At 40.8% G+C, this 454,316-nt stretch overlaps 1 protein-coding gene, 1 non-coding gene and 2 pseudogenes across 2 annotated transcripts; 3 read left to right on the top strand and 1 right to left on the bottom strand.

The window, feature by feature from the left end:
• Nucleotides 1-3,723: 3,723 nt before the first annotated feature.
• Nucleotides 3,724-339,315, bottom strand: LOC133049356 (ATP-binding cassette sub-family C member 4-like). Its single transcript, XM_061133334.1, has 31 exons — nt 339,144-339,315; nt 285,210-285,320; nt 284,008-284,128; nt 250,578-250,802; nt 238,074-238,163; nt 229,842-230,005; nt 228,576-228,701; nt 219,336-219,585; nt 179,308-179,406; nt 170,645-170,734; nt 166,527-166,718; nt 152,744-152,838; nt 152,461-152,547; nt 124,879-124,975; nt 115,129-115,338; nt 113,779-113,919; nt 112,696-112,733; nt 112,226-112,320; nt 104,254-104,400; nt 59,113-59,192; nt 53,535-53,685; nt 45,741-45,860; nt 44,338-44,448; nt 43,275-43,375; nt 42,044-42,235; nt 31,805-31,960; nt 20,267-20,356; nt 10,281-10,453; nt 9,586-9,691; nt 4,403-4,537; nt 3,724-3,843 (listed from the first exon to the last, which is right to left on the bottom strand). Exons 1-31 carry the CDS (start codon nt 339,215-339,217, stop codon nt 3,724-3,726), a joined length of 3,987 nt encoding a protein of 1,328 aa, XP_060989317.1. The 5' UTR covers nt 339,218-339,315.
• Nucleotides 183,038-185,438, top strand: LOC133049672 (glutamyl-tRNA(Gln) amidotransferase subunit A, mitochondrial-like; annotated as a pseudogene).
• LOC133049796 (U6 spliceosomal RNA) lies at nt 254,564-254,668 on the top strand. Its single transcript, XR_009691475.1, has one exon. It is a non-coding gene; the product is annotated as a U6 spliceosomal RNA (small nuclear RNA).
• Nucleotides 299,870-301,142, top strand: LOC133049301 (DNA repair-scaffolding protein-like; annotated as a pseudogene).
• Nucleotides 339,316-454,316: the final 115,001 nt, after the last annotated feature.

The following is a 454,316-nucleotide window of genomic DNA, read 5'->3' as shown; positions in this document are numbered from 1 at the left end:
TATGTGACAAACCCACAGCAAAGATTATCTTCAATGGTGAAAAATTGAAAGCATTTCCCCTAAAGGCAGGCAAAAGACAACAGTGCCCACTCTCACCACTACTATTCAACATAGTTTTGGAAGTTTTGGCCACAGCAATCAGAGCAGAAAAAGAAATAAAAGGAATCCAGATTGGAAAACAAGAAGTAAAACTCTCACTGTTTGCAGATGACATGATCCTCTACATTGAAAACCCTAAAGACTCCACCAGAAAATTACAAGAGTTAATCAATGAATGTAGTAAAGTTGCAGGATATAAAATCAACACACAGAAATCACTTGCATTCCTATACAGTAACAATGAGGAAATAGAAAGAGAAATAAAGGAAACAATTCCATTCACCATTGCAACGAAGAGAATAATATACTTAGGAATAAATCTACCTAAAGAAACAAAATACATATATATAGAAAACTATAAAACACTGATGAAAGAAATCAAAGAGGAAACAAATAGATGGAGAAATATACTATGTTCATGGATCGGAAGAATCAATATAGTGAAAATGAGGATACTATCCAAAGCAATCTATAGATTCAACACAAGCCCTATCAAGCTACCAATGGTATTTTTCAGAGAAATAGAACAAATAATTTCACAATTTGTATGGAAATACAAAAAACCGTGAATAGCCAAAGCAATCTTGAGAAAGAAGAATGGAACTGGAGGAATCAACCTGCCTGACTTCAGTCTCTACCACAAAGCCACAGTCATCAAGACAGTGTGGTACTGGCACAAAGACAGAAATATAGATCAATGGAACAAAATAGAAAGCCCAGAGATAAATCCATGCACCTGTGAACACCTTATCTTTGACAAAAGAGGCAAAAATATACAATGGAGAAAAGACAAACTCTTCAACAAGTTGTGCTGTGAAAAGTGGTCAACCACTTGTGAAAGAGTGAAACTAGAACACATTCTAACACCATACACAAAAATAAACTCAAAATGGACTAAAGATCTAAATGTTAGATGAGAAATTATAAAACTCCTAGAGAAAAACATAGGCAAAACACTCACCAACATCAACCACAGCAGGATCCTCTATGACCCACCTCCCAGAATATTTAAAATAAAAGCAAACAAAAGGGGGGGGACCTAATTAAAATTAAAAGCTTCTGCACAACAAAGGAAACTATGAGCAAAGTGAAAAGACAACCTTCAGAATGGGAGAATATAATAGCAAATGAAGCAACGGACAAAGAATTAATCTCAAAAATATACAAGCAGCTTCTCAGCTCAATTCCAGAAAAATAAAAGACTCAATCAAAAAGTAAGCCAAAGAACTAAACAGACATTTCTCCAAAGAAGACATACAGATGACTAACAAACACATGAAAAGATGCTTAACATCACTCATTATCAGAGAAATGCAAATCAAAACCACAGTGAGGTACCATGTCATGCCAGTCAGAACAGCTGCTATCCAAAAGTCTACAAGTAATAAATGCTGGAGAGGGTGTGGAGAAAACGGAACCCTCTTACACTGTTGGTGGGAATGCAAACTAGTATAGCCACTATGGAGAACAGTGTGGAGATTCATTACAAAACTGGAAATAGAACTGCCATATGACCCAGCAATCCCACTGCTGGGCATACACATGGAGGAAACCAGAATTGAAAGAGACATGTGTACCCCATTGTTCATCGCAGCACTGTTTATAATAGCCAGGACATGGAAGCAACCTAGATGCCCATCAGCAGATGAATGGATAAGAAAGCTGTGGTACATATACACAATGGAATATTACTCAGCTACTTAAAAGAATACATTTGAATCAGTTCTAATGAGGTGGAAGAAACTGGAGCCTATTTTACAGGGTAAATTAAGCCAGAAAGAAAAACACTAATACAGTATACTAATGCATATATATATGGAAATTAGAAAATGGTAATGATAACCCTGTATGCAAGACAAGAAGAGAGACACAGATGTATTGAACAGTCTTTTGGACTCTGTGGGAGAGGGCGAGGGCGGGATGATATGGGAGAATGGCATTGAAACATGTAAATTATCATATGTGAAATGAATCGCCAGCCCAGGTTCAATGCATGATACAGGATGCTTGGGGCTGGTGCACTGGGATGACCCAGAGGGATGGGATGGGGAGGGAGTTGGAAGTGGGGTTCAGGATGGGGAACACATGTACCCCCATGGCGGATTCAAGTCAATGTATGGCAAAACCAATACAATGTTGTAAAGTAAAATGAATAAATAATTTTTCTTTTAAGGCTCAATTCTTTGGTGCTCAGCTTTCATTGTAGTCCAACTCTCATATCCATACATGACTACTGGAAAAACCATGCTTTGACTAGATAGATCTTTGTCAGCAAAGTCATGTCTCTGCCTTTTAATTTGTTGTCTAGGTTTGTCATAGCTTTTCTTCCAAGGAGCAAACATCTTTTAATTTCATGGCTGCAGTCACCAACTGCAGTGATTTTGTAGCCCAAGAAAATAAAGTCTCTTACTGTTTCCACTGTTTCCTCATCTATTTGTCATGAAGTGATGGGACCAGATACCATGATCTTAGTTTTATGAATTTGAGTTTTAAGCCAGCTTTTTCACTCTCCTCTTTCACTTTCATCAAGATGCTCTTTAGTTCTTCTTTGCTTTCTGCTATAAGGGTGGTGTCATCTGCGTGTCTGAGGTTATTGATATTTCTCCTGGCAATCTTGATTCTAGCTTGTGCTTCTTCCTGCCCAGCATTTCACATGATGTACTCTTCATATAAGTTAAATAAGCAGAGTGACAATATAGAACCTTGACGTACTTCTTTCTCAGTTTGGAACCAGTCTGTTGTTTCTTGTCCTTGCTTCCTGACCTGCATACCAATTTCCAAGGGGGTAAGTAAGATGGTCTGGTATTCCCATCTCTTGAAGAATTTTTCACATTATATCTAACAGAAATACTGTGAGATACTTGGAATATGTTTTTAAGAGATATTTAAAATATTACACAAGTAAATTTATTCTTTACAAGTGAAAAATCTGGTAAATGTGAAGTATAAAGTATGAAGAAGTAAAAATGCACCTATAATTTAATGATCAGAGATTTAGTTTCAATGGGGAAGCCTCAACACACACAGTTAGAAGCTTCATCCCACCTCAAGCCATGCCTCTCAAGGGGCAAGAGCACCAGACCATTATTCCCTCCCTCCATCCTTCCATCAACCCCACTCTCACCTTGTTCCAGAAAGAATTACAGGCAGCTGCATGACGATGACTAAGTTCCTTAAACCAGACCTCAATGCAGGCATTCTTGCCATTTCTGCTTGTTCCTCTTGTCTTAACCACAGAAACCCAAGGCCATGAAGTCAGCAAAGCAAAAAATATTTTAAAAGGAACATTTTGACTGGGACCAGGGGATCAAAATGACCAGGGATAACATCATGGAAATAGCTATCCTAAGAAAAAATCAACTATATGTGACAGCCGTCATATAGGCACCCTAAAAGTTTTCTTTAAATACATCTTGCTATCTCTTAGAAGGCAGGATGATAGTTCTCTATTAGTCTGCTATCCTACTCATTTGCTAGAAAATTAACAAATTTCTTTCCTTTATTCTTTGAAACTTGTCTCCATTATTCTCATTCAGCATTGGAAACAAGACCAAATTTTTCATTACAAAACCACGTGACCTGAGTGTTCCTCACTGAGTGCCTTCCTCACACCACACACAGTGCTTAGCGCCTCCCACACCTCATCTCTGAAAGTGCTCTGTGACCTTCAGCACCACTCAGACTACAGTGTGAAGGTGTTGTGAGTTCTTGATTGGTCCTGATGACAACTTCATTTTCCGTAAGCTAGAGAGAGCATGAGGGGGCAAATGCACCTAATTCTAAACAACAAAGAATTAGAGAGAAAGTGACAGGATCACGTAGGAGTTTTATTTACAGATCAGAACACAGAAGAGACCTACACCTTTCCCTGGAAGATTTTCCTAGAATCAAAACACTCCAAATTTTTTCCCTTACTCTCAAATTTCCTGGATATTCTTTGACAGGACTTGTATCACAAATGTGCTGAGCACCAATCAGAATGAATGTGAAAGGTCTGTAAAATGGGTGTTCTGTGCTCTGTGAGAATCTGAACCCAGAGTCCAAATGTGTGCCAAGTCCAATCCAAAATCTCTCTCAGGTGCACGTGCATGCACACATCCTGACCCCATCCCCACTGCTTCTGCAGAGTCCCAGCATACCTGTCTTCCACCTGCAACATGTTAAGATCCATTCATGAAGCTTTGTCTCTGGAGGCTTATGATTGAAAAGGACACAGAGAGCTTGTTACTGGACCCCTGCTACCAAATTGTGAGGAGTGAACTGTGGAGATAAATTTTAATTACAACTCCCACAGTGGGCTCACCTGCTTTGCTGTTTCAGTGAGGGCAGCAGCCTCAGCCTTGCCCAGTTGTTGCACCATCTTGTAAAACAGGCTGTCTCTATTTTGCAGCAAAACATATGGCTCATCATATTCTTCCAGTCTTCCTGAATCCAAAACCTGTTAAGCAGCAGAAAGAAACCTGTTAGTACACAATGTTTCATGGTAACTTCTTATAACTCCAACAATATTTCAGAAAAGGGCAGGACAGGGAGAATACAGAGAGTTTATTTGGGTGGTAAGACTGGCTGGTATTTAAATAGTTTGATTACCCTAGTTTACCAGTATATCAAGCCCTAACCCAATGTTTTACTATTATAATGTTATAGCAATAGAAGAAAATCAAAGCTTTAGACTATGATTACAGGCACTTAGCAATCTATATAATTTATATTCTGCCAAAGGCATTTGGGGTTGTTACAATTAGTTAGTAATTTTATCTTTCAGACTGTGAGATTTGAGGGTTGTTTATACAGACATTCAGAGCTGGGAAATTTCTTAATTCAAGACAATCAAACTCAATTTGTCTTAAAAGTACACTGGTATCATACAAGTCAGACAACAGTGACCTGACAGCAAATTAACTGTCAAGTTGGTTTAAAAACACTGAGCAAAACTTGGGGAAAAAGTAAATGCTTCCAGATTATGTCATCTCTTTGGGGATGAATCCCTTGTCAGTGAGGTTAAAGTGCTTCTTAAAGTTGGTTTTGGTTGTAGTTTATTATCCTGAGAGTGAAAGCCTGACAAAAAAGAGTTGCTACATAAGCAGCTTTAGTATAATCACTCTGCACTGAAGAAATATGTAGAAATTCAATTTTCTCTTTGAGTAAGACTAAAGAAGCAATTTTTCCAATAGTCACGTATGCATGTGAAAGTTGGACTATAAAGAAAGCTGAGCACTGAAGAATTGATGCTTTTGAACTGTGGTGTTGGAGAAGACTCTTGAGAGTCCCTTGGACTGCAAGGAAATCCAACAAGTCCATCCTAAAGGAGATCAGCCCTGGGTGTTCATTGGAAGGCCTGATGTTGAAGTTGAAACTCCAATACTTTGGCCATCTGATGTGAATAGCTGACTCATTTGAAAACACCCTGATGCTGGGAAAGATTGAGGGCAGGAGGAGAAGGGGACGACAGAGGATGAGATGGTTGGATGGCATCACCAACTCAATGGACGTGAGTTTGGGTAAATTCCAGGAGTTGGTGATGGACAAGGAGGCCTGGCGTGCTGTGGTTCATGGGGTTGCAAAAAGTTGGACACAAGTGAGTGACTGAACTGAACTGAAGACTTTGTACTAGCTTTATATATAAATAAAACAAATATGCCCATAAGCATAAATATTTCCCCTACTTTCTACTGCAATTTTTATTACACTCAGGCTTAAATTATTTACTGTGTATCTCTTATATATTCACACAAAAATAAAACAAATCTGATTTAGTTTTCAGGATTAATAAAGAGTTAAGTAACACATAGGCAAAACACATTTGAGGAACACAAGAAAATTTTTCATTAATTTCTGAATTATTCAGCAAATATTTATTACACATTTAATTGCATTCCTGTCACTATGCTAGATGCTGTGGAAGAGCCAAACACGAGTAAGTCACAGGCCCTGCCTTCAGGGAGCCTGTACTGAGAAGAGAGAGAGAAGGAAATCCTCAAATATGTACAATGCAAGAGAAACACACACACACACACACACACACACACACACACAAAGGAGTTTAGTAACAGAAAAGGTGACTTCTGTCAGAGGTTCTGAGTATGAGCTTCAAGGAGGAGATCAAGCAATGAACTGGGCCTTGAAGAATGGATAGACGTGAACATGCAGAAGTGGGAGTGGGTGGGTGGACCATGGTCTTTCCAGACACAGGGAATAACCTAGGTCAAGAGGGCTGGAGGTGAGACTGGCATCTCCTTAAGTGCAGGGTATGCAATCTCCCTTGTCTGGTGTTGCATCTCAGGCCCCTGGCATTGCACATGACAGTTAACAGGCACTTAATACCTGCTCATTGGAAGTGAAATGAAAAGGAAACTAAATTCAGGGCATGAACGAGTGACCACCCAATGGTGTAATCTGTCAAGACTATAGGAAGAGATCAGGGGGTTTAGAGAATGAATCCAGCTGGCATGGGGAATAGCTAAGGATTAGGGATGTGGACCTGGAGGACCCCATGGCCCAGATTGACGACTGTGGACAAAAGAGAGAGTGAGAGGGGAAATGAGGGGGGGACAAAGCAGGGTTGAGGATTGAAACTCATTTACTTCAAATATTGGAATAAAAGAAAGAAAAAGGACAGTCAGAGAGGAGGGAGAGTCAAAAGGAGCAAAAGTTTAGTGCAGCTCAGACTCATGTCAGGCCATAAGAGCTGAGATGGGACACAGACTGAAAAATGCCAGGAACAGAATTTTACCAACTTAGCCTTTACATTTACTGCTTTGATCAAAGATTCTAGATTTTCAGAACAAATTGACATAAACAACTATAAATTTCTTTCTTGTGTACAGAAAAAATATATATAGTTTTAACTTTTTATTTTAAAACCCTTTAATCTTGAAATTAAAAGTCTCCTGTAATGTCCAGGTATATCTCCACTCTTCCTGTAACTCAAGTTGAATTATAAACTAGACCACAAATTCAATTTGGTGTGTTAATAATCCCTCAACTCTACAACCCAATGAATACCAACCTCAAATTGCTTGTCACTCTCTAGTAGGTTTAGGAAAAATACATTATATTATCTGAGTCAGTTATATAAGTGCAATGAAGATGTGTTTATCTGGCTTGTGTATCTGCTGATATTCCAGCTAGTTGTCCTAGGCATAAAACTTAAATGGACCCAATGCAAGATAATTTAATTCATTTTCATTGGCAGGATGCCTTCAATGACAATGGGGTGATCGCAGGGAGAGGTGGAGGGCAAGGAAAGGGTGAAAGAAAAACCTCAAAAAGGGCTTGAAACAGGTAAAGTTCACAGCATCATTCACTTACTGTGGAAGAAGGATGCTTTGGGGAACAGTATGGAAATACAATGCTGAGAGAGAAGAATTAACAAAGTGACAGGTAAAGAGTAGAAGGAAAAGGTTACTTTTCCAATTAGCATTCAAGAATACAAAATGAGTGACTAAAGATGCTCCATGCTAAACAACATCTCTGGATTCTAAGAGTCACTGTCCTACAACCTTGGATTGTCACCCGGTCCCTCACAAACTCTGCAGAAGAAGCCTGCTTCCTACTGAGATGTTCTTGTCCTTTGACCAGCTGCACTGCTTGGAGCCTAGAGCATCCCTTTGGTTGGCAATCCCCTACTCCTGTCATCTGCCTCCGCAGAGCTCACTTCTGTGCATGTTCAGCTCGAAGGAGTGAGGCTACAGGCACTGCCTCAGTGCTGACAGTCTGATATCTACTCAGTGTCCCCACTGACCATCCCACCTGACAATGCACGGGGAGTAGGGTGGGAGGTGATTTTCTAGAAACTGTCCAAGAAGTCAAAAGTTCCATTATATCATTGGACATAAGGAATCTGAGGTATTACTGACCATTTATTCCTGATTATTACCTGTTTAGTATGGACCATCAAAATCACTGGTTAACTCCATCAGCTACCTCTTATGCATTGTGCAGGCCTTCTTTATCTATTTACTTCATCACTAATCAGCATCAATTGTATACTCTGGAGTCTTGCGATGACTAGTATCTATACAGTGGGTGAAATAAGCTCCTTGACCCAGACTAGGTTAGCCTGAAAATACTTCACTTTCTTTTGGGCTTATTTGCTGCCAAAGGTTTTTCCTTTGAGGGATGATTTCCTTGTCATTTAATAAACCACAACCTAAAATCTATTGAAACTCAGCAAGCAACAGAGGGGAAGAACAAAGAGAGAGAGAGTTAATAGAAAGAAAAAGAGAGAAAATGAAGGGAGGAAGAAATGGAGGAGATAAAGCTAAGGAAGGAAATATTAAATTACTAAGGAAGAAAGAGCCAATCAAACCTGAAAGAAAGACACTAGACAGACATCCAGAGACCAAAGTTTGGAGCTTTCTGTGTCTGCAATGCCTGGATACATTGTATAAGAGACTTGTTAATAAAAGAGAGAGAGAGAGAGACTTGCTAGTTGTTCATCTACAGTCACTCAGTCTCCATCTGCCTTTCTTTCCACACTTTCATCTGTGATGCAGAAGTTGTCTCTGCAAATCACACTTCAGAGGCTCTTTGGCCTGCTGGCCCTTTGTGAGGTTCTGCCAGTAGGGAGCACTGGAGAGAAGAGGAAGGTGGGAAGCAGAGCAAATGGTCTCCCTGCTGTCTGCTACTTCTGCACCACAACCTCAGTTTCTATTAGCACATGGAGAACTAGCCTCATCATGCACACTCACAAATATGACCAACAGGTAGACAATGACCTCCCCTTGGAGGTCTCAGCACTGACTCATAAGGCTTCTTCTCTGAGTCCTTAGGTCTGGAGATCTGTCCTAGGACATAGTCATTGCTTCCTAAAATTATTACCCCAGTGATTCATTTTTCCAGTCCTCCAATTCTTATGTAACAAATTTTCTTTATTAAATCCTTTCTGCTTAAATACTTTTTCTCATTAGGCCTTTTCTCCTCAGTGACTCCACTTTGACAGCACATATTGTGAATGTCCCAACAACTGGGAAATTTTGCAAATTCACCTAACAACTGCCTGGCAGTCTAATGAAATGCTGTTTTTATTAGGGGAATACAAAAATGCTGAAAGAACTGTGACACAGTAAAAATGACTTGGTTGCACCACTCTGAAATCTGAAGTCTCATTGTGAGTTTGAAATATTTTCATGGTTGGATACCTTAAAAAAACAGCAATTCATGGCTGATTCATGTCAGTGTATGGCAAAAACCACTACAATATTATAAAGTAATTAGTCTTCAACTAATAAAAATAAATGAAAAAAATAAGGAAAAAAAACACAGCAATTCAAATAAACTTTTAAATGGAAGTAGTAAATCACTGAATGTATTATTTAATAGCACATTCTGAAAGTATACTTAAGTACTTGAGTTATTGTCAAGGATGAAAGAAAAAATAAGAATTGATTAATTAATTAATTAGAAGTTTTAATCAAGTTTTACAAGGAAGAATAAATTTAAAAATTGAAGGTAAATGGAAACAATGGAATCCCACAGCCTTACCATTATCCTGTCACTGTCAATAATGGTGCTCAACCTGTGTGCGATGGTTAGCACAGTACACTGTGCAAATTTCTCACGGATCTTTTTTTGTATTAACTCATCAGTGCTGGAATCAAAGAATTGCATTTAGTTAAGTAAAGACAGGAAAAGCAGACTTAAAACTTAAAAATATCACATGATATTTTTATGTTTTTAAAAATCAATACTTAAAACATAATCCTGCTCTTGAAAAACTAAGTATAAAAAGTCTTTGTTGTTGTTTAGTTGCTAAGTTGTGTCTGACTCTTTTGCAACCTCATGGACTCTAGCCTGCCAGGCTCTTCTGTCCATGAGATTTCCCGGGCAAGAATACTGGAGTGGGTTGCCATTTCCTGCTCCAGGAAATCTTCCCAATCCAAGGGAAAGTCTACTCTGAAACTTACTATTTTTCATAAAACAATGGAAAGTTGTCTTCCCATCAAATTGCTTGAAACTATCAGGAACTGGATTTACAAATCTAGCTCTCTCAGGATGCCTCATAACAACATTAATACCACGTTTTGGTTTCTTCCTCTGTTTTCTGGAATTAATGTTATCAGGAGATGTCTTTGGGGGCAAATAGAGCGCATAAAAAACATTTCTCAACATCACTAAATATTTCCTATTTACCATATTTAAAATTCAGATTCCAAGTTTCATGAATCTCAGCTCCATACCTTGGATCCACATGTGCTGTGGCTTCATCAATAATCAATATCTGGTTTTTCCTGAGAATAGCCCTGGCAAGGCACACCAGTTGTTTTTGCCCAACACTTAAGTTTGATCCAGATTCTACTAATTCAGTATCCATTTTATCAGGAAGCTCTTCGATGATTTCTTTAAGTTGTACCTGTGCATATAGAAAGAAGAATGACATTTTCTTAAACAAACAACTACTGAAGTAGACAAGCCTCTTAGACATTAGAGCTTTGATGTCCTCAAGACTTCTTATATATCTTACAAGTACAGCCAGGTGATGGGAAGAGCTCTTTCCAAAGAGTGTTCACTGAGGAAGATGGTGGAGTCAACTCAGGGTAAAAAGGTCTCACTGTCCCCCACACCTACTTAAGGATTAGTTAAGAAAGTCTCTCAAAAAACTGAGCTATTTCTCTCAGTACGATTTGAATAGAAAAGTTAAAAGGACCCTATGGATGAGTCAAATTTCCCAAAAATAGATTTTGCAAAGGAGTTACTACACTGAAGTAAATTTAAAACATTTTAATTTTGTAGGATTGTAGGAAGTATGTTTCTCTAAATATATAAACTTATCAGCACTTCACCATTTTGCAAGGTCCAAATGCCTAAAAAAACAATAAATTCAAACAATGGCAAATTGTACCTCATAGATCAGTAAAACTAGAACTATTTTGGTGATGATTCTTTCTCATGTTTAATTCCATAATTGTGAACAAGTCAAGTGCATTTTCTTCAATGTTATAATTTTGAAAAGTTTTTTTCTTGAACTGTAATTTATTTACTATATTATTTTAGCTTTAGGTATACAGCAAAGTGAATCAGTTTATATATATATATATATATATATATATATATATATACACACACACACACACACACATATGTGTGTGTGTGTGTGTATTTTTTTTCCCTTCTGGTTATTTTCCACTGTAACTTACTATCAGTCAGTTCAGTTTAGTTGCTCAGTCCTGTCTGACTCTGCCACCCCATAGACCACAGTGCACCAGGCTTCCATCATCAGTGTCAATCACCAACTCCTGGAGCCTGCTCAAACTCATGTCCATCAAGTCAGTGATGCCACCCAGCCATCTCATCCTCTGTCATCTCCTTCTCCTCCTGCCTTCAATCTTTCCCAGCATCAGGGTTTTTTCAAATGAGTCAGTTCTTCATATCATGTGGCCAAAGTACTGTAGTTTCAGATTCAGCATCAGTCCTTCCAATGAATATCCAGGACTGATTTCCTTTAGGATGGACTGGTTTGATCTCCTTGCAGTCCAAGGGACTCTCAAGAGTCTTCTCCAACACCACAGTACAAAAACATCGATTCTTCAGGGCTCAGCTTTCTTTATGGTCCAACTCTCACATCCATACATGACTGCTGGAAAAACCATAGCTTTGACTAGACAGATCTTTGTGAGCAAAGTAGTGTCTCTGCTTTTTAATATGCTGTATAGGTTGGTCATAGCTTTTCTTCCAAGGAGCAAGTGTCTTTTAATTTCATGGCTGCAGTCACCATCTGCAGTGATTTTGGAGCCCAAGAAACAGTCTCTCACTGTTTCCATTGTTTCCACATCTATTTGTCATGAAGTGATGGGACCAGATTCCATCTTTGTTTTTCGCATGTTGAGTTTTAAGCCAGCTTTTCCACTCTCCTTTTTCACTTTCATCAAGAGGTGCTTTAGTTCTTCTTTGCTTTCTGCCATAAGGATGGTGTCATGTGCATATCTGAGGTTCTTGATATTTCTCCTGGCAATCTTGATTCCAACTTGTGCTTCATCCAGCCCAGCATCTCACATGATGTACTCTGCATATAAGTGAATTAGCAGGGTGACAATATATATAACCTTGACATACTCCTTTCCCAATTTGGAACCAGTCCGTTGTTCCATGTCTGGATCTAACTGTTCCTTCTTGACCTGAATACAGATTTCTCAGGAGGCAGGTTGGGTGGTCTGGTATTCCCATCTCTTTAAGAATTTTCCACAGTTTGTTGTGATCCACACAATGAAAGGCTCTGACATAGTCAATAAGGCAGAGGTAGACATTTTTCTGCAACTCTCTTGCTTTTTCAATGAGCCTATAGATGTTGGCAATTTGATCTCCAGTTTCTCTGCCTTTTTAAATCCAGCTTGAACATCTGGAAGTTCACAGTTCACTTACTGTTGAAGCCTGGCTTGAAGAATTTTGAGCATTACTTTGCTAGTGTGTAAGATGAGTGCAACTGTGCAGTAGTTTGGACATTCTTTAGCATTGCCTTTCTTTGGGATTTGAATGAAAACTGACCTTTTCCAGTCCTGTGGCCACTACTGAGTTTTCCAAATTTGTTGGCATATTGAGTGCAGCAGTTTCACAGCATCATCTTTTAGGATTTGAAATAGCTCAACTGGAATTCCATCACCTCCACTACCTTTGTTCATAGTGATGCTTCCTAAGGCCCACTTGACTTCGCACTCCAGGATGTCTGGCTGAAAGTGAGGGCTCACATCATCTTGGTTATCTGGGTCATTAAGATCTTCTTTGTATAGTTCTTCTGTGTATTCTTGCCACCTTTCCTTAATATCTTCTACTTCTGTTAGGTCCATACCATTTCTGTCCTTTATTGTGCCCATCTTTGATGAAATGGTCCCTTTGTATCTCTAATTTTTTTGAAGAGATCTCTAGTCTTTCCCATTCTATTGTTTTCCTTTATTTCTTTTCATTTTTCACTTAGGAAGGCTTCCTTATCTCTCCTTGTTATTCTTTGGAACTCTTCATTCAGATGAGTATATATTTCCTTTTCTCCTTTGCCTTTCACATCTCTTCTTTTCTCAGCTATTTGTAAGGCCTCCTGAGGCAACAGTTTTGCCTTTTTGCATTTCTTTTTATTGGGGGTGCTTTTGATTACTGCCTCCTGTACAAATGCCATGAACCTCCATTCATAGTTCTTCAGGCACTTTATCAGATCTAATCCCTTACTGTAAGGTACTCTAGTTCCCTGTGCTATACAGTAAATCCTTTTTGCTTCTCTATTTTATGTATAATAGTTTGTATCTGTGAATTTCATACTCCTGATTGATCCCTCTCTTTCCCCTTTGATAACCATAAGTTTCTTTTCTATGTCTGTGAGTCTGTTTCTTTTTATATATACATTAATTTGTTTTATTTTTTAGAATCCACACATAAGTGATAACATATAATATTTATCTTTCTCTGACTTCACTTAAGATGATTTTCAAGGTCTATCCATGTTGCTGCAAATAGCAATATTTCATTCCTTTTTATGTCTGTATAGCACAATATACATACATATATACATATAAAATATATATATGTGTGTGTGTGTGTGTGTGTTGCCACATCTTCTTAAACCAATTGTCTGTTGACAGAAACTTGAGTTCCTTCTATATCTTGGCTATTGAAAATAGTGCAGCAATGAACCCTGGGGTGCATGTTCTTTTCCAATTAGTATTTCCATTTTTCCCAGATATATACCCAGGAGTATAATTGCTGGATCATATGGTAGCTCTATTTTTAGCTTTTTTGGGAACCTCCATACTGTTTTCCACATACCAATTTACATTCCCACCAACACTGTGTTGGGGATTTCCCAAGTGGCTCAATGGTAAAAAAAAAATCCAGCTGCCAATGCAGGAGAAGAAAAAAATTTGGGTTTGATCCCTGGGTCAGGAACATCCTCTGGAGAAGGAAATGACAACCCACTCCAGTATTCCTGCCTGGAAAATCCTGTGGACAAAGGAGTTTGGCAGGCTACAGTTCATAGGGTTGCCAAGAGTCGAACATGACTGAACATACACACACAACAGCAGTGTGTTGGAATTCCTTTTTTCCCATATCTTCTCTAGCATTTGTTATTTATAGACTTTTTGATGATAGCCATTCTGACTAGTATGAGTTTGTACCTCATTGTGGTTTTTATTTGCATTTCTTTAATAATTAATAATGCTGAGCATCTTTTCATGTGTCTGTTGGCCATCTGTATGTCTTCTCTGAAGAATTTCATAAATGTTTTTCAGTGAAAACTCAGGATAAACAGACCACAACACAAGAAGTTACTTTCCCCAGACTATGGGTATAGGTGGTATTTGTATTAATCTATCCTCATATAATCAAAATTGTAAGATTAAAAAAATCAACTTTTTAACTGCCAAAGATAATCTGAAACTATATTGAGTTGTTTTGTTTTGGAGAAATATTATAGATTAACAACAAAATTCAGACTGTGCTTGAAATTAAAGAACAGAGAGTAAATACACTTCAAATTAAAAAATTAAAGATTGATGAGTGATGGCCAATTAGCAGGTACACAGAATTACAAAGGCAAATTACAAAACACCAGGGTGAGTGGGCAGTGTTTTCATGGTATCCTAAATGCTGGAGTACTTCCATGAATGTTATCCTGAATTGTGTTCCTTATGAAAGTCTAATCCATAGAAATGGGAATTCTGAGTAAGGATTAAATATGGTATTAGTATTTAGTGATGGCATGAAAGATATGCAAAATCTGAAGGATAAGATGTGGATTATGAGGCAAGTGGCTGCAATGAAAATTATAAAATGGAAGTCAGCTTAATCACCCCCATCCCCGCCACCTCGTTATAAGGAAGAGGCCTTACTGAATATTCTATGAAACATATTCCACAAATCTAAATTCAAGTGATGGGACTGATCAAGAGTATAACACTGGCAAGACTTTCTCACTTTTCCTTCTGAGGTGACTTTGGTAATCCTTGTAAATGCATCATGACTATGAAAAATAACCTCAAACCCACTGGTGACTCAGGTGATATCTCATCACTAATCTGTTTTTTTACTTTCCTTCAAGTTGTCTACATATGCCTGACAAGGAATAAGCTGTTGTGAGGTCAAAATTTTTCCAGAACACATGGTTTTCTGAGACTCTAACTTCATTTATGGATCAGGGACGGTTATGACAATGCTATAAATATGAAGACCTTTTGTAGTGTAATCATATAATCAAGTTATAATTATTTGAATGGAAAAAAGAGACAGTAGGCAATAACTAGGAGTTACAACTGGATACTCTGAAAACATATTAGATAATAGTGTAATGCAGTGAAGTGAAGTGAAAATCGCTCAGTCATATTCAACTCTTTGAGACCCCATGGACTACAGTCCATGGAATTCTCCAGGCCAGAATACTGGAGTTACCCACTTCTCCAGGGGATCTTCCCAACTCAGGGATCAAACCCAGGTCTCCTGCATTGCAGGTGGGTTCTTTACCAGCTGAGCCACAAGGGAAGCCCAAGAATACTGGAGTGGGTAGCCTATCCCTTCTCCAGTGAATCTTCCAGACCTAGGAATCCAACTGGGGTCTCCTGCATTACAGGTAGATTCTTTACCAACTGAGCTATCAGGGAAGCCCAATAGTGTAATATTACTATTAAATTTATTGAGTGAGATATTAGTATAATGTTATGTAGGAGAATGTTCTTGTTTTTTAAAAGTGTATGTTTACGCATTTAGGATGAGTTGCAACTTTAAAAAAAATTTCTGCAACTTACTTTCAAACAGTTCAGCAAAATATAGATGATAGAAGAGAGAAAACAAATACAGAAAAAATATCAATAATGGGTGAATTTTGGTAAAGTTATATATGTGTTCATCATACCATTCCTTTCATGTTTCTGTGATTTGAAAGTTTTAAAACAGAAAATTGGGACCTTGAACCTAGACAGCCTAGGCATAAGTCCTGCCTGGTCTGCCAAGTGGGCAATTTCCTGAGCTTAATCTATCTTAGCTTCCTAAACTCTAAATAAGACTATAATATTGTAATGGAGTGTCTTCCTCCTAACATTGTTAGAGTATAGTGTGAGTCAGTATGTGTAGAATCTACAACAGAGGTTGATATGAAGAGATCAACAGATATTGCCTGTTGTTAATAATGCTGTCAGCTATCCTCTCTTCATGTTCTCACTTTATTCTTCTCCCTGCATGTTTCAATACTGAGATTTTATTACACACATTGGTGGTTTGCTTTTTACCTTCTTTATAAGAAGATAAACTCCAAAAGGATAGAGGCTTTGTCTCTTTTTGTAATTGTGATAGCCCCAGAACCTGCAATACTGCCTATCCAAAAAAGTCTCAATATACATTTGTTGGAAGTATGAATGAAGCAACAAGTGCATCTTATCTTGTGACATAATCTGTTTCTATAAGATAGGAAATAAATCCATAGATAATTTTATATAATACTATTTTCTCATTAAATATTATTGTAAAAGAAATATATTCCTTATAACAACAATTAACTGGCCCCAAGATATCATAATATCTAACTTTAAACTATGGAAATCTTTTTTTTTAAGTTGGTAATTTAAGAAAAACAGAGAAAATAACACCATTTGAAATTACATATCTTGTATAGAATAGTTCAGATCATTTTTGAGCTTGGGAAAATAATAAGCTATAGTGAAACTGAAAATAAAAAGCTGAACTTATAAGACACCTCAGTTCTATCATCATGAAAGTGAAAGTGAAGTCGCTCAGTCCTGTCAGACTCTTTGCGACCCTGTGGACTGTAGCCCACCAGGCTTCTCCGTCCATGAGATTCTCCAGGCAAGAATACTGGAATGGGTTGCCAGTTCCTTCTCCAGGGGATCTTCCCGACCCAGGGATCGAACCCAGGTCTCCCGCATTGCAGGCAGACGCTTTAACCTCTGAGCCACCAGGAAAGCTCTCTATCATCATAAACACTTTCAAATAACCTACTAAATATACCATCTTTCTCAACCAGGTGCCAATGTCCCTCACAGAAGGTTAACACAGATGTAAGATGGTTTCCACATTTTGTGAAACCTCCTTACTTTTCAAAATGAAAGGCTGGTGTGGGCTGGAAAGAGACAGTGAAATGCAATCAACAAATGGGGAAGAGCTATTACCAGAGCAGAGCCAGAAGTAAATGAAGTAAAGGGGGAGCTTGTTCACCTAAATACAAGGCCCTGGGAAATGGGCTTGTGACCTGTCGCCATAGCAAGGACTGAACCACGTGCACAGGTTGCTGATGCCCAGATTTCTGTATCTTGGCTTCCTGTGTGATGAGACATACGTGTATTTTAACAGAGATGCTATCAACGGTTCACATAACTGAATGTTTTCTGCAGTTTTGACATGACATACTATATTCTCAATTGTAAACTCCTGGATCAAAGCTGTTTGTTTGTTTGTTTTCATTTATTTTTATTAGTTGGAGGCTAATTACTTTACAATATTGTAGTGGGTTTTGTCATACATTGACATGAATCAGCCATGGACTTACATGTATTCCCCATCCCGATCCTCCCTCCCACCTCCCTCTCCACCCGATTCCTCTGGGTCTTCCCAGTGCACCAGGTCCGAGCACTTGTCTCATGCATCCAACCTGGGCTGGTGATCTGTTTCACTATAGACAATATACATGTTTCGATGCTGTTCTCTCAAAACATCCCACCCTCGCCTTCTCCCACAGAGTCCAAAAGTCTGTTCTGTACATCTGTGTCTCTTTTTCTGTTTTGCATATGGAGCCCATTATACAGAGTGTTTGGTTTTTTAAGTGGGAGCAACACACTGCTGATTCATTTTCAGAGTATTATCTACTGTGCTCTTTCAACCTTTGAGTGATAAAGTGCTTCATCTTTAAGCACTACTCGATATATTTGTAGAGCTGCTGTTGTTTTTTTAGGTGCTCTAATTGGCACTAACTTCTAATGAACACTCTTCAGTTTACAGTAAGTTGGCTATTTTTCAGAAAATGAAAAACATACTTTTAACATATTTTGAAAAATAACCAATATGAGAGGGACAGCATCCATAGGGCTATCTCCCTTATGGATGTCCATCTCTGACAAAAGAGAATGAGGAGGCAGAAATAGAGGACTTTAAAAAAATTTAAAAAGCATCTTTTCCTTTTAGTTAAAGTTCTTAAAGAGTAAAATGAGTGCCCTCTTACGCCCAGGTCAACTCTATTAGTTTTGATTGACAATTTCACTTTGCTTTATTTATAAACCAGTGACTGGGGTTTCTAATCCACCTAAAAACTGACCTCATTGTTTTGACTGAGAAATCATCCCATCATGGTATTCCTCTAGGAATTACTTCTTTATGAGATTTATATGTTTTTCAGTGAAGATTGGTAAACAATATATACAAAGGACGTAAAGAAATAATTCCCAAAGGAACACAATGATGGGATGATTTCTCACTTTAAGATTTATCACTAAAGTAATAGGGTTAGTTTCAGAAGCAATACATGGAAACCACACTCTTCACTTTGTGACATAAACTCATATTTATTTATATTTATGGAAAGTTCCAAATGTAGTCTGAATAAATGTAGATCTTTAGAATTGAGAGGCTACTAAATTTTATTTTAACTGTAGCTCCTTCAGGTGAATTAACAAGTTAGGGCCAAGTTCTAAGAGAGTTTTTAATCAGGATTTGTCTCCAACTAACATTTCTTTTCTGTCCATGGAATAATGTTTTCTAAAATTTTAAAGTAATTTTTCATTCTGAGAGTCTCTGAAGAGAGATCTCAAGCTCAGAAATAAATAGGAAAATACCACGGCTTCCAGTTTAAAATGTGTCCCAATTTCACCAGTAAATGCATCCTACGGCCTCGAGAGCAGTGTATCATCCTACCTTTATTTACACTCAGTGGTTTACAGCTCTCACCACCTCTTTTCCTCTAGAATTTCACTGTAGAAAGACTTACAAACTTAGATGAAATCAGAGGCCCACTGTTTTCCAAGCAGGAAAAAAGTGAGGTAACCAGCCTGATTTAGGAAAATAAAATTCCCACAATTGCTGGAAAGCAGGGTGGATGTGTAAAGACTCAGTGCTGACAACCTTCAGAAACCAGAATTACTTGCAAGAAATTGTCTGACCTCCAAATCTGCCAACTCATAGTCAAAGGCCCTCTATGAATTACACATCTCAGTGCTATCCCTGGAAGAGTGATACCAAAAGATAAAAACACTGATTCAAAACAACAATGTGAGCAATTGCTTTCTGGTATTTTTGACCAAAAAAAAAAAAAAATTTAAGAAATAAGATACAATTCTCTAAAATGAGAGCAAGTAAATACTCAGTGCCTATTTGTGCAACACATACTTTTTCAAGGCAAAATACCTGGCTAGGTATTTTCTATGAGAGCCTAGAAGTCTGCCTATTATTTCGAAGTCTAGGTAGAGTTTCTGCCATCACTACCTTAGAATCAATTTGCAAAACTAGGGAAAATGCACAAAAAAATTAATATTAACATTAAAAAAAAAACAAGAGCATCTTAACAGTCAAAATCCTTGTCATGCAAGACTGAGGAGGTTCAAAGTAGTGGGCCAAAGAGAAACATGACACAAATAACAGAAAATCCTCTAGAAATGAACTTAGTACAAAGACTCAAATAAAGCTCCAGAGTTCTGTTACCAGCATATGCTCTGCAGCATTGAACGATGCAACTTCTAATAAATAATTATCACTTTTCAAATGTAAAATATACCTTTAATAAACTCTTTCTTATGAAATTTCACACCATGTTACTGGCATGATCTCATTTATCTTTCTGTTAATAATGAAAAACAACTGATATCTCCACATAGTAGATACTTCCTAAGATCAAAGGAATAAAATGAATGTTGCAAATTAAGGTAATTAATTCACTAGGTCACTAGTAGAATTTGGACACATAATTTTACCTTCTAGTTTAGTGTTCTACTAAGGGCAAAAAGGTAATATATCTAGTTGCTTTGGGTTCTAGGGGAAAAGATAAAATGGAAACATGATGTGTTATACTGTTGTTTTTCATATTCACTCATTTCATCATACATACATTTTAAGTACATCCATGCCATCAATGTTCCCCTAGGAGGTAAATGAAGTCAATTAAATTGCTAAGCTCACTTAATTACCTACAATGCTATTAAATGTACATGCACAGTAGATATTGATGCTAAGTTTATCATATTTAATAAATTACCTCTTCTAAGACATTCCACAGTTCCTCATCTGTATGCTTATTAAAGGGATCCAGATTTATCCTCATTGTTCCAGTGAATACAATAGGATCCTAAATACAACAAAATAGGGAATGTTATTATTGCAGTCTCTTTTCATTTAATTCTAATTTTTAGAGAACAGATTTAAAATACAAAAAAAAAAAAAGTTTATCACAATCATTAATAATAAGGTTGCAAATCAGTTCGTTCAGTTCAATCACTCAGTCATGTCCAATTCTTTTGACCCCATGGACTGCAGCACACCAGGCTTCCCTGTCCTTCACCAGCTCCTGTAGCTTGCTCAAACTCATGTCCATCAAGTCAGTGATGCCATCCAACTATCTCACCCTCTGTTGTCCCCTTCTCTTCCCGCCTTCAATCTTTCCCAGCATCGGGGTCTTTTCAATTGAGTCAGTTCTTCACACCAGGTGGCCAAAGTATTGGACTTTCAGCCTCAGCATCAGTCCTTCCAATGATTACTCAGGACTGATTTCCTTTAGGATGGACTGGGTGGATCTCCTTGCAGTCCAAGGGACTCTCAAGAGTCTTCTTCAACACCACAGTTCAAAAGCATAATTTCTTTTGTGTTCAGCTTTCTTTATATTCCAACTTTCGCATCCATACATAACTACTGGAAAAATCATAGCTTTGACGAAACGGACCTTTCTCAGCAAAGTCATGTCTCTGCTTTTAAATATGCTGTCTAGGTTGGTCATAGCTTTCTTCCAAGGAGTGAGTGTCTTTTAATTTCATGGCTGCAGTCACCATCTGCAGTGATTTTGGAGCCCCCAAAAATAAAGTCTCTCACTGTTTCCATTGTTTCCCCATCTATTTTGCCATGAAGTGATAGGATTGGATGCCATGATCTTAGCTTTCTGGATGTTGAGTTTTAAGCCAGCTTTTTCACTCTTCTCTTTCACTTTCATCAAGAGGTGCATTAGTTCTTCTTTGCTTTCTGCCATAAGGGTGGTGTCATCTTAATATCTGAGGTTACTGATATTTCTCCCAGCAATCTTGACTCAAGCTTGTGCTTCTTCCAGCCCAGCATTTTGCATAATGTACTCTGCATATAAGTTAAATAAGCAGGGTGACAATATATAACCTTGACATACTCCTTTCCTGATTTGGAACCAATCTGTTGTTCTATGTCCAGTTCTAACTGTTGCTTCTTGACCTGCATACAGATTTCTCAGGAAGCAGGTAAGGTGGTCTGGTATTCCCATTTCTTTAAGAATTATCCAGAGTTTATTGTGATCCACACAATGAAAGGCTTTGGCATAGTCAATAAAGCAGAAGTAGATGTTTTTCTGGAACTCTCTTGCTTTTTCAATGATCCAGCAGATGTTGGCAATTTGATCTCTGGTTCCTCTGCCTTTTCTAAATCCAGCTTGAACATCTAAAAGTTCACAGTTCACTTACTGTAGAAGCCTGGCTTGGAGAATTTTGAGCATTACTTTGCTAGTGTGTGAGATCAGTGCAGTTGTGTGGTAGTATGAACATTCTTTGGCATTGCCTTTCTTTGGGATTTGAATGAAAACTGACCTTTTCCAGTCCTGTGGTCACTACTGAGTTTTCTGAATTCGTTGGCATATTGAGTGCAGCACCTTAAGAGCATCATCTTTTAGGATTTGAAATAGCTCAACTGGAATTCCATCCATCACCTCCACTAGCTTCATTCATAGTGATGCTTCCTAAGGTCCACTGAACTTCACATTCCACTGTTTTCCTCTATTTCTTTGCACTGATCACTGAAGAAGGCTTTCTTATCTCTCCTTGCTGAGACTGAGCAACTAAAACTAAAAATTAAATTTAATCATTTCCCATTGCAATAAGGGTACCCACTTACATCTTTACTGCCAGTTTAAAAGGTTATATTGGGAGATTATGCATGTTCATTTAGCTGTAGTAGATGGAAGAACATAGTTTCATAAATAAGTGTATTTCCCTTTGTTTGACATGCTAAATATATATTTCAAAATCAGTAAAATTTTCATCAAATCTTGTTGAATAAAATTAATTATCTATTAAAACATGAATTGTAGAACTGACTGTAAAAGTGCTCACAGTAGACACATATGCAAGGGCAGATAAGGATCAAAGTAATAACAACAGATATTATTATTGAAATGGCAACCCACTCCAGTATTCTACCTGGAGAATCCCATGGATGGAGGAGCCTGGTAGGCTACAGTCCACGGGGTCACAAAGAGTCAGAAACAACTGAGCGACTTCACTTTTCACTTTCACCCACCTCTAAGCAATGAAGTAAATAAACTTATCTTATAAATAAGCATTATAAAGATGTGTACAGGCAGAACACTTCAGTGTAGAGATTTACAGTAGAACATAAAAACTTCTTATAAATATACACTAAATTTATTGGCCTAAGTATATTCTTTCTGAAGGCACACAATTAAATCTCATTTAATAAGAATTAGACAGAGTTAGAGGAGCCTGGTGTGCTACAGTCCATGAGGTCACAAAGTGTTGGGCATAACAACTGAACAACAACAATAAGAGTTAGCTGGCACAGCAGAGTCAGGAAAACAAATGCTTTTAGTCAATATAGCATTTTAAATGGAGTACTAGTTTCAAACCTGTTTTTCATCATGGTATAAAGTTGAAACTTTTAAAATTTAACCCTTCATACCATATTTAGTAGTAATTTTGCCCTTGTTACTACTGTAAGTTCATATTAGACATGTGACACAAAAATGGACACTCTGAATCAGAACATTTAGTGTAGCAAATTGATAATCCCTCAACACAACTGCAAGCCTGAAACCTCAGTCTTACTGGCCCTTTTTATATGCTCCTGGAAGATAAGACTCTCCTTATCAGTTCCAGAAGAAGAAGACAAAAAGAAAGGCCATGAGAAAATACTCGAGGAGATAATAGCTGAAAACTTCCCTAAAATGGGGAAGGAAATAGCCACCCAAATCCAAGAAACCCAGAGAGTCCCAAACAGGATAAACCCAAGGCGAAACACCCCAAGACACATATTAATCAAATTAACAAAGATCAAACACAAAGAACAAATATTAAAAGCAGCAAGGGAAAAACAACAAATAACACACAAAGGGATTCCCATAAGGATAACAGCTGATCTATCAATAGAAACCCTCCAGGCCAGAAGGGAATGGCAGGACATACTGAAAGTAATGAAAGAGAATAACCTACAACCTAGATTACTGTATCCAGCAAGGATCTCATTCAGATATGAAGGAGAATTCAAAAGCTTTACAGATAAGCAAAAGCTGAGAGAATTCAGCACCACCAAACCAGCTCTTCAACAAATGCTAAAGGATCTTCTCTAGACAGGAAATGCAGAAAGGTTGTATAAACGTGAACCCAAAACAACAAAGTAAATGGCAATGGGACCACACCTATCAATAATTACCCTAAATGTAAATGGGTTGAATGCCCCAACCAAAAGACAAAGATTGGCTGAATGGATACAAAAACAAGACCCCTATATATGCTGTCTACAAGAGACCCACCTCAAAACAAGAGACACATACAGACTAAAAGTGAAGGGCTGGAAAAAAATATTTCATGCAAACGGAGACCAAAAGAAAGCAGGAGTCGCAATACTCATATCAGATAAAATAGACTTTCAAATAAAGGAAGTGAAAAGAGACAAAGAAGGACACTACATAATGATCAAAGGATCAATCAAAAAAGAAGATATAACAATTATAAATATATATGTACCCAACATAGGAGCACCGCAATATGTACGGCAAACGCTAATGAGTATGAAAGAGGAAATTAATAGTAACACAATAATAGTGGGAGACTTTAATACCCCACTCACAACTATGGATAGATCAACTAAACAGAAAATTAACAAGGAAACACAAACCTTAAATGACACAATGGACCAGCTAGACCTAATTTGATATCTATAGGACATTTCACCCAAAAACAATCAACTTCACCTTTTTCTCAAGTGCACACGGAACATTCTCCAGAATAGATCACATCCTGGGCCATAAATCTGGTCTTGGAAAATTCAAAAAAATTGAAATCATTCCAGTCATCTTTTCTGACCACAGTGCAGTAAGATTATATCTCAAATACAGGGAAAAAAATTGTTAAAACTTCACACATATGGAGGCTAAATAACACGCTTCTGAATAACCAACAAATCATAGAAGAAATCAAAAAAGAAATCAAAATATGCATAGAAATTAATGAAAATGAAAACACAACAACCCAAAACCTATGGGACACTGTAAAAGCAGTGCTAAGGGGAAGGTTCATAGCATTACAGGCTTACATCAAGAAACAGGAAAAAAACCAATTAAATAACCTAACTCTACACCTAAAGCAATTAGAAAAGGAAGAAATGAAGAACCCCAGAGTTAGCAGAAGGAAAGAAATCTTAAAAATCAGGGCAGAAATAAATGCAAAAGAAACTAAAGAGACCATAGCAAAAATCAACAAAGCTAAAAGCTGATTTTTTGAAAAAATAAACAAAATTGACAAACCATTAGCAAGACTCATTAAGAAACAAAGAGAGAAAAACCAAATTAACAAAATTAGAAATGAAAATGGAGAGATCACAACAGACAACACTGAAATACAAAGGATCATAAGAGACTACTATCAGCAGCTCTATGCCAATAAAATGGACAACTTGGATGAAATGGACAAATTCTTAGAAAAGTAAAACTTTCCAAAACTGAACCAGGAAGAAATAGAAGATCTTAACAGACACATCACAAGCAAGGAAATCGAAACTGTAATCAAAAATCTTCCAGCAAACAAAAGCCCAGGACCAGATGCCTTCACAGCTGAATTCTACCAAAAATTTAGAGAAGAGCTAACACCTATCTTACTCAAACTCTTCCAGAAAATTGCAGAAGAAGGTAAGCTTCCAAACTCATTCTATGAGGCCACCATCACCCTAATTCCAAAACCAGACACAGATGCCACAAAAAAAGAAAACTACAGGCCAATATCACTGATGAACATAGATGCAAAAATCCTTAACAAAATTCTAGCAAACAGAATCCAACAACATATTAAAAAAATCATACACCATGACCAAGTGGGCTTTATCCCAGGAATGCAAGGATTCTTTAATATCCGCAAATCAATCAATGTAATACACCACATTAACAAATTGAAAGATAAAAACCATATGATTATCTCAATAGATGCAGAGAAAGCCTTTGACAAAATTTAACACTCATTTATGATTAAAACTCTCCAAAAAGCAGGAATAGAAGGAACATACCTCAACATAATAAAAGCTATATATGACAAACCCACAGCAAGCATCACCCTCAATGGTGAAAACTTGAAGGCATTTCCCCTGAAATCAGGAACAAGACAAGGGTGCCCACTCTCACCACTACTATTCAACATAGTGTTGGAAGTTTTGGCCACAGCAATCAGAGCAGAAAAGAAGGAAAAGGAATCCAGATAGGAAAAGAAGAACTAAAACTCTCACTGTTCGCAGATGACATGATCCTCTACATAGAAAACCCTAAAGACTCTACCAGAAAATTACTAGAGCTAATCAATGAATATAGTAAAGTTGCAAGATATAAAATTAACACACAGAAATCCCTTGCATTCCTATATACTAACAATGAAAAAACAGAAAGAGAAATTAAGGAAACAATACCATTCACCATTGCAACAAAAAGAATAAAATACTTAGGAGTATATCTACCTAAAGAAACAAAGGACCTATACATAGAAAACTATAAAACACTGATGAAAGAAATCAAAGAGGACACAAACAGATGGAGAAACATACCGTGTTCATGGATTGGAAGAATCAATATTGTCAAAATGGCTATTCTACCCAAAGCAGTCTATAGATTCAATGCAATCCCTATCAAGCTACCAACGGTATTTTTCACAGAACTAGACCAAAGAATTTCACAATTTGTATGGAAATACAAAAAACCTCGAATAGCCAAAGTAATCTTGAGAGAGAAGAATGGAACTGGAGGAATCAACCTGCCTGACTTCAGACTCTACTACAAAGCCACAGTCATCAAGACAGTATGGTACTGGCACAAAGACAGAAATATAGATCAAACGAACAGAATAGAAAGCCCAGAGATAAATCCACGAACCTCTGGACACCTTATCTTTGACAAAGGAGGCAAGGATATACAATGGAAAAAAGACAACCTCTTTAACAAGTGGTGCTGGGAAAACTGGTCAACCACTTGTAAAAGAATGAAACTAGAACACTTTCTAACACCATACACAAAAATAAACTCAAAATGGATTAAAGATCTAAATGTAAGACCAGAAACTATAAAACTCCTAGAGGAGAACATAGGCAAAACACTCTCCGACATAAATCACAGCAAGATCCTCTATGACCCACCTCCCAGAATATTGGAAATAAAAGCAAAACCAAACAAATGGGACCTAATGAAACTTAAAAGCTTTTGCACTACAAAGGAAACTATAAGTAAGGTGAAAAGACAGCCCTCAGATTGGGAGAAAATAATAGCAAATGAAGCAACAGACAAAGGATTAATCTCAAAAATATACAAGCAACTCCTGCAGCTCAATTCCAGAAAAATAAATGACCCAATCAAAAAATGAGCCAAAGAACTAAACAGACATTTCTCCAAAGAAGACATACAGATGGCTAACAAACACATGAAAAGATGCTCAACATCACTCATTATTAGAGAAATGCAAATCAAAACCACAATGAGGTACCATTACACGCCAGTCAGGATGGCTGCTATCCAAAAGTCTACAAGCAATAAATGCTGGAGAGGGTGTGGAGAAAAGGGAACCCTCCTACACTGTTGGTGGGAATGCAAACTAGTACAGCCACCATGGAAAACAGTGTGGAGATTTCTTAAAAAACTGGAAATAGAACTGCCATATGACCCAGCAATCCCACTTCTGGGCATACACACTGAGGAAACCAGATCTGAAAGAGACATGTGCACCCCAATGTTCATCGCAGCACTGTTTATAATAGCCAGGACATGGAAGCAACCTAGATGCCCATCAGCAGATGAATGGATAAGGAAGCTGTGGTGCATATACACCATGGAATATTACTCAGCCATGAAAAAGAACTCATTTGAACCAGTCCTAATGAGATGGATGAAGCTGGAGCCCATTATACAGAGTGAAGTAAGCCAGAAAGATAAAGAACATTACAGCATACTGACACATGTATATGGAATTTACAAAGGTGATAACGATAACCCTATATGCAGAACATAAAAAGAGACACAGAAATACAGAACAGACTTTTGAACTTTGTGGGAGAATGTGAGGGTGGGATATTTCAAAAGAACAGCATGTATACTATCTATGGTGAAACAGATCACCAGCCCAGGTGGGATGCACGAGACAAGTGCTCCGGCCTGGTGCACTGGGAAGACCCAGAGGAATCGGGTGGAGAGGGAGGTGGGAGGGGGGATCGGGATTGGGAATACATGTAAATCCATGGCTGATTCATATCAATGTATGACAAAACCCACTGGAAAAAATAATAATAATAATAAAAATTAAAAAAAAAAAAAAGTCAAAAAAAAAAAAAAAAGACTCTCCTTATCTTACAAAGAAGCCCTGACCACTCACCTGATGCTTAAAACAGCCTGGGACCCAGACAAAAATCATACAAGTGGTTACAAATGGGACAGATACAGAACAACAGTTTTAATGATTTCAGTCCCAAACCAGGAAACTTGCCCTCCACTAATGTTTATGAAGCCTAACTACAGCTGCTGCTTCCTTGAGTCCTAAAAACTCTGTCCTCATTTCTAATCTGAGAACCTTTAAGGTGCGGCTCATCTCCCTGTGTCAAGAATAAGGACCCAGAGTTGTTTTAAATCTTAGTTTGCTTTCTTTATTTTTTGTAATCCTGTAGCCTCTAAACGAGTTCAATCACTGGCTCAGGAAGACCCCCTGGAGGAGGAAATGGCACTTCAATATTCTTGCCTGGAGAATCCCATGGACAGAGAAGCCTGGCAGGCTACAGTCCACGGAGTCACAGAGTCAGACACAACTGAAGAGACTTAGCAGCAGCAGCCTCTAAATGAACTGATCATCATCCATGTTCAGAAGAAAGAATATTGTTTGCCGGCAAAAGAAATGAATATAAGTCCTGTAAAGTTCTCTTTTGGTAGCTCCAGGGAGCAGTTCAAAGGGATTTAACAAAGACTTCTGACAGCATTGGTCTGGAGTCCAGTTGTATTTGTTTACTAGTAATAGAACATCCACCTCTTCTGAGTTTTGCTCTCAATGAAGAAAAAAGGGAAAAGAAAGCCAGGTAATTTGGGATGTCTTAGAGAGAGACAGCTCTGGTTTACCTCTTTCAACCTACTGCAGAAAACTTGGGAAATAGAAATACCAAAAGAGCAGAGTGGGCTATTTAAAAAAATACCTAACTTTTGCCTTGATTTTTCAAAAATCTATTACATATAAAAATGAATCCGTTTAATCATAATAAACAGATCTGTGCTGATCTGTGCCAACCTTTGGTCTGCAATCATAAACACTCAATTTGCAAGGAATCTCTCTTCAACTGAAAACATTTTCCTTGTGCTAACAGCATAACAGTCTCTAGGTGCAGAGAGTCATCCAAAGAAGTTTTGAAATCCACTTTTTCAGATTCTTTTAGATAAGCAGCTACTACTTGAATGTAATCACTCCATCTTGTTCTTTCTGGGGAACATATCTAGTTCACATCATGAGTATAAAGGATGCATACACTTCAGCTCCCTGTTGTTTAAGAAAAGTACCTCGGAAGTGCTTTCAGTTTTTACTTATTCCTGAAATTTTGAACATAAATCGAGGAGTACTTTCTTAAGAATATAGTATTTTTTTCTGAAAGCGTACTGCCACCCCCCATGACTCTAGGATTGGTGCTCTATGACACCATTTCCCTGCTATGGTTCTTATGCAGGTCCTTGGTGCTATCACATCTCCCACAGTTCTGACTTGCTCGTGGTGGGGTCAACAGTGATGGGGATGAGCCTAGCGGGTAGAGAGAGAGAGATGATCCGAGAAGCTCGCTGCTGTTCCCAGGATCACAGGGAGCAGGGAGCCAGGGAAGATGGCATGGGCCTGGCTCACCTAAGTGGAACAACTCAAAGAAACAGCCTTGGGCTCCCCCTCTGCAGAGTCTCCTCTCAGCTTCCTAGGTTTCCTAAATCAGGGTGTTGAGACACAAGCATCACTGCTTCCTACTCCTTTGAGGAAGGGGGATGTAAGCTTTCTGCACTCAGACAAGTAACTTTAAGTAATCAAGTCAACAGACTTTCTCCATCTCTGTAGTCAGCAAGACATTGTAAAAAGAAAGGACTCTTGGCTGGGGAGGGCTAAGATTTTTAGTATCTTCTGACATTTACTAGCCCATGACACATAAGTGAATAAACTTGTTTCTAAACTGATACTGTTCAAGTGAAGGACATAGCACTACAAGAAATATCTTCCTGTTTTGATCTGTACTTATTCACTTTTGTAACATTTTAGAGAATCGCCAAAATATTTCCTGAAAATTATACTTCTCTAAGAAGCAGAACAAAGGAAAACAGAATCAGAGACCAAGAAGAAGTGGTCAATTCAACTTTCCACCATCACAGCAGCCAGATACTGGTTTTATATGAAGCATTCCACACACAGACCTATTAAGTCCTCACAATAGCTCAAGGAGTTGATACTTGTTAGCTGCCTTGTAAGGGAGAGAAAATTGAGGTGCACAGAGATGGAATTCCATATCCCATATTCTTCTTCACTATTCTCTACTGCTTGCCTGTTTGTTGCTGTTGTTGTTCAATCACTAAAGTGTGTCTGACTCTTTGCGACCCCATAGACTGCAGCACACAAGGCTTCCAAGTCCTTCACTATTTCCCAGAGTTTACTCAAACTCATGTCCATTGGGTCAATGATGCCATCCAACCATCTCATCCTCTGTCACTCCCTTCTCCTCCTTCCTGTAATCTTTCCCAGCATCAGAGTCTTTTCTAAAGAGCCAGTTCTTCACATCAAGTGGCCAAAGTACTGGAGCTTCAATTTTGACATTGGTCCTTCCAAAGAATATTCAGAGTTGATTTCCTTTAGGATTGACTGGCTTGATCTCCTTGTTGTTGAAGAGACTCTCAAGCATCTTCTCCAACACCACAGTTTGAAAGCATCAAATCTTTGTCATTCATCCTTCTTTACGGTCCAACTCTCACATCCGTGCATGACTACTAGAAAAACCATAGCTTTGTCTATACAGACCTTTGTTAGCAAAGTGATGCCTCTGCTTCTTAATATGCTGTCTGGGTTTGTCATAGCTTTTCTTCCAAGGAGCAAGTGTCTTTGATTTCATGGCTGCAGCCACCATCTGCAATGATTTTGATGAAAAGGACCTTTTTTTGGTGTTAGTTCTTGAAGGTCTTGTAGGTCTTCATAGAATCATTCAACTTCACCTTCTTCAGCATTAGTGGTTGGGGCATAGACTTGGATTACTGTGATGTAGAATGGTTTGCCTTGGAAACAAACCAAGCTCATTCTGTCATTTTTGAGATTTCACCCAAGTACTGCATTTCAGACTCTTTTGTTGATTATGAGGGCTACTCCTTTTCTTCTAAGAGATTCCTTAGAAAATTTCCTACTCCATTTCTTCTAAGAGATTCTTGCCCACAGTAGTAGATATAATGGTCATCTGAATTAAATTCACCTATTCCCATTCATTTTAGTTCACTGATTTGTAAAATGTTGATGTTCACTCTTTCCATCTCCTATTTGACCACTCCAATTTACCTTGATTCATGAACCTAACATTCCAGCTTCCTATGTAATACTGTTCTTTACAGCATCAGACTTTACTTTTACCACCAGACACATCCACAACTGGGGGTTGCTTCCACTTTGGTTCAGCCTCTTTATTCCTTCTGGAGCTATTTCTTCACTCTTCTCCAGTAGTATATTGGAAACCTACTCACCTGAGGGGTTCATCTTTCAGTGCCATATCTTTTTACCTTGTCATACTGTTCATTGGGTTCTCAACGCAAGAATGCTGAAGTGATTTGCTTGACTCATTAAAATCTTTTATTAATCACTCATTTATTAAAGTCTCCCCAAAGCATCCATACACTCTGTAGTTCTTAAAGCCCCACAAAAGCCCTGCAGGGAGATAATCACCTTTAAAAAGTTAACTTTATTTCCCATAAGTAAGACACAACTTGTGTTTCCCTATAGAATTCTCTCCAGTGCTAAATCATTTATCATATTGTTCTCAGAGTTGTGTGTTATCAGTGGATAAGACTGTGGCATCTGGCAAAATTTTGAGTCTAAAAATCTATCTGGATAAGTTATTAAATCACATACACACAAACCAAAAGAACAAACAATAAAACCTGGTTTCTGATTAAAGTATCTGTTGAAAATACCTGCTGTTAAAAATATGCTCTACTGAAGGGGAAGATATTAACCCTTTCACTCGTTTTTAAAATCAATCAAATTAAAAGCAATTAAGCTTAGATACTGGATGAAAAGGACATGTGAGAATGTTCTGATGTACATACTTGAGGTATGATTGACATTTTCTCCCTTAAATCATGAAGTCCAATTTTGGTTGTCAAGATCTTATCAATCCAAACTCTACCTTCAGGCTCTGACAATCTAAAGAGGGCAGCAATGAAAGAACTTTTTCCAGCTCCTGTTCTTCCCACAATGCCAACCTGTGAAGAGATCCAGGAGGGATTAAGAACTAACAACATGCAACAAACCTGGGAGAAACCCTGGTGGTTGAAGATGAATTTTAAAAGCTGTATATTGAATATAGTCTATACATTTCTCAACCATGACACTATTGACATTTTTGTTTAAATATTTCATTGTTGTGGGGTGGGAGGCTGTCCTGTGTATTGTAGGATGTTTAGCAGTAGCCATGGACTCCACCCACTAGAGGCCAGAAGCACCCCTAAACTGACAACCAGAAATGTCAGACGTTGACATATGTCTTCGGGTTGAGATCCCCTGGTCCAAAGGAGAGTTAAAAATAACAGAATCAATCTACTAGAAACAAAAATTCAGAAGTTGCCTAAGTGTTCCATAAGAAATAAATCTTTAGTTTTTATTTCTACTGACTGCGTATTTTGAACCTTGATAATTTTGTGGATAATCTCATAGAGATATCAACACAGCAAATAAGAACTGTTACATATAAATAAGTATACATTTTCCCAGAGTTCTATTATTTAAAAGGGTTTATTCTCTGGGCTTCCCAGGTAGGGCTGGTGGTAAATAACCTGCTTGCTAATGCAGGAGATGTCAACCACGCAGGTTCAATCCCTAGGTTGGAAAGATTCCCTGGAGTAGGAAATGGCAACCCATTCCAGTATTCTTGCCTGGAGAATCCCATAGACAGAGGAGAATGCCAGGCTAAAGTCCATACGGTAGCAAAGAGTCAGACACGACTGAGTGACTGAGCACAGACACATTCTCTGGTAGAGAAACTAAGCCACTTCAAGGTATTAAATGCCTTGATTATATTCTGTCTTGAAAGGAATCATTTTAAAGTTACAAAATACTCATCTCAGTGTCTTAAGAGACAGTAGCCAGTTGGCAAAACAGATATAATAAAATCAACAACAACACAAACATTTGCTATTTATATGGAACCTTTCATCTGAACAGTTCAAAAGGCATTTTACAAACCAATTAATACTTATAGTTAAACCTTGGAAAGATATATGTCAAGTATCAGTCTAGTTATTTAAAACCAAGGCAGAAAGAAATTAGGTACATTAAAAAGAAGATCAAAGAATCACAATAATGCAGGTAAAATGCTGGTTAGGAATGAAACTGTATTATAAAAGTTGGCTTTTCACTGTGTGCTATAAACATGTATGCAGAGCACTATATAAAGTAGCCTAGACATGGAAGCAAACTAAACGTCCATTAACAGAGGAATGGATAAAGAAGATGTGATACATACATAAAGGGAATACTACTCAGCCATAAAAAGTCATGAAATGTTACCATTTGCAGCAACATGGATGGACCTAGAGATTATACTAAGTGAAATAAATCAGACAAAGGCAAAGAAAATATCATGTTATCACTTACACGTGGAATCTTAGAAAAAAATTATACAAATGAACTTATTTACAAAACAGAAACAGACTCACAGACAGAAAACAAATTTATGATTACCAAAGGGGAAAGTGGTGGGGGGATAAATTAGAAATTTTGGAGTAACATATACACACTACTTCTGGAGGAGGGCATGGAAACCCACTCTAGTATTCCTGCCTGGAGAATCCCCATGGACAGAGGAGCCTGGCAGGCTACAGACCATGGGGCTGCAAAGAGTTGGACATGACTGAGCGACTAAGCATAGCATAGCACATAGACATTACCATATATAAAATAAAAAAGGTCCTACCCTATAGCTTCCCTGGTGGTTCAGATGGTAAAGCATCTGCCTGCAATGCGGGAGACCCAGATTCAATCCCTGGGTCGGGAAGATCCCCTGGAGAAGGAAATGGCAACCCACTCCAGTACCCTTGCCTGGAAAAATCCCATGGATGGAGGAGCCTGGTGGGCTACAGTCCATGGGGTCACAAAGAGTAGGACACAACTGAGTGACTTCACTTCACCATATAGCACAAGGAACTATACTAAGTATTTTGTAATAACCTATATGGAAAAAGAATCTGTACATCTGAATCACTTTGCTGTACACCTGAAAGTAACACAGCATTGTAAATCAACTATACTTCAATAAAGATAAATAAAAGCATGTATGCAGAATCTGGCTTTTTTATAGCAATGAGGTTGCATAACTGCAGATTCCCTAGTGAGAGCTTCTCAAAAGATGATTTCATCTCTATTTAGGAATTTGGAATTGATGATGGGCATAAGACACACTTTCAATCATTTGTAAGTTAATTCAGTCAGTAAATTTTTAAAATTCACAGCTTTAAAGAGAGAAGAATTAAATCTTTCTGAGCACTGATTATATTCTGGGAACCTTACATATTTTCTCATTTGAATACCTTCAAAGTTCCAAAGCTTATTCTGTAAGATCAATAATGGCACTTCAAAAAGGAATTTATCTTTACAGAAATTACATGTAAGACAAGTAGCTTTAGTTGATTTCTCTTTGTAGCCAATTTTCTATCTTAATTTATTTAACACTGATGGGTCATTTTCTGCATATAGGCAGGTTCTTCAGCATACATGCATAGCTCATATATTTTGTGCACAGACTGATCTGGGCAACATGGCAGGTTCAGTTCCAGACCACCGCAATAAAATAAGTACTTCAATAAAACAAGTCACACTTTTTTACTTTACCCATCCATATAAAAGTTATGTGTATGCTATACTATATTCTGTTACGTGAGCGATAGTGTTACATCTTAAAAAAAAAAAAACAGTATTAGTACCTTAATTAAAAAAAAACTTTATTGTTTAAAAATGCTAACTATCAACTGAGCTCTGGCAAATTATAGCAGTAACATCAAAGATCATTGATCACAGATCATAACAAATATAATAATAATAAGTTTGAAATATTGTGAGAATTACCAAAATGTGACCCAGAGACATGAAGTAAGCAAATTCTGTAGGGAAAATGGTACTGATCCACATGTTTGAGGCAGGGCTGCCACAAATGTTCAATGTGCAAAAAATGCAGTATCAGTGAAGCACAATAAAACCAGGTATGCCTGTATTTCTGGGTGTTCTCATATGTGAATCAAAACACATCAGGACATAGGTGAGAACTGTGTTGTAAGAAAGTCTGTGAGCAGGACTATGAGCTACAAACTCCAAAAAGGAAAGAAAACGGCAACTCAAAGAAAATCTGGCCCAGGCTATTTCTACCATTCAGTTTTCAAAGCTATGTCTGGAAGTCTTTCCCAGGTCACCAAAGGGTTGTGCTAAGTGCCTGTGGGGAATGTCACCAGTATCAGAAATTTCACATTCTTAAATCCAAAAGTACTTGGAAACAATCTTACCTCAGCTTTAAAACTTCTCCCTTCTGTTTTTCCAACCAGGCCAGGGTTGGTCTCTGACAACCACACCAACTTGCTGACATTTGCCCCTGGATCTATCTCCATACTGATACATTGAACTCCACATGATTAACATCAAATATCCCCACGAAACAGCCACTTCTGACTTTCCTATTTTAATCTCATTACTTCTTTCCCAGGCTCAAATGTCCCCTTTATTTCCAGCTTTCTCTAATTCCAGCATGGTACCAAGACCTACAGATTCTATACCTGCAATGTTTCATGACTCAATCCCTTATTTTAATGACCAGAATCATTATGTGAGTGACAGGCTGTGTTAGCTTTTAAAAAACCAAACAAATCTTTTTATTAATCATAATCAGTGCAAATAAATCTAGAAAGTAAATAAATGCTAGTCATCACCCTGCACTCCAATAAATCCATTCCTAAGATATTGATGTATTTTCTTTCTGGATGTGTGTGTGTCTATGTGTGTGTATGTTGCATACAAAAACTCATTTAAACAAAATGAGATATGAACATATTGCAATTTATTTTCATTTAGTAATCACTAAAAATATTTATTTTAATGACTATATAATATAGTATGTGTGATAATTTATTTAATAAACCCCTTACTGGTGGATATTTAGCCAGTCTCTAATATTTTGCTATTATAAATAACTGTGTGTTAAATATCCTTGAAGCCAAATCTTTGCAAACAACTGTCATTATTTTCTTAAGATAAGTTCTCATATGCGGAATTGCCAAGAAACAGGTATGGACATTTTTAAAGTAGACTCTTAAGTACTACCAAACTACCTCCAGAAATATGATAGCAATTTCTACTCTCAGCTGTTTCCCTGCACATTCACAAACCCATGTGTTATAACTTTGTTTTAATTTACATCAGTTTGATTTCAAAAAGTGGAATCATGTTCCCAGGACATCTTCCTGGAGGCACAAGAGTTCCTGGCTCCCTGCCTCTCACGTCTGCCCACTCTGGTGCACGTTCTCTCACTTCTCAGATTAACCTCACAAAGGCTGGTTCTGTGCCCATCACTCCACCCCAGGATATCTGACCTTTCCATCCTTCATGTCCATGAGTCAGTTTCCTTGGGGTCACTAGGTAGTTGTGGAGTTGAACATGAAAGTGTGTTATACATCTTATAGTTCACTTAACTGAATATCAGGTGCCTAGGTCTTCATTCACAGAATCAGAGCATCATGCTTTGCTTATGCTAGCCCCACTTCCTGGAATGACTTTCACATACATTTCCACCTGCTTGAATTCTAATCACAAGTCACTAAAGCCTCTCTTTAGTCACTAAAGCCTGTGTAATTCCTTGGAAATGCTGTACTTGTCCCCTCATGGGGGCTTGTTTCAACCCTAACAGATGTTATATCATCTTTTAATAAACTTCCATAAAAGTTCTTACAAAGTTAATACAGCATTTTTCTTGTTCTTCAATTGGACTATATGTGTTGACAGTAGGATCTGCATTGGATTTGCCTTTGTATTATTTGTGTTACCTATGGTATCCTGTGCAAAAGAAGCTTCTGTAGGAAGCTGAGGTTTTTAACTCAGGCTGGAGAAATGTATGAAAGACCTATTACTATATTGTTTAAGAATATGATAAACTGGACAAAGAGACAGACACAGCAGATGGATTCTATAGCCATAAATACAATTACAAATGGCTAAACTTCTCATTTTCATGAGATAGACAATTTATAAGTAAACAAAGTATAAGTGATTATGGTCATTTTACACCTTATGAAAATGACTGCTATCTTTGTCCAAGCATGTACTGCATGCTGATCTCCATGCTGGGTGTTTTATGTACCTTATGTTGTTTAAGTTGTACAACTACTTTAGAGATTAGGTCCTGTCACCTCCATTTTTCAAAAGAGAAGATCAAAGCTTAGTTAGATGAACTAGTCTGCCTGAATTAATAAAGTTTTTGAGTGCCAGGATGGTACTTATCCCACATCTGTTAGGTTCTTTTCCATTCTGCTGATGGCTTCTTTATCACCTGGTTGGCCTGACTCCCTATTATGTCCCTCTGGCTAACTAGAACAGAGAAAGTGGGGAGAGGTGTAGCTACAGTTAAAGGAACAGACCTAACATGGAGATCCTATGGCCAGAGAGTTTAAGCAAGACATGGATACGGGTGAGTATAAAGTAGTGGGTGGGACAAGAAGGACAAAATCTCTGAATGAAGAGCATGACTGAGATCAGGCGGGCAGGCTGTCAGCAGGAAAAACCAGCACTTACAGGTGGGCTGGGGAAGAACCTGCAGCTAAATGGGACACCAGGTTCCCCAGGAAACAGGCAAACAGACCTCGGGCACTGCTTGGGGCAGCAAGACTCATTTTTTACCCCATCAGGTGGTGAAAGAGCTGCACCTACACTGTTGTGCAGGGCTGTCTCTGACTCCAGGTCCAGGCAGGGCTGAGCCTGTGAGAAATCCCTCCAGTCCCTGCAGGAGGCTGGTGTGGGGAAGGCTGTAGCAGAATGAAAACTGCCTGTGATGAAGATAGACTCACTGAAAAGATGCAAAGAAATGCAGTGGAATCACACAGTCTTAGATTATAATGTAAAGGCATGATTTGCAGAATATAAATATGAATCTGTAGGGTGGTAAGTGACACAGAACTTTCTAGAGTCTCATGCTCAGACATAAGAGGGGTTTGGGTGATTCATGAGCTTGATTTCAAACTGTCACAGAACATTTCATGGAAATCATGGGTTATGAGTCATCAAACACTGTCTATGGGAGAGAAAGGACTTTACTAGGAGGTCTTGTTCAAATGTGATGCTGAGTCAAGAAGTCTGGATAAGAATGGGATTCTTCATCTCTAAGAAGCTCCAGTAGATGCAGGTGCTATTGACCCTGGCACCACAGTCTGAGTCATGAGGAATTAGGAAGCTGGTAGAGAAAGTGGCACAATTTGGGAGTGGGGGGAGGGGTTGCTGAGGAAATATATAAACAAGAAGAAAATGAAGGAAACTAACATATTTGCACATTATATCAAGGTCTAGTAAGCATCTATAAAAATATATTATCCAAGTAATAACTCCAAGAAAGAAAAAAAGTAAATCAGAAAGGAAAACACCAATACAGTATATTAACGCATATATATGGAATTTAGAAAGATGGTAACGATGACCCTATATGCGAGACAGCAAAAGACACACAGATGTAAAGAACAGATTTTTGGACTCTGTGGGAGAAGGCAAGGGTGGGATGATTTGAGAGAATAGCATTGAAACATGTATATTACCATATGTGAAATAGATCGCCAGTCCAGGTTTGGTGCATGAGACAGGGCGTTCAGGGCTGTTGCACTGGGATGACCCTGAGGGATGGGATGGGGAGGGAGGTGGGGGGGGTTCAGGATGGGGAACACATGTACACTCATGGCTGATTCATGTCAATGTATGGTAAAAACCACTACAATATTGTAAAGTAATTAGCCTCCAAATAAAATAAATAAATTTTTAAAAAAGAATAAATATATATACATATATATATATTCATACACATATATATAAAACAAACCAAAATCAATCTACCTCTAGAGCTGAAAAATGGCCCAGGACTCTCTAAAATGATCAAATAAACCATCAAATCATCTAAATGAAAAGCTCAATCCACATTCAGAGTCTGCACAGGAAGCCTAGGGTGCTATTTACCTCATTTTGGGTTTTTATTTTTGCTTGCTATTTCTTCTATAAATTAGAAACCAGCATAGTATCTATTAATTTTTCCCATTTACCCTAACTTCCAGGAATTGGGACAGCAGAGGAAATGAGGGAAAGAGAATAAAGCCCCACTTCAGATGGTCTGGCTCACTCCCACGTGCCCAGCAACCTCTGTCAATCAAATCCAACACAAAAGGGTGTCCAGGAGGGACGGAAGGCTGGGACAGGTGAGCAGGAGAGAAAATCTGAGGATGTACACAGATGGAGTGAAATCACTTGATGAACTTGCTGACCGGTTATAATCTTTAAATATAGAAATGAAGCTAAAAGTGATACCGTGAGTGGACCATGACACAAATCAAAAGTCATGTAATTGCAGTCATTAATTCAGTCTCCAGATTCAATCATCCCTCAAACATTTTAGAAGCTCAGCTAGTCCTATGATTTGAGAGTTTTAAGATATAAAAATATAAATATGTTATGCCCCTAAGATATAGATAATTCATATTTGATGTCCTTGGGGGAAATTTAAGACAGGAGCAAATTGACAGAATTATGTTTACAGTGGGAAATCTGATGGACATACCTAACTGCTAGTAAGCAAACATCATCTATAGTGATTTTAAGAATAGGATTGCATCATGAGGTACAGTTACTATTTTCCCAACCTACACTGAAACTGGAAATACTTAGGAGCAAGCTTTTGCCATGTGACTAACTGAAGCTGCTGTCTGGACTGTAGCCTGCCAGGTTCCTCTGTCCATGGAAATTCTCCAGGCAAGAATAGTGGAGTAGGTTGCCATGCCCTCTTCCAGGCCCTGGATATCATTTGGGCATAAATTTAACATTCTTTCATGTCACAGGAGCTTCCCAGGTGGTGCTAGTGGTAAAGATTCTGCCTGATAATGCAAGTAGAGGTAAGAGACCTGTGTTCAATCCCTGGATCGGGAAAACCCCCGGAGAAGGAAAGGGCAATCCATTCTAATATTCTTGCCTGGAAAATCCCATGGCCAGGAGAGCCTAGAGGGTTGCAGTCCATAGCATCACAGAGAGTCACAAGGGTACGATTCATTAAATATGGCTACAGTCCACTAGGTGGGTCTGAGTTTTAAAGAGCAGTTCCTAAAGTATTTAATACATCTAGAAAACTGGTTACTTACAAGGAGGTGCCTTGTGTGTGTGTTTTGGTTACTGGTTGCACTTCTCCGTGTATTACTCACTCAACCTCACAGCCAGCAGTCCCTCAGCACTCTCTCTGTGCCCTGCAGAACACTTTCTGGGAAACAAAGATAAAAATAAGATGCTCCCTGATCTTTAGAAACCTTAGGGTACTCTGAGACACAGACTCAGAATTACAAAACATGTCAAGGTGCTTTCTTTTAATTGTGGTAAAATACATATAACATACACATTGCCAATTTAACTATATCTAAATTGACAGTTTAGTCTTAAGTTTTCATATTGTTGTGCAACAAACCTCCAGAATATTTTTTGCCATTTATTCTTTGTCTTGTAGAACTTAAATTCTATACTCATTAAACAATAACTCCCTACTTTCCATCCCTCTGTCCTTGGTGACCATCATTCTACTTTCTGTCTTTAGTAATTTGACTACTCTAGGAACCCCATAAAGGTGGAATTATATAGTATTTGTTTCTTGTGTGTCTGGCATATTTCATTTAGTATGATGTACTCGAGGTTTATCCATGGGTCAGAAATTCCTTCCTTTTTAAGGCTGAATAATATTACATTGTAAGGATCAGGGAACATCTTCTTTTTAGCTCTGTTCTCCAGTAAATGGCATTCTGCAGGGCACATAGAGGGTGCCGAGGGACTGCTGGCTGGGACAGTGGGTGAATAACATTTTATTTACCCATTCACCTGTTGATGAATACTTGGGTTGCTTCCTGCTTTTCGGTACAATGAATAATGCTGCTATAAGCACAGGTGTACGATAAATGCTATCTTAAGGGTATACAAAATTAGAAGGAAGTGGGAAGCAGACACAATAGAATTAACTCAGAAAATGAGGAGGCTTTAACCTCAAGATGACCGAGGGGAAGGGTCTCTGAAGTAGAGGGGGCAGTGTGTGCACACTGGAAGCAGGGAGGATGCAGTGCTTTAGGAGAATCTACACACAACCTGAGTCTTGGGGAGTGTGTGAACATGAGGACTTGAGGCTGGAGAGGTAAGTGGGGAAGAGATGCCTACTGCCCCGTCTGTTCTGATTTAGTCTCTCCTTCAAGACTCTGCCCTGGTCCAAGCTGAGGGCCTCAAGCTGCATGGGAAAGGAACATCACTTGCAGACATGGGTGCTGACAGGACCAGGTCACAAGCCTTTCTGCCATCTTCCCCCTGGAATCTTCCCTGCTCCTCTCAGTTTCCTTTCATCAACTCTGAGTGAGTCTCCAAACTCTGCCTCCATGGAGGGCTCTGGTTTTTCACCCCTGACTGAATCATGATTCTGCGCTCTTCTCTGGTGGCTCTGAGCTGGCCACACAATCCCTGCCAGAATGGATCTAGGACTGCCCTGTGGTTCCAGCAGCAGCCTGCCCAGTCCAGTAAGGATCAGATCTGTGCTTCAGAAAGAAGCAGTCTGTGGGGACAGGTCAGGAGGATGACAGTCGAGTGTGGGTTAGTGGAGGACAAGTCTACGGGAAGGGTCAAAGGACAGAAAGGAGGCTGTAGCTGAAGGGCATCGTAGGAAGAAGAGAAGATTTCAGAAATACAAAGAAGAATGGATGGGAAAAAAAAAAAAAGGAGACATTGGAGAGTTAGAGAGAGTGAATCAAAGCTGACTTCTCAGAATCCACACGAATAATCAGGTGTCAACATAGTGTCCAGGCTAAGTTACAGTTCAGGAGGCCAGGACCCATCAACCACCATGAGGGAGTTCACAACACAGGGAAAAAAATACTGGGATCCCCATCACCTGATCAGTTATCAAGAGAGATTCACCTGTGATATCACTGATCTAATCTGCATCCATGAAGAACAAAGAGTCCCCCCAACACACACAAGAAAGTCAACAGCAGTTGTAGCACTAAATCTTCAGCTGAATTTTAAAGAGGCAAATGGCTTACACAAACCTTTTCTCCTGGTTTAATGTCTGTTGTCAGGTCCTTCAATATCAGAGGCCCATCTGAGCTGTACTTGAAGTTCACATTGCTCAAGGCAATCATTCCTTCATTGGGCCAGTCTGGTGGTGGACGAAACTTGAGTTCCCAGGGTGCTTCTTGCTCAAGCTCTATATATTCTATCACCCTTTCTACTGAAATCATCTGAAACATATATGACATCATGTGGGTTAGGAACAGAGGGTTTTATTTATGAATGTTCATAGGCTGTAAATAAGGTATTCTGTTTTTCTATCTTTATATCTGCTTTTTATATGGTTAAGAATATTCCAGGTCTTAGCATCTGCAAAGTACTAAAGCAGGAGTGTGATGACTCCTTTGATGATTTGCAAACTTATTCATCATCCTGTAAGTTTCACTTAGGGCTGCTTCCTTCAGCATTACATTAAAACTAAAAGAATTAGATAAATGAATGCAAAGATTTTATTTATTCACTTTCCACATCTGAATAAAAAGAATTTTGTCAAAGAAAAGAATATTTATGAACACTAATCAGTGGTTATGGGCCACATGTTATAGAGGAGTAGAACTGGATGGTCATCAAACCTCATTTTAATAGTTTCTCACTTTCTACTCTATTAGAAGAGAGAAATGCAAATATTGCATTTTTATTGTTTTTCTCTCTTTGGGACAATATGCAACACTCAAAGGAGAATATAATTTAAATACTGACCAAGGCCTCTTAAACAAAATTAACTTGACATTTTCGATAGCATATTCAGAGAGGTGGCTTATTTTACCAAAAAGGAGAGATACCAGCAAATTCAGGGGTTTAACACATACAAGAATAAATGCTAAAATGAGGTGCGGACAGATATCTATCAATTAAGCAAAGAACTACAAAATATTGAATTCTTCTTTTACCAAGAATGAGGAATTACCAGTTAAGAAACAATAATAAACAACCTCCCCCCAAACTGGTTTATATTCTCTCCAAGATTTCAGAACCTCCCTCCTACAGAGACATTTATTACATTTGAAGACAGCTTGTGATGACATGGCACACATAAGACTGAGTAAAAGATGTATTTTTTTAGATTAGCTTTCAACAGATGGAGGAGGATATAAAAAACTCTGTGAGTTAGATGTAAAAGCAAGTTTTAATATTTTACATAAGAATTCCTTTTATACTTTTTAATGGCAAGTAGTAGTACAAGGTTAAGAATGTTAAGATAAACATCACCATATTTTCAACTTCAACACTTAGCCTGATGCACCATGGGAACACCACCAAGATGTTGAGAGCATAGGACAGTATCAGGCCAAACTGTCCGACATTCAAAGCTAAATGAGGAAGAAGAGGGGAGAAAAGTCAGTCCTGCGTTTGACCTTGAGGCCAGTTCCTTCTATCACTTTATTAAGATAACTTCTTTATAATATTTAAATCATTTACATATATATAATGACAATATTACTTATACTTTTACTATCATTTGATTGAGTCCACAATATAATTAAAGCCTCCCTCCCAAAAAATTAAAACCACTATGAATTCAGAAAGACTATTAAATGAACTTAATCTCAACATTGTCAATATACAGTAGACAATGAGGAATAATTTTATTATTAAGACTTTTGTTATTTTAGTTTCAAGAACAATCAAGCAATTTTACTTTCTATGTCCAATGCAGCCATAGTTGGAAACCAAGAAAAACAAGGCAATGGTTTCTAAAAGCCAGTGGTTTTAAAACTCAAATACAATTCTCATTGTTCCATATTAAAGACTGTGATTCAATATTGCTCTTATAGAATATTTAGGGCTGGTAAATTCATGTCATAAACACCAACACCTGCTCATCTGGTACCCACACAGCAGTGAGGATGGTGTCCTTTGCTACAGAGAACCTTTCTCATCCCAGTGCACCAAGCACCTACAACGAACAGACCCCAGTAGCCCTACAGCCAAAATCTAAAGTCCTAACTTGGGCAAAAAACTTTAGGGCAAATTTGGTTCTCTCCATCCAACTACTAAACACTACCAGGAAAATTTCTAAGGTCAGCTTGCTATCGCTGAGTAGACATCAACTCATTCAAAGAAAGAGAAAAGAATAAAAGGTCCCATCAAGACCCAAATGACCTCTCTACATGGGCCACACTGTGGAATCACATGCTGCAAATGCTTTAAAACAATTCATTAGACCCAAATTGTACCTGTTAGACAAGGCGGCAAGAATTTAATATAATAACTGTAAATACAGCTATAAATTTTAATTATACCATAAATAGTTATTTACGCCCATACTTACTTTGTGCAAGAAGCAGGGACCCAAAGTCAACAAGATAGACGAAGATAAAATAGATGATATCCAGACGCAAAGAGAACCATTGGGTTATACTCAAAAGCAAGAACCAGGCCTCTGGATTTGTGAACCATAATAAGCATAATGAATAAGTTAGAAAAACCATGTTAACTGCTTGGAACAAGAAAGACCATTTTGCTCAGTTGAGCTACAGAAGATTTTTACACAAAGTAGGATGGCAAAGTTATACACCCAAGGAACAAGAAGGTTCCAAAAAGCTGTTTTGATACCAGATAACATGGGACACAGAAGAATCAAGCCAGGAGCTCTGTGGAACTATATTCAATAGCTTGTAATAACTTATGATGGAAAATTATCTGAAAAAAATACATATATAAAACTGAATCATTTTGCTGTACGTCTGAAACTAATGTACTACTGTTTATCAACTGTACTTCAATAAGAAAAAAATTCAACTCACAGGTTATAAACAGTAATATGATCACAATGGAGAAAATGGAAAAATGGTCTCATTGGTGCAATTCCTACAGTGCTAGGCCTCGACGTGAGGCGCATCCTCTCTCAGGGCCAACTGTTCCCAGCTTTCTGACAGCAGAGATCACAGCTAACACTGTTTCCAGCACCTCCACACATACTACAGGGCCCTGCACAGTGTTTATTCTCAGGAACCAGTGTCTATACAACCATGAGCTAACTGGATCTCCATGTGACTTTCAAAATGCCATTTTATCTTTAAGATACAATAAAGATTGGACAGATGGGCCAGGATTTTACAGATTTAGAGGGAATTCTGAAATTTCTACCTAGGGAAAAATATTTCCAATACTTGGAATAATATTAACCAAGTAAGTTAAAAATCTGTTAATTAGATAATGATTTACCTCAATCAAATCTGCTGCCCTGCATGCTCTGAAAATAGAGTTGACAAACTATAGCCTGTGGGCCAAGAATGGCCATCACCTGCTTTTGTAAATAAAGTTTTATTGGAACACAGTCATGTGCTTTTGCTGATGTACTATCTTTGCCTGTTTTTGTGCTACAACAGCAAAGTTGATAAGTTACAACAGAAATAGAATGGCACACAAAGTCTAAAATATTTGCTATCTGTTGTTTGAAAAAAAAGAAAAGTATACTGACTCCTGTTCTAAAGGGACAGAAAGCCATAGGACACCATGATGGAAGGACAATGGAAGTCAGTCTGGGGAGAAGAGGGAAGAGGGGAGCACAGACAGGGTGCTGAGAGGAAGGGGTAGGGGAGGCAGGTGTGCAGAGGGGGACCTGGGGCAGCACAGAGAGAGGTGTGGGCCAGCAAGACCACCTGAGAGGGGGGTCAGGCCTCGACGACAGCACATCCCATCCTTTGAAATCAACTCCAGAAACTCACATACCTGAATGCAAGTCCTGGTGTGAGTCGAACAGTTCCTGAAACCTCTGCTCAGCTTTGTACGCCCGGATGGTCCAGAGTCCTTGGAGAGAAGATACTAAGTGGGAAAACACTGGGCTCCGTGCTGGGGAAGCAGAGAGAGACACACGACAGAGAAAGTCAGGGAGGCTGGATGCAAAGAAACCCATTTCCTCCTGTGTGCTGTGTTTGCACGTTCTGCCAAACAGCACACTGGAATTCCTGGTTGGGCTGCGTGGAGGCGAAGGGATGACGCCCTTTCTGGAGAAAATTCTCCATGTGCCGCTCAAACTCCTGCTCACGTCAAGCTTCACCTTAACGACCTAGAAATGAAAGATTCTCTTTGAATCTATCTTTGTGCGTGCATGCTAAGTCTTTTCAACTGTGTCTGACTCTTCACGATCCTATGGACTCGCCCACCAGGCTCCTCTGTACATAGGATTCTCCAGGCAAGAATACTGGAGTGGGTTGCCATACCCTCTTCCAGGGGGTCTTCCCAACCCAGGAATTGAACCCGTGTCTCTTGTGGCTCCTGCATTGCAGGCTGATTCTTTACCACTGAGCCATCAGGGAAGCCTGAATCTATCTTTAACCAAATTCAACTGAAACTCTTTACTAGCCGGTTCATCACAATCCTCAAACAAGGCCTCTCTCCAAATTCTTCCTTGACATCTCTCTGGGTGGAAGCTGTTCACAAACTTTTGATTCAACAGCATTTTCTTTGACTGCACTGGGTCTTCATTGTGGCACACAGGTTCTTCATTGCAGCATGCAAGCTTTCTTTAGTTGCAGTGCATGGGCTTCCATTATTTTGGATCACAGGCTCTAGAGCTCATGGGCTCAGTAGTTGCAGCACATGGGCGCTCTAGTTGTGGCACACAGGATTAGTTGCCCTGTGACATGTAGGATCCTAGTTCACCAATCAGGGATCAAGTCTAAGTCCCCTGCATTGGAAGGCAGATTCTTAACCACTGGACGAGCAGGGTAGTCCCAATTCAAAAGCATTTTTAAATTTAATTCTCTTTGAGAGTTCTTACCACACTGAACTTTGGTGAGCTATCTTTGTGCTGTCTCCAACTTAGATGAGTAATCTAAGAGCCAGGATAGAGTCAGTACATCCCCTATGCTGAACCAGAGCCAGACATAGGACAGGGGCAAGATGAGTAAGAGGAGCAGACAGTCTGCCGTCTCCTCCAACCTGGGATTCTCCCTGCACCTGCGCCAGGAGTCTCTGCGTGGGTCACAGAACACCTGGTACTGCACCGCCCCTGTGCCCACAGGACTTGCTGAGCCAGGTGTCTCTGAATGGTCTTGACTTCTGCTCTGGGAATCTATTCCAGGTTTTCAAAACTACCTGCTCAAGGCTTTTTCTGGCATTTGGAGGTCACTGTGGCATGAGACACTCACATGACCTTGTAAAACCTAACTGTGCCCTTAGTGATCATTCTCTTTGAGTGACTTCATGTGGGTTTGGAGTCTGGTGTCCCTTCACTGACCATTCATTTCCTGCCATCTTCTCTAAGAGGACATTGACTACAAGCACCAGGGTTAGGCACCTGCCCACCAGGGAATAGGTGGGCTGCAGGCTGCCAGGCAGGGAGGACCCTTATGGTTCTCATTTCCACTATGAATGAGGCTGTAACCTGCTGCTGTCAGAGGCAGATAGTGAGCCTGTGACCTCCGTCTGGGGTGAGTGATAACTTGTGCTGTATCAGCAGAAAATATTGACATCACTCTGTTACTTGTACATTTCCTAGAAAAGACCTGTTAGTAAAATCTGGGCATTTAGGGGAAGTTAAGGTCACTTATTGGAGAAGACAATGGCACTCCACTCCAGTACTCTTGCCTGGAAAATCCCATGAACAGAGGAACCTGGTAGGCTGCAGTTCATGGGGTCGCAAAGAGTTGGACATGACTGAGCGACTTCACTTTCACTTTTTACTTTCATGCATTGGAGAAGGAAATGGCAACCCACTCCAGTGTTCTTGCCTGGAGAAACCCAGGGTCGGGGAAGCCTGGTGGACTGCCGTCTATGGGGTCTCACAGAGTCAGACAGGACTGAAGTGACTTAGCAGTAGCAAGGTCACTTATCTTGCAGGAAGCCTCAGAAATTATATAAAATGATGGGGAAAGAATCAAAGGGGAGAAACTCCAAATTATTTTCAGGTTTTCACTCCTTAGCCTGGCATCCAAATGCCTGTCTGGGTGACAGTTCAGTCATTATCGACATATAAACAGGCTCCACTGGGGTGGAGGGCCTGTAGGAGGGCAGGGTATAAATGGCAAAGACACAGAACTCCTCTTGTGCTTCGTATCCCTGGATCTATCATATAAGAAAGGAAGGAGGAGGCTTCCTCCTCTGAGACACTGGAGCTCAGGGAGGGTGGGAAGCCCTGGGCTGGGGGAGGACAGCCTGGGCTGGGTCCTAGCTGACCATCCACTCAGCCCTGCGGTTCTTTCTACTTGGGACATCTGATCAGGAACCCTAATTGTTAGGGACCTTCAGCTGTAACATTGCTGTAAGGAAAAAACCTTTGAAAAAGGACATGATATAACTTTTCCCTTTGTATCTAATTCAGGCAAAGAACCTAAAGTGGTTCAATGGTGTTTCTGACCTTCCAAGGACATGTCTGTGGTCTTACTTTAGCATCCACACTGTTCTCTCTCTTTATTCTATTGCATACCAAGTTGCTTCAATCATGTCTGACTCTGCAATCTTATAGACCATAGTTCACCAGGCTTCTCTGTCCATGGGATTCTCCAGGCAAGAATACTGGGGTCCCGACCCAAGGATCAAACCAGCATCTCTTTAGTCTCCTGCATTGGTAGGTGAATTCTTTACCACTAGCACCACCTGGGAAGCCCTTATTCTATTGAGTAACATTTAATAGTATTTATTTTAGCTTTAACTTTACACTTTTAAAATAGCAATATGAACTTCTAACAGCACTTTTAAGACTGAGCTCATGCTCCAAATAACAAAGGCTAAGAACTCTCTTCAGGCCTTTTCTGCATTCCCAGCAGGTGTCCCAACCAGACCCCAGAACTCAATTATTCTGGAAGCTAGGGGCTCACAGCAACGACACAGGTGAATTCTGGGCCCATCACACTGTCAGGAGGATGTCAAGAGTCCAGCTCCAGAGAACATAGAAAACTCACTAGAACCAGGCTGTGATTTCCAGAGCAAATGTGATGTCAACACTATTCATCACAGGCAAGGCTTCTGAGTAGGAAGTAGATGTGCCTGTTCCCCCAGGGAGACTCCTGGAATGAACTCTTCAGCATGACCTCCCTCACCTGCTTCCCTCACCAGGAGGTCAAAGTGCAGCTGATTCTCTCCAGCAGGGATGGAGGATGGGGTCGACTTTAAAACCAGGTGTCATCTCAGCCTTGAACATGAACACCAGGGAACCAAACACTCCATCACCTACTTCACCTCATGCCCAAGAGTTACAATGGGCCAGAGGGAATGCTGACCTGTGAAATCTATCCTGTTTCTTTCAAACCCCACCAAGGGTGAGCAGGATGACAGAATGAGGGAACTAGAGGGTCTGCAAAGAAAATTAACTAGTACATAAGGAGAGGGGATGTCAAGGCTCTGGTCTTACCTTGCCCAACATAACACCCCTTTCCCCACAAAGACCGAGCTCACAATCCTGAAGCACACTATATAACAGACATGACATCAGTCAGAAGTCATGGACACATGTAACCCTACAGTTTACATGACATATGGCTGTGTTTCCCCAACCCTGAGGACACTTGGGGACACATTCCACCTGGACTGCAGATCTTCCCTGGGGTGGGGGGGTGGGGGGGCAGGGAACCACATGAAAAGACCCCAGGGTGGCAGCCTTGCTGCAGCTTATCATTCACCTATGTGAGAACTGCCAGTTGTTAACTATGTTCTTAATTCCTTCACATTTGGACTTCCCTGGTGGCTCTGCAGATGAGAATCTGCTGCCAGTGCAGGAGACAAGGGCTCAATCCCTGATCTGGGAAGATTCCATATGCCAAAGAGCAGCTAAACCCATGCACAGTTATTATTGAGACTGTGCTCTAGAGCCTGAGAGCCACAATTACTGAGCTCACAAGCTGGAAGCCCAAGCCCCATAGAGCCTGTGGCCCCTCAACAACAGAAGCCATCACAGTGAGAAGCCCACATACCACAACTAGAGAAAAGCCTGCATAGCATCAAAGACTTAGCACAGCCACAAACAAATAAATAAATAAATTTAAATACCCTCATGTTCAAAGTTCTGGTGCCTTTGGTAGTCACTAGCAACTACTTTGGGGCTTCCCTGGTAGCTTAGCTGATAAAGAATCTGCCTGCAATGCAAGAGAGCGTGGTTTAATTCTTGGGTTGTGAAGATCCCCTGGAGAAGGGATAGGCTACCCATTCAAGTATTCTTGGGCTCCTCTGGTGGCTCAGATGTTAAAGAATCCATCTGCAAGGCAGGAAACCTTGGTTCATTCCCTGGGTTGGGAAAATCCCCTGGGGGAGGGCATGGAAACCCACTCCCGTATTCTTGACTGGAATCCCCATGGACAGAGGAGCTTGGTGGCTACAGTCCATGGGGTCACAAAGAGTCAATATGACTGAGCACCTAAGCACAGCACAGCAAGTATTTTACAAGCATCAATTCAAGAAATCCGGAGAGCCCCAGAGGGCATGTACTAGTATACCTGTGACAGAGGGAAAATCAAACTGAGGAATAAAGAGCACTTCCTGCCCAAGATTAAGTAAATTAACTCACCTGAGTGGTAGAGCTGAGTGTCAGACCCGATTCTGTCTTATTTCCAAGGCTGAGCTTTTAATCATAACAGCAGTGTCTCAGAGGGAGAATAATCAGGGTTAAGGATGTCCATGTGTGACTAAACGCACTTTTCTCCAGACGTTGTTTACCTTCAGAAAACCCTCAAATCTTACTTAGCTAACATCCAACAGCCTTAGCCATTACCATACATCATACTAAGCACCTTGGGTTGAATAAAGTCCCAGGGAATCCAGCATGAGAATGCCTTAAAACAGCAGACTTGAGGATCCATGATCTGAATATATGTGGCACATGTGCTAAACCTCCCTCAGCAATGTCCCTGGCAGACATTGCTAGTTGATCACAGAATCCTTACAGATAGGATTTAATGCAGATTCATAATTCTGGCACTGCCAAATGAATAGGTTTGGCTAGAGAAATGCAACCAAATGCCATCCTGGTTTTGCATTTTGCTTATGCTCAGTTGTATAAAAATGAAAAACTATTATGATCAGCTGCACATTTATCACTAAGAAGACAAAAGTCAACATAATGCTCCAGAAAGGTAGGCAGTTGGATATGAATATAAACCTCAGGATTTTAGCAGTTTTTCAGGGCACAGGAATGAAGTAGGTTTATGTCTTCTGGTTATAGCAATCAGATGTCTTTTTGCTGGTGGCTCCAGCAGTGGCCTTAAGATATACTATTAGTTACTCTATAAAGAAAAAATGGTATCATTATTTATGGCACAGACCCACAACCTGGAGAGAGAACATAAACAGTTCTAATCAACAGGCCATCTCACTTGGTTACCTGCGGTGTGGAAGAGAGGTATCTGGATGAATAAATTTACTGTCTAACATTATTGCAGCCGACTAGGTTGCAAAAAAATCCAAATACTCTACAGAGATGGGGCCAAAAAGTTCTCAGGCTCTCCAGGTGAAATTCTGTACTGCTTTTTGAAAAAGGCCTCAGGAGGTGCCCTTCTCTCCACTTCCATGTGAATGGGAAGTGGCCCATGTTACAGGCATAAATCTCTGAAAAACATTCCTTCTGGAACAATCCTTCTTTGAATGGAACAACCTACTTTGAACAAGACTGTTGAATGACTCCATTTCATGACTGACTTCAAATCATAAAATGATTGAAGCCCTGTCTACACAAAAGACTGTATGGAGCTCATCACTCCTATTCTGTTTTCCCAAGTCCTACCAACCTACCAAATCACATCAGCAAAATATCACACATGTCTGGACTCTACTGCTCCATAATCCAATCAAACACCTCTCAAAACCCAGACCTCATGGGAGTTTAGCTGGTTCTCTTGACCGAAATTTTTTTTCCATAGCATTTATGACACCAACTGTACTTTATGCAAATACATAGGATGAATGCCTCTTGAGAGTTTATCATTAAAAATGAAACACACACATTTCACCACCAAAAACTCCTTTGTCTTGATTAACTTAGATTTTTCCACTTAGTAGATAAAGAGAATAATGAGACTCAATATGTTTCTCTTCTTGGCTTGGTTTCTAGAAAGTTAAGTTGCTATTAACTTGCATTAACTATCCATAGTTAAGGTTTCTGACACAAACATCTTCCTTTATTTTCTATACTTATACCTTCTTTAAAAATATTTAACAACTTTACTTTCATTATAATTTTTTGTTTTAATATTGATGAAATATGTCTGTGCATTGATGATAAGTTCTGAATTATTTCATCCTCTATGATTACCTGAAGAATAGAATGATTAATCATAAAATAATGTTCCCCATTGTCAGGGAGTGTTTAACAGTAGGATTCCTGTGTGCTGTTTCCTATCTCTCTTGAGCCCTCTGTTCCTTATCAGTCCATGTCGGGCGGGCGAAAGGAGCAGGCAAGCGTCTCCCAGGATGGAGATCAAAGAGATGGGATGCTTGCATAGGATTTCCTTCATTAGCTTTTCCATTTGGTGAAAGAGATTATTTACAACCCTCTTTTGATATGGATCGCCTTTTGGCCTCTATTGCTCCCTGCTTCCTTGGTAACTTGTAAAGTCTGGTCTCTTGATCTTTATCTGAAGAGGCTACCTTATATTACAGTATATATACTCTTACAAAATTCAATAAAGCACCCTTGTTTCATCAGAGCTTGGGTCCCCATCTCTCTCTCTCTCTCTCTCTCTCTCTCTCTCTACTTCTGGCTGATTCCCTGGAGTGTGAAGGCAGGCCGTGTAACCCAGGGAATACTAGCCTCTTTCCTTCTTTCACTTATCCTATCCACCAGGTTCTGGTCCATTAAAGGACCTCAACACCCCATTATTCTAGAACTAGGAAGCTGAATGGGGTAATAAACTAGAAGTCTACTAAACAGATCCTCCTCCTGGGTCCTCCTGAAGGGATTAGTTCCAGCATCATTTATATGAACAGTCTTGCGGAGGGGTGACCACAGTGTGACATCATCTCAAATACTGGTGATGATAAAGAGCAAACCTGGAAATAGCAGGGCTTATCTTTTCAATACATTTAACAACTACAACTTACTTACCATCTTAGGAGTAATGTGAAAGAATGTATTTTCTAAAAATATCACCTCTGACGTATGAGTACATTTCCTGATGCTTCCTTTCCTTTTCTTAATATTTTCCTTTCCTTGCCATTTCTAGTAACTTCAAGGGAAGAAAAATTCCCTATTTTCCTTCTACAATAGTACCAACATGATGAAACATATTATTTTTTGGAAAATTGTTTACTGGGTGGCTGTTCTGTGTTAGGAAGTATGTCATGAACAAGACAGAAATGGCCCCTGTCCACATTTGTCCTTGTGCTAAAATGCAAAGCTGCAGCTGATCTGCCACTAGCTCAACTTGGCTTAAGGGTCACACTGACTCACAGGGCCCATAATATACAATTACCTAGTGCGGACTTAGGGAGAAATTCCAAAAGATATATTCTGCAGGATTTCAGAGGTGTGGTTAATTATGGTATAAATGCAGCCAACCTGCATTGCCATCCCAACCTGAGAGTCCCAGTACTCACTTGAACATTCCAGGCGTTTCATATCTCGTGATGTCTCTAAGAAATACCACCGAAGAAAAAAGAAAATGATGCCAAGGGGAATCACTGGTATAGCAATCCAAGGAATCACCACCACCACCACACCCACCACACCAATCACTTGTAGAAATGTCTGGAAGAGTGAAAAATAGACAAAGGGGCCTCTTTATCAAGGATTCTTTTCAAAAATAAACTTTAATAGGCTATTTTGTTGGGATTGAACCTCTTTTCCTGAAAGATGTATTGAAATAATAGAGAAAGTTTTGCCATCCAAACAAATAAAATTATAGGTGGTTCTAATGATATTTATTGCAAGATTATGTGTGTGTGCTCAGTTGCTTAGTTGTGTCTGACTCTTTGCGATTGCATGGACCACAGCCCTCCAGGCACCTCTGTTCATGGAATTTTCCAGGTAAGAATACTGGAGTGGGTTTCCATTTCTTCCTCCAGGGGATCTTCCCGACCCAAGAATTAAATCCATGCCTCCTGCATCTCCTACATTGCCAGGTGAATTCTTTACCACTAGCCACCTGGGAAGCTCTATTACGTGATTGCTGTGTGCCAAAAACTTCAAGAACCTTCTAGGTATTAGCTCTTTTAATACACTTAGTAGCCTATAAGGTAAGAATTACTAATTTTAATAGATGAGAGAATATTTGAGGTTCAGAGAGACTAGGACTTGAACCCTAAACTATCATGAGTCAGTAGATATTACTAGAGATGAATGAACAGGCATCACAGATGAGGAAACCAGAAGCCTCAGTTACACAGGTAAGGATAAAGAAGTGGTTAATTACAAAGCTAGTGTCCAGTAAAGGAGGAAAAGATGCAAATGTGACTTTTGGAAGTGGAAATTTTCTTTCCTGGTTTTCTGTTCATAGTTAACATTTACTGAGTGCTGACTCTGTACAGGGCTATACATTTAATACTTGACATGTATTAGTTTATTACTCCTCAAAATAGCCCAATCAAGTAATAGTATTATCTCATTTTACAGATGGAAACACTGAGGCACAGGGAAAGGAAAAGGAGATTGATGGAAACTGCAAAGCCTGAGCCATGGAGCCAAAGTCTACATCACGAGCCATTAGGACATACTTAAGCTTGTTCCCAACTTACCGCCATCTATTTATTGTTATAGGGAAATTACTTTTACTTATTTGAGCCTCCTAATTTATCTTAAATTTTTCTTCTAAATACCTTATTTAAGGAATTTCAGAGTTCATCAGCATGCTCAATAAAGAACAGACAAAAGAAGAGAAATGTGATAAAACCAATTTTTGGTATTTCCTAGAAATCTGGGGAAGAATTTTGGTAATAAACAAACAACTTATAAAGCATGAAGAGGTTTTTTTTTATTTTATCCTCTGGATATACATTAAATTTTTTATCATTATGATAAAAATGACTCTTTTAAGGAGTAGTGATTATAACAGGGGGTGCCATTTACCAGGTGTTTACTCTATGCATGACACGGTGGTAAGAGTTCCATAATCATTCATTTAAGCATCACATCGTTCCATGAGGTGATTTTATCTTGGGAAATGATCTTGGTCTAAAAACACAGCGGGTAGAATAGAAGCCCAAATCATTGAGTGATGCTGATATAGATATCCATATTTATCGGAAAAAGTATGATACCCTGGTGAAAAGTTTCAGGTGATAGGAATGCAACCAACACTTTGTATCTATGTGTAGTATCTATCTTAGTATCTAGCCTGCTATGAAAGGGGGTCAAAAGTTGAGGACATGCAGATTCACAAAGTCTGGGCCAACACCTCCAGAGTTTATGATTTCAGATGGATACAATTGCATGGTGATCTGCACAAGGCACTGGGGAAACACAAGGGAGAACATGTGAATCCTTTATTGAAACTTTGAAGAAGAGATTGACAACTGAATTTCACAGGCTAGAGAAACAGAGAATGACATGAATAATTTGAGGTAACAATAACAGTTCTTGGAAATTTTGACCAAAAGGGAGCTGGGCTGGGAAGGTCAAATGGCTTGTCCAAGTTAGCACCAGGTGTTCTGTGTCCTCTTAGAACAAGCACCCCATGTTCACCAACCCAGGGACTCCACACTTTGTTGCCCAGGGCAGCTGTTCCCATCATGTCTTTGGCAGATGCATTAGCAGAGTAATGCCTATATCAGAAACTTGGGTTATCATTTCACAGCTCTTCCAGATAAGTTTTCTCAGATGATCTTCACAACCATTTGTGAATGAGAAAAGCAAGAACTGTCATTTCAATTTATAGGTAAGAAAATGGTAAGTTAGGAGGGTAAGTGGTTGTCCTAAGTTTTCCCAGGAAGGTACTGCAGGTCATGAAGAAAGACAGGAAGAATCTGTACTCTGGGAATCTCAGAGACACAGTTGTATGCAGGGGAGCCTGAAAGGAGAAGGAAATGTCCAGAACTGTGACTGTGCCCAGGAACTCTTGTGAATCAAGCTGCATTATTTGGATGGAGACATGTGCTTTTCCTGTTTCTCCCCATCTGCTGTGGTATCAATATAAAACTCAGAGTGAAAAGCATGGAATCTGAAGGAACAAATTTCAATCATAAATGGAGAAATATAGGTCTGTCTAACCTCCTTTCTATTATATTTTCAGTTGAAAAATTTCTTACAGCCATAGGATTAACTAATGCATCCCACCTTGCTATACCCTTTTCTCATGGGGAGGGATCCTTCCTTCTGTGCGTGATCTTAAGTTAAGTCAGGAGGTTTGCTATCAGTTGTTGTCAGGAAAAAACATCTGAAATGTCAATTATAAGAAATCCAAATTACAGTTTTTTAGTAGACTCACATTATTTTATTGGACAATATTCACCAGTTTCAATAGCCTGGCTCTCCCCAGGTGAGGGCCTTTTATAACCAACCCAGCATGGCAGATAACCTAGAAAGAAGGGGTAAGATCAAAATGAAGGGCTCCACTTGAGCTGTGCCAATACTTTTTCCTTGAGTCCCCATTAAAGACCTGTAACTGTTGCTCTCAAAAGCTCCCAAATTAGGTCTTCAGATTTCATGCTCCTTAATTCTGAAGCAATTCAAATAGACTTTTTATAAGAGTTTTATTTCTATTTACAGGTCATACCCTAACCAGCCTTATAGTGGATATTGGGCTTTCCTTGTGGTTCAGCTAGTAAAGAATCTGCCTGCAATGCGGGAGACCTGGGTTCAGTCCCTGGGTTGGGAAGATTCTCAGGAGAAGGGAAAGGCTACCCACTCCAGTATTCTAGCATGGAGAATTCCATGAACTGTACAGTCCATGGGGTCACAGAGAATTGGACACAACTGAGAAATGTTCACTTTCATAGTGGATATTACATATTATATTATATTAACATATATACAATGCATGAGTTTATATTTAAATTTATGCATATACATTTATGAATCTTCTATTGCCAGCTGTCTCAAACTGTTGACAGAAGCTGTAGGAGACAAAAATAGTATCCAAGCAAAAAGTTAACACTCTGAAGAAGGAAACAGCAGATTTCTGTGTGCAACAGATATCCCTTCCTGGAAGCCAGTCTCATTTCTTTCTTCCACATTCTCAGGAATTTCAAGGAGCCTAATCCTAGCTACACACACAATTCTCCCCATCTGATTGGATTTCAGGCCCATCTGATGGCCCATATTACCATGGCCAGTACTTCTGTACTTCTGTCTCACCATGGCACAAAGACAATGATGTGTGTACAAGAAACATGCTGACACAGAAGAAGTGACCCAAGTCCTGATGCTCCAGGAAATAAGGGGAGTCATTATTTTGATATGTTTATTTCCCATTGGGAGCATACCAGTTGGGAATTCTATCCGAAATCATGAATCCACAATAAATAGAAATAATTTTTTGGATGAATCTTTCACTTGAGAGTACATGGTGATTTTTCACAATTCAGAATAATTATTTAGTTTACAGAATATGATAACTACACCTAGAGGAGAAAGTCCATTAGCCTGATATTGTGCTGAGATGGGGTTTAGTGTTAACATTCTTGAATATTAATAGGGAGGATAAGGCTCTATACAAACTGGAATCAAGATTGCAGGAGAAATATCAACAACCTCAGATATGCAGATGATACCACCCTAATGGCATAAAGAGAAAAGAAACTAAAGAGCCTCTTGATGAGTGTGAAAGAGGAGAGTGAAAAAGATGTGTTAAAACTCAATATTCAAAAAGCAACCATGGCATCCAGTCCTAACACTTCGTGGCAAATAGAAGGGGGAAAAGAGGAAGCAGTAACAAGACTTTTATTTTGTTGGGCTCCAAAATCACTGCAGACAGTGACTGCAGCCATGAAATTAAAAGATGCTTGCTCCTTGGAAGAAAAGCTATGACTAACCTAGACAGCACATTAAAAAGCAAAGACATCACTTTGCCAACAAAGATCTATATAGTAAAATCTATGGTTTTTCCAGTAGTCTTGTATGGATGTGAGATTTGGACCATAAAGCAGCCTGAGCACTGAAGAATTGATGCCTTTGAATTGCAGCATTGGAGAAGGCTCTTGAGAGTCCCTTGGACTGCAAGGGGGTCAAATTAGTCAATCTTAAAGGAAATCAACCCTGAATATTCATTGGAAGGACTGATGCTAAAGCTGAAGCTCAAAAACTTTAGCCACCTAATGCAAAGAGCCAACTCATTGGAAAAGATCCTGATGTTGGGAAAGATTGAAGACAGAAGGAGAAGGGGGTGACAGAGGATGAGATGGTTGGAAGGCATCACCAACTCAGTGTACATGAGCTTGAGCAAACTATGAGAGATAGTGAAGGACAAGGAAGCATGGTGTGCGGCAGTCCATGGGGTTACAAAGAGTCAGATACAACTTAGCGAGTAAACAACAATGATTGTTTTTGTTCAAGTATTATTGGTCACCTTATTATTATCAATCTTTTGACTTCCCTGTGGCTCAGATGGTAAAGCGTCTGCCTACAATGCAGGAGACCCAGGTTCAATCCCTGGGTCAGGAAGATCTCCTGGAGAAGGAAATGGCAACCCACTCCAGTATTCTTGCCTGGAAAATCCCATGGATGGAGGAGCCTGGTAGGGCTACAGTCCATGGGGTCACAAAGAGTTGGACACGATTGAGTGACTTCACTTTATTATTATCAATCATTTCTTTGTAACACAAGCTTTATCAGAAAAAAAGGTGCTGTAAATATCTGTCCTTTATGGTAACACAATGCATAATTTAGTTCACCTTGGCTATCTTTTCATGAGAGGTGCTTGTTTCTATTATGAAATATGCATACAGTAAAGGGAATCCACACCAGACACCTGGAAGGCAGAGGGAGAACCACTTACCCAGCATGTTGCTGCTTCAGACCAACCCTGACATGACAGAGTAGCCACTCCTGTCCCAGGAGTTACTCATGTTAACTCAGCCTCCCAATCACAGCTGTACCTTTCTCTCACAAACATAGCATTTATTTAAGATAAAAGGACACATCACTGGGCTGAAAGGCCCACCCTCAACCCCTGTGAAAAGGCCTTGAGAAACAGGCTCTCTGTTCTTCCCTGTGAGAACTCTGACAGGACTGATACATTACCTGGATGAACTTTTGAAATGATGAAGGCAGCGAGTCATCCATTTGCCCAATGTCTTTGGAGAAACGATTTAAAATTCTTCCTGTAAGAACAGGATATGAGAAATCACTCTTTTACCCAGACAGGCCCTTTAAGACAGAATTCATGATCAAATAAAATAATATTTTAAATGTATATTTATTTAATATATTTCAGAATCATATGAAATAAGCTGATGTCAGTGGTAAAGAAGGAGAAAATAGGATAATACTTAAAAAGAAACCAACATACCACCAAATAGAAGTGAGTGGGATTGAAATTAGCCATTGGTTTTTAAAAGAATGGCACTGGGGAGAGCGGGGAATCTTGTGGAAGGGTTGATGGATTTTAGAATATTCCCTCCTTTTAGATCCATCCCATCTAAAGCTTCATTCCAAGTGCTTCTTATCATTGATTTTGCCTTCTCAAAATCCACTAAAAGAATGTATCCTAAATGCTGCAGAATTGGAAGGTGAGAATTTCTAATATCTACTGCTTTTAATGATTTAATTTAAACAACCCTGAAGCTATACAAATACATATAAACACACAATCAGTTTTGGTATATCCAGGGAAATGTATTTATCTACCCTGGGAAATGTGTTTATCTACCCCTCTGAGCTTCATTTGTAATTGAATCTTCAGGAAACCAGCCTGCAGGTGAGATGTGGGATCTCCATCTGCTCTTCCTGACCTCAGTCACAGATGACTTCCTCCCAAGGCCCTTCACATCAACCCACAACTGGCCGGTGAATGAGCAGTGGTTGGGGGCTGAGTTTCCACTGCTGCTGGGATGTGAGGTTCTTCTGTTGTCCACAGGGTGTCTGGCTCACCAGAAGCACAGGGTATGCCCACACCAGGAACTGGAGTCATTGGAGGTTTTCACCCTTGGCCAGGCCAGCATTACAGACTGGGCCTCAATTTTCCCATCTCAGACTTAGGAAATACAGCTGCAGAAACTGTCTTTTAGTGACACCTTTGGCAGATCTGGTGACAACTCTTCTGATATTGTAAGAATGCCTGCTTTAGAGGGTGATTCTCAGGATTAAATAGGCTCTTGCAAGTGAAAGAACCCAGTCATGATGCCAGGTAAGTTACCAGGTGCTCAAAACCAAGGTGAGATGATGACTCTGACCTCCAGGTTCTGCAGCATCACGTCACCTGGGAAAGTCCACCAGGCGCTGTAGCAGGGTCCACTTGGTAAAATACAGATTCTGATTCAGGAGTGCTGGGGGAGCTAGAGAGTCTGCATTTCCTCCAAGCTGCCACATGACACCCTTTCTGCTGTTTCCCACACCACGTTTCAAGGGGCAAGAGGTTGGGTTATTTAATCAGTTCTGCTTTAGGAGCTTGAAAATCAAATGGGTTATTTTTCAAATATTCTAGAGAATTTTGTGACTTACATAGTCTTTTTTTTTTTTTTTTTTTAATTTTTGGCTGTGCTGGATCTCCATTGCTGCAGATGGGCTTTCTCTAGTTGCAGCATGGTGGTTTCTCTTGTTGCTGAGCATGGGCTTTAGGCACACAGGATTCAGGATTTGTGGTGAATGGACTTAGCTGCCCTATGGTATGTAGACTCTTCCCAGACCAGGAATCAAACCAGTTATCCCTGCATTGTCAGGTGGATTCTTAACCACTAGACCACCAGGGAAGCGCTGCATGGTCATTTTTTAACTTCTCAAAGTAATAATACCAAAATAAGGGAAATGCATGTCAAAAATGTTAAAGATACAGTTTACATGCATATGGTTTCATCAGTGGAAGGGTACAACTATTTAACATAGGTAGAATTTGGAAACACTGTAAATACAATTCAACTTAAAAAGTGTTTAAAGCAATGATGGAATTTTTTTTAAGATGAAAAGGCTACCCAGAAATGAACAGTACATGAAAACCACAACTTTACCTTTCACCAGATGTGGGTGACTTAAGGTCCGAGAGACTGAGCATTAGCAAAGTTTGTAGAACACAAGAAAAACAAAACCAATGAGAAAAAACCCATCTCTCCACAAAGCAACTACAAAAACTGAACTAAATATCAAATATCATTTAAAAAAAAAAAAAAAAAAACTAAACTCTTATCACCAATGAGCTGAGTGCAGAAAATGTGTGGTCAGCAAGTATAACAGTTACTTCTTGCACTAAGAAACATTAGAGAACAGACAGTGATAAACCCACAGCAAACATTAGCTTCAATGGTGAAAAATTAAAAAGCATTTCCCCTAAAGTCAGGAACAAGACAAGGATGCCCACTCTCACCACTACTATTCAACATAGTTTTGGAAGTTTTAGCCACAGCAATCAGAGAAGAAAAAGAAATAAAAGGAATCCAAATTGGAAAAGAAGAAATACAATTTTCACTGTTTGCAGATGACATGATCCTCTACATAGAAAACCCTAAAGACTCCCAGAAAATTACTAGAGCTAATAAATGAATATAGTAAAGCTGCAGGATATGAAATCAACACACAGAAATCCCTTGCATTCCTATACACTAACAATGAGAAAACAGAAAGAGAAATTAAGGAAACAATTCCATTCACCATTGCAATGAAAAGAATAAAATACTTAGGAATAAATCTACCTAAAGAAATAAAAGACCTATACATGGAAAACTATAAAACACTGATGAAAGAAGTCAAAGAGGACACAAATAGATGGAGAAATATACCATGTTCACGGATCGGTAGACTCAATATAGTGAAAATGAGTATACTACCCAAAGCAATCTATAGATTCAATGCAATCCCTATCAATCTACCAATGATATTTTTCAGAGAACTAGAACAAATAACTTCACAAATTGTATGGAAATACAAAAAACCTCAAATAGCCAAAGCAATCTTGAGAAAGAAGAATGGAACTGGAGGAATCAACCTGCTTGACTTCAGACTATACTACAAAGCTACAGACATCAAGACAGTGTGGTACTGGCACAATAACAGAAATATAGATCAATGGAACAGAATAGAAAGCCCAGAGATAAATCCATCCACCTATGGACACCTTATTTTTGACAAAGGAGGCAAGAATATACAATGGAGAAAAGATAATCTCTTCAACAAGTGGTGATGTGAAAAGTGATCAACCACTTGTAAAAGAAGGAAACTAGAACACTTTCTAACACCATACACAAAAATAAACTCAAAATGGATTAAAGATCTAAACATAAGACCAGAAACTGTAAAACTCCTAGAAGAAAACATAGACAAAGCACTCTCTGATGTATATCATAGCAGGATCCTCTATGACCCACCTCCTAGAGTAATGGAAATAAAAGCAAAAATAAAGAACTGGGACCTAATGAAACTTAAAAGCTTTTGCACAACGAAGGAAACTATAAGCAAGGTGAAAAGACAGCCTTCAGAATGGGAGAAAATAATGGCAAACGAAGCAACTGACAAAGAATTAATCTCAAAAATATACAAGCAACTCCTGCAGCTCAATTCCAGAAAAATAAATGACCCAATCAAAAAATGGGCCAAAGAACTAAACAGACATTTCTCCAAAGAAGATATACAGATGGCTAACAAACACATGAAAAGATGCTCAACATCACTCATTATTAGACAAATGCAAATCAAAACCACAATAAGGTACCATCTCACACTGGTCAGAATAGCTGCTATCAAAAGGTCTACAAACAATAAATATTGGAGAGGGTGTAGAGAAAAAGGAACCCTCTTACACTGTTTGTGGGAATGCAAACTAGTACAGCCACTATGGATAACATTCTGGAGATTTCCTTAAAAACTGGAAATAGAACTGCCATATGACCCAGCAATCCCACTGCTGGGCATACACACTGAGGAAACAAGAATTGAAAGAGACACGTGTACCCCAATATTCATTGCAATACTGTTTCCAATAGCCAGAACAAGGAAGCAACCTAGATGTCCATCAGCAGACAAATGGATAAGAAAGCTGTGGTACATATACACAATGGAATATTTCTCAGCTATTAAAAAGAGTGCATTTGAATCAGTTCTAATGAGGTGGACGAAACTGGAGCCTATTATACAGAGCAAAGTAAGTCAGAAAGAAAAACATCAGTACAGCATATTAACGCATACATATGGAATTTAGAAAGATGGTAACAATAACCCTATATGCGAGATAGCAGAGACACAGATGTAAAGAACAGACGTTTGGACTCTGTGGGAGAAGGCAAGGGTGGTATGATTTGATAGAATAGCATTGAAACATGTATATTATCATATGTGAAATAGATCGCCAATCCAGGTTCCATGCATGAGGGATGGGATGGGGAGGGAGGTGGGAGCATCTGTCAGGATGGGGAACGCATGTACACCCATGTTTGATTTGTGTGAATGAATGACAAAAACTCCCACAATATTGTAAAGTAATTAGCCTTCAATTAAAAAAAATTTTTTTAAGAAGATAAAGAGAGAGAGAGAAGAGATAGCTTTTTAGAATACTTATTTCCTCTGGCTTTGAGATAGGCTGTTGTAATCAGAGCTGTAATTCCAATTTCATGTCCTTGCAGTATTAAAGTTCTCTCAAAGGTCTCCATGTGAAAGCCTTATGATAAACTCCCTTCACACACATGCTATGCCTATTCATCTGAATAACATAGAATACATGGCCCCTACTGGAATATTTCCAGGAATACATAGGGAAAAAGGATTCACAGTAAACAAGGGGAACCCAATCCATTTTCAGACTATTCTGTTAGGACTTTCTCACTTTAAACTGAAACTTGTCTTCCTGGAAGATCCAAACTCTGATGCTTATTCTCTCCATATAAGCACACAAAGTGAATCTAATTTCTGTCAATATTACAGTCTTTCAAATACTTGAAGGAAGTGAATCATATCCTTTCCAGCCACTACTCCTTGGTTCCTCAATGATCTCTAATAAGGCATGGTCCTATCCTGGCCACTGCCTCTTGACCAGACTCAGATGGCTAGTCCCAGTTAATGTCTTGTGCCCAGGAGTAAAATCACCACCTCCCTCATCCTGCATAATCAGTCACAAAGCTGACAAACATGCTAAATTCTGGAGGCCAGATCATATTTTGGATATAGGTATAATGAAAATCCACATCACTCCCATCTACAGCACAGGTAAATTGAAGGGAACAATTGAGTAATACATATAAACAACTCTAAAAGTACATCACTTATCACCTAGAAATTCCATATCTAGGAATGTATCCCAGGAGTTAAAAAGTACATCAGAGATGTACAATGTGGCATATTTGGAGAGTCAGAAGCAGAAAACAACCTGAACAAGTCTGAAATAAGCCTTCAATATATATGTACAATTTAAATTTTCCATGGTGTTTTTCTACAATGACTACTTGTATAAAAAGGTAGAGTCGTGGGGAGAGCAAGAGAAAAAATGGGGGAAAGAGAGAAGGGAAATCAAGTGTTAAGGAGAGGAGGGAGGTAGCAGAAAGAGTGGAGGAAGAGAGGGGAGGAAGGTAGCCTCCTTGAGGTTCATGGTATCTGAGAACCAATAAAGGTCCTCTTAACTGCTATGGTCCACATTTTTCTATTTTGTTCATGAGACAGAATACCATGAAAGATGTTACTGAACTTCTCATCAAATCCAAATTCACAATGATCATATTTTATGTTGTCTCTGAGTCTGGCTTCTTTTATTCAGCCTAAGGTTTTTGAGGTTCACCTGTGAGGTAGCATGTGTCTTTTTAAGCCCCATTTTTTTTCTTACCACACAAGTGGTCTTAGGCACCAGCAATAAGGCCATGTCACACCTGACCTTGAGGGTAAGTAAGAGCAGATGAGTTCTGTGAAATCTTCGATGTTGTAAGCTTCTTTAGATGTGTCTGTGGTTAGCTTCACTGATAGTCCTAGAATCTAATTGTTTTGATAAGAACTGACCATTGGTTTAAAGCCCTGTAGAGAGTCGGAAGGTGGGAGTGGATGACCAAGGACAGGTTCTGAGTCCAGTGGGGTGTGGAGGGGTGGGGAGAACAATAAAGGAACTGCTGTCCTCATGAAAAGTGGTATTTGTACCCAAGCAGCCTATTCAAAGAAAAAAAAAAAAAGAAGAGTCTCTCCAAAAGGCCCAAGAAAATATACACTGGTTGTCGTGTACACAAAGATCCTTTTCAGCCCAGTGGTCATCTCTGGGCTCTGCTGAACACACCCCATTGAACCAGTTTTGCCACAGCCCCATGCATAGTACCTGGAAGTTCCAGGTATATTTTCTTGTGTACACAGGGAGTCATTAAAGAAGGTGGTCCGGCCTGGACTTCCTGCATCTACACAAACTAATTCAACTTATAAGAACCTAAGAACAGGAGAGGGAGCTGTAGAAGTCTGGGAGCTCCACAGTTTCTTCATCTTTGTTATTAGAATAGGTCATCAACATGGTGCCTGCTCAAAGAATGTCAAGAAATATTCAATTCAGTTCAGTCCCTCAGTTGTGTCTGACTCTTTGCGACCCCATGAATCGCAGCATGCCAGGCCTCCCTGTCCGTCACAAGCCCCCGGAGTCTACTCAAACTCATGCCCATCGAGTTGGTGATGCCATCCAGCCATCTCATCCTCTGTCGTCCCCTTCTCCTCCTGCCCCCAATCCCTCCCAGCATCAGGGTCTTTTCCAATGAGTCAGCTCTTCACATGATGTGGCCAAAGTATTGGAGTTTCAGCTTCAGCATCAGTCCTTCCAATGAACACCCAGGACTGATCTCCTTTAGGATGGACTGGTTGGATCTCCTTGCAGCCCAAAAGACTCTCAAGAGTCTTCTCCAATACCACAGTTCAAAAGCATCAATTGTTCGGCACTCAGCTTTCTTCACAGTCCAACTCTCACATCCATACATGGCCACTGGAAAAACCACAACCTTGACCAGATGGATCTTTGTTGGCAAAGTAATTTCTCTGCTTTTTAATATGCTACCTAGGTTGGTCATAACTTTCCTTCCAAGGAGTAAGTTTTCTTTTAATTTCATGGCTGCAGTCACTATCTGCAGTGATTTTGGAGCCCCCAAAAATTAAAGTCTGACACTGTTTCCACTGTCTCCCCATCTATTTCCCATGAGGTGATGGGACCAGATGCCATGATCTTAGTTTTCTGAATGTTAAGCTTTAAGCCAACTTTTCCACTCTCCTCTTTCACTTTCATCAAGAGGCTTTTCAGTTCCTCTTCACTTTCTGCCATAAGGGTGGTGTCATCTGCATATCTGAAGTGATTGATATTTCTCCCAGCAATCTTGATTCCAGCTTGTGCTTCTTCCAGCCCAGCGTTTCTCATGATGTACTCTGCATATGAGTTAAATAAGCAGGGTGACAATATACAGCCTTGACATACTCCTTTTTCTGTTTGGAACCAGTCTACTGTTCCATGTCCAATTCTAACTGTTGCTTCCTGACCTGCATACAGGTTTCTCAAGAGGCAGGTCAGGTGGTCTCGTATTCCCATGTCCTTCAGAATTTTCCACAGGAATATTAGGTTGGTGCAATAGTAATTGCAATTTTGCATTGTTGAAATTTGGCATTTGATATTGGAATACATGAATGTGGCTATGTTATGCATCATTATAATGTTCATCTATTGCTTTATGTTTTTTGCTAATGAGTTATTACTTGCTGCTTATTTTATATGTATTTTGGACTATGGAAATAACATTAGTTAAAAAGCAAATTCGAGTGATTTTCTTATTTGATTTCAAAATGAGTAATAAGGTGGTGGAGACAACTCACATCAACAAGGCATCTGCCCCAAGAATTTCTAATGAATATACAGTGCAGTGGTGATTCAAGTAGTTTTGCAAAGGAAATGAGAGCCTTGAAGATGAGCACAATGGCCAGCCATCAGAAGCTGACAATGACCAACTAAGAGCACCATCGAAGCTGATCCTCTTACAATTACATGAGAAATTGCCCCCAAAATCAACACCAACAATTCTACAGTCATTTGGCATTTGAAAGGTGAAAAGGCTCAATAAGTGGGTGTCTCATGAGCTGACTGCATATCAAAAAAATTGTTTTAAAGTGTCATCTTCTCTTATTCTATGCAACAACAATGAACCATTTCTTGACTAGACTCTGACATGAGACAAAACTGGATTTTATATGACAACCAGCAATGACCAGCTCAGTGGTTGGGCTGAGAAGAGGCTCCAAAGCACTTCCTAAAACCAAACTTACACTAAAAAAGGTCATGGTCACTGTTTCGTGTTCTGCTGCCCATCTGATGCATTATAGATTTTTGAATCTCAGCAAAACCGTTACATCTGAGAAGTATGCTCAGCAAATTGAAGAGATGCATCAACAACTGCAATGCCTGCAGCCAGGATTGATCAACAGAAAGGGCCTAATTCTTCGGGACAATACCCAGCAGTACGTCACACAACCAACACTTCAAAAATTGCACAAATTGGTTTACAAAATTTTTTTATAATTTTTTTGAAAAACTTTATTTTTTAATTGAAGGATAATTGCTTTACAGAATTTTGTTGTTTTCTGTCAAACCTCAACATGAATTAGCCATAAGTATACGTATGTTTCCTCCCTCTTGAACCTCCCTCGCATCTCCCTCCCCATCCCACCCCTCTAGGTTGATACAGAGCTCCTGTTTGAGTTCCTTGAGACATACAGCAAACTCCTGTTGGCTATCTCTTTTACATATGGTAATGTAAGTTTCCCTATTACTCTCTCTGAACATCTCACCCTCTCCTCCTCACTCCCCATGTCCGTAAGTCTGTTCTCTATGTCTGTTTCTCCATTGCTGCCCTGCAAATAAATGCGTTGGTAACATTTTTCTAGATTCCATATATATGCATTAGTATATGATATTTATCTTTCTCTTTCTGACTTACTTCATTTGTATAATAGGCTCTAGGTTCATCCACCTCATTAGAACTGACCCAGATGTGTTCCTTTTTATGGCTGAGTAACATTCCATTGTTTACATGTATCATGACATCTTTTTTTTTTTTTTTTTCCATTTATTTTTATTAGTTGGAGGCTAATTACTTCACAATATTGTAGTGGGTTTTGTCATACATTGACATGAATCAGCCATGGATTTACATGTGTTCCCCATCCTGGTCCCCTCTCCCGCCTCCCTCTCCATCCCATCCCTCTGGGTCTTCCGAGTGCACCAGCCCTGAGCACTTGTCTAATGCATCCAAGCTAGACTGGTGATCACAACTTCTTTATCCATTCATCTGTCGATGGACACCTATGTTGCTTCCATTCTCTAGCTATTGTAAATAGTGCTGCAACGAACATTGGGGTACATGTGTCTTTTTCAATTTTGGTTTCCTCAGGGTAAATGCTTAGGAATGGGATTGCTGGGTCATCAGTTCGGTTCAGTTCAGTCACCCAGTCGTGTCCAACTCTTTGCAACCCTACAGACTGCAGCACACCAGGCCTCCCTGTCCATCACCAACTCCGGGAGTTTGCTCAAACTCTTGTCCATTGAGTCGACAATGCCATCCAACCAGCTCATCCTCTGCGGTCCCCTTCTCCTCCCACCTTCAGTCTTTCCCAGCATCAGGGTCTTGTCAAATGAGTCAGTTCTTTGCAACAGGGGGCCAAAGTACTGGAGTTTCAGCTTCAGCATCAGTCCTTCCAGTGAATATTCAGGGCTGATTTCCTTTAAGATGGAATGGTTGGATCTCTTTGCAGTCCAAGGGACTACCAAGAGTCTTCTCCAACACTATAGTTCAAAGCATCAATTCTTTGGTGTTCAGCTTTCTTTATAATCCAACTCTCACATCCATATACGACTATCAGAAAAATCATAGCCTTGACTAGATGGACCTTTGTTGGCAAAGTATCGTCTCTGCTTTTTAATATGCTGTCTAGGTGGGTCATAAATTTCCTCCCAAGAAGTATGTGTCTTTTAATTTCATGGGTGCAGTCACCATATGCAGTAATTTTGGAGCACCAAAAAATAAAGTTTCTCATTGATTCCACTGTTTCTCCATCTATTTTCCATGAAGTGATGGGACCGGATGCCATGATCTTTATTTCCTGAATGTTCAGTTTTAAGTCAACTTTTTCACTCTCCTCTTTCACTTTTATGGTGTCATCTGCATATCTGAGGTCATTGATATTTCTCTCGGCAATCTTGATTTCAGCTTGTGCTTCCTCCAGCCCAGCATTTCCCATGATGTATCCTGCATATAAGTTAAACAAGCAGGGTGACAATATACAGCCTTGACGTACTCCTTTTCTTATTTGGAAGCAGTCTGTTGTTCCATGTCCAGTTCTAACTGTTGCTTCCCGACCTGCATACAGGTTTCTGAAGAGACAGGTCAGGTGTTCTGGTATTCCCATCTCTTTCAGAATTTTCCACAGTTTACTGTGATCCTCACAGTCAAAGGCTTTGTCATAGTCAATAAAGCAGAAATAGATGTTTTCCTGGAACTCCCTTGTTTTTTCAATGATCCAGTGGATGTTGGCAATTTGATCTCTGGTTCCTCTGCCTTTTCTAAATCCAGCTTGAACATCTGGAAGTTCACAGAAGAACTGTACAAAAAAGATCTTCATGCCCCAGATAATTGCAATGGTGTGATCATTCAACTAGAGCCAGACACCCTGGAATGTGAAGTCAAGTGGGCCTTAGGAAGCATCACTACAAACAAAGCTAGTGGAGATGATGGAATTCCAGTTAAACTATTTTAAATCCTAAATGAAGATGCTGTGAAAGTGTTGCATTCAATATGCCAGCAAATTTAGAAAACTCAGCAGTGGCCACAGGAACTGGAAAAGGTCAGTTTTCATTCCAATCCCTAAGAAAGGCAATGCCAAAGAATGCTAAGTTTTATGGTGGTTTTATTCCGAGTTTTCTAAGGAATTTCCATACCATCTTCCATAGTGACTCTACCAATTGACATTCCCACCAATAGCACAAGAGGGTTCCCTTTTCTCCAGACCCTGTCCAGCATTTATTGTTTGTAGACTTTTTGATGATGACCATTCCTACTGGCCATCTGAATGCAGAGTTCCAAAGAATAGCAAGGAGATATAAGAAAGCCTTCCTCTGCGATCAATGCAAATACAGGAAAACAACAGAATGGGAAAGACTAGAGATCTCTTCAAGAAAATGAGAGATACCAAGGGAACATTTTATGCAAAGATGGGTTCAATAAAGGACAGAAATTGTAGTGGCCTAACAGAAGCAGAAGATATTAAGAAGAGGTGGCAAGAATACACAGAAGAACTGTACAAAAAAGATCTTCACGACCCAGATAATCATGATGGTGTGATCACTCACACTCACCTAGAGCCAGACATCCTAGAATGTGAAGTCAAGTGGGCCTTAGGAAGCATCACTATGAACAAAGTTAGTGGCGGTGATGGAATTCCAGTTGAGCCATTTCAAATCTGAAAGAACAGCATCGAAACATATATATATTATCAAGTGTGAAACAGATCGCCAGTCCAGGTTGGATGCATGAGACAAGTGCTCGGAGCTGGTGCACTGGGATGACCCAGAGGGATGGGATGGGGAGGGAGATGGGAGGGGGGTTCGGGATGGGGAACACATGTAAATCCAAGGCTGATTCATGTCAATGTATGGCAAAAACTACTACAATATTGTAAAGTAATCAGTCTCCAACTAATAAAAATAAATGGAAAAAAAAAAAAATCCTGAAAGATGATGCTGTGAAAGTGCTGCACTCAATATGTCAGCAAATTTGTAAAACTCAGCAGTGGCCACAGGACTGGAAAAGGTCAGTTTTCATGCCAATCCCAAAGAAAGGCAATCCCAAAGAATGCTCAAACTACCACACAATTGCGCTCATCACATACACTAGTAAAGTGATGCTTAAAATTCTCCAAGCCAGGTTTCAGCAATACTTGAACCGTGAACTTCCAGATGTTCAAGCTGGTTTTAGAAAAGACAGAGGAACCACAGATCAAATTGCCAACATCCGCTGGATCATCAAAAAAGCAAGAGAGTTCCAGAAAAAACATTTACTTCTGTTTTATTGACTATGCCAAAGTCTTTGACTGTGTGGATCACAATAAACTGTGGAAAATTCTGAAAGAGATTGGAAAATCAGACCACCTGACCTGCCTCTTGAGAAACCTATATGCAGGTCAGGAAGCAACAGTTAGAACTGGACTTGGAACAACAGACTGCTTCCAAATAAGAAAAGAAGTGCGTCAAGGCTGTATATTGTCACCCTGCTTATTTAACTTATATGCAGAGAACGTCATGAGAAACGCTGGGCTGGAAGAAGCACAAGCTGGAATCAAGGTTGCCGAAAGAAATATCAATGACCTCAGATATGCAGATGACACCACCCTTAAGGCAGAAAGTGAAGAAGAACTAAGGAGCCTTTTTCTGAAAGTGAAAGAGGAGAGTGGAAAAGTTGACTTAAAGCTTAACATTCAGAAAACTAAGATCATGGCATCTGGTCCCATCACTTCATGCGAAATAGATGGGGAAACAGTGGAAACAGTGTCAGACTTTATTTTTCTGGGCTCCAAAATCACTGCAGATGGTGATTGCAGCTATGAAATTCAGAGACTCTTGCTCCTTGGAAGCAAAGTTATGACCAACCTAGACAGCATATTAAAAGGCAGAGACTTTACTTTGTCAACAAAGGTCTGTCTAGTCAAGCTATGGTCTTTCCAGTGGTCACGTATGGATGTGAGAGTTGGATTGTGAAGAAAGCTGAGTTCCGAACAATTGGTGTTTTTGAACTGTGGTGTTGGGGAAGATTTTTGAGAGTCCCTTGGACTGTAAAGAGATCCAACCAGTCCATCCTAAAGGAGATCAATCCTGGGTGTTCATTGGAAGGACTGATGCTGAAGCTGAAACTCCAATACTTTGGCCACCTGATGCAAAGAGCTGACTCATTTGAAAAGGCCCTGATGCTGGGAAAGATTGAAGGCAGAAGGGGACAACAGAGGGTGAGATGGTTGGATGGCATCACCAACTCAATGGACATGGGTTTGGGTGTACTACAGGAGTTGGTGATGGACAGGGAGGCCTGGCGTGCTGCGGTTCATGGGGTCGCAAAAAGTCAGACACGACTGAGCGACTGAACTGACTGAACTGATTCTGACTGGTGTGAGGTTATATCTCATCATGGTTTTGATTTTCATCTCTCCAATAATGAGCAATATTGAGCATCTTTTCATGTGTTTGTTAGTCATCTCTAGTCTTCTTTAGAGAAATGTCTCTTTAGGGCTTTTTCCCACTTTTTGACTGGGTTGTGTTTTTGTTGTTGTTGTTGTTTGTTTTTTTCTGGTATTGAATTGCATGAGTTGCTTGTATATTTTGGAAATTAATCCTTTGTCAGTTGTTTCATTTGCTATTATTTTTTTCCCATTCTGAGGGTTGTCTTTTCACCGTGTTTACAGTTTCCTTTGCTGTGCAAAAGCTTTTAAGTTTAATTGGGTACCATTTGTTTGCTTTTTTTAATTTCCATTAATCTAGGACGTGGATCATGGAGGATCTTGCTTTGATTTATGTCATCGAGTGCTCTGCACATGTTTTCCTCTAAGAGTTTTATAGTATCTGATCTTATATTTATGTCTTTAATCCATTTTGAATTTATTTTTGTGTATGGTGTTAGGACGTGTTCTAATTTCATTCTTTTACATGTAGCTGTCCAGTTTTCCCAGCACCACTTATTGAAGAGGCTGTCTTTGCCCCCATTGCATAATCTTGCTCCTTTGTCAAAAATAAGGTACCCATAAGTGCATGAGTTTATTTCTGGGCTTTCTATCTTGTTCCATTTGCCTATATTTCTGTTTTTGTGCCAGTTCCATACTGTCTTAATGACTGTAGCTTTGTAGTATAGTCTGAAGTCAAGAAGGTGGATTGCTCCAGTTCCATTCATCTTTCTCAAGACTGATTTGGCTATTTGGGGTCTTCTGTGTTTTTAAATGAATTGTGAAATTTTCTGTTCTAGTTCTGTGAAAAATGCCATTGGTAATTTAATAGGAATCACATTGAATCTGCATATTGCATTTGGTAGTATAGTCATTTTCACAATATTGGTTCTTCCTACCCAGGTACATGGAATATCTCTCCATCTGTTTATGTCATCTTTGATTTCTTTCATCAGTGTCTTATAATTTTCTGTGTACAGGTCTTTTGTCTCCTTAGGTAGGTTTATTCCTAGATATTTACTTCTTTTTGTTGAAATGGTGAATGGGGATTGATTCCTTAATGTCTTTTTCTGATTTTTCATTGTTGGTATATAGGAATGCAAGTGATTTCTGTGTTTTGATTTTTATATCATGTGCCTGTGACTTTGCTAAATTCACTGATTAACTCCATTAATTTTCTGATAGTATCTTTAGGGTTTTCTGTGTGTAGTAGTATGCCATCTGCAAACAGTGAGAGCTTTGCTTCAGCTTTTCTGAACTGGATTCTTTTAATTTATTTTTCTTCTCTGATTGATGTAGCTAGGACTTCCAAAACTATGTTGAATAGTAGTGGTGAGAGTGGACACCCTTGTCTTGTTCCTGATCTTAGGGGAAATGCTTGCAGTTTTTCACCATTGAGAATAACATAGGCTGCGGGTTTATCATATATAGCCTTCACTATGCTGAGGTAGGTTTCTTTATTGCCTATTTTCTGAAGAATTTCAATTATAAATGGGTGCCAAGTTTTGTCAAGGGCTTTTTCTGCATTTGTTGAGATTATCATATGGTTTTTATCTTTCAATTTGTTAATATGGTGTATCACATTGATTTATTTGTATATATTGAAGAATCCTTGTACCCCCGGAATAAACCCAATTTGATCATGGTGTATGAGCTTTATAATGTGTTGTTGAATTCTGTTTGCTAGAATTTTGTTGAGAATATTTGCATCTAAGTTCATCAGTGATATTGGCCTGTAGTTTTCTTTTTGTGTGTTGTCTTTCGTTTTGGTATCAGGGTGATCGTGGCCTCATAGAATGAGTTTGGAAGTGTTCCTTCCTCTGCAATTTTTTGAAAGAATTTTAGAAGGATAGGCATTAGCTCTTCTCTAAATGTTTGACAGAATTCACCTGTGAAGCTATCTGGTCCTAGGCTTGTTTTTTGGAAGACTTTTTATCACAGCTTCGATTTCAGCACTTGTAATTGGGTTATTCATAATATCTATTTCTTGGAAATAGGCTTATTCCTAGATATTTACTTCTTTTTCTTGCAATGGTGAATGGGGATTGAATAGGTTCAGTCTTGGAAGATCGAACTTTTCTAAGAATCTGTGCATTTCTTCCAGGTTATCCATTTTATTGCCATGTAGTTGTTCATAACAGTCTCTTGTAATCTTTTGTATTTCTGTATTGTCTGTTGTAACCTCTCCTTTTCATTTCTAATTTTGTGATTTGATTCTACTCTCTTTTGTTCTTGATGAGTCTGGATAAAGGTTTGTCAATTTTGTTTATTTTCTCAAAGAACCAGCTTTTAGTTTTATTAATCTGTGCTATTGTTTCTTCCATTTCTTTTTCATTTATTTCTGCTCCGATCTTTTTTATTTCTTTCCTTCTGATAATTTTGGGATTTTTTTCTTCTTCTTTTTTCCAGTTGTTTTAGGTGTAAAGTTAGGTTGTCTATTTGATGTTTTTCTTGTTTCTTGAGGTAGGAATGTACTATAAACTTCCCTCTTAGAATTGCTTTTGCTGCATTCCATACGTTTTGACTTGTTGTGTTTTCATTGTCATTTGTTTCTAGGAATTTGTTTCCCTTTTGATTCCTTCAGTAACCTGTTCATTATTTAGAAACATATTTTTTAATCTCCATTTGTTTGTGTTTTTTACAGATTTTTTTCTTATAATTGATATCTAGTCTCATAGCATTGTGGTCAGAAAAGATGCTTGAAATAACTTCTATTTTTTTTTTTTAATTTACTTAGGTTTGATACGTGATTCAAGATGTGCTCTCTCCATGTGCACTTGAGAAGGTGTATTCTTCTGCATTTGGATGGAATGTTCTGAAGGTATCAACGCGATCCATCTCATCTACTGTATGATGTAAGACTTGCATTTCCTTATTAATTTTCTCTTTTGATGGTCTGTCTGTTGGTGTAAGTAGGATGTTAAAATCTCCTCCTATTATTGTGCTACTGTCATTTCTACTTTTATGTCTGCTAGTATTTGTTTTATTTATTGAGGTGCTCCTGTGTTGGAAACATAGATATTTAAAATTGTTATGTTTTTCTCTTGGATTGATCCCTTGATCATTTGTAGTGTCTTTCCTTATCTCTTGTAATCTTCTTTATGCTAACGTCTACTTTGTCTAATATGAGAATTACTACTTCAGTTTTCTTTTGCTTCCATTTGCATAGAATATATTTTTCCATCCTCTCAATTTCAGTCTATATATGTCTTTAGGTCTGAAGTAGGTTTCTTGTAGACAGCATATATACAGGTCTTGTTTTTGTATCCATTCAGCCAGTCTGTATCTTTTGCTTGGAGCATTTAATCCATTTACATTAGAAGTAATTATTGATATATGTGTTCCTATTGCCATTTTCTTAATTGCTTTGGACTTACTTTTGTAGATCTTTTTCTTCTCTTGTATTTCCTGACTATATAATTCCCTTTAACATTTGTTGTAAAGCTGGTTTGGTGGTACTGAATTCTCTTAACTTTTGTTTGTCTGAAAAGCTTTTGATTTCTCCATCAATTTTGAATGAGATCCTTGCCAGGTAGAGTAATCTTGGTTGTAGATTTTTCCCTTTCAGTACTTTAAATATATCCTGCCATTCCCTTCTGGCCTGCAGAGTTTCTGCTGAAAGGTCAGCTGTTAAGTAAATGAGGTTTCCTTTGTATGTTACTTGTTGCCTTTCCCTTGCTGCTTTTAATATTCTTTTTGTGTTTAATCTTTGTTAGTATGTGTCTTGGCTTGTTTCTCCATGGGTTTATCCTGTATGGGACTCTGTACTTCTTGGACTTGATTGACTATTTCCTTTTCCATGTTGGGGAAATTTTCAACTATAATCTCTTCAAAAATTTTCTCACAACTTTAAATTTTACCTTCTTTTCCTGGGACCCCTATAATTTTAATGTTGGTGCATTTAATATTGTCCCAGAAGTCTCTGAGACTAACCTCAGTTCTTTTCATTCTTTTTACTTTATTCTACTCTTCAGCAGTTATTTCCACAATTTTATCTTCCAGCTCATTGATCTGTTCCTCAGCTTCAAATATTCTGCTATTGATTCCTTCTAGAGTATTTTTAATTTTATTAATGTGTTGTTTATATGTTTATCCTTTAATTCTTCTAAGTCTTTGTTAATTGATTGTTGCATTTTCTCCATTCTATTTTCAAGGTGTTTGATCATCTTTATTATCATTATTCTGAATTATTTTTCAGGCAGTTTGCCCATTTCCTTTTTATTTATTTGGGCTTGTGTAATTACTAGTCTGTTCCTTCATTTGTGCAGTATTTCTCTGCCTTTTCATTATTTTTTTTAAACTTACTGTGTTTGAGGTCTCCTTTTCTCAGACTTCAAGTCTGAATTATTTATTCCTTTTGGTTTCTCCCCTCCTAAGGTTGGCCCAGTGGTTTGTGTAAGCCTCGTGTAGGGTGAGGTTTGTGCTGAGTTGTTGTTGTTGGTTTTTTCCTCTGACAGGCAGAGTGAGGTGTTAATCCTATATGCTGATGACTGGGTTTGTATTTTTGTTTTGTTTATCATTTGGATGGGTTTTCCTGCATTTGGGTGATGCCAGGTCTTGTATTCAAGTGGCTGTCTTTGTGGGAGTTCTCACTATTGAATACTCTCTAGGGTTAGTTCTCTGGTAGTCTAGGTTCTTGGAGTCAGCAATCCCACTCCAAAGGCTCAGGGCTTGATCTCTGGCCAGAATGGAGATTCCACAGGTGGTTCATTATGGCATTAAATGGGATTAAAACAAATATCCAAAAACGGAAAATCAAAGATGAACCCTAGACAATGGCAGTTACAAAATCAGGCAAATAATAATTAAAATAATGGAACACACACATATACATATACACCCATAAGCAAAATCAAAGCAGACCAACAAAAATAAAGTACAGTAGATCAACTCAGCGAACAAAGGAAACAAAAAATTATATCCTCCAGTTAAGAACAAAACTAACTAAAGCACAAATTGGAAAACAAAGCTAAAGCAAGGTGCCAAATGGGGAATAAAGCAATGAAGGCAAAGCTAAGAAATATGGTGAGAAAAAGAAAGAAGAAAGAATAGAAATGCAGAGTTAAATACAGGTATATAAAGAAGATTTGTATATAAAGAAGATTTATGTATATTAAAGATCAACTGCATGGGGGGAAATAAGAGTAGGAAAAACAAACAAAGGAATAAATGTAGAAAAATAATAATAGATTTTAAAACTTTTTAAATTAAAATTAAAAGAGAGGGGATAAACAGTAGAAGAAGAAAAAAAAATGAAAACTCTACAGAACTGAAAAAGACCAACATACAGGCAGAGGTTTATAACAGCAGTAAAAAGTGTGATTGAAGAAAAAAAAAATCAAAAGCTTAATTAGATTTCATAGTGCTAATTAAATCAACAACTACAAGAGAGGGGAGAAAGGAAAGAAAAAAATCCAAAATAAACTACAGAGCAAGTCAAAAGACATGAATAAGAAATGTTTTCTTGAGTCTCTGCTGTCAGCATCCTTTCCCTCGCTGGGAATCATAGTCCACCTCACCTCCCTAGGATGGCCTCCAACACTGTACTGGTCTCTGGACCTGCTGTGGGGGCAGCTCAGACTCTAATCTGGTCCTGTTCCTGTGTGTTCTTGCCTCCAATGTACACAGCTATCAGAACTAGTGTGTTTTCTTTTGTGAAGCTCTCAGTGTCCTTTTATATAGACACAGAGTTTGCCTAATTCATCATATGTATTTAATCTGCATCTTGTATAGCTGGTGGGAAGGTTTTGTGTCTTCTTCCTTAGCCACACTGTCCCTGGGTTTCAACTGTGGTTTTATTTCCACCTCTGCATGTGGGTTGTCCCCTGGGGTTTGCTCCTGAGGCTGCCCTGGAGGACTTGTGTCTACCCCAGTGAGGGCCATATTTGGAGATTTTGCAGCTGCTTGGGTCGCGGGGGTTCTGGCAGCACCAGGTACTTAAGGGAGTTGGTGGCTAGGGCAACAGGAAATATATTACTCTAGAAGGGTATGGCAACCAGTATTGGCCAATAAACTCCACTATTCTTGCCTGGAGAACCTCTCTGACAGAGAAGCCTCACAGGCCACAGTCCACAGGGTTACAGAGTACAACACTACTTAAGTGACCCTACGTGCATAGACTCAAGACTTTTTTGCCTGTGGCACCTCTGCCACAGTGAGAGTTGAGCATTAAGGTGGCACAGCTGCTTGGGTCGTGGGTCCCTAATTGTGCAGGGACATGGACTGTCTCTGCTGCAGGAGCTATGGCCCTCAGTTCAGTTCAGTTCAGTTCAGTCGCTCAGTCGTGCCCAGCTCTTTGTGACCCCATGAGTCGCAGCACGCCAGGCCTCCCTGTCCATCACCAACTCCTGGAGTCTACCCTAACCCATCGAGTCGGTGATGCCATCCAGCCGTCTCATCCTCTGTTGTCCCCTTCTCCTCCTGCCCCCAATCCCTCCCAGCATCAGGGTCTTTTCCAATGAGTCAACTCTTCACATGAGGTGGCCATAGTATTGGAGTTTCAGCACCTATCAGTGTCTTTTTTCAAGCCTCTGGTAGCTGGTGATCAGAAGACCTCTTTGACCAATCTTTCTCCATAGCTCTGCCCATTCAGGCACTTAGACGGCTCCCTTGCCTGGGGTCCTTCTCTGTTGTTCAGCTCATCAGGCACATAGAGGGGGCCCCCAAACTGGGGTCCTACTCTGTAGATACATGCATCAGGCAGTTAAAGTGGCACTTTGGGTGGGGTCCTACTCTGTAGTCTGGTGAATCAGTCACTTAAAGGAGCACCCTAGGTGGGGTCCTACTCTGTAGTTCAGTGTATCAGTCATTTGATAGGCCAGCCTCTCTATTGTTCTGTTGCTGATGCTGTCCTTGTGGCAGGAGAAGCTAAGGTGATGGCTCCACCCCCTACACATGACTCAGCAGTATCACCTTGCTTCCATGCCTGCCTGGCTTTCCTCCACAGACATTTCCCACCACAATCTCCTCCCTCATGTCACCTCGGTCCGTCTGTCCACAGTCAAAAGCAGCCCTCACCCTGGGATTGCTCCATAATCCCTACGTTCCAGCTCCCAGTCATTACATCTTCTAGGGGACCTGCATCCCTGTATGGGGTACATATAGCTGCAACAAGGACTGTCTAATTCTCATTCCATTTAGGCTACCACAAATCAGCTGCTTCACTCTCTGTCTTAAATGTTTCTCTGCTGATCCAGACAATTGCACCGATGTGGGGATTGGACCCCTGCTTCAGTTCCCTCTTCCACCAAGGGTAGGTCCGGTCCTACTAACACTCCTGTTTCTCTCCCCCCACCCCCCCACCCCCCCACCCCCACCCCCACCCCCGCCAACCTAATTCCTTCATCCTACCTAGTTTTATGCGGCTCTATGTATTCTTTTCCAGGGGTCAGGCACTCCTGTCTGCTCTCAGCTGGTGTTCTCCAAGCAGTGGTGTCTGAAGGTGTATTCCTGACATTTCCATAGAGAGACATGTACTCCATGTCCACATACTCCTCGCCATCTTTTTCCCTATCTACAAAGTTTTGCCTCATCCACCTTATTCACTTGACCTCTCACCAACCAACTACCACTTCAAGAATCTCAACAACTCTTTGCAGGGGAAATGCTTCCACAACCAGCAGGATGCAAAAAGTACTTTCCAAGAATTCATCGAATTCCAAAGCACAGATTTTTTTTTTTTTTGTTACAGGAATAAAAAAAAATTTCTTGTTGGCAAAAATGTGTTGCTTGAAATGGTCCTTACTTTAATTAATTAAAGATGTGTTTGAGCCTAGTTATAATGATTTAAAATTCACTATTTAAATTTAAAATGATTTAAAATTCACTATTAAAATGCACCAACCTAATAGAACAGGAATTAGGAGACCATCAGTGGAAAAACACAAGGTTCTGGGCCTCCTCTAATGCACAGTAGCAACAGGCATTTAGGCAACTCATCCAAACTCCATTGAGAGGTAAATACTGTATCTTTAAAAGTGAGATAACATTCACAGGATAAAACATCATGCTTAGTCAGTTTCCTCCTAAACTATAAAGAAACACATACATGCAAGGTATTATTCATATTATCCTTTGAGATTTTAGGGCTTTAAGGGGCATGAAAGGTCATCAGGGATAGTCATTTCCAAACTTTGTCCTGTGAAACATATGAGATGCAAAAGAGGTGCCTCAGAGAAATGATGCAAAAGAGGGAGTAACGGCCAAGTTTGCCCAGTTCCAAACACACCACCTGGATGTTTCCCTTACTGCCCGTCCTCCTCAAATCGAGTCCCTTACATATATCTGGATGTTCACATAGTGATGGCCTTTGAAGAAAGGTTTCTGCAGCTAAGAGAAATGTTCAAATCCCTTTGTAAACCAAGCTTCCTGTGATATAAGAGATCAGGTCCAACCTTGCTCAGGGTGATGCAATAACATTTCATTATTGGGTGGGTGTTAATGTCAAGAGCTTCCCTACAATCATCTTGGAATTTCCACTCTGCACAGAAAGGAGGCAAGGAAACCCTACTATGTAGCACAACTTCCTGCAATATCTTTTACTGCCTCATTTCTTTCTAAGGATAGTTCCACAGACCATTTCTACTTTTCCTGGTGCTCTTTCTAAACTTTGCTCACTTTTATTATTATGATTTCCTATTTGCTTATGCATCCCAAGCCATATCTCCACTCCTAATCTCTTGCTTGGGCATGTGGCTGCCCTACAGAACATCTTAAGATCCAAACACGTCCAAACTGAGCAGAGAGATCAGCTAAAATGGTGGAGAAGAAAGTCCTTCATCCCACCTCACTTCAAGAGCACACCAAAATCACAACTATCTGAAGAACAACCATCAGTGAAAAAGACCAGAACTTACCGGAAAATATCTTCTATAAACTAAAGACAAAGAAGGAACCACATCAAAATGGGAGGAGGGACAGACTCACAATATAATCAAATCCCATATGCCCCTAGGTGGGCAACCTACAAACTGGAAAATAATTATACTGCAGAGGTTCTCCCATGGGAGTGAAACCTGAGCCCAACATCAGGCTCCACAGCCCAGGGTTCTGGCACTGGAAAGACAATCCCCCAGAACATTTGGTTTTGAATGCCAGTGGGGTTTAACTGCAGGAGTTCCAAAAGGACTGGAAGAAATAGACACTTCACTCTTAAAGGACACACACAAAAATCTCACATGCACCAGGACTCAGGGCAAAAGCAATAATTTAATAGAAGCCTGGGGCAGATGTACCTGCTGGTTTTTGAGAGTCTCCTAGAGAGATGGAGGGTGGCTGTAGCTCACCCTAGGCATACAGATACTGGTGGCAGAAGTAGGGAACATTCAGCCACATGAACTCTCCTGGGGGCTGAAATCTTGGAACATTAGAGCCAAGACTTGGTCCCACTGAACAGCCTATAGACACCAGTGTAAGAACACCATAGGCCAAACAACTAACTGGACAGGACATGGCCCCTCCCATCAGAAGATAGGCTGCCTAAAGACTACAGAGCTCACAGCCACCTCTGGACATGTGTCTAAACATGGCCCAGCCATCAGAGGGGCAAGACCCAATTCCAACCACCAGTAGACAGGCATGGCCCTCCTTACCTGGAAACCTGCACAAGCCTCTAGAGCAGCCTCACCCATCAGGGAGCAGATACTAGAAGCAAGAAAACTACAATCCCAACAATGTAGAACAGATCCTACCTTGGGGCCAGCTAGGCCCTGGCTCTGGCCACTGACAGGCCAATACAACATTAGTATTTGCATCATAGGAGTGTCAGAGGAGAAGAGAAAGAGAAAGAGCCCAAGAAAATATTTGAAGAGACAATAGGTGAACATCTCCCTAACCTGAAAAAGGAAATAGTTACCCAAATCCAGGAAGCCCAGAGAGTCCCATACAGCATTAACCCAAAGAGGAACATGCCAAGACACAGTGTAATCAAAATGACAAAAAGATAAAGATAGATTATTAAAAGCAACAAATAACATATAAGGGAATTCCCACAGGCTATCAGCTGATTTTTCACCAGAAATCCTGTAGCAAGAAGGGAGTGGCACAGTATCTTTAGAGTGATGAAAGGGAAAACCTACAATCAAGAATACTTCACCCAACAAGGCTCTCATTCAAATTTGATGGAGAAATCAAAAGCTTTATAGGCAAGCAAAAGATAGAAGAATTCAGTACCAACAAACCAGATTTACAATAAACATCAAAGGAACTTCCCTAAGCAAAAAAAGAAAAGATCACAAGAAGAAACAAGAAATTACAGAATGAAAAATCTCACCAGTAAAGGCAAACATATAGTACTATATATAATAACTACAAACCAAAAATCTGTAATAGGTATTCCCACAGAAAAGAAAAAGGAATCCAAACATAATGGTAAAGATAGTCATAAACTCACAAGAGAAGAGAACAAAAGAAGAAAGGGGGGGAGGAAGACCTACAAAAGCAATCTCCAAATAATAAACAAAATAGCAATAGGAATATACATATTGATAATTACTTTAAATGCAAACAGACTAAATGCTTCAACCAAAAGACAAAGACTGGCTTGATGAATACAAAAACAAGATCTATATATATGCTGCCTCCAAAAAACCCACTTCATATCTAGATGAAAGTGAGGGGATGCTTAAAGATACTTCATATAAATAGGAATCAGAAGAAAGTAGGAGTAGCAATACTTACATCAGAACAAAATAGGTTTTAAAATAACGACATTTACAAGAGATTACATAATGATCAAGAGATCAATCTAAGATCTAACAATTATAAGTATATATGCACCCAATATAAAAACACCTCAATATATAAGGAAAATATTAACAAACATGAAGGAAGAGACTGACAGTAACACAATAACAGTAGGGGACTTTAACACCCCACTTACATAAATGGACAAATAGATCATCCAGATAGAAAATCAATAAAGAAACACAGGCCTTAAATAACACATTAAACCAATGTAAATTTTATTTACAGAGCATTCCATCCAAAAGCAACAGAATGCACATTATTCTCAAGTGCACATGAAACATTCTCTAGGATTGATCACATGTTGAGCCATAAAGCAAGCCTTAGTAAATTTAAGAAAACTGAAATCATACCAAACGTCTTTTCTGACCATAACACTATGAGATTAGAACTCAACTACAAGAAAAATAAAATTATTTAAAAAACTGGGATGACCCAGAGGGATGAGATGGGGTGGGAGGGGCATTCAGGATGGGGAACACATGTAAATCCATGGCTGATTCATATCAATGTATGGCAAAAACCACTACAATATTTTAAAGTAATTAGCCTTCAACTAGTATAAATAAATGAAAAAAAAAAAAAAACACATACAAGTGGAGGGTAAACAATATGCTACTAAACTAACAATGAATCATTGAAGAAATCAAGGAGGAAATAAAAAAATACCTGGAGACAAATACTAATAAAATAAAAACAAACCGTAACAAAAAAATGACAATGCAAACTTCTGGGACATAGCAAAAGCAGTTCTAAGAGGGAAGATTATAGTGATACAACCTTACCTCAGGAAACAAGAAACATCTCAAATAAATAAACTAAGCTTACACCTAAAGCAACTAGACAAAGAACAAACAAAACCCAAATGATAACTCTTTGTTATTAGAAGCAAAGAAATCACAAATATCAGAGCAGAAATAAATGAAATCAAGATTAAAGAGAAATAAAAAAGATCAATGAACCCAAAAGCTGGTGTTTATTTTTAAAGATAAACAAAATTGATAAGCCCTTGGCCAAACTCAACAAGAAAAACAGCTCAAATTAATCAGAAATGAAAAAGGAGAAATTGTAACTGATGCCACAGAAATACAAAGGATCATAAAACTACTACAAGCAACTATTCACCAATAAAGTAGACAAATTCTTAGAAAGGTACAATTTCCCAAAACTGAACCAGGAAGAAATAGAAAATATGAACCAAATAATTACCAGTACTGAAGGTGAATCAGTAATTTTAAAACTCTTACAAAAAAGTCCAGGATCAGCTGCTTCACAGGCAAAGTCTAACAAATATTTAAAGATGAATAAACACCCAACTTTCTGAAACTAGTCCAGAAAAAACTGCAAAGTAAAGAACAATTCTGAACTTGTTCTATGAGGCCACCATCACCTTGATACTAAAACTAGACAAAGATATCACAAAAAAAGAAAATTACAAGCCAATATCACTCATAAACATAGATGCAAAAGTTCTCAACAAAATTCTAGCAGATAATGTTCAGCTGAAACTATCACATCGTTAATCAGCTATACCTCAATACAGAATAGATTTTTTTAAAAAGAAAACAAAAACACTAATTCAAAAAGAAAAAAACTGCTAGCAAATTAGCTCTAATAATCCATGAAAAAGATTATACAACATAATCAAATGGGATTTATCTCAGGCATGCAAGAATTTTTCAATAGCCACAAATCAATCAGAGTGATACATCATATTAACAAATTAAGAATAAAAACCATATGATCATCTCAATACATGTAAGGAAAGCTTTTGATAAAACTCAACACCCATTCATAAAAAAAAAAAAAACTCCCCAGAAAGTGGGCATAGAGGGAACATACCTCAACATAATAAAGACTATATATAACAAACACATATCTAATATCATATTCAATGGTGAAAAGTTGAAAGCATTTCCTCTAAGTTCAGGAACAAGACAAGGATGTTCACTCTCACTACTCTTATTCAACACAGTTTTAGAAGGTCTAGCCAAGCAATCAGGAAAGAAAAAGGAAAAAAAGGAATCCAAATTGGAAAGGAAGGAGTAAAACTGCTAATCATTTGCAGATAACAACAAAAATCATAATGATACCACTAGGAAACTGCTGGAACTAATCAATGAATTTGGTAAAGTTCCAGGATACAAAATTAAGATACAGAAATCTGCTGCATTTCTATACACTAATAACAAAGTATCAGAAAGAAAAATTCAGGAAACAATTCCATCTACCATAGGATCAAAACAATAACCAAAAACCTGGGAATAAATCTACCTAAGGAGGCAAAACCTATAAAACACTGATAAAAGAAACTTAAGACCACACAGACAGAAAGATATACTCTATTCTTGAATTGGAAGAATCAATATTGCTAACATAAAACTCTTAGAGGATACCTCAGGCAGAACAGTCTTTGATATAAATTTATTGATATATTTTAGATCCATCTCCTAGAGTAATAGAAACAAAAGCAAAAATAAACAAATGGAATCTAATGAAAGGCTTTTTCACAGAAAAGGAAATCATCAACAAAATGAAAAAACAACCTACTGAATAGGACAAAATATTTGCATATGATGAGATTAATGAAAAATTAATTTCCAGAATATAAATTAATTATACATAATTGCACTGTATAGTTTATACATCTCAGTATAAAGGAAAAAACAGCCCAATCAAAAAATAGGCAGATGACCTAAATAGACATTTCTCCAAAGAAGACATATATTGGTCAACAGGCACATGAAAAGATGTTCAACATCACTAATTATTACACAAATTCAGATCAAAACTACAGTGATGTACTATGTCACACCTGGCAAAATGGTCATCATCAAAAAGTCTATAAATAATAAATGCTGGAGAGGGTGTGATGAAAAGGGAACCCTCTTACACTGTTGGTGGGAATGTAAACTGATATAGCTAATTTGGAAAACGGTATAGAGATTTCTTTTAAAACTAGAAATAAAACTACCATATGATCTAGCAATCCCATTCCTGGGCATATATACGGAAAATCCAATAACTCTAAAAGATATGTGACAATATTCACAAAAGCCAAGGCACAGAAACAACCTAATTGTTCATTGATAAATGAATGGATAAAGAAAATGCAGTGCATACACACAATGGACTATTATCCAACCATAAAGAATGATGAAATAATGCCATTTGTAGCAACACAGAGGAACTAAATAAACTTAGTGAAGTAAGTTATACAGAGAAAAACGAATACTGTATGGTACCATTTATATGTGGAATCTAACATATGACACAAATGAACATATTTAAAAAACAGGAACAGACTAACAAACATAGAAAACAAATTTATGGTTCCCAAAAGGAAAAGGGAAGGAAGGAATAAATTGGGAATCTGACATTAACAGATACAGAGTACTGTATATAAAATAGGTAAACAGAAAGGACCTACTACATATAGCACAGGGATCTATATTCATTAACTTCTAATAACCTATAATGGAAAAGAATCTTTAAAAGATACATACATGTACATATTTTATATATGTATGGGCTTCCCTGGTGGCTCAGAGGTTAAAGCGTCTGCCTGCAATGCGGGAGACCTGGATTCGATTCCTAGGTGGGGAAGATCCCCTGGAGAAGGAAATGGCAACCCACTCCAGTATTCTTGCCTGGAGAATCCCGTGGACGGAGGAGCCAGGTGGGCTACAGTCCAAGGGGTCACAAAGAGTCGGACACGACTGAGCAACTGCACTTTCACTTCACTTTCACTTTATATATGTATACATAACTGAATCACTCCACTATACATCTGATACATTGTAAATCAACTATGAAAGTGTTGTGTGTTAGCCACTCAGTCCTGTCCTACTCTTTGTTACCCCATGGACTGTAATCTGAAGGCAGATTCTTTAACATCTGAGCTACCAGGGAAGGCCTATTGAAAAAAGAGAGAGAGAGAGAAAAGAAATGACAGAATCCTTTGAAGTTTACCCACAACAATCCAGGTCCAACTTGTCAAACATGCTCTCTAAAATTAGTTGGGGAAATGATACATTTTTGTAAAGTTAAAATTTCAAATTACTAAATACCATTTTACACAGAAACGCTGAAGAAACTAAACTTAAACAGTTCTATGATGACCTACAAGACATTCTAGAACTAACACCCAAAAAAGATGTCCTTTTCATTATAGGGGACTGGAGTGTAAAAGTAGGAAGTCAAGAAACACCTGGAGTAACAGGCAGATTTGGCCTTGGAGTACAGAATAAAGCAGGGCAAAGGCTAATAGAGTTCTGCCAAGAGAACGCACTGGCCATAGCAAACACACTTTTCCAACAATACAAGAGAAGACTACACATGGACATCACCAGATGGTTGACACCCAAATCAGACTGATTATATTCTTTGCAGCCAAAGATGGAGAAGCTCTATACAGCCAGTAAAAAGAAGACCTGGAGCTGACTGTGGCTCAGATCATGAACTCCTTATTGCCAAATACAGACTGAAATTGAAGAAAGTGGAGAAAACCACTAGACCCTTCAAGTATGACCTAAATCAAATCCCTTATGACTATACAGTGGAAGTGAGAAATAGATTTAAGGGGCTAGATCTGATAGACAGAGTGCCTGATGAACTGTGGATGGAGGTTCATGACATTGTACAAGAGACAGGAATCAAGACCATCCCCAAGAAAAAGAAATGCAAAAAAGCAAAATGACTGTCTGAGGAGGCCTTAAAATAGCTGTGAAAAGAAAGGAAGTGAAAAGCAAAGGAGAAAAGGAAAGATATTCCCATATGAATGCAGAGTTCCAAAGAATAGCAAGGAGAGATAAGAAAGCCTTCCGCAGCGATCAATGCAAAAGGTAAACAATAGAATGGGAAAGAGTAGAGATCTCTTCAAGAAAATTAGATATACCAAGGGAACCTTTCATGCAAAGATGGGTTCAATGAAGGACAGAAATGGTAGGGACCTAACAGAAGGAGAAGATATTAAGAAGAGGTGGCAAGAATACATAGAAGAACTGTATTTAAAAAAAAAAGATCTTCATGACCCAGATAATCACAATGGTGTGATCACTCACCTAGAGTGAGACATCCTAGAATGTGAAGTCAAGTGGGCCTTAGAAAGCATTACTATGAATAAAGCTAGTGGAGGTGATGGAATTCCAGTTGAGCTATTTCAAATACTGAAAGATGACGCTGTGAAAGGGCTACACTCAATATGCCAACAAATTTGCAAAACTCAGCAGTGGCCACAGGACTGGAAAATGTCAGTTTTCATCCCAATCCCAAAGAAAGGCAACGCCAAAGAATGCTCAAACTATCACACAATTGCACTCATCTCACACACTAGTAAAGTAATGCTTAAAATTCTCCAAACCAGGCTTCACAATACATGAACCATAAACTTCCAGATGTTCAAGCTGGATTTAGAAAAGGCAGAGGAACCACATATCAAATTGCCAACATCTGCTGGATCATACAAAAAAGCAAGAGAGTTCCAGAAAAACATTCCTCTCTGTTTTATTGACTATGTCAAAGCCTTTGACTGTGTGGATCACAATCAACCGTGGAAAATTCTGAAAGATGGGAATACCAGACCATCTGACCTGCCTCTTGAGAAACCTATATGCAGGTCAGGAAGCAACAGTTAGAACTGGACATGGAACAACAGACTGGTTCCAAATAGCAAAAGGAGTACATCAAGGCTGTATATTGTCACCCTGCTTATTTAACTTATATACAGAGTACATCATGAGAAACGCTGGGCAGAGGAAGCACAAGCTGGAATCAAGAGTGCCAGGAAAAATATCGATCACCTCAGATATGTAGATGACACCACCCTTATGGTGGAAAGTGAAGAAGAATTAAAGAGTGTCTTGATGAAAGTGAAAGAGGAGAGAGAAGAAGTTGGCTTAAAGCTCAACATTCGGAAAACTAAGATCATGACATCCGGTCCCGTCATTTCATGGCAAATAGATGGGGAAACAGGAGAAACAGTGTCAGACTTTATTTTTCTGGGCTCCAAAATCACTGCAGATGGTGATTGCAGCCATGAAACTAAAAGATGCTTACTCCTTGGAAGGAAAGTTGTGACCAACCTAGATAGCGTATTAAAAAGCAGAGACATTTTGCCAACAAAGTTCTGTCTAGAAAACCACTGGTTTTTCCAGTGGTCATGTATGGATGTGAGAGTTGGACTGTGAAGAAAGCTGAGCACCGCAGAATTGATGCTTTTGAACTGTGGTATTGGAGAAGACCCTTGAGAGTCCCTTGGACTGCAAAGAGATTCAACCAGTCCATCCTAAATGAGATCAGTCCTGGGTGTTCATTGGAAGGCCTGATGCTGAAGTTGAAACTCCAATACTTTGGCCACCTCACGTGAAGAGCTGACTCATTGGAAAAGACCCTGATGTTGGGAGGGATTGGGGGAAGGAGGAGATGGGGACGACAGAGAATGAGATGGCTGGACGGCATCACTGACTTGATGGACATGAGTTTGGGTAAACTCTGGGAGTTTGTGATGGACAGGGAGGCCTGGTATGCTGCGATTCATGCGGTCACAAAGAACCCAACACGACTGAGCGACTGAACTAACTAACTAACTATTTAAAGGTAATAAAAAAAAATTATTCCATGATTCTGACTATAACTCAAAGCACTGCTGCTTATTTAGATATATAGAATTATTTATGTGAGAAAATATATCTAAGTACTAGTCCACATACACTGCAATACCTGTTCAAATAGCTTTGTGTAGGATGGAAAGAAATGACTGCATTATTTTTCTTATGATGCCTTCAAGATTTTCCCCTTTTTGATTACATCTTCAATCAAACAGAGTGAAGGATAAGATTACTCACTGAATCAAAAGAACACTTTCAGAATATCCACTTAAAGTTCAGAAAAAATCATTAACTAATTGTTCACTTAAAAATCCCCAAATCAGGGACTTAGACTGAAAATCACCCAGGGCAAATGCTCTGTTTTCTACTGAATTGTTAACAACACACTGCTATATAACACTGCCTTCTCTCAATGGCAGGTTTGGAGGCAGGATTTTCCCATCATGAGGAGCATGACTGTGTTTGGAATAACATATAGATAAAGATTTTTAAACACATAAGTCTAAAATAGACGTTCCAGGTGTTCAACAAGTTGAAACATTTCCCCCATTTCCCCATGGGACTGTTAGTCCATAAGTTGTGTCCATGTCTTTGAGACCCCACAGACTGTGACTGTATACAAAGACATTACCAATGGTCAATACTGAAATCAGATTGATTATATCCTTTGCAGCCAGCTCTTTTGTGCAGGAGAAGCTCTATATAGTCAGCAAAAACAAGACGAGGACCTGATTGTGGCTCATATCATGAGCTCCTTATTGCAAAATTCAGACTTAAATTGAAGAAAGTAGGGAAAACCACTAGACCATTCAGGTATGACATGAATCAAATCCTTTATGATTATGCAGTGGAAGTGACAAATAGATTCAAGGATTAGATCTGATAGAAGGAGTGCATGAAAATCCTTGGACAGAGGTTCATAACATTGTACAGGAGGTGGTGACTAAAACCACACCCAAGAAAAAGAAACACAAGAAGTCAAAATGGTTGTCTTGGAGGCCTGACAAATAGCTGGGTAAAGAAGACAAGTCAAAAGCAAAAGGAGACAAGAAAAGATACATGCATCTGAATGCAGAGTTCCAATGAATAACAAGAAGAGATAAAAAGTCTTATGAAGTGAACAGTGCAAAGAAACAGAGGAAAACAATAGAAAGAGAAAGATTAGGGATCACTTCAAGAAAATTAGAGATACCAAGGGGAAATTTCATGCAAAGATGGGCACAATAAATAACACAAATGGTAGGAACCTAACAGAAGCAGAAGATATTAAGAAGAAGTGGCAAGAATACATAGAACTGTGGGAATAAAGTCGTAATGACTCAGATAAGCACTATGGTGTGATCACTCACCTGGAGCCAGACATCCTGGAGTGTGAAGTCACATGGACCTTAGGAAGCATTACTATGAACAAAACTGGTGGATGTGATGGAATTCCAGCTGAGCTATTTCAAATCCTAAAAGACGATGCTGTGAAAGTGCTGCACTCAACATGTCAGCAAATTTGAAAAACTCAGCAGTGACCACAGGACTAGAAAAGGTCAGGTTTCATTCCAGTCTCAAAGAAGGGCAATGCCAAAGAATATTCAAATTACTGCACAACTGTATTCATTTCACATGCCAGCAAGGTAATGCTCAAAACCATTCAAGCTACACTTCAATAGTACATGAACTGGGAAATTCCAGATGTACAAACTATATTTAGAAAAGGCAGAAGAACCAGAGATCAAATGGCCAACATCCAGTGGATCATAGAAAAAGCAAAAGAATTCCAGAAAAACATCTACTTCTGCTTCATTGACTATGCCAAAGCCTTTGATTGTGTGGATCACAATGAACTTTGGAAAATTCTTCAAGAGATGGGAATAACAGACCATCTTACCTGCCTCCTGAGAAACCTGTACAGAGGTCAAGAAGCAACAGTTAGAACTTGACACAGAACAAGGGACTTGTTCCAAATTGGGAAAGGAGTGTCTCAAGACTATATCATCACCCTACTTATTTAACTATATTCAGAGTACATCATGTGAATTGCCAGGCTGGATAAAGCACAAGATGGAATCAAGATTGCTGGGAGAAATATCAATAACCTCAGATATGTAGATAACACCACCCTTATGGCAGAAAATGAAAAGGAACTAAAGAGCCTCTTGATAAAGGTGAAAGAGGAGAGTAAAAAAAAATAAAACTTTTTCACTTAAATTCAAGTCTTAAAACTCAACATTCAAAAAACAAAGATCATGGCACTTGGTGCCATCACTTTATGGCAAATAGATGGGAGACAATTGAAACAGTTACACTCTTTATTTTCTTGGGCTCCAAAATCACCATGGATACTGACTGCAGCCATGAAATTAAAAGACGCTTGCTCCTTGGAAGAAAAGCTATGACATACCTAGACAGTGTATTAAAAAGAAGAGACATAACTTTGACAACAAAGGTCTGCCTAGCTAAAGCTATGGTTTTTCCAGTAGTCATGTATGGATGTGAGTGTTGAGGGCATAAAGAAGGCTGAGCGCTGAAGAACTGATGCATTTCAACCGTGGTGTTGGAGATGATTCTCAAGAATCCCTTGGACTACAAGAAGATCAAACCAGTCCATCCTAAAGGAAATCAGTCCTGAATATTCATTCGAACAACTGATGCTGAAGCTGAAACTCCAAAGTTTCTCCCCTACAAATTCATTGGAAAGATCATTTGAATGCTGAGCAAACTGCACAAAACAACTTCTGACCGCTAGCAGAAGACATCAAGTGCCCAGAAAAGCAGCCCGTCATCATCAAAAGGAGGTAGGACAAAATATAAAAGACAAAAAGAGAGTCAAAAGAGCTAGAGATGGAGACCCGTCCTGGTAAGGGAGTTGTAATAGAGGAAGTTTCCAAACACCAGGAAACCCTCTCACTGGCGGGTCTGGGGGAAGTTTTTGAATCTCAGAGGGCAACCTAACTGGGAGGAAAAATAAATAAAACCCACAGGTTACATGCCTAAAAGCAACTCCCAGCAGAAAAGTACCCCAGATGCCCGCATCAACCACCAGCAATTGAGGGCGGAACGGAGAGGAGCGGGCTGCGTTGCTTAGGGTAAGGACTGGGCCCAAATGCCCTGAGGGCAATCGGAGGGAGCGAATGTGAGATAGCAACTTAAACTGTGGGATAGCGAGAGAGAGAGAAAATTAACCAGCCCGGACACAATGCCGGCCATTCACAGAAAAAAGGGACTGAGCGATCCCAGAGAAGAGCTAGCTGGCTGCGGACTGGCTCATCCCCCGCTGAAGGCAAGAGGCAGGGGGGAGGGGAAAGGGGCAAACTCGGCCCCAGAGACGGCACCCCCTACCAAACTGCAAACAGGCCTCCAGTTTCTAACCAAAGACTTCCTGAGATTCTGGATGGTCGACATCCGCGAGGAGGGTCGTGGCTAGAGGCCAGCTCCCGAGAAAAGACACAAGGTGCATGCACCCCACTGGCACATGTGGAAACTGAGGCTGGGACCGTGGAGGTGATAAGGTGCACTGCACCTGGGGAGAGTGTGCCTGTCAAGCTCCTGGCTGCCTGAGCTACTCGGGTGGGGAAGGCACAAAACAAAGGCCCAACCAAGTCCACGCTCTTGTGGAATACCCGAAAACTGGAACCGCACACAACGCAGGGCCCACTCCATATAGAGCAGCTGGGAGCCTGAGCAGTGTAGACAGGGAAAGCACACACCCATGAGCAGGGGCAAACCCAGTGTGGCCAGAACACTGCGAGTGCTCCCCACACACACCAGTGACCTTTGCCTGCAGCGCCCCTCCCTCCCTGCAGCAGGACCGAACAAATGAACCTAAACAAGAGACCACCTCTGCCAGCCTGTGTCAGGGAGGAAATTAGACACTGAAGAGACCAGCAAACAGAAGCCAAATAAACAAAGGGAACCGCTTCAGAAGTGACCAGTGCAACAGATTAAAATCCCTGTAGGTAACACCGACTACACTGGAAGGAGCCTATAGATATCAAGAAGTGTAAGCTGGAATGAGGAGCTATCTGAAACTGAACTGAACCCACACTGACCGCAACAACTCCAGAGAAATTCCTAGATATATTTTTCCTTTTTTTTAAATTAAAAATTAAAAAATAATTTTTTCTATTTTTTTAACTTTTTTCTCTTTTATTTTCTTTTAAAATTCCCTATTACTCCTCCATTTCTCCTTAACTTTCATTTTCATATATTTTTACTATTTTATTTAATTAGGAAAAATTTTTTTTCTTCTTTTATTTTCCTCTTATTTTCTTTTAAAGTCCTCTATTACTCCTTAATTTTCATTTTCATTTCACTATAACCTTGCAAAAAAAAAGAAGAGGCCCTATTTTTTAAACCAAACTTCATATATATTTCTAAAATTTTTTGTGTTTTTGTTTTTAATATTGTATTTTTAAGAGCCTAACCTCTACTTTAGATTTTTAATCTTTGCTTTTCAGTATTTGATAACAATTTTGGACATTTAAGAATCCAATATTCAATACACATTTTTACTCAGGAGTGTGTTGATTACTCTCTCCCACTTTTGACTCTCCATTATATACCTCAAAACACCTCTATTTCCTACCTCCCCCTTCTTTTCCCAATCCAATTTTGTGAATCTCTGTGTGTGTCTGGGCTATGGAGAACACTTTGGGAACAGAGAATGGTGTAGATCTGTCTCTCTCCTCCTGAGTCCCCCCTTTTCTTATCCTGCTCATCTCTATCTCCCTCCTCCCTCTCCTCTTCTTCATGTAACTCTGTGAACCTCTCTGGGTGTCCCTCGTGGTGGAGAATCTTTTCACCATTAACCTAGACGTTTTATTATCAGTGCTGTATAGTTGGAGAAGTCTTGAGACTACTGGAAACATAAGACTGAAATCCAGAGGCAGGAGACTTAAGCCCAAAACCTGAGAACAACAGAAAACTCCTGACTACATGGAATATTAAGTAATAAGAGACCATCCAAAACCCTCCATACCTACACTGAAACCAACCACCACTCAAGAGCCAATAAGTTCCACAGCAAGACATATCACACAAATTATCCAGCAACGCAGGAACATAGCCCTGAGCATCAACATACAGTCTGCCCAAAGTCACACCTAACACATAGACCCATCTCAGAAATCACTACTGGACACTCCATTGCACTCCAGAGAGAAGAAATCCAGTTCCACACACCAGAACACCGATGCAAACTTCCCTAACCAGGAAACCTTGACAAGCAAATCTTCCAACCCCACCCACTGGGTAAAAGCTCCACAATAAAAAGGAACCACATACCATCAGAATACAGAAAGCCCACTCCAGAAACAACAATCTAAACAAAATGAAAAAGCAGAGAAATACCCAACAGGTCAAAGAGCATGAAAAATGCCCACCAAGTCAAACAAAAGAGGAGGAAATAGGGAATCTACCTGAAAAAGAATTTAGAATAATGATAATAAAAGTGATCCAAAATCTTGAAAACAAAATGGAGTTACAGATAAATATCCTGGAGACAAATATTGAGAAGATGCAAAAAATGTTTAATAAAGACCTAGAAGAAATAAAAAAGAGTCAATTAAAAATGACTAATGCAATAAATGAGATCAAAAACACTCTGGAGGGAACCGAGAGTAGAATAATGGAGGAAGAAGATAGGATAAGTGAGGTAGAAGATAAAATGGTGGAAATAAATGAAGCAGAGAGGAAAAAAGAAAAAAAGGATCAAAAGAAATTAGGACAACCACAGGGACCTCTGGGACAATGTGAAACACCCCAACATTCGAATCATAGGAGTCCCAGAAGAAGAAGACAAAAAGAAAGGCCATGAGAAAATACTCGAGGAGATAATAGCTGAAAACTTCCCTAAAATGGGGAAGGAAAAAGCCACCCAAGTCCAAGAAACCCAGAGAGTCCCAAACAGGATAAACCCAAGGCAAAACACCCCAAGACACATATTAATCAAATTAACAAAGATCAAACACAAAGAACAAATATTAAAAGCAGCAAGGGAGAAACAACAAATAACACACAAAGGGATTCCCATAAGGATAACAGCTGATCTAGCAGTAGAAACCCTCCAGGCCAGAAAGGAATGGCAGGACATACTGAAAGTAATGAAAGAGAATAACCTACAACCTGGATTACTGTACCCAGCAAGGATCTCATTCAGATATGAAGGAGAATTCAAAAGCTTTACAGACAAGCAAAAGCTGAGAGAATTCAGCACCACCAAACCAGCTCTTCAACAAATGCTAAAGGATCTTCTCTAGACAGGAAACACAGAAAGGCTGTATAAACGTGAACCCAAAACAACAAAGTAAATGGCAATGGGACCATACCTATCAATAATTACCTTAAATGCAAATGGGTTGAATGCCCCAGCCAAAAGACAAAGACTGGCTGAATGGATACAAAAACAAGACCCCTATATATGCTGTCTACAAGAGACCCACCTCAAAACAAGGGACACATACAGACTAAAACTGACGGGCTGGAAACAAATATTTCATGCAAACGGAGAACAAAAGAAAGCAGGAGTCACAATACTGATATCAGAGAAAATAGACTTTCAAATAAAGGCTATGAAAAGAGACAAAGAAGGACATCACATAATGATCAAAGGATCAATCCAAGAAGAAGATATAACAATTATAAATATATATGCACCCAACATAGGAGCACCGTAATATGTAAGGCAAATGCTAACAAGTATGAAAGAGGAAATTAATAGTAACACAATAATAGTGGGAGACTTTAATACCCCACTCACAACTATGGATATATCAACTAGACAGAAAATTAACAAGGAAACACAAACTTTAAATGAAACAATGAACCAGCTAGACCTAATTGGTATCTATAGGACATTTCACTCCAAAACAATCAATTTCACTTTTTTTCTCAAGTGCACACGGGACCTTCTCCAGAATAGATCACATCCTGGGCCATAAATCTAGTCTTGGTAAATTCAAAAAAATTGAAATCATTCCAGTCATCTTTTCTGACCACAGTGCAGTAAGATTAGATCTCAATTACAGGAAAAATAAATAATTAAAAATTCAAACATACGGAGGCTAGATAACACACTTCTCAATGACCAAAAAATCATAGAAAAAATCAAAAAAGAAATCAAAATATATATAGAAATGAATGAATATGAAAACATAATAACCCAAAACCTATGGGACACTGGAAAAGCAGTGCTAAAGGGAAGGTTCATAGCATTACAGGCTTACCTCAAGAAACAGGAAAAAAACCAATTAAATAACCTAACTCTACACCTAAAGCAACTAGAGAAGGAAGAAATGAAGAACACCAGGGTTAGCAGAAGGAAAGAAATCTTAAAAATTAGGGCAGAAATAAATACAAAGGAAATTAAAGAGACCATAGCAAAAATCAACAAAGCTAAAAGCTGGTTTTTTGAAAAAATAAACAAAATTGACAAACCATTAGCAAGACTCATTAAGAAACAAAGAGAGAAGAACCAAATTAACAAAATTAGAAATGAAAATGGAGAGATCACAACAGACAACACTGAAATACAAAGGATCATAAGAGACTACTACCAGCATCTCTATGCCGATAAAACAGACAACTTGGAAGAAATCGACAAATTCTTAGAAAAGTATAACTTTCCAAAACTGAACCAGGAAGAAATAGAAGATCTTAACAGACACATCACAAGCAAGGAAATTGAAACTGTAATCAGGAATTTTCCAGCAAACAAAAGCCCAGGACCAGATGGATTCACAGCTGAATTTTACCAAAAATTTAAAGAAGAGTAAGACTTATCTTATTCAAACTCTTCCAGAAAATTGCAGAAGAAGGTAAACTTCCAAACTCATTCTATGAGGCCACCATCACCCTAATTCCAAAACCAGACAAAGATGCCACAAAAAAAGAAAACTACAGGCCAATATCACTGATGAACATAGATGCAAAACTCCTTAACAAAATTCTAGCAAACAGAATCCAAGAACATATTAAAAAAATTACATCATGACCAAGTGGTCTTTATCCCAGGAATGCAAGGATTCTTTAATATCCGCAAATCAATCAATGTAATACACCACATTAACAAATTGAAATATAAAAACCATATGATTGAAACTGGAGCCTCTTATACATAGTGAAGTAAGCCAGAAAGATAAAGAACATTACAGCATACTAACACATATATATGGAATTTAGAAAGATGGTAACGATAACCCTATATGCAAAACAGAAAAAGAGACACAGAAATACAGAACAGACTTTTGAACTCTGTGGGAGAATGTGAGGGTGGGATATTTCAAAAGAACAGCATGTATACTATCTATGGTGAAACAGATCACCAGCCCAGGTGGGATGCATGAGACAAGTGCTCAGGCCTGGTGCACTGGGAAGACCCAGAGGAATCGGGTGGAGAGGGAGGTGGGAGGGGGGATCGGGATGGGGAATACGTGTAAATCTATGGCTGATTCATATCAATGTATGACAAAACCCACTGAAATGTTGTGAAGTAATTAGCCTCCAACTAATAAAAAAAAAAAGATAAAAAAAATATATAAAAAAAAACCATATGATTATCTCAATAGAGGCAGAGAAAGCCTTTGACAAAATTCAACACTCATTTATGATTAAAACTCTCCAGAAAGCAGGAATAGAAGGAACATACCTCAGCATAATAAAAGCTATATATGACAAACCCACAGCAAGCATTACCCTCAATGGTGAAAAATTGAAAGCATTTCCCCTGAAATCAGGAACAAGACAAGGGTGCCCACTCTCACCACTACTATTCAACATAGTTTTGGAAGTGTTGGCCACAGCAATCAGAGCAGAAAAAGAAGTAAAAGGAATCCAGATAGGAAAAGAAGAAGTGAAACTCTCGCTGTTTGCAGACAACATGATCCTCTACATAGAAAACCATAAAGACTCTACCAGAATATTACTAGAGCTAATCAACGAATATATTAAAGTTGCAGGATATAAAATTAACACACAGAAATCCCTTGCATTCCTATACACTAACAATGAAAAAGCAGAAAGAGAAATTAAGGAAACAATACCATTCACCATTGCAACAAAAAGAATAAAATACTTAGGAGTCTATCTACCTAAAGAAACAAAAGACACGCACATAGAAAACTATAAAACATTGATGTAAGAAATCAAAGAGGACACAAACAGATGGAGAAATATACCGTGTTCATGGATTGGAAGAATCAATATTGTCAAAATGACTATTCTACCCAAAGCTATCTATAGATTAAATGCAATCCCTATCAAGCTACCAACAGTATTTTTCACAGAACTAGAACAAATAATTTTACAATTTGCATGGAAATACAAAAAACCTCTAATAGCCAAAGTAATCTTGAGAGAGAAGAATGGAACTGGAGGAATCAACCTGCCTGACTTCAGACTCTACTACAAAGCCACAGTCATCAAGACAGTATGGTACTGGCACAAAGACAGAAATATAGATCAAACGAACAGAATAGAAAGCCCAGAGATAAATCCACGAACCTATGGACACCTTATCTTCGACAAAGGAGGCAAGGATATACAATGGAAAAAAGACAACCTCTTTAACAAGTGGTGCTGGGAAAACTGGTCAACCACTTGTAAAAGAATGAAACTAGAACACTTTCTAACACCACACACAAAAATAAACTCAAAATGGATTAAAGATCTAAATGTAAGACCAGAAACTATAAAACTCCTAGAGGAGAACATAGGCAAAACACTCTCCGACATAAATCACAGCAGGATCCTCTATGACCCACCTCCCAGAATATTGGAAATAAAAGCAAAAATAAACAAATGGAACCTAATGAAACTTAAAATCTTTTACACTACAAAGGAAACTATAAGTAAGGTGAAAAGACAGCCCTCAGATTGGGAGAAAATAATAGCAAATGAAGCAACAGACAAAGGATTAATCTCAAAAATATACAAGCAACTCCTGAAGCTCAATTCCAGAAAAATAAATGACCCAATCAAAAAATGGGCTAAAGAACTCAGCAGACATTTCTCCAAAGAAGACATACAGATGGCTAACAAACACATGTAAAGATGGTCAGCATCACTCATTATCAGAGAAATGCAAATCAAAACCACAATGAGGTACCATTACACGTCAGTCAGGATGGCTGCTATCCAAAAGTCTACAAGCAATAAATGCTGGAGAGGGTGTGGAGAAAAGGGAACCCTCTTACACTGTTCATGGGAATGCAAACTAGTACAGCCACTATGGAGAACAGTGTGGAGATTTCTTTAAAAACTAGAAATAGAACTGTCATATGACCCAGCAATCCCACTTCTGAGCATACACACCAAGGAAACCAGATCTGAAAGAGACGCGTGCATCCCAATGTTCATCGCAGCACTGTTTATAATAGCCAGGACATGAAAGCAACCTAGATGCCCATCAGCAGATGAATGGATAAGGAAGGTGTGGTGCATATACACCATGGAATATTACTCAGCCATTGAAAAGAATTCATTTGAATCCATTCTAATGAGATGGATGAAACTGGAGCCCATTATACAGAGTGAAGTAAGTCAGAAAGATAAAGACCAATACAGCATACTAACACATATATACGGAATTTAGAAAGATGGTAATGATGACCCTATATACAAAACAGAAAATGAGACACAGATGTACAGAACAGACTTTTGGACTCTGTGGGAGAAGGCGAGGGTGGGATGTTTCTAGAGAACAGCATCAAAACATGTATATTGTCTAGGGTGAAACAGATCACCAGCCCAGGTTGGATGCATGAGATAAGTGCTCGGGGCTGGTGCACTGGGAAGACCCAGAGGGATTGGGTGGAGAGGGAGGTGGGTGAGGGGATCGGGATGGGGAATACATGTAAATCCATGGCTGGTTCATGTCAATGTATGGCAAAAACCACTACAATATTGTAAAGTAATTAGCCTCCAACTAATAAAAATAAATAGAAAAAAAAGATACAAAGATGAGTATAAACAAGATCATATAGGAATCATATAGGATTCTATGGATATGTGGAGATTTCAAATACAATGATTAGTTATTAAACCAATTAAAATTTCTAATTAAAGTATGTGTGGGAAAAAAAAAAAGAAAAAGTAATACACCACAGGGCTATGCTTATAAGTGTCTGTGTTGCGTGTACTTGTGAATTGAGATCTCCAGTCTACAGCTGTATTAAATTTTGGATCTGTATCTTTTCTATACAGAATCGTAGAATATTGACATGACATTAAAAAAAAAGAATCAATCCATTGTCTGCAATTATTTACGTTTTCAAATACCGTGAAGACAGGGACTTTTTCTCTATTGCTTGGGTCCACAAATAACAACTAGTAGATGACCTATATCATGAAAAGATCCCGCACTTCTTTCATGTTAAAATCTGAGGCCAAGAGAAGAAAAGTGACTTGCACAGCTCTTCTTAAACTATGTTTCAGTAGACCTGGGATGTCACAGCATCTTCACCTACATCCCAACTCTCTGTCCAATAATAGTTTTTAAATGTCTACTGATGTTTTAAAATGGATGAATTCTTCCTCTTTACTTCATAAAGGCCTAAGTTTGTGAAGTAAAGCTAATATCAGATATCAAATATTTAACCCACATAACTTCTTTAAAGCATAAATAACCCCCAGGGAAATGTATTAGTTGTTTAACAGTTTCAGTTCCTTGATTGACAGACAACAGAACTTGGAAGCTTGAATAGTCTGGATCTATGAACTGCAACTTCCAAAGAACCACTATATGTGGTTTGCTCTTCATGCTATCACATACAAGAAAGAAAGTCCACCACAAATAATTTATTATAAATTTTACTTTTGAAAATAAATTATAAAAAGGAGTTTAACTTAACCCATCTCTAAAAGAGCAAATAAATACTTTTTGGCCCCTAAACCTTTGGGGCAAACTAGGCCTGTCTTTGCAGTACTTATTTGAGCTTCTATTTTCTTGAAGGAATGAAGTCCTGCTGAGACATACAAGGAGAGGGAGGCAAGATAAACACAAGTGTGCTGGCTGCTCTAAGATGAGCAACCTCAAAGATTTAAACTTGATCCCAAATCCTTGAAAAATAAATGAATCAGCATGTGGAGAAACCTATAGGTCTTGGACATGAAGAGCCTGGTAAACTGTGGTCATGAGCACTCAGAAGCTGTGAAGAAAGAAATCCAGTCCCACTTAATGCTCCAAACTTTATGACTGTAGTTTTTGCATTAACTGACAAAGTGGAACAACTTCACACCTGTAATAGCATAGACTCCTCCAATCACTTCTCTATACAGTTTCATAGTAAGACATCTGTGTGGGCCTTTGCAGGTTATTATCCTGTGTTTTAACCAGTGCCTGAACTAAACAAGTGCTGAATAAATTTGCACAGGATACTACCCTAAACAGTCTTATTTAATTCTCACAAAAGTCTTATGAAACAAGGAGGGCAGCCATTATTCCCATCTCACAGAAGACAAAGTTCCCAGACACCATGTCATCATCATCACTAAGGTTCATTAGGCACTGACCATGTGCTAAGCCCTCTGAATGTATTAACCTGTTTAATTTCAATGGTATGGTATGTGATATGGTTTGTGATATGGTAGATATGAACAGCATCTCTATTTTACAGGTAAGAAAACTAAGACACAGAGAAACTAACACATAAGCATTAACATAACTACAATCAGCTATCACAATTAGGAACTAGCACCAGGACTGAATCTAGGAAGGTGGCTCCAGAGTTCCCTACTTATATCATGGCAATATCATGCCTTGATATTTGACTGCCCAAGTAGTATCCACTTGCTTTAGGCTTGGTCACATGACTAGTTGATGGCCAGTCCAAGACTACTTCCATTCTCCCTCCAGCCCACCTCCCTACCTCAGTAGGTCCTGTCAATCATCACCTGCAAAAACAAAGCTGCCCTGGGCCTCAGTACAAGTCTAATTAACTGGACAGAGTGAGCATGTCCAATTAACTGATGAACTAACTCTTCATAGAATCCCAAGTCAGGAGGATACCTTCTTCCAAAGACAGGTGAAAGGCCACAAGGTGGAGGCATCAACCACTGATAAACCTCCGGGGACACTTATATTCAAAACTTACTCTTGAAGATTCACTTGTTAGGTAACACAAAGCCTCTTATATGTGATTGGAAGTCATTACCTTATTAGGAAAACCTCATAGTTGGAGAACATGCCAGAGCTGTGTGATTCCAAGAATGAAAGGGCAATGAAAGAAAGAAACATACAGCCCGTGTCCTATAGGGAGATTACTTGTAAGAAGGTTCTTCACATAGGACAACCTAACTTAATTCTCGGAGAAGGCACTGGCAGCCCACTCCAGTACTCTTGCCTGGAAAATCCCATGGATGGGGGAGCTTGGTAGGCTGCAGTCCATGGGGTCGCTAAGAGTCGGACACGACTGAGCGACTTCACTTTCACTTTTCACTTTCACACATTGGAGAAGGAAATGGCAACCCACTCCAGTGTTCTTGCCTGGAGAATCCCTGGGACGGGGGAGCCTGGTGGGCTGCCATCTATGGGATCACACAAAGTCAGACACGACTGAAGTGATTTAGCAGCCGTAGCAGCAGCAACTTAATGCTATTCAAGAGTCCATGTTTTAGCAACTAGTCAAGGACATTTAAATATGTTTACATCAAATATAGGGTGTTTCCCTCTTGCACTGTTGGTGGGAATGCTAACTAGTACAGCCACTATGGAGAACGGTGTGGAGACTCCTTAAAAAACTGGAAATAGAATTGCCATATGACCCAGCAATCCCACTGCTGGGCAAACACACCGAGGAAACCAGAATTGAAAGAGACACATGCACCCCAATGTTCTTTACAGCACTGTTTACAATATCTAGGACATAAAAGCAACCTAGATGTTCATTGACAGACAAATGAATAAGGAAGTTATGATATATATACACAATGGAATATTACTCAGCTCTAAAAAAATGCATTTTAGTCAGTTCAAATGAGGTGGATGAAACTGGAGTCTATTATACAGAGTGAAGTAAGTCAGAAAGAGAAACACCACTACAGAATATTAATGCATATATACGGAATTTAGAAAGATGGTAATGACAATCCTATATGCAAGGCAGCAAAAGAGACACAGATGTAAAGAACAGGCTCTTGGACTATGTGGGAGAAGGCAAGGGTGGGATGATCTGAGAAAATAGAATTGAAACACGTATATTACCATATGTAAAATAGATGACCAGTGCAAGTTCAATGAATGAAGCAGGGCACTCAAAGCCGGTACTCTGGGACAATCCTGAGGGATGGGGTGGAGGGGGAGGTGGGAGGGGATTCAGGATAAAGGGACAATTGTGCACCCGTGGCTGATTCATGTTGATGTATGGCAAGACTGCCACAATATTGTAAATTAATTATCCTCTGATTAAAATAAATACATTTATAAACCAAATATATGGTATTTCATAAGCCACACAACAAATGGATTCCTAAATCATTCTGCTAAGTGAACATTAATTTATCTTCCCACACACACATAAATGAAAAGCTTATATGTGCCTATATTCAAATTTTCTCTAGTAAGAGAAAAATATCAGTGAAGATTTTTGTAGAAAATGAATCAACACACATAGTGATTTCTTCCAAGCATCTCTTCCATTTTCAAATACTAGAACATGGCAAAGCACTAAATGTGTTAAGATATATTTACTGAGAAACTTGGCATCTGACTTACCTGCTGGATTTCTATCAAAGAACAATACCGGAGCTCTCAAAATGGACTTCAACATTTTGTTGTGCAAAGTTTGTGAAGAATTAACAAGGATGTACAATGCCAACAGAGATCTTGTGACACCAAAAAGGAGACTAGTTACAGTTAAACCTGAAATAAAGAAATGTCACTCATAACATAAAATCTCTGCCTTTTCTTCAATGATACTGAAGTATAGCAGGCAGTTTATAAAGATATTATGTATTTTCCACTATAAAAAGAATTTACATATAAATTTTATATATAGAATGTGAAATAAATAAGTTTAGATACATAATATATGTATTATATGGATTCTGTAAGAGTTTAGTGCATTCACAAGATACATTTATTAAAAATAATATGAAAATCAGTATTTTCCTTTCACTAAACAGAAACCACGTGTGAAGAAAAAATTAGGTGTAAACTACAATTTCACCCTAGGCTTTCCAAACTCAATTTGCAAGTTCTAATAAAAACTCAGAAGAAAAATTAATTATAAAAATAGTTAATCATTCTTTCTCCATGTTTCAAATCTCACTATTTACAAAATATTCCATATTGTGAAATTGTGATATGCTTTGGTACCAGCATGTGAATTAACAGGAAACAGGATAAATTATTTCATTTCATTGTACAAAATATGCAGTAGCTTTAAAAAATAGGAAAATACCATACTAAGTTACAAGTAGAAAATGTCTTAAATAGTTGAATTGCAAGAAAATACAAATTATATCTTAACACAAGATAATTAACCTAAAAGAGCACCCAATCTCACTGTTTTATAGAAACAAGAAGCATTTGTAAATGCACATAATTATTTAACTTTTTTATTAATGACATAAATGAGTATTTACTATGCATATAAAAATTAAAATAGCCTCCAAACATCTCTTGAACCCATGATACTAAGGAAACTGGAAATCATTTCTGTTATAAATATTCCATCAAGTATTTTTCTCTTTCAGCTTTTCAAATCACTGTTATTCCAACTCTGGAAGCTGTTCAAATTCCTGAATTTTATCAACAGGCATTTGCCTTAGCCCACTATCCTAAATAAATATGCAATAGAATCTTTTCCTTCTTCCTTTAAGCCCCCACAGTCCACCAATTCAGAAGGTAAACAGCTAACGTATTTAGGTTTCTTAGCAAGTGATCAACAAAAGAAATACCAAATTTCAATGAGTGGGTTCTTACAAAGATATAATTCACTCTAAGGATTTAGGTTTCTTAGCAAGTGATCAACAAAAGAAATACCAAATTTTAATGACTGGGTTCTTACAAAGATATAATTTACTTTATCTTTGAAGAAAGTTAGTATGTGTGTTTCTTGTGCAAATATTTTAAAATTTTATTTATTATTTTTTTTTAATATTTTAAAATTTTAGAGTCTGGAAGATGGCAGAGGAGTAGGATGGGGAGACCACTTTCTCTCCTACAAATTCATCAAAAGAATAACTGAACACAGAGCAAACTTCACAAAACAACTTCTGATCACTAGCTGAGGTTCTCAGGCACCCAGAAAAGCAGCCCATTGTCTTCGAAAGGAGTGCTTTATAGTTGGAGAAGTCCTGAGACTACAGGAAGAATAAAACTGAAAACCAGAGGCAGGAGACTTAAGCCCAAAACCTGAGAACACAAGAAAACTCCTGACTACATGGAACTTTAAGTAATAAGTGACCGTCCAAAAGCCTCCATACCTACACTGAAATCAACCACCACCCAAGAGCCAATAAGTTTTAGAGCAAGACATGTCACGCAAATTTTCCAGCAACGCAGGAACATAGCCCTGAACGTCAACATACAGGCTGCCCAAGGTGACACCTAACACATAGACCCATCTCAAAACTCATTACTGGGCACTCCATTGCTCTCCAAAGAGAAGAAATCAAGTTCCACGCACCAGAACACCGACGCAAACTTCCCTAACCAGGAAACCTTGACAAGCCAATCGTCTAACCCCACCCACTGGGTAAAACCTCCACAATAAAAAGGAACCACAGACCTCCAGAATACAGAAAGCCCACTCCAGACACAGCAATCTAAACAAGATGAAAAGGCACAGAAATACCCAACAGGTAAAGGAACATGAAAAATGCCCACCAAGTCAAACAAAAGAGGAGGAGATAGGGAATCTACCTGAAAAAGAATTTAGAATAATGATAATAAAAATGATCCAAAATCTTGAAAACAAAATGGAGTTACAGATAAATAGCCTGGAGACAAAGATTGAAAAGATGCAAGAAATGTTTAATAAAGACCTAGAAGAAATAAAAAAGAGTCAATTAAAAATGAATAATGCAATGAATGATATAAAAAGCACTCTGGAGGGAACCAAGAGTAAAATAACGGAGGAAGAAGATAGGATAAGTGAGGTAGAAGATAAAATGGTGGAAATAAATGAAGCAGAGAGGAAAAAAGAAAAAAGGATCAAAAGAAATGAGGACAACCTCAAGGACCTCTGGGACAATGTGAAATGTCCCAACATTCGAATCATAGGAGTCCCAGAAGAAGAAGACAAAAAGAAAGGCCATGAGACAATACTCGAGGAGATAATAGCTGAAAACTTCCCTAAAATGGGGAAGGAAACAGCCACCCAAGTCCAAGAAACCCAGAGAGTCCCAAACAGGATAAACCCAATGCAAAACACCCCAAGACACATATTAATCAAATTAACAAAGATCAAACACAAAGAACAAATACTAAAAGCAGCAAGGGAGAAACAACAAATAACACACAAAGGGATTCCCATAAGGATAACAGCTGATCTAGCAATAGAAACCTTCCAGGCCAGAAGGGAATGGCAGGACATACTGAAAGTAATGAAAGAGAATAACCTACAACCTGGATTACTGTACCCAGCAAGGATCTCATTCAGATATGAAGGAGAATTCAAAAGCTTTACAGACAAGCAAAAGCTGAGAGAATTCAGCACCACGAAATCAGCCCTTCAACAAATGCTAAAGGATCTTCTCTAGACAGGAAACACAGAAAGGTTGTATAAACGTGAACCCAAAACAACAAAGTAAATGGCAACGGGACCACACCTATCAATAATTACCTTAAATGTAAATGGGTTGAATGCCCCAACCAAAAGACAAAGACTGGCTGAATGGATACAAAAACAAGACCCCTATATATGTTGTCTACAAGAGACCCACCTCAAAACAAGAGACACACACAGACTAAAAGTGAAGGGTTGGAAAAAAATATTTCATGCAAACGGAGACCAAAAGAAAGCAGGAGTCGCAATACCCATATCAGATAAAATAGACTTTCAAATAAAGGCTGTGAAAAGAGACAAAGAAGGACATCACATAATGATCAAAGGATCAATCCAAGAAGAAGATATAACAATTATAAATATATATGCACCCAACATAGGAGCACCGTAATATGTAAGGCAAATGCTAACAAGTATGAAAGAGGAAATTAATAGTAACACAATAATAGTGGGAGACTTTAATACCCCACTCACAACTATGGATATATCAACTAGACAGAAAATTAACAAGGAAACACAAACCTTAAATGACACAATGGACCAGCTAGACCTAATTGATATCTATAGGACGTTTCACCCCAAAACAATCAACTTCACCTTTTTCTCAAGTGCACACGGAACCTTATCCAGAATAGATCACATCCTGGGCCATAAATCTGGTCTTGGAAAATTCAAAGACATTGAAATCATTCCAGTCATCTTTTCTGACCACAGTGCAGTAAGATTAGATCTCAATTACAGGAAAAAAAATTGTTAAAAATTCAAACATATGGAGGCTAAATAACATGCTTCTGAATAACCAAAAAATCATAGAAGAAATCAAAAAAGAAATCAAAATATATATATAGAAATGAATAAAAATGAAAACACAACCCAAAACTTATGGGACACTGTAAAAGCAGTGCTAAGGGGAAGGTTCATATCACTACAGGCTTACATCAAGAAACAAGAAAAAAAGCCAAATAAATAACCTAATCTACACCTAAAGCAACTAGAGAAGGAAGAAATGAAGAACACCAGGGTTAGCAGAAGGAAAGAAAACTTAAAAATTAGGGCAGAAATAAATGCAAAAGAAATTAAAGAGACCATAGCAAAAATCAATAAAGCTAAAAGCTGGTTTTTTGAAAAAATAAACAAAATTGACAAACCATTAGGAAGACTCATTAAGAAACAAAGAGAGAAGAACCAAATTAACAAAATTAGAAATGAAAATGGAGAGATCACAACAGACAACACTGAAATACAAAGGATCGTAAGAGACTACTACCAGCAGTTCTATGCCAATAAAATGGACAACTTGGATGAAATGGATAAATTCTTAGAAAAGTATAACTTTCCAAAACTGAACCAGGAAGAAATAGAAGATCTTAACAGACACATCACAAGCAAGGAAATCGAAACTGTAATCAAAAATCTTCCAGCAAACAAAAGCCCAGGACCAGATGGCTTCACAGCTGAATTCTACCAAAAATTTAGAGAAGAGGTAACACCTATCTTACTCAAACTCTTCTAGAAAATTGCAGAAGAAGGTAAACTTCCAAACTCATTCTGTGAAGCCACCATCCCCCTAATTCCAAAACCAGACAAAGATGCCACAAAAAAAGAAAACTACAGGTCAGTATCGCTGATGAACATAGATGCAAAACTCCTTAACAAAATTCTAGCAAACAGAATCCAACAACATATTAAAAAAATCATACACCATGACCAAGTGGTCTTTATCCCAGGAATGCAAGGATTCTTTAATATCCGCAAATCAATCAATGTAATACACCACATTAACAAATTGAAAGATAAAAAACATATGATTATCTCAATAGATGCAGAGAAAGCCTTTGACAAAATTCAACACTCATTTATGATTAAAACTCTCTAGAAAGCAGGAATAGAAGGAACATAACTCAACATAATAAAAGCTATATATGACAAACCCACAGCAAGCATTACCCTCAATGGTGAAAAATTGAAAGCATTTCCCCTGAAATCAGGAACAAGACAAGGGTGCCCACTCTCACCATTACTATTCAACATAGTGTTGGAAGTTTTGGCCACAGCAATCAGAGTAGAAAAAGAAGTAAAAGGAATCCAGATAGGAAAAGAAGAAGTGAAACTCTCGCTGTTTCCAAATGACATGATCCTTTACATAGAAAACCCTAAATACTCTACCAGAAAATTACTAAAGCTAATCAATGAATATAATAAAGTTGCAGGATATAAAATTAACACACAGAAATCCCTTGCATTCCTATACACTAACAATGAAAAAGCAGAAAGAGAAATTAAGGAAACATTACCATTCACCATTGCAACAAAAAGAATAAAATACTTAGGAGTCTATCTACCTAAAGAAACAAAAGACCTATACATAGAAAACTATAAAACACTGATGAAAGAAATCAAAGAGGACACAAACAGATGGAGAAATATACCGTGTTCATGGATTGGAAGAATCAATATTGTCAAAATGGCTATTCTACCCAAAGCAATCTATAGATTCAATGCAATCCCTATCAAGCTACCAACCGTATTTTTCACAGAACTAGAACAAATATTTTCACAATTTGTATGGAAATACAAAAAACCTCGAATAGCCAAAGTAATCTTGAGAGAGAAGAATGGAACTGGAGGAATCAACCTGCCTGACTTCAGACTCTACTACAAAGCCACAGTCATCAAGACAGTATGGTACTGGCACAAAGACAGAAATATAGATCAATGGAACAGAATAGAAAGCCCAGAGATAAATCCACGAACCTATGGACACCTTATCTTCGACAAAGGAGGCAAGGATATACAATGGAAAAAAGACAACCTCTTTAACAAGTGGTGCTGGGAAAACTGGTCAACCACTTGTAAAAGAATGAAACTAGAACACTTTCTAACACCACACACAAAAATAAACTCAAAATGGATTAAAGATCTAAATGTAAGACCAGAAACTATAAAACTCCTAGAGGAGAACATAGGCAAAACACTCTCCGACATAAATCACAGCAGGATCCTCTATGACCCACCTCCCAGAATATTGGAAATAAAAGCAAAAATAAACCAATGGAACCTAATGAAACTTAAAATCTTTTACACTACAAAGGAAACTATAAGTAAGGTGAAAAGACAACCCTCAGATTGGGAGAAAATAATAGCAAATGAAGCAACAGACAAAGGATTAATCTCAAAAATATACTAGCAACTCCTGCAGCTCAATTCCAGAAAAATAAATGACCCAATCAAAAAATGGGCCAAAGAAGTAAACAAACATTTCTCCAAAGAAGACATACAGATGGCTAACAAACACATGAAAAGATGCTCAACATCACTCATTATCAGAGAAATGCAAATCAAAACCACAATGAGGTATCATTACACGCCAGTCAGGATGGCTGCTATCCAAAAGTCTACAAGCAATAAATGCTGGAGAGGGTGTGGAGAAAAGGGAACCCTCTTACACTGTTGGTGGGAATGCAAACTAGTACAGCCACTATGGAAAACAGTGTGGATATATCTTAAAAAACTGGAGATAGAACTGTCATATGACCCAGCAATCCCACTTCTGGGCTGACACACTGCAGAAACCAGATCTGAAAGACACATGTGCACCCCAATGTTCATCGCAGCACTGTTTATAATAGCCAGGACATGGAAGCAACCTAGATGCCCATCAGCAGATGAATGGATAAGGAAGCTGTGGTACATATATACCATGGAATATTACTCAGCCGTTAAAAAGAATTCATTTGAATCAGTTCTAATGAGATGGATGAAACTGGAGCCCATTATACAGAGTGAAGTAAGCCAGAAAGATAAAGAACATTACAGCATACTAACACATATATATGGAATTTAGAAAGATGGTAATGATAACCCTATATGCAAAACAGAAAAAGAGACACAGAAGTACAGAACAGACTTTTGACCTCTGTGGGAGAAGGTGAGGGTGGGATGTTTCGAAAGAACAGCATGTATATTATCTAGGGTGAAACAGATCACCAGCCCAGGTGGGATGCATGAGACAAGTGCTCGGGCCTGGTGCACTGGGAAGACCCAGAGGAATCGGGTGGAGAGGGAGGTGGGAGGGGGGATCGGGATGGGGAATACGTGTAAATATATGGCTGATTCATATCATTGTATGACATAACCCACTGGAAAAAAAAATAAAATATAATAAAGAAGAATTTGAAAATAAATAAATAAAATTTTAGATGAGGATTTCCTTTTTAAAGTATGAAATGCTACACATATTCTAGGCACTTTTGTGAAAACAGAGCCATGTTAATTAATATTAGTCTGGCAAGCCAGATGTTAAATTAATCACACAATTGGAGGTGCAAGAACATTGTGATCTCAAGGTAAGAAAGAGAAGGAATCCTAATTAATTCCCAGACACTGGATTTCTCCCTACTTAGCTTCTCTCTTAAGTAACTGGTGAAGCCCAAGAGGTGAGCAGTGTGGCAAAGGGGAGTTTGCATACCTGCAGGGAAATAGTGCTTTTGCTTGGGGGCCCTTGCTGCCAGAGGAATTCATCTAAGTTCAATAAAAGACAGGGTTTAAAAAAAAAAAAAAAAAAAAGACAGGGTTTATTCAGACAGAACTGGAAAAATTCAAACCACAGGGTGGGGATCCATTTCTAATCCCCTTGTCCATCCATATAATAAGATTTAGATAAAGCAACCCATTAGAATATACAGTAGCACTTGTTTCCAGTGGCTGATTTTCTGAATGTTCAGTTCTAGTTTAACTTCCAAAATCCAGCACAGAGCAAATTAAGAGTCTGCATTCACCTTCTTCTAGTAGATTTTTAAAATAATTATTTCAATTAATTCATAGAGTAAATCCGACTCAGACTCTTATTTGTTGAGGTATTTCTGAATTTTTCCTAGAAGCCCTAGTTGCTCACATGGGCTCCTTGTAAGCACCTCAGACTTTAGTATAATAGACCAGATGATTCGGCTTTACCTGCAAAAATTCCTAAGTACCAGTTCAGATCAAGCATCTCCGTTATATTTCCTTTTTCATATGCCATGATATTCAGAGTATCCTGTTCATTTGCCCTATGGAATAGGGAAGAAAAAAATATTATGCTATAAATACCAGAAAAAAATAAATCTTGATTTAGGAGATGAATTTAATGCTAGAAAATTGTTCCCAGCTCTAAGAGCCCTATGTCTCTCTACCTTGTAGAGATACCATTTGAATCATGACTTTCAGTTCTCAGAACTGTCTGTGAGGAAGCTTCTGAGAGTGAGACATGGGGAGAGACCATGGGAGAGTCACAGTCCAGCAGGAACTGTGATTTTTATTCAGGGAAACTACATGAGGGTCAGAAGAGGAGGCTGAAAAATCCCCACCCCTCCCCCTGACTCTGTGGGAAAGTGAGGCTTCGTGTAGACTTTACAGCACTTTGGGTCAGAGCAGGAATCACTCACCAGTTTAAAAGCCACCAGTCCTGCAGGATATAGGCAACCTAGAGCAGGAAACAACAGTCACTCACACACTGACATTACTGAGCCCTCACACCCCGCTCACCAGGATGGGGGATGGGAAGGCTACAGAACAGGTCCTTCCGACTCAGGTCTGTGCCAAGCCTCACACCCCAGATGACGAGAGGTCAGGGCAGGGCATGTTATAATTTAATATCTCTAAAAGGCATTCTTTTTTTTTTTTTTTTTCTTGAATCTTGTCACAAACACACAACACCAATAAGCCTCACTTATTTTGCTACCCAAAGATAGCACATTTGATGGTGAAACAGATCACCAGCCCAGGTTGGATGCATGAGACAAGTGCTCGGGCCTGGTGCACTGGGAAGACCCAGAGGGATCGAGTAGAGAGGGAGGTGGGAGGGGGGATCGGGATGGGGAATACATGTAAATCCATGGCTGATTCATGTCAATGTATGACAAAAACCACTACAATATTGTAAAGTAATTAGTCTCCAACTAATAAAAATAAATGAAAAAATAAAATAAAAAAACAAAGCACATTTGAATGCAAATCCAAGTACATGCAAAAAAAAAAAAAAAAAAGCAGTAGTGTAAATGTTTGGGGTTTTGAAGGAAGGCTCTTGACAGGTACTGTGATAGTCAGTTTTCTGTGTCACCTTGGTCATTCCAGTCTCTGGTCATTTAGTCAAACACTCCTCTAGATATTAATGTGAAGGTATTTTTTGTGGATTGTGGTTCATGTCTATAATTAGTCAACTTAAGTAAAAATAACCATCAACAATGTGGTGGGCCCCACCCAGTCAGTCAAGGCTATAAGAGCACAACCTGAAGCTTCCTGGAGGAGGAAGAAATTCTGCCTTAAGACTGCAGCTCCTGCCTGAGTTCCAGCCTGCAGACCTGCTCTTCTGCTTTCAGATTCACCCAGGTAGATCCCACAGCTTCATGAGCCAGTTTTTTAAAATAAGTCTCTTCATAAACATAATAATAATTAAATAAATAGATACAGTGTAAACAGTATGTGAATATCAAGCTAAGGCACACACCAAAACAAATTTCCTTACTTACCTGAGCTGCTATGCTTACTAGAATAAGGAAAATGATGACAGACCAGTGAGCACCAGCTCTGAAGTAATTCTTGTAGGTCTTAAAACCAACTTTTCCTTCTAAACGTCTCTCCTCAGATAGTGTATCCTGTATATTCTCAGTCTTGGAGGGGAAAATGGCAGTGAAAGACAAAATTTTAAATAATGAACTACAAAACTACACGAGTTCAACAATGCCCTAAATTGCAATTCTGTGGCAAAAACAGATACACCTCGCTTGCTGGTAGGAGTGCAAGATGGTCCATCTCCTATGGAGAGGGTATGGAAATATCTAGCCAAACCATATGTGCATTTACTCTTGGACCCAGCCATACTACGTCTAGTAATCTATTAGAAATAAGGAAATATCATTTGCACAAGGTTATTCATTGTTGCATGGCTTTGCTTAAAGTAGCAGTGCTCTGTGATGATCTAGATATTTGGGACAGGGGTGTAGGTGGGAAAGGGAGTCCAAGAAGGAGGGGATATATGTAAACATATAGTGGATTCAGTTCATTGCACAGCAGCAAACAACACAACATTGTAAAGCAGTTATACTCCAATTAAAAAATAAATTATATGACTAAAGAATAAAAATAGGATATTATGACTTTCAGCACACACAAAACATATCCAATTCAAATATGAATGCAGAAGTTTGTTGCAAAATAACACACAAAATGATATGTAGTTAATGTATCCCTCTAGATAACTTGTGTCACTCAGTGATGAAAACATAAAACATAGCTGGTCCTCAAAATACTAATCAAATACAGTAAGCTGAGTTCACACAATGAGTTGGAGTAAGGAGAGTTTGGATAGCAAGAGGAGAGAATATGATCTGAATCTATGTGGTTCCTGAATTTCGGTGACTCCTGCGTGTGGAATGTGAGGGACTAATCAGTGTCTGCTGTGTGTCAGGTCCTTTGCACACGTTATCTCTGGTCTATCACAAACCTTATGACACCAAGGCAAAATATGACAGTCATCTGCAGTGCCAGAACATTTCAATATGCAGGGAAAATAGCTGATTTAATGTGGTCATAGCAGTATTTGATAGAAGAGGGTCTTCATAGCAAGCCTCTGGATGTAAAAGGGAAGCTGGGAGCCATTATAAACATACACCCAGGAATTCATAGCAGTGTACCCACTACTTATCTTGATAAGATTCATCATCCTATACCAAAAAGATCAGAGAGCAATTTAATTCTACCAATTCCATGGATTAAGGCCCTAGAAACTTATTTACTTTGAGACAAAGATGTCATGAGAGGAGAAGATTGAACGGCCATCAAAAGCAGACAGACCAGGATGTTGCAGATGAGAAACTCACATCTTGGTCTTCTGCAGCTGCATCTTTCAACAAGGCTGTGGAAGACTGTTCAGACTGAACTGAAGACTCGGAGGAGGTCTGAGTTCTCAGAGTGGGAGATTCAGGAACTGGAGATGGTTCAGCCTCCTCATCCTCCTTCTTTAAAAGGGAAGCAAAATCTACCCCGGATTTCAGTAACTCAGCATAAGTCCCTTTTTGCACCATTTCACCCTAAAATAAAAATTTTAAACTTGAGAGGAATGCACTTGCATTAGATAATACTAATCTAATTTAAATAGTAATCAAGAAAAGTTAACTGGTATTAAACAATAACTTTTATAAGAAAATATTTCTTAGGTCTGGAACTATGGTTCACAAATCTAGTTCAGCTAGACACAGTACAAGCCTTCTGTTCACTGTCAAACCGAATATTGTGTAAGGTGCTGGCAGGTATGAAAGAAATGTGTGCTTATGTGTTAAAAATGGAGGCCATTGAGATAACTACTGTGGGCACATCTGTTCAGTTCACTTCTGCCGCTCAGATGTGTCCAACTCTTTGCAACCCCATGAACTGCAGCACGCCAGGCCTCCCAGTCCATCACAAACTCACAGAGTTTACTCAAACTCATATCCATCAGGTCAGTGATGCCATCCAGCCATCTCATCCTCTGTCGGCCCCTTGTCCTTCTGTCCCCAATTCCTCCCAGCATCAGGGTGTTTTCCAATGAGTCAACTCTTCGCATGAAATGGCCAAAGTATTGGAGTTTCAGCTTCAACACCAGTCCTTCCAATGAACACCCAGGACTGATCTCCTTTAGTATGGACTGGTTGGATCTCCCTGCAGTTCAAGGGACTCTCAAGAGTCTTCTCCAACACCACAGTTCAAAAGCATCAATTTTTCAGTGCTCAGCTTTCTTCACAGTCCAACTCTCACATCCATACATGACCACTGGAAAAACCATAGCCTTGACTAGACAGGCGTTTGTGGCAAAATAAAGTATCTGCTTTTTAATATGCTATCTAGGTTGGTAATAACTTTCCTTCCAAGGAGTAAGCGTCTTTTAATTTCATGGCTGCAATCACCATCTACAGTGATTTTGGAGCCCAAAAAAGTAAAGTCTGACACTGCTTCCACTGTCTCCCCATCTATTTCCCATGAAGTGATGGACCAGATGCCATGATCTTGGTTTTCTGAATGTTGAGTTTTAAGTCAACTTTTTCAGTCTCCTCTTTCACTTTCATCAAGAGGCATTTTAGTTCCTTTTCACTTTCTGCCATAAGGGTGGTGTCATCTGCATATCTGAAGTGATTGGTATTTCTCCAGGCAATCTTGATTTCAGCTTGTACTTGCTCCTGCCCAGCATTTCTCATGATGTACTCTGCATATAAGTTAAATAAGCAGGGTGACAATATACAGCCTTGACGTACTCCTTTTCCTATTTGGAACCAATCTGTTGTTCCCTGTCCAGTTCTAACTGCTGCTTCCTGACCTGCATACAGGTTTCTCAAGAGGCAGGTCAGATGGTCTGGTATTCCCATCTCTTTCAGAATTTTTCACAGTTTACTGTGATCCAAACAGTTGAAGGCTTTGGTGTAGTCAATAAATCAGAAATAGATGTTTTTCTGGAACTCTCTTGCTTATTTGATAATCTAGCAGATATTGGCAATTTGATCTCTGGTTTCTCTGCTTTTTCTAAAACCAGCTTGGACATCTGGAAGTTCATGGTTCACATATTGCTGAAATTGGCTTGCAGAATGTTGAGCAATACTTTACCAGCATGTGAGATGAGTGTAATTGTGTGGTAGTTTGAGCATTCATTGGCATTGCCTTTCTTAAGGATTGGAATGAAAACTGAGCTTTTCCAGTCCTGTGGCCACTGCTGAGTTTTCCAAATTTGCTGGCATATTGACTGCAGCACTTTCACAGCATCATGTTTCAGGATTTGAAATAGCTCAACTGGAATTCAATCACATCCACTAGCTTTGTTCATAGTGATGCTTTCTTAGGCCCACCTGACTTCATATTCCAGGATGTCTGGCTCTAGGTGAGTGATCACACCACCATGATTATCTGGGTTTTGAAGATCTTTTTTGTACAGTTCTTGTGTGTATTCTTGCTGCCTTTTCTTAATATCTTCTGCTTTTGTTAGGTCCATACCATTTCTGTCCTTTATCATGCCCATCTTTGCATGAAATGTTCCCTTGGTATCTCTAATTCTCTTGAAGAGATCTCTAGTCTTTCCCATTCTGTTGTTTTCCTCTATTTCTTTGCACTGATCACTGAGGAAGGCTTTCTAATCTCTCCTTGCTATTCTTTGGAACCCTGCATTCAAATGGGAATATCTTTCCTTTCCTCCTTTGCTTTTCACTTCTCTTCATGTCACAGCTATTTGTAAGGATTCCTCAGACAACCATTTTGCCTTTTTACATTTCTTTTCCATGGGGATGGTCTTGATCCCTGTCTCCTATACAATGTCATGAACCTCCGTCCATACTTCATCATGCACTCTGTCTATCAGATCTAGTCTTTGAAATCTATTTCTCACTTCCACTGTATAGGCATAAGGGATTTGATCTAGGTCATACCTGAATGGTCTAGTGGTGACCCCTACTTTCTTCCATTTAAGTCTGAATTTGGCAATAAGGAGTTCATGATCTGAGCCACAGTCAGCTCCCGGTCTTGTTTTTGCTGACTGTATAGAGCTTCTCCATCTTTGGCTGCAAGGAATATAATCAATCTGATTTCGGTGTTGACCATCTAGTGATGTCCATGTGTAGAGTCTTCTCTTGTGTTGTTGGAAGAGGGTTGTTGCTATGACCAGTGTGTTCTCTTGGCAAAACTCTATTAGCTTTTGCCTTGCTCCATTCCGTACTCCAAGGCCAAATTTGCCTGTTACTCCAGGTGTTTCTTGACTTCCTACTTTTGCATTCCAGTCCCCTATAATGAAAAAGACGTCTTTTTGGGGTGTTAGTTTTAAAATGTCTTGTAGGTCTTCATAGAACCACTCAACCTCAGCTGCTTCAGCATTACTGGTTGGGGCGTAGGCTTGGATTACATGATATTGAATGGTTTGCCTTGGAAACGAACAGAGATCATTCTGTCATTTTTGAGATTGCATCCAAGTACTGCATTTCGGACTCTTTTGTTGACCATTATGGCTACTCCATTTCTTCTAAGGGATTCCTACCCGCAGTAGTAGATATAATGGTCATCTGAGTTAAATTCACGCATTCCAGTCCATTTTAGTTCGCTGATTCCTAGAATGTCGACATTCATTCTTGCCATCTCCTGTTTGACCACTTCCAATTTGCCTTGATTCATGGATCTAACATTCCAGGTTCCTATGCAATATTGTTCTTTACAGGATCGGACCTTGCTTCTATCACCAATCACATCCGCAACTGGGTTTTGTTTTTGCTTTGGCTCCATCCCTTCATTCTTTCTGGAGTTATTTCTCCACTGATCTCCAGTAGCATATTGGGCACCTACCAAACTAGGGACTTCCTCTTTCAGTATCCTATCATTTTGCCCTCTCATACTGTTCATGGGGTTCTCAAGGCAAGAATACTGAAGTGGTTTTCCATTCCCTTCTCCAGTGGACCACATTCTGTCAGACCTCTCCACCATAACCCATCCGTCTTGGGTGGCCCCACACAGCATGGCTCAGTTTCATTGAGTTAGACAGGACTGTGGTCCGTGTGATTAGATTGGCTAGTTTTCTGTGATGCACTTAGATAAGCAAAAACTATAGATGTCAGTGGAAGTATCAGTAGAGTTTTTTTAGACAATTCAGATAAACTACATGTGACAAACCAAATTTTTTAAAATGGTCATTGGAGAAGATATTCCAGGAAACAAATTTAAGGCTGACACAGAGGTGGGCACAAGCACATCTGCATAGGTAACAGTCACTCATCAAATCTTTGCTGACCATGTCACTGTCACAGTAGCATGTGTTCAGCTGGGACAAGGCCTGTAAAAAGTAACTCTGGACAGAGAATCCACGAGCTGTGTTTTCACTGTCTTTAAAACTCCCGGCAAGCTCAGAAAGCTCCCAAATGCAAATTCAATATTCTTTTCATTCAAGTCATTAAACAAGAAGGCCATGACACTGGAGTGGTTCTAAAGCCTTGGCAGCAAACCAAAACCTAACCCAGAATCAGTGAGCTCAAATTTGAGACGAGAACTTAAAAACAACCAGTCACAAACAGATAACCAGGCTTCCTCAGATCAGGCAACTGCTTAAGCTTAAACTGCCAATCTAATCAAGTTCTTTAAAAATATATACATTTTACTTCAGTTTCCCTCCCTCCAGTTCAATTCAGTTCAATCACTCAGTAGTGTCTGACTCTTTGCAACCCCATGTACTGCAGCACTCCAGGCCTCCCTGTCCATCTCCAACTCCCAGAGTTTACCCAAACGCATGTCCATTGATTCAGTGATGCCATCCAACCATCACATCCTCTATTGTCACCTTCTCTTCCCACCTTCAATCTTTATCAGAACCAGGGCCTTTTCCAATGAGTCAGTTCTTCATATCAGGAGGCTGAAGTATCAGAGTTTCAGCTTCAGCATCATTCCTTCCAATGAACATTGAGGACTGATTTCCTTAATGTTCATCACAACACTGTTTATAATAGCCAGGACATGGAAGCAACCTAGATGCCCATCAGCAGATGAATGGATAAGGAAGGTGTGGTACGTATACACCATGGAATATTACTCAGCATTTAAAAAGAATTCATTTGAATCAGTTCTAATGAGATGGATGAAACTGGAGCCCATTATACAGAGTGAAGTAAGTCAGAAAGATAAAGACCAATACAGTATACTAACACATATATATGGAATTTAGAAAGATGGTAACAATAACCCTATATGCAAAACAAAAAAAGAGACACAGATGTACAGAACAGACTTTTGGACTCTGTGGGAGAAGGCGAGGATGGGATGTTTCAAGAGAACAGCATCGAAACATGTATATTATCTAGGGTGAAACAGATCACCAGCCCAGGTTGGATGCATGAGACAAGTGCTTGGGGCTGGTGCACTGGGAAGACCCAGAGGGATCGGGTATAGAGGGAGGTGGGAGGGGGGATTGGGATGGTGAATACATGTAAATCCATGGCTGGTTCATGTCAATGTATGACAAAAACCACTACAATATTGTAAAGTAATTAGCCTCCAACTAATAAAAATAAATGGAAAAAGAAAAAAAAAAAAAAAAAAAAGGATTAACTGGTTGGATCTCCTTGTAGTTCAAGGGACTCGCAAGAGTCTTCTCTAACACCACGGTTCAAAACCATCAATTCTTCGGTGCTCGGCTTTCTTTATGGTTCAACTCTCACATCCATACATGACTACTGGAAAAGCCATAGCTTTGACTAGATGGATGTTTGTTGGCAAAGTAATGCCCCTGCTTTTTCAAACGCTATCTAGGTTGGCCATAGCTCTTCTCCCAAAGAGCAAACATCTTTTAATTTCATGGCTGCAATCACCATCTGCAGTGATTTTGGAGCAAAAATAAAATAATAAATAAATAAAGTCTGTCACTGTTGCCTTTATTTCCCCATATATTTGCCATAAAGTGATGGGACTGGATTCCATGATCTTCATTTTTTGAATGTTGAGTTTTAAGCCAGCTTTTTCACCCTCCTCTTTCACTTTCATCAAGAAACTGACTCTTTAGTTCTTCTTTGCTTTCTGCCATATGGGTGGTGTTATCTGCATATCTTAAGTTATTGATAAATCTGCTGGCAATCTTGATTCCAACTTGTGCTTCATCCAGCCCAGTATTTCACATGATGTACTCTGAATAGAAGTTAAATATATAAGGTGACAATATAAAGTCTTGACGTACTCCATTGCTCACTTGGAACCAGTCTGCTGTTCCATGTCTGGTTCTGTTTCTTCTTGACCTGCATACAGATTTCTCAGGAGGCAGGTCAGGTGGTCTGGTATTTCGGTCTCCTGAAGAATTTTCCACAGTTTGTTGTGATCTACACAGACAAAGGCTTTAGCATAGTCAATAAAGTAGAAGTAAATGTTTTTCTGGAATTCTCTTGCTTTTTCTAAGATCCACTGGATGATGGCAATTTGATCTCTGGTTCCTCTGCCTTTCTTAAATACAGCAAGGACACCCAAAAGTTCTCAGTTCATGTACTGTTGAAGCCTAGCTTGGAGAATTTTTGAGCATTACTTTGCTAGAGTGTGAGATAAGTGCAATTGTGTGGTAGTTCAAATATTATTTGCATTGCCTTTCTTTGGGTTGGAATGATAACTGACCCTTTCCAGTCCTGTGGCCACTGCTGAGCTTTACAAATTTGCTGGCATATTGAGTGCAGCACTTTCACAGCATCATCTTTTAGGATTTAAAAGTGCTCACCTGGAATTCCATCACCGCTACTAGCTTTGTTCATCGTGAGGCTTTCTAAAGCCCACTTGACTTTACACTCCAGGCTGTCTAGCTCTAGGTGAGTGATCACACCATCGTGGTTATCTGAGTCATTAAGATCGTTTTTCTACAGTTCTTCTGTGTACTCTTGCCACCTCTTCTTAATATCTTCTGCTTCTGTTAGGTACATACCATTTCTGTCTTTTATTGTGCCCATCTCTGCATGAAATATTCCCTTGGTATGTCTAATTTTCTTGAAGAGATCCCTAGTCTTCCCCATTGTTTTCCTCTGTTTCTTTGCATTGATCCCTAAGGATGGCTTTCTTATCTCTCCTTGCTATTCTTTGGAACTCTCATATGCAGATGCTTTTGCTATTTTCTAACCCCATGAAACAAGACACAGCTAATTCACTTAGTGGCAAACAAAATATGAGGCCAAAATTTCAGGATGCAAAACCAATCAACAGAGGGCTTCTGGTTAAGGCAGATCAAGTAGAAGATAGTGCCCCAGGGCCCTACCTTTGACCCCTCTTATCCTATCCCCTGAGGTGGTCCCCTGGAAGAAACACTATGAAACCTTTGGGAACCATCTGACACTGAAGAATTAGAATTTTATTCAAGATATATTGTGTCTTGTGCCACTTGAGAGACAAAATGCATACAATTTATTTAATGAAATTATTACTTCCTACTTGGTATCTGTAAGCTGCACAAGGAAATTACTAGTGGTACAAAAACAATAATTTCACTCAGCAGCCAAGCCCTGACAATTCCAAGGGGACAAGGGGGCAGCCATCCCTCCTCTGATGTGAGCGAGGGATCAAACAAATAGGATGGACCCCAACTCATCCAGGGGTGCTCTCTAGTGGACAAATTGTTGTTCTAAAATTGAGGATGGTATTCTCAAAAGAAGCAATATGGGGGCTCCAAAACATCTAGGGACTGACTAAATATGTTATTGTGCCTCTCACTATTCTATACTCAATACTGCCAACTCAGGGTTTTACATACTAGTATCACCTGCTCTGTGGGCTTCCCTGGTAGCTCAACAGGTAAAGAATCCACCTGCAATGCAGGAGACCCTGGTTCGATCCTTGGGTTGGGAGTATCCCCTGGAGAAGGGATAGGCTACCTACTCTGGTATTCTTGGACTTCTCTGGTGGCACAGATGGTAAAGAATTTGCCTGCAATGCAAAAGACCTGGGTTCGATCCCTAGGCTGGGAAGATCCCCTGGAGGAGGGAATGGCAACCCACTCCAGTATTCTTGCCTGGAGAATCCCTATGGACAGAGGAGTCTGGGGTCACAAAGAGTTGGACATGACTGAGTGACTAAGCACAGCACATCATCTGCTCTGCACATGAAGGTAACTGGTCTCAAGCTTAAGAAATCTGAGCTCCACATTCCTGGAGGAGTGGAGAACAGTCTACACATGGAATTGCTTCAAGAGGTAGAGATGCTGTTTTTTAATAATCTTTCTTAGAGCAGAAATTCATTTGATAAGTGAGAGATTTGGCCACGGGTCTGTTGAAAGAGACAAGGGTTAACAACAGAGATGCTGAGGCACAGACACAGACAAACCAAGTGGTGAAATACCAAACAATTACGAAGCCTGAAAAATTCTCCCTAATCTCCAACCCACTCCCAATCGTGTATGGTGTTGTTCACTGAATGGTAGCCCCTTAAAAAAGTATGTTAAAGCCCTAAACATGATACCTGTGAACTGACCTTATTTGGAAGAAGGGTCTTTGCAGATACAATCGAGCTAAGATGAGGCCACACTGGAGCAGGGTGACCCTAAATCCAATATGACTGATGTCCTTATGAGAACAGAAGAGACTCAGACAAACAAGGGATAATGGCCACGTGGTATCAGAAGCAGAGACCACAATACTGAGCTGGAAGCCAAAGAACACAGGAAGGCCCACGTACACCAGTGGCAGGAAGGACGGATTCTCCCCTGCAGCCTTCAGGGAGAGCACAGCCCTGCCAGCACCTGGACTGGGGACTTGTAGCCTCCAGAACAGGGAGACAATAAATTTCTGTTGTTTTAAGGACATAGATAACAGACCTGTAGTTCCCAACAGGGAGGGAGCTGAGAGACTTCGAGTGAGAGGTTTCAGATTAGCAGATGTAAGCATCATATATGGAATGGATAAACAATAAGGTCCTACTGTGTAGCACACAAAGAATTATATTCAGTATCCTATAATAAACCATAATGGAAAAGAATATTTTAAAATAACTATATGTATAACTGAATCACTTCACTGTACAGCAGAAATTAATACAATATTGTAAATCAACTATATTTCAATTAAAATAAATTTTTGTTGTTTTAAGTCACCCAGTTTGCAGTACTTTGTTATAGCAGCTCTAGAAACTGATACTCTAGCCTGAGTCCACACTTCTGTCTTCTCAGCTTTACTAAGACTTCTAACTGTTTCTGCTGTCACCTCTCCAGTGACCGTTAGAGGACTCTTTTAAATCCCACATCAGACCACATCCTCCTCTGCTCTGGACCATCCAAGGCTTCCATCTCACTCCAGGCTCACTGCCCACTGCTCAGAGACCAGCTCCCTCCATGTCCCCCTGCTCACTCTTGTCAGACACGCTGGTCTTCCTGCTGTTCCTCCAACCTGCCAGGTCAGCTCCTTCCTTCAGACCCCCTGCCTCAGATTCCCTCTCCCAGGTGACAGCACAGTCCCCACCTTCATGTTACTCAGACCCTGTGAGGCACAAGCTCCTCAGGGAGGCAGCCAGGATGTCACCTTCTTTGTCATATCTGTCCCCATAAGAACTGCCCCCAGGTGGGCAGGGCCTTGTCCTGCTGCACAGGCTCCCACATGTATTGGGCACATAGAGACCTGGGAAGGGAGACCAGCAACTGGGGACACCAGCAGAGTGGGTGTCTCTGACCCGAGTTCTTGGCTACCCAACCTTGCTTCCTGTACTAATGGAAGATGCTCTTCAGGCAAACTGTGCATGACAATCATGTGGATACAAATAGGTCTTAGTATCTCTAATTTCCAAATAATACAATTTGACTTAAATCCTGGAAAAGGAAAACAAAATATTCTAAATAACATTGCATCATTATCCTTAACAATTTCACTAGAACAGTGATGATTCAGTAGCCTTGCACTTCTATACACTTTAGGCTTTATGTGGCTCAGAGTGTAATAATGACATTTCTACAGGCCTTTGGATTCATCCTCAAATGTAAGAATACCACCAGCTCTGAGAAGAAGGGAGTGTACAACTGAGGGAAAAGAGGGCATTTACCATTAATCCAAGGAGAGTGATCTGTTGGGAGGACTGGCTTTCAACACACCTGAGTGTCAGCAAACTTCCACAGACTTCTAGAAATTACTTACCTTTTCCAATAGCAGAATATGACTTGCATCTTTTAGGTACTGCCACTGATGAGTCACTAAGATTGTGATCTTCTCATGCAAGACTTGGCAAATACACCTACAAATGTAAAGGTACAGTATGTAAAAACATGAATGGGGGTGCTTCCACTTGAAAACACATATTTTGAAAACATAATGAGACAAAGATAACACAGGAGTTGAAGATCCATGGTTTAAACACCAAATAAATAATACAAACTAGTTCAGTTCAGTTCAGTTCAGTCACTCAGTCGTGTCCGACTCTTTGCGAACCCATGAATCACAGCACACCAGGCCTCCCTGTCCATCACAAACTCCCGCAGTTTACTTAAACTCATGCCCATTGGTCAGTGATGCCATCCAGCCATCTCATCCTCTGTCGTCCCCTTCTCCTCCTGCCCCCAATCCCTCCCAGCATCAGGGACTTTGTCAACGAGTCAACTCTTCGCATGAGGTGGCCAAAGTATTGGAGTTTCAGCTTCAGCATCAGTCCTTTCAATGAACACCCAGGACTGATCTCCTTTAGGATGTACTGGTTGGATCTCCTTGCACTCCAAGGGACTCTCAAGAGTCTTCTCCTACACCACAGTTCAAAAGCATCAATTTTTCGGTGCTCAGCTTTCTTCACACTCCAAATCTCACATTCATACATGCCCACTGGAAAAACCATAACCTTGAATAGATGGACCTTTGTTGGCAAAGAAATTTCTCTGCTTTTTAATATGCTATCTAGGTTGGTCAAAACTTATCTTTGAAGGAGGAAGCATCTTTTAATTTCATGGCTGCAATTATGACCTGCAGTGATTTTGGTGCCCCCAAAAAAATGAAGTCTGACACTGCTTCCACTGTCTCCCCATCTATTTCCCATGAGGTGATGAGACCAGATGCCATGATCTTAGTTTTCTGAATGTTGAGCTTTAAGGCAACTTTTTCACTCCCCTCTTTTACTTTCATCAAGAGGCTTTTTAGTTCCTTCTCACTTTCTGCCATAAGGGTGGTGTCATCTGCATATCTGAGGTTATTGATATTTCTCCCGGCAATCTTGATTCCAGCTTGTGCTTCTTCCAGCCCAGCGTTTCTCATGATATATTCTGCATATAAGTTAAATAAGCAGGGTGACAATATACAGCCTTGATGTACTCCTTTTCCTATTTGGAACCAGTCTGTTCTCCCATGTCCAGTTCTAATTGTTGCTTCCTGACCTGCATATAAGTTTCTCAAGAGGCAGGTCAGGTGGTCTGGTATTCCCATCTCTTTCAGAATTTTCCACAGTTTATTGTGATCCCCACAGTTGAAGGCTTTGGTATAGTCAATAAAGCAGAAGTAGATGCTTTTCTGGAACTCTCTTGCTTTTTTGATAATCCAGCAGATATTGGCAATTTGATCTCTGGTTCCTCTGCCTTTTCTAAAACCAGCTTGGACATCTGGAAGTTCTCAGTTCACATATTGCTGAAGCCTGGCGTGGAGAATTTTGAGCATTACTTTACTAGCGTGTGAGATGAGTGCAATTGTGCAGTAGTTTGAGCATTCTTTGGGATTGCCTTTCTTAAGGATTGGAATGAAAACTGAGCTTTTCCAGTCCTGTGGCCACTGCTGAGTTTTCCAAATTTGCTGGCATATTGACTGCAGCACTTTCACAGCATCATCTTTCAGGATTTGAAATAGCTCAACTGGAATTCAATCACATCCACTAGCTTTGTTGTAGTGATGCTTTCTAAGGCCTACTTGACTTCACATACCAGGATGTCTAGCTCTAGGTGAGTTATCACAACATTGTGATTATCTGTGTTTTGAAGATCTTTTTTTGTACAGTTCTTCTGTGTGTTCTTGCCACCTCTTCTTAATATCTTCTGCTTCCGTAATGTCCATACCCTTTCTGTCCTTTATCGAGCCCATTTTTTCATGAAATATTCCCTTGGTATCTATAATTTTCTTGAAGAGATCTCTAGTCTTTCCCATTCTGTTGTTTTCCTCTATTTCTTTGCACTGATCACTGAGGAAGGCTTTCTAATCTCTCCTTGCTATTCTTTGGAACCCTGCATTCAAATGGGAATATCTTTCCTTTCCTCCTTTGCTTTTCACTTCTCTTCATTTCACAGCTATTTGTAAGGATTCCTCAGACAACCATTTTGCCTATTTGCATTTCTATTCCATGGGGATGATCTTGATTCCTGTCTCCTGTACATTGTCATGAACCTCCGTCCATACTTCATCATGCACTCTGTCTATCAGATCTAGTCCCCTAAATCTATTTCTCACTTCCACTGTATAGTCATATGGGATTTGATTTAGGTCATGCCTGAAGGGTCTAGTGGTTATCCCTACTTTCTTCAATTTAAGTCTGAATTTGGCAATAAGGAGTTCATGATCGGAGCCGCAGTCAGCTCCCAATCTTTTTTTTTTTTTTTTTTTTTTTTGCTGACTGTATAGAGCTTCTCCATCTTTGGCTGTAAAGAACATCATCAATCTGATTTCGGTGTTGACCATCTGGTCAAGTCCATGTGTAGAGTCTTCTCTTGTGATGTTGAACGAGGGTGTTTGCTATGACCAGTGCACTCTCTTTCCAAAACTCTATTAGGTTTTGCCTTGCTCCATTCCGTACTCCAAGGCCAAATTTGCCTGTTACTCCAGGTGTTTCTTGACTTCCTACTTTTGCATTCCAGTCCCCTATAATGAAAAGGATATGTTTTTTGGGTGTTAGTTCTAAAAGATCCTGTAGGTCTTCATAGAACCATTCAACTTCAGTTTCTTCAGCATTACTGGTTGGGGCATAGGCTTGGATTACATGATATTGAATGGTTTGCCTTGGAAACGAACAGAGATCATTCTGTCATTTTTGAGATTGCATCCAAGTACTGCATTTCGGACTCTTTTGTTGACCATTATGGCTACTCCATTTCTTCTAAGGGATTCCTACCTGCAGTAGTAGATATAATGGTCATCTGAGTTAAATTCACGCATTCCAGTCCATTTTAGTTCGCTGATTCCTAGAATGTCGACATTCACTCTTGCCATCCCTTGTTTGATCACTTCCAATTTGCCTTGATTCATGGATCTAACATTCCAGGTTCCTAGGCAATATTGCTCTTTACAGCATTGGCCTTGCTTTTATTACCAATCACATCCGCAACTGGGTTTTGTTTTTGCTTTGACTCCATTCCTCCATTCTTTCTGGAGTTATTTCTCCACTGATCTCCAGTAGCATACTGGGCACCTACCAACCTGGGGAGTTCCTCTTTCAGTATCCTATCATTTTGCCTTTTCATACTGTCCATGGGGTTCTCAAGGCAAGAATACTGAAGTGGTTTTCCATTCCCTTCTCCAGTGGACCACATTCTGTCAGACCTCTCCACCATGACCCGACTATCTTGGGTGGCCCCACACGGCATGGCTTAGTTTCACTGAGTTAGGCAAGACTGTGGTCCTGTGATAAGAATGGCCAATACAAACTAAGTACCAATATAAATCAATAAATCTGACTAGGTCCTCAAATTCATCAGCAGCAAATCTGAGTCCAGCTCTGCTAAAAAATTCTAAAAACCAGTCCAGTAAAGGAGGTATCAACAGCTAGGTGTTTTTTTTTTTTTTTTTCCCTCAAAAAACTCACCAATTATTTACATGTTTCATGAAGATAAACAACTGACCAATACTGAGATTCCAAAACCTGACTGAACTAAAACACTATTTCATCACTATATACGAATTGGAGAAGAGGAAACTATGTCATTTAAAACTCTGTACATTTTTCTCAGGCTTAGTTTCTCATCACTTAGTTTTCTAAGTGATTGTTTATGATTTATAAGGTACATAGTAACAACAAAAAATTAATAGACTCTTGGTAATCTTTGCCAGAGTGCATTTTCTAGACACTTCTTCCCAAATAGCATTAGATAGAAAATGAATGCTAGTGTGACCTCCATAGGTCTCTGCAATATTCCATCCCAACCAGGAATTAAACTTTTCATTTGAACCGAAAACTTCCTGAATATGAAAATGAAAAATGAGAGTCCAAATGGCCCAAATCAGAGGAAATCATCCAACAGTTCAAGACACACAATTCTCTTAGCCAAGACTCCCCCCCAAACTATCCAAACTTAAGTGTGTTTTTTTTCACAGCAACCCCCTCAAACTGCCCCTACATTTTAAATGCAGACCCCAGGGAACTCAGTCCCAGTCTCTTCCTACAGGGTCCACAACCCCTTCAGAGAAGTGAGTAGCCAGGTCTGAGGCCCCAGTGAGCATGGGCAGGGCTCCAGGCAGGTACTCTGAGTGCCCTGCGCTCTCACAAAGCAAGTCTCAGGAACACGGGCCAGAGTTCAGCCTGCTGAGTGAGTCAAGTCAGACGGAGAACCTGGAGGCAATAAACCGCAGCTCAGTTCCATCAGATGAGCCACTAAAACTTAGTTTCTTCATCTCAGAACAACATCAATGGCAATCACTTGTTCTGAGAAGTCTAACCACCAGTCTGCTCAGTAAATGTCAGCTTCCTTCCCCACTCCTCCCTAACCACAAGTGGAGTGGTCATATGCTTTGGACTCAGAATAGAAAAACTCTGAGGGAACCCTCTGGACACAGGGTCTGTGATCAGAAAGAAGACCCTGGGATGCAGACACATGCACCATCGTTTCATTAATTCCAAGCAGATTTATTTTTACCTTATGACATGTCTTAGTTCAGCTTTTGTACCTAAGTTTCTTGACTGAGTAACCCCCTCCTCCAGTTAGTACTAAAGTTTTGCATGGAATTGTCAATCAGTCCATCAGTCATGTCCAGCTTTCTGTGACCCCATGGATTGCAGCACACCAGGCTTCCCCGTCCTCCAGTGTCTCCACACTTTGCTCAAATTCATGTCCATTGAGTCAATGATGCTATCTAACCATCTCATCCTCTGCTGCCCCCTTCTCCTTTTCCCCTTCAATCTTTCCCAGTGTCAGGGTCTTTTCCAATGAGTTGGCTCTTCACATCAGGTGGCCAAAGGATTGGAGCTTCAGCTTCAGTATCTGATCTTCCAGTGAATATTCAGGACTGATTTCCTTTAGAACTGACTTGTTTGATCTTTTTGAAGTCCAAGGGACTCTCGAAAGTCTTCTCCATGACCACAATTTGAAAGCATCAATTCTTGGGCACTCAGTCTTCTTCGTGGACCAGCTCTCATATCCGTATATGACTACTGGAAAAACCATAGCTATGACAATACAGACTTTTGTCCATAAAGTGATGTCTTTGCTTTTTAATACAATGTCTAGGTTTGTCATAGTTTTCCTTCCAAAGAGCAAGTGTCTTTTAATTTCATGGCTGCAGTCACTGTCCACAGTGATTTTGGAGCCCAGAAAAATAAAATGTCACTGTTTCTACATTTTCTCCTTCTATTTGGCATGAAGTGGTGGGACTGGATGTCATAATCTTAGTTTGTTTGTTTTTTTTTTAACATTTAGCTTCATGTCAGCTTTTTCACTCTCTTCTTTCACCCTCAGGTGGCACAGTGATAAAGAATTTGCCTGCCAATGCAGGAGACATGGATTCAATCCCTGGGTTGGGAAGATCCCCTGTAGAAAGAAATGAGAACCCACTCTAGTATTCTTGCCTGGAAAACTCCATGGACGAAGGAGATTGACGGGCTGCAGTCCATGGGGTTGCAGAGTCAGACATGACCAAGAATACATGTGTACACACTTTCACCCTCATCAAGAGGTTCTTTAGTTCCACTTCACTTTCTGCCATTGAGAGTAGTATCATCTGCAAATCTGAGCTTGTTCATATTTCTCCCAGCAATCTTGATTCCAGCTTGTAATTCATCCAGCCCAGCATTTTACATGATGTACTCTGCATAAAAGTAAAATAAGCAGGGTGACAATATACAGCCTTGATGTACTCCTTTCCTAATTTGAACCAATCAGTTGTTCCATGTCCATTTCTAACTGTTGCTTCTTGATCCACATACAGTTTTCTCAGGAGACAGGTAAAGTAGTCTGGTATTCCCATCTCTTGAAGAATTTTCCACAGTTTGTTGTGATCCACACAGTTAAAGGCTTTAGCATAGTCAATGAAGCAGAAGTGGATTTTTTTAGATTTCCTTGCTTTCTCTATGATTCAGTGAATGATGGCAATTTGATCTCTGGTTCCTCTGACTTTTCTAAACCCAGCTTGTACATCTGGAAATTCTCCATTCACACACTGCTGAAGCCTAGCTTGGAGGATTTTGAGCATTACCTTGCTAGCTTATGGAATGAGTGCAACTGTACAGTAATTTGAACATTCTTGGGAATGTTCTTTGGAATTCATGGAATTGTTTTTCCTTAGTTCAAAATACCTGTCAATAGTCCCCGAAGGCAGACGTTAACCAAATATGATGGGCTGCTTTATCGAAGATGGACCAATCGAAAAGTTTTAAAATGTTTTCTTCCTGACATTCCATCACAGATGAGGTAATATAATTACAATGAAGTGATCAGTTGATGATTTTGAATTTCTTCCCAAATAATAATTTTCATCCAAATCTCTAGAAAACTACTTTATTTTCCAAGTTTTTAAGAATAAAGTTTTCCAAGTCATGCCATAAAAAATAATTGCTTCAGCAATGAGCTGTTTACACATTATTTCTAGATAAGAGCTGTTAACCATATAATTCCCTATATCAAAATAATCCTATATAAATGCTGTGTTAAGAGGGGACATGGTACGTTATTGTAGAAGGGATATAAGTAATACAGAGTCCCACCTTCATTCATTCGACTGGCAGACTTTGGTTAGGCAGAGGCGCTATCCCAAATGCTGAGGATACACCCACAGGTCAAGACAGTAGACAACACTCTACACAATGGAGAGGGGAATACACTGAACTAGTGTAGAAAAATGCACTATTGGGCTGTGATGTATGCTCTGAGGGAAAAGCAAGGGGGTGCTACTGTCTGAGATAGGGTGACATGGAAGCCCTGAGGCTATCTGGGGAAAAGTCCTGGAAGAACCCCTGCAGGTGCAGGGGTCCTGGGACAGAGCATGCTGGTCTGAGGCGCCTTCCTGCATTCACTGCTTAGGGTCGGGTGGTGGGGTGGGGACTCATAAATAGTCAAGCGCACCCACTGAGGGCTGTGGGAAGACAGAGGGCATGGGGGGCCCCCTGGAGGAGCAGGAGGGAATGGCAGGACCCATCTTCCACCTTCCTTCTGTGTGCTGGTACACTGCTCCCTGGCTCTGGAACAGAGGGACCAGTATGTACAGACAGACAGGGGTGAGAAAGGATCCCCCATAAATCCAGCACAACTGGATACTGATTGGGTGTGGGGATGAGCTGGAAAGGTTGATGGGGCAGACGGCAAAGAAGCCTGTTCTCTGTTTGAGGACCTGGAACTGCATCCTGAATGGGGTGGGGGGACAGGGGGTATCTATGAAGGGCTGGAACAGGAGGGTGAGCTGTGTAGACAGCAGTGTCAGAATCTGATCAGGACAGACCTGAAGAGCAGATGATGCAGGAGGTGGGGGGTCTGATGATGTAGGGCTGGACCAGGACACAATCCATGGCTGGACACAGGTGTCACTGCATCAGATCACCTAAGGCCCCTCACCTTATGTAGTTGATAGAACTCACTTAGTGTAGTAAGTGTAACAACATATAGGTGTAAAACTTATGGACCTTAATAACCTTGGGTATAGGTTCATGACTAAAGAAAACTGTTAATGGCTAGTAGAAATAGGATTCACTCACTTTTAATACAAAATACTCTCCATTATTAAGCTTCAACACAACCACCATCTCTCATAGCATAATGTTCCATCCAATTTTCTAACTCATTGAGAACATTCTCAGTTGCTGTTAAGTGATATCCTAAATATTGCATTCATGCTCCCTGCCCTAAGTTTCCCCAGAGAATGTGGTTCTGATTAGCAAAGGATGGTCTTAATTAACAAGCTTGCTTCTATCAAGTGCACATCCAGAGTCATTACACCCAAAATGTTGAGAGGGCTTTATAAACACATCCTGGGTTCAGAAAAGAACTTGGGAGAACTTTTGTGATGAGCACAGTGACACTTAAAAATCAGAACTCTGTCTTCTCCCCTCCTGGTGATGCAAACATAAGAGTCAGCAGAATCTCTTCTTACACTGATGGAGAACTTGTGCAGATGCACACAAGACAGAGTGACAGACATTTGTGAGTTCAGGGTGGGGTATTGAGAACAGGGAGGCTGAACTACTCATGATGCCAGAAGGGCAGGTTGGGGAATCTCTGCCACAGCACTAGAGCCATCACTGAACTCATGACAAGACACAAGGCACTTCTCTAAGGGAAAATTCATCAAGCCATGATCAGGAGAGGCTGGGAAAGGGGGTCAGACCAGAGAGCTGGAGGCCATGCCAAGTGTCAGCTGTGCTGCTCTCTTACTTCGAAAGAGTCAGTACTACTGTGCATTCTTTGTGTGGCAAAATAGACAGAATATGAAATCTATCATTTTAACCACTTTTAAGTATACAGCTCTGCAACATTAAGTACATTTACATTGTTGTGTAACCATCATCACCACTCATCTCCAGAGCTCTGTCATCACCTCAGCACTAAGCACAAGTTACACACAAACTTTGGCAGAACTCATACAATGACCCTGCTAGTGGATGTGGAACCCCAGCTCCTTGTATCCAGAGCTCAAAGCTGCCCCCACATGTCTCTCTCTCTCACACACACACACACTGCTAACTGCTGAAATCTTTTTACTTTGCTAGGTAGCATGAATTGTGAGTTGAGAATGAATTCTTCCCCCTACAAATGTACGTGCTGATGTCTTAACCATGAGTACTTTAGAATTTGGTGACAGGACCTTCAAAGAGGTATTTGAGTTAGATGAGGCCATTAGGGTGGGCCAGATATAATCTGACTGGTGTCCTTAGAAGAGGAGACTAAGACATAAGGACAGAGACACAGGGGTGCACGTGGACAGAGGGAGGACCATGTGAGGATCATGCAAGAAGAATGCCATCAGAAGCCAAGTAGAGAGGTCTAAGGAGAAACCAAACTGCCCACACCTTGATCTTAGACTTTCCCAGCTTCCAAAACTATGAGAGATAAACTTCTGTTATTTCTAAGCTTCCCAGGCTCTGGTCTCCTGTGATAGCAGCTTGGATGGACACAGCCCCAGCAAATTAACACAGGACCTGAAAGCAAGAATTTCTAAATACCTTCTCTCTGCCAAACACCCCACCTCCTCCAGGTGAGGGCATGCCTGCTGTTCTCCTCACAGCCCTGTTTCCTCCTCCCTCCACACTTGAGCTTCTACTCGTCCTTCAGCAAAAGAACTGGGTCCTCGGAAGCGGTCCTAAGATGGCAGAGGAATAGGATGGGGAGACCATTTTCTCCCCCACAAATTCATCAAAAGAACATTTGAACGGTGAGCAAATTCCACAGAACAACTTCTGAATGCTGGCAGAGGACATTAGGCACCCAGAAAGGCAGCCCATTGTCTTCAAAAGGAGGTAGGACAAAACATAAAAGATAAAGAGAGAGGCAAAAGAGGTAGAGATGGAGATCCGTCCCAGGAAGGGAGTCTTTAAAAACAGAGAATCTTCCAAACACCAGGAAACACTCTCTCTGGCTGGTCTGTGGCAAGCCTTGGAATCTCAGAGGGCAAAATAATCAGGAGGAAAAATATATAAATAATTAAAACCAATAGATTACCTGCCTAAGAGCAACTCCCAGCAGAGTAGCAGCCCAGACACTCACATCCACTAGCAAGTGGGGGAGGGACAGGGAGGAGCAGGCTTCATTGCTTAGGGTAAGGACCAGGCCTGAATGCTCTGAGGGCAATTTAAGGGAACTAGCTTGATTAGTTCCCAGACTGTGGGATAGCTATCCTGTGAAAAGCCCTAACCTAAGACACTGCCAAAAGTCTTATTGCCAAATTCAGACTTAAATTGAAGAAAGTAGGGAAAACCACCAGACCATTCATGTAAGATTTATATCTAATCCCTTATGACTATACCGTGGAAAAGAGAAATATATTTAAGGGGCTAGATCTGATAGATAGAGTGCATGATGAACTATGGATGGAGGTTCGTGACATTGTACAAGAGACAGGGATCAAGATCATCCCCATGGAAAAGAAATGCAAATAGGCAAAATGGTTGTCTGAGGAGGCCTTACAAATAGCCGTGAAAAGAAGAAAAGTAAAAAGCAAAGGAAAAAGGGAAAGATATTCCCATTTTAATGAAGAGTTCCAAAGAATAGCGAGGAGAGATTAGAAAGCCTTCCTCAGCGATCAATGTAAAGAAATAGAGGAAAACAACAGAATGGGAAAAACTAGAGACCTCTTCAAGAAAATTAGAGATACCAAGGGAACATTTCATGCAAAGATGGGCTCGATAAAGGACAGAAATGGTATGGACCTAACAGAAGCAGAAGATATTAAGAAGATGTGGCAAGATTACACAGAAGAACTGTACAAAAAAGATCTCCATGACCCAGATAATCACAATGATGTGATCACTCACCTAGAGCCAGACAACCTGGAATGTGAAGTCAGGTGGGCCTTAGAAAGCATTACTACGAACAAAGCTAGTGGATGTGATTGAATTCCAGTTGAGCTATTTAAAATCCTGAAAGATGATGCTGTGAAAGTGCTACACTCAATATGCCAGCAAATTTGGAAAACTCAGCAGTGGCCAGAGAACAGGAAAAGGTCAGTTTTCATTCCAACCCCAAAGGAAGGCAATCCCAAAGAATGCTCAAACTACTGCACAATTGCACTCATCTCACACGCTAGTAAAGTAATGCTCAAAATTCTCCAAGCCAGGCTTCAGCAATATGTGAACTGAGAACTTCCAGATGTCCAAGCTGGTTTTAGAAAAGGCAGAGGAACCAGAGATCAAATTGCCAACATCTGCTGGACCATTGAAAAAGCAAGAGAGTTCCAGAAAAGCATCTACTTCTGCGTTATTGACTATGCCAAAGCCTTTGACTGTGGGGATCACAATAAACTGTGGAAAATTCTGAAAGAGATGGGAATACAAGACCACTTGACCTGCCTCTTGAGAAACCTATATGCAGGTCAGGAAGCAACAGTTAGAACTGGACACGGAACAGCAGACTGCTTCCAAATAGGAAAAGGAGTACATCAAGGCTGTATACTGTCACCTTGCTTATTTAACTTATATGCAGAATATATCACGAGAAACGCTGGGCTGGAAGAAGCACAAGCTGGAATCAAGATTGCCGGGAGAAATACCAATCACTTCAGATATGCAGATGACACCACCCTTATGGCAGAAAGTGAAGAGGAACTAAAAAGCCTCTTGATGAAAGTGAAAGAGGAGAGTGAAAAGTTGGCTTAAAGCTCAACATTCAGAAAACTAAGATCATAGTATCTCGTCCCATCACTTCATGGGAAATAGATGGGGAAACAGTGGAAACAGTGTCAGACTTTATTTTGGGGGGCTCCAAAATCACTGCAGATGGTGACTGCAGCCATGAGATTTAAAGATGCTTACTCCTTGGAAGGAAAGTTATGACCAACCTAGACAGCTTATTAAAAAGCAGAGACATGGAGAAGGAGCCAAGATGGCGGAGGAAAAGGACAGGGAGACCACTTTCTCTCCTACAAATTCATTGAAAGAATAATTGAACACAGAGCAAACTTCACAAAACAACTTCTGATCACTAGCTGAGGTCATCAGGCGCCCAGAAAAGCAGCCCATTGTCTTCGAAAGGAGGTAGGACAAAATATAAAAGATAAAAAGAGAGACAAAAGAGCTAAGGATGGAGATCCGTCCCGGGAAGGGAGTCTTAATAGAGGAAGTTTCTAAACACCAGGAAACCCTCGCACTGGCGGGTCTGGGGGAAGTTTTTGAATCTTGGAGGGCAACCTGACTGGGAGGGGGAGAATAAATAAAACCCACAGATTACATGCCTAAAAGCAACTCCCAGCAGAAAAGTACCCCAGACGCCCACATCTGCCACCAGCAAGTGGGGGCGGAATGGAGAGGAGCGGGCGGCATTGCTTAGGGTAAGGACTGGGCCTGAGTGCCCTGAGGACAATTGGAGGGAGCTTTTGTGAGTTACCAACTTAAACTGTGGGATAGCAAGAGAGAGAGAGATAATTAACCGGCCGAACATACTGCCAGCCGTTCACAGAACAAAGGGTCTGAGTAAGTCCAGAGATGAGCTCGCAGGCTGTGGACCGACCCATCCCTGCCGGAGGCAGGAGGCAGGGCGGAGGGGAAAGGGGCAGGCTCGGCCCCAAGGACCGCATCCCCTACTGCACTGCAAACAGGCCTCCAGTTTCTAGCCAAAGACTTCCTGAGATTCTGGATGGTCGACATCCGCCGGGAGGGTCACGGCGAGACACAGGGCGCAGGCACCCGACTGGCACAGGCAGGGACTGGGGCTGGGGACGCGGAGGGGAGAAGGCATGCTGCACCTGGGGAGAGTGCACCCGGCAAGCTCCTGGCTGCCTGAGCCGCTCGGACGGGAAGGCACAAAAAGCAGGCGCAGCTTTTTGTTCCGCGCTTTTGTGGAACACCCGAGGGCTGGAGCACAGGGCGCAGCGCAGGGCACGCTCCATATAAAACAGCCGGGAGCCTGAGCAGCGTAGACAGGGGAAAGCAGCGCCAGCCTCTCCCCGCAGCGCGACTGAACTAGCAAGCTGAATAAGAGACCACTTCCGCCCGCCTGTGACAGGGTGGAAATTAGGCACTGAAGAGACAGGCAAACAGAAGCCAAATAAACAAAGGTAACCATTTCAGAAGGGACCCGTGCAACAGATTAAAATCCCTGTAGATAACACCCACTACACCAGAAGGGTCCTGTAGATATCGAGAAGTGCAACCTGGAACGAGGAGCTATCTGAAACTGAACCGAACCCACACTGACCACAACAGCTCCAGAGAAATTCCTAGATATATTTTTACTTTTTTTTAAGTAAAAAAAAAAAAAGATTTCTTTTTCTTTTCTATCTTTTCTCTTTTATTTTCTTTTAAAATTCCCTATTACTCCCCCATTACTCCTTAACTTTCATTTTCATAGATTTTTACGATTTTTTTACTAGGAAAAAATTTTTTTCTTGTTTTTTTCTTCTTTTTCTCTTGTTTTTTCTATTTTTCTTTTTCTCTTATTTCCTTTTAAAGTCCTCTATTACTCCTCTACTACTCCTTAATTTTCATTTTCATTGCACTATAACCTTGCAAAAAAAAAAAAAAAGAGAGAGAGAGAGAGAGAGAGAAGCTCTATTTTTAAACTGAAATTCATATATATTTCTAAAATTTTGGGGGTGTTTTTGTTTTTAACATTGTATTTTTAAGAGTCTAACCTCTACTCTAGATTTTTAATCTTTGTTTTCAGTATATGATATAAATTGTGGACATTTAAGAATCCAATATTCAGTTCCCAGTTTTATTCAGGAGTATGTTGATTACTCTCTCCCAATCTTGACTCTCCATTTTCTACCTCAGAACACCTCTATTTCCTCCTTTCCCCTTCTCTTCCCAATACAATTCTGTGAATCTTTGTGGGTGTCTGGGCTATGGAGAACACTTTGGGAACAGACAACTGGGTAGATCTGTCTCTCTCCTCGAGTCCCCATTTTTCTCCTCCTGCTCATCTCTATCTCCCTCCTCCCTCTCCACTTCTTCATGTAACTCTGTGAACCTCTCTGGGTGTCCCTCACGGGGGAGAATCTTTAAACCATTAACCTAGAAGTGTTATTATCAGTGCTGTATAGTTGGAAAAGGATTGAGACTACTGGAACAATAAAACTGAAATCCAGAGGCAGGAGAATTAAGCCCAAAACCTGAGAACACCAGAAAACTCCTGACTACATGGAACATTAAGTAATGAGAGATCTTCCAAAAGCCTCCATACCTACACTGAAAACAACCAGCACCCAAGAGCCAATAAGTTTTAGAGCAAGACATACCATGCAAATTCTCCAGCAACACAGGAACATAGCCCTGAATGTCAACATACAGGCTGCCCAAGGTGACACCTAACACATAGACAAATATCAAAACTCAATACTGGGCACTCCATTGCACTCCAGAGAGAAGAAATCTAGTTCCACGCACCAGAACACTGATGCAAGCTTCGCTAACCAGGAAACCTTGACAAGCCAATTGTCAAACCCAAACCACTGGGTAAAACCTCCACAATAAAAGGAACCACAGACCACCAGAATACAGAAGGCCCACTCCAGACACAGCAATCTAAACAAGATGAAAAGGCAGAGAAATACCCAACAGGTAAAGGAACATGAAAAAGGCCCACCAAGTCAAACAAAAGAGGAGAAGATAGGGAATTTACCTGAAAAAGAATTTAGAATAATGATAATAAAAAAGATCCAAAATCTTGAAAACAAAATAGAGTAACAGATAAATAACCTGGAGACAAAGATTGAGAAGATGAAAGAAATGTTTAACAAGGACCTAGAATAAATAAGAAAAGAGTCAATTAAAAATGAATTATGCAATAAATGAGATCAAAAACACTATGGAGGGAATCAAGAGTAGAATAATGGAGGAAGAAGATAGGATAAGTGAGGTAGAAGATAAAATGGTGGAAATAAATGAAGCAGAGAGGAAAAAAGAAAAAAGAATCAAAAGAAATTAGGACAACTTCAGGGACCTCTGGGAGAATGTAAACACCCCAACATTAGAATCATAGGAGTCCCAGAAGAAGAAGACAAAAGGAAAGGCCATGAGAAAATACTCGAGGAGATAATAGCTGAAAACTTCCTTAAAATGGGGAAGGAAATAGCCACCCAAGTCCAAGAAACCCAGAGAGTCCCAAACAGGATAAACCCAAGGCAAAACACTCCAAGACACATATTAATCAAATTAACAAAGATCAGACACAAAGAACAAATATTAAAAGCAGCAAGGGAGAAACAACAAATAACACACAAAGGGATTCCCATAAGGATAACAGCTGATCTAGCAGTAGAAACCCTCCAGGCCAGAAGGGAATGGCAGGACATACTGAAAGTAATGAAAGAGAATAACCTACAACCTAGATTACTGTACCCAGCAAGGATCTCATTCAGATATGAAGGAGAATTCAAAAGCTTTACAGACAAGCAAAAGCTGAGAGAATTCAGCACCACGAAATCAGCCCTTCAACAAATGCTAAAGGATCTTCTCTAGACAGGAAATGGAGAAAGGTTATATAAACGTGAACCCAAAACAACAAAGTAAATGGCAACGGGACAACACCTATCAATAACTAACTTTAGTGTAAATGGGTTGAATGCCCCAACCAAAAGACAAAGACTGGCTGAATGGATACAAAAACAAGACCCCTATATATGCTGTCTACAAGAGACCCACCTCAAAACAAGAGACACATACAGAAAAAAGTGAAGGGCTGGAAAAAAATATTTCACACAAACGGAGACCAAAAGAAAGCAGGAGTCGCAATATTCATATCAGATAAAATAGACTTTCAAATAAAGGCTGTGAAAAGAGACAAAGAAGGACACTACATAATGATCAAAGGATCAAACCGAGAAGATATAACAATTATAAATATATATGCACACAACATAGGAGCAACACACTATGTACAGCAAATGCTAATGAGTATGAAAGAGGAAATTAATAGTAACACAATAATAGTGGGAGACTTTAATACCCCACTCACAACTATGGATAGATCAACTAAACAGAAAATTAACAAGGAAACACAAACCTTAAATGACACAACGGTCATTGTGTCATTGATATCTAATGACACATTAGATATCTAATGATATCTAATTGATATCTATAGGACATTTCACCCCAAAACAATCAACTTCACCTTTTTCTCAAGTGCACAAGGAAACTTCTCCAGAATAGATCACATCCTGGGCCATAAATCTAGTCTTGGAAAATTTTAAAAATATTGAAATCATTCCAGTCATCTTTTCTGACCACAGTGCAGTAAGATTAGATCTCAATTACAGGAAAAAAATTGTTAAAAATTCAAACATATGGAGGCTAAATAACATGCTTCTGAATAACCAACAAATAATAGAAGAAATCAAAAAAGAAATGAAAATATGCATAGAAATGAATGAAAATGAAAACAAAACAACCCAAAACCTATGGGACACTGCAAAAGCAGTGCTAAGGGGAAGGTTCATAGCATTACAAGGCTTACATCAAGTAACAAGAAAAAAACCAAATAAATAACCTAACTCTACACCTAAAGCAATTAGAGAAGGAAGAAATGAAGAACGCCAGGGTTAGCAGAAGGAAAGAAATCTTAAAAATTAGGGCAGAAATAAATGCAAAAGAAACTAAAGAGACCATAGCAAAAATCAACAAAGCTAAAAGCTGGTTTTTTGAAAAGATAAACAAAATTGACAAACCATTAGCAAGACTCATTAAGAAACAAAGAGAGAAGAACCAAATTAACAAAATTAGAAATGAAAATGGAGAGATCACAACAGACAACACTGAAATACAAAGGATCATAAGAGACTACTACCAGCAGCTCTATGCCAATAAAATGGACAACTTGGAAGAAATGGACAAATTCTTAGAAAAGTATAACTTTCCAAAACTGAACCAGGAAGAAATAGAAGATCTTAACAGACACATCACAAGCAAGGAAATCGAAACTGTAATCAAAAATCTTCCAGCAAACAAAAGCCCAGGGCCAGATGGATTCACAGCTGAATTCTACCAAAAATTTAGAGAAGAGCTAACACCTATCTTACTCAAACTCTTCCAGAAAATTGCAGATGAAGGTAAGCTTCCAAACTCATTCTATGAGGCCACCATCACCCTAATTCCAAAACCAGACAAAGATGCCACAAAAAAAGAAAACTACAGGTCAATATCACTGATGAACATAGATGCAAAACTCCTTAACAAAATTCTAGCAAACAGAATCCAACAACATATTTAAAAAAATCATACACCATGACTAAGTGGGCTTTATCCCAGGAATGCAAGGATTCTTTAATATCCGCAAATCAATCAATGTAATACACCACATTAACAAATTGAAAGATAAAAACCATATGATTATCTCAATAGATGCAGAGAAAGCCTTTGAAAAAATTCAACACTCATTTATGATTAAAACTCTCCAAAAAGCAGGAATAGAAGGAACACACATCAACTTAATAAAAGCTATATATGACAAACACACAGCAAGCATCACCCTCAATGGTGAAAAATTGAAAGCATTTCCCCTGAAATCAGGAACAAGACAAGGGTGCCCACTCTCACCACTACTATTCAACATAGTGTTGGAAGTGTTGGCCACAGCAATCAGAGCAGAAAAAGAAGTAAAAGGAATCCAGATAGGAAAAGAAGAAGTGAAAATCTCACTGTTTGCAGACAACATGATCCTCTACATAGAAAACCCTAAAGACTCTACCAGAAAATTACTAGAGCTAATCAATGAATATAGTAAAGTTGCAAGATATAAAATTAACACACAGAAATCCCTTGCATTCCTATATACTAACAATGAAAAAACAGAAAGAGAAATTAAGGAAACAATACCATTCACTATTCCAACAAAAAGAATAAAATACTTAGGAGTCTATCTACCTAAAGAAACAAACGACCTATACATAGAAAACTATAAAACACTGATGAAAGAAATCAAAGAGGACACAAACAGATGGAGAAACATACCGTGTTCATGGATTGGAAGAATCAATATTGTCAAAATGGCTATTCTACCCAAAGCAATCTATAGATTCAATGCAATCCCTATCAAGCTACCAACCGTATTTTTCACAGAATTAGACCAAAGAATTTCACAATTTGTATGGAAATACAAAAAACCTCGAATAGCCAAAGTAATCTTGAGAAAGAAGAATGGAACTGGAGGAATCAACCTGCCTGACTTCAGACTCTACTACAAAGCCACAGTCATCAAGACAGTATGGTACTGGCACAAAGACAGAAATATAGATCAAACGAACAGAATAGAAAGCCCAGAGATAAATCCACGAACCTATGGACACCTTATCTTCGACAAAGGAGGCAAGGATATACAATGGAAAAAAGACAACCTCTTTAACAAGTGGTGCTGGGAAAACTGGTCAACCACTTGTAAAAGAATGAAACTAGAACACTTTCTAACACCATACACAAAAATAAATTCAAAATGGATTAAAGATCTAAATGTAAGACCAGAAACTATAAAACTCCTAGAAGAGAACATAGGCAAAACACTCTCCAACATAAATCACAACAAGATCCTCTATGACCCACCTCCCAGAATATTGGAAATAAAAGCAAAACTAAACAAATGGGAACTAATGAAACTTAAAAGCTTTTGCACTACAAAGGAAACTATAAGTAAGGTGAAAAGACAGCCTTCAGATTGGGAGAAAATAATAGCAAATGAAGCAACAGACAAAGGATTAATCTCAAAAATATACAAGCAACTCCTGCAGCTCAATTCCAGAAAAATAAATGACCCAATCAAAAAATGGGGCAAAGAACTAAACAGACATTTCTCCAAAGAAGACATACAGATGGCTAACAAACACATGAAAAGATGCTCAACATCACTCATAATTAGAGAAATGCAAATCAAAACCACAATGAGGTACCATTACACGCCAGTCAGGATGGCTGCTATCCAAAAGTCTACAAGCAATAAATGCTGGAGAGGGTGTGGAGAAAAGGGAACCCTCTTACACTGTTGGTGGGAATGCAAACTAGTACAGCCACTATGGAAAACAGTGTGGAGATTTCTTAAAAAACTGGAAATAGAACTGCCATATGACCCAGCAATCCCACTTCTGGGCATACACACTGAGGAAACCAGATCTGAAAGAGACACGTGCACCGCAATGTTCATCGCAGCACTGTTTCTAATAGCCAGGACATGGAAACAACCTAGATGCCCATCAGCAGATGAATGGATAAGGAAGCTGTGGTACATATACACCATGGAATATTACTCAGCCATTAAAAAGAATTCATTTGAATCAGTCCTAATGAGATGGATGAAGCTGGAGCCCATTATACAGAGTGAAGTAAGCCAGAAAGATAAAGAACATTACAGCATACTGACACATATATATGGAATTTAGAAAGATGGTAATGATAACCCTATATGGAAAATAGAAAAAGAACACAGAAATACAGAACAGACTTTTGAACTCTGTGGGAGAAGGTGAGGGTGGGATGTTTCAAAAGAACAACATGTATATTATCTATGGTGAAACAGATCGCCAACCCAGGTGGGATGCATGAGACAAGTGCTCGGGCCCGGTGCACTGGGAAGACCCAGAGGAATCGGGTGGAGAGGGAGGTGGGAGGGGGGATCGGGATGGGGAATACGTGTAAATCTATGGCTGATTCGTGTCAATGTATGACAACACCCACTGAAATGTTGTGAAGTGATTGGCCTCCAACTAATAAAAAAATTTAAAGAAAAAAAAAAAAAAAGACAGTATGGTACTGGCACAAAGACAGAAATATAGATCAAACGAACAGAATAGAAAGCCCAGAGATAAATCCACGAACCTATGGACACCTTATCTTCGACAAAGGAGGCAAGGATATACAATGGAAAAAAACAACCTCTTTAATAAGTGGTGCTGGGAAAACTGGTCAACCACTTGTAAAAGAATGAAACTAGAACACTTTCTAACACCATACACAAAAATAAATTCAAAATGGATTAAAGATCTAAATGTAAGACCAGAAACTATAAAACTCCTAGAGGAGAACATAGGCAAAACCCTCTCCGACATAAATCACAGCAAGATCCTCTATGACCCACCTCCCAGAATATTGGAAATAAAAGCAAAACTAAACAAATGGGAACTAATGAAACTTAAAAGCTTTTGCACTACAAAGGAAACTATAAGTAAGGTGAAAAGACAGCCCTCGGATTGGGAGAAAATAATGGCAAATGAAGCAACAGACAAAGGATTAATCTCAAAAATATACAAGCAACTCCTGCAGCTCAATTCCAGAAAAATAAATGACCCAATCAAAAAATGGGGCAAAGAACTAAACAGACATTTCTCCAAAGAAGACATACAGATGGCTAACAAACACATGAAAAGATGCTCCACATCACTCATAATTAGAGAAATGCAAATCAAAACCACAATGAGGTACCATTACACGCCAGTCAGGATGGCTGCTATCCAAAAGGCTACAAGCAATAAATGCTGGAGAGGGTGTGGAGAAAAGGGAACCCTCTTACACTGTTGGTGGGAATGCAAACTAGTACAGCCACTATGGAAAACAGTGTGGAGATTTCTTAAAAAACTGGAATTCGAACTGCCATATGACCCAGCAATCCCACTTCTGGGCATACACACTGCAGAAACCAGATCTGAAAGAGACACGTGCACCGCAATGTTCATCGCAGCACTGTTTCTAATAGCCAGGACATGGAAGCAACCTAGATGCCCATCAGCAGATGAATGGATAAGGAAGCTGTGGTACATATACACCATGGAATATTACTCAGCCGTCAAAAAGAATTCATTTGAATCAGTCCTAATGAGATGGATGAAACTGGAGCCCCTTATACAGAGAGAAGTAAGCCAGAAAGATAAAGAACATTACAGCATACTAACACATATATATGGAATTTAGAAAGATGGTAACGATAACCCTATATGCAAAACAGAAAAAGAGACACAGAAATACAGAACAGACTTTTGAACTCTGTGGGAGAAGGTGAGGGTGGGATGTTTCAAAAGAACAGCATGTATACTATCTATGGTGAAACAGATCTCCAACCCAGGTGGGATGCATGAGACAAGTGCTCGGGCCTGGTGCACTGGGAAGACCAGGGGAAATCGGGTGGAGAGGGAGGTGGGAGGGGGGATCGGGATGGGGAATACGTGTAAATTTATGGCAGATTCATATCAGTGTATGACAAAACCCACTGGGAAAAAAAAAAAAAGAAAGCATTACTATGAACAAAGCTAGTGGATGTGACTGAATTCCAGTTGAGCTATTTAAAATCCTGAAAGATGATGCTGTGAAAGTGCTACACTCAATATGCCAGCAAATTTGGAAAACTCAGCCGTGGCCAGAGAACAGGAAAAGGTCAGTTTCCATTCCAACCCCAAAGGAAGGCCATCCCAAAGAATGCTCAAACTACTGCACAATTGCACTCATCTCACACGCTAGTAAAGAAATGTTGTGAAGTGATTGGCCTCCAACTAATAAAAAAAAATAAAAAACAAAAAAAAATTTTAAAAAAGGAAAGCAGGAGTCGCAATACTCATATCAGATAAAATAGACTTTCAAATAAAGGCTGTAAAAACAGACAAAGAAGGACACTACATAATGATCAAAGGATCAAACCAAGAAGAAGATATAACAATTATAAATATATATGCACACAACATAGGAGCAACACACTATGTACAGCAAATGCTAATGAGTATGAAAGAGGAAATTAATAGTAACACAATAATAGTGGGAGACTTTAATACCCCACTCACAACTATGGATAGATAAACTAAACAGAAAATTAACAAGAAACACAAACCTTAAATGACACAATGGTCATTGTGTCATTGATATCTAATGACACATTAGATATCTAATGATATCTAATTGATATCTATAGGACATTTTACCCCAAAACAATCAACTTCACCTTTTTCTCAAGTGCACAAGGAAACTTCTCCAGAATAGATCACATCCTGGGCCATAAATCTAGTCTTGGAAAATTTTAAAAATATTGAAATCATTCCAGTCATCTTTTCTGACCACAGTGCAGTAAGATTAGATCTCAATTACAGGAAAAAAATTATTAAAAATTCAAACATATGGAGGCTAAATAACATGCTTCTGAATAACCAACAAATAATAGAAGAAATCAAGAAAGAAATGAAAATATGCATAGAAATGAATGAAAATGAAAACACAACAACCCAAAACCTATGGGACACTGCAAAAGCAGTGCTAAGGGGAAGGTTCATAGCATTACAGGCTTACCTCAAGAAACAAGAAAAAAGTTAAATAAATAAGCTAATCTACACCTAAAGCAATTAGAGAAGGATGAAATGAAGAACCCCAGGGTTAGCAGAAGTAAAGAAATCTCAAAAATTAGGGCAGAAATAAATGCAAAAGAAACTAAAGAGACCATAGCAAAAATCAACAAAGCTAAAAGCTGGTTTTTTGAAAAGATAAACAAAATTGACAAACCATTAGCAAGACTCATTAAGAAACAAAGAGAGAAGAACCAAATTAACAAAATTAGAAATGAAAATGGAGAGATCACAACAGACAACACTGAAATACAAAGGATCATAAGAGACTACTACCAGCAGCTCTATGCCAATAAAATGGACAACTTGGAAGAAATGGACAAATTCTTAGAAAAGTATAACTTTCCAAAACTGAACCAGGAAGAAATAGAAGATCTTAACAGACACATCACAAGCAAGGAAATCGAAATTGTAATCAGGAATCTTCCAGCAAACAAAAGCCCAGGACCAGATGGATTCACAGCTAAATTCTACCAAAAATTTAGAGAAGAGCTAACACCTATCTCACTCAAACTTTTCGAGAAAATTGCAGAAGAAGGTAAACTTCCAAACACATTCTATGAGGCCACCATCACCCTAATTCCAAAACCAGAAAAAAATGCCACAAAAAAAGGAAACTACAGGCCAATGTCACTGATGAACATAGATGCAAAACTCCTTAACAAAATTCTAGCAAACAGAATCCAACAACATATTAAAAAAATCATACACCATGATTAAGTGGGCTTTATCCCAGGAACTCAAGGATTCTTTAATATCTGCAAATCAATCAATGTAATACACCACATTAACAAATTGAAAGATAAAAACCATATGATTATCTCAATAGAGGCAGAGAAAGCCTTTGACAAAATTCAACATCCATTTATGATAAAAACTCCCCAGAAAGCAGGAAGAGAAGGAACATAACTCAACATAATAAAAGCTATATATGACAAACACACAGCAAGCATCACCCTCAATGGTGAAAAATTGAAAGCATTTCCCCTGAAATCAGGAACAAGACAAGGGTGCCCACTCTCACCACTACTATTCAACATAGTGTTGGAAGTGTTGGCCACAGCAATCAGAGCAGAAAAAGAAGTAAAAGGAATCCAGATAGGAAAAGAAGAAGTGAACTCTTGCTGTTTGCAGACAACATGATCCTCTACATAGAAAACCCTAAAGACTCTACCAAAAATTACTAAAGCTAATCAACGAATATAATAAAGCTGCAGGATATAAAATTAACACACAGAAATCCCTTGCATTCCTATACACTAACAATGAAAAAACAGAAAGAGAAATTAAGGAAACAATACCATTCACCATTCCAACTAAAAGAATAAAATACTTAGGAGTCTATCTACCTAAAGAAACAAAAGACCTATACATAGAAAACTATAAAACACTGATGAAAGAAATCAAAGAGGACACAAACAGATGGAGAAACATACCGTGTTCATGGATTGGAAGAATCAATATTGTCAAAATGGCTATTCTACCCAAAGCAATCTATAGATTCAATGCAATCCCTATCAAGCTACCAACCGTATTTTTCACAGAATTAGACCAAAGAATTTCACAATTTGTATGGAAATACAAAAAACCTCGAATAGCCAAAGTAATCTTGAGAAAGAAGAATGGAACTGGAGGAATCAACCTGCCTGACTTCAGACTCTACTACAAAGCCACAGTCATCAAGACAGTATGGTACTGGCACAAAGACAGAAATATAGATCAAACGAACAGAATAGAAAGCCCAGAGATAAATCCACGAACCTATGGACACCTTATCTTCGACAAAGGAGGCAAGGATATACAATGGAAAAAAGACAACCTCTTTAACAAGTGGTGCTGGGAAAACTGGTCAACCACTTATAAAAGAATGAAACTAGAACACTTTCTAACACCATACACAAAAATAAACTCAAAATGGATTAAAGATCTAAATGTAAGACCAGAAACTATAAAACTCCTAGAAGAGAACATAGGCAAAACACTCTCCGACATAAATCACAGCAGGATCCTCTATGACTCTCCTCCAAGAATATTGGAAATAAAAGTAAAACTAAACAAATGGGACCTAATGAAACTTAAAAGCTTTTGCACAACAAAGGACACTATAAGCAAGGTGAAAAGGCAGTCCTCAGATTGGGAGAAAATAATAGCAAATGAAGCAACAGACAAAGGATTAATCTCAAATATATATGAGCAACTCCTGCAGCTCAATTCCAGAAAAATAAATGACCCAATCAAAAAATGGGGCAAAGAACTAAACAGACATTTCTCCAAAGAAGACATACAGATGGCTAACAAACACATGTAAAGATGCTCAACATCACTCATTATCAGAGAAATGCAAATCAAAACCACAATGAGGTACCATTACATTCCAGTCAGTATGGCTGCTATCCAAAAGTCTACAAGCAATAAATGCTGGAGAGGGTGTGGAGAAAAGGGAACCCTCTTACACTGTTGGTGGGAATGCAAACTAGTACAGCCACTATGGAGAACAGTGTGGAGATTCCTTTAAAAACTGGAAATAGGACTCCCATATGACCCAGCAATCTCACTTCTGAGCATACACACTGCAGAAACCAGATCTGAAAGAGACACATGCACCGCAATGTTCATCGCAGCACTGTTTCTAATAGCCAGAACATGGAAGCAACCTAGATGCCCATCTGCAGATGAATGGATAAGGAAGCTGTGGTACATATATACCATGGAATATTACTCAGCCATTAAAAAGAATTCATTTGAATCAGTTATAATGAGATGGATGAAAATGCAGCCCATTATACAGAGTGAAGTAAGCCAGAAAAATAAAGATCATTACAGCATACTAACACATATATATGGAATTTAGAAAGATGGTAACGATAACCCTATATGCAAAACAGAAAAAGAGACACAGATGTAAAAAACAGACTTTTGGACTCTGTGGGAGAAGGCGAGGGTGGGATGTTTCGAGAGAACAGCATGTGTATTATCTATAGTGAAACAGATCATCAGCCCAGGTTGGATGCATGAGACAAGTGCTCGGGCCTGGTTCACTGGGAAGACCCAGAGGAATCGGGTGGAGAGGGAGGTGGGAGGGGGGATTGGGATGGGGAATACATGTAACTCCATGTCTGATTCATATCAATGTATGACAAAACCCACTGCAATGTTGTGAAATGGTTGGCCTCCAACTAATAAAAATAAATAGAAAAAAAAAATAATAAGGACATTGAACTGGAATAATCAGATGTTTCTAAAAAAAATAAAAATTAAAAAAAAATAAAAAGCAGAGACATTACTTTGCCAACAAACATCCATCTAGTCAAAGCTATGGTTTTTCCAGTAGTCTTGTATGGATATGAGAGTTGGACTATAAAGAAAGCTGAGTGCCGAAGAATTGATGCTTTTGTGGAGAAGACTCTTGAGAGTCCCATGGACTGCAAGGAGATCCAACCAGTCCATCGTAAAGGAAGTCAGTCCTGAATATTCATTGGAAGGACTGATGCTGTAGCTGAAACTCCAACACTTTGGCCACCTGACATGAAGAACTGACACATTTGAAAAGACCCTGATGCTGGGAAAGATTGAAGGCAGGAGGAGAAGGGGACAACAGAGGATGAGATGATTGGATGGCATCACCAACTCAATGGACATGAGTGTGAGTCAACTCTTGGATTTGGTGATAGACAGGGAGGCCTGGCATGCTGCAGTCCATGGTGTCACAAAGAGTCAAACACGACTCAGTGACTGAACTGAACTGAACTGCTGACCTTTTCCCAGCCCTGTGTTTTAACAAGCTCCAAGTAGAGACAGGTTCCTTACAGGCAGGAATGAGAGCTGAGCATCCTAGTCTCCCTTAATTCTGCCCAGTGTGGGTTCTTCCCCTCTTCTGGCTGATCGTCTTGCTTTGTAAACTAAGAGGTTTTGTGCAGTGACATCTCTAAGGGCATCGATCTCAGGGCACACAGCAGGGCTTTAATAAGTGCAACTTGAAGGACTCATTGGCTTCACCAAGGTGAACAACAGCAAGATGGAGCAGATGTGGATGCTGCTTCAGAAAAAGCAAGTTTGTGAGACTTTCAAAAAGAATGTCTAGACTCCACCAGAGGTCTCAGTCAGCGTGTATTAGAACACATAATACACAAAAAAGCATCAGAGTCTTTCTACCTCAGGGATTCAGTGGTCAAACAAGAACTACCAACAACAAATTCCAGAAACACAAAGTGAGAGTCAGGACTTAAGCCAGATTCTAGATACCTAGTTTCAAATTCAAGTTAACCCTACATGTGGGTCTAAGTATTCTTTCTACTAAGCATCGATGAAGCAATGTTAATGTTTGAGGCCATATGCTGGTGAGGAATAAATCACTTTGAAATTCTAGACTTTAGTAAGAATTTGAAACCAGCAGAATGACAAGCAAAATAAATCAACAAGGCCTTCCCACAGAAGTCGTATGCCAGGACTAAAAGCTTGGCTTTTAACATGCCTTAAACAAATGATGGAGGAAAAGAACTGGCAGCCAAGTAGCAGGTACCTAGTCCCACTCTCCAATTTAAAAAGCATGCATCCCTCTGGGTCATCCCAGTGAAGGATGGGATGAGGAGAGAGGTAGGTGGGAGGGCGGTTCAGGATGGGGAACACATGTACACCCGTGGCGGATTCATGTCAATGTATGGCAAAACCATACAATATTGTAAAGTAATTAGCTTCCAATTAACAATTTTTTTAAGTTAAAAAAATACTTCTAAAGTGTTACACAGAGGGGGAAAAAAAAAAAAAAAAACAAGAAGGTGAGGAGAGGAGAAAAGATACGTCAGGCAGAGGGGACAGCATGAGCCAAGCACCGGAGGTGAGTTTGGGACCAACATGGATGATTTAGGGAGGTCTGAGGTCTTTTGCCCTGGACAACTTTAAGAAAAGGCTATGTCTAAACCACCGGGCTATGTGCATAGACCATATGATGCCAGAGGTAGGGTGAGCCCGGAACATTTCCCCCCAACACATAAAAAAGAAGAAGAAGAAAAATAAATAAATAAAAAGCGTGCATCATCGTTCTTCTTTTTAAATATTCATTTATTGATTTAGCTGCGTCAGGTCTTAGTCATTTCATGCAGCATCTTTTGTTGTGATGCACAGACTCTCAAGCTGTGGTGTGCAGGCTCTGGAGCATGCAGGCTCAATAGTTGTGACCCATGGGCTTAGTTACTCCATGGCATAAGAGTTCTTAGTTCTCCAACAGGGATAAAACACTGCATTGCAAGGCAGATTCTTAACCACTAGACCACAAGACCACCCTTTTCATTGTCCTTCTCATCCCTGGAGTCTGGATTCAGCAACTCCAAGTAGCAGGGGGAAATCTGCCATCTATCACTCACTCCCTAAAGCACAGACCCCACTGTCCTCCACACACCAGAAGCATCTGCTGTATTTTCCTGTCCTGACCTCAACATGATGCAAAATTTCTCTATGATGGATCTTCTGTGAGGGGAAGGGAGGAGAGAGAGAGACACCAGGCAGAGCGAACTGAGTCTCCCAAAGTACAAAGGCTTTCCTGAGCTCTCTTCCCTGATCCCTACAGAGTTCCTGGAAAGCAGAGATGATAGAAAGCAGGGGCAAACTCACTGTTCGAACAAGTGCCTGCTGACTTCTGCATCCACTGCACTGAGCGGATCGTCCAGGAGGTAGATGTCTGCATCCTGATACAGGGCTCTAGAAAACGTAAAGAGACATCAGAAGAGGACACTTCACACTCCCTGAGTCTCATCTCTGAATCATGGCAGTGTTCAAAAACTCTATGTTCATTCCAAGAGCCTAGGGAAAGAGCCAAGACCCTGCTCCCGTGTGTTCACATCCACTAGGAGCCATGGAGGAGGAGGGGCAGGATGACAACTGAAATGCCATTTACCTTGCAAGGCTGACCCGGGCTTTCTGCCCTCCACTCAGTGTGATTCCTCGGTCTCCTATGACAGTTAGATCTCCATTATCCAGAAACTGTAAATCCTACATGAAGAGAAAAAAAGGGAAAAAAACAAAAATTTAAAATGTGTTGTCCTCCTCCCATCTTTACCCTTAAGCATTAGTACTTCATAGAAGTGTTTGATCAGCAGCAGTGTGCTTATTTTCATAGCAACTAAATTGTAACTTTGAACATTAAAAAAAAAAAAAAAAAAACTTCTCAGGGCTTTTAATGTGTTTTCATTCTATATTTTTTTTCCACAGCATTTGTACATTTAACCATTATAACAGGTATTTACTGAGCATCAACTATACAGCAGGCATCATTCTGGGCACAAGAATTCAGCCATGAGGAAACAAAGTCTCAGACTTTGTTCCCATGGTGGGAGACAGACGATATGGAAAATTAACCTGAGCCCAAGAACTAAGGACGAGAAGGAAAAGGAAGTCAAATGGAGAGTAAAGAAGGGAAGTGAGTCCACACTGGGGTCAGAGGGCTCTGCTCAGACCGGGTGTGAGCAGATCTGGGGGAGTGGGAGGGGTTCAGGCAGACCTGGAAAGGCTGCTCCTCACAGAGGGAGGGGCGAGTGCAGGGGCCACGGGGAGATGCCCAATGGGTTCAGGACGAGGAGGCAGGAGAGCAGAGTAAGAGTGAGGGGAGTGAGGGCGGAGACAGAGCAGGAGGAGCCTGGGGTCTCTCCAATAAAGGAGTGAGGGGAGTATTGACATGGTCTGAGGTTTTTAAGAAATCAGTCCTGCACTTTGTGGAAAACAGACAATAATGGGAGAAAGGTGAGGGCAGATACAAGCGAGGAGGCTACTGGAATAATCTAGGTGAGAGATGACAGTGGCCAGGACCAGAGAGGAAGCAGCAAGAATGGAGAGATGAGCTCACGCTCCAGACACATTAGGAAGGTGGAGTCTGTAAGACCTGCTGACGGGACAGGTGTGGGCTGTAAGAGAAGAGGACTATGGCGTCTGGGGTTAGGAAGGGGAAGGACAGGGTCTCCATTTACTGAGTTGAGGAAGATGGTGGAGGCAGGTTTAGGAGACTTCTCTTGTGGACAAGCTGAGATGACCTCCCAGTGGTGTCACAGTGCAGCTGGGCATGCAGGTGTGAAGGGCTGTGCTAGAGGCACAGGTGTGAGAGCTGGTGGCCCAGGAGGTGAAGGCACAGGTCTTACTTTATCAAGGAGTAAATGTGTCTTAAACAAAACATTTTACTGACCTCAGCCTCAGCTTCCCACTCTCTCTGAAGAGATAATACCTGACCTGTGTCTTCTACAGTGATACTTAAGGCAAGTGGTAGACTGACAAGATCAGTACAAGAAATGGAAGCAGAAAAAATAAGCATGTGAAAAGATATTCGACAGAAATGTCATTAGGAAATTACAAATCAAAACAACAAGATACTACTATATACTTATTAGACTGGCTAAAATTCAAAACTGAAAACACCGAATGTTGAAGAGAATGTGGAGCAACAGGAACTATAATTCATTACTAATGGGATGTGAAATGGTACAGCCATTGTGGAAAATATTTTGGCACTTTTTTTTACAAAGTTTAACATGGGGCTTGCTACAATATCTAGTACTCATTCTCCTAGATATTTGCCCATATGAATTGAAAATTTATGTCCACATGGGAACCTGTACCTCAATACTCATATCAATTTCTTTTATAATTTCCAAGAACTAGAAGCAAGAAAGATGGCCTTCACTAGCTCCATTTAGAAACAGAGGTGCAACCATACCATGGGATATTATTTAGCAATAAAAATAAATGAGTTATCAGGCCATGAAAAGATGTGGAGAAATCTTAAATGCATTTGACTAAATTAAAGAAGCCAGTCTGAAAACGCTTCATTTTGTATGATTCTAACTCTAAAACACTATGAAAAAGGCAAACTATAAATACATGAAAAAGATCAGTGACCACTAATGGTTGAGTGAGGAGGAAAGATGAAGATGCAGAGCACAGATTTTTAGGGCAGTAAAACCTTTGTATGATAATGTACTAGTGAATGTATGACATTATGTATTTGTCAAAACCCATAGAAATGTACAATAAAAAATGAACTTGAATGTAAAGTGTGGATTTTAGTTAGTAATAATGTATTGTTTTGGGTTCATCTATTGTAACAAATGTACCACACTAATGCAGATGATAATAGTGAAAACTGAGGGGAGTGGTAATCAGAAGATGGAGTGTATGGGGGCTCTGCAGTGCCTGCTCAATTTTTCTATAAACCTAAAACTGATATAAAATGAAGCATAAAAAAAGATGGAACAGTCTGGGCATGAAAAATCAAAGGGAAAGAAAGTGTGCTCAAGGGACATGAAGAAAAACTGCTGGACTAAGTAGATTTTTGTCCATGGAAGCAGGAAAAACTCAAAGCTAAGAAGGATATGAAGTTTCAACTTGAGAATCTGGGAAACTATCAAAAGTTATAATTTAACATTATTTAAGAACTAAATAGACAAATCAGAGTACCTGATGGGGGTTGGGGGGAGAGATAATAAGAACATCCCCAAATGACAAGATAACAACCAAAGTTTATGTTACACAGCATTATATTACAAACCTTAGATTGCCTGTAATTACCACTGAACAGACCCTGGCACAGACAAACAGAGTTCGGGGGAGTTTGTTATCTACTAAACCCGTCAGGCATCAATCTATGATGCCCAGAAGAACCTTTCTGCAGATAAAGCCCTCTTTTGTCTCTACTTTAGCAAATTTGAGGAGAAAGCAAGTGGCACAGTAGGGTCTCCAGGATAAGAAGTTTGCTGATCTCCCTAAGTCTCACTTTCCTCTTCTACAGAATGTGCTGCAGAAACAAGAGTCACTAAACTCAATGACACTGTGAGAATCAAAACACATATATGAACACCCTCCATAAATAAATTTTTAAAAAGGGACATGAATTGATTGTAACTTGCTATTGCTGAATGAGGCCTATTTTCACATCAAGCCAACAATGTGACCCTGCTCATAGTCTGGATCACAATATGCAAAGCATGTGACCACAAGAAAAAGAAAGAGATCATCTCCATCATAACCCTCCCTGACAGCCACAAAGACATACAGGCACACAGGTTCCCTGCTCATTCAAAGCTTAAACTGGAGAGCATCCAATGAAAGGCAGCAGTAGCTCTATTGTGGAAATTCATTATTTCACTTCTTTCTTTCTGGAGCTCAGAAATTATCATCTCATGCTTTTGGCTTTAATTAAAAACAACAGGCCATTTTAAGATAGATTCCCAGCCTCTCTCTTTCTCTTTCTCTCTCTCTCACACACATACACAGTTTAGTTGGCCTCTGTTTCACTGTTGACAGTTTTCACAAACTGTTTCACTCGGCTTTATTGTTTTGATTTTATGTTGTTTTCATTTCTTTCTCAAAACAGCACCACATTGTAGCACAGCAATCTCAACCATGCTCTATAAAAGACACCTGAATCCACTCCTTCATTTAGCACAGTCAGAGCATAAGATGCGAGCACTCTCTCTCCAGGTCTGATGGGAGGACTTCAAGTGCCTCCTTGACTCTGACAATTCAATTCAGTTCAGTTCAGTCGCTCAGTCTTGTCCAACTCTATCCGACCCCATGGACTGCAGCACACCAGGCCTCCCTGTCCATCACCAACTCCTAGAACTTACTCAAACTCATATCCATTGAGTTGGTGATGCCATCCAACTATCTCATCCTCTGTTGTCCCCTTCTCCTCCTGCCTTCCTTCTTTCCCAGCATCAGGGTCTTTTCAAATGAGTCAGCTCTTCACATCAGGTGGCCAAAGTATTGGAGTTTCAGCTTCAGCATCAGTCCTTCCAATGAACACCCAGGACTGATCTCCTTTAGGATGGACTGGTTGGATCTCCTTGCAGTCCAAGGGACTCTCAAGAATGTTCTCCAACACCACAGTTCAAAAGCATCAATTCTTCGGCACTCATCTTTCTTTATGGTCCAACTCTCACATCCATACATGACTACTAGAAAAACCATAGCTTTGACTAGATGGACCTTTGTTGGCAAAGTAATGTGTCTGCTTTTTAATATGCTACCTAGGTTGGTCATAACTTTCCTTCCAAGGACTGTCTTTTAATTTCATGGCTCAGTCACTATCTGCAGTGATTTTGGAGCCCAAAAAAATAAAGTCACTCACTGTTTCCCCATCTATTTCCCATGAAGTGATGGGGCCAGATGCCATGATCTTCTTTTTTTGAATGTTGAGCTTTAAGCCAATTTTTTCACTCTCCTCTTTCACTTTTGTCAAGAGACTTTTTGGTTCTTCTTCACTTTCTGCCATAAGGGTGATGTCATCTGCATATCTGAGGTTATTGATATTTCTCCCTGCAATCTTGATTCCAGCTGTGCTTCATCCAGTCCAGCGTTTCTCATGATATACTCTGCTTATAAGTTAAATAAACAGAGTGACAATATGCAGCCTTGATGTACTCTTTTCCCAATTTGGAACCAGTCTATTGTTCCATGTCCAGTTCTAACTGTTGCTTCTTGACCTGAATACAGATTTCTCAGGAGGCAGGTAAAGTTGTCTCGTATTCCCATCTCTTGAAGAATTTTCCACAGTTTGTTGTGTTCCACACAAAGACTTTGGCATAGCCAATAAAGCAGAAGTAAGTGTTTTTCTGGAACTCTCTAGTTTTTTTGATGATCCAATGGATGTTGGCCATTTGATTTTTGGTTCCTCCTCCATTTCTAAGTCAAGTTTGAACATCTGGAAGTTCAGGGCTCACATACTGTTGAAGCCTGGCTTGGAGAATTTTGAGCATTACTTTGCTAGCATGACAATTACTCTGACAATTATTCATGGACAAACCACAGACGGGAAAACCATTTCAAAGGATTTGAAATAAAATCCAAGTCAGGTTAATGCCCAGCCACCATTTTCTGATTAGGTTAAAGGGAAAAGCCTGAGTTGAGCATATATTACAGTTCCTTCCCCTGACAGGAAGGTATTCTTATTCACGTTATTTTCCTCTAAGTTAAATTTAACCAATTCTCACTTAACAACAGACACACAAACTAGAGGCAAACTAGGAAATGAGGCTGCTGATTCTTGATGCCATCCATCCAGAAGAATATGAAGAGCCCTTCACTGATGGCAGAGACTTAGCATAGAAACACCCCCCCAGAAGATTGTTGAAACAGTTAATGAGGCCCTGACAGAGGAAGGCTGAGTTTCAGAGTCAAACAGCGGAAGTCTTGCCTTTCTTACAGCTTTTCTTCTACGTGGAATCACCCTTCCTCTCACGTTCTGTCAAAATCCTGCCCATCTTTCCAGGTTCAGTCAAAACACACTCTCCCATAAACCCATCCTGGACTCATCTCTTCCTGCTGGTTTCCTAATGTTCTGTTTACATCTCTCATCTCTCATGAAGGACTGTCTTATCCTGGTCCATCATTTGTACACAAGCACATGGCGTCTCTCAGCTCCTGGAGGGTAAGATGTGTGGTGGACCCCAATGCTGTTTATCTCTAATCCTCACAACAAGCTGTACAGGAAGTACTGGCCGCATTTCACAGATGAGGAAATTGAGACTAAGTGAGGTCACATCACTGCTCTGAGGAAGGCTTTTATATAATGTACTATGGATAGAGTACCTACATAAATATAAACTTAAATAATGAAAGTTAAATATTCAAATGCCTTCTTTCTTACATGTCATATTTTATAGATGTGTTTCACCAAAAACTGACTGAGCTTAAAATTAAGAGCTAATTTTTTTCAAAATTATTTGAACATTTATAAAGTGCCTGTTATGCATGTATACTACCTATGGTGAAACAGATCACCAGCCCAGGTGGGATGCATGAGACAAGTGCTCGGGCCTGGTGCACTGGGAAGACCCAGAGGAATCGGGTGGAGAGGGAGGTGGGAGCGGGGATTGGGATGGGGAATACGTGTAAATCTATGGCTGATTCATGTCAATGTATGACAAAACCCACTGAAATGTTGTGAAGTAATTAGCCTCCAACTAATAAAAAAAATAAAATAAAATAAAGTGCCTGTTATGTCCCTAGCAATCAGGTGCTTTAAAATCACTCTTGCATTTCATCCTCAAAACAACATTATGAGGTTGACAGTATTATTATCTCTATTTTACAGATGAAGAATCATGCACCTAGCGAGTAGAGAAACTGACTAAACTCCTAAACCTCTGACTCCTGGGCCTTGAAGTTTATGTCATCAGCCTGAACTGATGTTGTCACTGTGATTACTGCATTTCTCCCTATTTTATCATATTAATAGAAATGTTTTCAGCTCAATGAACTTAAATGTTTACTTCAATTAAATCTAGTATAATATATCATGTTGTAATTAACATATGTAATACAAGAAAATTTGCTCTTTTTACTGTATTTTCATCCAGGATTTGGGGGCAGTGGAGTTAGGGAAAATAGTGAGGAGAAATCTTCATTTATATGTAAGTATATTTGTAGAGAAAAGGGCTATAATAGTAAAAATAGCTACCATTTACTGAAACACTGGCATGTTTGCATTCCACATGCAAGGTCTGTAGCCTTTACAATAATCCCATCTCTCCTTGCATTCAATAAGAAAAGAAACTGAGATAAACACCCAGAGTTAATAACTTAAGATTGTTTCTCTCCAAAAGCCAAGCCTTTTCTACTACACATACAGTTTCTGTAACCACAGGTCAAAAGAGTTCTCAGTTCAGTTCAGTCGCTCAGTGTGTCCAACTCTGCAACCCCATGAATCACACAACCAGGCCTCCCTGTCCATTATCAACTCCTGGAGTTTACTCAAACTCAGGTCCATCGAATTGGTGATGCATCCAGCCATCTTATCCTCTGTCAGCCCCTTCTCCTGCTGCCCGAATCCCTCCCAGCATCACGGTCTTTTCTAAGGAGTCAACTCTTCGCATGAGGTGGCCAAAATATTGGAGTTTCAGCTTCAGCATCAGTCCTTCCAATGAACACCCAGCACTGATCCCCTTTAGGATGGACTGGTTGGATCTCCTTGAAGTCCAAGAGACTCTCAAGAGTCTTCTCCAACACCACAGTCCAAAAGCATCAATTCTTCGGAGCTCAGCTTTCTTCACAGTCCAACTCTCACATCCATATATGACCACTGGAAAAACCATAGCCTTGACTAGATGGACCTTTGTTGGCAAAGTAATGTCTCTGCTTTTTACTATGCCATCTAGGTTGGTCATAACTTTCCTTCCAAGGACTAAGCGTCGTTTAATTTCATGGCTGCAATCACCATCTGCAGTGATTTCAGAGCCCAAAAAAATGAAGTCTGACCCTGTTTCCACTGTTTCCCCATCTATTTCCCATGAAGTGATGGGACCAGATGCCATGATCTTAGTTTTCTAAATGTTGAGCTTTAAGCCAACTTTTTCACTCTCCTCTTTTACTTTCATCAGGAGGCTTTTCAGTTCCTCTTCACTTTCTGCCATAAGGGTGGTGTCATCTGCATATCTGAGGTGACTCATATTTCCCGCAGCAATCTTGATTCCAGCTTGTGCTTCTTTCAGGCCAGCGTTTCTCATGATGTACTCTGCACATAAGTTAAATAAACAGGGTGACAATGTACAGCCTTGACATACTCCTTTTCCTATTTGGAACCAGTCTGTTCTTCCATGTCCAGTTCTAACTGTTGCTTCCTGACCTGCATATAAGTTTCTCAAGAGGCAGGTCAGGTGGTCTGGTATTCCCATCTCTTTCAGAATTTTCAACAGTTTATTGTGATTCACACAGTCAAAGGCTGTGAAATGGTCAATAAAGCAGAAATAGATGCTTTCTGGAATTCTCTTGCTTTTTTGATGATCCAGCAGATGTTGGCAATTTGATCTCTGGTTCCTTTGCCTTTTGTAAAACCAGATTGAACATCTAAAAGTTCATGGTTCACATATTGATGAAGCCTGGCTTGGAGATTTTTGAGCATTACTTTACTATCGTGTGAGATGAGTGCAATTGTGCAATAGTTTGAGCATTCTTTGGCATTGCCTTCCCTTAGGATTGGAATGAAAACTGACATTTTCCAGTCCTGTGGCCACTGCTGAGTTTTCCAAATTTGCTGACATATTGACTGCAGCACTTTCACAGCATCATCTTTCGGGATTTTAAATAGCTCAACTGGAATTCAATCACATCCACTAGCTTTGTTCATAGTGATGCTTCCTAAGGCCCACTTGACTTCACATTCCCGGATGTATGGCTCTAGGTGAATGATCACACCATCGTGATTATTTGGGTCATGAAGATCTTTTCTGTACAGTTCTTCTTTGTATTTTTGCCACATCTTCTTAATATCTTCTGCTTCTGTTAGGTCCATACGATTTCTGTCCTTTATCAAGCCCATCTTTGCATGAAATGTTCCCTTGGTATCTCTAATTTTCTTGAAGAGATCTCTAGTGTTTCCCATTCTGTTGTTTTCCTCTATTTATTTGCATTGATCACTGAGGAAGGCTTTCTAATCTCTCCTTGCTATTCTTTGGAACTCTGCATTCAAATGGGTATATCTGTCCTTTTCTTCTTTGTTTTTGGCTTCTCTTATTTTCAGGAATATTTGTAAGGCCTCCTCAGACAGCCATTTTACTTTTTTGCATTCTTTTCCATGGGAATGGTCTTGATCCCTGTCTCCTGGACAATGTCATGAACCTCCGTCCATAGTTCATCAGGCTCTCTGTCTATCAGATCTAGTCCCTTAAATCTATTTCTCACTCCCACTGTATAGTCATAAGGGATTTGATTTAGGTCATACCTGAATGGTCTAGTGATTTTTCCTACTTTCTTCAATCTAAGTCTGAATTTGGCAATAAGGAGTTCGTGATCTGAGCCACAGTCAGCTCCTGGTCTTGTACTTGCTGGTTGTATAGAGCTTCTCCATCTTTGGCTGCAATGAATATAATCAGTCTGATTTCGGTGTTGACCATTTGGTCATGTCCATGTGTAGAGTCTTCTCTTGTGCTGTTGGAAGAGGGTGTTTGCTATGACCAGTGTGCTCTCTTTCCAAAACTCTATTAACCTTTGCCCTGCTTCATTCTGTACTCCAAGGCCAAATTTGCCTGTTACTCCAGGTGTTTCTTGACTTTCTATTTTTGCATTCCAGTCCCCTATAATGAAAAGGACATCTTTTTTGGGTGTTAGTTCTAAAACGTCTTGTAGGTCTTCATAGAACGTTCAACTTCAGTTTCTTCAGCATTACTGATTGGGGCATAGTTTGGATTACCGTGATATTGAATGGTTTGCCTTGAAAAAGAACAGAGATCATTCTGTCATTTTTGAGATTGCATCCAAGTACTGCATTTCGGACTCTTTTGTTGACTATGATGGTTACTCCATTTCTTCTAAGGGATTCCTACCCACAGAAGTTGATATAACGGTCATCTGAGTTAAATTCACCCATTCCAGTCCATTTTAGTTCGCTGATTCCTAGAATGTCGACATTCACTCTTGCCATCTCCTGTTTGACCACTTCCAATTTGCTTTGATTCACGGACCTAACATTCCAGGTTCCTACATGATATTGCTCTTTAGAGCATCAGATCTTGCTTCTGTCACCAGTCCCATCCTCAACTGGGTATTGTTTTTGCTTTGGCTCCATCCCTTCATTCTTTCTGGAGTTATTTCTCCACTGATCTCCAGTAGCATATTGGGCATCTACCGACCTGGGGAGTTCCTCTTTCAGTATCCTGTCATTTTGCCTTCTCATACTGTTCATGGGGTTCTCAAGTCAAGAATACTGAAGTGGTTTGCCATTCCCTTCTCCAGTGGACCACATTCTGTCAGACCTCTCTACTATGACCAGACCGTCTTGGGTAGCCCCACACGTCATGGCTTAGTTTCACTGAGTTAGTCAATGCTCTGGTCTGTGTGATCAGATTGGCTAGTTTTCTGTGAATATGGTTTCAGTGTGTCTGCCCTCTGATGCCCTCTTGCAGCACCTACCGTCTTACTTGGGTTTCTCTTACCTTGGATGTGGGGTATCTGTTTATGGATGCTCCAGCAAAGCTCAGCAGCTTTTCCTTACCTTGGATGAGGGGTATCTTCTCATGGCTGCCCTCCTGACGTTGAACATGGAGTAGCTCCTCTCAGCCCTCATGTGCCCAGGTAGCCGCCGCTACTTGGACGCGTGGTAGCTCCTCTCGGCCGCCGCCCCTGATCTCGGGCGTGGGGTGGCTCCTCTCGGCCACTGCCCCTGACCTCAGACGTGGGGTAGCTCCAAGACTATGCCAAAGCCTTTTACTGTGTGAATCACAATAAACTGTGGAAAATTCTGAAAGAGATGGGAATACCAGACCACCTGACCTGCCTCTTGAGAAACCTATATGCAGGTCAGGAAGCAACAGTTAGAACTGGACATGGAACAACAGATTGGTTCCAAATAGGAAAAGGAGTATGTCAAGGCTGTACATTGTCACCCTGCTTATTTAACTTATATGCAGAGTATATCATGAGAAACGCTGGGCTGAAAGAAGCACAAGCTGGAATCAAGATTGCCAGGAGAACTATCAATCACCTCGGGTATGCAGATGACACAACCCTTACGGCAGAAAGTGAAAGAAACTAAAAAGCCTCTTGATGAAAGTGAAAGAGGAGAGCCAAAAAATTGGCTTAAAGCTCAACATTCAGAAAACTAAGATCATGGCATCTGGTCCCATCACTTCATGGCAAATAAATAGGGAAACAGTGGAAATAGTGTCAGACTTTGTTTTGGGGGCTCAAAAATCACTGCAGATGGTTCTAGGACACCCCTATTATCTATGAAAGTATTACACCCATCCACTGATACAGGGATTCCAAAAAGCATAAGCAAAGAATCTCATTAGGTCTTTCCCAGGTGTAAAAACCTTGCTGACCTCTTGCTAATCATAGTCACAGATGACATTTCAGAGCAGCAACAAAATCTCCTGGATACCCTCTGATCCAGAGTCCTCGTTTTGCTGCAGATACATCAGAGGCCCTGGCAGGCAACAGGACATGTCCAGAGTGACAGTGAGCAAGTGACAAAGCTGGGGTCAGGACTCTGCTCTCTGATCCCTCCCTTCCTGCCAAGGAGGAAATGGGCACAAGGGGCCCCAACTCCATGTCCCAACCATGCAGAAAACAGGAGAGCAGTCCATGTTTATAAACGTCACATCACATACAGAAGAATCACTGTGCAGGTCAGTCCTGCAGGGCCCCTTCCCACCAGGGTCTGTGCTGCACACATGCCCTAGGCTGGGTGAAGCCCCAGGACACTGCCTGCATTACTGGTCCAGTCACCCCACGTGGCTGCAGCAAAGCATCGGCTCCCATGGAAAATACTGAATCAGAGTCACTGTCCCAGCACCTGCTCTTCTCCAGAGATGCTCAAGTGTGGGGAAAAAGATAAGGCTGAGCTTTACCAGAAAGGCGAGGTCATAAAAGAAACAGCCACACAGTGGCCTGGGTCTTTGGAGCCTGATCTGAACATCAAAAATTCAATTTGATTAAGGTAATTATTAACCTATTTCTGATAATAGATACAATCTATCACCTGATACAACCTATGAAATTCAAGCCATTGTTCAAGCAAAATTACTATTTCCTCAGAAAGTGGGTCTGCAGCCTTCAACCCCACACCTTTGAAAGTCTGTCCCAGCCTTTTCTTCATAGGATAAAAGAAGTCAGATGTCCAGACTGCACTGAATAGACTCCAGAGGAGGCCCTTTAACTTTGCTATTCACTGATTTTTCTAACCCAAGAGAGTAACATAGTATTTATCAGTATTTAAATTTTTCTTTCTTTTTGCCAAATTATATTCTCCTATCAGGTAAGTTTAGTTTTCATTATTCACTAATTTATATCCCAATGTACAGTTAAACATTTCATCTTGCCATTTCCTGTGAAACTCAGTGCCATTCCTGAAAACAACCTCTCCATAGTAAAAGATGCAGTATTAAAAAGAAATGTTAAAGCGTTCCATTTTCTTTACAGAATAAACTACTAGTCAAAAATGAAGTGGAGAGGGAAACCTAGAGACTGAAATGGAGCAAAAAGGCATCAACCAAGTGCAATGGACAGACCTCATACAAAGTCTGATTTCAATGGTGAAGGAGATTTCTAGGTGATATGATTAACAACATGTAAACACAGATTAGGAGAAAATAATAGCAAATGAAGCAACTGACAAAGAATTAATCTCAAAAATATACAAGCAACTCCTGCAGCTCAATACCAGGAAAATAAACGACACAATCAAAAAATGGGCCAAAGAATTAAACAGACATTTATCCATAGAAGACATATAGATGGCTAACAAACACATGAAAAGATGTCACATCACTTATTACCAGAGAAATGCAAATCAAAACCACAATGAGGTACCATCTCATGCCAGAATGTGAGATGAATGACTGCTATCAAGAAGTCTACAAACAATAAATGCTGGAGAGGATGAGGAAAAATGGGAGCCCTCCTACACTGTTGGTGGGAATGCAAACTAGTACAGCCACTACGGAGAACAGTGTGGAGATTCCTTAAAAAACTGGAAATAGAACTGCCATATGACCTAGCAATCCCACTGCTGGGCATACACACCAAGGAAACCAGAATTGAAAGAGACACGTGTACCCCAATGTTCATCACAGCAGTTTCAAATAACCAGGACATGGAAGCATCCTAGATGTCCACCAGCAGATGAATGGATAAGAAAGTTGTGGTACATATACACAATGAAATATTACTCTGCCATTAAAAAGAATATATTTGAATCAGTTCTAATGAGGTGGATGAAACTGGAGCCTATTATACAGAGTGAAATAAGCCAGAAAGAAAAACACCAATACAGTATAGTAACGCATATATATGGAATTTAGAAAGATGGTAACGATAACCCTGTATGCAAAACAGCAAAAGAGACACAGATGTAAAGAACAATCTTTTGGACTCTGTGGGAGAAGATGAGGGTGGGATGATTTGAGAGAATAGCAATGAAACATGTATATTATCATATGTGAAATAGATCGCCAGTCCAGGTTCGATGCATGAGACAGGGTGCTCAGGGTTGGTGTACTGGGATGACCCTGAGGGATGGGATGGGGAGGGAGGTGGGGGGAAGGGTTAGAATGGGAAACACATGTACACCCATGGCTGATTCATGTCAATGTATGGCAAAAAACACTACAATATTGTAAAATAATTAGCCTCCAATTAAAATAAATTAATTAATTAAAAAAACACACAGACTAGCTTGATGATATTCAAGAATTTGAGCTATTTTTCAGGGGAAATAATGTGGTGATTTATCCCCAAAGCCTATCCTATCTTGTAGAGAAAACTAATGATATGTTTACAGATGAACTAATCTGAGGTCTAGGATCTGCTTCAGAATACTCTGGGGTGGAGGTGGGGCTGGCAGGGGGCAGGGGTAGAGATGCAGCAAGACTGACCACCAGTTGATCTTGGCTAAAGCTGGGTGTGGTACATGAGAGTTCATTACATTACACTATTTCTGTAAATTTTGGTAATCATTCATTAAAGAAAGAAATTTAAAAGTGAATAAAACATTATAAAATTAAACAACCACCCACTACTTTCTAAAGGCATTTCTGTAAGTGCTGCTATCACATTGGCATTGAAACAGCTGGGTTACATGTGTATATTTACCCAGAAATCTTTCAAAATTTGAAACAAAACTTTATAAACCCTATAATTTAAACCAACACTATCATTATTTGAAATTTAAGTATATGCAACTCAAAGTCATTACTTACCTCTTCCAAAGCACAAGCCTTTATTACTTTTATATATCGTTCCTTTTCATAATTCTTCCCAAATAAAATGTTACTCCTCACAGTTCCTGAGAACACCCAGGGCTGCTGAGACACATATGCGATCCTCCCGTGCACGCTGACCCGTCCTTGGCTTGGGGGCAGCTCCCCCAGCACAGCGCTTAACAGTGATGACTGAAACAGATGGCAACACACACACACGTGAATAGGTAGCACTCAGGATAGAACAAGACCCGTAGCACAGCAGACCCCACCATTGCACTTGATACACTACAGAACCCTTTCATTTAGAACAGGATGAACTAGAGCCCTGGCAATTGCTAAAAAAGAAAAGAAAAGAACCCTATTGGTCCACGTACTACTAATGGTTGATAAGAAACATTAATATAATACTATAATAATCTAAACTGCTCAGAATTTCCCCCAAATGAAACATTATACTCAGAAAAGACTAGCCAAGAAAGCTAAACATTCTTAACTAGCACAGCAGTGCAGCAGGATGTGTATTTCATGTATCCAATATTTCGTGTAGTTGCTGCTGCATCCAGGTATCCTTTAGTTGACAAACACTTATTATTACAAAGCTACATGTGAAGAATATATCCAAAGATTACTATTAAAAGAACTGTGAAGTGAGTTGTGTCCAAAGAGCAAAAGTCCATCCTAGAGGAAATCATGACTCTCTTGTGTACACATCTCACACCTAGATTTTCACATTTTGTTGTTTCAGACCAAGTACAGCTCTGGTTCCAAACAGGGAAAGGAGTATGTCAAGGCTGTATATTGTCACCCTGCTTATTTAACTTATGAGAAATGCTGGACTGGTTGAAGCACAAGCTGGAATCAAAATTGCCAGGAGAAATATCAATAGCCTCAGATATGCAGATGACACCACCGTTATGGCAGAAAGTGAAGAAGAACTAAAGAGCCTCTTAATGAAAATGAAAAAGGAGAGTGAAAAAGTTGGCTTAAAACTCAACATTCAGAAACCAAAGATTATGGCCTCTGGTCCTATCACTTCATGGCAAATAGATGGGGAAACAGTGCGAACAGTGACAGACTATTTTGGGGGGCTCCCAAATCACTGCACATGGTGACTGCAGCCATGAAATTAAAAGACACTTGCTCCTTGGAATAAAAGTTATGACCAATCTAAAAAGCTTATTAAAAAGCAGAGACATTACTTCGCCAACAAAGGTCCATCTAGTCAAAGCTATGGTTTTTCCAGTAGTCATGTATGGATGTGAGAGTTGGACTATAAAGAAAGCTGAGCACCAAGGAATTGATGCTTTTGAACTGTGGTGCTGGACAAGACTCTTGAGAATCTCTTGGACTGCAAGGAGATCCAACCAGTCTATCTAAAGGAAATCAGTTCTGAATATTTATTGGAAGGACTGATGCTGAAGCTGAAGCTCCAATACTTTGGCCACATGATGCAAAGAACTGACTCTTATGAAAAGACCCTGATGCTGGGAAAGATTGAAGGCAGGAGGAGAAGGGGATGACAGAGGATGAGATGGTTGGATGGCATCACCGACTCAATGGACATGAGTTTGAGTGGACTCCGGGAGTTGGTGATGGACAGGGAGGCCTGGCATGCTGCAGTCCATGGGGTTGCAAAGAGTCAGACACAACTGAGCAACTCAATTGAACTGAACTGACAGCTGCATATTTACTTCAAATCTTTAACAACACATAGATGTGGTATGTGTGTGTCCACATCACACTAAGCTGAAATAGTCTGCCTGTGTATCGGTCTCACCCAGTAACCTGGTTGCCTCTGGAGGGCAGAGGCATCAGGTTCTTGCTCATGTCCGAATCTTTTGCTCCAGCACATGGCTGCACCTTTACTACACGTGCACTGATGGGAACAAGTCAAGTCACATGAGGAAATGCTCAGAGCTTCCCAGAAGAGCCTTTGCAACCTCCAGACTTCCTAGAGGGGCCACTGTAATGAAAAGGAAGTCCCCATGTCTCTGATGATCCTGAACAGCTGTCACATAAATAATTTCCTTTAATGAGGTGTCCAAATTCCCAAGAAGTTGTTTCCAACTGTACAACATGAAGCACCAAGAAGAAAAACAATGTGCATTTACCCAGATTTATGTGGCCATGAAACCTTCTTGTAAAATAGAAAATTTCTCTAGGTGTGAGAAATGCTGTTCTAGATACATCTAATTAAAACTGTTTTCCTTATAGCAGCATGAAAAGTCAAAGAAAAGTCCTTCCCCAATAAGAAAACACTGGCAGGACTTCCCTGGTGGTACAGTGGTTAACAGTCTGTGTTTCCACTGCAGGGTGCATGGTTTTGATTCCTGGTTGGGGAATTAAGATCCCACATACCTCACAGGTTCAGCAAAAAAAAAAAAAAAAAGAAGAAGAAGAAGTAAACCAAGGCAGACTTTCTTGCAATGGATGCTGAAGGAAAGTTCTGTCTTCTTGCCAATAAAACTAATAAAGATCTTTCTCAAAGAAAAAAAATTGTGTTACTAGCAACAAAAATTCAGAAGGAGAAATTAAGGAAATAATCCCATTCATCATTGTATCAAAAAAAAATAAAATGCTTAGGGAAAAAAATTACCTAAGGAGACAAAAGACCAAAATGAAGAAAACTGTAAGACACTGATGAAAGAAATCAAAGATGACATGAACAGATACACTGTGCTCTTGGACTGTAGGAATCAATATTATAAAAATGACTATACTACCCAAAGCAATATACAGATTCAATGCAATCCCTGTCAAATTACCCATAGCACTTTTCACAGAACTAGAACAAAATTTTTTGCAATTTGTTTGGAAACACAAAAGACCCCAAATAGCCAAAGTAATCTTGAGAAGGAAAAACAAAACAAAACAAAACAAACGGAGCTGGGAGAATCAAGCTCTCTGATTTCAGACTATAGTACAAAGCTATAGTAATCAAGACAGTACAGAGCTGGCACACACACAAAAAAACAGGAATACAGATCAATGGAACAGTATGGCAAGCCCAGAGATAAATCCATGCACCCATAGACACCTTATCTTTGACAAACGAGGCAAGAATATACATGGAGAACAGATAGCCTCTTCAATAAGTGGTGCTGAGAAAACTGGACAGCTACATGTAAAATAATGAAATTAGAGCACTTCCTAACATCATATTGTTCTTGTTTTAGGAGGGAGACCTGGGTTCAATCCCCTGGAGGAGAGCACGGCAACCCACTCCAGTATTTCTGCTGGAGAATCCCCATGGACAGAGGAGCCTGGCAGGCTACAGTCCATGGGGTAGCAAAGAGTTGGACAAGACTGAGTGACTAAGCACAGCTCAGCACAGGAAGCTGCTTATACAGCACAGGGAGCTCAACTCAGTGCTCTGTGATGACCTGGAAGGGTGGGGTGGGGGAGGGTGGGAGGGAGGCTCAAGAGGGAGGGGATATATATATACACATACTTACAGCTGAGTCATGCTGTTGTACAGCAGAAACTAACACAACATTGTGAAGCAATTATGGTTCCAGTTGAAAAATAAACTTTAAAAAAGAATGACCATGGGTGACTTATTTAAACAATGTAAACCTAGGACAATAGAATAGCATTTTTAATGAGCTGAAAGATAGGGACTATAATCACCATGGAGATTTCACAAGTGTGACGATCAACAAAAACTTCTTAAGAGGGTAAATCTTTCTAGATCCCTCTGTGGAATGAACTTACACCTTGGCTCAGAAGGTCCCTGGGTCCTCCAATGACTGTCCAGGACTCCTGTGCCCATGAGAAAACTATGCCAGGCCTCTCCATACTCTTCTCAGCAAGTTTCATGGCAATCACTGCAATCCTTACCAAATATCTCTTATATGACATTATAAATTATAAGGAATCAATACACTGTGTCCATGTAAAACTTTCTGAGAATCAGGATGGATGTGTGGGACCAAAACTGAGGCAACGCAGAAGTGGGTTTCACTGTAATTATTTTACTATTATTCAATTTCAATAAACTATCCTGTTTAAAAAACAAAGAAACAAACATTGTACACACAGCTTTGGGCTCAACTCTGAGAATTTAATAGGGACTGTGGTGTTGCATCAAGTTGCCAAGAGGCACCACAACTTACCTTTCCTGCGCCCACAGGTCCAACCACAGCTAACAGTTCACCAGGTCTGACAGTAAAGGAAAGGCCTTGTAGGGTTGGGGTTCTTAATTCCTGCAAATTAAAGTTTATAAAAACATACCCATCTCAATAAAGTAAAGCCAAATGCTACAGAAAATGGAGAAAATAATATAATATTCATTGATATGCAAATTAACCCAAATTTTTCTCCTGCCTATTTTAAGACATTTGTCCTGGAGGTCTTTTCATCCAATCATATCTCTTTGGGAGATTCAAGCAGCTTTAGCTGCCTTTAGACACCCACAGATTTTAAGCAGGTGAAATGACAAGGCACCTGCATGAAGTAAAAGCTTCATGATGCATATTAACTTACTAAAATAATATACTTTATTTTTTTTTTTTCATTTATTTTCATTAGTTGGAGGCTAATTACTTTACAATATTGTAGTGGTTTTTGTCATACATGGACATGAATCAGACATGGATTTACATGTATTCCCCATCCCAATCCCCTCTCCCCCCTCTCTCTCCACCTGATTCCTCTGGGTCTTCCGAGTGCACCAGGCCCGAGCATGCATCCATGCTTGTCTCATGCATCCAGCCTGGGCTGGTGAGCTGTTTCACCCTAGATAATATACATGTTTCGATGCTGTTCTCTCGAAACATCCCACCCTCGCCTTCTCCCACAGAGTCTAAAAGTCTGTTCTGTACATCTGTGTCTCTTTTTCTGTTTTGCATATAGGGTTATCGTTACCATCTTTCTAAATTCCATATATATGCATTAGTACACTGTATTGGTCTTTATCTTTCTGGCTTACTTCACTCTGTATAATGGGCTCCAGTTTCATCCATCTCATTAGGACTGATTCAAATGAATTCTTTTTAATGGCTGAGTAATATTCCATGGTGTATATGTACCACAGCTTCCTTATCCATTCGTCTGCAGATGGGCATCTAGGTTGCTTCCATGTCCTGGCTATTATAAACAGTGCTGTGATGAACATTGGGGTGCATGTGTCTCTTTCAGATCTGGTTTCCTCAGTGTGTATGCCCAGAAGTGGGATTGCTGGGTCATATGGCAGTTCTATTTCCAGTTTTTTAAGAAATCTCCACACTGTTTTCCATAGCGGCTGTACTAGTTTGCATTCCCAACAGTGTAAGAGGGTTCCCGTTTCTCCACACCCTCTCCAGCATTTATTGCTTGTAGACTTTTGGATAGCAGCCATCCTGACTGGCGTGTAATGGTACCTCACTGTGGTTTTGATTTGCATTTCTCTAATAATGAGTGATGTTGAGCATCTTTTCATGTGTTTGTTAGCCATCTGTATGTCTTCTTTGGAGAAATGTCTGTTTAGTTCTTTGCCCCATTTTTTGATTGGGTCATTTATTTTTCTGGAATTGAGCTGCAGGAGTTGCTTGTATATTTTTGAGATTAATCCTTTGTCTGTTGCTTTGTTTGCTATTATTTTCTCCCAATCTGAGGACTGCCTTTTCACCTTGCTTATAGTGTCCTTTGTTGTGCAAAAGCTTTTAAGTTTCATTAGGTCCCATTTGTTTATTTTTGCTTTTATTTCCAATATTCTGAGAGGTGGGTCATAATGAGAGGATCCTGCTGTGATTTATGTCAGAGAGTGTTTTGCCTATGTTCTCCTCTAGGAGTTTTATAGTTTCTGGTCTTACATTTAGATCTTTAATCCATTTTGAGTTTATTTTTGTGTATGGTGTTAGAAAGTGTTCTAGTTTCATTCTTTTACAAGTGGTTGACCAGTTTTCCCAGCACCACTTGTTAAAGAGGTTGTCTTTTTTCCATTGTATATTCTTGCCTCCTTTGTCGAAGATAAGGTGTCCATAGGTTCGTGGATTTATCTCTGGGCTTTCTATTCTGTTCCTTTGATCTATATTTCTGTCTTTGTGCCAGTACCATACTGTCTTGATGACTGTGGCTTTGTAGTAGAGTCTGAAGTCAGGCAGGTTGATTCCTCCAGTTCCATTCTTCTTTCTCAAGATTACTTATAGAGTATCCAGGATGTGAAGTTTTTTAATCATTTATAAGTTTTCACTATGACGCTTGGCTTTAATTGACTCTGTCTCATTAACCTCCACAAGGGAGCTACATAGATATATGGCAGACCTGGTTTTTTAAATAATCTGAATCTCCACTAATCTCTCCATTTTCACTTGATAAAGAAAGAATCTCAGTAATGCTCAGCAAGCAAAGGAGCACTTTATACAAAGAAGTCATTCTCAATACGGGTTGGCCAAAAAGTCTGCTCAGTTTTTTCTGTAAGATGGCTCTAGTAGCACTAAGTTGCCTTTAACTTTATTCAAAACAATGTCGTTAAGATTGTATTATGACAGTTGTCATATGCATGCATTTTAAAAAACTTTTTAAAATTGGTGAATTTTTGTGTAGCCATTTTAATATTAAAATAAAAAAGCAACATTTTGGCACATTATGTTTTACTATTTCTTTTTTTTTTTTTTTCGCTTTACTATTTCAAGAGAGGTAAAAATGCAACTTAAATGCAGAAAAAGATTTGTGCACTGTATGGAGAATGTGCTGTGACTGACCAAATGTGTCAAAAGAGGCTTGCAAAGTTTTGTGCTGGATATTTCTTGTTGGACGATGCTCTACTGTTAGGTATGCCAGCTGAAGTTGATAGAGATCACATCAAGACATTGAGAACAAACAATGCTATACCATGCAGGAGACAGCTGACATACTCAAAATATTCAAATATTTCATTCAAATTATTGAATGGAAATGTTTGCACCAACTTGGTATGTTAATCACCTTGATATTTGAGTTTCACAGAAGTTAAGCAAAAAAACCCTTCTTGACCATATTTCTGCAAGCATTTCTCCACTTAAATATAACAGAAACATTTCATTTATAAAACAAATTGTGACAGGTGATGAAAAATGGTTACTGTACAATATTGTGAAACAGAATAGATTGTGGGCAAGTGAAATGCACCACCACCAACCACACCAAAAGCCAGTCCTCATCCAAAGAAGGTGATGTTGTGTATATGGTGGAATTGCAATGGAATCCTCTATTATGAGCTCCTTCAGGAAAACCAAATGATTAATTTCAACAAATACTGCTCCCATTAGACCAACTGAAAGCAGTTCTCTATGAAAAGCATCCAGAATTAGTCAACAGAAAATGCATAATCTTCCATCAGGATAATGCAAGACTGCATGTTTCTTTGATGACCAGGCAAAAAACTGTTACAGATTGGCTGGGAAATTCAGACTGATCCCCTATTTTCACCAGACATTGAACTTTTGGACTTCCATTTATTTCAGTCTTTACAAAATTCTCTTAATGGAAAAAATTCAATTCCCTGGAAAACTAAAAGGTATCTGAAACAGTTCTTCACTCAAAAAGATAAAAAGTTTAACCCAAAATTGAGAAAAATTGAAAAGTTCCTGGTGAAAATTAAAACTGTGTCTTATATTTTTACTTAAAAACTAAAGAAACTTTTTAGCCAACCATAAAAAAAACTCCTGTAAAAGGCAGTCAAGGCTCTAATCTCACTAGAGCTTCTAACTTAACACCAAAATCAACAAAAGCAAAAAAGGCAATAGGTGTAAAGTATGACATCATGGGTTACAGTGATAGCCCTAAATTTTACACCGATTACATGCATTACCTGCCCTGGCTAAACAGGGATAACAAAGTACTTCTGTTAAAACAAAACAAGACGAAAAAACACACACACACACACACACACACACACACACAGATGTGCTGTTGCATGTACAATCCAACACAAGAGCAAATGACAGAGTACTCATCGTGCCACTCACACGTTGTATTTCTGAGTAATCTGTAAATTCTAAGATAAAGAGATTTAAGGGTGTATATATATATATATATATATATATATATATATATATATATATATATACAAACACATTTACATATACTAAGTATTAAGAAAACTTCTCAATAACTGCTAGTTTTTTCTTTTTCTTAAGAGAGTGATCACATGTGATTAGCAAAATGCCTGAAAGGCTAAAGGAATAGGATCTAGATTAAAAGTTTGGAAAATCTTCTAAGTGAAAAATTCCTCTGGAAATAACTGAACTGATTATGGAACAGTCACTTTCTAAAACAACAATTACTTTTAATCATCAAATTATACCAGATTTTATAGGTGTACAAACAGTATCAAGAATAGAGTTTACTCCTTGGAAGAAAAGCTATGAAAAACCTAGATAGCATATTAAAAATCAGAGATGTTACTTTGTCGACAAAGATGCATACAGTCAAAGCTATGATTTCTCCAGTAGTCATGTATGGATGTGAGAGTTAAACTATAAAGAAAGCTGAGAACCAAAGAATTGATGCTTTTGAACTGTGGTGTTGGAGAACATTCTTTTTTTGTTGTTGTTGTTGTTGTTTTTGTTTTGTTTTGTTTTGTTTTTTTCTTGGGCACATACACTTTATTTTTTTTTTTTTTCCAGTGGGTTTTGTCATACATTGATATGAATCAGCCATGGATTTACATGTATTCCCAATCCCGATCCCCCCTCCCACCTCCCTCTCCACCCGATTCCTCTGGGTCTTCCCAGTGCACCAGGCCGGAGCACTTGTCTTATGAATCCAACCTGGGCTGGTGATCTGTTTCACCATAGATAGCATACATGCTGTTCTTTTGAAATATCCCACCCTCACATTCTGGAGAACATTCTTGAGAGTCCCTTGGACTTCAAGGAGATCCAACCAGACTAAGGAAATCAGTCCTGAATATTCATTGGAAGCTCCAATACTTTGACCTCCTGATGCAAAGAGCTGACTCATTGGAAAAGTCCCTGATGCTGGGAAAGAAGGAAGGCAGGAGGAGAAGGGGATGACAGAGAATGAGATGGTTGGATGGCATCACTGGCTCAATGGACATGAGTTTGAGCAAGCTCTGGGAGTTGGTGATGGACAGGGAGGCATGCTGCAGTCCATGGGGTCCCAAAGAGTCAGACATGACTGAGCCACTGAAGGGAACTGAACTGAACTGATTAAGAAGAAACTAAATTTTAATACATAAGAAACATTTTTAAGCTTATCCACTCCTTTCTTCTTGCCTGACACTTAGGGTTCCTAGTTTACTACTTTTACTGTTTAAGACTACAAAATACAAACATCAGATTCCTGTCTGCAGATCTCAAAGTCCATCAGGGCCACACACTGAGTTCCCTCCTTGTTCAGGCTTTGGGATCAGGCACTGCTCTGTCACAATCAGAAGGGGGCAGCACTCGACAGCCCATGGGTACTGGGTATGTTCCCTCATGGTTATTCAGGCTCTGGGGACCACTGACTCAACAAAACTCATCAGCTGAGTCCCCCACTCTGTGTGAGAACAGTGTGAAACCCCTGCCCCATAGAGATTTGGAGATACCCCCAAATATATTTTAAAGATTAGAGATTGAGATCAATTTCCATCATTTCATGAATGAGACTTGCATCCATAACACCATCCCCAACCTGTCCACCTGGAGGTACAGTGGAGCCAGTTAGAGCTCATGTCTATCTCCTGCCTCCCAACCCAGCAGAGGCTTCATTAAGACTTAGTTTCTCTTCAAAACTTCCAATGTCTTTGCCTTTCTCCCTCCCAAGGGTCCTCTCACCCATGACCTAACTTGACAGCCCCTAACTACTAATGACTCTACCAAGGTGCACAGTCTTTCCATAGGCAAGTCCAGGACAACACAATAGGGTGTTCTGTACAACTATGAAAGTTGTATAGAAATCTAAGAACATGTTCTTGGAAGTTCTTGGAAGAAGAACACAACATCTTAGTTTATAATGTTGCATAGTTTGATACAAGAGAAATTTGGTAATTCATCTTATGGTGACTCAGAAGGTAAAGAATCCACCTGCAATGCAGGAGACCTCGGTTTGATCTCTGGGTTGGGAAGATCCCCTGAAGGAGGGCATAGAAACCCACTCCAGTATTCTTGCCTAGAGAATCCCCACAGACAGAGGAGCCTGGTGGGCTACAGTCCATGGGGTCACAAAGAGACACAACTTAGCAACTGAAAAACAACATACAAAGTATATGTCAACATTCACATAAAGTTAACATCATATTGGAATTTTAGTGGCACTTTCCATAAATGCTTCAAGTGAATTATGACAAGAAATACCAAGCAGGAGGCAAATCTACTCTATTAAGGTAGGGTAGGTCAGGTACCTTGTATGAGTTCCCATGTGCAAAAGGTGTAAGGATGTGGTTGTATCTATTTGTTCTATATATTTATATAGAACATACTACTGTCTTGTTGGTGGAGATGAAAGGTTCTGAGTCAGAAGTAGGTGAACACAATGCAGGTGACACAACAGAGTCACTGGCATGAAAGACAGGAGGAGCCTACAGAGCCTGGACATTTGCTCTGCGGTCCCCACTCTGACAGCAACCAGGCTCCTGGACTCTCCTCTGGAGGGTGGACCCTCTGGTAGAGGTGTCTCCTCCCTGAGTTCTTCCAGTCCTGGGGCGGGAGCAGCTTCCTGCCTTTGCTAATGGCTGAGCTGCCTCATCCACCACTGCTTTGCCCTTTTCTGTTCTTTCATCTCCTATGTAACTAATTTCCTGCATGGAATCCCCCCTCCCCTGCTGCAGGTTTGGTTCTCCTGATTAATCCACACTGATACAGGAGGATGTACACCAAGAACTATAAAGCTGCAGGCCGGAGGAGACTTTCAATCGTCTGTAACGGGGCTGCACTGGGAGTGCAAACTTGAGAACTTTTGGAGAGTGGTCCCTATTGTTTTTCCTATTTGCTAAATTTCAGAAATAAACCATGTGCTGGGAAAATCTTTATGATTTCACCAATTCTCCCTGTTACAGCTTGCCACACAGTACAGCCCTTCAAGTTGGAATCACTGGTACTCACTATGCCCACCTGCTCTCTCCTCCTGCCCCTGGCTGTCACCAAAGTAACCAGACCATCCAGAAGCTTAGGATAGAGGAGCCCCACTCTACCCCACAGCAAAGATCCAAATCACTCACACTATGTAATAAGATACTTAATAATATTAAGGCAAAAAACATACACTGATTGTATCCAAAGTCTCTGGTCTCTAACAACTGATTGTGTATTTGTTAGTTAACCATTTCTATACTGCAGCATTTTGTCTCTCCAGTCCTACAAATTCTAATATTATAAATGAATTTACTTCAAGTTCAAAATATGATAACCCTTTGAAAGTTCTCTTGAAAATGAGACAAATAACAATATGTCAAATGCCTCGGGCCAACTTCATTTTTAGTGTTAGTAAGTGTTAGTCTCTCAGTCTTGTCTGACTCTTTGTGATCCCATGGATTGTAGCCCACCAGGTTCCTCTGTCCATGAAATTCTCCAAGCAAGAATACCACAGTGGTTTGCCCTTTCTTTCTCTGGAGTTCCTGTAGGGGATATTAGAATTGGACACCTCAAGTCCAAGGGAGCCTCCCAGGCATGTTCATTACCAGAGCATTCCTCTCCTTTGTAAAGCACTTCTGACTGCCAGATTGTTTAATTGTGAGCCATACAGAGGCCATTGCTCTTTTGATCTTAACATCTCTAATATGCACCCCAAAGATCTTTCCTTCAGGACTGATGAAATATTTCCCATTTTTGCAAAACACAAAAGATGCAGACAATTTCCAACAAAAATAGTACAAGACAGATTCCAACATCAATGCACACAGATGAACTGGCCACCAATAGGGTTAAATTTAACCTATAAAACAAATGAACTAATTTTATCTAGGTTACCCACTCCCACAAGAACTAGCTCCCAAATGAACCGGTTCCAACTGGACCAGTTCCCAAATCAGGTAACTAAATTCACCCTACATATGAGCTATGGTGGGCTTGCCCCATGAGAACTAGTTCCCAATGAACTGGTTCAGGGTAGAGTCCAACAACACCTCCCCTCTGTAAATGGGTACCCAACCAAATTAGCTTGTCCTGTAAAGGAAAAGCCCAGATTGAGGGGAAAAAATGTTCCCGGTGTGCAAACTGGAGCAGCTTACCCTTCGAAATCAAGCCCGTCGGCTTGTAACACAAAACGACATGGAAAACAAGTGAACCGGTTGAATCAGCTATCAAATTGGGTAGACTTACCCTGCAACCGAAATCGAGTCTGTTGACTCTAGAAGTCTGTCAGTTCCTTGTCTCAATTGTCAAGCTCTGAGGGACGCTGGTACCCCTTCAGGGAATCTTTTTTTTTTTTTCCCCCTTCAGGGAATCTTGAAGGAAAGAACCTCAAGACAACTGATCCCAGGAGCTGCTAGGGTCTTCCTCCAATATTCCCTGATTGGTGCCAGCTAGCCACGATCAGCAAGGCTCCTGGCTGGCTAAGTCAAATTGCTACTGAGTCCGACCTCACTCTGCTCACCGCATGACAGGCAATGAATCTAAGAGACGAGGTTTTGAGGCAAAGAAAAGATCTTAATTGGGGAGCTGGCAGATTAAGAAGACTGCAGGCTAGTGCCTCAAAACAACCATCTTTATTTTTAATCTCTATTAATTGCAAACCTCATTCCTGATTCAGAATATTTCCATGGTAAATGGGCAAGTCACATTTTGTATCATGTGTAAAATCTCAAAATCCTCCAAAAAATCTATGTTACAGTTGTCCTTTAGCAGTCACAATTGTGAAATTAAGGATTTGTTACCTTATCCCAAAAAGCAGTGAAATCTTGCATGTTCACAACTGTTTTACCATCTGATGGCAGCTGATTGCACTGTGGTAGCTCATCAAGTAACAGAAAGTTCTACAGAAAAAGGAAAAACACAGACTGTTTAAACTATAGGAACAAAGCACAAGCAAAATAATTGCTTCCATGGAATTTACAATATACTTTACACTGTATTTCATTATGTTCCATTCAGTTCAGTCACTCAGTCATGTCCAACTCTTTGTGACCCCATGAACCACAGCACGCCAGGCCTCCCTGTCCATCACCAACTCCCAGAGTTCACCCAAACCCATGTCCACAGAGTCGGTGATGCCATCCAGCTATCTCATCCTCTGTCGTCCCCTTCTCCTCCTGCCCCCAATCCCTCCCAGCATAAGGGTCTTATCAAGTGAGTCAGCTCTTCGCATCAGGTGGCCAAAGTATTGGAGTTTCGGCTTCACCATCAGTCCTTCTGATGAATATTCAGGACTGATCTCCTTTAGGATGGACTGGTTGGATCTCCTTGAAGTCCAAGGAACTCTCAAGAGTCCTCTCCAACACCACAGTTCAAAAGCATCAAATCTTTGGCACTCAGCTTTCTTCACAGTCCAAATCTCACATCCATACATGACCACTGGAAAAACCATAGCCTTGACTAGATGGACCTTTCTTGGCAAAGTAATGTCTCTGCTTTTTAATATGCTGTCTAGGTTGGTCATAACTTTCCCTCCAAGGAGTAAGCGTCTTTTAATTTCATGGCTGCATTCACCATCTGCAGCATTCATTATGTTAGGTCATTAGAAATACTAAATAACATGTAGTATAAACTATTATAGCATATAGTATAGTACATACAGTATACACATATAGCTTATAGTGTGCATATATGTACACACACACACACACACACAAAGAGTTCCAGGCCACGGAACTATCTTTGTAACTTTCTTAACAAGTATACTGGCTCCCCTTCAAAGAACAAATATGTCTCCAAATTTGAACATATCAAGAACCAGGATATTTTTATTGTGTCATTAACAATACACACAGGTTTTGACAGAAAATTATTCCATAAGTATTTACTGAATCCCACCATGTTCCAAGCACCATACAACACTGCTGGGAACACAGAGAGGAAGGTCATTCTCAGGCCTTCAGCAATCAGGTGGCAAAGGACAGGCTGGGAACATAAGACCTATGGAAGAAACTCCGAATGAAAGCCTTACTCTGCTTTCCTCCTCCTGTGTATCAAATCCCTATCACTGCTTGTCATTCAGTTCAGTTCAGTTCAGTTCAGTTCAGTCGCTCAGTCATGTCCGATTCTTTGTGACCCCATGAATTGCAGCATGCCAGGCCTCCCAGTCCATCACAAACTCCCGGAGTTTACTCAAACTCATGCCCATCGAGTCAGTGATGCCATCCAGCTATCTCATCCTCTGTCGTCCCCTTCTCCTCCCGCCCCCAATCCCTCCCAGCATCAGGGTCTTTTCCAACGAGTCAACTCTTCGCATGAGGTGGCCAAAGTATTGGAGTTTCAGCTTCAGCATCAGTCCTTCCAAGGAAGACCCAGGACTGATCTCCTTCAGGATGGACTGGTTGGATCACCTTGCAGTCCAAGGGACTCTCAAGAATGTTCTTCAACACCATAGTTCAAAAACATCAATTTTTCAGCACTCAGCTTTCCTCACAGTCCAAATCTCACATCCATACATGACCACTGGAAAACCATAGCCTTGACCAGACGAACCTTTTTGGCAAAGTAATATCTCTGCTTTTTAATATGCTATCTAGGTTGGTCATAACTCTCCTTTCAAGGAGTAAGCGTCTTTTAATTTCATGGCTGCAATCACCATCTGCAGTGATTTTGGAGCCCAGAAAAATAAAGTCTGACACTCTTTCCACTGTCTCCCCATCTATTTCCCAGGAGGTGATGGGACCAGATGCCATGATCTTAAGTTTTCTGAATGTTAAGCTTTAAGCCAACTTTTTCAATCTCCTCTTTCACTTTCATCAAGAGGCTTTTAAGTTCCTTTTCATTTTCTGCCATAAGGGTGGTGTCATCTGCATATCTGAGGTGATTGATATTTCTCCTGGCAATCTTGATTCCAGCTTGTGCTTCTTCCAGCCCAGCGTTTCTCATGATGTACTCTGCATATAAGTTAAATAAGCAGGGTGACAATATACAGCCTTGACATACTCCTTTTCCTATTTGGAACCAGTCTATTCTTCCATGTCCAGTTCTAACTGTTGCTTCCTGACCTGCATACAGGTTTCTCAAGAGGCAGGTCAGGTGGTCTGGTATGCCCATCTCTTTAAGAATTTTCCACAGTTTGTGGTGATCAGCACAGTCAAAGGCTTTGGCGTAGTCAATAAGGCAGAAATGCAGGTATGGCCTAAATCAAATCCCTTATGCCTAGACAGTGGGAGTGAGTAATAGATTTAAGGGACTAGATCTGATAGACAGGTAGCCTGATAAGCTATGGACGGAGGTTCATGACATTGTACAGGAGACAGGGATCAAGACCATCCCCATGGAAAAGAAATGCAAAAATGCAAAATGGTTGTCTGAGGAGGCCTTACAAATTGCTGGGAAACGAAGAGAAGTGAAAAGCAAAGGAGAAAAGGAAAGATATTCCCATTTGAATGCAGAGTTCCAAAGAATAGCCAGGAGAGATAAGAAAGCCTTCCTCAGCGATCAATGCAAAGAAATAGAGGAAAACAACAGAATGGGAAACACTAGAAATCTCTTCAAGAAAATTTGAGATACCAAGGGAACATTTCATGCAAAAATGGGCTCAATAAAGGGCAGAAATGGTATGGACCTAACAGAAGCAGAAGATATTAAGAAGAGGTGGCAAGAATACATAGAAGAACTGTACAAAAAAAGATCTTCATGACCCAGATAATCACAATGATGTGATCACTCACCTAGAGCCAGACATCCTGGAATGTGAAGTCAAGTGGGCCTTAGAAAGCATCCCTATGAACAAAGCTAGTGGAGGTGATGGAATTCCAGTTGAGCTATTTCAAATCCTGAAAGATGATGCTGTGAAAGTGCTGCACTCATTATGTCAGCAAATTTGGAAAACTCAACAGTGGCCTCGGGACTGGAAAAGGTCAGTTTTCATTCCAATCCCAAAGAAAGGCAATCCCAAAGAATGCTTGTCATTAACTACCATTAAAGTAATCATTCTTAAAAGATAATGCTATTAAGTCTCTCTTTCTTACTTTTCACAAACATCTTTTCACAAACACATGTCTCTGCTCCTTAGTCAAAGTCCTCTCCTCCTCAACAGAATGATCATATCTTCCACCTCTAGCTATTTTCCACACCAATTATTAATAGGAACTATTCAATGCAATTTAGCTGAATAAAATAAAGTCTTGAAAATAATTAGAAAATTAATATAATCATATACAGGAAACTCCCTCTTACCCTTTAAATGCTAGAAATAATTCAATGAGAAAAGACACAGTGGGAGAGAATTTGAACAACAGAGACCACTCCCACCCCCACCCCCAAGTACTATGAACATGTGGCAGACAATACTGGCTGTCCTCAAAACCTGCTCTCTTTCTTCCGTGCTAACAAAACCTTGGGTTTTAGCTGCACATGGCAACCTGGAAAGAGGCCCTCTCTCTCCAGCCTCCTGAGCAGATAGGAACAGCCACGTGACTAAATCCAGGTCAGTGGAGGGTGACAACAACCAGGACCTTTCTCCACCCCATGGCCTGGGCCTTGGAAGCTGACAGCCTGGTCAAGGTCACAATGAGTTTGACATCATGGAGGATCATGCTAGCCATGGAGCCTGTTACAGGTTAAATTATATCCCTCTCCCAAAAGATACGCTGAAGTCCTATCTAGGAACTCCAGTTACATCAAAACGTGACTTTATTTGGAATTAGGGTCCAATTAAGATGCAATCATACTGGAGTTGGGTTGGCCCTGAATCCAATGTGACTGACGTCCTTATAAGGGGACCCAGAGACAAACACAGGCAGAAAACAGCCACCTGAAGCAAACGGAAACTGGAGTGGTGGCAGTTAAAAACCAAGGAACCCAAGGTTTGCCTGCAACCACCAAAATCTACAAGAAGCAAAGAAAGATTCTCCCTGTGACCAGAATTCGGAGGGATCAGTGACCCTGCTGACACCTTGATTTCAGACTTCCAACCTCCACAACTGGGAAACAATAAGTTTCTGTTGTTTTAACTACCTGGTTTGTAGTACTTGGTTATGGCAGCCCCAGAAAACAGATAGGAAGCTTTACAAGGTTTCTTGCATGAGTGAAAAACAAACTATATTTCTGTGAAAAGTAGCTTTATCATGCATAATTCTAGGACCTACAGGCACAGAATCTTAATCAACACAGAGGGCAACTGAAACAAGCATGTGATGCTGTTCAAAAAAGAAAATGGATGTGAATAGTAAGTTACTACCCTAAATCTCATAAATAGCCTTCAAGTCCTTGACACCCTTATCTATTGTGCCATAAAGCTACAAATTTGGTAACCACCTTCTACTTCAAAAGAACAACTGTTCCCCTTCCTTCTTTGTCACCAGGTCCTGGTGGTGGCAGGCAGGGCAAAAGGACCACGTTGGGTTGGACCCTGCAAGAAGTTTCTGTAGCACTAGAACAAGGCCAGGTTACTCCAACTGAGCTCTGTCAAAGATAGCTCTCCTTTATCAAGAAGACCAAGTTACTGTATCAGGAGAGGTGGCCTTAAAGCAAGTTGAAGAATCAGAGAAAAGATATAAAAAAGGTCACTCACTGGGGGATTTAGATGAAATTCCTATTGCAGTAAAAGACAACTTTAGCACATCTAGCATTGAGACAACGTGTGCATCAAATATGCTGAAAAGTTATGTATTACCTTAAAATGTCAGAGAGGTTGTTGGATCAGGGAGCTCTGTTAGTGGTAAAAAAAAAACCAAACTTAGATGAGTTAGCTATGGGATACAGAAGCGCAGATGGCATTTTTGGACCAGTTAAAAACCCATGGAGCTATTCAAAACAATATAGAGAAAAGAGGAAGCAGAAGTCTCATGGTGAGAATAAGGATTCAAATTGTCTTATAATTGGAGGAAGCTCAGGAGGGAGTGCAGTGGCTGTGTCAGCATTCACTTGCTTCATTGCTTTAGGACCAGATTCCAGAGGATCAACTGGCAATCCAGCTGCCCACTATGAGGTTGTTGGTTTAAAACCCAGCTACGACTTAGTTTCTTGTCATGGCCTCATTCCCTGGTGATTTCAATGATGTGCCCAGAATCTTAACTAAATGTGTGGATGATGCAGCCATCATGTCGAGTATACTAGCTGGGCAGGATCTCTAAGATTCTACCACAAGTTAAGATCCTGTTAAAACCATTTATGCTTCCCAGTTTAACAGATGTGAGAAAACTATGTATAGGAATTCCAAAGGAATATCTTATACCAGAATTGTCAAGTGAACTACAATCTCTTTGTTCCAAAGCTGCTAATCTCTTTGAGTCTGAGGGGGCCAAAGTAATTGAAGTGTCCCTGCCCAAATCAGTTATTCAATTGTCTGCTACCATGTACTGTGTACATCAGAAGTGGCATCAAATAGGCAAGATTTGATACGTTAGAATATGGTTACGGATTTGACATTGATGTGTCTACTGAAGCCATGTATGCTGCAACTAACCAAGAAGGGTTCAATGATGTGGTGAGGGGAAGAATCCTCTCAGGAAACTTTCTTATTAAAATAAAACTATGAGAACTATTTTAATCAAAGCAGAGAAAGTGAGATGACTCATTGCTAATGATTCTGTGAATGTTTTTAACCCTGGAGTAGATGTTTTGCTAACTTCCACTACCTTGAGTGAGGCAGTGCCATACACAAAGTGCATCAAAGAAGACAACAGAACATGAATTACCCAGGGTGATATTTTTACACCGACTGTAAATATGGCAGAATTGCCAGTGGTGAGTGTCCCTATGACCCTGTCAAGCCAAGGATTGTCAGTAGGACTGCAGTTTAATGGTTGTGCATTTTCTGACCAGCTGCTTTTCTACAGTTTGCAAATGGTTTGAAAAACAAGTACAGTTTCCTGTTACTCAACTTCTCAAGCTAATGGATGGTTGTTCATCAAACTCTGAAAATTAAAAGTTATCTCTGCTTCTTTAAAATAGTAGTAATAACTATACCATGCAAATTATAATGACTTTTAAAGCTTTTTTATTCTAGATAATTCAAGTGATCTTGTAATTTGGTTCATTGTCAGTACAGTCATTCCTTGAAATCACTTTTTAAAAGTCTTGTGATGTAGTAATTATAAAAAAAATCTGTCAACATTTATTAAGCATTCACCAAGTATAAACAAAATATAGGATTTCTATTATAATACAATATACCTGTCCCTGAAAAATGATGTATTCTGCAAAAATGTTCATTAAAAACAATGCTGCCTACAGTACAAGTAAGCTTAGGGGTAAATCTTTCAAAACTTCTACATTTTTGTAACCAAAGCACTAACAAAATCACTGGCTCCCTTATTTTTGACACAGGAGGCAAGAATATCCAATGGGGTGAAGATAGTTTCCTCAATAAGTGATGCTGGGAAAACTGGATAGTTACATATAAAAGAATGAAATTAAAATACTTCCTAACACCATACACAAAGATAAAGTCAAAATGGATTAAAGATCTAAATATAAGACCATAAACTATAGAATCTTAGAGGAAAACATAGGCAAAACACTCTATGATATAAATCACAGCAAGATCCTCTATGACTCACCTGCTACTGTAATGGAAATTAAAAATAAATTAACAATGGGACCTAAGTATATTTAAAAACTTTTTCACAGTAAAGGAAACTGTAAACAAGGTGAAAAGACAACCCTCAGAATGGGAAAAAATAATAGCAAATGAAACAACTGACAAAGGGTTAATTTCAAAAATATACAAGCAGCTTATACAAATCAATACCAGAAAAGCAAATAACCCAATCAAAAAGTTGGCAAGAGGCCTAAGCAGACATTTCTCCAAAGAAAAGATGTAGATGGCTAATAATTACATGAAAAGATGTTCAACATCATTCATTATTAGATAAATGCAAATCAAAACTGCAATGAGATATGACCTCATACCAGTCAGAATGGCCATCATCAAAAATTCTACAAACAATAAATGCTGGAGAGGGTGTGGAGAAAAGGTAACCCTCTTGCACTGTTGGTGGGAATGTAAATTGATATAGCCACTATGGAGAACAGTATTAAAATTCCCTTAAAAACTAGGAATAAAATCACCATATGACCCAGCAATCCCACTACAGGGCACATACCCTGAGGAAACCAAAATTTAAAAAGACACATGTACCCCGATGTTCACTGCAGCTCTAATTACAATAGCTAGGACACGGAGTCAAACTAAATGTCTATCAACAGATGAAAAGATAAAGAAGGATTGAGCAAAGATCGAAGGAGATCTAGCTGGCTGCAGACCTGCCTCACCTGCTGCCAGAAGCAGAGAGGCAGGCGTGCAACAGCCAGAGCTGGAAGGCAAGGGGCAATCTCAGTCCCAGAGACCAGCATCCTCCACCAAACTGTGAGTAGGCTTCCAGCTGCTAACCATGTCTTCCTGGGATCCTGGACAGTTGACATCTACCAGGAAGGTCACAGCCTGAGATCAGCTCCCCAGAGGAGACACATGGCACACCTGAGCTGGTGCTCTCACGGAGCACCTGGGAAACTGAGCAGCTGGGACCAGGAAGGTGATTAAGATGCATGGCCCACCTGGGACAGTGCGCTCACCAAGCACCTGGTTGCCTGAGCTGCTTGGACCTGGGAAGGGCACAAAATGCATGCCCAACTGAGTCTGTGCCCTTACAGAGTACCCAAGGACCTGAACCTGAGCAGCTTAGACCTGGAAAGTGACCAAGCACAGGGCCCACTTTGGACAGTGCCCCTACAGAGCAACCTGGAACCTGAGCAGTGCAGACCCGGGAAAAACACGCCACCGTGAGCTGGGGCAAACCCAGTGTGATCCATACACTGTGAGCACTCCCCACACATGCCAGGAATATTTGTTTGCAGCGTTCCTCCCTCCCCACAACACAACTGAACAAGTGAGCCTAAATAAGTGACCACCTTCACCCCCTTGTGTCACAGAGGAAATTGGACACTGAAGAGACCTATAGAGGAAGCCAAAATAAACAAAGAAGAGGGAACCACTCTGGAAGTGACAAGTGCAACAGATTAAAATCCTGTAGTTAGCATTTAGTAAGCATTGGAAGGGGTCTATAGACCTTGAGAAGAAGTACTAGCTGGAACAAGGAACTATCTGAAACTGAACTGACCCCACACTACCTGAAACAGCTCCAGAGAAACACCTAGATATATATTTTACTACTATCAATTCTTAATTTTTTTATTTTTTTGTTTTTAAGTTCTTTATTACTCCTTTAATTTTTATTCTTATAACCTACTATTGCCTTACCCTAAAAAAGACCCTTTTTTAAAGCAAATTTCCTATATATATATTTTATAATCTTTGTGATTGATTTTGTTTTATATTTTTAATGTATTTTTGAGAGTATAAATTCTACTCTAGATTTTCAATCTTTGCTTTTTGGTATTTGTTATCAATTTTGTACCTTTAAGAATCTAATCTTCAGTATCCATTTTCACTTAGGGGTGTGATTACTGGCTTGATTGCTCTGCCCTCTTTGACTCTCCCTTTTCTCCCCCAGTTCACCTCAATTTCCCCCCTCCCCCTTCTCCTCTTTACTTAGTTCTGTGAATCTCTCTAGGTGTTCTGGGCTGTGGAGAACACTTAGGAAACTGATTACTGGCTAGATTTGTCTCTACCCTTTTGACTCCACCTCTTCTCCTAGACACCTCTATCTACCTACTTCCTCCCTCTTCTCTTCTCTATGTAAGTCTTTGAACCTCTCTAGATGTCCCTCACTATAGAGAATCTTTTCACCATTAACCTAGATGTTTTATTATCTGTTCTGTATGGATGCAGAAGTCTTGAGGTTACTGTAAAAATAAGACTGAAAGCCAGAGGCAGGAGGCTTAAATCCAAAACTTGAGAACAACAGAGAACTCCTGATTCCAGGCAACATTAATCAACAAGAGCTCATCCAAAAGCCTCCATGCCTACATTGAAACCAAGCTCCACCCAAGAGCCAACAAGTTCCAGAGCAAGACATACCATGCTAATTCTCCAGCAAGACAGGAACACATCCCTGAGCCTTAAAATACAGGCTGCTCAAAGTCACACCAAGACTAGAGACACCCCAAAACTCACTACTGGACACTTCATTGCACTCCAGAGAGAAGAGATACAGCTCTACCCACCAGAACACAGACACAAGCTTCCCTAACTGTTGGGAATATTCTAAGCACAGTCCTGTACTATAATTAACAGGGCTTCTTTGAAGAATAATAATGACTTTCTCATGACCCCCTGGCAAAGGGCCGGGAGCAGTAAAAAGTACATTGTGGAAAAACATCTTGAAAACAAGATGCTGAAGTCCTGATGTGACTCATGGAAAACCATTAGTGACTGTTCTCATGACCAGGGCCTTAAAGGAGTTGCTGAGAAAGGTCATCACTAGCTGAAGGGCTAAACATATTCACAAAAGGCCTGAAGGTGACTGTGCATTGTTTATCATTATCCCCAATCTGAGATTGTAAAAACAGATGTCTTTAGAGCACGTACAAGGAAGTAGATGTTAGCAATAAAAAGCCTACAAGGATCAGGATCTTGGCTTTTGCCTGCGAATGGCATCAGTCCCCGTCCCCACCCCCCCCCCCCCCCCCCGCGCCCCGATCCTCAGCTTATTTCTGAGTCTTATTTTTCTTTATTCTTCTGTGGCAACACTCCCTCAGGTCGGTTTGTTGTTGGGCTAGTCCCAACATTTGGCGCCCGAACAGGGACCTGAAGGCGCGAATAGCTTTCAAGGCTTTTTTGACAGTGCCAGAAGATGCGGGGAATTCCAGCCAAGAGATTGGAGGACAGTGAAAGTACTGAGTGAGTACGCCCCCATGGATTTGTCAATCAGGACACAATGGGGCAAGCTCCTTCTAAGCATGCTGACTATATTGTGCTTCTAAAAACCTTACTATGTAGCTCTGGAGTAAAAGTGAAAGAAGGGAATTTTCAGAAATTATTTTAGGCAATTCATAAGCACTGTTACTGGTTGGATGCAGAAAAGGGGACTTTGCGTCTTAATGAGTGGAAAGAAGTGATGTGTTATTTGCGTAGAGCCTATCAGTCTGGGGAACCCATTCCTATAAGTGTGTGGTCTCTTTGTAACCTTATTTATACTACTTTGGCTCCTTCACAAACTGAACAGTCTGACTCTTCTGATTTAGAATCTGATACTCCTGCTCCTCCTGAATCTCAGGAGTCACCTGTCTGGCCACCTTATATTTATGAAAATCTGGATAAAGGGAAATATAATCCTTTGGAAGGGGAGAGAGAGGCTCAATTTTTGAGTCCTAAATCCCATGTTAACTATGGTACTGGACAACATCCTGAAGCTTTCCCTTTATCCCCAGTCTCACAGCCTTTAGCTCCTTGGCCAGAGCCCCCTGTAGGTCAGGAACACCCTCCACTAGATCCTGATACACCATGGGATGATGGGGTATTTAGAGCCACAGTCACAATACCAAAGACATCTGTACCTGCTCTCTCATCTTTTCAGCAAGCTGTATGAGCAGCGAGGTGAGAAGGCGACCTTGATGCTTTGGTTTTGCCTGTTACCGTGATTCAGGTGCCCCTTAATTCTCAACTTCCACAAGGCAGAGTACAATTTGAACATACTCCTCTCTCTTTTAAAACTATTAAGGAGAGTAAACAGGCATGCACACAAAATGGAACTACATCTCCTTACACCACAGGTCTTATTCAGGGGTTGGCTCAGTCTGAATGATTCATTCCATATGATTAGGAAATGATTACTAGAACTTGCTTATCCACTTTGGAATTTTTACAGTTTCAAACATGGTGGCAAGGTGAAGACTCTCAAAAGGTCAAAGAAACGCAGCTGCTAATCCTCCTCTTAATATTACTGTGGAACAATTAATGGGATCAGGGGCATATCAAGAGGCTCAGAGACAACTACGATTCAATGATAAGTAAAATTAGATTTATTTGTCTTAGGGCATGGGAAAAGGTTAGCCCCTCAGGACAGTCTCATCCTTCTTTTGTTAAAGTAAAACAACCTAAAGGGGAACCTTGTGCTGATTTTATCACCCAATTAAGACAAAATCTGGTGAGAACTGTTGCTCACATTGAATTAAGGGATATGTTATTACAGATGCTTGCCTATGATAATACAAATTCAGAATGTCAAAAGGTTTTACAGCCTCTTAAAGCACAAGGAAAACCTCTAGAGGATTATATTAAGGCTTGTCATGATATTGGATCAGAACCCTATAAGATGCAAATGTTGGCTCAAGCCATTACGAGCTTAAAACAACAAGCAAATCAGCAGGTTAAATGTTTTAGTTGTGGTAAGAGAGGACATGTGCAGAAAAATTGCAAGACTAATAAAAATACACCTAATAAGCCTACTTCCACAAATGAAAAGACACCTGGATTATGCCCTTGCTGTAATAAAGGCAATCATTAGGCTAATCAGTGTAGATCTAAATTTCATAAAAATGGATCCCCTTTGTTGGGAAACTGAAAGAAAGGCCCCACTCAGAGCCCATCAAACAACATGAGCTCTTAACAAACCTGGAATGCTGTTCCTTTTGCGTACCCAGTCACCTAACAGCCACCTCATCCAGCCCTTCCAAACCATACACCTGGGTTGCCGACCTTCCTGCAACACCCTGAAGGACAGCATTAGATGTCCCTGCCATTGATAAGTTACTTCTTATGCCAGCTATGAGAATTTATAAAATCCCTACTGGAATTAAAGGTCCAATACCTAAAGGAAGTGTGGGGTTATTATTAGGATGCAGTAGTTTAACAAGTAAGGGAGTTCAAGTCCTAATGGGGGTTATAGATGAAGATTATGAGGGTGAAATTTCTATTATGATGGAAACAGAGTATCCTTATCAAATAATAAAAGGGGATCATATAGCTCAATTGTTATTATTACCTTATATCACTACTAGTAAATCTCATATTAAAAGAACTGGAGGATTAGGAAGTGCAGAAAACAGGTATATTGGCAAACTTTTGTATCTGATTCTAGACCCACATTATTTGTATATATTGATAATAAGCAACTTTCAGGACTTGTAGATACTGGAGCTGATGTTTCTCTAATATCTAAAAAGCATTGGCCATTTTCTTGGCCTTTAACAGTTGTCCCTATTATGTTAACTGGAATTCAGTACAGTTAAGTTCAGTCACTCAGTCGTGTCAACTCTTTGCGACCCCTTGAACCGCAGCACGCCAGACCTTCCTGTCCATCACCAATTCCCAGAGTCCACCCAAACCCATGCCCATTGATTCAATGATGCCATCCAACCATCTCATCCTCTGTCGTCCCCTTCTCCTCCTGCCCTCAATCTTTCCCAGCATCAGGAATTGGAACTATGCAAAATATTCAAAAAAGTACTAATATTTTGACATGTTCAGGCCCCAAACAACAACCTGCAACTTTACAATCTTTAGATGCAGATATCCTATTAATTTATGGGGACAAAATCTATTGATGCAATGGAGAGCTTATGTAATGGTTCCTACTATATCTTCTCAAGCTAAACAAATTATGCTAAATATGGGATACAATCCTGCTCAAAATACACAGGGTTTTTAGTAGAGGCCACTGCCAAACAACAAAAACAGCACTTAAGTTGACATGGAAATCTGATGTCCAAATCCTATTTGGACAGAACAGTGGCCCCTATCACATGAAAAGTTACAGGCTCTTGAACAGCTAGTAGAGGAACAATTATCTCTTAATCATATTGCCTCAACTACTAGTCCTTGGAATTCTCCTGTCTTTGTTATTAAGAAGAAATCTGGGAAATGGAGAATGTCAACTGTTTTAAGAAAAATTAAGGCTATAATCAAACCCAAGGGTTTTTTAAAACCAGGCATTCCATCACCTTCTATGATACCATGAAATTGGAAAATAAAAATCATTGATCTTAATGATTGTTTTTATACTATTCCTCTACAAGAATCTGATGCTCTCCATTTTGCTTTTACTATACCATCAATTAATAATAAAAGACCAGTGTCTTGATATTACTGGAAGGTACTGCCATAAGGAATGCTTAATAGTCCTACATTATGTCAATTATACATCTCCAAACCACTTAAACTTATTAGAAAACAATTCCCTCATGCTTATATTATCCACTATATGAATGATATTCTTTTAGCTTCTCCTTCTGCTGAGGAACTTCAACATATTTTCTTAAATACAGAGATTAAATTAAAAGAATATGGGTTATATATTGCTGTTGATAAATTACAAGAGCAGGAACCATATACCTATTTAGGATATATATTGCAAAGAAATACTACTAAATCACAAAAAATACAAATTCAAACTGATCCTTTGAAAATTTTAAATGATTTTCAGAAATTATTAGGAGATATAAGTTGGTTACAACCATTTTTAGGAATTCCCAATCATTGCTTAACACACATATTTCAAATCCTACAAGGATAATCTGATTTAAACAGACCCTGGGTACTAACAGAACAGGCTAAACAGAAATTGGATCTTGTAAATCAAGATATACAACAAAGACAACTTAAACAAGTAGATTTGACTGTTCCAATTTCTTTATTTATTCTTCCTACTTTAGATTACCCTACAGGAATATTATGACAACTGCAGGGTATTCTTGAATGGGGAATTTTATCCTACACTCCTAAGAAAATAATGACTATTTACATAATGCTTATTTCCTTTCTTATTTCAAAAATGAGATCCAGATGTATACAAATTTCTGGTTATGATCCGTATGAATTTTTTTTCCTTTCACTAATGATCAAATCCATAGATTATCTGTTACCAGTACGGATTGGCAAATTGCCATTGCTGATTTCATAGGTGAGGTTCATAACCATTTTGCAAAGTCACCTTTGATTACTATTGCAGCTAAACACAAATGGATAATTCCTATTATTACTAAAACAATTCCTCTTGCTAATGCCCCCATGTATTTTACTCACACAAATAAAACTCTCAAAGCCGGTTATACTGGACCCACAACAAAGGTTTGCCAACAAGACCAATTAGAGGCTATTGCTACCTTATTACAGAATGTTTCTACAGCTTTAAACATTATATCAGATTCTCAATATGCTATACAGATAACACAAGTTATTGAAACCACATCTCCACCAAAGTCTTATTCTAAATAATCTATTATTACAATTTTGTCTCAATTACAAAATATAGTAAGGCTTCATTCTGCCCCTTTTTACATTACACATATCAGATCTCATTCTAAATTGCCCGGACCACTGGCAAAGGGCAATGATTCCATCAACTCTTTTTTAATTGCTTTTATTACTCCTTATGAATTTCATCAACTCACACATATAAATATACAAGGCTTGATGAATAAATTTCAATTATCCAAACAAGAGGCCAGAAATATTGTTTCTGCCTGCCCTACATGTACTCTTACTCATCACATTCCTACAACTACAGGGGTTAATCCCAGAGGCCTTTATCCCAATGATATTTGGCAGACTGATGTTACTCATGTCCCTTCTTTTGGATGTTTGAGAGCTATTCATGTTTCTGTGGATATATATCCAGCCATGATTTATGCTTCTGCTCATTCTGAAAAAAAAATCTGCTCATGTTATTTCACATTTTTTGCAGGCCTTGTCTTATATGGGCCTACCAAAACATGTTAAAACTGATAATGGCCCTGCATATGTGAGTCATGGTTTTGCAAAATTTTTATCTGATTGGAATATTTCTCATTCTACAGGTATTCCATATAATTCTTAAGACCACTCCTTGTGGTCTTGAACGTACTCATCATACTCTAAAAAATATGTTATTTAAACAGAAAGGGGAAGAAAAGTATGGCATATTGATGACACCAAAAGAGAAATTGCTGCTGCTGCTGCTGCTGCTAAGTCATGTCTGTCTGACTCAGTGTCTGACTTCAGTCATGTTTGACTCTGTGCGACCCCATAGATGGCAGCCCACCAGGCTCCCCCATCCCTGGGATTCTCCAGGCAAGAACACTGGAGTGGGTTGCCAGTTCCTTCTCCAACCAACAGAGAAATTAGCCCAAGCTAATTTACTTTAAATTTTTTGGATTTACGATTGGATCATACAACACCAACAGCAAGATTGCATTTTCAGAACACCATTCTTAGTGAAAATTATACTCCTGGTCAAATGATTGCAAATAATCCTCCAGTATGGTTGGGAAAAGCTATGAACAATTGGTGTAAGGGCTTTAAACTTAAGAAAGGACGAGGTTATGCTCTTGTCATTTCAGATAATGGACAACACCATGGAATAGTCAAAGTAAGGAAAGAAGAGGACATGGTTTGACATCAATCCTCCCAGAGAGCCGCCAGTGATGGGGATAACAAGACTGACAATCAGCAACTGCCCCGAACCAGCTGCAAACACCAAAAAAACCAAACCTCCCACTTGGGGTCAATTGAAGAAACTGACCATTGAATGGGAACAATTGGTCAAAGAACAGGGACAGCCTTTGACCTCGGCTACCTTGTTCTTGTCTATGTTATCTGTGGTAACTACCACGGAAGGTGCCAATCATACTTATTGGGCATATGTGCCCAATCCTCCCCTATGAAGGCCAATTACATGGGAGGATTCTTCCGTTCCAATTTTCATAAATGACTCTTCTTGGTTACCCAGACCTTTTGACCTGAGCCTTTCTTTAAAACCAGAAGAAGAGGGCTGACAACTTTCAAAATGTTAGTGTTAATTATACTGTGGGAACAGATCTTACCCCTATATGTATGGGAGTGGAAACTCATTGTCTTAAAAGAGGATTACAAAGTTGGCTATCTATAGTTAAAGAACCTCAAGGGAACAAAACACATTTTTTTTCTTATTAGAAGCATTTTCCTTTAATATCACAGGAGAAAATACTACTGTTTACACCCCATCTACCTAACTATTATTTCTATAAAATCTGGAATAGAACATTGGGTACAATGGAAATTATGTAAAGCTAATACTGGACACATTATGGCCAATACTTCTGATGGAGAAATTACTGATTGGAGTCCCAAAGGAGATCCTTTGGACAAAAATAATAATTTGGATTTGCCTATATTGTTAAACAATACTTTAGACTCCATCAATAACGTTGTTATTAGCTCTATAAATTGGCATGGAGGGAATTTCTCCCCTCTCTTACCTAAATTACCTTATATGCCTTTACATTCAGAATTGTGGAAAATATCAGCTGCCTTCCAACACATAACAGCATGGAAGGGGCAATTTAATTTGAAAGTATCTGGTCATTCCTTACATTTTGATGAAAATTCAACCCATTGGATTAAAGCATGTGTTTGTTTACCTTTTGTATTTTTGATAGGTCCTACTTTTTATAACGCCTCTTCTGGGTTACTTACTTGTCAAAATTGTTCCTTTTACACTTGTATCAATTTTTCTCTCCAGTTTCAGAATGACTATTCTCTGTATATTCTAAAAATCAGATCTGCAGTATGTCTTCCTGTAAAAATGAACAGACCATGGCAGGGTAGCCCCACAGTCTATATTGTAGAAAAAATCCTTAAGAAAGTGCTAAAACACACTAAATGGTTTATTGGACTGTTAATTGCTGCCATTTTAGGAATTATTGCTATAGCTACTACAGCAGCTGTAGCAGGACTGGCATTACTTCAGAGTGTACAGACTGTGCACTTTGTGCAAGAATGACATAAAGACTCTGATGTTCTTTGGTCTACCCAGAGAAAAAGAGATGGAAAATTAGCTGCACAAATGGCTGATTTACAACAGGTTGTTATACTACTAGGTGACCAAGTAAATAGTCTGTGAAAACAGATTCATCCTAAGTGTGATTGGAACATAATTTCTTTTTGTGTCACTCCTCACAAATATAATGAATCTTCATTTCATTGAGACAACGTTAAACAACACCTCTTAAATCAAGTTAATATATCTCTGGATATTAATAACTTACAACAATAGATTATGGAAACTTTCTCTCAGAAACTACACCTTTTGCAAGTATCTAATCTGCTGGAGGGGCTTCCATGGTGGCTCAGAGGTTAAAGTGTCTGCCCACAGTGTGGGAGACCTGGGTTTGATCCCTGGGTCAGGAAGATCCCCTGGAGAAGTAAATGGCAACCCACTCCAGTATTCTTGCCTGAAGAATCCCTTGGACGGACGAGCCTGGTGGGCTATAGTTCATGGGGTCGCAAAGAGTGGACACAACTGAGAGACATCACTTTCACTTTCACTTTCAATCTGCTGGAAGCGGCAGCAGATGGGATTTCTGAATTAAATCCCTTCCTCATTTGACAAGTATCGGAGGATCAATGGCTGGTTTTATGTTAATTTTTATATGTCTTTTTTTTTTTTTTTTCTACATAGTCTGGCAGTGAATCACCAAGAAAGTTGACGGACAACAACAGCAATTAGTGACTATCACTTTGATTTCTATGATCAACAATATCATCAAAAATAATCTTCTAAAAAAGGGGGGGGGATGAGATATGTAGGGAATATTCTACGCACAGGCCTGTACTATAATTAACAGGGTTTCTTTGAAGAATAAGAATGACTTTCTCATGACCCCCAGGTGAAGGGCCAGGAGCAGTAAAAAGTACATCGTGGAAAAACTTTTGAAAACAAGATGCTGAAGTAGTGATGTGACTGATGGAAAAACATTAGTGACTGTTCTCATGACCAGAGCCTTGAGGGAGTTGCTGAGAAAGGTCGTTACTAGCTGAAGGGCTAAACATAGTCATGAAAGGCCTGAAGGTTTGACATTGAGGACAGTGCATTATATATCATTATCCCCGATCTGAAATTGTAAAAAACAGATGTCTTCAGAGCACACATAAGGAAGTCGATGTTAGCAATAAAAAACCTGCAAGGATCAGGATCTTGGCTTTTGCTTGTGAATGACATCAGCCCTCTGATCCTCACCTGATTTCTGAGTCTTACTTTTCTTTATTCTTCTGCGGCACTGCTCCCTCATGTCAGTTTGTTGTTGGGCTGGCCCCAACACCTAATCAGGAAACCTTGACAAACCACTCATCCAATGCCACACACAGGGAGCTAGCTTCACAAATAAAGAGGAACCACAAACTTCCAGCCTACAGAAAGGCCACCCCAAACACAGCAATCTAAACAAAATGAAAAGGCAAAGAAATATACAGCAGGTAAAGGAACGTGATAAATTCCCATCACGCCAAACAAAAGAAGTGGAGATAGGGAGAATACCTGGAGAAGAATTCAGAATAATGATAGTAAAATGGTCCAAAATCTTGAAAACAAAATGGAGCTACAGATAAATAGATTAGAGGCAAGGATTGAGAAGATGCAAGAAATGTTTAACAAAGACCTAGAAGAAATAAAGAAGGGTCAATCAATAATTAGTAATGCAATAACTGAGATCAAAAGCACTCTGGAGGAAACCAACAGTAGAATAACTGAGGCAGAAGATAGGATAGGTGAGGTGGGAGATAGAATGGTGGAAATCAATGAAGCAGAGAGGAAAAAAGAAAAAAGAATTACAAGAAATGAGGACAACCTCAGAGACCTTTGGGACAATGTTAAACGCCCCAACATTCAAACCATAGAAGTCCCAGAAGAAGAAAACAAAACAAAACAAAGAAAGAGGCCATGAGAAAATACTCGAGGTGATAATAGTTGAAAACTTCCCTAAAATGGGGAAGGAAATAGCCACCCAAGTCCAAGAAACCCAGAGAGTCCCAAATAGGATAAACCCAAGGATAAAGACCCCAAGATACATATTAATCAAACTAATGAAGATCAAACCCAAAGAGCAAATATTAAAAGCAGTAAGAGAAAAGCAACAAATAACATCCCCATTAGGATAACAGCTGATCTTTCAATAGAAACTCTTCAGGCCACTAGTGAATGGCAGGACATACTTAAAGTGATGAAAGAGAAAAACCTACAACCCAGATTACTATACCCATCAAGGATCTCATTAAAATCTGAAGGAGAAATCAGAAGCTTTACAGACAAGCAAAAGCTGAGAGAATTCAGCACCACCAAACCAGCTCTTCAACAACTGTTAAAGGATATTCTCTAGATAGGAAACACAGAAAGGTTTATAAATTCGAACCCAAAACAACAAAGTAAATGGCAATGGGATCGTACTTATCAATAATTACCTTAAATGCAAATGGGTTGAAAGTCCCAACCAAAAGACAAGGACTGGCTGAATGGATACAAAAACAAGACCCCATATATGCTGTCTACAAGAGACCCACCTCAAAACAAGGGACGCATACAGACTGAATGTGAAGGGCTGGAAAAAGATGATATTTCATGAAAATGGAGACCAAAAGAAAGCAGGAGTAGTAATACTCATATCAGATAAAATAGACTTTGAAATAAAGGCCACGAAAAGAGACAAAGAAGGACATCACATAATGATCAAAGGATCAATCCAAGAAGAAGATATAACAATTATAAATATATATGCACCCAACATAGGAGCACCACAACATGTAAGGCAAATGCTAACAAGGATGAAAGGGGAAATTAACAGTAACACAATAATAGTGGGAGTCTTAATACCCCACTCACACCTGTGGATAGATCAACCAAACAGAAAATTAGCAAGAAAACACAAACTTTAAGTGATACAATGGGCCAGTTAGACCTAATTGATATATATAGGACATTTCATCCCAAAACAATGAATTTCACCTTTTTCTCAAGAGCACACAGAACATTCTCCAGGATAGATCACATCCTGGGCCATAAATCTAGCCTTGGTAAATTAAAAAGAAAAAATTGAAATCATTTCAAGCATCTTTTCTGATCACAATATGGTAAGATTAGATGTCAACTACAGGAAAAAAAAAAACTATTAAAATACAAATATATGGAGGCTAAACAACATGCTTCTGAATAACCAACATATCATGGAAGAAATCAATAAAGAAATCAAAATATGCACAGAAAAGAATGAAAATGAAAACACAACAACCAAAACCTATGGGACACTGTAAAAGCAGTGCTAAGGGGAAGGTTCATAGCAATACAAGCTTACCTAAAGAAACAAGAGAAAAATCAAGTAAAAAACCTAACTTTACACCTAAAGTGACTAGAAAAAGAAGAAATGAAGACCCCAAGGTTAGTAGAAGGAAAGAAATCATAAAAATTAAGGCAGAAATAAATGAAAAAGAAACAAAGGAGACTATGGCAAATATCAACAAAACTAAAAGCTGGCTCTTTGAGAAGATAAATAAAATAGACAAACCATTAGCCAGACTCATCAAGAAAAAAAGGGAAAAGAATCAAATCAACAAAATTTATAATGAAAATGTAGAAATCACAACAGACAACACAGAAATACAAAGGATCATAAGAGACTACTGTCAGCAACCATATGATGATAAAACGGACAACTTGGATGAAATGGACGAATTCTTAGAAAAGTATAACCTCCCAAAACTGAACCAGGAAGAAACAGAAAATCTTAACGGACCCATCACAAGCACAGAAGTTGAAACTGTAATAAAAAATCTTCCAACAAACAAAAGCCCAGGACCAGATGGCTTCACAGCTGAATTCTACCAAAAATTTAGAGAAGAGCTAACACCTATTCTACTCAAACCCTTCCAGAAAATTGAAGAGGAAGGTAAACTTCCAAACTCATCCCATGAGGCCACCATCACCCTAATACCAAAACCAGACAAAGATGCCACAAAAAAGAAAACTACAGGCCAATATCACTGATGAACATAGATGCAAAAATCCTCAACAAAATTCTAGCAAACAGAATCCAACAACATATTAAAAAGATCATACGTCATGACCAAATGGACTTTATCCCAGGGATGCAAGGATTCTTCAGTATTCACAAATCAATCGATGTGATACACCACATTAACAAACTGAAAGATAGATATATATATATGTAATTACCTCAATAGATGCAGAGGAAGCATTTGACAAAATCAACATCTATTTATGATTAAAAAAAAAAAAAAAAACAACCTTCCAGAAAGCAGGCATAGAAGGAGCAGACCACAAAATAATAAAATCCATATCTGATAAACCCACAGCAAACATTATCCTCAATGGAGAAAAATTGAAAGCATTTGCCCTAAAGTCAGGAACAAGACAAGGGTGCCCACTCTCACCACTACTATTCAACATTGTTTTGGAAGTTTTAGCCACAGCAATCAGAGAAGAAAAATAAATAAAAGGAATCCAGATTGGAAAAGAAGAAAAATTATCACTGCTTGCAGATGACATAATCCTCCACATAGAAAACCCTGAAGACACCACCAGAAAATTACTAGAGCTAATCAATGAATACAGTAAAGTTGCAGGATATAAAATTAATACACAGAAATCCTTGCATCCCTATACACTAACAATGAGAAAACAGAAAGAGAAATTAGGGCAAAAATTCCATTTACCATTGCGATGAAAAGAATAAAATACTTAGGAATAAATCTACCTAAAGAAACTAAGGCCTATATATAGAAAACTATAAAACACTAATGAAAGAAATCAAAGATGACACAAATAGATGGAGAAATATACAACGTTCATGGATCAGAAGAATCAATATAGTGAAAATGAGTATACTACCCAAAGTGATCTATAGATTCAATGCAATCCCTATCAAGCTACCAACGGTATTTTTCCACAGAACTAGAACAAACCAGAATTGAAAGAGACATATGTACCCCAATGTTCATCACAGCACTGTTTACAATAGCTAGGACATGGAAACAACCTAGATGTCCATCAGCAGACAAATGGATAAGGAAGCTGTGGTACATATATACAATGGGATATTATTCAGCCATTAAAAAGAATGCATTTGAATCTGTTCTAATGAGGTAGATGAAACTGGAGCCTATTATACAGAGTGAAGTAAGTCAGAAAGAAAGACACCAATACAGTATATTAACACATATATATGGAATTTGGAAAGATGGTTAAGATGACCCTATATTTGAATATTTGAAACAGCAAAAGAGACACAGATGTAAAGAACAGACTTTTGGACTCTGTGGGGGAAGGCGAGGGTGGGATGATTTGAGAGAATAGCTATGAAACATGTATATTGCCATATGTGAAACAGATCACCATTCCAGGTTCTATGCATGAGGCAGTGTGCTCAGGGCTGGTGCACTGGGATGGCCCTGAGGGATGGGATGGGGAAGGAGGTGGGAGGGAGGGTCAGGATGGGAAACACATGTAGACCCATGACTGATTCATGTCAATGTATGGCAAAAACCACTACAATATTATAAAGCAATTAGCCTCCAATTAAAATAAATAGCTAAAAAGAAAAAGAAGTGGTGGTACCTATATACAATGAAATATTACTCAGCCACTAAAAGGAATGCATTTGAGTCAGCCCTAATGAGGTGGATGGGCTTCCCTGGTGGCTCAGATGGTAAAGCGTCTGCCTGCAATGCGGGAGACCCAGGTTCGAACACTGGGTCGGGAAGATCCCCTGGAGAAGGAAGTGGCAACCCACTCCAGTACTCTTGCCTGGAAAATTCCATGGATGGAGAAGCCTGGTAGGCTACAGCTCATGGGGTCGCAAAGAGTCAGACATGACTGAACGACTTCCCTTTCCCTTTAATGAGGTGGATGAACTAGAGCCTATTATACAAAGTGAATCATGTCAGAAAGAGAAAAATAAATATCAAATACTAATGCACATATGTGGAATCTAGAAAGATAATACAGATTTAACCTATTTGCAGAGCAGCAATAAAGACACATAGAGAACAGACTTACAGAGAAGGCAAGTGGGGGAGGAAGGAGAGGTATGTATGGAGAGAGTAAAATGGAAACATGCTTTACCATATGTAAAAGAGAAAGCCAATGGGAATTTGCTTTAGACTCAGGGAGCTCTAATCAGGGGCTGGGTAACAACCTAGAGGGGTGAGATGGGGAGGGGTGTGGGAGGGATGTTCAAGTAAGAGGAGCATGGGTAAACCTATGGCTGATTCATGTTAATGTTTGGTAGAAACCAATGCAATACTGTAAAGCAATTAGCCTTCAGTTAAAAATAAATAAGTTAAAAAAATAATAATAATAATAATTTGTACCTACAGAGATAACCTGGATAGCCCAGTGAACAGGCAACTCAATGTTCAGTGGAGACCACCTCAGCAGATGTTAAAAATACACACACACACACACACAAACAGTAAAACAGGAATATCCACCTCCAAATCTGAGCAGAGCAGGTGGAAGAGGAACTCTGAGTACAGGAGGAAGTACAACCTGCTGGGGCCCAGAGTCATACCAGATGGGCATGTGCCTTTCTCTAGGGAGAGCCTGAGATGTCAGTACTTCTCTAAGAATAGAGCTGCAACGAATGAGAACTTTTTCCCTTTCCTTCTAAAAGTTAAAATATCACTTCTGCTATTTCAGAGTCCCAGGCCAAAGAACCAGAATAACTCCATGTTACACTGAGTTCATTCTCCTAGTTACCAATCACAAACAAGCTCAGTGATGTCACAGAGACGTTTGTTATGACCTAACAGACCACAATTGATCAAAACTTGGTAGCTAGTAGAGCACAGCTTTAGTGAGAAAGTTTCTTTACAAGTGGTCTCTCCTTAGGTTCCTTGAGTGCAAAGAAACATTAACGGGAGTATGTATTCAGAACTTGAAAAAAAAACTAATGACAATCATACATTTACCCACTTAAAGTTTCATCGTTCAGTCTGTCTTTGTCAGAACATCAATGTCACGTCATGTTTATCATTTGACACATTTACTGTTGATAAGTATAAGTATTCTACTTTGACACATTTATTGTTGATAAGTATAAGTAGGGAGGCAAATTATTTAATAGTTTATTAAATAATTTAACAAACTTTAAATTATTTAAATTATTTCAAACAAATTATAATTTACTAAACTTACTTTGTTTAGTAAGGAAAAAAAGCTTTTCTAAATAAGAAAAACATGAAGGAACACAAAAGAGGCAGAACCTTCTTGAAACCACTAGAAAATTGCACTGTGGAAGTTTAACCCGCCTGGTACTTTTCATTAGTATTTTTCTCTCTCCCTGGGATTCTCCCACTACCAAATACTCAATATGATAAGCTTTACATAAAAGTTTTCTGTGAAAGGTACACTAGTATTCTTAGATATTTTTACTGTGAATCCCTGAAAGAGAAGAAATTCACAACAGAATTCAGTTCAGTTCAGTCGTGTCCAACTCTTTGAGACCCCATGGACTGAAGCACACCAGGCTTCCCTGTCCATCACCAACTGCCAAAGCTTGCTCAAACTCATGTCTATCAAGTTGGTGATGCCATCCAACCATCTCATCCTCTGTTATCTTCTCCTGCCTTCAATCTTTCCCAATAATAGGGTCTTTTCCAATGAGTCAGTTCTTCGAATCAGGTGGCCAAAGTATTGGAGTTTCAGCTTCAGCATCAGTCCTTCCAATGAATATTCAGGACTGATTTCTTTGAGGATTGACTGGTTGACTCTCCTAGCAGTTCAAGGGACTCTCAAGAGTCTTCTCCAACACCACAGTTCAAAAGCATCAATTCTTCAGTGCTCAGCTTTCTTTATAGTCCAACTCTCATATCCATACATGACTACTGGAAAAACCATAGCTTTGACTAGACATACCTTTGTTGGCAAAGTAATGTCCCTGCTTTTTAATATCCTGTTTAGGTTGGTGATAGCTTTTCTAAGGATCAAGTGTCTTTTAATTTCATGGCTGCAGTCACCATCTGCAGTGATTTTGGGTCCCCCAAAAATAAAGAATTGCTTTACTTTATAACAAAACTCTTTGTTGGGGGATAATGTATGATGTAAATGGCAAGCAAATAAATCTTTGCCCCAGTCTTTTTTATGTATGTATAATTTGAAATAAATTTTTTCAAAGGAAAAGAAAAGAACAACTGGTAAAAATAGAACATGATAACTTGTGTCTGTGCAGGAAAAGGAAGACAGGATCCTTGCATTTCTCTCAAAGACCAACTGGTAGGAAATGTGATCAGCTGTTTCCTTCTTCCTCTCATCCAGGTTCACTGACAACCTAACACTGGGCATAGATACTCCTACCTGCCCTGAGCTTGTGTTCAACAGGAGGCAGGATGGATGGATGGTTTTCTAAGGACCCCTCTGCAGACTCAACCACCACAGCCTGAGTTCTCTCTCCACACCACCTCTCCCATCATCAGCCAGGTATGGTCTCTCACCTGTTCTGACACAGCTCATCCTTCTTCCAATTCTGCTTTTTTCTTAAAATAACACAATTTCAGATTCTCACTATTAATCTTTTCAAATACTGATACAACTTTTCTTTTGCTGGTTCTTAGACAGGCTGGGACCTGGGAACTTTTGCTGTAGTGCTGCAACGCTTACACCTGGACACATCTCTTCTCTAGCAACCAACTACAAAGAAATCTTATGGGACTAAAAATAACTGTGTGCATGCACAGTTGGGGCGAATTCTGGACCCAAAAGATACAAAGAAATAAAAAAACCCCAACTGCCACTTCTTGAAAAGCCTAGAGAAAAAAAAAAAAAAAAAAAAAGCATGTCAGAACATAAGCAGGGTACTGCACATGCCCCTGCACACAATACCACCTTAGGACTGGACAAAACACCTAAACCACACCTGTGTCCTGGCCCCTGGACACACCCCTACCCTCTCCCCATATAAGGAACAGGCTTGCCCCTCATCGGGGAACGAGCAAGCAAGGGAAACTATTATTTGTTCTCCCTCCCGGCTGCTGGAGCAGGGGCCCCAATAAAGCCTGGCCTGAATTTCTTGTCTGGGCTCTAGTCAATTTCTATTGATTAAGGAGGCTAAGAACCCTGGTAACAGTTCCTTTCCCAGTCCTTCCCAACACCACTTCCTCCTGATCTCTTTACAACGCCTCTAAGAGTGCTCACCATTCTTAAAACCCTCCAGTGACCAACAGCACCTAAGTCCACACTCCCCAAGTGGCCTCTACCTGGAAACCCTGAGTACTAACTCCACCCATTCTTCTGCATCATCTCAAATACTAATCCTCCTGGGAGCCAGTCAGGATGTCTCCAGCTGACACTTACCTCCTTACTCTGAATTCCCATGGGGGATTCCCATTACATTACATAGAGGGTGGATAACTATGTCACTCAAGCACTTACAGACACAGTCCCAACTCTAATGAGACAACCTTGCAGAGTCGACCCATCATGGGTATCAGCTAAAGGAAGGAACAGACTGTAGGGCTGTTCAAATCAGTCCAACCGCAGACAAGCTACAGCCTTGCGTAGTCAGAGCTAACACAGCAACAAGAAAAAAGTTATATATATTATAAATCTTGTCAAGGCAGAATTTCCAATTGCAGCTTAAACATATTGCCAAAACATAAAACTTAATATTCAGTGTGTGCATATCAGAATATAGAATTCTCCACCTTCAAAAAAAAAAAAAGAAAGAAAGAAAAATTATGCCTTAAGTGAGGAAGTAAATCTGTTGAGCACTTGTCTATAAATAACACATCTGAGGGGGAAGTTACAATCTTCCAGAGGTTAGTTAAGACTTCAGTCAACATCTGACCAGCTTGTAAGTGTGCCAGAAGTGCTGGCTGAATTCTCTAGCAATCAGGGTGATGAAAAAACAGAAATTAAGTTGCCATTAGAGCCACTCTCACAGACCTGGTTTCTTGGACCCTTGAATCACTAGAAATTGATAAGAGGCCAGATGAGAAATTCAGGCAAACCTTTAGTGGGATTCATGCTGCAATATTAGGGAGTGTAACAGATAAGAACAAAGTCTGATTCCATGTTGGATCTGTTTCCTTTACTTTAAATTTTGCTTGTTGTAACTTTTGTTATTATAATCATTGTCTATAGCTATAAGCATATATAATGGCCTGCCCTCAAGGAACCCTGCCTCTCTGTCTGAATGTTAAACCAAAATGCCTTTGTTCACAGAAGCATCCTGAAGCTGTCCACCTGAGAATGGCTGCAAAAAAGAAGAAATTAATACGTACCCTACTCGAGGCTGGCCATTCCGGAGATATTTGAAGATTAATGACCTTTTTACTTTACTTCCTCACCTCTTCCTGCTCTGTAGTCTACAAAAGAAACTGGCATCCAGAACCAAATAAGATGGTTATTTTGAGATATTAGTCTGCCATCTTCTTGATCAGATAACTTTCCAAATAAAGTTGTATTTCTTGCCTCAACACATTGTCTCTGATGTATTGGACTGCCATGTAATAAGAAGAGTGCACTTTGACTTAGGACTGAAAACAACTAACAGGTGTCCTTGATCACTCACAGGGGGCTGGGGGTGGGGGGTAATCTAGTTCCTTAAATGGAGTGAAAATTGAGGTAGATCAGTGAGTGGGGCTGAAGAGGTGGCTTAGGTGCTCTGCCCACCCCTTTGACGGTGCTATGTGCAGGGATCATGTGCAGTACATTGCTTTTGCTCTGGGTACCTCAGAAATGACAGTTTGGCTTTGGCCTTTTGTATCTTATTGCTCATAATTTATCCCAACTGCCAGTGCATGCAGTTATTTTTAGTCTCTTATAGTTTCTTTATATTTTGTTGCTCAAAGAGATGTTTTTTCACCTATAAACAGTCCAGTAAAGCATCCCACACCCCAGCCTATCTCACCATGAAGTGCAGGACAAGCACACGTTATGCAGGAAAGTATCAAGGTCAGAACTACATCCAAAAAAGATTGACTTTCCAATGGCTGATAGGGGAAAATCTAAGCAGCTTTGTGAACAATATAACCTCAGAGGCACATTTTACTGGATGTAAAAGTTATTTAAGATTTTTAGTGCTTTGAAGTTAAAACAAGCTTTTTGAAATCCTATTGAAGTAATGCAATACCAAAACCACAGGGCCCCTTTCTTCACTTAGAGAAAAATAGACTGACTTCTTGGTTATGAGGTTATAATATCAATAAATCTTCATTTTCTATACATGAAAAAAAGGAAATTGAAAAGCATGTGTAAACAAGAAGATACAATGTTATGAAACCCATATGCAGGTCCACAGGTAAAACCCCTAAACCCCTTCCAAGGTGGGCAGGGGTGGTAGATTTTCTTCCTAGGGCTCCCAGACATGATAAGTGGAAATTATGAGAGATGACCATACAGTCTACCAAGTACCAGGGTGCAGGAAGCAGCAGGACTCAATACCATGTTATGTTCTAAACTCTATACTTCATAATGATTCCAAATGATCTATGGTCAAACCTTGCCCAGTTCTGACCACCTAGTCAGTAAACTCCACTGAACTTTTCTTCCTTTCCTGTTTCCAAATTCACCTTTTAATTAGGATTAACACATATAAGTTAGATGCATGGGAAGGAAGAAAAATGAACATCAGATCAGATAATAATATTCATTTCCTATTTCCTTTCAGAAACTAGAAAGAAGGTTGAATCAAACTTGATTGGTCATTGGGGTGGATCATATAGCAAACACTGGGGGATTTCAAAAGCCTCTCAGAATACAAAACCAAGTTTATAATTTTCTCTTCCCCTTGTTGTTCAGTCACTCAGTCGTGTCCAATTCTTTGTGACCCTAGTGACTACAGCACGCCAGGCTTCCTTGTACTTCACCATCTCCAGCAGCTTGCTCAAACTCACATCCCCTGTGTCAGTGATGCCATCCAACCATCTCATGCTCTGTTATCCCCTTCTCCTCCCACCTTCAATCTTTCCCAGCATCAGGGTCTTTTCTAATGAGTCAGCTCTTAGCATTAGGTGGTCAAAGTTTTGGAGTTTCAGCTTCAGCATCAGTCCTTTCAATGAATATTCAGGACTGATTTCCTTGAGGATTGACTAGCTGAGTCTCCTTGCAGTTCAAGGGACTCTCAAGAGTCTTCTCCAACACCATAGTTCAAAAGCATCAATTCTTCGGTGCTCAGCTTTCTTTATGGTCCAACTCTCGCATCCATACATGACTACTGGGAAAACCATAGCTTTGACAATATGGATCTTTGTCGGCAAGGTATTGTCTCTGCTTTTTAATATGCTGTCTGTGGAAAATTCTGAAAGAGATGGAAATACCAGACCACCTGACCTGCCTCTTGAGAAATCTGTATGCAGGTCAGGAAGCAACAGTTGGAACTGGACATGGAACAACAGACTGCTTCCAAATAGGAAAAGGAGTACGTCAAGGCATGTATTGTCACCCTGCTTATTTAACTTATATGCAGAGTACATCATGAGAAACATTGGGCTGGATGAAGCACAAGATGGAATCAAGATCGTCACGCCAGTCAGGATGGCTGCTATCCAAAAGTCTACAAGCAATAAATGCTGGAGAGGGTGTGGAGAAAAGGGAACCCTCTTACACTGTTGGTGGGAATGCAAACTAGTACAGCCGCTATGGAAAACAGTGTGGAGATTTCTTTAAAAACTGGAATTCGAACTGCCATATGACCCTGCAATACCACTTCTGGGCATACACACTGAGGAAACCAGATCTGAAAGAGACACATGCACGCCAATGTTCATCGCAGCACTGTTTATAATAGCCAGGACATGGAAGCAACCTAGATGCCCATCAGCAGACGAATGGATAAGGAAGCTGTGGTACATATACACCATGGAATATTACTCAGCCATTAAAAAGAATTCATTTGAATCAGTCCTAATGAGATGGATGAAGCTGGAGCCCCTTATACAGAGTGAAGTAAGCCAGAAAGATAAAGAACATTACAGCATACTAACACATATATATGGAATTTAGAAAGATGGTAACGATAACCCTATATGCAAAACAGAAAAAGAGACACAGAAATACAGAACAGACTTTTGAACTCTGTGGGAGAATGTGAGGGTGGGATATTTCAAAAGAACAGCATGTATACTATCTATGGTGAAACAGATCACCAGCCCAGGTGGGATGCATGAGACAAGTGCTCCGGCCTGGTGCACTGGGAAGACCCAGAGGAATCGGGTGGAGAGGGAGGTGGGAGGGGGGATCGGGATGGGGAATACGTGTAAATCCATGGCTGATTCATATCAATGTATGACAAAACCCACTGAAATGTTGTGAAGTGATTGACCTCCAACTAATAAAAAATAAAAAAAAAAAAAAAAAAGATCGCCAAGAGAAATATCAATAACCTCAGATATGCAGATGACACCACCTTTATGGCAGAAAGTGAAGGAGAACTGAAGAGTCTCTTGATGAAAGTGAAAGAGGAGAGTGAAAAAGTTGGCTTAAAGCTCAACATTCAGAAAACTAAGATCATGGTATCTGATCCCATCACTTCATGGCAAATCGATGGGGAAGCAGTGGAAACAGTGGTTGACTTCATACTTTTGGGCTCCAAAATCACTGCAGATGGTGACTGCAGCCATGAAATTAAAAGACACTTACTCCTTGGAAGGAAGTTATGACCAACCTAGACAGCATATTAAAACGCAGAGACATTATGTTGCCAACAAAGGTCTGTCTAGTCAAGGTTATGGTCTTTCCAATAGTCATGTATGGATGTGAGAGTTGGACCATAAAGAAAGCTGAGTGCTGAAGAATTGATGCTTTTGAATTGTGGTGCTGGAGAAGACTCTTGAGAGTCCCTTGGACTGCAAGGAGATCCAACCAGTCCATCCTAAAGGAGATCAGTCCTGAGTGTTCATTAGAAGGAGTGATGCTGAAGCTGAAACTCCAATCCTTTGACCACCTGATGCGAAGAGCTGACTCATTGAAAAAGACCCTGATGCTGGGAAAGATTAAAGGCGGGAGGAGAAGGGGATGACAGAGGATGAGGTGGTTGTATGGCATCACCGACTCAATGGACATGAGTTTGGGGAAACTCTGGGAGTTGGTGATAGACAGAAAGTTCTGGTGTGCTGCATCCATGGGGTCACAAACAGTCAGAAAGGACTGAGTGACTGAATTGAACTGAACTGAGGTTTGTCATAGCCTTTCTTCCAAGGAGCAAGCGTCTTTTAATTTCATGGCTGCAGTCACCATCTGCAGTGATTTGTAGCCAAAAAAATAAATAAATAAAGTTTCTCACTGTTTCCATTGTTTCCTTAACTATTTGCCATGGAGTGATGGGACTGGATGCCATGATCTTCATTTTATGAATGTTGAGTTTTAAGCCAGCTTTTTGGCTCTCTTCTTTCACTTTCATCAAGAGGCTCTTTAGTTCTTCTTCACTTTCTGCCATAAGGGTGGTGTCATCTACATATCTGAGGTTATTGATATTCCTCTGGCAATCTTGATTCCAACTTGTGCTTCATCCAGTCCAGTGTTTCTCATGATGCACTATATATATAAGTTAAATAAGCAGGGTGACAATATACAGCCTTGATGTAATCTTTTCTGTATTTGGAACCAGTCCATTGTTCCATGTCTGGATCTAACTGTTGCTTCTTGACCTGCATACAGATCTCTCAGGAGGCAGGTGGTCTGGTATTCCCAACTCTTGAAGAATTTTCAACAGTATTTTTGTGATCCACACTATCAAATCCTCTGGCATAGTCAATAAAGCAGAGATAGATATTTTTCTGGAACTCTCTTGCTTTTTCTATAATCCAAAGAATGTTGGCAATTTGATCTCTCATTCCCCTGGCTTTTCTAAATCCACCTTGAACATCTGGAAGTTCTCAGTTCACATGTTGTTGAAGCCTAGCTTGAAAAATCTTGAGCATTACTTTGCTAGCGTGTGAGAGGAGTGAAATTGTTCAGTAATTTGAACATTCTTTGGCATTGTCTTCTTTGGGATTGTAATGAAAACTGACCTTTTCCAGTCCTGTGGCTACTGCTGAGTTTCCAAATTTGCCAGCATATTAGAACTCCATATTTCAACAAATCCAGGTATTTTACAGCTTCATAACCCAAAATAGCCCAGCATTCACCTCTTCTTCCTGCCATACCCAATTCAAGACATGCCCTGAGTTGTGCTTGAATGCTCTGAAATCTGGCCAAGTCTATTTCACTCTAAACCAAACCACATCATATCATCCCTGGACCATGTACTGCATCAGCTTCCTGACACACTCATCTCCCTGCCGCTGTTCTAGGTCCCCACCCCACCTCCCTGTCCAGTTCCAAGGCTGCAGCCAGGTGGAGTTCTGAGACACTAAAAACCTTAACTTGTGGTTTCCTGTACAGTTCCCTGCTCAGGCCTCCAGTACTCTCTACTCTGCAGACTCAGACATTTTTTATTCCTTCTTATGCACTAAAAGCCTTTGTCACAGTCACCATCCCCATGAAAATGGAAAGTATCATCTTCCCACCTCCCCCACCCTCACACATGAAACTCTCCAGTCTTCCCAGGAAGTACCATCTCCAAAATTAAACCAACGTCTACAAAAAGTACCTCATTTAACCTCAGACTTCTCCTTCCAAGGACTAATGACATAAAAACACACATCCACAGTGAGTTTCACCATTTGGTTTGTTATTAACTCCCAACTTGATGAAAGAAATTCCAAGGAGGACAGACTTCTCTGTATTTCCTTACCAGCCATTATACATACACACCAAGCCTGTGCCAGGCTTCAATTATTTATTCAATTATCTTGGTGATGGAATAGCTGAATAAATTCCAAATTTGCCCCTAAAACACCTAGTGTAAACCAAGACAGGTTTTTCCTCTCAACTAATTTTACTTTTCAAATGATCTTGACATCCTCTCTATTGGATTTGCACAGCTTGGACTTGTTTGCTCTTTTCCACAAGTAGGACACTGTTTCCCAAATGTGGCCTATTTTCAGGTACCCAGGGACATTTACTAAATGCATATTAATAGAGACCTTGGACTCCAGCCAACACCTAGTGACTCAGAATCTCCAAGGTGTGATCACTTAGTTTTAATAAGAACTCCAGGTGATTCTGATAAACTAGAGAACTAACCTTTTTAAGGGTTAGAGAAATCAAATGAACTTAAAAAGAGGCTAAAATCTAAAATTTTTCATTATACATATTTCAATAATGATTTCAACCCACCAGGAAGCAGTTTGCCATTCTGACACTAACCCTTCTTATCACTCTATTATTGGCCATTTGTCCCACATTTACTGAAAATGACTGTCAAAAAGATCTCAATTCCTAGGCCATCTTCCTGCCAGAAATTTTATGTAAATGAGAGAAAATTTATGTTTCTTGCCCAAATCAAAGGTGCTTCCTTTACCAGGACACAAAGAAACCTGACAAAGTCAGCACCAGGAAAATTCAAAGTTCTCAGCAGGTCATAATGTTAATGTTATTGCACACACCTACATAGGAAGGAATTTCAAGCCTCAGACACAGTTCAGTTGAATTTTGGTAGAAAAAAAAAATCCTACCCAAATATTTTAGCACAATTCCCTAAAAACCTTATTTAGGACCCCTTTTGTGCTACACTCTTTGATTCACCACATAATCCACCAAAGAATAAGAGTTAACACTTTTCCCACTAAAACCATGCTTAATGGTTAGGCATTTGCAGAATCCCTCCCAGACATGATGGAGCTGGATGGTTCCTTCAGTTGCATACTTTCTGGGCACCTGCTATTTGTGAGGACTACAAAGAGGAATGAGGCACTGTATCTGCCCTTTAGATAAGTCTGGAGTTCAGGGAAGGAAAGAAATCCACAAACGTGGTTTAGTGAGGGCAAAGTCACATCCATGAGCTCAAAGGAAGAGATGGGGATTAAAGAGGGTGTGATGGTTAATTTCACACCAGCTTGACTAAATCACAGACTTCAGACACCTGCTGAAACACATCTGGTTATTACAGAAAGTATTTTTAGATGAGATTAGTATAAAAATCAGTAGACTCAGTAAAGCAGATTATCCTTCTGTAGAAGAATACTAAGTAGCCAAGGCTGGCAATGGTCTGGCTCTTTTGCTCCACTTCCTATAAACAATGATGTTACATGATTATGTAATGGCTGAGATCATCTATAGCACTGCACACGCACAATAAAAGCAACAGCTTGGCCACTTGCCACTTCTGTTCGTGTATACCTTATAAGCCCACCTGAAAATTCCTGCTGCTGCTGCATCAGCCACTAGCAAATAAAGCATGTCTGTAGTTCCTATGGCTCCTTGCACTTTCATCCAGCTTCCCAGCTCACACTGTGTCTACCCTAGGTTCAGAGACCAGTGAGACACCTGTATAATGTGGGTGGGCCTCATGCAATTAGTCAAAGGCCTTAAGAGAAAAAAGACTAACATACAATGGAGAAAAGACAGCCTCTTCAATCAGTGATAATGAAAAAACTGGACAGCTACATATAAAAGAAAGGTATTAGAACACTTCCTAACACCACACACAAAAACAAACTTGAAATGGATTAAAGACTTAAATGTAAGGCCAGAAACTACAAAACTTTTAGAGGAAAAGTAGGCAGAACACTCTTTGACATAAATCACAGCAAGATTCTCTGTGACCCAATTCCTAAAGTAATGGAAATAAAAACAAAAATAAACAAGTGGGATATAGTTAAACTTAAAAGCTTTTGCACAGCAAAGGAAACAATAAACATTATGAAAAGACAATCATCAGAATGGGAGAAAATAATTGCAGATGAAACAACTGACAAAGTATTAATCTACAAAATATATAAGCAGCTCATGAAACTTATCAGGAAAACAAACAACCCAATCAAAAAATGGGCAGAAAATCTAAACGGACACTTTTCCAAAGACATACAGATAGCCAATAAACACATGAAAAGATGCTCGACATTACTCATTATTAGAGAAACACAAATCAAAACTAAATGAAGTACCACCTCATACCACTCAGATTGACCATCATCAAAAAAACCTTCAAACAATAAATGCTGAAGAGGATGTGGAGAAAGGGGAACCCTCTTACACTGCTAGTGGGAATGTAAATCGATACAGCCACTATGGAGAACAGTATGGAAGTCCTTAAAAATCTAGGAATAAAACTACCATATGATCCAGCAATTCACAACTGAACATTCACCCTGAGAAAACCATAATTCAAAAAGACATGTGTACCTCAATGTTCACTGCAGCACTATTTACAATAGCCAGGACATGGAAGCAATCTAGATATTCATCAACAGATGAATGGATAAAGAAATTGTGTTACATATATACAATGGAATGTTTGTTGTTGTTTTTCCATCACTAAGTCATGTCTGACTCTTTGCAACCCCATGGACTGCAGCACACCAGGCCTCCCTGTCCTTCATCATCTCCTGGAGTTTGCCCAAGTTCAAGTCCATTGAATCAGTGATGTCATCCAACCGTCTCATCCTCTGTTGCCTGCTTCATCTCCTGCCCTCAATCTTTCCCAGCATCAGAGTCTTTTCCATTGAGTTAGCTCTTTGCATCAGGTGGCCAAAGTATTGGAGTTGCAGCTTCAACATCAGTCCTTCCTATGAATATCCAGGGTTGATTTCCTTTAGGATTGACTGGTTTGATCTCTTTGCAGTCCAAGGGACTTTCACAAGTCTTCTCTAGCACCACAATTTGAAAGCATCAATTCTTTGGTGCTCAGCCTTCTTTATGGTCCAGCTCTCACATCCATACATGACTACTAGAAAGACCATAATTTTGACTATACAGACCTTACATCTTGTTAGCAAGATGATGTCTTTCCATTTTAATGTGCTGTCTAGGTTTGTCATAGCTTTCCTTCCAATAAACAAGTGTCTTCTAATTTCAAGGCTGCAGTCACCATCTGCAGTGATTTTAGAGCTCAAGAAAAGAAAATCTGTCACTGCTTAGAACTTTTCCCCTTCTATTTACCATGAAGTGATGGGGTCAGATGCCAGGATATTAATTTTTTAATACTGAGTTTTAAACCAGCTTTTTCACTCTCTTTTTTCACCCTCATTAAGAGGCTCTTTAGTTCTTCTTTGTTTTGTGCCATTAGAGTAGTATCATCTGCATTTCTGAGGTTGCTGATATTTCTTCCAGCATTATTGATTCCAGTTTATAACTAACAAATGCCAGTCTGGCATTTCTCATGATGTACTCTGCATATAAGTTAAATAAACATGGTGACAATATATAGCTTTATTGTATTCCTTTCCCAATTTTGAACCAGTCCATTTTTCCATGTCCAGTTATAACTGGACAATTTTCCAGGTCCAGTTGCTTCTTGACCTGCATACAGGTTTCGCAGAAAACAGGTAAGATGGTCTGTATTCCCAATTCTTTAAGAATTTTCCATTGTTTGTTGTGATCCAAACCGTCATAGACTTTAGCATAGTCAATGAAGCAGAAATAAATGTTTTTCTGGAATTCCCTTGCTTTCTCTAAGATTCAACAAATGTTGGCAGTTCCATTAAAAGAATGAATTTGAGTCAGTTGTAGTGAGGTAGATGAAACTACAGCCTATTATATATAGAGAAGTAAGTCAGAAAAAGAAAAAGAAATATCATAAATTAATACATAAATATGGAATATAGAAAAATGATACTGGTGAATCTATTTGCAGGAAAGGAATGGAGAAGCAGATGTAGAGAACAGACTTGTGGACACAGCAGGGGAAGGAAAGGGTGAGACATACATTAAGAGAGAAAAATAGCACTGAAATATATACACTATCATGTGTAAAACAGAGGTGGCTCAGTGGTAAAGAATCAACTTGCCAATGCAGGAGACACGGGTTCAATCCCTGGGTTGGGAAGATCCCCTGGAGTAGGAAACGGCAACCCACTCCAGTATTCTTGCCTGGAGAATCCCATGGACAGAGGAGCCTAGCAGGCTACAGTCCAGGGGGTTGCAAAGAGTTGGACATGACTGAGCAACTTAGCTAGAGGGAAGTTGTGTGTAACACAGGGAGTTCAACCTGGTGCTATGACAACCTAGAGAGGTGGGATGTGGAGGGGAGGGAGGTTTAAGAGGGAGGTCATATATATATGTGTAATTATGACTGATTCATGACATTGAATGGCAGAAACCAAAATAACATTGTAAAGTAATTATCCTCCAATTAAAAATAAAATAAATAAATAAATAAAATGAAAATAGGGCTTCCCTGGTAACTCAGATGATAAAGAATCTGCCTACAATGCAGGAGACCCGAGTTCAATCCCTGGGTTGGGAAGAACTGCTGGAAAAGGAAATGGCAACCAACTCCAGTATTCTTGCCTGGAGAATTCCATGGACAGAGAAGCCTGGTGGGCTACAGGCCACAGGATTGAAAAGAGTCAGAGGTTTAATAAGGGATATATGTATAATTATGACTGATTCACGATCTTGTACAGCAGAAATCAACACAACATTGTAAAGCAATTATCCTCCAATTAAAAAAATAAATGAGAGGGAGGTGGGAGGGGGGATCGGGATGGGGAATACATGTAAATCCATGGCTGATTCATGTCAATGTATGACAAAAACCACTACAATATTGTAAAGTAATTAGCCTCCAACTAATAAATGAAAAAAAATAAATAATAAATAAATAAAATGAAAAAAAGAAAAAAAAAAGAGAGAGAGAGAAAAGACTGACCAACTCCAAACAGGAGGAAATTCTGTGTCAAGATCATCATTGGACTCCAGATACATTTTAGCATAAAGTCTCATGTTTTTAATCTTCTTTTATTTCATGATGGCAGGCAAGACTTTCAGACTAACTTTGTTAATCAAGACTGAGTGTTCCTAATTATCTACAAGACTCAAGAGCCCAGACCAGGAGCCAGGCCAGCAGAGTCTACATGAACACCAGGCTGTGCTAACCACAACTCTCTTTAGAGAGCAGGCCCACTGAGTCCAGTTAGGCTGGTTTGATACACAGACAGACACAGAAAACAAAGGGAAGATTCAGATCTATTTCCACTCTTGATAAGATCCAGCTCCCCTAAGTTGAAACACACATACACACACCAAAGATCAATGTTCCAGGAATGCTAACCCCAGTCTGCTCCCTCCCTCTGCACTACTCTGGCTTCTACAGGCTGAGCCACCCTGGGCCTCTGTAGGCTCCCAGCCATTTCCTGTAACTGTTGTTTCAGTCAATCCACTATGTATTAGATGCCCATGATATGTCCAGTATGGTCCGGGCACTACACTAAAGAATCAGATACAGTCTACCAGACACAGTCAGTTGTCACGAGGCTTGGAACACTACCAGGGAGTCAACATCAGCCCACCCGACATGATGCTGGGTGGCGTGGCACTGGCTGTGTACATAAACGGAAGCCCTGGATCAGTGTGAATGAAAGTTCTGGGAGAGGCTCATGGGGCTGCTGGAGGCTCAGCAGTATTTGCTTAAATCAATGAGAGAAGAAGGTGACCCAGGGGGCCCAACAGAGTGAGCCAAGACCCCAAAGTGGGGGTGACTGTGGCAGTCACAGAGACAACCTCTCCACCTCCCTCCGTCCTCACTTGTCAGAGTGCTGGGAAACAAAAAGAATGGCCAGTGGAGCTAACAGTTAAAATTTTTAACTTTTCAGGAAGCAGGGAACCTTTGCATATCTTCAGAGTGAGACTAGTTGATGTAAATCACACTTAAGGAGTTACTCCACTTGGCAGAAGGTACTAAGAAGACAATAATGTAACAATGGCTAAGAAACCAGGCTTTGGGTAGAATCCTAGAATGTCATTTACAGGCTATTTGAGGATGGGTGAGTTGTTTCACCTGATACACAAACCTGTTTCCTTAATTGTAAAGCAGGGACACATGCTTATCTCATTCAATTGCTGTCGGGTTTAAATGAGAAAACCTGTAAGACTTTGCATCTACCCAGACCACACAGTGAGCCCTGGCAATCAGCGATCAAAGATAGCAGCTGTGTCAAAGTCACAGCGCTGTAACAAAATCACAGCAGTACGGCACATGTATGAAGCCTCCATCTGGACACATTGCCCTGTCATTGACAATGTGACTATGGTCCAGGGATGCTCCTAAGTGTTTTCTTCCAAGATGCGAAGCTAAGGGGGGAAAAAAAATGTTGAACTGAATGGACCATCCCTTAACAGTGTTGCTAGAAGCCCCTGGCAGAAAGAATGATAAAACTCAGGGGACCAGAACTAACCCTGTAGGACTGATCTGCTTTGCGAGTAATCTTTTTGTTTTTTTTTTTTATAGTACATAGAAACTTCATCATAAAAAAATTCAACTTTTATGATAAGACCCAAAAATAAAATAAAATTGCACCCAAACCTATCTAACTTCACTATAGATCTGTTACTGGCTGTCCACCACTGAGGAGAAGGTCAAAAGAAATTAAATATTTTGTAAAACCCAGACAATCAAAGTCATGCCCAGGCTGGCTCCCAGAGCCAGTTTACCTTCATTTTAGACCTGCTCATAAACATGCAAGTACTTCACAGCCTACTGTATGCCAGGCTCTTATTTTGGTGATGTAAATTATTTGCCCTTGGCAATACAGAGACAGTTAGAAAAAATGGAGACAGTGGGTATGGTGGAAATCACAAATCTGAAAGGAAGAAGCCAACTAGCGACAGGATTAAAGAGTAAGCGTAAAGAGGACAAGTCAGATCCAAAAGGCATGTTCAGAAATCAACAAGCAAACCATCTGTGAAGGAAAGAAACCATTTTTAAAGAGTGAATTAAGTGAATCTGAGGTCACTCTTCCTGTCCAAGGAGCAGGACCTCTCAGCAAGTTCTTCCCCTCCAGACTCAGAGAGGAATCCAATTCACCCTAGGACTGAACACAGTTGCTAGTCATTTAAGTTAACACAGGTGATGCAATCTGTTTACTTCTTTTGCTTTTAAACATCTTAGTTGCCCTGTAGCCATCACTTGTATATCAAGAACCCTGTGCCACTGCTACTGCTGCTCATAAATGAGCAGGGATCTTACATTATTTGTAATGTCTTCTACCAAAGAAGAGAGGGGAGTATGTATGACATTTTGGAACAGCTATGCCCGAAAGCATTAAATCTCACATAACTGGCACACAGTGACACCAAATAAAAGGAACCATGTTACCTAAAATCTACCTAAAACTTTAAAAAGTTATCTGTCACCAAACCTTGATTCTTCGGACACTGGCGACTGTTTCTGCTACACTCTCAATGGCCAGGGGGAAGAAGAGGATGCCTGTAAACTTCACAACTTGGTACAGTGTTATGGCCAAAAACACTTGTTTGACTGTGATCAGGTTGCCAAGAAGCACATAGGTGGTAAAGGTGACAAAGAGGATGACTTTGCTTGAAGTGTCGAAGAATATCAAATTCATTCCATCAAGGTAGGAACTTCTCAGAATCTTAGAAATTTCCTTCCTGTAAAAGAGAGAAGGAAATGGATTTTAAAAGAAGCATCAACATCCAAGCGCCCTGTGTGAGTGGCCCCTTTCTAAGGGATGGACGCAGATTAATATAAACCATCGCTCACATCATGGAGACACTATACAGTGCACACTTGGGGCTCTGCCCTGACCCAAGGACCACACACTTCATCATCACTTCACTCTCCCAACTAAATGGAGGCTTAATGTCACACTTTTAAACATTTTGGGTCAATAACACTTGAGTTCAAACATTCATTCAACAAGCATTCGTAATCACAAGTCCTGTGAAAGGTACCTTGAGGATGACAGAAAGAGAGAACTTGTCCCTTCCAGGAGTTCATGAACTTAGAAAAGAAGATGGGTGACCAGTGGTTAAGACTCTGCTTTTATTTATTTTTTCCCATTTATTTTTATTACTTGGAGGCTAATTACTTTACATTATTGTAGTGGTTTTTGCCATACATTGACATGAATCAGCCATGGATTTACATGTATTCCCCATCCCGGTCCCCCCTCCCACCTGCCTCTCTACCCGATCCCTCTGGGTCTTCCAGTACACCAGCCCCCGAGCAGTTCTCATGCATCCCACCTGGGCTGGTGATCTGTTTCACTATAGATGATATACATGTTTCGATGCTGTTCTCTCGAAATATCCCAGCCTCGCCTTCTCCCACAGAAACCAAAAGTATATTCTGTACATCTGTGTCTCTTTTTCTGTTTTGCATATAGGGTTATCCTTACCATCCTTCTAAATTCCATATATATGTGTTAGTATACTGTAATGGTCTTTATCTTTCTGGCTTACTTCACTCTGTATAATGGGCTCCAGTTTCATCCATCTCATTAGAACTGATTCAAATGAATTCTTTTTAATGGCTGAGTAATATTCCATGGTGTATATGTACCACAGCTTCCTTATCCATTCGTCTGCTGATGGGCATCTAGGTTGTTTCCATGTCCTGGCAATTATAAACAGTGCTGCGACGAACATTGGGGTGCACGTGTCTCTTTCAGATCTGGTTTCCTCGGTGTATATACCCAGAAGTGGGATTGCTGGGTCATACGGCAGTTCTATTTCCAGGTTTTTAAGAAATCTCCACACTGTTCTCCATACTGGCTGTATTAGTTTTCATTCCCACCAACAGTGTAAGAGGGTTCCCTTTTCTCCACACCCTCTCCAGCATTTATTGCTTGTAGATTTTTGGATAGCAGCCATCCTGACTGGCATGTAATGGTACTTCATTGTGGTTTTGATTTGCATTTCTCTAATTATGAGTGATGTTGAGCATATTTTCATGTGTTTGTTAGCCATGTGTATGTCTTCTTTGGAGAAATGTCTGTTTAGTTCTTTGGCCCATTTCTTGATTGGGTCATTTATTTTTCTGGAATTGAGCTGCAGGAGTTGCTTATATATTTTTGAGATTAATCCTCTGTCTGTTGCTTCATTTGCTATTATTCTCTCCCAATCTGAGGGCTCTCTTTTCACTTTACTTATAGTTTCCTTTGCTGTGCGAAAGCATTTAAGTTTCATTAGGTCCCATTTGCTTATTTTTGCTTTTATTTCCAATATTCTGGGAGGAGGGTCATAGAGGATCCTGCTGTGATTTATGTCGGAGAGTGTTTTGCCTATGTTCTCCTCTAGGAGTTTTATAGTTTCTGGTCTTACATTTAGATCTTTAATCCATTTTGAGTTTATTTTTGTGTATGGTGTTAGAAAGTGTTCTAGTTTCATTCTTTTACAAGTGGTTGACCAGTTTTCCCAGCACCACTTGTTAAAGAGGTTGTCTTTTTTCCATTGTATATCCTTGCCTCCTTTGTTGAAGATAAGGTGTCCATAGGTTCGTGGATTTATCTCTGGGCTTTCTATTCTGTTCCATTGATCTATATTTCTGTCTTTGTGCCAGTACCATACTGTCTTGATGACTGTGGCTTTGTAGTAGAGTCTGAAGTCAGGCAGGTTGATTCCTCCAGTTCCATTCTTCTCTCTCAAGATTACTTTGGCTATTCGAGGTTTTTTGTATTTCCATACAAATTGTGAAATTATTTGTTCTAGTTCTCTGAAAAATACCGTTGGTAGCTTGATAGGGATTGCACTGAATCTATAGACTGCTTTGGGTAGTATAGCCATTTTGACAATATTGATTCTTTCAATCCATGAACACAGTATATTTTTCCATCTGTTTGTGTCCTCTTTGATTTGTGTCATCAGCGTTTGATAGTTTTCTATGTATAGGTCTTTTGTTTCTTTAGGTAGATATACTCCTAAGTATTTTATTCTTTTTGTAGCAATGGTGAATGGTATTGTTTCCTTAATTTCTCTTTCTGTTTTCTCATTGTTAGTGTATAGGAATGCAAGGGATTTCTGTGTGTTAATTTTATATCCTGCAACTTTACTATATTTGTTGATTAGCTCTAGTAATTTTCTGGTAGAGTCTTTAGGGTTTTCTATGTAGAGGATCATGTCATCTGCAAACAGTGAGAGTTTCACTTCTTCTTTTCCTATCTGGATTCCTTTTTACTTCATTTTCTGCTCTGATTGCTGTGGCCAACACTTCCAAAACTATGCTGAATAGTAGTGGTGAGAGTGGGCACCCTTGTCTTGTTCCTGATTTTAGGGGAAATGCTTTCAATTTTTCACCATTGAGGGTAATTCTTGCTGTGAGTTTGTCATATATAGCTTTTATTATGTTGAGGTATGTTCCTTCTATTCCTGCTTTCTGGATAGTTTTAATCATAAATGAGTGTTGAATTTTGTCAAAGGCTTTTTCTGCATCTATTGAGATAATCCTATGGTTTTATCTTTCAATTTGTTAATGTGGTGTATTACATTGATTGATTTGCAGATATTAAAGAATACTTGCATTCCTGGGATAAAGCCCACTTGGTCATGGTGTATGATTTTTTTACTATGTTGTTGGATTCTGTTTGCTAGAGTTTTGTTAAGGAATTTTGCATCTATGTTCATCAGTGATATTGGCCTGTAGTTTTCTTCTTTGTGGCATCTTTGTCTGGTTTTGGAATTAGGGTGATGGGGTCTCATAGAATGAGTTTGGAAGTTTACCTTCTTCTTCAATTTTCTGGAAGAGTTTGAGTAAGATAGGTGTTAGCTCTTCTCTAAATTTTTGGTAGAATTCAGCTGTGAAGCAATCTGGTCCTGGGCTTTTGTTTGCTGGAAGATTTCTGATTACAGTTTCGATTTCCTTGCTTGAGATGGGTCTATTAAGATCTTCTATTTCTTCCTGATTCCGTTTTGGAAAGTTATACCTTTCTAAGAATTTGTCCATTTCTTCCAAGTTGTCCATTTTATTGGCATAGAGCTGCTGGTAGTAGTCTCTTATGATCCTTTGTATTTCAGTGTTGTCTGTTGTGATCTCTCCATTTTCATTTCTAATTTTGTTGATTTGGTTCTTCTCTCTTTGTTTCTTAATGAGTCTTGCTAATGGTTTGTCAACTTTGTTTAAGCTTTTCAACAGCTTTAGCTTTGTTGATTTTTGCTATGGTCTCTTTAGTTTCTTTTGCATTTAATTCTGCCCTAATTTTTAAGATTTCTATCCTTCTACTAACCCTGAGGTTTTTCATTTCTTCCTTCTCTAGTTGCTTTAGGTGTAGATTTAGGTTATTTATTTGACTTTTTTCTTGTTTCTTGAGGTAAGCCTGTATTGCTATGAATCTTCCCCTTAGCACTGCTTTTACAGTGTCCCATAGGTTTGGGGTTGTTGTGTTTTCAATTTCATTAATTTCTATGAATAATTTGATTTCTTTTTTTATTTCTTATATGACTTGTTGGTTATTCAGAAGCGTGTTATTTAGCCTCCATATGTTTGAATTTTTAATAATTTTTTTTCCTGTAATTGAGATCTAATCTTACTGCACTGTGGTCAGAAAAGATGACTGGAATGATTTCAATGTTTTTGAATTTTCCAAGACTAGATTTATGGCCCAGGATGTGATCTATTCTGGAGAAGTTTCCGTGTGCACTTGAGAAAAAGGTGAAGTTGATTGTTTTGGGGTGAAATATCCCATAGATATCAATTAGGTCGAGCTGGTCCATTGTGTCATTTAAGGTTTGTGTTTCTTGTTAATTTTCTGTTTAGTTGATCTATCCATAGTTGTGAGTGGGGTATTAAAGTCTCCCACTATTATTGTGTTACTATTAATTTCCTCTTTCATGCTAGTTAGCGTTTGCCTTACATATTGCGGTGCTCCTATGTTGGGTGCATATATATTTATAATTGTTATATCTTCTTCTTGGATTGATCCTTTGATCATTATGTGATGTCCTTCTTTGTCTCTTTTCACAGCCTTTATTTGAAAGTCTATTTTATCTGATATGAGTATTGCGACTCCTACTTTCTTTTGGTCTCCGTTTGTGTGAAATATTTTTTTCCAACCCTTCCCTTTCAGTCTGTATGTGTTCCTTGTTTTGAGGTGGGTCTCTTGTAGACAGCATATATAGGGGTCTTGTTTTTGTATCCATTCAGCCAGTCTTTGTCTTTTGGCTAGGGCATTCAACCCATTTACACTTAAGGTAATTATTGATAGGTATGGTCCCGTTGCCATTTACTTTGTTGTTTTGGGTTCACATTTATACAACCTTTCTGTGTTTCCTGTCTAGAGAAGATCCTTTAGCATTTGTTGAAGAGCTGGTTTCGTGGTGCTGAATTCTCTCAGCTTTTGCTTGTTTGTAAAGCTTTTGAATTCTGCTTCATATCTGAATGAGATCCTTGCTGGGTACAGTAATCTAGGTTGTAGGTTATTCTCTTTCATTACTTTCAGTATGTCCTGCCATTCCCTTCTGGCCAGAAGGGTTTCTATTGATAGATCAGCTGTTATCCTTATGGGAATCCCTTTGTGTGTTATTTGTTGTTTCTCCCTTCCTGCTTTTAATATTTGTTCTTTGTGTCTGATCTTTGTTAATTTGATTAATATGTGTCTTGGGGTGTTTTACCTTGGGTTTATCCTGTTTGGGACTCTCTGGGTTTCTTGGATCTGTGTAACAATTTCCTTCCCCATTTTAGGGAAGTTTTCAGCTATTATCTCCTCGAGTATTTTCTCATGGCCTTTCTTTGTGTCTTCTTCTTCTGGGACTCCTATGACTCGAATGTTGAGGCGTTTCACATTGTCCCAGAGGTCCCTGAGGTTGCCCTCATTTCTTTTTATTCTTTTTTCTTTTTTCCTCTCTGCTCATTTATTTCCACCATTTTATCTTCTACCTCACTTATCCTATCTTCTGTCTCCGTTATTCTACTCTTGGTTCCCTCCAGAGTGTTTTTGATCTCATTTATTGCATTATTCATTTTTAATTGATTCTTTGTTATTTCTTGTAGGTCCTTGTTAAACATTTCTTGCATCTTCTCAATCTTTGTCTCCAGGCTATTTAGCTGTAACTCCATTTTGTTTTCAAGATTTTGGATCATTTTTATTATCATTATTCTAAATTATTTTTCAGGTAGATTCCCCATCTCCTCCTCTTTTGTTTGACTTGGTGGGCATTTTTCATGTTCCTTTACCTGTTGGGTATTTCTCTGCCTTTTCATCTTGTTTAGATTGCTGTGTCTGGAGTGGGCTTTCTGTATTCTGGTGGTCTGTGGTTCCTTTTATTGTGGAGGTTTCACCCAGTGGGTGGGGTCAGACGATTGGCTTGTCGAGGTTTCCTGGTTAGGGAAGCTTGCGTCAGTGTTCTGGCACATGGAACTGGATTTCTTCTCTCTGGAGTGCAATGGAGTGTCCAGTAATGAGTTTTGAGATGATTCTGTGTGTTGGGTGTGACTTTGGGCAGCCTGTATGTTGACGCTCAGGGCTATGTTCCTGCGTTGCTGGAGAATTTGCGTGGTATGTCTTGCTCTGGAACTTATTGGCTCTTGGGTGGTGGTTGGTTTCAGTGTATGTATTGAGGCTTTTGGATGGTCTCTTATTACTTAATGTTCCATGTAGTCAGGAGTTTTCTGGTGTTCTCAGGTTTGGGGCTTAAGTCTCCTGCCTCTGGATTTCAGTTTTATTCTTCCAGTAGTCTCAAGACTTCTCAAACTATACAGCACTGATAATGAAACTTCTAGATTAATGGTGAAAAGATTCTCCACTGTGAGGGACACCCAGAGAGGTTCACAGAGTTACATGAAAAAGAGGAGAGGGAGGAGAGAGATAGAGATGAACAGGAGGAGAAAAACGGGGACTCAAGAGGAGAGAGACAGATCTACGCAGTTCTCTCTTCCCAAAGTGTTCTCCGTAGCCCAGACACCTACAAAGATTCACAGAATTGGATTGGGAAGAGAAGGGGAAGGGAGGAAATAGAGGGGTTCTGAGGTATATAATGGAGAGTCAAAACTGGGAGAGAGTAATCAACACACTCTTGAATAAAAATGGGAACTGAATACTGGATTCTTAAATGCCCAAAATTTATATCACATACTGAAAAACAAAAATTAAAAATCTAGAGTAGAGGTTACACTCTTAAAAATACAATATTAAAAACAAAAACACAAAAAAATTTAGAAATATATATGAAGTTTGGTTTAAAAATAGGGCTTCCTTTTTTTTTTTTTGTAAGGTTATAGTGATATGAAAATGAAAATTAAGGAGTAATAGAGAAGTAATAGAGGACTTTGAAAGAAAATAGGAGGAAAAAAAAACAAGAAAAAAAATTTTTTTTCCTAATTAAAAAATAGTAAAAATATATGAAAATGAAAGTTAAGGAGTAATGGGGGAGTGACAGGGAATTTTAAAAGAAAATAAAAGAGAAAAAATGAAAAAGAAAAGAAAAGAAAAAAATTTTTTTAATTAAAAAAAAAAGGTAAAAATATATCTAGGAATTTCTCTGGAGCTGTTGTGGTCAGTGTGGGTTCAGTTCAGTTTCAGATAGCCCCTCATTCCAGCTTACACTTCTCGATATCTATAGGCACCTTCCGGTATAGTCGGTGTTATCTACAGGGATTTTAATCTGTTGCACCGGTCCCTTCTGAAGTGGTTCCCTTTGTTTATTTGGCTTCTGTTCGCCAGTCTCTTCAGTGTCTAATTTCTGCCCTGACACAGGCGGGTGGAGGTGGTCTCTTATTCAGGTTCGCTAGTTCAGTCCTGCTGGGGGAGGGAGGGGCTCTGCAGACAGCTATCGCTGTGTGTGGGTAGCACTCACAGTGTTCTGGCCACACTGGGTTTGCCCCCCACTCACGGGTGTCTGCTTTCCCCGTTTACACTGCTCAGGCTCTCCGCTGCTCTATATGGAGCGGGCCCTGCGTGGCGTGCGGTTCCAGTTTTCAGGTACTCCACAAAAGCGCAGACTCAGTTGCGCCTGTGTTTTGTGCCTTCCCTGGCCCAAGCAGCTCAGGCAGCCAGGCGCTTGATGGGCACACTCTCCCTGGGTGCGGTGCGCCTTCTCCCTTCTGCGGTTCCAGCCTCAGTTTCCGCGCACGCCAGTCGCATGCATGCGCCTTGTGTTTAGCCACGACCCTCCCAGCGGATGTTGACCATCCAGAACCTCAGGAAGTCTTTGGTTAGAAACCGGAGGCCTGTTTGCAGTGTGGTAGGGGATGCCGTCTCTGGGGCCGAGTTTGCCCCTTTCCCCTCCCCCGTGCCTCCTGCCTCTGGCAGGGATGGGCCGGTCGGCTGCCAGCTAGCTCTTCTCTGGAATTGCTCAGTTCCTTTGTTCTGCGAACTGCCAGCAGTGTGTTCGGGCTGGTTAATTTTCTCTCTGTCTCTTGCTATCCCACAGTTTAAGTTGCTATCTCACAAAGGTTCCCTCCACTTGCTCTCAGGGCATTCGGGCCAGTCCTTACCCTAAGCAAAGCCGCCCGCTCCTCTCCATTCCGCTCCCACTTGCTGGTGGCGGATGCGGGCATCTGGGGTACTTTTCTGCTGGGAGTTGCTTTTAGGCACGTAATCTGTGGGTTTCATTTATTTTTCCTCCCAGCTAGGTTACCCTCTGAGATTCGAAAACTTCCCCCAGACCCACCAGTGCGAGGGTTTCCTGGTGTTTAGAAACTTCCTCTATTAAGACTCCCTTCCCGGGACAGGTCTCTGTCCCTAGCTCTTTTGTCTCTTTTTTTATCTTTTATATTTTGTCCTACCTCCTTTCAAAGACAATGGGCTGCTTTTCTGGGAGCCTTATGTCCTCTGCTAGCGATCAGAAGTTGTTTTTTGAAGTTTGCTCAGCGTTCAATTGTTCTTTTGATGAATTTGTAGGGGAAAAAATGGTCTCCCCCTCCTATTCATCTGCCACCTTGGCTCCTCCAAGAGTTTGTGCTTTTAACACAGCAACCATGGTTTGATCCCTAGTCAGGGAACTAAGATTCCACATGTCCACCAAGACATCAGACAGAGGCAGTCAGCATAACCCCCAAGGGAGCACAGAGCAGAGATGTCTAACCCAGAGCAGTAAAGTCAGGGCAATTCACACATACATAGACCCTGAGAAGATGCGTGGGAGTCAGTTAGGGTTGGTGGAAGCCAGAGAAGAAGGAAGATGAGAGTGTATTCCCAGCAGAGGAAGGGGCCCTCACAAAGGTGCAAAGGTGAGAGGTAACAGGGTGCAGCCAGAGAATTATGAATACCTTGTGCTTGAGTATAAACACTTGTCAGATATTTAAATGAAAGATGGAAAAAATTTCTATAAACCTAAAGCAAATTCAAAAGGAAAGGTATTTTCATGGCTCTGTTTGGAATAAAAAATACTGATTCATAAAGTCTGGCCCAATACAAATATACCCAATCTCTACAATCTTCCCATTTGTTCTATATTAACATACTTACTAAAACATTGTAGTTTTAGTTTAAATGTCATCAACTCAAATATTAACATCTTAGGATGATTGCTTCCTTGGGATTTGGGGTATTAATATGTGAAACTTCATTTCTATATAAGAAAAAAGCATATATTTTTTTTTTCCTTTAGGAGGACGGTAAATAAAAGAACAGTAATACTGTTAAACCATTCATTAAAAACAGGAAATAAAAAAGTATGGCGGTGGTTTGACATATACAGAAAGTTACCTTCTCAATCTGGTAATAAGCTCTGCAAATGACTTTTCCCAAGCATACATTTTTATTGTTCTGATGCCAGTTATAACTTCATTCATGGTCCTGAGCCTGGTGTCTGCGAAAGCTGCAGTCTTACTCCTAAGGGAACAAATGTGAGATATGAGCCTTAGTGATCACAGCAAAAATTTCCTTACCGACAGCAGCGGTGGCACAGTCAGAGACCAGGGATCAAATGATTTCCTACAGCTCTCCTAAGCTGACAACACAGGCAGGTCCTACTCAAAGTACAAATGGAGGAAGACTTCAATTAGGAAGTCAACCACTCAGCCCAATTCAACAAATAACTTGGAGAACTTGCAGTATTGGCTAAGGAAAACCTGAAGTAAGTCAGGTACAAACCACCCGCCCAAGGAGGTTGTGGTCAGGTAGGGAAGGCAGAAGACACCCGAATCTAATGGAAAGACAATGCGCTATAATAAAATAGGATTAAAGTGCTGGAGAGCAGAAAAGATGGAGCTGTGAATTCCACTGGGAAAGGAGAGCAAGAAAAGCTTCAGAAATCTGGTAGCACTCAAACAGGGCCTCAAAGGATAAGAAACATCTTTCTGTGGTAAAGATAAGAAATGAAATTCCAAGCAGAGAAAAATAACATGCATAAAGTCATCAAAAAAAGAAAAGAAAGGAGTTCACTGTGCTTCAAACAGCACAACATCTCCATCACCTGACAATCTGAACAACACACCTCCAATCCCCTGATATATGCTTCAAGTCTAACTCATCACCATTAGGCCCTTCATCACTAGACACTCTTTTATCACATAAGCTGCTGGTACTGTGGGGCTTTATAAATTTGTCTTTATGCCCTTGGGGTTCTGATAATGCAAACAGTGAATTAAAAACAAGATATGAACTTAAATAACTGAAAATGATCCTAAGACAAGCATAGCAAAAATATATGCAGCCTGAATTGGGCCTAAAGGATGATTACTATTTAATAATGTTTAAATAACTTGGACTTAGGTAAATTCTGCTTACAGACACTATACTTATTCAAGTACAATTCCAGGAAGAGCCAGCAAATGGCTTCACCTTTCCCCCTTTAAGATCAGTCTTTGCTTTAAGGATGGAGCCTCCACTAGCTAAGCCTAAAGGGTCTACAACACATGCAAAAAAAGAGAACAGAGAAAGTTGTTGTTGTTGTTGTTGTTTAACAGAAGCATGGACTGTGGTTTCACCAAGTACATATCATCTATTTTTTTAAGCCAGTGTTTCTCTTACCGGAGTGATAAAAACAACTTCCCAGAGAAGCTTTGCAAAAGCATAAAAATAATGAGGAGTGCCATCCCAGCAAGAGATGATATTCCTATTTCCATCCAGAGCAGGATGATCACTGTGATAGCCGTAAGTGGCCCAATCCACAGGATGTGCAAGCGTATCGTTACCTTAAAAGAAAAAGACAAACTCTTCTTAGAACTGTATAAAAGCAAAACCATAAGCACACAATTTAGAAACAATCTACTCTGAAGGAAGAGACAGGAACCTAAATAGAAATTATCTCAATGGGTTTTAAACCTGCTGAAGCAGAAATAGAAGCATCCTCCCCAGATGATGCTGTTCTGGGGTAGCACAAGGCTGGGTTCAGGGATGTCCAGGGAGAAGCAGACAGGCACACTGGAAGGAAAATGTTGATTTTGTCAACAATGCAGATTATCTCAGGGCATCCCTAAACTCTCTCTCTGTCCAAAAATTCAGACGCCTTTTTCCCTGGGGCTCCCTGAAACCCCAGGAAAGTCTACATTATGTACCTACCACTCCCTCCAATAATGACTTGTGTATTTACCTCCCTGATGGGCTTTGACATCTCTAGGGCAGAAACTAAACCTTATTCATCCCTGAAACTGAAGAGGTACCTGACTTCATGTCTGATGAATGAATAACTGAAAAAGAAGTTATTGTTGTTCATCACTTAGTCATTTCTGACTCTTTGTGACCCCATGGACTGCAGCACACCAGGCTTCCCTGTCCTTCACCATCTCCAGGAGCTTGCTCAAACTCATGTCCATTGAGACAGTGATGCCATCCAACCATCTCATCCTCTTTTGTCCCTTTCTCCTCTTGCCCTCAATCTTTCCCAACATCAGGGTCTTTTCCAGTGAGTCAACTCTTCACATCATGTGGCCAAAGGATTAAAGCTTTGGCTTCACCATCGGTCAATCCACTGAATGTTCAGGGTTGATTTCCTTTAGGATTGATTAGTTTGATCTCCTTCCTATCCAAGGGACTCTCAGGAGTTTTCTCCAGCACCACAGTTTGAAAGTATTAATTCTTTGGTACTCAGACTTCATGATATGGTCCAATTCTCATATCCATATAAGACTAGTGAAAAAAAACCATAGCTTTCACTACATGGACCTTTATCAGAAAAGTGATGTCTCTCCTTGTTAATAGGCTATCTAGGTTTGTTATAACATTTTTTTTCCCAAGGAACAAGCGTCTTTTAATTTCATGGCTACAGTTACCATCTACAGCGATTTGGGAGCCCAAGAAAACAAAGTGAGTCACTGTTTCCATTGTTTCCCCATCTATTTGCCATGAACTGATGGGACTGGATGCCATGATCTTACTTTGTTGGATGTTGAGTTTTAAGTCAGCTTTTTAACTCTCCTCTTTCACCTTCATCAAGAGGCTTTTAAGTTCCTCTTCACTTTCAGCCATTAGGGTGGTGTCATTTGCACATCTGAGGTTATTGATGTTTCTCCCAGCAATCTCGATTCCAGCTTGAGCTTCACCCAGCCCAGGACTCCACATGATGTACTCTCTATGAAAGCTGAATAAGCAGGGTGACAATATACAGCCTTGACATATTCCTTTCCTCATTTGGAACCAGTCCGTTATTCTATGCACAGTTCTAACTCTTCCTTCTTGACCTGCATACAGGTTTCTTGGGAGGTAAGTAGGTAGTCTAGTATTCCCATCTCTTAAAGAATTTCCCACATTTTATTGTAATCCACACAGTGAAAGGCATTAGCATAGTTAATGAAGCAGAAGTAGATGTTCTTCTGGAATTCCCTTCCTTTTGCTATGACCCAAGGAATGTTGGCAATTTGATCTATAATTCCTCTGCCTTTTCTAAATCCAGCTTATACATCTGAAATTTCTCTGTTCCTGTACTGTTGGAGCCTAGATTGAAGGATCTTGAGCATTACCTTGCTAGTACATGAAATGAGTGCAATTGTGTGGTACTTGGAACATTCTTTGACATTGCCTTTCTTTGGGATTGGAATGAAAACTGACCTTTTCCAGTCCTGTGGTCGCTGCTTAGTTTTCCAAATTTGCTGGCATTTTGTGTATACTTTAACAACATCATTTTTTAGAATTTAAAATAGCTCAACTGGAATTCCATCATGCCCACTAACTTTGTTAGTAGTGATGCTTCCTAAGGCCCACTTGACTTCGTACTCCAGGATGTTTGGCTCGAGGTAAGTGATCACGCTATCATGTCTATCTGTGTCATTAAAATATTTTCTGTACAGTTCTTCTGTGTATTCTTGCCACCACTTCTTAATATGTTCTGCTTCTGTTAGCTCCATACCATTTCTGTCGAGTATTGTGCCCATCTTTCCGTGAAATGTTCCCTTGGTATTTCTAATTTTCTTGAAGAGATCTCTGTCCAGTTCCTTCATTCAGTGGTGTCTCACTCTTTGTGACCCCATGGACTATAGCACGCCAGGCCTCCCTGTCCATCACCAACTCCTGGAGTTTACTCAAATTCATATCTATTGAGTCGGTGATGCCATCCAACAATCTCATCCTCTGTCATCCCCTTCTCCTCCCACCTTCAATCTCTCCCAGCATCAGTGTCTTTTCCAATGAGTCAGTTCTTCCCGTCAGGTGGCCAAAGTATTGGAGTTTCAGCTTCGGCATCAGTCTTTCCAATGAACATTCAGGACTGATTTCCTTTAGGATTGACTGGCTTGATCTCCTTGCTATTCAAGGGATTCTAAGGAGTTTTCTCCAGCACTACAGTTTCAAAGTGTTAATTCTTTGCACTCAGCTTTCTTGATAGTCCAACTCTCACATCCATACATGACTACTGGAAAAAACATAGCTTTGACTGCAAGGACCTTTGTCAGAAAAGGTCCTTTGATGTCTCTGCTTTTTAATATCCTGTCTGGGTTGGTCATAGCTTTTCTTCCAAGGAGCAAGTGTCTTTTAATTTCATGGCTGCAGTCACCCTCTGCAGTGATTTGGGAGCCCAAGAAAATAAAGCCTGCCACTTTAACACTTTCCATTGTTACCCTGTCTATTTGGCATGAAGTGATGGGAGCAGGTGTCATGATTTTCGTTTTATGAATATTGAGTTTTAAGCAACTTTTTCACTCTCCCCTTTCACTTTCATCAGAGGCTCTTTAGTTCTTCACTTTCTACCATAAGGGTGCTGTCATCTGCATATCTGAGGTTATTAATGTTTCTCCTGGCAACAGGAGATTGATTCCAGCTTGTGCTTCATCCAACCTAGCATTTCACTTGAAATATTCTGAATATAAGTCAAATAAGCAGGGTGACAACATACAGCCTTGACACACTCCCTTCCCAATTTGGAACCAGTCTGTTGTTCCATGTCCAGTTCTAACTTGCTTTTTGACTTGCATATAAATTTCTCAGGAGGCAGGTCAGGCGGTCTGATATTCCCATCTCTTGAAGAATTTTCCACAGTTTGTTGTGATTCACACAGTCAAAGTCTTTGGAATAGTCAATAAGGCAGAAGTAGATGTTTTTCTAGAACTCTCTTGCTGTTTCTATGATCCAATGGATGTTGGCAATTTGGTTCCTCTGCCTTTTCTAAATCCAGGTTGAACTTCTGGAAGTTCACTGTTCACATACTGTTGATGCATGGCTTGGAGAATTTTGAGCATTACTTTACTAGTGTGTGAGATAAGTGTAACTGTGTGGTGGTTTGAACATTCTTTGGCATTGAGTTTCCTTGGGATTGGAATGAAAACTGACCTTTTCCAGTCCTGTGGCCATCAAAATCTTGTGCACACAAGGAGACTGGCACAGAGACTGAGCCAGTACCTGCCTTTGAGTGTTTGAGTGTCTCCTGCAGAGGTATGGGTCAGCAGTGGCCTGCCACAGGTGCAGGGGCTCTGGGTGCACCAGACCTGGTTATGGCATAAGCCATCTTGGAGGAGGTCGCCATTAACCCCACCATAGGGCCACTAAAAGTTACACAGGACTGAGGAAACAAACTCTTGGAGGGCAGGGAAAAAAAACCCTTGTGCGTGTACAAGGACCAAGGAGAAAAGAGCAGTGACCCCACAAGAGACTGACCCAGACTTCCCCGTGAGTGTCCAGGAGCCTCTGGCAGAGGCATGGGTTGGCTCTGGCCTGCTACAGGGTTGGGGACACTGACTGTGGCAGTGCATACACGGGACCTTTTGAAGGAGGTCTCCATTATCTTCATTCAGTTCAGTCACTCATTCATGTCTGACTCTTTGCAACCCCAAGGACTGAAGCACACCAGGCTTCCATGTCCATCAGCAAATCTGAGAGCTTGCTCATATTCCTGTTCATTGAGTCCGTGATGCCATCCAACCATCTCATCCTCTGACGTCCCCTTCTCCTCCCTTCTTCAATCTTTCCCAGCATCACAGTCTTTCCAAATGAGTCAGTTCTTCCCATCAGGTGGCCAGAGAATTGGAGTTTCAGCTTCAGCATCAGTCCTTCCAATAAATATTCAGGACTGATTTCCTTCAGTATTGACTGGTTGGATTTCTTTACAGTCCAAGGGACTCTCAAGAGTCTTTTCCGATACCATAGTTCAAAAGCATCAATTCTTCAGGGCTCAGCTTTCTTGATAGTCCAACTCTCACATCCATACATGACTGCTGGAAAAACAATAGCTTTGACTAGACAGACCTTTGTTGGTAAAGTAATGTCTCTACTTTTTAAAAATCTGTCTAGGTTGGTCATAGCTTTTCTTCCAAGGAGCAAATGTCTTTTAATTTTATGGCTGCAGTCACCATCTGCAGTGATTTTGGAGACCAAGAAAATAAAGTTGGTCACTGTTTCCATTGTTACCCCGTCTATTTGCCGTGAAGTGATGGGACCAGACGCCATGATCTTTGTTTTTGAATGTTGAGTTTTAAGGCAACTTTTTCACTCTCCTCTTTCACTTGCATCAAGAGGCTCTTTAGTTCTTCTTCGCTTTCTGCCATAAAGGTGCTATCATCTGCATATTTGAGGTTATTGATATTTCTCCCAGCAATCTTGATTTCAACTTGTGCTTAATCCAGCCTGTCATTTTGCATGATGTACTCTACACATAAATAAAAGAAGCAGGGTGACAATACACAGCCTTGACGTACTCCTTTTCCAATTGGAACTGATCTGTTGTTCCATGTCCAGTTTGAACTGTTGCTTTTTGACCTGCATACAGATTTCTTAGGAGGCAGGTAAGGTGGTCTGGTATTCCTATCTTCTTAAGAATTTTCCACAGTTTTTTGTTATCCACACAGTCAAAGGCTTTGGCATAGTTAATAAAGCAAAAGTAGATGTTTTCCTGGAACTCTCTTGCTTTTTCTATGACCCAGTGGATATTGGCAACTTGATCTCTGGTTCCTCTGCCTTTTCTAAACTCAGCTTAAACATCTGGAAATTCATGGTTCACGGACTGTTGAAGCTTGGTTTGGAGAATTTTGAGCATTACTTTGCTAACGTGTGAGATGAATGCAATTGTGTGGTAGCTGGAACATTTTTTGGCATTGACTTTCTTTGGGGTTGGAATGAAAACTGACTTTTTTCAGTCCTGTGGCCACTGCTCAGTTTTCCAGATTTGCTGGCATATTGAGTGCAGCACTGTCACAGCATCATCTTTCAGGATTTGAAATAGCTCAACTGGAATTCCATCACCTCCACTAGCTTTGTTTGTAGTGATTCTTCATAAGGTCCACTTGGCTTCACATTCCAGATGTCTGGCTCTAGGTGAGTGATCACACCATCGTGATTATCTGGATCATGAAGATCTTTCTTGTACAGTTCTTCTGTGTATTCCTATCATCTCTTCTTAATATCTTCTGCTTCTGTTAGGTCCATACCATATCTGTCCTTTATCTAACCCATCTTTGCATGAAATGTTCCCTTGGTATCTCTGATTTTCTTGGAGAGATCTGCAGTCTTTCCCAATCTATACTGTTTTCCTCTATTTCTTTGCATTGATCACTGAGGAAGGCTTTCTTATCTCTCCTTGTTATTCTTTGGAACTCTGCATTCAAATGGTTATATCTTTCCTTTTCTCCTTTGCCTTTAGCTTCTCTTCTTTTCTCAGCTATTTGTAAGGCCTCGTCAAACAACCATTCTGCCTTTTTGCATTTATTTTTCTTGCAGATGGTCTTCACTGCACAATGTCAGTGTACAACCATTCTGCATTTTTGCGTTTCTTTTTCTTGCAAATGGTCTTCACTGTACAATGTCACAAACCTCTATCCATAGTTCATCAGGCACTCTGTCTATCAGATCTAATCCTTTGAATCTGTTTGTCACTTCCACTATATAATCATAAGGGATTTGATTTAGGTCATACCTGAATGGTCTAGTGGTTTTCCCTACTTTCTTCCATTTAAGTCTGAATTTGGCAATAAGGAGATCATGATCTGAGCCACAGTCAGCTCCCAGTCTTTTTTTGCTGACTGTATAAAGCTTCTCCATCTTTGGCTGCATAGAATATAATCAATCTGATTTCGGTATTGACAATCTGGTGATGTCCATGTGTGGAGTTTTCTCTTTTGTTTTTGAAAGAGGGTGTTTGCTATGACCAATGTGTTCCTTTGGCAAAACACTGTTAGCCTTTGCTCTGCTTCACTTTGTACTCCAAGGCCAATTTTGCCTGTTACTCCAGGTAGCTCTTGACTTCTTACTTTTGCATTCCAGTCCCCTATAATGAAGAGGACATCTTTTTTGGGTGTTAGTTCAAGAAGGTTTTGTAGCTCTTAATAGAACTGTTCAGCTTCAGCTTCTTCAGCATTACTTGTCAGGGCATACATTTGGATTACTGTGATATTGAATGGTTTGCCTTGGAAATGAATGGAAATCATTCTGTCGGTTTTTTTTTTTTTTTTTTTTTTTTTTTTTTTTTTTCATTCTGTCGTTTTTGAGATTGCATCCTAGTACTGCATTCAGTTCAGTTCAGTCTTTCAGTCATGTCCAACTCTTTGCAACCCCATGCGCTGCAGCACACCAGGCCTCCCAGTCCATCATCAATTCCTGGAGTTTCTCACACTCATGTCCACTGAGTCAGTGATGCCATCCAACCATCTCATCCTCTGTTGTCCCCTTCTTCTCCCACCTTCAATCTTTCCCAGCATCACAGTCTTTTCAAATGAGTCAGTTTTTCCCATCAGGTGGCCAAAGTATTAGAATTTCAGCATCAGTCCTTCCAATGAACACCCAGGGCTGATTTCCTTTAGGATGGATTAGTTGGATCTCCTTGTGGTCCAAGGGACTCTCAAGTGTCTTCTCAATCACCACAGTTCAAAAGCATCAATTTTTTGGCACTCAGCTTTCTTTATTGTCCAACTCTCACATCCATACATGACTACTGGAAAAACCATAGCCTTGACTAGATGGACCTTTGTTGGCAAAGTAATGCCTCTCCTTTTTAATATGCTGTTTAGTTTGGTCATAAGTTTTCTTTCAAGGAGCAAGCATCTTTTAGTTTCATGGCTGCAGTCACCATCTGCAGTGATTTTGGAGCCCAAAAATATATGCAGAGTATGTCATGAGAAATGCTGGACTGGATGAAGCACAAGATTGAATCAAGATTGCCGGGAGAAATATCAATAATCTCAGATATGCAGATGATACCACAATTAAGGAGAAAGTGAAGAAGAACTAAAGAGCGTCTTGATGAAAGTGAAAGAAGATAGTGAAAAAGTTGGCCTAAAACTCAACATTCAGAAAACTAAGATCTTGGCATCTGGTCCCATCACTTCATGGCAAATTGATGCGGAAACAGTGGAAACATAGTGATAAGGTAAGTGTGAGAGGAAAAAAAAAAGAGGGTGGGGTTGACAACTGACAGGAAGTTGAGTCCAGCTGGAGACCACCTACTTGGCATATTCCTCACAGGCTTCCTGTGCAGCAGCACTGAATAGGGCACAGGGGAAATAACAATCCCTGCCCACCAGGCCTTCATAATCTAGAGGAGGAGGAAGACAGTTCAGCAAAACTGACAGCATGTGCCAAGAAGGGCTACACCAGGAGGACCTTTAGGGACACTAACAAAGCTGGGAAGGAACACTACTGCCTATCTAGTATTAGAAAAACAAAGTTTGAATCCACAGGACAATACATATTTTTACATGTAATTTGCACACAGAATAGATGAGAGCTGGATAACGACAACCCTTATCTTAGGTTCTCAACAAACACTGGCTGACGCCAAACCCTAGCACTTGGCTCCCAAAAAGCTGAACCCAGTGAGAAATGAAAGAGGATCCCTTGGGCACTTACCCTGTCAAACCTGTTCACATCGTTGGACAGCAGGTTGATTATCCGGCCTGTTGTGGTCTTCCCTATGGCCGAGTTACTCAGGCGAAGGGTCTGAAATAAGAGAGGGACACAGAGAATTGGGTTCCTGTGTTGATACAAATTCCTACATCAAAACATGTATATTTTCAAGGGTGAAACAGATCACTAGCCCAGGTTGGATTCATGAGACAAGTGCTCGGGGCTGGTGCACTGGGAAGACCCAGAGGGATGGGGTGGGGAGGGAGGTGGGAGGGGGGATTGGGATAGGGAATACATGTAAATCCATGGCTGATTCATGTCAATGTATGGCAAAAACCACTACAATATTGTGAAGTAATTAGCCTCCAACTAATAAAAATAAATGGAAAAAAAATTTTTTTTTTAAATAGCAAAATGGATAACACTTTCTTGGGGTCATGCATGGTATCAGGATGAGCAGGATAACCCTTGACAGCAGGGCTCTAGGGACCCATGTTCATCCTTTATCTCCTCAATGTGGCAGAAGCCCCGCCCACAAGGACAGCAAAGGGAGGAGTAGGAGGTAGAAACAAAATCCCTCACCTGTTTCTCAATGAACTTGGGTCTACCCAGAATGTAAGGATGTTGGTTTAGACTTAGGAGCAAAATAAAGTAAATTTGAGCCTAACTAGATGAGAGTGGAGAAACTGCCTTAAAGCAAGAAATTAGAGGACTTGGACTATAAATTAGGGAACTTGGAATCAATCATTAACACCACATGTGAAATCATTTAAGAACTTTGATCTTAGTTTCCTCATTCCAATATGAGCAGAGGACTTCCCTGGTGGTTCAGTGGTTAAGCATCTGCCTGCCAATGCAGGGGACACAGCTTTGATCCCTCTACTGGGAAGATTCCACATGCTGCAGGGCAATTAAGCCTGTGCACCACAATTCCTGGGCCCGAGCACCCTGCAGCCTGTGTTCTGCAATAAGAGAAGCCATCTCCACAATAACAGAAACCATCTGCACATTGCAGTTAGAGAGCACCCCCTCAACAAGAGAAACAACAAAAGAAATCCATACAAAGCAACAAAGGCCCAGCACAGACAAAAATAAATACTTATTAAATTATTTTTTAATGTTTTTAAATAATATACAATAAAATGAGCAGAGAATAAAGCTCAAAATAATATTCTGGTGAGGAATCTATGGCCTTTAATGCCTGACTTTACAAAAAACAGCCTGTTTTACATGATCCCTTTATTTGGTAAAAAGTTCCAATATATGCCCTAGAGATCAGGAATCTGAAGTGACCACTGTGAGATGTTTCAGTGGACCACTAACTGGAGCCATGGATCCAAACAAAATGTCAGAATTCACAAAAACTTTTCATTTAGTTCTCAAGTTAAAGAGAAAAATCAGTAATCAAGTAGAAAATATAAAATTATGTAGCCATGATGGAAGAGGGTATGGCGGTTTCTCAAAAAATTAAACATAAGATTAGTATATAGCACAACAGTTCCACTACTGGGAATGTACTCAAAAGAACTGAAAGCACAACCTTGAACAGCTACTTGTATACCTATGTTCATAACAGCACTATTCACAATAGATATAAGATGGAAACAGCCCAAATGTTTATTAACAGATGAATGAATACACAAAATATTGTACATACCTATCATGAAATATCATTCAGTCTTAAAAAGGAATTAAATTCTGACACCTGATACAACATGGATAAATCTTGAAAACATTATGCTAGGTGACATTATCCGGACCTTATATGCTTTCACTTATATGAGGCACCTGGAGTAGTGAAATTCATAAAGAGAAGTAGAATGGTGATGATGGTGAAGGGACGGGAGTAGAAACTTAGTGCTGAATGGGTACAGATTTGGGAAGATGAAAAAGTTCTGGAGATGCATAATGGTGATAACTCCACAACAATGTGAATGTACCTGATGTCACTAAATGGTGCACTTAAAAAGAGTTAAAACTGTACATTTTGTTGTGTATATTTTGTTGCAATTTTTTTAAAAATCAATGATCAAAAGCCAAAAGGTATTTTACCACAGTTGTGGAAAGGTAATTAAAAGACAAGTCATTTTCTATATATCATACATCCCACAAGATCATTCAACAATACAAACTATGACTATAAGCTTAGCAGCCATTCCGTCTCTAACACTCAATCTAATTTCTTTCCAGGACTCAGGATGAGCAAGTAGGGCCTCAGCATAAACCAGGAACATTCAGATGGGCCTTTTAGAGCTGCTCTGCAACACCAGCTTTTGCCCTAAAGAGTCAGCTTACCTGTAACCTACAAAAAATAAACATTTCTTCACCTCAGCAGGATTCTAGATGCATGAAAGTGCATGAGGAAACTGTCTCTCCCATGTTTCTGGAGGGGCTTCCCTGGTAGCTAAGCTGGTAAAGAATCCACCTGCAATGCAGGAGACCCCGCTTCAATTCCTGGGTCAAGAAGATGTCCTGGAGAAGGGATAGGCTACCCACTGCAGTATTCTTGGGCTTCCCTGGTGGTTCAGCTGGTAAAGAATCCACCTGCAATGTGGGGAGACCTGGGTTCAACCCCTGGGTTGGGAAGATCCCCTGGAGGAGGGAACAGCTACCCACTCCAGTATTCTGGCCTAGGGAATTCCATGGACTGTATAGTCCATGGGGTAGCAAAGAGTTAGACACGACTGAATGATATTTCTGGAAATCCCTGCTACCTCTATGGTTTTACCTCAGCAATTTCTGACTTTGTAAAAAGACAATTCTTTTAAATACAAAGAATCTAAATTGGAAAGAAAGAAGTCAAACTGTCACTATTTGTAGAAGACATGATACTATACATAGGAAATCCTAAAGACACTACCAGAAAACTATTAGAGTTCATCAATGAATTCGGTAAAGTTTCAGGATATAAAATTAATATACAAAAATGTGCTGCATTTCTATACATTATTAACAAAGTATCAGAAAGGGAAATTAAGGAAACAATCCCGTTTACCACTGCATCAAAAAGACTAAAATGCCTAGGAATAAACCTACCTAAGGAGGTAAAAGATCTGTACCCCTGAAACTATAAGACACTGATGAAAGAAATTGAAGATGACAAAACAGATGGAAAGATATACTATGTTCTTGTATTGGAAAGATTAATATTGTCAAAATGACTGTACTACTCAAGACAATCTACAGATTCAATGCAACGCCTATCAATTACCAATGGCATTTTTCACAGAACTGGAACAAAAAAGTATAAAATTTGTATGGAAAAACAAATGACACAAACAGTCAAATAGTCAAAAAAAAATTGAAGAACAACAAAGCTGGAGGAATCACACTCCTTGACTTCGACCATAGTACAAAGCTACAGTAATAAAAATGATAGTATGAAAGTGAAGTGAAAGTCACTCAGCCATGTCCAACTCTTTGTGGCCCCATTGACTATACAGCCCATGGACTTCTTCAGGCCAGAATACTAGAGTGGGTGGCCTTTCTCTTCTCCAGGGGATCTTCCCAACCCAGGGATCAAACCCAGGTCTCCCGCATTGCAGGCAGATTCTTTACCAGCTGAGCCACAAGGGAAACCCAAGGGAAGAGAGTATGATACTGGCACAAAAACAGACACATAGATCAATGGAGCAGTATAGAGAGCCCAGAAATAAACTCATACACTTAGGGTCAACTAATTTAAGACAAAGGAGGCAAAAATACACAATGGAGAAAGCACAGTCTCTTCAATAAATGGTGCTGAAAAAATGCACAGTTCAGTTTAGTCACTCACTCATGTCCAATTCTTAGTGACCCCATGGTCTGCAGCACACCAGATTTCCCAGTCGATCACCAACTCCCAGAGATTGGTTAAACTCATGTTCATCAAGTCAGTGATGTCATCCAACCATCTCGTCCTCTGTTGTCTCTTTCTCTTCCTGCCTTCAGTTTTCTCCAGCATCAGGGTCTTTTCCAATGAATCAGTTCTTCACATCAGGTGGCCAAAGTGTTGGAGCTTCAACTTCAGCATCAGTCCTCCCAGTGAATATTCAGGACTGATTTTCTTTAGGATTGACTGGTTTGATCTCCTTGCTGTCCAAGAAAATCTCAAGCGTCTTCTCTAACACAATAGTTCAAAAGCATCAATACTTATCACTTGGCTTCCTTTATGGTTCAACTCTCACATCTGTACATGACTGCTGGAAAAACCATAGTTGACTAGATGGATCTTTGTCAGTAAAGTACTGTCTCTGCTTTTTAATCTGCTGTCTAGATTGGTCATCGCTTTTCCTCCAAGAAGCAGGCATCTTTTAATTTCATGGCTGCAGTCACCATCTGCAGTAATTTTGGAGCCCAAGAAAATGAAGTCTGTCACTGTTTCCATTGTTTTCCCATCTATTTGCCATGAAATAATGGAACTGAATGCCATGATCTTCATATTTTTTTTTTGAAAGTTTTATGCCAGCTTTTACACTCTCTTCTTTCACTTTCATCAAGAGGCTCTTTAGTTTCTCTTTGCTTTCTGCCATAAGGGTGGTACGATCTGCATATCTGAGGCTATTGATACTTCTCCCTGCAATCTTGGTTACAGCTTGTGCTTCATTCAGCCCAACATTTCACATGATGTACGCTGCATATGAGTTAAATTAGAAGGGTGACAATATACAGCCTTGATGTACTCCTTCCCCAATTTGGAACCAGTCCATTGTTCCATGTCTGGTTCTAACTATTGCTTCTTGACCTGCATACGGGAGGCAGGTAAGGTGGTCTGGTATTCCCATCTCTTGAAGAATTTTCCAGAGTTCGTTGTGACCCACAAAGCAAAAGGCTTGAGTGTAGTCAGTGAAGAAGAAGTAAATTCTTTTCTGGATTCTCTTGCTTTTTCTATGATCCAACGGATGTTGGCAATTTGATCTCTGGTTCCTCTGCCTTTTCTAAATCTGGCTTGTATATCTGGAAGTTCTCAGTTCGCATACTGCTGAAGCCTAGCTTGGAGAATTTTGAACATTACTTTGATTGCATGTGCAATTATGCAGTAGTTGGAACAATCTTTGGCATTGCCCTCCTTTGGGATTGGAATGAAAACTGACCTTTTCCAGTCCTGTGTCCACTGCTCAGTTTTCCAAATTTGCTGGCATATTAAATGTAGCATTTTCACAGCATCATCTTTTAGGATTTGAAATAGCTCAACTGGAATTCCATTGCCTACACTAGTTTTGTTCATAGTGATGCTTCTTAAGGCCCACTTGACTTCACACTCCAGGATGTCTGGCTCTACGTGAGTGATCACACCATCATGATTATCTGGGTCGTGAAGATTTTTTTGTACAGTTCTTCTGTGTATTCTTGCCACCTCTTCTTAATATCTTCTGCTTCTGTTAGGTCCATACCATTTCTGTCCTTTATTGTGCCCATCTTTGCAAAAAAAATATGCCCTTGGTATCTCTAATTTTCTTGAAGAGATCTCTGTCTTTCCCATTCTATTGTTTCCCTCTATTTCTTTGCATTGATAACTGAGGAAGGCTTTCTTATCTCTCCTTGCTATTCTTTGGAACTCTGCATTCAAACGGGTATATCTTTCCTTTCCTCCTTTAACTTTCACTTCTCTTCTTTTCTCAGCTATTTGAAAGGTCTCCTCAGACAATCATTTTGCCTTTTTGCATTTCTTCTTCTTGGGGATGGTTTTGATCACTGCCTCCTGTACAATGTTACGATCCTCCATCCATAGTTCTTCAGGCACTGTATCTATCAGACCTAATGCCTTCAATCTATTTGCCACATCTACTGCATAATCACAAGGGATTTGATTTAGGTCATACCTGAATGGTACAGTGGTTTTCCCTACTTTATTCAATTTAAGTCTGAATTTGGCAATAAGGAGTTCATGAACTCAGACACAGTCAGCTCCCAGTCTTGTTTATGCTGACTGTATAGAGCTTCTCCACTTCAGTTGCAAAGAATATAATCAATCTCATTTTGGTATTGACCATAGGGTGATGTCCTTGTGTAGAGTTGTCTATTGTGTTGTTAGAAGAGGGTGTTTGCTATAACGACTGCATTCTCTTGGCAAAACGCTGTTAGCCTTTGCCCTGCTTCATTTTGTAATCCAAGGCCAAATTTGCCTGTTATTACAGGTATATCTTGACTTCCTACTTTTGCATTACTGTCCCCTATAATGAAGAAGATATCTTTTTGGCTGTTAGTTCTGGAAGTTCTTGTAGGTCTTCATAGAACCGTTCAACTTTAGCTTCTTTGGCATTACTGGTAGGGGCATAGACTTAGATTACTGTGATATTGAATGGTTTGCTTTGGAAACGAACAGAAATCATTCTGTCATTTTGAGACTGGACCCAAGTACTGCATTTCAGACTCTTTTGTTGACTATGAGGGCTACTCCATTTTTTCTAAGGGATTCATGTCCACAGTAGTAGATACAATGGTCATCTGAATTAAATTCACACATTCCAGCTCATTTTATTTCACTGATTGCTAAAATGTTGATGTTTACTTTTGCCATAACCTATTTGACTACTTCCAATTTACCATGACTCATAGATGGAACATTTCAGATTCCTATGCAACATTGTTCTTTACAGCATCAGAATTTACTTCCATCACCAGTCACATCCACAACTAGGTGTCACTTTCATTTTGGCTCAGACTCTTCATTCCTTTTGGAGCTATTTCTCCATTCTTCTCCAGTAGCATATTGGGCACCTACCAACCTAGGGAGTTCATCTTTCAGTGTCCTATCTTTTTGCCTTTTCATACTCTTCATGGAGTCCTCAAGGCAAGAATGCTGAAGTGTTTTTTCCATGTCCTTCTACAGTGGACCGCATTTTGTCAGAATTCTCCACCATGACCCATCCATTTTGGGTGGCCCTACATGGCATGGCTCATAGTTTCACTCAGTTAGACAAGGCTGTGATTCAAGTGATCAGTTTGGTTATTTTTAAATGTAGCTTGCTCCTTGGAAGAAAAGCTATGACAAACCTAGACAACATATTAAAAATCAGACACATTACTTTACAAACAAAGGTCTGGGAAAACTGAACAGCTATATTTAAAGGGATGAAATTAAAGCATTCTCTAATACCATATACAAAAATATACTTAAAATGTATTAAAGACCTAAATGTAAGACCAGATACCATACAACTCCTAGAGGAAAACATAAGCAGAACACTCTTTGACATAAGCCAAAGCAGTGTGCTTTGGGGTTCTCTCTCTTACAGTAAAAGAAATGAAAGCAAAAATAAACAGAACAGAACTAAACTTAAAAACTTGTGCACGGAGAAGGAAATCATCAACAAAATGAAAAGAAAAGATACCGAATGGTAGGAAATATTGGTAAATGACATGACCTATATGGGATTAATATCCAATGTATATAAGCAATTTATATAATACAACATCATAAAAACAAACAACCCTATTAAAAATAGACAGAAAGAAATAAATAGACATTTTTCCAATGAGGAAATGTGAATCAAAACCACAATGAGATATCACCTCACACCTGTCAGAATGACTTGCATCAAAAAGAACATGAATAACAAATGCTGGTAAGGATATGGAGGAGAGGTAACACTGACACACTATTGGTGGAAATGTATGTTGGACAGCCACTGTGAAGAACTGCATGAAGGTTTGTCAAAGAACTAAAAATAAAACTACCATATGACCCAGCAATTCAACTTCCTGTGATATATCCAAAAAAACAAAAACACTACTTCAAAAAAGATACAAAAAAAAAAAAAAGACACATGTACCACAGTGTTCATATAAGCATTATTTACCATTGTCAGGATATGCAAGCAACCTAAGTATCCATCCACAGACAATTTTTTTTGGGGGGAGGGGGGAGCAAAATCACTACAGATGGCAACTGCAGCCATGAAACTAAAAGACACATGATCCTTGGAAGAAAAGCTATGACCGAGCTAAACAGCATATTAAAAAGCAAAGACATCACTTTGCCAACAAAGGTCCATCTAGTCAAGGCTATGGTTTTTCCAGTAGTCATGTATGGATGTGAGAGTTGGACTATAAAGAAAGCTGAGCACCGACGAATTGATGCTTTTGAACTGTGGTGTTGGAGAAGACTCTTGAGAGTCCCTTGGACTGCACGGAGATCAAACCAGTCAATCCCATAAGAAATCAATCCTAAATATTCATTAGAAGGACTAATGTTGAAGCTGAAATTCCAATACTTTGACCACCTGATGCCAAGAACTGACTCGTTGGAAAAAACCCTGATGCTGGGAAAGATGGAAGGCGGGAGGAGAAGGGGATGACAGAGGATGAGATGGTTGTATGGCAACACCAACTCAATGGACATGAGTTTAAGCAAGCTCCAGAAGTTGGTGACGGACAGGGAAGCCTGGCGTGCTGCCATCCATGGTGTCGCAAAGAGTCAGACACAAATGAGTGACTGAACTGAATGGAACTAATGCTAAATGAAACAGGTCAGAGAGAGAGAAATAAATACTGTATGATATTGCTTATAAGTGGAGCCTAAAAATACAACAAACTAGTGAGTAAAACAAAAGAGAAATAGACTCACAGATACAGAGGACAAACGTGGTTACCAGTGAAGTGGGGGAGCCATATAGTGATGGGGGAGTGGGAGATACAAACTATTGGATGTATGGTAGCCTACAATGATATATAATACAACACAGGGAATACAGCCAATATCTTATAATAACTGTAAATGGAGTGTAATTTATAAATATTATATAAAATTTTCTAAAAATGAAAAAAGAAACAATTCCTTAAGGCTAATCCAGTAGGCAAATTAATGCCTTTAGCAGATGTTTACTTTCATGTAACCAACGTGCCCCCCTGGAGAAGGGCATGACAACCCACTCCAGTATTCTTGCCCAGAGAATTCCATAGATAGAGAAGCCTGGCAGGTTGCAGTCCATGGAATCGCAAAGAGTTGGACATGACTGATCAACTAAGACTGTCACTTTGACTTTCAAGCAGCATGCCAGGAAGTGTTCAATTTCTCAAAGGCAACATTCCAAAGAACTAGTGGGAAGAGAAAGAAAATCAGGTGGACAATGACTTATGTGGATCAAAGAGTATGACAAAACCCACTGAAATGTTGTGAAGTAATTAGCCTCCAACTAATAAAAAAAAAAAAGAGTAAACTTTGAAACATCACCTCACAACTAATATAAGAGTTTCATAGTGTACTTCTGGTGAAATTTCCAATTTATTTATTTATTTATGGGAGTTAAACATGATCTGCAAAGACAAACTTCTAGATAATTTGTAGGGAAACCTGAGTATTCATCTTCTAAATGGTAGAAGGTGCAACAGAATAACAAACCTGATGATGGAGGACAAGGAAGACGAATGACTGGAGTATATGGGCATTGTTGCATTTCCACATCACTTAGGAACAAATCAGCTTACGTTCTACAGTCTATGACTGACAGTGACATACCAGGCCTCAGTTTCACACTTGTTGTTCTTCAATTGCTCAGTCATGTCTGACTCTTTGCAACCCCATAGACTGCAGCACATCAGGCTGTCCTGCTCATCAACAATTCCCGGAGCTAGTTCATACTCATGTCTATGGAGTTGGTGATCCAACCATCTCATCCGCTGTCATCCCCTTCTCCTCCTGCCCTCAATCTTTACCAGCAACAGGGTCTTTTCCAATAAGTCAGCTCTTCGCATCAGGTAGCCAAAGTGTTGGAGTTTCAGCTTTAGCATCAGTCCTTCCAATGAATATTCAGGATTGATTTCCTTTAGAATTGACTGGTTTGATCTCCTTGCAGTCCAAGGGACTCTCAAGAGTCTTCTCCAACATCACAGTTCAAAAGCATCAATTCTTTGATGCTCAGCTTTCTTTATGTTCCAACTCTCATATGCCTACATGACTACTGGGAGAAAAAAAAACCATAGCTTTGACTAGACAGACCTTTGTTGGTAAAGTAATGTCTTTGCTTTTCAATATGCTGTCTAGGTTGGTCATAGCTTTTTTTTCCAAGGAGTAAGTGTCTTTTAATTTCAAGGATGTAATCACCGTCTGTGGTGATTTTGGAGCCCCCCAAAAACATAAAGTCTGAAACTGTTTTCATTGTTTCCCCATCTATTTGCCATGAAGTGATGGGACTGGATGCCATGATCTTTGTTTTTTGAATGCTGAGTTTTAGGCCAGCTTTTTAACTCTCGTCTTTCATCATGAGGCTCTTTAGTTTCTCTGCTTTCTGCCATAAGAGTGGTTTAATCTACATATTTGAGGTTATTGATATTTCTCCCAGCAGTCTTGATTTCAGGTTGTGCTTCATTCAGCCTGGCATTTTGCATGACGTGCTCTGAATAGAAGTTGAATAACAAGGGTGACAATATACAGCCTTGATGTACTCCTTTCCCAATTTGGAATCAGCCCATTGCTCCATGTTCAGTTCTAACTGTGGCTTCTTGATCTGCATACAGGTTTCTCAGGAGGCAGGTATGGTGTTCTGGTATTCTCATCACTTTAAGAATCTTCCAGAGTTTGTTGTGATCCACAAAGTAAAAAGTTTTTGTGTAGTCAATGAGGCAGAAGTAGATGTTTTCTGGAATTCTCTTGTGTTTTCAATGATCCAACAGATGTTGGCAATTTGATCTCTGGTTCCTCTGCCTTTTCTAAATCTAGCTTGAAAATCTGGAAGTTTTTGGTTCATGTACTGTTGAAGCCTAGGTTGGAGAGTTTTAAGCATTACTTTGCTAGCATGTGAAATGAGTGCAATTGTGCAGTAGTTTGAACATTATTTGGCATTGCCTTTCTTTGGGATTGGTATGAAAACTGACTTTTCCAGTGCTGTGGCCGCTGCTGAGTTTTCCAAATTTGCTGGCATACAGAGTGTAGCACCTTAACAGCATCATCTTTTAAGATTTGAAACAGCTCAGCTGAAAAAAAGTGGTCCACTGGAGAAGGTAATGCAAACCATTTCAGCATTCTTGCCTTGAGAATCCCATGAACAATATGAAAAGGCAAAAAGATTTGACACTAAAAGATGAACTCCCCAGGTCACTAGATACCCAACATACTACTGGAGAAGAGTGAAGAAATAGCTCCAGAAGGAATGAAGAGGCTGAGCCAAAGTGAAAACAATGCCCCATTGTGGATATATCTGGTGGTGAAAGGAAAGTCCAGTGCTGTAAAAAACAATATTGTATAGGAACCTGGAATGTTAGGTCCATGAATCAGGTTCACATAGCCCAAAGATTAACAAGACTCTGCTCAGAAAAGGATGAGGAAATATATCTTCAATTTGCTGAGAAAAATATTCCTAAAAAATAGAAGTTCTAGATAAGTAGCAACCAAGTAAAAGAAGTGCTTGTTTTCATTTAAATTGCTTGGCTTTATCTTTCAATAAGGATTTTGTTTATTTTTAATGAAATATGTATACACACACACACACACATATATATATATATTAATGTGCACAACAAGATGTTTGACATAAATGTACACTGGGAAATGATTACTGTATTTAAAACAGTTAACATATCCATTGCCTCATGTAGTTATCTTTTTGTGTGTACAGTGAAAACACTTATAATCTACTCTCTCAGAAAATTTCAAGTATACAACATGGTTAAATAAGGATTTTTTAAAAGTGAAACAGCCCAGGACAGAGAGATATCTAAGATCTCGTTTTTCAAGAGCTCTCCAGCACATGACACTGGTGTATCTGTGGCAGTTCATTTGTAAAGACATCTGAAATACTTAACTCCTTTTATACTAGGTAAGACTAGAGTAAAATATAGAATAATTTTATAGCATTTCTCAATACAAAAACACTAGAAACATCAAACCAGATTTTATTAAAGCTGCTATAATGCATACTAAAAAAAGCAAATATTGTATTAAGAAAATAACTTCAATGAATAGCAACATAAATATCCTCTAAAATTGCTAAAAACAAATTAAAATGTCACATTTTCTTCCATTCAACCATTTTCTTTAATGTTATCAAAAACAATCATACCTACAGAATATCATGAGTGAATCTAATTTGGCACAGATTTCACTTATATTTTTATTTAGTAAGCACAATTATATTAAAAATGACTAGATACATCATTTAAAATATAATCATTTATTTTATTAAACACATATTTTTCTCCCAAATTTAATGTTATAGATCCAATCACTGAAGTCACTTTTAAACACAACTTTGATGTAAATGAAGGTTTAAATGAAAAACAACAAAATTTCCATGAATATCACAATAAGATTTAGGCAAGAAAACATTGAAAATCAGTTTGATAATTTTGATACCTATTTTTTAATTAGATTTCAATATAAGTTTAGCGGGTATTATGCACCAGCCTATGCATAAAGTTATCAAAGGCAGCCCTGGTCTGATCTCCAAACAAAACTTTTCATATATATTGACTATCTCTGGTAAGGAGTAAATGACACCAGTTACAAAATTTTTAATCTACAGAGAACTTTCCCAAAATGCTCCTGATTCTTCAGAGGAGGTACAAACTTTTGTACCAAATGACACTTACCTTGCGGTAAATCATATGGCACATGGCTACTCTTAATCTCATTCCTATACGCTGAGCGTAATATAAGAAAAAGTGTTGCAGAATTGCCCAAATGACAAGGCAGACATTCAGTACAGCAGTGTAGCCATAGGCTTTGAACAAAGTCCCAGAATCAGAGGGGTCATAGTTTTGAAAGTAAGTAAGTAAGCCCTCAAAATATCTTGGTAATAGTACTCTGAAGATTTCCTAAAAGGAAAGGAAAAGAAATCTTAATTAGAAATACAAGCCATACCAGTTTTTCTTATCACAAGTTTCACTTTTTTTTTTTAATTTAATTTTTGCTGTGGTTCAGTTGCTAAGTCATGTCCATTTCTTTGTGACCCCATGGACTCCAGCATGCAAGGCTTCCTTGTCCTTCACTGTCTCTCGGAGTTTGCTCAAACTCATGTCCATTGAGTCAGTGATGCCATTTAACTATCTCATCCTCTGTCACCCCCTTCTCCTTGTGCCCTCAATCTTTCCTAGCATTAAGGTCTTTTCCACTGAGTTGACTCTTTGCATCAGGTGGCCAAAGGATTGGAGCTTCAGTTTCAGCATCAGTCCTTCCAATAAATATTCAGGATTGATTTCCTTTAGGATTGACTGCTTTGATCTCCTTGAAGTCAAAGGGACTCTTTAGAGTCTTCCCCAGCACCACAGTTAGAAAGCATTAATTCTTCAGTGCTCAACCTTCTTTATGGTCCAACTCTCACATCTGTACATGACTACTGGAAAAACCAAAGCTTTGACTATGTGGACTTTTACTGGCACAGTAAAGTATAGTTGATTTCCAATGCTATGCTAGTTTCAGGTGTATAGCAAAGTGATTCAGTTATACATACACATATATCTATTCTTTTTGAGATTCTTCTCCCATATAACTTATCACAGATGACTGAGTAGAGTTCCCTGTGTTACACAGTGCTGTCTGCTCACTGTCTGATGCTTTGCAACCTTATGGACTGTAGCCTGCCAGGCTCCTCTGTCCATGGGATTCTCCAGGCAAGAATACTAGAATGGGTTGACATTTCCCCCTCTAGGGGATCTTCCTAGAGGGATCAAAACCTGACCCAGGGATCAAAACCACATCTCCTGCATTAACAAGTGGATACTTCACCACTGAACCACGTGGGAAGCCCCATGCTATACAGTAGGTCCTTGTTAATTATTAATATCAATTTCATATATAGTAGTGTGTATATGTTCACCTCAAAGTCCTAATTTATTCCTCCCCCTGCCTTTCCCCTTTGAAAACCATAAGTTTGTTTTTGAAGTCTGTTTGGAACAACGTTCATTTGTATCATTTTTTTTTAGATTCCACATATAACTGATACCATATGATATTTGTCCTTCTCTATCTGACTTACTTCACTCATTATTATAATCTCTAAGCCCATCCATGTGATTACAAATGGTATTATTTCATTCTTTTTTGTGACTGAGTAATATTTCATTGTATATACATACCACATCTTCTTTATCCATTTCTCTGTCAATAGAGTTTTATATTGCTTCTAGACTATTGTAAATAGTGATCCAATGAACATTGAGGTGCATGTGTCTTTTCAAATTATGGTTTCCTCCAGATACATGCCCAGTAGAGGTATTGCTGCATCATGTGGTATTCTATTTTTTAGTTGTTGTTTTTTTTTTTTTTTCTTTTTTGAGGAACCTCTATTCTCACCAACAGTGTAGGAGGTTTACTTTCTCTCCACATCTTCTCCAGCATTTATTATTTTCAGACTTTTTGATGATAGTTATTCTGACTGGTGTCAGGTTACAACTCATAGTAGTTTGATTGGCATTTGTCTAATAATTAACAATGTTAAGCATCTTTTCATGTGCTTTTTGGCCATCTGTATGTTTCCTTTTGAGAAATGTCTATTTAGACCTCCTGCCAATTTTTTTTTATTATTTTGTTGTATATATATGGAGCTGCATGAGCTGTTATATATTTTGGAGATTAATCCCTTGTCAATCACTTCATTTACAAATATTTCATTCCATTCTGTGGGTTGTCTTTTCATAAAAGGAGAAATCAACATTGGCCAAAAAATAGTGGGGGACTTTAGCACTCCACTTACATCAATGGACAGATCATACAGACAGAACAATCAATAAGGAAACAGAGACCTTAAATGACATATTAGACCATATGGACATAACTGATATTTATATGACATTCTATATGAAAGCAGCAGAATACACATTCTCCTCAAGTGCACATGGAACATTCTCCAGGATAACTAACATGCTGGGCCACAAAAAGCAACCCTCAGTAAATTTAAGAACACTGAAGTCATGTCAAACATCTTATCCATCCACAACATTATGGATTACAAATCAACTACAAGGGGAAAGCTGTAAAAAAAAAAAAAAAAAGAGAGAGAGAGAGAGAGAGAGAGATGAAAGCTAAATAATATCTTACTGAGCAATCAATGCATCACTGAAGAAATCAAAGAGGAAACCAATAAATGCCTAGAGACAAATGAAAACACAATGATCCTAAACCTATGGGATACAGCAAAAGGAGTTCTAAGAGGGAAGTTTGTACTAATACAATCTTATCTCAGGAAACAATAAAAATCTCAAATAGACAACCTAACCTTACACCTCAAGCAACTAGAGAAAGAAGTACAAACAAAATTCAAAGATAGGAGAGAGAAAAAATGATAAATATCAGAGCAGACGTGGATTAAATAGAGATAAAAAAAACAATAGAAAAGATCAATGAAACTAAAAGCTGGTTCATCAAAAATATAAGCAAAATTGATAAGCCTTTAACCAGATTTATCAAGGAAAAAAAGGAAGAGGGCTCAAATCAACAAAGTTAGAAATGAAAAAGGAGAAGTTACAATGGACACTAAAGAAATACAAAGAAATATGAGAGATTACTACAAGCAAATATATGCCAAGAAAGTGGACAACCTGGAAGAAATGGACAAGTGTTTAGAAAAGTAAAACTTTCCAAGATTGAAGTTTGAACGAGGAAGAAATAGAAAATATGAACAGACTAATCATAAATACTGAAATTGAAACTGTGAGTAAAAACCTCCCAAAAAACAAAAGTCCAGGATCTGATGGCTTCAAAGACAAAGATACCATAAAAAAAGAAAATTACAAGCTAATCTCACTGATGAACATAGAAACAAAAATCCTCAACAAAATACTAGCAAATCAAATCCAACAACACATTAAAAAGATTACACATCATGATCAAATGTGATTTATTTCAGGGAGGCAAGAACACTTCAGTATATGCAAATCCATCAATGTGAAATATTATATTAACAAATTGAAGAATAAAAGCCATATGACCATCTCAACAGATGCAGAAAAAGCTTTCAACAAAATTCAACACCCATTTATGATAAATTATTTGCAGAAAGTGGGCATAGAGGGAACTTACCTAAAGAAAATAAAGGCCATATGACACAAACTCACAGCTAACATACTCAGTGGTAAATAGTTGAAAGTATTTCCTCTAAGATAAGGAAGAAAAAAAGGATGCCCATTTTTGCCACTCTTATTCAACATAGTTTTTAAAGTCCTAGCCACAGCAATCAGAGAAGAAAAAAAAATAAAGGAATCCAAATTGGAAAAGAAGTAAAATTTTCACTGTTTGCAAATGACATGATACTATACAGAGAAATTTCTAAAGCTGCTACCAGAAAACTACTAAAGCTCATCAATGAATTCAGTAAGCTTTCAAGAAACAAAATCAATATGCATAAATCTCTTCCATTTCTACACATAAACCAGCTTCACCTTTATTATTAGCATATTAAAATGGCATTTTCACAAAGTGCTACACTCATGACTAATCTAAAAGAAAAATTTACAGATCCACTCTCTTTTATAAGGCAGGAAGAGAATAGCTTTAAACTTAAGCCAAAATATTTCAAGGTAATAAATTCTTGGTACATTGTGTTTGGTACACTGTGGATGCTCAATAAATATTACATCCAGCTCACTTTGGCAGCACATATACTAAAATTGGAATGATACAGAGAAGATTAACATGGACCCTGTGCAAGGATGACATGCAAATTCATGAAGCATTCCATATTTTTGTGCTGGGAAAATTGGTCAACCACTTATAAAAGAATGAAACTAGAACACTTTCTAACACCATACACAAAAATAAACTCAAAATGGATTAAAGATCTAAATGTAAGACCAGAAACTATAAAACTCCTAGAGGAAAACATAGGCAAAACATTCTCTGACATAAATCACAGCAAGATCCCCTATGACCCACCTCCCAGAATATTGGAAATAAAAGCAAAAATAAACAAATGGGACCTAATGAAACTTAAAAGCTTTTGCACTACAAAGGAAACTATAAGCAAGGTGAAAAGACAGCCTTCAGAATGGGAGAAAATAATAGAAAATGAAGAAACAAACAAAGGATTCATCTCAAAAATATACAAGCAACTCCTGCAGCTCAATTCCAGAAAAATAAATGACCCAATCAAAAAATGAGCCAAAGATCTAAACAGACATTTCTCCAAAGAAGACATACACATGGCTAACAAACACATGAAAAGATGCTCAACATCACTTATTATCAGAGAAATGCAAATCAAAACCACAATGAGGTACCATTACATGCCAGTCAGAATGGCTGCTATCCAAAAATCTACAAGCAATAAATGCTGGAGAAGGTGTGGAGAAAAGGGAACCCTCTTACACTGTTCACGGGAATGCAAACTAGTACAGCCACTATGGAAAAGTGTGGAGATTCCTTAAAAAACTGGAAATAGGACTGCCATATGACCCAGCAATACCACTCCTGGGCATGCACACCGAGAAACCAGATCTGAAAGAGACACGTGCACCCCGATGTTCATCGCAGCACTGTTTATAATAGCCAGGACATAGAAGCAACCTAGATGCCTATCAGCAGATGAATGGATAAGAGAGCTGTGGTACATATACACAATGGAATATTATTCAATCATTAAAAAGAATACATTTGAATCAGTTCTAATGAGATGGATAAAACTGGAGCCCATTATACAGAGTGAAGTAAGCCAGAAAGATAAAGACCAATACAGTATACTAATGCATATGTATGGAATTTAGAAAGATGGTAACAATAATCCTATATGCAAAACAGAAAAAGAGACACAGATGTATAGAACAGACTTTTGGACTCTATGGGAGAAGGCAAGGGTGGGATGACCTGAGAGAACAGCATTGAAACATGTATATTATCAAGTGTGAATATTGCCAGTCCAAGTTGGATGCATGAGACAAGTGCTCAGGGCTGGTGCACTGGGATGACCCAGAGGGATGGGATGGGGAGGGAGGTGGGAGGGGGTTCACTATGGGGAACACATGTAAATCCATGGCTGATTCATGTCAATGTATGGCAAAAACCACTACAATATTGTAAAGTAATTAGCCTCCAACTAATAAAAATAAATGGAAAAAAAAATAAAGTAGAAACACAAAACTTGGGGGAAAAAATTACATCCAGTGTTTTAGAACACATTTACTAAAACACCAAGTGAGTCTTTGCCTAAGATGAATGAGGAAAAGGTGACAGAAGAAGGATAAGAAATTTGCTTCCATATGAACAAACCCTGCTGGTAGCCTGCCCCTGTCCCCTGTAGTCTCAACATCCCAGCCCAACAGAAAGTCAAGATGGCTCATGTAGGCAAGACACACTCCTGCTCTCATCTTCTGCTTTAAGAGCCTTTATGAACTGACACATTGGCACAAAAACATCCAAGCTTTCCCAGCCAGAATTCCACATGTTAGCAGATCAAGATATCAGACTTTAGCTTTTGTTGGAGTACCACAAATAAACCAGGCTTGGGAGGTTCCCAGATGCTCAGCTCCAGATGGCACTGCATCAATATATCTCTAGACCCTTAGAAGCTGGGATGTTGCTTGGAGTTAAAAATTAAACACAGCAGAAGACAAGCTAAAAATAAAATATCCATGGTTCTCCATCAGCCACACACTGCAGGTGTTGGCTTGGAGGAAATTATTTCTTCCCCAGAGCGAAAATTTAAAATACTAAACCAATCAGTTGGGAGGCATTAGGGCTTAACTCCTGAGTGAGTAAGACTTACAGAAAGCAATTGTCTTTCCCCAAAGAAATAGCAACACTTGTGAACCCTGCCAAATAGCCACTCCACCAAACATCCTACTACTTCCTCCCTGTAGTCACCCCTTGAGAAGGTACCCTTTTTCCCCAGCAAGGAAAACAAAACTCTCAACACGAATTCAAGTAACAAAATGTAAACACTTTGGCCCTCAACATCATTTCCTCCACAGACTTGTCAAAAAACAAACTGCCAAAAGTTTGGAAATCTTTCTGGAATTTCATTTTGAGATAAATTTTTCCTTTTAAGCAATCACCTTACTAACACAGACAAGATAAACAACTGACAGGCCTGCATTGATAGCTCTCTTCTGTCTATCTGAAGTTGAGGAACCAATGTACAAGAGGAAGGGAAAGTAGAATCCAAAACACCAAACATAAGACAAAACTAACAAGCATTTTCTGCTCAGCCAACTAGTACCCAATCAGGATATTACAGAAAGCTATCCTCATCCCTCAGATGGGTGTGACATTGAACTCCAACACTCCTGTTTTGTTGCACACACATCAACTGCATCAACTGCTTTGTCTTCCAAGAGGTCACAGAAGTTTTCATCTACTATAGCGAAGTAGGGCTTCCCCAAAGGCTCAGTGTTAAAGAATCTGCCTGCAATGCAGGAGATGCAGTAGGAGCTGCAGATTCGATCCCTGGGTCAGGAAGATCCCCTAGAGAAGGAAATGGCAACCCACTCCAGTATTCTTGCCTAGAGAATTCCATGGACAGTGGAGCCTGGCAGGCTACAATCCATGGGGTTGCAAGAGTCAGACATGACTTAGCAACTAGACAGCAACAATAGAGAAGTAAGTGAATAATGCTTAGTTAAATATGAGTAAGATGATCAAATCAGAGCAAGATGCTCAGTTCTCAAAAGCACAAAGGTTCACTATTACCTTTCCAGAATGCTTCATCATTCATTCCAAGGGGCATGAAGAGCTTAAAAGAGCCCCTCATACAATAGATGGTAAAACAGACTTTTTATAGAGTTTACTGAGGTGGAACGGGAGGCTTGCAGAGAAACAAGAATGTCAAACTGGACACATGCACAGTTCCAGCACAAGTATGGCCAAGGACAGCCCAGTGCTGCAGCCTGCAAACCTGGGGCTCTCCACCAGAAGCCCAGCACTAACACCTGCCTTCCCAAACTGTCCTGAAACTTATGATAGTCTCTGGGAATCACTGTTGCCTGTTATTCAGAGCTTTGATTGAGCCTAACATTGGTATAATTATAAAAGAAAGTAAGAGAAATATCACCCACCAAAGTGCATACCAACAGATGCAACCAATTCAGCAAAAAAAAAAAAAAAGTGCAAATAAAGGTATGTCATTACTGTTTAAGTATCAGGATTTTTATACTAAAAGATATCATTTAATAACCCAGTTGAAAAAACAGTTTCATTAAGAAGTAATGCCAGTTCATGGACCATAGCTTCAGCTCCTTTGTCTATTCTTGATCCTGAACCTCAGCTAGTAAGAAATACAACAACTGAGAAAATATTCACTATCAAACCTGAAACTACCAAATTAAAATTTTCTGGGTAAGTAGGAACAAGGACAAAAATTACCCGCATAAATCTTTCACTTTTGACACCAATATTCGACCCAATGAAAAATTTTTCCACAAACCAACTGAAAATAGTTGTATTCCTTCAAAATTTTCTTCACAACTATAAAACCATACGAGATTTTTTTAAAGAGCCCAACTTAATTCCAGAGTGCTCATCATTCAAAGTTCTCTGAGAGTCTCAGAGTCTCTGAGGCAGACATTTCTTGATGGAATCCTTTGTATTCAGCCTCTTAAAAGCATCATCTGTTTGACCCCATGTCTTGGTTCAGGGGAACTTCTTACACATTTGATGCTAGAAATTCCTCAGTGGGTACAATGCCTCCTCCATGTTTCCCCATGAAACATTTCTTGCCCAATTCCATGATCTTTGATTTATGAGGGGAAAAAAAGGAAACAGGAGGGAGCTAAGATGGTGGAGGAATAGGATGGGGAGACCACTTTATCCTCCACAAATTCATTGAAAGATCATTTGAACGCTGAGCAAACTCCACAAAACAACTTCTGATTGCTAGCAGAGGACATCAGACACCCAGAAAAGCAGCCCATTATCTTTGAAAGGAGGTAGGACAAAATATAAAAGATAAAAACAGAGACAACAGAGTTAGGGACAGAGATCCATCCCGGGAAGGGAGTCTTAATAGAGGAAGTTTCCAAACACCAGGAAACCCTCTCACCGGCGGGTCTGAGGGAAGTTTTCAAATCTCGGAGGGCAACCTAGCTGGGAGGAAAAATAAATAAAACCCACAGATTACATGCCTAAAAACAACTCCCAGCAGAAAAGTACCCCAGACGCTCGCATCCGCCACCAGCAAGTGGGGGCTGAACAGAGAGGAGCAGGCAGCATTGCTTAGGGTACTGACCGGGCCTGAAAGCCCTGAGGGCAATCTGAGGGAGCTAACAAGAGATAGCGACTTAAACTGTGGGATAGCAAGAGAAAGAGAGAATTAACCTGGGGAAAGCCCTAAATTTAGGCACTACCCGCCGGTTCCCAGAACAAAGGACTGAGCAATTCCAGAGAAGAGCTAGCCGGCTGCGGACCGGCCTGTCCCCTGCTGGAGGCAGGAGGCAGGGGAGAGGGGAAAGGCACAAGCTTGGCCCCAGAGACGGCACCCCCTACCAAACTGCAAACAGGCTTCCAGTCTCTAACCAAAGACGTCCTGAGATTCTGGATGGTTGACATCTGCTGGGAGGGTCGCAGCTAGAGACCAGCTCCCCAGAAGAGACACAAGGCACACCGGACTGCACGTGCAGAAGCTGAGGCTGGGACCTCGGAGGGGATAAGGCGCACTGCACCCAGGGAGAGTGCACTTCTCAAGCTCCTGGCTGCCTGAGCTGCTCCGACCAGGGAAGGCACAAAACGCAGGCCCGAGTCTGCGTCTTTGTGGAGTACCCGAAAACTGGAACCTGAGTGGCTTAGGCCTGGGAAGTGCACGCAGCTCAGGGCCCGCTCCCTAGAGAGCAGCCTGGAGCCTGAGCGGTGTAGATGGGGAAAGCACACACGCTGCGCGCTGGGGCAAACCCAGTGTGGCCAGAACACTGTGAGTGCTCCACACACACGTCAGTGACATTTGTCTGCAGTGCCCTTCCATCCCCTCAGCACGATTGAACAAGCGAACCTAAACAAGAGATCACCTCCGCCCACTTGTGTCAGGGCAGAAATTAGACACTGAAGAGACCTACAAACAGAAGCCAAATAAACAAAGGGAACCACTTTAGAAGAGAAAGGTGCAACAGATTAAAATCTCTGTAGTTAACACCGACTACACTGGAAGGGGCCTATAGATATCGAGAAGTGTAAGCTGGAGCAAGGAGCTATCTGAAACTGAACTGAACCCACACTGCCTGAAACAGCCACAGAGAAATTCCTAGATATATTTTTACTATTATTATTTTTTTTAATTAAAAAATTTTTTTTCTTCTTTTTTTTTTTAAGTCCTCTATTACTCCTCTATTACCCCCTTAAGTTTCATTTTTATAACACACTGTAACCTGGCCAAAAAAAAAAAAAAAAAATGGACCCTATTTTTAAAGCAAACTTCACATATATTTCTTAAATTTTTTTGTGTGTTTTTGTTGTTTTTTAATATTGTATTTTTAAGAGTCTAACCTCTACTCTAGATTTTTAACCTTTATTTTTCAGTATTTGATATCAATTTTGGACATTAAAGAATCCAACCTTCAGTACCCATTTTTACTCAGGAGTATGATTACTAGTTTGATCACTCTCACCCCATTTTGACTCTCCTTTTTCTCCTCCAGATCACCTCTATTTCCTCCCTCCCCCTTCTCTTCTCAATCCAATTCTGTGCATTTCTGTGGGTGTTCTGGGCTGTGGAGAACACTTAGGGAACAGAGTACAACCTAGATCTGTCTCTCTTCTCTTGAATCCCCGTTTTTCTCCACCTGCTCACCTCTATCTCCTTCCTCCCTCTCCTTTTCTTCATGTAACTCTGTGAACCTCTCTGGGTGTCCCTCACGGTGGAGTATCCTTTCACCATTAACCTAGAAGTTTTATTATCAGTGCTGTATAGTTGGAGAAGTCTTGAGGCTACTGGAAGAATAAGACTGAAATCCAGAGGCAAGAGACTTAAGTCAAAACCTGAGAACACCAGAGAACTCCTGACTACAGGGAACATTAATTAATAAGAGATCATCCAAAAGCCTCCATACCTACACTGAAACCAACCACCACCCAAGAGCCATTAAGTTCAAGAGCAAGACATACCATGCAAATTCTCCAGCAACGCAGGAACATAGCGCTGAGTGTCAATATACAGGCTGCCCAAAGTCACACCAAACCCGTAGACTCATCTCAAAACTCACTACTGGACACTACATTGCACTCCAGAGAGAAGAAATCCAGCTCCACCCACCAGAACACCGACGCAACCTTCCCTAACCAGCAAACCTCAACAAGCCAAACATCAACAACCACCCACTGGGAGAAACCTCCACAATAAAAAGGAACCACAGACCACCAGAATACAGAAAGGCCACCCCAAATACAGCAATCTAAATAAGATGAAAAGGCAGAGAAATACCCAACAGGTAAAGGAAAATAATAAATGCCCACCAAGCCAAACAAAAGAGGAGGAGATGGGGAATCTACCTGAAAAAGAATTTAGAATAATGATAATAAAAATGATCCAAAATCTTGAAAACAAAATGGAGTTACAGCTAAATAGCCTGGAGACAAAGATTGAGAAGATGCAAGAAATGTTTAACAAGGACCTAGAAGAAATAAAAAAGAGTCAATTAAAAATGAATAATGCAATAAATGAGATCAAAAACACTCTGGAGGGAACCAACGGTAGAATAATGGAGACAGAAGATAGGATAAGTGAGGTAGAAGATAAAATGGTGGAAATAAATGAGCAGAGAGGAAAAAAGAAAAAAGCATTAAAAGAAATGAGGACAACCTAGGGACCTCTGGGACAATGTAAAACGCCTCAACATTCGAGTCATAAGAGTCCCAGAAGAAGAAGACAAAAAGAAAGGCCATGAGAAAATACTCGAGGAGATAATAGCTGAAAACTTCCCTAAAATGGGGAAGGAAATAGTCACACAGGTCCAAGAAACCCAGAGAGTCCCAAACAGGATAAACCCAAGGTAAAACACCCCAAGACACATATTAATCAAATTAACAAAGATCAGACACAAAGAACAAATATTAAAAGCAGCGAGGGAGAAACAACAAATAACACACAAAGGGATTCCCATAAGGATAACAGCTGATCTATCAATAGAAACTCTTCAGGCCAGAAGAGAATGGCAGGACATACTTAAAGTAATGAAAGAGAATAACCTACAACCCAGATTACTGTACCCAGCAAGGATCTCATTCAGATATGAAGCAGAATTCAAAAGCTTTACAGACAAGCAAAAGTTGAGAGAATTCAGCACCACCAAACCAGCTCTTCAACAAATGCTAAAGGATCTTCTCTAGACAGGAAACTCTGAAAGGTTGTATGAACACGAACACAAAATGACAAAGCAAATGGCAACGGGACCATTCTTATCAATAATTACCTTAAGTGTAAATGGGTTGAATGCCCCAACCAAAAGACAAAGACTGGCTGAATGGATACAAAAGCAAGACCCCTATATATGTTGTCTACAAGAGACCCGCCTCAAAGCAAGGGACACATACAGACTGAAAGCGAAGGGCTGGAAAAAAATATTTCACACAAACGGAGACCAAAAGAAAGCAGGAGTCGCAATACTCAGATAAAATAGACTTTAAAATAAAGGCTGTGAAAAGAGACAAAGAAGGACACTATATAATGATCAAAGGATCAATCCAAGAAGAAGATATAACAATTATAAATATATATGCACCCAACACAGGAGTACCGCAGTACGTAAGGCAAATGCTAACAAGAATGAAAGGGGAAATTAACAATAACACAATAATAGTGGGAGACTTTAATACCCCACTCACACCTATGGATAGATCAACTAAACAGAAAGTTAAAAAGGAAAAACAAACTTTAAATGACACAATGGTCCAGCTAGACCTAATTGATGTCTACAGGACATTTCAACCCAAAACAATCAATTTCACCTTTTTCTCAAGTGCACACGGAACTTCTCCAGAATAGATCACATCCTGAGCCATAAAACTAGCCTTGGTAAATTCAAAAAAATTGAAATCATTCCAGTCATCTTTTCTGACCACAATGCAGTAAGATTAGATCTCAATTACAGGGGGGAAAAAAAACGACTAAAAATTCAAACATATGGAGGCTAAATAACACGCTTCTGAATAAAGAACAAATCATGGAAGAAATCAAAAAAGAAATCAAAATATGCATAGAAATGAATGAAAATGGAAACACAACAACCCAAAACCTATGGGACACTGTAAAAGCAGTGCTAAGGGGAAGGTTCATAGCAATACAGGCTTACCTCAAGAAACAAGAAAAAAGTCAAATAAATAACCTAACTCTACACCTAAAGCAACTAGATAAGGAAGAAATGAAGAACCCCAGGGTTAGTAGAAGGAAAGAAATCTTAAATATTAGGGCAGAAATAAATGAAAAAGAAATAAAAACACCATAGCAAAAAACAACAAAGCTAAAATCTGGTTTTTTGAAAAGGTAAATAAAATTGACAAACCGTTAGTCAGACTCATCAGGAAACAAAGGGAGAAGAAGAACCAAATCAACAAAATTACAAATGAAAATGGAAAGATCACAACAGACAATTCTGAAATACAAAGGATCGTAAGAGACTACTACCAGCAGTTCTATGCCAATAAAATGGACAACTTGAAAGAAATGGACAAATTCTTAGAAAAGTATAACTTTCCAAAACTGAACCAGGAAGAAATAGAAGATCTTAACAGACCCATCTCAAGCACGGAAATCGAAACAGTAATCAGAAATCTTCCAGCAAACAAAAGCCCAGGACCAGATGGATTCACAGCTGAATTCTACCAAAAATTTAGAGAGGAGCTAACACTGATCTTACTCAAACTCTTCCAGAAAATTGCAGAAGAAGGCAAATTTCCAAACTCATTCTATAAGACCCCCATCACCCTAATACCAAAACCAGGCAAAGATGCCACAAAAAAAGAAAACTACAGGCCAATATCACTGATGAACATAGATGCAAAAATCCTTAACAAAATTCTAGCAAACAGAATCCAACAACATATTAAAAAGTTCATACATCATGACCAAGTGGGCTTTATCCCAGGAATGCAAGGATTCTTTAATATCTGCAAATCAATCAATGTAATACACCACATTAACAAATTGAAAGATAAAAACCATATGATTATCTCAATAGATGCAGAAAAAGCCTTTGACCAAATTCAACACCCATTTATGATCAAAATTCTCCAGAAAGCAGGTATCGAAGGAACAGACCTCAACATAATAAAAGCTATATATGACAAACCCACAGCAAACATTATCCTCAATGGTGAAAACTTGAAAACATTTCCCTTAATGTCAGGAACAAGACAAGGGTGCCCACTCTCACCACTACTATTCAACATAGTCTTGGAAGTGTTGGCCACAGCAATAAGAGCAGAAAAAGGAATAAAAGGAATCCAGATAGGAAAAGAAGAAGTAAAACTCTCACGGTTTGCAGACGACGTGATCCTCTACATAGAAAACCCTAAAGACTCTACCAGAAAATTACTAGAGCTAATCAATGAACACAGTAATGTTGCAGGATATAAAATCAACACACAGAAATCCCTTGCATTCCTATACACTAACAATGAGAAAACAAAAAGAGAAATAAAGGGAAAACTACCATTCACCACTGCAACAAAAAAGAAAATACTTAGAAGTATATCTACCTAAAGAAATGAAAGACCTATACATAGAAAACTATAAAACACTTATGAAAGAAATCAAAGAGGACATAAATAGATGGAGAAATATACCATGTCCATGGACCGGAAGAATCAATATTGTCAAAATCACTATACTACCCAAAGCAGTCTATAGATTCAATGCAATCCCTATCAAGCTACCAACGGTATTTTTCACAGAACTAGAACAAATAATTTCACAATTTGTATGGAAATATAAAAAACCTCGAATAGCCAAAGTAATCTTGAGAAAGAAGAATGGAACTGGAGGAATCAACCTGCCTGACTTCAGGCTCTACAACAAAGCCACAGTCTTCAAGACAGTATGGTACTGGCACAAAGGGAGAAATATAGATCAATGGAACAAAATAGAAAGCCCAGAGATAAATCCACGAACCTATGGACACCTTATCTTTGACAAAGGAGGCAAGTATATACAATGGAAAAAAGACAACCTCTTTAACAAGTAGTGCTGGGAAAACTGGTCAACCACTTGTAAAAGAATGAAACTAGAACACTTTCTAACACCATACACAAATATAAACTCAAAATGGATTAAAGATCTAAATGTAAGACCAGAAACTATAAAACTCCTAGAGGAGAACATAGGCAAAACACTCTCTGACATAAATCACAGCAGGATCCTCTATGACTCACCTCCCAGAATATTGGAAATAAAAGCAAAAATAAACAAATGGGACCTAATGAAACTTAAAAGCTTTTGCACTACAAAGGAAACTATAAGTAAGGTGAAAAGACAGCCTTCAGAATGGGAGAAAATAATAGAAAATGAAGGAACAGACAAAGGTTTAATCTCAAAAATATACAAGCAACTCCTGCAGTTCAATTCCAGAAAAATAAATGACCCAATCAAAAAATGGGCCAAAGAACTAAACAGACATTTCTCCAAAGAAGACATACACATGGCTAACAAACACATGAAAAGATGCTCAACATCACTCATTATCAGAGAAATGCAAATCAAAACCAAAATGAGGTACCATTACACGCCAGTCAGGATGGCTGCTATCCAAAAGTCTATAAGCAATAAATGCTGGAGAGGGTGTGGAGAAAAGGGAACCCTCTTACACTGTTGGTGGGAATGCAAACTAGTACAGCCGTTATGGAGAACAGTGTGGAGATTTCTTAAAAAACTGGAAATAGGACTGCCATATGACCCAGCAATCCCACTCCTGGGCATACACACCGAGGAAACCAAATCTGAAAGAGACACGTGCATCGCAGCACTGTTTATAATTGCCAGGATATGGAAGCAACCTAGATACCCATCAGCAGACGAATGGATAAGGAAGCTATGGTACATATACACAATGGAATATTACTCAGCCATTAAAAAAAATTCATTTGAATCAGTTCTAATGAGATAGATGAAACTGGAGCCCATTATTCAGAGTGAAGTAAGCCAGAAAGATAAAGACCAAAACAGTATACTAATGCATAAAAATGGAATTTAGAAAGATGGTAACAATAACCCTACATGCAAAACAAAAAGAGACACAGATGTACAGAACAGACTTTTGGACTCTATGGGAGAAGGTGAGGGTGGGATGTTCTGAGAGAATAGCATTGAAACAAGTATACTATGAAGGGTGAAACAGATCACCAGCCCAGGTTGGATGCATGAGACAAGTGCTCGGGCCTGGTGCACTGGGATGACCCAGAGGGATGGGATGGGGAGGGAGGCGGGAGAAGGGATCGGGATGGAGAACACATGTAAATCCATGGCTGATTCATGTCAATGTATGGCAAAAACCACTACAATACTGTAAAGTAATTAGCCTCCAACTAATAAAAATAAATGGGAAAAAAAAAAGGAAAACAAAGGATATAGAAATAAGAAATCAGGCAAAGAAAGACTGCTTGAGTCAAACAGAGGCAGAAAAGAGTGAGTTTGTGGGGAAATGAATATGCAGTTGATCTTTAGAAATGGGGAATAGGTAACAAGAGTAGAGTTTAGAAAGATCCAAAACTAAGGAAGAAAAGCAGTGAATCTGGGGAAATCATAACCATCAGGATCCTAGATATACCTTCACTTCTCTTTTACACAGTGGTCTTCATCCTGACTGCATTTTAGCTTCACCTAGAGGAGCAATCCAGTTAAGAGCACTCAAAGGACTGAGGCCCGCCTCCAGAATCTGGTTTAGGGATGGATCCTGAGATTCCCTCTCCATGGACAAGTCTGGGTACAGGAACTAATCCCATGTAAACATCTGCTCTCCTCCTCTCCCAAAATGTCACGTCATTTGAGCCTGGAAAAGCTACAGACCTACTTACAAGTACCATAAAGGCTGACTGGGTTGGTAGGTGTGTTGATTGGTTGGTTGATTGATTGGCTGTGCTTGGTCTTCAATACTGCAAATGAGCTTTCTCTAGTTGCAGCAAGCAGGGGCTACTCTGTAGTTGCAGTGCCCAGATTTCTCATTGCGGTGACTTCTCTTGTTGTCTAGCACGGGCTCTATGCATGTGGGTTTCCTAGTTGTGGCTCCCAAGCTCTAGAGCACAGGTCAGTAGTTGTGGTGCAGTGGGGCTTAGTTGCCCTGTAGCATGTGGAATCTTTCCAGACCAGGGATAGAACCAGTGTTCCCTGCATTGGCAGACAGATTCCTAACCACTGGAGCACCAGGGATGTCTACCACAAAGGGTTTTAATCAGAATTCAATGTGACATACCATACTTTCAAGAAAAATCCTTATGACCCCAAGTCCTGAGGTTCCAATGATGAAATTAAGACCTTTCTGCACACTAGGAAAAATTGAGTGTTCAGAAAACACTACATTCACAAAATGAAAAGATAAATCCAAATGGGTTTGTTAAGGTGCCTCTAAAAGGAGAAGGAATTAGAATGGAACAAGGATATCAACCTTTTTTAAAAAGTAGCTTCTTCTGTTGATTTAACTTTGGAAGAATAAAAACATTATACAGAATTATAATTATAAAACAACTAATTTTTTAAGAAGCAATTCCTAAAAGCTCAGAGTAAAATGAAATATAAGTAACTAAATATATACTCATCCAATTGGTTGGCAGAGCCATATTAAAAAGAACTATTTTTAAATGGTTTTAAAACAAAATAATTTGAAAATGTACCCTCTGAGTGATATATCTACTTAAAGAGAATATGAACTGCAAAACATTCTAAAACTGTTTTGAGAAGTCACATTATGGGTGATAGTGTTCATATCATAAGGTAAAACACTTGGATATAATTATATTGTTATGACTGAAAACTGGAATTAGATATGGGACAACAGAGAATAGATGACAGGAAAAAAAAAAAGAGATATTATAGATTTAAAAAAATGAGATTAAGAAAAAATACTAATGTCCTGAATCTGATTTGAATTGGAAATACTCATGTAGACTCATAATTTGCTTACCTTAAAAAAAAAATGTATTCTACAGCTTCCCTGGTGGTCTAGTGGTTAGGAATTCACCTGCCAAATGCAGGGGACTCTGGTTCTATTTCCGACCCAGGAAGATTCCACATGCCAGAGTGTAACTAAGCCCATGTGCCACAACTACTGAAGCCCGCATGCCCTAGAGCCTGTACTCTGCAACAAGAGAAGCCACCACAGTGAGAACCCCACACACCACAGCTAGAGAGTAGCCCCCATTCGCAGCAACCAGAGAAAAGCCCACACAGCAACAAAGACCCAGCACAACCAAAAATAAAAATAGACCAAATAAAAAAACCGTTAAATGTATCCTCTCTTTGTCCAATCAAAAAGCTGAGAAGCAATAACCAACTAAGCATCAAGGAGCAACTCCAGTGTTCAGACAATAAACTTTAAATACCATTTCCCACCAAAAGGAGCCAGAGTTGCTTGAAGAAATGCTGATATCAGGGCTGGGGGAAAAGCTGTACAAGATGAGCTAGAAATATCTTGTCACACCAGAAAGCAGAAAAGTCTAGCTAAGTCTACTAGAATATGTACAAAAGACTTAGGACCCAACCTGGATAGACTCCCACTGGCCAAAAATGGCCAAAGTTTGGCATAAGCATAACAACTGTAATCACCATAACAACCGAAGCACATCAGAGATGCTTAAATACTCTGGGGCTTCAGAAAACAAACAAAATGAATAACAACAACAACAAAATTCATTATCTCCAGAGGAGAAGTAACTCACTATTTTGAGAACTAGTTTTTAAAATGTAAAAACAGGCAGTTCAAGATGGCTGAGTAGAAGAACATGCACTCATCTCTCCCTGCAAGAGCACCAAAATTGTAACTAACTGCTGAACAACTATTGACAGGAGGATGCTGGAACATACCAAAAAATAAAAAAATAAAATAAAGTTACCCCACATCCAAAGACAAAGAAGACACAGCAAGGCAGTGAGAGGGGCACAATCACGATGAAATCAAATCCCATACCCATTGGGTGGGTGACCCACAAGCTGCGGAACAATAAAACCAAAGAAGTTCTCCCACTGTTGTAAAGGTTCTGAATCCCTTATCAGGCTTCCAAGCCTAGAGATCTGACAAAGGAACTGGGACCCTCCAGGGAATCTGACCTTGAAGACCAGTGGAATTTCAGACTTCCATAAGGCTGGGGGAAACAGAGACTTCAGTCATAGAGGGCACAAACAAAATCTCATGCACACCAAGACCCAAAGGAAAGGAACAGGGACCCCACAAGATCCTGAACCAGAACTACCTGCTAGTATTGGAAGGTCTCCTGTGAAGGCATGGGTTGGCAAGGGCTCACCTCAGGGTCAGGGGCACTGGAAGCAGCAGTCCAGGAAGGTCCCCTTTGATGTAAGCACTCTAGGAGGTCACCATTAATCCTACCATAGACCCCATAGACCTCAGGGCTCGGTCCCCTCAGGTCAAACAACTTCCAGGGAGGGAGTGCAACCCCACCCTTCAGCAGATAATTGTATTGAAACTTTACTGAGCAAGGCCCTGCCCACCAGAGCAGGACCCAGTTTTTCCCATCACCAGTTCCTCCCATCAGGAGGCTTACACAAGCCTCTTTGCTTCCTCCATCAAACAGAAGACAGAAGAGGCAAGAAGAACTACAGTCCTACAGCAGCTAAAACAAGAGCCATATTACAAAATATCAATCAAGATGAAAAAGGAGAAAATTATGTCCCAGATGAAGGAACAAGATAAAACCCCAGAAAAACAACTAAATGAAGTGGAGCTAAGCAAACTTCCAGAAAAAGAATTCAGAATAATGATAGTGAAGATGATCCAGGATCTTGGGAAAATAAAGGAGAAGATGCAATAAATGTTTCTCAAAGACTTAGAAGAATGAAACAAGCAGAGATGAATAATACATTAGCAGGAATTAATAGCAGAATAACTGAGACAGAAGAACGAATAAATGACCTGGAGGACAGAAAGAATGAAAAGAAATGAAGACAAAGAGACCTCTGGGACAACATTAAGCATGTGAACATTTGCATTATAGGGATCCCAGAAGGAGAAATGAGAAAGAAAATACCTGAGAAAATATTTGAAGAGATAATAGCTGAAAACTTCCTTAACATGGGAAAGGAAATAGTCAACCAAGTTGAGGAAGCATAGAGTGTCCAATTAGTATAAACCCAAGGAGTAGTACACCAAGAAACATAGTAATCAAACTGACAAAAATTAAAGACAAAGATAAAATATTAAATATTAAAAGCACCAAGAAAAAAAACAACAAATACAAGGGAACTCCCATCAGGCAATTGCTGATTTCTCAGCAGAAACTCTACAAGCCAGAAGGAAATGGCACGATATATTTAAAGTGCTCAAAGGGAAGAACCTACAACCAAGAACACTCTACCCAGCAAGACTCTCCTTCAGATTTGATGGAGAAATCAAAAGCTTTTCAGATAAGCAAAAATTAAGAGAATTCAGCACCACCAAACCACCTTTACAACAAATGCTAAAGGAACTTCTCTAGCCAGAAAATACAAGACAAGGAAAAGACTTACAGAAAATAAACTCAAAAAATTAAGAAAACAGTAATAGGATCAAATGCACCAACCAAAAGACACAGACTGGCTAAGTGGATGAAAATATTTGCATATGTGCACTTCCACTTACCACATCACTCTGCCTAACCCCTCAAATTGTATGTAATTATTTTATATTACTAATAGACTTTCCTGGTGGTTCGGACAGTAAAGAATCTGCCTGCAGGAGACCCAAGTTTGATTCCTGGGTAGGGAAGATCCCCTGGAGATGGGAATGACAACCCACTCCAGTATTCTTGCTTGGAGAATCCCACAGACAGAGGAATCTGGTGGGCTACAGTCCACAGGGTCACAAAGAGTCAGACATGACTGAGCAACTAACACTTTCACGTCTTTCTTTCATTTTATATTGTTTGGTTAATTATGGTTTACAGTTATAATTATCTTTTGTTTTTTTATCTGGCTACTGATTGTGAAAACTGATAAACATGTTTTACTATTGTGATTATGTAACTCAGTTCAGTTCAGTTCGGTTCAGTCCCTCAGTCGTGTCCGACTCTTTGCGACGCCATGAAACACATCATGCCAGGCCTCCCTGTCCATCACCAACTCCCAGAGTTACTCAAACCCATGTACATCGAGTTGATGATGCCATCCAACCATCTCATCCTCTGTCGTCCCCTTCTCCTCCTACCCCCAATCCCTCCTTATGTAATTAGTACTCACTTAAAATCATTTTGTCAAGATTGATCAACAGAAAAATAATATTTTATATCATGAAAACTGCAATTTAATAGAAAACCTTATCACTTTTTAAAATCCAGATGCATATCAGAATTATCTTGGAATTTTTCGAAAAATATAAATGTATAGGTATTGCCTTTTTTTTCTCCAGAGCTTTAGATATATCTCTAATGAGCAGCCATGTTTAAAAATAACTGGACTATATGATGATGTTTTACTTTTATCTAATTTGTTTCACTTTTTCTATTCCATATTCAGTGCTCCAATTTTATTTAGTTTATATTTTCTGATTTCTTCATCTCTTGTTTTTGATGTTCTTTCTCAAGCCTTTATCAAGTGCAGTAGGAAAGCTTTTGTATACATAAATAATATGTATAATATATATATTTTAGAAAACATGAACTTTTGCCTAGCTAAAAATTTTATGACATTTTGATTCCACTTGTTTGACTTAGTATGTATAGAATGCTAGATTTCTAATTAAAAAAAATATGTATATATACATATATATATATATATGTATATATACATATATATATATATATATATATATATATATATATATATATATATATATACACACACATACCTGAAAAGCAACAAAGGTTTACGGTATAGAGTAGGGAACTATAGTCAATATCTTATAATAACCTATAATAGAAAATAATTTCAAAAATAATATATGCATGTATGTATAATTGAAGTCTTCCCTTGTGGCCCAGATGGTAAAGAATCTGCCTGCAACGTGGGAGACCTGAGTTCGAGCCCTGGGTTGGGAAGATCCTCTGGAGAAGGGAATGGTAACCCACTCCAGTATTCTTGCCTAGAGAATTCCATGGACAGAGGAGCCTGGCAGGTTACAGTCCATGGGATCACAAAGAGTTGGACAGGACTGAGTGACAAACACTACTATATATAATTGAATCACCTTGCTGTACATCTGAAACATTGTAAGTCAACTGTACTACAACAAAGCACATATATTAAGGAAAAAAAGTAAAACAGAGACTTCACTGGTGGTCCAGTGGTTAAGACTCCACACTTTCAATGCAGGAAACATGGGTTTGATCCCTGGTCAGGGAACAAAGATTCCACATGTCACTTGACTTGGCAAAAATTATAAAGAAGGGGGGTGGGGTGGGGGGAATGTTTTAAGTTAAAAAAAATAAGAATTTTCCCTTCCATTCCCATACGTACTATAGCTCGGGGTAACCAAACAGTTAACAATGACAAAGTAGCTCTTTATTTTAGCTAATAAATGAAAAGGGTAAAAATTAGAATTAGAACGTCAACATTTTGTAATTCCTAACGAGTTAATGAAACTTGAGTAATGATCATGAATAGTTCCTAATATCTCACACACACAAAAAGAGAAGACTTTATCTACTTTATAAGGGAGCTACACAACCCTACAAGCCTACCTCCTATATAGAGGAGGCATAGGGAAATCCTGAATGAGTCAGATCGGCTTCTAACTACTAACTTAAGGTGCCAGAAAGTGAAAGTGTTAGTCGCTCAATCAAGGCCAACTCTGTGACCCCATGGACTGTAGGCTGTCAGAGGAACATGTTAAATGACACAGGGAGGGAAGCAATCACTCAAATCCAGACTGTGGGAATCTCTCCAGGACAAACAACCTGGTTTCTTCCATTTAAAAAATAATAATAATAAGTAAAATAAATAGCTGAGAGGAAAGAGACAGGAGGTGGAGGGGAATAGAAAGAAACCCATGCAACATCTGTCAACCAAATGCACCTTTTTTGATTCTGCTTCAGACTACAAGGCATGGGGAAATAGGACAACTCTGTGCAATAGCTTGATATTGATGATATTAAAGTAAATGTTTAGGCATAATAATGGGAATAGAATTATATAAAGGGAAAATTCTACATCTTTTAAAGATACAGACTGAAATATTTACAGAATAAAAATTATGTGATATCTAGGTACTGCTTCAAAATAATTTGGGGAAGTGAGAGTGAGTAGAGGTTCAGATGATTCAAGACTGCTCATGAGTTGGGAACTACTGAAGCTGACTTAGGATGACATAGAGGCTTATTTTCCCTCTACCCTCTGAGTTCTTAGCTAACACTCCCTGTAATAAAAGACAGAGTAACAAGAGAAAAAGAAACAGAAGTTTATTAATATGTAGACGTCCTGTATACCTGGGAGATACTGAGGAAAACTGAGTAACTCCTGGCTCAATTCACTACCTTAAATACCATCTTGAGTGCAAGACACAGAAAAGTGAGGTAGCACTTATGAGAGATTAATAGGAAAAGCAACAGGGTGGGACTGGGTGTGTCATGCAGATTTAAGGTTTCCCTGAAGACTTCTCCATTGACAGGATTCTTATGTGATCCATAGCCATCTTTCTGGTACAAAGAGGGAGAAAGTGTGAAAGTGAAAGTGAAGCCACTCGGTCATGTCCGACTCTTTGCGACCCCATGGCCTGTAGCCTACCAGGCTTCTCTGTCCATGGGGTTTTCCAGGCAAGAATACTGGAGTGGGTTACCATTTCCTTCTCCAGAAGATCTTCCTCCTGATCTTCCTGACCCAGGGATTGAACCCAGGTCTCCTGCATTGTAGGCTTTACCGTCTGAGCCACCAGGGAGACACCCTTATAAATGGAGATTTCCTTTATCAATGTAAATGTCCCTCACAGAAGGTTAGCTTATACTCTGTCTTCAGAGCTTCTCCTGTGTCTATTCTCAAAAAAAAAAAAAAAAAATTAGCTCAAAACAATCCAAAGATGCATGTTCTGGGGTGACATATTCTGCTGCCCTGCAATCCTATACTGTTTCTGTATTTTTGAAATATTCTTGAAAACCTATGTGGCACACCTGAAACTAATACAATGTTGTAAGTCAATTATACATTAATTTTTTAAAAAATTTAATGCTATAATAAAAACTTATACATGCTTTTAAAAAGAAGACAAAAGTGGATTGAAAAGATAACCTTCATTTATTGAAGGAGGAAACAGAACAGGGTCCATCTTGAAAGTACGACTCCATCTTGGGCCGGACTGTGGACTTTGACCTATATGCCCAATATCTATGGAACCAACATACCAATGGAAAACCAGACCCCTGGATGAAGGAGCTTCAGGACTTGTAGACTCTCCAGTCGCCTAAAAGAATGTGCTAATTATCTCTGAACAGAAAAAAGTTGTAAATCCCATTATGCTTATCAGGGTATGACCACAGGCCTATTGATAAATGTCCACTGTTTAAATATCTAGGCTTATGACACATGAATCATGGGATAACTTTGATCGTATCTCTCTTTCACCTTGTCCAGACATGTTTCAAGAAATTTGGGAGGTGGGTTTGAGCACGTACCCTTAGGGTATATAAGGTTTTCACAAAAACTGGTAGGGTGTCAGGGAATGTTTGACAGGAGGATTTCTACATGCTGTCTCTCATGAGTCCTTTGTCCCTCTTCAAGCGGAACAGCACGCTGCTCCCAGGGACTGAGGTCATTGTGTGAGGCAAGCATGAGTCTCCTTTAGTAAACATTCTCCTTAGGACAAAACAGCTTAATCTCCTTCCCCTTTCTTGAGATATGGATTGTCTCATGACCTTGTGACTAACATTACCCCTTGTTCCCCTGGTAACGGTTGCTGTACATTTGGTTTTCTGATCTCTATCATTCCCGAAAGAAGTTTCTTGTACTGCAGCCTATATATACTCATAGAAAAATCATTAAAGCACCTTTGCTCCAACAGAGCTTAGGTCCCCAGGTCTTTTTTGTCTCTCTCTCTCTCTCTTTCTCTCTCTCTCTCTCTCTTTTTCTGGCTGACTCTCTGGAGCGTGGAGACCTGCCGTGCTCACTTTTCTGCCCGGGCTTCTAAGAGCCCCTCGAGAGGGCGCCTGGTACCTTCGTGAGCGATGCAAGTCCTGTATCAAGGACTTTATTGGTCCTCTGTGTAAACCAAGGGATATCAGCCTCTGTCTCTCTTTCACTTTCTTATCGTCGACTCCGTACCACAAGGTTCTGGTCCATTAAAGGACCCCAACAGTAGGGGTCCTTGACTAAGAGCAGACTCTGCCTTAGGCCCGCCAGTGTAATAAACTGCATTCCACTATCTGCATTGTCCTTCTGAGTGAGTTTGTTTCCCGGAACGTGTGGCTACATTATGACTCAAGGTCATCACTGTGGATATTACTAATACCAAATGGATAATATATACACTCAAGAACCAGCAGGGTGCACACAGCAGGTCCCTGTCCATTTGGCTCAATGCTCCTTCCTCCTCTCCCTTACTGTATTGTCCTCAATGGTTGCTGTCACCCCACTGTACCTTTTCCACCACCAGCCCCACTCCCTAGTCTTTTCTGTTGAGTGGAGGTGAGGAACATTTAGAACAAAAGGTTGGGAAATAAATGTAAAGATCCAGTATGGCTCTTGGGGAACCAGCTCTCATTCAAGGCAGAAACCCCACTGTGGGACTCAGAGGTTTCTGTTTACTTCTTACCCATCAACTGAGCTCCAAAGTGAAGGTTTACACAAATATGTGCTTCCTGTAGCCTCCACCTGGACCAGAGACCATCAGCAAAAGTGACCTCAGACAAAGACCAAGTGACAGGGCAACCAGGCAATGCTAGGCCATTTCTAAGGGTTATGAGAATAGGACATAACCCCCAGCCACTCATCCCCTCTTACAGAAAGGGACTGAGTGAACCCACTCTGGCTCTCTGAGATCATGCCACTTACACACCAACAGGTGGAGACCTCATCTCTCAGAGAGAAGTGCTGATGACCTAGGAGGTGGTCTCTGTGTCTCTGGCCCAGGAAGAGACTTCAGCTCCTCCTCTCCACCCTAAGGCCCTGGGCAGGCAGAAACTTGTCTTCCCCGCCCACATTCCCTGTGGAGGTGCAAACAGGGGCCAGGCACGCTAGGAGCTCACTGGCCATTCTGTCCTAATTAGGAGTGACCTACAAGTGCACCAAATTCAACATTAGTCTGGTACTTGTTTCTCTAAGCATTAAAGTGATTCCTAATATTCACAGGACAGAGGTTTTCATAGTTTGAATCCTAACCCTAAAAGCTTCACCCTGAACTGGCATCACCTGCCTCTTCTTGCTGGCGCTGCCAGTAGTTATGGTTAATAATAGCACACTGCTTGGGAATCATGGATAATCTGCAAGGCATTCCAGGTACCAGAGGAATTAAGAGAGCTGGAGGTCACAAAGAAAATCTGTTTACATTTTAAAGAATCCTGGATTCAGTTTAGATCTTCCACTATCTAAAATACAAAGACCAGGGACTTCCCTGGTAGTCCAGTGGTTAAGATCACAATTTCAATGCTGGAGGCAAGGGTTTGATCCCTGATTAGAGAACTATGATCCCATATGCCATGTAGCATGGCCAAAAAATAAAAATAAATGAATAAAACAAAGTATGTACTATGCTTTTCTAAAAAAAAAAAAAAAAAATTAAAATACAAAGACAGGAAAGCAGCACAGACAGAAGATCACAAAATGGGAAGTTATTTCATGAAACCAATTATTTAACTTTCATTCTGTCTAACTCAGCAGATTTAATCACTGAAAACCCAAACACCACATGCAAATCATTTCTGAAACGTGGCAGACTCTTTCTAGCTTTTTTATAAGAAATAACTTCTTTCTAGCTTTTCCAAACAGCAGAGTGTCAACAGATAAGTCTAGGAAAACAGAAGTATTTGCGTTGGGTTTCAGGCTTCTTTTAGCTGCCAGGGGAAATAGTCAAGGTTTACTTCTTGTTGAGCTTTACTGTCCCAAAATTTCTTGAACTTCACTGCATCAGAATGAAGAGTTCTTCCATTATTATCCCAATCAGTCCAGTTGGTCCTACCCAGCCTACCCGTGCCTCAGGCCTGGGGCACGCACTGTGTGCAGGAAAGTGTATTCAGACAATAGAGAAGGAGACCTGCTCCACAACCCGGTAACTGACCTGGGGTTCTCATTCTCACTGAGCAAATGTGCCTCCAAATTCAGAGATACCAGCTCTTTGCAAGCTTCCAGGTACTCTAAGTAACAATACTGATGATCTGGGCAGAGATCAATTCCTCGAAGTCCCAATGTTGTCATGTCCAAGAACCACTACCTTCCTACTCAAGGAGCCAATCTGTAATGGTGTCTTAAGAGTGTGGATGGTTATTTATAACTTAGCTCACCAGGTCAGTTACAACCTCTGCCACTTGGGGATGGTAATGAGAGAAAGCGGTTTCTTAAAGGGCTCCTGGCCCACCTGAACAAAGCATGACACTGCTGCTAATAGTGTCAACACCTAGTCACTTCAGGAACCTGGGGCTCAATCACCTTGGTTCCACCCTCATTTATGATCCCCAACCTGACTTTCTGTTCCAGGGAGTTCCTAGTATCCTATTTCTTATACTTAGGCCAAGGTCAGGATGCATGAGTCTGAGACCATGAAAACAAAGCTCTTAAGATGAGCCTTCCTAACCCTGGATGAGCTCTCAGTCATTGAGATGGTCAGGCTCAGAAGTCACAGTACCTGAGAGGGAACCTCAGTCTGTCCTTTATGCTTCGTGTGACCACAGGCACATGATATAACTGCTGCTACTGCTGCAGCTGCTGCCAAGGTGCTTCAGTCGTGTCCGACTCTGTGCGACCCCACAGACAGCAGCCCACTAGGCTCCTCTGTCCCTGGGGCTCTCCAGGCAAGAATACTGGAGTGGGTTGCCATTTCCTTCTCCAATGCGTGAAAGTGAAAAGTGAAAGTGAAGTCGCTCCGTCGTGCCCGACCCATAGCGACCCCATGGACTGCAGCCTACCAGGCTCCTCCGTCCCTGGGCTTTTCCAGGCAAGAGTACTGGAGTGGGGTGCCATTGCCTTCTCCAACATGATATAACTACTTGGCACTAAATTCCCTCTCTTCTAAAATTGGGGTAATATAATATCTATGACTTAGTTGAGTTAACCAAAGGAATAAAACTTTTACCACATATAAAGTACTCATAGCAGTTCCAGATTATAGTATTTTTCAAGTATATTTAATACTATTATTACTGTACTACTAATAGTACTGCTGTGGCCACCATCACAACTACTAAGTATGAGCCCCTTTACTTCTACTAGTACTTCTAGTACTGAGAGGGTAACAGGCAGGAAGGCCAGGGGTCTCCAAACGGAGGAAAGAGGCTGCAAGTACCAGACATTTTTCTCTCTCTTAAGCGGCAGGAGGAAACAAACCAGTGATATTATTTCTTCTCTATAAAAATTTAAAAGGAGGTTTCTCTTAAAATGCTGTGTTGCCATGACACCTGGTTTCATCTGAAGCTAACTACTCTCAAACCTTGAGTTAACCAATACATTTCGTTGTCTTATGGAAAAGTTGTCTTAAGCTATGACTCTGTCTTCAAGTTGGTTCCACCAAATGGCCCAACCTATGTACTCAGGTATTGTTCCCCTAATCTATGTAAATGAAACTATTTCTTGGTAATCTGCCCTTCTACAAGATTCAAGTCAATCGTTTTATGGCCAGGGATGAATTATCTGGTGCCATTCTAAGTTTTATGACATTCCTTTCTTTTCATTAACAGATTGTGAGTGACTATATAACAACAATGTATCCTGCCTGAGGACAGTCTTTGGATTAAACCCTCTGGCTAATTCTGTTATCTTAAAACATAAATTATGGGAGTAGGTCTGGTCTTTACAAGGATGTATCCTGCCTGAGGACAATCTTTGGATTAAACCTTCTGGCCAACTCTGTTATCTTAAAATGTAAATTATGGGAGTAGGTCTGGTGAGGTCTTTACAACCTCCAGACATTCTTTGGATTCATTGGAGAGTATATAACTCCATTGCTAATACTAGCAAAGGGGTACTCTTTTGCCCCCTTCTGATGCCTATGTCAGAAGCTTTCTCTATCTCCTTTATACTTTAATAAAACTTTATTACACAAAAGCTCTGAGCGATCCAGCCTCATCTCTGGCCCCGGATTGAATTTGTCTACTCCGGAGGCCAAGAATCCCGCATCTTATCATTCAGCAACAACCTTTCAGTACTACTACAAAGGATAAGCCCCTACATCTGCAAGGTCCTTGACTTCCCACTTCTCTACCATGACCACCCAACAACTGACCTCCTGAAAGAGGAGCCAAGGCTCCACCAGTTGCACCTTATACAGCCTCAGGCCTGGCCTTCCTGGAAGTATTTCTGGAAACAAACAATTTTGGAATCAACACTCCCCACTGCCCTTCACAAGGCACTGCAGTTATCTAGGTGGTCTGTGCCCTCTCAAAGGTAGCACTCTGCCCCACATACCTGTCCCATCCTCTGCCACAATGACCAACCCACCTGTGTCATCAAGGAGAGCTCTATCTCCCAGAACTATCCAGTCACCTGTGAGCTGACAGATTCTCTGATTTCTCCAGTAGTGTGGGGCAGACTTCACCTACTCAGCTGCCTACTCCTCGCAGTGCCCTTCAGTAAAACAGTCTTTTTCTTTCCTTTTTCAACCATGCCATGCAGCATGTGGGATCTTAGTTCCCCAACCAGGGATGGAACCTGCATTGGAAGCATGGCATCTGAACCACTGGACCACCAGGGAAGTCCGACAGAGCCTATTAAACAAGGAACCACACCGCCCACCTGTAAACCACTTGACCCATCCCCTTCACCCAAACACAGTGGACTGATGCCAACCCACCACCTTCTCCATGTAAAACACCTCTTTCTCAGCAACTGCATCTTCCATCCCTCCTGCTGTCACACACTCATAGGCCATCCATGTCCCTAAGGCAGCAATAAGGGACCACGGAGAGCATGAGCCACCCAGGGGGGTCGGCAGCAGACCTCCAACAAACTCAGCCAGAACAGGGGGCTGATGGCATTATGTCCCCAGGTGGACTGTCCTCTGGGGGGTCTTGACCCAGGCCCTTCAGTGTCATGGAGGTCACTGACCTCACAGCTTTCTGCCTCAGGTTTGCCCTGCACATTCTTCCTTCACCCTCTGCCAATGCCAGGCTCCCAGACTCCACCTTCAACCAGCAATCCACCCCCACAGCCAGGGACAGGAACCAGCATGGGTGGCTCACAAATTCTCCCCAATTCACAGTGAAACTGGGGCTCCTCCCCATCAGGGCCTTTGGCTTGGGATACCCAGCCCACTGGGAAGGGGGCAGTCATGGGAATGGATGTGCTCTTGGGAGCTCTGGGTAACTTCGGCTGAGATGCAGGGATCCAGATTCTGTTCTCCTTGAAGAAGAGGGGGTGACAATTACCACTTTAGGAAAGCATTTATCAGATCTGATCTGATCCACATGACCCAACTATCCCACTACTGGGCATATACCCAAAGAAAACTATAATTCGATGTATGGTAAAAAACCACCACAATATTGTAAAGTAATTATCCTCCAATTAAAATAAATGACTTGATTTTTAAAAAGACACATGCATCTCAATATTCACTGCAGCACTGTTTAAAATGGCCAGGACATGGAAGTAACCTAAATGTCAATCAACAGAGGAATGGATAAAGAAGATGTAGTACATCTATACAGTGGAGCATTACTCAGCCATAAAAAGGAACAAAATTGGATCATCTGTAGAGATGTGGATGGACCTAGAGAGTGGCATACAGAGTGAAGTAAGTCAGAAAGAGAAAACAAATACTGTATATTAATGCATATGTAGAACATGAAGAGAAATAGTATAATGATCTTAATTACAAAGCAGAAATAGAGAAGAAATTTATGGATACCAAGGGGGAAGGGGAGATGGAATGAACTGGGAAAGTGTGATTGACATATCTTCACTACTATATAAAATAGATAGCTAATGAGAACCTACTGTATAGCACAGGGAACTCTACTCAATGCTCTGTGGTGATTCAAATGGGAAGGAAATCCAAAAAAGAGGCAATGTGTGTGTTCATATAGCTGATTCACTCTGCTGTACAACAGAAACTAATTCAACATTGTAAAGCAACTATATTCCAATAAAAATTAAAAACAATTATTTGTTGAGCACCTGTGCTATTGTAATTGGGAAGAGTCAATTTTGATTCTTCCATAATAGATCTGTGTCTTAGGCTACTTTTGTTGTTACAGTCACACATAATTGTCTGACTCAGAGAATCCTGCCCCTCTGTCTGGCTGTTAAATGAAAATGCCTTTGTTCAGAACCCTGTCCACCTGTAGATGGCAGGAAGGAAGAAATTAACACATCCCCCTGCTGAGGCTTGCCATTCTATTAAATGGCCTTTTTACTTTGTTTCCTCACCTTACCTCATCTCTGATCCATAAAAGAACCTGGCATCCAGAATCCCCACAAGATGGTTACTTTGAGACATTGTTCTGACAACTTCTTGGTTAGCCAGCTCTGCATCCCTCAGATTCATTGGCAACAAGCAGTGTGAGCTTGGACTTGGTAACGTTGTTGGGGCTCTGGTCCAAATTTACTTTCTCAATACCACAAGGCACATATTCCTTGAGTTTGTAAGATCTTTTATGTTTTTGGTCAAAGATCATTATATCATTTACTAATCACCAACAACATCACCATCCCCAAGAAAAAGAAATTCAAAAAAGCAAAATGGCTGTCTGAGGAGGCCTTACAAACACATGTGAAAAGAAGAGAAGCAAAAAACAAAGGAGAAATGGAAAGACATACCCATTTGAATGCAAAGTTCCAAAGAATAGCAAGGAGAGATAAGAAAGCCTTCCTCAGCAATCAAAGCAAAGAAATAGAGGAAAACAACAGAATGGGAAAAACTAGAGACCTCTTCAAGAAAATTAGAGATACCAAGGGAACACTTCATGCAAAGATGGGCTCGATAAAGGACAGAAATGGTATGCACCTAACAGAAGGAGAAGATATTAAGAAGAGGTGGCAAGAATACACAGAAGAACTGTACAAAAAACATCTTCATGACCCAGATAATCATGATGCTGTGATCACTCAACTAGAGCCAGACATCCTGCAATGTGAAGTCAAGTGGGCCTTAGGAAACATCATTACAAAGCTAGTGGAGGTAATGGAATTCCAGTTGAGCTATTTCAAATCCTGAAAGATGATGCTTTGAAAGGGCTGCATTCAATATGCCAGCAAATTTGGAAAACTCAGCAGTGGCCACAGGACTGGAAAAGGTCAGTTTTCATCCCAATCCCAAAGAAAGGCAATGCCAAAGGAATGCTCAAACTACCACACAATTGCACTCATCTCACACACTAGTAAAGTAATGCTCAAACTTCTCCAAGTCAGGCTTCAGCAATATGTAAACTGTGAAGTTCCAAATGTTCAAGCTGGTTTTAGAAAAGGCAGAGGAAGCAGAGATCAAATTGCCAGCATCAGCTGGATCATAGAAAAAGCAAGAGGGTTCCAAAAACATCTATTTCTGCTTTATCGACTATGCTAAAGCCATTGACTGTGTGGACCACAATAGACTGTGGAAAATTCTGAAAGAGATGGGAATACCAGGCCACTTGACTTACCTCTTGAGAAACATATGCAGGTCATAAAGCAACAGTTAGAACTGGACACAGAACAGACTGGTTCCAAAGAAGAAAAGGTATACTTCAAGGCTGTATATTGTCAACCTGCTTGTTTAAGTTATATGCGGAGTACATCATGAGAAACAGTGGGATGGAAGAAGCACAAGCTGTAGTCAAGATTGCCAGGAGAAATATCAATATCCTCAGATATGCAGATGACACCACCCTTATGGCAGAAAGTGAAGAAGAACTAAAGAGTCTGTTGATGAAAGTGAAAGAGGAGAGTGAAAAGGTTGACTTAAAGCTCAACGTTCAGAAAACTAAGATCATGGCATCTGGTCCCATCACTTCAAGGTAAATAGATGGGGAAACAGTGGAAACAGTGGCTGACTTTATTTTTGGGGGCTCCAAAATCACTGCAGATGGTGACTGCAGCCATGAAATTAAAAGAAGGCTTACTCCTTGGAAGGAAAGTTATGACCAACCTATACAGCATATTAAAAAGCAGAGACATTACTTTGTCAACAAAGGTCTGTCTAGTCAAGGCTATGGTTTTTCCAGTAGTCATGTATGGATGTGAGATGTGGACTATAAAGAAAGCTGAGCACTGAAGAATTTCGTGTTTCTGAACTGTGGTGTTGGAGAAGACTCTTGAGAGTCCCTTGGACTGCAAGGAAATCCAACCAGTCCATCCTAAAGGAGATCAGTCCTGGGTGTTCATTGGAAGGACTGATGTTGCAGCTGAAACTCCAATACTTTGGCCACCTGATTCGAAGAGCTCACTCATTTGAAAAGACCCTGATGCTGGGAAAGATTGAAGGCAGGAGGAGAAGGGGATGACAGAGGATGAGATGGCTGGATGGCATCACTGACTCAATGGACATGAGTTTGGTTAAACTCCAGGAGTTGGTGATGGACAGGGAGGCCTGGCGTTCTCCAGTTCATGGGGTCGCAAAAAGTCGGACATGACTGAGTGACTGAACTGAACTGAACAATATCCTAACTTGGAATAAAATGTCTTTTCTTTTCAGTCCTTCTTTCCAGGATACTACATTTTAATCAGTTAAAAGGAAAAGAGTAATCCCCCAGAGGTCCAGTCCTTTAAGTATCTTTGTATCCTAAAGATAAATACAACCATTGAGCTGCATCATGTTTCCTAGACATTTTATCCTCTGATCTTAAACCACTGGCCTCTTTCCCTACCAGCTGCATCCATCTCAGTACTGATCTGCATGTATACAGCAATGCACTCTATATAAAAGCTTTTACCTCAAAAAGCTTAAAAATTGCAAAAGGCAAATAGGATTTCCAGTAACAGTTTATGATTGCTTTCATTAAAGAAGGCTCCCGTGCATCTTTCTCAGCTCTCTTCACTTCTTGATCCCAGTACCTGTGATGAGAAACAAAGCACAGTGAAGAACAGCGTGTCCACCACAAGGAAAACAGGGGAGGGGTGGAGTGGAAGATAAGCGTTTACTACAGGGCGCTCTGTGGTTGCCCCAAAAATGCTGGCTAACTGCCCACGGGGCTCCTGTGAGCAAAGATGAACCGTGCAGACCCTGAAGCACCAGGCCTGTTTCCCTTCAACAAGCCTTGAAGGGAAAAGTCCTAGTCTTGGGAAATGACTTCCTGACAAACGTTGCTGGATTCACAGCACCATGAACAACTCAAGAGGGCAGACACCTTCCTCCTGTTGGAGAAAAGAAGCTAATTCTGACTACGTGTTGGAAACTGTTTCTCTGACTTGCTTTTTGTTGCTTTTGTTATTGCAGTCATACATAATGGCCTGCCTCAGATGACCCTGCCACTCTGCCTGATGGTAAACTAAAGTGCCTTTGTTCAGCTCTTAGATAATCTGACCTTCCTACCTGTGAATAGAAGACATTAACACTCCCCTTCCAAAGGCTGGCCATTCCCTTGGAGAATGTTATAGGACTGAAAATCCTTTCACTTTACTTCCCCACTGCCTCTCCCTCTCTATTCTGCATTTTGACTTTAGTTCCTCATTGCTTCCTTCTCTCTGACTCTACAAAAGAACCTGGCATCCAGACCTCGACAAGATGGTTACTCTGAGTCACCAGTCTGCCATCTTCTGAGTCAGCCAGCTTTCTGAATAAAGTCATATTCCTTGCCTCAACACCTTTTCTCTCAGATTCATTGGTCTGTCACGTGGTGAGCAGAGTGAGCTTGGACTAAGTAACACTCCAGGGACCCCACCTCCCGGGACAGAGCTCAACCTCCAAGTTCTCGACTGCGGGCTCCCTCCACTTGCACAGATGCACAGGGAACATAGACTCCCCGAACCTCCACAATAGGCTAAGACCAGGGTTAGCCTGAGACGGGTGAGCATGCCAGGTCAGGGGAAGAGGCTCAGAAGAACCCAGGGGAAGGCAAAGCCCCCCACACACACACCTTTAGCCCCACGTGGAAATTCTCACTCTCCCTCCCTTCTCCCTGCTGCCTATGCTCACCCTTGAAGCTCTTCTCCAAGGCGCTGGGAGCGATCTTCCGGAAGCACTGAGTACATGTCATCTTCTTCTAACCTCCGTTTGTGACCAATTTTAAACAAGGGGTTTAGCCACCTGTTAAAAATTAAGAGAAAAGAAGAGAATACGTAAATCCAAACTACACATCTTGTTGCAGAGAAGAAGCCAATTCTGACTCCATGTTGAAAACTGTTTCTTTGACTTGCTTTTATTATTAAAACCATACACAATGGCCTCCTCAAAGAACCCCTGCCCTTCTGCTTGACTGTAAACTACAGTGCCTTTGTTCAGTTCAGGGAGAGATACTTTGTCCCTGCCCACCTGTGAGTAGAAGAGATTAACACACCCCTTCCGAAGGCTGGCCATTCCCTTGGAGATGTGTTGCAAGACTGAAGACCCTTTTATTTTACTGCCTCTCCCTCTGTATTTTGCCTTTCGACTTTAGTTCCTTATTATTTTTCTCTCTGTGATCTATAAAAATACTTGGCATCCAGACCCCAATAAGGTGGCTATTTTGAGGCATTAGCCTGACATTGCACAGAAGACAGAGATCAAGACCATCCCCAAGAAAAAGGAATCTAAAATAGCAAAATAGCTGTCTGAGGAGGCCTTACAAATATCTATGAAAAGAAGAGAAGTGAAAAGCAAAAGAGAAAAGGAAAGATATGTCCATTTGAATACAGAGTTCCAAAGAATAGCAAGGAGAGATAAGAGAGCTTTCCTCAGTGATCAATGCAAAGAAATAGAGGAAAACAACAGGATGGGAAAGACTAGAGATCTCTTCAAGAAAATTAGCGATACCAAGGGAATATTTCATGCAAAGATGGGCTCGATAAAGGACACAAATGGTATGCACCTAACAGAAGCAGAAGTTATTAGGAAGAGGTGGCAAGAATACATAGAAGAACTGTACAAAAAACATCTTCATGACCCAGATAATCATGATGCTGTGATCACTCAACTAGAGCCAGACATCCTGGAATGTGAAGTCAAGTGGGCCTTAGGAAACATCACTAAAAACAAAGCTAGTGGAGGTAATGGAATTCCAGTTGAGCTATTTCAAATCCTGAAAGATGATGCTGTGAAAGGGCTGCATTCAATATGCCAGCAAATTTGGAAAACTCAGCAGTGGCCACAGGACTGGAAAAGGTCCGTTTTCATCCCAATCCCAAAGAAAGGCAATGCCAAAGAATGCTCAAACTACCACACAATTGCACTCATCTCAAACACTAGTAAAGTAATGCTCAAAATTCTCCAAGCAAGGCTTCAGCAATACATGAACCATGAACTTCCAAATGTTCAAGCTGGTTTTAGAAAAGGCAGAGGAACCAGAGATCAAATTGCCAGCATCCACTAGATCATCAAAAAAGCAAGAGAGATGGCTAACAAACACATGAAAAGATGCTCAACATCACTCATTATCAGAGAAATGCAAATCAAAACCTCAATGAGGTACCATTACACGCCAGTCAGGATGGCTGCTATCTAAAAGTCTACAAGCAATAAATGCTGGAGAGGGTGTGGAGAAAAGGGAACCCTCTTACACTGTTGGTGGGAAGGCAAACTAGTACAGCCGCTATGGAAAACAGTGTGGAGATTTCTTAAAACACTGGAAATAGAACTGCCATATGACCCAGCAATCCCACTTCTGGGCATACACACCAAGGAAACCAGATCTGAAAGAGACACGTGCACCCCAATGTTCATCGCAGCACTGTTTATAATAGCCAGGACATGGAAGCAACCTAGATGCCCATCAGCAGATGAATGGATAAGGAAGCTGTGGTACATATATACCATGGAATATTACTCAGCCATTAAAAAGAATTCATTTGAACAACTTCTAATGAGATGGATGAAACTGGAGCCCATTATACAGAGGGAAGTAAGCCAGAAAGATAAAGAACATTACAGCATACTAACACATATATATGGAATTTAGAAAGATGGTAACAACAACCCTATATGCAAAACAGAAAAAGAGACACAGAAGTACAGAACAGACTTTTGAACTCTGTGGGAGAAGGTGAGGGTGGGAGGTTTCAAAAGAACAGCATGTATATTATCTAGGGTGAAACAGATCACCAGCCCAGGTGGGATGCATGAGACAAGTGCTCGGGCCTGGTGCACTGGGAAGACCCAGAGGAATCGGGTGGAGAGGGAGGTGGGAGGGGGGATCGGGATGGGGAATACGTGTAAATCTACGGCTGATTCATATCAATGTATGACAAAACCCACTGAAAAAATAAATAAATAAAGGGAAAAAAATGCTCATTAAAAAAAAAAAAAAGTAAAACCAAGAGAGTTCCAAAAACATCTATTTCTGCTTTATTGACTATGCTAAAGCCTTTGACTGTGTGGATCACAATAGACTGTGGAAAATTCTGAAAGAGATGGGAATACCAGATCACCTGACCTGCCTCTTGAGAAACATATGCAGGTCAGGAAGCAATAGTTAGAACTGGACACAGAACAGACTGGTTCCAATAGGAAAAGGTATACATCAAGGTTGTATATTGTCACCCTGCTTATTTAACTTATATGCAGATTATATCATGAGAAACACTGGGCTGGAGGAAGTACAAGCTGGAATCAAGATTGCTGGGAGAAATATCAATATCCTCAGATATGCAGATGACACCACCCTTATGGCAGAAAGTGAAGAGGAACTAAAAACCCTCTTGATGAAAGTGAAAGAGGAGAGTGAAAAAGTTGGCTTAAAGCTTAACATTCAGAAAACTAAGATCATGGCATCTGGTCCCATCATTTCATGGCAAATAGATGGGGAGACAGTGGAAACAGTGTAAGACTTTATTTTTTGGGACTCCAAAATCACTGTAAATGGGGATTGCAGCCCTGAAATTAAAAGACACTCCTTGGAAGGAACGTTATGACCAACCTATACAGCATATTAAAAAGCAGAGACATTACTTTGTCAACAAAGGTCTGTCTAGTCAAGGCTATGGTTTTTCCAGTAGTCATGTATGGATGTGAGATTTGGACTATAAAGAAAGCTGAGCACTGAAGAATTGGTGTTTTTGAACTGTGGTGTTGGAGAAGACTCTTGAGAGTCCCTTGGACTGCAAACAGATCCAACCAGTCCATCCTAAAGGAGATCAGTCCTGGTGTTCATTGGGAGGACTGATGTTGAAGCTGAAACTCAATACTTTGGCCACCTGATTCGAAGAGCTGACTCATTTGAAAAGACCCTGATGCTGGGAGGCATTGGGGGCAGGAGGAAGAGGGGACGACAGAGGATGAAATGGTTGGATGGCATCACCGACTCAATGGACATGAGTTTGGTTAAACTCCAGGAGTTGGTGATGGACAGGGAGGCCTGGCGTGCTGTAGTTCATGGGGTTGCAAAGAGTCGGACAAGACTGAGCGACTGAACTGAACTGAGCCTGCCATCTTCTTGGTCTGTCAGTTCCCCAGTTAAAGTCTCTACCTTGCCTCAGCAACTCGTCTGTCAAGTTCATCAGCCTATTGTGAGGCAAGCATAGTGAGCTTGGACTCGGTAACAATCTCTAAATAGAACCCTATATTAATGAGCTTTATTAAAAAGAAAAGTCTACATTTTAAATATATAGAGATATGAGTGGGGGAATATATGGACATCCCTGGTGGCTCAGTGTAAAGAATCCACCTGCCAATACAGAAGACATGGATTCAATCCCTGGGTCAGAAAGATCCCCTGGAGAAGGAAATGGTAACCCACTCCAGTATCTTGCCTCGGAAATCCCAGGCACAGAGGAGCCTGGCGGGCTATCGTGCATGGGGTCACAAAAGAGTCAGACACAACTTAAAGGCTAAAACAACAATACATTCATGTGTATGCCCTAGCTCTATACACTGGAGGGGTCCTAAAAGCAAAGACGCCCAGCTGCAAAGAACATTCCAGCGCCCAAATGTTAGGGGTTTTGTTTCTTTAACCTACACAATTACAAAATATTTTTCTCATGATGAGAACTTTCATAGTTGAGAAATAAAATACTGCTTCCCATATCAGTAAACAAAGGCTGTAGAGTAATCAATGATTGCAGCCACCTCCTTCTGAGTGAGTGAACTGGTGAGTCCTTTGGGAACACAGGAAGAAAACAAACAAACAAACAAAAAAAATCCTGCTATATGTTGTTGCTGTTTAGTCGCTCAGTCATGTCTGACTCATTGCAACCCCATGGACTGCAGCACGCCAGGGTTTTCTGCCCTTCACGATCTCCCAAAGTTTGCTCAAACTCATACCCATAGAGCTGATGATGCCATCCAACCATTTCCTCCTCTGTTGCCCCTTCTCCTCCTGCCCTCAATCCTTCCCAGGAACAGGGTAAAACTGCAGCAACTCCCAATAGTGACCACAGAGGGAGCTCAGGATGAAAAAACACAGGATACTGGCCCCAGATAACTGAGGTGCATATCAAAGGAATGATTTCCATGAGCCCAAATTCCTGCATCTTTCCATTCAAAGAAAAGCACTAAATTCTTTAATTTGAGATATCTGGCTTTCTTTCATTAAGAATATTTTGACATTCAGACTACCTGTCCTTTAGGGGAAAACTCCTGTATAACTGGACTCTACACCCTCACCTCCTCAGAGTACTTTTCTCAGGCTTACTTGAGATGCTTCCTCCTAGACTTGCAGTCTTAAGCATATCTACTGAATAAAACATAACTGTCAATATTTGGGCTCTGCAATTTTTTTTCAATCGACTCTCTTAGATACTTTAGGTGCTTTCAAATATTCTCTCCCTAGACTATGCTAAAGCCTTTGACTGTGTGGATCACAACAAACTGGAAAATTCTTCAAGAGATGGGAATACCAGGCCAACTTACCTGCCTCCTTAGAAATCTGTACGCAGGTCAATAAGCAACAGTTAGAACCAGACATGGAACAACGGACTGGTTCCAAATTGGGAAAGCAGTACCTCAAGGCTATATATTGTCACCCTGCTTATTTAACTTATATGCAGATTACATCTTCTGATATGCTGGGCTGGATGAAGCACAAGCTGAAATCAAGATTACTGGGAGAAATATCAATAACTTCAGATATGCAGATGACACCACCCTTATGGCAGAAAGTCAAGAGGAACTAATGAGCCTCTTGATGAATGTGAAAGAGGGGAGTGAAAAAGCTGGCTTAAACTCAACATTGAGAAAACAAAGATCATGGCATCCAGTCCCATCACTTCATGGCAAATAGTTGGGAAACAATGAAAATAGTGACAGATTTAATTTTCTGGGGCTCCAAAATGACTGCAGATGGTGACTGCAGCCATCAAATTAAAAGACTCTTACTCCTTGCAAGAAAAGCTATGACCAACCTAGACAGCATATTAAAGAGCAGAGACATTACTTTGCTAACAAAGGTCCATCTAGTCAAGGCTATGGTTTTTCCAGTAGTCATGTATGGATATGAGAATTGGACTATAAGGAAAGCTGAGCGCCAAAGAATTGGTGACTTTTAACTGTGGTGTTGGAGAAGACTCTTGAGAGTCCCTTGGACTGCAAGGAAATTCAACCAGTCCATCCTAAAGGAGATCAGTCCTGGGTGTTCATTGGAAGGACTGACGCTGAAGCTGAAACTCCAATACTTTGGCCACCTGATGCAAAGAACTGATTCACTGGAGAAGACCCTGATGCTAGGAACGATTGAAGGTGGTAGGAGAAGGCGACGACAGAGGATGAGATGGTTGGATGGCATCACCGACTCAGTGGACGTGAGTTTGGGTAAGCTCCAGGAGTTGGTGATGGACAGGGAGGCCTGGCGTGCTGCAGTCCATGGGGTCGCAAAGAGTCGGACACAACTGAGTGACTGAACTGAACTCTCTCTCCTTCATCCAGGTCATCACTGTGTCACCCCGTGTGTGCCTTTTACCCTCCAGGACATGTGAGTAATAAACCCTGCCTTTTCAAAGTTCCCTAATGGCTGTTGCTGAGACTCGTCTCACAATCCTAAGAACTACAAGTACAGGTCAAGTCACAACACTGGCTCCAAAAGGGGAACATCTGTGGGTGCTGCTACAACTAGTATGAACCCAGGTGAGCAAAGCCCCAGGCATTTCCAGCAACAGAGCCACTATCAGCAGGTGAAAAACAACAGCCAGAGAAAGTACAAACCGGCCTGGAACACCTTGCACTGTAAAATAAGGAAGTGTTCAAGGAATTGAGAGATGAAATTATTTTAAGAAATTAAATATTTCCTGCAATATCAGTAAACAAGGATGTCGCAAACATCAGCAGGAGCTGGTGGGCCCTGAGGAAATTAAGGAAGGAAAAGAATACCTGCCATCTAGCAGCCATCAGACTGAAACCACTCTCTGCAGTCATTCCCTGTGATGAGCCCTAAGGAAACTCAGCATATGAACACAGGATACTGGCTCCAGATAAGAGAGATACATATCAAAGGAATAACTTCAGTGAGCCCAGACTCTTGTCTTCCCATACACAGAAAAGTGCTAAATTCCTTAACTTGGGATATTCGATTTCTTTTTCTTTAATTTACAATAATCTTTTGATGTTCCTGACTACTTGTTCCTTTGTTGCAAAACTCCTATATATCTTAGCTCCTCCTCTTGCCTCCCTGGAGCCATTTCTCTAAGGCTGTCTCCCGGGCTGCAGTCCTCATTTTGCCTCAAATAAATTGTAATTCCCAACTTTCATATTGTGAAAATTTTTTACAACAGCATAATGAGTATGTGTAGAAAGGACAGAGAAGTCAGCTTGAAGGGCTCTCACTAGACAAACCTGGGATATTTCAAGCACAGAAATAAATAAATGGGCCTTCCTTGGTGGCTCAGTGGTAAAGAATCCACCTGACAATGCAGGCAAGACAGCTTTGATCCCTGGTCCCGGAGGATCCCACATGTCAAAGGATAACCACTGAGTCAGCACTCTAGAGCCCCTAAGCTGAAACTGCTGAGCCCAAGAACTGCAACTACTGAAGCCCACTCACTCTAGGGCCCATGCTCTGAAACAAGAGACACCACTGCTCACAAACCACAACTAGAAAGTAGCCCCTGTTCTTCACAAGGAAAGCCCACACACAGCAATAAAGACCCAGCACAGCCAGAAATAATAAATAAATAAAAGAAACAATTGCCTTAAGAAAAAGAAATAAAAATATATGGCAATGAATCATAAGCCATTAAATAATGAATGAATCCACAAATCCTTACTGCGACATAAACAAGAGAGAAGGGAAAGCTTTTCCATTCTAGAATGCAAACAAGCATAGATAGAAGGAACAATGGAGTTAGAAAATTATCCATGGAACTGAAAACTAATGGGTAAAAGTTTTATGTGGAGTATGATATTTACATAATCTAAAATTATCTCTCTGCAAATTATTTATTAATTTTAACAGGAGAAAACAGTAACTATATAGAAGATCACCCCACAAAACTCCATTCAAACCCAGTATGCACTGTGTAACTGATAATAATTAATATGCAGAGATAGCCCAAAGATTAAGACCAATTTACTGATTTTGCCAGGGTTAGGAAATTTTCAAGGCGAGACAATAATAGCCTGTAAAAGTGGAGATCGGATTTCTTATACCTATTGCTTTATTCCTAGCACAATATAGTTATAGTGCAGAGAAGATGTTCAAGAATTATATGTTAAATAAATGAATGTCTATGAATTATTAAATAAGCAATAAGAGACTGAGCTTCAGATTGTGCAAACCCTGCCTGGCATGCCTAAAGGACCATGGTGGCCCAGGAGTCAGAAGACTGGATTCTACTCCCAGCAGTGGTAATGAGGACCCAGGGCCTCGAAGGTCCACCTCCCCACTGCTCCCCTACTCCATTCCAGTTCAGTAAGTTCATAACCCTTAATATTTCTAGGTCTCAATTTCCTTCCAAAACAAAAGTATAAATCTATGAGTTTTATTACCAAACTGGCTTAAAAGATGTTGGGTCATTTATCCTACAGTTATTCCCTACAGAAATCACTCAGGAAATTAGCACTGGGACTTACCCAGATAATGACATCCTACCTGAGAGGTCTTCTGTAAAATTCTGCTTGAGCAGAAAAGATGCTCAACATCACTAACCATTAGGGAAATGAGACACCACCTCACATTTTAGAAGAGCTAATGTAGGGAGTGGGGAGAATAAAAAAGATTTGTCAAGGATGTGAAGAAATTGTGCCCTTACACACTGATGGTGGAGGAGGGGGTGTAAAATGGACACAGGACAAATACCGTATGATTCTACTTACATGAAGGTACTCAGAGCAGTCAAATTTAGAGAGAAACAAAGTGGCCCTGTGGTTCCCAGGGGCTGGAAATGGACTGGGGAGTTAGTGTTTAATGACACACTAATGCAGGATGAAAAGGGTTCTGAAAATAGGTTGTATTATAATGTGAATGTACAAAACAACCCTGAATCAAATGCTTAACAGTGGTTAAGATGGTAAATTTATGGTTTGTGCATTTTACCACTATTTTTTAAAATTTAAACAGAAAAAAACTGTGCTTGGTGTACCTTAGGTGGAAATCTTCCTGTGTTAGAGTTTAGGTTTTACCACTCTCTGGTTGTATGACCTTGAACTAGTTAGGTAACCTGTCAGTATTGGTCTCTGGAAAGTGGAGAGAATACCTGGAGATAATAACACCTGCCTGGGCTGCTGAGGAATTAACTTAAAGGATCAATGTTGCTCTGAACAGGACAAAGTCAGACAAAGAGCAGCTGTCACTATGATACCACTCTTGAGTAATCCCATGCAGAAAAGAGATGAATTTGCTCAATTAGGCAAATTTCTTTCCCCATGGCTCTTGATTTAAGGACTTTCACAAATTCCTTTGCTGCCAAATCTCAAAATGCAAGACAGAGCCCTCTGGATATCATCGAGGGGTCAAGATTTTCACCTCCATTAGATGACTGACAGGAACCTAAATCACATGTCACCACCTAAATAAGGATTTGGACCTGGAGACCTGGATCAATTGACTCCTTAATTCCAATTTATCCCTGAGGGCATATACTCAACAATTCAACCACTGCCAAATGAGCTATCCCTCAACCCAGTTCCACCCCAAGAATTGTCCTCTCCACCATGATCCTTTCTCCTTCCACCTCCTCTTACAGACCTTCATCCAGCAACCGTATTTCCCACTAACTGTCCCACCAGAGACCACACTCCTTCAGGGCAATGACTACTTACATACTACATGGAATCTCATGACCAAGCACAGTGCCTGGCACAGATGTCACTGGAACCCATCTGGGGTGACATCAGAACAACCACATTGCTGGTGAGCTAACTTGATGTTGATTACCACCTGGCTTTCTCAGAGTGGCCCAAGCCAAATCCAATTAGTCATGAGTGTCAACGCTCAAGCTAGAGTCTTCTCTCCTTTCCTCTGAGACTTTCCTTGGTTCCTAAAACTTGCTAAAAATCCATTTTCTCATCCCTTCCCCATTCATCTGCTCTCTGTTCTTTCCACTTCAAAATAACTGAAGCAGCAGTGCAGGCTGCGTGCCCCACCCTCCCCAGGGCTCTCAGTTCTCTCCACACCCTCTGCCCTGGGGTCCACCAGGCTGTGGGCACTGCAGAGCCTTCCTGCCTCAGAACTTCTAGGCCTTTTCTGCTTCATGCCTGGCCTTTTGTCTCCCTTCTCTCCTATCAGCTAATCAAAGACTTTTGCTTCTTCACAGTGTCCCTTGTCTTATCAACACACATTCCCAACACTTTTTCCCACACTATAGCTAACACCAAGAATACACTATTACACACAGATAACTGTTTTAAATCCTCTTCTTTAAGAGAAACACACACACACACACACACACACACACACACTTGATACATTTGCAAAAATTCAGTAACAGTGAGAGTAAAAAATAGGCTCTACTACAAAGCCACAATCATCAAGAGAGTATGGTACTGGCACGAAGACAGAAATATAGATCAATGGAACAGAATAGAAAGCCCAGAGGTAAATCCATGAACCTATGGACACCTTATCTTTGACAAAGGAGGCAAGAATATACAATGGAAAAAAGACAACCTCTTTAACAAATGGCGCTGGGAAAACTGGTCAACCACTTGTAAAAAAATGAAACTAGAACACTTTCTAACACCATAAAAAAAATAAACTCAAAATGGATTAAAGATCTAAATGTAAGACCAGAAACTATAAAACTCCTAGAGGAGAACATAGGCAAAACACTCTCCGACATAAATCACAACAAGATCCTCTATGACCCACCTCCAAGAACATTGGAAATGAAAGCAAAAATAAACAAATGGGACCTAATGAAACTTAAAAGCTTTTGCACTACAAAGGAAACTATAAGCAAGGTGAAAAGACAGCCTTCAGAATGGGAGAAAATAATAGCAAATGAAGCAACAGACAAAGGATTAATCTCAAAAATAGACAAGCAACTCCTGTAGCTCAATTCCAGAAAAATAAATGACCCAATCAAAAACTGGGCCAAAGAACTAAACAGACATTTCTCCAAAGAAGACATACACATGGCTAACAAACACATGAAAAGATGCTCAACATCACTCATTATCAGAGAAATGCAAATCAAAACCTCAATGAGGTACCATTACACGCCAGTCAGGATGGCTGCTATCCAAAAGTCTACAAGCAATAAATGCTGGAGAGGGTGTTGAGAAAAGGGAACCCTCTTACACTGTTGGTGGGAATGCAAATTAGTACAGCCACTATGGAGAACAGTGTGGAGATTCCTTAAAAAACTGGAAATAGAACTGCCATATGACCCAGCAATCCCACTCCTGGGCATACACACCAAGGAAACCAGATCTGAAAGAGACACATGCACCCCAATGTTCATTGCAGCGCTGTTTATAATAGCCAGGACATGGAAGCAACCTAGATGCCCATCAGCAGATGAATGGATAAGAAAGCTGTGGTACATATACACAATGGAATATTACTCAGCCACTAAAAAGAATACATTTGAATCAATTCTAATGAGATGGGTGAAACTGAGCCCATTATACAGAGTGAAGTAAGCCAGAAAGATAAACACCAATACAGTATACTAAAGCATATATATGGAATTTTAAAAGATGATAATGATAACCCTACATGCAAGACAGCAAAAGAGACACAGATGTATAGAACAGACTTTTGGACTCTGTGGGAGAAGGCGAGGGTGGGATGTTCTGAGAGAATAGCATCGAAACATGTATATTATCAAGGGTGAAACAGATCACCAGCCCAGGTTGGATGCATGAGACAAGTGCTAAGGGCTGCTGCACTGGGAAAACCCAGAGGGATGGGATGGGGAGCAAGGCGGGAGGGGGGATCAGGATGCGAAAAACATGTAAATCCATGGCTGATTCATGTCAATGTATGGCAAAAAACACCACAATATTGTAAAGTAATTAGCCTACAACAAATAAAAATAAATGGAAAAAAAAAATGAGGAGTCACAAGTAAAACACTGTTCTTGCTGACCAACTCCCAATGTTGTGATGGGATTAAAGTACTGCTGATTGGAACTAGTAAGCAATCAGCAGGTGATGCCCTACCTGCGTGTAGCAGGTGCATGGCCACCACTAGGTACAGGACTCAATCATCACCAAAGTCCCTCTGAGTGCCTAGTACTGATTCGCCTCAGAATATCTAGTCTTTAGTATCTGTTCCAATCAACCACTTTCTTCTAAACTATTAAACTTCTTCCCCATGAGGAATGACAGAGCTCGTGCTTCCAAGTTCCAGGTATCCTTCCTGAATGTAGGGAGTATATCTGCCTACCCAAGCAAGCCTTTGATGTCACTCACTGGGATTTGAGAAACCAAAGCATAGGAAAGAAACTATTTTATTGGATCAAATAATCATTCCAGAACCTGAATTAAATGCACATGAACATGTAATTCATATTTTCTTAATTAAAGGACACAACTCAAGACCAAAGAACTGATAGAATCTTGTGAGTTATCTTGGTGCTTTAACAGATTGCTCAAAGTTTATCAGTCCCTGAAAAATAAACATCAGTGCATTTAGGTGAATTTAGGAGATATGTCATCTTATGCAGCTTGCAAAGCCAAGCCTCCTGCCTCAGTACAATCAGGACCAATGTGAGTGCCTGCATATTTGCTTTTCCCGTCACATATCCCTCTGTCCCAACAGGAACCTTTTCTCACAGCCAGGTTGGTTTCCATCTTGTTCCTGAACACTCGCTGACACGCCTACCTTTATCCTCCCACCCTGCATCCACCCCAGTCCTTCATAGGTCTTTATCTGTAACTGAGTAGGACCCTATGGGGTCTTCCCAAGACAGGTCCCTTCCCCATATCCTCTGCTTTAACTCCTCTCTGAAGCACCTAGATGACAGTATTTGAATCATGTTTCCTGAGTTGTTTTACAGATGTGAAAACCCCCACCTAAAGGAAGATGTTAACTAGTTGATGATCATGAGCATATAGCTCCCAGGTCCCCTGAAGCTTAAGGATTGATAATGTTAACCCCTTGGACACTGTCCTTTTACCTCACCATCAACCAATCAAGAGAACTGTACATAAACTGATCACATACCCTGTGACCCCTCTCTCTTACCTAGCCTTTAAAAATACTTTCCTGAAATCCTTTGGGGATTTTGGAGTTTCAGAGGCATGAGCCACCCATCTCCTTGCATGGCCCTACAATAAAACTTTCTCTGCTCCAAACTCTGACATTTCCTTATTGTTTGGCCTCACTGTACATCAGGCACATGAACTTGCTTTCAGTTACAATTTTGGCAAGGCAGCCAAGAGTCTGTGCCCATAGTAGGTCAGCTCCAGCCACAGAAAGTGCCTTCTCTACATCCCCAGAGGCTGCTGGAGCTCATTTGCTCCAGGGAACTGGGAGGCACTGTCCTTGAGAGGTACCAACTGCCTCACGACACAAGACTGTTTGGAGCAAGGAAATGTCCAGAGCTGCAGTCCACATTCAGTGTTGCTTGGAAGGTAAATCATTCCAGCTTGTGCAGGCTGGGAACTCTCTCTACTCCATTTGGGCTGCTTCCCTTACAGGAAGTGAGCCACTCTGGGTCTGTTCTCTTTAGAGAGCTGGGCCAATCTGTTTAGAGGCCTCTACCTGGGTGTGGATGTAAAATGTTTACACCTCCTCTGAATTTCTGTCTGTGCAACTATATTTTATATGCTTTTGTGTGTATCATTTTGGGGTGAGTCACTCTGTGTCCATTCTCTTTTGGGAGCCAGGTCACTCTGTAGCCTCCATCTGGAAATGGAGGTGGAATTTGGGGGCTATACCTGGGCTGATTCTTTGTATGTGGGACCATACGTTTGTGGTTTGTATGTGCATCAGTACTTGCACTGGCCAACTGAGATGTCTTTGGTGAGTAATGCAGCTCATGTGTGATGATGCATTGAGCTGGGCTTTGCCTATGGTGCAGCACTGGTTAGCATTTTCCCTTTTAGACTAGCCTTGGTCATTCATTCAGCTTTATTTCTGATGGGACGTTGGTTGAGGTTCTCCCCCATTTTGACTAAAGGGACATCATTTTGAAATCTCCCTTTTTGGGGCTAGGGAACTGTGATCCTGAGAGAACATTTTGAATTGTTGTTTGCTTGATATTTGATGACACCAGCTGTGAATAATTATGGATGATCAGAGCTGTGTTCCATCTTACAGCCCCACTAGGGTATATGTTGCAAAACTGGGAGATCTTCAGCTATGTTCATGTAAATGAAAGAAAACTGTATTTTTATTGCAGCACTGCATATTCTCAATACTCTCTAAGATCTGGAGAACAATGACCCCTAATGGCTCTGCTATTGTATCAAAATGGGCCTTTTGCAATTTGGCTTATATTGGAGGATGTGTGTGTGGGTGTCTGTGTTGTCTTCCTGCCTGAGTCCAAATCCTGTTCCCTCTTTCTGGTTTTGCTTAAAGTGAACCATGTGAATGTGAGCAGATGATATACATTACTGTCTATTACTATTATCTGTTTTCTAAAACTTAAGTGGATACTTGAGAACTGGAGAAAAAAATTTCCTGAAAATAGCCAAGATGATTGAGTTTTGTATAATGAGTTAGAAGATAAATTTGCATTTCTCTTTTTGTGCCTTTTAGATATAAACGATCTCTACAGATACTTGGTAACATAAAATTTTAGAGTTGTTCTAAATCAAGTTAAATGATGGAAGTTTATGCAGTTGTTTCAACATGGGATAACTTAAGAAGAAAATAACATAGATACAGAAAATGATGAAAGGTTTGTAGAAAGGCAACACAGAAAAAAGAACTTTGTGCATGGTACAGATGGGCTAAGTTTATACTGAATTGAATTAAGTAAATGACTTTTATTATCAAAAGCAAACTGGTACAAGACTAGATTTGGCTTTCTCTTTCTGTTAGAAGGACAAAGTGCTCCTGGAATGCTGACTTTGATAACAGATTGTGTGAGCTACTATGCCTTTAAGTGATCTGTATTTGCATTTGAGATGTGTTCTCACTTTGGTTAAGGAATAAGTAATATTTCACAGTGATCTATGACCTTATTTGACCAAGTGTTTTGAAAATTTTTCACAAACTTTCCAAATATACAATTTTCATTAAAGTTCTTTTGACTTCCAGACAGCTTTAAAATGCTTTAGAGAAGCCTTGGGGAGGGGAGCGCCTGGAGATGCCCGGTGGAGGCCGGTCTCGAGGCCCCAAGTGTATGGAGGCTTGTTCTGTCTAAGAGAAGTTTTCCTCTGTGTATGAGAAGAATGTATTCTGCTGCTGTTTGAAGGGTCTTCATGATTTCTTGTGGGTAGTCAGCTATTAATCTTACTAAGGATCCTTTTACATGAGAAAAAGAAATTGGGATGTAGAGTACCCATCCTTTCCAGGAGAGAGTCCCCTACCGTGCAGATGAGCAGGGCTCCAGACCACGGGGGCCTTGGCTTCCCTATCTGAATCATGGTTCAGGTGTGGAGAAGGATTTCTGAAGAGTCCTGGCACTCCGTCATTAACAGCTGAAAAGAAGACTACTACAGAAAAACACCTTGAATTATCCTGTCGACCCAAGAAAGAACCTACCACCTCCAAGAGTACCAGTGGGCTTGCAGCTATAACGTGGAGTTCTAGTGGAAGTGATCTGTCAGATGAAGACAAAACCATTTTTAAATCACAAAGAGATAATGGACATCATTCTAAAACAGGTAGGTGTTGTAACAGCAACATTTTATGTCCAGAAGATGGGGCCAGTGAAGACGACCTGCAGGTTATTGACTGGGAGATTGACAGTGAGAGGGAAGATGCTTGTGAATGTGATGAATTTGAAGACCGTGAAAGTGTGGTGGAAATATCTGACTGTGCTTCTGGTGCAAGCAGTCGTTCTTTGACACCAGCAAGGACGCCACCTGAGCTTCCTAAGGCAAATCCTACCTGAGATTTTAGAGTATTCCTCAGATAGTGAAGAAGATGATGGCTCTGAGAAAGTCTTGCTCATTGATTCAGAATCCTCTCACAAACATCATGTGGATTTTGGATCAGATGGAAGACAGGTTACAGAGAGACGAAAAAACCTGAGGGTAGAATCTACAGAAACCATTTTGCAGACACCCAAGAAACAGACAAAACTTCCCAAGACTCCAGAAAGTTCAGCAAAGAGGAAGAAGCTTTTAAGAGGCAGGCTAGCAGAAAGACTAAATGGACTGCAGAATCGAGAGAGATCTGCCATTTCTTTGTGGAGACATCAGGGTGTTTCTTACCAAAAGACACTTTCAGGTACAAAATCTGGTGTATTAACTGTGAAGATTCTAGAGGTGCATGAGGAGTGCACTGTCCACGTTGCCACGTGTAGGCAGTTGTCAGAGCTCCTGGCTGATGGCCCGTGTCAGGGTGGGGCTGCGGGGGCCAGCCTGAAGGTTCTCTTCACCAAGGAGACTGCCCACTGCCTCAGGGGGCGCCCACAGGATGTTGTCCACATCTATCCTCCCTGGTGAGTGCAGTCACCAACTGTGAATATGTCTCAAAAGACTTTGTTATCAGGAACATTTTTAATACTTTATTATATGGTGATGCCAGGGGAAGGGAGCCAGGAGTTGACATAGGTTTTATGTAACAGAAGCCCTGAACTGCCTCTCATGGCTTGTTTGTACTTCTGGCAACAAATTTTTGATAATTTAGTGGTGGTGGAGGTCCCCATCAAGATTTCTGCTTAAGGACTATGTTTTTATAAAATCTGGCTGTTTCTGTTTTTATTTTTCTTAGAAATGTAATTTTAGTAACAGTGATTATGTGACAATAAGATAATACACACTAATTTAATTTAAAAAAATGCTTTAGAGAGCCTCTGATGCATCTAAGAGAAATACTTAACTAGTATCATTTGGTACATAAAATTACTGGAGAGCATCATCACACAAGTGATAAAGCTACTTAGAGTATACTTTATGAATGAATGTTTTTAACCTAGATATGGTAAAAATTAGATAAAGTTTCTGAAATTTGGATATGTACTGGTATAATTGTATCAGTCATAATTCTAGTTGTTATTTTAAAATACTGTATGTCCCAACAACTTGGTTAAATTTTCTTGTCAAAAAACACTGTAATCAGATCTCTAACTTTGCTTTTTTAAGTTCTTAATCATCTGCAGACAATTTAAGTTGAGGCTTTCCAAATTGCTTCATCTTTAAGAAGAGTCACAGGAAGGACTTCTGACAAGAACAGGTTTCTGATAACTTTTATATCAAGCTGCTGAACCAGGTAAGATATTTAAAATTTAATGGAATTTCTGATTTCATGAAAATGCTAGTAAAAATGATTAATTCTATAAGATTGAGTAAACTAATGAATGGGCTTCCCAAGTGGGACAGTGGTAAAGAACTCTCCTGTCAAGGCAGGAGAAGTGGGTTCAATCCCTGGATAGGGAAGATCTCATGGAATAGAAAAGGGGACCCACTCCAGTATTCTTTCCTGGGAAATTTGATGGACAGAGGAATCTGACGGGCTACAGTCCATGGGGTTGCAAAAGTGTCGGACTTCATTGAACACACACATTCACACAAACTGATAAATATGGGTTATAATTTTGAGGTTTTGTCTGAAATATTACCAGTCGTAATCTGTGTTTCTACAGATATAAGGAAATATTGGGTAGTTTGAGAAAGGAGTCCAAAATGGAGATTAAAAAGTGGCAACTAAAAGGCAAACAAAGGAACAAAAAAGGCTGAGTAAAACAGAACAAAGGAAGACTCTGCAGCCCGGAGTAAAAATCTTTGGTGGGAAAAACACATCCAACATGCCCCCTTCCCTGGTTGATCTCAAGTACAAGCCCTGATTGACGCTGCTGTTGTTCATCAGTCACTCAGTCCTTTCCAACTCATTGCGACCCCATGGACTGCAGCACACCAGGCTTCCCTGTCCTTCATCATCTCTCAGAGCTTGCTCAAACTCATGTCCATTTAAAAGGATGATGCCATCCAACATCTCATCCTCTGTCATCCCCTTCTCCTCCTGCCCTCTATCTTTCCCAGCATCAGGGTCATTTCCAATGAGTCAGCTTCTTCACATCAAGTGACCAAAGTATTGGAGCTTCAGCTTCAATATCAGTCCTTCCAATGAATATTCAGGATTGAGTCCCTTTAGGATTGACTGGTTTGATCTCCTTGCAGTCCAAGGGACTCTCAAGAGTCTTATCCAGCACCGCAGTTCGAAAGCATCAATTCTTTGGTGCTCAGCTTTCTTTACAGTCCAAATCTCACATCCATACATGATTACTGGGAAAACCATAGCTTTGACTATATGGACCTTTGTTGGCAAATTGATGTCTCTGCTTTTTCATATGCTGTCTATGTTTGTCATAGCTTTTCTTCCAAGGAGCAAGCACCTTTCAATTAAATGGCTGCAGTCACCATCGGCAGTGAATTTGGAGCCCAAGAAAATAAAGCCTGTCACTGTTTCCATTGTTTCCCCATTTATTTGCCATGAAGTGATGGGACCAGATGCCATGATTTTCGTGTTTTAAATGTTGAGTTTTAAGCCAGCTTTTTCACTCCCTCTTTCACCTTCATCAAGAGGCTCTTTAGTTCTTCTTTGCTTCCTGCCATTAGAGTAGTGGCCTCTGTATATCTGAGGTTATTGACACTTCCCCTGGCAACCTTGTGATATTGTTAGTGATATCTTTAAGACAGCAGAATAGAAGGACATGCCCTCATTTTCTACGAGAACACCAAAATCACAACTAGCTGTTTGACATGGGGCAGAAGAAATCAGGCTCCAGGGACCGCTTAGGAGAGGGAACAAAGGACATTAAAAGACAGGATGGGACCACTCTTACAGAGATCGGTCTGCTCTCACGCCTCAGGACTGTATTTCATGTCAATTGTTTAATAAATCCTGCCTGCATGAGCTTTCCTGATCTGTCATTTTAATTTTCTACTATAACAAGACAGGAATGGAGGGAAAAGAACCACACCTGACATTTGGTGCCGTGCCTCAGATGTAAGGTAAACTGCAGGTCTCACCCAAACTTCTGGCTGGAGACTTCTGACTTTTCTCCCTTTCTCTCATTCTGCCTAAACTACAACCCCCAGTAAGCCTTATACACTAGGATTGTGTTTTTCTCAACATGGCAAGCAATGTGCTGGGAGTTGGAACTTGGCGCCTGCTGCTACCTGCAACAAATTTGCACCACTGAATGACAAACTTGTTTTCCTGGGATTTAAAAAAAAAAAATTTTTACTTCCCCCAGGCCCTGCTGCCTCCCAGAATCTTTCTCCCTGAGCAGCTTGCTAGTGCTCGTACCACCTCACCAGCCAGCGTGCTCTGCGCTTTACTTTTTCCTGGGATTTTCTTACCCACTCTACTTGGGAAGAACAATCTCCCACCTTACTCTGTGTTCAAAAATCCTCTGTTAAAATACTAGAACTTTCTCCTATAATCCAAAGCCTGAAAAATCAGAAAACTCCCCTAACATCATAAAGAATTCCTATCTAACTTCTTCTATCTCTCAGGGGGAGGGAGAACCTAGATTCCCTCACTCCTTCCCCTACCCAGTTTCTTTACCCTGTCAGGTTCTTCTGATCAAAAAAAATAATTATGAAGTCCCTATCTGGATATATATGTATGTCTCAGTGTGTATTTTTGTCTTTGGATTATATTACTGAGGCTAATTTATAAAGGAGCTCTAATTTAGTTGGCTTAAAGAAAAGTTAGTGCTTACAAACCAAAGAATTCTAAATTCAAAAAAATTACACTCAATGAATTTCAGGTTCATGTGAACTGGGAAATATTCAATATTAATGTCTGCTTACTGATCTAATTAACAGAGACGTGTCTTGAGTCATCAACATTGTGTAATACTTTTATTGTGCATAGGTTTATATCTGTTGCAAATTGTCAGCAAGGAAAGTGACAATGTAAAATGTAAAGAAACTTTTAAGAAAAGAAAATACAAGTGAAGTAAGAGCTTTAACTGATTTATGTTTACCAATCTACAGAGTACTGTACTGATATAAAGGATACTTCATAGTGGCTTAAGAAAAGTAGGGTGCATGGTACAAGTTTTCTTAAAATGTTAAATCACCTTTGATAATGGATATTAAGTTTCTTTCCCTTTTAAATGATCTGTTCTATGTTTACCTTTGAAATCTTTGCTACTATTGCTAAGTGAATAACTCTTGTTTCACAGTGACCTGCATGATCCTATCTCACTGAATATTATAAACCCTTTAGATTTTTTTGGGAAAACTTTCTTAAATTAAATTCTAATGAAGTTGTTTTGATTTCTAGCTAACTTTGAGGTGTTTCTGAGGGCCCCTGAGGCATCCCAAAGAAGGATATTAAACTAATTAGGTTCATTGGCTATGTTAAAGGTACATGCGAAGTACTGTGAAATAAGTAGCAAATCTTTTTAGGCTATATTATATGGTAGATGTCACTAACACAGATAGTCTAAAAATTATATGAAATTCATAAATATCTGGCAAAAATATTGTCAGTTATAATTCTAATTATCATATTAAAGTGTTACATGCCACACCAATGACCAGGTTGCTTTGTCAACTGCAATGTAATCAGATTCTAAATGTGTCTTCTATGGTTTCCCTCTGATGCCTTTACAAAAATACTGCTTCTTCTTCAAGGTTTATGGCAAAAATTTACTAAGATTAACCAGATAAACAAATTTTGTAATTAATAGTAACCTGGTGTCAGACTGAATTTTTTTTTTTCTCTCTCTGTTAAGAAAACAAAGTTACCTAGGAATGCAGTATTTAATAACAGACAATGTGAATTTCTTTGGCTTTAACTGATTTATATTTGTTTTTAAAAGCTTTTCTTACTCTGGTAAATAAGCCTGAGCTTTATCTACATGTACCATAATCTTTATTCTGCTTTTACAAAAATTAACCCCTCATTGTCAGACACTTGCTATCCTGATGTCCTTAAAACATGGCAACAATCTACTCCTAAATTGGGGAAATCAAAATGGGTAAACGAACTATAAATCAAATAGGGTTGTGGGAAACATAAGATGGTCACTTGGCTTTCCCCAGCCCCATGACAAAACTCATTTTTATTTGATGAGATAAAGCCTTCCCTGGCTGCTGAGTTAATATGTCCTCATGAAGGAAAATTTTCTTTATGTTTCACTAAATATTAAATTCTAGTTTTGTTAATTAAGGTCTATGTTTGCCAAGGCTCACTTCCCAGGTCTTCCTTTGCTGTTTTGTTATATTACTAAAAACTTTAATTGAGTTATTAAGAGATATTCTAAAGTTTGTTTCTAAAGCTTATCTCAGTAATCTGTCTTTGGAGGGAGATCAGATGCCCTGTGGCCTACAACCAGAGGATTATACTTTCTGGAAAAGACATAATGCAAAGGACTATCACCAACCTGGACAGAAGGACCCTTATCAGGTATTAATTAGCTCGTGTACAGTGAAACTAAACGAAAATTAACTCTAGGGTTAACAAAGGGTCCCTGCACTGGAATGGCCTATAGAGAGAACTGCTGACCTCAAAATCACCTTAAAACAATGCTCAAACAGAGGGAAAAACTACACTCAAACAAGAATAAAAGGATGACATCAGAAGTAGGACAACTCACTCAAGATCCTTAACCTGATTCGTTTGATTCTTTGTTTTCATAAGAATTTTATGATTCTTATGTTTTCTTTGATTTCTTTATGTTTCATTATTTTATAATGATTCTTGATTTCTTAGATCTTTGCATTTAAATCAAATATTTTTCTATCATAGACACGATCCTATGCTAATTTTAAAAATCAACCCAATTGCTGGGTTTGTGGCCAATTATTTATGTATAGCCCTTCTGGGTTAGATTTCCCTGGTGGCTCAGATGGTAAAGCATCTGTCTACAATGCGGGAGACCTGGGTTCAATCCCTGGGTCGGGAAGATCCCCTGGAGAAGGATATGGCAACCCACTCCAGTACTCTTTCCTGGAAAATCCCATAGATGGAGCAGTATTGTAGGCTATAGTCCATGGGGTCTCAGAGTCGGACACAACTGAGTGACTTCACTTTCTTTCACTTTCTGGGTTATCTTGATGGATTTCTCCATTCCAAGGCTCTAATTGGTTGACTCTTAGAAAATTTTTCTAAAAAAAATTAAAAATCAGTGGGTTACATCCTTCAGGACAATACACAATTAGATTTGCGGCTATTCCAGCAGGTTTCCAGTCTCGGGGCATAGGCTTAGATTGCTCTACATCATGGTATTTATTTCCAACCGAGGTGGACAAACTGGCAACAAGTCTAACCAGTTCGTCCATTCCATGTGACACTCTTCTACTGGAAACCCTGGGGACACCCAATTCCAGTAAAGGGGATCCCAAGAAGTCTCTCGAGCTTCCTTAGCATCCATGTCCTGACCAAGGGATGCTTGGCTCTCAGATCACAACCCCTCAATCCTACTTAGCACTAGCCACGCTGGAGACCTTGGGAATGCCTAACTCCACTCCTGGGATCCCAGGAGGTTGACCTGCCTCAACCTGCCCAGGGATCTGCATCTTGACACAAGGAGGGTCAGCTCTCAGCTTGCCCCAGTGCTGGGAAGGATAAGCATCAGCCCAGGGAAGTCCATTCATGGGATCTTATTAGCTTTTCCTGTCATTACTTTCAGATGAGGAAAAAAAAATTCCACTTCCCCACAGATGCCCTTGAGATACATCCTTGATAACTGGAAGCTGTTTGACCCTCAGACTCTAAACCTAAGACGTTTGAGATTCTTTTGTAAAACTGCATAGCCTCAAAGGGCAGTCCCAAGATGGCAGAGTAGGACCAGGAGACCACTTTCTCCCCAACAAATTCATTAAAAGATCATTTGAATGCTGAGCAACTTCCACAGAACAACTTCTGAACACTGGCAGAGGACACCAGGCATCCAGAAAAGCAGCCTATTCTCTTTGAAATGAGTCTTGAGGCTACTGTAAAAATAAGACTGAAAACCAGAGTCAGGAGGCTTAAATCCAAAACCTGAGAACATCAGAGAACTCATGATTCCAGGGAACATTAATAGACAAGAGCTTATCCAAAGACTCCGTACCTACACTGAAACCAAGCTCCACCCAAGAGTCAACAAGTTTCAGAGCAAGACATACCACTGTAATTATCCAGCAAGGCAGGAACACAACCCTGAGCATTAAAAGACAGGATGCTCAAAGCTATACCAAACCCATCAGTTCAGTTCAGTCGCTCAGTCGTGTCCGACTCTTTGCGACCCCATGAATCGCAGGAAGCCAGGCCTCCCTGTCCATCACAAACTCCCAGAGTTCACCCAAACTCATATGCATCAAGATGGTGATGCCATCTAGCCATCTCATCCTCTGTCATCCCCTTCTCCTCTTGCCCCCAATCACTCCCAACATCAGGGTCTTTTCCAATGAGTCAAATCTTCACATGAGGTGGCCAAAGTACTGAAGTTTCAGCCTCAGCATCAGTCCTTCCAATGAACACCCATGACTGGTCTCCTTTAGGATGCACTGGTTGCATCTCCTTGTAGTCCAAGGGACTCTCAAGAGTCTTCTCCAACACCACACTTCAAAAGCATCAATTCTTCAGCGCTCAGTTGTCTTCACAGTCCAACCCTCACATCCATATATGACCACTGGAAAAACCGTAGCCTTGACCAGATGGATTTTGCTGGCAAAGTAATAGCTTTGCTTTTTAATATGCTATCTAGGTTGGTCATAACTTTTCTTCCAAGGAGTAAGTGTCTTTTAATTTCATGTCTGCAATCATCATCTACAGTGATCTTGGAACCCCCCCCAAAAAAAGTCTGTCACTGTTTCCACTGTTTCCCCATCTATTTCCCATGAAGTGATGGGACCAGAGGCCATGATTGCCAGGAACCATTATGGGAGGTCCCGCCCGTGACGAGGTCATGAAGAAAATACCGGGCAGGCAAGGCCATCTGGGACCCCATCCATGACGAGGTCACGAGGAAAAAACCTGACAGGCAAGGCCGTCTAGGATAAGGGACCCTCCAGGTTGGCCTCGGCCTCTACCCCACCCTATATCCTCCCCCCTTTTTCTGCTGTTGTTCTTGTTTGCCCTGCTGCAGATTCTTGTGTTGCCTGCCGAGAGCTCTCCTGATCCTCTTTCACTGAATAAAGACCAACTTAAAACCCTAACTAATAAATCTCCTGGACACTGGTACCCTATGAAAGGGCCAGGGATGAAGGAAATGCTTCAATTCAAACCCTTTTGCTGGCATTCTGGCTTGTTTGATAAATGTGTGCTCTCATTGCAAAAAATGCTCATGATGGTTCTAAACATCCTAAGCACAGTACGCTAACAAAAGAAACTATTAAGCATAGGTCCCTCCACAGGGTGAAAAAAGCTCCACAAATAAAATAGCCACAAATGTGCCTAATAGAAAATACTTTAGATAGAGATTAGCTGGTGACTTCTTGCAGGTAGTTAACATTGAGACTAAGAACCTGTTTTGTGCCATATCTGCTGTTTTTGCAGTCCTTTGCATGTTTGTTCTGTAAAAATGTAATCCTATCTAGTTCCCATGGAGATGACACCTAATAGAAAGAAAATAGATTTACCACAAAAAAGACAGGGTTGGCTACTGAAGTTGCTTAAAGTTATACCAGGTGCAAGCCATAAATTGTCAACAGGCCTGAAAGCCAAAAGATATTATACATAGAGATTAACCATTAAAAAAGGCCCTAATATGCACAGAGCCCTTTGGGGGGTGAGGAAGCCCTATTAGAGAATACAAAAAATATTCTTTTAAAAGTGGTTATTGGATCAACGTTTGATTGCTGTTAATGTGCTGAGGTTGTGCAGTGGAAACTATTGTTAATATAGGTGGAGATCTAGAAAAATAAGAGTTTAGCCCTAGTGTAAAAACAATAAGATAATTGTTAATTTTAACCAGGAGTGCTAAACAGGGGCTGCCTCACCAGAGCCACAGAGTCTTTGTGTGTTAAACTTTTTAGATAAATTTAGCTGAGAATTTCTGCAAAAAGACTGACTTTTATGTTAATAGGATTGTATTTCTATTATGTTGCAACCTGCTGTATCATGAGACTGCCACTTTTCTGTTTTCTGCTAACCTCAAGGCCAGAAGATAATGTACAAAAAAAATCTATGGGAAAAGACTCTCATAACCAAAAAATATACAGAGCACACCTGCTTTCGTCAAGGACAAGCTGATATAATGTTAAATTAAGTCTATACGCTTATCTCCCCCTTAGAAATGTACCAACTTAGGGTATAAAGGCTATGGTGAAAAATAAAGCAACTGCCAGACTCTGCTGCACACTCCTGGTCTGGTCTCTCTCTCTCTCTCTCTCTCTCCCTCTCCCTCTCCCTCTCTCCCTCTCCCTCTCCCTCTCCCTCTCCCTCTCTCCTCTCTCTCTCTCTCTCTCTCTCTCTCTCTCTCTCTCTCTCTCTCTCTCTCTCTCTCTCTCTCTCTCTCTCTCTCTCTCTCTCCCTCTCCCCTCTCCCTCTCCTCTCCTCTCCCTCTCTCTCCTCTCCCTCTCCCTCTCCCTCTCTCTCTCTCTCTCTCTCTCTCTCTCCTCTCTCTCTCTCTCTCTCTCTCTCTCTCTCTCTCTCTCTCTCTCTCTCTCGCTCTCTCATTCACTGACGCCATTCATCCTGAGGGTTCCCCTGGATCCTGCTGGGGCTGGACGCCGGTACATGATCTTAGTTTTCTGAATGTTGAACTTTAAGCCAACTTTTTCACTCTCCTCTTTCACTTTCATCAACAGGTTTTTTAGTTCCTCTTCACTTTCTGCCATAATGGTGGTGTCATCTGCTTATCTGAGGTGATTGATATTTCCCCCGGCAACCTAGAATCCAGCTTGTGCTTCTTCCAGCCCAGCGTTTCTCATGATGTACTCCGCATATAAGTTAAATAAGCAGGGTGACGATATACAGCCTTCACGTACTCCTTTTCCTATTTCGAACCAGTCTGCTGTTTCATGTCCAGTTCTAACTGTTGCTACCTGACCTGCATATAAGTTTCTCAAGAGGCAGGTCAGGTGGTCTGGTATTCCCATCTCTTTCAGAATTTCCCACAGTTTATTGTGATCCACACAGCCAAAGGCTTTGGCATGGTCAATAAAGCAGAAATAGATGCTTTTCTGGAACTTGCTTGCTTTTCTGATGATCCACCAGATGTTGGCAATTTGATCTCTGGTTTCTCTGCCTTTTCTAAAACCAGCTTGAACGTCTGGAGGTTCACGGTTCACGTACTGCTGAAGCCTGGCTTGGAGAATTTTGAGCATTACTTTGCTAGCATGTGAGATGAGTGCAATTGTGCAGTAGTTTCAACATTCTTTGGCATTGCCTTTCTTTGGGATTGGAATGAAAACTGACCTTTTCCAGTCCTGTAGCCACTGCTGAGTTTTCCAAATGTGCTGGCATATTGAGTGCAGCCCTTTCACAGCATCATCTTTCAGGATTTGAAATAGCTCAACTGGAATTACATTACCTCCACTAGCTTTGTTTGTAGTGATGCTTCCTAAGGCTCACTTGACTTCACATTCCAGGATGTCTGGCTATAGGTGAGTGATCACACCATCGTGATTATCTGGGTCATGAAGATCTTTTTTGTACAGTTCTTCTGTGTATTGTTGCCACCTCTTCTTAATATCTTCTGCTTCTGTTAGGTCCATACCATTTCTCTCCTTTATCATCAAGCCCATCTTTGCATGAAATGTTCCCTTGGTATCATTAATTTTCTTGAAGACATCTCTATTCTTTCCCATTCTGTTGTTTTCCTCTACTTCTTTGCATTGATCGCTGAGGAAGGCTTTCTAATCTCTTCTTGCCATTCTTTGGAACTCTACTTTCAAGTGGGAATATCTTTCCTTTTCTCCTTTGCTTTTCACTTCTCTTCATTTCACAGCTATTTGTAAGACCTCCTCAGACAGCCATTTTGCTTTTTTGCATTTCTTTTCCATGAGAATGGTCTTGATCCCTGTCTCCAGTACAATGTCATGAACCTCCATCCATAGTTCATCAGGCACTCTGTCTATCAGATCTAGTCCCTTAAATCTATTTCTCACTTCCACTGTATAGTTATAAGAGACTTGATTTAGATCATACCTGAATGTTCTGGTGATTTTCCCTACTCTCTTCAATGTCACTCTGAATTTGGCAATAGGGAGTTCATGATCTGAGCCACAGTCAGCTCGTGGTCTTGTTTTTGCTGACTGTATAGAGCTTCTCCATCTTTGGCTGCAAAGAATATAATCAATCTGATTTCGGTGTTGACCATCTGGTGATGTCCATGTGTAGAGTCTTCTCTTCTGTTGTTGGAGGAGGGTGTTTGCTATGACCAGTGTGTTCTCTTGGCAAAACTCTATTAGCCTTTGTCCTTCTTTATTCCATACTCCAAGGCCAAATTTGCCTGTTACTCCAGATGTTTCCTGACTTCCTACTTTTGCATTCCAGCCCCCTATAATGAAAAGGACATCTGTTTTGGGTGTTAGTTCTAAAAGGCCTTGTAGGTCTTCATAGAACCGTTCAACTTCGGCTTCTTCAGCGTTACTGGTTGGGACATAGGCTTGGATCACCATGATACTGAATGGTTTGCCTTGGAAATGAAGAGATCATTCTGTAGTTTTTGAGATTGCATCCAAGTACTGCATTTCAGACTCTTTTGTTGACCATGATGGCTACTCCATTTCTTCTAAGGGATTCCTGCCCACAGTAGTAGACATAATGGTCATCTGAGTTAAATTCACCCATTCCAGTCCATTTTAGTTCGCTGATTCCTAGAATGTCGATATTCATTCTTGCCATCTCGTTTGACCACTTCCAATTTGCCTTGATTCATGGACCTAACGTTCCAGGTTCCTATGAAATATTTCTCTTTGCAGCATTGGACCTTGCTTCTGTCACCAGTCCCATCCACAACTGGGTGTTGTTTTTGCTTTGGCTCCATCCCTTCATTCTTTCTGGAGTTATTTCTTGATTGATCTCCTGTAGCATATTGGGCACCTACCAACCTGGGGAGTTCCTCTTTCAGTATCCTATATTTTGCCTTTTCATCCTGTTCATGGGGTTCTCAAGGCAAGAAGACGGAAGCAGAAGTGCGGCGGCTGCAACGGACCTTGCAGTAGTAGCATGGCCAAGAGGAGCTACCCTACGCCCAAGGTCAGGGGAGGCGACCAAAAGCGCCAGGCTGCAACGTTGCAGGAGTGGCCAAGAGGCGCTTTCCCACGTCCGAGGTCAGAGGCGGCGACCAAGAGGAGCTACCCCACATCCGAGGTCAGGGGTGGCAACTGAGAAGAGCAACCCCACATCCAAGGAGCATCCACTGCGTGGGCACAGGAGGGCCGTGAGGAGCTACTCCACATTCAAGGTCAGGAGGGGTGACCTCATCCAAGGTCAAGGTAAGGAGCAGCAGCTGGGCTTTACTACAGCAGCTGTGAAGAGATACCCCATGTCCAAGGTAAGAGAAACCCAAGTAAGACAGCAGGTGTTGCAAGAGGGCATCAGAAGGCAGACACACTGAAACCATAATCACAGAAAACTAGCAAATCTGATTACACAGATCAGAGCCTTGTCTAACTCAATGAAACTAAGCCATGCCATGTGGGGCCACCCAAGACGGACAGGTCATGGTGGAGACCTGACAGAATGTGGTCCACTGGAGAAGGGAATGGCAAACCAAACCCATAGACACTCCAAAACTCACTACTGGACACTTCATTGCACTCCAGAGTGAAAAGAAACAACTCCACCCACCAAAACACAGAAGCAAGCTCCCCTAACCAGGGAATCTTGACAAGCCACTAGTACTCCCCACCCACAGGGATCAAGCTCCACAATAAAGAGGAACCACAAACTTTGAGCCTACAGAAAGGCAACACCAAACACAGCAATCTAAACAAAAGGCAGAGAAATATACAGCAGGTAAAGGAACATAATAAATGCCCACCAAGCCAAACAAAGGGAGAGGAGAAAAGGAGTCTACCTGAAACAGAATTCAGAATAATGACAGTAAAGATGATCCAAAATCTTGAAAACAAAATGGAGTTACACATAAACAGACTAGAGACACAGATTGAGAAGATCCAAGAAATGTTTAACAAAGACCTAGAAGAAATAAAAAAGAGTCAATTAATAATGAATAATGCAATAACTGAGATCAAAGGCACTCTGGAGGGAACCAACAGTAGAAAAACTGAGGCAGAGGATAGGATAAGTGAGGTGGAAGATAGAAGGGTGGAAATAAATGAAGCAGAGAGGAAAAAAGAAAAAAGAATTACAGGAAATGAGGACAACCTCAGAGACCTCTGGGACAATGTTAAACGCCCCAACATTCAAAACAGGAGTCCCAGAAGAAGAAGACAAAAAGAAAGACCATGGTAAAGCAACTGCCTGCAATACAGGAGACCCGGGTTTGATCCCTGGGTTGGGAAAATCCCCTGGAGAAGGAAATGGCAACCCACTCCAGTACTCTTGCCTGGAAAATTCCATGGACGGAGGAGCCTGGTAGGCTACAGTCCATTGGGTCGGGAAGAGTCAGACACGACTGAGCAACTTCACTTTCACTTTTCATGGGAAAATACTTGAGGAGATAGTAGTTGAAAACTTCCCTAAAATGGGGAAGGAAATAGCCACCCAAGTCCAAGAAACCCAAAGAGTCCCAAACAGGATAAACCCAAGGATAAAGACCCCAAGACACATATTAATCAAACTAATGAAGATCAAACACAAAGAGCAAATATTAAAAGCAGCAAGGGAAAAGCAACAAATAACATCCCCATTAGGATAACCGCTGATCTTACAATAGAAACCCTTTAGACCAGAAGGGATTGGCAGGACATACTTAATGTGATGAAAGAGAAAAACCTACAACCCAGATTACTATACCCAGCAAGGATCTCATTCAAATATGAAGGAGAAATCAAAAGCTTTACAAACAAGCAAAAGCTGAGAGAATTCAGAACCACCAAACCAGCTCTACAATAAACGCTAAAGGATATTCTCTAGATAGGAATCACAGAAAAGGTTCATAAACTCAAACCCAAAACAACAAAGTAAATGGCAACAGGATCATCAGTTCAGTTCAGTTCAGTTCAGTTCAGTTCAGCTCAGTCGCTCAGTAGTGTCTGACTCTTTGCAACCCCATGAATCGCAGCACGCCAGGCCTCCCTGTCCATCACAAACTCCCGGAGTTTACTCAAACTCATGCCTGTAGAGTCAGTGATGCCATCCAGCCATCTCTTCCTCTGTCGTCCCCTTCTCCTCCTGCCCCTAATCCCTCCCAGCATCAGGGTCTTTTCCAATGAGTCAATTCTTCACATGAGGAGTTCATTCATACATACCAATAATTACCTTAATGTAAATGCGTTGAATGCCCCAACCAAAAGACAAAAATTGGCCGAATGGATACCAAAAAAGACCCCTATATATGCTGTCTAAAAGAGACCAACCTCAAACCAAGGGACACATACAGACTGAAAGTAAAGGACTGGGAAAAGATATTTCACACAAATCGAGACCAAAAGAAAGCAGGAGTAGCAATACTCATATCAGATAAAATAGACTTTGAAATAAAGGCTGTGAAAAGAGACAAAGAAGGATACTATATAATGATAAAAGGATCAATCCAAGAACATATGACAATTATATATTCATCCAGCATAGGAGCACCTCAATACATAAGGCAAATGTTAACAAGTATGAAAGGGGAAATTAACAGTAACACAATAATAGTGTGAGTCTTTAATACCCCACCCACACCTATGGATAGATCAACCAAATTAGCAAGGAAACACGAACTTTAAATTATACACTGGGCCAGTTAGACCTAATTGATATCTATAGGACATTTCACCCCAAAACAATGAATTTCACCTTTTTCTCAGTGCACACGGAACATTCCCCAGGAGAGATCATATCCTGGGCCATAAATCTAGCCTTGGTAAATTCAAAAAAAATGAAATCATTTCAAGCATCTTTTTTTTTTTTTTTCCAAGCATCTTTTCTGATCACAATGAGGTAAGATTAGATGTCAACTACAGGAAGAAAAAAAAAACTATTAAAAATGCAAACATATGGTGGCTAAACAACATGCTTCTGAATAACCAACCAATCATGGAAGAAATCAAAAAAGAAATCAAAATATGCATAGAAACAAATGAAAATGAAAACATCACAACCCCAAACCTATGGGATTCAGTATAAGCAGTGCTAAGGGGAAGGTTCATACCAATACAAGTTTACCTCAAGAAACAAGGGAAAAATCAAATAAATAACCTAACTGTATATCTAAAGCAACTAGAAAAAGAAGAAATGAAGAACCCCAGCATTAGCAGAAGGAAAGAAATCATAAAAATTAGGGCAGAAATAAATGAAAAAGAAACAAAGGAGACTATTGCAAAAATCAACAAAACTAAAAGCTGGTTCTTTGAGAAGATAAATAAAAAGACAAACCATTAGCCAGACTCATCAAGAAAAAAAGGGAGAAGAATCAAATCAACAAAATTAAAAATGAAAATGGAGAAATCACAACAGACAACACAGAAATACAAAGGATCATAAGAGACTACTATCAGCAACCATATGATGATAAACTGGACAACTTGGAAGAAATGGATGAATTCTTAGAAAAGTATAACCTCCCAAAACTGAACCAGGAAGAAACAGAAAATCTTAACAGACCCGTCACAAGCACAGAAATTGAAACTGTAATCAAAAATCTTCCAACAAACAAAAGCCCAAGACCAGATGGCTTCACAGGTGAATTCAACCAAAAATTTAGAGAAGAGCTAACACCTATCCTATTTAAAGTCTTCCAGAAAATTGCAGAGGAAGGTAAGCTCCCAAACTCATTCTATAAGGCTACCATCACCCTAATACCAAAACCAGACAAAGATGCCACCAAAAAAAAAAAAGAAAAGAAAGAAAAGAAAACTACAGGAGAGTATCACTGATGAACAAAGATGCAAAACTCCTCAACAAATTGTAGCAAACAGAATCCAACAACATACTTAAAAGATCATACATCACAACCAAGTGGACTTTATCCCAGGGATGCAAGGATTCTTCAATATTCGGAAATCAATCATGTGAGTTCTGAGTTCTGAGTCCTCTGGTGCTCCTTTTCGCTTATATCCAAAATTGCTCCCATACCTCAGAGCACTCCCTCCACAAGAGCCAGCTCAAGTATGTCCCTTGATTGAAACTGGAGGGGAATTTGGACCACAAGAGCCAGACTTTTGCACACCACTGGCTGAGAAATACTCTATAGCTCTAAGTTATAAAGTGTATTTGTTTTATTTATATTTGGTCCTTTTTGGTTCTATTTGGTTTTATTTCTATTAGGTTCAGATCTAGGAGATCTCAGCTAAGAGCTTGTCCAATCAGATGGGGACTATCAGTTGGATCCCTGAGGTAATACTGTCCAGGTCATTTGTTGGTGTTTTTGTCCTGGAGCCTCCCACTAGAAGGCAAAAAAGTATTTCTCAGCCAGTGGTGTGCAAAAGAATGTGTCCTTCAGATCCAGGAGAGTAAACCACTTGCAATTCAGTGGGATTTCTCCCAGGATTTCATAGGAATTGGGCACTGAGTGGTAGAGGGGGACTAAGCCTCATTTATGATCTGGAGATCTTGAACCACACACCAGATTCCATTCCATCCTTTTTCTTTACAGGGAGGATCGAGGTGTTACATGGTGAATTGGTGGGGACCAATAACCCACTGGCAAGGAATTTATTTATTAGAGGCTGTAGTCCTTCCTGAGCTTCTCTTCTGAGGGGGTATTGTTTCTGATTTGGAAACTGACTGGGGTCTCAGGACAATGACAACCAGTCCAGTTCAGTGAGCTCGTCCATGAGTCCCTTGGCCCTGCACCTGGGGGTTAATTTTGTCCTCTCAAAGTTTTTTTTTGCCCAACTGGAGAGGCTATAATGGGTTCCTCAGCAGTAACCAGGAGCTGCAGAGCCCTAGGGGCTGAAAACTTTGAATCATAAAGGTAGTTCCCAGTTTGGTGAGTATATCTCTTCCCAATAAGAGTCTAGGGCACTCAGGGACCACCAGAAACTGATGGGAAAATATCCATCCCAGCAACAAAGAAGTGCTCAGGTGAATCTTTTTCTAATTGTTTTTCCCATAGCACCCAAAATGGTATAGATTTAGGAGGAGAAGGCTCCAGGGTAGGAGGTCAGGACAGAGTAGGTAGCCCCTGGGTCAACCAAGGAATTCTTGGACCTACCTGCCACATCCACTTGCACTCTTGGCTCCAGCCCCATAATTGTTATCTGTGACAGGTGGGCTTGCTGGAGCAGGCTGCTTCAGTCCTGTTGAACCATTGTGAAGGAAGGTTTGGTACTTGACCCTGAGGCTCTTGGGTCCCCAGGGCAGAGTGCCACCCAGTGTCCTGATGGATGGCATTTGTGGCAAGCTGTTTTAGGAGTTTTGCCATGATTTGGACAGTTTGGCAAATGTCCTGCCTGTCTACAGATTAGGCATTTGATTCATGCCCTGTCATGTCAACAAACAACCTGGACAGTATTACATCAGGGATTCAACTGACAGTCCCCATCTGATTGGACAAGCTCTTAGCTGAGATCTAGATCTCAACCTGGGACCAAATAGAAATAAAACAATTACACTCTATAGCTTAGAGCATATTGTCAATAATACAGCTTCCCAAATAACAACAACCTAACCTGGTTTACGGGTAGATATATAAACCTCTATCCCACAAGTAACCTGACCTTCTGAGGAAGATCAGATGGAACTTTAGATTATAATCCCAGGAGTCATTATTACCTACAAGTCCCCAGCCTCCTCAACTAAGACCACCTGGACAACCTACTGAGTCAATTATACACTTATAAAAGACAACAGTTTATCTCTGGCCTTTCAAAACATCCTCTTTTGGTAGTCATCACTCATCCTGCCTGCCAGACTCCTACCACATTATCCTAAATAGGGATTGAATACTATTTCCTATGTGGAAGAAAACTTGTATATCACACTTCTAACTAAATGGCAAAGACCGTTCAATTGTTGAAGTTGCTCCACGAGTAAGATTCCTTACCACCCAAGAAGTTAAGACCACCTCGGGAGAAATTCCAAACCTAGGCTCTGTCCTAGTGCAGGCCTTATGAGATGATGCTTTGAGCTGTTCTAAGAAGAACGCAAAGTCCTAGAGTGTGAAGTCACATGGGGTTTACGAAGCATCACTATGAACAAAGCTAGTGGAGGTGATGGAATTCTAGCTGAGCTATTTCAAATCCTAAAAGATGATGCTGTTAAAGTGCTGTATTCCAGCAAATATGGAAAATTCAGGAGTGGCCACAGGACTGGAAAAGATCAGTTTTCATTCCAATCACAAAGAAAGACAATGCCAAAGAATGGTCAAACTACCACACAATTGCACTTATTTCACATGCTAGTAAAGTAATGATCAAAATTTTCCAAGCCAGGCTTCAACAGTACATGAATTGTGAACTTCTAGATGTTCAACCTGGATTTTGAAAAGGCAGAGGAACCAGAGATCAAATTGCCAACATCTGGTGGATCACAGTAAAAGCAAGAGAATTCCAGAAAAACATCTAACTCTGCTTCCTTGAATATGATAAAGCCTTTGACTGTGTGGATCACAACAAACTGTGGAAAATTCTTAAAGAAATGGGAATACCAGACCACCTTACCTGCCTCCTGAGAAACCTGTATGCAGGTCAAGAAGCAACAGTTAGAACCAGACATGCAACAATGGACTGGTTTCAAATTAGGAAAGGAATACGTCAAGGCTGTATAATGTCACCCTGCTTATTTATCTTATATGCAGAGTACATCATGTGAAATGCTGGGCTGGATGAAGCACAAGCTGGAATCAAGATTGCGAGGAGAAATATCAATAACCTCAGATATGCAGATGACACCACACTTATGGCAGAAAGCCAAGAGGAACTAAAGAGCCTCTTGACAAAAGTGAAAGAGGAGAGTGAAAAAGCTGGCTTAAAACTCAACATTCAAAAAACAAAGATCATGGCATCTGCTCCCATCACTTCATGGCAAACAGATGGGAAACAAAGGAAACCGTGACAGAATTTATTTTCTTGTGCTCCAAAATCACTGCAGATGGTGACTGCAGCCATGAAATTAAAAGGCACTTGCTCCTTGGAAGAAAAGCTATGACAAACCTAGACAGCATATTGAAAAGCAGAGACAGTATTACCTACAAAAGGTCCATCTAGTCAAAGCTATGGTTTTTCCTGTAGTCATGTATGGATGTGAGAATTGGACCATAAAGAAGGTTGAACGCTGAAGAATTAGTGCTTTTGAACTATGGTGTTGGAGAAGACGCTTGAGAGTCCCTTGAACTGCAAGGAGATCAAACCAGTCAATCCTAAAGGAAATCAATCCTGAATATTCATTAGAAGGACGCATGTTGAAGCTGAAGCTTCAGTGCTTTGGTCACCTAATGGGAAGAGCCAACTCAATGGAAAAGACCCTGATGCTGGAAAAGATTGAAAGCAGGAGAAGGGGATGACAGAGGATGAGATGGTTGGATGGTATCACTGACTCAATGGACATGAGTTTGAGCAAGCTTCAGGAGCTGGTGAAGGACAGGGAAGCCTGATGTGCTGCAGTCCATGGGGTCACAAACAGTCGGACACAACTGAATAACTGAATAGCAAGGCAGAATTTCCCTTCATATAACCTCTCTCCTGAGAGATTTGGACACCTCAGCTACCAATATAGCCCTATCTTGGAGGACCCCAGAATTGGACACAATATTATTGGGGGCCTTATCTGGTCTAGGGAAATTCCTCACTTGGAAAGAGAAATCATAAATTTTTCAGTGATGATGCAACAGGGATAAAAAGCCACAGTATTGGCCTTAGAAGCCCAAGAAAATCCATTAACAGCTTGACAGGGGTTGAACTACAAAATAGGAGGGCAGTATAGCTCCTGAAGGCTGAACAAGGAGGGGCTTGTGCCATCTTAAATGAGACGTGTTTCTTCTGGATAAACATCTCCAGCCAAGTTGAAAAAAGTCTCACAGCCCTCAAGGAAACAATTTAGATCCTACTGGATCTTAAAGAATGAACTAGAGAATCTTCAGGATGGCTACGATCTCTCTTTGGGGAATTCCTCTCCTGATAAAGAAGGATTTGGAATTGGCTGGTGCCCCTATTAAAACCTGTTATCACCATATTAATACTACTTATGATTGCTTCATGTGTAATCAATTGTCTAACCTGTTTTGTCTCTGCCCAGGTCAGCAAGCTACAAAATGCAGAGTTAATTCAACGAGGATATGTAGAACTACACCTGACCACAGAAAATATCTATCACTCACCCTTAGCTGGATGCCACCATAAGGTCCCTTAAGCTTGAGGCTAATAAAAGGGAAAGGCCCAACACCCCTTGCCATCGCAACTCAAGAAGAAGTAGCCAGAGAGACATCAGTGCCCCTATTCCCAAAGAAGTGGGCCTCCCATCTCTTGAGGGAGGAATGTTAGGTAATTAGAATAAAGAGTCCAGAATGGCAGTTAAACAGTGGCAGCTAAAAGGCAGAAAAAGATATGAAATACTCTTCAAAAAACAGAACAAAGGGAAAATCCGCAACACAGAGTAAAAACCTTTGGCGGGAAAAACACACCCAACACTCCCCCTTCCCTAGCTGGCTTAAGGTACAAGGCCTGTTTGACATGCATGAGTGCATGCTATGTCATTTCAGTGGTGCCCGACTCTTTCGACCCTATGCACTGTAGCCCACCAGGCTCCTCTGTCCATGGAATTCTCCAGGCAAGAAAACTGGAGTGGGTTGCTGTGCCTTCCTCCAGGGGATCTTCCCAACCCAGGGATTGAATCCACATCTCCTAAATCTCCTGCATTCGCAGGTAGGTTCTTTAAAACTAGTGCCACCTGGGAAGCTCCCTGCTTGACATGGGGCAGAAAAAATCAGGTTCTGGGATCTGTTTAGGGGACAAAGGCCATAGAAAGGAAAGCCTGAAACAGGGTGGGACCACTTCTATGAGAGTCAGTCCACCCTCACATATCAGGAGTATATTTCATGTCACTTGTTTAATAAATCCTGCCTGTATGAGCTTTCCTGGTTTGTCATTTTAATTTTTTTACTATGATAAGACAAACACCAAGGAAAAAGAACCACCCCTGAAAGGAAACTTTCCTCTTAAGTCCAGTTATGACTTCTATCAATTTGGTAAAGTATACCTTTGTAAGCACAGTTGAAACATTTACCTTTTCTCTTTACCTGATCTCTCCAGAGACTGGAAACTCTCAGGCTCCCAATAGCTTTATCAGGTAAATAGGAAGACCACTTCCTAACAGGTGAAGAAAACCTCAAAGTATTTTGGGAACATCAAGAAGGGAGAAATTCACCTAAATTTGTAAGGTAAAATCTATGACAAGTCCTTGGTATGGCTTTCCTAACCCTGAAAGGCCCTTTAAATTTCAGTCTGAGACTCCTTATGAAAAGTTGCAGCACAGCCAATTTAAAGGAACCAACATGCTCAATTAAACAGACTCATTTTGCAAAAAAGCTAGTCTTAATTTAGCTGTTTTTGATAAAAATTAGGGTTTTAGAGAAAGATTATGTTTCAGTGGATGTCAAATTCTGATTCCATTAACTGAGGTCTGCATGTACTAAGACTCACTTCCCAGAGAGTTCCTTGCTATCATCCTACATAATTATAAAGTTTAATTGAATTATTAAGGACATTCTAAGTCTATATTTCTGAGGCTTAATCTAGCTTTGGATGAGTATCAGATGCCTTATGACCTGCAGCCAGGGATTATACATACTGGAAGGAGCATCATTTAAGGGGCTATTTCCAACCCAGATTTAAAAAAAAAAGACCCTTATCAGCCACACTTAACTAGCTCATACGCAATGGAACTGAAAAGAATTGACTCTTGGATTAACATTTCCACTTATACAGGGGCTCTATACTGGACTGGCCTATAGAGAGGACTGCTGATCTCAAAATTACCTTTTAACACTCAGAGGGAAAACTGGCTTCCCTGATGGTTAAGATGGTAAAGAGTCTGCCTGGAGTGCAGGAGACCTGGGTTTGATCCCTGGGTTGGGAAGACCCCCTGGAGAAGGAAATGGCAGCCCACTACAGTATTCTTGCCTGGAGAATTCCACAGATAGAGGAGCCTGGTGGGCTACAGTCCACGGGGTCACAAAGAGTCAGACACGACGGAGTAACTAACTTTCTTTTCTTTCTTTCTTTTTCAGAGGGGAAACTACCATACCAGGATAAGAAGAAGACAACATCTTAAGTGGACAACAGATGTAAGATGCTGGAACAGGTATGTGTACCAATTACTTTGATAATTGTTTGCAGCTTTCTTATGAACCACCTGTATTTCACAATCTTGAAAGAGTTGAAGTAATCCAATTACTTCAGAGTTATGGTCACTACCTATATTCAGTACTTCTGGGTTACCCTGGTGGATTTTTTCACTCCAAATCTCTTGTTGGTTGGCCTTTAGGAAATTTATTCTAGAAGGAAGAAATTATAGTTCTGTTCAGGCCACTATTGATATTACCAGGTGGGATTCCCTCACCTGGTCAATTAATAATACCTGCTCCAATCAGTATTGTAAGGAGCACAGCAGGCCACTGCCCATCGCCAGCTTGTAATGTGGAAGAACTGAACTAAAGCAATTTTATAATAACTGAAAATAATAATAACTATCTGAACCCAGCCATAAATATGAGTTTTCTCCTAAAGTTACTGGCACTCTATCAGAGCAACAAGCAATAGTTCAGCCATAGAAAATAACCTCCCACAACTATGAGATGGATTTATGTAATTAACACATGGCTGTGGTCATTTAAATTTAAAGGATCCTTTTAAACCATGCTAGGATAACCAGCCTAGTAACAGTAAGAAATTGGGCTGGGTGTCTTATGGACAATGCCAATATACAATTTCCCTTAAAGAAAAGGACAAGTATGAAACAAACTCAGATAACCTGTGGATATACACTGCTGCACCTAATGGAACTTCTTAACTTAAGTTCTTACTTATCAGCTCAGTTCAGTTCAGTCACTCAGTCGTTTCCCACTCTTTGCAACCCCATGGACTGCAGCACACCAGACTTCCATGTGCATCACCAAATCCCGGAGCTTACTCAAACTCATGTCCATCAAGTCAGTGATGCCATCCGACCATCTCATCCTCTGTCTTCTCCTTCTCCTCCTGCCCTTAATCTTTCCCAGGATCAGGGTCTTTTCCAAAGAGTCAGTTCTTCACATCAGGCAGCCAAAATATTGGAGTTTCAGCTTCAGCATGAGTCCTTCCTATGAACACTCAGGACTGATTTCCTTGAGCATTTACTGGTTTGATGTCCTTGCAGTCCAAAGGACCCTCAAGAGTCTTCTCCAACATTACACTTCAAAAGCATCAATTCTTTGGTGCTCAACTTTCTTTATAGCCCAACTCTCATATCCATACATGACTACTGGAAAAATCATAGCTTTGACTAGACGGACCTTTGTCGGCAAAGTTATGTCTCTGCTTTTTAATATGCTGTCTAGGTTGGTCATACTTTTTCTTCCAAGGAGGAAGCATCTTCTAATTTCATGGCTGCAGTTGTCTTAAATCAGATATTAGCAGAAAAAGGATACATATGTACTAGCCAATATCTCCTGTTATGTATATGTTAATACCACATCAGAAGTTAAAACCTATAGAAGATGAAAATAGACAACCAGCTACCTGGCTACAACTCTCTCCAAAAGAGCCATGTCCAGACTGGTCTTTAGACTTTTCCCCAGAATTCCTCAACAATGAGATCTATTTTATTCTGGCTGTCACTCCTCCATCTATTTCTAATTGAGCCTGTTGGCACGAAAAGGGCAGACTAAGTGACTGAGATCTGAATCACACAACAGATCCAGTCTTAAAACTTGAAACTAGGGAATATTTCCAATTTGGTGTCCAGTCCCCAAACTGAGGCAGGCCTACACCCCATTTCAGCAGTAAGTAGCCAGACCAGTTATTGCCTCATTCCCTGAAAGATTTGGGAAGGAAGAGATAGGATTGAGCATTCTTTGGGATTGCCTTTCTTAGGGATTGGAATGAAAACTGACCTTTTCCAGTCCTGTGGCCACTGCTGAGTTTTCCAAATATGCTGACATATTGAGTGCAGCACTTTCACAGCATCATCTTTCAGGATTTGAAATAGCTCAACTGGAATTCCATCACATCCACCAGCTTTGTTCATAGTGTTGCTTTCTAAGGCCCACTTGACTTCACATTCCAGAATGTCTGGCTCTAGGTGAGTGATCACACCATTGTGATTATCTGGATCGTGAAGATCTTTTTTGTACAGTTCTTCTGTGTATTCCTGCCACATCTTCTTAATATCTTCTGCTTCTGTTAGTTCCATACCATTTCTGTCCTATATTGAGCCCATTTTTGCATGAAATATTCCCTTGGTATCTCTAATTTTCTTGAAGAGATCTCTAGTCTTTCCCATTCTTTTGCTTTCCTCTATTTCTTTGCATTGATCACTGAGGAAGGCTTTCTTATCTCTCCTGGCTATTCTTTGGAACTCTGCATAATGGGAATATCTTTCCTTTTCTCCTCTGCTTTTCACTTCTCTTCATTTCACAGCAATTTGTAAGGCCTCCTCAGACAACCATTTTGCTTTTTTGCATTCCTTTTCCATGGGAATGGTCTTGATCCCTGTCTCCTGTACAGTGTCACAAACCTCCATCCATAGTTCATCAGGCTCTCTGTCTATCAGATCTAGTCCCTTAAATCTATTTCTCACTTCCACTGTATAGTCATAAGGGAGTTGTTTTAGGTCATACCTGAATGGCCTAGAGATTATCCCTACCTTCTTCAGCTTAAGTCTGAATTTGGCAATAAGGAGTTCATGATCTGAGCCACAGTCAGTTCCCAGTCTTGTTATGCTGACTGTATAGAGCTTCTCCATCTTTGGCTGCAAAGAATATAATCAATCTGATTTTGGTGTTGACCATCTGGTGATGTCCATGTGTAGAGTCTTCTCTTCTGTTGTTGGAGGAGGGTGTTTGCTATGACCAGTGTGTTCTCTTGGCAAAATTCTATTAGCCTTTGCCCTGTTTCATTCCGTACCCCAAGGCCAAATTTGCCTGTTATTCCAGGTGTTTCTTGATTTCCTACTTTTGCACTCCAGTCCCCTATAATGAAAAGGATATCTTTTTGGGGTGGTAGTTCTAAAAGGTCATGTAGGTCTTCATAGAACCGTTCAACTTTGACTTCTTCAGCGTTACTGGTTGGGGCATAGGCTTGGATCACCATGATACTGAATGGTTTGCCTTGGAAATGAAGAGATCATTCTGTAGTTTTTGAGATTGCCTCCAAGTACTGCATTTCGGACTCTTTTGTTGACTATGATGGCTACTCCATTTCTTCTAAGGGATTCCTGCCCACAGTAGTAGATATAATGGTCATCTGAGTTAAATTCACCCATTCTGGAAGTGAACTGAGAACTTCCAGATGTTCAAGCTGGTTTTAGAAAAGTCAGAGGAACCAGAGATCAAATTGGCAATATCAGCTGGATATTCGAAAAAGCAAGAGAGTTCCAGAAAAACATCTATTTCTGCTTTATTGACTACGCCAAAGCCTTCAACTGTGTGGATCACAATAAACTGTGGAAAATTCTGAAGGAGATGGGAATACCAGACGACCTGACCTGCCTCTTGAGAAACCTGTATGCAGGTCAGGAAGCAACGTTAGAACTGGACATGGGACAACAGACTTGTTCCAAATAGGAAAAGGAGTACGTCAAGGCTGTATATTGTCACCCTGCTTATTTAATTTATATGCAGAGTACATCATGAGAAACGCTGGGCTGGAAGAAGCACAAGCAGGAATCAAGACTGCCAGGAGAAATATCAATAACCTCAGACATGCAGATGACACCACCCTTATGGCAAAAATGAAGAGGAACTAAAAAGCCTCTTGATGAAAGTGAAAGAGGAGAGTGAAAAAGTTGGCTTAAAGCTTAACATTAAGAAAACTAAGATCATGGCATCTGGTCCCATCACCTCATGGGAAATAGATGGGGAGACAGTGGAAACAGTGGATGACTTTATTTTGGGGGGCTGCAAAATCACTACAGATGGTGACTGCAGCCATGAAATTAAAAGACCCTTACTCCTTGGAAGGAAAGTTATGACCAACCTAGATAGCATATTAAAAAGCAGAGACATTACTTTGTCAACAAAGGCCCGTCTGGTCAAGGCTATGGTTTTTCCAGTGGTCATATATGGATGTGAGAGGTGGAATGTGAAGAAATCTGAGCACAGAAAAATTGATGCTTTTGAAGTGTGGTGTTGGAGAAGACTCTTGAGAGTCCCTTGAACTGCAAGGAGATCCAACCAGTCCATCCTGAAGGGGATCAGTCCTGGGTGTTCATTGGAAGGACTGATGCTGAAGCTGAAACTCCAATACTTTGGCCACCTCATGCGAAGAGTTGACTCGTTGGAAAAGACCCTGATGCTGGGAGGGATTGGGGGCAGGAGGAGAAGGGGACGACAGAGGATGAGATGGCTGGATGGCATCACCGACTCGATGGGCATGAGTCTGAGTAAACTCTAGGAGTTTGTGATGGACAGGGAGGCCTGGTGTGCTGCGATTCATGGGGTCGCAAAGAGTCGCACACGACTGAGCGACTGAACTGAACTGAACTGACTGAAACATTCATGATTACCAGTTACTGAAAGCCTAAACCATCTCAGCCCTCAGGCAGTTCACATCCCCCCTCATGTCATCAGCTTCTCTGACAAGAGCCTCCAGAGAGTCTGTCTTGACACCAGTGGCAGTTTCCACATCTGTACTCCCTTTGTAAGTGGACAGTTTGAAGTAGGAGATAGATTGACCCCAGGCTAGACAACTGGTGTTTCTCAAGAGAAGTAAAATTCAAGCTTTATTCTCACCCAAACACTCCAACGCCAAAGCTAGTGGTAAAAGCTGAGCTCTGCTAAAGCAAAGAGATAAGGTGCCCACTCCTGAGGTCAAGGAAAACTTTCCCTTCCACACATGCACAGAAGGCTCCTTGGAGTTCAAAAAGGGAGGGAACTTCATCCCATAATAAGTATAGACATGCACCTATAGGCCTCTGCAGTGGAATCCATCTTGGCAAAATCTTAGGGAGGGTCCAAGGACCAGTCAAGTGTGAAGAAAGAAACAAGATAACTGGCCAAGTAAACAAAGACCCACACAATTGCACTCATCTCACACACAAGCAAAATAATGCTCAAAGTTCTCCAAGTCAGGCTTTGCCAACACCTGAACCAAGAACTTCCACATATTCAAGCTGTATTTTAAAAAGGCAGAGGAACCAGAGATCAAATTGCCAGTATCTATCATCATAGAAAAAGCAAGAGAATTCTGGAAAAACATCCACTTCTCCTTCATTGACTATGCTAAAGCCTTTAACTGTGGGGATCACAACAAACTCTAGAAAATTCTTTAAAAATGGGAATACCAGACCACCTTACCTGCCTCCTGAGAAACCTGTATGCAGGTCAAGAAGCAACAGTTAGAATTGGTCATGGCACAACGGACTGGTTCCAAATGAGGAAAGGAGTACATCAAAGCTGTATATCATCACCCTGCTAATTTAACAAATATGCAGAGTAAGTAAGGCTGCTTAGAACCCAAAAGTCTCCAGTTTCTGGATGAACCAGCCCCCCACCTCAAAAAAGGAAAACTATTTCATTTTATTCACAGAGGGATAATTTACCAAATTGCTATAAGTCATGAGTAACTTGAGGGGAAGGATTTCCCTATATCTGGAAAACAGATCAAAACCAATAAAATTCCATAAAAAAATAAATAAATAAACATTGTAACCACATTCACCAGTTTACTTGGTAATCAATACTTTTGTTAATTTCTTTAGAAGCCATCAAATTTTCCATTAGGATTTTTAATGTGGTACCAGTTCAGCAGTATCATTTGAAATTTATCAGAGATCTGCACTTGTCAAAAAGCTCTATGAAGCTTCTTGAAGATGAAGCACTTTTGCAAAAGCATCAGAACTATCTATAAATAGCAGAGTTAAAAGGCACAGTTAAACACCTAATTACAGTGTAATAACTAGAATTATGACTAGTAACATTTTATCAGAAGATACTCAAATTTTAGAACCTATATATAATCTGTTATATTTATATTTATATATTTATTAATTATATTTATCAACATTTATGTTTATATTAATATTTATATTATTTTATGTTTATATTAATATATTTATATTAATAATATTTATCCATACTATATAATCTGAGGGGGTTAACATTCATTTGACAATGCTTCCTGTGTAATTTAACATACAAAGCGATCCTAGTTAAAATTTTTTTCTCTGAGATGGTTCAGAGGCTCTCTGAAGCAACCAAAAGTTAGCTGAAGTCAAAAGAACTTTGTAATTTGGTAGTAAGTTTGTGAAAAATATAAAAACGTTTTCAAAACATTTGGTCAGATAGAATCATAGTCCACTGTGCCCATCAATCCCACTACTGGACATGTACCCTGAGAAAACAATAACTGAGAAAGACACATGTATGCCAATGTTCACTGCAGCACTATTAACAATAGATAGGACATGGAAGCAACCTAAATGTCCATCGGCAGATGAATGGATAAAGAAGTTGTGGTACATATATTCAATGGAATATCACTCAGCCATAAAAAGGAACACATTTGAGGCTATTCTAATGAGGTGGATGAACCCAGAGCCTGTTATGCAAAGTGAAGTCAGAAAGAGAAAAACAAATATCATATTTTAATGCATATGTATATGGAATCTACAAAGATGGTACTAATGAACCTATTTGCAAGGCAGAAATGGATACACAAACATAGAGAACAAACTTGTGAACAAAGTGAGGGAAGGAGAGGATGGGACTGATTGACAGAATAACATGGAAACAAATATATTACCATATGTAAAATAGATAACCAGTGGGAATTTACTGTATGACAACTCAGGGAGCTCAAACTGGTGCTCTGTGTCAACCTAGAGGGGTAGGATGCAGTGGGAGGTAGGAGAGAGGTTCAAGAGGAAGGAGACATATATTCCTATGGCTGATTCATGTTGATGTATGGCACAAACCAACATGATATTGTAAAGCAATTTATCCTCCAATCAAAAATAAATAATTTTTTTTAAAAAAAGAATGCTAGCTCACTGTGAATATTTACAAACAAATACAGATAGCTTAAAGCCAAGGAAGTTCACAAAATCTGTTATCAAAAGCAGTATTCTATGTAAAACTTATTTTCTTAGCAGAGTGGAAACAAGTTTAGTCCTGTAGCAGCCTACTTTTAATAGCAAAATCCACTTACTTAATTAATTTTAACCTAACCTCAGCTCAACCATGTACAAAACTCCTTTTTCTACTCAAAATACATTACCTAATATATACTGAAATGTTTCTTTTATTATTTTTAGCAGCTTTAGTCACATATTTAAAATAGAATCCTCAACTCTTAAAAATCTTATTAATTCCTAGTGAAAACCAAGTGGCAAGTAATTGTGAACTGTTTGTCGTACCAGCACTTCCTGATTGGAAACCTATGCTTTAGTTTTCCTTTCCTAACAAAGCAAAGAAAAAAGGTAGGTAAACTTGTTGCGCAGCAACAAATGTTCCAATATTTTATCCTATTTGAAATTGCACAGGTAGGCAATGAATTCTTATCATTCAACTTTAGTTTCAGGTTATCAAAATCTGGAGAGATTTGAGATGACAGTTTCAAAACATAAGTATTGCTATAGAGTTTGCCTTTTATCATATCAAGTTATTTTTCTTGTTGAAAAGTGCCTATGTTAATCAAACTAACAAGCTTAAGCTAGCTTCAATAGTACATGATTCAGAACTAAATTTTCCCTAGATCATGTGAACCTGCAATATATTTGGCCAATGTTTTAAAGATTTGCAAGTAGTAATCAACTTGTAAGGGTTTACTTTTAAGTCAATTAAGTAGAGCTCATTTATGAATTAATTTTTACATAAGGATGGAACCAAAGATCTCAGTTTTTCTGCTTGAGTTTAAAAAGGCCTTTCTCTCAAAACTTCCCTGGTGGCCCAGGGTTAAGAATCTGCCTGTGAGTGCAGGAAGCAGGGGTTTGAGCTAAAAGCTGGTTTTTTGAAAAGGTAAATAAAACTGACAAACCGTTAGCCAGACTCATCAGGAAACAAAGGAAGAAGAACCAAATTAACAAAATTAGAAATGAAAATGGAGAGATCTCAACAGACAACCCTAAAATACAGAGGATCATAAGAGACTACTACCAGCATCTATATGCCAATAAAATGGTCAACTTGGAAGGAATGGACAAATTTTTAGAAAAGTATAACTTTCCAAAACTGAACCAGAAAGAAATAGAAGATCTTAACAGACTCATCACAAGCAAGGAAATTGAAACTATAATCAGAAATCTTCCAACAAACAAAAGCCCAGGACCAGATGGCTTCACAGCTGAATTCTACCAAAAATTTAGAGAAGAGCTAACACCTATCTTACTCAAACTCTTCCAGAAAATTGCAGAAGAAGAAAAACTTTCAAACTCATTCTATGAGGCTACCATCACCCTAATACCAAAACCAGACAAAGATGCCACAAAAAAAGAAAACTACAGGCCAATATCACTGATGAACATAGACGCAAAAATCCTTAACAAAATTCTAGCAAACAGAATCCAACAACGTATTAAAAAGATCATACATCATAACCAAGAGGGCTTTATCCCAGGAATGCAAGGATTCTTTAATATCCACAAATCAATCAATGTAATACACCACATTAACAAATTGAAAGATAAAAACCATATGATTATCTCAATAGATGCAGAAAAAGCCTTTGACAAAATTCAACATCCATTGATGATAAAAACTCTCCAGAAAGCAGGTATCGAAGGAACAGACCTCAACATGATAAAAGCTATATATGACAAACCCACAGCAAACATTATCCTCAATGGTGAAAAATTGAAAGCATTTCCCTTAAAGTCAGGAATAAGACAAGGGTGCCCACTCTCACCACTACTATTCAACATAGTTGTGGAGGTGTTGGCCACAGCAATCCACAGAAAAAGAAATAAAAGTAATCCAGATGGGAAAAGAAGAAGTAAAACTCTCACTGTTTGCAGATGACATGATCCTCTACATAGAAAACCCTAAATACTCTGCCAGAAAATTACTAGAGCTAATCAGTGAATACAGCAATGTTGCAGGATATAAAATTAACACACAGAAATCCCTTGCATTCCTATACACTAACAATGAGAAAACAGAAAGAGAAATTAAGGAAACAATACCATTCATCATTGCAACAAAAAGAATAAAATACTTAGGAATATATCTACCTAAAGAAACGAAAGACCTATACACAGGAAACTATAAAACACTGATGAAAGAAATCAAAGAGGACACAAATAGATGGAGAAATATACCGTCTTCATGGATTGGAAGAATCAATATTGTGAAAATGACTATACTACCCAAAGCAATCTATAGATTCAACGCAATCCCTATCAAGCTACCAACGGTATTTTTCAGAGAACTAGAACAAATAATTTCACAATTTGTATGGAAATACAAAAAACCTCAAATAGCCAAAGCAATCTTGAGAAAGAAGAATGGAACTGGAGGAATCAACCTGCCTGACTTCAGGCTCTACTACAAAGCCACAGTCATCAAGACAGTATGGTACTGGCACAAAGACAGAAACATAGATCAATGGAACAGAATAGAAAGCCCAGAGATAAATCCATGTACCTGTGGACAACTTATCTTAGACAAAGGAGGCAAGGATATACAATGGAAAAAAGACAACCTCTTTAACAAGTGGTGCTGGGAAAACTGGTCAACCACTTGTAAAAGAATGAAACTAGAACACTTTCTAACACCATACACAAAAATAAACTCAAAATGATTCAAATGAATTATTTTTAATGGCTGAGTAATATTCCATAGTGTATATGTACCACAGCTTCCTTATCCATTTGTCTGCTGATGGGCATCTAGGTTGGGAGGGGGGATCAGGATGGGGAATACATGTAAATCCATGGCTGATTCATGTCAATGTATGGCAAAAACCACTACAATATTGTAAAGTAATTAGCCTCCAATGAATAAAAATAAATGGGGGAAAAAAACCTTTAAAAAAATAAAAATAAATTAGAAAATAAACTCAAAATGGATTAAAGATCTAAATGTAAGACCAGAAACTATAAAACTCCTAGAGGAGAACATAGGCAAAACACTCTCTGACATAAATCACAGCAGGATCCTCTATGACCCACCTCCCAGAATATTGGAAATAAAAGCAAAAATAAACAAATGGGACCTAATCAAACTTAAAAGCTTTTGCACAACAAAGGAAACTATAAGCAAGGTGAAAAGACAGCTTTCAGAATGGGAGAAAATAATAGCAAACGAAGAAACAGACAAAGGATTAATCTCAAAAATATACAAGCAACTCCTGTAGCTCAATTCCAGAAAAATAAATGACCCAATCATAAAATGGGCCAAAGAACTAAACAGACATTTCTCCAAAGAAGACATACACACGGCTAACAAACACATGAAAAGATGCTCAACATCAGTCATTATCAGAGAAATGCAAGTCAAAACCACAATGAGGTACCATTACACGCCAGTCAGGATGGCTACTATCCAAAAGTCTATAAGCAATAAATGCTGGAGAGGGTGTGGAGAAAAGGGAACTCTCTTACACTGTTGGTGGGAATGCAAACTAGTACAGCCACTATGGAGAACAGTGTGGAGATTCCTTAAAATACTGGAAATAGAACTGCCGTATGACCCAGCAATCCCACTCCTGGGCATACACACCAAGGAAACCACATCTGAAAGAGACACGTGCACCCCAATGTTCATCGCAGCACTGTCTATAATTGCCAGGACATGGAAGGAACCTAGATGCCCATCAGCAGACGAATGGATAAGGAAGCTATGGTACATATACACAGTGGAATATTACTCAGCCATTAAAAATAATTCATTTGAATCAGTTCTAATGAGATGGATGAAACTGGAGCCCATTATACAGAGTGAAGTAAGCCAGAAAGATAAACATCAATACAGTATACTAATGCATATATATGGAATTTAAAAAGATGGTAATGATAACCCTATATGCAAAACAGCAAAAGAGACACAGGTGTACAGAACACACTTTGGACTCTGTGGGAGAAGGTGAGGGTGGGATGTCCTAAGAGAATAGCATTGAAACAAGTATACTATCAAGGGTGAAACAGATCACCAGCCCAGGGTGGATGCATGAGACAAGTGCTCAGAGCTGGTACAATGGGAAGACCCAGAGGGATGGGATGGGAAGGGAGGTGGGAGGAGGGATCGGGATGGGGAACACATGTAAATCTATGGCTGATTCATGTCAATGTATGGCAAAAACCACTACAATATTGTAAAGTAATTAGCCTCCAACTAATAAAAATAATTGGGGAAAGAAAAGCAGAGATATCTAAATATAAAAGGTCAGGGTAGCTTTATCTTAGTTCTGTTATCAACTGAATATATTAATTATACTAATTTTCCTTAAAATATCTTTCAGTAGGTTTGATGTGTATCATGTATTATAAAATTATATAATTCATTAAAATATGTGGTCTACACACTAAAAAATAAATAAATAAATAGGAAAAAAAAGAAAAGAAACAGGGGTTTGATCCCTAGTCCAGGAACTAAGAACCCACATGCTGTGGCGCAACTAAGCCTGAGCATCACAACTACTGAGCCTGACTGCTACAACAACTCGCATGCCCAAGAACCTGCGTTCCACAAGAGGAGAAGGCACCTCCATGAGAAGCCCATGCACCACAGCTCAAAAGCAGCCCCTGCTCACTGCAATTAAAGAAAGCTCACATGCAGCAACAAGGACCCAGCACAGCCAAATAAATAAATAAATATAAATAACTTGCTTAAAAATATATTTTAAAGGACTTTCTCTATTCTTTTCCCCTTGAGAGCCCAAGTAGATTATTTACCTCTCAAGGTGAGGTAGAAATAGCTAGGCAGTCAGTGTAGGTCTGAGACCTCGGTTCCACTTTTTAATTGCAACTCTCTCAAATAAACATCTCACTCCATTAACCTAAAGCTATACTTGTTGTTCCAGTTTCCAGGCATCCAAAAGAATGCCACCTCTGTCTGGTTGGTCATAAAATATCCAGACCCAAGACAGGACAATCATTAACTGCTGTCCAATTTATCAAGAAGAAAAATATCAGATGGACCATTAACTCTTAACCCATACATCTTGTCCTTAAAGTACAAGTGGCCTGGGGTCATGAGAAAGAATCACAGGAATGGCAACTCAATGTCTAAAAAAAAAGCTGAAAAACCCGGGATCAAAAAAAACCATAAAGATGACAAACTGTACATAGTGGCCTTCAAACTGATTGGTCAGAGATTACATATGTCAGGGACACGAGCCAACCAAAAAGGAACAGATCAATACTAATAAAGACATAAACTGCTATAATTCTCACCTTTTTGGACACTTCATCCACTCTCAGTGTCTATGCTGGGGCTTTGTACTTCTTTTTACCTTAAAGTAAATCCTGCTTGTTTGCTACCATGAGTGTTTGCATGTTCATGAAGTTCATTCTTGGGCTCCATGAACAAGAACTTAGATTCCCATTTCAAAGGTACAGGGAGAAATACAAACTCCTTTTATTAATGGAAACTGAAGAGTTCCCAGCTTTGCAAAAATACCCACTAGGGGGATTATAAGATAGAACAGAGCTTTGATCATCCATACTTAATTATCCACAGCTAGTGTTATTACTGGAGAAGGCAATGGCAACCCACTCCAGTACTCTTGCCTGGAAAATCCCACGGACAGAGGAGCCTGGTAGGCTGCAGTAAATGGGGTCATGAAGAGTCAGATATGACTGGGCAACTTCACTCTCACTTTTCACTTTCATGCATTGGAGAAGGAAATGGCAACCCACTCCAGAGTTCTTGCCTGGAGAATCCCAGGGATGGGGGAGCCTGGTGGGCTGCCGTCTATGGGGTCACACAGAGTCGGACACGACTGAAGCGACTTAGCAGCAGCAGCAGCAGTGTTATTACTATCAAATATCAAACAAACAATTCAAAGAGGTCTCTCAGGGTCACAGTTTCCTAGTCCAAAATTAGAAGTCCTCACCTTCCCATTTCCAAGCACATACACTTTGAAACTCACAAACAGAACATGCTTGGTGAGTTCCTTGCCCTGCTATTGCAGCAAAAATAGAAATGAAGTTTTTCCTCTCCTGAAAACAAGGGAAGTAAGAACAGTGAAGAGTCTAGGGAAGAAACGTGGACAGGCCTGGAAGAGTTAATCACTTCTAGTTTTACTTTAACTGTTACTAACCTGTAGTGTAACCAGAAGCTAACCTATCACCCCCTAATCCTAGGTAAATTACACCCTGCACTTGGTATTTGCTCTCCCTGACCTCTCTTACAGAAAACTACCCTTTACAGTTGTTTGCATTTCAGAAAGAAGACTGCAGGCCAAAAATCAGAGACAAGTGGACCCCAATTACCAGGCTGCCTGATGCCAGCTGCGACTGTTTTGAAATAATGCAAGAAGAAAAACATGCAAAAACTTCATTGTGCTGTGTATGTTCAGTCATGTCCGACTCTTTGCAAACCCATGAACTATGGCCCACCAGGCTCCTCTGTCCATGGAGTTTTCCAGGCAGGAATGTGGAATGGGTTTCCATTTCCTACTCTAGGGGATCTTCCTGACCCAGGGATCAAACCCACCTGTCTTGCATTTCCTGCATTGGCAGGTGAATTCTTTACTGCTGCGCCACCTTGGAAGCCCAAAAATGTCATTGCTTTGAACTTTATCATTTACCCTAAGACCACAAGAGCCAGGCTATATAAAGTCTCTTGGTTCCCCGGGGTGGGGGTACATAGTTCTCGAGGCATTAGCCTGCTGTGTTCTCCCCTCTGCTGGATGATTTTTAAAGCCATTTTTCTATACTCTCCAAACTCTGTCTTCATATTTTTTTTTATTTGGCATCAGTAGGCAGAGAAAGCCAAGATTTTGGCTGTAGCACTGCCTGAAGTTAAGGAGACAGTCGCCTACTTTGTTACCATTTAAGGTAACTGCATCCATATTCCTTCCTCTAGGCCCCTCTTTCCTTAAGGGCCACCAAATGACTCAGAGAGGCAGCTACACAAACTGAACACCACAATGGAAAAAAGCATAAGAACTCCCATCCCCTTATCATTAAGACTTGAGGGGCCATTATGTATACTTTGAGCTATAGACATCCCTTTCCTGATCAACTTGTAGCAAAATCAATAGAATACAAAAGCTAAAATAAAAGAAACAGGTCTAACATGGATCCCCCTGGGGTCCCCTAGGTGGTCCCATAAAAAGGAAATATCAGAATATGTAGGAAAGATGAGAAGATTGGGTTCTCAGCACAAAAAAAATCTAATAAACACCCAAGTGTGATCAAAGCCCAAAGGCTGAGACCCACGTAGTTAATAGTCTCAGCTACTAGATGGAAAACCTGAAGTTTCAGGGACTTCCCTGGTGGTTCAATGGTTAAGAGTCTGAACTTCCACTGCAGGGAGTGTGGCTTCAATCCCTGGTTGGGGAACTAAAATCCCAGCAGGCCCTACAGCATGGCCTAAGACAGTGGGAGAAGAGTTTCACCTCTGAGTCCTTTTTCATCTATGTTTCCTCCCAGCTCAAGGACCTTCAGTGCTTTCAAGAACAAAGGACTTCTGGGCAGGACCATAATAGTGAAGAAAAAATTGGACTCCATGTTAGACCTGTTTCTTTTATTTTAGCTTTTGATTTCTATTGATTTTGCTACAAGTTGATCAGGAAAGGGATGTCTATAGCTCAAAGTATATATAATGGCCCCTCAAGCCTTAATGTTAAACTAAAATACCTTTGTTTAGCTCACAGGAAACATCCTGACCCAGACCAACTATGAATGGCTGCAGGACAAAAGATATTAACACATCCCCTCTCAGAGGAAACCAGGAGATATTTGCAGTAACTTAGGACCTTTGGGGGTTTCCCAGGTGGCTCAGTGATAAAGAAACCACCTGCCAGTGCAGGAGATGTGGGTTTGATCCCTGGGTGGGGAAGATCCTGTGGAGAAGGAAATGGCAACCCTCACCAGTATTCCTGACTGGGAAATCACATGGACAGAGGATCCTGGCGGGCTTCAGTCCACGGGGTTACAAAAGAGTCAGACATGACTTAGCAACTCAACCACAACAAATGGCCTTTCTACTTCACCTCCTCACTTCCCTCCTTTTTGTTCTATAAAAGAAACTAGTGTCCAGACCTTGGTAAGACGGTTTTCTAGGACATTAATCTGCAGTCTACTCAGACTTCTGACTTTCCAAATAAAGTGACTAACCCTTGCCCAAACAACCCCTCTCCCAATTTACTGGCCTGTCCTGGGGCAAGGAGAAGGAGGTCTAACTAAGTAGCAGGACCACCTGCTTCAAGACCATGTACCACTTCCCTAAAGGCTAGAGATAAGACCCCACAGGCTTCAGGGACCCCATCCCCAGAGCTGTCCTCAAAGGAGAAAGCAGAACTACTAGTAATTAAGGAAATGCTCAGTCGCACAGTAGTGTCCGACTCTTTGCGACCCTGTGGACTGGAGCCTGACAGCCATGGACAGGCTTCCCTGTCCATGGGATTCTCCAGGCAAGAACACTGGAGTGGGTTGCCATTTCCTACTCCAAATTAAGAAAATGGGCTGGTCAAATACATTCTTCAGTCGGGGCTGTGTGTCCCAGGCAAAATGTGTTCAAGAATACTGTTTGCATTCGTTAAATACAAAATAACTGTTTTGCACCCACATGAAATTTGCCACAACCAAATACCAGGATGTACAGTAACAGGTGTACCGGAAGAGAGGGAGACATGGTCATAGACACAGGGACGAAGGGGCCGGGTGAAGTTGGAACTCAGCTGTCACCTAAGGAATATGGGAAACGGTGGGGACATTATTGGAAGGTGATAACAGTCCTGGGCACTAATTAGATAAAGGAAGCTGTTCATAAGCTGCTTGCTTGGAGGGTAAACGAGTGCAACTTTAGTTCAGAACTGCGAACTCCGGAGCTCTAGCTGGGGAAGCCGGCTAAGGATGGAGTGTGGGGATCCAGTCCTCCAACTGGGCGGTGACTCTCCCAGGGCAGCGTCCCAGACTCCCGCTCCCGGGCACTGGGGACTAGCGGGCCTTCGAGTGGAAAGAGATGTGCCCCAGCCACCAGGGCCCTGGAACCCTCCCCACCTCCGTCAGGTTCCCGCCCGCCACGCGCGCCCAGGCGCAGGCAGAAATCACGCCGCCGGCATGGGAGGGCTCCACCAAAAGCAAGAAGGCGGGCAGTAGGAGCGCCAGCGGAAAGCGCCCCCTCTCCGGACCCTCGGTCCCGGAAAAGCGCCTGCAGCGTTAGGCTCGACCATGCATTTCAGCTCAGGCAGTGCGCTCACCAGAATACCAGGCGTGAGCAGAGGTTCGCGTGCTGCAGCGGGTTGGGCTTCCCCTCCGGGAACACCTGCAACATCTTGCTGGCCGAGGGTGCGGTGCGGGTCGTGGCCGTCCTTGCAGTCGCTGCCGCTGTTCCTGTAGGGCCCGACAGAGACGTTGGAGACCTGGCCGCCTCGCCGGTCTGCTTGGCGCGAACTGAGAACCACCTGCGTCTCTGGGAGTGGAGTGCCAGCTGCCTGTCCTTCCCCGCCCTCGCTCCAGGTCGCCCGCTACGCGCCTCTGCCACAGCTGAGGAGTGCCCGGGGCGGGAGCCATGGGGGCACCCCCCAACCCCCACGCCCAGGCTAGGGAGGACACTGCAAGGAGCCACGCAGGTGGAAGGCAAGGCCATGAGGGCAGCTGATAGAGGTGGGTAAGTGAATTACTCGCCACACTGGGTCCTCCCAGACGCCCCAACCTACTCACCTGACTTCAGACTCTAGCAAAGTGCTTGCTGTGAGCCCACACAACCACCGAGGAGGTGCAGAGGGAGCACAGACTTTGCCACCCAACCCCCCACCCCCCACCCCACGCCCCGCTGCTTAGAAACGCCCCCTTCAGCTGTGGATAAGACCTAGAGAAAGCTGGTAAAAGGAGATAGCAGCCCGACCTCTGGGCAAGCTGCCCTCATCAGTACCAAAAAAGGGCACTGTGGGAGAACTATAGTGGAGCAGCCCCTTTCCCAGGGTATGTGCGCCTCCCCAAGCCCTTTTCCTCTGCTGTCTCTTGTAGAAAAGCTTTACTCTCCCAGGCCTCCCCTGAGCCACAAAAGGCCAACTCAGGATTAATGATGAAAAGAATGTGAACATATTATCAAAAAATATTTAAACAGTAGATCAGCCATGTAACAGTCTATAGTTCCTCCCTGAAGAACCTAGTAACAGTGTCTAATGCATATCTTGAGTTGTTTTGCTAAAAACCCCACCAGATGCAGTTAACAGCAAAAACCCTGACCGGCGGGAGCCTAAGGATTGGTGATGCTAAGCCCTGTGACACTGGCTTTGTTACCAACCAACCAAAGAACAGAGCAGTAGCTGATCACACAGCCTGGACTCTCCCCCTCACTGTGCTTTTAAAGAGCCTCCCCTGAAATCCATCAGAGAGTTCAGATCTTTTGAGCATGAGCTGCCTGTATCCTTGCTTTGGCCCTTAGAGTAAATCTTTCTCTGCTCTGAACTCCTATGTTTTGGTTTGTTTGGCCTCACTTTGCCTCCAGCTTAGTAACTTGGGTTATACACAATTTATGGCCAAGCGTTTGACCTCAAACAACAGCAGGGTTTAACACAATTTGTTTGTTGAGCTACAAACACCTAAGGAAAGGTAACAGAAGGTTGGGAAAGCTCAAATGATTTTGGAAGATGAATTCATGCAGTTATTGGGAAAGACTTTTGGCATCTCACATGTTGTATTGTGTGGGGGGATCTCTGTGAGTTTTTGCTGCCCTCTTGGATTGGGAAAGGAGAACGTGGGAAGAGAGAGGCTGCCTTATGATTTCTTTCATCATGAGCTCAGGGTCTGGCAGAATAAGAGTGGCATATGTTATAGAGCACAGGTCGTATGCTTTTCTGGGGGCCTTACCTCATTCTTAACTCTAACAATGCCCTATTCAAGAAAGTAGTATCATCACTACTTTACAGATGAGAAAAATGAGGCTCAAGGACAAGGTCTTCAAATCAGTGAACGATGAATCCTGATTTAGACTCAAGTGAGATTCAGCATGGTCTGTCTCACTGGTGGATAGACAGTGTGTGTGAAAAGTGTCTAGAATATGCTGTTTGAATGAGTGGCTGTGGCTGTCTTACTAGCTCAGCAGCTTCCCTTCCCTTTCACCCTAAATGAAGAAAGATCAAAGTGTGTGGTGCTTATAACCAGATCACGTTATTATTCTTTGATAATTGCCCATCTACCTTGGCTAAAACATTGCTATTAATAATAGCTTTTAGCTTCAGTCATTCAAAAATGAATAAGTTCTACAGAACTGATTGTACAGGAGTTAACAATACAGTACTTGCATACTTTTAATTTTCCAAGAGAGTATATCTTAAGTATTTTCAACATAAAAAAGAAAAAAAGGGAAAATGGATAAAATGTAAAGTATGCTTACATTTCACAATGTATACATATATCTAGTCATCAAACTACAACTTAACTATATACAATTTTTGACTCTCAGTTGTACCTCAATAAAGATTGGAAGAAAATGGCTGTTGAGGAAGGCCTTAATGTATTCAAATACTTTTTAAGTCAAATGTATAAGAATGGCAAAATGTTGATAATTTTAAATTAATGAGCATGATAGGGGTTTACTATACTATTTTCTTGATATCTCATGCATGTTTGAAATTTTCTATTACAAAAAGGAAGACAATGAGAGCTGAAATTTGTAATTTCTCAATTACTTGCTTTCTGATGCTAGTTCTTTCTCAGATAACACAATCTACAACCTTTATAGTCAGTCCTCACCTCTGATTTACAGTTCTCTTTGATGTTCTCTTTGACATTGCCTACATTTTCCAGCCCTGTAAATGCTACTAGTTCTACTTCAAAGATGAAGAAATTTCTTGCTGAAGTTGGAAGTTTAGTGACTTCCCTTGTCAGACTGCCCCAGACTGTTGTCTCCAGTCCCCACTACTATCTCAGGATCATAATTAGCCCTCTCCAAACTGCTAAATACACTCAGTCCATTCTCTTGTCTTTTTTTAAATTAAGATCTTTTGAAATGTCTTAGCATTTTTTCTGAACATTAACTAGTATGCTTTTTAGTAGAGATATTGAGAAACAGTGTTGAATTGTACAGAGAAGACTGGATATGAAGCCAGGGACCAGAGATCTTGATGTTTTGCTTGTTACCTAAATTTCTCAGGTCTAAAATGAGAAGCCCTTAGTTTTCCTACTTCCTACAGGGTTATTGTAAGCCTTAGAAATTGTGAATACACTTTGTAAAAAATGTTAGGTGTTAAGGCAATATACAAGAAAACGTTTTTTGGGTTTTTTTTGTTTTGTTTTGTTTTGTTTTTTTGTCATTCATTGAACAAATGAAGCCCTTCTAGGTACATGACCACTAGGCCAGGCACAAGCTTATACACATGGGGACGATGTCATAAGGCCTCTATCTGCACTTGTTTACTGACATTAATGGACTAACTCAATGGAGATGAGTTGGAGCAAGTTCCGGGAGAAGGTGAAGGGCAGGGAAGCCTGGTGTGATGGAGTCGCAAAGAGTCAGACATGACTGAGCGAATGAACAACGACTGATCTTAAATGGTTCAGTACTATAACTAAAAAGACAATAGCAAGTGGACAGGATGTAGAGAAACTGGAACCCTCATACATCGCTGGTAGGAATGTAAAATAGCACAGCCACAAAGGTACCATGTAACCTAGGAATACTATTCCTAGTTTTCTACCCGAGTTAAATGAAGACATATGTCTATACAAAATCTTGATACAAAGTCATAATAGCGTCAAAAAGTATATCAGGGGTGTGCAGAACCATGTGTACATCAACTGATGAGTGGATAAATAAAATGTGATATTACATGCAATGGAATATTATTTGACACAATAGACATCCTGTTGTATACTACAATATAGATGAACACTGAAAACATTATGCTGAGTTAGTTAAGGCAAACACTGACTCTAGTGAGGATGATGAACCAGCTTCTAAGGAGAGATTCAATCTTGTTGGACTTGATAATTCATTCCCAAACAAACTTCAGGGACACGTGATACAAATTTGTATCTGTGCAATCTATCAATTATTAAATGGTCTAAAGGATCCTATCAAAAAGTCAAAAAAGCATGTTAAATCTAGAGTAGTTTACAGTTGTGTCCAACTCTTTGCAACTACATGGACTGTAGCCTGTCAGGCTCCTCTGTCCATAGTATTTTCCAGGCAAGAATACTGGAGTGGGTTGCCATTTCCTTCTCCAGGGGATCTTCCCAACCCATGGACTGAACCCCTATCTCCTAAGTCTCCTAAGAGTGGCAAGAAGACTCTTTACCACCAAGCCACCTAGAAAGCCCAGGTATAAGAGTGGTACTATTAACAAAATGTTTCAGTTAAGACAGTGCTGGTCCTCAAGCATTTTTCTTCCAAGGCACATAGGAGAGATGACATTCAGAATTTAAATATACTCCAGTGAATTTCCACAATTCTGAATATGGTAACAATTTCTTTGTTACTGCAACTTCTATCAATCTATTCACCTCTGTAAGCTCCGGAGTCAGCCCTCAAATCAAATATAGCCAATCATAATACACCATGTTCTTGTCCAGAGGGTTTGGCACAGAAATAACCTCATGGCCCACACCAGATTAACTTGCTTTCCTCCTTGAGAATCTTTGTTTCTTTTCCTGAAGTTAGAAAGGGAAAGGCCTCTCTTTCATTTCTAATGAGGGAGTTATCAGGATATGACCAAATGATGTTGGTAGCCATGTGCCCCATTTATGTGGAGATGCCTGAAAGAATAAAGCAGGTATTCAAGGGAAAGTCATACATTCATGGCTATTTATTAAACACCTATTGTGTGCCAAAAACTGTACCAGGAGCTAGGGATATATAAGTGAACAGTACCTGTGGTGTAGCAGAGAGTCTTGGTGGCATCAAGTCTCTGGGACTCCTGATGCTAAGGGATCCCCTTGTTGGCTGGTGTGACCTGGAGCAGAAGAAGAACTTGGAGTGGAAACTATCACTTTCCAGCTCGTGTCCTCTGAGATTCATTCAGAATTTAGGCAACTCACTGCTTATCTGCAGCTCTCTGCTGAAGAGCCTTTTTCTGACTGTGGGAGCCCACTGGGGACATATGCAAGACAAGCCAAAACCCCTGGATTCAGCCCTGAAACAATGATGGATGGGGAGTGGGTAGAAAAACACCCCAGTGCCTTTGCCTGTCAGTTGGAACAATTCTGTCTCCCAGGGTGACCCCGCAGGAAGGCTCCAGTAACCCAAACAGTAACTTCCTTGTTAACACACTTTCTATTGATTTAATATCATTCTCTGTCTCACTTCTCCACTTCCTACAAATGTTTTCTGGGATCACTTCTAAATTAACTACGTTCACTCAAATCCTTGTCTCGGAGTTTATGGAAGGTCTAATTAAGACACCTAACAGAAATGTCCTTCTAAGAGCTGAAGAATATGGTCCTTCACTTGCACTTATAAAAATCCTAACTATAATATAATAATTTATATTTTTAACACTTACAAAATCGATACAATATATGATAATATAATTTATATTTCATAAATTTATTGAATGAGTTTAGGATGCAATAAACTCTGCTTTATGGAACACAGGAGCACTACTCACAATAGGATGCTGGCCACTTGAAATATATCTACTCAAAACTGAGATATGCAGTAATGGTAAAACACAAAGAGCTTTTGAAGACAGTGTACAACATTTCCTTATCTCACTGACGTTTACATTGAATACATGGAAAATAATGTAATTTTGCACATGTTGGTTTAAACACTATTAAGTTTAAATTTTGTTTTTTTGTGTTTGAATATAGGTATTAAAAATTTTAACTTTCACATGTGGTTCAATTTATTTTTCACTACAAAATTCTAAAATATATAATTCTAAGTATATATTAAGGTTCTAACAACAAAACGAGGGTACCAACATTAGATAAGAAGCACCTGGGAAGGGTAACTGGCCTTGGGTCCCAGCATGGCAGTTCTAGTCAGAAAGTCTCAGGTCAAACTTCATCAAAGGAGCTGTTCTATAATGATACATTTGACCCCATGTTATGTATCCATACACAGTTCAGAATCCAACAAGGTAGTATAGCTTGCTTGTATCCCACAAGAGATGCCACTCTCTAGATTCATACCAAATTCTGGACCAAAAGTTTGCCCCCCGTCTCACCAACAATGATGTGTGTATATGCACATCACTTAGCATTTTTCAGCAGTCATGAAACTTAGGTCTTCATTTGTTAATCAAAACAGCCAGGGAGGCTATTTCTACCACACTTCTGTATGTCCTACAGGACTGTAACCATTACTCTGCTATCTTGAAACCACTTTTCTTATTTCACATTTAGAATTTCATCCTTCAGCTATCAAGCATTGCCACCCATCTCTGCCCATCAGTCTACTTGGTCAGTTTCCAGAAAACAGCCATCTCTGCTTACAACAGCACTTCTTGGTAGATTCATGTGGGTGTTCTAATACACTTTCCTGGCTTCCTTAAAATAAATGAATAGAAGATGGATAAAATTAATGTGATGATATTACCAAAATGCAATTAATACAAGATGGACAGAGCATAAAGTAGAAGAAAGGAGATTCCTGTTCATTCTGGTTTAGATGTCCATGGGAAGTAAGCCTGTTGACTATATGTTTAATTTTGAAGGAAAAGAAACAGTTTCTTTCTGTTTTTTTTTTAATCCATGGACTGCCGATAGCACATTTAATCATATTTAACAAAATTTGGAAGTGACCAAGATGATAGCCAGTAAGTAAATGGAGAAATAAACTGATCTATCCAGATATGGACTATTATTCCACACTAAAAAGAAACAAGCTGTGAAGTCAGAAAACCAACAGGAGGAAACTTAAATGCTATTATCAAGTGAAGGAAGCCCATTTGATACAGCCACATGGTATATGTAATTCTATCTGTGTGACATCATCAATAGGCAAAACTGTGGAGACAATGAAAAGATCCATAGTTGCCAGCAGATGGTGGTGGGGCTGAGAGATGAATATGTGGAAGACAGAGGATCCTTCTTCCTCTGGGACAAAGAAAATGTTCTGTATAATACCAAAATTATGGTAATGTCACTATACATTTGTCCAGCCTCATAGAATGCACAACACCAACAGTGAACCCTAATGTAAACCATGGTGTTTGGGGGACATCGACGAGTCAGTGTAGATTCACTGGATGGAGCCAATCTCTCACTCTGGTGGGGGACGCTGGTAATTGGTGGCTGTGGCGTGTGGGGACACGGATTAGGGGAAAACTCTGCACAAGGCCCTCAAAGAGAAGAGCACACAAAAGAAGGAAAAGCAAAAAAACAATCTATGCAATGCTGGTAATATACTGGTGAAGTTTATATATCCAAAATGTGAAGTGTTACATTATAGGATATGGAGAAGAAATTTTTTTAAGTTATAGACTGAGGGTCTATATTAACAAAATATCCCCCCATTGACCCCTTAGAGAATTTCACAGGCTTGTACAAGATCTGATTAGAGCCACAGCTTTCTTCAACATAATCAAGAAAACTAGAGGGCCAAACTTAACCTTGCTCTTGTCAATTTTTAAAAAGAATTTATAAAACACGACCAAAATTATCCTCATAATCTCCTTTCCATCCCTTGTAAATCATCCTCTGTGGGCCATTTCTCCTTCATCAAACTCTATTTCTGGGTTTATTAAATGTGACTTCCATGGAGCTAGGAGAAACTGAAGTTGAGCTAAGAAATACACTTAAAAGATTAATTTGCAGATTGCCCTGGTGGCACGATGGATAGAAATCTGCTTACCAGTGCAGAGGACACAGGTTCAATACCCGGGACTGGGAAAATTGTACATGCCAACAAGAACTAAGTCCCTGCACCACAACCACTAAGCCCTCACTCTTGAGCCCATGAGCCACAACTGCTGAGCCTGGGTAGTGCAAGAACTGAAGTCTGCATGCCTCCAGCCTGTGCTGCCCAGCAAGAAAAGCAACAAGAAGAGCCCCTGCAATGAGAAGCCTACACAAGGCAGCAAAGAGTAGCCCCCCATCCCCACAAGCAGAAAAGAGCCAACACAAAGAAACATAGGCCCACCGTGGCCAAAAGTTAATGAACAAACCAAGTTTGGTTTTCAGTTCACTGGCAGTGCTTGATTATTAATATTTAGTCTCTGTTTTGGATAAGCATAGATGTCTTATTGAACATTAAGGCCTTTAAAAGCTGAAGCACTCTTTCTCAACATAAAGAAAATTAGGATTCTTTTTTGTTTTCTGAAAACAGACTACCCTTCATTCCGCTTAGACAGTTCACTTGCAACTGCACTCTCAGGGAAGCTGTAGGTACAAAAGTAGCAAACTGCATCTAAATCAAATGTATGTGTCCTACCTTCACAGAGCTTACAACATGTACTGGGTCTGCAATTCCCATCCTTGGGGTCACACTTTGACCAAAGGGTTTCATTATAATGTGGACAACAGAAATGAAGTCCACTGTCTTAATATTAACACAAAACTTGTTGACTTTTTGCTTGGCTTTTTTCTAAAATGTGTTACTGACGTACCTCCATTCTTAGAGTATGCAGAACATGACAATTGTTGATTATTTGGTATCCTTACCATCATAATGTATTGTACCATTTGGAAAATATTCTTGTTGGGGTCCTGTAATGGACTGGAACCTGGTGATCCAGAGTCGACGATAACTAAGTGAAAGAAGGAAAGAGGCTAAAATTCCCTGGGTTACGCAACTGGCCTTTGCACTCCAGGGAATCGGCCAGAAATAGAGAGATAGAGAAAGAGAGAAAGAAGTACACAGGGACCCAAGTCTCTGGTGCAGCAAGGGTGCTTTATTGAATTCTGTAAGAGTATATATACCGTATTACAAAGTAGCTTCTTCAGATAAAGATCAAAAGACCTGACTTAACAAGTTACCAAGGAAACAAGGAGCAATTGAGGCCATAAGGCCAAAAGGCAATCCATATCAAAGAGGGTTGTAAATAATCCCTATCACCAAAAGGAAAAGCTAATGAAGGAGATCCGACCATCCCTATGATCTCAGTCCTGGGAGCAACTTGCCAGCTCCTCTTGCCCCAATAGGGACTGATAAGGAACAGAGGGCTCAAGAGAGATAGGAAACAGCACACAGGAATCCTACTGTTAGACATTCCCTGACATATTCTAACAGCCTAATGTAGCACAGGTATAAGATTTATGGATTTACTTGCTTACATTTGGTGCTGTTGTTGTTCAGTGACTAAGTTCTGTTTGACTGCTTGTGACCCCATGGACTGCAGCACCCCAGCCTTCCCTGTCCTTCGCTATCTGCTGCATTTTGCTCAAACTCATGACCATTGAGCAATGACATCATCCAACCATCTCACCCTCTGTCTCCACCTTCTCCTCCTGCCCTCAATCTTTCCTAGTATCTTTTCCCATACATACACTTATAGCAACCATTTATCCTTTAACACTTTCATGTCTGTACATTTCTTCTCTGCTTTTCTGCCAGCATTTTACTTTTTACTATTTTTAAGATGCTCTGTAAGTTAAGAATTAATAGGTTTTAAATAAGGATCTGAAGGCCTCTACTAGGAATAATAAGGATGAGTTTGGACATCTGATTTAGGCAACTTAGATGCCTCTTCTCCTCAGCTGTCTTCTGTGAGATTGAACTTGCCCAAAGGATGACAGCCGAAGACATGAATGTTTCTGTCAGTAGGTGCTTTGGTTTGCTAATGTCTTTAGACCTGTTCTGAAATGATTAGTAAAATTTCCCTCTCCTTTTAACATGAGATATTTCAAGAATGCTACAGAGAAATTTTTAAGTCCTAACTAATACTGGATACTGTGGGTAGACCAATTTGTGGTTGCTTTCGTTCAGTTGCTAAGCCACGTCTGACTCTTTGTGACCCACCTGCACCACTCCAGGTCCTCTGTCCTCCATTAGCTCCAGGAGTTTGCTCAAGTTCATGGCCACTGACTTGGTGATGGTGCCCGACCATCTCATCCTCAGCTGCTCCATTCTCCTCCTGCCCTCAGTCTTTCCCAGCATCAGGGTCTTCTCCAGTGAGTCAGCTTTTCCTATCAGGTGGCCAAAGTATTAGAGCTTCAGCTTCAGCATCAGTCCTTCCAGTGAATATAAAGGGTTGATAATCTTAGGATTGACTGGTCTGACCTCCTTGCAGTCCAACAGACTGTCAAGAGTCTTCTCCAGCACCACACTTGGAAAGCCCCAGTTATTTGGCGCTCAGCCTTCTTTATGGTTCAGCTTTTACAGTAGCATGATCCACATGTGGGTTTTGAAACTTGAAATGTATTCAGGTCCAAATGAGATGTCTTGTATGTGTAAAAGACACAATGGATTTCAAAGACAGTACAAAATATTTGTTGGTCTCACTAATAATAGTTTATATTTGATTATGTGCTTAAGTAATATTATTTGGACATGAAGGTTTAAAAACATCTTCCTAATATCAATTCCACTAGTTCCTTTTTCCTTTTTAACATGGTAATTATAAAATTTAAAATGAGACATAGGGTTCGCTTTATAGCTCTGTGGACAGAAGATCGGGTGGTAACTCTAGATAAGAAGCAAGTGGAAAAAGGCGGCTGGCCTTTGGCCCAAAGATGACGGTTTTGGTCAGAAAGCCTGAGGTGCCACCTCTTCAAAGAGCTGTTCTGTACTGATACATTTAACCCCATGTATGTATCCATACACATTTCAGAATCCAACAAGGTAGTATAGCTTGCTTGTATCCCACAAGAGATGCCACTCTCTCTAGATTCATACCAAATTCTGGACCAAAAGTTTGCACCCCTCTCAACAACAATGATGCAGAAGGCAATGGCACCCCACTCCAGTATTCTTGCCTGGAAAATCCCATGGACGGAGGAGCCTGGTAGGCTGCAGTCCATGGGGTCGCAAAGAGTCGGACACGACTGAGTGACTTCCCTTTCACTTTCATGCATTGGAGAAGGAAATGGCAATCCACTCCAGTGTTCTTGCCTGGATAATCCCAGGGACAGTGGAGCCTGGTGGGCTGCTATCTATGGGGTCGCACAGAGTCAGACACAACTGAAGCGACTTAGCAACAGCAGCAGCAGCACCAAAAATGATGTGTGTATGTGCATATCACTTAGCATTTTTCAGCAGTCATGAAACTTAGGTCTTCATTTGTTAATCAAAACAGCCAGGGAGGCTATTTCTACCACACCTCTGTATGTCCTATAGGACTGTAACCATTACTCTGCTATCCTGAAACCACTTTTCTTATTTCACATTTAGAATTTCATCCTTCGGCTATCAAGCATTGCCACCCATCTCTGCCCATCAGTCTACTTGGTCAGTTTCCAGAAAACAGCCGTCTCTGCTTACAGTGGCACTTCTTGGTAGATTCATTTAGGTGTTTTAATACATTTTCCTGGTTTTCTTAAAGTAAATGAATAGAAGATGGATAAAATTAGCATGATGATATTACTGACCATGCAATTAACACAAGATGGACAGAGCATGAAGTAGAAGAAAGGAGATTCCTGTTCAGTCTGGTTTGGATGCTCATGGGAAGTAAGTCTGTTGATTATATGTTTAATTTTGAAGGGAAAGACATGGTTTCTTTTTAGTTAATGGAATACCTATAGTACATTTAAATAAATTATTATTGTTGCTCCTTAGTAAGTCATGTCCAGCTCTTTTGTGACTCCGTGAACTTCAAACTGCCAGCCTCCTCTGTCCTTGGGATTTTTGAGGCAAGGATACTGGAGTGGGTTGCCATTTCATTCTCCAACATTTAATCGTATTTCACAACATCTGGAGTTCACCAAGTGATCCTCAGTAAATGAATGGATAAATAAATTAGTCCATCCAGATGTGGAATATTATTCAGCACTAAAAAGTAATGAGCTACCAAGTTAGGATACCACATGCAAGAAACTTAAATGCTTATCACTGAGGGAAAGAAGCCAGCCTGAGAAGGCTACATAGTGTGTAAGTCTCACTACATTATATCATCACACAGGCAAAATCATGAAGACAATGAAAAGATCAGTAGTTACTAGCAGGTGGTGGAAAGGTTGAGGGATGACTAGCTGGAGCACAGAGGATTTTTAAGGAGAAAGAAAATACTATGTATGATACCAAAATGATGGAAATGTCATTGTACATTTGTCCAACCTCACAGAATGTACAACACCAAGAGTGAACCCTAAGGTAAACTATGGAGCTTGGTAGACATGATGTGTCAGTGTAAATTCATTAGATGTTGCCAACACATCCCTCTGGTGGGGAATGCTGGTAATTGGCAGATGTGGAGCATGGGGATATGAGTTAGGGGAAATCTCTGTACATGCCCTTCAAAAAACAAAGAGGAAGAAAGGAAGAAAAAGGGAGAAAAAAATCTATGAAATTCTGGTAACATATTAGTGAATTTTATATATCCAAACTGTGGAATGTTATAATACAGGAAATGGAGAGAGTTTTTTTTTTAAGTTATAGACTGCTGCTGCTGCTAAGTCGCATCAGTCGTGTCCGACTCTTTGAGGCCCCATGGACTGCAGCCCACCAGGCTCCTCCATCCATGGGATTCTCCAGGCAAAAGTACTGGAGTGGGTTGCCATTGCCTTCTCCGGTTATAGACTGAGGGTCTATATTAACAAAATATCCCCCCATTGACCCCTTAGAGAATTGCACAGGTTTATACACCATCTAATAGAGACACAGCTTTCTTCAACACAATCAAGAAAAGCAGAGGGCCAAACTTAACCTTTCTCTTGTAAATTTTTAGGAAGTAATTTATAAAGCATTACCAAACTTATCATAATCTCCTTTCCATCCCTTTCAAATAACCATCAGTGGGCCATTTCCCCTTCATCAAAATATTTTTAATGTGACTTCTGTCAAACTAAGTGAAACAGAATTTGAGGTAAGAAATACATTTATAAAATTCATTTGCATTGCTTGCTATTAACATTTAATGTGTTTTGCGTATGCATAGGTGCATTATTTAACATCCAGAGCTTTAAAAGCTGAAGTACTCTTTCTGAAAATAAAGAACATTAGAACTCTTTTTTGTTTTCTAATAAGATATTTCCCTTCATTCCCTTTAGACAGTCTACTTGCAACTGCACTCTCAGGGAAACTGTGGGTATAAAAGTGGCAAATTGCATCTAAATGAAATGTATATTTCATATGCTAACAGAGCTTACAACCTGTACTATGTCTGCGGTTCCCATCCTTAAAGACACTTTTGCATAAAGGATTTCATTATAATGTGGACAACAGAAATAGTGTCTGTTATGTTTTGATATTAAAACAAAAAATAATGTTGACTTGTCTTTAATGGGCTTTTTTCTAAAATGTGTTACTGATGCACCCCCATTCTTAGAGTATCTGGAACAATCATTATTGTTGACATGTATGATAACAATCGTTATTGATTATTTGGTATTATTACCATCATAGAGTATTGTGCCATTTGGAACAATACTCTCAGAGCCCCATGAAACAGAGGTATAAGAATTTGTGGATTTACTTATATACATTTAATAGAAACCATTTATCTTTTAAAACTTTCATGTCTTTTTTTTTTTTTACAATTTTCTTCTCTTTGTTCTTCTGACAATATTTTACTTTGTACTAGTTTTAACACACCTTGTAAAGTTAAGATTTAACAGTCTTTAAGTAAAGATCTGAGGGTCTCTGTTAGGAATAAAAATAATGAATTTGGACCCATGATTTTGGCAACTTGGATGTCTCTTGTTCTCAGTTCTCCTCTTTGAGACTGAAGTTGCCTAAAGAATGAGAGCTGGAGACGTGAACATTTTCAGAAGGTACTTTGGTTTGCTAATGGCTTTATCAGTGTTCCTAACTGGTTAGCAAAATTTTCTCTCTTTTTTAACATGAAATATTTGAAGAATGCAAAAAGTATTCACAAATTTTATTTTTTAAATATATATCTATCCCAAACAGATTATAAAATGTTGACATTTTCCTATACTTAAGAATTTTAATTATGGGTATAAGACACATATAAACAAACCAAAAGGGTGAGAGAGAGAGGGAAACACTAAAGACTCAGTCCTGAGGCCCTCCACCATTGGCAGGTAGAGAACCCACCCCAGGAGACTGAGGTGGGAGAATTGTGCAGTCACAGAAGTGAAGACAGTGTTTCTAGAAGGAAGACCTGGAATCAGTGCTTCTGAGAGGCTGGTTGATGACAAGCGTAATAAGTGTTTTTGGCAAAATGGAGGGTTGTGGCAAATTAATAAAAGTAGTGTTTTAAAGAGAGAGTGATATAAGCCTTATAAAACATGTTGAGTGGAGAACAGTGTGTGAAGATGTGGAAACAGTGGTTGTACATAACTCCTGTGAGAAATTTTGCTATAAGGAGGAACAGAAAATAAGAAAAGAAGTTACTGCAGGAGCGTAAATCTTGAGGAGGTACTCATCCACACTGAGGACTCTTCTACAGTCAGCTTTTAATAACACGGGTGAGTTAATGTTGTCAGCGTCTGCCCATAAACCCCGGTTCCTTCCATGTCACACTAGCCTGACTTCCTTCAACTGTGCCTGAGGGCTATGTCTGCCACCAGAGTCAGCTCTGCTAAAGTACAAGGCAGCCAGGAGTGCTGGGGAATTTAATGTCTTCTCCTGCTCTCCTCCCCTGGCAGCCTTCGGTCAACAGACAGACAGGAGCTGATGTATAAATACCCCAACTCACTCACTCAGGGAAGTTAACCTTGAAGCTTGTGCTTCACACTGTCTCCTAAATTTTCCCAGCAGGACTATATTCCATAGTGCATCCTGGGAACTTGCTTGATAATATAATCTTTGCTGCCTTCAGTCACTTTCTTATCTTACTTCCCCATTAACTGTATTTTCTGGGACCACCTCCCAAATAACCTACTGCATTTTTTTTAATTCATGTCTTAGAATTTAGTTTCAGGGAACCCAAACTAAGACAACAGAAAATATGTGTGTAGTGACGTTAAACCATTATATCAATTACGTACAAGAATTTATGAAAAAAGAAACATCAGAAGAAAATATTCCAAAGTGATAGCAATGATTATTTACTTCTGTATTGTGAGATTGTGGGTGATTTAAAACCCAAACAAACTTTGTTTCCTCAAAAAAAAAATTTCTTTTTAAGACATGCTTTAATTACAGTATACAGATATACAGTATACAGTATACAGATTATAGTATACAGATTAATAGAGGTTTTATGAAATTCAGAAGATAGTTTTGAGAGAATAAAAACTGCTACTAAATGAAACCATGGCTGATATTAGCTTTCTCAGCAGCAAATAGCAAGTGAAATGCCAATATTCACATGAAAAATGTACCAATAATACAACATTTCAAGGAATTTAGAGTCAGTCTAAAATTATGCTTCAGACCAAATGCTATATCATTTAAGGCAATTGTTTCATAAAACACAACAGCTTTTATTCAGTAACAATAGCTGCCCTTTACTGAATGTGTAAATATACCCTTTTGTTATCTCACTAAATACTTGCAATACTACTATAAGGTATGTATTATTACCTTTTTATAGACAATAAAGTTTAGAGAAAAGTGAAGTGAATTCTCCAAAATGGGAAAAGCACTAGATTTGTACCCAGGTATTGGCCTCAAACCCCATGAACTTTCTGCCACTTTGGGCTACCTCTTTCTGAACCTTCGGATATTATTTTAAAGTCACCAATCAAAAGTCAAAGAGTAATCATTGTGTCAACATTTCTGATGTGCTTGATGAAAGTTAGAACCAGAAGGAAAGATGTGTATAGGACAGTTTGGTTGCCTCAGAGTAAGTTAAAGTGGGGTTACCAAGGTCATGATTGGAACTCTGTGTTCTCCAGACCCTGGAACCAGGGCCAGTATGATCACAACAGCAGAAAAATCAACCTGTGCACCAGAGACGTGTATTTTTTTTAATTGCCCAGGCCAAGAAAACACAATTGTAAAGTATATCTTATATGTAAAGGCTAAAAATGGCACTGATTATATGATTACCTATTGTAGAATAGATTTTTGGTCATAATTAGATTATTTGGTCACACTTTACATGAGAACAGCTCTTACCTACCTACCAGCAGTATTTCTGAGTATCTGCTAGATGCCAGTCACTCACTACTTAATTACAAATAAAATGTAGACTAATCTTTAGGAGACAAGAGAGAAAGAATCCTGTTAATTCTGTTTTCGGTTAAAAAAAAGAAAGAAAGTTAAGAATTATTGCCAAATCTGCACTGGTTCACCACACCTGGACCATGGACTTCTTAAAGCAGATGGAGAAGGACTGCTCCCTGGGACTCAAGTGCCCACTCAACACCCTGTCCATAGGAGGTCTTAGGAAACACATGCCATGACAAGGATACCCACACCCTGCCAGAAAGAAGAGGACACTACAACTTCTGAAAACATTTACTGTGACTCAAAAAAGTTTCTCTGTCTGTGGACCAACATGGGGAATATTCTTCCTCCACTGCCTGAGATGCACAGAGCTAGTGGCCAATACTGGCCAGTGGAGGTGACCATAAATGACTGGCCACTTAGATGACAACCCCAGACTCCCTAGTGTCTATTATACTGCCAGGAATCCTGTCTTGATAAGAGAGGGAAGATGAAAAACCAAAGCACATTCTTCTCCTGGCATGAAGGACAGTTACTCAGCAGCCAACTTACCATTCACAGAGAAAACTGCTGGAGATAGAAATAAATGTTATTTTGTTTAACCCTCAAATAAATATTTTAAAATAAGCTAATAAATGAATATCAGTACAAGAAAGAAATAGTTTCAGACTTTTTCCTTATATATGAAACCAATCTGAATATATATGTCAAGATGTATCTGAAGAAAATAAGTGCATTCAAAAGTATTATTTCTGAAAGGAAGAAACAGTGTGGTATAAACATAAAAGTGAAATATCATTCAGCCTTAGAAAGGAAGGAAATTCTGACACATGCTGTAGCATGGAAAAACCTTGAAGACTGTGTAGTTGTGAATTTATAATTAGAAACATATATTTGATTTTCATGTTATTCCTGACACATGCATGGGTATGCTAAGTCACTTCAGTCGTGTCTAACTCTTATGCAACCCTATGGACCACAGCCCGCCAGGCTCCTCTGTCCATGGGATTATCCAGGCAAGAATACTGGAGTGGGTTGCTATGCTCTTCTCCAGGGTATCTTCCCAACCCGGGAATACAAACCCAGGTCTCCTGCATTGCAGGTAGATTCTTTTCCACTGAGCCACTGGGGAAACAGCTCCAAGAGTGGAGTAATAAGGTGCCTTTTGTTTTTATAACAAACCCCTTTCAACCACACCTGAGTTCTTGTGAATGAGTCTGCTTGTCAGAGAAACTAAACACCTGATGAAAGGGATGGAACTTTCAGCCCCACATCCAGCTCCAGGGAGAAGACAGGCATACCAAAGCCAATGCTTTATTTAATTATGCCTAAGTAATGATCCAGGCTTTCCCTGTGGCTCAGTGGTAAAGAATCCGCCAGCAATGCAGGAGACACAGGAGATGTAGGTTCGATCCCTGGGCCAGGAAGATACCCTGGGGGAGGGCATGGCAACCCACTCCAGCAGTCTTGCCTAGAGAATCCTATGGACAGCAGAGCTTGTTGGGCTACAGTCCATAGGGTCACAAAGAGTTGGACACAACTGAAGCAACTAAGCAGGCATGCACTCACATATGCAATAATGACCCAGGCTGTTAAAGTATTGCACTCGACATGTCAGCAAATTTGGAAAACTCAGCAGTGGCCACAGGACTGGAAAAGGTCAGTTTTCATTCCAATCCCAAATAAGGGCAAAGCCAAAGAATGTTTAAACTATCATACATTTGCACTCTTTTTATTTACTAGTAAGGTTGCTGCTGCTGCTAAGTTGCTTCAGTCGTGTCCGACTCTGTGCGACCCCATTGACGGCAGCCCACCAGGCTCCCCTGTCCCTGGGATTCTCCAGGCAAGAGTACTGGAGTGGGTTGCCATTTCCTCCTCCAATGCATGAAAGTGAAAAGTGAAAGTGAAGTCACTCAGTCGTGTCCGACTCGTAGTGACTCCATGGACTGCAGCCCACCAGGCTCCTCTGTCCATGGGATTTTCCAGGCAAGAGTACTGGAGTAGGGTGCCATTGCCTTCTCCAACTAGTAAGGTTATTTATGCTCAAAATCCTTCAAGCTAGGCTTCAGCAGTATGTGAACCAAGAACTTCCAGATGTTCAAGCTGGGTTTATAAAAGGCAGAGGAAACAGAGATAAAATTGCTAACATTCATTGGATCATGGAGAAAGCAAGGAAATTCTAGAAAAACATCTACTTCTGCTTCATTGACTACACTAAAGCCTTTGACTGTGTGGATCACAACAAACTGTGGAAAATTCTTGAAGAGATGGGAGTATAAGACCACTTCACCTGTCTCCTGAAAAACCTGTATGTAGGTCAAGAAGCAACAGTTAGAACTGGACACTGAACAACTGACGGGGTCAAAATTGGAAAGGAGACCAACAAGGCTGTATATTGTCACCCTGCTTATTTAACTTCTATGCAGAGTACATCATGTGAAATGCCAGGCTGAATGAATCACAAGCTGGAATCAAGATTGCCATGAGAAATATCAACAACTTCAGATATGCAGATGACACCACCCTTATGGCAGGAAGCCAAGCAGAAGTCAAGAGCCTCTTGATGAGGGTGAAGGAGAAGAGTGGAAAAGTTGGCTTAAAACTCAACATTCAAAAAACAAAGATCATGTCATCTGGTCCCATCACTTCATGTCACATAGAAGGGGAAAAAGTAGAAGAAGTGACAGATTTTATTTTCTCAGGCTACATAATCTCTGCAGATGGTGACAGCAGCCATGAAATTAAAAAAGACACTTTCTCCTTAGAAAGAAAGCTATGGCAAACCTAGCAAGACATCACTTTGCCAACAGAGGTCTGTATAGTCAAAGCTACTATTTTTCCAGTTGTCATGTATGGATGTGAGAGTTGCACCATAGAGAAGACTAAGCACTGATGAATTGCTTTCGAATTGTGGGGCTGGAAGAGAGTTGAGACTCCCTTGGACAGCAAGGAGATCAAATCAGTCAATCCTAAAGGAAATCAACACTGAATATTCTTTGGAAGGACTGATGCTGAAGCTAAAGCTTCAATACTTTGGCTACCTGATGTGAACAACTGACTCACTTGAAAAGACCTGATGCCGGGAAAGACTGAAGGTAGGCCAAGAGGGTGGCAGAGGATGTGATGGTTGGATGGCATCACTGATTCAATGGACATGAAACCAAGCAAACTCCAGAAGATGCTAGAGGACAGAGGAGCCTGGCATGCTGCAGTCCACGGGGTCACAAAGAGCCAGACACAACAACAAAGTAATAAAGCCTCCATAAAAAACCCAAAAGGGTGGGATTCAGAGTGCTTCCGGGTTGGTGAACATGTGGAGGGCCTGAGAGGGTGACTCACCAAGAGTCTTAGAAACACCATGCTTCTTCCCCCATATCTTGCTCTATGCATGTCTTCCAGCTGATTGTTCCTGAGTTGACTCCTTCTGTAATAAACTGTTTTCCTGAACTCTGTGAACCACTCTAGAAAACCAAACCTGGGAAGGATGTTTTGGGAATCTCCATTTATAAGTAGTCAATGAGAAGCACAGGTAAACCACCTAGACTCGTGACTGGCTTCAGAAGTTGGGAAGGCGGGCAGTCTTGAAGGACTAAGTCCTTAACCTATGAAATCTGACACTAACTCCAGGTAGACAGTGTCAGAATTGTCTTAAATTGAGGAGGTAGTTGTTGTCTGGAGAGCTGGAGAATTGGTTAGTGTGGGAGAAAAGCCCATACATTTGGTGTCCAGAAGTTTTGAGTTACCAAAAGTCAAAAACTGTGATTCCAGTTATATGCAGTACCTAGAGTAGTCAAATTCATAGAAAATGAAAGTGGAATGGTGTTTGCCAGGAGATAGGGAGGGGGAGTTGTTTAATGGATGCAGAGTTTCAGCTGGGGAAGATGAAAAATTTATGGAGATGAATGGTACTCACCACTGTACAATAATGTGAATGTTACTTAAAGTGACAGAACAGTACACTAAAAAAATTATTTAAATGATACATTTACATTATGTATATGTTACTATGTAGGAGAGGGGAAAATTCCTTTTTCTTCTACCTTTCCAGACCCTCTGGCTGGGGCTGTGGAAATTCAACTTACATAAGACAGATGAACAAGAGAAAGAGTATATCAAGCTCTGCAGCAGGCACATGTACTTAGAAGAATGTCTTTTCTCATTTATAAACACTTACTGTTGTACTCATACTGTTTATGGGGTTCATAAGGCAAGAATACTGAAGTGACTTGCCTTTCCCTTCTCCAGTGGGCCACATTTTGTCAGAACTCCCCACTGTGACCCGTCCCTCTTGGGTGGCCCTGCACGGCATGGCTCATAGTAAAGGACAGGAAAGCCTGGCATGCAGCAGTCCATGAAGTTGCAAAGAGTCAGACATGACTTAGTGACTGAACAACAACTTGTTATATTGGGGCTTTCCTGGTGGCTCAGTGGTAAAAATTCGCCTGCCAATGCAGGAGACAGAAGTTCTATCTCCGGGTCAGGAAGATTCCCTGAAGGAGGAAATGGCAACCCTCTCCAGTAATCTTTTTTTTTTTTTTTTTTTTCATTTATTTTTATTAGTTGGAGGCTAATTACTTTGCAATATTATAGTTTTTTTTTTTTTATTAGTTGGAGGCTAATTACTTCACATTTCAGTGGTTTTTGTCATACATTGACATGAATCAGCCATGGATTTACAAGTATTCCCCATCCCGATCCCCCCTCCCACCTCCCTCTCCACCTGATTCCTCTGGGTCTTCCCAGTGCACCAGGATTCTTGATGGGGAAACCCCATGGACAGAGAAGCCTGGCAGGCTATTGTCCATGAGGTCACAAAGAGTCAGAGATGACTTAGTGACTAAAGAACAAAACAACAACATTGTTGTACTTGGTTGTTTTTGCAAAAGTGCTTCATCTTCAAGAGAACTCATAGGAAAGACTTTTGACAAGTACAGATTTCTGGTAAGTTTCAGACCATACTACTGAACTAGGTAAGCAATTAAAATAATAATTCTTAAAAGTCCAGATCCCTTCCGTAGTTTGCTATAGTTGCCCCATCTCAAGAAGATGTTGGTCTTGGGGTAAATCTGGTGAGAACTAACTTTCGAGAGCAAGGTTTAGGGCCTGCCCTCCACAGAGGACTTGATTTTCAGAACAGAAAGGACATTCTAGTATTGTGTTAACTTGAATATAGATGGCAAGGATGACAAATGACAGAATTACTATGACATCTGCTGGAAAGAGCCATATATTCTGCCCATTAGAAATATAATACAGGTTAATTTCCTAAGATTGTTAACTTCTTTCTAGGAAATTACAAGATGTGAACTCCAGTGGAAGACCTAACTGAGCAAAAAAACAGTATCTTGTTTGGCCATAGCAGTACTCAATAAACATTTGCTGATTATATTTAATGGACAGAAAAGAAGAGGATTAACTACACAATTTGGGTTTTCTGCAATTGAAATATTTGCATTATTTAATATTACATCGGTATATAAAAGTAAAATATTTGAATGAAAATGAAATATTAATTATTAATCAGTAGTTAGATATTTTTAGTAGTTTATGTTCATTGCAGGGTAGGGGTGAAGGGAAAAAGGGAAGATCATTGGCAGAAAGATGGCAAACTGCACAGAAATCACATTGTGGAGTGATTTCATACTGAGATTTCAGTCTGCTGTTAGCTGAGGGGGGCCTTAAAGATTCCATGGAAATCTCAGATCCTGATTCCTTGTTCTTCAGAACACACTTAGACCAAGTTTGGAAAAGAAACTGTTTCATTCAGAGGTAGGAACACAATACAATTCAGACAGTACATTTGTAATGGGTATTTAACACGTAGATCAATTATACAAATAGATCCTATTTGCTTTGTTCTTAAGCAGAAGAATATAAAAAACATAATGGCCTCCATTATTTAACACTAAATATGTTGAGCTATGAAAAGTAATCCTCAATACAGAGACAGGGGCTTCCCATGTTCCTTCTTTCTTTTTTAACAAATGGAAATTTGACATCAAAAATTTTTCTTTTAAATTTGAATGTAGAGAAGTTTTATACATGTTACACAGAGTAAACAGCTTATTTTCAATTTTTGTGTTCATATATTCACCTATAATTACAAATTGCATACAAACAATATTTTCTATAACTGTCAAAGGGAGTTAGCAAAGGTAAAGATTATAGTGCCATCTATTGGTGAAATGTAATATGATGTTTATGGGGGTGCAAGCCACTGAGTACTCTGTGGACAGGGGAGGGATAAAAGGACAGATCGGGATACAGTGATTGTATACTAAGACTGTGGTGAATTATCTTCTATGAAAATTAGAAATTTTAACACTGAAAAGGTACTTGATAATATAAAGTGTTACTATTAATTGTGTTTATGTTGGTATTGCGGCTATGTTAAGACATCCTTATATTTTAGAAATTTGGGGCCACGACTGGCCCACTGTTTTAGTATGGCATGCCAGCTAAGAACATTTTTTATATTTTTATTTATTTTTAATCTTTTTGACCACACCACCCAGCTTGCAAGATATTCTGCAGCCAGGGATTGAACCCAGACCCCTGCAGTGAAAGTGCCAAGTCCTAACCACTAGACCACCAGGGAATCCCCAATTTTTACATTTTTAAATAGTTGGAAGAATCCACAGAAGAATACTTTTTTGTCATAGGATAATTAAATGAAATTCAAAATTCAGTGTCTAAAAATAAGATTTCATTGGAGCACAGCCATGCTCATTCTTTGACGTTTATCTGTGGCCACGTTTGTGCTTTGCCAGCAGAGCTGAGGGCTTGAGGCCAGCAGAGACCATGAGGCCAGCATAGCCTGGAAATGGACTTCCTGGTCCTTTGCAGGAAAACTCCGCCCACCTTCCCTAGGACTCTGCTGTTCTAAGTGTGGCCTGTGGGCCAGCAGTATTGGCTTGCCAGAGAGGCTGTTAGGAATGTGGAATCTTGTCTCTACCTGAGACCTACTGACTCAGAATCTCCAGATCCCAGGAGAGTTCTGCTCATGTTGCGGTTAGAGAAGCGCTGGTTTAGAGGCCCTGCTCGGGTCATTCTGTGGTTGCACCCTCCCCCAGGTGCAGGCTGCCAGAGAGGACCAGGGGGTGTGGCCACCTGGAGCCCCGCCCCCTCCAGGCCGTGCTCTGAGCACCTGGACCCTAGCATCCCTGCTCCCAGCGCCAATGCAGGTCTCCTCCTGGGGACCCTCTCCCAGCCGGACAGGTGGTCAAGATGCAGCTGTTTATGGGTGGGAAGAGGGTGGTCTGAGCTTGAACTCGAAGGCTGGGGGTATTCTTGCTTGAGCAGAAGATTCCTCAGGGCACAAAGAGGGTCAGCCAGAGGTGGTGAGAGCAGGAGGAGGGCTGGGGGCTGGGGCGGCCCCTCCCTCTGCTGTCCTGCCTTCTGGCTCCAAACTCCAGGGTCCAGGAATCCCAGCCTGCCAGGTGGTTACAAAGCTGTACTTGACAGTGTGTTAGCTTGATTTACAACTTTTAAATATTTAAACATGGGCTTTTTTTATACCCTTGACCTGGGGTCACAGATGTGCGTGGCAGTTCTGTTAAATGCTTTTCAAAATGTATTCAGAGTACTCCCTGCATCAGAATTTGGTGGGTTGTTTGGTAAAAATTCAAATTTCCAGGTCCCACTTGAGTGACCCTCTGGATCAGAATCTTCAGGACTGGAGCGTAGGAATCTGCACTCTAACCCCTCCCCTGGAGACTCTGATCCACAGCAGAGCTACAGGAGCACTCGTACTGGGGGGGGGGGGGGGGGGGAGGTGGGGGGGGTGTTTGGAGAGGAGCTGATTTGAGTGGCGGGAAGCATCAGGGAGAAGAGAGGGAGGTCCCAGGTCAGAGGAAGGTGCTGACCACGAGCTCACACCTTCCTGCTTCTCTTCTGATTCTCCTCACAACCTGGCCTGACCCCACCCCAGAAGTTGGCTGCAGGGAGAAGCTACCAGAACGGGGCAAGGGTGTCCTCCTGCTGACCGTGGGGCTCTCGGGGGCTGCCCTGCAGAAGGAAGGACCCAGTCAGGAGCAATAGGAGCAAAGGGGCTACAGGCGCCTTGAGGAACCACACAGGCCCACCCAGGAGTCAGGCTAAAACCGCTGAGCAGGTTTTTGGACAGGAAGACCGCCCGGTCCTGCCAGGACACAGGAGGAGCTGAGACAGACCATGTGGTCCCACCGGGGCTCAGAGGCTGCGTCTGTCAGTTAGGAGTTGTATAACCTTGAGCAAGGTCCTTAAGCTCTGTAGACTTGTTTCCTTGTCTGTGAAATGTGTGTCCTAACACATACCCTCTAGGCATGTGTTACAGTTAGACACGGTAATTAAGTAAAAATATATCTTTATTATACAGAACAGAATAAAGGGCAGCTGCTGTTTTCTATGAAGCTTGTCACTTTCCACCTCTGCACTTCGTGATGCTTGATATCACAGGCACTTGTCACTGGCTGATAAGACCAATTTCCTCAAACCTCAGGCATGGGAAGTTACAGGCATGTGCCAGACCCATGCTTGGCCAGTGACCTAGAGCTCCCTGAGCAGGAGCAACTCCTGAAATTACTGCTAAGCTGATCATCGTGTATAGCTCCCAGGATTTCCCTCCCAGCAAGCCACACCTTGGGATTCCTGTTCATAGGTTTGTGATTAACTGAGGCTGCGACCGTCTGGCTGCAACGTATGGCACAGGGGCGTGGAGGTGAGGAGCTACCCCTCGCCCAAGGTCAGGGGTAGTGGCTGAGAGCACCAGGCTGCGACAGCACAGGGGCGGCGGCTGAGAGGAGCTTCCCCAAGTCTGAGGTAAGGAGCGGAGGCCGAGAGGAGCTTCCCCACGCCCGAAGTCAGGGGCAGTGGCCCAGAAGAGCTACCACACGCCTGAGGTCAGGGGCGGCAGCCGAGAGGAACTACCCCACCCTGGAGGTCAGGGGCCCCGAGCGAGAGGAGCTACCCCACCTCCAAGGAGCAGCTGCTGCACTGGCGCAGGAGGGTTGAGAGGAGCTACTCCACGTTCAAGGTCAGGAGGGGCGGCCCTGAGAAGATACCCCGCCTCCAAGGTAAGGAGCAGAGGCTGCGCTTTGCTGGAGCAGCCATGAAGAGATAACCCACGTCCAAGGTAAGAGAAACCCAAGTAAGACGGTAGGTGTTGCGAGAGGGCATCAGAGGGCAGACACACTAAAACCATAATCACAGAAAACTAGCCAATCTGATCACAGGACCACAGTCTTATCTAACTCAGTGAAGCTAAGCCATGCCCTGTGGGGCCACCCAAGATGGTCGGGTCATGGTGGAGAGGTCTGACAGAATGTGGTCCAGTGGAGAAGGGAATGGCAAACCACTTCAGTATTCTTGCCTTGAGAACCCCATGAACAGTATGAGAAGGCAAAATGATAGGATACTAAAAGAGGAACTCCCCAGGTGGATAGGTGCCCAATATGTTATTGGAGATCAATGGAGAAATAACTCCAGAAAGAATGAAGGGATGGAGCCAAAGCAAAAACAATACCCAGTTGTGGATGGGACTGGTCATAGAAGCAAGGTACGATGCTGCAAAGAGCAATATTGCATAGGAACCTGGAATGTTAGGTCCATGAATCAAGGCAAATTGGAAGTGGTCAAACAGGAGATGGCAAGAGTGAATGTCAACAGTCTAGGAATCAGTGAACTAAAATGGACTGGAATGGGTGAATTTAACTCAGATGACCATTATATCTACTACTGTGGGCAGGAATCCCATAGAAGAAATGGAGTAGCCATCATGGTCAAAAAAAGAGTCTGAAATGCAGTACTTGGATGCAATCTCAAAAATGACAAAATGATCTCTGTTCGTTTCCAAGGCAAACCATTCAATATCATGGTAATCCAAGCCTATGCCCCAACCAGTAATGCTGAAGAAGCTGAAGTTGAACGGTTCTATGAAGACCTACAGTGCCTTTTAGAACTAACACCCAAAAAAGATGTCCTTTTCATTATAGGGGACTGGAATGCAAAAGTAGCAAGTCAAGAAACACCTGGAGTAACAGGCAAATTTGGCCTTGGAGTACGGAATAAAGAAGGACAAACGCTAATAGAGTTTTGCCAAGAGGACGCACTGGTCATAGCAAACACCCTCTTCCAACAACACAAGAGAAGACTCTACACATGGACATCACCAGATCGTCAACACCGAAATCAGATTGATTATATTCTTTGCAGCCAAAGATGGAGAAGCTCTATACAGTCAGCAAAAACAAGACCGGGAGTTGACTGTGACTCAGATCATGAACTCCTTATTGCCAAACTCAGACTTAAACTGAAGAAAGTAGGGATAACCACTAGATCATTCAGGTATGACCTAAATCAAATCCCTTATGAATATACAGTGAAAGTGATAAATAGATTTCAAGGACTAGATCTGATAGAGAGCCTGATGAACTATGGACGGAGGTTCATGACATTGTACAGGAGACAGGGATCAAGACCATCCCCAGGGAAAAGAAATGCAAAAAGACAAAATGGTTGTCTGAGTAGGCCTTACAAATAGCTGGGAAACGAAGAGAAGCAAAAAGCAAAGGAGAAAAGGAAAGATATTCATATTTGAATGCAGAGTTCCAAAGATTAGCCAGGAGAGATAAGAAAGCCTTCCTCAGTGATCAATGCAAAGAAATAAAGGAAAACAACAGAATGGGAAAGACTAGAGATCTCTTCAAGAAAACTAGAGATACCAAGGGAACATTTCATGCAAAAATGGGCTCAATAAAGGACAGAAATGGTATGGACCTAACAGAAGCAGAAGATATTAAGAAGAGGTGGCAAGAATACACAGAAGAACTGTACAAAAAAGACCTTCACAACACAGATAATCACAATGGTGTGATCACTCACCTAGAGCCAGACATCCTGGAATGTGAAGTCAAGTGGGGCTTAGAAAGCATCACTACAAACAAAGCTAGTGGAGGTGATGGAATTCCAATTGAGCTATTTCAAATCCTGAAAGATGATGCTGTGAAAGTGATGCACTCAATATGCCAGCAAACATGGAAAACTCAGCAGTGGCCAGAGGACTGGAAAAGGTCAGTTTTCATTCCAATCCCTAAGAAAGGCAATCCCAAAGAATGCTCAAACTACTGCACAATTGCACTCATCTCACACGCTAGTAAAGTAATGCTCAAAATTTTCCAAGCCAGGCTTCAGCAATATGTGAACCAAGAACTTCCAGATGTTCAAGCTGGTTTTAGAAAAGGCAGAGGAACCAGAGATCAAATTGCCAATATCTGCTGGATCATTGAAAAAGCAAGAGAGTTCCAGAAAAACATCTATTTCTGCTTTACTGGCTATGCCAAAGCCTTTGACTGTGTGGCTTACAGTAAACTGTGGAAAATTCTGAAAGAGCTGGGAATACCAGAACACCTGACCTGCCTCTTGAGAAACCTGTATGCAGGTCAGGAAGCAACAGTTAGAACTGGACATGGAACAAGAGAATGCTTCCAAATAGGAAAAGGAGTATGTCAAGGCTGTATATTGTCACCGTGCTTATTTAACTTATATGTGGAGTACATCATGAGAAACGCTGGGCTGGAGGAAGCACAAGCTGGAATCAAGATTGCCAGGAGAAATATCAATAACCTCAGATATGCAGATGACACCACCCTTATGGCAAAAATGAAGAGGAACTAAAAAGCCTCTTGATGAAAGTGAAAGAGGAGAGTGAAAAAGTTGGCTTAAAGCTCAACATTCAGAAAACTAAGATCATGGCATCTGGTCCCATCACTTCAAGGTAAATAGATGGGGAAACAGTGGAAACAGTGACTGACTTTATTTTTGGGGCTCCAAAAATCACTGCAGATGGTGACTGCAGCCATGAAATTAAAAGAAAGCTTACTCCTTGGAAGGAAAGTTATGACCAACCTAGATAGCATATTAAAAAGCAGAGACATTACTTTGCCAACAAAAGTCTGTCTAGTCAAGGCTATGGTTTTTCCAGTGGTCATGTATGGATGTGAGAGTTGGACTGTGAAGAAAGCTGAGTGCCGAAAAAATGATACTTTTGAACTATGTTGTTGGAGAAGACTCTTGAGAGTCCCTTGGACTGCAAGGAGATCCAACCAGTCCATCCTAAAGGAGATCAGTCCTGGGTATTCATTGGAAGGACTGATGCTGAAGCTGAAACTCCAATACTTTGGCCACCTCATGCGAAGAGTAGACTCACTGGAAAAGACCCTGATGCTGGGAGGGATTGGGGGCAGGAGAAGAAGGGGACGACAGAGGATGAAATGGCTGGATGGCATCACCGACTCGATGGGCATGAGTTTGAGTAAACTCCAGGAGTTTGTGATGGACAGGGAGGGCTGGCGTGCTGCGATTCATTGGGTCGCAAAGAGTTGGACTCGACTGAGCAACTGAACTGAACTGAACTGAAGGTGGAGCTTGAATGAAACCTCCAGGGACAGCTGTGCCATACTGAAAATCACCACCAGGGGGGGAGGAGAATCCAGGCGTCCAGGTGAGGAGAGTGGCCAGGCCATGGAATGAGCGACCAAGAAGGTCACACAGCAGACAAGAGGGGTGGAGGGCCTTCGCCTCACCTTCCTCATTCACCCCACTCTCCACACACAGAAACACACACTTTGGGTCCTGCTGAATCACCTGATCTGTTTACTCTGTTTCTTCGTCCAGGAACAGTCCTTTATATCTTAAACATGGCAAAGGCAGTGGTTTGTAAAATCACCAGGGAAGCTCTGTGAAATCCCAGTGCTGAAGCCTCATCGCAGTTAAATCCGTGTCTTGGGGAAGGGGAGGCAGGAGTCAACACTTTTTAAAACCCCACAGGTGATTCCACCCTGCAGTCAAGTGAGAATCACTGATGGAGGCAGAAGATCTCATTTCTTCCTGAATGGCAGCAACTTTCATTGCTGGAGGTCTCCTCCAAGAAGCCTTCCTGACTAGTCACACTTCTCCCATGAGTTTGTCTGTAGTTGGGACCAGCACTTTCCATATTTGAATGTGCCTGTGGGTCCCCTGGGGACAGTGTTAGCATGAGGGTTGGCATCACTAGGAAGCTCCCAGGTGCTGCCCTCTGCTGGTGCCAGGCCCCACGTGCAGAGTCTGCAGGAGAGCCTCCTCTGCGCAGGCGCGTTTGCGATTGTTCTTGGGATGTTTAGGTTCCTTTTCTGCCTTTCCTGCACACCGGGAGAGCGGTTGGTCCCCAGCTCTTTCCTGTCCTGCCTCTCATCACACTCTAGTCCCCACCACACTGCCCACGGTGTGAACACAGAGCTGCGCGCGCACACACACACACACACACACACACACACACACACACACACACGGAAAGCTCTCCAATGACTGTTGGATGAATAAGTGAACAAATGTGCTGAGAATCTCTAGGGTGCTGTTTAACATACACAAAGGTCTCGGGAGTGCCTTGAGGAATCTCAGCGCCCCAGGAGCCCTGGGTGCTAAGCACCATGGTCAGTGCAGTCAGGCTCCACTCTGTGGTCATGGTGCTGACCTTCTCATTCACAGATTAAAACATTTTATCAGAAACAAACAGCGCTTCCCTGGTGCCTCAGTGGTAAAGAGTCCACCTGCCAATACAGGAGACATGGTTCCATCTCTGATCTGGGCAGATTCCACAGGCCAGAGAGTAGATAAGCCCTTGCGCCACAACTCCGGAAATCCAAGCACCTAGAGCCCAGTTCTCTGCAACAAGAGAAACCACTGCAATGAGAAGCACCAGCACTGTAACTAGAGAGCAGCCGCTGCTGGTGGCAGCTGGAGAAGGCCCTCCAGTAGCAAAGAAGACCCAGCGCCACCATAAATAAAATCTGAAAATAATAATAAAAGTTAAATTAAATTAAAACCCACCAAAACCGAACTCATAGATACAGAAAACAGACTGGTGGTTCCCAGAGGCAGAAGGCTGGGGATGGCTGAAATTGAGGAAGATGGTCAAAAGGCCCAAACTTGCTGTTAGTAAGATAAATGAGTCCTGGGCATGTAGTGTACAGCACGGGGAGTATAGTTAACCACACTACACTGTATACTTGAAAGTTGCCAAGAGAGTAGATCTTAAAAGTTCTTATCACACACAAAAATTTGTAACTGTATAGTCATGAATATCAGCCCAATTAGGGAGTTTGGGATGGACATGCACACACTGCTATATTTAAAATGGATAACTGAGGGACTTCCCTGGTGGTCCAATGGCTAAGACTCCACCCTGGCAACGCAGGGGGCTTGGGTTCCATCCCTGGTCAGGGAACTGGACCCCACATGCCATAACTTAGAGTCTACATGCCACAACTATTAATGAGATCCCACAAGCCACAATGAAGATGCAATGCAGCCAAATAAATAAATAAAAATAAATATTTTGAAAAATGGATAATGAACAAGGACCTACTGTATAGCACATGGAACTCTGCTCAGTGTTTTGTGGCAGCCTGAATCTGAGGGGAGTTTGGGGAAGAATGGATACGTGTATGACTGAGTCCCTTTACTGCTCACCTGCAACTATCACATTTGTTAATTGGCTATATTCCAATACAAAATAAAGTGTGTGTTTGGTTTTTTTTAAAGAGTGGTTTTTAACATAAACTAAGGCCTAGAGAAGTGTCCTTCCCTCTGGAAACTGGAGTCATCTTCAGAGATGAGGAGGTGACTAGGAACCAGATCTGCCATCAGATGCCAGGTTTAAGGTACAGTCCTCCTCAAGTAGTGGGCAAAAGCATAACTGACAATGATAGAGGTGGACAGGAGATGGGTACAGTGAAAAGCTACTTGAAGACAGAGGAGCAGCTGTGGATACGTGTGTGATGACCACGTAAGAAAGGCTGGAAAAGGAAGTGGTTTGTGGGAGAACATGATGAGTTTGGTTTGGGATGTATTTATGACCTAGTAGGGTCTCTATGTGTCTTATATTTATGTGTATCATCTCCATCTTTCTCCTGTTCCCCCTTCTGCTTCAGTCTTCCCTTCAAGTTTAAATCTCTCTTGAATAGAAACAATAACTTGATTTCCTTTGATCTGTCCTCACAAAACAAGCAAAATGCCTTACACATAGAAGATGGTTAATAGACAATTGTTGAGTGGACTGATGGACGGGTGTGTGGATGGATGCATGGACAGATGGATGGATGGATAGATGGATGGGAATGAGTGAGTGGACTGGTGGATGGATGGATGGCAGGGGATGAGTGGATGGATGGATGGATAGATGGATGAATGGGAATGGGCAGGTGGATGGATGGATGGATGGATGGATAGATAAATGGATTGGAAGGGGTGAGTGGATAGGTGGATGGAGGGATGGGAGGGGATGGGTGGATGGATGGGTGGATAGGTGGATGGATGGGTAGGGATAGGTGGATGAATGGATGGACAGTTGGATGGATGGATGGATGGATGAATAGTCAAATGTTCTTGAGCTGATGCTTTGCCTTTGCTTCTTGAAGTTCCTTAGAGCAAAGTGGGACAGGGTAGAAGAGCAGAGGTTGGAAAGAGTTGGGATCTGTGTGGGGACAACAAACAGACAGATGTAAAAGATCAGAAAGAAGAGTTGACAGAACCTAAAAAGAAGTTGCATTTCGAGAAATAAGGAAAGAGAGTAAAGACTGCTAGACTGCCTACTTGATGTGCAAATAGCAAATGTTGTTTTATATTTTAAAAGTGTGAAATTAAAGGTCACTCCCCCAAAAAAATAAATAAATAAAGCTCACCCCCAAACGACACAGAATGATATCACTCCTGACATCACATTAAATAAGTCGTCCCAGCTTACTTGGCTCTGTCTCTGATAGGCCTGGTGCAGGCATTGTTATTGCTCTAGATGGCATCTGGTTATCAAAGCGGAGACTTACTTTCTGCTAAGTCATCTTGAAGTCCAACTTAACCTGCATAACACGTTGTCTTATAATTAAATTAAAATTGCAGGATGTTGGATTAGAGGAATCTTCCTTCAACCAGACCCGAGGTTAGTGAGGGAGTGTGACCTATCCAGGATAGAATTCCCTTATCCAAAACCACACAGAACATTTCACTGGATTAATTGGCAACTCACTGGGAGATTCAGGGTTCAATTTGCTAAAAGATTTTCTGTTTCCATCTTTCTTTTCAAGTCAAGTCAATATGCATTTATTCAGCTCTCTTATTGAAAATAATATGAAAAGTATTACTGAGTCCAAAGAATAAAGAAAATAGAGGTAAAATGCAAGGAAAGGAAGAAAAATAATGGGTGAATAAATAAGTTCATTCATGAGTAAACAATTTATTCATGAATGAATAAATTCATTCATCCAACAAATGAACTTACAGAGCTCTTATTTGTACCAGGCACTGAATGAGGTAAGTGCTGTGCAATAGAGAAATATGAGCCGTTGCTTCTGTCCCCAGGAGTTTAGGATTTGCTTTATTTTTTATAAATAAAATTCCCATTGGATAGTTTAAATTCAGTTTATATTGGTGTTTTAATTCAATCAAAAACTTCACAAAGAAATAACAACAAACAATTTGCTTGGACCTTTAAGGAGATGTTGAACATTCTCTGAGGGAAAAGACTAAGAAAACCACACTGAACCACTGAATAAAATGTGGGTGTTTTGGTTGGATTGAATCCTAGGGCCCCTGGCCAGTAGGCTTCAGGAAGAGAATTTTTAAAATCTATTTTTCCACTACAGGCTATAGAAAATAATCCTTGGTACAGTGTATCAGGCATATTTTCTTCACTGAACAGTCCCATGAACCTCTGCAGGCTTTAAAAGGAATGACCTTTAGCAAAAGCTAATTGGCAAGCAGGAACAAATATTCTTATAGTTTTGAAACATACTGAGAAAATGACCATGTAATCCATCAATGCCTCAACCTTGGTTCCTTGTTGGTTAAACTCTATTCTTCAAAATTCAATGAAAGAAGGTACTGAAAGCAAGAGAGGACTTCCCTGGTGGTCTAGTGGTTAAGAATCCGCCTGCCAATGCAGGGGACACTGGTTCAATCCCTGGTCTGGGAAGATCCCACATGCCCCACAGCAACTCAGCCTGCCCTACAGCTACTGATCCCCCGTGCTGCAAATACTGAAGCCCTCAAGCCTAGAGCCGTGCTCCAAAACAAGAGAAACCACAGCAATGAACAGCCCATGCCCCACAACTAGAGAGTAGCCGCCACTCACAGCAACTAGAGAAAACTTGTAAGCAGCAGTGAAGACCCAGTGCAGCTGAAAATAAATATTTTTTTAAGAAAAGAAAGAAGGATGATAACCCTATATGCAAAACAGAAAAAGAGACACAGATGTACAGAACAGACTTTTGGACTCTGTGGGAGAAGGCGAGGATGGAATGTTTCGAGAGAACAGCATCGAAACATGTGTATTATCTATGGTGAAACAGATCACCAGCCCAGGTTGGGTGCATGAGACAAGTACTCGGGCCTGGTGCACTGGGAAGACCCAGAGGGATCGGGTAGAGAGGGAGGTGAGAGGGGGGATCGGGATGGGGAATACATGTAACTCCATGGCTGATTCATGTCAATGTATGACAAAACCCACTATAATATTGTAAAGTAATTAGCCTCCAGCTAATAAAAATAAATGAAAAAAAAAGAAAAGAAAAGAAAGAAGGAAAGCAGCAGAAATGCCATAATAGAATGTTACTAAAAAAGTTTAGAGAGATGAGGCTGACGAACATTCATCCAGAAAGGATAGTTATAACATACATGGGATCTGAGAGCTGTTCTCCAAGTCCCCATCAGTTTGGGATGCCATGATAAAATACCACAGACTGGGGGCTTTTTAAAAACAGGAACATATTTCTCACAGTTCTACCAGCTGGAAGTCTGAGATCAGGGTGCCAGCATTCTGGCAGGGTCGCATTCTGGTGAGGACCCTTTTCTGGGTGGCAGAGGGCCAAACCCCCACTGTGTCCCCATGTGATAGAAAAAGAGAGGGAGAGAGCTCTCTGGTATCCTTTTATAAAGAAACTAAAAGTGAAAGAAAGTGAAGTCTGACTCTTTGCGACCGCATGGACTGTAGCCTACCAGGCTCCTCCATCCATGGGATTTTTCAGGCAAGAATATTGGAGCGGGTTGCCATTTTCTTCTCCAGAGGATCTTCCCAACCCAGGGATCAAGTTCCTGCATTGCAGGCAGACGCTTTACCGTCTGAGCCACCAGGGAAGCCCTTATAAAGAAACTAATCACCTCCCAAAGGCCCCATCTCCTACCACCATCACATATGAGGTTAGAATTTTAACATATGAATATGGGGGAGACATTCAGTCAATTGAACCCCCTCATTTCCTCCTGTTCCCACTAAAACCTAAGCTGCATGAGGGCAAGGACTTTGTTTGCTGTGTTTTCTGTTGTTTCTCCAGAGCTAAACAATGAATAGTACTAAACAATGAATAGTACGTGGAGGGACTCCACTAGTGTCTGTAGACTGAATAAATGTCAGCCTCTGCAGACCCCGCACAATGACACATCCTGAGGACACTCAGGAAGAGAAAACCCAGGACACTGGCCCCAGATAGCTGAGGTGCGTGTCAAGGGAATGACTTCAGGGAGTCCAAACTCCTGTATCTTCCCCATACACGGAAAAGCACTAAATTCCTTAACTTGAGATGTCTGGTTTTCTTTAATTAGCAGTAATCTTTTGATGTTCCAACAACTGGTCTTTGTTGCAAAAACTCCTGTATCTGCTGGCTCCTCCCTTTCTCTTCGGAGCACTCTCTCAGAGTTATCTGAGAAATTGTATACTGGGCTTAAGTCCCTAGGTTTTAGCCGCATTGCATGGCCTGCTGGATCTTAGTTCCCTGACCGGGGACCAAACCCTGGCACCCTTGGAAATGAAAGCACCAAGTCCTAACTACTGGACCATCAGGGAATTCCCAAATCCTCAGTTTTGCCCACCAAATAAAATATAATTCTCAGCTTTTAGGTTGTATACTGTTTTTTTTAGTCGACAGGGTCAAGTTTTCTGAGAGGCACTAGGACCCTGACATCATCTCCAGACCCTCTCCCACCCTTCCCACCACACACACACCACCCACCCTGCTATCATCTCCCATGAACCGCTAAGATGAGGCCAGAGTGTAGAAAGGACAGCACTTCCCTTCCCACGTGGTCATCAAGCCCATAAAAGGGTGGGGAGAGTGGGCGAGGAGCCCGAACAGTGGTGGAGGCTTAGCATAAGCCTTCTTTTTAAATCATTGGAGAGGAGGGCCAGGTCTTGGTCCAATGTGTCACCAACACTAAAACCTGTCCTGCCTTGGGCATCCCAGCTGTGGTGTCTCTGTGGGAAACACCTGCCCATGAAGTGTCACCGTCTTGGGGCCCTGGGACAGGTGTATCTGCAGTTGACATAGGGAGGGAAGGAGAAGAGGCCAGGTGGACGCAGAGGCCAGCAGTGGTGGAACATGACCTTGAGGAGCAATGTGGGCACTGGATTTCTAGGTGGGAGGAGCTTGTGCGCAGTGATGTCATTAGGAGACATATGCCTAGGGGGTCTTTTCTAGAAGCCATGTTGCGTGGAAAGCATAGTTTTTCCTCTACTTTGTATTTATTTAGAGGAAAGGCTGATGGAGTCTGAGGTGGAGCAGTGGTGGTTGGTGGTAGGACTTGCACCCTACTGAGTAGTAGCTGAGTTCTCCCCTGAGACAAGAGCAAGTAGGAGTTGAGATCATTACAAGCAATGCCAACGAGCTTGGAGATATTTAGGGCAGGGTTCCCTGGAAAAGTCTAGAGCTTCTGTCTGGATTCCAATTGAATGGGGGCAGAAATTTAAAGATTTAGAATTTGTTCCCATAGACTGATTTAATGTAGAGCATAACTTTTACACACAGGGAAAAAAATTATGAGATATAAGACAGGTTGAAATGTTTAAGAACCACAAGCCAATTAAGGGAAGAATCAACATTTGTAAGTAGGAAGAGAAGACTTGCCAATTAAGTTAATAATCAAAGATAATTACAAATATTTTAAGAAGCTAAGGAAGCACAGTTGAGTTGTGGGGTGTGTATAGTCAGAGAACAGGGTAATGAAGAGAAAATCCTGACAAGAAAAAAATTCAGGAAGGAAATAACTTATTGTTGGAAAATGATTTCCTCTCCTTATCTCAACCATTTGAGTTAAAGTAAGACCCGTGAAAGAACCACTATTTCCAGAGAAGTTGTCTTTAGACGTGTTTTATAACACAGATAACCCGAGTGGTAGCAGGCTATCTTGAAGAGGTGACGGCTTGTAATTTGGTCTGCTTGCAGTGAACGGCATTTATGTTTACCCTGCACTTTTTACCCAGTTGCTTGTAACATGCAGAAAGTAGCCCTCACAGAAAGGGCCCCACAGTCCAGCCCCTCTTAAGAATTCAGCAGATGGGGAGCTGGGAAGCTCTTTTTTCTGCTGACAGTGGTCACAAATGGCTAGATGATTCGTAAGACCAAAAGCCACGTCCATATCTCAGAGTCGCTAATTACCAAGAGAAGGACGCAGCCCACAACCACTCAGAGGATAGAAAGTTCTCAGAGAGTGACTCTGTTCAAATAATCAGAGCCATTTTTTAAAAATCACATCCTGATTCATGCTGAGGTTTGACAGAAAACAGCAAAATTCTGGAAAGCAATTATCCTTCAATAAAAAATAAATTAATTAAAAAAAATCACATTCTGATTTCTCAGCTGCTCCTTTCAAAAAAAACTGTTCCCTACGGCCCAAAGGAAACACTGTGAATGGCGCCTGAGAGTTTTCATAATGTTATCATGTGGATGAAAGGACCAGATGTGGTCTTAGAATGAAGGCAATGACCAGGGAGAAGGGCAGGGGTCAAGGAAATGCCCCAAATTTCAAAAGGGTACATTTTAGAAATGGCTTGCTAGCAAGCCCCAGATAAATTCTAGAATAGACAAAGAGATGGTTTTAGAGCTCTGAGTAAAGCAAGAAGCTCCCAGTAGGAGCCAGTATGATTCTCTAAGAGCAAGAAACACTGTATTAGATGAGTTTTGTTCTCTTCTGATGAGTTTACTAGGATGTTTTGAAACTTCTATCATGCTGTGCTGTTGGACAAGGAGGAGAAACATGTGTCTGGTCACTATCCACACAGAATCTATGATAGCGCCAAGGGTGGTAGATCAGGCCCTGTGGTCCCTTCCTTGCTCCCATTCATTCATCTCAACAAGAACTTCCCAAATTCAACATACACCTTATAGAACATGGACTTAATGGATTTTTATCTTCTAGGCAAGAGATAGAAATTGTTCAACCCATGTCCTCACAGGGCTTATAACCTAGTGGTGGACAATCAGTACACAAGTAACCATAATCCAAGCCAGAAAAACAAAGTCACAAAAAGAAAAGTACAGAGCTCTGCGGGCATCAAGGAGACAAAGGTGCCATCTGGTTAGAAGATTAAGAAGACTTTGCATGGGAGGTGGCCTTGGAGGTGGAGTTTAAGGATAGAGATGGGGATGAGGAAGTAAGATATTTGCCCCACATGGTGTGAGCACAGACACAGACTAGGGAAGGAAAGATTAAGCACAAAGTCGGTGGAAGCAGGGGGACAAGAAAGGCAAGTCAGGACAGATGGAACGCATTCCTCTTGCTGAGAACCAGCCTTGGCGAGTCCTTCAACTGAGTGTTTGGGTTTGCAAGTCACACGGTCTGGAACGAATCTTGCCATGACTGCCACCTTCACGTGAAAGTGAGCAAGTTATGTAATTTCTCCAAGCTTTAGTTACCTCACCTGTAAGACAGGCATGGCTATAGCACCCAATGCAGATGAACTTATTCCAAGACCGCTCATCCTCCTGGTTATTCTCCTCTCGAATCAATGAATGTGGTTTATCTACATGTCTTTTAAAATACAGTGCCCAAGACTAGCCCTGTGCAATTTAACTATGGGTTATGCGGGGTAGGGGGGTATCACCCTCCCAGTTCAGACGTCTTTATCCTATTAATGGTACTTCAAATTGCATTAACCTTTATGACTGCCAGCTTTTCCTGTTGGTTTTTACTAAACATCTAAGAAGAAGTTTTTTTTTTTTAATTCAGCCAAATTTTCTCTATCATCCTGGCCAATGGATTTTTTCCCCAAAGATATAATTAACTTTATTTTTCTTTGTAATGTTTGACTCTCCTCATTAAAGGTTTTTTTTTTTTCAAACTTTTTACTTTGTGTTGGCGTGTATATAGCTGCACTTCCCAGGTGGTGCTAGTGGTAAAGAACCTCCCTGCCAGTGCAGGAGACATAAAGACATGAGGGTTCCATCCCTGGGCCCGGAAGATCCCGTAGATGAGGGGATGGCAGCCCACTCCAGTATTCTTGCTTGGAAAATCCCATGGACTGAGGAGCCTGATGGGCTAGAGTCCATGGGGTCGCAAAGAGTCGGACACGACTGAAGTGACTTAGCATGCACACACGCACACATACATAGCTAATTAACAATGTTGTGACTGCTTCAGGTACACAGCAAAGGGATCCAACCATACATATTCATGTATCCATTCTCCCCAAACACTCCTCCCACCCAGGCTAGTGTCCAGAGGATTTTTAAAGCCAGACATTAAATTGAGGATCTGATAGGTTGAGATCTTGGCATGTATTGGACATCACTGTCCTAGGAGAAGGAATGGAGCTTAGGTTGGGACCTGCTCTGAGGCCAGCTTCCTCTTCCACTGCCCACAAGCCTCTGGGCAGGAACCTCGGAGCATCTATGACCCCTTCATCCCTCATGAGTCACCAAGTTACTTGCTCTCATCTGTCGCACATCTAAGCAATGTGCGATCTAACACCCTCCTTGGCGGTTCCCACTGCTGCCCTCATGGCTCAGGTTCTCACATGAAATACTGCAGGATCTTTCTGAAATGCAAGTTCCCATCAGAAACTCTCTGCTCCTCCAACTAATAAAAAAAATTTTTTTTTTAAATAATAAAAAATAAAAAAAAAAAAGAAACTCTCTGCTCAGAATGTTTCAATGGCTTTCCAGCTCCTCTAAGACAAAGTCTAAATCCCCTAGTGGAGCTTAAAGATCTCTTCGCAAGTTCCCCTCTCTCTGCACCTGTGCCCGGTCTGAACCTCCTCCTGCACGTCCGCGTGTCAGCCTTTCCAATATGCTCGCTGGTCCCTGATGCACTTGGCTCCTCCTGCCTTGAGGTCTTTCCTGGTAGGTGCTTCAGGCCCTGCTCTGAATTCTCTGCACAAATCAACTCACTTCCTCCTCACCACCACCCTCTAAAGCAGATAATATTACTTCCATTTTACAGACGGGGGAGCTCATATATTAAGCATTTTGCCTGGAGTCACACAACTAATAACTTGTAGAGCTGGATAAGTCCCCTGACCTGAAATGCCCTTCCTTCCTTTCCCTGGGCCAACTTCTACCCATCTTTCAAGTCAATTCAAGCGCCCACTTTGCTGGGAAGTCTGCCTATGACCTGAACTTAACCCCAGACGGCAAGCTAATCATTTGCTACATGATCATCTCCTCTAAGCAGTATATCCACAGAGGATAGGCCTGTGTCCTGTCCTCACTTAGTCCCCATATTCTACACCGGGAATCTAACGAATGGAAAGGAACTCATTAATGAATAAGTGAATTAACTATTTCCAGGGTTCCTTTTGTAGTTGTAATATGATACCATAGTCATTAGCCAAATTGTAAAATTTTGGTCGTTGGTTTTTCCCATAATGTGTACAGAAATTTGGCCAAAGCTTACTTGCAGACCAGTTGTCTCCTGAAAATCAGCTCAACTATCTCAGGTTTATTCAAGAGCATTACCGCTTTGTGAAGTGTTCTGGAATCATCTCAAAATGCACAGCTACAGGAAATTAAAGCTACCAACCCCAACATGTTCTTTGCCCAGATGCCCTTTGAGTTCACCCACTTGAGGATGTGAGTTAGCCTGCAGGTGAGTCAGGGAATCAGAGCAGAGGAGACTCAGGGGTGCCAGCTGGCCCCACAAGGGCTCAGATGGGCAATGAGCAAAAGGGGAGCAGTGGACCCGGTGAGAAACACACTTGAACCTTTTCTACACAAAACGCTCACCACGAGAAAGCAAATACTGACAATCAGATAACCATGTTGAGGTTTCTCAGTCAAAAAGGCATGCTTGACTCTGCAACCTCATGGACTGCACACGCCAGGCTTCTCTGTCCTTCACTATCTCCTGGAGTTTACTCAAACTCATGTCCATTGAGTCAGTGATACCATCCAACCATCTCATCCTCTGTCGCCCCCTTCTCCTTCTGCCCTCAATCTTTCTCAGCATCAGGGTCTTTTCCAATGAGTCAGCTCTTCACATCAGGTGACCAAAGTATTAGCATGAGAAGCCATAAAGAGGAGTTGGAATAGTGAAGCACTTGCCTTCCTGACCTGCCTACACAAATATCACCAAAGGGTCTGGTATTCATACTGTATTCATTGTATTTTCTTATATTCTGCATTCTCTGTGTTCTGGCATCTAGTGCTTTGCTGTGGCAGGTGAGGGGATGGGGAGACTGCCCTCCCAGGGCCAGCAGATTCTTAGAGACAACACACACGTGCAGCTTTCAGAGACAAATCAACTAGTCCAAGTCCACATCCCAGTGGCCTCATTTCTCAAACTTTCACACTTCAAGCTGATATACCCCCACCTGTATCAATCAGGGGCCAGGAATGATTCCCACCCTTTATGGTGAGCAGGGGTTTCCCTGGTGGCTCAGGTGGTAAAGAATCTGCCAATGCAGGAGACACAGGTTCAATCCCTGGGTCTAGAAGATCCCCTGGAGAGGAAAATGGCAATCCGCTTCAGTATTCTTGCCTGGAAGATTCCATGGACAGAGGAGCCTGGCAGGCTGCAGACCACGGGGTCGCAAAGAGTCAGACATGACTGAACAACTAAACAACAATGGTGAGTGGCTCTGTGTCTGGAATTGGAAAAGGCACTCATTTCATCACCATCTCACAGGTAAGAAAAACAAAACAAGACAAGAGACAGAGCCTAGAGTGGATATTGCATCTAAAGACAGGGAAGTGCTTTTGAAATTGAGTCAGGAAGCATTTGGTCCACAATGAGGACTGAATCACACATGTCCCTATGGTGATCTCCTGAAACTGATTCCGCAGAACTGTAGTTGAAGGGGGCCTGTATTTTTCACAATAGCAATACATGCTTCTTGTCCAAAGAGGTGCTGTGCTATACTCAGTCGCTCAGTCCTGTCCAACTCTTTGTGACCCCAGGAATTATAGCCCACCAGGCTCCTCTGTCCATGGGGATTCTCCAGGCATCAATACTGGAGTGGGTTGCTGTTCCCTTCTCCAGGGGATCTTCCCGACTCAGGAATAGAACCGGGGTCTCCTGCATTGCAGGTGGATTCTTTACCATCTGAGCCACCAGGGAAGGCCAAGAATACTGGAGTGGGTTGCCATGCCTTCCACCAGGGGATCTTACCAACATAGGAATCAAACCAGGGTCTCCCACATCGCAGGCAGGTTCTTTACCAGCTGAGGTACCAGGTGCTAGATTACATAAACTCATCAGAGGACATGGTCACTATTAGTCTAAATGATTTCCTAAAAGCCCATGGCTATACTGGGGCATCTAAGAGGGTTAGCAACAAGAAAGTATAACTTTAACAATGAAGTTATGCAACCAGTAAGGGGAAAACAAAATCTGGCAACTTAAAAAGGTTCTCTGTTTTTCTTTCTTACAGGAGGCTTAATCTGGCCCAAGCCAAGAAGATATGTCTCCAATTGTCAATGTAGGCTTAAATCACTTATTATATTAAAATGTGATATAACCATTTTCGTTCCACTTTGGCTTGTGAGTTCTTTTCTCAATTTGGAATTACTGTGATGTTTGAGAGCCTATTGGCATAAAAGCTTTCCCAATGCCCCACTGTTGTGTTTTCAAATAAGAATAAAGGAAAAGCAACCAGCACTGTCAGCAATGACTCCCTGTGAATGAGGAAATCCAAATTGGGGAGTGTTCATTTCCTTTGGAAATATGAATCAGTGTTCCTGATCTGGAATATAGATTTCTGTAGTAACTTGTATCTTTGATAAAGATTTTTATTCAGGGTGAAGAAAATGGAGATATGTTAAATGGACTTTACAAATTCTAATCGAAGCATTGTCAGTGGACAAAGTTTTCCAAATTACCTCTTATGTGCAGGGTACACAGCAGATGTAGAATACATTATTTTTACTGTTGAGAAGCAAAATCAAGAGGATAAAAGTTTAGGGAATTCCCTGGAGGTCCACAGGTTAGGGCTCTGTGCTTTCTCTGACAAAGGCATGGGTTCAATTCCTGGTGGAGGAACTAAGATCCCACAAGCCTCATGGTATGGAAAAAAAAAAAAAGAGGATAAAGTTTTAAGAGTGGAAGATTATTTGGACCACCATCAACCCTATTTAGAAACAAAATTCCTAGCTCCATGTTTTCTAAGATGCATCTGGGAAAATTCCTGTTGAAATCCTAACAGAAATCTACCTTGGCTCTTTATCCCACTTTGGAGCTAAGGTTGAATGCCCAGCTTTCACCGTAACTGGGCTTCATTAAGGAATATAGGATGAAGAATAATAACACAAAATGCACATATTTTTAAAGAATCAACCCTGTAAAGAACAAAGAACTACACCTACCGACATGAGATATCGTCTACTTGCTGCCCAGATCTGTGGAATGACAACCATGTCCCCCACAACACTCTCCATTTACAGTTTTCCCTGCACCTGGGGAAACCTTCCACAGTAGAAGGAACAGTTTTGAAATATCCCAAGATAAGTTTAGTAGTTGGGAGTGAAGAGAGATGAGCACTGATTCCTCTAATGGGAGCTTAGGAAAGCACATGTTATTTGGAGGCCTGTGTCCAAGCTTGAACAGTTCCCCTGATTGTCATTAGAATCTCCTGGATTTAACTAAATATCCTCTTTATCCCTTGGCATGCACTGTGGACTAATGATGTGACTACTTGACACAAAATCTCAGAAAATATTATATTTTATAACTTCCTAGTTAAATAATATCATTTTCATTATTGGAGCCAAGGGCCAGTTTTGATATTTGATTGTGAAATGTCTGTATGTTATAAAATACCAGGAGCAATTTTTAATATGGTAAACCCACAACTTGTGGCTGATTTGTGAACATGATTATCAAATAGGCAGAAAGCAAAGGCAGATAGTGATTATTATAATGACATACAAGCAAACAGCCAATAATTGTGACCCTGGAGATATCCTGAGGTATGAAAATGCCTTCCCAGGAGGAGCTAGTGGCAAAGAACGCGCCTCCCAGTGCAGGAGACCTAAGAGACACAAATTTGATCTCTGAGTTGCAAAGATCCCCTGGAGAAGGAAATGGCAACCCACTCCAATATTCTTGCCTAGAGAATTCCATGGACAGAGGAGCCTAGTGGGCTATAGTCCATGGGGTCACAAAGAGTAGGACATGACTGAAGCGACTTAGCACACACACATAAGTAATTTACAATATTATGTTAGTTTCACATGTACAACCTAATGATTCAATATTCTCATAGATTATGCTGAAAATGGGAGAAGGCAATGGCACCCCACTCCAATACTCTTGCCTGGAAAATCCCATGGATGGAGGAGCCTGGTAGGCTGCAGTCCATGGGGTCACTGAGTCAGACACAACTGAGCGACTTCACTTTCACTTTTCACTTTCATGCATTGGAGAAGGAAATGGCAACCCACTCCAGTGTTCTTGCCTGGAGAATCCCAGGGATGGCGGAGCCTGGTGGGCTGCCGTCTATGGGGTCGCACAGAGTCGGACACGACTGAAGCGACTTAGCAACAGCAGCAGCTGAAAATGACCTTAAAATTCTCCTTCTTCAAGATACATATGCTTGTAATAGTTTCTAATATGTAAAGCATTGAAAGCTTGTCTACATATATATTTTTTAATAAGACTGAGTAACAGGGGCTTCCTTGTTGGTCCAGCGGTTGAGAGTCCACCTTGCAATGCAAAGGACATTGGTTCGATGCCTGGGCCAGAAAGATCCCACATGCCACGGGGCAGCTAAGCCACAAATACTGGTTCTGCACTCTGGAGCCCACAAGCCCCAACCAGTGAACCCACATGCCACAGCCACTGAAGCCCGCACACCCTAGAGCCCGTGCTCCACACAAGAGAAGCCACTGCAACAAGAGAGAAGCCCTCGCTCTCTGCAACTAGAAAAAGCTCGCAGCAACAGAGGGCCAGCTCAGCCAAAAATAAATGAATAAATAAACTGAATAACAACAAGGGAAAACTCATGGGCATTTTCTCCCACTTAATTTTTTTTTTTCATGCTCTGCTATTTTACCACTAAATATGGTGATTTGTGACTGTGAGCTCATGTTCCTTGCAAGTGCATTCATGGAAACGAAAGGAAAAGAATGGAGGGAGAGGAAAAATGATAAACATAGATTAGCTTGGAAGAGCAGTGTATTAAGACTTCCAGGGAGGCTGAAGTGGTTCAGAGGATGGAGTTCGGAATACAGTAAGCAGGGTAGGAGTGTGCCCTCTGCTGGTAGCTGCTGAGTGGTGCAGGGAACAGCACGTCCGGATGGAGCCTCCGGCAGCCTCCTTCAGCGCATTGTGCTGACCTGCCTCCTAGAACAAGAAGTTCCTTTTCTTTTGCAGGCAATGTGATGGCGAGATAGGGTAGAAACAGGAACTGCTGGGCATCTGACAGGAGATTAGCGTTTGATTGTGGGGAATAGGAATTCACTGACTTTCCTCCACCCTCCTCGACCCCAACAAAAAGCTGAAAACCTGGAGCTATTTGTGTCCTGGGGGTGAGCGTATTCATAGAACACAGGCAGGACGTGGGTACTAAAGCTGCTGCTGCTGCTGCTAAGTCGCTCCAGTCGTGTCCGACTCTGTGTGACCCCATAGACGGCAGCCCACCAGGCTCCTCTGTCCCTGGGGTTCTCCAGGCAGGAATACTGGAGTGGGTTGCCGTTTCCTTCTCCGACTAAAGCGCTTCAGGCGTGTCCAAACTCTCCGTGACCCTGTGGACTGTAGCCCGCCAGCCTCCGCTGTCTATGGGATTCTTCAGGCAAAAATACTAGAGAGGATTGTCCAAAGGGGATCTTATGAGGGGACCTTCCCGACCCAGGGATGGACCCTGCGTCTCTTAAGTCTCCTGCATTGGCAGGTGGGTTCTTTACCACTAGAGCCACCTGGGGACACAGGACATTCAGTGCTAAAACTTGGACCTTCTGAGCAAACCAGAAGTGTTCGTCACCCTGTTCTCAGGGTCCTTGTCTTTCTGGGAATAAAGATAACAATAGATGACATTTATTTAGCACTTTCTTTGTGCTCTATATATCTTATGTCATAATCCTCACACCGATTTAGGAGGGAGGTATTTCTGAGATAGTAAAATTTATGAGCCTGGAAGCCTTCCCAGATTTCCGTCCCCCACCCCATCCCACCCAACTAAAGAAAAGTCTATAAAGACAGGTCTACTCAAAGCACCCCGCTGCCATCCCTGTAGGTGAGTGTTCCATCATTTACACCGGCTATTTCTAATGTTTCTGTCTTTGCAAACTTAATGCTTCCCCCCCTTTTTTTTCCTATGATTAATTACAATGGATTCCTCCCTCCACCCATAACATTTGCCTTTTGAATTTCAGGAAGCCTTGCAAAAGTAACCTTCAAAATGTGATATCTCTTAGTAATTTTGACAATGAGATAGAGAACAAAGTTTGGAAGAATTCCTACAGAGAAATCAGCTCTTCTCCATCCCCCTCCCTCACCCGCTGCAGGGGTGAGAACAGGCTTCTGCCCCCAAACATTTGTAGACTCACCCAGATAGTGTTTCTCTCAGTTTTCTTTCTCATGTTCTAAGCTTTATGTCAGAAAGGAGACTTTAACATGTATTTACATCTGAAAAAAAAAAATCAAAATGCCTAAGATTCTGGCAGGCAAATTTAGATATAATAATTATTTATAGACAGAATTGTTTACTTAATTTTTATTGCTGGTTACTAAGTATTTGGAAGAATCTTTTTTTGGCGGGGGTGGGGGAGAATCTTTGACAACACTCTAATTAAGCCCTGGAATCGAGATATTTTCCAAACGAGGTAGATATTGATGTCTTTAAGTTTAAAAAAAAATCCAGTTTAAAATTTCTTTGACTGATTATAAGAAGATAAGTTGTTCACTTTAAATTGCTGGGTTTTAGGGGGTGGTCAGAGGAAGGCTCAAAAGGGAGGGGATATATGTATAATAATGACAGATTCACACTGTTGTATGGCAGAAACCAACACAACACTGTAAAGCAATTATCCTCTAATTAAAAATAAATAAATATAATTAAAAAACAATTAATTGCTGGATTTCCTTTTTTGGGGGGGCCTTACAACAAGGCTTGTGGGATTTTAGTTCCCTGACCAGGGATTGAACTTGGGCCCAGGGCAGTGAGAGAACCAAGTGCCAACCACTAGACCACCAGGGAATCCCCTGGGTTTCTGTTTTAAATGTAGAACCAGGCACGTCTTTTCTGAGAATCCAACTCACAGCTTGATGAAGAAAAATATAATGTACTAAGAAAGGAGGTTATCAGACAACTTTTTTTTTTTTTTCAAGGAGAGCTCTTTCTCCCAAACACATAAAATTAAATTCCAAGTGAAGCTGGATTTTAATTGAGATTGGGCCGCACAGAAGAACTTGCAGAAATCTGACATTCCAGGATGCCCCTCGTTTGGGACAAATTCATTTATTGTTACTTCCCTCCCTCCCTCTCTCTTATTCTTTCCGTCTTCTTTTTTTTTTTTTTTTTTTTTTTTTTCTTTTTTCTTTCCGTCTTCTTATCTGTTTTTTCTGCTCCTTCCTTGCTTTCATTTCTGAATTTAGGTGCAGAAGGTTGGCTTCATCACACACCTCGGTTTATGACATAACATCCCATTTGCCCTGGTGAAGCTGCTCTCTTGTCTAATTGATTCCTTTTACCCCTCGGTTCCATTTCCATGTTCCTGTCTTCCATAAAGAAACCACTGTCCTCTAGTGTATACTGTGCCTTCTTTTGTTCTGTATTCTTTTAAAAAGGTACATTTGTTTGGTATGGAGCTTTTTTTTTTTTTTTTTTTGGTATGCAGCTTTTAATTGACTCACTAAAATGGTGTATAAAATAGCTTGTTCTGTTGCTTTTTGATTGTTGACACTTTTAAGACTCTTCCATGTTGCTCAGAGCACAGCTAATGACTCTAACCTAAGTCACAGTGTCAGAATATAGACAACTTACTTTCAGATGGCTCAGAAAAAACAAACAAAGGTGAATCTGCATGAAGGTGTCTGTGTTTTCTTTGTACTATACACTCAGCTTCTCAGGTTTAAAATTTTCAAAATAAAATGGGGGAGAAGAAAGAGGAAATCATAGAAACATTAACAACTCACATTGAGAGCTGAGTGTGAAAAGGCCTGCTTGTCCTTAGAAAGGACCGTCAGTCTCCCGGGGCAGGAGTGGAGATGGCATCTGGTGACTTATGAACCGTGGTGTTGGAGAAGACTCTTGAGAGTCCCTTGGACTGCAAAGAGATCCAATCTGTCCATCCTAAAGGAAATCAGTCCTGAATATTCATTGGAAGGACTGATGCTGAAGTTGAAACCCTGATGCGAAGAACTGACTCATTGGGAAAGACCCTGATGCTGGGAAAGATTGAAGGTGGGAGGAGAAGGGGACGACAGAGGGGGAGATGGTTGGATGGCATCACCGATTCGATGGACATGAGTGTGAGTTAACTCTGGGAGTTCGGTGATGAACAGGGAGGCATGGCCTGCTGCAGTCCATGGGTCACAAAGAGTCGGACACAACTGAGCGACTGAACCGAATTGAACTGAACTAACCACCAGGGGGCAGCCTCCTGCTTTCCTGAGGTGAGCAGAGCCCTGTGCTGGCTCACTCTCCTGGGAGGCTTGGCTCTTTCTCCAGTGTCTTCCAGGGCTGTTTCCCTCACACTTAGGGTTCTCTCCAGGGACTGGGCAGAACTTGACCTGCCAGGTTTGCAGCTCCCAGGTTTGCACAGTGAAGAAACTCAAGTTCAGTGCCCCCACAGTTCTCCAAGCCAGGCTTCAACAGGACGTGAACCGTGAACTTCCAAATGTTCAAGCTGGATTTAGAAAAGGCAGAAGAATCAGAAATCAAATTGCCAACATCTGCTGGATCATCGAAAAAGCAAGAGAGTTCCAGAAAAACATCTATTTCTGCTTTATCGACTATGCCAAAGCCTTTGACTGTGTGCATCACAATAAACTGTGGAAAACTCTTCAAGAGATGGGGATACCAGACCACCTGACCTGCCTCCTGAGGAATCTGTACGCAGGTCAGGAAGCAAGTTAGAACTGGACATGGAACAACAGACTGGTTCCAGATCGGTAAAGGAGTATGTCAAGGCTGAATACTGTCACCCAGCTTATTTAACTTATATGCAGAGTACATCATGAGAAACGCTGGGCTGGAGGAAGCACAAACTGGAATCAAGATTGCCCAGAGAAATATTAATAACCTCAGATATGCAGATGACACCACCCTTATGGCAAAAAGTCAAGAGGAACTAAAGAGCCTCTTGATGAAAGTGAAAGAGGAGAGTGAAAAAGTTGACTTAAAGCTCAACATTCAGAAAACTAAGATCATGGCATCTGCTTCCCATCACTTCATGGCAAATAGATGGGGAAGCAGTGGAAACAGTGACAGACTTTATTTTTCTGGGCTCCAAAATCACTGTAGATGGTGACTGCAGCCATGAAATTAAAAGATGCTTACTCCTTGGGAGAAAAGTTATGACCAACCCAGACAGCATATTAAAAAGCAGAGACATTACTTTGCCAACCAAGTTCCATCTAGTCAAAGCTATGATTTTTCCAATAGTAATGTATGGATGTGAGAGTTGGACTATAAAGAAAGCTGAGCACCGAGGAATTGATGCTTTTGAACTGTGACGTTGGAGAAGACTCTTGAGACTCCCTTGGACTGCAAGGAGATCCAACCACACCATCCTAAAGGAAATCAGTCCCGAATATTCATTGGAAGGACTGATGCTCAAGCTGATACTCCAATACTTTGGCCACCTGATGTGAAGAACTGATTCATTGGAAAAGACCCTGATGCTGGGAAAGATTGAAGGTGGGAGGAGAAGGGGATGACAGAGGATGAGATGGTTGGATAGCATCACCAACTCAATGGACATGAGTTTGAGTAAACTCTGGGAGTTGGTGATGGACAGGGAGGTCTGGAGTGCTGTAGTCCATGGGGTCACAAAGAGTCAGACATGATTGAGTAACTGAACTGAACTGAACATTTTAGTAAGTTTATCAATTCTTCACAACATCACAGTATAATAAAATTTTAGTGTTTTTAGGGATCAGTAAGATAAAGGGGACCAAGCACATGGAAAGAGTGTTAATCTCTAGACATAAACTTTCACTTTTAGGTCACCTGAAAAGAGTTATTCTCGTGATTATGTTTGGACTTAGGGAAAAACTGATCTCTTTGCCCAGGATTCCACAACCGTCAGCTATCTTGAGTGAGGAGGTGAGATATAGTGAGAAATAGTGAGATATTGACACTGGGCAGATAAAGGGAAGTAAAGAGGTGTTTACTGTGTTCCCACTTCTCCCTTAGAGAAAGTCATCATCAACAATAACTACTTCTTGTTCAGCATCATTAAAAATCAGGTAAATCAGGAGATTTATTGCTGTCCCACATCTGTTTTTCTGATGCTATACTAATGTAATCCCAAACCATGGTTGTGGTTTTGATGTAGGAAATTATAAATGTAGTGCTGTGCCAAATGGGTTTTCACTTTAGTGCATTCATTTATAAGTGGGTTTCAAAGCAAATATAATGAAGGACTCATTAAAGGAGGTAAACTGAATGCAGGTTTGCTTAAGCAATCAGTGCTGGGATAAATTAACACAGCAACCCAACCCAGGATTGTGGCGGTCAAAAAACGAGGGCCGTTGAATGATTTGTCACTTTCATTCAACAAATAACTTGATGCTGAGTATGACACACATAGGAAGAACCAGAAAGTTCAGATTTATAGATTTCAACTGAATGTTCTAGAAAGGCATTGTCTTCACCCAGTTCTTACTTCTTACTTTGAAGTTGGTCAAAGTGGTAAACAATCTGCCTGCCAATGCAGAAGACATAGGTTCGACCCCTGAGTTCGGAAGATCCCCTGAAGGAGAGCATGGCAACCCACTCCAGTATTCTTGCCTGGAGAATCCCATGAACAGAGGAGCCTGGTGGGCTACAGTCCATGGGGTCACAAAGAGAGGACATGTCTGAGCTTATGAGCACACACGCATACATACATCTGCCTTCTAACTCCAAGTGTGTTTCCAAATTTTTCTTCATGGATGTGTCAGTTATCTGGGCAGTCTGACTATTTTGCTATATGGGTCTGCAATTAACTTTTTTTAAAAGCACACTCCAGTTCTTTTTCCTCTTTAATCGCCATCGGTTACTAACTTCACACAGACTCCCCAGCTCAACCGAATAGCATGGTAGCCAAGAAAGATTACTCCGGAGCATGCTATGTAGTGTCTACACCTCCCAGGACAGATGGAGAGTCTGTCTAACTCACATAAACAATGTGAGTTACGGCCTGCATTGCTGCCAGCTTGCTAACTCACAGAAAACCTCCCTAGCTTCCCTTCAGAATCTTTTTCTTGAGTTCTTTAGGGAGATTAAAGATCTTTGAAAGCAAATGATTATGCTTGTTCAATATTTTGTACCACTGGACAGCTTCTTTCAGAATGAATCCTCATCTCCCAATTACTTGTCAAAACCTCATCCTCTCTCCATAAATCTTTCTGAATTAATATGAATTTCCATAAATTCTGGACAGGATGTTTGATGATAATTTCATGACCATACTATCATTTGGTGCTGGAACTGCTTTTTCTTGATTATTTTGTAATGATTCAAACTCAACCTAGAGTTTCCAAACATCAATCTATTTTATTTGGAGATGGGTTCACATTCAAAGCTGGTCCCATCATCAAACCACGTCCAGCAATGGACTCTGAGCAAGAGGCTTGGGGACAGAGGGGTGAAGAGGAGGAAACAACACATTCAACCTTGTAAGCCTCTTCTCCTATTCATGATGACAGACATGAACTTTTAGGAGCAGGGCCTTGTGGTGGCAAGGAATGGATAGGGCTTTGGAGGCCAGTGAAGCTAGGCTGGCCTCACACTTACTAGCAGATGTGATTTAAGGCAAGTTTATTTATGTTTAGCTTTCAAAGAAAAGTGTGGTAAAATATAACTAACATAAACTTTCCCATTTTAACATTCTTAAGTGTACCATTAAGTATTTTCACATTGTGTTACAATCGTCACCACTATCCATCTCCAGAATTTTTTCATCTTCCCAACTGATACTCTGCACCCATTAAACAAGAACTCACCATCATCCAGGCCCTAACAACCACCCTTCTCCTTTCTATCTTGAATCTGACTACTCTAGGACCTCATTGAAGTGACATACACAATATTCATCCTCTTGTGACTTGCTTATTTCACTCAGCATAATGTCCTCGAGGTTCATTCATGTTGCAGCAGGTGTCAGAGCTTCCTTCCCTTTTAAGGCTCAATAAATGCTACATTATATGTAATAAACGAAACCACATTTCGTTTATCCATCCATCTGTCGGGGGACAGTTGGCTGCTTTCACATTTTGGCCACTGTGAATATAGCTGCTATGAACACAGGTGTACAGATATCTGCTGGAGTCCCTGCTTTCAGTTCTTTGGAATGTATTCCCAGAAGTAGAATTGCTGGATCATATGGTAGTTCCATGTGTGTTTAATTTTTGGAGGAAATTTTTAGCTTTTTATTTATCTTATTACATATAATATACTATTAGAAAGTGGGCATAAGTGTACTGTTTGAGTTTTCACAAGCTAAACACCATGTAACTAGGACACAAGGGTTGTCAAGACGATTTGTTTACTCATTCAGCAGATATTTCTGAAGTGCTTACTTTGTGCAGGGTACTATGAACAAGACAGGTAAAACCTCTCCTGCAGTGAAATTAGTAAATATGTGTGAAAATCAAGCACGGGCGCTTGGCTCATAAGTGGTACCCCATAACTGCTCACAGTTTGCTCTCTCCCTTCCCCAACCTACTCCTAGTCACTGCTATCATATAAGCAGCCTCATCTCTACCTTCTCCAAGTGAGACCCCATCTGGCTGGTAGATCAGAGAGGGCACCAGCATCAGATGAACACAGAGCAACGCAGACAACGTCTCCTCTGATAAGCGTCGGAGCCGCACACCGGGAGCATACGAGTTAATGTTATTCGGTTAGAAAAGGAAAGGAAAGAAACAACTAGAGATCTCTGTCGTCACCTTAAATAAAGCGCTGATGTGTCCCAAACTGGGCTTCCCTAGCGGCTCAGCAGTAAAGAATCGCAGTCTGACACAATTGTAAATACATGTAAATCCATGGCTGATTCATGTCAATGTATGACAAAAACCACTACAATATTGTAAAGTAATTAGCCTCCAACTAATAAAAATAAATGAAAAAAAAAAAAAAAGAAGAAGAAGAAGAAAGAATCGCAGTCTGACACAACTGAGCAATTGAGCATACAGTAGATGCAGTGTTGATCCCGACAGTTGCCTAGTTTGGCCACCAGATGGCGCCATGCACCAGTAAGAGGCCACGGCTACCGCGGCACAGGCTCTGCGGCAGGCTGGGATCCCAGGAAGGGCTGGTGAGCCGGAGAAGGGACCCAGAAAGAGGAACTGTAGGAAGTGAGTGAAGGCTAAGAACGTGGGAAGTGAGTGAAGGCTAAGAACTCAGAGGCAGTGCAGAGTAGAGGCAGGAAATGTAGACTCTGTGATCAAATGGCTTGCTTCGGAGTCCCTGCTCCCCCACCTTCCTAGCCCCTGGCCTTGGACATCTTAGTTTTAGATTCTCATTGAAAAAGTGAGAAGACCTGCTCAGGGTAAGCCATTCAGTGAGAAGAAAAATGGAATAATGTTGTGGAGCACCAAGTACAGCGTCCAGAACTTACCGAGCACACAGCACTCATCTGGGGCTGCAACATGATAGAAATTCAAGACGGTGTTATCGTTGTTAAGGGGAAAACACTAATGAGACTTTGCATACACAAAAGATTTTTATATCAGTTATCTCTAGTATTTCTCATTTTGCAAAAAGGGGAAACGGGAGCCTAATCCACTGAAAGGATACATGCACACTTAGTTGCTCAGTCATATCCAACTCTTTGCGACCCCATGGACTGTATGTAGCCCACCAGGCTCCTCTGTCCATGGGATTCTCCAGGCAAGAATACTGGAGTGGGTAGCCATTTCCTTCTCCAGGAGATCTTCCCGACCAAGAGATCGATCCTGCATCTTTTGCATCTCCTGCATTGCAGGCAGATTCTTTTCTGAGAAGGGCGGACAGGATGAAATGGTTGCATGGCATCACCAACGCCACGCACATGAGTCTGAGCAAACTCCAAGAGATAATGAAAGACAAGGAAGTCTGGCGTGCTGCAGTCCATGGGGTTGCAAAGAGTCAGACATGACTGAGCTACTGAACAAGAACAACACGCTCTTGAAAGTACCCCCTCCCCTCCTTCCTCTCTGTCTCCTTCCATCCTCAGCAACGCAGCTGGGAAAGCGCTGCCAGGGTGGGGTGTTTTATTTCCCAGGAGCAGACCCCGGTTCCTGAAGACTGGGTTTCACTCCCCTCTCCCCAACCAACGTGCTACTGATTAATCTCTTTTTAAAAAGAGTAAAGAATTGGTGGGGTAGTGTCTTGGGTTATCTGTTTAATGATTTATTTCTTTTGAAGAAGAGGAAACAAAAGAACTAATAAAGTTCATGACACAACACTATTTTTTCTTTTCTTTCCTTCTTTCTATATGTATATAAAAGCAAACACGCAATCGCCTGCACAGCATGGATCATTAATAGATCCCTTTCCCATTTTAAAATTAAGTTTTCAATGCTTTAGTGCACCATTAACAATGGAACAATTGGGCAGAGATAAAGATTTTTAAGGAAAGCTAATGGTTGGACATTCTGCTATGTTATTCATTTTGAATTAAAGCTGTGGGTTTGGAAAGACTTTTTTGTTCCCTCAAAAATAAAAATGTAGGGGACTTTCCTAGTGGTTCAGTGGTTAAGACTCCACACTTCCACTTCTAGGGGCATGGGTTGATCCCTGGTCAGGGAATTAAGATCCCACATGCCTAGAGGTGTGGCCAGAAAAATAAAAAGAAACAATGTTTATATTTCAAGATGCTTATTCCAGGGTAAGTTCAGTTCAGTTGATCAGTCCTTGTCTTGCTTTTTGCGACCCCATGGACTGCAGCATGCCAGGCCTCCCTGTCCAGCACCAACACCCGGAGTTTACTCAAACTCATGTCCGTTGAGTCAGTGATGCCATCCAACCATCTCATCCTCTGTCGTCCCCTTCTCTTCCTGCCTTCAATCTTTCCCGGCATCAGGATCTTTTCAAATGAGTCAATTCTTCACATCAGGTGGCCAAAGTATTGGGATTCCAGGGTAAAGTGATGAATACATGTTCTTGGAATTTTTTTTTACTCAGTTAGAAATACTACAGTGCCAACTTGGATGCTAGACACTTTCTGGTGTGTCTGGTGGAGCCAGTAGAAAAGGGGTATAAAATTACAGTAATTTAAATGGAAAGGGAAATAAATCTTCCCATTCCACACTTTGCCATCATCTCCAAGGGGGCTCCAGGTTTTGCCCAAGAATCACCTGGAGATCAGGGCACAGGTGGATGACAAGCCCTCCGTTCTCTAGTTTGCCCTGCAGCCTGGGGGTCACCTGCAGCCAGAACCCCAAGGCCCCTTCTGGGGGAGGTGTGTCCCCCCCGCCACCAGATCACCTGGTAAAACCCCAAACCACTTCCTCTCCTTCCAGTCCAGCACACCCAGAATCGTCTCTCTTACAGAGTTGGTTCAGTGAAAACCACACCAGTAACAGCCAGTTGTGTGTGTGTGTGTTTGTGTGTGTCTTAGTATGTGTGTGTGCACTCAAAATATGTTTTTAAAGGAGATTAACTGAGAACCCTTGAATAAAGGAAAACTGTATTTAATCCTTCCTTCCTTCAAATCACAAATTCCAAATAATGATATTATTGTAAGGGCTTCAGATTCTGGCCAAAACAAATCTCTTGGGGTTTTCAAAATCCTCTTTCACTGGTAAGGAAATAAGCCTGTTTACAGAAGGCTGTTGTAGTTCTGTGGGCAGAAGGTGGCTGCCTAGATGGGTGGAGGCAACAGACAGTCAAGAAACTGTGGGCAGAATGTTTGGACTTGGAAACCGGCTGGAGGAGATGGGGGAGAGTGCAGGCGGTGTCATAATATTAATAATTACAGGGTTTGGGGAATGCGTATCTGGGCGTGCGGCAGTGCCCTTACTGATGAGAGGGAAACGGCAGAGAATGAGTTTCCGGGGGGAATTCAAGGGCTCAGATGAGAACCGAAGTGAGGAGAAGAGAGCGTCTCAGTGGACCCTGTAGGCGGTGGCATCAGATGCCATGGAGAGGCCAACGCGTGAGGACTGAAAATGTCTCCTGGACGTAGAACAGGGAGGTTCCTGGTGATCTCTACAAGCTTGAGTTTTATGGCATCGTGGAGGTACAGGCAGACCAAGACAGGTTACTGAATGATTATATGTTGGAGTAGAAAGAGTAAGAGGACAAGATTTTTTAAAGATGCTTTTCTTGGAAAAGAAACAAAGGGCAGTAACTAAAGAGGGTTGAGAGTTTAAAAGAATTTTTTTTAATTCTTTTTGTTTGTTTTGCTTTTTGTTGAGATATAGTTGACATATAACACTGTATTAGTTTCAGGGGCTTCACTGATGGCTCAGTGGGAGAACTGAGAACCCGCCTGCCAATGCAAGAGACAGAAGTTTGATCCCTGATCCAGGAAGATTCCACATTCCTCGGAGCAACTAAGCCCTTGGGCCACAACTACTGAGCCCGTGCTCTAGAGCTCAGGAAACACAGCGATTGAGCCCTCATGCCTAAAGTCTGTGCTCCACAGCAAGAGAAGCGCATGCACCAAAGCTGGAGGGTAGCCCCCACTCTCCGCAACCACAGAAGAGCCCACACAGCAATGAAGATGCAGCATAGCCAAATAAATAAATAAAATTATTTTTTTTTAAATAAAGAAAAAAACCATTAGTTTCTGGATGCAGCATAATGATGTAATGTGTCTATATAAGGAAATCAGTCCTGAATATTCATCAGAAGGACTGATGCTGAAGCTGAAACTCCAAGACTTTGGCCATCCAATACAAAGAACTGACTCGTTGGGAAAGACCCTGATGCTGGGAAAGATTAAGGGCAAGAGGAAAAGGAGGTGACAGAGGATGAGATGGTTGGATGGCATCACCGACTCAATGGACATGAGATTGAGCAAATTCCAGGAGTTGGTGATGGACAGGGAGGCCTGGCGTGTTGCACTCCCATGGGGTCGCAAAGAGTTGGACATGACTGACTGAACTGAACTGAACTGAACTAACATCCATCACCACATAACTTCAATACTGTTTTCTTGTAATGAGAATTTTCAAGACTAAATCTCTTAGCAACTGTCAAATACAGCAATACAGTATTGTTAACTATGATCACCTTAACCATGTTTATTATATCCCCAGGGCTTATTTATCTTATAACTGAAGTCTGTACCTTTTGACCACCTTCACACCTTTCACTGAAGTCCCACCCTCCCACTCCCTGCCTCAGGCCACCACCAATCTGTCCTCGGTGTCTATGAGCTTGATTTTCTGTTTGTTTTTTAGATTTCATGTGTAAGTGAAATCATATATTTGTCTTTCTCTGTCTGACTTCTTTAACTTAGCATAATGCCCTCAAGGTCCATGTTTTTGTTTTGAAGATGAGAAAAGCAGCTGCATTTATGTTTAAATGCTGATGGGAAAGATTCAGTAAAAAGGAAGCGTTTCATGATGCAGAGAGAGATTGGGAAAACTTCAGAAGCCAAGCTTTGAAAAGGCTCAAAGGAATGAGAATCCCAGTGGGCGCATACGTGGAGCCATCAGCCTTTGTCAGGGAGTCTGGGGTGCACAACTTGGGCTCTTTGGCTGGACAAGGGGAGCTGTCAAAGAATCTACATGCCCCACAGCCTAACTACAAAGTCAGGGTTAAACCAGCTTCAGCCAGAGATAGTTCTTAGGCCCAGTTATCAGCATAGAAGACACACCACCGTTCATGCAGCCAGGTCTGCAGGCTCAAGCCACTGCTGGTTCTCCAGCCTCGCAGGGCTGGTAGGTTGTATCTGTGTCCATGTTCCCTGACCCTGATCCAGCAACCTGGCGCCTGGCCATGATGCCCGGGCCAGTGAAAGGTGGAGCTGGAGAAGACTCTTGAGAGTCCCTTGGACTGCAAGGAAATCAAACCAGTCAATCTAATCAACCCGGAATACTCATTGGAAGGACTGATACTAAAGCTGAAACTCCAACACTTTTGCCACCGGATGTGAAGAGCTGACTCATTGGAAAAGACCCTGATGCTGGGAAAGATTGAAGGCAGAAGAAGGGGAAGACAGAGGATGAGATGGCTGGAAGGCATCACCGACTCAATGGATATGAACTTGGGCAAACTCCAGGAGATGGTGACAGACAGGGAGGCCTGGTGTGCTGCAGTCCATGGGGTCGCAAAGAGCATGACAGGACTTGGCGACTGAACAACAACAGTGAAAGGGGAGTGGAAGTAATGTGTGTCACTTCCAAGTAGAAGCTGTAAGATCCTCCCCCTTGGTCCTACCATCATTCTCTGCCCCCTGCCTTAAGACCAGCAAATCCCATGAGGGGCTGCACCCTCAGCCTCACGGGATGAAGAAGACCATGGAGCAGGGCCTTAGCCGACCTTCAGCCAACATGCCGGGGGAATCAGGACACTGTTTGTTATTGTAGCACAAACCAGCTAAGGCTGACTGATACACAGGATCTCCAGCCTACTTGTGTGTGTGTGTGCGCTAAGTCGCCTCAGTCGTGTCTGATTCTTTGCAACCACATGGACTGTAGCCTGCCAGGCTCCTCCATCCATGGAATTCTCCAGGCAAGAATACTGGAGTGGGTTCCCACTCTATAAAGGATTCACTTGGACATCTTTCCCAAGACAACATTCTGCACCCTCTTTCTGATACCAGGTGGTCAGAAATTTCTCTAGGAGAAGAAAATGGCAACCCACTCCAGTATTCTTGACTGAGAAATCCCATGGACAGAGGAGCCTGGCGGGCTTCAGTCCATGGGGCCTCAAAAGAGTCAGACATGACTCTACGACTAAACAGCAACCATGGTATGTCTTCCATGAATTATGTTATTCGATGTCTTCAAGTCCTCGCTAAAAGGTGCTGAGTCTAACTGTTCTGTAATATTGTTGCCTACTTTATCTGGATGAGGAATGGATCTGTAACTCTCCCCCTGGGTTTCACCCTCATAACTGTGAGAAATGTTTGACCCAAGTGGTAGATATCAAGAAACCCCAAAAAGATTGTCAGTATCTCTAGAGAGTTACTGAGCAGTTTTGCCAAATCCTGCTCTTTTCATTCTCACTGAGCTCCAGCCAGTTTGAGATAATGTCAGATTCATCCTGGCAGCTTTCCACGGCTTTAGCTGAATAAGCAAAGATATGTCAATGGCAATGAGCAACACATCTCAACCTTTGTGTTTCCTAAAAAGATGTGTTGAAGTCCAAACACCCATTATCTCAGAATGTGACTTTATTTGGAAACAAGGTAGTTGTGGGTGTAATTAAGGGTAAGATGAGGTCATCTTGGGTTTCCCAGGTGGCACAGTGGTAAAGAATCCACCTGCCAATGCAAGAGACGCAGGAGATGTGGGTTAGATCCCTGAGTGGGGAAGATCCCCTGGAGGAGAAAATGGCAACCCACTCTACTATTCCTGCTTGAAAATTCCATGGCCAGTGGAGACTGGAGGGCCACAGTCCATGCAGTCAGAAAGAGTCAGACATGACTGAGTGCACACACACACACACACACACACACTCTCACACACACAAGGTGGTCACGTTGGAATTGAAGTGGAGAGCTTAACCCAAAATGACTGGTTTCCTCAAAGAGAGGAAACGTGGACATAAACAAGCACAGAGGGAAGGTGAGGTAGAGAAACACAGGAAGAAGGGACCCTGTGAAGATGGAGGAGGGACCAGAGTGATGCATCTGCAAGTCAAGGAGTGTGTAGCTGCCAGAAACCAGACGAGGCAAGAGAGGAGACTTCCCACCAGGCTTTGGAGGGCTCGGGGCCTTGCCGTCACCTAGATTCCAGACTTCCAGCCTCCAGGGCCAGAAGAAAATAAATTTCCATTCTTTCTAGCCATCCGAATTTTCCATACAATTTTCAAGCATGCCTAGGAAACTGATGCCACCATCATTTATCTGCGAAGACTTTTTGGTCTCTGCTCTCTGTCGTTCTCCTAAACCTTCAAATCAGTAGGAAGCCCACTCAGGGATGCACAGAGTGGAGAGAAAGAGGATGGGTAGGTCCAAGGGTGAAAATCCTCCAGGAGATGGATGGATCCACTATAAACCTCAGGGACCCAAGGGGGATGTGAAGGCTCTGGAGGGGCTTTGAGGTTCTGAGACTGTGCCTCCTCCCAGGGGACAACACGGTTGTGTATCTGCATGTGTCCCTCTGTCCACCTCACCCCACCTTCCCATGCCCATCTTGCAAAAGGACATGTTGTTAACTGTATTTAGAATGAAAGCTGAAACAGATAGGCATACAACTAAGATCACGCTAATTACACTGAAGTTTTAAAAAGTGAATTGCAGACACCATGATTGGGTAGGCAGAGTTATGTGTGTGTGTTGGAGCCCTATATCAAGGTCATGGGTGTGGAGCTCTGTGCTAATGTTATAGGATAAAAATCTCTGGAATGGAGCCAGCCCCATAGTAACTGTTGCCATGAGCCTCATGATCTAAACCAGCCAGTTCCCTCACCCCATATTAGGTAAGATACCCACGCTAGTATCCACCCTATAGCAACCTAAGTGTTAATTATTCAGTCATGTCCCACTCTTTGCAACCCCATGGACTGTAGCCCGCCATGTTTCTCTCTCCGTGGAATTTTCCAGGCAAGAATACTGGAGTAGGTTGCCATTTCCTTCTCCAGGGAATCTTCCTGACTCAAGGATCGAACCTGGGTATCCCACATTGCAGGCAGATTCTTTACCATCTGAGCCACCAGGGAAGCCCGGAGAATGCCACCACTCAAGTAGAAATTTTCTCTGTCTTGAGACTATATAAATTGATTACTAGCCTGCAAAGGGGTTCTGCTGTCCTTTGAGCCAGGCCCCTGTTCTAACAGCGTCTCCCACTCCAATAAACTTTATTCTCCTCTCATTTTGCCTCATGTCTGGAAATTCTTTTCCAACCCATGCATGGACCACGACGTGTGTGTGTGCGCACGCACGCGCGCGCGTGTGTGTGTGTGTGTTTGAAGGCTTGAGGGGAGAAGAAAAGGCCTGAGGGAGTTATTTTACAGAGTGGGGAAATGACCTTGTTAGTAAGATTTCTTGCTCCTTAAAGTCTATGTGAAATTTGTGATCACATCTCTAATAAGGTCAGTCTGCCCAGGGGGGTGATTCCTCAAGAGTGCCCAGCAGCAGGTGTGGAGCAGGTGGGGCTGCCATGATCTAGGACTTGGTTTTTTCCAGATGTTACAGCTGACGGAAAGAGGCAGCGTTGCAGGTGTTTACCAGAATTTATAATTCTGGGTCGTGGAATTCTGGCTGGACATGCGATGATGGCATCTGTGGGGAGGGGTCTCCAGGAGGCTAAAGAGTTGTTCCCATGGGGATCCTGGAGCTAATAAGCAGGAAGGGTGGGGGATGGTTTGGAGAAGAGGGTGTCTGAATGTGAGATTCCAGAGGTGTCACTCTTGCTGGTGATGACAAGATCCAGGGGTTGGGATTGGAATTGGGTGGTTGAGATGGACGGAGTGGAGGAAATGGTTCTTGTGAATGGATGGTTATGGAAAGAAGAGGCCAGCATATAAATGCTGATGGAATTATAGTTGAAACTTAACTGCTAAGTTCAACTCTTTTGAATATGGAGTGAAAAGACTTCCTCTTAAGTGACTGCAGGGCAGGGAGTAGGAAGTTGCTTGAAAGCAGAAAAAAGCAGTTGTGTGACTGGGGAGAGTGGGGTGGTCTCATGGTCTGGGTATCAGGGGAGCTGGGATCACTCAGGTGTGTCTGACTCTTTATGACCCCATAGGCTGCAGCACACCAGGTTTCCCTGTCCTCCACCATCTCCCGGAGGTTGCTCAAACTCATGTCCATTAAATCGGTGATGCCATCCAGCCATCTCATCCTCTTCTTGGCAAGAAGGAAAAGGACTGAGGTCTGGAAAACTAGGAGAAAGGCACAGAACCCAACTTGGGATCTGAGATAAGTAGTGTGTGTGTGTGTGTGTGTGTGTGTGTGAAAATGAAGGGAAACTGCAGAAGCCATTGGGGGAAGCCCCTGTTAGGGAAAGGAGGTGGGAGAAGAGATGGGACTGTAGGAAGCTTCTCTGGACACAGAGCGGGTGTTCCTGGGAACTCAATGGATGTCTGGAGCCGTGAGCATGAAGAGCTGGATCACATCAGAGCACATACCGGGCAGTTTGGGGATGACACCGGCACATCCTGCTCTAGGCTCGAGGATTGGAGTCCTGACTTCTTTCTAACCTGGTTGTTCAAAAGATTTTCCTAGAGCCACGGTGGCATCGAGGGGCAGGGATTCCATCCCATCCCAGGGCAGGTGATGAGGAAGACTCCTCCGAGTTTTCTGGGCCACATGGTGGCCAGTGTCCCCTCCAGGTGTAGGGAGAGGCCAGTTCGGACCCCATGTTGGAAACTGTTTCTTTGACTTGCTTTTCATTGCTATGATTATACTTAAATAGCTTGTTTCAGAAGACCCTGCCCCCTGCCTGACTGTCAACTAAAGCACGCTTAGAGCTCTTAGAGAGATAATCTGACCAGCCCACCTGTGAATAGAAGAGATTAACACTCCCCTTCCAAAGGCTGGCCATCCCCTTGAAGATGTTTTACAAGACTGAAGACCCTTTCATTTCACTTCCCCTCTGCCTCTTCCTCTCTATTCTGCCTTTTGACTTTAGTTCCTCATTGCTTCTTTCTCTCTGACTCTACAAAAGAACCTGGCATTCAGACCCCAACAAGATGGTTGTTTTGAGGTGCTAGCCTGCCATCTTCTCTGTCAGCCAGCTCCACGAAACAAGTCCCTTCCTCATCTTAACCCCTCGTCTCTCAGATTTATTGACCTGCCTTACGGCAAACTGAGCCTGAGCTCGTAACGCTGTCACCCCCAATTCTACTGCTTTGCTGCTTTCTCTCCTTCCCATGGCTGCTGTTGATTGATTGCTGGGAGCCATCACATGAGACCCTATCCATGACAAGGCCATAAGGGAGAAAACCTGATGGGCAAGGCGGATCAGGTTTTCAGGGGTTTCGAAAAGGTCAGCTCACGAGACCCTACCCCTAACAAGGCCATAAGGGAGAAAACCTGACGGGCAAGGCGGATCAGGTTTTCAAGGGTTTCGAAAAGGCCAGCTCACGAGATCCCACCCGTGACAAGGTCACGAGGAGAAAGCCTGACAGGCAAGGCAGATCAGGTTTTCAGGGATTTCGAAAAGCTGCCCCCAGCGTTCACCTTAAAGATGATATCTGTCTTTCAGTGATATCTGCCTGCCTCAGTGGACTACTCCCTAATTTCTGTGACACAGGCAGAAGGCCTTCCCCGATCTCTTCCCAAATAAGAATCAATTTAGAACTTTAATCAATAGGTTTCCCAAGTGGTGGTATTTTATGAGATTATCCAGGGTGAAGGAGTGTTTTAATTTAAACTCCTTTGCTGGTAGTTTGTTAGCCAAATGCATTTATGCCCTTGGTACTAATATGCATGTTTGCTTATAATATCCTAATCATAAAATAGCATAAAGAACCTGATTATATAAAAGCCCTAATAGACATAGAGCCTTTTTAAGGGGTAAAGGAGTCCTATTAGAAAACATAAGAAAAATTATTCTATAGGTGGTTATTGGGTTGATGTTTGCTTGCTGTGTTTTGCTTGCTGTGTTTTTGCTTTTAATGTGCTAAGGTTGTGTTATAGAAACCATTGTTAATATAGTTTAAGATCTAGAGAAATAAGAACTTAGCCCTAGTGTGGTAACAATGAAATGGTTGTTAATTGTCAGCCAGGAGTGCTAGGCAGAAGCTGCCTCACCAAATTCGCAGTCAGTATGGGGTAAACTTCTTAGATAAATGCAACTGACAACTTTTGCAGAAGGATTAATTTTTGTATTAACAAAGATATAATTCTACTCTGTACTATTGCCCTATGAGACTGCTACCTTTCAGTTAAGGTCACCATAAAAACGGAAAATAGGTTTACATTCACCTGACCTGCATAAAATGTTAATAGCCTCAAGGCCAGAAGATCATGTGCTAAGAATTACTATAGAATTAGAAAGCAAAAAACATCCTGCTTTTCCTAAAAAACAAAATGATGTAATACTAACCCTGTGTAATCATGAGTAAGCATCTTGTGCCTCGAAAACGTTCTGAGAAAGGGTATAAAACCGGTTGTCAAAAAGTAAAACACAGACTTGGTCCTATCAATGCTGGTCTCACGTGTCTTCTGTCTCTCTCCGCCGCCCCCCTCCCCCGAGGCCGTTCATCCTGAGGGTATCCCCTGGATCCTGCCGAGGCTGGACCCCGGCAATTGATTATACAACAATGTGAATGTACTTCACACAACTGAACTGTATGCTTAGAAATGGTGTAGATGGTAAATCTTATGTATGTTTTACCATTATTAAAAAGATTAAAAAAATCTGTGGAGTTTCTCTCCAAAGCCTGGATTGGGTGATTTACACATGGCAGAGAAAGTACCAAGTACTAGGAAGAAAACAAGTTCACTCAAATCACCTCCATGTCCCACCTGGTAGTTCCTGGACCTGAGATTATTCATTTCGAAGCTAGGACACCCACAAAGCCAGATTCTAAACTCAGAAAGACCAACATTCAACAGCAAGTATATTTCAAAGAAATTATTAAGAGCACTAGCTTTTTTTTTTTTTTTTTTTGTCTTTTGCAAAGATGTCTTTTCTCCCCCTGTTGTTTTTCAGATCAGGAAAGCTTGCCAAGACAAAATAATCAGGTAATTAAGAACTGGTGTTGTTAACCAGCCGCTTCTGTTTTCATTTATAATAAGAGACCTTCCAATTTCCCTATGGAAAAGAGGTCTTGATCGCAATGATAAACCCAGAACACAGAAAGGATAGGATTCACTGAAGTCCCCCTTTGGCCTTTGTCCAAGTTGGCTCTGGGAAATTTGGCAAGGCATGGGACATCACTTGGAAAACTCAGATTAGACAAAAAGCCACAGAGGAGAGCTCCCTGGGGAAGTGGATCAAATGGATGAAGAACTTGGCCTACAGGGCAGAGGGGAACCTGCCAGGGACATTGCCTGCAGATGCTTCCCAGGCCTAGAATGGCAAGAAGAGACTCCCTCCAGACCTCTCTAGGGGCTGTGTTTAACCTTGGGGGGACTCATCGCTGTGCATTCGTTTACAGCTATGCTTTTTAAACAGGGATGTAGCAAATTCTTCACTCACCTACCCAAGCAGAACGGGTCTGAGGCCAAGAGAAGGCTTGTCATCTCCATCCCCAGCCCCCTGACTGCTAAGTGAGCCTGTGACTGAGAGGTGGGGAGGAGGGTGAGATGAATGAGCGTCCATCGGCCCCGTAGCCAGTCCTCTCCCTGCCCTGGCCCCACCACCTCCTCCCTTCTGTTCCCTCTGCCCTTGTACATGCCCTTGGATTTTCCCTCCCATCCATTCAGGTCTTCCCAGAGTCCCATCTCAGAGCTGAAATCTTCCTTAAGCCAATCTCTCTATTGTTTAAAACCTTATCTCTTGATATTTGAGTGGCTTTACTCAGAAGGACAAGCAGGTGAGGGTGATAAAGGCAGGAGGGCCTGAGATATTGATTAATTTCTTCTCTCAGCTTCTAAACTGGGGTATGGGGCATATAATACACAGGAAAGGCAAATACAACAGCATCTTCACCAGGTCCCCTACAACTGTGATGGGGAGGAAAATGCACTCTTGTGGGTCGTGACCTCCATGAGGCAACCTCTCCCACCACTCTGTGTTAGTCGCTCAGCTGTGTCCAACTCTTTGCAACCCAATGGACTGTAGCCCGCCAGGCTCCTCTGTCCACGGAATTCTCCAGGCAAGAATACTGGAGTGGGTAGCCATTCCCTTCTCCAGGGGATCCTCTCGACCAGTGATCAAACCTGGGTCTCTGGCATTGCATGCAGATTTTTCACCATCTGAGCCACTAGGGAGGTGGCACCCTGCCTCAGAATCATATTTCTGATTTTGGGTGTTGAATGGAAAATTATCTCACTAGCTTATTGCATCAGTTCAGTTCAGTTCAATTTAGTTGCTCAGTCGTGTCTGACTCTTTGCAACCCCATGGAATGCAGCACACCAGGCTTCTCTATCCGTCACCAACTCCTGGAGCTTGCTCAAACTCATGTCCATCAAGTCGGTGATGCCATCCAACCATCTCATCTTCTGTTGTCCCTTTCTCCTGCCTTCAATCTTTTCCAGCATCAGGGTCTTTTCCAGTGAGTCAGTTCTTCACATCAGGTGGCCAAAGTATTGGAGTTTCAGCTTCAGCATCAGTCCTTCCAATCAGCGCTTATTGCATAGTCAGTGCTTATTGCATAATAATGACAAAAGAAAAGGAGTGGTGTCAAGATAAGACTGAAGATCTTTATCTAATGTTTCAAAGGAAAGAAATGAATCATTCTGGAAACTGCCATCATGTAAAATTCCAAAGTGCAGTATTAAACCAATGGCTTGTGATGGTTTTGAAAAGGAAGCAGTGATCATTGACCCGACCTCTCAGGTTCAATAAAGAAATAGAATGCCAAAGTAAATGCATATGCTTATAAAGACTGATGGATTTGAAGAAAACTGTAGGGAGATCCTGTTAAAGATTTCAGCAGGCATCTGACAAAGTTTCTTAAGATGTCCTTGATACATAGACATATACAGACATACACCCACACACACACCTATAGATATTTGATTTAGTTAAGGTGATTATGTTAGGCAAAGAACACTGAATGAAACCAACCACCAGGTACCCTACTAACCATTTTCATGAATTATTTTATGACAGGAGGTCCTGGTAATGAACACAAAACTCAGAAGCCACCACCAATGGGAAGAATTCAGGAAAGGTCAAAAGGTGATCCATGTGTCCTACCACCTCCCAGAATCCTTCTCGTTGGCATCCATCTTGGCTGAGCAAACCATGCACCACCAGGAAGGACCTTAAGTCATAATGATTGGCCAAAGACAACAGAGAAACTCACCCCATCACCATAAAATCCAAGACTGTGAGCCACATGGCCGAGCAGTTCTCCTGGGTTCCCTTAGCCTACTGCTCTCCACCCAGGCAACACTTCCCAGGAAAGTCTCTTGTTTTGTCAGCATGCATGTCTCCTTGGACACAATTCATTTCCGAGTGTTAGACAAGAGCCCACTCTCGGGCCCTGGAAGGGGTCCCCCTTCCAGTAACAGTTAGCTGACTCAGCTGGTAAAGAACCCTCCTGCCAATTCAGGAGACACAAGAGATGCGGATTCAAACCCTTGGTCAGGAAGAGCCCTGGAAAAGGAAATGGCAACCCACTCCAGTATTCTTACCTGGGAAATCCCATGGACAGAGGAGACCGGTAGGCTACAGACCATGGGTTAGAAAACAGTTGGGCACAAATGAGCGACTGAACTGAACTGAGCACATGGCACAATGGCACAAATAGCAATCTCATATAAGTGGAATCATGTAGTATTTGTCTTTTGGGGACTGGTTTCTTCAGCATAATGTCCTCAGATTCACCCATGTTATAGCATTTGTGCTTATGTGTTTTTGCCTAAGAAGGTGTCACTGTCCTTCATACATGTAAAGATCCATTCATTCTCTCCTCAAAAACAAAATAAATTTCCAACAGTCCTCATCTCTCTCTAGTTTATGTTAATATTTACCTAATTCACTCACAATCACTCTGGACTAATCTGTTGCCTAAAGAATAAATCATAAATTTAAATACCATTGAAAATCCTCACATAAATAGCATGTACGGAACAACAAAGTAGAAAACATGCGTAGCTGTTGTAAATTTTTTCCTACTACCCACTCCATCTTGCCTTTCACCTCAGCCAGAAACTCAGCAGGTTGGGATTGTTTACCTACTGCTACTACTGCTAAATCACTTCAGTCGTGTCCACTATTGTGACCTAAATCTTCATTCCTGAAGGATCAGAATCCTGCCTTAATTGGATTCATACAGTCATTCTCTTAAGCTTTACTACTGGACTTAAGGGTATGAAGAGGCATTCGAGGGAGCCCCTGGTTTGACCTAGTCTTACCTGCCATCCCCGCTGCCGCCATGTAGTAGCAACCCTACATCCTCTTATAATAGGAATCAATTACTCCAGTCTGTAATTTACCTTCTTTGCATATTGATTTAGTGGGGCAAGGGAAGCCTCCAAAACCAGTTCACCTGGAACCACTGATGTGTCTCCTGGTAGACGCATTCTCCCCTCAGAAATGAAGAAAGCCCACTAAAACTGCAGGAGTTAAAAATGGGAAGCAAATTTTAGGTTTATGAGAGCAGCTATTATAACTTCTGCCACTTGAATCCTGGACCAGTGTCTGACTGTGGGAGAAACATTAATTTCATTTCTGAACTAAAGCATACATCTTATCTTTTAGCATAGCACTCCAACTTAACAAGGTGCTTTCAACCAGGGAAAGGAATCTCTCTGGACACAAAGAGGGGGAATCCACTTGTAATGGTGACTTAGGGACCTTTGGTGTTTCAAAATCATTTATTTGTTCAAATCCACACAAATGTCCCCATTTCAATTCTCAGCATCCTAGTGCTTAATTAAGGCCCTATGGTTTATGACAGAAAAGTAGAGAGACTGCTGAATAAGTCTCTCTCAGTTCTGTGTCTACGAAGGATTAGTGATTTTTCTAGGGCCATCATCAAAGTTCTTGGGTTCTCTGGTGACCTTAAACAGTATTTAATGTTCTGGGTTTGTCATTTTCTTTTTTTAATGCTCTTTGGTATAGTCATGAGCCGTTATCCAACCTCACAGTCCTTGCACCATCATTCCCAAAGAAACGTTAAATACCACAACTACTCAATGTCTCAAAGGCTTGTCTGTGAAAAGCAGTTTATCCTACGCAATCACAGGCTATAACTCAAATACCTCTTTGGCCGGTTATGCCACACCCTCGTCCTAGTTTTCATTGGCCATATGGTTGTCACTATACTCCAGCCCCAACAATTTGATGACCAATCTCAGATTTCCATCTTGAGGATCTGGTGTGTGTGTGTGTGTGATCCAGTCCTAGCACCACATATTGCAACAGCCAGTCTCTGGTCCAGAGAAATATGACTCTCAAAAGCATTCTTCTGCACTGAGGAAGACTGAGTGAGACCCACGTTTCATAAATACAGCGGGTAGGGGAGCATATGAAAATGCTCCAAGGAGAGAGGGAAACGCTGAATTTTTATGAATAAGGCATGTGCGTACTTGAGTGTTTTGTTGGAAAAATGAAAATGTGGTGATTGTACTTGTATTTGGACTAGATGAAGCAAGTCATCTGAAGGGCTTACATGACCTCTTTCTTAAACTGCAGGTCAGGGACTTCCCTCATGGTCCAGTGGCTAAGATTTTTGAGCTCCCAATGGAAGAGGCTGGAGTTCAACCCCTGGTCAGAAAACTGGATCCCACATGCTGCAACTAAGACCCAGCACAGTCAAATAAAAAATAGGGTTAGATAAATACCCGAAGACCAAAGAGATGGCTCCTTCATGTAAATTTCCCCTGCTCTTTCCATCTCTTCCAGCCTTTGGTGATTCACACATGATTATCTTTCTATGAACGTATCCTATCACCCCAGTGAGATTTCAAGCTCCAATGACACAACCAAAAATTATTTCCTTTCCTAGATGTGTAACCTTAAAACACAGTGATGCCTGAAGAGACAGGAAGAGTTGAACTCATTCACCCTGTTAGCCATCCATTTGATCTCAGAGAACTAAAATTATCTATTAAAAACATATTAAGTAACAGAGGTCACAAAATAGTAAAGATTAGCAGAAAGTCTTAAATGTATTGCCAAAATCAAACCAGTCAAGGTTTTTTGTTTGAAAAGTGAAGTCTCAATTTTCATCTATTTTTGTATTTACTCAGTTTCCAATTAATATTGCACAGTTGGTCTTCATGTACCCAGTTTCTATTTGCTAAACCAATACACAGATAATTTCCATAACTTAACTCCTGTAATGGCAGAAACAATAAAAATGTTAAATATTAGAGGTGAGGGTATAGGGGGTCAGTGTCAATTCATTTGAAGATTACGGAGTAATGATTTCATTATTGGGGAGAAGAATGCAGATTTTAAGTTCCAACCCCTTTACATTTTATTCTCAAAGCAATTTAACTGAGCAGATTTGTGTTTGTAGCTAGAGATAGGAAAAAATGAAACCAGAAACATCAAGTGATTTGGTCAAGGTTTCCTCTGCCCACGTGAGAGTCTCTGTGATGTTACCTGGAGTGATTGGAATATTTTGATAGATAGACGCAACCACAGGTGCTTTCTGGGTGGGGCTGGTGAGTGGGCGTGGGAAAAGTTTTCTACCTCTGAAATGCATATATTGGAGAAGAAAATGGCAATACACTCCAGTATTCTTGCCTGGAAAATTCTATGGCCAGAGGAGCCTGGTGGGCTGCTGGGAGCCAGCACATGAGATCCTACCCATGACAAGGTCATGAGGGAGAAAACCTGATGGGCAAGGCGGATCAGGTTTTCAAGGCTTCCGAAAAGGCTAGCTCACGAGATCCCACCCATGACAAGGTCATGGGGAGAAAGCCTGACGGGCAAGGCGTATCACGTTTTCAGGGATTCTGAAAAGCTGCCCCAAAGCTGCCCCCGGCACTCACCTTAAAGATGGTATCTGTTCTTCTGATGCTTGCTTTAATAGACTACTCCCTAATTTCTGTAACATAGGCAGAAGGCCTTCCCAGATTTCTTTCCAAATAAGAATCAATTTAGAACTTTAATCTATAAGTTTTTTAGGTGGTGGTATATTATGAGATTATTTAGGGTGAAAGGAGTATTTTAATTCAAACTCCTTTGCTGGTAGTTTGTTAGCCAAATGCATTTATGCCCTTGGTACTAATATGCATGATTGCTTATAATATCCTAATCATAAAATAGCATAAAGAACCTGATTATATAAAAAGCCCTAATAGATATAGAGCCCTTTTAAGGGGTAAAGGAGTCCTATTAGAAAACATAAGAAAAATTATTCTATAGGTGGTTATTGGGTTGTGATTTGCTTGCTGTGTTTTGCTTGCTGTATTTTTGCCTTTAATGTGCTAAGGTTGTGTTATAGAAACCATTGTTAATATAGTTTAAGATCTAGAGAAATAAGGACTTAGCCCTAGTGTGGTAACAATGAGATGGTTGTTAATTGTCAGCCAGGAGTGCTAGGCAGAAGCTGCCTCACTGAAGCCGCAGAGTCAGTGTGGGGTAAACTTCTTAAATAAACGCAACTGACAACTTCTGCAGAAGGATTAATTTTTGTATTAACAAGGTTATACTTCTACTCTGTACTGTTGCCCTATGAGACCGCTACCTTTCAGTTAAGGTCACCATAGAAGCAGAAAATAGGTTTACATTCACCTGACTTGCATAAAATGTTAATAGGCCCCCAGGCCAGAAGATAATGTACAAGACCCTCATAAACCAAGAAGTATGCAGAAAACACCCTGGTTTCGTGAAGGACAAGCTGACGTAATGTTAAACTATCTTCCCCTTAGAAATGTACTAACTTAGGGTATAAAAGCTATGGTAAAAAATAAAGCATTGCCAGACTCTTCCAGACTCTCTGCACCCCCGTCTGGTCATTCTCTGTCTCTCTCTCTCCCTCGCAGACTTGGCCCTATCAAGGCTGCTCTCACGTGTCTTCTATCCCTCGCCGACGCCGTTCATCCTGAGGGTACCCCCTGGATCCTGGCCGAGGCTGGACCCCGGCAGTGGGCTATGCAGTTCGTGGTGTTGCAAAAGAGTCACAACTTACCAAGTAAACTGAGTAAACAACAACAAACAAATGCATATGTGTGGAATCTAGAAAAAAAGTGATACTGATGAATCTATTTGCAGGGCAGGCCTAGAGAAACAGATGTCTAGAACAAACTTGTGGATACAGAAAGGGAGGAGAGAGTGGACGAATTGAGAAATTAGCACTGACATATATACACTACTATGTGTAAAAAAGAGAGTTAGTGGGAAGCTGCTCTATAGCACAAGGAACGCTGTGGTCTGTGATTTCCAAGAGGGCATGAGATGAGGGCTGGTGGGAGGAGGGTGCATGAAGAAAGGGATATATGTATACATATAGCTGACTAATGTTGTACAGCAAAAACTAAAAGAACAGTGTAAACCAATTATACTACAGTTTTAATTAATTAATTTTTAAAAAAGAAAGAAATTAATCCTGCCAATACCTTAAGTTTGGATTTATGGCATCCAGAACTGAGTAAATCAATTTTTGCGATTTAAGCTACCTAGTCTTAGGGTATTTTTATTATGGCAGCCTTAGAAAACTAACAGAAGGGTCAATTTTAATATCTTATTGTATAAAATGTCACAAAAAGCAACTTGAAGTCATGACTATATATCTTATCATTGCAGCAATCTACCTTTTATACCAATGTTTTAGCATATTTGTCTCCTAAATAAAAGTGTGTCTGTGCCTTAAATATCCACAAAGGAATTATGTATGAAAGTCTAATTATCCTAACAACTTTTTAATATGATAAAAAGACTGGAAGTTTGTACTGAATGTGTTGTGTAATAAAGAATAAAACAGAGTAATTTTAAAACATTTTTTAAAGCAGCTATATGTTCCCTATAAGAAACAAAATGCACTTTACATATAAAGATGCATACAGAATAAAAGTAAAAATATTAAAAAGATATACCACGCTAGTACTAGTCAAAAGAAAGTTAGAGTAGCTTTTTTATATTAGAGCAAAGGATGTTACCAGGGATAAAGTCAAGAAGGTCAACTAATCAGAAGTGTTACCAAGTCCAAGCTCCCTCTGATCTCCACATGACAGGCCAATGAATCCCAGAGATGAGATGTTGAGGCAAGGAAAACGACTTTACTCAGAAAGCCCACTGACTTTGGCAGCCTAGCACCTCAAAATAACCATCTTATCAGGGTCTGGATACCAGGTTCTTTTATAGCTCAGAGATGGGAGAAGGTGAGGAAGCAAGGTAAAAAGGCCATTAAATCTTGCAAACATCTCATAGAATGGCAAGCCTCAGGCAGGTAGGGGATGTGTTAATTTCTTTCTTCCTGCCGGGAAGGAAGGGGACCCAGGTGGACCGGGTTCTGAACAAAGGCACTTTAACAGTCAGGCAGAGGGGCAGGACTGTGTGGATCACCACAAACTGTGGAAAATTCTTAAAGAGATGGAAATACCAGACCACCTGACCAGCCTCCTGAGAAATCTATATGCAGGTCAGGAAGCAATAGTTAGAACTGGACAAGGAACAACAGACTGGTTCCAAATAGGGAAAGGAGTACATCAAAGCTGTATATTGTCACCCTGCTTATTTAACTTATATGCAGAGTACATCATGAGAAATGCTCAGCTGGATGAAGCACAAGCTGGAATCAAGACTGCCAGGAGAAATATCAATAACCTCAGATATGCAGGTGACACCACCCTTACAGCAGAAGGAAAGAAAAATTAAAGAGTCTCTTGATGAAAGTGAAAGAGTAGAGTGAAAAAGTTGGCTTAAAGCTCAAGAGTCAGAAAACTAAGATCATGGCATCTGGTCCCATCACTTCATGGGAAATAGATGGGGAAACAGTGGAAACAGTGACTGACTTTATTTTTATGGGCTCCAAAATCACTGCAGATGGTGATTGCACCCATGAAATTAAAAGACGCTTACTCCTTGGAAGGAAAGTTATGACCAACCTAGACAGCATATTGAAAAGCAGAGAAATTACTTTGTCAACAAAGGTCCATCTAGTCAAGGCTATGGTTTTTCCAGTGGTCATGTATGGATGTGAGAGGTGGACTATAAAGAAAGCTGAGCACAGAAGAATTGATGCTTTTGAACTGTGGTGTTGGAGAAGACTCTTGCGAGTCCCTTGGACTGCAAGGAGATCCAACCAGTCCATCCTAAAGGAGATCAGTCCTGGGTGTTCACTGGAAGGACTGGTGCTGAAACTGAAACTCCAATACTTTGGCCACCTGATGCAAAGAGCTGACTCATTGGAAGAGACCCTGATGCTGGGAAAGATTGAGGGCAGGAGGAGAAGGGGACAACAGAGAATGAGATGGTTGGATGGCATCACCGACTCAATGGACATGTGTTTGGGTGGGCTCCAGGAGATGGTGATGGACAGGGAGGCCTGGCGTGCTGTGGTTCATGGGGTCGCAAAGAGTCAAACACAACTGAGCTACTGAACTGAACTGATAGAACGTTAACCAAGATAGACCATAAAATAAGTCTCAGTAAATTCAAAAGGATTCAAGTCATATCAGAAATATTCTCTGGCCACGATGGAATTAAATTAGAAATCAGTAATAAAAAGATATCATGAAAATCTTCAAATATTTGGAAATAAAAGAATATACTTTTAAATAACCCTTGGATCAGAGAGGAAATCAAGAGGAAATTAGAAAATATTTTGAGCTGATTCAAAGTGAGAACAGAGGATGTTGGAATTTGTAGAATGCCAGCAAAGCAGCTCTTGAGAAGTTACAGCACTATATTAGAAAGGAATAAAAGGCCCCAAATAATCAGCCTCAAATTTTCCCGTAAGAAACTAGAAAAGGGGCCTTCCCTAGCGGTTCAATGGTTAAGAATTTGTGCTTCCACTGCCAGGGGCATGTGATCCTATGATCAGGGAAGTAAGATCCCCCAAGCTGCAAAGTACACTAAGAAAAAAAAAACTAGAAAAGATAAAGTAGTCAAAGCCAAATTAAGAAAGGAAATAATTAAGATCAAAGAATAAGTTGATGAAATAGCAAACAGCAAAACAAGTTTGAAAATGAATCCAAAGCTGGCTCTTTGAGAAGATAAAAAAAATTGTTAAACGTTTAGTGAAACATTCTTGTGTACCATTTCCAATATCTCATAAATTGTTTTGAGGTCTAGTGAGATAATTTTGTGAAAAATAATAACAAAATATAACTATAGAGAATTTCCTGACAGTCCAGTGATTAAGAATCAGTGCCTTCACTGGCATGGGAGACTAGGTTCAAGCCCTGGTCACAGAACTAGGATCCCATGCACAGTAGCCAAAAACACAGATATCTAGAGACTTCCCCGGTGTTCCTGTGGTTAGGAATTGCCCTTCCGATGCAAGGAATAAGGGTTCAATTCCTGGTCAGGGACTTAACATCCCACATAACTTGGGACAACTAAGCCCGTGAACTGAAGACCCAGTACAGCCAAAAAAAAAAAAAAAAAAAAGTATGACTATAAGATTATAGGGCTTCCCAGGTGGCGCTAGTGGTAAAGAACCCACCTGCCAATGCAGGAGACGTAAGAGATGTGGGATCAATCCCTGGGTCAGGAAGATTCCTCTGGAGAAGGACATGGCAACCCACTCCAGTATTCTTGCCGGGATAATCCCGTGGACGGAGGAGCCTGGCAGGCTACATAGAGTCCAAAGGGTCACACAGAGTTGGATATACTGAAGCTACTTAGCATAGTATATAGCACAGCATAAGATTATAAGATCATTTCTAAATGTCTATTAGCCTATAGTGCTGCATTTCATTCTATAAATTGCTTAATGATTTGAAATTATAGAAACTTGATAATTAAGGCAACATGCTTTCATTGGTCAATTCTGTGAGAATTCACAGAACTCGTTCAACAAGTAGAAAAATGGGATGTTTGGCCCCAGAATATGTCCATCTTGTCTCTGATGCCCGATCACCTCTCTGGAGATTTCAGAGAAGTCTGTTGCTTCCCATCCCAGAAAACTACAAATGGCAAAGCTAAAGCAAATATCCTACAATCCAAAATGGGATGAGCATTAAACATATCTATTAAGCTCATACTGCATGACACCATGTGATTGATAGAATGGATTCTGAAACTAGAGTTCTGTGTTCAAAATCTAGCTCTGTTCTTTACTTGAAAAACTTTACTCAACCTTCAGTGCTTAAGTTTCATTATCTGAATAGTTTAGATAACACTGGATCACAATGCAAAATATATTTCTAACAATGGGTCCCAGTCCAATACGTTGAAAGCCATTGATGTAGTAGCTAAGAGCCTAAGCTAAGAGTCAGGTCTTCCACCTACATCTGAATACTCCCTTTGCAGTTCATGCCATAAAAGTTTGGGGAATTTACTAAAGTTCTCCATACTCAATTTTTTAATCTGTATGAAGGGAAGAATCATAATAACTGACTCAAAGGTTGTGAGCTATATTTATAATACAAATTACTTTTTATTAATCACTTAGCTCATTACCTGAGATAGAGTAAATAAGCTCTAACATAGGAATTTTTTGGCCTTGGTTGATTGGTTGCTTGGTTTTAGTGGGTATTTACTTCTTTGAGGAAAGACTTGAGGATCACAGGGAGTATCCCATCAAAGCACTGATCGGCAAAAATATTTCAAACAAGCACACAAATTTTTTTTTTATTTTTAAGGCAATACATTCAATATCTATTCTATAGAAACTATATAGCTTTCCCCATCTTTATGTTTTGCCCAAAATACACAAGGATAACTTGCTGACAAGGATTAAATCTTATATTTACTTTTATCTCTGTAGCTAGCATGAGGTTCATATATAGACTGTTAGTTAAATCCAACTTCAAGAGCTTAAAATACAGGAGTGTCCAGGGAACAGGAAAAGAGTTGGATGTAAAGACTTGCAAGTGTCTGCCTCTTTGCGACCCCATGGACTGTACAGTCCATGGAATTCTCCAGGCCAGAATACTGAAGTGGGTAGCCTTTCCCTTCTCCGGGGGATCTTCCTGACCCAGGAAGACCAGGGGTCTCCTGCATTACAGGCAGATTCTTTACCAACTGAGTTATCAGGGAAGCCCAAACACTTGCAAAGGGGGAAATAAAAAGAGTACTTGCTTAACTAAATTAGGGAGAAGGGAGAAGCATGTGTCAAAGATGACTTCTGTAGAATTAGGAGAGCAGCTCAGCAATGGATAGAAAAAGGGAGAGAGAGGAAGAGAGACAGAGGGAAGGAAAGGTAGAGGGAAAGAGAGGAGAGAAAGACGTTTTTTAAGAATGCCAGCAGGGACTTCCTGGCAGTCCAGTGGTTAAGACTCCCTGTTCCCAATGCTGGGGGCACAGGTTCGATCCCTGGTCGGGGAGCTGAGATCCCTAATGCCACATGATGCAGCTAAAAATTGAAAAGAAAAAATTTTTTAAGAAATGCCTGCAATACTAATGAGGACAAGCAATGCTACTCAGTACTCTGGAATGGTCTATATAGGGAAATGAATCTTAAAAAGAGTAGGTATATGTATACACATAACTGAATCACTTTGCTATACAACTAAAAATAGCATAGCATTATAAATCAACTATACTCCAATAAAAAATTAGAACATTTAAATAATTAAAAAGAATGGCCTGCAGTTTTGTGGTAGGAAAACCAGTTCAAAAGTTTAAGATGTCTACAACTGGGAGGGGTATGCCTGATTTTCTCCTCACAGTGTGAACTGTAAAGTTCAAAAGAAATGACACCTTCTAGCAAGTTAACCACATGGTCTTGCTCCCACAGTTAGGATTCTTACAGGTATCCTGGAGTTTAGAGATAAGCCAATGCCTGATGCCAGCACCTGCTTTGAAAGTATGTTCTCTTATAAACTTCCGAGAACTTTGGTACTGGCTCTTCCAGCACCAAAGGCTGGGATCACTGGGCACCATTATAGTGGTGCTACGATATTGAAGCTATGAGACGGGAGAGGGTGCAGAGAACCCAAGGCTCACTTAGCTGAGTAAACTTTCCAGCCATGTTGACTCAGGGATAAAGTAAGAACATGGAAACCTGGCAGCAGTGCCCAGCCCAGCCCCTAATTGTGAAATCAATGGAGCCTCCCCACGCCAAGTTTCAGCAGGTGCCCCTGGGCAGCCTCTCTTGCATTCATGAGCAGCTGTAGCTCTCCTCATGTGGTTAGGAGGTAAGCTGAAAACAACACACGTCTCTCAGGGGTGTGGTATTTGTTGTTCTTCCAGGACAACAGCTCTAGGGAAATCTCACTCAAGGGTGGGGAGAACCACTGTCCTGTCAGTGCACTGGGCACTGTGAGAAGTCACTCCAGAGGGGGTTTCCTGGTATTTCCAGGCAGTTCAGTTCAGTTCAGTTCAGTTGCTCAGTCCTGTCTGACTCTTTGAGACCCCATGATCCGCAACATGCCAGGCCTCCCGGTCCATCACCAACTCCTGGAATTTAACCAAACTCATGTCCATTGAGTCAGTGATGCCATCCAACCATCTCACCCTCTGTTGTCCCCTTCTCCTTCCGCCTTCAATCTTTCCCAGCATCAGGGTCTTTTTCAATGAGTCAACTCTTCGCATGAGGTGGCCAAAGTACTGGAGTTTCAGCTTCAACATCAGTCCTTCTAATGAACACCCAGGACTGATCTCCTTTAGGATGGACTGGTTGGATCTCCTTGCAGTCCAAGGGACTCTCAAGAGTCTTCTCCAATACCACAGTTCAAAAGCATCAATTCTTCGGCATTCAGCTTTCTTTATAGTCTAACTCTCACATCCATACATGACCACTGGAAAAACCGTAGCCTTGACCAGATGGACCTTTGTTGCAGTGCGGCCCTCTGATTCCCGTGTCAGTGCAGCCTTCCAGGAACCAGACCAAGGTACTAATCATTGGGCTGGAGTACTTCCTGCACTTCACACCCCTCTCAAATTGCCTTCTTGTGAAGTCTTGGTGTTTCTGGGATGGTCCTTCATATCACCAAGTAGAGGTGATAGAAAGGCAAACACATAACACAGGAGGGCAGGTCTTTGAACCTTCCCACGGAAGGCTGAGGACTGGGGTCTTTTCAGTCAACAGGAGGAGTCAGGTTTACTCTGTGGCCCAAGGTTACTCCCAGCCCTGGAGACCTCTCCTGGGCCCCTTTAGTGACTCAGAAATACCTGGCTGTATTTCCAGGTATTTAAGAATTCACAGTTCATGGAACCTGTAAGACAGTCTTGCTAACATCTTAGCAATGCTGCTTGTAGTTTACATCCCTATTTATACACCTGATATCAGGCCACAGCTTGTTTTCTGCCTATACTTTGTAGAGGACACTGATTTAAATCTATAACTAAATCAGTAAATTTGCATCACTCGTACTAAAAAAAAAAAGAAGTTTCATCAAAACATTTTTGCTAAGTCATCCTTACCATTGAATTCTGAAAGGGAACACAAACCACATCTTGACTCAACTTGGTTGTTTCCAAATTCCAAGTCAGATGAGCTCCAGGGCAAAGTATGCACTCTTGTAGCTCAGGGAGTGACGGCTTGGCCCAGGCTAAAGCCTAACTATTGAGATTCCAATGTACATCTACAATGGTCACTGGCGCTATTCAATATACCCCTCTTAGCAAGATTTTGAGGCTTATCATTTAAAGTCAAACCTCCTTGTTTTTCTCAGTTCAGTTTGCAGTCCAAGTTAATGATTGTGTCATATTATGCTGAGGACTAATGTGGTATATATAACAACTGGGATAGGAACTGGCTTGAAGGTTTCCCATGACTCTAAGAAATGCCCAAGTGATCTGACTAGATAAGAGAAATTAGGGCACTGGTCTCGAGCAGAGTTCCTGAAACTTGTGCTATTCCCAGGTGGAGAGGGCTTGATTTCAACAGCAACACCTAGAGTCAAGGATGTGCCAAAAGGCAATATCTGGAAGGAAACTGAAGTAGAAGACAGACAGTGCCAACCAAGATATCAGTCAAAGGGACTAAGAGAAAAGCAGAAAGTGCAGGCTCAGTATGAGGTCAGAAGCATTCAGAATCAGGCTCAAATAAGAGAGTTCAGGGACTTCCCTGGTGGTCCAGCAGTTTCAACTAAAAATAAATAAATAAATAAAAAACAGAGATAGAATGTAGACTGAGTGATGGTCCATGCCTTGCCTTGCATTGTTCCCATGGTATTGAGAACTACCCAGGCAGTTGCCTGTGCACAGCTATTAGAGTCTTTTGGTAGATTCTGTAGCTGCCAAAAGTTGTTAAAAAAAAAAAAAAAAAAAAGGCTAACTATTCCCCAACAATTTTGCTATAGAATTTTTTTTCTTGCTATAGAATTTTAATGAGAGCTGATTTCAGATGGAATTCTGTCACGAGTAGATTCAGTTATTAACAAACATTTATGAGCAAGCAAGGGATCCCGAGGTGGCACAGTGGAAAAGAATCCGCCTGCCAATGCAGGAGACACAAAAGACACAAATTCAATCCCCGGCTCAGGAAGGTCCTTTGGAGTAGGAAATGGTAACCCACTTCAGTATTTTTGCCTGGAGAATTCCATGGACAGAGAAGCCTGTGGGCTACAGTCATGAGGTCACAAAAAGGCACACATGACTGATTGACTGACCACACACACACACGAGCATAAAAACAGTTCACATAACTTGTTCTGTAAACTCTGTGAAGTCCGGGCTCCCTGTCCTTATGTGTGCTCTAACTACCCTTATGAGAGGTTTGATTTGAGACTGATACACAGTCTAGAGATAAGCAGTAGTTAACCCACTGGTAGTCAAAATTCTCTGAAGTCATAGCTGGGCACACAAGACCATTTTGGAAACATGCCTTAAGATCTAGTCCAAAAGAAGAGAGAGGGAAGTCTCTCAAAGTCTTATTTCTACCTTGTTCGTGTAAGGTGTGGTTGACATGATGCTGTCTAAAATATTTTAGTATACTCATGTCATTTGAGTGCCACTGAATCACCAGTGAGGGTCTACTTCTGCACCCATAAGCTTATTATGAAACATTCATTTCACCAGTCCAGTAGTTAGAACTCAGTGCTTTCACTGAGGTGGGAACTAAGATCCCACAAGCCATTCTGCATGGCCAAAAAAATAAAATGTAAGTATAATCAAGGTCATACTTGACTAGTGTGGGCCCTAAATCAATCACTGGTATCCTTAAAAGGAAACCTCTAATTGCTGTATATATTTCAGAGCTCTCCCTATTATCTGAAGTTATTGTTTGTTTTTTCACTTCTGTATATGTTGTCCTCTAGTAAGCTGGAAAGGACCCTATTTATCTGTTCCCCCCCCCCTCCCCGTATTCCTTTGTGTCTTTAAGAATGTTTGGTGAATGGTAGAGAGGCCCAATAAATATTTCTGAAATCAGTGAATGAATATGGCTATAGTTTCCTAGGGTTGTTATAATAAATTACCACAAACTGGGTGCAACAACCACACATATAAGAAATTAATTCTTTCACAGTTCTGGAAGCTAGAAGCAGCAGCAGTTCTCAACATGTGGGGCAGGGGTAGAGGGTAGAAATATAGATGGAGGTGCTCCCTTTAGTAAGAAGCAAAACCACCAAGTGAAAAAAAGTCTGTTCTGGTTGATGATGGAATAAAACTGGAAGAAAGTTCATATTGAGGAGGTCAGGACCCTGGGCTCATTAGACCTAATCTAGTGAAACTGATGTAGAGAATTTGCAGGCCCATAGCTCATGCAGAAGGCAATGGCACCCCACTCCAGTACTCTTGCCTGGGAAATCCCATGGACGGAGGAGCCTGGTAGGCTATGGTCTATGGGGTCGCTAAGAGTCAGACACGACCGAGCGACTTCACTTCCACTTTTCACTTTCATGCATTGGAGAAGGAAATGGCAACCCACTCCAGTGTTCTTGCCTGGAGAATCCCAAGGATGGGGGAACCTGATGGGCTGCCGTCTATGGGGTCACACAGAGTCGGACATGACTGAAGTGACTTAGCAGCAGCAGCAGCTTATGCACATGGTTAGGTAACCTTGATCAGAATCAACTTTGGAGCGGAATGCATGACTTTGTAAAAGGCATTCAGTTAATGCCATAGATGGTGGGGCTGGCACTAACATGGCTCACAGGGAAACCAATTCCAAATTCAGAATGAGTCTATCCCACTACAGACAAGCTGCCCTAGCTACACTGGAAGGGCCCAAGGCATCATATTCCAGGAGACAGCTCGGGTGGCTTTGTATCCTTTGGTGGTATTATTAGGTAGTTAGAATAGAAAAAAGGAGTCCAGAATGGCCGTGGCTAGATAAGGAAGGGAAAAGCCCGCAAAAATAGAACAAAGGAAGGTCCGAGGACTGGAGTGAGGACCGCAGGTAAAACAAACAGCACTCCTGGTTGGCCCAGTTTACATAGGGCAGGCCCAGGGGGAGGAGAAAAAAACATATAAAAAGAGAAGCCAAAAAAAAAAAAGAGAGAGAAGCCAAAATTGGGCTGGGGGCCTCTCTTCTCTTCATGTCTTTTGGGTCGGCATTCCCTCATGACTCGAGGAAGTATTTTCCTTTACTTTCTAAACAAAACTGAGTTGTCAGATGGAACTGTAACATTGGCCTGTCCAAGAGCTGTAACGCTGGTCCATCTGTCGCTTCAAATTTTTGTTGTGACGAGAAAGAACTAAGGAAATTACACACTCCCCTGACAGTATGGAATCATATTGAGGTTTTGGGGTTGGTTGCTACAGATGTGGGCAAACTGGATACTCCATAGTGATAGCAGCCAAGCTAACTTGACGAGAAGGAATCTGTGTTATGGAGTCTAGGCATGGCTTCCATCCCCAGCACCTGTGCTACTTTGTTCATGAGCTCGTTAAGCAGGTCTTAAGGAGATGGAGATCCAACCAGTCCATCCTAAAGGAGATCAGTCCTGGGTGTTCTTTGGAAGGACTGATGTTGAAGCTGAAATACCAATACTTTGACCATCTGATGCGAAGAGCTGACTCATTTGAAAAGACCCTGATGCTGGGAAAGATTGAGGGCAGGAGGAGAAGGGGACAACAGAGGATGAGATGGTTGGATGGCACCACCGACTGGATGGACATGGGTTTGGGCGGACTCCAGGAGATGGTGATGGACAGGGAGGCCTGGCGTGCTGCAGTCCATGGGATCAAAAAGAGTCAGACATGACTGAGTGACTGAACTGAACTGAAGGAGACTGAGCGAAGAGCTGTTGTAGAGTAGAAATACCTGATTTGAAAACACGCTCAGCAGTGAGGGACTCCCAGTGAGCAATCACATGGGACAGTGGGATGATGTCATAGGTCCATCCATTCATTCATTCATACGTCTCTTCTCTTGAATTTGTTACAAATCTTCCAACCAGGGACTTCCCTGGTGGCTCAGTGGTAAAGAATCTGCCTGCCAATGCAGGACACATGGGTTTGATCTCTGGGGAAGATCCCACATGTCACAGAGCAACTAAGCCTGTTTGCCACAATTATTGTGCTTGTTCTCTCAAGCCCAGAAACTGCAACTAGTGATCCCACGTGCTGCAACCACTGAAGCCCAAGCACCCTAGAGCTTGTGATCCAAAATAAGAGGAGTTACTGCAATGAGAAGTCCCCACTTACCACAACTAGAGAAAAGCCTGCACAGGAAGGAAGACTGCACACAACCAAAAATAAATAAATAATAAATCTATTATTTAAAAAAAAATCTTCCAACCATTAATTCCTACAATCTGGCTAAAACTGCAGCCATGATAGATGGATAGATAGATAGACAGATATGTTAGGTATTTAGAATAGGAAAAAGGAATCTATAATGGTGGTGGCTAAAAGACAAAGAAAGGGAAAGCCCTCGAAAATAGAACAAAGGAAGGTCAGAGGACCGGAGTGAGAACATCAGGTAAAGCAAACAGCTCTCCTGGCTAGCCCAGTTTACATAGGGCAGGCTCGGGGGGAGGAGAAAAAAAACACATAAAAAGAGGAACCAAAATTGAGCCCCTGGCCTCTCTTCTCTTCTTTCTTTTGGGTCACCCGCCCTCATGCCTGGAGGATATATTTTTCTTTGCTTGCCAAATAAAACAAATGTAACACTGGTCCGTCTGTTGCTTCAAATTTTTGCTGTAGCAAGACAGAACCAAGGAAATTATACACTCCCCCGACATATAGATAGATAGATAGACAGGAAGGAAGGAGGAAGGGAGGTTAGAAGGAAGGGAGGAAGGGGATATACATTCATGTCTGTTCATCTTTTTTAACCTATGCCTTCTAGGCAAGGTGGGTAATGAAGTGTACAGACCACTCAAAATTTTGCTAACAGGGAATATCTCACATCAACTTATATAGTTCTATCCCTGAATGTGGCTGATACACTACAGCAGGTCACTTCTCCCAAGATAAGCGTTTGGTGCAAAGACTGCTACTTCCTACTCTGCAGGCGCTATCAACAGAACCTTATCAAAGCAGTGGACCAGACTGCTACCCTCTGTAATAAGGAGATGATAAAAGTCACTGCAGACTATTGTGGCAAAATGCCTTCTGTCATTTTATGTCATTCTACATCAAGATAAGTCAACTGCCTATTATGCTCCCTGTTTATTTGGTGAGAGCAAAGAAACTGTCCCCTCAATAGCTACATATCAGGTAGCAGGTGCTATGTCGATTTTCTCTAGGAAAGAATTTAATCTAGAACAGCAGCTATTATTAGAGCTACCATATGATTAATTTTTACTTCCCTGGTGGTTCAGATGGTAAAGAATCTGCCTGCATTGCAGGAGACCACGGTTCGATCCCTGGGTTGGGAATCTCCCCTGGAGAAGGAAATGGCAACCCACTTCAGTATTCTTGCCTGGAGAAACCCCATGGATAGAAGAGCCTGGCAGGCTACAGTCCACGGAGTCATAAAGAGTAAGATGCAACTGAATGACTAACACTTCACTTTCACTTTCTGATTAATTTTATAATAAGCCACTTGCTTTATTCTAGATCTATCTCACTTCTGCACTGTCTAAACTAGAGGAGTGATAAGATTTGCCACCTATAGAAGAGTTATTAATTTTCCAATGGTTGTTCTTCTCTTATTTCATAATAATAGAACCCTTGTTTCCAGCTTGGCACATGGCCCTTCCAGCTAAGAGTGGCCATGAGACTAAATCCTAGCTGATGGAATATAAGTGGAGTTCTGTGCTTATAAGATTTAAGGGTATTTGTTGGGGGACCTTATCTCGCCCTCCTTTATTGCTGCTGCCTAGAAAGTGTGTGTAATCACTGGTCCTCCTACAGCTGAGAGGCCGTGGGAGTGAATGAGATCATTGTGGGTGTCAGTACAGAGGATGAAAGGAAAAGTTAGGATGATGAAAAGAAATCAGAAGAGGTGACTAACTATAAGGGAGTCAGAGAACTGAAAGAGTTATACCCCAGAGAGCAAAAGAAGAAAGTGATTCAAAGGCAGCTGTTCAACAATATTACATAATGCTTACAGGTTGAGTAAAACTTGGAATGAGAAATGGTCATTGAATGTGGCAACAGGAAGATTCCTGGTGACTTTGGGGCTTGTCTACTGTCTTCTCATGATTAAATTCAGGTTATACATTTTTGGCAAGAACACCACAGAAATGATGTTGTGCCCTTCCAGAGAAAAAGAACTAACAGGAGACAAAATAAGATTCATATTTTATGACAAGACAAGAAAAATTTATTTATTTATTTATTTATTTATTTATTTTTAAGACAAGAAAAATTTAAATTTCTCTTTGCATGTTTGAGCCACCTCCTTCCCCTTTAGTGTGTATCATGCAGAACTCCTTAGGAGATAACCAGCCTTCTTAACCTTGTAAAGAGTCAGGATGACCCACAACTTTGTACCAGCAGATTTGAATTGTATAACTGTCAATATGTCGTCTGACAAATTGCCCTTGGCCTCAAAAACACACATAACTGTACATTGATCTCTAATGCAACAGAAGAGTTCTCATTGCTTTCTAGAAGACTATCTTCTGGGGTTATAATACCCAAGTTGGCACCAATAGAATTTTCCAGTTCTTTCTTAAATCAACTATTGATCTATGTTTCATCGGCATATACCTATATGTATATAGACCCTTACAAAGAAGATTCATTATCAAGAGTTGGCTTACATGATTATGAGGGCTGAGAAGTCCCACTATCTGCCATCTGCAAACTGGAGACCCAAGAAAGCCAGTAGTGTGATTCAGTCCAAGTTCCAACAAGGCCTGAGAACCAGGGGAGGCAAAGGTGTAAATATCAGTCCAAGGACTGAGAAGATGAGATGAGACATCCACTCAAGTGGTGAGGCAGGAAAAAAAAAAAAGGGAGGGAATTCCTTTGTCTTCTGCCCTGCTTCTATTCAGGCCCTTAACAGGTTGGATAATGGCAACCCACACTGGGGAGGGTAATCTACTTTACAGAGTTCACTGATTCAAATGCTGATCATCCAGAAGTCCTTCACAGACTCACCCAGAAATGTGTTATTTGGGCACTCTGTAGCCAGTCGAGCTGACATCTTATTGGAGACACATGATATAGATGTTTCAACACGGTGATGTTAACTCGATCACAGGTTTCTCCACTGTAAATGTCCTATTTCCCTTTCAACTTTCTTAGGGTCTTGTGGGGCTGTGTTAATGCTTTAAGACTCTGCAGATATCCTGTTTCTCATCTGTTTTTTTGCCTATTAATTTTAGCATTTATTCTTACTTGTAACCATTATTACTGTGATGCTTACCACAGGGTAATTTTTTAAATTTCTGCCAACCCATCTAATTTATTAATGTAATTAATATAATGTAATTTATTAATGTAATTATTAATGTAATTAAAGAGTCTTCTGCTCACTTCTAAGTGAGAATTGGTAGGACTGTGTCCTGACTTCCGGCTCTATGGTTTGTGGTGATGGTTCATGGTCTCCTTTGTCCAGGAGAAAAATTGGGGGGTAGAAGGAAAGGCACCAGCCTTCTGACCATGAAGAAAAGAATTGAATTTCAGTTCTTCATATTGTTCTCTAAATTTTATGTGATTATATTTTCATGAATTTAATAATCACACTTTACAGTAAAATACACCATAACATGACTGATTACCTTCTGGGTGACTACATTCATTAAGTCAGAAAGAAAAGAGTGGGAAGAGGGTAGAAATGAAATAAAAATTTCTCATTCAATTTCCTCTGCATGTGAGAAGCAGAGAAAGGACAGACTTCTCAAGCTCAGCATGAATGATATGATGACCTTTATGAACCCTGGATGCTTTAGATAATCTAACAAAGCCTTTTCATGGACTTGGCTGGAGGCTCAGGAGGCGCTATTGACTCAAGAAAAATGCTTTGATTTGAAAGGGGTTTTGGTTTCTATTTTTCCTTACAAGAGCAGAAAACACAACCTTTCATCTCCTACAGAAAACTGTACTCTCTTGGTAGAAAAATCAGGGCAGGGTCTTTTATCAGATGAATTCCAAGTGTTTTAGGGTTGGCAACTCACCATTCCTCACAAAGCTTCCTTACAAACAGGCACAGGATAGAGAATTATTAGCCTTTGTGTAAAAACCAAGGGGAGGAGGACACTGCTGTAATAAAAAAGGACACACTGGCCTCTGCAGACAGGTGGGCTGATGGCTGAAACACTGGACAACTGCAGCTCTCACTGTTGAGTTTTGCTGCCAGCGCCTCACACAAGTTCATTTCAGAGTCCTCTCTCCACTGTCTCATGGTTTGCTCTCCAAATATCTAAACTCCCCTCATTCAGAATAAGCCTGGAAATGCCCTGCCTTCCTGATCTTCAATCAATTCCTTGATCAGACTTTGACCCTACAAAAGTCTTGTATTCACAAATGACAAAGGAGTGAAAATGAATTTTATATCTCACATGTTATCCTTTTGCCCTCTGACTATGAGTATTTCCCGACACAAACAAGACCAGATTCTTTTCTCAGAGCAGCTAGAACGTTGAAGGAGGCAAATAGAGAGGAGATTGAGGACTGGTTCACTAAAAAAAAAAGGCGGGGGGGGGCGGGGTTTGAGGTCTGTCCACCCAAATACTAATGCGTTGATCTTCTTGAATCTCTAATCCCATCTGCTCATCTCAGCTCCACCTCCACCACCCAAGCCCAGGTGATAAGTATTTCTCTCTCCGAAGACACAGAAATAGTGAGCAAAAAAGCCCTGAATTCACTCCAGCCCAGTGATTCTCAATAAGAAGTTGGCTTCCCCAAGGACATCTGGCAAAATCTGGACACATTTTTAGTTGTCACAACTAAACAGCGGGTGGGCAAAGACTGGTGGCATCTAGTGAGTAGAGGTTAAAGACACAGCTACACACCTTACAATGTATAGGACAGCTCCCACCACTGATAATGAATTATCTAATCCAAAATGTCAGTGGTGCTGAGGTTGAGAAAGCCCGCATTCAGTCTCCCTGCAAAACCTCAAAAACTTAACCATGCTCATTCTTTAAGAGGCAACTTGTAACATGTCATGCCATTCCTTAAAACTGTTTAATCTTTCCCATTTTTTCTGTTAAGATTAACCAAAAAATCCTCCACTCCTTGAACCTGCATGACCTGGCACCCACCCTCTCTCCTTTCTTGTGTTCCATGCAGTAACCAAACTAACTTTATTCCTATTTTTCTAGAAAGTGTCGTGTTTCTTCTTACCTCACAGGGTCTTGGCACCTGCTATTCCCTCATATATTGTTTCCTCCCTCTTACCAGCCCCTCCCCACTTTCCCTGCTCACCGATGCCTTCTAATCCTTTAGGAGACCTCAGCTCACAGGTGACTCCATCAGAGACTCCCTCCCTGACCATCGAGCTGTCAGCAATCTGAGGTGAGAGGCCATGTGGGGAGAGAAACCAGGCCACCCCAGGTCCTCCAGCCATCCCAGCTCAGCCTACGGTGGAAATGAGGCCCGTATGGACACCCAGTGCCAGAAGGGCTCCCAGCTGCAGGCAGGCCTGTGAGTGAGCCCAGGAGGCCAACAACAACCCTGCCTCATCAGACCTCACAACTGTACTGAGTAATGAATAAGTGATCACAGCTTTAGGCCGCTTATGTCTCAGGTGGTTTATGCAGTGACAGACAGCAGATTCATTCTCCCTGGTGTTCCTGACTGTGCACTAAGAAAAGCTCCCTGCTACTGTGGGGAATTCTCCCCTCACCTCCTGCTCTGTCCCCTTCACAGGACTGCTGATACTGTGGGGAATTCTCCCCTCATCTCCTGCTGTCCCCTTTACAGGACTGCTCTCAGGACCTGAGTTTCTGAGTCACGGTCCACTTGACAGGATGACGCTCTCTCCTCAGTAGGTCAGTGAGTGGAAGCGGGAAGACTGTTCCCCTTTCCATCTCACCATCCGGTCCGTCAGCCTCCCTGGAACTGCAGCCCTGCGCTGGGCAGGGGTGTTCTCATTTCGTTAACTCAAGAGCTGGAATAAAGTCAAAAGGGTATTTATTTCACTGCAGAAGGGAAATGGCTGAAGTTTTTCACAACTTGTCTTTTCCCAGGTTCTAAAAAGGAAATCACATGAACACTTGGTCATTTAGCAAAAAAGAACCCCTTCATGGGAACTCCCCAGGGCAACACCATCTCTCTTGCCCTTGGTTTTTTACTGAAAGCCCCCTTCTACTCTGTTCGCATGAATCTCTACCCGTCTCCTGCAGGAGACCAAGCCTCATAGGAAAAACCTCATCCCCATGAAGTTCTCATCTCCTGAATCAGGCTCCATTCCCCTGCCCAGTCACCAAGTCTTGAGTCTAAATACTCAGTTGAGTGACAGGGGTGTTTCCTGGGACTCAGGTCAGCAGGGTGGGAGTGTCTGAAGGAGAAAACACTCTGATACAGTTGGCTCCTGGCTCTACTGTGAGCCTGGGTCTCCCAGACAATGGATTTCCTTCCAAGAATTTCACCTCTAAAAAACAAAAAACAAACAAAAAAAGAATCCTACCTCCGAGAGGTCCCTGAGTGTCAGGTTCTTGATAGAAGGTCTATAATCCTCACCTGGCTTCTATCAGGAGGGGAGGCATGAATTTCCCAAAGTAAATATCACTTTTAAAGGGGCCAATGCAGACCACGCTTGTATCAAGAAATAATTTTCTTAGCTATTCCAGTGCATTTCCCTTCTCTGTAGGAGACTAACACACCATTACGGGGCAGAAGAGGGTTTGATTTCTTTTTGTTCTGTTACTGACCCTCCCGAGTCAGACATCAACAGAGGTCCTTCCACTGGTGCGCATAGAAGGATCAGATGAGATGCACAGGAAAGCTTCAGTCATTGATAAGAAAAGGAGGGGGGAAAAATTTAAAAAGAAAGAAAGAAAGAAAAGGAGGGGGAGAGCTTAACCTTTAGCACACACTCCCCCTGAAGGCAGACTTTCCTGGTGGCTCAGACAGTAAAGAATCCACCTACAATGCAGGAGACCCTAGTGCAATCCCTAGGTCAGGAAGATACCCTGGAGAAGGGAATGGTGAGCCCACTCCAATATTCTTACCTGGAGAATCTCATGGACAGAGAAGCCCGGAAGGCGATATATAGTCCGGGTTGCAAAGAGTCGGACACGACTGAACAACTCATACTTTCACCTTCATTCCCCCTGAAGGCACTTGGCCTCGCTGCTTTATTTGGTTCCAATCCACCAAGAGGCAGTTGCAGCTCTTGTGGGTCAAGTACACATGTGCACCCGTGGCTCCTCATGGCTCCGAATCGCAGTGCCAGGCGCAGCATCTTTGCAAACGCCCCCTGGACAACATCTTGAATCACAGTGCGAGTACAGTGACACTGACATGACCCCCTCGCTGCCCTATTGAATTACAGTGATCGGTACAACACCTCTGCACACACTTGGCATCCTTGGATGCCAATTTGAATTACAGTGCAGGACACAATGTTTCTGCAAACAGTCCGCCAAGCCAAGGTGCAAGTATTTCACACCAGGGACTCTGGTCTGAAGGGCTAGGTGCAAAGCCTCTGCTTTGAACAGGAACCTCCTCAAAGCACAAAGCAAAAGGAAAAAGTCTAGATTTTATTTATGACCAGCATCTATGTTTTCTCCCTGGGAACTGTTGATGGGCTTTGCGGGTAACACGTCCCTCCTGTGTCTCCCACCCTGAGGTCACTGATGGGGAAGGTCTGGTTCCTGCAGCTTCCTGCTGAGTGTGGGGTAGTCAGGGCCCTGGGGAGGGGCAGGACTTCTCCCACCTTCTGGAGACGGGTCTGGTGGCCATGGTCATGGTGGCGGTTACTGTTTTTGTGGAGACAGTGCTATATATGGTTCCCCCAGCCAAGATCACTAGCCGCCCTCTGAGCACAATGATTCCTACAATTAGTCTGCTCTTTCAGGCAACACTCTTGTTGCTGTTTGGAAGAGAGGCTTCAGGTCAGAGAGTGGTTCACACCAGTACTCAAGGGGATCCATTTGCCCAGGTTGTCTGCCCACAGGTTGGGGATCAGGGCCCCTTCACTCGAGTGTGATGTCCCCACAGAGTGACCCCCTGCAGCTTCAGGGCAGATGGGTGGTTGGCCTCACGTGAGATCCCTTCCTCTTAGGAATAGCTCGCCTTGCAGGCTCCAGGTTTTCCATGTTTCTAAGATATTTCTGGTCTCCTGGCCAAAAGGAGTGGAGGGCAGGTTGAGGGAGGGTGGCACATGGTTACCATGGCTTCTCCTATCTGGAGGGCATATTTCAAGGGGGTTAAAGTGTCCCTTCTCTTGGGCTTGGGGAGTGGGTTTAACCATACATGAGCTCACATACTGCTTAATTTATCCCTTGGGGCTAACCATATGCTGAGTAGTGTGTGTGTGTGTGTGTGTGTGTGTGTGTGTGTGTGCACTCAGCCATTCAGTTATGTCTGACTCTTTTGGGACCCCACGAACTGTAGCCTGCCAGGCTCCTCTGTCTGTGGGATTTCCCAGGCAAGAATACTGGATTGGGAATACCCATTTCCTTCTCCAGGGGATCTTTCTGACCCAGGGTTTGAACCCTCTTCTCCTCCATTGGCTGGCAGATTGTTTACTACTGAGCCACCAGGGAAGTTCTTGTTGTTGTTGTTCAGTCGCTCAATGGTGTCCTACTCTTTGCAACCCCATGGACTACAGCATGCCAGGCCTCCCTGTCTTCCACTATCTCCCAGAGATTTCTCAAACTCATGTCCATGGAGTAAGTGATGCCATCCAACCATCTCATCCTCTATTGCCCCCCGTTTCCTCTTGCCCTTAATCTTTCCCAGCATCAGGGTCTTTTCAAATAAGTTGGCTCTTCGAATCAGGTGGCCAAAGTATTGGCACTTCAGCTTCAGCATCAGTCCTTCCAGTGAATATTCAGGACTGATCTCCTTTAGGATGGACTGGTTGAATTTCCTTGCAGTCCAAGGGACTCTCAAGAGTCTTCTCCAACACCACAGTTAAAAGTCACCAATTCTTTGGCGCTCAGCTTTCCTTATAGTCCAACTCTCATATCCATACATGACTACTGGAAAAACCATAGCCTTGACTAGATGGACCTTTGTTAGCAAAGTAATGTCTCTGCTCTTTATTATGCTGTCTAGGTTGGTCATAACTTTTCTTGCAAGGAGTAAGAGTCTTTTAATTTGATGGCTGCAGTCACCATCTACAGTGATTTTGGAGCCCCATAAAATAAAGTCTGTCACTGTTTCCACTGTTTTCCCATCTATTTACCATGAAGTTATGGGACCAGATGACATGATCTTAGTTTTCTGAACGCTGAGTTTTAAGCCAACTTTTTCACTCTCCTCTTTTACTTCCATCAAGAGGCTCTTTAGTTCTTCTTTGTTTTCTGCCATAAGGGTGGTGTCATCTGTACATCTGAGGTGATTGATATTTCTCCTGGCAATCTTGATTCCAGCTTGTGCTTCATCCAGCCCAGTGTTTCTCATGATGTACTCTGCATATAAGTTAAATAAGCAGGGTGACAATATACTGCGTTGACGTACTTTTTTCCCCAATTTGGAACTAGTCTGTAGTTCCATGTCCACTTCTAACTGCTGCTTCCTGACCTGCATACAGATTTCTCAGGAGGCATGTCAGGTGGTCTGGTATTCCCATCTCTTGAATAGTTTTCCACCGTTTATTGTGATCCACACAGTCAAAGGCTTTGGCATAGTCAATAAAGCAGAAATAGATGTCTTTCTGGAACGCTCTTGCTTTTTTGATGATCCAGTGGTGGAGAAGGTAACTTCAGGCTGAACACTAGATTCCCAGGGCACCGCCCTGTTGCCTTACCACCAACCAATCAGAAGAAACCCACACACCCTGCAGCCCTCCCCCCAGATTTTGCCTATAGAAAATTTCCCCTAAAGAAACCATCCAGAAGTTAGGGGTTTTAGAGTACCAGTCACCTGTCCTTCTTGTATTGATATCTTTATAAGAAAGTTGCTGTCAACTAGAAAGATGCCCAACCTGGAGAGTTGTCAGCTAAGTTTTATTTGGGTCAAAATGAGGACTGCAGCCTGGGAGACAGCACCTCAGATAGCTCTGAAAGGCTGCTCCAAAGAGGCAGTGAGGGATTTTCTTCAGGGAAGGTCAAAGTTCAGTAGGCAGCAACCCAGGGCAAATGCTCTTGGCAAGTGCTAATTTGTAGTTGACAACAGAAACCCCTCCGCTCCTCAGGAAAATGGAGCTGGGATGAAAAACAGGGATGCTGACCTCCAAACTCCTCCTTCCTCAGTGAATATTTTGCCCCTTATTTGTTTGCTCCTCAGATCCAGCTTGCCAAAGACCCAGAGCCACAGCTCCTCACCTGTCTGCCTGCTTTCAGCATATCCTTGCTTAAATAAGCTTTCACTTTACTTTCTTTTTTATTTATTTATTTTTTATTAGTTGGAGGCTAATTACTTCACAACATTTCAGTGGTCACTTTACTTTCTTAATCTCTTTGCTTTATCTCAGAATTCTTTTGGGGCTAAGTAAGAACCTCAAATGCGCCGGCAACACTACCAACCTCCCAGAATCCTCCTCACTGGAATCCGTCTTAGCTGAGTGATGTGTGCACCAGCAGGAAGGAACCTGAGTCAGAATGATTGGCCAGAGACAACCCAGAAACTAATCCCCTCACCATAAAACCCAAGACTGTAAGCCATGTGGCAGAGCAGTTCTCCTGGGTTCACTTACCTGCCTGCTCTCCACCTGGGCGCCCCTTCCCAGTAAAGTCTCTTTCATTATCAGCACGTGTTTCTTTGGACAGTTCATTTCCGAGTGTCAGAGAAGAGTTTGGACCCTGGAAGGGGTTCCTACAACAGTTTCACTTTCTGATTTTTCCCAAGTGGGAAGTGAGGGTTTTCTACTTCACTCGTAACACAGGCTGACGGCATGGGAGTCTCCTCTACAAAGCTACCAACTCACCTGGCTTCTAGCAGGGGTAAGGCACGAGCCATACTTGAAGGGGTTTCCACCATATCCTGTATCCCCTCTACTTTGAGGATGGTGACCACTGGGGACAGAGATCTCCAACTCTCTGCCTCTTGTTCCCAGACCTTTGCTCTCCTCTGACTTGCATTTCAGTCTCTCTTCTGTGGAGGATAACTTGGTTGGCTAAGTCTTCTTGCAGACTGTACTCTTTATGCCAGCACCAATGCCCTTGACGCTGGAAACTACAAGAATTTCATTCCTTCATTCTGAAGAAGCAATTCATGGGGCCTGGACTCCATCTCAGGCCTGTCCGTGCTGATCGTGCTCAGCCACCTCTCCAGTGGACTCTGAACTCTCGGCTTAGTGCCTGTGGGAACGACAATGGAAGGATAAGACCCCCTCCGGACAGGGGAACCTTGAAGATCATATCCAGGTTACTCATCACCTAAGAGAAAACATACCATAATCACCCCTGCCCCCGGACAGGTCATGAATTTTTTTCCCGTATCTATCGGGATGTAATCACAGGCTTATCCATTATTAACTGGTTGGAACGTGACCACAAGCTTATTGATTATTAACTGTTTGGAATGTAACTGCGGGCTTATTGATTATTAACTCTTTGAACACATAACACATGAATGATGGGGTTATTGTAGTTGTATTTACCCTTCCTTTGTTTATGTAAGTCTCAAGGAAATTGGGGTGGTGGGTTTGGACACGTACACATGGGGTATAAAAGATTTTCACAAATGCTGGTCGGGGCCCTTGGCTAAGAGGAGACTCTGCCTTGGGCCCGCCGGTGTAATAAACTGCACTCCACTATCTACATTGTCCTTCTGAGTGAGTTTGTTTCCCGTAACGCGTGGCTATAACATTTGGTGCATTGGCCAGGAAATTCCTCACTTTGAGGAGACAGGTCTCATTTGAGGCCACCCCAAATGAATCTCCTAGAGGGGGCAAGGCGCCTTGACCCTCTGGAAGAATTTGGCCTTTCAACGCCCGGTTTCTTAGCTTTGGCAGGTCGTGGACGGCAGCAGGGAATCTGAGCGCTCAGGAGAGGAGGAACCCACCCAGCAGGGTGGAAGAGGGGGGCCTGATCACCCCCCTGGGAGGGACTAGAAGGAGCGGGGACCCACAGGAGCCTAGAATAGGCAGGCGGCGATTGCTTGGTACACAGGTCAATGAGCGTGCTAGGGTTTAGGAAGGAAATTTGTGAAGGTCATTTAGGAGGTGTGTCCACGCTGTCTCGGGGAAAATTATTACCAAGCGATCGCCAGGGGATTTTTAGGATAGGAAACTGGTCCTTGTATGCTCATATTCTGCCCTCCCCCAGGAGGTGTCCCGTCTGCTGTGGAATTCTTGACCCCCTTGGAATTGTTAGGCTAGAAGGAGGGGGTATACAGAAGTGAATGTGAATTGGCTTTTCTGGAGATGGCCTGGGACATGGGATATTTAACCCATCTGTGTTTTCATCCGTACCTGATCAAGCCCACCAAGGCAGAACAGACTTTAAGGGAGAAACAGTCTTGCACCATGTGATGTTCTGGTTCAGCTGTGCTGACTGGCAGGTGAAGACACGCTGATCCCCCTTCTCCCCCTGGGATCTGGCAAGTAAGGCTCTTCTCACCCCAATTAGGAAGGAGGCAGAATGGCAATTTAAGTGTCATTGAGTAGAAATATCAGAAGTACATAGGGTACTGAGAACTTTGTAGACAGAACGAAAAGAAAAAGTAGAAGAAGGTCCGAGAAGGTAAGCAAGATGGGGGGAAATGAATCTAAGACAACTATATTGGAATGCATGATTAAAAATTTAAAGAAGGGATTAGGAGGAGACTATGGTGTGAAGATGAAGCCTAACTGCCTCCGCATACTCTGTGAGGTCGAATGGACCCCTATGGGAGTAGGATGGCCACCAGAGAACACCCTGAACTCAAAAATAGTGGAAGCACTCTATACAGTAGCCACAGGTGAGCCAGGACACCTGGATCAATATCCATCTATTGACTCATGGCTAGGGTTAGCTAAAGACCCTCCTACTTGGAAAAGGTTCTATATCCAGAAGGGAAAGGGAAAAATATTAATGACACAAAAATTGACTGACGATAAAAAAGAAAATTCTACAGGATTTGGACGGGGATGACCTGACCCCTCCCCCATGCTGGATAATGACGCGCCTGCCTCCCAGTGCTCCACCAGGACCGGAGGCCGCCTTGATGCCCGATCCAGGGCCAGGTGAAGTTTCTGCAACAGCCACTGCTCCTCCGCCAGCTTTCCCGGAGTTCGTAGAGCCGCCGTTTGGACAGGCTCCGATCCCGGTGACAAAAGCCTCTGGCCAGCACTTCCAGGATCCGGCTCCAGCCCAACCGCCAAGCTATACACCCTTCTACCGGTGAGTACTGTCAAGAAGGGGAGGGAGACGCTGGAATTAAGCAGAGACTGTGCTCTGCCAGAGAGCCAGAGGGCACGAAAGACAACAGACAAAAGATTTGCAGTGCAAGCTGCTGCTCGGGGGAAGTCTATCTCGGGCCCTCTGGAAAACCTCCTCTGCCGCAGGGACAGGACAGTCCTTCAACCAGTCCCAATAGAGGCCCCAGGCCCGTTACAGCCAAACCAGTGTGCCCGGTGCCAAACTTTTGGCCACTGGAAGAATGAATGCCCTAAGGCAAGGAAGGAAGAGGAAGCCCCCTCAGTTGTGGGGCTTGCTGACTTGGAAATTAACTAGGGCTGCCGGGGCTCAGAGATTATCAGGTCCCCGAGAGCCCATGGTAACCTTAAAAGTGGGGGACCAAAACATTGACTTTGTGGTGGATACAGGAGCAGAACTGTCGGTAGTAACGAAACCTATGGCTCCACTGTCCAGAAAGACTACCGCTGTAACTGGGGTATCTCGAGAAGAGATGATTAAATAGTTTTGCCAGCCCAGAAAATGTCAGATGGGGAGCACCAAGTGATTCATGAATTCCTCTACATTCCTGAGTGCCCAGTACCCCTGTTGGGAAGAGACTTGCTCTCCAAACTAGGAGCACAAGGGAGTTTCTCCCCTGAGGAGAGGCCCACCTTCTGGAAGGACTCTATGACTTATTTGCTCTCTCTCTCAATACCACCCCAAGATGAGTGGAGGTTGCATGAGCCTCCGAAGGAAGAACTGCGTGGGCCAGAAGAGCATGAGAGAGAGCTAACTCAATTATTCCCTGAGGTCTGGGCGGAAGACAGCCGCCAGACCCTCCTTCTAGACTGGCTAAACATCAAGCCCCAGTGACAATAGAGCTCAAACCAGGCACCATCCCGGTCAGAAAGTGCCAGTACCCACTACCGATAGAGGCCTGGGCCGGCATACTGCCCCACATCAATAGATCAAAACAAACGGGCATTCTGATAGAGTGCCAGTCGGCTTGGAATACGCCAATCCTGCCAGTCAAAAAGGAAAGAGGACAGGACTATAGGCCTGTACAAGCTCTCAGGCTAGTCAACAAGACTATTGTGACTTTACACCCCACTGTTCCAAACCCCTATACCTTACTCAGCCTCCTCCCACCAAAGACTAAAGTTTACACTTGCCTAGATCTCAAGGATGCCTTCTTCTGCATACACCTCACCCCAGCGTCACAGCCCATCTTTGCCTTTGAATGAGAAGATCCAGTCCGGGGCACCAAACAACAGCTCACCTGGACCCCCCACAAGGGTGTAAAAAACGCCCCAGCCATCTTTGGGGAAGCCTTGGCTTCCGACCTGGACTCATTCCATCCGGAAGAGTATCGATGTCGGCTCCTACGGTACATAGATGACCAGCTGCTGGCTGCGGAGACCAAGGAAAAATGCTGGAAAGGGACAAATGTACTGCTGCAGCTGTTGATAGAAGCAGGTTACCGGGTGTTGAAAAAGAAGGCACAGATCTACAAAGAAGGGGTAAGGTATCTGGGGTTTGTTTTAAAGAAGGGCTCAAGGTTCCAGACCCTAATGGTGTCCTATATACTGATGGCACTAGCCTGATAAAACCAGGGCAACGGCTGTCAGGTTAGCCAAAGCGGAAGGGGCCATCAAGACTGAAAACGGATGATGAGAATTGCCAAGTGGCAAATTATTGGTACCGGAGGGGCTGGCACACACTCTGGTAAGCCAAACACACCAAGCAACTCATCTAGGCCATGCTGCCTGCTCACAGGTTAATGCTGCCTCTCAGGTATTCAGACAAAAACCTCCAGGTATTCAGCTGAAAGGCACGCTGCCCCTTGAACACGTGGGAGTAGACTTCACTGAAATGAAACCTCACCAACACTACCATTACCTGCTGGTAATGGTATGTACGTTCTCAAGATGGGTAAAAGCTTTTCCTACCTGGACTGAAAGAACATCAAAAATAGCCTGGTGCCTGCTTAGGGAAATAGTTCCCAGATTTGAATTTCCTACTAGCGTTGGATCGGACAATGGCCCGGCTTTTGTAGCTGATTTAGTACAACAGGTAAGCAAAACTTTAAACATCAAATAGAAACTGCACACTGAATATAGGCCCAGAGTTCTGAGATGGTGGAATGAACCAACCGGACACTTAAAGAGACTCTCCAAATGGATCATAGAGACTGACTGCTCCTGGATGGACTTGCTTCTGACGGCTCTGCTCAGACTCAGGATGACCCCACAGTCCCAAGGCTATTCTCCATACGAAATTGTGTATGGGAGGCCTCCTCCCATAATAAAACAGGTGTCAACAAATTTGCCTCAGGTAAGGGGGGATAAGATTTCACAGCAGATGGAACTGGGTAAGGTAATAAATTGGGTAACTAAGCTTGTACAAAAAAGGGTGCCGTTCCCCTTTTGGGAACAGATTCATGAGTTTACACTTAGTGACCAAGTATGGGTCAAAGATTGGAAACTTGATTTGCTAGCCCCTTGGTGAAAGGGCCCTTAGGTTATTCTAACTACCCCTGCTGCAGTTAAAGTTGCAGGTATTGTCCCTTGATCCATCATACGAGGGTGAAGAGAGCATACCATGCAGACCCAGAAAACGCTGAGTGGACTGCACAGAGGGACCCCGCTGACCCTCGAGAGACTAAGACGATCCTTAAAAAGAAAGAAAAGAAGATCCCGGACTAGCCCTCCCTCAGGATGAAGCCGCACAATCAACTCCTGCTGCTTGGCCTCATCAACGTGATTTTGAATTTAACTTTCGACAATGTTTTCATCTCATGGGCACATTCCTACGCGGACTTCCACAACACCTACAACTGCTGGGTATGTGGGGCTATGTCTCTGTGATGGATGGACTTCCTTGGTGGGTGTCACCGCTCTGCCAAGGAGATTTTAAACCCTCTGCTCTTTTCTGGGATGACAAAAAGAGACTTTCCTCTCTCTTGTCAATCATAACCTCTCCTTGCTCTCTTGTTGTAAGACCTACAGTCAATAGACTCGGGTCATGGGGTTACATTTGATATAAATGCCAGTGTAACAAAAGCCTAACTTACAACAAGCCCCAGTAAATCTACCTTATTTACAAGCTAGGTGGACAAGATCTGTATTTCAATGGTATGAGTATGTTGCAGGAGAACTGCTCTGCCAAGTGGCTCGCAGTCTTGGGTTTTACAGTGATGGGATTAGTTTCCGGGTGGTCTTTGGCCAATCATTCTAATTCAGAGTCTTTCCTGGTGGCACACTCATCGCTCAAGCCAAGATGGATGCTAGCAAGAGGGATTCTGGGAAGTGGACGGACAGGCAGTGTCTCCTCTCAACCTTTCCCCAACTCTTCCGGCTGGTGGTGGCTTATTAGTTCCGGATTCCTTATCAGGATCTCCTGTCATAAAACAACTCATGCAAATGGTTATTATGGTGCCTGGCCAGGGTGGGCGGTTTCAATCAGGGTGCCTCCCCTAACAACTATATTGCTGCCTTATTTGTACCCTCTGTAGGGACAACAGATATTATGATTAAAGTAGAGGCCTTTATATATGGAATTTAGAAAGGTGATAACGATAACCCTATATGCAAAACAGAAAAAGAGACACAGAAATACAGAACAGACTTTTGAACTTTGTGGGAGAATGTGAGGGTGGAATATTTCAAAAGAACAGCATGTATACTATCTATGGTGAAACAGATCACCAGCCCAGGTGGGATGCATGAGACAAGTGCTCCGGCTTGGTGCGCTGGGAAGACCCAGAGGAATCGGGATTGGGAATACATGTAAATCCTTGGCTGATTCATATCAATGTATGACAAAACCCACTGGGGGGGGAAAAAAAAAATCTACCTTCAAAAAAAATAAATAAATAAATAAAATAAAGTAGAGGCCTTGACTAATTTCACAAAACAGGCCCTTCTAGATAGAACAAAAGCCATCAAAGCCTTAAATGAAGAGCAAATCCAAATGAAGAAAGCGGTAATTCATAATAAAATGGCTTTGGGCATACTCACAGCTGCTCAAGGAGGGACCTGTGCTATAATTAAGGTTGAATGTTGTGTATACATTCCTGACTTATCTGACAATGTATCAACTGCTTTAGATAACATGAAAAACCAGGTAAAAGCAATGTCAAATGAAAACATTCCTTTCTGGACTTCAGGTCCTATCTTGGGTGAAGAGTGATTGATGAAAAACTATATTTACCACTGTTATAGTTGCCTTGATAGTTCTACTTTGTAGACCCTGGATTTTACAATGTATTATGAACTTTGTAACCCGAGGGTTGATGTCATTCTCCCTAATTGGCAGTTGGAGAGCCAGGGTGCAATATATCCCTATAAATGATGCTCATAATATGAGTTAAGAGCATCAAGAGGGGGGAATGAAGAAGAAATTCATAGGGCCTGGACTCCATCTCAGGCCTGTCCGTGCTGATCTTGCTCAGCCACCTCTCCAGTGGACTCTGAACTCTCGGCTTAGTGCCTGTGGGAACGACAATGGAAGGATAAGACCCCCTCCGGACAGGGGAACCTTGAAGATCATATCCAGGTTACTCATCACCTAAGAGAAAACATACCATAATCACCCCTGCCTCCGGACAGGTCATAAATTTTTTTCCCGTATCTATTGGGATGTAATCACAGGCTTATCCATCATTAACTGGTTGGAACGTGACCACAAGCTTATTGATTATTAACTGTTTGGAATGTAACTGCGGGCTTATTGATTATTAACTCTTTGAACACATAACACATGAATGATGGGGTTATTGTAGTTGTATTTACCCTTCCTTTGTTTATGTAAGTCTCAAGGAAATTGGGGTGGTGGGTTTGGACACGTACACATGGGGTATAAAAGATTTTCACAAATGCTGGTCGGGGCCCTTGGCTAAGAGGAGACTCTGCCTTGGACCCACCGGTGTAATAAACTGCACTCCACTATCTGCATTGTCCTTCTGAGTGAGTTTGTTACAATGCAGATAGTGGAGTGCAGTTTATTACACCGGCGGGCCCAAGGCAGAATCTCCTCTTAGCCAAGGACCACGATAAGCCTGTGGTTACATTCCGATAGATACTGTCCGGAGGCAGGGGTGATTAGTGTCTTCCCTGCCCAGAGGGGGGTCTTATCCTTCCATTGTCATTCCCACAGGAGCTCTTCAAGATTCCCCTGCCCAGAGGGGGGTCTTATCCTTCCATTGTCATTCCCACAGGCGCTGAGCAAAGAGTTCAGAGTCCACTGGAGAGGTGGCCTTGCATGACCAGCATGGACAGGCCTGAGATGGAGTCCAGGCCCTATGAATTCTTTCTTCAGTTTCCCAGAACGCGTGGCTATAACAATTCCTTTTGTACTTTGTGTGGTCTCTTATTTCTTCCATGCCAAGTGTTAAAGGAGGAAGGGCTACACTATAACAAAGGCATTGCTAAGTCACTTCAGTCGTGTCCGACTCTGTGCGACCCCATCCCTGGGATTCTCCAGGCAAGAACACTGGAGTGGGTTGCCATTTCCTTCTCCAATGCATAAAAGTGAACAGTGAAAAAAATAAATAAATAAATAAATAAATAAAAAGAAAAAAAAAACAAAAAAAAAAGTGAACAGTGAAAGTGAGGTAGCTCAGTCATGTCTGACTCTTCGCGACCACCAGGCTCCTCCATGAGATTTTCCAGGCAACAGTACTGGAGTGGGGTGCCATTACCTTCTCCATATAACAAAGGCATTACTGGGGTGCAAAAATGACATCGTGCTGTTATGTAAGATTTCCAACACCAGACCATTCCCACTGTTACTCCAGAAGACAAGAGGGATTATAAAGATGAGCGTGTGACACACGGAATCAGACAACAGGCCCCAAGGACTTCACAAGCTGTTCAAGGAGGCAGAAGATCTCATCTGAAACCATTGAAGGGGAAGAGGAATCCTGGGATACAACAGGCACATAATAGGGAGGAGTTAAGAAGCTGCCAAACAGGATTTAACTCACAAAGAGCTTAAAAGTCCACCTCCGGAGTTTTCCTATCCTACGTAGCAGCAAAAGAGGCCTAGCTCTGAAATTACTATGGGAACCTAATTTTGCTTTACAAATGCTGGCTTCTGGCCTGATTTCTGAAGATCAACTAAACAAAGGTTTTCTTTATCAGTCAAAGTTCTCAGATTCCTATGCTAATAAGTACTATCAATCTAAGCAGGAGACTGATAACCATAGAAAGAGAAAGAGATTTAAAAAATGTGTTGAATATATTCTAAACAAACTAAGACATCCTAGTGGCAAGAAGAAAATGTTGTCACTCTTTTACTTTTTGGAGCATTTTTTAAAAATGCAATTGAAATAATGATTCAAGGCAAATTGAATGCTCTATATGCTGTGTGGCCCATGAATCAACAGCAGCAGCAACACATGGGAGAATGGAAGAAATACAAGTTCTCAGGAGTCCCCTGGCAGTCCAGTGGTTAAGACTCAGGGCTCTCACTGCCAAAGGCCTAGGTTCAATCCTTGGTCAAGGAACTAAGATCTCACAAGCCATGCAGCATGGTTAACAAAACAAAGGAGAGAGAGAGAGAGAAAAAAAAAAATACAAGTTCTCAGGCTTCAACCCAAACCTGCTGAACTGGAATCAACATTTTAACAAGATTCCCAGGTCATGTGAACATTAAAGCTTGTGAAGCACTATGTATGTAACTTTTAAATTATTATACATAATGAAGGCATATATCTGTTCCTGCCAGTGTCTTTGGAACAATGCAATTGATATGTTAAAATAATACTTATTTCATATAAGATACAACTGATACTGTTAATATAACAAAATTGTTCTCCTTAGATCTTGCATAACTTAGATTTTTTAGATACACATTTACTTTGCTTTGAAATCATTTGTGTTATGTGTTAGGAAAATTAGCAAAAACAAGTCACTCTGAATTTTCAGATCTTCAGTTTGAAGGAAGATTTAAAAGCTTTTTTTGGCCTCACCGTTGGTTTGTGGGGTCTTATGTCCTTGACCAGGGATTGAACCTTGGTCCTTGGCAGTGAGAGCCTGGAGTCCTAACTACTGGACCGACTAACAGTAAAATCAAGGGTCCTGAGGGTCTTGAAGGTCAATGGGCAACACCAAGAGCATCATGGTAGCCATTTTTAGGCATTAGGTAGAGATCTGTTTTTAGCTGAAACCTAATTTGGAAATAACTCTTCCTGAGGAATGAACAAGATTCTGTACCCAATTCCATTGTAACCATGGGAGATGGGCAGCAGGCTGTGAAGATAAGGTCTGGGGCAAACAGTCTGCATGAACATGAGGCCAACACATTGCATTCCCGGGTGAGATACAAAAAATGTAAGGGCAGGCTTGTTAGCAAAGTGTTGGACAGAAGCAAACCCTCCCTAAGAGTCCACTAAATCAAAGTTGTTCTTAGTACCACCCTTGAGCAATTGTACACAAGACCCAAGAAATCATTCTGCTGTGAATAAGGATGAATCTAAAAGAAAGAAAGAAAACCCTAGTGATCAGCACAAGATCCACAGAGTAAAATCAACAGAACCCCAAATACAAAAGAAAAATGGGTTCTCTTCACCTCTTTGTCCAGATTACCCCCTGTTTTTGCGGGCTGACCTCTTTTATCCCATCGCCTCCCCCGAAATTAAACTCTTCCAGCTCTTTTCGCATCCCAGGCTAACCTGTTTCCTTACCAGGCTAACTCAGGCTAGCAAACCTGTCCCTGTCCCAGCCTAACTCTCCCAGTATCTTAGCCAACCTTGCTTTCTCATGTTACCACCTTCCCTTGACTTCTCCCCTCACACACAAACTCTTATTTGCTAATGCCTCCCCGCATTTCATTCTAATTCCCTTTCCCAAAAGTCCATAGTCCCATCTGCTTACTCAGGGTCGTTAATCTATTTCTGTGCTCTCTTTTGTGTTTTCAATCTCTTTATTTCTCCTGATGTCTCTCCCATCAGTACCTAAAATACTTTTGTTTTTATCATCCAAATTCTACCCTGGTGCTTCAGGGTATGTGGGGTGAGGTGCGGTTAGGAAGTTGGTTGAAACATCACAGGCCAAGAACTGGCCATTGTTGAAGCTGGATAATGAGTATATTTGGGTGGGGGGTGGGGGGAGGTCATTGTACTACTTCTGTGCATGTTTGAAATATTCCATAATAATAAAAAAGTTTTAACCTAAAAAGCTATCCCTTGATTCCATGCTGCCTTCCAGATATCATTTAATCTTCTCCAAAGAGTTGTTTACATTTGTCTCCTCTTCCCACCCACTGCTGTCTGGCTTTTACCGTCAGAAAAAAAAAAGGAAAAGAAAAATGGTCCATATCTGCCTAGTCTCCAGTTTGCTTAGTAAAGAACAAGAAGTCACTATCAGAATCTCCTCTATGTGCACGGATAGTTTGCTGTAACGGCATTCCTTAGAGGTCCAGTGGTTAAGAAGACATGCTTCGACTGCAGGGGGCATGGGTTCCATTCCTGTTGGGGGAACTAAGTTTCTGCCAGTTGTGTGGATCCCCCCAAAAAAAGAGTTGGGGCAGCTCCAAACTTTTCTATCACATTCTTTGGCAAAGAGAACAAACTCACAGCAATATTGCAGATCTCAGCATGCACAGTGATAATGTTAGAGCTATTTACAGCGACTTTAATCTCGCAATGGTATTATATGATTCTTCTTTGGTCCAGGCTTCTGAGTTGGTTCCATGAGCAATGAGGACATTTCTGGCACTCAAAGCTCCACATGAGTCTTTGCCAGATGTCCGTGCCTGACAGCAACTCTAAACAGTTTATTCAAGGAGTGGTCTTGTGACTTCCACAGTGTTAGGAACTATTAATATGTTTTTCCATATGGTTCCTCTAGAGCAGAATGAATAAAGGGAATTGGGGGTGAAGGAGGGGCAAATAGAGCAGAAGGAGAACTGAAACAAGGAGATACACTGCTCTGATTACCAGGATTGACCACGATAGCAAAATGATGATGGAGTAAATGGATTTGAGCTGTAGGTAACTTCAAAGGAAAGTCTACCTCCTGGCAGCACCGATAGGGGCCTGAGCCCAGGGAGTTGCAGGAGGGATCTTCAGACCCACAACCCTACTCCTGTAGCGTATGTGGGCATCCTTGCCTCCTCACCACACTCCAACTCATAAAGGTCTCCAGGTGTCTGAAGACTTTCAGATGCGCCCCCATGACCATTCCGCGTGGGTATTTCTGCTCAGGTGTATGGGTGCCTCATACCCTTAGGAAGTTCACTCAAGAGGACCTGAGGATGCCAAGGCAGGACTGCAACCCATAATACTCACACATGAATACCAATGGCCAGCAGAGACCTCTATCCTCTTCTATTCTGAGTATGTTATATGTAGTCTGCATATACTGTACCATGTTCGTTGACAGCATCCAAACAGATTCATCATATCCCTGAGATGTCCCCCAATAACCCATGTGTTAGTACCAGGTAAACACATCTTTGCTGAATGGGTAGATGTGATGATGGAACTTGACTTGATTATGAAATAGGAAAAGCCTGTCTTTCATCCATTGTGGAACTATCTCTTTCAGCATGGAGCACAGAACGTCCAGTAGGGATAAGAACTAGGATTGAAAGCTATGTCCGTCAACAGGAAAAATATGTCTGAAATCCTGCTACCAAGCTAGGCTTGTGAGGATGCCCTTGCTACTGCCACTGGCCACACTTGCTCTAGACCTTGGACCTTGTTGTTAGAACCATGACCCCCACATCTCTGGAAACACTATAGTAGTACTACCCCAAGCCAGGTAGATTCCATCTAGGTTGCTCTCTTGGCATCAGTAATTCCCTGGTCAAACTCTTGTGTGGGTAAGTTCAATTGACAGAGATTAGGTAGGTATCTGGCCAAGTGGGTAGGAGATAGGGCATTGCTGGGCATGTTCCCTTCTAATCCAGACCAAATATTTTTCTGATGTCTATACTCCATGCCATCCTGTGATTCAGAAAAGATGAATTCAACCACCTCAGGAGTTGAATCTAGACCTTTTAGGAATTGCATTGCCTTGCCAGTGGACTTGTGATCCAGTTTTAACCAGTAAGATGTGAGGGTAAATCTGTTACAGGTAATATAGATACCAAGACACTCAGTTCTAACTTTAGGTGAACAAGAGAAAGTCCTCTGTACCAGAGAGAGCCTCATAATCTTATTGTGTTTTGTCGGTGCCCTTTACTCTGTGTGTGTGTGTGTTTGTGTGAGATGTATCGGGAGAGAGCTGGCCTGTTGTCACGAGGGGGCATGAATAGGGGTGGGATCAGAATAGGGGTGGGATCCTTAACACCATTTCCCCCCATTAAGTTCTTTAGTCATAGTACATGGAGTCTTGAGTGTTTCCGGGACACATGCCAATATTTGGGTCTAAAAAACAGTCATCAGCTTCAAAACATCAAAAGAAAACTATAATATTGAGACAGTTATTTAATTAAATTTTCATACAACACAACTAATGACAACTCCTTTCATTGCCAATTTTAATGTTTATAAAAATGTTAGTGAAAGTGATTTGAAAGGCCTGATTTTCTCACCACACAGGAATTTCTAAACATATACACTGTTTGTAAGGATATCTATGGATAGAGACAGAGTCAGTCAAGGAAATGTTTTGCTTGTAGCCACAAAATTTCACTTCCCTGGTGGCTCAGACGGTAAAGAATCTGTCTGCAATGCAGGAGACCTGGATTCGATTCCTAGGTTGGGAAGATCCCCTGGAGGGGGAAATGGCAATCCACTCCAGTATTCTTTTTTTTTTTTTTTTCATTTATTTTTATTAGTTGGAGGCTAATTACTTTACAATATTGTAGTGGTTTTTACCATACATTGACATCAGTCAGCCATGGATTTACATGTGTTCCCCATCCTCCAGTATTGTTGTCTGGAGAATCCCAAGGACAGAGGAACCTGGTGGGCTACAGTCCATGGGGCCGCAAAGAGTCAGGCGTGACTGAGCGACTTTCACATACATACAAAATTTCAAAGCAAAATCCTTTCCCAAATGATTCCAACATTAAATACCTTCAGTAGGAAGTGAGTGCATTTTGACTTGGAAACTAATGTGGGGTGGGACTTACCAGAAATGTTCGGAGGCAAGGCCAGTTCTGTGGACATGCAACCAGGGCAATAGCACAGGGCCCCTATGTTTAGAAGGTGCTTCCCAGGTGGCACTAGTGACAAAAGATCCACCTGTCAATGCAGGAGACTCAAGAGACTTGGGTTTGATCCCTGAATCAGGAAGATCCCTTGGAGTGGGAAATAACAACCCACTCCAGTATTCTTGCCTGGAAAATCCCATGGATAGAGGAGCATGGTGGGCTACAATCCATGGGGCTTCAAAGAGTCAGATCTGACTGAGCACACCTATTTAGAAGGGCCTTGAGATTGGTTTAATGATTTGCTATTGTTATCTTGGAAGTTTTGATAATTTTTAAAAAATGAACCTAGCATTTTCACTTGTCACTGGGACCTACAAACGGTATAGCTGGTCCAGTCCAGAACTTAATAAGATTTCAAAACAGCCCTGGGTGGAGCTATGTATCATTCTAAAACAATAAGGCTATTGCTTCCTTTGCTTGCTATTTTTAAGTACTGTGTTTAATTCATTTGAAAAATGTATGAGATTTTATAGATTTTAAAAGTTAGGAAAATATTAAACTACACGAAAAGACAAAACTCCCATTAACCAGAGACATGGACCAACATCAGAAGGCATTACAAACAGCGCCAAGAATTTACAAAAAATAACGGGTGCCTCAAAATTAAATTCAGACTAAGCACTTCAAAAGGGATTGGCGGCCAAATTGCATCTAGGCTGGGAACCAAGAGTGAACAAACATTTACCTCCACAGATTAAATTTTAAGTTGGCTGCAGGACATTTTCAGCTAGTTCAGATAAAGTTGTGATATAGTTGTGTTCACAATCCATCAAAGTGCTGTCTAGACAGAGGATGGCATTTTCTGTTTGGGGAAATCAGAGGAGGAAAAACCTCAGGGCCACATCCTGCTGATATTCAAGGGGAGTCAATGGCAGGATAAGGCCCTGAGCATTCACTTCACCCTCCCCTTTCCTCCCACGCCCTGAGGAGTCAAGGGCCAGGTGAGGACACTGCCACTTGTAGACATAAAAGGAAAACTCAATCCAGGGGCTGGTGAATGGAGACACACACTCCCTAGGAGTCCCCAGAGCTCTCCAGACAGGATGAGGGGAGGAGAACCAGCGAGAATGGAGTGGTTCCTCAGCTTTCTCTCAGTTTAATTCATTAAATAAAATTTATATTAATTTGCTGGCCAATTTTTTTTACCCTAAAAATATCATGCAACATTTAGAAAACAGAAAAAAATAGAAGAAATCATCTATAATTTCACTTCTTTAAGACAAACTATTACATCATTAATACTTAGATATCTTTCCTTCTGGTCTCCCACAGTAATGTATATTTTTACATTTATTGTTTAAAATACATATTCATATTATACATAAATAATTTTGTTTCCTTTTTCCTCTTAAATGGCCCAACACAATCAGGATAAATAATGTAGAAACTAAGATGATTCAAATTAAGTCCAAATATATCAGTTATTATAGTAAGTTAATAATGATTAGTTTTACAAAATAAGGGAAAGAAAATATCGTGTTGGAGGAATAACAAAAGCCAGACCTATACTGTTTACTAAAAATGAAACTAAACCAGAAAATCTATCAAGTTGAAAGAAAAAAAAAGAACATTATCAGATACCAGCTAATACTAGCTAAAAAAAAGTGATAGCCTTAGTCATATTATACAAAATATCTTTTATCCATAGCATAAGATCTGAATAAAAATGAAAATATTGCCTATTAAATCTCATAGGATGCAGATAAACTGTACTTAGCAAGAGTTACATGTTATCTGTATCTGGGGCACCTGTATTTGGTTATCTGTGTCTATTTTACAACACAGTTGTTCCAAATTCCTTTGTTGTCTTGGCATATAGTTTTGTTTTTGTTTTTTTACCTTTTTAAAATTTTAAATATTTTTATTGAAGTATAGTTGATGTACAGTGATATGTTATAGGTGTGCACTATACTGATACACAGTCTTTAAAGGTTATACTTTATTTACAGTTATCATAAAATATTAATAGGATATAAAATAGGGATAGGATACCCACTCCAGTGTTCTTTGGCTTCCCTGGTGCCTCAGACAGTAAGAATCCATCTGCAATGTGGGAGACGTGGGTTCAAATCCCTGGGTTGGGAAGATCCCCTGAAGGATGACATGGCAACCCACTCCAGTATTCTTGCCTGGAGAATCCCCATGGACAGAGGAGCCTGGTGGGCTACAGTCCATGGGGTCGCAAAGAGTTGGAAAAAACTGAGCAACTAAGCATAGAACAGCTTATTTTTTACCTGATGGTTTGTACGTCTTGATTTCTTATTCCTCTGCCCCTATATTGTCCCCCTTTCCCTCTCCCCACTGGTAACCACTGGTTTGTTCTCTATATCTGTGAGTCTGCTTTTGTTGTTGTTGTTGTTATTGTTGTATTCACTAGTTTGTTGCATTTTTTGGGTTCCACATATGGGTGATATCATGCAGTATTTGTCTTTGTCTGACTAATTTCACTTAGCATAACTGGGCATATGTTCTTTTTGGGGGTGTGTGTGGGGGAGCATATGCTCTTCCTGCATCCCATCTCACTGGCCCCAGCCCCCTCCACACACATATTTTTGATACAGACAGGCATGATCAAAATACTTATATTTGGGGGAGTTGCTACAAGATGGTTTTAGAAAAACATATTCCCATTCTTTTTCTAGGTTAAAGAGATTGTTCACTTTAGGCCTTTTGTGTGCTTCAAAAGACACTATTGAAGGAAAGGTAAGTTTCCAGTCATCCTAGATTCCTTGGTAACCCTCTCCAGAGCGGACACTATTAAGTATCCGCACACATGCAGGGATGATGTATGCTACTGTTTGAGGTTTTCCACAAAGTGGACATGTAACAGTACTCTTTTCTGTCCTGCACTTTTCATCTCAGGATACATTTTGGATAATCTTTGATATCAGATAGAGCAGAGAGAGCTCTACCTCATTCTTTTTGTTTCCGTGGTATTCCGCTGTATTAATATAACCAGTCCTCCACTGATGAGCACACATATCTTTGCGGCCCTTGCTTTTATAATCAGTTTTGTGATAATGTCTTTCTTCAGAGATGTCAACACACAGGCATGATCGTATCTTTAGGATGTGTCCCTGAAATACATGGCTGTGTTGAAACACATGACCGTCAAAAGTTTTACAGATTTCTTTTTTCATAAAATGTCACCGAGATGTGTAAAGATGCCTGTTTTGACACTCTAGTCAACTCATTTTTTGATCTTTTGCACTCTGTAAGGTGAAAAACTGCATCTCATTGTTTTGAGTTTCCCTAATTCTGAGCAAGATATTAAGCATCTTATCTGTGGTTCATACGAAATTTGCATTGTTTCCCTATGGAGCTTCAGCTTCAGCAGCAGTCCTTCCAATGAATATTCAAGACTGATTTCCTTTAGAACTGACTAGTTTGATCTCCTGTAGTCCAAGGGACTCTCAGGAGTCTTCTCCAACACCAGAATTCAAAAACACCAATTCTTCAGTGCTCTGTTTTCTTTATGGTCCAACTCTCACATCCATACATGACTACTGGAAAAACCATAGCTTTGACTAGATGGACGTTTGTCAGCAAAGTAATGTCTCTGCTTTTTAATACGCTGTCTAGGTTGGTCATAACTTTTCTTCCAAGGAGCAAGTGTCTTTTAATTTCATGGCTGCAGTCACCATCTGCAGTTGTTTTGGAGCCCAAGAAAGTCAAGTCTGTCACTGTTTCCATTGTTTCCCCATCTATTTGCCATGAAGTGATGGGACCAGATGCCATGCTCTTTGTTTTGTGAATGTTGAATTTTAAGCCAGCTTTTGCACTCTCCTCTTTCACTTTCATCACGAGGCTCCTGAGTTCCTTTTCGCCATAAGGGTGGTGTCATCTGCGTATCTGAGGTTATTGATATTTCTCCCGGCAATCTTGATTTCAGCTTGTGCTTCATCTGTTATAGCCACGCTTTCCGGGAAACAAACTCACTCAGAAGGACAATGCAGATAGTGGAGTGCAGTTTATTACACCGGCGGGCCCAAGGCAGAGTCTCCTCTTAGCCAAGGACCCCGACCAGCATTTGTGAAAATCTTTTATACCCCATGTGTACGCGTCCAAACCCACTACCCCAATTCCCTTGAGACTTACATAAACAAAGGAAGGGTAAATACAACTACAATAACCCCATCATTCACGTGTTATGTGTTCAAACAGTCAATAATCAATAAGCCCGCAGTTACATTCCAAATAGTTAATAACCGATAAGCCTGTGCTTACATTCTGATAGATAGTGTCCGGAGGCAGGGGTGATTAGTGTCTGTTTTCTCTTCTTCAAGATTCCCCTGCCCAGAGGGGGGTCTTATCCTTCCACTGTCATTCCCACAGGCGCTAAGCACAGAGTTCAGAGTCCACTGGAGAGGCGGCCGCACACGATCAGCACAGACAGGCCTGAGATGGAGTCCAGGCCCTATGAATTCCTTCTTCACATCCAGTTCAGCATTTCACATGATGTACTCTGCATAGAAGTTACATAAGCAGGGTGACAATATACAGCCTTATCGTAATCCTTTCCCAATTTGGAACCAGTCTATTGTTCCATGTCTAGTTCTAACTGTTACTTCTTGACCTGCATTCAGGTTTCTCAGGAGGCAGATAAGGTGGTCTGGTAGTCCCATCTCTTAAAGAATTTTCCACAGCTTGTTGTGATTCCCCACAGTTAAAAGCTTTAGTGCAGTCAATGAAGCAGAAATAGATGTTTTTCTGGAACTCTCTTGCTTTTTCTATGATCCAATGGATGTTGGCAACTTGATCTCTGGTTCCTTTGCCTTTTCTAAATCCATCTTTCAGTATTTTCTCCAATGTATTTACCTCCCCACAGTTTGCATTTCTGAAAAACAACAACAACAGCAACAACAAAACAAAATGTAATCTCCTTTTCCTTTGTCTTGTAACTTCTCCATGTATCTATGTTTCTTTGTTAAGATGCTATACTTACCCTAAGTTCTAAGGAACCATTTGAGTCAACACTGTATTTCTCTCACATGCATGCATGCTGCACATGTCAATAAAACTGTCTTTCTCTTGTTCATCTGTCTTCTATGAGTTGACCTTCCAGGGCCCCAGTATTCTGGAAGGGTAGAAGAAAAAGGAATTTTGCCCTCCTCAAATTGGTAAAATGTAAATAACATTGAAATTTACCTTACCAGTTTTTAAGTGTGCTGCTCTGTGGCATTGAATACATTCACATTGTTGTACAATGTCATCACCATCCATCTCCAGAACTTTCTCATCTTCCCAAACTGAAACCCTGTACCGATTAAAACAACTCTCCACTCATCCCAAACCCCCATCCCCTGGCAAATACCATTCTATTTCCTGTCTCAAAAACTGGAGTGGGTTGCCTTTCCCTTCTCCAGGGGATCTTCCCGACCCAGCGATCAAACTCAGGTCTCCCATGTTGCAGGCAGATTCTTTACCATCTGAATCACCAGGGAAGCCCATTGATATACATGAAATTATTGCCAAAGGTGAGTTCACGTGCCCAACACACAGTGAGGCTAAGCAAATGCAAACGTCAGAGGTTGGAGCAGAGAAAGGTTTACTGCAGGACCAAGAAACAAGAAGATGGCTTGTGCTCAAAAAACATAAAGTCCCTGATGCATTTCTGGGAGAAGTTTTTGTAGGCAAAATTTGAGGTGAGGGCTGCAGGTGGTATGACTTTCTTCTGATTGGTTGGTGGTGAGGTAACAGGAAGGTGCTCCAGGGATCTTGGCTTCAGCCAGAAGCAGCCATCCTCCACTTGGATGGGGGCCCTAATTCCCCTAGAAGAACTCAAAGATATCGTTATGTATGTATATTCCTTGAGGAGGAACCGGGCTTCTTCTTTAATCTCTGCATTATGGTTTCTTGATTGTTCCTTCTGTGTTTTTGCATTCCCTTACTTCCTGGAATAATAACTGTTGGCACCTGCTCTTTGGTATTGAGGAAGGTCTAGGTGGCTGAAGTCTTTTTTCTGCAAACAAGAAATGAGGGACATGGAAAGGGTCCCACAACATCCTCTCCATTTCAGAGTATTTGTCATTTGATGACTTTCAATACTTCTGGCCACCAAATGGTGGATTTTTTCCCCACACTAACCAATTCTCCAGAAACCAACAGCGTCCTTCAATTTAACATAGTCTACCAGGAGTTAGTGTCAGACCTGGTAGTTAAGGGCTCGGTCCACAAGTCTGCCTCTTCTTTCCAAATTCTGAAACCAATCCTTACTCCAGGTTGTTGCTTGTTTCTTACGGACTTGTTATAAATCAGGGTTCCCACACCACCTCCACAGGTTTTGTAATTTTCTAGAGTGCCTTACACATGGGCTTCCCTGGTGGCTCAGTGGTAAAGAGTCTGCCTGCCAATGCAGGAGCTGCAAGAGGTGTGGGTATAGTCCCTGGGTCAGGAAGATCCTCTGGAGAAGGAAATGGCAACTCACTCCAGTATTCCATGGACAGAGGATCCCAGCAGGCTATTAGTCCATGGGATTGCAAAGAGTCAGACACAACTGGGTGCGCGCGCGCGCGCGCACACACACACACACACACACACACGACTTATGGGCAGATGCTGACAACATCAGCTCACTCACGTTACTTAAAAGTTGGCTATAGAACAGTCTATAGTGGGGATGGGTGCCTCTCCGAAGGTTGCACTCCTGTAATTACTTCTTTTTCTTTTTTTAAATTTATTTTTTAATTGAAGGATAATTACTTTACAGAATTTTGTTGTCTTCTGTCAAACATCAACATGAATCAGCCATAAGTGTACATATGTCCCCTCCCTCTTGAATCTCCCTCCCATCTCCCTCCCCATCCTACGCGTCTAGGTTGATACAGAGTCCCCGTTTGAGTTCCCTGAGACATACAGCAAATTGCCATTAGTGATCTATTTTATATCAGTTCAGTCATTCAGCACTGTCTGACTCTTTGCTACCCCATGGATTGCAGCACGCCAGGCTTTCCTGATACATCACCAACTCCCAGAGCTTGCTCAAACTCATGTCCATTGAGTTGGTGATACCATCCAATCATCTCATCCTCTGTCATCCTCTTCTCCTGCTTCAGTCTTTCCCAGCAACAGGGTCTTTTCCAATAAGCTATTTCTTTGCATTAGGTGGCCAAAGTATTGGAGTTTCAGCTTCAGCATCAGTCCTTCCAATGAATATTCAGGACTGATTTCCTTTGGGACTGACTGGTTTGATCTCCTTGCAGTCCAAGGGACTCTCAAGAGTCTTCTCCAACACTTTTACATATGGTAATGTAAATTTCCATGTTACTCTCTCCACACATCTCACCCACTCCTCCCTCTCCCCATGTCCATAAGTCTGTAGTTACTTCTTCTATTTTCTGTTCCTCCTTAGAGCAAAATTTCTCACAGGAGCTATGTACAACCATTGTCTCCACACTTTCACACACCATTCTCTGCTCCACACATCTTATAGGGTTTCTACCACTCTCTTTAAAATACTGCTTTTGCTAAGTCAACAAATACCTCATCTTTGCCAGATGTAATTGTTACTCTTCTGTCTTCAAATTACTAACCTCTCAGAAGCCTCTCTCAAGCCAAAATAAGGATTGCAGAGAGACATATCAACAACCTCAGATATGCAGATGATACACTCAAATGGCAGAAACTGAAGAGGAACTAAAGAACCTCTTGATGAGGGTGAAAGAGGAAAGTGAAAAAGCTGGCTTGAAACTCAATATTAAAAAAATTAAGATCTTGGCATCCAGTTCCATCACTTCATGGAAAATAGAAGGGAAAAAGTGGAAGCAGTGACAGATTTTATTTTCTTGGGCTCCAAAGTCACTGTGGACGGTGACTGCAGTCATGAAATTAAAAGATGCTTGCTGCTTAGAAGAAAATCTACGACAAACTTAGTGAATTAAAAAGCAGATATCACTTTGCCAACAACATTTTTTTGTTTTAATATTGGAACACAGTGAACTTTATTTCCATTGTAATGAAAGTCTTCACTCAAAGTTTGGACTCTAAGGATGGAAACTGCTCAGTTGTAAGCTCTATGAGAGAGCTGGACTATAAAGAAAGCTAAGCACCGAAGAATTGATGTTTTTCACCTGTGGTGTTGAAGAAAACTCTTGAGAGTCCCTTGGACTGCAAGGAGATCCAACCAGTCCATCCTAAAAGAGATCAGTCCTGGGTGTTCATTGGAAGGACTGATGTTGAAGCTGAAACTTCCACTGATGCAAAGAACTGACTCACTGGAAAAGACCCTGATGCTAGGAAAGATTGAAGGCAGAAGAAGGGGATGACAGAGGATGCGATGGTTGGATGGCATCACCAACTTGATGGACATGAGTTTGAGCAAACTCTG

This window comes from Dama dama, chromosome 30 (genome assembly GCF_033118175.1).
Source record: "Dama dama isolate Ldn47 chromosome 30, ASM3311817v1, whole genome shotgun sequence".
Classification (NCBI taxonomy): domain Eukaryota; kingdom Metazoa; phylum Chordata; class Mammalia; order Artiodactyla; family Cervidae; genus Dama; species Dama dama.
This window is presented reverse-complemented; position numbering and strand designations above follow the sequence as displayed.

Coding starts and splice junctions, on each gene's coding strand:
- LOC133049356 (XM_061133334.1), bottom strand. CDS start 339,217: ATGTTGCAGGTGTTCCCGGAGGGGAAGCCCAACCCGCTGCAGCACGCG. Junction 230,006..238,073: donor ATGTGAACAGGTTTGACAGG/GTAAGTGCCCAA, acceptor TTTTCTTTTAAG/GTAACGATACGCTTGCACAT. Junction 10,454..20,266: donor TGTGGAATGTCTTAGAAGAG/GTAATTTATTAA, acceptor CTATATGCACAG/GTACAACTTAAAGAAATCAT.